Source organism: Suillus subaureus (genome assembly GCF_016647635.1).
Source record: "Suillus subaureus strain MN1 chromosome Unknown BJ212scaffold_4, whole genome shotgun sequence".
Taxonomy (NCBI): Eukaryota; Fungi; Basidiomycota; class Agaricomycetes; order Boletales; family Suillaceae; genus Suillus; species Suillus subaureus.
Window position 1 is genome coordinate 1620329 of NW_024538560.1, and position 453409 is coordinate 2073737.

A 453409-nucleotide genomic window follows, 5' to 3' on the forward strand; every position below is an offset into this window, starting at 1 on the left:
GTCTTGGAAAATGGTTTGCACCTGAAGTTCAAGTTACTACTGTACCTGTGATGGAGTGTCACACCCTCACAACTTGAATTTGACTTGGAGGCAAGCCTGAGTTACACCACTGACTGCTGTCAGGCTCTGGTATAGCTCTGAACTTCAGATATCTGCCACAGGGTTTTCTCACAGCCTGTGTGAGAGGACTTGCTTACAAATATGATCAGCTAGTGGAATTCGAAAAAGTAAGCTGGACAGGAATCGAACTCAAGGGCTTGCAGCTGGTAGCATCAATACAATTGACACAATAATGACTTCGCCACAAGGGCTTGTATTTCCAGGATGTCGAAGTATGTCTGCCTTCTGGCATTTTGCCACCACTTTTCACAAGTCCCATCTGTCTAGACTTGATACAACACATATTGCAACACATATATATTTAATGTAAAAATGGCCAGAAGGGTAGAAATATATTATATTTAACTTCAGTGGGCCTTGGTGTACTTCAGGAGGGATTGGAATGGTGTAAATTGTGAGAGGTGGGTGTTGTATATACTTTGACATCCCAGAAATGCAAGCCCTTGTGGCCAAGCTGTTATTCTGTCAAATGTATTGATGCTACTGGCTGCAAGCCCTGGAGTTTGATTCCTGTCCAGCTTACTTTTTTGAATTCCGCCAGCCGATCATATTTGTAAGCAAGTCCTCTCACACAAGCTGCGAGAAAACCCTGTGGCAGATATCTGAAGTTCAGAGCTATACCAGAGCCTGGTGGCAGTCAGTGGTGTACTTCAAGTTGAAGGTGGACTTATCAGCATACAGTACAGTGACACTTCGACCTCAAGCTATGGGTGGTCTTCAGAATGATAAGATACATATATTGTGGGGCAATGGCTCATCAACACCCTTACCATGACAGAAGACGTTGCATACAGATTGGATGACAACTTGAAACAGATCTACTGTCATGTACTAGTAGTAGTTCTATAGTAACTTGAAGATGTGTTTGATCGTAAGAAGGTAAAACTCTAAGTTGGTTTCATTGAGTTCCTTAATGCGATTTAAGACTTCATTGTACATTGCTCTCTCCCCCTCGGCAACAAACTCAGACAGTATGTATGTCCCATTCGAAAATTCTCTCAATGCAAACCATAGCATGGTCACCACAAATGCGACAATATTGTCGACATTGATATTGTCATTGTTATCAGGAAGGTGACAGCAAAACTGTCTAATGATTGCTTGGACCATTTGTGCAACAGACACATGTCCAAAGGGCTGAGTAGTCGTTAATTCATGTTGTATCCACAGTTTAAAAATGAAAAGCTTACTGCCACTGCCAAGTCTACATGATCATAATTTTCAGTGAGGGCATTGATGAGAGCAGATCAGTGGGCTACAATATCCTGCACTTGTTCGTCAAGCCCCAGTGAAAGACCCCATGAGCCTAAGACAATTGCACGTGCCAAACATTTGACCTCATTTTGGAGATTCATGGGGACCATCCTGAGGCTCTTTCTTGCCTTTCCACTGTTCTTCAAAATCCATTTGTTTGCAGTGTCTAATGCAACGTGAGGTATTTATTGACAAAACAAGCAAGTGCCTGCCTTGATTGCTAATATTCTTCATCATGGCTTTGACGATGGCGTTGTTCATCGCTAATACTAGCACATCCCTATGCAACATAAAGTTGTCGTTCAAAAGCAGACTTTTGATCTTGTCGCATGCTTGATCATTTATCTGGTTGGATAAAAGTCAAGTTAGCTTTGATGCAGCGGTCTCGCCAGGCAACTGGTCTGTAGTTTGTGCTTGTGCTGGATGACATGTGTTCTGCCTCAAAGGTCCCACCTCAGATTCCACTGTCAGAAGGACCGCCACAGAGGGCCCCCCTGTTGAACCTGACATAGAACAGCCTGCTGTCAGGTGAGGGAGCAGTACCCTCATATCGAGTCCTGGAACCCCTGGCATACCCTCAGGCTGGGCAGTGAACATTAAGATTTTTTACAGCACCAGTGAAACTGAAACATACCATTGAAACCTCACCCTCAAACTCACCTTGCCAAGCTTGCGAGTGGTCATTGCATAATGACCTTTGACATGCCATCAAATCATATGGTTGGCTGCGAACTGATGCATGTCCTTCAGTTGCCCATTGGCGCCAAAACAGCAGCTTTCTGCAGGATTCCATCACTAGCTCAAGAGCAGCAGTGTTGATAGCCAACTGAGGACAGGGGGCAATGATGTTGAGGGCAGTGCTGCTAGGGGCAGGGGGGTGAGGGTTGAGTGGAATGAAATTAGGATTGGGTGGAGTGAAGTTGGCATTGCGATAAGCAATGCAGGGATTGAGGGGAATGATGTTAGGGCCAGGTGCAGCAAAGTATTGATTGGGTGCAGTGGCAAAGTATGGATTGGGTGCAGCAAAGTATGGATTGTAGGGGGGAACATTGGAGTTGGGAGCAGCGCCGATGTTGGTGTTGAGAGCAGCAAAGTTGGTGTCAGGAGGGATGATGATGTTATCGTGACGATCAGGTTGCATGGATGGGACTGGGACACCAAATGATGCATCATAGGAGCTTGAAGGGTTGATGCCCATGCCAGATTGATCATTCAAGTTAACATCATACCCAGATCTGTAGTATGAGTCAGAGGGAGACACCCTCTGTGTTTGCTACTTGGTGTTTCATTAATGAACTAATACTCTTGAATGTAAGGCAGACCCATACCTTTGCTTTTCCTTTGCCCTTCTTTGACTTGGAGGCCATGAGTGTGGGGGGAGGGGAAAAGCAAGGTGAGTGTGAGGACAAATATCATGGCTAGTTGATATGAAACTTAGCTCGTGGTCGAGTATGCTTCACTGATAGATAACAATGATCTATAGTTCATCTGATTTGACGGCAATACATCATTATCCATGACATAATTTGAAAAGCACTACAAAAAATCATACTACACTTTACAAAAAGGCAACTCAGGAGCATGGATTATCAGGCACTTGTGGAGATGTCCTTGCAATAGTGATACAAATAGCTACAACAGTACGTCAGCTGCCCATGTGGGGTTTCTATGCTGATTAGAATGCATACCTTAACAACTGTGACAGTCTGACATATTGGAATTGTAAGCGCTCTCATCAGTTTCACTCTCCTCCTCATCACCTCTAAGTCCATCTTAGGTGACCATCAAGGTTTTTAGGTCCCTTGCAAATTCTTCTTGTGATATAATGAGGTTGCGATCTTGAGCATGGTTCTCAAATTTATCAAGTAGTTGATCTGTGTTGGCCAACGATGTCAAATCATTGTGGTAGGATGCCAGGTTGAGTTTAAGGTCATTTTGCACTTCTGTCGAGGACCAGTCCGATAAGAGCTTCTCAAACAAGGAAGCCTCGTCGTTGGCTTCCTTGTATATTTCCATATTGTTGTGCTGCAGCAGATGTAGGAGTTCCGCATGGCGTTCTGCCTCTTCTATCTCCCACACTGTTAATATGACACAGAGGTGACTGGGTTCACGTGAGGCCTGCTTTGTGAGAGTGGCTTGCTGAATGGCATCATCTGTCATGCGCATTAAACCACATTTCAGGACATCCTTGCACTGCATAACAGCTTGTGAACCAACAAAAACATGCTGGGAAAAGGAAGTTTGGACTTGCAGATTCTGGGTCCACTAGAGACAGGTCACTTTGGTGACTTCTTGTAAGGGACTTTCCTGTGAAACAAAGATCTGTTGGTGCCAGTCCACCAGGCTTTACACATGTCCCCAATTTGCTGCTAGTTTGGGTATATCCAGCCATACAATGGATGACAGTGGTTGGTGGATAAGAAGCAGGATCCTGAAGTGGATTCATAGAATGAGATATATGTCCCTTAGAACAAGGGTGTGTTTGGTTGCCAGCAGCAGCAGACCACCAAGTAGCATGTCTCCTTGTGATGTGGCTGCCTATTACTTTATCGGTGGTCTGAGTCTGCACATTTGGTGATCAGTGAAACTTCTGGCAATTCAGACATGGCACTCACATGGTCACGACCCTCCTGACAATGGCATGAAGGTGAGCACCTAGGGCCCAATGTTGTTTTATGACTAGCTTTCATGTCAGTGACTAAGGAACCAGTTGCTGGCAGCTGCAGAGCCATATAGCACTATGGAGATCAGTGGACTCTGGAGTTTGGAGTTTGAAAGACTTAGCGTTTTTGGAATGCTATAACCTTAGGCTACTACTACCCCTGCCAGTGTGAATCATGAGCCTCACTGTGATAGGCTCACTGGCTCAAGTTGGCAGTCAGTCCCTGAGGTCATTTGTGATGAAGATGACCTGTGCTGTTCACGTCTTACAGATGACTTGCTTCTATAATCATACCTCCTGGATGATTCCACTCAACTTCCAGAGTCAACTCAGAGCTTATCAAGTTCAACCATGATGCGGCCACTGTTGGACAAACTTGACTTGATCAAAACCACAGTAACAGGTGAGTAAGTCCTAGTACAATTTCAAAAGGCAGATGATCAATATGCCTGAAGTTAAGCGGTTTGTTCTCCAAGTTGATCATGAAGCAAATCATAGCCTGAGCAATGATAATGATGAGGGACCAGAATGACCTTCAAGTTTACAACCTGACTAGTTACCTTAATGATTTAGTCAGCTGTTGACTTGGACTCAGACTTGGAAGAGTCCTGTCATGGTATTTGATCACTGTGGCCACAACCTGAGGGGGCCTACTGTAGTGGCAACCTCAGCATGACCCAGTCCACCTTGGCACCCCTTGCCGATGGCTCTTTTCAAATTTTCTCATCAAATCCCAAGTTTTAATTTCTGGCAGACTCTGCAGCCGCCACATCTGTGAAATTTGGCATTTGCACTGTTACGGTTGCTGTTGGTTACTACTGCTAGTACTACTAGTAGTAGCTACTTACTACCACCGTGACTAGTATTACCGTGACTTTAGTAGTGTTGATGGCCCACCAACAAGTTCAAGTTGACTCCTGTGACTGACTCGGATTTAGTCCTTGGGCCCTCACCGGCCTCAGACTCAGGCTAGTCCTGACTGACTTCAAGTTGACTTGGACTTGGACAATCTACTAGTAGTACCACTGGCACTGGCAGAACTTGGTGGGAGTTGGAGTTCCAGACTTTCAAATCTAGTACTACTAGTAGTAAGACAACTTGAGCTCAATCATGATGGATCCCGGGCTGACTTCAAGTTTACTGTGGCACACATGATGTTAAGCATCCCTTACCTTTATCTTTATATTTTTTCATCAAAATGTTACAGTTGTCAAAATAAAAGAATGCAAAGCCACTGCTGTGTGTCAACTTGAACAAATCAACAACGATCGTCACTGGCAGGGCGACCAACTCGAACGTGAGTATCATACCATGACAATGATCAGTGGTACTAAGTGTGGGATGTAAACATCCATTTATGGTGATTGCCCTTGAAAAGATTGACGGCAGAGCCTTTCCAACTAATGGAAGTAATATACTCTGGTGCATTAAACCCAGGTGCATATGTCCTGGCACATAAATATTCATTTATCATCATGGCCTGGCTCTCAGGCTAGTGAACATTGAACATATAAAGGGTTCCTTATAGCCTTGCTTGATCACCATGACAGGCTCACTTTGTCATTTTCCCCCTTCCCATTTCACCTTGCTTGTTCACTTCAACCCACTCTTCCATTGTGCATCAACGTTCCCACTCTGAGTCACTCCACTGCCATGGCATCTCTCGATCCTAACACTTCTGAGTTAGTGTCTAATGACGATACAGGTTCTGAACACATACCAAATCCCTCTGGGGCCATGCCTACCACTGCTGATGCAAGGGCCAAGCATCACATTGCCGCCTTAGAAGATGAGCTCGAGAGGATGCAACAAGAGAGGGGAATGAAGCAGAGGTAGGCTTGCCCTTGTTGCCACCTTTACTAGACCAACATTGATTTGAAGGTAAAGAAAGATGACCCACTTTGTTGCACAAGGTAGGGCAATCTGTTGACTGGTAGTCCTTTACACAAGCTTGGAAGACTTAATTGCTGAAAACAATCGCTGGTACAAGCAACTACTGGAGGAATGCATGCCAATGTAGGTCATCAGTTTTTCTACATCATTTTAATCTTATTATAATTTCAGAGAAGATCATCTGCAGTGTGGCTACATTGAATTATCGTGGGTGCTTCCATGGCTTCACACAAATCTTGGGGATCTTGGCTATAAAGAATGTGAAGACATGTTAAGAAAGGTCTGCAATACCACTGGCAAATAAAATTTTGCTGGCTAATTGCTCAATAGCTCAAGAAAGGAGCTGATGCAGCTCACAGTGACAACACCTCCTGCCTCAAGGACCTTGTCGCCACATGGGTCAATCAAGACTTTTGTCTGTCTCCTCTGATCAGGCCTGATGACAAGCACTTGCATGGCTTTGCAAGCAACATCTGTGGCAAGTTACTCTGCCCTGCCAAGTGGGACTGGGATCAAGACTGGTAAGAGTTAACCTTTCTAGACTTGCACAGGACGTTGACACTGAACCAGTGTCAAGGCTGGCATTCATGACAAAATAACAGAATACATTGTGTCAGAAAACTCTTGGCTGCTTTTTTTGTATGAAAAGTACACAGTGAACTGCAACAGCCTTGAGGAAGGGCTTCTAAAATCCAAACTTCTGGTTCTGGTGAGTGGCTTGTGAATGCAGTCATGATATCATTTTTCTCATTGTGCTGCAGGCTTTCAAAGCCATTTTCATGTCTCCTTCCTCTGTGAAAGAAGTTGAAGGTGATGGTGACAGTGCTAACATCATTGAGAACAACAGGCGCACCCGGCGGAAATCAGACCAGGCGAAGGTTAAGACATGTGTCACCTCAATCATCAGTATGAAGAAGGTTACACCTCGTTCTATAGCTTATGTTGCTTGTCAAGTGAGAAATTTTATCAGCTATCATATTGATGTCCTGCATCTAAACAAGTTTGAGCAGCAGGTTTGTTTTGCTCTATCAAATGTCACATCTTGGCAGACCATGGATGGCGACTTCAACTACGAAGCATTCTGGAACAACATCATAGACTTTTTTGAGAATGTTCCTGGTCCTGTCACAAAACATAGGGTTGATAAGCTTTTAGAATGGTGGACTAGGTAATAACTTTGTCGGTGCTCAAGTATTGGATGGCAGCTGACCTTGCTATTTCAGGAAAATTTTTGAAACAAACCATTGCGAGGACCTGACACTGGAGGTCGTATCCTGGATGTCTGTCAATGCACTTGCAGAGCAGAGGAAGGTGCTCGAGGATGCCACTTTTGACTCAGATTAATGCTCATTGTACTTAACCATCACCCCCTCCTTTCGCATGCTTACTTAGTGCCCATACTTATATGATATTCCGCAATTACATCTACAATAATAATTGAATTGCAATGTCAAATTGTTTGCTCTTGTTTCAGATTGGAGGTCATTGAGGGATGATCATCATGACATTTCATGCTGTTCAATACACCAATAACTATGATATTTATTGCAACATTCAATGCTCAAGAGAATGCTCATTTTGTACCATTGTAGATATACCTGCACTAACAACAGTGTGCTGTGTGGTTTTGGGATCAGCCATCAAACGTTTTCTACCTCCAACTCAAGAAGTTTATGCTCAATCTCCAACTGAATGTGATCGGTTAATAGTCCAGATCTCATACTGGTCAGCACCCTATTACCTATTAAATTTATTGCAACATCCAGCACTCTCAAACAGCAAGAAAATGCTCATTTTATACCATTGTAGTGACGACTGTGCCAACAACAGTATGCTGTGTGGCTTCATGATCAGCCATCAAAAGCCTTCTACCTCCAACTCCATTGGTCAAGGAGAGTATGCATGATCTCCAACAAAATGCAATTGGTTGATAGACAAAATATCATATCATCCAACATGCTAATGGCTAACAGATATATTTTGACATCCAACCCTGGCAAGCAACAGGGAAGTTCACTCTGTGCATGCCTGCAGTGACAACTAGTGGGTGAAGGAATTATGGCAGACATTGGAATATGGAAATCCATTTCAGTTAATAGCTGAATCATCCAACCAAGTTCCCAATCTAGTCAAGCCATGGATCATCATGTTGATGCCCAGTTATTGAATTTTTTTTTTCAGTGGAACATGGGGAAAAATATTGTTGCCATTTTATGGCTTGGGCAAAGCTGATCTGAATGTACTGAATTGCTCCATGAAGGCAGTACAAGAACCAAGTGCCTTAACATTAGTTCCTGATGGCCTTCTTGGTAGAAGATTTTTCCTGTAGAGTTCAGAGTTTCTTGGCAAGTCACAAGTCTTCAGGTATGTGCTAATGTTTACCTCGTCTTGACATTGAGACAGTCGTGTTGTTGTTTTTCGAAGTAAGTAATAGTGCCAGTGTGCAACATTGCATCTATTTTCATAATGATGCACCAAAATATCTGAGATATGCCTAGTGTTCCATTTAGGTAACATACTCAGAGCTTTGTCACAGCATGCATCTTCTTCGACATATTGCTGATGCCTAGCATCAGAATGACATGCACACATCACGAGCCAGATGATCTCAAATGTCCAGGGCTGTAGTTTAACTCTACTCATTCATGCAACGCATGATTTTACACTCTGTGGCATTGTGCAAGGGTGTCACACTCTTGTCAGTGGCGACCTTGATGTGTGTCTCAATGATTATGAATCCACAATTTATTCCATTAGCTCACATCACATCTTTCATTGATAGACCAGATCACGTATAAAATGATGCATAGAGGGTAGGATAACTTGACTGGTTTGTTTACAAATTCATCTTTCCTTTGTAAGGTCAAACATTTCCAAGTAAACCCCCCACCACATTTATGTTGATTGTTGTGATTGTTACCAATACAAAGTTAACTATGACATTTTCATCTGTTCACTGGTTCACTGATGGTAGATCTACGTGACATTGAGTAGTCCAACATAGCAGCTGCATGCTCCTCTGCTTCTACTGCTGCTCTCTCAAACCACCCAAGTGTCTCATCAAGTGGAGATTGTTAGCATAGGTTATGTGATTGAGCAAGCTTATAAGGTAGGTCGTTGGTAATGGTCTACAACCAGTCTCATCCTCCCGCAGTCTGCAGCCAGTTTGCCCATTTGTGGTCAGCACACCCATCCATGGTCCCCAGCCAATATTGTAAATCTGAAGCATGATCTCCTCGAAGCCATAGCATACAAATGAGAACTGACAGTGGCTCTGGTGGCTAATCTGTTTCTCCAGTTCTGAGAGTGCATCCAAGAGAGCCGTGCTTTCTGTAATCTCTGTCATCAAGTGGAGAGACAAATGTGCAAGTAAGGAGTGGGGTGATGTGATGTTGCATACTTGAGGGAGGCCGCAGTTGGAGGGGTCATAAATGTAGTCATGAATGGATGAGTGATAGATATTCATTGGGTGAGTGCTGTCTGTAGGGATATCCATGACAGACCATAGCTGTATCAGTGTTGTCTGTACACCCCTGTCCAAACCAGGGCCAAGAAGTGACAAGAGTTGTGAGACCCCACTTGGCTCACCAGCTTTGCAAGATCATCTTTTGATGACTGAGAAAAATCAGTATGGTGACTTGCTAGCTCTGCAAAGGAATACTGCAAGAAAATATAAATATCTTTGTCAACATCAGTGCCATCAAGCAAGATGATGGTAGCAACGCCCTCCCCAGAAGTTTTCACTGGTATCTCACATACCAGCAAGTGCACCTCTCTGTTCTGAAATTGGTGTGAGTGAAGATGCATACCTTGACAAGTGATACTTCTCGATGCACAGTAGGTATGAGTGGAATCACGATCATGAGTGCCGATGCCCAGTGATGCATGAATATCTAAATGCTCTGCACTGCTCGATTGTCAAAAGCCCATCCTCTCAAGCCTTTCCCATATGTTGAAGGTTATTGTGGTGCTCCAAGTTCAGCAGTGGTCCATAATGCTTCCATTCGTCTGCATTTGATACAAAGTGTTAATAAAGGAGAGCTAATACACTAAAAATCCAAAAGTTAACATGTTGAAGACGTGATGAGGAGAAGATCAAACTGACAAGGCTGAGCTTAAAAGTGGGAAAGGGATGCATGCGGGGAAGTTAAGACTGTTATATGCTGTTCGGTGATGGCTATGACATTGTTGTATGTTGTGACAGCAAGAAGCTCACCTGATGGTGAACACCGACCACAGTAGACCTGACTACTGCACTGTATTGTATTTCCCTGTAGCTGCCAGGTTTCAGTATTCCATGTCTTCATTGTTGTGTCACTTGAACCAGTAATTATGGAGATGAATGGGTTGATGCAGTGAAGTATAAAGCATACAAAACATGTACTTCAGAGTGTAGCTTAGAGAAAGACACCCACAATCCCTCCAAAGTCCACCTCGACCATGCCTACTGCCATCCACCTGCAAGAGTTCAAATGTCATGAAGACTGGGTAAGGGCAGTCGCAGTTTTCGCCAATAGATGGTTGATAATTAAAGCCTCACTTGACAAGGCACTTCATCTATGGGACTTGAAGACATGTGTTGTGTTAAAGAAGATGAAGGGACATGTGTGGACATTGGTGGTATCATGAGATGGGCAATTGATAGCAAGCAGTGATATTAATAAAGGTGGAGAGGTCATTGTATGGCACAGAGAAACTGGTGAATCACTCACAAAGATATCAGGTGATCTAATGCCAGGCCAGAACGACTGTAATGTATATGTACTAAAATGTGTCAGTAGTTAGTACTTACATCAAAAAAGCTAAAGGCAGCCTGATTAACTGATAGTGCAAATCCTGGCTGAAGGTAGTGAAACTCCCAAAGGTCAGTCAGGAAGGCAAAATTGACAAGGGTTCGGAATGGTTTGGGAAGGCTGAACCAGAACCAAACCATTAGGGAGGACCTAGAACTGAGAACCAATTTCCGGTCTGGTTCTGGCTGACATGAGAACCATGGACTGAACCACAGAGAACCAGATCAAAAGTCTGGTTTGAACCATGGTTCTGGACCAGACCACAGCAGCACTAGTACTGATGTGCTGGAGGCTGGAGCACTTGGACATCAGAAAATGTGACATGTAGTGGACTCACACTCAGTAGGTTTGTTATGAACTAGGATAGTTCTAACAACAGACAACTCGATAAGAGTCAGGACCTCTGTTGAGATTCTATGCAAGATGATAAGTCAAGCATTTGGTGTAAGCTAAGTTAGAAGGAGTGCTTCTAACTTAAAGTACGGTTCAGACGACAAGAGATTGGAGGTCTCAAGCGAAGGATGTTTCAGGTAAAACCTAGTAAGATTAAAGTAAAGAGCTAAAGTGTACAGGAGGACTATTTATAGTGAACTACTGTGCTTTAGGGCAGACATGAGAATGGAATGAGTCAGAGATAAGAAATGTGTAAGCGATAGCAAGAATAGGTCATCTAGCAATGGTGACAGCGGTTGTGATGTAATACAAGGTGTGAGTCAGAGATAAGTCTAATGGCAGCATCATGCAGCTCGTGACGTAATACATGGTAAGAAAGAGGAAAATGAATAGGGGCATATGTGGTTGTAACAAGGTTTACCTGTCAGCAGAGTGTGGAGCCATGATTTTGCACAACAGATGAGTGTCAAGATGGACTGTAACCTGAGAGACATGATTGAATCATGGTACTGTTTACAAGTCCAGACTCTGGATCCAATTCAAATGTGGATGCAGAAGTCTTTCTGGATAATCCCCAGCCTCCTTTTTATGGCACAATGCATATGTTTATTGCATAGTGCATGTAACAAGGAAATGAACTTCCCTTGCTGAAGGTTGGCGACCATGTTGATGTGACTCGGAAATATATCGGTAAAAATCATAACTCTTGCTAGGTTTGGTTTTTTTTATTCCCACTACCCTGTGTAGTGGGTTTTAGTGGTGGACTATTTTTTCTCCCACAGGCGAGAAAAAAGCACTTATATAATCTGGGTGTGGATTGTACATTTCACTCAGTAGGTATCTTGTTTCTGCCGCATTGATTCTGGGAACATCTGCAATCATTTTCTATGCTGCATTTATTTAACAATCGTGAGGTGATGAGTGTTGTGGATCCTGTGATTCCGGTTGGGACTATAATGTTGTCACTGGCGAGGACATTCTGACCTGTTGTTGTTGGCAACAGTATTTGTGGGGTGCTTTCAATGCCATTCGAAGGTGAAAATTATATGGTCAAGACTTTGTTCCATATCATTCAAGATGGCGAGCAATTGTTCGATGTAGTTGCTGGTTTGAATTGGGCATCATCTTGTAATGTTGTTTGAGATGATAGTCGTCATTGGTGAATGGTGTCTGCACATAATGGTGAGTGTTCTAAAAAAAAAGTTGATCATCTGTCATTGCTAATGACCATGTGGAAAATCAGCATTGGAACGCCATTTATCACACATGTCTTTGACATCTAATGAGATTACTTGTCCTGATATGATTCACAGACTTAATAATGATCATGGTTCAGATCATCAGCAAATGTGCAAAGGCCTGACACCACCTTGTCACTACCTGAATGTCCTGGCAGCAACCTGGATATCCTGGAGGTCTGGTAGGTATTTTATTCTCATGCATAACAAACAAAACATGCTCAAATCTCAGTCTTGTGATTCAATTACCACAACAGACTAACATATGATATATGATATATGATGCCTGACAATCTTACTCCAATTGCCCTGTGCACACTGGTGAGCCTGAACACAATCTGAGATGGTCTGGTCAAAACACAATTTCATTAGCATTCATCTAACCATGTTGTCCCTTATAAAAGTGTGGACAGCCAGGATATGTACATAATGTACATAGTAGGTGATTGAGCATTTTCTGTGAGTCTTAAGAGAGGTGAAAAATGGGGAGGACATTGCGAGTACCACTTTGCAGCACACAGACTAGACTCAATTTGAATCAAACACACCACAACAAAAATTTTCAACACAACTTGGAAGGAAAAAATACTTGAAAGTGAGTCACTCCATATCACCTTTGTATTTGTTTCATCATCCTCATGATCTATCACATTAAGACACGCTTGGTTTGGTGGCTGCCACAGTGCATCTCAGACCTCTTGCTACTACCATGTTTTTGAACTAACAAATAAAATCTAGTACCAGTTCCGTCTTAAACCCCACCCTCCACATTAGCACTTTTAATGCTCAGTTTAACTTAGGTATACTACAATCCCTTTACCCTCTCCATCAAGTCTTTGGACAACCATACACTCGGTTGGCACATTCAATGTCACTTGTTTGTTTGCTGCATTATGGGCTTTTGTCAAACTCTCAAGTGCATTTCGCTGGCAAGTGAAGATGACTCAACTGTGTGGTCCTCCTCGCACCAGCTTCATATATAGTGTTTTGCACAACCTTGCCTCATCCTAAGATAGTGCTGAAATGTATGAACACTGGGCAACAGAATATGGGGTTGCATATATGATTCTGGGTGTCCTTGAACAGACTAGAATTGTACTGTCTGACCCAAGAGCTATAGCACATTGCTATGCCCAAGAGACATGGACATATGTGCTGATGCCCCTTGCATTGGTACTTATGGAGGCATCAGTATGTTAATGTCATCATCTTATCTTGTCTGTCTGACATCTCTTGTCAGATGGGCCAAGGGCTATTATGGTCTCAGGGTGAAGACCACAGGAGGTACTATTCAGCTCTTTTCCTCATGCCAGCAACTTATTGAAAGAAATATCTAATGATTTATTGATTCACAGCTGCCGAGAAAAGGATGTGGATATGAGCGGGAGAGATGAGGAGAAGTCCATCATCGGATTGTTGAGTGCGCTTTCTGAGAGGTTCATTGTGGTCTCTTGATTAACATGGTCATCACTTAAATCTGAAGGCCAGGATGCTGAGCTTCATATGTTGAAGGAGGGAGTAGTGGCTCAGGTCTGTGGAGACTATGTACCACAACCATTATTTGCAAACTGACATCCTGCAGATGAAGACCTTGCTTATTGTGGGTTATGAGATGATATCCAGTGAGTTGGTTTTTTGTCTATTGCTATCACACTGACTTTTCATTGACAGTCAATCTTATGGTAGGTTTACTTTGTGATTATGTCTGTGCATGCTATTCATATGATGATCAGTGGGCACTGATTGAGCTATTGTGACACCCCAATGTCCAAACCTGCTTCAGAGAGGAACTGCTTGCATTGGGCACTGATCCAACATATGACCAATTGAAGGCCAGCCTCCCATACTTGGATGCCATTGTCCATGAAATTCTGTGCATCCATCCTATCTGATGATCCAGTTCAGCATTTGCCAATTTTTGTGAACTGGACTTTTTCATCACTATGTATACAAGGTGTATTTGTAGATTCTGCATTAAAAATTGATGTCTTTTTCACATCTGATATTCATCTGATTAGCAGCTGATATGTGCCTGGTTCGCATCCGAAGGCTATCTGAATCCGATCAGGTACCAGATAGCTTGCCTGATGCTGACAGATTCATCTGCCACCAGTACGCCACCTGCTAGCCTGGATGGTCTGAAATCAGGTGATTCAGGTCACTCTGCACTTTTCCTGATGATGATGGTCAATGTGCACTATCCCACATTCAATTGCAAGCAGAAAGTATGTTAATAAATTTATTCATGGATGTCAATTGTCAAATTGGTATGAGATCTTTATTTTCCAGCAACATAGAGTTCTTACAAAACATCGCAATGTCTCATGGCTTACCTCACAATGGAGGATTGTTGTCTGTGAGACAATGGATGTTGCATCACTTGTTGGTTGGAAGCTGGTGTATCCCTTCGGAGTCGTCAGGCAACGGCTGTGATTGTCAGAGTATCATCACAGCTCAATATGAGTTCTTTCATTGTCTTGCAACTGGTGAGTGGTCTTGAAGTCACTGTGGGGCATTTATTCCAAGTGGCACATTCTGTGGGTTTGATGAGAGTGCCTCCACCACATGATAGCAGATGTTGATTGCAGCTTTTTGACCCGCACAGGCATTTTTGTTGGAAGCTGAGGATGTTGGCCAATGTTGTCAGAATTTGATGAGTCTTCCAAGACAGTCTCTTGTATCTGTATGTGCTATACACAGTCTGTTGGTTGAGGGTTTGAAAGATGTTCTTATTGATCACTTGAGTTATCATTTTGGTTATGGAATGTGCGCATTAGAGGATAAACAAGTTGGGTGTTTTACAATTGTGAGTCGATACAATGTTGATGATGATAACACAGAGATAGAGGAATGGAGATTAGGTTTACAATGTCATGTTCTTGGGTCTATCACAGAGACCATTCAACTGAGGCCTTTGCATAGATTATTAACAGCATTGAACATCCCATTTGACTGTGATGCTGGACTGGCACAACTTGGGAAATTTCTAAAAACATTTTGTGAAGCAACTTTTGAAGGGAATCAATACTTTGTCTTCACAATCAAGGAGTCAACATTGATTAGAAGTAGCTGAGGCACAAAGATGAATAGCTGAAGAATGGCCAGAACCTGTGTCCATGGTGTTGAAAGAAAAATTGATCAGAATGTTTAGGGAGGAGACTTCAAGTCATCAACTTCAAGTGGTTGCATGTGTGTCATGTGCAGAGAATATTTTTGCTTGAGAAATGGTGGAAAAGAAGGCAAAGAATGTTGACAAAAAAATTCTGTTCCCACCGGATCAGAGATGCAGAGAATATGGTGATGTTATTGATCCTAGTTGGGGATGTAATATTGATAGTGAGTTGGTTCCAGGAACATTGTTAGATGGTATGCTATTGTGTAGAGATGGAGTTTTAACAGATGGTTCTTCAATGGATTTGTTCCAGTTTTGTTAAGGTTGTTTGGGAAGTCTTTGGAGTGGACAGACTCCTGCTCTCTCTTTAGCCAATCATACATTGTTTGGTGATGTACCACCACAGTTACAAGGATTGTCTATTGTACAGGAGTCCATGATTGCACAGCACTGTGCCAAGTCATGGATCATTCATTTGAAGGAGTTGTCAGGTGTGGCTGTGCTAAATGTGCAAAGAGGGATGAAAGGACATGTGATCATATCCTCAAAATCCTTTGCATTTAGTGGACATTCTTCCTCCTCCTATGCAAGATGTGTTAATGCCAATATGTGTATTATTTGTGGGAAGTTTGCCACCTACCTGTGAATGGTTGAGAAAGCATGCTACACCGTTGATTGTGCATAGGGAGAAGGTTAGAGATGCATTGTTGTGGCTTAAGGATAATAACAAGCATTATCATGATGTTACTGTTGATCATGAAAATATTGACACATTATCTGAGTCTGACATTGTTCCCATTCATGTAGAACATGTACAGACTTCTGAGCAACACAAATCGTTGACTTCGCAGTATGATGGAATTGACAATTTCCCTGTGGACACTGAGTGGATGGAAGGCATTTTCAATAAGGTCATTGTTATGGACATTGATCCAAATGCTCCAGCTCATGGATTACAGGCTGTGGCTATGAAACATATGAAGAGCAAACAGGATGGATTTATTCAGATCCCACATGGAAAACAGCCAGTAAATGAATTTTCTAAACTGGTTCTCTTCCCATTGATGTATCCATCCTTGTTCCCATATGGTATTGGGGGGTTTGAAGATCCAAGCCATAAAGAGAAGCTTTCGCTCAAGTGTCACATTAAGCATTTCTTTGCACTCCATGACATGCATTTTTAAGAGCATTACTCATTTCCATTCATGGTGTTTAATGTTATTCAGTGATGTGAAATGCTTCTCCATGCAAGTTTGAAAGTAAAGTGTACTAACTTTGATTCATTTGCCGATTTCGCAATGGTATCTCCAGCAGCAGTATCTAACATTTCAGACCATATTGCCAAAGGCAACCACACTTTTGCATTTACACCCGAAGAAAAAAAGGTTAGAGAGCTTCTAAGGCAGGTTAATTTGGTGATGTGCCATGCTCCTGGCTCATCAGCTTTGAGAGTGATTATGAGGAATGAGATGAGAGGGTTGATGATTGAGCAGGGTTTGCTGAGTTTTTATGTGACAATGATTCCTGCCGATGTATACACTCCTATAGTGAAGTTCCTCGTGGGTTCAGAGATAGATGTAGCATTTGAACATTGTCAGGTTCTGGTCACAAGGATTTGAAGTTCGAGGGAGAAGCACTTGGAGTCATCAAAGCACATTATGGCTGTGTGGAAGCTCAAGGACATGGTTCTTTACACTGTCATATGTTTGTATGGGTAGAAGGGGGTCTTGATCTAAATGAAATCAAGCAGAGAGTGTTCAACACCCATGATGAGGATTTTAAAGACAGATTGCTGAGGTTTTTGGATGACTGCATATCAACTTGTGTACCTAAGGATCCCAATCCAGCGTTCACAGTACCTTCATTGTCATCACATCCATGCTCTGTTCGAGGTATCAATGTCAGTACACTGCCTGATCTAATCAAAAAGGCCCTACAAAAAGATTTGTTCCACTTAGCTGAACAATGTCAATGGCATTGACATTCTACTACATGCTGGAAATATTGGAAAGGTCTACTGAATCTCCGAGAGTGCTGTTTTGATCTGGACAAGAATAACTACTGTTCTGAAAGTCATGTAGATCCTGAAACTGAAGAAATATGTCTGAGATGTTTGGATGGGCTGGTGAATAACTTCAATTCGATGATGTTATGGGCTATAAGATGTAATATGGATATTAAATTTATTGGTTCAGGTGCATCAGCGAAAGCTATGATGTACTATATTACAGATTACATCACAAAGGTTCAACTGAAGGTGCATGTTGCATATGCTGCATTGGAGTGTGTGACAAAGAAACTTGGAGAGTACAATCCTGATGTAGATGATATCACAATGAGAGCAAAATTGTTACTTCAAAAATGCTCATATTCTATGCTGTTGCATCAGGAGTTGTCTGTGCAACAGGTGTGTTCATACTTGATGGATTTTCTGGACCATTACACCAGTCACCAATGTAGTGAAAGAAATTAGTAGTCAGCTAGTTATACCAACAAACATACTAAATCCAAATGGGTGTGAGTGCAGTACATCGATCCAAGGGGACTGCTATTGAAGCACTTCCTTCTAATAGTGCGAGGGAAGAGAAAGGAACATCCCTAGTTGTAGTATTAGACCTAATAAAGTGGTAACTATCAGCTTTCTAATTGACATGATTCATGGCAATTACCAGTAGCACACTTTGACCCAATCTATGGCTCTTGCCATCCTGCCACCCACTGCTGGTTCATGCCAGTAAATAATGTTATAATGGGTATTCACATTGAAAATCATATTTAAATGTAGGTTCAACATAAAAAATTCATTCATGATGACTAATTAAACCAATATGTAAGCTACCCCTTGTTGTCATCAAAATTAACCTCATCCTCAGCAAAATATTCATCCGTAGCAGCTGTGATGTCTGCTGTGACAATATAGTTTTCCCTGGGCTGATATTCCCCCTTTTTACTTACCTTCACTTACCACCACTTTCCTTAGTTTATGTTCGCATTTTTTCTGCTTACATAAGAATGTCTCCCTTTCACCACTGTCAGTACCAGTCTGAATCACAGTCTTTGTTTTGATGATAATTCTACTTTCTGAGCTCTGAGTCTAGTACAGAAACCCTTTAGGGTCAAATAGCAGCTAGGCATAGCAATTTCGACCCAACATTTGAAGAGTACTTTACAGTTCTCTTCTTGTTGTGTTTCCCACACTGCACCAGCTCCATTGGTCCAGAGAAAAGTGAAACAAGACAGTAGTACATGCTGAACTGCAACCTGCCTGTGAGCATATGCAACAGCGCCAGCCATGATCCCCGTGTCCTTGTGTGACAGCTCCATGATAGATTGCCACTGTTCAGCATGCCATGCAAGAAATTGTCATGTTTGCCACATTTCCTCCTTGAGGAGTAACACCTCTTCATTCCACCATTGCACACAGGAGAGTCAATACATGTATTAATGCACTCACCATCATTCAGACCCGCATCACTTTCATGATCATGAACTCCCGAAGCACACCAAATCCATGTTGTCATCTAATACCCCTGCCCTAATCTGCATGATGCATCTTGCTGGGACCTTGTCCTTCTGCATATTCCTGTAGTACTCCTGACACCCGACACTGTGTTGACAGGTGCCATGATATCCTTTGCCTATAGGAATTAAAATTCCCCATCCAACTTGCTGATCCCAACCAGTTCTAGCAATGCTGACCAAGTGACACAGTATTTTTCTGTGGCAGCATTGATTTTGCTTTTCAACTGAGTGAGAAAGGAATTTGTGCAAATGTTGGCTAGTTGTCCGTGTAAATCGAGATTGTGGTGCTTGACAAAATGGGATTTAGTATGTAGTTGCCTGTGCAACTTATCAAGTGAATTGTGACACTGTTCCTTGTGCAACTCAGCCTCGATGTGAGCAATATTGTTGGTACATAGTAAGTCTTGATTGCTTGGAGGGATTGTTGATGGCAGCCAGAGTGATTCATCCTCAACTTCCTCAGATGAGTCCATGTCTTGCTCTTCAATCCAGCTTTCAACACCTACCATATATACTCACTGTATGACATGGAAGCAGGCTAGCTGTTGTTGCAGTGTGATCCAACGTTGGTCAAGTTCAGTGTGCCCATTCACACTGAGAGATCTTGTGAGATCAGATTTTATTCGTCACCTGGAAATGATCAGAAGAGTGTCTCAGAATATTGTAGAAGTAGAACTTACTGCACATCTTCCAGAACCAGGCCCATATTGATGAAAGAACTAGGAGTAACTTCATGCAGAAGTTGATGCCTGTTACTGATATAAATCTTCTTATTGTCCACAAGATTAGCACATACTTGTGCTTCTGAAAGGCCTGTTGAACCATAGTCAGCTTCAACAAAAAATGCCAAAGTATAGATAGACCTTACTAATTTTGCTGTGCACATATGGATTTGGACTTGATTTGTCGCATTCCCAAGCATCAATCATCTCAGTCCATTCTCCTTGACGTGCATCATCAATCGCTAAATTAAAGTCACACAAAATGGATTGGTGATGACCCTGTTCCTTGACAGCATTTAGCAATTTTCTCCATAGTGAGAGTCCTGTAAATTGAATAAGTTGTTGTATTGGTGGGAGCAGACAAAAAAAAATGTACTTAGTCCAGCATACTTGCACCAGTTGTGATGTCAAAAATGGTCATTGAGGACATCATGTCAATAACTAACACCCATTTCCTTCATGCTGCTGGCAATGTGGTTCATCTCTGCCCAGTTGCATTCAATTCCCTCACCATCAGTCCATCCTACGCCTGGCATGAGGTTCAAGGAATGTGGAATTGCACATTTTTCCTTGTGCACAGGGCAGTGAAACTTCAGGATTCCAAACATAAATGCTGTGAGGGTGACAGCCACTGGCATCCAAAGGTGTTCTGGGAGCTCATTCATTCTCTTCATGAGATTGAGCTTCCACTGGCAAGTGATGTCATAAGATATGACAACAGTGAGGAGGAGAGGCATGATGGATGAGAAGAAGATGAAATCCATATTAGCATATCTAAGTTCATCATTAGACAGTTGAATACACATAATTTAAACAAAAATATCTTTCGCCCTTTTGAAGGTCTCCAACTCCTTGAGGTTGAACAAGTTCATGGTGTGTACAAAGACATAAGCCGATGCCAGTTGATTGCAACCCATTTGAGTACTTGGATTCAGTGTGCACCAATGTCTTGAAACCTGAACAAGTGCTAATCTAATGGGTCGGTCTCCTCTAAGTTTGTGCAATACAAGTGAAAATAAATAAATAAACCTACATTGGTTTGGCTTGCATTCTTGAGTATGTGTTCTGTGTAAGATTTGTCAAGAATGAAGTATGCAAGACCCATGTGTAGCCCAGGATTGGCAATGCTAGAAGCTCAATTCTTATTCTTGAGGTGGAAGTTGGCATCCATAGCGATAATCAAATAGTAAAGAAATCTATGAGGAAGGAATCATTTAAAGAATGCGGTGGATTAAAAAAAAACTACTTCATTGATCCATCCACTTTGTCCCAGTCCTCCAGCAGGTTTACGCCAGGTTGTGGACAAGCAGGACACTTGATGGCTAATGCACCAGGCTCAGTATCATAGATACCACCAGTTATATTACCACAGCTGGCTCGCTTCATTAGTTTAATATGGCAAAATTAGCAAACCATTCTCATAAATTCTTTATACTAAGACTGTGACTGCAGTTAACATTTGTGAGACATAGGCCATGTGATAACATACCTTAGGTACATTCAAACCTGTGTTGTCAGTGAGTCATTCGAGACTAGCATAGAACTCATGGCCAGATACTTTGCTTGACCACATCAAAATGAGAAAGAACTCCAGAACCCATCTTGTGCAGGCACTCTGAGGAAAATGTAGTGTAGCCAGACACCATTCACAACATAACAATTGCTGGCAATGAGAAATTTATTGATGGCACCCACAGAAATCAACATTTACTTGGTGGATTGTGTTGGTGTGAATCATGACAAAAGAAATATGCCCTCTTTGCGGATACAAACATGGCATTTGTCATATCCCGTATGCCAGACATAGATCCCATCATATTCCCACGCTTTCCGGACCTGTTTCCGGACCCCATATCTGACTCATTCCTGGATCTCCTATCCTGTTCACCCTACGCACATTCCATCCAGCAAGACATCCAGACTTTACCTCCTCTCGGATTTTGGACTACATCCACCACCTCACATATCTCAGTCCTGTTTCCACCCTGCCTTCTGGATCCCCAGATCTCCGGACCTATTCCCACCCTCTATCCAAGATCCTGTGCCTATCCCCATTTAGGCATCTCCGCCTTTCCAGTTCTCGGTTATCTCTGTTTCCGTCTTGCTGATTGATCCTTGTACTAGTTTCATCTCTGAGTTCATTTACTTATGTTCCATCTTACTTACCAATGTGTTTCCGCATGCTCGTACATAGCCTTACTCCTTTGCTTACTGATCCTCTCAGATAGCCTCTAGTATATAACCCCTGTACAACTACAGTAGAGTCCTCAGTCTGAATATCATCTTAGTTTCTACTCTATCATCTTAGATCCTGTTCCACTTGCCAATCATCTTCTGGACTTCAGTCCGTCTGAGTCTCATCCTTTTCCATAAGGCCTAGGGAAGGATTCCCTAGGCCAGAATTCTGGACCTTTGGATTTGTCCCCTATGTCTCTGTCCCAAGTCTAGGGATTGTTTCCCTAGGCTAGAGTCTTGCCTTTCTGGCACTTACCCTCTTTCCGGACTTAGGTCCGCTTCCTGTCCCTCCAACTCTACCTTAGGGTAGTCTACCTCCGATTGCTTCTACATCAGACTTCATCCAATGTAGCCCCTATTCCTTCCAGACCTCTGGACCTCCTGTCCCTCATACCTCCAGGCATCCTGTCCTTTGGACATTCCACCCTCCGTACCTTCAGACATTCCGTCCTCCATACTCCAGACCTCCGGACATCCCATCCTCCTGTCCTCCAGACCTCTGGACCTCCTATCCTTCCATCCTGTTTTCCTGTAGAAGTATTACCTTGTAGCAGGAACTCTCCTGAGCATTTCCTGCATTCCTCCGGAACTCTCCCACGCTCTTCCGGATGTTTCCTGCGCTCCTCCGGAAGTCCTCCTGCACTCTCCACCAGAGTAGCCAGCCTCCAAAAGTCCTCTGGACTTTGTCGGACCATCATCAGACTTCCTCTGAAATGAAGGGCACATACTCGGGTAAGGGGCACAGCGTACGAGCTGAGGCCAAGCCCCTCTGAGTCAGTCTCTCTCTCCCTTGAGCATGGTTCTTAACAGCATTCCTTTGTGTCCTAGTTGACCCCTAAGTCCCATTCCATTTCTGCACATCATCAAAAAACTGGTAATGCAACCAGAACTTTGAAATGCTCACATGAATTATATGTAAAGGATGACATGCATGCTTTAATAAACAACAAGACTTGCACAAAATTTCTGGTCCATAGCAATCTTCACAGCAGTACAGGTGTTTTTGTACAATATTATTATTGATATTGCTGCATGAACATGGTGTTGTTGTTAAGCTACTGTGGGCCTCCAGACATAACTCTTTGAGAAGATATTCTTCACAGAATCTGACATGCTCATTGACACCCATCCATTTATGCAAAGGTGCATCCTATAAAGAGTTGAGTTTGTGAAGCAAAAGTTTGTTGGAATCTCACCAAGTTTGCATAGTGTTTTGCTGGTACCTTGACCACCATGACAGGTTGGGGCTCAATCTCATCATTGAACACAATGCCATCACCAAGGGTTGGCTCCCAATTGTCCATTTGCAGGGGCTCAACTTGGTCTTCCAGCACATCACCTGCCCTGAATTGTGTCAGGGAGCAAGGTATGATGATTTGCCTGCGGCCACCAGCTGACACTGCTATCATCCTGGCATAGGCTGTTGTCACATGGTCATCTGAGTTGGATTCATTGTGGTACACCACATATTTTCTTTTCCTTGGCATTAGTAAGGCTTGTTTGAGAGAAAATAATACTAGAGCTTACCAGTAGACACTTGCTCCTGCGAGTAAGTTCCCCCCTCCCTTGAGTTGTAGCACTTCAAGAAAGAAACACCTGTTCAAGACCCCTGGCTCCATGGCTGCCAGACCTAACAGACATACCACTACTACACCTCCACCCTCACCTGACATGTTCACCACACATATGCCTCCACCCTTGCCTGACATGTCCACTGCACATACACCTCTACCCTCACCAGACAGAAATACTCTGCATAACATCAGGGATGTCTTCCAGAGTGGACACACAGAGGTTGCACTTCAAAGCATCTGTAGTCCATGTAATAGTCAAGAAGTTCGAATTTGCATGCCTGCCTGTTGTGGTGAGATTGATCATCATCATTGACAGAATCCAGAACTCACCCACTTGTTAGTCAGGCTTGTAGCAATTGCTGTTGTAGAGTTATTAGTTAGTGATCTGGCAAAGAATGATTTTTTCCACACCATGCTCCACGAAATTGTGGTGGAAGAAGCAGAGCAGGACTACCAGACACAACTTCAAGCATATGAGGCAGCTGTGGCCGCAGTTTCGAGTAACACCACTCCCACCAAAGACACTGACACCACGACAGACATCAAATCCGAGTGATCATGTACATCCAATCTTCTTAAATATGTTGAAATGGTGGTTGAATATTCTGTCCTTCAAGTTCAGGGTTTAGTAGTACTCAAAATGTGGAGTTAGTAGTTATGCTTTGCCATGTATCTTGTGTTTACATAATGAATATGGTCTATGTGACATTTTGTCAGTGCTCATCCAACAGAAATTAAAGATGATAAACCTTCATTGTATGACAATGCTTGAGATTGGTATTGATTTGCAATGAGCTCTAACATGTTGTGAATGTTCGATGCAATGAACAGACTTACTAGACTGGCACTAAGTTGTTGTTTACATAATCTCATGATGTTGAAGTATGGCGAGATGGCATGACATATGTTTCATGTTAGCTCAGCTTTGTGAAAATGAATGACATGGATTTTATTTACCTTCTTTATCTGAAACTGGACAGTGCTTTGGATCTGTAAGAGTGTGCAGTTGATTTGAGATTAACTCCAACATCATCATGGTTGCCAGTGTATGTAGTAGCAAATCCTTGACAGTGATCTCAGTCACACTGCATTGAAGTTAGCAGTTGTACCAACAGCAAACCATCAAGATCACAGAATACAATGACCTGGTACGTAGCTCATTAGTAGTAGTTCATTGATGTGCCTATTGTGTTGATGGATGTAGCATGATCAGACTTGCGTGCTGACTCCAAGTTTACCACTAGAAGTTATGGTCCTACCACCAAATCAAGGTCACTGAAACTAGCATCCTACTATCAAATCATCAAGTTTACAGAATACACAGTCACCTAGTATGTAACTCTTTAATTGATTTGTGCATTGCAAATGCATGATTGGACTCATCATGGTGCCCTGAGCTAAGACTTGCCAGGTAAGTTATGGTCCTACTATTGAATCACAATGACTGACACATAGGTCTATGTAGCTCAATTAACTTCTCCACTGTGTATTCAACAACATGGACTTCAGACCTTGAAGCAGGCATCTTTGGTGAGTGATATGATGCACTGGCATTATTTCCCTTGATTGACCTTGCATTTACATTCAGTTCATGAATACTACTATCTACATTGCCCCTCATCACAGATCATCGATTTATGGTAATAACATTCCTTATATAAAGGTGCTATTTTTGTTTTGTCCCACCCACGTCCCACCCACAATATTTCCTCGTGGTTCACCCCACTATTCACCACACTGTTGAAGCCAAACTGCAGGCCTTGCGCAAGAAACAGAGGAGATATTATGAAAAGTGAGTTTAATTTTTATTATTGCCTCTCCTCCTGCAACTGAAGTGTTTAGGCACTGAGACATTATTTTATTGAGACTTTGTCTCTGCCATGTGAACAGCACACCCTCCGTCACAGCTGAGTCTAACATGAATGACCTGTTGGATGACAAGGTTGACTTCAAGGCAATGTGCATTTTCTTTTCAATAGTAATTAAATTGCATTTGACAATCAATCAACTAGTGTTACTTTATCTGACTGTTTAGGGCTCATATGCAATGCGAAGAATAAAGTCCTGCAAATCATTCCTTCTGTGGTACCCACAGTATACATTGAGAATGTCCTTCGAAAATATGCGATGTCATTGCACACCAGTGTTGCCAGGAACATTGAGATATTCGGGGATACAGTCAAGCACATTGAGCCCTATTTGATCTGGGCACAGCAGGGGCAGGATAAGATTTTTAACATGTGTGGCATATGTGATGAATGACATGCTGCTGATGAGGTTGCTCGCTTCATTGGGCATCTGGTAGCTATGTTGGAGGATCTTTACAGACTAGCTGTTCTGGGTGACCTTGACGAAGCCTACTTACTTGGGGAAACCATGTACCAGAAAGTCTTGGGACTGGAGGCTCCTGGAGTCTAGCTCGGACATACTGCTTTTAGAATACATTATACTATTGTTGCTGTGATCTACTAGCAAGTGCAGGAGAAAATCAGATCCATTAAGTGAGTATTGCATTGACTTGATGTAAGATACCAAAATAGTCCAATATAACATGTATTCAAATGAGCAAAAAATTCAATGTGTAGCCTAGCAATTTGTCAATCTGTGAGCCTCTATTACTGCCAATTATGTGTCTTCTTCAATGATGATGTGTTGGCCTGAGTATCAGAATGGCCCCATTTCTTGTTCCCACTGGAAACCATAGACTTTGATGCAGAATAACTTGCTATGAGTCAGTCTAAAACCCACATGACATCATCTGCAGTCTCCTGCCAGCATAAATCTTTGCCATCAGTGTTGTCTGCCCACCACTTCAAGATAGCCACGACTGAGAGCATGCCATTTGCACCTGGTTTGTTGAGGGAGTCCAAACTGCTGTCATCTGTGCAAGGGAGAATTGCACATGCCATAAGTGTTGGCGCCTGACATCTTCTCTACTCTGGTTGAAGTGCTAGCCACCAAGACCACCATTGCATTATGAATGCAGCGAGATTAGGTATGGTTGGTTTCCCTTTACATCCATGCGAAATCCACCAGTAGACTTCGCATGGACAATGTTCACATCCCAAGGTGGCTTTCTCATTCATGAAGCTCAATACATCCTCAAGGCGCACCAGCTTGTCAAACAGCTGTATCAGCTGAGGAGAAGTTGGGGTGGGTCCATCAACTGCTGGAGCATATTGCTGAACCATGGTGGGCTGGATGTCAGTGTAGGTAAAATGAGTGATATGTTGCCACCAGGAGAGGCTGTATGTACAGTGGCTCAAAAAAGTGTCTGAATGTTTATGCATTTTCAAGTAATTGAATAATAGCAAGCCAGCACCTGAGTACAATACAAAGGCATAGGGACAAGTCTAAAGGCTTGACATCATAGCTATAATCTGAGATATATATCGTGGGAACTAGACCACATATTGGCAAGATATGGTAATTCTAATCACATGACTCATTCAGACACTTTTTTTGACTTTATATTCAAATCACAAAATCCAACCATTCACAGATATTATTCTTAATAGAAGTGGTGCAATAATCAATATTTGGTCTTATTTTAATATTATTTATATATATGAACCCATATAACATCATGAACTTTAACATAATCATCATACAGCCCATCTCCTCTGCTCCAAAGGATAATATCCTTATTCTCTGCTCCTCTAGTTTGTCTATGAGGCAAATTGCTTCCAAAACTGGTCCTAGCAAGTCTACTATTGCTATAGTCATAAACCAGAACATGCTGGAGAAGCAAAATCATAAAATGGGATGGTCTTTCAAGCTTACTCTATAGCATAAAAGAGCTATTGTTCATTAAAGTCCATCTGGCAAGGCTTCAAATGTTGTCCATGCCACCAAGTTCATCAATTCCATTATCCCCATTCCAATTCCCACTCAAACAGTCAAAAACACCCTTAAGGCAGCCAATCTTATGGCTGTAACCAAGAAGAAAATCCCTCTTCTTTCAGCAGCCTATAGGAGCCTTTGCTTTAAAGCACCAACATTGGACTATGAAAAACTGGAAGAAGGTAGTTTGGTCATATGAGATAAACATCAATAGAATGGGGTCAGATGGCCTGGAATATGTGTCAAAAAAGGTAGGGGAACCATCAGGGGAGAAAGAAGTCAAGAATATACTAAAGTTTGGAAGATGAAGTATGATGGTAGGGGTTGTAGGAGATGGAATGGTGTGGGGATTCTTTGTGAGGTGGAAGGAGGCATGAATGTAGAGCAGTAAATCTCCATTCTAGAGAAGTGTCTCCTCAGAAGCATGCAGAAGTCAGGAATTGATGAAGAAGACATTATCTTCCAACTGGATAATGACTCCAAGCATACCTCAAAGCTAGCTATAAAATGGCTCAAAGCTCATGAGATCAATGTTCTATCATTGCCAGCATAACTATAGCAATAGTAGACTTGCTAGGACCAGTTTTGGAAGCAATTTGCCTCATAGACAAACTAGAGGAGCAGAGAATAAGGATATTATCCTTTGGAGCAGAGGAGATGGGCTGTATGATGATTATGTTAAAGTTCATGATGTTATATGGGTTCATATATATAAATAATATTAAAATAAGACCAAATATTGATTATTGCACCACTTCTATTAAGAATAATATCTGTGAATGGTTGGATTTTGTGATTTGAATATAAAGTCAAAAAAAGTGTCTGAATGAGTCATGTGATTAGAATTACCATATCTTGCCAATATGTGGTCTAGTTCCCACGATATATATCTCAGATTATAGCTATGATGTCAAGCCTTTAGACTTGTCCCTATGCCTTTGTATTGTACTCAGGTGCTGGCTTGCTATTATTCAATTACTTGAAAATGCATAAACATTCAGACACTTTTTTGAGCCACTGTAAATATGAATGACTTATAGCACACAGGAGAAGCATCAATTACATACTGTCCATAACCCGATTTAAGTTAACCACATGTTTGTCAAGAGTCGTGTTAAGAGGGTTGTCATGATCATCCACAGCCCCTTCTGTGTCTTGTTTGGCAGAAGGTGTCTCATCCATGTCATAATTATTGATAGGCTTTGGCAGTTGGTTAACAGCCATGACAGGATCGTCTCTGATATGTGGATCAATGAGGTTGTCATTGAAAAGTGCAGCAGGTGGCTCAATTATGGTGGCAGATGTGATTCCTAAGGATATATTAGTTTAGTACAACAGATTGAGCACCAATACTCACCAGGTGAAGCAGGCAGTTGGTTAACAGCCATCCCAAGGTCATCTCTGAGATGTGGATCAATGAGATTGTCATCAAAAGGTGCAGCAGGTGGCTCAATTATGGCAGCAGATGTGATTCCTAAGGAGATATTAGTGTAGTAAAACAGTTAGAGCTGGAAGGACAATCAGTGGTTATCTTACCATTGATAATGGAGCTGTCTTCATCGAGTTGGTCAATTTCCTCCATGTCATCTGGTACTTCAGACACACAAGACAACACTTTGGACAAACAATCTGGTATTTCAGATGCAGGAGATGGCATGTTGACCAGGCAACCCTTCTTCATTGCTTCAAGGTGTTTTTGAGCTGTTTTTTGGTGGTGTGGATTAAAGTACGTTACATCTTGGTTTGCCTTGGGTGGTGAAAATGGAAGTACCCATCTGGAACCCTGACGTTTATCTTCACTATCCATGGAGCTTGACAAAGTTGAAGACGATGAAGATGAAGACAAGCCGGAGGATGGGGAAGATGATTCTGAAGATGATGCATCCACCTCAGAAGCCTCAGAAGCCTTGCACCAAGAAGCACATCCTGTTTCTTACCTTGCTGCTTCAATTTCTTCCAGGGTCTATATTTGGCTGTGGTCAATTCATTTGCTTCATGTTCTTCTTCAGTATCAGATTGGTTGCCTTCCTGTGGAATAGTGAACAAGCTATCTAAATTGTCCAGGAGGCAACAGGAATTGCAGTCCTGCTTAGCTGATCATGGTGTTCATTTCAAAGTCAAGTGATAGAAATTAAGAACATACTATAGGTGTGTGATAGGTATTTTTGAAAAGACTTGGTGACCATTTTGAACTTGGTCTTGTCCCGAGTTTGCCAATTGTGTGGTTGGGGACTTAAGTCAATGCCTTCATGCATACTGTAAGCATGATGTTAGTTTTGTATTGGAATGACATTGAAAAACACACCTAACAATGGTAATTTTCCCTTGCTTGCAAGGTTCAGGTCCACTGACTAAAAGGGAGACATGCATGTCAAGAGTTGTGGCCATACTGTTACAGTCACTGTACACCCCTATTTCTTTTCTCCTTTACTTACTTGTATCATGTCACATGCCACATGATGCCACTGCTAGACTTATCTTCATACCATCTCTGATCCATCTCTTATCATTGTATTACATCACAATCACTATCGCACCATTGCTAGGTGATCTATTCTTGTTATCTCTGACTCATATTTTATCTCTGACTTGTTCTTGTTCACACACTTGCCCTAAAGTGTTTGCCACTTACTATATAAACACCCTTTGTACTCTGTAGTTCTTTACTTTAATCTTACTGGGTTTTACCTGGAACTTCCTTCACTTAAGACTCCCAATCTTAAGTCATCTGAACCTGATTCAAGTCAAGGACACTCTCCTTGACCTGTCTTATGAAACTGACCCCTTGTATATGCAAGGGTCCTGAACCAACCTTAGCCAATTGCTCTTATTGAGTAGCTATACGTCAGAACTATCCCAGTTCATAACACATACCAGCAAGAATCAGCCCAGCAAAGGTGCGAGGTTATCCAGAGCCCTAACTGAGTTCTTAATACAGATACAAACGAAAGATTTTGAACACTTACACTTGTCTATCAATGGAAGATGTGGAAGGAGGAACCGCAAGGTGATCACTCCATTCTTTCACTGCTGCTTCACCTTTGGCTTGTGCTGTATCTCTCCAATGCTTCTGTTCTTCTTCAGATAGTTTCTTGAAATGTTTGTGTGTGATCCTATCATGAAAGGTCACCATCTTGCTGCTAGGTAGCCCAACCTTATGCCACTTTTTGAGAAAGTGGGACTTGATTTCAGTCTTAAAGTGATCTTTTGACCATCACTGGTGGGATTGCAAGGCCTTTGGCTTGTTTTTTTTACTCCAGAGAGTTGGCTGAGAAGTCGAGTCCATTCATTGTTTTCTGGCTTGCTGTGGCATACAATCAACTTCTTCAAGGACTTAGCATGATAGTCTAGCCAGCTCTTGATAGCCTACTTGAGTGTTGAGAAATGTATAGATAAGCACATGTAAAAATGCTTACCTTCTGCATCACAAGAATCTTTTGCAATTTTTGCTTCAGTTCAATTGGGGAAAGAGACTCATCTGACTCCATTTGCAAAGGATTGTTTTCTGAAGGCTCATCTGATATCTTCATTTTCCAGTGATAATGTTGGAAATATTCTTGCATGACCTCATATACATAGTCAGTTGCTTGTGATTTGCCTTGATTGACATGTTTGCAGTAAGTGGACAGATGGTTGTTGAGAAATGCAAGGTGTGAATTTTTGGCCCAGTTATGAAACAGTTTTTCAACATAGGCATTGGGATCATCAGTATTGGTTGCAGGAGATGGGGTGGGGGGAGTCAGATCTGGGTTGGGCAATGGGTTGGGGGACAACACCACAGGTGTGTCATCCAGCACCAGACTGGTTGTTCTATGGGTAATATAGTGAGTCCCAACTATCAAAAATTAAAATCAACTCACTCCATTGTCATGGTTGTGTGGTGTCAAGTATAGTGGGGGGCGAGAGGGTTGTGCTCAAGCATTCAGGGTCTAGTACATGTGGCAAACTGATCAATATGATATATTTGTAATGTGTATCTATTTTTATGTATCTGTATCTGTACAGTGGCTCAAAAAACTGTCTGCATGTTTTGATATTTTTCACTATCTATGATATTGTGTGAGAATGAACAAATGGCTCAAGAACATGCTTATACCACATTGTAGTATGGCTTCAGGGCTTTCATTTGAGCCCTACACCGTGGGAATCGGTGGAGATATGGTGGAGATACAAGGCTCACAAAATGGTGACTCATGCGGACAGTTTTTTGAGCACATATTAAAACTATATAAATCATCATTTATGACACCATAACAATCATGCCACCATTAAATAAATTATAAAGTGGTGTCATTATGTCATTTTAAAACCATATCTAACTATACAAACCAAAAATTTCCATACATCATGGTTATATTCACCATGAAAGCCACCCCCTCTGCTCAAAGGGATAATATCCTCTCTCTTTCCTATTCTGGCCTCTCTGCTTGTCAAATTTCCTCTAGAACTGGAGTATCCAAGTCCACTGTGGCCAAGTGCATCAAAGAAAGTCACACAGACAAGGAAAACTTCTGTGAAGGGTGTCCATCCAAGCTCACCTCTACTGATAGGAGGGCTATTATTCAACATATCACTACAGGAAAGGCTGATAATGCTATCCAGGTCACCTATTACATCAATCCCACCATCACATTCCCTGTCTCTTCACACACTGTGAGAAACATTCTCAAGACAGCTCATCTCAGGTTAGTAACAAGGAAGAAAAGGCTCTCCTCTCTATCACACATATGCAGAGAGGACTAGCACCCTTCTTTTTTCACATTGATGGTGGAATTGATGTAATAGGTGACCTGGATAGCATTATCAGCCTTTCCTGTAGTGATATGTTGAATAATAGCCCTCCTATCAGTAGAGGTGAGCTTGGATGGACACCCTTCACAGAAGTTTTCCTTGTCTGTGTGACTTTCTTTGATGCACTTGGCCACAGTGGACTTGGATACTCCAGTTCTAGAGGAAATTTGACAAGCAGAGAGGCCAGAATAGGAAAGAGAGAGGATATTATCCCTTTGAGCAGAGGGGGTGGCTTTCATGGTGAATATAACCATGATGTATGGAAATTTTTGGTTTGTATAGTTAGATATGGTTTTAAAATGACATAATGACACCACTTTATAATTTATTTAATGGTGGCATGATTGTTATGGTGTCATAAATGATGATTTATATAGTTTTAATATGTGCTCAAAAAACTGTCCGCATGAGTCACCATTTTGTGAGCCTTGTATCTCCACCATATCTCCACCGATTCCCACGGTGTAGGGCTCAAATGAAAGCCCTGAAGCCATACTACAATGTGGTATAAGCATGTCCTTGAGCCATTTGTTCATTCTCACACAATATCATAGATAGTGAAAAATGTCAAAACATGCAGACAGTTTTTTGAGCCACTGTATATATAATATATATCTGTATTATATGAATATTCCAGGGGATATTAGGGGAGCATATTTCAATGGGTGATTGCATGCCTACAAGCAAGGCCTTAGCCAGGAGTGGTACATGCCAGCATCATAGGTCAAAGTGCGCAGCTGGTAATTGCCATCACAAATGTCTACACCAAAACTGGCAATAGCCACTTATATTAGGTCTAATACTACAACTAAGGCTCAAAGGAAGGAGTTATGATCTGTGGCCTGAGATGTTCCAAGTCCGAAGATCTCCAATGCAATGTGGGATACCAATGGTACACCCAATGCAAGATACCAATGTGGAACACTGATGCAAGATACCTGATATGAGTAGAAAGGTCCAATGCTGAGGGGAACAGCGGGTAAGGCTAGGCCGAGGTAAGGAGAGTCTAGGTATAACTAGGTATAGGTTGCCGAGTCTAGACCTGTGGTAGCAGTCTGAGTCTATACAAGGCCTAGGTATAGAGACCTTAGAGAATGCACACTTAGAGCGGTTAAGGCACATCTGAGATGAAAGCAAAGGGATCAATTGCACAATCAAGGACTAGCTAAGGTGACTCCTACAACAGTAGCAGGTATGTCCAGAGAAGGAAAGTAAGAGATAGTATGAGACTTGAGTCCTATTTATCTAACTACATGAATGTCTGGAATCGCACAGGCAAGAGTAGTAGCGAAATGCAGGGTACTCGGGTCAATATGTAATAAGGCTTGCAAATGCTGTGGCCATGGGAATACATGTAATAACACCTGCTGTTCATTCAGTAACAGTAAATTAAGCTTAAAACGCACCAATGGAGATAGGTGGACATGGGCAGGACATGGGAGGATTCAGTACCGACAGGATGGAATGGTCAGCCTGGCTATCTGTGAGCGGCTGAGGCAACAGGTCCATACCAGCCAAGTCAGACATAGTCCGCTGCAACAAGGAAGGGTCAGGTGAGTTGAGGCTTTGCAAGGAAGTGATGGATGGATGTGATGTGGACTTCTAGGATGCTTGACCTCTATAGCAAAAAGGGGTTCTGCGAGGCTAGCCCAAGTTTGAACACCACATCTGCAGGAGACTCAAATACTGACCATCCCTGGTCAGTGGAACATGATTTGGACTTAGCAAATTTTTCCATTGATAAAGGCACGTGACTGGTATCCTGATATGGAAATGATGATTGGGTGCAGAGGTCAATAGAACTGTGGGCATGTGGAATCTCGATTGAGCCAGGATAATGGATAGAAGTGTGGGTGTGGACATGTGGTGGACGCATCTTGGTTCCCTATAAATTGGCTGACCTTCACACTTCTCTCCCTTCATCCATAATCATAACCATCATGTCTACTCCTTTTACTTTCAACTTCACCTCTGTCATCAACCCAAAATTTATATTGGAGTAGTTTTGAATGTCACTGTGACAGATCAGATCCCAGCCCTGAATGTAACATGAAAACTGCGATACAAGAAAATGCTTTGTGCAGTGAGAATGAAGAGGAATGTATTCAGAAAGATGTGGAAATGACTGATGATATGAGGTCAGAATCAACATCTGTTGATGTTACCACACAAAATCCATCTCAAATTCTTTCTCAGGAGGATGAGGTAATGGTATGTACTTCAGCCAATGGAGAGGTGACACCACGCACTGGCCAAGTGATCTATTACTTATTGTGAGCCACTGAACTTGAAGGTATGAATGTTTGGGATTTTGTTGCCCATATAGACAAAGTCAAGGAAAAGAGTGACAAATTGTCAGATGATGGAGAAGAGCACTCAGATTCACATTACTATGCAAGTGACCTTATGGATTTTGATATGGAGGATGAAGACACATCTGATTTAAGACATGTGGATATTTTAGATGATTCACCTGAAAATTGCAGTATAGACAATGTAGAGGCTTGTGCCTCTACAGGCACACTTCTAGTGTTTTCCCTCTCCCTCTATAGGCACCCTCACATAGCTAAGGAGGCATGCACTTTACAGGAGCACCACACTAAGAGTGCTTGTGGCCACTCATGCTCGCACACTGGATCCTATCACATGTCCTCCACACTTCCTATCCATGTCCTCCCCAGTCCATTGGTGCATGTTTCCTTTTGTTTGAGTAATCCTGACATTATCTCTGCATCATATGACACTCCTTGCATTACAGAGCCTTACTTATGTGCTGTTACACTGTACATACTCGCTTGCTTGGCTCTGCACCATGGGAAAGCACTTAGCAGTACTTATGCATTAGAATTGATTTTTGATACTTACTTCTGTTCCATGAGCATCACAGTCCATAGCCCCAGTTATTATTTGAATCCACTCAAGTTTTCATATCAGTGCTTGAACTTATCAGCGTGTGCCTTATATTTTGCAGCTGCATCATCAGCGCATTTGAAGCACTTCATGCAGATTCATACTCTTTCAGTGCATTTAGGCTTTAGCGCTCTACTTAGGCTTTCTAGACCAAAGTTCTAGTCTTGGATCTCCCTCACTTTTCATTAGAGGAATCTTTTCTCAGTAGCAATCCCCTTGGGACGACTATTGCTCACTTCCAGAGGAGCACTTGAGAGCCTCACTACACATTCCCCCTGGTATCCATCTATCATTCCTCGCCCTCAATGATTTGCTCATGGATTGCAGTTGTAAATGTCCTAGTTTTAAAATGTGAGATGGTCATCCTGAGGCAGATACGCATCTACAGAGTATTAGAGATCCTAACAATCATCTAGTACCAGTTCCTGTGGGATCATGTTCCATTCCTTGTCATGATTGTTCAGAAGTACATGCACAATATTGTCAGCTGATGTTGCTGTTATTTAAGCCTTGGTGTCATCCTATAGATCTCAGACAGAAAGGACAAGGGTGGGAGGATGTGTTTCAGATCTTTTCAAAGTCATGTGAGCCTTGGTTTCATTTTATGATGAAAAATATGCAGTTACATGATGAGTGCAGAACCAGTTGAGATGATCATTTTTCACCGAGACAGAAACAGTTGGTTAATAAGGCTAATCACATAAATGCAGAAACAGAAGAGAATGGAGTCCACAAGGAATGTTTTGGGGAAGGCAATGATATGGAGGAGGATGTCCTGAACCATCTCTTATCAGTTGATAGATTCTTTTCAGAATGACACAGTCAAAGGAGTGAGCAAGCACTTGCATGTTTGTGAGAGATGGAAGCACAAGGTCATTTTGACATATCTGCTGACAAAAATGGTTGTGTTCAAACAAAAGAAATTGCAAATGTGGGGGATTGTGCTCATATGATTTCTGAATCAGATGTATGGTTGGAAGATCTCTGGAGAAGTACTTACAAAGAATGACGTGATAATTTTAAGAAGTGAGCTATGCCAGAAGAAAACAGTGATGAACAGGAGCATTTGGAGCTTCCACCACCTTCAATTCAAACCATTGATCAGTTGCATCCATTGTAGATCTTGGATGTACAAGTACAGATGCTGGTGCAGACTCTAACAGAGATGTGGATAATGATGGTTCATGGCTTATTAAATCCATCATCATTGAATATAAACTGAATGATGAACAGACTCATGCCTTTTGTATAATCATGGAGCACAGCTGTGGAAAAGTGAAGAACCACTATGTATGTTTATAGGTGGTGTGGGAGGAACCAGAAAATCTGAAGCTGAGGGCTGTCAAGAATGACAAGAATGAGCAGAGGTTTGATACAAGTGACCAGAGTCATAGGAATGTCAAGGTTGAGGTTGAGCAGGAGTATGATATGACTGAGCCTCGTCCTGAGATGACAGCATGTACTTGAGCATTTCAACTTGGCTTTCAGCATGATCTGCATGACAGCACTCCTGCATAAGATGGTTGTTGAGAGACTCAATTTGTTACAGTTCTATTCTTTTCACCTCTTCACATTTTCACCTCTTCACTTATTCACAATTACTAATCATTCTTAAACATTCTATGACATTCTATTGTACAATTCTCTCTTCTCTTTTCTGATTCGCTATTTACTTTTCATCTCTGATTCATTTATTAAAGCTCCGCTTTAATTCTCTTATATATACTCTATCTCTTACGCTTGTATTCTTTAACTTGACCTATGCAGACCAGGGCCTGCAATATACTGCTTAACTCGCACGACTCGTACATAGGTGTACGCTTTAGACTCTTTGTGACTGTTTAGTCATTCTTACGAACGCTGAGCGTAACACAATTCATTGCCTTGCTTCATGAAGTTCAGTCTGCAGAGTGTTGATCTGATTGAACTGGACTAGTGATGAGAGCTGGGTCTCATCATGTTCCTTGATGATAGCTGGATTAAAGACAGATGTCAGTGAAGACAATGCCTTGGAGGCAGGAGTAGTATGTGGTCAGTGAACACCAGGTTCAAGGGGAGGATTTGCATGAAATGCCTTCATAACTGTCTTCTTTGAACCTGCATGCTTGTTAAGAACCATATTGCTCAAGGGGGAGAGAGACTGACTCAGAGGGGCTTGGCCTCAGCTCGTATGCTGTGCCCCTTACCCAAGTATGTGCCCTTCATTTCGTATGAGGTCTGAGGATGGTCCGATGAAGTCCAGAGGACTTCTGGAGGCTGGCTACTCTGCTGGAGAGCACTAGAGGACTTCCGGAGGAGCACAGGAAATGTCCAGAGGAGTGCGGGAGAGTTCCGGAGGAATGCAGGGAGTGCTCAGGAGAGTTTCCACTGCAAGGTAATACTTCTACAGGAAACAGGGTGGAAGGATAGGAGGTCCAAAGGTCCGGAGGACAGGAGGACAGGAGGGCAGGATGATGGAGGACAGAAGGACAGGATGACGGAGGACAGAAGGACAGGAAGATCAGATGTCCAAGGGTTAGGAGGACGGAATGTCCAAAGGTATGGAGGGTGGAACATCCAAAGGACAGGATGCCCGGAGGTATGAGGGACAGGAGGCCCAGAGGTCCAGAAGGAATAGAGGCTACATCAGACTCTGTCTGATGTAGAAACAAACAGAGATAGACTACCCTAAGGTAGAGTTGGAGAGAACAGGGATTGGACCTAAGTCCAGAAAGAGGGTAAGTGCTGGAAAGGCAGAGCTCCAGCCTAGGGAATCAATCCCTAGGCCTGATGGGCAGGACAGACTTAGGTGGACCAAAGTCCAAGAGAGGATTGGGCAAGTCTAAGTTGATATTCAAACTAAGGAACTACAGGAGTATCCACAGGGGTTATATACTGAACAATATCTGAGGGGATCAGTAAGCAAAGGAGCAAGGCTATGTACGAGCATGTGGAAACACATTAGTAAGTAAGATGGAACATAAGTAAATGAACTCAGAGATGAAGACTCGTACAAGGATCAATAAGCAAGACAGAAGAAGAGGTAACTGAAAGCCGGAAAGGCAGAGAATGCCTAAATGGGGATAGGCGCAGGATATTGGACAGAGGGTGGGAATAGGTCCGGAGTTAATATCCGGAGGTCCGGAGATCTAGGGGTCTGGAAGACAAGGTGGATATAGGACTGGAATACAAGAAGGTGGATATAGTCTGGAATCCAAGATGAGGTGAAGTCCGGATGTCTTGCTGGATGGAGTGCGCATAGGGTGGACAGGATAGGGTTGTATGGATCAGGCTAGCAGTAAGGATCTGGAGGTCCGGAGCTCAGGGGTAAATCCAGAGCATAGTCGATCCTGCTGAGGTGTGGAGTACACAGCAGAAGGGGATCTGGGAGTGAGTTGGATATGAAGTGGGGTCTGGACGTAGGCTCAGAAGGCGTGGGAATACTATGGAATGTGAGTCTGGATTGTGGGATATGACAGATCTCAGCTGTGCAAGACAAGAGTTTGGGCGAAAGCAAGGTCACAGTGTTGCCATGTTGGGCAAGTGCAGTTGCCTGTACATGCAAATCAATCTGGCAATCAAACTCTAAGAACACGCAAAAAAGAAGTCACTTACCAAAGTCACAGCAATCTCATGAGCCAAAATCTTGGCTGTTGGGTCACCATCTTTTAACTTCTGGGACCTTGTAATCAGGCGCCCAATTTTCCCGGCGACCAGGTTAAAAGTGTTGTTGGCAATTTCAGTAGATGACATTGTAAAAATAAAGCAAAGGTTGATCAACAAGTAGAGGAATGAAAATGTGGGAATTGACTTGGCATATGAAAGTTTGGGAGAAAAGGTCAGGGCTAAGGTTGTGGTGTATATATAGGGAATAACTATTGTGGCCACAGCATGGCTGTGGGATTTCCCAAGGCCGCATGACCATTGTGCCTCAACAGCAATATATTACATAAGAATAGAAGTTTGGCCATTGCCATGGACAAAATTGACCGCCATTGTCAATAAGGTCAATGCCCCAGTTCTTCGTAACCACAAGTCTTACAGCTGGACCACTTCACAATTCCCTATTTAATTAGCTCAGCCTCAGCCAGAAAACTCCTCCAAACACACATCACAAGATGTCAAACCACCAAGTCTATTTTTCAAACCTGTTGGAAACCCACAACGACAATGAAACCTCTGGTGGTGAGTCATTTACTGGTGCTAATTGGCATGAACCCCCTGCTGGTTGGCCGGATAATTTCATCCCCATAGACCAATGGCAGCTGCCAAGGGTCAGGCACAAGTTTTGAGAACTTCTTGAGAACTTCCATTTAGAAGCAAGTGTCTGCTTCTTCAGCTGATCTTCTTTCAGGAGCAATATGCAATATACTAATGGAATTCCAGAATATAACATGAAGCTTGAATATTGGATTGAGGCTCTGGAAACTGAGTTCGGAGATTCAAGACTTGATGTTTTTGACAGGCACTTTGCCAGCATTGATGAATATATTGACAAACTTTCTGGTAAGTTCTATTGGTTCAAAGTCTTCTCTCAAGTCCCACTGACCTCAAACTCCACAGCCATGTGCAACAAGGATTGGGGCAAGCCCTTATCCTTGGAAGTGAGACAATCTCCAATGACCACCTCTATTAATGAGGAGGATGAGGTCGACCAACTAATGGACAATGACAGCCAATTGTATGACCTCAGATGGGCCATTCTTCCTGCAGACAACATGTCTACATCAGGAGATGATTCAACTCAAGTTTGGTTGTTCAGTTTGTATGTGTGTTTACCTTAGCAATATTCTTGACTATATGAAGACACTGGACCTTGCTATGATTTTGGATGGGGTGCAACCACTGAACCAACTTTGGATGCAGATGTCAACAATGATGGGCCAATCTATGATCTCGGGTGGGGCACCACATCAACATCATGTGAGCATGCTTGTGTTAGCATGGACAATGAACCCAACTGGGTCACTGCAACTCCTGATCCACAGCAAGATGTAATCAATCTCATGGATGAAGATGATCCAGCATACGATCTCGGCTGGGATACCAGCACTTCAGGTCCAGACACAATGCAACAAGATCTGGCCATGTTGTCAGATGAAGATGATGAACCAGCCTATGATCTTGGGTGGGGTAGACTTCAGGACACCAGCCAAGAAAACAGTAGGTCAGGGTATTTCCAAAATAACAATGTATTAACTTGGTTGAGCAGTGAAGTCAATGTCCCAAAGCCTGACATCTTCTGTACATACACCAGTGGACCTGGAGCATGTGAATGATAGACATATGTCACCCAAAGGTACATATTGCCATCGCTTCAGAAGCTCGGGACTGAATCTAGGTTGGCAGTCAAGTCAAGAACCCAAAGCCCAACATCTTCCTCACCTATAATGGATATGGAGGATGTCAATGGTAGAGACATGTCACCCGAAGTATTTCTAACAATACAGATACCTGGGACTGAATATCACTACAGATGCTGGTTTGCAAGAAAATCACTGGATGGAGTCCATCGACCATGCTGTCAGGGGGGAATATGGGCATCCTTGGCAAATCTGCTTGCCAAACACAAACCCATCTTGTGGTGTTGCAGATGTGCAAAACTGGATAACTAGTGTCAGGAGGGACATTGGCAATATTCGCCACCTTATTGGACCTCAATGCTGGCTGTTGAACTCCATCAATGATGCTATTGAATCACTGGAGAGTGAGCCTTGCCTTCACTAGATAGATCTTAGTTTAGTAGCATACGCATTTCATCTGTCAAAGGTCCAGAAATAGGACCCAGCTTGTGCCAATCATATCTGTTCATGGATCAATTTCTGGGTAACTAATCTCCACAGTCACATAGGTACCTGCAAAAGGTTGATTTTGCCCAGCTGTCATATCCGCATATCCGGATCTCAGATCCGACCCTTATCTCATCTCAGATCCACATCTTATCTCCAATCCTATTCATATCTTATCTCCCTCCAACATCTCATCATCCAATCTGTTCCACTCATCTGGTCCAGTCCACAACTCATCTGAATCCACAACCAGCACTCGTCCCCTTTCGGTAACCCCCTAACTCCAGTATTTCAGTTATCTGTATATCCGTCCTGCTCCCTTATCCACTACCTATGTTTCATTTCCGTTTCATGATTTGTGATCTGTTTCTACTTACCAATAGACTATCCACATGCTTCGTACATAGCCTTGGACTCTGCTGATTGATCAGTCTGTTAGATACCTATAGTATATAACCTCCTGTAACTTTCTGTAGTACCTCAGTTCGAATATCATCTTAGTTCTACTCATTCCTGTCCTCCGGACTTGAGTACCTCTACTCTTGTCACCCTCCGAGACTTAGGATTGATTCCTATAGTCTATCCATATCTGCCTCTGTCCCAGACAGTCCATTACTGTTAGTTTCTAGTCTGGACTCATCTGGATTAGCCTTATGATACTTATCCCTCATCCGGAAGTCATCTGGATCCATTATGCTACTCGTCCGACCTTCTGGACATGCTAGTCTTGCCTTCCTGACATAAGGGGCAATACTCGGGTAAGGGGCACAGCGCATGAGCTGAGGCCAAAGCCCTTCAGATCCAGTTACCCTTTGAGTACAACCTTAACACCAGCACAACATGTCTTTTGAATAAGAATAACAGCACTGCAATAATTGGCTTCTACTAGCCAGAAATTGGACATGGTGAGTCTGGATGTACATTACAAACAATATGTAGGCATGTCTGACACCATGATTCACAATGCCCAATGTCCAAACCTGCAAGTCTGTCTCCCTGTCAACATTCAAGATCAGACAAAGTTCCCTGCATATCTAGAGTTTGGTTTCTTTGATCTTTTCAGGGGAATATCCACAGTCTTGCTTCTTGTGCATTTGGTGGGGGAGCCTTCAATGCAATCATCAGCAGGGTGTTTCTTCACATTTGCCTGCCCTTGAGTGCATTTCTCGGCAGTATCATACAGCACAACTTTGGGTTGTTGTTTCTTTCCATGACTAGCCTTGGTAGGTTTGTCCACTGCTGTCTTTGAAGGGTCGCCTGGGTTGTCTCACACTGTACCAGCTGGATGAGAGGTGGGCCCCACTCTCCTCGGTTTCTCTGATGGAGTGGGTAGTGTTCTAGAGGCAGATTGACCTGCCATTTGATCCTGCTTTGTATGTTTGTCCAGTGGTGCTGGGGTAACCTTGGCAGCAATGGTAGGCTGCTTCTGAGCTCATATCTTGTTGACTGGTTGAATGCCCTAGAGTTCTTTGTCCATGCCATGTTCACTACTTGCCTCCAAGACTCTCTTTGGTTTTGTTGCCACATCCTTGCTCAATCTACTTGCCTTTTGATTGACTGATGCCTTTCCTATCCTCACATCTAGCATTTCATCACCCAAAGGCTTGTCGGATGAATTGGGAGCCTGGAAAGCATCCTCTGAGTCCTCTGAGTCCACCTGAGGTTTCAACACACTGGTTGTCTTTACAGGCAGAACCTTGGATTTCTTTGAGGCTATCATTGTCACCCATGACTTGGTTTCTTTGCCATCATTCAAGCTGTTGGGGGGTACAACCACCCGCACTTTAGACTTTTGCTTGTTCAAGGTCCGGGTCTTGCCCTTTCCTCCTGAAGTCCTTTTTGGTAGTTCACCCTCTTGTTCACTGACTTCAGCTTCAATGATACTTGCAACAGGTGGTTTCACCTCCTTATCAGCCTTGCTCCACCAGCCATAGAACTCAAATATGACATCATGATGGTTCTCTTGTTAGTTGTACTAGAAATCCAACAAGATAGTGGCCTCATCTTGGTTCATCCTCAATGGTTCTTGGAGTGTCATTCCCTCTGGAAGATACAATGGCTGAATGAGCACTTCTTGCCTGGGTATTACCTCCTTCCAAGGCACAGGATCTTTGGGCTTCCCACTGCAGTCCTCTGTTTATGGTTAGATCGTCCAAACAACCAAATGATTTCACTCACAATAATGCCAATTCAAGAAGGCCCTGACAACAGCCTTCCAGGTGTCTGAATCCATCTCTGCATGGTCCAGAAGGATGGGCAATCCATTGCCTCCTATCTTGAGGGTGTATGTATTGTCCTTCCTGCCCTTCTTTACCATGGTGCCATTGTCAACTTCTTTGTCTGATGGGTGCATTCAAATCAGCCGGAGTTGATGTCCTGAAAATGTGTAAGGAGCTCACTGAATTTTTTTGACACATAGGTCTCCCACTCTGGTAATACAACCTGCCAGTCGCATGTCTTGGTGAAGCTTTCACCATTCCCGAGCTCATCATTGTAATCATGACTGTTGGGTGTCGTGACTTCTTGTTTGTCTCAGACCAGTGTGTTGCTCACCTTGACACCAGAAGTTTTCCTTCCTCATTTTTCCAAGCTGATAGCATGAAGAGCTGCATCCCAGCCTTCTTGAACATTTCACCAGCCATGTACCAGAGTATCTCATTGCTCTTTTGTTTTGCTGTGTCAGCCTGAACCTCAGGCAGAACTCCTTGCTTGTTCCACACTGTGGCCATCTTGGTGGCCTCCTTCACCTCCTTCTTGGTCAGAGAATTTACCATTTCTGTGAGGTATTTGGAATAATGGTTCATCATTCCTGGTTCACCAAGTTCCACACCAGTCTTGTCTTCGATCTTCAGAAGAAGCTCCATCTTCCTCAGACAGCCAAAAACTGTCCAGTATGTCCACTTCCACCCTAGATTAATGGGAGGTTTCATGTCCTTCTTTCCTCCATGGTTCTGTAGCCATTTTTGGTAGACCTAGAGAGCATCATTGTTGAGTGTCTAGCCTAAATTATGTGCTGCACTCACTGTCCTGCGTGACTTCAACAGCTTGGCATCCATGGTAGGTGCCTTCAGCCGAGCCTCTCTTGTCCCATCCCCCCAGACTGCACTTCTCTCCTGACCTGATGTGGAATCCCATTGCTCAAGGTAGGACTCCAGAACATCCACCTCCTCTGCATTCAAAGGCAGCTGCTTTGGAACCTCATCATCTACCTCCAAGTTGTTCCCTGCCATTGATGAAAGATCAAGGATTGTGTGGGATGACAGGAGGCAAAATAAAATCTCTGAGGAGGGATTTAATAAGCTATATTGGTTTGTTTAGGGCTTAGATAATTAGTATAGCACTGGACATTAAGCGAAAATTCCTGGACAATAGTGCACAAACATGGCATTCACAATCACTTGGCATTCAGGCCAGCACTATCTTATGGAAAGAATGAATGCATGTTGGATTGATCTTAGCAATGCTAATAAGACATCAAATCATACAAGATATATGAGCTTTTCTTAATGTTCCTTAAGACTATAGAGGCAGAGGACACTACAACTTTCTCACTTGATGTGTTGGAGTCTGCATAGAGTTGTACTAGGAAGTCTTCAGCATGATTTATTTGTCTTCATACTAGGCTATTAAATTGATCTTCATGACTGTTCCTTTGTAATTCCTTTCATTCAGTTCCAGCCTTTCAGTAATGATATAAACTTTGTGCATTGCTGTTCAAATGAGGCATCAAAGCAATAGGATTCAAGACAATTTAGCCACTGTTAAGCAAGCATGACAGACCAACAGGTTAGCCATTGACCACCATCATTTCAGACCTCAGCATGGTCAAGTCAAAGGCAAAGGAATGCACACCTCGGGGGACCATCCACCTAGTAAAATGGAGGACTACAAAAACCACCCAAGGCTTTAAATCTTGGTGGGTGCCAGACAAATGCAAGAATGGGAACAAATCTTTACAGTCTTCCCTGACAAAGTCGCCCACCAAGCAGCCTTCAGATGGGTTGATGTATAGCTTGTCTGAAGATTTTGATGGAGGGTACTACAATCATGGCAGCATCAAGCCCATGTGCCTTCCAAAGCATCCAAAAAAAAGACAATGGCAAGTCTGAGTTCCACATTGCCATCACTTTCTGGCTTATGTCGCTTTAAATCTAGACTCCAAATGAGTACCTTTGGCAATGGAAGATTAGGACACAGGAATATCTGGACATCCTCATCCAATGTGAGGCACCACCTCTGGACCGGGTTTGCTGTGTGTGTGGTGAAGATGGTGCCCAGAAGTGTCACAACTGTTTTGCCAAGCCAATGTTCTGCACAAGATGCTGCTGCATGGAACATGCTCTGCGACCTTTCCACCGGGTCAGTCAATGGAACAGAGAATTCTTTGAGAGGACCACACTAACCAAGCTGGGAGTGGAAATCCATCTTGGTCATGAAGGAAAACTGTGTCCTCATGATTGCCAGGACTAGGAAGATATAGATGATGAATGGTGACCCAGCACATCATCAACCACAGGAACTCTGGGAGCGGGTGATACAGATGGGTGCGAACCACCTGCAGCATTATATGGGGGAGTGCTGGAAGACTGTGAAGACCTGGGGGATACTGATGTTTTTGTAGAGCCCAGGTCTCCTGTAACTGCCAATGGCTCGTCATATCCTGCTGCACCACCTGCAGGTATAATGAGCATAATGTTAGTCAACACTTTGGGTGTCCACATGATGTTGGTCCAGTTTTGCCAATTCACCGGTTCCCAAACACCCGACAAACAGCTGTTTGAAATGGGGCTGTTTCCAGCATCATTTACATGCCTGAAGACAGCATTTACACTCGCATTACTGAACAATTTCATACTAGACAATCTTGAGTGCAGGACTTCTGCCATGAATTATTACAGTAAACTGAGGCACATAACATCAAGTGCATTCCCACATTTAGTACCGGTGAGCACAAATACCCATCTCCCAGTCAAATACCAACATGTTATCAGACCAATATAGGGAGTTAATGAGAGTGGTCAGACAATGGCGGCAGCTCAAGCTTTTGAAATGGAATGGATTTGGGCACAAGTGGAGGGAACTGAAAGATGGAGAGTTAGCTCTGTTCTGCCCTGCATGTCTGCAACCAGGCATCAATGTTACTATACCAACCAAAGACTGTGCAGACACTCCTGGATGGCTGTTTTTGCACTCACTGGTGATGGATGGCAATTTCAAAGCCAAGCATCTTCATCCAATGCACCCAGAAGACAAGGTATGGCTGACCAATGGCCAAAGCTTCATGGTGGCAAGAGCCAGGTACCAGACTCATCTCGCCCTGGCTAAGGATTTGACCCAAAGGTTGGAGTGCAACAACCACCACACAGTGAACATGGCCAATGTGTCTGGGCACAAACTCAAGGCCACAGGAATTGGGGGGTGTGCATGCACCCAGCACAGGTGCTTTGTTCCAAATTTGATGGTAGATTTCCAAAAGGGGGAACAGTAAGTCCTTCTGGAAAATTGATGCTTCATTTGATGACATTCAGGAGAAGACAGATGAACATGGATTACACACTGTGCAATGCTTTGGGTCATAATATGGACAGATTGCGCCAGGAATTCACATTCTATGATGTCAATTGCCAGTACCACAAGCACCTCTGGTGGTGGGTGGACAAGAGTCTGCATGTGACCATTCCTTCCGGAATAGACATAATACCCGGAATAGGGCTTTGGCACATTCATGGCCACCAAGAGAAATGTTTCATGCAGTATGTATCCAACTTCATCCCTGGCATGGCCAGAATAGATGGTGAGATCATGGAGACATTGTGGGTGCCTCTAAATATCATTTCGCCATCTGCGCAGGGAATGTCAACACCTCACAGATAGGAATGCCTCAACTATCAAATGAATGACTGCAATTTTATGAAGATGATTAGGATGGGTCAGTTGTATTTCAGTATGACAGCCTGCAGCCCAGAGGCTCAATCTTGTACTACCACAGGTTTATTCTTGTCCCAGAAATACAAAGAGGCAAAGCAAGGAGTCACCAAAAGCAGTCAGGCATTTGATACATTAAACAATGCAGCAGACCCAGAAATTGTTGATGCATGGGAAGCTCAAGAAAAGGACACTCAAGAATCCCAGATAGATATCCCATCATTATTGGACATATATGATGTGCAGTTGAACAAGGGTGGGTCTTGGGAGATATGCAATATCAGGAAGACCATACTAATAAAGTCGGCAGCACGATCCCAGAAGGAGGTCGAACTAGAGTTGTTGCAGATGACCTTTCGTCACTCAGGAACTCAGCCTCAGCTGGGAGCTGCTACATGGCTTGCATCCAGTATCACAATAGAGGAAATGCAAGTAGCTCTTGCAATCGACACAAGGAGGATGGGAAGACATCCTACTGAAACGCAAATGCTTGAGATAGGCCATTGCCGGATCAGGTTGCAACACTCTATCAACAGGTTCATTGTGGGAGCAGAAAGATATCTTGGTGAAGAATATGATGCAGATGATTGTATACATGATATGGATGTGGACTTCCTGGAGGAGGGAGATGATCATAGCATGTTCAGCTATGAACCAGAGGATGAACCAGCACCTGGAGAAACCTGGCCAAAGACTTTGTTGAGACCCAAAATCACTGTCATCCCACTCCTGTCCAACTTGGGAATAGACAGGTGCAAGGAGTTGGGTGTTGCTGGGCTGGTCAGACAAGAGATAACCCTTTGGGATGGACAAGCCAATGACAGGCTGCATGCCATCAGAGTTCACCTGGCTGACAAGGCAGTCTTGTTTAGGATGACAGTCCAGCCAGCAAAGTTGCAAGCCACCACCACCCGAGCTTGGGCACAGGTGCACTCTGTAGAATGGATTATCAACCTCAACAGTGTGATATACAAGAAATGCTGAGCCCAACTATCACATCTTGGCGCTAATGAACTATTGGAAAAATACCAGGAGTTGGAGAAAGGTGATCTCAAAGCCACCTCAGCTGTAGCAGATCCAAATGCCTGAGGTCAGAGAAATTCCACCCTGCCTTGGTTTTGGTCATTGGACGTTCAAGGTGACACAGTTAGCAATGACTGGATGAATGAATGTGAGTTCTCAGGACTTCATTTCTCAATCCATATTCACCCAAAATATAGTCTATAGGGTTCATTGGCTTTGTACCAAGGCTTTGCGTGACCATTGGGCAGAAGAATTCCTACTTGTTACTCATGAGATGTGTTGGACCATACAATTTCTGGTGCACAAAGCTGAAAAATGGCTGGGCCAAACAAATCAGAATGGGGAATTGGGGCAGGATGGACACAGGTGTTATGCCATCAGACAAGCTCAAATGTATAGATGGTTGGCAGAGGACACTCACACCCAGTTTTTGAAGGTCGATCTGACATTCAGGCACAATTTCAGTTAATATTAGATCCATGCCGAACCCAAATGTATGTAGCCGATGGCCAGTGCAAACAATGCGATTTCATATTTCTGGTGCCAAGACTTTTCATTTCAGCCCCATTGTTGGCATGTGGACCATGACCCATTTTGGCCACAGCAATGGTTGGGCTGGGTTTGAACCTTCAACTATTTATACCAATAGTTCAATCCCTACATTACTAACTCAAAATCTGCATCAAACCCCCACTCTGCCCCTATTAATTTCATCATGCCCTCGCATTCATCTATGGTATACTGGCCTGATTTGGAACCTGTCTGGATATCCTCCTGGGACATGGCCAACATAATGGAATACACTGTTTCGCAATTCACTGTGATCCGATTGGCATTGGGCAAGAGCCATGTGCCTTGGACAATAATGTTCCAGAAACTCTTCATCCAGCATCTACTTTGGGAAGCAGATGTGAGCATTGATTAGTTTCCCAGACATCAGATTTCAGTTGACTCACATGCTTTGTAGAGATTTGTATTCCCAATCATAAACATGTGCACCACAAGCAATGTGTCCCTGACCCTACTGGAATATCTCAATGACATCATCATCTTCTCACAAGCTGGCAGGTGGGGATGTTGGACGATGAAGGCTTCTTCACCAAATTCTTTGATCACAAGGTCAACATACTGGGTGAAAGCCACCTGCTGGCCTCCTACCATATTGTCCTGGTCTACCAGTACAGCTGGTGGAAAGACCAGTTCGATGTCATCCCATTTGAGATGCCACATTGCATCCAGCCAGATGAACTAATTGAGCTATACCAGGAGCATGCTAAGCAGCTGATGAGTCCACTGTGTCTTCCACTTTTTTACTCACTAATTTGATCTGATGATAACCAACAGCTGTTCAGACATTTATTGTGCATGCAGGATCACACATGTGAGCCAGGTCTGGGTCTGGACCCATTGCTAACTAACCTCAGGGTCATTAGAGATGACCTCCAACAATTCGGGATGAAGCTTGAGGAGTTGCTGTCAGAGAAGATAGGAGATGGAAATCATGCTCTTGACCAGATGGCTGGTCTTTATGTTCCTGCAGAACACCTATGTATATGACACCATGGTTGCCTCAGAAGAGCTATTGGGTGCTGAAGAATGAAGTGGGCCAGGTGAATCATATAGTGAATGGAATAGAAAGATGGGTGAAATATATCAGTAGCTGAATGTAAATGATTGCAATAATTGAAATGACTTCCAGTAGTTTCTTTACCAACTCTTGGGCTGCATGGACTTCCAGAAGGAAATAACATGCTGTGCTACTACATCCTGATCATTCATCAATCCCATCACATCATGATCCGCAATTATGTCCTGACATACTAGTCTGTTCTTGATGACCTCACGATTTTACATCCCAGGACATTACATGATTGGGTAGAGCCAGTGCCATGAGGCTTGGTCAACTGGGCTAATAAAATGCAGTGGTGTCTGTGTCAAACCACCTTGTTTTCACCCCACTATTATGTCTCAAATCCCTCCTGAATGGTGCTCCTATGCAAGTCATGCGGCATTTGTCAGGAGTAGTATGTGCCAACTACCCATGATACCCGAGGATTGGGCATTGCACACCACCCACATGGCCAGTGAATGGGTTGATCAGCAATTTCTGGCTCATATAGCTGGTAGACCATTAGTGAACCCGCTGCTAGGCTTGGACGTCTATATGATGCTTTCATGTGGGCAACTGGCTTTGCGCATGGCCAAAGCATATCAACATCTGAGTAGGTGGATTCAGTTTGTTTTAGAATCAACTCCTTGTTCTTCTGAAATCAGTCAAATTGGACATTGACATCATCCAATATAACAAGGCGCTTGCAAAACATGAATCCGGGATGAATGATGCCCAAGAAGAGGCTTTGTTGGCAAAGTTTCCCCCAGCCGAGAAGATCATGTTAGACAGTCCTTCAGTGGTGATTGATGCTGGCTATAGGATTATCCTCTGGTACATTCCAGATGGGCTGAGTCCTTGGGTGCAAGTGAGTTCCTTGGTAGATGTCTTTCTCAACTGTTGACATATACTATGATAGAATGATATGTATGCGGCCACCCTCTCCATGGGGGATCTTCTCAAGAAGAGCATCACCAATCAGAAAGGGAGCAGTTGGAGAACCCATGGATCCAACTTCTGACCCACCAAATCGCCCAAATTAACACCTGGATGTATCAACATAGCCCCTTGTTGGTTCCAGCAAGGCCACAAGGTGAGTCATATACTCCGGGTCCATTCTGTGTTGACCTGGGATAGTGCTATGGACCCCCTCCCGACAATCTGGATGATGGGTTCAAACCTGAAGTCTCCCTCACCCTCAAGGGTGAAAGGAGTCTATCTATGATCATGGATATGCAAAGGCCCACTCTGCTTGTGTCTGTTGCATTGCAGGTCATGCACCCTCAGCTCTATTGGGCTTCAGTGTCATATCCCACAATCCGGACCCACATTCCATCATATTCCCACGCCTTCCGAGCCTACATCTGGACCCCACTTCATATCCAGCTCATTCCCAGATCCCCTTCCGCTGTGCTCCACACCTCAGCAGGATTGACTATGCTCCGGATTTACCCCTGAGCTCTGGACCATTGGATCTCCACTGCTAGCCTGATCCATACCCCCCTGTCCCATCCACCCTATGCACACTCCATCCAGCAAGACATCCAGACTTCACCTCATCTCGGATTCTGAACTATATCCACCTTGTCTTCTGGATCCTCAGATCTCTGGACCTCCAGATATTAACTCCAGACCTATTCCCACCCTCTGTCCGATATCCTGCGCCTATCCCCATTTAGGCATTCTCTGCCTTCTGGCTTTCAGTTACCTCTTGTTCCATCTTGCTTATTGATCCTTGTATGAGTCCTCATCTCCAAGTTTGTTTACTTATGTTCCATCTTACTTACTAATGTGTTTCCACATGCTCGTACATAGCCTTGCTCCTTTGCTTACTGATCCCCTCAGATATTGTTCAGTATATAACCCCTGTAGATACTCCTGTAGTTCCTTAGTTTGAATATCAACTTAGACTTGCCCAATCCTCTCTTGGACTTTGGTCCACCTAAGTCTGTCCTGCCCATCAGGCCTAGGGATTGATTCCCTAGGCCAGAGTTCCGCCTTTCTGGCACTTTCCCTCTTTCCAGACTTAGGTCCAATCCCTGTTCTCTCCAACTCTACCTTAGGGTAGTCTACCTCTGTTTGTTTCTACATTGGACTTCATCCAATGTAGCCCCTATTCCTTCCAGACCTCCAGACCTCCTGTCCCTCATACCTCTGGGCATCCTGTCCTTTGGACATTCTGCCCTCCGTACCTTCAGACATTCCGTCCTCCTAACCCTCAGACATCCTATCCTCCTGTCCTTCAGACATCCTGCCCTCTGTACCTTCAGTGTGCAACCACCAGTCTCCTGACCACCAAGATCCACAATGTCTGCCTGAGGCATTCAATATATTGACATGTATCGGGAGCTACCAACATGCAATCTTGCAGTTGACTAACCATGGGATCGATTTGGTGTATAACCCTGGAGTGATGGTAAGCTATTTGGGCTGTCTGGTAAGGCATGGAATCTGGGTTTATGAAGGTGATCACATAGTATGGGTGTGGTTCCTCTGGGATAGTGTTCACAACTATGCTCACACCCCTCATCCAGATTACACCAGATATAATTCAGTTGACCTCGATACACTGAAGTTGGCAAAATATAACCAGGCTGATTTTGCCATATACAGCACCCTGTAGATGCCATTGGCAGTTTCATCTGAGCTGCCACATCTTGACATTTCATTCCTCACTGACATTCACCTACTGAAAATGACATCCTTTGCATTATTTCCAATATTATTCCACCTTATCCTTACATTTCACTCCTTGTCAACACATTCTCTTACCACAAATAGTCAGTACTACTCTACCTTATCCTTACATTTCGCTCCTTACCAAGACATTCTCTGCAAACACATCAAAGTAATACATTTCCTCATATTTTAATCATCTGGGGATTTTGGTTAGCCCATCACATTCTGCCTGATATACAGGCCCAGATGTTTAATACCTACTAACATATGGGCCTGGACATTGCATGAGACATCACCACCCTGGACCCAAACATTGAATGATGAAACCCATATAGGCCCAGGCATTGAATATCTACTAATATATAGGCCCAGACGTTGTATGAGACATCACCACCCTGGGCCCAGGTGTTGAATGGCCAAACCCATATAGGCCCAGGTATTGCATGAGACATCACCCTGGGCCCAGACATTGAATACCTACCAACATATGGGCCTGGACATTAGATGAGACATTGCCACCCTGGGCCCAGATGTTGCATGAGATGTCACCACCTTGGGCCCAGACATTGAATATATACTAATATATGGGCCTGGATGTTGCATGAGACATCACCACCCTGGGCCCAAATGTTGAATGGCCAAACCCATACAGGCCCAGGCATTGAATATCTACTAATATATGGGCCTGGGTGTTGCTTGGGACATCACCACCCTAAACCCAGATGTTGAATACCTTCCAACATATGGGCCTGGGTGTTGTATGAGATATAGACATTTGAATATCTACTAATATATGGACCCAGATGTTACATGAGACATCACCACCCTGGGCCCGATCATCTATTCTACATCACTTTCACCGGCCCAACTGTCCCATTGTTAAGCTGTCAGGCCACACACATGGGCCAGTCCATTAATACCAAGACAATCAAATATCATGGGCCCACCTGTCCCTCTCAGCCTGCACTTGCATCCAGGCCTGGCTTGGATGACCCGTCTCCCTTGGAAGAATCTCAACTTTGGATGGCTGTTTAACATGGGGGAAAGTTACTGAATGGGCTTGAAGTGATTAGAGCAACAGGAGGAAAGACTAAGTAGTGTAATTATAGAGATTGTATTGGTCAGATTCAAAGTCAAAAAAGTGTCCCAATGAGTCACCAATTTAAAATGTACACATGATAATGTCAGAATCCCACACTATATGGGACAATAATAATGCCAAGAGGAAGAGATTTCTGACGCCTCCCTATAGCTTTGTCAGATTCCCACACCCTGACTCACAATGAAGCAATTACATGGAAACCCACAAACATTGGGACACTTTTTTGAGCCACTGCATAGTGACAACACAACTATACAGGGATAAGACTACTTGCCAGTCCTTAAGTACACAGTCTATGACTTTTCTAGTTTTCATGGTAGATAACATGTGAGTTCTTGGGAGGATTTACAGACATGTCCTCTTCTTGTCTTTCTCCTGGTCTCAGTGATATGAAGTTTCTCAGTGTTATATAGTCAACCTCTAGTTTAGGTAGTATATAACTAGTAGTAGAAGTGTCTTAGATCTTACTTCAAGGCAACCTATTTGGCCTGCACTTTCTGAATCTTACTGGGTCTCACACAGTTTGAGAGAAGAGTGGAAAGTGGGAAGTTATGATTACTAGGTGCAAGATGGACTCCTTTTATACCTTTTTGGAGGCCCCCTTACTAAGCATGACAAATCCTTACAAATCAGCATATTTTCCATCACATGACATGCTTACACACATATCTGGTGGCTCACTGAAGGATTTTGTGGCTGAAAGAAATAGAAACAAACAGAAACAAGTGGAAACTGCATGACAAATCATGAAGGATCCTTACAAATCAGAATATTGCCAGTTACATGACACACTTAGTAACACATTTGTAGCTCACTGAGTAAAATGATGGCTGAATAAGCCTTAGAAAAAGAAGAGAAAGAAACTGATGGAAACTAACAGACTGGAAATATAAGTACAAGTAAATCTGTCATAAAAATGAAACCAAGCCTATAATACAATGAAGTATACCTTAGTATACTCTCCTGTGATTACTTCCTGTCTACATATGTCATGGTATGGTTCCCATACCATGCATGACACCACCAACACAGCATTGTCAAAACAATCTTTCAACCTGTACTATGTTCTCCACCGATTGAATACAGATATATGTATGGAAATAATGAATACAAAAACAGGTTAGTGAATTTGACTCAAGGCCTGGACATTAGCTATGCTGACTAATACATTGCATCACAGCATATTGTTTCTCCCCTTGACCTTTCATATCAAATTTTGCCAGTTATATCTGCAGTGAATATGCTGCCGATACCAGCATTGCCACATCAAATGTTTGAACATGGGTTATTGTCATGTGTGTACTCCTGTTTGACAGTTTTGATCAACCTGATCTCCTTAGTGTGTTTTTCTGAGTTTCCTTGAAAATCTCATTGATCAAACTTCTACATTTCAATGCTGATCTCACTTTGTTATCTGTAAACATTAAACCTTCATTCCCGTTTACCTATCACTTTTCCCCTCAGCCCCATAAAAAAAAAACAAGCACACACTGTGCAATATCACTCAAACAGTGCGATTCTATTCACTCAATTATGGAGTTTCATGTGATTGATGGGTTAACTGATTTTTGTATAGATATGTCTCCTCAATTCATAAGATACTGTGGATCACTGGTATTCAAATTTGAAAAAGTGGTGGGAAATAACATATGGTACAAGGTCTACAGATAAGACTTGCATTCTATTCTCAACCAGGTGCAACTCAACATACACCACCATTATTGAGGATCATAAGCTAGAGTTCGATAACTACATGAAATGTGTGTACTGTGTTGACTACTCTGTATAATCCATTCTCAAGCTGTTTTATGCAGGGATAATCCTGGTGAAAATGATCAAGTCAATAATAACTGATGAGATGAGCATGTTCTCTACCACATCCAGTGTAACTTAGAGGTTTGGTGATAACAGCTTGGCATTCATACAAAATAATTCTGATTATGGTTTTCACATACTGGGTAATAACCAGCCGATATAGCAAGTTTCAGAAACTTACTGTTGACAAACTGACACTCCTATGAAGACCCAGAGACTCACATCATACCAATTTCAATCTGCTGTCATCATCAAATCACTTGGAATGCATTTCAACTGACAAGGTCACCATACAGACTGCAAAAATTCTTCAACAGATTATGAATTCCAAAAAGCAACTCCCTCACAAATATTCACTATGAGTCAGTATAAATCCAATCTGACTTGAGGTCCTTTCTTATGCTAATGCTCTACAGTTTCTCTGCCTTTGGAAATGACTTACAAGATATCAAATAATCTACCTGTGGGTGACATCATCCATAACTTTTGTGTAAACAATCTCTTCCTCCATTGGAGAGACTCACATTCTGCAGGCTGCTATGGGCCTATATTACACCTTTTCACAACTCATGACAATTGGCCTTCAATGCACGACTCACACCATCATCCACTATGACTTCCACCATGGAGTGCACCACTTCCTGCAAAATGCACCATAGGCGTGCTACTTTCCCACACTATATGCAGCATTCTTGCACATCATCCAGGAGCATCCATCCACTGTCCAACCAGCCCATTGGTATGTATTAGTTCGCTATTCTTACTATTTCCCATTACCTTTCATTATTACATACTTTGTATGGCACCATTTTCTTAGGTCGAGTAGGCATTACATACTGCTTACATCACACTGGTTCACTTTGTGTTGAACCTGCAGTAACTTGTACCTGGAAGCGTGGCTATAAGTTCCTCCTATGCAATGATGGTTGGTCCGTCCCATGTGGGAAAGTATGCCTGAGCTCGTGGTGCAGATTGGAGAACAGACATGTGTTGTCTTGGAGGGATGGAAAATATCCTTCCTCTATCATCAATGACTGGGATATGATGTGGCAATTGTTGAGAAGCTGCTGGAACATATCATGCCAGAACAATTTCTTCTATCAGTGGGATCTGTTTCTTGGACCCTTTTTCCATTTGGGAATTCATCATGTGAAAAAGGACATGATTGCCAATAATGCAGGTTTTTCTCACTTACCCTCGATGTTCTCTCTAATATACAGTGGCTCAAAAAACTGTCTGCATGTTTTGACATTTTTCACTATCTATGATATTGTGTGAGAATGAACAAATGGCTCAAGGACATGCTTATACCACATTGTAGTATGGCTTCAGGGCTTTCATTTGAGCCCTACACCGTGGGAATCGGTGGAGATATGGTGGAGATACAAGGCTCACAAAATGGTGACTCATGCGGACAGTTTTTTGAGCACATATTAAAACTATATAAATCATCATTTATGACACCATAACAATCATGCCACCATTAAATAAATTATAAAGTGGTGTCATTATGTCATTTTAAAACCATATCTAACTATACAAACCAAAAATTTCCATACATCATGGTTATATTCACCATGAAAGCCACCCCCTCTGCTCAAAGGGATAATATCCTCTCTCTTTCCTATTCTGGCCTCTCTGCTTGTCAAATTTCCTCTAGAACTGGAGTATCCAAGTCCACTGTGGCCAAGTGCATCAAAGAAAGTCACACAGACAAGGAAAACTTCTGTGAAGGGTGTCCATCCAAGCTCACCTCTACTGATAGGAGGGCTATTATTCAACATATCACTACAGGAAAGGCTGATAATGCTATCCAGGTCACCTATTACATCAATCCCACCATCACATTCCCTGTCTCTTCACACACTGTGAGAAACATTCTCAAGACAGCTCATCTCAGGTTAGTAACAAGGAAGAAAAGGCTCTCCTCTCTATCACACATATGCAGAGAGGACTAGCACCCTTCTTTTTTCACATTGATGGTGGAATTGATGTAATAGGTGACCTGGATAGCATTATCAGCCTTTCCTGTAGTGATATGTTGAATAATAGCCCTCCTATCAGTAGAGGTGAGCTTGGATGGACACCCTTCACAGAAGTTTTCCTTGTCTGTGTGACTTTCTTTGATGCACTTGGCCACAGTGGACTTGGATACTCCAGTTCTAGAGGAAATTTGACAAGCAGAGAGGCCAGAATAGGAAAGAGAGAGGATATTATCCCTTTGAGCAGAGGGGGTGGCTTTCATGGTGAATATAACCATGATGTATGGAAATTTTTGGTTTGTATAGTTAGATATGGTTTTAAAATGACATAATGACACCACTTTATAATTTATTTAATGGTGGCATGATTGTTATGGTGTCATAAATGATGATTTATATAGTTTTAATATGTGCTCAAAAAACTGTCCGCATGAGTCACCATTTTGTGAGCCTTGTATCTCCACCATATCTCCACCGATTCCCACGGTGTAGGGCTCAAATGAAAGCCCTGAAGCCATACTACAATGTGGTATAAGCATGTTCTTGAGCCATTTGTTCATTCTCACACAATATCATAGATAGTGAAAAATATCAAAACATGCAGACAGTTTTTTGAGCCACTGTACAGCAAGGTCAAGTTTAATAGCTGCGAAGTATTCATCCCATGCATTGATGATCAGTTACCAAAACTTTGAACAATGGGGTATATCAGAATCCTTAAGGTCTTGCCACAAGAGGCAGAGCAGTCAATGAAACTCTGGACATTCAACAATGCTGATTGCCTAGAGATGGTGGTTAATGAGAGCACATAGAAAATAGATGGTACTCACTTGGTCATCAGCTACAATAAACTTCACAATCTGTCTATGCATCTCCTTGATGGAGAAGTCTGGTAAGTTACAATCCAAAGGTGCTAACTTCCCAACACCAGGCCATGGACCGCTATGTGTGAGATTGGGGGTAGGGCCAAGTGTCTTGATTGTGCAAGTAGGGTCTTTAAGTCATTCCAGCATCTGGGTGAAAGTCCAGCCTTCATCAAGGCGGTCCGCTACAGGATGAATGCCAATCAGCCATTGCTGTTTCTTGGATTCCTAGAGATAAAGGTCTATGTGGGTTTTGTATACATGGGAGCAAAGAGGGGTATTGCTCATTGATGGACCATAAACAGTAAGGGGACAGGATGAGTCAATCTTATTTAAATCCCTGGTAAAGGAGGTGAGAAACAGCATGAAAGACTCCCAGATGTGTTACTCACTTGCATGGTATACAAATGTGCTTGCCAGTGTCTGAATTCTTCCTAAAGAAAAACAGGACATTGGCAGTAGTCTTAACACCTCTTTTTCTTGTTGCAAAGGGATTGGTGTGAAGGGTGCTAGTCACTGTCTGCAGTGGGCTTGGGTGTGTATGAGTGTTGGCTATGACTTCAGGTGGGATGTGGGTGTTGGCCATAACTTCAGGTGGGTTGTTGTTATCTTCACTGCTGCTGACATTATTCATGTCGATCCACTCGCCATTGTCCAGATGAGCAGCTGAGGTGTCCTCCCTATATCTTTGAGGAAGTTGTCACTGTCTCCTAGGATGGTGAAGGGCAGTAGCAATTGCAGCAGCTGCAGTGGTAGTTGCAGCAGCAGGAGTGACATGCATGAGAGCAACAGGAGCAGGAGCAGGAGCTATAGGTACAGGAGCAGGAGAGACAGGAGTAGGAGAGACAGGCGCAGGTGCAGGAGCAGCTTCAACCTGGAGGGTACCAATGTTTTGTCGACAATGACCACAATGGTTCATGTTAGTAATCAAAGTGCTGGAGATGTAATGACAGACCCACCTATGATATATATACCTTCATCCTGGGGGGGCCCAGGAAATCACTGATGTGCAGAATAGCACAGAATCACTTGACCCTTAGCATTGCAGCCTGCAGGATCTAAACACAATAGTTAGTCAGTTAATGGTGATACACTTTGCTTAGTGGCTCTCCATAGCACCCTAACTTGTCCTTACTGTATCGGCCAGGTCAGGGTAACCAATTCTTCAAAGTAGGTGGGGATCTCCATGAGGAGGACACAAGTATTAATGTGATTATCACAGCCACAAGGTTGCAACTTGCAGGGTACCATTGAAATGCTAGATCAGTGTGGGAGTCACTACACAGGAATTACACAGCATGTGCACAGACCACGTACAATATATACACATATGTAGATATCTGTTAAGAATCATGCTCAAGGGAGAGAGAGACTGACTCAGAGGGGCTTGGCCTCAGCTTGTACACTGTGCCCCTTACCTGAGTATGTGCCCTTCATTTCAGAGGAAGTCCAATGATGGTCTGACGAAGTCTGGAGGACTTCCAGAGGCTGGCTACTCTGGTGAAGTGCTAAAGGACTTCTGGAGGAGCGTGGGAAACGTCCGGAGGAGCGCGGGAGAGTTCCGGAGGAATGCAGGAAGTGCTCAGGAGAGTTCCCACTGCAAGGTAATACTTCTACAGGAAATGGGATGGAAGGGTAGGAGGTCCAGAGGTCCAGAGTATGGAGGACAGGAGGACTGAAGGTCCAGAGGACATGACATGGAGGTACAGAGGGCAGAACATCTGAAGGACAGGACATCTGGAGGTCCAGAAGGAATAGGGGCTACATTGGACAAAGTCCAATGTAGAAGCAAACAGAGATAGACTACCCTAAGGTAGAGTCAGAGGGACAGGAAGTGGACCAAAGTCTGGAGAGAGGGTAAGTGCCGGAAAGGCAAGACTCCAGCCTAGGGAAGCAATCCCTAGACTTGGGACAGAGACATAGGGGACAAATCCGAAGGTCTGGAATTCCAGCCTAGGGAATCCTTCCCTAGGCCTTATGGAAAAGGACAAGACTCAGATGGACTGAAGTCCAGAAGATGATTGGGCAGATCTAAGGTGATGAACAGGATCTAAGATGATATTCAAACTGAGGAAACTACAGGAGTATCTACAGGGGTTATATACTGGAGACTATCTGAGGGGATCAGTAAGCAAAGGAGCAAGGCTATGTACAAGCATGTGGAAACACATTAGTAAGTAAGACAGAACATAAGTAAATGAACTTGGAGATGAAGACTTGTACAAGGATCAATAAGCAAGACGGAAGAAGAGGTAACCAAAAGCCGGAAAGGCGGAGATGTCTAAATGGGGATAGGCACAGGATATCTCACAGAGGGTGGGAATAGGTCCGGAGTTAATATCCGGAGGTCTGGAGATCTGGGGATCCGGAAGACAAGGTGGATACAGGACTGGGATATGAGAAGGTGGATATAGTCCAGAATCTGAGACAAGGTGAAGTCCAGATGTCTTGCTGGATGGAGTGTGCATAGGGTGGATGGGACAGGGGGGTATGGATCAGGCTAGCAGTGGAGATCTGATGGTCCGGAGCTCAGGGATAAATCTGGAGCATAGTCGATCCTGCTGAGGTGTGGAGCACACAGTGGAAGGGGATCTGGGAATGAGTTGGATATGAAGTGGGGTCCGGACATAGGCTCAGAAGGCGTGGGAATATGATGGAATGTGGGTCTGGATTGTGGGATATGACAATATCTAACAAACATGCACAGACATAGTATTGAAAAAAAAAGGTTATACAACTCATTTCTTTATCCAATGCAAGGCGGGAGTGGTTGCAGGCGTTAGGGTACCATTGTGTGGACATAATCTTGCAAACAATGGGTTCATGAATCATGAGCATGGTATGTGATGATAAATGAAACTACTTACATGTGAGTTGATCTGCAAGGAGGCACTGCCTTTGGCAGACAAGGGTGCACCAATTCAGAGACTTGTGGATATTGAGGGGATGGTGTGATAGGGCAATCAAAATCTAGGGAATATGTAGCTGGTGCAGGCCCTGCAGTGTGAAGATTGTGAAGTAAAGAATGAAGATGTTCATAATCAGGATCTTCTGAAAATGAGAGAGAGTATGAGTGTCATATCCCATATTCCGGACCTATGTCCGATGATGTTCCCATGCCTTCCAGACACCTTCTGGATGCACATCCGAGCCTCCATACTCTCATCCATGCCTTCAGTCCTCCAGTCCACTATCGATTCAGATCCGTACACCTTTGCACATCCATATACCCATACCTCCGGACCTCCGCAGCTAAGCCTGCTTCATCCACCCTTGGTCCTATCAGATCCAAGCTCATTCCATCTAGGACTTACTCCTGTAGAGTTTCCTGAGTTCGAATATCATCTTAGACTTTGCTCTCTCACATCTGTTCTTGGACTTCGGTCCATCTGAGTTCTGTCCTTTCTGAGTCTAGGGATTGATTCCCTAGGCCAGAAATCTGGACCTTCAGATTTGTCCCCTATGTCTCCATTCCAAGTCTAGGGATTGATTCCCTAGACTGGAGTTTTGCCTTTCCAGCACTTCCTGTCTTTCCGAGACTTCTGTCTACTTCCTGTCAACTCCATCTCTACTTAAGTGTAGTCTACCTCTGTCTGTTTCTACTCTGGACCTTGTCCATTGTAGCCCTCCTTCTCTTGTCCTAGAATCCTGTCATATCCCACAATCCAGGCTCACATTCCATAATATTCCCACGCCTTCCAAGCATACATCCAGACCCCATATCCAACTCATTGCCAGATCCCCTTCTGCTGTGTGCTCCACACCTCAGTAGGATTAACTCCGCTCTGGATTTACCCCTGAGCTCCAGACCTCTGGATCCTCATTGCTAGCCTGATCCATACCACCCTATCCTGTCCACCCTATGCGCACTCCATCCAGCAAGACATCCAGACTTCACCTCATCTCAGATTCAGGACTATATCCACCTCATTGTATCCCAGTCCTGTATCCACCTCACCTTCCAGATCCTCAGATCTCCGGATGTATTCCTGCCCTCTGTCCAATATCCTGTGCCTATCCCCATTTAGACATCTCCACCTTTCCAGCATTTGGTTACCTCTTCTTCCGTCTTGCTTATTGATCCTTGTACAAGTCTTCATCTCTGGGTTCTTGCTCCTTTGCTTACTGATCCCCTCAGATAGTCTCCAGTATATAACCCCTGTAGATACTCCTGTAGTTTCCTCAGTTTGAATATCATCTTAGACTTTGCTCTACTTGCCCAATCCTCTCTTGGACTTTGGTCCACCTAAGTCTGTCCTATCCATCAGGCCTAGGGATTGATTCCCTAGGCCAGAGCTTTGCCTTTCCAGCACTTACCCTCTTTCCAGACTTAGGTCCAATCCCTGTTCTCTCCGACTCTACCTTAGGGTAGTCTACCTCTGTTTGTTTCTACATTGGACAGAGTTTGATGTAGCCCCTATTCCTTCCAGACCTCTGGGTGTCCTGTCCTTCGGACGTCCTGCCCTCCATACCTTCGGACATCCTGTCCTCCTAACCCTTGGATGTCCTATCCTCCTGTCCTTCGGACCTCCTCTCCTTCCATCCTGTTTCCTGTAGAAGTATTACCTTGCAGTGGGAACTCTACTGAGCACTTCCTGCATTCCTCCAGAAGTCCTTTGGACTTCATTGGATTCCATCTGGACTTCATTCTGAAATTAAGGGCACATACTTAGGTAAGGGGCACAGCGCATGAGCTGAGGCCAAGCCCTTTGGATCCCGTCTATCCTTGAGCTACGGTCTTAACAGTGAGTAGACAAGAATGTTTGCAAATGCTGCAGGAATTCCATTGCATAAATCAGCAATGGTGGTATCCACTTTGTGCTCAAGTATCAAGGAGCCAGAGAGCCTCTCATGGTCACTATTTAGCCATGGAAGGGAGCCACATAAGAAATAAATCAACATATACACAAGTGATTCAAGACCACCATGGCAACCTGGCTCCAATCCCAAGTGATTGTTGATGGAAGCAAAGGTGGGGGTGCCTGTGAGATATCGGCCTTGGCAAAACAGGATGTGGGATTTGGTTGTAGTGTTCCAGTATCTCTTCATGATACTGAAATTGATAATATAGGCAGTTTGCCTTGAACTGTCTACCAAAACATTCTGCAGTGTGACATTGCCATGGACATAGTTGTGTGAATGAATATATGCTAGATGCAACAGCTGGAAAATATGTCAGTGTCTGCAGACTGCAATACAACAAATTTGAACTACAGTACCAGCTGGTCTTCTAAGTTGACAACAGTTTGAAGGCTAAATTTGTGGTTGCATTTGAGGAAGAGATTGTACAATGATGGCCCAAGGAGGTTGAGAGCCAAGGCATGATATGTTGACTCCCTGCCGAACTAAAGGGCATGGGGGATACCAACACCACCTTCAAGTTGCTTCAGAATGTGGTGTTCGTCCTCCACAGAAGATGGGTTATCAGTAACTGGTTCAAGTTGGATAGCAACAACATCGTCATTGAGGAAGTTTTGTGCACGATACACAACAACTAGTAATATATGTTGAAAACCTGAATATGAATCAATTGAGTATTGACATCATACAGACATACTGTATGAACCTGTCCCTAAAATATTTTCCAGCCTGAATTTACCATCAATTCAAATTGGGACCTGATCCATGCTACATATGCAACAAGACCAAATGTTACAGTGGTGGATTCAATGGTACACACTGACACTGCACACTGCACAGTGCACATGGTGAGAAGGTTGATGTTTGACTCCCATGTGACTGAAGCCGACTGCAGCCAGTTTGAACTGGCTCGAGTTGATGTTTCTGATAAATGGCTCCATCAGGAAAAAGGGAAATTTTCTTAAACACACTTAAGGTGACTTGAAGGTAATTCTAAGTAAGATTAAGTAGAATTCTGCTAAGTATTCCATTGCTTGAAAAAAGTAGGGTCTTCCAATGGATTTGACTTATTGTTATACTTATCAGTGACTTGAGATAAGTACACAGTTAAGCATATCAGGAAAAATGGTACTTGTCATTATGGCTCAAAACCCCCAAAAAAGCGAAAATTTCAAATTATATTTCCAGTAACTACTACAACACATGTAAACTACTAACTACAAAAGAGGTAAAAATGCGAAAATTAAAGGAGGAAGAGGGAAGAGAGCTAGAGGGAAGAATCAGAGAGAAAAGGTAAAAACAAAAGAAAGACTTACCAAATAGCCAAAAATCCACAAATTAGAGGAAGAAAGAGGAGTTAGAGGCAGGGTGAAAATAAACAGGAAGACTCACCAAATGGTACAAAAATGCAAAGATTATTGAGGGGAAGGTGGTGGTGGTGGTGGAGGAGGAGGGAAGAGAGCTAGAAGAAGGAGAGGGTCATATGGAAGGAGAAGAAGAGAGAAAGAAAGACTTACCAAAGAGGCAAAATTAGGGAGGAGAAGGAGGAGGAGAAGGAAGACAAAGAAAGAGAAAAGACTCACCAGAGTTCAAAGCCCTAGCCCCAGCCCCAGCCCCAGCACCAACAACATCAACACCAATACCAACCCCAAGAGAAGGAGAAGAAGAAGAGAAGAGAGGCAAAAACTCAAAAATTGTCAGAGAAAGATGGAAGATAAACTAAGGGCCCATTTGGCAACCGCTCATTTCATTTGTTTGGGTTCATTTCATTTTGAAACGGATGGACATTGAAGTGAAACAGATGCTCCCACAGGTGTCACACACTGTCACACATGTAGATAATCAATTATAACCATCAGTTTGCTGCTCAAGCTCTACAACTATTACTAGTATGACTTCATCACGGAAGAGAAAGGCCCTCAAAGCCTCTCTTAAGGCAACCCACACCCACAGAAAGAGAGCTGCAGTGCTAGCTGCTGCATTTTCAGCTGCTGCAGTGGCAGTGGCCACCTTGCCCTATTTTGACAAGATTCCCCAGCACAACTCTATCTTGACAGTCCATTCATGGGTCTGGGAGCTCTTATCAGGACATCCCTGTCGCTTCCATAATATGATGGGCCTTTCCAAGCCAGTATTTCACTGATTGCTCCATGAACTCGGTCAATATGCAGACCTTGCACATTCAAGATATATCTCTTCTGAAGAACAGCTTGCCATTTTTCTTTGAATCTGCTGTACTGGGAGTACAAATTGGGACATGCAAGAACGGTTCCAGCACAGTGCAGATACTATTTCAAAGTGAGTGCCCAATATTACTATTTAAAATGCAGCAGGATTAATTTATCACTGTGACCATATTATTAGGATTTTTCTTCATCTTCTAGACATGGTAGTATCACCATGCTTTTATCAGCACTATGTCAGCATACCACCCAATGACATAGTCCCCCCTGAGATTCACAGTAATCCCAAGCTCTACCCATTTTTTCAGCACTGTTGGGGTGCAATTGATGGGACACACATTGATACTTTTGTTCCCAATGATGCCCTGACTGCTTGCTACCGCAATCAAAAGGGCCGCCTCTCACAAAATGTCCTTACTGCATGCACATTTGACATGTGCTTTTCATATGCCCTTGCAGGATGGGAGGGAAGTGCAGCTGACAGCTGCATATACAATGATGCTTGGCAAACTAACTTTTGCATCCCCCCAAATCTCTGCTACCTTGCTGATGCAGGGTTTCCATTATGTGACTCACTCCTGGTTCCATATTGTGGTGTGTGCTATCACATCAAGGAATGGGGCCATTCACGTCAAAGGTATGATTTTTTTCTATTGATCAACCATTTAAAAAATGCTGAAAAATAACTAGACCAAAGAATCGCCAAGAACTATTCAACCTACAACATGCCCAGGCCCGAAATGTTATTGAACACATTTTTGGTGTGGTGAAGTGTCAATTCCGGCTAATGGTTTCTGCCCCAGAATACAGCCTTGTGGTACAGACAAAGCTGGTTCCTGCCCTCTGTGTCTTACACAATTTCATCTGTGTTCACAATCAGATGATAATGAGAAAGGAGATGAGGAGAGAGAGGTGGGCACTGATTAGGCTGTTCAGGCTGTACCAGAGGATTTCAGTCATCAAATCATGCCAGCAGAAAGGACAAGGGCAGGACAAAAACGAGATGATATAGCAGAAGCAATGTGGGCTCAGTATATTGAGTATACTGCAAATGAGAACTAGGAAAAGCTGTCTACATTTTTCTGAGTTCAAGATGAATGTACATAGAACGGAGAGGGACATCTGAAATGGCAGTGTAGGCATCTGCAATAGCTACATCCTTAGTAAATAGAGCAACAACCTTGGCACATTCATCAGAAGATAAGGAAGCATCAGTACAAACAGCCTGGATGGCATTAAGATGATGTTTCAGAGTACTGGGAACATCATTGAGAAAATTAGTAGGAGCAGTGAAAGATGTAGCAACAGACTCGAGAGCATCAGCTACTCCAAGAATTGCTGCCGGACCAGTTAGCTTTGCATGGGAACATTTTTATAGACCCTGGTTGAAGTTGGTGATACTGAAGGAGCACATCTGCATTTCGGAACACACAGAGTATGCGAAATAGGTGCAGACCAGTGTAAATTTGAGTCAGACAATAAAGCAAGCAAGTTGATATACATACCACTTTCTCGTCAGCTGATTCAGACTCACCATCCTCACCTACAAAGACATCATCCTCATCATCAAGAACAAGTGTGCTTGGCCATGGAGGGCTCGTCTCATGTTCAACACTATTGATGTGTAGTGCCCCATCACCCATGGCATGACACCCATCTACGAGCACAATGATGTCATCATAGAGGGGAAATGGTGTTGAACACCAAACCTTGGCTTTGGAATGAGCCTAAACAGCAATTTAGTCATGAAATGAACAAAATATGAAAGCTTACTTCGAGGTAATCATCCCACACTTTGTCACTGGCAATGACAATCTTTCTTGTCTCATCCCATCCAAATCCAGACAGCTCTCATAGTTTTTGGACAATGAGACAGTTGGCCTTCAACTATAGACAATAAATCAGCATGAAAATGGAGGAAAAATGCTACTTACAGTGGCCCAACAATGTGAGCAACTTTTTGAAGTTTTTGGAGCACCCCCACTGGTTTTGTGGCTGTCTTTGAGGGCCTTAGCAGCAGCTGTAAATACTGCAGACTTGAAGGTGCCATTATCAGCTGAGTTTCCATCAGCAAAGGTCTTGAGAGAGTCAAGGAGTGTTGCATCATCTCCTGAAAGCCACTTTGCATTCCGTGGAATCTTCCTGGTACTGACAGCCTGATCTTGAGGTTCCTGCAGTGAATTGATGTTCTCCTTGGTATCTGATGAGAGAGAGATTGCCATGGTAGTAGACTGGTAGTAGTTGACAGAGTAGGGACAGTGGGATATTTGATTGACTAGAGTGAGCAAACAAGTACTAGTGCGATGCCACATTATGCAGCGTGACAGATATCTAGCAAAACAAACACATTGCCGAACATGTTTTTCCATTTCAAATGAAAATGGACGCAAATGGACAAAAACAAACAAAATGGACGCAAACAAATGGTTGCCAAATGGGCCCTAAGGAAGAGACAGTGGGAGAAAAGGAAGGAAAAGATGGGAAAAGACTTGTGGTTGACCGCACTTTTGCTTATATAAGCAGTGCCAAACAAAGCCACAACACAAAACTTAGTGAATTTTCGAGTTTTTGGTTAATAGCATTTGAACCTTTCAATTTCAAGTATTTTGCTTATAACTCACTAGGATATCAACCTATTGGTGTCATGAGACTATGGATAGACTCCCCTTGATGAAGGCTACAACTTTGGTTTTCATCGAAAAAGTTCCCACGGTCAAATTGCTTTCTCCACTTTCGAGTATTCTGCTGATATCTTACTATGATCTTAACCTATTGATACCATTAGACTATGGATAGACTCTCCTTGACAAGGGCTACAACATTGGCTTTCATGAAAAAAGTTCCCACAGTCTACCAGAGATGTCACTGAGTTGCCACTTACTATTTGTGCTTATGTATTGTTGCACTTGAACACACTTAAAAACTCAACATGTACTTAAATTGCAGCATCTGATGTGTTCTCATTTTAAAATTATATAACTTATCTGCTTAAATGTTATTATCATACTTAATTCTGGCCATGCATTACTTACTATTATTGTGTTTCCTTGGTGAACAATTCTCCAAGCAGAAATTAAGTCAGAATGGTTTGTTTTGACAACTTGGTGAACTTAGCATTGAATTAAGTCTGTTTAAGTGAGATAAGATGGCTAAGACTTTTTCCCATTTTCCTGATGTCATAGCCAATTCATGCAGCTAGTAAGTTGAACCAAGCTGGACAATGTGGTTCAACTTACGAGGATAGCTGAACTACAGGTGTAGCCAGTAAAAGCTGAGTCCGAGTGGACTGGAGCCGAGCTGTGACATAACTAAGGCTACCCCTCAGCTCCAGTGAAAATTGGACATGGGCAATTCCACATAGAACTACGGAATTATAATTTGTAAATGTAAATTATAGTTACTTCAATGGAATTCTAATAAGGCCTCGTCTTAGCTTAATCAGATCGATAATGTCATCAATTGCATTGAATCATTGTGATGAGTGTGTCTCACTGCGCAGTGTGCAAACATTTGTTCAACAACTTCACCAATCAGCGCACCTTGATCGAGTCAGCATAAAACTGATCAACACTTTACCATGCCGACTACACATCACAACTTTGTGTCCTCAAAGCTCTACTAGTAAGTGAGCCTTTGGGTAATTTTCACATATGTTATACTAAGCTATATTTCATCTAGCATATTTTGTTCCGTCTTGCCAATGTCAGATGTGCATTGGTGTGTTTGCATGAAATACTGCTTTGGAATCCAAACACCGCTCAGGTCACTGCGAACTTGGCAGAATCATTTGAAGGAGGCTGGTGAAGATGAGAAGGCAGCTATACAGTGTGCAGGACTATCAGATGAGTTTCATAGTCTGAAACGGTCAGCCAATTTGCAAGTTGGAGGGTTGAATATATCCACTAAACAAAGACGTGAAGTGTGTCCTTGATTGTTCAAAATTTAATAGGACATACATGCTAACAATACCTTCAGAATGAAGATCCTCAAGACACTACTCCTCGAGGCGACACTCCTCCTCGAGATCCCACTCCTCAACATGTCACTCCTCCTCAAGATTTCACCCCTCCTCGACATGCCACTCCACCTCGAGATCCCACCCCTCCTTGACATGCCACTCCACCTCAAGATCCCACCCCTCCTCAACATGTCACTCTGCCTCGAGATCCCACCCCTCCTCAACATGCCACTCCACCTCCTGACAATCCAAATCAGCCCCCCCAGCAATTTGAAGAATGGCAAGATCCTTTTGCCAACCTTGATTTGGAGGAACTTGCTCATAATGCTCACCTCCCTGATCTATGTCGTGACATGGAGTTTATTCTTGCTCTTTGGGAGGCATTGCTAGATGACAGGATTGGACTCACAGGAGATGCACTTGAACATTTGCAAAACCCACCAAGATGTCAACCAGAGTTTGGTAGTGCAGATGTCAAGTATGGTGTCACCCTTTTTCTTGCCCTCGAGCACTCATCAGAAGATGCTTTTCATAAGACTTGTGCTGCTACTCTTGCGCAACATCCAGAGGATGAGATACCAAGTCTCCACCAGGTGAAAAATATCATTACTGACCTCTCAGGAGTAACATCTATTGTCAAGGATATGTGCATTGACTCCTGTGTAGCCTTCGTTGGTCCCTACACCGAACTTGATGAATGTCCAATGTGTCAGAAGCCACGATATGACCCCATTAAGCTTTGGCAGAGTGGAGGCCAAGTCAAACATCTTCAACAAGTATTCCATACCTTCCCCATTGGCCCGCAACTTCAGGCTCTCTGGCAGCACCCTGATAGTGCTCATCAGATGCACTACCGATGGCATCATACGCAGGAGATAATTGAGCAGTTGGAATGTAATGATGGTCTTCCTACAGCCTATGACGACATCATCACTGGTTCATCGTACCTTGACACCGTTCGTTAAGGCCGTATCAAACCAGAGGACATGGTTCTCATTATATCTGTTGATGGAGCTCAACTTTATGAGACTAAACAGTCAGACTGCTGGGTCTACATCTGGATTATTGTTGACATACCTCCTGATCATCACTACAAGAAGCAGCATGTTCTCCCCAGCACTGTAGTTCCTGGTCCAAACAAACCCAAATACATGCAATCTTTTTTTTCCCCTGGGTTTCACCATCTCGCTGCAATTCAGAAAGCAGGACTCGTGATTTGGGATGCATGGCATGACATCACCTTCATCTCAAACCCATTTCTCATACTCGCTTGTGCTGATGGACCAGGCCTGGTCTACATAAGCAATCTTGTTGGCCATAATGGCAAGAATGGCTGTCGCATGCTTTGTGGTCTTGAAGGGCGTCGTAAACCTCATGGCAACCATTATTATCCTGTCCTCTTGCAGTCTCATAATTATGATGTTCGTGGGTGCAACCATGGTGACCTACACCCAACTGATACTCCTCAAGGAACCTCTGAGAATTACATTCAGAGGCTTCATGTTCTGATTGGATCTAGCAGGCAGTCTCAGTATGAGGCCAACAGACTGAATACAGGTGTCATAGGACTGAGTATTCTCCTTGGTTTGGAGATGAGACACATTCTTGGTGTCCCTGAGTGCTTCTCTACAGAGATAATGCACTTCTCTGGTGCCAATATGGCAGCCTTGTTTACAGATATATGGCATGGCTTGATGCTCTGCAGCCCAACAGACAATGCTTTGACCTGGGACTGGGCTGTCCTTGTTGATGATACCTGGGAGGCACATGGTCGAGCTGTTGCTGCTTGTCAGCCATACTTACCAGGCTCTTTTGACAACCCACCTCATAACCCTGCAGAGAAAATCAACACTCACTACAAAGCCCATGAATTCATTACATGGCTTTTTGGACTCGCACCAGCTTTGCTGTATAATGTTCTCCCTCAAAAATACTGGCAGAATTTCTGCAAGTTCACACAAGTGCTACAGATTATGAGTCAATACAGCATCACCCCTTCCCAAGTCACCGAAGCTTTCACCCTGTTTGCAGAGTGGGAAATCAAGTTCAAAAACTTGTACTATCAATGTAGAGCTGACTGTATTAACTTCATTCGGCCTTGTGCTCATCTATCAAATCACATTGCAGCTGAATGCATTCGTGTTGGATCGCCTATCTGCTCTTTGCAATGGACAATGGAGAGGATCTTTGCAGATATCAAATTTGATCTCCACCAACCCAAATTTCCCTATGCATGTCTGACTCAAGTTTGCTTTATCCAATGTCATATAAATGCGGTGAAAGCAATGTTCTCCCATCTCCAACCACCTCCTAATCTCCATCCATGATATTCATTTGATGTTGGAGATGGCTATGTTTTACTTTGTGCACAAGAGAAGCAGCCAAGGTATCCAGACACAGCTGCAGAAAACAGACTCATATCTGTGTTCCTGGGCCATACTAATGCACCAAAAATGTATTGTTGGTCATGCCTTCGGCTCCCAAATGGACAAGTGGCCCATTCAGCATGGAAGGAAACACTATGGCCTCTGGAAAAAAAACACACATGTCTCAAAATGTTAAGGTACTTCATATATTTATCATGCACTCTCAAATTAATTGATATTCCCAGCTCAAGATTGATGGAGTGACTTGCTATGGAGAGGTCCAATATTTCATGCAGCTTGCTGTTTGAAATGATGTTGAACCTGATGATGATGATGATCCTGAAGACTTTGTTTGTCAACTGCAGGGTCCACTGGCAGCATGGCGATTCAGGACCATTGCACTTGTTTCATTATATTCAGCACCTGACAGACAGCTTCTTGAATTGTCACACTGGACAGTTTGGTCTTGCACATATCAAGGTGAAGCTGGCCTTCATGTTGTAGATGTCACCAATATCCAGGCCATCATTGCAGTTATTCCTCACCAGCCTACTTTACCATCTGGAGTAACCAAGGACCATGTCTTTGTTGTTGAAAAGACTGGGCTCGATGTATCGTATACTGGAGTATTTGCCAAAGAGGATGATAATGATGGTGAACAAGATGAATAGAAATACCTGTTCCTATGATACTCTTATATTGTCTTTCCATTTTCATTGCCAAGAGAAGTTCTCAATAACATTTCATGAACACATTAAGCGAGCAGTAGCGACAAGGTTCTATCTTGCTAATAGTCATACAGGTGTGTGTTACATGCAATTAGACAAGTCTACAAGATAAATGCAATGGAAGGGACAACAAGAGAGCTACAAGTGCAATGAAAACAATTAGACAAGGGGGAATGTGAGTCTGTAAGGGGCCTTCACTATGCCTCTCTCCAGGTCTTCATGTTCTTGCCTAAGAGCATCCATTTTCACAATCTTGGAAGGGATATTGGAAGCTGGAAAAGGACGGACAAGATAATGCCAAGGGGCAGTTGGGTTTTCCAGGTCTCAGTTTGGATTTCCCCTTCATGCCAGGCTCCTTAGGCATGAGTGTAACATCACCATCCTCGACCTTGACCATGCTCTGGAGTCCCTCCTTTTCAGCATCCTCCTCAGTCTTGATCACAGGTGCTTTCAAGCGAAAAACAACTTTCTAAGTTGTACATGTGAGCTATGTATTAATATCAATAACATTAGTTTACCTTGAGACCAGGAGATTTGATGTCAATATGACAACAGTATGTGTTCCAATTGGGATCAAGATTATCAATGTCGAGGACAATGGTGTCCTTGAGCATACTAACAGATGGTATACTGGCTGGCATTGGGGTATTTGATAAAACTGATATGAAAAATAACAACACAAAAGACTTGATACTATGAATGAAAGCCACCGACTCGAGGACTCAAAACAGAATATTCCAGTGGAGGCAGAATTTTAATTGCCCTTGGACGATACCACTGCCCCTTTCCTTCATACTTCTACACAATTTTCACTCATTTGGTTCTCACTTGTTTTTCTATGTCTGTTATGTCTGACGAACCCTACCAGCCTCAGGCTCAAGATTTCAGCCATATGAATCAATCATATGACAATAACTACCAGCTCCCAGGCCATGCTAGTGCACAATCTCCCATTCTCATACCTTCGCAGGGTCAGCTGAATCAAGGCTGGAATGGACTTTCACATCACAGTGGGAGCTTTCAAAACAATACAGTGAGATTGAATATGTTTTATTATGTTCAAAATTGCACATATAACCACTCATAGCATGCATTCACACAACTCCAAGACGAGACTATTCATCTATGGCTTGTCAATGAACATTTGAATCAACAAATTTTGACCATTACTGCATCCTGAGATGCATATCAGTTTGTTTTCTCCCATTACCTCCAGCAGCTTAACAAACCCCAGACTTAGAGCTGCATTCAAAACCTTATCGCACTCACTTTCACTATCAGATGACATTTCATTGTATTCAGGCTCCTCCAATGAACGACCACTCAAAGTCACCATCAAGACTGATGCTATTGGCTGCAACCCTGTCAATGGTCTATGAAAGGAGGACTACCCTCTTGTCAATTTTTGGATGCATGAAGACTTCAAGAAATGGGACAGCACTGCTGATGCACAAGGTAATCAGCGGGGATCACTACCCTTCCTTGAGCATAAAAATGGGGACCCCATTACTCCATCTGAGCAATGCACTATTATGAAGACCTTTCATGCAGTCCAGTTTGGCCTCCGACAGCGTGGGATAGCACCAATCTCATGGGGTTGAGCAATCCCCAATGCTCACAATGCACTCTACAAGGAAGTGTCTCGCATACACCCTGAATTAGCCCTTTGCGACAGGTACTGGAAGATCGAGCATATTGCTAGAGACCGCTACCCATCATGGGCATCCACTCATCTCAACATCAGCAAAACCCTAAGTTAAGGTCCCCCCTTTTACAGTGCTGTATGGTGCTGTGTGGCACTGTGTGGTGCTGTATGGTACTATGTAGCGCTGTAAATGGGGGGACCATAACTTAGGGTTTTGCTGATGAAGGAAGGAGATTCTTCATCTACTGACCCTGAGGAGACGAAACCACACATCAAACCACAAAAGTGAAAGGCAAAAATGGCTGAGTCTGCCAATACTACCAATAAACATGATTCAAAATGTGCAAAAACAGCTGATATGGACTTGGAGGTTTGCAACTCAGAGCCACCCGAGATCTCTTCTTTAAATATCAAGTCTCTGAGTCCCGTCCTGCTGCCACTGTTCTCACCAATCCCAAAGCCTTCTTTGAATATCAAGTCTCCTGTTCTGCTGCCACTGTCACCAAGCCCAAAGCCTTCTTTGAATATCAAGCCTCCCATTTCGCTGCTACTGTCACCAAACCCAAACTTGCCTCCTCTGGATATCAAGTCTCCATCACCAAGTTTGCAACAGCCAAAAGTCCTGTTTGCTATTTGAAACCCTTTGTGAGTGCTTTCTGCTGAACATAGCTACTACATTGATGAACTTTGGCTTTCAGAAAAGATGCCATTAACTGCCTCAAGGAAAAGCAAATTGCTGACACTGACTCTGCAATGCCTTCCACTGATGTCCCTGCAACACCGACAGTACCTGATTTCAACACCAATTCTATAATACCTTCTGCTGTCGCTGATGCCCCTGTGACTGTGACACTGACGCCATTTGAGGCTCACGGCACATATACACCCTCTGAGTCTTCGACCTTACAGGTTGCTAATGCAGACTCACAAGGCAAACCTGGCCCTACCAGCAAGAACTTCCACCCTGCAGCTATGAAGAATGGGAGGTGAATCTCACTAGTACTATGATTCTCATTTTACTTTGTTGCTAATATAACAGTTTCACAACAGAAATCTTTGTGCACATCGCTGGCTCAAAAAGGTAGCGCCCAACGGCTACTCTCAAGATTTCAAACTATACTGGGACTTGCTGGGCAAAGACTGCCAGGAGGTGTGTTTTATCTTTATTCTGCCATTTGCACAACTTACCTGTGGTATTCTCCTTCAGAAATACGAAACAGATGCCAAAAAACTGGTGAGTGGTACTGTATTTTCCTGGTGTACTGATGTGTCTCCCTTCCAGGTATCTGACGGCATTTGGACTGGCAACACCGTCAAAGTGATTGGTAAGTTCTCTGGTGGTACATTGCACTAGCACGACAGCAGCAGCATCAGGCAGTAGGGGCAGGTACAAGCACAATTGCAGTGGATGGGTACAAGCGCAGGTGGTTTTTATTGGCATGTTTTGTATTGTATGCTATGTTGCAACGCATTGATTTCCGTATATTTGCATCAAAGCCAGCAAGATATCAAAGGAACACACAGTTATATTCAGATTGATGGAATTCTATTTAGTAGTCAATGTGTCAAAAAGCATATACCAGCACCGATGCACATCGTTTTCACAGCCATGGAAAGCGCAGATACCGATGCATGTCTATGCAATAAGGAGTGTCATAGCCACAGTATATCTGCGTGGCAGTGCATCGAAATGGCCATGTCTGATTTTCACTGGGCCTCAGCAATTATTGGATCCCTCAGTTTGATAATGCTGTCTTATCCTTCAGCACCTGCATCCTTGTTTCCAAACCTTTGTGAATTAGTATGGGATGTCAGTGGAGCTCACTTTGCCACAGAGTTTTTGTGCATGACTTTTGTGCCCTCCCTATGGGTCTTGACCTTGCAGTTTTCCTCAGCTTTCCTCTTGGTCCTTTCGTCTCTTGGAACCTTGTGTCCTCATCTCCAGAGCATGACCTTGAGATATCGTCTCACAATGGAAGACTCATCCAGTAAACTTTCACCTTTCATCGCACAACCTATTTCCCAGCTCCACAATCTCCATACTTTGATAGTATGGGACCTAGGAAACACAGGCATGGATCACATCATGCAGCTTCAAGCTCTGCAGTCACTGGACTTGGACCTAAGGACATCGTCAGCTGGGGAGAGGCAGTCTCATCTGCCATTCCCTGGCTTTTGTAACTTGCATTATTTATGCCTTACATTTGGCACATTTGAGCGAGCGATGGACTTCTTGAGTTCACTCCAAGTTATCAAAACAAAAGAAATCAAGCTCATCTTCGCATCCTGGATTGAGGAATCCTCCAAAAATGCATCTACATCACTATCCCAGTTCCTTGTCATCCTCCCAGAGATATGTGACAACAAGAAACTTAAATGCCTCAGCCTGGTTAGATCAAGGGTTATACACACAGAATTAGCCGTCTTCATGCCATTGCGTACATTTCACAATTTAGTTGTGTTACAGATTGAGAGGGGGTGTTCCACCTCTATTTCCAATGGGGAGCTGTGCCAGATGGTAGCAGCCTGGCCTATGCTTCAAGTACTCAAAATTAGCTGCTATATCGCAATCGATGCTACCACAGTACCAACGTTCTGTGGGCTGCTAGGTGTGCTTCGACTCTGCCCCTCTCTAACTTCGCTCGCTCTTGCCATTGATACCACAAAGCTGGAAGACATCGATTTCATGAGCCCCAGCGGTGAAAGCCTTAACATGCATCTCAATGACCTCACCCTGGGCAATTCATTGATAGCTTCCCCGCTAAACATAGCTCTCGTCCTCAGCAGTATCTTTCCCTGCCTCAAGCAGGTCGATCTTGATTGTTGGAACACAGCTCCAATGGATTTGTTATTATCAGCACACGACAAGAATTCAGCAATGGAGAAGTGGGCATCCATTAATAACCTTCTTGATGGTTTTAGCATAGTAAGAGAGCGTGTCGCAACTTCATGATGGCAGGTGGGTACAAGCACTGCAGTGATAGTAAATATTCCCGCTACCTTTAGGTAGTGGGTCTTTCTGATCAGGTTTTGATTATACACGGCATTGTGTTTTAGAAATTTATTGCCACAACTACAAGGCCTCAGAGTCTCAGACAGTTGTTCGAATTCACGGTGTAGCATACATGATTATTACAGCATCAGTGAAAACGATCAAATTTCACCGTCTTCACCTACACAATCTGAACCTCGTCGTCGTCAGAATCGACCTTCAACGTGTGCTTTTTGGCCCTGATGGACGCAATAGCGGGATTGATGGTGTATGTCTGAGACGTGCGCCCAAGGTTGACAGCTTTATCAATGCCAAACAACATAACTGCGATGCGGAAGGGACCGTACTGGCGATCAGCCAAACACGCACTGATCTCCCGATGTTTGACGGCTATATCCTCTGGAGAGAGCAACGTCCAATGCACCAAAGGCGGCCCACCTTTCCAAATTCTGTGCGATAGGGCACTTGCGAGGCCTAGTCGCACAAGAAGGAGTGGCCCGATCCCTTTCGCAATGTTCTTCGAATTCCAGATGGTGGGGAAGCTATTACCACTTTTCAAATGAATGCGCAAGGGGCTTGTTGGGGCGTACACTGCGATGATATAGGCGGGCACCATGGCGATGAACTGGCTTGGCAGTTTGCACCCTTTGCGACCGCGGCGGTGTGGCTTCCATGGGAGAGCGCGTATTGCCTTTGTGAGCATGACAGGATTGGTCACATTCCCTTGTGGTTTATCGCTGTCGGCGAAGAATAAATCAGGAAGAATCCGGCTGACATAGATACCGGCGATGAGTGCGATCTGATGCAGAGGTTTATTGATGTCGAAGTTTGCAAAAACCCACTCATAGATCATACTCACGCTAGGCTCGCTGCCAGCTGTCGGGCCTCTTGCGAGCTCGATGCTCTCAATCGCGAATTCGTCAGGGAGACGAGAGCGAAGGATGTAATCGGCCAATGACTGCAAGGTGATCAACTCAGCAGACCAAGCTGCCCTGGTATCTGCGACCTGGGCGCGTCGAGATGCATCGGCCGCAGCATTGCTCAACTGGGTATGACGACGCTCAATAGCTTGTGAGTCAATGGCCTTCCCTAGATTGACCCAGGAATCAAAGACAGGCTTCCGACGCCGTCTGCCACGCAGTCCTGCTGCACCATGCCAGGGGATATTGTTGATATGAAGATGATTGGCGGCGATGATGAATGCTTCCTGCAAGAACCTCTCCGAAGACCGTGTAGAATCCTGCGGGGCATATTTGCGCATATATGTTAGAGCGACGCGAAAGACAGGAGTTGAACCCCCATTGAAGATGAGAGGAGCGGCGATGGCGACAGGGTCGGTCCCTCGAGACATCTCACAAATGAGGCGAGCGAAGTCTTGGATGGAGAGTTTGTCCTTGGTTGGATTTGGCAATCCCTCGTGGTGGGCAGTGGATTTGGGAAGCACGCAGGACACTAAATGTTCGTATGCCTTATCAACATAACCAAGAGGATGAGCGGTCGCAAGCCATTTGCGAAGTCCTCTGCGCCGCTGCGATGCATGGAGTTCCCCATCGATGGCATCTTCTGCCTCCATGGCATTGCATGCAGTGGTGACAGCCCCCGCAACAAGTGTCTTGACATCAGCTATGTACACTTGAAGGGCGACCACTGCGATGATGGCTGCATGACGGACATTGCTAGTGTATGACTTGAAGGTATTGGGTGCCAGCTGATTGACCGAGAGCTGTATATGAAACTCTGCCTTATATGCCTAGGAGAGGAACTCGATTAACGACAGGACAGAGACGGAATGAGACGATGCATGCCTCAAAATGATCATTCCCATACGTCAATATTTGCGAGCGCTTGGATGCGATGGCCGGGACATTCATGTTGGTGAGGGTGGGCCACTCTGAAGGACTGATGGCGACGGGAACGCAGGGAGTGTGGGAAAATCGCACTGAGGGGGCAAAGGTCGGAAGACCTTGTTCCAAGAGACTCTTTACCAACCACAAAGGCCTCATGAGACTTGTAGCGATTACTTTTGAGTTTCCAGTATGAGCATACGCCAACGCGCGTTCGAGGACGGAGCATAATTCAACGACTTGAGGGGCAGGTTTACCACCTTTGGTGAGGACGGGCAGGAAATGTTCCCATATACGTTCGAGCAGGGACGTGATTGGATAGGTGGTCCATTGATAAACATGGGGAAATGCCTGCAAAGGAGGATGGTGAGACTTCATTCATATGATGTATAACGGCGGCGTACTTCAGCGGTCAACACAAACAGGTGTGGGCGAATGGCCTCGAAGATGGTGGGATGCGACCAGTAACTCGCCAAGGGCACAACCATGTCTCGATATATTGATCTTGGGCAGGACGCATTATGTCAGTCGAATCGAAGACCTAGACATGAACGACTCACAATCCATTCCGCTTCGCCAACTTCAAGGAGTCTAACTGGAAGATATATATGTTCTCCAGACGCAGCGCGCGGGGAACGTCATTTACATCGATTTTGTTATCGTAACGTTGGTGAGGCAAGAGCAGACTACACTCTCTAAGAACCATCTTATGCGCGGTCTGAGCGTTGCGTGTAGTGGCATAAGCACCCGAGAGGGCAGAAGTGATGCGACCTTGCTGAACATCGTGTAAGGCGGCGGACGGCCTGATGCGATGCGAGATCTCATTGTAGAACTGGCAACCGCTAGCCAAGAGTACAGGTGGCATGAGCCCATTCGGAAAATTGTTCAAATAGTCAAGGTCGTCGTCCAAAGCGTGGTCATCAAATTCATCTCGACCAACTGTGTCGCGAGAAACGGCTTTACGAATTTTTGATATGAATGGAGCGAAATGGGGTAAAACTGCGTTGCATTGGATATGACCATACTTCCTCAGGAAAGCTTGAGGATAGACATTGACGCGAGGAATATGGAGATTGTCGTCGTCCATGATGATATCAGGATCGATGGCCATGTCATCATCGGTAATCATTGCAGAAAACAACTCTGCGATAGTCTCGAGGTTGATGAGAACACCGCAAGATTTCACGTTATGGCTGCAGAGACCATCAAAGCGGGGAATTCGACGACCATCTTCGTCGTAGATGTTATTTTCTTTCTTTGTGTCAGGATCTCGGGCGGGGAAGTCCTCCAAATTCACTGGCTGCCGGAAGGATGAGTTTGGGGAATCGTATATGATGTCGTGGGCTCCCAACAACTCATCCTCAGGTATTTGCACCCACCGAGACACTGGTTTACAACTGGTGACAATGGCGGTAGTTATCACATCAGAGAGCGGGTCACGGTAAAGGACGAACGGTACGCACGTGAGATCCGTGGCAATAGCCATGGACATATAGCGAATGTCGGAATATTCGCGCTCCGCTTGCCAGTTTGCCTCTTCGACGCCTCGAGCAGCCGGGTCCAAGCTCGCGATTGCTTGGTTTTGCCCATACCTGCACGCTATGGATAAAGGTGCACGGGATTGGAGCCAACCGTCATCCTTCCAAGATGCTGGCGCTTTGTGAACCCATTCATCCCAATCTGATACGATGTATCTGTGGAGGGCCTTCAAGTCCTCCAAACGGAGGTTGATGGTCGGCTGATCGCTGAAAGGGAAACCTTCGATTAGCCACTGAAACTCGTGGCAGGGGTGTGTCGCACTGGAGACTTACTACAGGTTCGTGACCTCCTTGACTCTCCACTGCGTAAAATCCTCGTCGGTTCCGTATGTATGCATGATATGGATAGGTAGGGATGATATTTGTGCCAATGCCGAGGCAATAAACATCACAGCCATGCGATAATGACGGGATGACAGACGGGTCTCGCCGTGTTTCTTTTCGTTTAGCAAAGGAGCCTCGTCTGCAAGAGAAATATCCTCGATGTGTGTCAAGGGACAAAATCCCAACCACAGCTCGCAAGAAACGCCGGTCCCGATTGCCATCATCGAGCCTGTAGGGTCAAAACCGAGCTTTCCAAACTTGGGTTTGAACTGTTTGTTATTGAGGCGGAAATCCAGAGAGACGGAAAAGGTGTGGTCGGAAATAGTGTTCGGGAGGAATGCATGCAAGCCAATTGCACCTGATACGACAAGGACAAAGTCAAGGAAATGTTTCGACGCGTCCCACAACAAACTGGGGTGATCGGGGGCAAATGTGAGATGAGGATCAACGCGGAGATTAGTGCGACGCAGTAATAAATTTGCTGCAGTTGCCTTGTCCTTCTTGCGAAAGACTTTCTCGAAGGCTGACAGAGGTAAGGTACAAACAGGAGTCTGTTCCCAAGTACGGCCGGTTGTCTCCTGGCCTTCGCGGGCAATAAACATGCTGTGAAACACCTCTTCCTGCGGTACAGGATCGTCGGATTCCACAGCCGAAGGGACATCATCAAGATTAAACGGACTGCTTTCGTCTATCGCGTTAGACAGCAATCCGTCATCTAGAATATCAGAATCGTCGTCGGTGCTACTGATGCGCCGGAGCGCTCGGACATCAGAAAATGCCATGTATACTCGCACTCAACAGCTTACCTGTCAGCAGCGTATTGAGCCATAAGGACGAGCGTTGAGGCTGAGTGGGAGGTGACCTGAGAGACAGACCGAGTGGTGGTACCGTTTATAAGGACAGTCGAAGGTAACGGACTCCGCATCCGGTTCAGCGGGTACGAACACAATACAACATGCGATTAGGTTAGCGATGAGGGCAGATGACACAAAGTGAGGTCAACAGCTGATCAGACGTCGAGGACATTCAATGTCTCATAGAATAAGGGAATACCCAGAGCATTATCAGATGTGTCTTTCTGGATAATCCCCGGCCTTCTTCTACTAGTAGTAGTGACACTACACATGTTTATTAATGCGTTGATAGCGACGAATTAATGTATCAGCAAAAACCACAGTACGCGGCTGATCCGGGCGTCGATGAATCGGTGAGTCATTCGCCTCCGAATGTGGAACAAATTCTAGGCATTTTACGTCTTGAATCAGAGGACGCAGACTCGGACGTTGAACGTTGAGTGAGAAGAGGTAAAAGACCTATCTCACCAAGTCTCGCTAGACATAGACCGTTGACTCCACTAAAGCCTGAGGTGGCAACGAGAATAGCGCGAGGCATAATATTAGTCATGCCGTGTGCATCAGCCACAGGTGGCAAAGGGACCTAAACAAACAGGTTTCGGGCAGGCCGGAAGGACAAGACTGCTGAACCTCGAGTATGCTCGTCCAATTATCCTGCCCGTTAAGAGATGATTTCAGTGAGGTGAGGAGGCGTCCCTAGTACTACCTAAGTAGTAGTAGTAGTAGTAAGTACCAAGTAGCGATTTCTTCGGGACCGCGTTTATGTCATTCGTCACGTGATTTTACCTCGACTGCCAGGACTTATCACTTTCAACATTCTCACTGCTCTTGTCGTTTAGCGCGGTTGTGGCCTTTGACTTGGGGCCAACATCATGGGGTAGGACTAGGTGTTCTTGGTGAGTCTTTTGTTTTCTCACTATTTCCGCCCTCCAGGGAGGCTGATGCGCTTCCCTAATTTCAGGATAACCCGTTTATTGTTGGATTGGCCCTTAGGTGACGCTGCACCAGCAGAGCTTGGCATGTCCATGGTGAGTGCTGTCGAGTCCGATTCTGGCTGATCTCCGGGAGTCACAGGCACATCTTCTGTCAGGCTCTGAGACGTTGGACCCTCGTGGCCCCCTAAGGTACATGGCGCTTCGTTTGGCGTTGCCTGACGAGTGCCACATCCATCCGTCCCCATGGTATAACCTGCAGCCTCTGATGCACCAGTCCTGTGGGTAGGTGATTGTTGACCAATTACACGCCGAGTGGCGATCTGCGCAGAACGTCGTGCTTTAGTCGCGCCCAGGAACAAAGGAGTCCCGCTATACACGGGAGCTGATACGAAATTCAGCAGGAGGCCGTGAGGTGAGTCGTCATCCTCTGCACTTACATATTCACTCGCGGATCTAACTGTGCGTTTAGGCTCGTTACTATACGTCCGCGAGGGTGTTCTCAGCACCAGGTACGTAGATCACGTCGAAGTCGAATTCACTCAAGGCTTCGAGCCATCTGACCTGTCTGGGCGACAGCTTCGTGTGGGAGGATATCGATATCTACTCAAGACCATGGTTAGTCAAGATAGCTGGACCGTAAATCGAAAACAGTTTCCTCGTCCCACTTTTGTGTTGGGACAAGACCCATGTGGCAATCACTAAGCCTGCGAATGTGAGGAGTGGCTCGACGTTCTCCTAAGCCCGAGCAACTCAAAAAAGATATTGGCATCGAGATTTGGCACTCATCGAAGGTAAAGCAGCCTTGCGAATACTCCGGTCGTCGAGTTAATCTTCGCCTTGCGGCTTCCAACCTTATACAATGATATTCCTAATCACCCCAGTACACCTCGGACGAACCGCGGCGCGCCACATAATCGAAACTCATTCGATATAAACAACAATCGTTCCTGGCACTCTCCTCTACTGACCCACAGGTTGGCATGCTGCTGGATGAGATGGTTCACGATATTGTGACGATTGGCATTCTGGATGAGGCTGCTTGGTGCATGTGGTTTGAAGGAAGAGATTCTGATACAGTTGGTACTGGGCGCGTCATAAATTTGTCTACCATTACTGAATTGGGCTCCCTAGCAGAGGGTCTTGGCCTTGCGTAATCTCAAGTGTTCGTGAATCACACTCCAGAAGATATCATTGACATCTCTATTCAGGATGCCTTTTCAGTACTCCTGGACTCATTGTGGCCCAGCGAACATGATCACAGCTCGAGTTCAACTACAGGAACTCGAATACACAGATGCCATCAAAGCCGTTGAAAGCGGGCGAGCCTGGAAATGTGAGGTTCTGGGTCGCCTCGGGTGGTCTCCACTTTTCCCAGATGCCAAAGCTATCGCAGCATGCATATATCAAGTTGACAGCAAGGTTGGCAGCACACGTACCTGTTACAGTCTCGACTTGGAAAGCCTGAACGGGATGTGGAATACATGATTCGTGGAATCACTCTCCTAGAAGCAGCACGCGAGGAACCAGAGGATCCCATAGTCGAACAGCAGTCTGTCATCGCACACACTAACATCGCAAGGCTCCGTCTCGGATTGCAGGACCATGAAAGATCGTTGGCAGCTCTAGGTCTACTTCTCAAAGATGCAGAGCGGGTGTCACAGATTATACATGTGCAAGCTCAATACGGGTCTGGGTCAGCGTCTTTCAGGATGGACGATCTTCAAGCCGCTACCACGTCATTCCAAGCCGCTTTGGAAAGCACCGCTGACGATTGCGTTCTTCGAGGACAGGTTACTGTTCTGCTGGCACAGACTATGTGAGCGATTAGGACGCCCGAGTTCCATGAGTCTGTGAAAGGCTTGTTACTTGATTGGTCAGCATGAAACGTCGATGATTTCCAGTCAACTAATCTATCGTTTTGCTATCATCTCCGATCCAGAAAATTTGACGGCGATCGATACTCCAGCTGGAATAGGGATGCTCGCCGAAGACAATTGTCTAGTTGATGCCGCACTTTCCGAAATTCTGGCACTCCCCGTCGAACAGAGACACGATCTCGATCCTCGAAGAGACGTGACGTATTTCTCGCGCAACATTATCTTGGGCTGGTACGAGTCCAGCTCTTAGATGGACAATATATCTGTATCGACGCCCTCCTTGTCCTCCGTCCGAGTCGCCTTATCATCAGACACCATCATAAAGTTACGATACGCTCCCTTACAATGTGACGAGTAAGAGTCTGTAGGACAATGAAGACGATAACACATGTAGAAAAAGCTCCGTACCTTTCTCCGGCACAGTTTGCGGGGTCCAATCTTGACCAGTGGAATGGTAACATGTTACATGGTTTTGAGCCGAAATGGTAACTGTCAGGTCACTCACATTCGCGGCGATTACTAATTGGAAGGTCGCGGCAGTAGTCACAGCAGGCCTAGAACGTTGTGCAAAGTCGATACTTTGCAAGCGAGTTGAGTCAAACACGGGCACCTCAGGGGGGCGCCAGTCTACCGTGCATTGACATGAGGTAGCACCAGGTGATTGAGTTTCGAAGTTCCAGTTATAATGACTTAGCAAGCACGTTCAAAACCGTTGAACCCTTACTTCACTTCGCACTACACAACGCTGAAAAGTTTCAATCCAGACATGGTAAGTACTACTGATAATACCTGAAACAAACTAATTTCTTTTTGGGGATCTCGTTAAAAGCCTGAGTATCGTTTTACGGCAAGTCCGAGTCGTTGATTGATATTTATAAGTCTTTGCCAACTAATATGGCACACACCAGCTACATGCGTTGTTGCTCACATCGAACATCCAGCATCCCAGAGAGATCAACGTAAAGCCACAATGGGTGAAGCGCAATAGCCGCTACGAATCTTACAATACTCCTTGGGAGAATTGCTACCTTTTGCATGCCGTACATGCCAAACCTGACTTCCTCACAGACGACATCATCAATAAAACGAGGTCCTTCGTTGTCCAGAAAGGTTACTATCAGGATCCGCTCTTACTGCTTATGGAGGTGGTATCTGCTGCCAACGCAAACCTAAATGATAACGACTTGGAGGCGATAGTGTCCCTTATGCACGAAAATGGAACGCGATGGTTCAAGGCGCGACTGGCGGACGGCTTGCCATCTCGTTTAACACAGGTGGACCTTCAGGAAGACATGCTAGCAGCCAGGCGTAGGGTGCGAGATGAGCTTAAGGATCGAGGGGTCCTTGAAGACAAGGCTGGGAACGTGGCGGAGGCATGGTGTAGTAAAGTACGTGCATATCATTTCACAGACCATCCGTTAATGCCATAGAACAGCTTGAAACTGTGGAGTTGCAAGGGCGCGTGATAGGTCATTGGTCAACCTCTGTGTGCCCTTGGTTGTACGATACAAAAAAGGACACTAAAAAAGAGATGGCTGTCATAGATTTTTTGAACAAAGTTAGTAGCATTCTGCGGAGCGACTTTCCTAGATGTCATTCATTTACTTAATGTTGTGCAGGGTGGTGTCTGGGTTGACGAAATAATTGGCCAAGAGCAGGGCAGGTCGATCACGTCGAAACTTCGTAAACGTTTATGGATTCACGCAGGCAACACTTCCATTCGTCCTAAAACTGGTGCGAACATGACTGCTCGCATCGGGCCCGGTTTTCGCAAGCCTGACGCCGTATTGATGGATATCACGGCGCCTATCGACCGCATTGAATGGACGGATGTTATATCCGCACTAGAGTTCAAGCATCGCAACACCACGACTCTCATGGAGCAAGCATCGGAATACATGTCAGAGATCGCACGACTCGTTCTGACGAATCAGATTAATCGGCGGTACTTCGTGGGTCTGCTCTTGTTGGGTGCTGATCTCTTCGTGTGCACTTACACTCGGGGAGGATCGTCTGTAACTTTTCCTATCGATATTTATCGCGAAGTTAACAAATTCCTTAATTGCATGACATGGTTCAAGCACGCCGACTTGGAGTTCCTGGGCTACGACAAGTCTATTGTAAGACACGACTTCGGCTACAAGATGACCTTGAAGAAGGAAGATGAATTAGCGTACGGGGCGGTCGCCGATATCGTATCGGTGATCTACAATAGCAATTCCGCCATTGGCCGATCTACCAGGATCCTGGGCCTTACCTACCAACCCTCCTCTGCTGAGACGGACCACTTGATCGTGAAGGATGTGTGGCAGGACATGCGGCTCGCCTCAGATGGAGAAATCCACAAGTTGCTGGAGGATAGTGGACGTATCGATAAGACCCGCAAGCTCTTGGGTAGTAAGTCCAACCTAGATTTATGACGCGCATGTTGACCTGATTGAGATAACAGGCGAGTTCCCTGAACGTATTTCTAAAACGCCCGAAGAGTTCAATCTTACGGAAGAAATGTTCCAATCCTGGGGCATTCGGCCAGGATGGGATGATTTGAACGCTGAAGGGATGCACCCCTGGCATCTTCCCATACGGGACGATCGATTCTCTGTGAAAGCTCTCGAGATGACGGATGGCAATAACGGCCGCCAAGCTATAGACAGCGTGCCCGTCATTCTACAGAACATGACTACAACCAGCGACCCCTTAATCCACCGTCGCACAGTATTTCGCACCCCGGCCGTCAAATGCACTTGGTTTTCTTGTCGCCGTGAGTTTTTACATGGTGTATTGGATTCACTACTAGGTGAGCATGTAATCTCTACCGAGCCTCCTATCTTGTCTCATACATTATTTGCAGGTCATCTCGAAGCGTGCAGGCGTGGGATTATGCACCGCGACACTAGCGAAGGTAACGTTTGGTTCTGGGTTCCTCAATCCAGCGCCCAATACACGGTTCCGGAATGGTATTTATCACCTGAGAGCGGTAAACCGTACTTGGAAGCCCTGGAAGCCCCTGCACCCTGGTTTCCCAAGCGTCCTGGGATGACCGGTGATTTCGGCCTTGGCCTGAACATGTTGGATGAAGCTGGTGCAGCCAACGCTGTAACTACTACTGTATGTCCTTGTGTCATTTCTGTCTCTCCGTGCTAATTTTTTACAGGGAACTTTTCCTTTTGGCACCACCGCCAACTCAGGAGAGGCTCCCCACTTCACGCATGACCTAGAGTCGTATATCTTTCTTATATGGATTGTCGGCGTCAATTTCAAGGGTCCGTACTATCAGTTCGAACACTGGCCTCCTCCTCCAGAGGCGAAACCTATTCCCAGCAATTCTATGGCCAACGACGAAGCCGCCGACCTTATCTCCAGCAAATTACAGCTACCCGTCCCCATTAGCTGGCCTGGCAAAGGGCAGCCTCCTTCCTCGGTTAAGCGGTTTTCCGCGACGCAACGCGCCGCTGCCAAGAGCGGCGACGAGGAGTTTGAGAGGCGGAATGCGATAGTCCCGGAATGGGCTAAAATGGGTTCCCTATACCCGCGGACCGAGTTTGTGCTGCACCAGAAAAAGGCCCTCAACTACGAGACATTCGACCTATCGCTTCATCCATATTGGAAGGTCGGCAAACTCAGGGATGGATGGCTCAAGTTATTCAACTTGCTGTGGCCAACCCAAGAGGACCCTCGCAAGATCAACGCGAAACGCTCATCCCTGACCCACGCGGCGCTCGTTGGTGTGATAAGAGAAATGATACTCTTGATACCCCCTGCTGATGATGGAGCGCCCAGCAGGGCGGTAGTCGAGGACGCTCGACTTAGGTATCGATCATCCATAAAGCGCTTGGTAGATGCGGGGAGATTCACGTTTGTTCCCAATGTCTCTCCCTATTCTTATAATTCTGGAACTTCGATCCCGCCACCATCTCACGAGCCTTCTCGTGCTACCGCGCCATCTTCATATTCGTTCGTCCAGGGTAATCCTGGGAAGATGCGTCGTACATCTCAGAAGCGCCTTTCGGACACATCTACTGGCGGACTTTTGCCACAAGCAGGCACTTCTTCATGTCAGCCTGCAGAGATTTCTGTCGGCAATGCAGGTAGTCGTGTCGTGTCTAATAGTTCTGGCAAACGTCGGAAAGTCTGATTCCAAATCAACTTTTCTCAATTATTTTATCGAATATTTTCATAGAACTTATTCGATCGCATCAGTATATGTTTGTTCTTTTACGTGTTCCATTATTGTAGCAGTATCTATGATGTGTTATTGTCCAGAACAGTAGCCTATACGATACATTGTTGTCTGAAAGAGTGAGCCTCAGTGAGAAGTTTTCAGAAAAACCCGGGTGGTGAATTCACTGATTTTGAAGTTCATCACTTTCAACTAATTTTGTTCGGCCGTGACATCCCATTGTATTGGTCTATCAAGCGCACGTGATAATATCGTTCGTCGACCATATTCCTTCCATGCGGCACTTTGAAAGCTTGATATGCCAATATAATGGTATATCAGGTGACAGACGAATGCCAGGATTTCCATGACTCTCTGTCTCATTGGAACTCTTCGTTTTTGTTGTCCGCTACTGACACCGAAACTCACAGCCTTGTTACCCTGCAACCCTGCTCCATTCCTCATTCCTAACTTTAATAATGCAATTCTTCCTATATTCTGAAACAGTTCGGCGGATCACAAAGTAAATGAGGTACGTGTCGGCAGAGCGAGTCAAGACCTCGATCACCACTCACCAAGTATATTTTTCTAGTCATTTATAAGAAATAGCTTGTTACCTGTTATCTGACTCGTCGGATCTTCTTTGCACTCTTCTTCGCAAAGCGGCACTTGGCGGTGAACTTAAATTTGTATGTCACGTCTCGGCGTGCCCTTCTTCTCACCGTTCCGAATCGTTCACGTAGCTAGGCTCTGCGCGTATCTCACTCTCCATCATGCCTGCAAATACAAATGGTGTCGATAGTGCTTATACTTCAGCAGCTAAAACTGATCTGCAAGGACTTGAACTGGTGGAACATCACTTTGGTCCCTTACTTCGCCCAACTCGTGCCACAAAGAGCCCATGGACCAATTATTCTATCAATCGCCTCCAAACCAATCAAAAGTACCGCACAGTCGTCTCAGTGCCACGCAAGGGCTCTGAGGATGACTCTGAGGAGGATGAATACGACAAGTAGTCCGACGACCCTTGGCTTTTCAACAGCATCAAAGCTTGCGTTTCTCAGATTGAGGATGAAATGGACTTTGAGCACGGCACACTCCAGAAATGCATCACCATTTTATGCAACGAGACGGTGCTCGATGACGAGGAAGTGCGTACAACTTCTTGACACTATTTCATTACTGACATTCATGGTGATCGATAGCCGCGCTCCACTGATCATATAGTTAGGATCTACTCACCCACTGCGCCAATGTACATTGATGTGCATTTTAAATACTACTGCCGCTCGCGTCGGTCGGAGGTCGAGTGGCAATATACCCTCGGGTACAAGATCCAACGCCGCCCATCTGCGACGGCAAGCAATGCACTTGCTATCAAAAATGAGATCAAGATGGGCGGGCCTGAGGATGTGTACGCGTACAATGGGTGGCAAACCTTAGGCTGGGGTTGCTATGATGACTCCTATAAAAACTATGGCGAACGTGGGCGACGCGTTGAGTTTGGGAGGGTGGAGTTGCACGAGGAAGGAGTTATGGACGTTCACGAGGTGTTGTTTGGAGAATTAGAGAAACCTGCTGAAACCGACTCAGAGGCCATGCTCGCATATCACCGATCACTCGTAAGGGGCATACGGCTGCTTCTCGCTGCTGTCGGTATTTCATATGATGTTGCGTGTACTGATGACGAAAGTGATCACAGGCCATATGAGTTGATGCTTGAGGGGCTGAGTGACAAATGGGTCGCGCGGGGGATACGAAATGCGTGTGGCCTCCGACTCGCCAGAGATGCAGAAGAAGAACGGAAAGGTGCCATGGAACGACAGGAAGCAAAGGGTTACGACGATGACTCCGAGGACGACAAATGACTCTGGCTACGGTTTCTGACGATCAGATGATCATGGATGGGTAGGAGGTGAGTGCGAGGAGATCGAGGATTCTATTACTATTAGCCTAATCTGGAAAGCAGTTGCATTCCAAAGAATAACGAGTGTGCTACATATAATATTGATACGTTTGAAGCTAGCACCTGTCATAGTTCAAGTTCATCGACATCCGGCAGCGGTGGGATGGAGTCATGGACCCAGCCGCAATCACATACGATGACAAGCAAAGGTATGAATCAATAAAGTCCATATCTACGATAATTGCTACGGAAAAGTAAGTGAACAACAGATCATTCGAACACCCATCAATATCACAGACGTCCAATACAAACTAGAGCTTAGCGTATGGTATCAAAAAAGGACAGTTCGAAACATAGCCGAGGAAGGCCACATCGATGAGAGTTACAATATTCAGAGGTGCGCGAGAAATAATCGTAGGGGACGAGGAAATCGTAGACTAATGACGACCATCCTGGTATTCAGGGGACAGACAACCAATGAAAAGCCAGAAGCGAGTCCAGAGTCCAGCCTGTCTGAGTATTACATCAGGGTGCGAGGGTATTGAGCTTGCAGCTGCGGTATTAGCGCCAACAGCAGGTGTAGTAGATGAATTGGAGACAGCTAGCTGTGGTTGCAAAGATGGCTGGTTCCGAGTTGCTGTGCCGGATTGCTGCGTGGTATTGGGCTTGGGAGGCTGTGAGCTGCTTGCAGTAGGGTTCTTCCAGGGTAATAATAGTCTTTTCCGTTTCTCCCTTGCACAAGCATTTCTCTACGTGACATTAGGTGGAATTAAGCTGAGAAGAGAAATAACATACACGTTTGCCCTGCGCATACGGGACCTCGACAACTGTGGGGCTGCGCCCTTGCAACTCGGTGCCTTCACTACTTTGTCCGTGCGGTCTCAAAAGGTTTCGAGCCCAGTCGAGTGGAGAAGACGGTGATGTATCATGGGTATCAGAGGGGCTGCGGTGGAACAAGCGGGCAAGAAACGTGCCGCCTGGATGTGCTGAGGAGTGGGGACGGCTTTGTGCTGAGGACTGAAACCGCGGAGGTCAGGATAATACTCAAAGTGATAATGATGGCGTACATGAGAACGATCTGGTGGGACTCCAGCAAAGAAACCTTGGTGGGTGAGTGTTCAACGATAGCAAGATAGGCAGGCTTAGACATGGCGATCATCAGCGAAGGGAAATGAGGGATAGTAAAGCTTCGGAGATGTATATCCATGTCCAGTGGCCTCGAGCTACAAAATATCATAATGTTAATTACGAACTGCAAAATATACCTAGGTGAGAAGTTGAAAATTGCATGCGATGGTGCGCCCATCCATTCGCCGAGATCTCTAGCATTAGCGAGCGAGACACCACAGGCAACGATGCGAGTCTCAATCTCCGTTTGCGCAGAAACATAGCGGGTCCTGGATATCACCACTTCGTACGTCGGACCGACTTCTCCACCTACAAGTTGGATTTCATCAGCAATCAATAGACCGATGTTCTGCACATTCTTGCGCTGTCGCCATCTTCGAGACAGGATATCCCACTAGAAATATCGGTTTAGTGAGAGATTTGCAACGTGATTAATGGAACTAACCTGGGATGGGGTGCAAACAACAACATCCCTCTTCTCAAGAAGTCGAAGGTCAGCGCTGGTGTCTCCTGTGAGGCTTACTATCTCTTTGCCGCCTTGCAGGCCGCTGAACTTCCGACGCCACTCTGCAACACGTTGGTCGACCATCTCCTGGTAGGGCTCAATACAGACCGCCCTGGGCTGCTCGCGTTTGCTCCAAAGGCGAAGTAGAGTAAATTCGGCACATATAGTCTTGCCGCTTCCAGTAGGCGCGCCAATAAAGACATTCTCATCAGATGTGTAGAGAGCCTGGAAGACCTGCGTCTGGATCTTGTTGAATGTTTGAATGATGGACGAGTAGATGCTCTCGAATTCCTTGTTGTGTAAGGCAGATAGCGGGAGTGGCTGGAGTTCGAGAAGAGGAGTGGGAGGTGGGAACTTTTCTGGGAGAATCAAGTGTTTGAAGGATATGGGTAGTCGGGTCTCGGCGTGCAACCATCGGTCGGAGACAACAGATATGTAGTAGTTTGGGGGGACGGGCTCAAACATCGGAACCGTGATGGTGACGTTATGTTCATCCTCTGCATAACGTTGGCGCAAGACAAATGAGTCATGGAAAAGAATAATCTCTCCATCGACGTCTTCAACCATGATGAGGAATGTCTCAGCTGTTCCGTGGGTCTTCTCGTCCCATCGGAAGTCAGGAACAATAGACAAGTCGATACGAAGAAGGGAGCGGGTGATGGGCTGCACTTGCGCTTGCAGCTGCAGCTTGGGGAAGCTGTGCATCAAGCGATGCACGAGCCTTCCGGCGTTTGGAATGCCAATAAGCTCACCAATTTCAGGAGGGTCGAGATCAAAGTAGCGATACCATGGCTGATGAAGAATATCTTAGCACGTGCCTTGCTTGAATTGGTGTAAACTTACGAATTGTTTGCCCTCCGCTCTTCGGATGGCCTCCTGTGGAACACCCTTGAACTGGCGAAGCGGTGTCATGGAGCCCCACCTGAAGACCAAACAATCAGTTGATAATTAACGACTGTATCAAAAGCCACCAACATTCGTCGCTCAACCATCTTACATAGGTCGAGACATGCACGCGCTGGTACTGCCCATCCTCGCTTCAGGCAAATCTCAAACATAGCACGAAGAATACTGTAAGATGTGTGAGCTTAGGTAAACTAACTTAAAACAGCACATACCGGCCGGCAGATTGCTGAACAAAGACCATATCGGCCACGAGAGCAAAACCTAATTATCCGATCAGCACAATATGGTAGACGGTTGAGTTGTCACCTGCCGTCAAGTTTAAGCTGCGATATATATGCTTGTAGAAGGACGTTGATCTTCGCTGCGGGTTCATCGACGCCTTCCTTCACTGAAATAGGCACACGTTCTAACAATTTACCAAGCTCAAGCTTCCCCTCTTGACGTACCTACAAAAATGAATATGAATGTTGAGACTCGCATTAAGGACAAAAAATGTGACATACCGGCAGAAGTTTGAACTCGTTCGAGAGCGCAAACACCCGGAACAATTCCAATGTCGACATGGTTGGTCTCAGATGCTGGTTGTATGTAGCCATCGAGTTGTACGTAACATAGTAGTGAGACGCAATGCGACCAAGCTCGGTGCTCTGGAAACGACCAGATGCACGTTCGTACTTGATGAGATGACATTTCTCCAGCAGAACAGCGACAGAATGGGCAATGTCAGCGCGTTTCTGGATAAGACCATTGTCGTCCTCCTGGTAATCGACGCCAACACAATAGAGTCCTGGGGACTTCAGCATGCGAACATAGCTGTGGGAAACGTCAGTACTTTTACTGCTGTGAGAAAAAGTGAGCTTACAGATAAGTGTACCCCAACCACTGGACGGCCTCGTCACGGTTACGAACAGTTCCAAGAACAATCTCTGCGTTCAAGTTGTCTGCAAGCTTCGACACGAACTGAGACTCGATCGGCAGCTGGTGGTTCAGCAAGCTGAGGTAGTACTGCAGCTCGGAGTGGTTCGTGATGATGACACCCTCACCATACGTATCATATTGCGGGCGACCAGCGCGACCGAGCATCTGCAACACATCCTGGGAGGAGAGTTCAACCCAGCGGCCTTTCTCGGGGTTATATATCTGCGTGCCCTTGATAATGACGGTGTGCCGGGAGGTTGACACCCCATGCGAGCGTTACCGTGCAGACAAGCACCTGGACTGCACCATCTGCGAAAAGCTCCTCGGCAAGATTCCTGTCCTCTCTAGTCATACTGGCGTGGTGAATAGCGAACCCAAACGGCAAGAGATCGCGCAGATTGCCATCTTTGACATTGCCTGCTTCCTCTGTGAGGATCTCACGCGTCGCTGAGTCGGGGCGAACGAACTGCGTTATCGTCTCCTTCTCCATGGCCATGTCGCGGATGAACTTGGCGGTCTTGGCGGTCTCCTTGCGAGAGTGCACGAAGACAAGGGTCTGATTCTTGCCCGCTTGGTCAAATACCTTCTCATAGCAAACCTCATTCATGACCTGGAAACGCTTGATAGCCTTCTTCTCTGTGACACCAATGAACTGCTGCTGAAGCGCACATGGACGGTACGAGGCATCGAAATAGAATAGGCCTCTCGATTCGTCCACGCGGAGGAATGTCGTAACGTCTTGGTAGATTGGAAGCGTAGCTGAGAGACCAACCAGGCGAACGTACTCTCCTGTTTGCTCCATCCTCCGTATCGTGCGTGCCACAACACTCTCAAGCACGGGTCCACGCTCGTCATGCAGCAGGTGAATTTCATCAATAATCATGAGCCGAACGAGGTTTGTATAACTTGTGTCGGTACTCTTGCGCGTGATGACATCCCACTTCTCAGGTGTGGTGACAATGATTTGTGTCTCCGAGATCTGCTGTTTCGTCATTTGAGAGTCTCCCGTGAGCTCGCCAACCTTGATCCCGAAAACGTTCAGCCGCGCGTTGAAGTTTCCAACCATTTCTTGGACAAGAGCCTTCATGGGCGCGATATAGACAATTTTGAAATCGTCGAGGGCAAATTCACCTGTAGCCTCGTCACGATATTTTGACAACTCATTAAGAATGGTGAGCATGGCGACGTTGGTCTGCAATGGTCGACTTAGTGTCTGAAAGATGAAAAATAACAGAACACTACTAACCTTACCAGCGCCAGTAGGCGCACAGAGTAAGACGGGCTCATCCGTCCCGAAGGCAATTGGGTAAAGCTTGCTCTGAACTCGATTGAGCTTAGGCACGCCGCCTTGCTTTTTCTGGGGGGCAGGGACATGAATCTCCTCATATCCCTTGCGTGCCCGCTTGAATGAGCCCTCAGGAAGCTTGCACTTCTTGTTGGACATCAGATGCCCTCCCTGACTGAATGCCATGCTCTCTAGGTCGACCGTGCGCTTTGGTTGCACTGTAGAGCCTGGTGCAAGGGTTGCTGTCTTTGGTACCGCTAACTTCTTCTCGTCTACATCCATGCCATCATCCTGCACCTTCTCGGCCTGGCGGTCTCCAGCAAGTTCTCGCAAGATCCAACCAACACCCTTCTCTCGCATAGCAACTTCGACATTGATCCGCTCGTCTGCGTCGCTCCGCATGAGCTTCGTGCACCATACAACCACATCCCGGTTTTTAAGGAACTTGGTGATCACGTACTGGTTCTCGCAATCGCGCAGGCCTAATTCCGAGTCGAGGATAGTGAGGACAGACGCTGCCTTGTCCGCTGCAGTAACTGGATCCGGGTAAACTTCCGATATCTGGCGTTGCACCCAGAAACCATCGATCACGTGCGGTGAGACGATGTCTTTATCTGCTTTGGCCTTTCCAGTTCCACGGGTTGACGAACCACCGATAACAAGTTCTGAACCCCGTTGGCGAGGTATATCTGGCGATGACCTGTGTCAGACTATTGCAGACGATTGTGATATTCCATAGGTGCCCACTGTAACATACGGGGGACCCAGTGTCGACCCCGAGGATCCTTCGCCCTTGTCCGCTAAAATCACAGAATCAAACGTCATCCTTGAGTTCTTGGCGGACCTCTATCCAGACTCTGGGCTCCTGCCGAAGGATCTTGTTTCACGTGCCAAAGTCCGTTTCTTCATTGATGCGAGCACTAAACACGTCGAGAGCCCGCTTCACGACTTCCTCCGAGGGGACGGGTCATATGAGAATGTCTTGAAGGGCATTGAATTTGTTCAGGGACTTCTCGAGGAGAGTGGGGATTTCGCAGTTGGAGATCATTACACCATTGCAGATGCCTGCATCTCTCCGCTCCTCACAAGGCTCAAGATCATCACCGAGACTGACCTAGGTAGAGTACCCGCACTCGCACCTTTTCCGAAGAAGTTGACCCTGATTAATGGAACTAGGCCGATTTCATGTCGGTTTGGGTTTTAAGCTGGGCGAGGAGCTAAAGGGACCTAAATTCAGTAAATTCACGAAATACGTCGACCAAATACTGGAGCGCCCGAGCTTGAAGCGAATCGATGATGAAGTACGTATTTTCCCACTACCCTGGTAGTAGGTCAAAATGACTTATTGCTATACTGTGTTCAGGAGGGTGTGGTCACATACTTCAGGGCGTTTTTCGTGCGCGCGCAGTGAGCGTATCTACAATATATAAGTACGAGATACCGCCAGAGTTAGCTTCCACTACGTCATGCTCTGTTATTGCAGAAACGCGCGCATGCGCGTAATTGTTCTGCATCGTCGATTCGTTGAAGTTCAACTCATTCATACCTTCGAAAGCCACTGCATCCCCCGGATCAACTTTGCCTTCCAGCCAAGCCGTTCATCGTGGACGGTAAATCGAAGAAAGTTTCCTTTGCGACCCGCGTATGCAACTGCATTTAATGGTTGTCAAAGGACTGACGCTGGCATGAACCGTGCTCGACCTTCGAACGGATCCCCTTACTCACGGTCAATTGTACAGTGTTGCCGAGGGTGAGAACGCGAAGAGACACTGTCTATTTGCTCAAGCGAACGAAGGACAAGACTGTGCTAATATTGTATTTCCCTGGATTGGCACTGTAGTATTAATACCGCACATCGTCGAAAAGTCCACCGAAGGGGTGTTCTTGTATAACATAAACAGACTGCTGTCTGCAAGTAAAACAAGGAGCAAAGTAGAAAGTGGGAAGTGAAAACTACTGGCGATGTCTAGCGTGATTGAGGCTTGTTGCATACTTCCACATATTTTCCATCAATGTTATCCTGATGTTGACGATGTATGTGACCAGCCAGAGCGCAGTGACGATGTGACAGGAGTCATGTTTTGAGAGGAAAAGCCTGTTATCAACATCGCTGGGGGTGAAATACATGAGGGACCAGTGAGCCTCAAATGATGGAACAACTCGCCAAATAAGGAACTAGGGGTTGGCATTGCCGACTTGTGACCGTGCGGACCGATTGCCTTTTCATTCGGAACGCAGTACAAATACAATATGATATGTCTGCTACAAGCTAGACACAGACTAAGTCTCAGTGAACGTGAAAGAAATGCTATATTTGATAACTACCTAGACACAGACTAAGTCTAGGTAACGAGTCAGCAAGACTGAATATGAGTAACGACGATAACGGGCATACCTCAACGAACGTGAAAGAAATGCTGAGGTGAACTGTCCAGGAGGAAAGATATAAGTATCAGGCATCAAGAAGTCCGAAACGGAGAGAAGCAATCAGCTATAGCAACAACGGTGACATCAGGAAATCAACCCGAAATTGATATGACCAGATATAATTGGTAATCAAAACACATTATTACACATCATGTTTTAGTTTTGGATATCTTTAGCACAGTGTCACACATAGATAAGATATGATATGACTATGCCAGACAAATATCACCTTGATGTGCATCTTGGCGGCAGACAACAGTGTGATCACTGGGCTGTCCATGCACCTCATATTGGGGGAAGGATATATCAAACTGGCTTATAAGCCTAAAACCCTCATACATCCAGTAGCCTAGTTATCCATACATAAGATACATCCCCGCTGTGTAATTATCTATTAGTAATTCAGCCCCCCATGTCATCTCACCCCCCCCTGCTGTAAGGTAGTGTTCCGGTGTTACCAGCCAGGTGACCGTTTCGGTAGACAATCTAAGGGACCACATCACTCGAAGCATTCATATAAGGTTTACATAAGGTACAAAATGCAAATATAGCTATACTACATCAAGAATCATGTACCAAGTCTTCTTGTGGAGGAGTATCAAGAGAAGGATGCTCACCATCATCTGTGTCATCCCCCAAAGCCATCAATACAGGCACCATCCTCCATTTCTCCTTGAATGACTCGGTGTGAAGAAGTAATAGGTACTAGGCTGTTAGCAACTAGCACTACTTATCCTTAAGAGGCACAAGTTTAATTGATCAGCCCAAGAGGACTGCTATTGAAGCACTTCCTTCAATTATGCGCGAGGGAAGTAAGTGAGTGAAGGGGTTAAAATCTATATTGGCCTAAGAAACTTGAACACTGGCCATAGGTATACCTCTGAACTCCTATACCAAGGAATCGACCGGGAGCACAGGCAAAAATCGACTGTTGTTAATAAAAATCAACCGCACTCTATGGAGTGGCTGGTCGCAAGGGATATAGCGTGAGTGAAGAATAGTGCTAAACTACCGGTCGTGGGTTGAGTATTCTTGCCGAGCTTAAGGGTAAGTTCCTAGCGGTACAGACTTCAGAACGGTTGAATCATGCAGGATTGTCAGGAAGGAACAAAATAGATGGATAGCGCAAGGTCTACAAAATAATGCGAGAATCACTCTCCTATAGAACCAATTCTGGGGGAAGAAAAACTACTTCATTGTATGTACTGCAGTCATTTATATTGTAGCGCGTGAGTGTCTGGAATGTGTAGGCGAGAATTGTAGTGTGGTTTAGCGAGCATGCAATGAGTCTATAGGTAGTAAAACATCATGTGCTGCGGAACATGAGTAGTCGTGTAATAAGACCTGCAGCTCGTTTAGCAATGACATTTGGGAAAATAATGCACCAGCAGAGATAGGTGGACATGGATAGGACATGGGAGGACAAATTCCTAGGACCAGACCAGAGTAAGAGCAGATGGGTTGATATATATGGATTTAATGATCCGCACTTTATCTCCTTTTTCTGAAGGTGAGAAAGACCGTGCTATTGATCATACGCGCCTAGCACTGGCCTGATCGTCACATTGGATAGGCTCCGCTGGATGAATGCCTGTTTCCTGGCATATGCAACCAAGCCCTCTGCATCTTCCAGCCTTGTTGGAACTCATGTGCTCGTGTGCTTGTCCCACTGGTGTGCCTGCCACTCGAGAAAATGCAGAATGCATTGCATTTCCTCTAGCAAAAGGTGTATCTCTTCAACCCATCTGTCATGGCATGCTCAGGCTTTACATCATTCAATATGAAGTGCTAGGGGATCAAATTAGCAGAGTATGATCAATCAATATAACAACTTACAGTCTTGCAAGCCTTCACTATCGTCCTCTGAAAGCCCATATGTCAGCCATATCCAAGACATGATTGCAGTCCCTTGCAACTGTCTGGTGAAGTCCCCCATAGGACGGAGATGCGACTTCTTGAGTGGCTGAAGCTTCTGATCCCAGCTGACATGGTCAACATGGTCTGAGAGCACCATGAGTGCCTTGCGTGCACATACATATTTTGCATGGCTGATCATAAGATGGTCTTCTACAGTATCTAGCATCTTCTTCACACAGGTATTAGCACCTTGTCCATGGAGATGTTGTTGTTTGAATTGCATGAGCTGATGATGGAGACAGATGTGAGAACGGCACTCGTTGAGTGCATCGTGAGCTTGTGCCATTCAGAGAGACCATCCAACCTCAAGAAGCTTTTGATTGCACAGCACTAGGCCGCAAATCTCAGATGGTAGCCAGAGTTGAAGGTCTTCTGCCTTGCCTGAGTCAGAATTTGGCCTAGGGCAACCGCTGTTGTTGTTGTTGTCATTGCTGGAGTTGACGAAGCCAGTTGCACATAAGTTGGCAACTGAGGGCATGTACAAGGTTTGTATGGCAGACCAAACCTCAATATGGCGTTGTAGGGCATTGCTACATGTGAGAACCTTTGTCCGTTGGGTGTCAGTTGCATGCAGACCCAGTGAGGCTGCATCTGTGCGTAAATGATGCCTGTAAAATAAATCAGTGCCAATTTAATACATTGCTATGGCGACCTTACTGTGAATGCTCGAGATCAATACCTGTACTGATCAGCATGCTACCAGATAACTCTGTGCGAAGGGAAACGGCAGTTCCATCCTCTAACTCCCTAGCATCCTGTTGTGCAAGTTCGAGGCACACAGCTGCAAGTGTCATAACTACAAGGGTTGTTAGACCAATCCAAATATTCAGATGGTGTGACTCACCATCAACTCGACGTTCAAATGGATTCAGGTTGGTGTGATCAATCTCCCAAGCCTCTATCTCAGCTTTCCATGTTGCGAGTGATGAGACACCTAAGTCCAATTCTCTGATAGAAGCCTCGAGCTTGCTGAACACAAGCTTATGATCTTCTGCTGCCTTGAGTGCTTCACTAAGTTTGCATGACATGATTCTGCCTGATTACAGTCCTCAGTGGGAAACACAACCATGAAGAGGAAAAACTATGAACCTAACACAGTGGTTTTCTTCCAGTTTGAATCTCTGAAGAAGTCATCCAGAACCTCTCGGCGGGCACCTGGGCCCATCTCCTTGGTACTCATAGCGACATGGTTAATGTTTGCCCATCCGCATTCGGGTGCTTCCCTGTCAGTTTGACCAATGCCTGGTGTCCAGTTGAAGGAAAAAGCTGTTTGACAAGCCTCAATGTGAGCTGCCAGATGGAATTTAGGTATGAAGAAGTTGAACACATTCTCTTCGCCAGGTTGGAGCTTGATGGGCAGCCCATGAATACAATTCTTAAGCTTCTTGTGCCACTGACATGCAATATCATATGAAAGGTTGAAATTGGTCAGACAAGAGAATTTTGCGAGGGCCAAAAACACGATATAATCCATATTCAGGTATCTGTATCATCATGAGTGACTAGATCAACATCATAGAGAAAGGTACGCACTTTTCACCCTTTTGACAGTCGCCCACATAACGCAAGTGCTTTTATGACAGAATGAGAACTTCATCAATCATAATTATTAAAAATTGAGTGCGAGATCTTACCTCTTGAAGAGAGTTTGAGTTCTCAGCCAAGTAAGTCTTGTACTTGCGTTCTTCGACAAAATAACCCCAACCACGTGTGAGGCCTGGATCTTTAGTATTGGAGGAGACAAGCCTGTGCTTGAGACAGAAATTGGCATCAATCGTGAAGAAACTTGCATACAGCCACCTAATGCTTCTCAGACGATGTTCCAGCAATGTCAGATAAACACTCACTGATGATCTGAGGTCTCCCAGTTCTCAGGCAAGTTTTTACCTGGATGTGGACATGCAGGGCATAGAACCACAAGTTCCCCCTCTTGAGTTGCACCCACACCAGTGGGGTCATGCCCATGGCCAGCACACTTGAGTGCATTGAGATTCCTCCACTCACGCATGATTCTCAGAATGATGGATTATCAAAAAAGGTAAGGAACATACTCAAATCAGCTGTATGCCGGTATTATCAGTCTGACGTGCAAGACTATGATAGAATTCATATGCTGACACCTTTGACTCAAATGACAATAAGTGGAATAGATCCAGCACACTGAATGTTGCAGCCATTCGAGGATCTGTGACTGTTGCTGGAAAAAGCCGGTGTGACAGTCAAGTTTTCCTTGGGCTTAGATTTACTTACTTTACTTACCTTTACCTACCCTCACTTTCTTTAGCTTATGTTTGCATTTTTGCTGCTTACTTAAGCATGTATCTCTTTCACTAGTGTCAGTACCAGCCTGAATGACAGTCCCTTTTGATGATAATTTCTATTCTCTGAGCACTGAGCCAAGTCAGAATCCCATGGGCTGAACATACTGCTCTCCACTCAGCAGCTTGGCCAGCTGAAATATGATTCCCACACCAGGCACAAAGGAGTTGTTTGAAATGGGGGGCTTCGTGCTCGCAGTTACAGAAATCAAGACCAACTTCATGGATACCATGGACATCGATTATAACAAAATCATTGTTGTAGGTGGGGCGTGGGCGACGGCAATATCCTCCTGGCTCATGGCCTAGCTGAATGTGAAGACCAAGACTTTTGAGTGATGTCGAGTGAAAAAACCCATCTCTCCACTCCTAAATGGTGGTGAATGATCAGATGATTAGCAAAGATACATAGATAGCTTACATACCTCAATTCTATGGAGCGGTGCACTGACATGCATCGATAAAATACAGTCATGGCACAATAACTTAGTCGAAAAACAATCCTGACATCAGAAAGAGGGTGAAACTAGACCCCCGCATGAACATGGGTCATGGCCATGTTTTCCTTGACCATCCAAGCATAGAAGCTTGTCCAAGTAAGCTTCGCATTCAGGTAGCCAAAGAAAGATTGGATCATCCTGTAAACATTGGCATTTAAAATAAGTACTACCAACTAAACTAAAAGGACTAACTCCTGGTGTCCTTTGGCACGTTCGTGGCCTTGGCTTGTCATCTCCCTGACGATCTTCTGTACCAAATAGATCATTGTGCTCAATCTCACTCCATGGGTCGGCCTCAACAGATGACTGTGACTTGGAAGGCAGTTCCACAGGTTCTACACCAGGTTGTGAAGCAGGGAGATAAGACGTCCATAAGCCAAAGTCACCATCCAACCTTAGAATGAAGCTGCAATGTCGTGTGTGGAGCTTGGCAGGAGCATGATGACCTCTGTGTCGAATGAGTTTGGGGCGCTTGGAAGGGTGTCCTCCAACATTATACATACCTGCAAGGTAACAGAATGAGTGGTCAACGCGTGATGACTGCAACTAGCTCTCACCATGTGCGAGGATCCATTGCCTCTGAGGATATATCCCAGACCTTGATGTGGTCAGTAAGTGATTGCTGAACAAGGAACTGACCAAGTGTGAGGATCCAATCGACTCCCCAAGGATATATCCCCGCCCTTGACAGTGGTGTAAATTTGAAGCATCTAAAAACCAATATCAACAATGCAAACAACACGAAGACTGGCACTGACCCATTTTGTCGTCAGGATGATTCTTGCTGTCCAGTTGTATTATGTTTCAAGCGGAGGAAGTGTTAATACCTAGGAAAATGGACATCGAGAGACTATACCAGACCATTACCTCAAACCTTGATGTGCCAATACATGTACAAAGCGTCGCAAAGTTCCCACAGTGCCAGATTTGCCAGCCAGCTCTATGCATTACGCTTACTGCATTCTCCATCCACCTCTGGTTCTTGAAATGCTTTGCAGGTAAGGTTGTCTTTGGCTCACTCCATGCTACCTCCATGAAGTTCTTATTTAGCCATCTATAAGGGACATGTGCTAGCTCTGGACCAACCCACTGACTTCACACAATCTAACTCTGCATTCTCATCGCTGCAATGACTCAGTCATCCATCCTGCCTCAAGCTTCCACTCCCTCTGCTCCACCTCAACTTTCCAGTGCTCCATCTGCTCCACCCTTGCCGGTGTCAGGTCTAACTGATGGGACTTCAGACAATGTCATAGGTATGTTTATTAGTACATTTGTCATTTCATACACTAACATTGGTACAACAAGATGCAATCTCAACCTTCCTGGGGAGTTTGGTTTTGATGCCCACTCAAGCAAAGGCCCTTGTCAAAGTCATTATGGCTCTGGTCACTGAAGGTACATATTTTCTTACTTGGCTTCCAGCATCTTACAGATCATTCACTTAGATGCATCATCTCATGTCAAGACTGAATTATCCTCCAAGGCGAATCCTTCATCTAGCGGCTTCAAATTGACTGGCATCCCTGCCAATGAATTTGTTCCTGACTCCAACTCCTTGGCCATCTATGTGACACTTGGCTCTTACAATGCCAAGTCACCAAGTGTTGTCATGATTGAGGAGTCACACGAGACCTTCACCAAAGTGGCCAATGCTATGGCTGATGAGTGTTTCCTGTACTACTACCAGGGCATGTTATATAACATGCCTGCTGTGCCCAGTCCTAGTCCTCCTTACTACTGTGTGACACGTGGTTGTTATGTTGGGGTTTTCAATGGCTGGTAAGTTGTTTATGGTGTTTGTGAGAATCTTAACTCATTTTGTTCCAGGGACAATGTCGCACCAAAGGTTCAGGGCATCCCGTGTGCTATTTTCTCTAAGGTTGAATTGCTTGAAGCAGGTGAGGAAAAATTGAGGAAGGCCATCGAACAAGGCAAAGTTACCAAAGTCTGAATCAATTTTTTGTCACTGTCATTGTAAACCATTTGTAAATAGCCATCTGCTTGCTCTGTTACTTTGTATACTGTGAAATCAAGTTGCTTTGCACATGAACTACAGGCCAAAAATATTGTGATTGAGCTAAACAGATCTATAACAAATGTCATGTTACTACTCAGAAGCTAAAATGACAGTGTAAAGTCTCGCGTGTTCTTCCTCGCATGCTCAGAGTGGTTGATTATTGTGCTAAGGTTACTAGATGATATCATTGGAAAGGTAGCTTAGGTTGGATGGCAGATGGTTTGTATATCTTCACGACTTAGTAGGTTTGAATCAGTCCTATAAAAGTCCTACAAACAATGAATGACAGGTTCCCCGCTAAACTCTGTTCGACTTCTACCCCAAAATTGTCTTTCCTTTTGTCATTGCTTCAATGCCCTGACCCAAGCTTTACAAGACTGACAATGAACGCCAAGAGGCCAAACGAATGCACAAGCATGCATATTATGCATGGTATGTTTTAATATCTAATCCTTGGCTCAAGAAGTTGCTCATCATGTGCACTGGGTGCCTGGCAGTAATAAAACTGTGATTAGCACCAGGATGCGAGATTGATACCAGGCTCAAGGTGTTAATAATAGCAACAGAAAACCAAAGACTGATGTCATGTAAGTTGTGACAGCATGTAGATGCTGAATGTCTCAAACTTATTTCTTAAAGCACTGCACAACTCATCACACAGAAGTCGCGATTTCAAGGTCCCTTGCAAAAGTACCTTGCAGGTGAACCTCACAAAGTTATAGATGAGCTCTTCCATGATTACCTGGCAACTGGTGTGTCTGACAGGATTCATTCTGCTGTTGGAGTTGTTGAAGAGATATACCATGAGTTACAGGATGTGGAAGAGGATCTACTATGGCAGGAAAAGAATGGTATTGGGTATACTAGAGCTTGTGATGCCATGAAGGGTGCTAAGGATGTTTTATTAGCACTGGAAGATATCTTATCCTTTATTTTAGTAGATGGCATGAAGTTGGAGGAGTTGTACACCAACAAAGACTTTCTATTTCAAAAGCTTTGGGATTAGCTACTTAGATACTTCAATACACTCTTCAAGGCTGGCTCAATATAATGTCTTGCACAATATTCACCCATTGAGCGCAGTGTTGGATGACGACTTTGACTTAAATTCAACACATTAAGTTCAAATGGTACATGCATGAGATATTATTTAGCATGTGCACAGCAAACATCTTGTAAATTTTCATCTCGCTTCACCATATCATAATTTTTGGCTCACTATTATTATATGCACACTACAGTAAGTCATGCTTGGCAAATGGAATAGAAATGTTGCTGAATTGAACATAAATGCAGATGGCCCCTCACAAATGGACATCTGATGAACAAGAAGAATGGTTAAAACCATACTATGAAGCCTTCCTCATGAAGCAGAGTGAAAAGTGTGGAAACTATAGGAACTTTTTCGCTGACCTTTATGAAAATTGGTTTGAGGCATTTCCTGAGCTGAGGCCAAGTAGCATAACAGCATTTGGGCCTATAACCTTCGAGGAGCTCAAGGAAATGAAATCAGCGGAAGACATGCGAAAAGTGGTATGTCCCAAACCTTGTACATTTGATATATGGGGGGTCTGCTAATACTTTCTGCCCAGAAATTGCACAATTGTTTCAAAAATAATTTTGGAGCAATGAAGGCTGGCAGGAAGGCGAAAGCACATGCCACTAATGTTATTGATGTTGTAGTGCACAAGATTACCAAGTGTGAAAAACCAACATGTTGGCTTCAGGGGCAAGAGGCTTACTCTAAGCTTTACTACTGTGATCACATCAAGTCTACTGTGCAAGAGAAGCTCACAGCCACCAGCGAAAAACTCACCAATGGAGAGCATGTCGCACTCATCAAGAAGGAGACTGCTGCAATGTATGCCAACGAAACGCCCGAGGTCAAAGCACATGTGAAGGAATTTCTTGAGGAGCAGAAGCAGCAAAGAGTGCAGACGAAAGAGGAAGGCTCATGGAGTAAATTGGAGGGTGACTATTCACAGTGAGTTATTAAATGTTTTCACTTCAATTGACATACTCACCTGCCATAATTCAAAGGAACTTGGACAAACTGGCTGCCGTTGCCAACAAGTTTTTGAAAGGCCTGGTGGATGCAACAGGGATGTCCTTCTTGCTTCTTGCTGGTGGCCCATCACCTGAGGCACAAGGGCATATTGATGTGTACAGGTAAGTAGGCATTCAAGGGTATAAACGGTTATACTCACTTTGCAAAGTTTTCATGTTGGCTTGATGAAACTTGGTAATGACTTCAGTGCAGCCTATCCTGGTTTTGAGTCTGGCATCATGGGTCCATTCTGGGATTTTCTGTGTCGTGTATACTGTGAGTATGCAAGCCTGCAAAATTTTATCATCACGCTAACCTGTAGACTGGTGGAGGCTTCAGCATCAGTGGAGCATGGGGTTGAAGTAGGAGGGGAAGGGGACAAGGAAGATTTGGTACCAGCTGTGCAGAAGTCACAAGATATATCTGTTCAGGATGTATTGCCCACAGGTACTATCGCTATGGCATCACCCACATCGAGCACAGTATATCCCATGAGTGGACAGTCATCCTCATGGGATGTATTGGATGGTGATTCCTTATGATTTGGACCGCCATCATCCCCATTGATGGGTACAGATTTAGATTTTTATGATCCTAATGGAGGAGATCAGCTACTCACATTGCCTGGCAGCTCCAACACTTTCGGGAATGAAACTCCATACTGGGCAACTCCAGCATTTGATTCTGCTCTTGGTGTGATGCTGCAACCTCCTTTGCCCTCTTTTGAGATGTGGGACCCTACTCCAATGACACCTGGTATGGCACCTGATGACCTAATCTCTAATGCTTCTCCCCACCCAACTCCCATCACACTTCCAGACAAGCGCTTCTTCAACATGTCTCCCTGCACAACCTCCACCCCACTTCTTGACCCTCTTACTATGTCTCCCTCCACTGCACTTCTTGACCCCCCTACTATGTCTCCCTCCACCCCACTTCTTGACCCTTCTGCTACATCTCTCACATCTCTGGCCAGTGTGGTTACTCATGTGGTGCCTGTTTCTCCGGCTGCTTCACTTGCTGTGTCTCCCTGCACAGGCTCCACCCCACCTCTCAACCCTCCTACTGTGTCTCCCTCTGCCATCGCACTTCCTGACCCTTCTCCAGCTGCTTCTCTCATTGCTCCTGTTACTCCCACATTGCCTACTGCAACTTTCACTGTATCTGCTGCCCCCACCATGCCTTTGGAGACAAGTCCAGGCCCTGCTAAAACCCAGATGGTGGCACCAGTTGTCCCACCTGCACTGGGTGTGGCTGATGTTGATACTAACACTGCAGAAGAGGACACTGAGGCTGGGTGCCATAGGACTAGCTGCAAGTCTAAACCATCAACATGCAATGACATCGCCAATTCAATTGGGGGCCTTGGAAAGGAGAACATACCTCCCAAGCTGTCTGCAAAACGTTGTCTGGCTGAGGGTACCCCAGGCAACGGCGCAAAATCCAAGTAAGTGCTCAACAATGTATCTGCTTTGATTTGCTAACCATGGGGAGTAGGAAGGCAAAGGTGTGATCTATTATCCCTCAAGTCTCAGCCTTTGCAGTGCAGATGCTGCCATCTTCATTTTTTTGTTGGCTCTTGGTCTTGTATACTTTGCTATTTTGAGTGTGCTGATTTACCTGTCTCGTTGTCTTAGTTTCTGATGCTGTGTTGATCTACCAGTATTATTTGTCTTGATCTTAGTCTCCACTGCACTGTCTTGCCTACTGTCACCCTGTGCTATCATTGTCTTGCTGTTTATCTTGCTAATCTTAATACCTATCATATATCTCAAATGATGTAGTCCATCATCCAATTAATAAAATATTTGTTTTCTGTGCAACCATATGTTGGATACTAAGCTAGTGCGTCACTGTTGTACTTGGCACAAGACATGAACCAGATCATGTGATAGCGAGACTTTGCAGACGAGACAATGAACCAGATCATGTGATGTCGAGACTTTGGGGACAAGTTCAAGTACTTAATATTCAAAGGCACATAAGGCATCATATAGGTACCTTCTCAGATTCAGATCAAGATCAGTATGCTGTAGGATCAAAAGAAGCCATCTTTGCCTGGGCAAGAAGGAGGAATCAGGAACCAGCTGGAAACAAGGGGGATACTGTCCATTTCAGGTATCCAACCCCCCAGTGCAAAGATTTGTAATCCAAGAAATGGCAGGATACATCCCAGAGAACCAGGATACATCCTGGGGAACGAGGATACATCCTCCATGGGCAGTGGACCATTAGAGAATTAGATGTATGAGGGTTTATGGGTAATAGTCCATATAAGATGTATTAATGTAACACTATAGCCTGGTCCATGTGCTGTAATTCAATGGCTACAGATAATCATATTTCAGTAGACTTACAAAAAGTGGCAATCAAAACACATCATGGTTTGGCCCTACAAATTTTTGTCATGGTGTCACACATAGATGAAACAAGATACAACTATACCAGAGAAATACCACCTTGATGGGCATCTTGGAAGCAGCTAACAGTATGATAACTGGGCCGTCCATGCACTGTAATTAAATAGCTGCAGATCATCACATTTCCAGTAGACTGATAATGTGTTGTAACATTTTTTAAATAATAGGATAGGTCTTATCTAGATTGTATATGCAGCTATTCATTGGCTTCAACACACTTCATTATATGTCCAGATGTAGAATTAGATAATATTATCATGCAGCTTCACCCACCTGGATTGAGTCAGGACTCTAAGTCAATGGGGCATTAGGTGGACGCTGAGTAGGCATTAGCACAGGTAAACCCCAGGCCATGGTTGTCATGTTCTGGCCAACAAAGTTTGGCTCTATTCTACCTATGAGTGAAAATCCACAACCTTTCTTCTAATTCATGTGCATGCTGATTAGTCCAAACGCGACCAAAAGTACATATATATGTTGTATCCAATTCAAGTCTATGCTGAGAGACTCAGACAGGTTGACACTGAATCCTGGACTCACCACTGATTGATCTTGCAAAAATAAGTATCATCCCACTGTTACAACCACGTACGCCCCTATTCATTTTCCCTTTCTTACTGTGTATTATGTCATGAGCCACATGACACCGCTGCTAGACTTATCTCTTATCTTGTATTACATCACAATCACCGTTGCCATTGTTAAGATGTCCTATTCTTGCTATCGCTTACGCATCCTTTATCTCTGACTCATTCCATTCTCACACTTGCCCTAAAGCACAGTAGTCACTATAAATAGTCCTCCTGTACACTTTAGTTCTACTTTAATCTTACTAGGTCTTACCTGAATATCCTTTGCTTGAGACCTCCAATCTCTTGTTGTCTAAACCGTACTTTAAGTTAGAGGCACTCCCTCTATCTTAGCTTACACTGAACGCTTGACTTATCATCTTGCGTAGAATCTTGGCAGAGGTCATTAACTCTTATCAAGTTGTCTGTCATTAGAACTATCCTAGTTCATAACAAAAGATTAAAGTCCCTATTGAACCTCTCCATCCAGGGAGGCCCCAGTAGCTCAAAGCAAGATGACCCCTTGAGTTAGAAAGTATTAGTGGGAGAGTGATCCAAACGACATCCCTACAGAACCAGAAGAAGAAGAATATCACAAGGCTGAAGGTCTGGATATCACAGAAGACAGAGAGAGACGAATACCGTCCCCTGTAACCACAGAACCTGATCATCATTCGACTACATCAGTAGACGAATTCCCAGAAGAAGTACCACCCTGAAATCTTTCCGCACATCCCAGTATCAGAATGTCTGGCACCTCATCCAAACTTAAAGCCAGAACACCGAAAGACTATGATGGAAGCCCTGACCACGCTTTAAGATGGTTATTTTCAGTAAAAGCATATTTTGCTGTTAATGCATTGGTTTACAACACCAATGAAAAGAAAGTCATTACCGCACTTGTGTATATGACTAAAGATAGTGCCATGGGCTGGGCATTGACATTCTACACCGAAGTCGATAACTCTACCTCAAAATCCTACAGAACCTTCGCAAACTTTGAAACCAAGTTCAAAGAAGCATTCGTGCCGGCAGACGCCATTGGTACTGTTATGAATAAACTCCAAACCCTGAAGCAGACAGGTGATCTCACTTCCTATATTGCCAGTTTCAGGACCCTTGCTGCACAAGCCGCCATAAAGCAAGATGCTGTCCTGATTATGTTCTTCAATGATGGACTCAAGAAGGGGATTGGTAATGCCATTTATCAGATGGAAACCATCCCTACAGACTTCGACAAGTATGTCCAAGCCACAATCAGACTTGACAGTAATTGGCAATGTGGCATGATTTTCCACAACAACAATCATATGCCTACAAAGCCTACTGGTCAACATTACATTCCCAGACCCTCCATTGATCACCGCAACCCCAATGCTATGGAGGTTGACCACCTCACCGAGGAAGAAAAGACTGAACATTACCAGAATGGCAAGTGTTTCAACTGTCACCAGAAGGGCCACATCTCTCATAACTGCCCCAAGAAGAACAGCAAAACTCCCATGTGCTGCACCGAACCAGCTGAAGAAGACGAAGAAGAAGTCCATCATATCAACAAGGATTTTTGATGTGGAAGACTGGATTGACATCAGTATCTTCCAATGTACCTATTAGACTTGTTTGAGGTGTAGGAATCAGAAAGGAACTTCGCATTCCCATTTCCCTTATCTCCAAAACTCGCCTGAAAACCATTGAAACGACTGCTGTCGTTGATTCCAGAGCCGCTGGAACTTTTATCTCCGAGGACTTCATTAAGCTTCATAAAATCCAAATGCATAAACTTATGAAACCATTCTGGGTTACCACTGCAGATGGAAGCTATGCAAAAGGGGGTGCAATCACTCGATACTGCATCCTTATCATAAAAATTGATGAATGATCCATGCTTGGAAAGTTCAACATCACGAAGCTTAGCCATCATGACCAGATTTTGCTAGGGATCCCTTGGCTGCATGCCATGGACCCAATCATTCAGTGGAAAGCCGAAACATTAGAACTCTCTCATACCAAGAAGAGTGATCTAATAGAAGAAGACATTGACACTGAACGAAAGAACAATGGTCTCCCTCCTCTCTTTCAGAAAACCATTGAAACCCTGATTGATAGAACTTGGAAGAACTCCCGTTTGAAGAAAGAAGAAACACCAGTTGTAGTGCTGCTGAAGGCGCCTCCTGTGCAACCTATGTTCATAGAACCACTCCCCCAAGCAACCATCAAAGAAATCCCAGATGAAGAAGCACCCTTGGTTTTACCCAACCTTGACCCCATCCCTGACAACAACAATGACTCCTTTGACACTAAAGATGATGTGTGGACTTCAGACTATGCACCACCCATATGTGAACTTGCTACATACCACCTCGATAACGATGAATTTTTGGTTGAATACCCCACTGACGCTACTGAGCTCTGGGTCGTCACCAATATTTCTATAGACACTCTGTTAACCAAAGATGGTACCAGTGCTGCAGAACAGAAACCCACAGTCACACCCTTGTTATGGCCCGCTGAATATGTTAAAACCAGTAACAAAGCTCAGCAGTTTGTGCTAGCAGCTGGGCTTGAACAAAAGAAGAAATTGTTTGAAGAACTCATCCCTTCTTACCTCCATGACTTCATTGACATCTTTGCTAAAGACAGACTAAATCAGCTACCCCCAGAACATCCTGGAATTGACCATCACATTGATACTAAACCTGGTTTTGTCCTGAAAACATCCAAGGTCTACCCATTGTCAGAGGCAGAATGAACTGCTGTCAAAGCATTCATCAATGAAAATGTACAGAAAGGATTCATCTCTGAGTTGAAATCACTGCAAGCCAGTGGATTCTTCTTTGTTGGAAAGAAAAGTGGAGACCTACACCCTTGTCAGGACTATCAGTATATCAATGATTGGACAGTAAAGAATGCCTACCCCCTCCCACTCCCATTGACTCTGGTCACCCGATTGCATGGCGCTAAGTATTTCATGAAGATGGACATTCGTTCCAGATATAATAACATCCGAATCCACCCTGATGATCGTTGGAAGGCAGTGTTCACTACTGAGTATGGCCTCTTTGAACCTAACATCATGTTTTTCAGTCTTTGCAACTTGCCTGCTACCTTTCAGGCATACATGAATCGGACCTTCCAGCAGGAAATAAATGAAGGATGGTTGGTCATTTACATGGATGACATCCTTATCTTTTCAAACGACCTCCCTTCCCACCATGCTTGAACTTGTCGTGTCTTAGAATGAATCTGTGCTGAACAACTATTCCTGAAACCGGAAAATTGCACCTTTGATGCTGAAGAAGTTGAATACTTAGTTATGATCATCTGTCCCGGATGCATTGCAATGGATGTTGCAAAAACCGATGGTATCCGTGACTGGCCTGCCCCTACCACAGTAAAGGAAGTTCGGTCATTCCTTGGGTTCTGCAATTTCTATCGCAATTTTGTCCCTCATTACTCTGACATTGCCAGACCCTTGATTGACCTCACCAAGAAAGACATGGTATTCCATTGGTCCAACCCATGTGCCTCCGCATTTACCACGCTTAAGGAATGTTTCCTGAAGCAGCCCATACTATGAAACCCTGATCCTAGTCAGCAGTTCGCTGTTGCTACTGACACCTCACTCATTGCTACCAGAGCAGTTTTGCTACAGACTGATGAAAACAGGGTCTACCATCCATGTGGATACCTCTCCCAAACCCTGAACCCAGCCGAAAGAAATTATCAGATCTTCAATCATGAACTTCTCGCCATTATCCGCACTCTCAACGAATGGCGCCATTACCTCAAAGGAAACCCTCATCCAGTAGTTGTCTTTATGGATCATAAGAACTTGCTCTACTTCCGCACCACACAGAAATTGAGTTGTCGCCAAGCATGTTGGCAACTCCTCCTCTCCTGTTATGACATCAAACTCCATCACATTGCTGGAACTAAACTTGCTGCCCCCAATGCACTCTCCAGATGTCCTGATCATGGAACTGGACAGGGCGACAACAATGACATCACTCTCCTCCCAGACTCTATGTTTGTATGGCTTCTTGACGTAGAACTTATGACCACACTTGCAAACCCAGACCCCACTGATCCTGACCCAATCTTCCAAGCTGCTGCAGATGCCCTTGATGGCTTATCACTTCCCCCCATGAAATCTGCACTCGCCAATTGGATGATTAAGGAAGACATTTTGTATTACAAAGATTGTGCCTATGTCCGACCTGCCAGAAGACACCTTATTCTAGAATGTTGTCATGACCATGCTACCACTGGTCATCCTGGCCATTTTAAAATGGAGGAGCTTGTCAAGTGTGACTTTTGGTGGCCTTCTATGGGCTCCTATATTCAGAGATACATTGATGGTTGCGCTCTTTGTCAGCAAATGAAATCCAACATGCACCCTGTGACTCCCCCACTGGTCCCTATCCCCTCTGTCGCCTCTGCACCCTTTGCCCAAGTCTCCATTGACCTCATCACCAATCTCCCCGTGTGCACAGGTTTTGACTCTGTCATGGTCGTGGTCAACCATGGCCTTATGAAGGGGGTAATTCTGATCCCTTGTATGAAAATCATTACTTCTGAAGGCATTGCCTTGAAATTTTTCAAATATGTCTATTGATGTTTTGGTCTCCATGAGAAAGTTATATCTGATTGAGGACCACAGTTCATATCAAAGTTCTCTAAAGCCCTCGCTAAGCTCCTGAAATACGACATCACCATGTCCACCGCTTATCATCCTCAGACTGATGGACAAACTGAACATCTCAACCAGGAACTCAAGACTTATCTCCACATTTACTGCCATAACCACCCAGAGGATTGGGTAGAGCATCTCCCTATGGCTGAGTTCGTCCATAACCACCGAAAACACAACTCACAAAACACATCCCCATTCTTCCTTATGATGGGATATGAACCTTGAGCTCTCCTGCATACCCTTCCTGACTCCACAGTGCCTGCCATGGAAGACTGACTCCGTCAACTTCAGAAATTGAGAGAAGAAGCACTATCCTGTCATAACCTTGCTATGCAGCGAATGGTAGAATGAACACGCGGGCAGAAGTACCACCCATGGAAAATAGGAGATAAGGTTTGGTTATCAGGAAAGAACCTGATCACACAGTTACCATTGCAGAAGCTTGTGCCAAAGTGATATGGCCCCTTCCCTATCATTGCTGTATTATCACCCATCACATTCACACTCCAACTACCACTGCAATGGAGAGTTCACCCCACATTCCATGCTTCCAAACTATTGTCCTATCACGAAACAGAAATCCACGGCCTGAACTTCCACGATCCTCCCCCAGACATCATAGATAATGAAGAAGAATACAAAATTGATGTGATCTTGTCGCACAAAGGCACAGGTAAATGAAGACACTATCTAGTGTCCTGGAAAGGATACTCCTCCACCAGTAACGAATGGATCCCAGAAGAGAACCTCAGCAATGCCACTAACATCCTCTCTGCATATAAAAAGACTCATCAATTGTAACCTTGGAACAATGTCTCTTGAACACTTACACCTCTGCATACAATGCATTGAAGAACTCACCGCTGCTATGAACATCATATCCAAAAATGTTGCTCATCCATTATCTCTTACCGACTACCAGACCACCACCATCGCCAACCTTGCCACCGCTGAAAACACACCTTCCCCAATCACCTCCCCACCTTTGACCAACTCTACCTTGACCAGTGACTCTACCCTCACTGATTACTTCACGATCATTGATCAAATCGAAACCAGTGCCTTATTTGAATCTGCCATCACATCCCAACAATACACTATTGAGATAGATCGTCTCCTAGGAGAAAGAGGGGCAATCTCTAGCAGACTTATTATCCAAATCATCAGAGATGCTAGCCTTATTGAATGCACCGCTAATCTTCTTGACGATGACCGTCACAAGACCATCTTCCGCCATCTTCATATACACATTCGTAATACTGCAATCCGTCTGTTGCCTGATGATACTAAGGAAGCTATCAGAGAAGCTATCCACATTGTCACTGAACAGATCACTACAAACCCAGTCGCATGACCCCCATCCCCACACATTGCCGTTCCAATCCCACCACCAATTCTTCCAACAGTTACCATTGAGCATTCAGATGATGGTATCCCTCCTATTGCTGTACTTGACATACCAGCTTCTCCTTCTCCTACCCCCATCACACCCACTACATGTCGATACCCTACTAGGCGCAGATCCGCCCATATCGCCAAATGAACAGCGTCCGCCTCCCCACACAGAAATCGTAAACGACAGTCCAGATCCCCTTCCCCACCAGCACAATCGTCCACCATCACTACTGTAAGAACCACAACAATTGACAATGTCATCTGTTGTAATTGTCACACCACTGGACATCACCATAAGAACTGTCCAGTGTACTATTGCTGGGTTTGCAAAGAGTATGCACCTGGGCATCTGTCAGTCTTTTGTAAAGACTTAAAGGGTGAAGTGGTCATTCCACTGGTTTGGACTGACACTGGTTTCTACAAAGCCCTCACTTGCTGGGAGATCGAGCAGGATGCTATCTATCATGCCGCTGAGATGGCTGATAAATCATTTACCATTACAGAGGAGCAAAATGACTTGCTGGACTCTAACTACAATGCCAACCCAATCTATTGGGCTAATCAGGATAACTGAAGTTGGTGACTTCATTCCTAATCGAGGGGTAATGTTACAACCATGTACACCCCTATTCATTTTCCCTTTCTTACTGTGTATTACATCACAAGCCGCATGACACTGCTGCTAGACTTATCTCTTATCTTGTATTACATCACAATCGTCGTTGCTGTTGTTAAGATGTCCTATTCTTGCTATTGCTTATGCATCCTTTATCTCTGACTCATTCCATTCTCACACTTGCCCTAAAGCACAGTAGTCACTATAAATAGTCCTCCTGTACACTTTAGTTCTTTACTTTAATCTTACTATGTCTTACCTGAATATCCTTTGCTTGAGACCTCCAATCTCTTGTTGTCTAAACCGTACTTTAAGTTAGAGGCACTCCCTCTATCTTAGCTTACACTGAACACTTGACTTATCATCTTGTGTAGAATCTCAGCAGAGGTCATTAACTCTTATCGAGTTGTCTGTCATTAGAACCATCCTAGTTCGTAACACCCACACTATAATTACAAGATCAAGAACCTCACTGCCAAACTGCTTAGTAGAATGCTACTGCTGCAGTGATGCCCTTGGACAGGTTGGTAGTAGGCATGAGTTGAGACTGAGCAGTCATAGTCAGTAACAAAATTGGTTCTAATCGAACTGACAGCACTTCATCCTCAGTGAGCTTAGGGTAGTGCTTTGCCATCGCATCCAATAGCCTTTTCTTGTCTATGAAAGGTACTAAAGAGAGCAATACCTTGCCACAACATCTTCTTCCCCAGGCCATTCATGTCGATCTGGAAGATTGATGGGTAGAAATCATGAATTGGAGATTCTTTGGGGTATATGCTTGTGACTGGCAATACTGGTGAGCTATGTAGTCAAATCATTACTACTCAACATGAACATACCTAGCAGGGGGGAAAACACCCATAAGTTGCTCATATGGTTTGAATGGCTGTCTGAGAGTAAATTCTACTTGCATGTAATCCAAACCTTTGAAGTCTGACATGAAGCCTAAGGTGCAAAATGATATGGGTAATACCATTGCCATGAAGGGGTCTACTACTGAGTCAGCAAATAAAGGCAAATCGGCGGTTGGAGCTCACCCCTTGACAGTAGTAATGCAGAACCCATGCAATACCTTCTACACAGTGTTTTGTTAGCCTTTGCACAGCAGAGTCAGCCAGGTTTGTGCAGAAATTGATAACAAAAGCACCCACTTTTTATGGAAATCATCATCATTTTCTGATAGGACAAACTTTTGCTGATAGTAGTATCACTTCTTATACCCAGGTTCAGACAATCTGAGGAAATGTTATTCACATCATTGGATAATTGAGTCACAGTGACTCTGAGGGCGTAGTAAGACGCATCTTTGTTATCTTCAGATGATTCCTCATCAATGCCAACCACTTCATCAGTATCCTCTCCCTTGATATCTTCAAGCTTCTGTTTGATGCCAGCGATAGGTGTTACAGGCTCATCAGCTGGATGAGTAACAGGATTCTTGGGCTTGACAACCATGTCAACAGCCCCATCACTCGGAGTCAACAAATTCAAGTGCTGATGGAGCATTCCCAAGACCTGGAATGTCTCCATCATCCATAAGCTCAGTGTCTGTTTTGGGTGGAGGGGTAGGAACAACCAGCTCAGGTTTAGGAGCAGAAGCACTCTGTTTCACAGGAATGAGTCCAGATAGCTTGGCAGCCTTGAGCATCTCTGCAGCACTCATGTTCGCCATCCATATAGTAGCTTGATTGGCAACTACATCATGATTCAAACCAGCCAGTGCTTGCACTGCAACTGGAGTGACTTCAAGAGATTGAGTATTATGTGGCACTCCAAGACCAATAGAGTCGGCCTTAGCAGCAAAAGCATTATCTGCACATTGGGGAAGAGATGATAGTGATGTAGTGGATGCAGTCAGACCAAGTTTCGCAGATGGGGCAGCGAACTGAATATTGCCCATGGCATCAGACCCAGACTTTTCAATCCTATGACACTTTGCCTCCTGATCTTGGTGTTGCTCAGCTGAGGTATGGTAAGTCTCTAAGGCATTGATGGATCACATTATAATTACTTACTCTTGTTGCTTACTATGGAAGATCTCATCTTCTCATCATGCCAGTCCCTCTAATATGATCTGTGCATGACTTAGTACTAGTTGACCATGGTTCATCAGATATCCACCCATTCTGGGCAACTCCATCTTCCAGATCCTCAAGAGAGTATCAATCACGCCTTCATGAATCTCAAGTGATGGCAAATGCAGCAAGAAATTGTTGCCAACAAAGAATATGAGCAACACCCAGTCATCAACTTGAATAGCCTGTTCCAAATCGAAAGGGAAGGGTGTATTGTTCACATTCAACTCAGATTCCAGATACTTGTGCAAAATAGCGACATTGAGGAAAATGAACAGTTTTTTTCTGGTGGAGGAGGCTTTGTAATTTCTGATTTCAGTCCTGTACATTGAGTGGCATAGTGACCTTCTGGTCCACATATTCGGCACCCAGAACCTTTGGCCTGCACAAACACATCTTCCTGAAGCACTCAGAAATATGGTTCATGGGTCACAAGGGCAAGCATAATGAGATCAGCATCCTGAACATGTGGTCAATAATGGAGAGCACAATGGATTTGGAAATCAACCCACCAAACCATGAATTACATGTTGAGTATTAGGGTCATGACTGGGGTTTGCAGTGCGCTGTCTGCGTAAGCTATACAAGAAATGAATCAGAAAGATCCCTAAGAAATGTTCCCTGCATACATCTTTCCACCCTGGATCAGTGTTCATCTTCTCCACGACCCAGTAGTACCATAACAACACTGCTAGAAGGGCCATGAATGATGTGCCAGGTGTGATAGTGTTAGAGTCCCAAGCTTCCTTGCTTTTCTTGTCGTCGGTAATAATCCTACCCATAGCTGCAATGATGAAATCGGTCAGAAACACAGCATAGATTCGCTCTTAGAACAACATACCTTCCCACTCAGCGACAGCAAGTTTACGAGCTTCCACCTTATCTTTTGCCTCTTGAGCACTCCTGAACCATCTACTCCACTGTTGATTCATTTTGGCATGAGGCACAATGCCAACTAATTGCACTCTGTGTAAGGCTGTGGTATGAGAGGGTAACATAAATGTAAAGTGCACCAATAGCCATGAAAAGAAGCTTGTGCAGCCGCACCATGTTGATCACTCTGTTGGTGTATTTGAAGACTTCAAGCATCATTTCCTCCTCTGTTTCAGGAGCCGGCTGTGCAAGACAAATCAGTGAGTGAACCAAGTTTGTAGAGTAATATATGCATACTTTGCCATCGGGATGAGTACAAGGATGAACCTGTGTGCATATGAGTTCCCAGTTCTTCGAGCAGTGGAGGTTATTAGTGGTTAGTAAGAGACTGACAGTAAGGCCCGAAAGTTTCTTTGACATCCAAAAGTTGAGTTGGAAAGGACAGTACCATGACTAGGCACCATGAAGTCATGGCATTGCCAAAGATACCATGTGGAAAATGTGGGAAGACAAGCATTGACCAGTTGACCCTCTCAGACAAGCTTTCAGGGAATCAATATTTTACTATTTAAGAACATCAGCGACCTCAAGTTTGTACTACTTCAACCTCTACCAATATCAACTTCAACACACCACTACATCAGAGCTATGGGTCAGCTGAATACTGTGAGTTGCTTATTGTTTTGAGTTGGTGTTAGTACTTATTTGATCTTAGTGTCTTTGTTGGATCCCAAACTTGAAGGAGAGGGGGAGAGAGAGGGTGCAAATGTATCACCAGGTGGTGATTAGATTGCAATATGAATGGTACGCAGTACTACCAGCAGTCCACATTTCACATCGGATTAACTTAACATTTGCGATCTAGTGTCACGATGGGGGAGGGGAAGGATGTGGAAGATAAGGAGATGATAGGTGACAGAAGTATTATGAGGAAGGGGAGGATCGTGTGCAATGGGAGGCAGAAGTGTGGGGTGGAGATATCTAGGAATATTGTTAAAGCTCGTTAGTAGTGCATCCAGTTCGTGGTGACCATTGTGGTACCTTTCCCTTGTCCATCCACACTGCTCAAGTATCTAAAAAAAGTTAGTTCTATGAGTCAGGGTTCCAACACCAATATACACCTCACATTGTCATCCCCAGATTTGGACCTCAGTGTCAAGAGCATGCCTTTTGATGTTCCACTACTTTCTGGAGGTCCTCAGGTGTGCCATCTAGAAGAGCTATGCTGATACGAGCCTGCTTGAGTGCAGTGATGTCATTGGCACTGTCTTTGGAACATCAACAGCCAGCATTGGCAACCTATTTTGCACTGAGGTACCCAGCCCTTTCAATATGTCAGTCGATTTAAAATTGCATCTGTAATTGACATTACCTCAATCAAGAAGACAGGTAGAATGAGTTGTACATCAGGGATAGATGTGTCCTTGGATGGCACAGGAACCATAAGAGTATCAGGGTAAGCAGATAAACCTGAGGTAGCCAATTCTATGCATTTCTGCTCAGCAATCTGGTGTTGAAGCCAGCAGACTCGACCCTGGCATGAAACTGCCCTTTGATCAGCCCCAAAAAGTGGAAAAGTTCAGAAAATGCAAACCTTCATAAATTGTGCCCTACTTCACCATCTCCTTCAACATAGTATCATCACTGACTGTAGACTAAGACATTGTTCAAGATAGCATTGATTATAAAAGACAAATTGATAGAATAGTAGCATACATAAAAGAACTTGACTTGCAACTTGGGCAAATACCATATAACAGCAAAAGTTGTGATGGATGGGTGTCACATATTTCAACCAGGGATGGGGAACAGCTACAGGATGGTGGATGGTGGTACAAGAGTGTCACAGATGTGATGAGATATTAGAAGAGGCATAGGAAGTTGAAAGCCAATCATCGGACAAGCCAACATAGTCTTCAGGCAGTTGTGATACAGACATCATTGGACTTGATGTACCTACAGTCATCTCCAAGCTGGATGGTGGGTTTGCTTTCACACAAATGACATCCAGGTTATTCACTACAGGCAACTTCTTCAGGAAATCTAAGAACAAATTTTGAGCATCACATGTAATTCTTTGAAAAGTGTAGCTTACTTGGGTAACTTCTACGTTCCAGCTCTTCACAAAAGTTGGCAATAGCAATACTAAACAATGAAATTTTGGTCTGTGCTCAATACATCCTGTCCTCCATCCTCCATCTCCCTTGTGAACAGGATACTACGTGAGTGTCCTGTTCTTGCTGAAGCTGTGTTGCAATTTCCCTGAGGCTCATGTCAAGGAGAGCTATAAGATTGTGGGAGTCGATCCATCCAAACAGCATGGAAGCTGTGACAAGGAGGGAGTCTGGAAGCTGGAAGTCAAGTTAGAAAACAACATGAAGCATGTGAGTGCACTCACAGTGTCTCACTCCTGGTTCAGGAGCCAAGTGATCAAGGCTGTCTCAGTCTGGTCAATTCCAAGAAAATGGGAACTGTTGTTGATCATGTTGAACAGGTAGCAAGAGAGGCAAAGGGATGTTCTCACGAGTATTATGCTTACACAACCTATTCAATAGTTGGAGAAGCGATAGCCATCAAATGATGCAGTAACCATCAAACTCTAAAAAAAAGGCACAGATAAGTTTAGCAACCTTGTGCATTGGCACATACATACCACACTTAGAGGTCTACTCGCTCGGAAAAGTCTATGTTCTCTGTGATATGTTTCAGATACAACTTCAAAGTAGTGAGAGTCCAAAAATGTAAACGATCTGCTAATGCAGATGATCAGTATTTATAATGAAAGACTAATCGGGAAACACTGCTACTTGGAATGAAACAGCAGCGCAAGGAATAACATTTGGGTGCAACTGTATAATTTCCACCATTACAAAATGTTTGACTAAGTACATTTCAAAAGAAACTCATTGGAGATGTTACATATGGAATGCAGATCTGGGACAAAATTTCAAGAATGTTAGGCTGCACTTCATCGTGCCTGTTTTGGTTGGCTGATGCAGAAGACATTGGTCTCACTGTACATTGCATTCCCATTAGCCCTAATACAGAACAATATCCTGTAAACTCATGTGAGGACGCAAAACCTTCTCATTTCAGCCCTGAATAAGTCAATGCCCAGGTCTTCATCTTGTTGGAGGAGCATCACAACTGTTTTGCAAAGTTCAGCATGCACTTGGGTCACAGGGGATATTGTGGCATGATGTCATTAGTACCCCAGATGCTCATGAGTCTTGCGAGGAGTGACTGATAGCACTAGTGTAATTATAAACGTGAGTAAGATGCTAGATAGCCCAGGGAACCTACACATGACCCAACCAAGGCCAAAGTGTCTGCTGGGGGACTTGCAGCGCTTCTGAAGATCGTTGGCTTGAGATTGGCAATGGTGAGACGGATATGGTTCGTGGCCATAGTCCTAAACACAATGTGAAAAACCATCTCTCTTGCTGCTTGATGAGCCAAGAAGCCATAAAACCCGTTGACCTGTGGGGTAGAATGAGGGTGTAATCACAAAAGCAAATTCTTAAAACTCACTGCGATTGGGAGTAAATGTGCTTGGGGCTGCATGAACATCTGGAGGAGGGTCTCGATGCTGTGCTTTAGGGTCAGGCTGAAGAAGTTGCTGAGGCCAAAGATACAAGGGTTGTTCATGGAGTAGGTGATTACTTGATGGTTATCATATAAGAACTGTGTGATCCATGGACTCCCCTATCTTGAAATAAGACAAGGAAATGAAAAGAAGAATGACACATACGAGCACCAACATCTTGTTGTGTGACATTGGAAGTTTGGTGTCTTTAGTGAGCACTAGAGAGTATTCAGTACATGTTATGAGAGACTCTGACAAGTTCCTCACCAATTTCCAAATCCTGGGGAGCCACATTTGCATGCTCCAAAGCTCCAGGCCAGAGACTGCGGATGAGCTCAAGTCTGTGCTCAGCATACTTAACATTAGTGAGAAGATGAGGGTTGTCGGAATGGCTGCAGCATATAGCAATCCTCAGATAGACACGCAAGTATGCAAGGGCCTTGCCCCAGTTTGGACACACTGCCATAATTTTGTGAAGGCTGTGTTCAGCCTTAATCTTCTTAGGACGGATCTGCCACCCACCGATTCCTGCAGCTGAGGTCATGGCTGATGATTTAATCCAGGTGGTCTGGAGGATTGAATCTGATCCGTCAACCAACTGGTCAGCATGACTGCCAGGATGGTCAGAATGACTGCCAGGATGGTTAGCATGATGGTATCTGGAAGGAAATAGAGTAAAATGTATGACAATTGGAGGCTTGTGGGCCTGGGCCACACCAACCTGCAATATTGGAGATGAGAATATGATACAATTGCAATGTGGATTCGGACTTACATAGTTATAGACACCATGTGTCACATTGTTGCTGCCTGTCCTGCCTCTCACCCACAGCAAATTCAAGAATGGTGCAGTGGTTGCGTGCAGCTGTACAACAAATTAGCAGGAAGATGTGGTACAACTGCTATTAAACTTACCACCAAAATGAACACAGGAACCTCATTGCTTGGTACTAACTCATATGGTGAGTCATGCACCATTGGGGCTAGCAGGTAAGCAAACAAAGACAACTGTTCCTTCAGCTGAGAGCAAGTAAGTTATCAAACACCTAGTAATATAAAATCCCTTACATTGTCAAGACTGGCAATGGGGCACTACAACATAACATGATAAGAGATGCAAAATAAGTTGTAAAAATACTCACATAGAGGGGAAAGATGCTGAGCTGATTCATAAGGCCCAGTGACAAGTATCCTACAAATTCAACATCAAACATGGGCATACCCTGATAATCCAATGTGAGTATATTTGACTGGTGTTACAAGACCAAAACATGACTTACAGAGAATGAGAGGAACCCAGGGAAGGCAGCTTTGAAAATAAATGCATCACATCACCTGAATGGTGAGCTAAGGTAGACATTGTGATGGAAATCAGCATATTATATGTATTTAAGGGTTATTGCAAAACTCTATATATGTGCACAGACCCGGTGGAGTTTTTATATCCTAATTCCTCCTTTGAGGAAATGCCAACTGGCCACAATAGCGCCATCGAAGAACTCCTGCATTAGAGGCGACAACAGCATATTACATAACATACACAATACCTGGATCGAGCTAACATTAGGTTCAGCACGCAGGGCGTGAGTGAGATAGTGGTGTATTACATGTACGTACCTGCTGCATTGTTCAATATGAGGCCTAGAATGAGGACTGGTCATTACAATGCCATCAAGATGTCATCAGCCTTATTATGTGCACTGTTGAGCAGGTACCCTCATACTTGATTGCTGACTGCCCCATGAAGTTGCCTGTCTTATCCATCAATGTGATGGTGCTCTGAAAATTTAGTTCTTGTAATCTAGTTCTAGATCACTATCGTACATTTCATTAAACTGAGATAGGAGCAACTCCCTGCTGGAGCCAAACTGTCAGTCAGTGGCTTCAGACCCTTTGTCCTGCTCATCCTCTGCATCTTCTTCTTCCTCATCTTCATAATAACTTCCAACTTCCCCATCATCTTCAGCATCAACATCATGAAAAAAACCTGCGATGTATTTATCTTGAGACTTAGCCTGAGAGGTGCAATGGTGAGAGTATGTATGCCTGACTCCAAGACCAAAGTGGAACTGCATCAGCATGTTGTGGTCCATGAACCTGGAACAATGAACTCAACACAAGTCATGAGTAAAGTGGAAGTAGCACTCACTGATTGACATAATATGCACACCAATCATCCTTGTCCCCTGCACATGCTGATAAACCTGATCCGTCTGGGCATCGCCTTTTGCTGGTAAAAGAAGGGATGATATGGCATCCCCTAAGGACATCAGCTAGATCCAGAAAGTCGAATGAGTGCTCATCAGCCATTGGTGGAAATCTAACACAATCCATGGTTGAGGTGTCCCAGGATGAGACTTGGTCTACAGGCTTGTACCAGCGAATCCATAGAAATTCCATTTGGATTGGTGTGTAGTCAACCATAGCGCATCCAATGAGGATTACATTAGTGTGATATACACCCAACACCTTACCATAGATAAATCTGTGACCTTGGGGTCCCATATCATTGTCAGTGCAGAGGACCATGATGTTGCAGTGGGAAGTCCATGGATTGATGATGTCTTGGGTTCTACAAACATCGTAGGTGGTATAGTTAAATCTAGTGGTATTGTGATGATACATTCGATCATCCTTAAGGATGATCAAATTGGTGTCTTCATCCAACTCCATATCTCTTGACTTCATAATCTGATGCAACAAATGAAGTTTGAGTTTCAATACAAAATTCTGCATAAGCATGTGAGAGAGTGTTTGTGAAAGTATGATTGCGCCTAACCTTAATTGCCAGATCGCCTTCATGGATGCATAAGTAAGATCCTATATGTACAGGATATTTTGCATCAGGCCGATATGGTGATGGAGGTCTGGACTTCTTGCTAACTCCATGATTTCAATGTGGGGACGATGAACGATCCTGTCGCCCACACGACGAATCCAAGCTTGGTGACGTTCAATTCGAGTCAACTGTCTCACAAATAACTTGTGATCCATGCGACAATATCTCGCCTTGGGTGAACAATGTTCAAGCTTGCCCTGAGGTAATCAATGAGTTAAGTCTGGACATGAAAGGCAGAGGACAAACTGGTTTGCTACTGTATGAGTCAGATGTGCCATACTGACGGATTGTCAACACATAATCTCCTAGAGCATGGAACTTGTAGGTTTGAAAATTGAAAACCTTCATATGCTGCCCATTATTGGGGGCAGTCTCAACTGGAGCACATTGCTTGCCAATGCACACACCCTTCTGTTTGGCCGCTTGCATTGCCTGACATCGTGTGCGAGTCTCAACCTTCCAATGAAGCTCATGCGTAGTGTAAGCAGCACAAACACTCGCTTTGAATTCCCAGAACTGTTGACTGACTGCCAAAGTGACTCCATCCATAATCTCAAGTGTCAAATAAGAATGCATTCGGAGCTTAGCTAGCCCATGCCAATGCACCATCATAAATAGCAATTTGAGAACTATCTTATTGTGGGGTTCAGGAAGAAGACCATTGAAGACAGGGATTGAACACTGCACATTGTCAGACACTATGACATCAACAGCAAGGAGTTCATACCTGGAGGAGGTCTTCAAAATTGTGAGCTGCCATCTGTTTCATCTCTGATGAGTTGGCAGAGAATTTTTGAATGGTCACTTGACCAAATGTGGGGGTTTCCCAGTATCTGTTGGTATAAATAAGATGAATGGTGTGCCGACATGATGACACTTGCATACCTCCGGTCCAGTTCATGAATAAGATATTTATCATGTGCCAAAAGGATGGTGAATAAAAGGAGACTTCCAAATGTTGATCTCAAACTCGTGTAAGAGATCGACCACAAGTGCTAGGAAAATATTAAATCCCAGAGGACCAAGGTGATCTGAGAATGCATTCTGAGGAATATTTAGCTATGGTCTGTTGTTAAAACAATGCAAGCCTCACCGAAGTTGGGACCCATAAATGTGGTTTAAGGATACGTTCCACCACTGCGCCACCAACCACTAAGTTCTGCTCGTAAATCAATTTGCGAGCAGTGCCCACAAGAATTCGTCTTCTGTCATCATTGCAAGCCAAAGTCTTGCATTGTTGTCAATCTTGCAGTTTGCCCATATTCTGGATTCGATGCTTTGGTATCAGGCATTGAGGACAGGGGCACCCTCCTAAGTTTTGAACCATCGCTATAAGCACTCTGGAGATAATGGAATCAATGGTATTTAATGACTAATAGGAGTTCACCTACTTTTCTGGGTAGTCTGCAGAGTAAGTGAAGATTCTTGGATAAAATCTTCGCTTGATGCTGTCACAGTAACAGATCATGATACTGTGCTCATATGCTGCCGAGAACTCATCATCCAGCAAGATCTTCCACTGTTGATGAAAGAACTCTCTGTGGCAATGGGTTGCACACTCACTGGTCATTCCCTTCCTGCCTATAAAATCCTTCAATGAGTCTGGAAGCTAAGCAGCATGATGGTAAGTAGGATATAGAAGCAAAGAATTAGCAAGGCATACTGTCTCAAAGTACACAACATGATTACTCAAGTTGCATGATGGCTTGCAGCAGTGATACTTAGACTTGTTACCAAAATACATATATGTAGGCCAGAGCTTTGTGTTGCCAAACGATGTGAGTTGCATGGCATCTGACCATAACATAATGCCAGCTACAACTTGGAGCAAGTCACAACCAGGTTCTCTGGGTGATTCTTGGAGCTCCATGTGGGCTTTGTGGAACACTGGCGATGTGTACAGGTCACCATGTATGGACACTTCTGCATCCAGGTGTTCAGGATTCCAGCATAGCTGGTACGGCTCATAATGGAACAATTTATTATCTCAAGAGTTTGAGAGCTTCTCCTGCAAGACAGAGACTAGTGACCGATGGTAGAGATGTGCGGCTTCATATACCTGGGACCCTGGTACTTGCGTGGTATGGGAAAAAGGCACGTAGATGGAGATCAGCATTCTCTTCCATCCAGTGTCTTCATTATGCCATTCATCCTTGTCTCCCTCATCATACTCATTCGCACCCAACATAGAGTTAATATTCTTCCAATTTGTAGAGCTCACATCAGCAGGGTTGAGATCACTGGTGCCCATTATTTCCAACAGTTTCATATAGTCTGCTTGAGACATTTGGAGTCCCTGGTTCCAGTACCAATCACTGAGCTGGAATGAGGAATGATTGGGATAGGGATGATAGAGAGCATTGCTACTTGGAATAGGAGGATCCTGAGGTACTGTAGGAATGAAGGAGAGGTCCATCGTAGTCACATACTCTTCTGGATCGTGGGATGGCATTGTATCAGAGAAGTACTGACACATGAGCCCAAGGATGTTAGGGGGGGTACAAAACACTGGGCACACTGGTATGCCTGGGTGGTCCTCATGGCTGATAACACACCCAATAGATTGCGGTGGTAGGTGGCAGATTTCTGCAGGAACAGTCAGTGGGGGTTGAGGGAGTACGTCCCTGAATCTCTGCAGCAGCTGTCGATTCTGACACCTGGGTCTTCATTGTGCCAGACTCATCTCTCCCACTTCATCACCACTCCCTCCATTGGGGTCCCAATGGCAAATGACTCTGACAAAATTTTGCCAATGGTTGGGCAGAGACACTGGATCTTCAGGATGTGAGGTGGCTGCATCGTCGGGACTGTCGTGGGCATACAATGCTGGCCAGACATTGGATGATGCAAACATCATGGAAGGCATATCCTCATTGTGTGATGTGTGCAGCTTTTTTCATTGTCGATGGACAAAGTCCTTTAAAGATGATATTGCAGATGAAAGACATTTTTTTGTGTGTGAGCATGAGCGCTGGTGTTGACTGTAGTAATCCTGTGCCATAAACATGCGCTTGCATATGCAAGTGTAACCAGACACCAACATGGAGGAACAACTGGAGCAAGACCTCTGTAACTGAAGGAGGTCAAGAGTTAAAGTAGAGTTGATACACTAGCACAGTAATGATTGCACATTGTTGAAATTACAGCAATATTGCTATTCACGGCCTAGAATATGACGGCTCTGCAATGATGTAGGCTAGATGGGGGCATTAAATTTGAGGCTGCTATTACTGCTGTATAGTGCCAGGAACACGATGGCACTGGGATGATCGACCTGGAGGGAGACCTATTAAGACATTTAATGACCGCCCTTCTGCAAACCCTAAAATGTCCGCACCCTCATCTCCATCTTTCTCTTGCTTGATCCTCACATCCTATGATTTCAAACCTGACCCCAAAGTGGTGATGATGCTGGTAAATATATTGATCACTTGCCACAGGATACTGCATTTCCATAGCCAAACAGGAGAACTGGCAACATTTCAATGGTGAGCAACTTGTCATGAAAACCTGGCAATGCTCACACATACATTTGATCTTCAGGCCAACCACTCGGCAGGGGCATAAAATCCATCCTTTGTGGTGGGAAGCATGTTGTGAGGCACATGCCTTTTGTTATCCCTGTTGCCTTTGCACCAGGGGAGGCAGATATGTTGAGGTAGTTGTGTTTCAATGAACTCGAGGAATGGCAGAAGGCGAGTACATTGCTGAATGTGCAACTGACACATGCAGCTACATGGGTGAATTAACATCCAAATTTAGCTATGGGTGAATGGCTAATCTGTCATATAGTAAATATCAAGAAATACTTCGGAAGACCATATGTACTGTCTGCATATTACCCTAGGAGAGGTGTGTTCAACATTACGCATGTCCTCACATGCTCATATGACCAGAGATCACGAACAGTGATCCACACTTCCTTCATGCGTGGTGCTACCATGTTCCTATTGAAGGAATCAGCGATTTTTTAGATTATGGGCAGAGGGTATCTCACATTCGCGTGGAACAGGTGTCATCAATTTTGATATTAACTATGTATTTGTGTGCAAAGCATGCAGTATATGTCATATGCACACTGTGCAAACACAACTATGTGTTTGTGCACAGAGCACATGTCATTGCGATATGCAAACACAACTAGTAAGTACTACAAGGACAACCTTATGTTTCTACAAATCATTAAGTATGACATGTCATGTAAGTATGAGGTATGAAGTGGTCAGAGAAAAGTAGGAAAGAAGATCAAAGTCGAGCAAGTACAGTTTATATACTGACTAGGTTTTGTAATTAAACTCCGCCGGCAGTACTCAGACAAAGGAAATTTCCCAACTCTCATGGTTAGTGGGAGGTTCTGATTGCAGCAACTCTAGCAGGAACAATTATGTCAGCACTCCTCAGTGGCCACTTGCTTGATCATTATAATTATGCGTAGCTGATCGACCTGCATGCCATGGCTTCCATTGTATGTTTTGACTTCTATCTATGTAACACTAACCACCAAGTAACAAAACCCTCCTTTTTGACCTCCCAAAAAATTGCAGTATAAACGATCTTTACCATTATCCATTTGGTGTTTTGTATCATCTTTATTGAATCAAAAGTGTAACACATAGATATGTTCCATTATCACAAAAGGCTGGCTCCTCCTCTTGTTCATGGGCTCACAGGATATGGGTGCCCGGGCCGTGTTTGTCATTTGGCTTACCTTACTCATTAGATATAATTCTAGATTTACATTATACCATGGATGTTGTCGGCGTGCTCAGGCAACTCATTCCCATCTTTGAGAACTTCCCCAGAGTGATCTTCTTTAAAACATAGTGCTATACAGCCACTTCAAAGTTCAAGCTGGGATGTATCAGGGTCTATCAGAAAGTTATTTTTGGGATCCGCACTGGCCTTTCATTTATGCTGAACTCCGTGACCAAATATTTGCTAAGTCCAAATAAGGTATACCACAATGTTAGTGCTATGTACGTAATAACCCCAAAATAACCTGCAACAAAGTACTTTGCCAACTTTATCACGACATATTGAGTCCCACAGTGACTGTTGCAGATTAAGTGCTTGCAAGGTATGCTTTTGAAGCAAGTATGTATATCCATGGATAAACACCTTGTGCTGAGCACCAATATTGTTTCAGCAACATGGAAGATCCCAGTGCTGCAACAATGTCACCCCGACAATTGGCTGTCCTCATCTTGGGAGAGGGTATGTGTTGATCTTGATCTTGCAAATGTACATGCTGTTATATCAGATTGCGACTACAGGAACTAACCTTCAAGCACTGATCAATGCACAGAACACCCAATCCCTGCCTAATACTTGCATTGTCCTCATTCTCTCCAATTGTAAAAATGCATGCACTTTAGTACGTGCTTCCACTGCCTTGCCTCCAATCCCTACCACGTACCTCGGCCTTCAGCCATTCCTTAAATCAAACCCTGGAAAGATGTGTGAGGACTATGATGTGGAGGTCACACACATCATGTTGCATGCCAAGCCAGATGCCATTGTATGTGCAGGCTGGATGCACATCGTGAGTGAGGGATTCTTGGATGTGCTCAAGGGGATGTGGGTGTTGGAGGGGGAGGAAGTGCTTGTGAGGGGGATACCTGTGATTAACATTCATCTGGCGTTGTTTGGGCAGTTTGATGGTATGCATGCTGTTGAGCAAGGGTTTGAGGCATTCCAAAAGGGGGAGGTAGATGAACTGGGTGTAATGGTGCACCATGTGGTCAAGGAAGTTGGTCGTGGGGAGCCATTAATTCAGAGGAGAGTAGAGGTGGTGAAGGGGGAGGTGATAGAGGCTTATGAGGAGAGACTACATAAGGTAGAGTGGGAGGTTATTGTTGAGGCTACTCAGATAGTGCTGGATGAGGTGCAACCGCCCCTGTCAAGCAATACTTCAAGTTAGCATGATCAGGCCTACATGATGGATGGCCAACTTGCGCAGTCGATCTAGCAAGCAATGAATGGGAAACCAAGTTAGAGAGATAGGGTAAACATTTATCAAAATTACAAATTCTATGCTCAGAATGGGAATCACATAGGGCGCGAGTCGTGCTGGTTTCTATAATGCGAAGGATAATTATCACTGCGAGCACACCATCAGCTCTCTCTGACTTCAAGGAGTCAAGTCTGAGCAACAGACCTGGATAGTATGTGGTCCTGATGCACAACGACATTCAGAGCACGTCAGTGATATGGAGGGGGTGACAACACATCACGATCATCGGCAACAAAAGCCTGCCATTTCCAGATATGTCTTTTTTGGGCCAAAACTGATCAGTAATTTTTTTCCCGAGTGGAGGCTGTGTCAAATGGTCAGAATCAATCAATCAAATAGAACAGAAACAGACATACAGGAGATGTGAGCACTGAAGTGCAAATAGGACTTGCTGGTGTCACAGGGATAGTCAATTCAGGGCTTGAATCAGAGTCCACAGTAGATGGCAATTGGCAATTGGGATCAAAGTCTGGCAATAACATAGAACTAGTAGCCTGAGCTAGTTGAATACATTTCCTGTGCCACATACCTCTGATTTAATCTGGTGCATATTGGAGTTTGAGTATGGGTCTGCTGTTGTTCAAGCATTGACTCGGACTCATGAGTCATTGACTGAATCATTGGCCAGTTCTCATTCAAAAACATACCATCATGGTGCATGTTCTAGCTAAGACTGGCTCATCTGCATGACAGAATTGATAAAATATTGGTGCTACAGCCCACTAGTTGTGTTCACTACAGGAAAGTTGTCCATGGAAAAGTATAGTACAGTACATACGTGGTTTCAAGTTAGGGTTGCGTACTAGGTTCTATGACACAGATCTGGTTGAAACTCAAGGTTAAGGGAGCCAAGCCTGCCAAGTCTGTATACACCTCCACAGTGTTTTTTTTGGCATTACACTTCGCTATAGTTAGGATATCCCCGTGATGGTCTCTGTCCAAAATGAGGTACTGTTGGTTCTTTTTATGTGGAGGAGCGGGGCTGAGGTCATTGGTGGGAATGCAATAATGTTGAATCGCGGCGCCAGCACCATTGGATAAGCAGAATGCTGCAATGCAATTTATGGGTGTGGGCCCATTCACACTGCAGAAGGGGTTGGGACACACCATTGATACAAATCATTTGTGTAATTTGCCCCCCATGAAGTTTGGCAAGACTTTCAACACTGCATGGTGCATAAGGAAAGTCAAAGAAAATTCCTTCCGCATCAGCCAAGGTAGTGGACCTATGATAAAATTAGTTAAATGTTATGATGCCTTTATTGAGGACTCACTGTTATCTTGAATATTCTCCTGTCCGGTCTCGGTGTCCTCTGGATTGACAGTCCAAGGGTCAGATGTCAACTCAGATGAAGTGGTTGAATTGATGGCCAATAAATGGTTTACTGCCCCAGCGATATCCTGGGGGTTGGTGGTCCAGGTGCTCAGAATGCTGGAAGACTGCATGTTGGGACATGCGATGGAGCTGGAGGAAGCTATTATTTTCTCAGGTGGGGGAGTGACGCTTTGAGGTGGCGGCTTCAAGTATGATTTTTGCTGTATTTCACAGAAAGCAATCAAGTTGTGCCTTTCGAGTATAGCACCATTCAACCACATTCCATAACTTAGCCAGTGAGCAATTAGATCACTGCAAAAATATGCGGTGCAGCTCACATAGTGGCAACATCAGGGTGTTTGAGTACTATTCATTTCTGCCCATGAACAGCAACTGTGCAGGTCTCACTCCTGACATCATATAGCATAGCTCAGTAGCCCTTCTGCTTACCTCCAATGATGAACACTTCTTTACCAATGATGTTCTTAAAGGTATCCAAACTTGCGTTGCGCATCTTCACCATGAACCTTATGGGAATGTTGATCTGTTACCAGTTAGATGGGTTCCAATCAAGTTGTTCTGCACTTACAAGTGATTCATCAGTCTGAGATAGGAGGGTCAGGTGAGCCATTGGAAAGTCAATGCTGTGAACAACCCCTGTCATCTGATGTTCCGGCCCATGAACAACTTTCACAAAGTCTCCAGGCCTGACATCATATCCCTTGTCCTTTGTGTATTTTATTGTCAGGGCAAGGTACATCTGCTGAACCCATGCCAAAGGAACTTTGATCATCACCAGTGCTGAAGCACACATTGGAGTGTTGTCCACCCATAAATACAGAACTGAGGTTCCCAGAGAAAACCAGCTGATGGTGCCACATTTACCCTTATAATATCCCTCAAGCACCTTTACATAATCTCCAATTTCAAGGGATTCGGTGTCGGGGGGAGGCTCACAGATTTGCTGTGTTGGCAGCTGTGATTGCAGTGCATGCATCAGAGGACAACGATCCAAGTAATACTTGGAAACTTCGACCTATTTGAAGCATTAGATAGGATTGATTAAAACATTGTATGTTCATACATACCTCTTCCTTGGTCAACTCTTGACAAACATGAAATACATCATTGCACATTTGAATGATGTGACCTTCCAAACCTAAGTATACACCTGCTATAACTCAAACCAAGTCACTGAGCCGAAACACGCGCTCTACATCCTGGAGTCAAAAATCTATTTGTTTTTGGTGTCCTTCGAAAACGGGTTCCAAGCACACACTACCAAATGCATGGTTTGTCGATACTACTTTTCCAATTTCTAAACAAACCTCTCCAGTGATGACCCTGGCCTCATCACTGATGCATAGAAATTGCATAGAGAATGCCAATTCAGTGGCCTTGATGAAGCATGTGTTCCATCCAGATTGCAGGTGCAGCCGAATGTAGTTGGGATGAGGGGTGACAACAATCTCTAGGCCATCCTGCCGAAATCTTTTGAGCAATAGCCCCATGTAATATTGTTCTCCTTTGTACAAGCATCCAATGACTTCCCCATCATGAAGAATGTCGGATACCGTCTTGTTGGCCAGAAGTCAAGATCAGTTGAACAATGCAGCAGACTTCTCAAGCACAGGATAGGGGAAGTCCCATGGGGGGATCAAGACTGCAACAAAATTGTTCAACTGCTCAGAATCATAGATGTAGCCTATGTTGCCTTTGTACTTGCCTTGTGTGATTCACACCCACCCTGGGTTGGGAAGTTTGGGGCATGCATGTTTGACTGCTTCACACTCTTCATCTGAGATACAAAGATATTCTCAGATGGAGAGAATATGTGTGGTTGGAAGGAATGATGAGATAGTTTTTGTGCGATCTGACACCACGTACAGCTGGCCTGGGATCCAGGCCAAGATGGTAATGGGGAGTCCTTTGTCCCGAAGGTGTTTGGCGATAAAGGCTGTTGCAGATCCTGCGAAATGATGAGTAACATAGTGATTAATGATTTGAAAAATGGTCATACTGTGAATACATAGCAGATACATCCTGCTTGGAATCATGCCAGGGGACCAGGTGGCTCTGTAAGGGAGGCACCTGTCTGATGACTTTGAAGTGTTAACCTTGTCGAAGATATTGTCGATCGCTGAGAGAAACGTCTGTTTGGCTGAAGATTCTGGCAAGCTCGTAACAAGTGGTGACCACGCAGAGTGGTTACCCTCTGCCTCCTCCTCCTCATCATCATCATCATCAGTCGAGTCTTCCTCTGCTTCAAGATTGATGTAAGGATTCTTCAGTTACAACACCTGTTAAGTATGCACTAGCCACAACTATAATTTTCACTTACTCTAGGCTGTTGATGTGGTCGATGATGACTCTTGCAAGTGTAGGCTGACAGGCATCCAGGCGTCCTTGCTGGAGTTGCAACTAAGGGAGAATCTTCTGGTGGATTCGCTACATTCGATGGTGAAGAGGACTGAGGTGTTATGTGTTTAGCATACAAGGCCTGAAGATTAGCCAAGGGAGTCGCGACATCATTTAAGTTGTCAGCAGAGAACAATGTGTCTCGAGCGTCCTTCCAGTCATCTGCACAGTATCTATCACCAAGGTCAGATAAAAATTCCTCTTCCATCTGAGGATAGGTCATCTCAGTGGTAAGGTACTGAAATAGAATGTGCCATGCACCTTCATCCACTAGTGGTGATGGTGCCACCCAACTTCCTGTATTGATTGAGAACAATCCATAAGTGACATATTGGCAGCATTGTAAAGCCGTGACTTACTTTCGCTTCTTACATGCTTCGGGTTAGGTTCATCATCACTTGATGATCCTGGCGCCTGTGTGCATTTCAAGTTGGACCGTGACATGCCAACTTTTCCTCAGAGTCCAACTTGAGTCTGTAGTGTACATGATCAATTTTTTATCAATAGCAAATGCAAAACATCACATACGATGCTAATAGTAATATACTCAAAGTCTGTTTGATAAGCTATGTTTTACTATTCCTAGTACTAATAGTAGGTGTGTATCAAAGTAGTGATAATGGAAAGAAGACTGTCAAGATGAGTATGATGAGTATTTATAGTGAATGACTAATTGGGCGCTTAGCAAATACATCACTGTGGCCACTGACACTGGTGGCCACAGTTCACCACGTTGACAGTGGTATGTGACTTCATACCATTGTCACAGTGTGGATTGATGTCTAGTACATGATGAAGAGTCCTCGGAGTCATTATTACAACATGTCCCATTTGAATCATACAATCCACCAGAGTCTAGACTACCTATTTACAGTAACACGTTGTGCTCACTTGAACTCCTAACTTACTACTTACAAGTAACTAGTATGTAGTATTCAAAATGCAAAATAAAGATCAAAAGGATACCACTAGGGGAAGCCACAGTTGATATACTGAATGACTATGCATTCAGGCTCAGCCAGCAATACCTGCTTAGTAATTGCATGTACTGGCTGAGTTTGAATATAAGCATTCACTATAAATAACACCTGTCCTTCATTGACACGCTTTCTTTTGAACTTTCATCATCTCTGAAGTTTCTACATAGATATGTCTTAAGATTTGTATCATACGTACTGTAGAGTGTATTTTGACATTACTGTAGTACAATTGAGTTGAATGCTACTCTCAGGAGCATGAATTTTGTCAAGTGCTGATGTTGATTTTTGGCTGAGTTTTTAATATCGTTATTCACTATACAATTTGGGTCATCACTCCATAGTATGCATTAAGTTTCAATGTAACTGTATAATAAGTTTATATTTCACGTTACAATATTTACTTGAGCCAAATGCGGCAGCATGCTAGCGCTGAGCACATATTCCATTATGCTACTGTTTTTGAGTTGTAGTAAGTGCATCCCACTATCCTGATACTCTCCCCACTCTCAGCCTTCACTTTCGCTATTCTAGGCCAAGAAGCTGGGGGATGAGGCACTCATTTCTGGTCTCTGCTTGTACATCAAAGGTACATAATTCTATTTTCTGCATTCATCTGGCAAGTCATTAACTACTCCTCAATGTGCCACAGCTTCAATTGTCCATTCAGGACAATGATTTTTGACATCCCTTACAATATCTATGTGCTCGATTGGACTAGAATTTGATTGAAGTTTTTTTATCGTTATGATACTTATGTTATGTGATGGGTTTTATGTCGTTATGACATTGATGGCACTCAGACGGCGAGGCTCTTTCGGTTATGATACCGATGGCGCTTGGACGGCACACCTGTTATTTATCATGTGCTATTAATGTTTGGATATATAAAGCATCACATTTTGCTACTCAACTCATAGCTCTCCTTCAAGTATGAGTAGTGATGAGAACCACCCCTCTGGTGATACTTCGCGCAAGTGTAGTGGCTCAGTGCTTCATATGGGTCCATGTAAAAAGGCATAAGTGCTCTTTCAGACAGTGATGGACTGCCCTGACTTGTCCTCATCAGGAGTTCATCGAATCCCCTTGTTCTCCACAGTTGACATTTTGGTCAAATGGTCTTCACATTGTGCAACTACCCCACCCTTCTAATGGCAGGTGTACTCTGACTTGAAGAATCACCAGACTCTCCTATAGAGGACTACCCATTGGAGTAAGTGCAATTCTGACACTCAGATGCTGCTAGCACTTACAGTACTGTCAATTAGTGTTCAACAGGAACACATGGTATTTATGGCGCTTGTTGATTCTTATCCTGGTCTCTTGGATCATCTGATGAATGGAGAGGAAGAAGATCTTATTCAGGTAGGAGAATTGGTAAGCTTTCAGTAATGGAAGGACATCACACTCACTGTGTAACAGCTGGGTAAAGGGGCCTCTGGTGCATGAGGTGATGATACTAAAACCCTGAAATCCGCTGTCCTTGAATGGCTTGTTCCAGAGGACAAGCAGTCATTCCCCCTCTTGCCCAAAACATTAAGTCTGACCAGGGATTTGATTATGAAGTTACCGGTGTGTTGCTTTGCCCTGCAGGTCTTGATTGGTCAGATGCACAGTAAGTCTTTCCATCATGACATAACCAAAATGTTGTAACACTACCCAGAACCAAGGAAAGTCTCAAGACTGGTGAAACTGCAGTTCATGGTGACCAATGGCCTATGTTCTTATATGCAGGCTGTATTTATGATCCTGAAGATCCATGGAAGGGTTTGTTGAGGAGTGAGATTCTCATTTTTGTAAGTTCATTCTACTGGCAATGCCTTACTCATAACGATGTCCCTTTTGTAGGGTTTCAAACATGTCTTCACATCTCCAAGCTCAGTTGATAAGGAGCCCAAGGCAACGCACTCCAGCAACACATACCTCCACAGTATGAAGTCCGTAACTAAAGGATGTTTAGCCTATATTGCCACACAGGTATGCAGCAGATTGTATACCCCATACCTCTCCTAACTATTTGTTAAGGTTCAGTTTTCATTGAGTGAGGAAGTAGGTGACCTGATGATGTGGTGGACTCAGTTTGTCATACATCTTATAAAACTCAAACTCCAATCTAACACCTTGTACAGTCATGTTTTTCCTAATTCTTTGTCATCACAATGCAGTGTCAGCAAAAACAGCACGCTCTTAAAGATTTGAGAGAAATGCACTGCCCTTCAAGAGTGAGCTAATGCTAGTATGGATTGATTTATTGTCTTGTAGATATAATATATTGTTCTGTACAGCCTGTGAACTTTAATTATTCAATTGATGAATACAGAATGTTGCTGTGTGTGTAAAGATGATGCTATGTGAAATCCTTCTACATATGTATATAGGGCTATATGTGTGGCGAAATATCATCAACATGCTTTGATGGGATAACTCATTGTAGTACCTTTACTTACTGTCAGTAATGGTAGACCTCATAATTAAAAGCTGCCTATATACAGATAGATGCAGTTGGTGAAAAATCAGCAACTTGCTTTGGCCTGACAACTTCTTGTAAGTGGAGGTATGTTTGGCAACATATCTGTAACATGATATGCTTGGTTGAAGGAGAGCATCTTGATAGTGTAGTGCCAGAGCTTGACTTTCAGGCAGTGATTGTACATCCTACCATCAGAAGCTGTCCCTGTAACAGCAGATATGCTTGGTTGATAGAGAGCATTTTGATGCAACTTGATAACTCAGTGCCAGAACTTGACTTGCAGTCAATAATTATACATCCTGCCATCATAAGCTTCTACTATAACAGCAGATATGCTCAGTTGATGGAGAGCATTTTGATTTGTTTGATAATTCAGTGTAAGAGCTGGACTTGCAGTTAATGATTGTACATCCCTATAGTATGACAACTGGATATCATACCCTGGCACATTGTTAGTGATTACATATCTTGCTGTAGGAAGCTGCCTATGTAAAGCCAGACATATTGGGTAGATAGTCAGCACCTTGCTACTGTACAATAATCTAGTATCATGTGCTGACACATTGTCAGCAATTGCAGATCCTGCCACTGGAAGCTGCCTATGTAAGAGTAGATTAATTTGATAATAACACATCAATGTGCTTAGTAGATTGTAACTTGGCACTATAGGTCTGCCAATATTATAGCATTGGGAGATCCCACCAATGTAGTCTACCTATCCATGGCTTTATCATGTGATCTGCAATTGTGATATATATTTTCAATATTGTATATTAGATAAAGCTAGCTAAATCTTTGTCATACTCAGGTCAAATGCCTGATGGAGGACTGCCTAAGGTGTCAAAGGTGCCAAGAGGTAATAAGAGTCAAAAAGGAAAAGGGAAGATGAAAGCTTACCTGGAGGCTAATCCCCTGGGTTTTGTAACATGTGGACGCAGACTTCTCTTCTTATTGCCAACACACCCCCTCACCAAGACACCAACTGCAGGCCTGGTAGTCTGTAGATGCTTTTCAAAGAGAGGGTGAGGAAGGGCCTTCATGAAAATGTCTGTGGTATTGTTGTGGGAAGGTAGCCACTTGAGTAGGAACATCCCTCTCTCAATGTGCTCCCTTATAAAATGATATTGTATGTCAATATGTTTTGAGCAAATGTGATTGCGAGCTTCAGTTGACAAAGAGATGGTGCCAGTGTTGTCCATATAGATGAGGATGGGGAAAGGAAGGTGAACGCAGAGGGTGATGATGAGCAATTTGATTCAAAGTCCTTCTTGGATGACATGAGTGACTGCCATATACTCAGCTTCGGTGGAGGAGAGGGCATGGGTCACTTGTTTCTTTGAAACATGAGCTATGACTCCCCCACCATAAAACCATACATAGCCTGAGATTGATAAATGATTGATTGGAGAGCCTGCCCAGTCAGCATCACAATACACATGCAGGCCATCGTTTATGTTGGCACCCCCATAATGAAAACGCAGGTTGATGGTGCCAGAGAGGTAGCAGAGCAGCTGCTTTGCTGCTGCATGATGAGCAGGGAGTGCTTTAGCACTGTGTTGAGCAAGTGAGTTGACAGTGAATGATATGTCGGGACAAGTGCAGACAGCAAGGTAAAGCAATTCTCTGACGAGCTTGCAATAAAGCATTGGGAGGTTGGGTAAGGTGTCATACAAGTCGCTTGGTTTTCTGAAAGGATGATGTGAGTCAAGTGGGAGACGGACAGGGTTGCAATCAAGGAGGTTGTATTCTTCGAGTAAATAGGTGATGTACTCACCTTGGTGCATCCAAAGTTTGCGGCTGCTGTGATTGCATTCAAACTGGATGCTGATGAACTTAGAGGCCGGTCCCATGTCCTTGATGCCAAACCATTGGTGGATCTTCTGCTTGACCTAGACCAGGAAAGCAGGTGTATTGGATGTCCCTAGGCCATCATCGACATGAAAGCTGATAATGCGGATCATGCGACTGCCAGAAGTGTTGCTGTTGAAAAGGAATACCATGTAGTCAACAGCACAGTGAGTAAAGCCCAACTCCTCTGTAATTTCCCGAACCTGCTCATACCACTCCATCGTGGACTGCTTCAATTCATAGATTGTGCAAAGCATTCACTAAACCTGCACTTTCCAGTCCCCTTCCTCAAATCCTTTGGGCTGACACATGTAAATCTCCTCCTTGAGCACTCCCCAAAGGAATGCATGTGTGGTGTCAAACAAGTGAAGCTCCCAATCGTTTTTGCAGGCTAGAGCAGCTATGAAGCATAGTGAGGCTGTTTTCAGTACAGGCGCAAAGGTAGCACTGAAGTCCACCCCAGGTATCTGCGAGAATCCTTGCGTGATGAGATATGCCTTATAAACCGGACCATCCTTGTTGTCCTCTTTAAACTCCAGAACCCCACGATTACTGATTGCTTTATGTCCTTCTAGGAGAGGGGAGAGTCGGTACACACACATTTCATTCATGATGTGAAGTTCTTTCTTCATGGCAGCCAGCCATTTGTTTTGATTGGTGCATAGCATTGCTTCCTCGTATGTAGCTGGAGGGATCTTCATGTTGTATCCAGAACTGTTAGGATTGTGCTCGTGGTCGCTGCAGATGGTGATGTGTGCTTGTTCCTCAATCAGGACATTTGTGAAGACTTTGGGAACATCGATGTTCAGCTCTATGACCTCCAGGTTCTCTTTGTTCTCATTCTCCTCTGCCTCCACCTCCTCTCTGTCCTCTATCACCCCCTCACTCGACAAACCAGGTCCAGTAGCTTGCTTAGCACATGATACGTGTAGCTGTTCAAGTCATTCCTTGGTGGCCACCATTTCTTCTGCATAAGCACACCCAACTGACATTAGAATCCATGTTCTACCCAAGCAATGTGGAGGAGCAGCAGGAGAAGAATGACAGGGCTGAGCAATGGAAGAAGGAGTGGGGACTTGGGAAGAAAGAGTGATTTGAGGGACAGGTGCAGGGGGTACAGTCCGAGGAAGGTCGTCTTTGGAGTCTGAGTCAGCGGAGGGACTGATACTGGGGAGGCGCTTATTGAATATGACGTCTCTTACAACAAAGAAGGTGCCATTAGCATCATGCAGCTGATAACTCTTTGTACCTTCTGGGTACCCAACGAACATGGCAGGATGTGAGTATGGACTGAGTTTTGCCTGTAGCTTGGTGGGAATCTGTGCAAAGCATCGTGAGCCGAACACTCGGACATGAGAAAGGTCTGGCTTATGGCCATTTACCATTTCATATGGCATGACATTGGGAGGTAAGGTACTGGAAGTGCTTTGGTTCCAAAGATAGCATGCCATCAGGGCAGCCTCTCCCCACAGATTCACAGGAAGTCCTGCCACTTCCAACATCACAAACAGATGCCCCTCGATAGTATGAATGGCACATTCTGCCTTTCTGTTTTGTTGATGGGTGTATGGTGCAGAAAGTTGTCATTCAATCCCAGCCTCTCTAAGTGCCTTAGAAAAGGCATTACTCAGGAACTCCCCACCATTGTCCGAATGAAAAACTCCAACCATGTGCCCTGAATGATTCTCCCATCATGCTTTGATCATGCACTAGGCTTCAAGAGCCTGATCTTTGGTCACAAGAAGCTGAATGTTCAGCAGATTTGTGTGATCATCTAGGAAGACTATAAAATGGAGCTTGCTGTGAGGCATGGCGATGGGAAAAGGACCACACAAATCTGAGTGAATGAGATCCAGCATTGGATTGGCACAAGGCTCCTCTGAAGGAGGATAGGGCTTACATGGGTGCTTCACCATGATACACGGCTCACAGCATTGAAGGGGTGCAGTGGTATCAAGCTTGATACCAGTGGCAATGCATCCTAGGTGTTGCATCTCCACCTGGATGGCCCATCCAGGCATGCCATAGGTCAAGTGATAGAGGTAGGTGCACGAATGCAGAGATCTTGCAAGGAGGCTGATGAGCACAGTTTAGCAATGCGGTATTTGGATGGATGAACTTTAGATCAACAAAGAACAAGTTCCCAGTCATTGGGATCTGCCCTAGTGTCATATCCCATATGCCAGACATAGATCCCATCATATTCCCACGCTTTCCGGACCTGTTTCCGGACCCCATATCCAACTCATTCCTGGATCCCCTATCCTGTCCACCCTACGCACATTCTGTCCAGCAAGACATCTGGACTTTACCTCCTCTTGGATTCCGGACTACATCTACCACCTCACATATCTCAGTCCTGTTTCCATCCTGCCTTCCGGATCCCCAGATCTCCGGACCTCCGGATATTAACTGTACTATCTCTGGACCTATTCCCACCCTCCATCTGAGATCCTGCGCCTATCCCCATTTAGGCATCTCCGCCTTTCCAGTTCTCGGTTATCTCTGTTTCCATCTTGCTGATTGATCCTTGTACTAGTTTCATCTCTGAGTTCATTTAGTTATGTTCCGTCTTACTTACCAATGTGTTTCCACATGCTCGTACATAGCCTTACTCCTTTGCTTACTGATCCTCTCAGAGAGCCTCTAGTATATAACCCCTGTACAACTACAGTAGAGTCCTCAGTCTGAATATCATCTTAGTTCCTGTTCATCATCTTAGATCCTGTTCTACTTGCCAATCATCTTCCAGACTTCAGTCTGTCTGAGTCTCGTCCTTTTCCATAAGGCCTAGGGAAGGATTCACTGAGCCAGAATTCCAGACCTTTGGATGTGTCCCCTATGTCTCTATCCCAAGTCTAGGGATTGCTTCCCTAGGCTGGAGTCCTGCCTTTCCAGCACTTACCCTCTTTCCGGACTTAGGTCCACTTCCTGTCCCTCCAACTCTACCTTAGGGTAGTCTACCTCTGTTTGCTTCTACATCAGACTTTGTCTGATGTAGCCCCTATTCCTTCCAGACCTCCAGACCTCCTGTCCTCTGTACCTCCAGACATCCTGTCCCTCATACCTCCGGGTATCCTGTCCTTTGGACATTCTGCCCTCCATACCTTCAGATGTTCCGCCCTCCATACCTTCGGATGTTCCATCCTCCATACCTCTGGACCTCCGGACATCCTGCCCTCCTGTCCTCTGGACCTCCTATCCTTCCATCCTGTTTTCCTGTAGAAGTATTACCTTACAGCAGGAACTCTCCTGAGCATTTCCTGCATTCCTCCGGAACTCTCCCACGCTCCTCCGGACGTTTCCCACGCTCCTCCGGAAGTCCTCCCACACTCTCCACCAGAGTAGCCAGCCTCTGGAAGTCCTCCAGACTTCCTCAGACCATCATCAGACTTCCTCTGAAATGAAGGGCACATACTTGGGTAAGAGGCACAGTGTATGAGCTGAGGCCAAGCCCCTCTGAGTCAGTCTCTCTCTCCTTTGAGCATGGTTCTTAACACCTAGGATCTCACCATGGTATTTGAGTTCACAATGTGGAGGTGAATGTTTGAAGTTGCATGACCACTTCTGCTTGAGCATGTGCCTGATGGACAGGAGGTTGATCATTGCGCTGGGCGCATGTAAGCATTCAGTGAACATAATTCTAAATGTACATCCCCCAAGAGTCAGATCTGCAACACAATTTCTGCATCCAGAAGTCACCAACCTTTCATGATTGGCAGTTTTGACCATCACTAGAGAGCTTTCTGAGTAAGTCCAGAAGTAGCTACAATCTACAATGAGGTTGGGGGTTGTACCCAAGTCCAGGATGGTGGATAGCGACTGCTGTATGATGCAAGTGATGTCATCAAAACTGGGGAGAGATTTGGGGTCAGTTTCAAGATCCTCTATCAGGGCACAAGTCAGGTTGTGAAACTCATCAGCAACAGCACTGGTGGTGTCCGGAGTAGGAGGTGCAGGCAAACTGGGAGAGGAAGCCTCACTGGAGGCTAATCCCCTGGGTTTTGTAACGTGTGGATGCAGACTTCTCTTCTTATTGCCAACAACATCAATACAAATACAAAATGATACGTCGACCTCTCAGTCATCAACCTTTCAGTCAAGTCTCAATTGATCCTGGCTGCTCTGCACTGTCTTTGAACTTTCTGTCAAGTCTCAGACACAACTTTAGATGTACTGGCTTTGTCATTAAGATGCATTCTCTTCAATTCCAGTTGCTCTGCATTGTCTTCTTCTTCAATAGGGCATTTGTAGTTAGACAGCACCCGGATCAGCCCTAGTTTGAGGATGGTTACCTTCTCTGGGGTAGCTTGGAAGCTGCCGATATCTTTAATTTGCCAGTGTTGGATGTGGAATTGTACTTCAACCATAGTGCTGTTGATAATCTCATTGGCATGTACTGGTTGCACGAGATGATTCTCATGGTAGAGAGGAAATGGATGTGCTTTGAACTTGTACTTAAGGATATCAAACTCTTTCAACAGTTCATCCGGGATTGGCCAGTCCCTGGTTTCTTCATCCATCTTAGATGCATTCTGTGTGTTTTGTCTGTGCGGTGAGTCTGGCACTGTTTCATCCTGTATTGTGTTGTGAGGTTGATGCATCAGCAGGATATTTAACACACACACGCGTTGTGAAGACATTGCTGGTGAAACATATCATTTTTCCGGTGACGTCTTCAACTATCATGTTCTTGTATTCTTTTGTCTTACCAACTTGGTTTTGCAATGTCTCCAGGTTATTAACTGCAGCTGTGAAATCAGTGCCTAGTTCTGCATTCACAGGGCGACAAATGTGGAACTGGAATTTTGCTTTTTCCAGAGGACTCATCCCTCCGCTGAAGTGATTTCCGGCTGGCCCGCATCTAAGATGATATGTGGAAGTGCAACCTACTATGGTCGTGAGAAATGGTTCTTCATCCTCATTGACCACCTCAAGGCCAGTCAAAGTGTGTTACCATGTGGTGGATGGGATAAAGTTAGGAGAAGCAGTGTAGCTCCTCACATTTGATTGCTTAATGTGATATGAGTGAGGATCAAAATGTTGGGTCATGGTCGTTGTAGTCTGACGTGTGTTTAGTCAGATGACATATGTCCAATTGTATTTGTCAGTGAATAATGATTACACTTGTTTACCTTTATCGCAGTTGAATGCCATGTCTTCAACACTCCATGCAAATGGTGCAATTTTTGATGAAGAAGGAAATTGTTACTGAGGCTGGGTCTTTTTTAACCAGTCTCAAGAAGCGTTCTCAAGCCACTCTTATTGCAGCTATCTCCCAATTGCAAGAATTACAGCTAGCTGTGAGAGACACTCACCACCAAAAACAAGACATTTAGCAGGAGGAAAAGGAACGACAATTGAAACACGCATGCTTTCATGACTCGGTGTCTTCTGGAGAAGTAGACATAGATAGTGATTTTTTGAAGAATCCTCATGATGACATCAAATGACAGGTGCTTGCAGGTTTTATTGACCAGACTGGCAACATTGCCACCATGGTTGTCATATGTATGTGTTGTGCAAGGGAGCTTGCAGTCCCAGATGTGCAGAGTTTTTTTGTTGACGAACTTCCTAATCGTCATCTTCTGATGCCTGTCATCCAGCATAGTGTTCAATTGTTGGTACATGGCATGCTCTTACACATGACATCAATCTCCAAAGAAGACAGCTGCCAGTATGGACCCATTTGTGATGAATGTTTCGAAGACCTGCACATTGGCAACATCCCTGTTCATTCATTGGTCAATGGCCTTGAAGTGGGTGCGGTACCCGACATTCTTTCCATCCTTAATCTTCCTGAGCAACTTCTTGTTGCTCTGTACTTTCCTGCTGTTTATGTTCTCAAGTTGTACCTGCAGCACAAAGGAGCTAAGCAGTGGGATTCTATGTCTCTGAATAGTGGTGTTCAGGGCAATGTTTCGACTTAGCAGTTGAATACACCTGACATTGCTAGGATGATTGAGGGCAATTTAATGCCACACAAACCTGCTATACTTGCTGTGATGATTGCAGTCACCATTATTGGTCCTACTAAACTCCTGGTCAAGTCACTACCATCATTTCTGTCAGTTAGTCAACACTGCATCAAGGCTGTGTTGTCATTTTTGAAACATGAGAACCATCTATATTGGAACATCATGATCTTGGATGCCAATTTATCACTTTTGCTGGAGGATGGTGTCCCTGAGGATCTTCTGTCAGTTGTGAAGTACTCTGATGAGCAATATCTCCTGGAACAAGAACAAGCAGGATACATAGTGGGAGATGACGATGACAACGGTTAGTCGTCCATTCAAAGTTCATTCACATCAGTTAAAGAGTCTAGATTTACATTCTACGTTCAAGATGTTAGACTCTACAAATAACACCAGAGAAGAAGATGTTGATGTTGGTGGAGACATTGGTCAGTCCCTAAAGTTTTGTCAATACTTAACTCACTTCTCTTAAGATCCACATGTTGTCCCAATTCAAGCTCATGGCATCATTGATACTGAAGCAATGCTGCTTTCAAACCAGGATGTCCTTGCTAATGCATTAGCAAACACATCTTCTGTGGAATCTTATGTGGTTGAACATGGATCTGGGTTTGTTAATGAATATGCGTGCCACAATGCAACCAGTGTGCTGTATGCTGGTACTCCAGATGATCCAAATCATCTCTTAGGTGCTTTTCCTTCCTTGTTTCCTTATGGCCTAGGCAGATTCAAAGTCTCTCGACCGCGTTCTGTCTCTTATGAAGCTCACACTAAGTAGGCTATGCAATATGGTGACAAACACTTTTGAAAAGACTTCCATTTCATGTTTCAAGTGTTTGGGGTTATCCAGAAATGTCAAGTATGCCAATCTGTGGTACTCCAAGTGCAGAAGAAGGCTTTTCAGGACAATGAGGCATCTTTCGCTCATTTGACAGTGGATGATCTTGCACTTGCTGGTTGCCAAGAAGCTAAAAAGGAAACTATATCCAATCCTGTTATCTGCTCCTTGAAAAAGCATCTCATTGCTGTTCAAGTCAATGTGGTGGGTACAGATGAATCCAGGATCAGCATCCATGCCTATACAGTGGCTCAAAAAAGTGTCTCAATGTTTGTGACTTTTTGTGTAATTGCTGTACTATGAGCTAGGGTGTGAGAGTATGACTAAGCCATAGGGAGGTGTGGGAAAGCTCTGCTTCTAAGCTTCATGTTTGATCCCTCTAGCGTGAGAAAATTATGTCATCAAGTGAAGATATGGTTAATTTAATTTGGTGACTCATTGAGACACTTTTTTGACTTTCAGTTTGACCAAAACAATCTCTATAATTCTGGTACTTGGTGTTTCCTCCTGTTGCTCTAATTACTTCTGCCACTCTTCTATGCATAATATCTATCAATTTGAGGCATTCCTCATCAACAATCTTGCCCCACTCTGCTGCAACTCTCTCCCACAGCTGAAATAGCCCCTATTGTTATTATCATCAGCTTTTCTAATCTGTATACCAGGCAGATTGCTACTAAAACTGGTCTGAGCAGGGTTACTATCATTAGGATCATAAAAAAGTCATTCCAGATAAGAAAAATATCAAATTAGATTGTCCTTTCAAGCTTACATCATATAACAAAAAATCTCTTGTTCATAATATTCCAACTAGGCAGGCTGCCAATGCTACTCAAGCCACCAAATTCATTAATGACATCATCTACACTGCTCTCTCTACTCAAATAGTCAGGGGTACTCTTAAGGCAGCCAATCTTAAAGCTGTAAACAGGCAGAAAAGCCTTTCCTGTCTTCAGCCTATATAGGAAGGAGATTGGCCTTTGCTTTAAAGCCTCAATATTGGACTGTTGAGGACTGGAATAGGGCTACCTGGTCAGATGAAACAAAAATCAAAAGGATGAAGCATACTTCAAGTTGACCATAAAATGGTTTGAAAACTATGGTATCAGTGTTCTATCATGGTAAGTCCAGTCCTCAGACCTCAACCCTATTAAACAGCCCTGGTAATTACTCAAGATATCACTTGCAGTCTATCAAGATCCTCAATAGGGGTTATTTCAGCTGTGGGAGAGAGTTGCAGCAGAGTGGGGCAAGATTGTTGATGAGGAATGCCTCAAATTGATAGATATTATGCATAGAAGAGTGGCAGAAGTAATTAGAGCAACAGGAGGAAACACCAAGTACCAGAATTATAGAGATTGTTTTGGTCAAACTGAAAGTCAAAAAAGTGTCTCAATGAGTCACCAAATTAAATTAACCATATCTTCACTTGATGACATAATTTTCTCACGCTAGAGGGATCAAACATGAAGCTTAGAAGCAGAGCTTTCCCACACCTCCCTATGGCTTAGTCATACTCTCACACCCTAGCTCATAGTACAGCAATTACACAAAAAGTCACAAACATTGAGACACTTTTTTGAGCCACTGTATCTGGGGCATGACTGTTCTCAGAAACCCTCCCTCTTTATGGGTTACAATTAATCCAACTGATACACATGATCCTATTGTCCAAGTATTCACTGGAGAGGAGATTGACCTGGATCTATTTGATCGCACAGCAGGGCCTGATTCTGCCCAGTGTGTGAAGATTGTTGCGGACGACCCTTACACTGTGGCTAAGTTCTTTCACTTCATAGTTTGAGCCATTTTTGAGGAGTTTATGGGCATTATTGTTCATAAATGTGCAGCATGAGGTGGTCAAATTGTTCGACACAAAGGTATTTTTGGAATAGTTGAGGGGTATATTGGTACCATGGAGGCTCAAGGCCAAGGAACATTGCATCCAATATATGTGCACATCATGATGCAGTGACAGAGGAAAGTTTGGCCACAGCACCTCAAGAGAAAGCAGTCTCTTACTCTTGGCCCCTGGATCCCCATTTATCCTCCTTTTCAGCCTCTCATTCTGACTTGGAAGGTCAATTGGTTTGTGCTGTTCAAGTCCATAAATGTGGTCCCAGTTATTTGAAGGTTAGTGGTGGTCGCTTGTTATGCAAGCATTGTGCACCATTTCCCTTATTGCCTGGGGCATGGATTGATTCTAATGGTGATTGGGTTCCTCAACGCACATACTGGTTCCTTAACAACTGAAATCCTACCATTTTGCTGGTGACTCGATTGAATCATGACTGCAAACTTATTACAAATGGTGAGGGAATGAAACACATCGCATGGTACATCTCATTGTATGCCACAAAACAACAGCAACACTCCTGCAATGCATCTGCCCTTTTAGCAAAAACTGTCGCATATCACCAGTGTGATGAAGCACATAATAGTGATATCTGCACCCTGAACAAATGATTGCTACAATGGTGTGCTAATGCCCTTAGTCGCAAGCAGGAGTTTAGTGCACCTGAGGTAGTGTCCTATTTAATGGGATGGGGGGATCATTATATTTCGCACCCATTCCAGACTATACATTGGAATTCAGTTACAGTGTTGTTGAAGCAAAGCTTTCCCTTTTTGAGAGATTATCAGTAAGTAATTTGAAGCTGTTAGATTATCATTAACTGACTTTCATGTAGGGTGAAGACTTGTACATCTACCCAGGATTCACATGTAACTGTGGACAAACGTAGTCCGGAGGTGCATTTATTTGTCCTTTGCAGTAGATTCCTTACTTATTCATAGACCAAGTACATTTCTGTGGAAATTCACAAAGGCAATCTACACATACATGATCAAGTTTGGGAATACGTTGATCATGGATATGAATTTGAACAACTTAGCTATTTGGAATGTTTCCTTAACACATACGATATCAGGTCTGCAGCCAACATGCCTTTAGTGCACAAGAAAGCAGGTACCAATTTCCACATTCCATACCTTGCTGGAACCTCTCATTTAGGACACATTTGTGACTTACGAGCTGAAGGACATGACACTATGCCCCACATTCCAGGTCCCTGGTTTCCATCCACAAACAACTCCAACTCACGGCCATTTTATAGCGCATCCATGCTTGCACTGTTAAAACCTTGGCAAGACATACAGATGTTGAAGAAAAACGAGGAGACATTTGAAATGGTGTTCTCTTCTTTTATGGCCAGTGCCCCACAGAAGGTACAAACTATTGTCGGCAACATTCAGTATTTTCACAATTGTGCTGACCAAGTGAAGTGCGAGGAGGAAAAGATGCAACTCACTCATAACTTCAATTATGCTCTGGTTCCACCTGGGGAGCACCTGGATGACACATGTGATGATAGTGAAGGTCCTGCTGGTCAATCTACAGAAGTAAGTGATTCTGTGGAGGACTGTGTTAGTGACAAGACCTCTTGCATGCCTGTGAAGGATCACTTACTACGTGTGAGATGGTCTACACAGAAGTTGCAATGAATATTGCAGAGGAGTACAATTTTTTCGGGATCACACAGGAATCCACTCCATGTCAACCTCTTGTGACTATTGTTACAGATGCTGATTTGCAGCATTGTTTGGAGTGGCAGCACTACATCACAGAAGCCGATTCACCCAGCAAAGAAACCCATCATACAGAAGTTAGCACAGGAGGTGTTATGAGCACACCTTCATCCTTGTCCATTCATCCATCCATGCAGTTGGAGATTTCTGCAGGAGAAAGGTCTACGGATGAGTCTAAATCATCTCCCTTTGATCCTCCAAGTCATTTGAACAAAGAACAATCTATGGCTTTCATAATCATTACAGAACATATCTATCAAATTCTTACCAGTAAAGATCCTCTGCAGCTCCTTATGGTCATCCATGGTCCAGGTGGTACAGGGAAAACCCAGTTGTTGAAAGCTATAACAAAAATGTTCTCTGATATTGGTATTGTAGATCATTTTGCTAAAACTGCTTTAACTGGCATCGCAGCCTGTCAGATTGGAGGGAAAACTTTACACTCCTGGGGTACTCTTCCTGCCAGCAAAGGAACACCATGCAGTGATATGTGGATCTATTGACCGAGTGCACAAACTGCTTGCTGATGTCATGTGAACATGCATGATACATTTCTTCTCACTGCCAATGAAATGAGCTTGTTAATGACAGATATGCTCTATTTATTATCTCAGGTGGTCACTGCATTTCATTTGGCCAATACAAGGACTATGGTTGATGCTCCATTCACTGGGCTTAGTGTCGTCTTGTTAGGTGATTTTCATCAGTTTCCTCCAGTTGCTGGCCATAATCGTGTGTTGTATTCTCAACATCCAACTACTTGCAAATGTGAGTTGGGCAGGAATCTTTACACCCAATACTGTCATCAATCTCAGTCAGGAAGTTCAAATCACAGACTCGGTATGGCTTGACATTCTAGGCCATGCCAGAGTAGGTGCATGTACTAGTGACAATCTTGCAGAAATCCAACAGTTGGTGTTAATGATGGAGGATTGTAAAGTTCCTGATTTTGCTGTGGCTCCCTGGATGCATGCAGTGCTCATTACTCCCCGAAATAGTGTGCAGATTAGGTGAAACAATTGAGTGACAGAGAAACATTCCACATTATCAGGAGAGATGATGTTTATTTGTCCAGCCAAGAACTGAGGATTCTGCACACAGGCAACCTCTGGATTCACGACAATGATTAATAGTTGTGGGGATGCCTCTAAAAGAAACAGAACAACTTCCTATGATGCTTAGATTAGTGAAGGGTATGCAGGTTATGGGAACCTGTAATCTTGCTACTACTGCTAATCTTTCTAACGGCTCTCAAGGTAGAGTGGTGGAAATAAAGTTGGATGTTAGAGAAGATCAAGTCAACAATGAAGCTGTCACTGCATGCAAAGTCTTTCTTCATTATCCTCCAGCATTAGTGATACTGGAGCTCAACTTCTGTGAACTACCCCCCTTGCATGGTCTGGCTGAATGTCAAGTACTGTTGACACCTGAGAGGTTTAAATTTACCATAGGCTCTAGTCCATCAACTACCATAACTTGACAACAACTTGCTTTATCTCCCACATATGTGTTCACTGATTTCAAGTCGCAGGGACAGACAATCGAGCATGTATTGGTTGACATTGGTTGAACCACATGCTTCAATTTGTCCCCTTTCAATGCATATGTGGCTTTGTCTAGAAGCTGTGGTCACAAAATGATTAAGCTATTGAGGGATTTTGATAATGACTTATTTCTGTGACATCCCTCTGAGGATCCCTGAGTAGAAGAAACACATATTGATGCACTGGTAAAGGAAACCACAAAAATATTTGATAGTACACATGTGTGAATATTTAGATGTATCATTTACCAGTCTCTCATAAGTGCCATCAGATCCACTATCATGTCTTCATCTTGTGAGTAGTAGATGCTGGTTTTGGTTGTATGCAACATTGTGCATAGGATATCTACTTTGAACGTTATTACACCCTCATTATGTACTTTTGGGACTCACCTATAAAGTTATCGATGCCTCAATGGTGTCCCATTTCAGTGTCGATTAGGATAATTTCTTGCTCACTTTTGGTCCACAGTTCCCCTGTAAGAAGCAACACAGTCCTTGCTTTAATGGCTGATACAGAACAATATTTGTGCGGCATAGGTTGGACTGGAAAGCAATGTGTATTTGGAGTGAAGTATATACCTGGAGCTATGCACTGAGTAAGAAGGTTCCACTTCCATCATTGTTCCTCGCTACCTCATGCAGAGAGGTGAACATTGCCATAGGTTTACAGGTGTGCTTTGTCATAAAAGTGTTGGCTAGTCATTATGATGTCATCTCGAATTGTGTTGAAACATCCACCAAACTGTAATGGAATGCGTGTTATTACCTGGAACCTTTTTTATTGGTCCATGCTCAGACTGCATGCATTGTCTGCTATTAACACATATCAGCTTTCTGCCAGGGATGAGGCACATTACATATCTTTCATTTTCCAAATTGTGATTGTCATATGGCTGAGTTAGGATCAGCTGTTGACATTTCAAATACAGTCAATGCACTTCATGGTTGACGTTTGTGAGGTATGCAATATTGAGATGAAAGGACATGTAGATCAATGAATAGCTTCAAATAGGTTTTATTGAATATCTAGTACAACAATGCGGAGTGTGGATGTTTGTTGAGGATAAAGGCTCTGCAGATGAAATCTCAGCACTGTTTGCGATGTGATTGGTTAGTCGCAATGTCTAGTACTTATGTGGATGACAACTGACCTTTTTGATACGTGTAGGAATGAGGTGGAAACATCAAGGAGTTAAAGGGAAGAAAATAATGGACCACATATCAGCACTTCAGAGCCTAGTATCTCAGATAATCCATGAGAATGGTATAATCTGGATTTCACGACGTCGGCTTTTTTCTCAGTGACAGATTGCCCTTGATACCATAACAGATCAGATTTGTTTGGTGTTGTTCTGAATCTGCACATCACACAACATTGTAGGTGACCATGCTCCACATGGTAATGGATTTCATTTCCAACATCGGGATTCTGAAGTTCACCCTTCACAATTACTGTCTAGTACATGCATTCCCTGCGCTTTTTCAATCAATACCAGAAATCTGCTCACCTGCAGACAGAGAATTATTAAGTTCATATTCATAGCAAAGAGTAAATGACTGATCTGGTGTATCTTTTGCATCATTTATCAGTGTCTGCTTGTTGTGGTGATTCTGCACTCAGGAGAGAGAGGCTGTGTACAGTGTACACTGGCAGTTGACCATGGGCAAATGCGCAAGGACAGCATGTCAGACATCCATTTTCCAGAACTGCTTCCTATCAAGAGCATGCATTTGGAATTCCAACAATGCTGTGGCAAGAGCAAGCGGTATGAAAACTGTCCTTGATCACCTGAAATTGCAGTCACAGCACTGAGATTGTTTGAAAGCACATCAGCCAAAGTGATCAAAGCACTAAAGGGACTCTAAGTGTGCATATGGCAATATCTGATGTGAATTGCTTCCATGGGATCAAACACTACTGTCTCTAATGGTACTAGTGCTAGTCAGACCTCAGGCTTGATGAAGGGAAGACTACTGTTCCTTCTTTATAGTATAGCCTGCTCCCTATAACCGAGGCTGAGGGACGACCAGAATTGACCAATTACCACCATTTCAGATGGGTCAGGAGTTGAGATGTTAACAACATCAAAGCCTCCTATCTCTCAACTAGCCTACTAGGCCCCTGAACGTAAGTTCTAGTAAGTTCTTGTGGGTACCTTCCAAATACCTTGGCAAGGTGGCTTATTCACATGAGTGGTAAGCGACTCTGCTAATGAAGTTTATAATATTGATCTACATAACGTGAACCAGGTAGATCTCAGTCAGCAACTGACTAAGTCATTCACCAGGCCACTGATTGATGAGAATTCTGTGAAGCAATACTATGACCAAGGTCACTTGTCTCATACATAAATATGAGCATTCTTTCACCTTGGATTTCATCACCCAAAATCCCATCCAATCATCATCATCATGTCCAAACAGCTGACTCTATACCTTCACAAGGTGAGGAACAATGGAGATTAAAGAGGAGGACTTGTCTGACACATGACTGTACAGCTCTCACCCTTTAGCCAAAAAGTCAAATGACTGCTGACACCATTTCACCAGTCTCTGATGTGAATCAACAGGTGCAACTAGCTCTTATTGAAGCTAATGCACCCTACAGAGGGTACCCCATTGATCTAGTCAATAGAGGTTTACCAGCAAAGTGAACACCATTGGCAAGGTATGTGTGACGATGACCTGTGTTAGACTATTGCAATTGTGATATCTCATAGGTGCCCAGTGTAACATACAGGGGACCCAGTATTGACCCCGAGGATCCTTCGTCCTTGTCCGCTAAAATCACAGAAATGAATGTCATCCTTGAGTTCTTGGTGGACCTCTATCCAGACTCTGAGCTCCTGCCAAAGGATCCTGTTTCATGTGCCAAAGTCCGTTTCTTCGTTGATGTGAGCACTAAACACATCAAGGGCCCGCTTTATGACTTCTTGGTAGTAAGTCAAAATGACTTATTGCTATACTGCATTTAGAAGGGTGTGATCACATACTTCAAGGCATTTTTGGTGCGTGTGCAGTGAATATATACCTATACTTGATAAAAGATAGTTAGTTTCATACGACAAAGCTTACTCACTGTTAGAAATTTGCAGTACATCCAGGTGAATAATAGACAAATTATACAATTAACAATCAGCAAGAAAAGCTGTGCAACAATGATGATAAAGATACATCGAAAACTTACATGACCATACAAACTACTCGTCCATCTCATCTCCACTCTCATCATTGCTGTTGCTGTCCTTGCCCTCTGCAACATCAATAGGATCCAAACTCAGATCATGATCTGTGCCAATGTATGCATTGCAGATGACATAGAGTTTCAAAGTGTGGGTGCCTTTCGGTAGTGTGAACTCCAATTTTACCAAGAGATTCTTGGTTATGGTGACATGCTTGATTGATAGCAGCTGTTTTGTGCTTGGCTCCCCAACCACAAGCCACCAGTTTGCTATCTTTTTGGTTGGGTAGAAAGGTGTGACAACAGTCTGATCATCAGGATCCTCTTCATCTCCATTGCAGGCAAGATTAACCTGCATGGTGATGGGTGCACCAGCAGTATATTCTCCCTTGTCAAGCTTGAAGGACATGTCAAGGGTCGGGTATGAGTTGATGAATGTCGCTACATCGCACCTAGAAATGTTGTTAGAAACAGTTGAAATGGATATGTACAATAGAACTTACATTTGATGACCATCCATTTGCAAAAGCTTGCTGTGTTTGTCATCTTCCATCTCCATGACATCATAAACAGACTCAATGCCAGCATCCTTGCAATGTTTGACAATCTGTTTTGAAATTTAATCAGTACTGAAGAGTGCCAAGAAGAATAAACATACCTCTGGTTCAAAGTGCAGGATCTGCTTGAGGGGTGAATCAGTCTCCCACATTGCCTGTACACACATCTGCAATAAATCCATTGCTCCCAGTGCATTCAGCCATGTATTCAAGGACATGACATCCACACATGCCGATAGCAGGTTCAAAACCTTCTCCAGAACTAAAACTTGGTCCGCTGCCAAGTCTGGTGGCAGCTGGATATGAGAGAAATGAGCCTGAAGCAGAAGGAAGGTCTTGAAGTGAGGAGCTTCGAAGTCTGCACAATCGAGCTTGATGGGAACACAGTTGTAGATGCAGTGGAGAATGGTGTCTTTGTGACACCTGATAGGAATTGACCTGAACTCTGCAGAAGAGGCAACAACTTCCAGAAGACCTTTGAGTTTCATCTGCTCCTTCAGCAACAGGGTGTACACCTCCACAGTGACATATGAGATATTATAGTACGCTGCTATCATCCTGAGGTTCAGTGCTGAAACGTCCATTTCATCCTCTATCAACATGCACTTTGAGTTAACCAGCTCTTGCAAGGTGTTCTCCACAAGTTCCGACAGGTGATCTGATAAATGCTGATGGCTGACATTGTGAAGATTGTAGTAGTTGGGGTTCTGAGTCATTCAGGGGTAGAAGTATGTCCATGTCAGGATATCCATCGCATCTTGCTTGTTTTCAATCATCTTGACAGTGATCTTGGCAAGGAAATAGTCTAGTGCTGCCACAGTCCAGTTCCAAACCTTTCCGAACTGGACTCAAGGTCCGGTCACATGTCCAGCATGACCCCTGGACTGAACCTTGAGTCCGGTTTGGGGTTCGGAGCTACCTAGAACTAGTTTGGACACGTTCGAACCCCACCAAGACAATGACCTACAGTGTTTGAAAAAGTAGTCTGCAACCAGTGCTATGTGCTGTGCATCTTCCTATATGTAAATGTTGACACTTCTAGCAAACATTTGATGGCACCTTGCACTCCCTCTTCACTCAGCACATTTCTTCCAGCCTGTGTACAAACACTAACAAGTACTTAAAGGAACATCTGGCTTTTGTCTGGACTTGCCTGCACTTGTTTGGACTCATCTAGACTCATCTGCTTGCATCTGTACTTGCCTTGGCTTGCCTTCATTCATCTGGACTTGGCTGCACTTGTTTTCACTCCCCTCGACTTGTCTGCATTCTTCTAGGCTTGCCTGTGCTTGTTTAGACTCATCTGTACTTGTCTTCACTCATCTTGGCTTGCCTTTGTTCATCTGGACTTGGCTGCACTCATTTTCACTCCCCTTGACTTGTCTGCATTCTTCTGGGCTTGCCTGCGCTCGTTTGGACTTGTCTGTACTAGTCTGCATTGTCTGTATTTGTCTTCACTTGCCTTCGTTCATCTGGACTTGCCTGGACTCATTTCTCATTTTGACTTGCCTTCATCCATGCACATTCATACTTGTTCATTCGTGCTTGTTGTTCATCCATGCTAATTTGCACTCATTTGTTTGTGCTCATTTGTCAGTGCTTGTTCATGTTTGATCATTTGCGCTCATTTGTCAGTGCTCGTTCACACTCATCCATATGTTATTATCCTCCTCTTCTTACCTCCTCCTGCTCTCATCTGTTGTCCATATTTGTCTGAGCCATGTCAGCAGTTGCTGACGTGCACTGGGCGTTTGTGCATGGCATTTGTGGTGTTGGGAATGGCATGGTGGAGCTTGGATATCGATTACACAGACACAGTCCTGAGAGACCTCTACAACACAACAGATGTCCCATCATCTGCAAGCTTATAGTTTGGTGGTCGAACCTGGTTTGAATGTGAACTGGACCTCCCAAATGCATTTGGTGACATTTGGTCCAGGGTTTGGCCAAATGGCTGAACCTGTGGTTTGGTTTGGTGTTTGGAAAATTTGCCCAAAGAACTGGACTGAACCAGACTTTGGCAGCACTAAAGTAGTCATGCAGCAGATGGGTAGGCAGGTGAGACTCGATGGGCAGACCCTCTGCAAGGAACTTCTTGTAGAAGTCCTTGCACATCTGCTGGCACATGAGGACACACTGGCTGCGTTCGTCTTCCACTAGCCTACAAGCACAACCTATCATTTGTAGGATGTCCATGACTGGATAGTCAACATATTGATGCTCTTTGCCCTCATAGTATTGCACACCCATTATGATTGCCATATAGCATGCAACGGGTAGACTCCATGCAGTGTCCTGCAGATGCTCAGTTGCTGATCAGTAGAAAGGTCATGGATTACACACCTTAGATGCCACCAAAACCTGGATTGCTCCAGACTGGAATACACATTCGACAATGTGCTTGTCTTGCTTATCAAGTGCCTCATGATAATACCCAATGCCATGTTTCAGGCATTCCACAAGACCTTTGTCACTGATGTGGTCAAGGTGGGGCTGCAAGTCAGCTTCTTCAATATTCAAGAAGTGATCAGGATTGCTATCTGCTCCACAGTGGATCAACAAGTTGTCAACTGTTAGCTGGCACTGGCATCTTGATGGAATGAATATGATGACAGGTTTGGTGGGTATTTGATAAGCAGGTGGACATCGCTGGACCAGACTTCGCACAGTACCAGCCTAGCTAGAGTGTATATGTTGAACAAAATGATGTCTTTTTATGAATGTGTCACTTACACGGAGTGCCAACTTGTTAGCCTAGCAGAGCACACTCAGTTGTAAGAAAGTATAACATAAGACATGCCCACCTTTGAATCTGACAGAAGGTCATTGAGGCCAGCTTCTTGGACAATCATAGCAACATCCCATGTGTACGCGTTTTCATCCTCACAGGCAGTTGCTAGTAGCTTTCCATCCATAGAAAATGATATGCCTCTGAGTGCTTGAGAGATGAACTGATAGGTTGTCCATTGTCAAGGCTCCACAATTGCACTATTTTGTCCAATTATGTGCTTGCAAGGATACGGTCATTTGGAGAAATTGCAATGGCATAGACAAGGGAAGTGTGCTCATCCAGAACCACGGTTTGCTTCCACGTGGGAAGGCAATTGATGAACTAGACAAACTGAAAGCAAATGGGCTGGAAGTTGACTGAAAACCTAAGATGAGTGAGGAGCCAAGCATTGCAAGCAAGCCTGACACCTTTGAAATTTAGGATTTGGATAAAATGTGTCTTGAAAAACAGAAAGTCCTCCATTAGGAAGGGGTTTGAGACATGATAAGAGAGAAATTTGGTTGCATCTGGTGCATGTGCAGATTTTGGGAATCGACGAAATGAGATGACATTGCAGTAAGCCATGTGCACTCAGAGGAGTTACATGAAGTGTTGGAGAAACTGCTCAACTGTCATATGCCATTCCAGACCCTCAACTCTAAATCTGCTTCTCTGGACATCTGGATCTGAGATCCGGATCTCCAATGATCTGATCTATCTTTATCTTCCTTCTGGAATCCAAACTCTATATCAGCACCCAACCCCATTTAGACTTCCCCTGTCTCCGGACTCTGGTTAACTATGTTTCCCTTCTGATTATTGATCCATTACATACATTTCATTTCTGATATGCATTATTGGTGATCTGTCCTACTTACTAATAGACTTTGCATATGCTTCATACATAGCCTTTGTGTTTGCTGACTGATTCCTATATGATACCTACAGTATATAAACCTCCTGTAACTCTTGGAAATACTTTAGTTTGAATATCATCTTAGTTCCTGCTCATTCCTGTGTCCTCCAGACTTGAGCCAAGTCTCTTGTCATATTCTGAGTCTTAGGATTGCATCCTAGACTACATCTCCGACTCTACCTTAGGGTAGTCTATCCTCTGTTAGTTTCTAGTCTGGACTTCATCTGGATTAGCCTTATCCACTTGTCCAAGTAACATCCAGACATCCATCGGATTTATCTCATGTTTCAGATCCGGACATCTGTTATCTGCCCTAGTCAAATCCCGGAAACTCCGGATGACTATTCTAGCCCCCAGAAATTAAGGGCACATACTCGGGAAAGGGGCACAGCATACAAGCTGAGGCCAAGCCCTTGTGATCCAACCCCCTTGAGCATACGACCTTAACATCAACATGAAAAACAATCATATGCATGTGGCAATGTAGGATAGATCGTTTTCAACCAAATTTGAGGGCTGGGAAGTAGAAACTGCACTATTGCAATCGAATGTGAGGTGATACATTCTGGAAGCTGTGGAGTTGGACGCATGTACAGAGTGCTGTTGAGGAAGGTGGTTATGGCACGTAGGAATTATTCTTGTTGGAATGGTGATGAAGTGTGGAGGCAAACTACCTCGTGTCTTGGGTGTCTATGGAAACAAGGTAGGTTATAGCTTGGTGAAGTAACATAAAAACACACAATACACACACCTCTGCAGCTTAGAGAAAGACATCCACAATCCCTCACCATGCTCAATACCATCAACCCCCAGCAAAATGTCACAGCTCACTCCAAGAACCACACCCCTGATAAGACTTCTCAAGGGGTAGTAGGCATACTCCTCAAGCAAATAGACCAACTCTGATCATCAGTAGTGTGTACAGTCCAGCTATACAATGGTCCATCACCTAATGTCATCGCTCCTGATTGGGTATCAATGAAGAAGACAGTTGTGTGTGAGTGCTATATGGATTGTAGAACAATGTATATGCAGTTTGGGCAGCACAGAAATGGGCTTGAAGGCATGTTGTACTCTGTGTAGAGACCTGGAAAGTCGTTTGATGGGGTGGGTTTGAATACAGTGTTTATGAGGATGGTGTTAATGCCTGTGCAGAGATTGCCTTTTTGACATTTACACTAGATGAGTAGAAATGTTGGAAAGAGTGGAACGAGACACACCACTATGCATCAAACTTGTTGAAAGAAGTGATAAGCTCATCCTCAAGATGGTTGTCTTCATCTAGAGTCTGGCTCATCTTTATGCCCACCATCAGCAAACACAATCCCACTCTCCTCTTTGTCGTTGTCAGAATCCTCTGGGGAGCTGAAAGTACGAGAAGAACCTGTGAGTGGGGAGCTAGAAGCTCAGCTGATGTCACTAGATAGGTGGTGAGGGAGGGCTCAGCACTGAGAGTTTGGATCTATTGCTGGCTGTGTCATCATTGGCTGCTGGGGGTTTGCAGCAGACAGTGAATGACAGTTTGGACATCATCGTGCAAGATACAGCAACTGTTGACCTTGAATTGTGAGACCATTTAAAGGTCATGTAGAGTATATCAATTGCATTAAGATGTTTCTGTGGACAGTACTCCTTGCCAGTGAGTGGGGCAGGATGTTCAAGATCTTGAAGCTTGGACACCAGCAAACTCATATTTGAAATAGTAGGCTTGGCAGGTCCAGGGTGCCACATTAGCTTATGTAAAAATCAAACTTTATATTGTTGACGTCCAGCAGCTAGCTGCAGTGGCTAGTTCCTAGATTTATTGATACATCTTTGCATTGTGATTAATAGTCCAGGAGACACCAGGCACCTTTCAACACATGCTCTACTTCCACATAAAAAACGATGATGGACTAATCAGACTATCTTTCAATCGCAGAGAGCCATTCTATCCAATACATGAATGCATGACATGTGATGCACTGATCCTACACTATGCTTGTGCAGTGATGAATGTCAAGTGCTGACATATGACTGGTACCAACTGATCCCATTCTTCCCAGCTTAAATCCTTGGAGCACACCAAGTCGACCACAATGAGCACTGAACACCTCAACTTCCACAAAATTGACGTCTGCTTATTTGACATATTGGGTACCATCCTTAACTGGCACAGCACAGTCACTCGCCAAGTCACCTGCCTTAGCAAGAGACTGCTTCTTGAAGGTAAGTAATGGATCCCACATTCCTGTAAAATGATCTTGCACTGATCTCATCTATCAGGCTCACAAGATGCAGTCAATTTTGCAGAAGAATGGAGAGCCGGATATTGTGATCATGTGTAAGTCTATCACTCTTCAATCTTTACTTCTAAAACATGACGTGTGTGTTCATACAGCAAAAGAGTATTACAGGATGGGGAGGGTACTTTCAATGCAGACATCATTCACCAACAAATAATGCATTCTCCATGTGTATGACCTGTGTCTGACCATATCGCAGATACTGGACAATATAGTCACTACCTCACACTGATCTCATCTTGTAGATGTCTGGGGCGAATTCAATAGAACTGACCATTATCTAGCACAACTTGGATGGTACGAACATTCAATAAATTGCAGAGACAAACCTGACCAATCACCCCTTAATCTTAATAGCATATCAGGACACCATCCCCAGCCTGACAGAACTCAAACACCACATCAACATCCTCACTCTATCTAATGGAAACTTCAGATTACTTCTCGATCTGGTCACTGAGTCACCACATTACGCACCAGACCTTTCCCCTGATCAGTGCTACAGGCAAAGAACCAAGGTGTTCCCTGGGATGGTATCTTTACATCCAAACTGTCCAGATCTTACAAACTGTGCATCTTGATCACTTTTAGATGTGTGTATCATCCCCCCGCCTGATGTCTGCACAGGAACAAAAAGGTCTACCAATCCACAGCATACCACCTTTATTTACCTCCTCACAAGATAGCAATGGTCACTGTGCACAGGTTTGACCTCATCACTGCCTCTAGCATAGGCTTCAAGACAATGTATGTACCATGCCCTACTGAAGATTTGCATGAGGTAAGGGAGAGCATGCATAGCAAGAAGGACGGTGGTGAGGTGGATCTTCTTGTTAAAGATTTTGAGCAGCTGGTGAGGTTGATATGTGAAGCTCAATGAAGTTGAAGCTCGCAGTTGGTACATACTTTGTAAGTCCTTGAGGTATTGCAGAATTTTCACTTGCCCATTTGTATCCCAACATTATAGAGCAAGCGAAGTAAGGTAACTTAATTGACAATGATTTTCAGGGCAGCAATGCAAATGAGCAGATCATATTATATTGCACAAATGCAATTGACAGTCATTGGGAGGACTCTATGCATGAGCTCTCTTTGAGAGTCTTCAGAGATCCTAGACCAAATCCAAACAGCTACAGTATATTCAGGCATGACCTAGACTACTTCTAACCACTAGCTTGCTTCAATGCATGTTTACGCTAGATCAATGCTTTCCAAATGCTCATAACTCATTTGGCAGTGCATCAATCATGCTCATGGCCAGTGTGCTTCATTTTATGCAAGGGATCACCATTTGGTCTTGAGGACCCACTTTCCAAGTGCTTTTTCCTCTGCAATATCTTCGCTTCCTGTAAAGCTCACCTCCATTTCATGCTGCTGCAACTGCGGCATGCTGATAGGTTTTGTGGAGATGTGAGCATCTCCTCAATTGTATGCACTGCATTTTGTCTGGACAGTGTTATGATCAGATTCATATATCAGAGCCTTGTTCGTTGTTCCTTCACAATCATGCAGCACAGCCAGCTTCACCTTGAAACTAATCTGAACTGTGCTTGCATCTTTGATTGGCAATTCTAGCAAGAGGCTGCAAGTTCATATCATGATCACAATGTACATAAGTAAAAGGAAACTACAAATGTGGAATAAACTTGGTCCAGGCTACTGTATCATATACCCCAGGAGGTAGCAATTAAAAGCCCATCAATATAAGTACAATCAGTATAACACATACAACAATATATATGAAAAAGCTGGCATATGAAGCAACAATTGCGAATCTCCAGGTGTCCCTGTCATATTGATGCAAGAATCAGTTGTAGTTGTAAGGTATGGAGTGATGCAACACTGTTACAATTCATAGGCAGGTAAACATGGTGCATCATAATGCATCAGTGATGCAGCAGGATGCAACAGCATTAATGCCATATGATGTATTGATGCACAAGAGTGATGCTTGCTATGATGCATCATTTCTTTCCTCACACCTGCTTCATTTGATGCAGCGTTGTCCATTTATGGAATGTAGTGGCTTTGGTGGGTTCTAAATGATGCATGACAATTCCTTCTGCCTGCCTGCCTCATTTGATGCACCATTGTCCAATTATGGGATGTAGCACCTTTAGTGGGCCCTGGCAATACAGCGGGTATGGGTAGTGGTGCACCAGTGGTGTTCCACCTACTACTAGTACTAGTATCAGCCTGCCCTATCCTCCACACTCAGCGCTCAGTAGTAGTACACTAGCCCTACAACTCATCAACCCACCCCTCTTATTATTAATGATATCAATGTTGTAGTACTTATTGCTAAAATTTGACGAAGTTCATGGTGCTCATAGTGACACTGGGTGCCAGTACTATCAATGCTGTAGAATTGATGAAGTTCATGATGCTCATTATGCATACTACAGAAGTACATAGCGAGTGATGCATCACTCTCCTACAACAAAATTTTTATGAAGTCCATAGTGCTACACCAACTTCGGTGATGCATCAATATTAATGTTAGCAGTTTAAACTTTCAATGTTTCTTTCTCTCACACCTCTTAGTCAAACATTAGCATTTGAGTCATGCGCACAAAATGATAGGTTATATTTCTAGCCTGGTACAAGATAACTATTAGATTAAGTAGGGACATTATATCAAGAGATTAGCAAGAATGCAATAGTGGCAGCATTATTTAAGCTATGGATTGGATGAATGAGTGTACTAGGCCTTCACCTGCTTTTTCCTAAGAGCTCTTAGCAGGAATTGAAAAAAACAAGCAGGATAACATACTGTTGAGCACCTGCAGGCCCATTTTGCGCAGGCTGTTTCAGGGAAGCCTCTGTACCAATCACATCTGCCAGTTCATTATGCCTGGACTTGATTGGCATGTGCTTGGATGTATGTGTGCTTGTAGAGTCATTGGTACTTCCACCAGGAGCTGCATGCCCTGATGAACTAGACTCAACTCTGGGTGGGTTAGTGGTTGGGATATTTGACGACTTGGCCAAATCACCAGGTAGCTGGGAGGCAGCATGATTGTTAGTGGGCTTGGGGGCGGCCTTGGGTTTGGGGGCAGCCTTAGGTTTGGGAGTGGCCTTGGGCTTGGGAACAGCATTGTGCTCGAGTTGGGTAGAGTCAGTGATTGGCTTCATGATGACATGGGGAAGAGAATTATTAGGTATACCCTGAGGTGGGTCGGGATGAGGCTCTGGGAGGTTGGGTAGGTTTGGATAAGGCAGCAAGACTGGGAGCTGGGGTGGTTTTGGATAAGGTAAGACTGGTAGCAAGTCAGCAATGGACTGATACAGACTAGTGTGCTCAGCAGAAACTGGAGATAAATTTGGATGTAGCCAAGCGGTGGAAGGGGCTGGAGACATCTGCAACAGTGGAACATTCCAATTGAAATCTTGCCACGTGTTGGGGAATGGGAAGCTGGAGGTCGACACAGAGGGGTCATAGACCGGTGTAAATCCATCAGTGGACATGAGAGGTGCAGTATAGGATGTAAAAGAATTAGGAACCAAACTGGTGGACATTGGGGGTACATAGAATGGTCTGATTGAATTTGCTAAATTGGTGAGGGGTATGTATGGGGAATATGAATATTGAGGAATTGGTGCAGAGACACCGTTATAGTTAGTCATTTGTGAGTATGATGATGCATCAGACTGCAGGGGTGCATCAACCTGTGAATAGAATACACATAGCAAATGAAAGGACATACCATTGCACCCATTGATGCATCAGATGCATCACCCACTGAAGCATCTGCGTCAGGCAGTGTCAAGGAGCCTGGTGATGCATGAGCCAAATGCATCAGTTGATGCTGTAAAAGTATAAAGACTGACCAATCTACTCACCTTCGCAATCATCTTGTTCCTCTTCCCCTTGACTATCCTTGTCCTCTTCAGCATTGTCATCGCCATTGGGCTCCTCTTCACTATACATCTTGAATTCCTCACTGCACTCAATGTCCTCATTCCCTACAGCAATGTTCAACTTGCACTTGCACTTGTCAGATGCTGCATAGTATAAATTAAGTGAGTCAACCAGTGACTTGTAGATTAAAAATGCATGGAAGATTATTTCAGCATATTTCTGAAATGCATCCAGGAAATCTTTATTGGCCACCTGATATAACTGGGTGAAGGTCTTGCCTTGTGGAGTTTCAGAGGGATGGCATCTTGAAAACATGACCCAGCATGAGTCCCAAAACAGGATATTTCATACATAAATTGTAACTCAGATAGTGAGGTCATATCCCAGTCATTTCTTGGATCTGGACCAGCAAACATGAAGGAAACAATGAAATCAGTCTTCCTCTTGACCAATTGCGGGAATCACTGGCAGATAATTGGTAAGTCATCCATACCCCTGCTTGAATGTTAACTGTTGAACTCCATTCATAGAAACAACTTCTTACTGTGCAATTCCCTGCGCATCAAGTGCACAGTCTTCCTCAGCATCATTGTCTAACATGTTCTTGCCAGACTTCTGGTGAGTTTCCCACTGCTTCTCGTACATGTCACAAATCTGAGCCTTTACTTCCTCATCCTCATCATCCAGCAATTCTTTAGAAAATTTATGACCCAGCATGATTCGTCTACCTGAAGACACTTTCCCAGCCTCTTCCTCAGCCTTCACCAGCAGCTTGATGCGCTCCTGGTAAAACATGTCAGAGTATAACTCAGCCTCAGACTTGGCACATCATTTTGGCTGCAGCATGTCATCAAAGACAGTTGATTCCTTCTTTAGGCCCCAATGTCTCTTGGATGCATTTGCATGCCAACGAAACCAAGTCCGGAGTTGCTGAATCAGTTGTAGGTCAGTTTATAGTGATATGTTCATTATCACAGATAGGCTTACTGTTTTGCGCTTGTCCTCAGCTTCTCCTAACTCTTTATGTTGCTCTGGCAAATGAGTGGTAGTGGGAATGTTGGGAAATAATACCACTTCCTCTGGGAACTTTTTAAACCAGTCCCCAATCAAGGTTGGCCAAAATGTGAATAATCTTTCTCTTTCAGGTGCTCTTTGAGATAATGGGGCAGATGCTCTTGAAGCCATTCCATTTGCTTGTTTGAGGTCCAGCATGCTGCAGGCATATCAAGATCTTGTGTGTTGAATGAGGTCACTGCAAGATTAAATGTGTGCGCTTGTGCCAAAAAATAAGAATCGCATCCAAGGGTATAAATTTATGTATGCTATACTATTGGATTCTGTCTCTCTCATGCACAGGCCTAACTCTTGGACAGTACAATCAACAACCTGAAGGAGCAGTATATATGGTAGATCTGTCTGATACTTTGTCCATAGCTAACTTGAAACACATAAATAGACAAGTGCATGGTTCCAAGCAGTTTTAATTGTATCTAGGCACCTTCAGATCTGATCAATCTAAGTCTAAGTCCATCCCATCCCCCTAAGCCTCAGTGATAGTACTCCCACTATCCTCAACATCGACATCGCGAGCCTCATCACCTGAATACTCCAAGCTCACTCCCATTCAGCCTGTAACATTACTGTCTTATCATTCACTGACACTATTGTGAACGGAATGAATCCCACTAAGGCTGTTTGGCATTCAAACCAAGACCTGATGTGCTATTGAATGGTCAGCTTTCAGCTTGTGCAAGGATTGCAGCACCCACCTTTTTCCTCCATTCTACGGCTTGATTCACCTGACAGTGCTGCTCTTCAGAGAGAGGCACAGTTTTGTGTAAGTCAACAAACAAACAATCACACTCTGGCCAACAATCAAAAAAAACTTCATACACTGATATCCAGAACTCAGTGAGGTCTTCGTACTCATGGCAGTAGTGGTAGTTATCTAGCTGGTTTTTTAGCCAGTAGTCCTGATCAGCTGAGAAATAGGGTGCCGACATGCTGGTTGAGAGTTTGGGTTGATGGGTGGACTTGAATGTAGATTAGAGCTCTGAAATAGTATTGTTTTGTGCTCTGAATAGTGGAGTGCACGATTGTTGCCACAACATGTTGAATTAAGTTCTGCTAAAGAAGAGAGATGGGTGTAATAATGCATACCAGAGTATGGAAGGATTCAGCTAAAGTTTGAGCCTTGCAAGATAACAATGTTAGCATCAAGTCAATGTCTGCTGTCAGCAGTACATGTCTGACGCAGTCCTAGTCAGTATTGAACATTCTGAACGTTGAATATTGAACTCACTGTCAAACATTCGATACAGGCTCAGAGCAGTTGGAATGCAACTCCATCAATGTGCAGCTGGCGCATGTCCGACCCTATCAGTCTGTGAGTCAACTTCAAGTTAGTTCATCGCATACATACAATTTCATAAAACTCCCATAAAACAACCACAATGTTGAGCAACTCAAACATTTAATACAGGCTCAGAGCAGTTAGAATGCAACACTGTCGATGTGCATGCAACATGGTGTATCAGTCTGTGAGTATCATTAGTACTTACTTTTGAGTTCAGGATTCAGCTAAAGCTTGAGTGTCACAAGAATATCCTAACTGTGGTATTGAATTGATGTCTGCTGTCAGTACTACAGTGGCTCAAAAAACTGTCCACATGTTTTTGCATTTTTTACTATTTACAATATTGTGTGAGAATACATAAAGACCTCAGTAATATGCTGATACCATATTGTAGTGCTGCTTCAGGGCTTTGGATTGAGCACCACATCATGAGAATCAGAGGAGATATGGTGGAGATACAAGGCTTACAAAATCATGACTCATGCAGACAGTTTTTTGAGCACATATTAAAACTATATAAATCATCATTTATGACACCATAACAATCATGCCACCATTAAATAAATTATAAAGTGGTGTCATTATGTCATTTTAAAACCATATCTAACTATACAAACCAAAAATTTCCATATGTCATGGTTATATTCACCATGAAAGCCACCCCCCCTGCTCAAAGGGATAATATCCTCTCTCTTTCCTATTCTGGCCTCTCTGCTTGTCAAATTTCCTCTAGAACTGGAGTATCCAAGTCCACTGTGGCCAAGTTCATCAAAGAAAGTCACACAGACAAGGAAAAATTCTGTGAAGGGTGTCCATCCAAGCTCACCTCTACTGATAGGAGGGCTATTATTCAACATATCACTACAGGAAAGGCTGATAATGCTGTCCAGGTCACCTATTACATCAATTCCACCATCACATTCCCTGTCTCTTCACACACTGTGAGAAACATTCTCAAGACAGCTCATCTCAGGTCAGTAACAAGGAAGAAAAGGCTCTCCTCTCTATCACACATATGCAGAGAGGACTAGCACCCTTCTTGTTTCACATATATACCTTGCCATCTGACCCAATCCTATTTATTGTGGTCTTATATGATCATATAACATGCTTCCAGTCCATGTAATCCAATTCTGATGGGCTAAGGCAAAGGTTAGTCATCTCTGTTTATGTGTGATAGAGAGGAGAGCCTTTTCTTCCTTGTTACCGACCTGAGATGAGCTGTCTTGAGAATGTTTCTCACAATGTGTGAAGAGACAGGGAATGTGATGGTGGAATTGATGTAATAGGTGACCTGGACAGCATTATCAGCCTTTCCTGTAGTGATATGTTGAATAATAGCCCTCCTATCAGTAGAGGTGAGCTTGGATGGACACCCTTCACAGAATTTTTCCTTGTCTGTGTGACTTTCTTTGATGAACTTGGCCACAGTGGACTTGGATACTCCAGTTCTAGAGGAAATTTGACAAGCAGAGAGGCCAGAATAGGAAAGAGAGAGGATATTATCCCTTTGAGCAGGGGGGGTGGCTTTCATGGTGAATATAACCATGACATATGGAAATTTTTGGTTTGTATAGTTAGATATGGTTTTAAAATGACATAATGACACCACTTCTCACACAATATTGTAAATAGTAAAAAATGCAAAAACATATGGACAGTTTTTTGAGCCACTGTATATGTCAGTCCTAGTTAGCATTGAACATTGAACATCCAACTCAAACACTTAATACAGGCTCAGAGCAGTTGGAAAGCAACACCATCAATGTGCAGCTGCATGTCCTATTAGTCTGTGAGTCAACTTAGTTTGTCAGATGCATACAATTTAGTAAAACTCCCATAAAACATCCAAATGCCAGCTCATTAATTAGACTCTGCACTGTTGAACCAAGCACACCAGCAGTTCAACATGCCTCTGCAGGCATCTATTCATCCTGTGGTGCAATTGGTATGTACAGGTGTCATCTCGAAAGGAACTCTGATTAACTGTGTATTCTCCACATGCATAGTTGTTCTCTACTGAACTTTCTTAGTTTCGATCATTTTGGACGCATGTCAACCACCAAACACACTGAGTCAGTGCAACAATACAGTCTCATTACCACTCATTAACACTGAAACACAGGATATGCCAATTGATTTACCTCAATCTCGGCCAACAATGATATCTAGAAAAGCAGATCAAAGATCAGACATATTGTGAAGGCTGCAAAAAGTGAGTTTTACTCGAGGCTCATAACACAATTCTAATATCTGCCCTAGGTTTGTGGCTGATTGCTATGTAGAGGGTATTTGTCCTCACTGCAGCTATGTCATATGTCATACAGCTGTTAATACTGCATATTCTCACTATCTGTCTAGGATGCTCATGGTGATCAATGTGATGGATGCAGTCACACTGTGACACTAGATGCCATCAACCTCATCAAGCCTTGATGCCTGATCGATAAAGCACACAATATTGTTGTGTGTTCTTCTTTGCATATGTATTTACTCATATATCTAACTGAAACATAGATACTTCACAGCTTTGGGGCCAACGTCAGTCATCCTCCATTCCATTCATTCTCCCTTGTGCTCATCAACTCTATTCCTCCGTCTGCACACTCCCTTCAGCTCCGTCGGTCTTCATCAACTCAGACAACTCAGATGACAACAAAGGAAATAGGGAATGCGAATCACTTCTAGTATTGGCTACAATTGGTACATAGATGTGTCCATACAATATATACAAATATATTCAGTATTTGAGAGTCACATACTGTCCACTTAAGGTAGCAACTGCACTTCTCCAAGATCAATGGATTTGAGCATGCAAATCAGACTGTCTTCGAGGGACTTGGAGCAGCTGAATGACATGCAGCTGACACCAAGGACATGCAGAGATGTGCACTGCCTGGGAGAGAATCAGTGGTAAGAATGTGCAACCAATCAAGATACACATCAAGTTTCAAAGACACCTACCCAGTGACCGCAGGTAACAAGGTAGAATGGACTAAGGGCCTCAGCATGTGGAACATCGAAGCTGAAATCATGATATTTCTGCTGGCCCCTTGCCTCACCATTGACGATGACAACTGTCATTGGAAGATGTGGGAAACTGAGATAACCTAAGTGCATAGTAGGGGTGGGTACTGTCTGCACACATGGGGTGACTAGGGAAGTGATGATGGTCACTGAGTGCATGGCAGGGGTAGGTGCTGTCTGCACACATGCAGTGACTGGGGTAATAACTGCTGGGGTGATGATGGTTGCTGTAGGTGTCATGACAGCTGCAGACGATTTGGCAGGAGAGCTTGAGCTGCCATCAGAAATCACCTGGATGAGGATTTGCACATCATCATGCGATAGCATCAATGAGGACAGTAGTTGCAATACAGCATCTGAAACATATGTGTTAGCAGACATCAACCAGTCACAAGCCAAAAATGCACCAAGGCTACTTTGGTCATCTGAGTCAGTATTTGCAGTGGTAGTCATTGTTAGAAAGTCAGATGAGACATAGACAATCAGAGAATCAAAGCTAAATACTCACCAAACTCAACACCTAGCTAAAGAACATATATCAACTGAAGGGGGCCAGTGAAGCAGTTCGGTTGCAATTGAGAATGTCTGTTTGACATTGTTTATTGATTCTCACAGAAGCCACCTCAAGGTAGAGATTCACCATATGATTCGATTCCTGTGATTCCATGCTGGTCATCAAAACACTATACTTCACAAATGGCAAGTCTATTGCTGATGATGGCCAAGATTACATGTAAGTCAGTCTTGCTATCATTGTCATTTTCTAACAATCAGTGCAGTCAATACTTTGTCATGGAGTCTGCTCCATCCCCAATTGCTGGTCCATCTTCAATGATTGTATGTACAGAGGAGTTGCATTGGGAGTTGGTACAAATAACAAGAGCCAAGAAGCAGCAGAAATGAGTTGCCCTCAATTCTTACTCGCGTCCAAAGACCTTGTCTGTCAAGCAGCGAAAACATATCCAGTACCAATATTGCGCAAATGGCTCTATCTCATATACCCTGCAATGTGTTGATCCTCCCAAAAATGCACAGCCAACCAAGAACTGTCAACCACCCATGTATATGCAGCCTGTTGTGAGCCTGCCACCTGCCATGATGCCAGATGATGAATTTTCAGCTGATATGTCATGGGGCACTGACAATGATGTTCAATCTCCCAGGAGACGACATACTATGGGAGTAAGTTTCCAGACTAATCTAACCATACTTCATGCTCATTGCTTTCATGCAGGATAATCCACTGCTAATGTGGCTCAAGGATCACTCCCTATTCCTCCAGGAGATGCTATGACTCGAAGGCTGAGGAGAACTAAGTGCAGAGTTGTGTTCTGGTTGTGGTAATACACATCCAGAATATCGCTGTCAAGACTGCTTTGGGGTCAATCTGTGTTGTGCCTCCTGCACAGTGATGGCCCACATGCATCACCCACTCCATTGGCTTCACATAAGTGCTGATTAAACTATCTTGCAGGATATGAACTCACTAGATGTAGAAATGGAATGGCAAATACTTTGAATTTGCAAACCTGAAGAGCCTTGGTCTCCAGATCCAGCTTGGACATGTGGCTGGTCAAACTTGTTCCAGGCCTCATCGTGCATTCAATGACAACTTCGTCATCATGGATTCTCACAGTGTTCATGAGGTAGCTTTGGATTTTTGTGATTGCACCATGGCCACCACCCACATACAACAGCTCCTTTGCAAGTCATTATTTCTGTCAACAACATCCGACCCCAAGACTGTGGTGACATTTCACCTTCTCAAAGAATTCTATCTGTTGTCATTTGAATCAAAGGTGTCTGCATATGTGTTTTTTCAATGCACTGATGCAGAGGTCTGACAATACAGGGCTAAGTCCTGTGAAAGTAAGTACTGTTTGGGCTCCATGACAACCATTGCCTTACATTTCTTCAGGAGCAATATGACCAATTCACACAGATGATTTGTGAATGGCATCATCTAAAGATGCTCAAATGATCTGGATGACCTTATGATCCCAATGGGATTGATTCGACTTCTGAGGGTGGATGCACTGTTTTATGCCCAGCCTGTCTGCAGCCTGGGAAGAACTTACCCTCTGACTGGAGAGAGGCTTCCCCTACTAACTGGTAAGATGCTACTGTAATAGTATAGGTATTGCAGTCACTGATTCATAGAAGTGCCTAGCTGTATGCATTGTTTGTGGCCATTGACGCCAATTTCCAGCTGAAATGGAAAGTTGTTTCAAAGGATAGTGTAGACCCCAGCCTGAGTCGTGGCTGGGGATATTTTGTTGAAGAAAGCGCATACAAGGCTTTTCTAAATGATAACTCCAATATTGGACAAGAGGTAAGTTCTAGTTGTCTTTGTATATTTTCCTTGATACCAATGTGGGCTTGCAGAATAGAAGTCTACATGTTCAAGCCATAATGCGGTAAATATGGCCGATACTAAATCCAGTCATGGGCTTGCAGCTACAGGGCTGGGTACCATTGATTGCGCTCACCACAACATGAAGTTACTGACCGCAGTTGGAGATCTTCAAAAAGGAGAGAAGTAAGTTATGCTATGCCTCAGGCACCTGAAAATATTGACGTGCTACCATCTAGATACATCAATATGGATTACCTCTTCTTCTCAACCCTTTGGCATACTAATGTGGATATCCTAAATGTTTCGTATGATATAGCATGCCAGTGGAATAAGAATTTATGGCAACACATGGCCTCATCCCCTCCCTCCCTGCAACTGGACTACAGTGCTAAGAAAGTCACCTTCTTTGTTCCCAAATTTCACCTCCCAGCTCACATTGAATCATGTCAAACAAAATTCTCATTCAATTTTGCGCGTGGCATTGGATGAACAGATGGAGAAGCCCCTGAGTGAGGATGGGCGAATATCAACCCTGTTGCATCAAGTACTAAGGAGATGGGCCCAGGCGCAAGACGAGACACCCTTGATGATTTTTTGGGGATTGGAATTGGAAGAAAGTCACAGGTCTACATAAGGAATTTTTACAGCAATGTACCTGATTGCTGATGCATTACTGATGCATCATTAGGTTGCACCATGTTGCACAAAGTGAAAGAAGCCATTCAAACAATCAGAACATGAAGCAGCTCTGGATAACCTCAAAGAAGGACTGAAAGTGGAATATGGGGAAGCATTGAGCAGATGGAAAGAGCAGGTTGAGGCTTTGGAAAATGATCCCTCCCAGCTGAATCCATATGAATGAAGTGCTGAAAGTGAGTACATTGTGTTTTGTGATTGATGTCTTGACACTGATGTCATTTTATGCAGAGATCATGCTTGCATCTGTGCACCTTGAACTTGCAAAAGAAGATGCATCAGAAATAGAGCTAGGGAGGTTCCACAAATTGCATGAAAATTGTACACCTAGCATGCTGATTACCAGCAGCCTAGAACTCGAAGAGCAACAGTAAGTGTTATTGACATGACTTGTTATATGCATACTAACACAACACTTCAGACGACGTCTTCAAGCCGACAAGGTGGGTCTAGGTATTCATGCCACTGACATTCAAGAAGGGAAGGTCATTCAACATAGTAACAGTCTCCAGCATCAGATCAAGGCTTAGGTCAAAGTGCAGGAATTATACATGCCAATGGTCGCAGCCCTACGACTGAGAGACAAGTCTAGTGGTATCATCATCACTCCTGAGTCATTTGAGCTCTTACTTCCTTCTCAAGCTGGCAGAACAGATCCTTGCAACCTTAAATTCCAGAAAATTGAATGGAGACTTCAATATGCACAAGCTCATGACACCCTACACTCACTATGCTCTAACCTACACGCACAGACTGCTATTCTCAGGTACAAGGACTGCAACCTCCATGGTCAAGGCTCAAATACCTGAGCTCATAACACACTCAAAGGCATTGACACAAGAATTGAGGCAGCATTGACCCGATATCAGGATGTGCACAGAGCACTGGTGATTCTGGCTCCCTTCATCAAGGAGACAGGTTGGCAGTCCTCCCTACATCCACTTGATCGTCAAGATATCTGAGGGATGTCTGATCTCCTATGGGGCGAGACTGAGGGAAGGTGAAAGCTTTCATGGATATGGAATATGCACAGTGCTCATGGAGATGAGCTGGACAATGATGGATCTATGGAAGGTATGTAGGCTTACCAGTTTGTTCATGCACCCTATCTCATTGGCACTCCATCCAGATATGCGAATAGAATGGTGCAAAGCCAGGGCATGTGCTATGCAATGGAAGGAGGAGCTTGAGCTGTTACAAGAGGAGATGCGGAGGATTCTGGCATTCTTTGACTGGCAAGCCATGTTTTGGGATGAGCATGCAGATCAGAACTTGCCTGGTAGTCTCACTGAGAGAGAGGGTCATATTGCATATGCTCGACATCAAGCAGCCCTGCGTCGGGCATTGTCGGACATGTGTCATTCTAGTTGGGCAGATACTTGCGTGTTCATGGACCATTGCATGTAATGTACCATTATGTAGCTATGTAATCGATACAGGTGACAACAAGTGTGGGCAGGATTACCAATGTATGGGAGAAGGGCAGGGGATGCAGCAAGCAGGATTACTAATGCATGGGAGAAGGGTGGGAGGATGATGCATCAAATAAATGGCAGGAGGATAATGCATCAAATAAAGGGCAGGGATGCATCACACACACTGGCAGCTTATACACTGTACAGGGTATTGTAGGGAGGGGGACATGCATCACTCATGCATCAACAGGCCTTAGTATTGTAACATTGTTGCATCAAAACAATGCTATAGTTATAACAATTAATGCATAAATATGACAGCAACCTGTGGAATCTCATGCTAACTTCCCTGATTGTCCCAACTTGGACCCAATCAGTCAACCAAGTCAGATAGCCAGACAGCAGAAGAATAAATACCGGTGCTGATAGAATTGCAAGGGAAGCTGCACACCATAGTACATCAGGGAAAACCTCCCCCCTGGAATTGAGGTAATTCCAAGTAATTCCTCTGTTTTCAGATGATTTCAAGTGATTTCAGGTGAATTCAGGTTTTGCAGAATTATTTAAGTCCGGTAGCTCATTTAATGAATTCCTTTGAATTCTGAGTAGTTTCTTTTGAATTCCCTCAAATTCACTTGTCACTCAAAGGATTATTCTGAATATCATCCAATTCACTTGATGATCAGTCAATGTCAAATTACACGAAAATCCACATTATATTGCATTAAAATAGCTTATAACAATGTATGGAGTTCAGTCAGGAAAGAATATACATGAACATGTGTATCAACAGCACACAAAGATGCTAGTGCTTGAATTAGATGTAACTATAATCAAGTTGGATTAGTGATAGACACAACAGCCTTCAATCCTCAGACATTGCATCAACATTGAGGTAGTCAAAGTTGCTCCCCAAACTAGCCAGCAGTAACATGTTCTGCAACATGCTAACAGAGAATGTGTGAATGACAGGTGCAATCTAAGGAACATGAAATACACCTGACAGCCTTGTAAAGCCATGCCATAAGTGTGTGATACTTTTTTTTCCCGCATTTGGAAATCTGAGTGAGGGTTGCTTTGTGGGCTTTGTAGAGTCCTAGTGCTGCCATGGTCCAGTTTGGTCCAGTTCAGAGGGTCCTCAATGAGAACCGAGAACTGAACCATGGTCCAGTTCTACAAAATCATCAAACCCAGAACTGGACCGTCGAGAACCATTCTCAATGGTCTGGTTTGGTTTTGTTCTGGTCCAAATGCAAACCAAACTGTAAATTTTTCAAGCATACCCACAGACAGTTGGGTGCTTGATGATTTAATTAGTGAAGGAGAACACTCAATGCAAGAAAGAGGCTGGCAGGTGCAGGAGAGTTGTAGCAGGCATGAGAAGGTAGTAGGAGGCATTCAGGAGGGTGCAGTGGACTATCCACTGAATGCCATTAATGCAACAAAACAGCAGAAGAAACAAATAGATGTAACTTACAAGTTGCAAGTAGGCAGCGTGAGGCAGGTACAGCCTGAGATTTTGAGAAGCTTCTTGATAATTCTTGAAGTGTTTGGATACACTACAGTGCACATATGCAGCAGACTCAAAATGTCATCTGGATGAACAGACAGACTTACCCCATCAAAAACTACAACCACTATGACAGATCAATAGAGGGGACCATATTTCAGACATGCGTGCCTCTTTGTTCTGAAAGGATATGTGATTCCGAGCGACTCATGAGCAGAATGTGGTCACGGGCAGATCAGGCTCATGAAAGCCTGTGCAATTGTCTCTTCTATCACTTTTAGACATCATCCTCTCAGCTACTGTGAATGCAACAGCAGACTTTCCAATGCCAGCTGTGCCATGCAGCCAAATGAGCTGATTCTTCTGTGTTGTCCAGGAATATGTGGATGTATTCGAGGAGATCCACACGGGTCCTTTGCAGACATTTTGGGTGGGTGGTCAAAATGAGAGGAGAGTTGAGTCAGACTCACACACACAGACAAGCAGAGACAAGTGCAGAGGTGGGGTCCAAGACATCTAGCATTTGCCTATTGGATGTTATCTACAGTAGCAGGGAAGTCAAGCATCATCAACAGGCAGCTATACTGTCAAGTATTGTGGTGATCTGACTGCAGTCCAGCAATCACAGGTCACCCATTGGATATTTGATAACATCGAAGAGGCGCAAGAGACTGTGGTGCAATAGTTAGGCTGCGTGGCATTTGCTCACACACTCAGTATTATGCTCACATGCAACAAGTGCAGCATATTGGAGGCAGATCCAGACTACCCCAGAGATGGCACCACAGACATGCAGGAAGAATTCATTCTTGAAGCCACATGGTCAACCCTTTTAAACCAGACTGGCAAAAGCACAGACATGATCCACACAGATGTTAACCTGGAATGTCTGTCAGTCTTCAAACAGCACCTGTTCGAGAAGTTGGCTCAGTCAGGCTCTGCAAGAAACTATCAGTGAGGCCTGGATGCTGGGACCCATATGCTGGGCTCCCATCCCACTGGAACCATGAGGATCATAATGAAGGAGATCCCGGTTATGATGAAGACGAGCTTGAGGTACTATGCTTTCCAACTTTTGAAATGGTCCTAGTAAACAATCAACTTAGTGTGGGCCAGGTTTCAGTGACAGCAACAATATTGAGCAACATACATCATGACCTCAGAAACAAAATCCCATGGAGGACCAAGAAAGTGAAGAAAGGTAGCACTGACCGCATCTTGAGATGATGCCTGCAACTGCACAGTCACTCACTTAGAAGCATTGTATACACAGGAATAAGACTACAATGCAATATGAAAGATTGTTTGGTGACAAGGAAGATAGTTGTTGAAATGATATATGGGAGAACTGACTTGCAGACCAGAAGTACTTGTGATGATACTGTCTGACCGTGACTTTGTGAGTGTGATTATAATAATGAGTGGGCGCATGCTCGACTTGGCCATGGTTCATTTGCAGGACAAGGATTGGGAGGTTCCAGTGACTAGCAGTAAGTGTAATTGATGCGCACTCACTATTTGGGAGCAGCGCAGCAGTGGTCGCAGCAGTGGCGCACGATGCCCCATACCATCGGTTCGGGGTTCGGAACGGTTCGGGACCCGTCCGAACCAAAGTCGAACCGTTCGCCCAACGCCAAAACCGAGAACCGTACTATGGTCCAGTTCTGGCTGACACCTGGACCGTGGACCGAACCACAGGGGAACCGGACCAAAAGTCCGGTTCGAACCATGGTTCAGGACCGGACCACGGCAGCACTAGTTGCGCCCGTCGTCTGCATCGTCATCAATCGCTCAAGCGACTCTTTTTCAATCATTCCTAAATGCCTTGTGTAAAATCATATCTAGTGACTCTGCTATGACAAGCACAACAAGATAAATACGTTATATATTCACTTTAACAACAACCAATTGGTCATTGGGATCGTTGCCAGCAGTGGAAGTGAACCCAGTGCTGCGAGCCTTCTTGCTCGGGTGAACTGGGGTGGTTGCTAGAATGTTATATCAAATAGATATTCACACAGATGGACAAGTGGTAAATTACCTGTAGGAGCGCTTGGACGCTTTAAAGAAGCCCCGGCAGTCTGCGCGATGTACTTGGGAGCTGATCGACTAGTAGTCGTTGTATCTTGCGCTTGAAGGGCAAATTGTATTCGAGCTGCGGAATGATGGTTAGCCTTAGTAAACGCTTCTCGCAGTCAATTAACGCACTACTTCGGTCAGTGTGATTGATGGATTGGACGTTCGCTGTACCCACGAAAGGAACAATGACGTTGGTATCGATATTTCGACGAGGTTCTTGCCGTGCTGCGACCCGGAACATTCTATTCGCCTCATCCCCACTGGCTGCGTTGCCCCCATCCTCGCCTTTCTCGCCTTGTGTAGTCAGGCATGCTACCGTTTCACTGGGGGAAAAACTGTCACCTGAATTGTCGTCTAACGCATGTTCGCCGATTTGGGACTCGCGCCTCGCAGGCGCCCCTACTTCAGTGTGATCAGCAGATATATTGCCCTCCCCCAACGCTTGAAAGCGATCATCATTAGCTGGAGATGCGCGAGCTACAGACTTGACGGTGTCTGTGGCGGATGCTTACGGAGTGTTATCGCTCTTTCTTTTCCCTTGCTTTGTGAGCGCGGGGATGAGAAGGCATCAGCGATCATATCGTGTGAGTCAGTACGCGTGGTCGTGTTATCATTATTCTTGCGATGCGCTATGGGACGAGGTTTCGGCCGCCCAGATCCCGAAGATGTGGCTTGGCTCCCGGGGTGTCCGGCATCATCTTCGATCGCGGCTGCTGTCGACTTCTGGGGTTGTCCATCGCGCCTCGGTCCAGCCACAGGTGATTCGTCTTCCTGTTCACTAGCATGATCCCCCTTCAGTACGCATGTTATTAGTCACCTGGTGATGAAACAGTCATACGTATACTTGCATTGGTGTTCTCGTCCTCCAAACCTTGCATAAGAGTTATCTTGAGATTGACTGTATCCATGATGTCATAAGCGAGCCTATCGTCATTCTTTAGTGCTCGCATGCGGAGACGTGTAGAATTGATCTCCAGTGCCTATAACAGGTAGATCGTTAGTCATCCAGCTCTTCTATAGGCGAAAAGATTAGTACGTACATGTATGAGCTTCTTGAGCTCTCGAACGACGTTCGCTGCCACCGGACTGTGGGTCGACGACGTCGCCTTTGCAACTAGCATGCGTTCGACATACCCGACTAGCTTCATGATAGCAGCGCGATCATTCCCCTCCATGTCCTGGCGACTCTGCATGTGTGCATTTATCGTGTGACAGTCCTCAGTGAGCACAGTCTCCAATGCAGGAGTAACGTCTGGCGGAATCTTGGCTCCGTCGTACCATAACCACCTCTTACGCTTGACGGTCTGTCCGTTCTCCCCAGACGTATTAACTGCTCTCGTGTGCTTAGCGATGACCTCCTCCAGGATCGTGCGAAGACCTGCAACCATTGGATCTTTGAATAGACCCTCGCGTCTTTTGCGAATTTTGACAAGATCAAGCAATACTGCCTTGATCAGTGGCTCTCTGTCCCGCTTGCCATTTTTTGATATGCGAGTATGCCAGTCCCAGTTCGTGACATGCATGGCAAGAATTCCAGGGACATCCTGCTGCTCAGAAGTTAGATCCCGTCCTCGCCCCTTCCTTGCCAACATCAACGCATGCAACTTCTGCAGATTGTCCTGCGCATCGGACTCTAGCTGTGCGAACGCTTCGTTGACCTCCTTTCTGTCTTTGAACGGCTCGCTCTTCCTCTTGCGAGCTGACATCGTCGTCAAATTGTTCTGCAGGCGCAAGACCAGCGTCCCGCGGAGTGCCCACAAGCAAGTGAATACCTGTCCTGTCAATATCGGTGTGATACACAGCATGATACTCAATCGCACATACCGCCTCTTCGATTGTCTCGTGCTCGTTTATCCTGCATTCGTTGCGAAGGTTCGTGAACATTACCTGGGTTTTGTCATCCATTGCATGGCTGTTGCGATGGAGCGTGCGATAGTGCAGCAGCAGAGGCTCAAACCATCCGCTGACCTGACACAGAGAGTGAGTAGAACGTCATGTATTGCGTGTGGTTCAAATTATTACCTCCTCAAACGCAGCGATGTTTGACATCAAACTAGTCCACGCAATATCGAGAAGATGACCGCACAACAATGGTAACGGAGCCTCTTGCACGCAATCCTCAGGCGTCAGCCACACGGCGATCCTCGCCACAACCCTATCGTGAAACCGGGTAATGTCGTTCCATTGCGAGGGCTTTGTTGTCGCAAGGTGCCACTTTGAGCGCAACTTGCTTACTAGGTAGTGCAAGTAATTGTCCAGGCTGTTGATGTACTGGGGGTCCTTGGTCCCGACATTCTTTGAAGGAATGTTACGGAACTCCTCTTGAACGAGAATGGACACATCCTCGAACACATCGTTGAAAATGGTAACTTCAGTATTGGCCTTGCTGTTGCATATCTGAGCGCGCCACACTGCCAGTTGCTCGACTGAAGCGTTGCGGTCTGCCCCATCGCTGAATGCCACTAAAATCACATTACTCACTGTTGCGTAGTCCGGGAAGTCATCGCTCGATGCGAGCAAATTCAGAATGTGACTGTGGAACATAATAAATTGAATAAACATCTGTAACAGCACATAAGGACCATGTGAGCGAATATAAATGTCGTTGCTTACCCCCATAATCACATCGATCGAGTTGGCGAGCCAGGTAATCTGGAACTCCTTTCGGCGGCGAAAGTGTGATCCCAACGGCAGAAGATGCAGTGCGAGCGCTAAAATTAGCAGGTCGTAGCTCAGGACTTTCGTCAACCGTGCATTCTTTTGCCGCTCGGGATTATCGCGCTGGATCCACAGCTCACGCAGTGCTGCCGCGACTCGCTCATGCTCAGAAGCATTGTTGTAAGCTTTTTTCACTAATCGCAAGATCTGGCTCAACACTTCTTCGGCAGTTTCCTTGTACTCGTGCAAGGATCTGTTCCGACATAAGTGGTGTGCCAACATGTCACCATCCGCTAACACACTGTCTGTAGGTGCATACTAATCAGCGCTGGATGCTCATACCCCCACTGGACCCGTTGCAACGACAATTGATCCCAACTCATACCATAGCTAAAACACGCCAAAACACGCGGTCCCTTGAATGATACATCAAATGCACGACTTGTGTTACCCAGCCGCCGCAACAGTTCCGGTAGCACAGTAGAGACAGCGGTAGAACTCACCTTCATCATACACGATGACGCCCCATTTTCCCATCAGAATTATTGTCCCCTGCAGGTCATCCAGTTGGTCGCGAAGCCTGTTGAATTCAGTGAGGTGGTCTGGACTCAGATTCTTCCGAGCGGTTATATCGTCGCAGCGTTGCTCCATACGCGCCATCTCTTCAGTGACGATTTCGGAATATTTCTTCAGCGCAGCAACTCGGTGTCGTCCTGACGACACTACAATATTGTCGACGTCCTTCAATTGTAACTGTGGTACAGCATCTGGGATGTCGAAGTTGACCACGAGGCTTGACCCAGTCTTCACGCGGGCGCCTGATAGCATGATCGGTATCGCTGTCGCTTCTCGCATCGCCAGGATCCCCTTCTTCTTAAACGATGCAACAAGCTTATTCACCTCTCTGGCCTCCTGGGGCTGATCGTTATATTTGCCAAATAACAACGAGTTCTTGATTTTGAGTATATCGATGTAAGCCACACCAATCCTGCACTTCGCGAGCGCCGCGTCCATCCTCTGAGTGTTTTGTGCCGGGTCAGTCGTTCGCTCCTTCGCTTGAACAGGGCGCTTGTTCATCATTCCGCGCAACTCATCCACCTGGAATCCGTGACTCCTTAGCTGCCAGTGTGTCAAGTTGATCATGTATACGTACGGTGAGTGTCTCCTCATCTCCAGATGTGTCGCGATTGCGACGTGCCATGTCGATTACAGTTGCGGGCTGTTGTAGGGAGCAGTGTTGTTCCTGACCCAGGATATAACTGATGATGATGATGCGTCCTGCTTCGAATCAACTGCGAAATAGCTGGTTAGATGATAGAACGCGGTGGGCAGCGCTCACATGAGCAGCTGCTACTCGTAAACATACATAGACAGTATTTAGGTAGATATCAATACAACAAGAAAAGACGCGCCTCTCTGTCGGCTTTAGAGAGTCCATTCCCTCCCATCCCAGTAAGATGCGAAGACGGTTCCTGCTTCCTTTTTTTGTTCTTATCTTTGTTGCCCCCGTCGTCATGGCTCCTGGTTCGTTAATCAAAGTGTGTCTCGCCTAGTGTAGGGGGAGTCTCATGGAATAAGGGAATGCCCATAGCGTTACCGGATGTGTCTTTGTGGACAAACCCCGGCCTTCTTCCAATGACACACTATATATGTTCATTAAGGCGGTTCAGGAAATGAGCTTCCATCCCTTACCGAACATACGTTGGTGACGAAATGCATTTCATTCACGACCCATATTAATATTCTGACACCCGGCGCCGCCTAGCCCCATACAGGACTGTGCAAGATGCCGGGAAAAGTACAATCTATGGGCGTTTCAAATCAGTGCGTTTTGTGCCTTTGCGAAGAAGAGCTATAGTCATAGTGCAACATTTGCACAGCGGGATTAAGCATATTTGGAAGGTGCGAAGCGAGTGAGACCAGCTGAACAGGAAAGGGGCGACAATGGGCCTGGTCCTGCGACATTGCCAAACTCATTGAGCATTTGAGTCAGATAGCATGAGTGACGCAGAATATGAAGCACTTATTCAGAGTCACCAGGAGGATGCAAGAGCGACAACAATACCCAGCGGAGGACAAGGAGGGCGTCGATACAGATATATTGTCCATCTAAGAGCTAGATTCGTACCAGCCCAAGATAATGTTGCGCGAGAAATACGTCACGTCTCTTCGAGGATCGAGCTCGTGTCTCTGTTCGACGGGGAGTGCCAGAATTTTGGAAAGTGCGGCATCAACTAGACAATCGTCTTCGGTGAGTATCCCTATTCCAGCTGGAGTATCGATCGCCGTCAAATTTTCTGGATCGGAGATGATAGCAAAACGATAGATTAGTTGACTGGAAATCATCGACGTTTCATTCTGACCAATCAAGTAACAAGCCTTTCACAGACTCATGGAACTCGGGCGTCCTAATCGCTCACATAGTCTGTGCCAGCAGAACAGTAACCTGTCCTCGAAGAACGCAATCGTCAGCGGTGCTTTCCAAAGCGGCTTGGAATGACGTGGTAGCGGCTTGAAGATCGTCCATCCTGAAAGACGCTGACCCAGACCCGTATTGAGCTTGCACATGTATAATCTGTGACACCCGCTCTGCATCTTTGAGAAGTAGACCTAGAGCTGCCAACGATCTTTCATGGTCCTGCAATCCGAGACGGAGCCTTGCGATGTTTCACCGTCTATAGTACGCCGAGCCACCACCTCGACCAGATCCTATCCACGCTCGTCGCCGAACCCTTCTACGGGGCACCTTGCAACCTCTGCTTCACAGGCATCAACTTTGAATGCTTTCTGGAAACACTTTGAAGCCCGCGTAGGGACGGGTGGTGACGCGTGTTTTGAGTAGTATACGCCTAGCGAAGTGTATGCCGGCGCATACTCGCGATTGTGTTTGAGCGATGTGATGAAGGATTTGAAGGCTTCCTCGCGGGACTCTCCTGCAATAGGAATCAGTAATGTGATGCAAAAGGCGTGGATCGTTTCACCTCCTAAATCCCAGTAGCATCTCCCAATCCGCCACAGGCGCCGAGCTTTATCAATGTCACCGCGATCCTCGATATCCTTCAAGGTCTCAAAGACCTCTTTCAAAGCATCTACGCCAGGATCTGCATGCATCCGACTGAGGCACTACGCACTCTCCCCTTTTGCTCCCACGCCTTTATCCATAATATCATCAGGTAGCTACTTCCCCGCTTGCGCAAATAGCTTTTCCGCCTCTTCCCATTTTTCAGCATATTGTAAGACATACGCCTTCCCCATCAATTCGTCCACGTCGGTGGGATCCTGTCGCAGGACGTCGTTCAAGAAATAAAGAGCACGAGGGTGGTGCTTAGGAGGAAATAGATGAACGAAGGATGTGGCCAGAACAATGTGAAAGGCCTTACGCACTCTAAATGGACGACAAATTGTCACTGCAGTTTCGAGGTTCTAATTATTTCCACCTACTCTCGCGGTTCACGGTCCGTGTTTGGCTCATACCTGCGTATCAATTCCAGTCCGCTTTCAACGACTTTGATGGCATCTGTGTATTCGAGTTCCTGTAGTTGAACTCGAGCTGTGATCATGTTCGCCGGGTCACAATGAGTCCAGGAGTACTGAAAAGGCATCCTGAATAGAGATGTCAATGATATCTTCTGGAGCGTGATTCACGAACACTTGGGATTACGCAAGGCCAAGACCCTCTGCTAGGGAGCCCAATTCAGTAATGGTAGACAAATTTATGACGCGCCCAGTACCAACTGTATCAGAATCTCTTCCTTCAAACCACATGCACCAAGCAGCCTCATCCAGAATGCCAATCGTCACAATATCGTGAACCATCTCATCCAGCAGCATGCCAACCTGTGGGTTGGTAGAGGAGAGTGCCAGGAACGATTGTTGTTTATATCGAATGAGTTTCGATTATGTGGCGCGCCGCGGTTCGTCCGAGGTGTACTGGGGTGATTAGGAATATCATTGTATAAGGTTGGAAGCTGCAAGGCGAAGATTAACTCGACGACCGGAGTATTCGCAAGGCTGCTTTACCTTCGATGAGTGCCAAACCTCAATGCCAATATCTTTTTTGAGTTGCTCGGGCTTAGGAGAACGTCGAGCCACTCCTCACATTCGCAGGCTTAGTGATTGCCACATGGGTCTTGTCCCAACACAAAAGTGGGACGAGGAAACTGTTTTCGATTTACGGTCCAGCTATCTTGACTAACCATGGTCTTGAGTAGATATCGATATCCTCCCACACGAAGCTGTCGCCCAGACAGGTCAGATGGCTCGAAGCCTTGAGTGAATTCGACTTCGACGTGATCTACGTACCTGGTGCTGAGAACACCCTCGCGGACGTATAGTAACGAGCCTAAACGCACAGTTAGATCCGCGAGTGAATATGTAAGTGCAGAGGATGACGACTCACCTCACGGCCTCCTGCTGAATTTCGTATCAGCTCCCGTGTATAGCGGGACTCCTTTGTTCCTGGGCGCGACTAAAGCACGACGTTCTGCGCAGATCGCCACTCGGCGTGTAATTGGTCAACAATCACCTACCCACAGGACTGGTGCATCAGAGGCTGCAGGTTATACCATGGGGACGGATGGACGTGGCACTCGTCAGGCAACGCCAAACGAAGCGCCATGTACCTTAGGGGGCCACGAGGGTCCAACGTCTCAGAGCCTGACAGAAGATGTGCCTGTGACTCCCGGAGATCAGCCAGAATCGGACTCGACAGCACTCACCATGGACATGCCAAGCTCTGCTGGTGCAGCGTCACCTAAGGGCCAATCCAACAATAAACGGGTTATCCTGAAATTAGGGAAGCGCATCAGCCTCCCTGGAGGGCGGAAATAGTGAGAAAACAAAAGACTCACCAAGAACACCTAGTCCTACCCCATGATGTTGGCCCCAAGTCAAAGGCCACAACCACGCTAAACGACAAGAGCAGTGAGAATGCTGAAAGTGATAAGTCCTGGGCAGCTGCGCCATGGGAAGGGGAGGCTTACAAATGGTCTGACCGTTTTTCAAAGACCGACAGAGAGTCAGAGACCGTTTCGACCGTTTCAAAAAGCACGTGAGTTTGAGATCACTCACGTGACCACTTCAACAATTTTGCCCCAGGCGACGATGGCAAATGGCGACGACTTAGCGGGACGACCGAGCAACGAGTCAATGAAACAGGAACATACCTACCCCTTTCTTTCTTATTCTTAAGATAAGAGCCTCTTTTGAATTAGCCCAATAAAACAAGAACTGTGTGAATTGACTGGGGGGGGGGGGGGAAAGACTGCATTGGAGTGGATGTGAAACAAGTAAACTATTAGTGGGAAGGAGAAGGGGAAAAATTAGACAGCAAGGCAAACATGAATCTCGACTCTCTACAGCTGCTGCTGCTGCTGGAGAAAGTTGATCCTGAGCCACTGCTTGTTGTTGTGGGTGACGATTAGTGATGCACAGGGCCAGGCCTCAGGCCCTATGTAGGCCAGGCCAGGCCGGGCCCACATGCCAGGCTTACTAGGGCCTAGGGCCTGGCCTGTAGTTTGACTGGGCCCAAGCCCTGGCTTTTCCCTTTGTAAAAAGTCTGTGGCTGTCAGCCAATGTTAAATATTTAAACTATACAGTTTTAAATTTTCTTGAAAAGGCAATACTGTATGTACCCATACCATAAGTTAGGCACATTCAATAATCATGCCCATTGTCATGTCTGACGATGAGTCCATGTCAGGACATGTTGTGTCTCAACCACAACAAACTGTGATGCTTTTGTCACAACTCACTGATGCCAACAACAATGCAACTCCAGAGCTCTCAGCCCATAGGAACAAGCCTCCTGTGCCTGCCATCAGTGCCCCAAAACCAGTACCAACCAGCAGCAAACAAGGAGCAAAGGATGCAGTAGATGAAAGTGCATCTGATGAGGGTGCTATGGAAAATGGACCTCATACAAGTAAGTTGTCTTGTACGTCTCATCTCAGGACCACTCAGTTCGAATGTTGCAGGCAAATGACTGCACTGCATTGCAAGCACTGATGGTGAGGCGTCGTTTACAGATGCTTCCAGCCCATCTGTAATTGATACTGCAGGTATGTAATGATGTTGTCTGGTTCTATAACTACTTGTCAATGCTTCTGATCAACAGAAGAGACTCCAATCACGTGCAATGCAACACCTATGGACACCAAAGGTTTTTTATCCAACGTCAATGTACAAGATCTATCTGCAACCCCGACTGTTCAATGTGAGGAAAAGGGCCGCGATGTCAGTGCATTTTTTGGCAAGCCATATGCACACAAGGCCAAAGATGGGAAGACTCATACAGTTCGAGACTGCAAGCCATGCAAGTAAGTAATATCTTTGATTTGCTACCTCCCAACTAACAAATTCATAGAAAAAACCATTACCCATGCCAGATTGTTAGCAACACTTCAATGTGTTGACACCACATTGCCTTTCAGCATCCAGTAAGTTTAGTATTTCAATCTTGACGCTTCATTCATGTATTAATGTTTATAGGATGCCTATCAACAATGGTGCAAGACCAACAACTTCAAGTCAATGCTACCTCAAGATGTCAAGGAATGCAAAATGGCAGCTGCAGTGGTGAACATGCAGCAAACAAGTCTCAATGGACACCTCCAAGAGATTCCTCCCAACAAGGTAGTCATACCTTATACTGATTCACTCTTCTGTGAGGCTGCCATTGAATGGCTGATATCTACTAGCCAGGTAAGTATTCATTACTTGCATTTGATATGATGTTTAACATGATTTTACAGCCAATCCAAGCTGTAGATCATCCAAGCTTCAAGAACATGATCAACATAGCAGCCCATGCTACAAATGGCATGGTCCTACCAAATCGTAACACTACACACCACAACATCATGGACTTGTTCAAGACACAGATGATGAAGTTAAAGGACCGGCTCAATGTAAGTTTTTGTTTTGTCTGATTATCATCAACTGACGTTGCAAATAGAGCAAGCTTGTATCTGGCACTGTCAACTTAACATGTGATGTGTGGCAGGCAAGTAATGCAGACAGTTATTTTGCTACCACTGGCCACTGGATCAAGGAAACATCACCCAGTGTTTGGCAGCTTGAATGTGCTGTCCTGGGGTTCGCACAACTCAACAACTCACACAATGGACAACACCTTGGTCAAGCACTGTTTAAGATTGTGGACCGAGTGGGTATTGCTCATAAGGTAAGGTACTTTGGAATGCCTGGTTATGTTGTACTCATGTGAGATTAGATTGGCCATATTACATTGACAATGCTTCAAATAATGATACAATGCTCAATGAACTGGCACTTCGGATAAAGCAAGGGACAGGTATGATGTGGATCCCAAAAAAGCGACACATTAGGTATAGTTAACTAACTATTTGTTTCACCCTTGTACTAATGTAAACCTTGCAGGTGTTTAGCTCACATCATTCATCTTGTGACACAAGCTATCATTGCCTCATATAGCAGTGCCCTGTACTATAACCCCAAGCTCCCAGACCTGTCTATCCCCCAAGCACATGGCCACTGTGATGAAGTTGGCCTTGCACGAGCAATTGCAGTCAAGGTATGTCATTTTCAAAACATTTCAATGTCATTTGACTAATGATACAAGGCACAGTCCTCTGCCCAATGAAAACAACTTTGGAAGGATATCCAGACCTGTCAGCCTAACCCAAGCCCAGTTGTCTCACAACTACTACTCGACATGCCCATTTGGTGGTCCTCAACTTATGTTATGCTTGACCGTGCTGAGAAGAAGTGAGCCATTAGTATGATAATATAACTAACAAGTCGAAACTAACTGTTCTTTAGTATGTTGATACATTTGTCTATGAGCTCAGCCTTCGTGAGACTAACCTTACAAAATGTGTCAAAATTGATCAGTTGAAGTTGCATGAAGATGAATGGGCTCGCATTGCATTATTCATGTCTCTTCTTGCTGTGAGTCTTAGGTTGTCTTTTTATCATCATTGAAACTGATTATCACTTCAGCATGCTGACAAAGCTCAGCAAAGCTTTTTGTCTGACAAAGGAGCATCCCTTTACCTTGCTTTGCCAGCTCTCGAGGCCCTACATAAGGCATGGTTGACTCATTCTGAGAATCCCAAGTATGAGGCATTTTGGGAAGCCTTACAACAAGGTGTTGCAAAGATCCACAAGTATTACAACCGAAGTTTGGAGTGTGATGCATACATCATCGCAATGTGTAGGTGACATGGCTTGTCATATGATTAATACTAACTCCTGGGCCTGTTGTATCTAGTGCTCAACCCATCACAGAAGGACTCCCACATCAAACACTTTTGGAGTAAGGTCACACATGCTGAGGCTCTCAAGGAAGCCAAATGAATTGTGGGTCTTCTGTTTTCAAGCAAAAGTACAAGCTTACATCTAGACTAGTTTAAGGAAGAGCATATTAAGTTGTATGGTGAGCATGGTGTTCCATCATCACTGAAGAAGAAGTCAGGTAAGGTATATGGACTTCTCTGAGAGCTTTCCAGTGATGATGAGAGTGGTGATGATGAGCCAGAGGAGTTGGAGGTGGATCCACAGTTGCCATGGTTAAGGGAGTTCCACCTCTATCTTGACTCACCCACTTCAGTTCCCGATAACATGTCTATGTCATATCACACAATCCGGACCCACATTCCATCATATTCCCACGCCTTCCGAGCCTATGTCTGGACCACACTTTATATCCAACTCATTCCCAGATCCCCTTCTGCTGTGTGCTCCACACCTCAGCAGGATCAACTATGCTCTGGATTTACCCCTGAGCTCTGGACCATCAGATCTCCACTGCTAGCCTGAACCATAACCCCCTGTCCCATCCACCCTATGTACACTCCATCCAGCAAGACATCCAGACTTCACCTCATCTCAGATTCTGGACTCTATCCACCATCTCATATCCTGGTCCTGTATCCACCTTGTCTTCTGGATCCCCAGATCTCCAGACCTCCAGATATTAACTCCAGACCTATTCCCACCCTCTGTCCAATATCCTGCACCTATCTCCATTTAGGCATTCTCTGCCTTCTGGCTTTTGGTTACCTCTTGTTCCATCTTGCTTATTGATCCTTGTACGAGTCTTCATCTCTGAGTTCATTTACTTATGTTCCATCTTACTTACTAATGTGTTTCCACATGCTCGTACATAGCCTTGCTCCTTTGCTTACTGATCCCCTCAGATATTGTTCAGTATATAACCCCTGTAGATACTCCTGTAGTTCCTTAGTTTGAATATCAACTTAGACTTGCCCAATCCTCTCTCAGACTTTGGTCCACCTAAGTCTGTCCTACCCATCAGGCCTAGGGATTGATTCCCTAGGCTGGAGCTCCACCTTTCCGGCACTTTCCCTCTTTCTGGACTTAGGTCCAATCCCTGTCCCTCCAACTCTACCTTAGGGTAGTCTACCTCTGTTTGTTTCTACATCAGACGAAGTCTGATGTAGCCCCTATTCCTTCCGGACCTCCTGTCCCTTGTACCTCCAGGCATCCTGTCCTTTGGACATTCTGCCCTCTGTACCTTTGGGCATTCCATCCTCCTAACCCTCAGATGTCCTATCCTCCTGCCCTCCATACCTTCATACCTCTGGACATCCTGTCCTTTGTACCTTGCAGCGGGAACTCTCCTGAGCACTTCCTGCATTCCTCCGGAACTCTCCTGCGCTCCTCCATATGTTTCCTGCACTCCTCTGGAAGTCCTCTAGCACTCTCCACCAGAGTAGCCAGCCTCCAGAAGTCCTCCGGACTTTGTCGAACCATCATTGGACCTCATCTGAAATGAAGGGCCCATACTCGGGTAAGGGGCACAGAGTATGAGCTGAGGCCAAGCCCCTCTGAGTCAGTCTATCCCTCCCTTGAGCAACACGGTTCTTAACAGTCTATCATCCAATGGTGGGGGGTAAGATCATTTCATGTGAACTGTGTTATTACTGATGTAGCTTAATATTGTAGGTGAATGGTCAGCAGTACCCTGTTTGGGCCTCTCTTGCTTGTGATCACTTGTCCATCATGGCCACTTCTGTTTCAAGTGAGCAAGCTTTTGCTGCTGCTGCTCTGACTGTCATGAAGCATTGCAACTGCTTGAAGGGTGATATAGTCAAAGCAATTCAAGTACTTCATATGATGTATCAACATGATCTAATCTTTCGAGAGGCCCCTCCTTCTTCAGCTTTAGAATTAGCATTGGAGGAACTGGATGATAGAGAGGAGGGTGGCTGTGATGACAACATCATACTGTCAGGTGAATCAGATGTCAAGGATTAGGTCTCTAATTGATTAGGGTAGTGAAATAAAACCTTCATCTTACCTTGGAAGCCCTGGCCCAGGCCCTCCACAAGGGCCTGGCCTGAGTTTCTTCCAGGCCTGAGCCCTCTAAAGCCAGGTCCAAGCCCTGGCTTTCAGGCCAGGCCAGGCCCAAAGCATCACTAGTGACGATGCAGTTGTGGGGGGTCAATGGGTCAATGACGAAGTCTGCAAACAGCTGGAAAAGCACTGCACCATCCTCACAGATCTCAGTGCATGAGGCAAGCAGCTTTGCAAAGGCCTCAGTTTCAAGCAAGTCCATCTCTCCTGGTCCCTGCATGATGAAGACGCACTTATAGATGTGCTGAACAGCCAACAAAAACATGTGCAGGTGAAATGTGCGGCCTTTGGAGAACAAGCCTTGAGGCTGAGGCCAGGGAGGGGGATCCTTGCCACTCTTTGATACCTGCTTGACACCATTAGCGCAGTAGCCCTGCTTGTGGTTGAGTGGCGAGTTTTCAGGGCCAGGGTACATGATTGTTTGGCAGTGTGAGCATGTCTGCACTTTTCGGGGCTAAATAAGCAAGTTCAGCAGCATTGTGAACACACTGCGAAAGGGCTTGGACTGGGACTGACCTTTTTCCCTCACTCTTCCTTGATGAGGGGCACAACAGAATAATGATGGCGCCAAAATGTCTCATTGTTCCTCTTTGCTGTAATCTAGATGTCAGAAAACAGAGTGAATGCAAGGACTCAGTAACTCACAGGTATACTCGTCTTTGATAATACAGTTCATCAGTTTGGGCTCAATGTCACCCAGTGCATGCAGGAGGGCCTGTGGGTTCTTCTGGATGACCAACTGGCCCATTTTCTCGACAAGATGGCGATTGTACTCCTCCATTGCCAGCACCCAGCACTTCAAAGTCATTTGGTATGACAGCCACTTGAACTTGGCCTGCATGTTCATAAACAGGTAGAACTTGTTTGAATTTTGGAAGGTGAGCAAGCAAGGATCAATACCTGTGGAGATGGAGAACAAGTGCTGGGACCGGGTCTGGCCTGCTTTTTTAATACCCATATATCATTGATCAGGGGTGATTGGCGAGTTGTTGAAGCCAACACTGGCAGCCTGCAAGAATTCAGGATGTATATCATTGATTGGGGGTGAGAATGACATACCTTCATGTGTGTATCATTGATTGTGGGTGAGAACTTTGGCAAGTTGTCAAAGCCAATGCTGGCAGCCTGCGAGAATTCAGGATGTATATCATTGATCGGGGGTGAGAACTGACATACCTCTGTGGCAGTACTGCTAGTGGGAGCCCGAGGCTCTCCATGCCATGTTAGAAGACGGCCTGAAGCAAAGTAGCCATTGTAGGGAATGAGATTCCTCCAGGCTTATATTGTGCATATCACGACTCATGACAATTGGTATAGTGTGCAACTCACTATCTACAACTTTCCCACGAAATGCGCCAGAGGCGCGACACTTTCCTGCACTATGCAACACATTCCTGTGCACGCACTTAGCGCGCTCTTCCCACGCTCAGTTGCCTTATATCACGCAGCATCTGGGAGCATCCATCCATCATCCAACCAGTCCCCTAGTGAGTCCCTTTTCGCTTATTTCCCATATCAGACCATTTCTGGTATTGTACAATATATTATTCCATCATGGACCCTTATTTACATCATTTACATACTTAGAGCGCTCCCTATTCGCTTCTGAGCCCTGGGAGCACACCTAGGCACAGCTTACCTGTGGCCTAGGAAAAGTTTTCATATACCTACCACCATCCAGTAGTCGTCTAGAGTCAGAATCCATTATCATGAGTTAGCATCCATCAGAGTCATTGCCCTAGTCCTCAGTCCATTATCACCATCAGTCACCATTCAGCAGTCTCAGCACACGTCCTCACACCATCCTTCAGTCTTTACATGTCTGCACACCACACGCACTCTATTCCCATGCTTTGCGCTCCTACGCACTCAACATTCCTGCATGTGCGCTTTCAGCGTGCTTCACCAGAGTTGACCTGGTGTCACTTTGTGGATCCTTGCTTTCCATGCTTCCCTTAAGGGTCAAACATATCGCTCAGCACATTTCAACCAACACACATAGAGAGTTAGTAGCTTTCCTCTCACCACCAGAGTGAGAGTGCCTTCTTTCTTTCTTTAGCTCTGCAGCCTAGCAGAGTTGTTGAACCTTCACCGTCAAGCATCTTGGTGCTGGCTGGACCCAGACCCCAAGGTCATTTTGTAGTAGTGGACCCACTGTTGGACTTTTCATTGGAGTTAGGTGAGATGCAAATGGCCTTGCATTTGATTGGAGAGGGAGGTGTGACTTTGGCAGTGAGAACGCTATTGTTGGAAGCTGTCTAGAAAAGTTCATCAGTTAAACAAATGAAAAATGGGTGGATGCCCCACTCACCATACCGTTCATTGAGGGCTTGGTACTGGAGCCATTGGCAGTGTGCAGCAGCTGTGCAGCAGGTTGATCAAGGAGCACTGGATCAATCTGCCAGTCCTCAATCATGATGCTGCTGCTGGCTTCAGTCGCAAAATCTACAGTCCCACCAGTGAAGCTATCTGTGTGAACCTCAAAGTTGTGTGTGAGTTTGGCGTCCAGAGTCTCTTCCTTGATGAGCAAACTACCAAATGTGGTTGCATTATCCGATATGACCAGTCCAAAGGTCCCGCCAGAGTCAACATCTGGAAGTTCTGGTAGAGGAAGCAGCTGTGTGTCCTTCTTGCATAGTCCATTGTAGAGTTTTGCGATGTGGTTAGAGAGCTGGATGTGGTGGGAGCTGTGGGTGAATTTGATGAAGGGTGTCATTTGACACCTACTGGAAGCGACCCAAATGTTTCAACGGAGGACAAAGTTATGACCGAGTGCAGACAACATCACAATCCCACTTGGTTGGGCATGCTGCAATGAGTTCCAGCCTTGGTGTGTGCCCTTGACATGGCTGCTGTCAGACCTGAGGTCTTGATCTGAGTGCTCGAGACACCCTTTTTGGACATGTTTGAGTTGCTCTTGATGTACCTAGCAGAATATGATGGTGTGAGACTTACTTTCTGAGCCGCTGCTGACCACACACCTTTCTCGGCCCATTTATCAAAAGCTGCAAGAAGGTGCTGCTCTTGTTCACCACGATCCCAATACTCTGTTCTGCATCCATGTTCTGCATGTTTCTTGAGGATCACACCCAAAATATTTGCAGCGATGGCACTATGGAATGGGTTTTTGCTTGTGTTCAAGATCACAGCAATGTATCTGCATTTGGTGAGGGTTCCTGTTAGCCAGGAGAGTAGTATCACTTGTGCCGAAGTTACATACCTTGCACTGAAATGCCAGACATCCAGCTTGGCCTCTGTCTCGGGCATGGCAGAAGCCACTGCACTGTGAATATGACAACAGTTGTCGGCAACCATCATCTTTGGTTGTGGGAGGTTGAGGACATCGTGGCGCCACTTGAGGCCATGCAGTAGCTCTGTGATCTCAGCATTTGCACATGTCTGACAGAACCACTTTCAAACAGGGTGATACTATCTATCAGCCTCCAGCTTTTCAAAGTCAGATGGAAGCACTCACCCAAGCAATGATCTCATTGCTTTCATTCAACACAGTGAGTATCCCACCCTTGATCTCCCTTGCCTTTTGCCCATCCTTGTTTGTCAGTGTTGCCTTGTTTGCTGCCTTGAAGGTGTTATTGAGAGAACCACATATTGCTGACAAAGAAACAGTGAGTAAGTCTATGTAAGTACTATTTGGCCTTGTAGTACTTACCAGATAGTGACTTTAAGTATAGCACACTCTCGTTCTGCCTGGTGCAAGTCGTGAAATCAAGAAAGACCTCAGTGATGATCTCATGTGAGATTGACTTGTTATCGTAGCTGAGCTGGTCGTCCAGTTCTGAGAATACTTGAAGCCCCAATTGTCTTCCTGCAGTCATGCCACCAGCAGCACCATTGAAGTAATGTCCAAGTGTGAGTGAGTTCGAGCTGTTCAATGACTTGTAAGTGCTGAATGCCTCGAGATATTCCAGCATTTGGCACTTATACTCAAACAGATGCAGCTCTGATTGTAGGTGCATTTAGTTAACACATCAATGACAGCACATGGATACTTACATTGGATACATTCTTCAAGACTGGCAGATGTTGAAGATGGCTGCAACTCAATGAGGAGATCAAACAAGTCCTGCATCAATGCACACTGGTAGAAAAAGATTGGTATGCCCCCTGCCATGAGGCCTGAATATGTCAGTTCAATTACTTTTGCAGTGCACACAAGACTCATGCAGTATTCTCCAGTGCTCCCAGGACTTCCAATACATTGTGCTCATCGTGGTGAAGCAATAGCCCTTGATGCTGGATTCTGAGTCCAAACTGTGAGTGGTCCCATTCCTGGCTTTTGGCTTCAACTTTGACGTCTCCTTGCAGCGGTTGCAACACAGTTGAGTGCCAAGAGCCATCTCTTTGCAGAAGATACCATGCAGCTCTCAAGGTCCTTTGCTTGTCCATCCTTCCCAAGTTGTGTCCTTGTCAGACCTGCATCTTGGACACTGTGTAAGCTGCAGGTAGTAGAATGGGTGCACAATATTGAGTGGCTTGAGGTACTGTATCTTCGGCTCAACAGCTCCACCACCTGACTGCTTTTGGATGTGCAGGTACGATGGAGGCATAAACTGAGGCCCAAGCAATGGGACATTCACTCCTAGCTTGCCAGGCTCACCTCTCTTTGACCATGTTCTTGTCTTCTCCCACAGGAACTGGACATACTCAATGATCTTGGATTCCCACTGTAGCTGAAACTGTGGACATGGGTTGTTCATATGGTTGTGTGCCTTGTTCCATGTGCTGACTCATTTTTCGACCTTTTTTTTGGTTAGTTGAGGGATTAAATGTATGTACCAAGTGTGCTTCAAGCCACTTGAGAAACTCATGCTAGCCCTCCAATTTTTCTCAAAGGTGTTTTTCTCAAGAGGGGAGACAGCTGTCAAGTGCTTGAGAAGAGTGAGGACTGTCTTCAGTTTGAAGACTGACATGAGTGTGATGGTGAAATTGTGCATGTACTTGGGTGGTGGGAGATGGAACAAAAACATGTTTTAGGGGTCAGGACTGTTTTGATTTTGACTACTACAACCACCACACTAGCATTATTCAATTTTTGGTTTAACTGCCACACCAAGTTGCTGTTGATTTTATTTCTGATTGGTGGGTTGAGAACATTTAAATTTCCTAGCTATATTCATTCAGGGAAGCAAATTCAAGCTAACAGGAGCTACAGTACACAGTAATATACTCAATGACTCCACACTTGCACACTTCCAAGTCTGCTTTCACGGAAACAGGCGCCAGCAATGGCCAGACAAACAAGATTGAAAATACCAAGAGAGCTGTCACCACCAATGGCAGCCCAGAGGCCAATGCCAGGGTCCCTCCTCACATAGACCCTCAAATCCACACCACAGATATCACACAGTTCATGCAGTTTGGGTATGAAGAGAAAGTGGGGAGACTCGCAAACCACTCAGGCTTCCAGCCAAGCATGATATGAGATGTGTACAAACACTCGAGCACCTTCAAGCAGGCAGAAAATATTGCCAAGGCCATGCAGGTCGCTGCTGTGAGGTGTGTGGTGTCAAAAATAAACAGGCAGGTGATGCCAAATGGTGATGGTGAGGATGAAGACGACAAAGAAGATGAGGAGGAGGAGGAGGAGGAGAAAAAAGAAAACAACAAGGGCAAGAATGAGGACAAGAATGAGAAAAAGAACAAGGACAAGGATGTCAAAGATGAGGATGAGTGAAATATTGAATGACACATCATATTGTAATGAGCTGTAAGGAAGATAGAATGATGTTGGTAATCCAGCACAAGAAAGTAGTAAAGCTGAGTGCAAGCAGATGTGTGAGGTAAATAAGGAAGATAGAATGATGTTGGTATCCAGTGCAAGAGTAGGGAAGCTGAGTGCGAGTGGATGTGTGAGGTGAATGGGGAGTAGGAAGACAGTCCTAAGGAAGATAGAATGATGTTGGTATCCAGCACAAGCGCAAGAAGTAGTGAAGCTGAGTGTGAGCAGATGTGTGAGGTGAATGGGAGTAAGGAAGATGGTCCTAAGGAAGATAGAATGATGTTGGTAATCCAGTGCAAGAAAGTAGTGAAGCTGAGTGCGAGCAGATGTGTGAAGTGAATGGGAGTAGGAAGACAGTCCTAAGGAAGATAGAATGATGTTGGTATCCAGCACAAGAATTAGTGTACTAGTAACCTTACTGTGATGTTAAAGAGAAGAGAAATATAATCCAGGGTGTAACCAACCTGCAGGAAAGTGTACTAGAGAAATATAATCCGGGGTGTAACCAACCTGCAGGAAAGTGTACTAGTAGCCTTACTGCAATGTTAAAGAGAAATATAATCTGGGGTGTAACCAAGCCTGCAAGGAAGAAGTGTTCTCACCATTAAAATTAGGATGGGCTAAGGGTTAAATTAGATGTCACACTAGCTAGGGTCTGAGTCAAGGAACATGAACTGTTATGAATTCTGTTGGAACTGTGAACTGTGTAGTAATAAAGTGTGGGTGTGGGTGGGTGTTCAATGTCAACTGTGCCAGTAAGTAATATCAAACACTGGCATCTGAATCTGACATCAAAAATAAGCTATCTCATTGGGACTTTGTCTTCACTTGTCTTCACCTTATGTATTAAATCATTTGGCTGAAAGCCAATGGATGCAGTAGTGAGGTTTCGGTACTCCCAGAGACTTCCCCCTGGGATGGTTTTCTGACTTCTGAGCGCTGACCCCTTCCAAGTTCCTCGGCTCGCCTGCGGCGAGCCTCCCCTTCCCATGACCAATTTTTCAAGTCCTGACAGTCGAGGTAAAATCACGTGACGAATGACATAAATGCGGTCCCGAAGAAATCGCTACTTGGTACTTACTACTACTACTACTACTTAGGTAGTACTAGGCCTCCTCACCTCACTGAAATCATCTCTTAACGGGCAGGATAATTGGACGAGCATACTCGAGGTTCAGCAGTCTTGTCCTTCCGGCCTGCCCGAAACCTGTTTGTTTAGGTCCCTTTGCCACCTGTGGCTGATGCACACGGCATGACTAATATTATGCCTCACGCTATTCTTATTGCCACCTCAGGCTTTAGTGGAGTCAACGGTCTATGTCTAGCGAGACTTGGTGAGATAGGTCTTTTACCTCTTCTCACTCAACGTTCAACGTCCGAGTCTGCGTCCTCTGATTCAAGACGTAAAATGCCTAGAATTTGTTCCACATTCGGAGGCGAATGACTCACCGATTCATCGACGCCCGGATCAGCCGCGTACTGTGGTTTTTGCTGATACATTAATTCGTCACTATCAACGCACTAATAAACATGTGTAGTGTCACTACTACTAGTAGAAGAAGGCCGGGGATTATCCAGAAAGACACATCTGGTAATGCTCTGGGTATTCCCTTATTCTATGAGATATTGAATGTCCTCGACGTCTGATCAGCTGTTGACCTCACTTTGTGTCATCTGCCCTCATCGCTAACCTAATCGCATGTTGTATTGTGTTCGTACCCGCTGAACCGGATGCGGAGTCCGTTACCTTCGACTGTCCTTATAAACGGTACCACCACTCGGTCTGTCTCTCAGGTCACCTCCCACTCAGCCTCAACGCTCGTCCTTATGGCTCAATACGCTGCTGACAGGTAAGCTGTTGAGTGCGAGTATACGTGGCATTTTCTGATGTCCGAGCGCTCCGGCGCATCAGTAGCACCGACGACGATTCTGATATTCTAGATGACGGATTGCTGTCTAACGCGATAGACGAAAGCAGTCCGTTTAATCTTGATGATGTCCCTTCGGCTGTGGAATCCGACGATCCTGTACCGCAGGAGGAGGTGTTTCACAGCATGTTTATTGCCCGCGAAGGCCAGGAGACAACCGGCCGTACTTGGGAACAGACTCCTGTTTGTACCTTACCTCTGTCAGCCTTCGAGAAAGTCTTTCGCAAGAAGGACAAGGCAACTGCAGCAAATTTATTACTGCGTCGCACTAATCTCCGCGTTGATCCTCATCTCACATTTGCCCCCGATCATCCCAGTTTGTTGTGGGACGCGTCGAAACATTTCCTTGACTTTGTCCTTGTTGTATCAGGTGCAATTGGCTTGCATGTATTCCTCCCGAACACTATTTCCGACCACACCTTTTCCGTCTCTCTGGATTTCCACCTCAATAACAAACGTTCAAACCCAAGTTTGGAAAGCTTGGTTTTGACCCTACAGGCTCAATGATGGCAATTGGGACCAGCATTTCTTGCAAGCTGGTGGTTGGGATTTGTCCCTTGACACACATTGAGGATATTTCTCTTGCAGATGAGGCTCCTTTGCTAAACAAAAGAAATGCAGTGAGACCCATCTGTCATCCCATCACTATTGCATGGCTGTGATGTTTATTGCCTCAGCATTGGCACAAATATCATCCCCACCTATCCATATCATGCATACATACAGAACTGATGAGGATTTTATGCAGTGGAGAGTTAAGGAGGTGACGAACCTGTAGTAAGTCTCCAGTGTGACACAACCCCTGCCACGAGTTTCAGTGGCTAATCAAAGGTTTCCCTTCAGTGATCAGCCGACCATCAACCTCCATTTGGAGGACTTGAAGGCCCTCCACAGATACATCATATCAGATTGGGATGAATGGGTTCACAAAGCAGCCAGCATCTTGGAAGGATGACGGTTGGCTCAATCCCAGTGCACCTTTATCCATAGCGTGCAGGTATGGGCAAAACCAAGCAATCGCAAGCTTGGACCTGGCTGCTCGAGGCGTCAAAGAGGCAAACTGGCAAGCGGAAGCAGCAAATATTCCGACATTCACTATATGTCCATGGCTATTGCCACGGATCTCACGTGCGTACCTGTTCGTCCTTTACCGATGACCCGCTCTCTGATTTGATAACTACTGCCATTGTCACCCTCACGTGTCTCGGTGGGTGCAAATACCTGAGGATGAGTTGTTGGGAGCCCACGACATCATATACGATTCCCCAAACTCATCCTTCCAGGCAGCCGGTGAATTTGGAGGACTCCCCGCCCTGAGATCCTGACACAAAGAAAGAAAATAACATCTACGACGAAGATGGTCGTCGAATTCCCCGCTTTGATGGTCTCTGCAGCCATAAACAGTGAAATCTTGCAGTGTTCTCATCAACCTCAAGACTATCGCAGAGTTGTTTTCTGCAATGATTACCAATGATGACATGGCCATTGATCCTGATATTCATCATGGACAACGACAATCTCCATATTCCTCAGCATCAATGTCTATCCTCAAGCTTTCCTGAGGAAGTATGGTCATATCCAATGCAACTGCAGTTTTACCCCATTTCAGCTCCATTCATATCAAAAATTCGTAAAGCCGTTTCTCGCGACACAGTTGGTCAAGATGAATTTGATGACTACGCTTTGGACGACAACCTTGACTATTTGAACAATTTTCCAAATGGGCTCATGCCACCTGTACTCTTGGCTAGCAGGTTGCCAGTTCTACAATGAGATCTCGCATCGCATCAGGCCGTCCTGCCGCCTTACACAATGTTCAGCAAGGTCGCATCACTTCTGCCCTCTCAGGTGCTTATGCCACTACATGCAACTGCTCAGACCGCGCATAAGATGGTTCTTAGAGAGTGTAGTCTGCTCTTGCCTCACCAACTGTTATAATAACAAAATCGATGTAAATGACTGTTCCCCGCGCGTTGCAGTCTGGAGAACATATATATCTTCCAGTTAGACTCCTTGAAGTTGGCGAAGCGAATGGATTGTGAGTCGTTCATGTCTAGGTCTTTCGATTCGACTGACATAATGCGTCTTGCCCAAGATCAATATATCGAGACATGGTTGTGCCCTTGGCGAGTTACTGGTCGCATCCCACCATCTTCGAGGCCATTCGCCCACACCTGTTTGTGTTGACCAGCTGAAGTACTGCCGCCGTCATACATCATATGAATGAAGTCTCACCATCCTCCTTTGCAGGCATTTCCCCATGTTTATCAATGGACCACCTATCCAATCACGTCCCTGCTCGAACGTATATGGGAACATTTCCTGCCCTGTCCTCACCAAAGGTGGTAAACCTGCCCCTCAAGTCGTTGAATTATGCTCCGTCCTCGAACGCGCGTTGGCGTATGCTCATACTGGAAACTCAAAAGTAATCGCTACAAGTCTCATGAGGCCTTTGTGGTTGGTAAAGAGTCTCTTGGAACAAGGTCTTCCGACCTTTGCCCCCTCAGTGCGATTTTCCCACACTCCCTGCGTTCCCGTCGCCATCAGTCCTTCAGAGTGGCCCACCCTCACCAACATGAATGTCCTGGCCATCGCATCCAGCGCTCACAAATATTGACAGTATGGGAATGATCATTTTGAGGCATGCATCGTCTCATTCCGTCTCTGTCCTGTCGTTAATTGAGTTCCTCTCCTAGGCATATAAGGCAGATTTCATATACAGCTCTTGGTCAATCAGCTGGCGCCCAATACCTTCAAGTCATACACTAGCAATGTCTGTCATGCAGCCATCATTGCAGTGGTCAGCCCTTCAAGTGTACATAGCTGATGTCAAAACACTTGTTGTGGGGGCTGTCACCACTGCATGCAATGCCATGGAGGCAGAAGATGCCATCAATGGGGAACTCCATGCATCGCAGCAGGCACAGAGGACTTCACAAATGGCTTGCAACCACTCATCCTCTTGGTTATGTTGATAAGGCATACAAACATTTAGTGTCCTGCGTGCTTCCCAAATCCACTGCCCACCATGAGGGATTGCCAAATCCAGCCAAGGACAAACTCTCCATCCAAGACTTCACTCGCCTCATTTGTGAGATGTCTCAAGGGACTGACCCTGTCACCATCACTGCTCCTCTCATCTTCAATGGGGGTTCAACTCCTGTCTTTTGCGTCACTCTAACATATATGTGCAAATATGCCCTGCAGGATTCTACATGGTCTTCGGAGAGGTTCTTGCAGGAAGCATTCATCATTGCCACCAATCATCTTCATATCAACAATATCCCCTGGCATGGTGCAGCAGGACTGTGTGGCAGACAGCATCAGAAGCCTGTCTTTGATTCCTGGGTCAATCTAGGGAAGGCCATTGACTCACAAGCTATTGAGCATCATCATACCCAGTTGAGCAATGCTGCGGCTAATGCATCTCAACACGCCCAGGTCGCAGATACCAGGGCAGCTTGGTCTGCTGAGTTGATCACCTTGCAGTCATTGGCCGATTACATCCTTCGCTCTCGTCTCCCTGACGAATTCGCGATTGAGAGACAAGGGAATGTGACTAATCCTGTCATGCTCACGAAGGCAATACGTGCTCTCCCATGGAAGCCACACCGCGCGGTCGCAGAGGGTGCAAACTGCCAAGCCAATTCATCGCCATGGTGCCCGCCTATATCATCGCAGTGTACGCCCCAACAAGCCCCTTGCGCATTCATTTGAAAAGTGGTAATAGCTTCCCCACCATCTGGAATTCGAAGAACATTGTGAAAGGGATCAGGCCACTCCTTCTTGTGCGACTAGGCCTTGCAAGTGCCCTATTGCACAGAATTTGGAAAGGTGGGCTGCCTTTGGTGCATTGGATGTTGCTCTCTCCAGAGGATATAACTGTCAAACATTGGGAGATCAGTGCGTGTTTGGCTGATTGCCAGTATGGTCCCTTCCACATTGCAGTTATGTTGTTTGGCATTGATAAAGCTGTCAACCTTGGGCACACATCTCAGACATACACCATCAATCCTGCTATTGCATCCATCAGGGCCAAAAAGAACATGTTGATGGTTGATTCTGATGACGATGAGGTTGAGATTGTGTAGGTGAAGATGGTGAAATTTGATCATTTTCACTGATGCTGTAATAATCATGTATGCTACACCATGAATTCAAACAACTGTCTGAGACTCTGAGGCCTCATAGTCAAGAGACAATCACATTGAACACACTCAAATGTCGAATCTCACCATGTGAAGCATAGAGTGGTTATTTGAGCCAACTAGTGCCAATGCAATGTGCATGACATCAGATCCACAAATGTGTGATGGCACAGGCCGGGGCTGGGCTAGTGCTGCCATGGTCCGGTCCAGAACCCAGGGCTATACTGTCATATTTATGCATACTAACCATGGCTGGTAAGAGACACCATGGTTATGCATGGTTGTCACTAATCACTTAGAAACATTATCAAAGGATGGAAGTGCATCAGGAAAACCCTCCAATATAGTATTGCCATAGCTCAGCTCAGGTTCAGTCCAGTTCAGCCAGATTCGGCTTTTGCTGGTTGTGCCTTTTGGTTCAAATATCCCAGTAAGCTGAACTGCTATTTCCAGCTTGGTCTGGCTTGAACATTGGCTTGAGCTGGCTCAAGCCCAAACTGATCACAAATTTGAACCTTTCTATTTCCTACACCATAGTTTTTGTTGTATCAACCACTGTGATATTTCCTCAAGGCTCCATACATATCATAGCCTGTGTTGGAGTGGGGGGCCCCTAGGCAGGGGGGTCAGGCAGTAGGTGAGGTTTGCCGGTGTTTGGCTGTGTTTGTAGTGTAGGTATAGAGCTTGGATGTAGTAGAGTAGCTCAGCACATCTTCCTGTCCATCCCATAGAGAGAGTGGTTTAGGCCACTCCAACTGGTGAACAGAGCAAGATTGTTTCAACCAAGGCTTACCTTGGTTCCCTGTAGAGCACAGAGCACAGCATTTAGAGCAGAGTCCAGAGCAGAGCCCAGAGCAGAAACTGAAGCTTCTAGAAGTTGAAGTTGAAATCTAGAATAATGTCGAGTCTTGTGTCAGAACATGAGGAGAGAGCACCAAGCATAGCATTTAATCAGTATCATAACAAATCTTTCACTAAAACCCACAGGATAGCCAAACTGCCTCCTTGAAAAAAACTCTCACCTAGAGACAAGAAAGGTTGATTTCTGAAGAAAAAGCATGGCAATGGTGAACTTTCTGACACCACAGTACCTTCCTCAGATTCATCACCCCTAGATACACCAGAGATCAATCAGCAAGCATCAGAGCAAGAGCAGGAAGAGTCAGAGCATGAAGTAATATGACAATTAGCAGATGACAAAGAATCATTAACAGGCACACCAGATCCATCAGCAATCACTCTTCCAAACTTCAACAATGATAGCGAGGAAAAAGAGAACAGTGAAGAAACAGAGAACCTTCAATTTCCCCTGGCAGATCCACCAAGCCTACCAAGAGAACCCCCTCTACCACCAGCATTAACACCAGTAAAGCCAAGGGCAACACAAGCCATAGTACCATCACATAAACTCACCTCATTGCACCCAGTACCCATCATTACACCACAAATGTCGAACACTACAGGCCCACCAGCATTATTCCACAGCCAAAATGATGAAAATGCACAGAACTTCCTGCAAGGTACAGAGATGTACATCCTAATCAATGGAATCAAGGATGAAGCAGTGAAAGTGGTGCTATTCAGCACCCTTATCTCTGTGGGATCTCAGGCAAATCTATGGTGGACAAACCTTGATGCAGCACACAAGGTCAATTGTTCAGCCATCAGGACAGCATTTATTGCCAAATGGCTGGCAATAGTTGTAGCAGACAAGACCAAACTGGAATACCAGAAAGAGTTGTTAGTGATACACATGAAAGAGGAAGAAATAGGGGAACACATCACAGTTGCAGGAATCGAGACATGGTTGCATGTACACTTCCACGGCACATTGAGGAAACTGGTACAGGATGCAGGAGTAGACAATGCACCTATTCTGATTCAACCAGTTCAGGATGCACTTCCATGAACATTGAGGGACTTAACATCCCCAGCACCACTGGACTGGAATACATTCCTAAACAAGATCAAAGACACCAACAGTGACACCCTACTAGAGAAGGTGAAATGAGCTAGAGAGAGAAAGGAAGTAGAGAAGGCACAAAATGACCTGGTAGAGATCCTTCATCTGCAGATGCAGAGGATGGCCATAGGAACACCTGTTAACCAAACAGTACCATACAGCATGCCACAGCAACAGACCCCACAAAACAACACTGCATTCAACAATGCAGCTTGCCACCAGATATACTATGTAACTGGGAATAAGCCAGGGACAATTCAACAGCCTCAAGGCCAGCCTCCAACCCAAGAAGAAAGAGATGTGATGCGCACCAGGATCAATGAGTTGCCCCATCAGATGGTACAATATATTCAAAGAAAACCCAAACTTTGATTATTGATGAACATTGTATCAGAGCAATGATGTGCTTGAGCATTGTTTGCAACACCTGTCTTCTGAAGTGGCAGCTCAAGCTGTTGTTCTTATGCATGCTGATGTTGAGTGAAGGCACTTGTGTGCCCTGACAACTGCTTGGGAAATCCATGCACATGAACAGCACCTGAAATTTCTTCACATGGTTCTGGAGGATGAGGGTGAAACATATGCCAATGCTAGCTTGGAGTCATTATGCACCTTGGTGACAAAGCTCACAAGATCCTCCAAGAAGGAGGTAGAAGATAGCATTGGTTTTGGTGTTACTGCATACAGTCACAATGTGACATCATTTGCTGTTGGAGACGCACAGCTAGGTTGCCTTGAGAATGCTGCTCATATGTGTTTGCCTACTTGTGAACAATGTCACTACTGACATGATCACCTATACAAGTCACATACTTGGACTCCTCAGACAATGTGAGCTCAGGGGACTCCTCGGAAGATAGCAATGGTGGTCAAGATCCAAAATCTTGGGGATTTCTGCAGCAGGTGTAAACCTGTCAGGCTGTCAATGTCCTGCAAGTACTTACATGATGCATTTTTTTATTTGTAGAATTGGAACAAAGTTTCCCCTGTAGTGCTTTAGCAAATTGTGCTACAGGCATGTACAGTGGCTCAAAAAAGTGTCTGAATGTTTATGCATTTTCAAGTAATTGGATAATAGCAAGCCAGCACCTGAGTACAATATAAAGGCATAGGGACATGTCTGAAAGCTTAACATCATAGCTATAATTCGAGATATATATCTCAAATTATAGCTATGATGTGGTCTGATTTCCACGATATATATCTTGAATTATAGCTATGATGTTAAGCTTTCAGACATGTCCCTATGCCTTTATATTGTACTCAGGTGCTGGCTTGCTATTATCCAATTACTTGAAAATGCATAAACATTCAGACACTTTTCTGAGCCACTGTATCTTATTCAGGTTTTCATACTACTTTTGTAGCAGTTGAGTCTCAGATACCTGTGGTTACTAGTAGTTGTCCACTTGAGAATATATGACTTCTGTTGAGATCAATGCTTTTGCCGCCATCAGAAATTTCTTAATTGGTAGCATGCCCAAAAAGGTATTGGAATGTTGTGTCATTGTGCAACTTGAATTTTGAATGTTGATTCATTATCCAGGGCTCATGAGAATTTAAGAATTCTAGTGAGTCCAGCTGACATGACACCATCACAGTATATCTGTGCCCTGATTTCATGATGACTGAGTAAAGAGGCTTGAGGTTCAATGCTGCAGTTGGATCTAAGAATTCAGGCCCAATTGACTCATGATTGGCGATTGGGAAGGAAGACTACTAGTACTCATACAGCTGTAATACTCCATGCGGCAGCACCCCAAACCCTAACTGGCAGTAATAATCTAGAGTAACATGTGTTAAAATGGTAAGTGGGTCCTGGAGCTGTACTTCACTTCTCCATAGCCTAACTACAGGGGTCAGAATTGAAGATCTCAAAGCAGATTAAGATAGTAAGTCAAAAGTGAGTCTGTATCTAACATAATGAGGACGTATCTAATACAGTTCAATAGAGTCACAGCTATTATTGGCTGGCACATGCCAGTGCAGATGGCATGCAATGTTGCAGTGATTCTAAACCTCTTGGCAAGAACACAAACAAATACTGCGACTATGACAACTTCAAGTTGGTATTTGGTACTATGCAGTACTACAGCCACCACTACCATTTAAGTATGATCATCACCTTCAAGCACCATTACTATTACTCAGTACTCATCCCACAGCCTGAGGAAGCCTGTCCAACTTGGAGTGCAAGTCACAGTCGCCTACTGTACACCACCATGACAATGTCAGACTCTTTGCAAACTGACTCAGAGTTGTGAAAAAATCAGTATTGTGGCAGTGACTATAATCAGATTGGTAAGTTTTTGAGGCAATCAGTGTATTTCTTGTGCTCCAATTGTTCGCAGATCTTGAGTGCATGATCCCCCCTGGATTGAACCAATTAACCGTGACTTGGACATTCATGACAATCTCATCACAGGTCATACTGTGACAGATCTTCAAGTCAATTATTATGGTCACAGTGACTGTGCGACCTGGAATGATGGCAGCCAAGGCAGCATAGGGCTCTATTATCCCACCCTAAGTCAAACTGACCCAGAGCCATTATCTATGGGCTAATTGTTCACATCACACAACCCCAGGGGACTTTTTCAAGATCCTTCTACAGGTCACAGTCACAGTAGCTTTTGGAATCTCACTCATTTTTATCGTCTTATGTCTTTACTCAGGGTATACTGATCATCACCTTCAACAAGCTCATCACTCAAACTACTTTGGGTTGATCAGCACACAAGACCATGATGGGCCATTCCTGGGGCAACTCAATCCTCCCAGTCAATATGGCAGCCATGGTACTGATGACAGTAAGTTTTGAATTCTCACTTGTTTTTGCCAGCTCAAATTCACAAATTTCTTCACGTAGGATATAACCATCACCTTCAAGTCTATACTAACACTGACAACTCAAACATCCAACTTGAACATGGGCAATATGTCTCTCAGCTCGAACAGACACCTGCTGCAGCCTAGGTTCAGTCATTGCCATCTGACAGTCTGGGGAATCATAATCATTATACAATTGCAGGCAACCAGCACATTGCTGCCAGCAGTTACAATGGTAGATTTTCTTCCTTTTTCATCATCCTAAGTTCACAAGTATCAGCTTCAGAATATCTGTGTTTCATGCATATGGTCACTAGTGGCCTTGCCAAATCATCTACCACCCTTGAAAGTGTGCTGGGTTTGGGCTATCTGATGGAGAGGGCTGTGAGCATCTATGGAGTGCCTTGAAACACCTCATTCCAGTGCTTCAAGTTTCTGGTATACATTACACACTACTCTATGTTTCATGCTGGCTGGTACTGACTGTCTTCTCTTTAGTATCACCAGTGGTTATTCATACTGGATGTACAAGTGCACTACTTGGCTCTCAAGTCTTTTGATGCATTGGGGCAATGGCTAGTGCAGAAATGGATGCTTTGCCAGAAGAAGAAACAGGTGGCTCTCAATGGCCTCAGGAATCTTAGGTCTGATGAGGACATCCTCCGAGAGGAGTGGGCAGCCCAGGTAGCTCATCAGACTAAGCTGATAGCTTGTAAGTAATTTTCTGGATTTAATTCAACCAGCTGTCATGTTTATTTTTGTGGACAGGCAGATCTAAACATAAAGGCACAGAGGCTATTGTGGGTGTTCTTGCATTAGAAAAGACCCCCAAAAGCCACCAGAGCATCATTCATGAACATGAACATCAGCTCATTAGCAACAATGTTGATGACATCATGACTTTCAATCTTCAGCTTCATGATGCACGTGCCCAATGTGCTAAGGTTGTCAAGACCCTTGGGCAGAGATGTGCTGTATTAGGTGTTTTGGAGTATGCCAATCTGCAAAAGTTGAAGAAGAATGTTTATCTTCAAGTTCATATGAATGCCTGTGCTCTGAAAATGTGACTTCAAGAGCGACTTCAACAATGAAAATTCAAGCTTGAAAAATTGGAATGGTCCTATGGAAACACAGTCAACAGTATATTTTATTATCTTTATTCATTGATCTTATTGATTCACATTGAGTTATAGAACTGAACATGCGCAATCACACAGAGGCCTCCATCAAGTGCTGAGAACTAACAATCCTCAAGATCGTCTCAACATACAACACCTTGTGTGACCAACTACACATGCTAATACATCAATGCAAGGCCCCTGCTAATGCCATTCCACCCATACCTATCTCACATGATGGGATCTTTTGGCTGGATGTCAATGACAACATATGGCAAGATGTAGGTCTGGAGGATGAGACTGTGGACCCACCTCGATGGCTTGCCAATGACAATGTTCATCAGGGTATTCGTCTCTTACTTGATCTTGACCGCTGTTTGGAAGAAGAAGACAGGTTAAGATGCAAACACTGTGTAATGCAAGAGTGTATGATCTTGGAGTGGACTGCACTTCAGGAGGCTCAAGAAGTCACAGGTGAGTTGCCTACTCAATCTTTATCTCAGTTATGTCCTAAAATATGGAATTAGATGTTGATGTAGCATGGCACCTTGAGAAATGTGCTGCACAGCTATCCCTCATGTGCTTTGAGTGGCAATTGAGAGTATGTCCCATACCCACTGCATGGGAAATGCCTGATAGCTGGGGACTGTCCTCCACTAATATTGCCCATGCTGGGCATTCACTTTACCACATGAAAATTGCACAGGCTGCACATGCTGACTCGTGGAAATTGTCAGAGGATGAGAACAATGACAATGACATAGATGAGGGAGGAGTTGATGATGAGTTGATGGCAGCAATGGAGGAAGTTGTTTATGCAAATGAATATTGGATTGTGGATTCTGATTCTGAAGTAGAGGACTGGGATGAAGTACATGTGTCATCTTCTCCGACCTTGTATTAATTTGTCATCTAGTATGGTGTGAATAAATTTCATTAGTACTACACACTCTGATGTGAGGACAGTAACAAATATTCAGCATAACTTGTCAAATGTAAGCATTGGGAATTCTATTGCACTTGACTTTGCAGGTTACTATTGCACACTGGGAATTCCCAACTTCAGAATATGGGGGGCCTGGGATTCCCCAACTTCAGAATATGGAGGTCTGAGAATCACTGACAGCAGAATATGTGGTCTGGGAATCTCTGTCAGTAGAATATATATGGTTGGGGAATCCCCAACAGCAGAATAGGGGGGTCTGGGAATCTCCAACAGTAGAATATATGTGGTCTGGGAATCTCCAACAGCAGAATAGGGGAGTCTGGATATTTCCAAACAAAGAATATATGTGGTCTGGGAATCTCTGACATGACAATATTGGGGTCTGGATATTCCTGACCAATTAATATGTGTGGTCTGGGAATCCCAAATACATCAATATATGTGGATGGGAAGTCCCCACTGGAGCATATATGTGGCTTGGAAATCATCACTTGAGCATATACTCATGGTCCCCATACCACCCTCCCATGATCCCTATACCACCTTCTGATAGTTCCCATATCACCCTTTCATGATGCCTATAACCACCCTCTGGTGGTCCCCATATCACACTCTCATGACCACCATGCCACCCTCCAATAGTCTCTGTACCACACCTTCATGATCCCTATACTACCTTCTGATAGTTCCCATATTACCCCTTCATGATGCCTATAACCACCCTCTGGTGGTCTCCATACCACACCTTCATGACCCCTATACCACCCTCCCATGGTCTCCATACCACACCTTCATGACCCCTATACCACCCTCCCATGGTCTCCATACCACACCTTCATGACCCCTATACCACCCTCCCATGGTCCCCATACCACACCTTCATGACCCCTATACCACCCCCTGATGGTCCCCATACCACACCTTCATGACCCCTATACCACCCTCTGATGGTCCCCATACCACCCCTTCATGATACCTATACCACCCTCTGATGGTCCCCATACCACCCCCTAATGATCCCTATACTACCCCCTAATATGGTACAAAAATTGGCACAAAGGACCCCTGACACCACCCACAATACAGGGAAAGCCCATGAGAATTGTCACACAAGTATGTCCCAGGTGGGCTAGGAAAGCATTAGTGTTATCCCACAGGACTTATCCCACACCTACAGTATAATGGGAAAACTGTTACAAACTAGGATAGTTCTAACAACAGACAACTCAATAAGAGTTAAGACTTCTGCTGAGATTCTACACAAGATGATAAGTCAAGCATTTGATATAAGCTAAGACAGAAGGAGTGCTTCTATCTTAAAGTATGGTTCAGATGACAAGAGATTGGAGGTCTCAAGTGAAGGAGATTTCAGGTAAAACCTAGTAAGATTAAAGTGCAGAATTAAAGTGTACAAGAGAACTATTTATAGTGAACTACAAGTGCTTTAGGGCAGATGTGAGAACGGATGTGAGTCAGAGATAAAGGACGCATAAGTGATAGCAAGAATAGGTCATCTGGCAATGGCAATGGCAGTTGTGATGTAATACAAGGTATGAGTCAAAGATAAGTCTAGTGGCAGCATCATGCGGCTCATGACATAATACACAGTAAGAGAGAGAAAATGAATAGGGGCATACATGGTTGTAACAAAAACTAGAGGAATCACACCTCTTAGGTTGATACTTGTGTAGAGGACTATCAACCTAATAGGTATCTTTTTGGGGCTGACTGAAGTGGGATCAGGTGCCAATGGACAACATGTGAAAAATTCTTCTTGGGTAGGCAATTTCCCAAGTGAAGCAGAATCCACTTGAGTCCATCCCATATATTACATGATGGGGCAGGATGATATAGGATTTTCACCGTAATTACATATGTCTCCCGATTCAATCATATTTAAAATAGTTAAATGAATGGGATGTATTGTGACAACAGTGGTGTGGGTCTGATTTTTGTTGTCATTTACATATTTCACCTGATTTAAGCATATTTATAGTAGTCAAGCAAATAAAATTTATTGTGACAACAGCGGACAGGATAGGATGACATAGGATATAACAGTGCAGTCAGGAATTACTGTAAATAGCAGGGTGGGGGCAAAAACACACAAAAACAGGGGGAAACATGCAGGCAGGCAATGAAAAAAACATATAATGGAAGGAAAAACATACTAGTATAGTACACCATTGCAAACAACACAGTCAGAACTCTTGGTCCATGCCCCTGCACTCTGCAATCACTCTGCGTCGGCCTTGTACTCATCTTGCTGTGCGGTTGCAAGCACTGCCCAATACATACAGAATTCTTTGGTTGTTCCACTCGTATCATTGACCTGCTTCAGCCAATGCCACATGCATAAGCTTCTGCATGACAAAGGTTAGTGCAAAACATTAAGAGATAGGCAAACTAATACTTACCGAGCATTCTTTGCGGCACCTGGTTGCATCTTACTCTTTCCCTCAGTTTTTACAACTGACTTGGCATTGGATATACTTGGTTCATGTCATATCCACATATCCGGATCTCAGATCTGACCCTTATCTCAGATCCACATCTTATCTCCAATGCTATCCACATCTTATCCCCCTCCAACATCTTGTCATTCAATCTGTCCACTCGTCCAGTCCGTTCCACAACTCATCCGAATCCACAACCAGTGCTCGTCTCTTTTTGGTAACCCCCTAACTCCGGTATTTCGGTTATCTGTATATCTGTCCTGCTCCCTTATCCGCTACCTATGTTTCATTTCCGTTTCATGATTTGTGATCTGTTTCTACTTACCAATAGACTATCCACATGCTTCATACATAGCCTTGGACTCTGCTGATTGATCATTCCATTAGATACCTATAGTATATAACCTCCTGTAACTTTCTGTAGTACCTCAGTTTGAATATCATCTTAGTTCTGCTCATTCCTGTCCTCCAGACTTGAGTACCTCTACTCTTGTCACCCTCCGAGACTTAGGATTGATTCCTATAGTCTATCCGTATCCGCCTCTGTCCCTGACAGTCCACTACCGTTAGTTTCTAGTCTGGACTCGTCCGGATTAGCCATACAATACTTATCCCTCATCTGGAAGTCATCCGGATCCGTTACGCTACTCGTCTGACCTTCCGGACACACTAGGCTTGCCTTCCTGAAATAAGGGGCAATACTCGGGTAAGGGGCACAGCATATGAGCTGAGGCCAAAGCCCTTCAGGTCCAGTTACCCTTTGAGTATGACCTTAACAGTTCATTGTCATTTGTCTGCCTGATGGGGCTAAGTGCTGGGGCAGGAATTGTCTTGGCAATTCTGTTAGGTCCGAAAATATTGGCACTTCATAGCAGTGTAGTTAGCAAGGACGAGTATGCAGTATGAGGTACTTACAGTGGATCCTGCAATATAATCACATTCTCTTTGTTGGCACGTTGTATGTCATGAGATGTTCCTGGCATGTGGTGAGTTGGTGAGGTCTGATTTTCAGAAGTATACACAGTTTGTGTTAAGGTCGTACTCAAGGGCTAACTGGATCTGAAGGGCTTCAGCCTCAGCTTGTGCACTGTGCCCCTTACTCAAGTATTGCCCCTTATTTCAGGAAGGCAAGACTAATGTGTCCAGAGGATTGGACAGGTAGCGTAGTGGATCCGAATGACTTCCAGATGTGGGATAAGTATCGTAAGGCTAATCCAGATGAGTCCAGACTAGAAACTAGCAGTAGTGGCTGTTGTAGACAGAGGTGGATGCAGATAGACTATAGGAATCAATCCTAAGTCTCAGAGGGTGACAAGAGTAGAGATACTCAGGTCCAGAGGACAGGAATGAGCAGAACTAAGTTGATATTCAAACTGAAGTGTTACAGAGATTTACAGGAGGTTATATACTATAGGTATATAATGGAATGATCAATCAGCAGGGTCTGAGGCTATGTATGAAGCATATGGATAGTCTATTGGTAAGTAGAAACAGATCACAAATAATGAAACAGAAATAAAGCATAGGTAACAGATCAGGGAGCAGGACAGATATACAGATAACCAAAATACTGGAGTTAGGGGATTACCAAAAGGAGATGAGCACTGGTTGTGGATTCAGATGAATTGTGGACCAGACTGGACAAGTGGACAGATTGGATGACGAGATGTTGGAGGGGGATAAGATGTGGATTGGATCTGAGAGGAGATAAGGATTGGATCTGAGATCCAGATATGTGGATATGACAGTTTGGTGCAAAGGTGATTGGGGAAGAGATGGGCCTTGTGGAGTGGGCTGCGGTAAGTAAACTCCAAATGGTGGGGCAGATGCATCATGTGGGTAGGTTGGTGTGATGCAAGTATTTTTGAGGGCAAGAGAATCATTGATGGGCAAAGAGATACCATTGTTGGCGCTAGTTCCAGGCTCAGAGTCTTGATCTGGATGCAGGGGCATATTATGTTAAATATAACAAAAGAAAGAACAATACATACCTTTCAGTTTGATGCGAAGCAGCGGAGATGGTGCTGAGTCAACTAATTGCACTAACATGAACCCATCAGAATTACAAGAGAAAAAACACATACATTTAGGTTTCTTCAAATGGTCTTGGTGGACTAGGCTTTCACTATTGTCAGACAGGTGCCACTTGTTGTTTCCTTTAGCCTGGGGGCCATTGTGTTTTGATTCCAATATCTCCACATCAAGTTCATCCAAGTCGTTGATATGCTCTTCCTTGACTGAGAGCTTGCCTGGTAGGTCCTTCCAGTTTCTGTTGTTCCCAAGGTTGTTCTTATGCCAGGATGGGTAATTGGTAATGCAAAGCAGCTTGAGTTTCCAGCCACAGTGGTCGAATAGGAATAGCAGGAACTGTTTCACCATGATGTTGAATATGAGCTTCTTTCTGGTAGCACAGATCCTTGACCAGGTGGGTGGAGCTAATTTCTGAACAACCAATTCAGCCCAGGCTGTGCGCAGTGCCTTACAAATTGATTTGAGTTGCTCGACCATGACAGATTTACCATCCTTGAGCTCTAGCCATGGGGCTTTACCCCAAGTTCCAGTCCTAGACTCAGTGTTCTCAATGTATTTGTCATAATCTGCTTGACTCCAGAAACAGATTTTCAGGTGAGAGTCTTGCAAAGGACAGACTCCATCATGTTCCATTAGCAAGTCATTTGTGAGACTGAAGTTCAGCAGGTCAGTACAATCTGGGAGTTGCAGCACACTAATCAGTTTGGTAAAAGACACCCTAAAACAAACAACTTTGATCTAAGTATCACGATAGGAGAAAAAGACCAACTTGATAGTGTCACACTTGGTTATGGTCTTGCTTAACTTGAGTTGAGTCTCTGTGAGCTGTGCTTGATATATAGTGAGTTGTTCTTGTAGGGCATGAGCCTGCTGTGCCACAATAAAATTTGGTGTGGGCTGGTGCATATATGCGCCCTAGATCACAATGTGGGAGCCAACAGTATGAAAAATATGAGCAACTCACACAAGAGAATCCAGAATTCAGAGTAGAGCCTGCAAATGAGTGCAGATTGTCAAATAAATCCAGTGAAGCTTGAGGTAGTGACGACAATAGGGGCCCAGGAGCTTGTAGTCTGAGTCTACCCAAAGATTGTTCATTGGCATGAAGAGATGGTATTGTAAAATCATGTGAGTATTGAGGGGAGGGTCCAGAAGAAAATTCTATGTTGCCAGTGGACATGGTGGTAGCAGAGAGGTATGTGTTTGCTGTGAGGGAGTTGTTCACATGAGCAAAGGACTTCAATGAAAATCACACAAATTACAATGTCTACTCCAGTACCATCATGAGCCTACCTTTATTGTGCTTTTTGCAGATGAATTGCAAAGATATTGACTTTGACAATGTTTTCCTCAGTAATCCAAGTGCGACAGAGAGCAGCAGCAGTCCTTATCTCACAGCATCTGATAACATGCTTCTCAATCCTGCATACTGGATTCAATATCCTCCTTGATTCTGTTATCTGATTCAACAGATTTCTACTCTACTAATAGGGAATGATGTAGATGTCAATTTCATGGTGTTGCAGTAACCAAGGGCTTGACAGAAGCTGAGAGCATCATGGCTGCAAACTAGATGTAACAAAGTTTTTCTTTTGCCAATCACTTGTCATATAGGTATACTTCAAGATAGTTTCTCTGAAGGATGATCAATCCTACAAGGGTGTGAACATATGTCAGAGTCGCAGCAGAATTACTAACTGGTTGTGTTAAACTCTTCACCACCATAATTTACTTGCACAATTGTTTCTTTGCCTTCCGATTCCATGTCAAGGACCATAATAAGTCTCTCTGCTAAGCACCTCCATCATCTTCACCAGCCTCTGCTTCTTGTTTGTCCAGCTGATTGTCTTGAGCTGCAGGTCCTTTGTATGGGACACCAAATGTCACAATATCAAGGCCTGGCTTTTCAATCATGAAATAACGATCCTCGGTAACACCAGATGAAAGAGTTGGTTTATGTGGGACCATACCAACCACACCAAGAATAGACTTGATATCAATGACATGAACGTCATTGTCTTCAAGTCAACATGAGCTGACAGTATGACATGATAATTCAAGGAGGTCATTGTCAGGGAGTGAGAACATCGAGATGACAGTGACATCCTTCCAGACCCAAATTTGGTTGTCATCATTGTCAATACCAGCTTCAACAGGTAATTGCGTGAAGTATAGGACTTCAGCAACTTGGGTTTCACCTTCAATAATGATCTTCAATGATATTAGTGAGACATGGACAACAATGGTATGGATACTAACTACCTTGACGTGTCATGCAGGATGCACTTTTTCAGGTGGGCATTTGGTTTCCCTCCATGCAGTGCACACTATCTGTCTGTTCAGAAGACATGTATGAGCCCACTGGCGGATTTTGAAGTTATGACACTGGTGACCAAGATATTGAAAAATTGCTTCAGCACCTGGTTCTTGAGGAACCATTGGCCATGAATCTCACTTATGCAAGAGAATATATCCATCTCCAAGATCAATAGCTGTTGTTGGAAAGGGGGGCTTGTCGGGGGAAAAATCAGGCATCATTGCCTTTAGAGCATTGACTTGACATCATCAGATGCCCTCCCATGATAAGTTGGCATAGGGCTTGGAAGGTTGGCGAATTTCTTGCCTGAGGTTGCCAATGGTATGTTCCATGGTCCATTGAGAATAGCAGATGGGAGGCCCTTTCTTGACAGTCTCATGTACAAGGTGGCTGACTTGGTGCATGCAGGGTTGAATGAAATGCAAACATTCCATGCAGTGCTGATAGTGGAGTGTCTCGAATTCAAGTTCCCACTGAGTAAACAAGGCTTGAGCAGTATGAGCATCTTCATGGCTGATAGAATGCTGGTTAATCAACTGAAATCCACATATGAGCCTGCAATAGTTTAACCAATATGGTCAGGGAAGGATATCGAATAGTAGTGCCAGGCCAAAACTGAATATGTAGACTTGATACTCCCACATTTTGTAACCTGAATTCATTTTTTCGGTGGGATTTCTTGGTTTTCAGTTGAAGGATGCTGTGCTGCATTAGAAATGGCCTCTCCATGGGTTTCCCAGGTCTTGGTATCATGAAAGATTGTCCAGGGCCATGTTGAGACATGATCCAGAAGGGTGTGGTCCATTGTACCATGCCATAATGACAACAAGAGGTCAGAGAGTAGTTATGCAATGTGCATGATATCAGGAGTAAGACAATTTGGAATTCCAAGGGTGTATGATGGGTGTAAGCCAAGTAGAAGGGAGGGTTTTGTGATGCCGGTTTGAGTTCACAGCTTGCAATACTGGTGGGTGTTTGGTGTGGCAACAAGTTTCAGAAGGTTGTCAAAATATTCAGTGAGGTCAGGATCATGTAACTCATAGATGCTGATGTCAGGGTGGTTACTGCCAGCGACAGCATAATGATGGGGAATTAGCAATGCAGGGTAGTAATAGGTTCCTTTCTGATGACCAAGTAATCCACAGTACAATCAACAGCCATTCTTTCCACTGTGCCTCACCATACCATCAAAATACACAAGCCCAGGTCCATCTGCAGTAATGAAGATAAGAAATGAGTTGGAAATAAATACAATGTTGTGCCATGCATCCCAGATACAAAGGCCTTCATTCTGCAAGGCAGCTAGGTGGTGCAGACCAGGAAATAGGAATGAGTCCATGTTTTTCAGCTTGTTGGGTCCTGGAATGAAACCTCCAGGAAGCACATATTGTTTCTTGTATCACCGGTCAGGAGCATGGTTCATAATGACCCAAATGTAGGTCCAACAATCTGATAATTTGGACTCATACAACTGTGCACCATTGAGTGAGATCATCAATACAATATCATCGGGCTTGATATCACCCCATTGAACAGCCTGTAGAAATTCACAGCCCTTGCAGAAGTCATCAAAAACATCGAAAACACCACCATTGGCTCAAAGTGTTTCAAACAAGTGTTGAGTTCCCTCCCACAGATAGCCCATTGCTTGAGCTTGGTCTTGATCACGCCATAGTGCTTGTAGTTGTGCACTGAGGGGAATGGTTATGAACTTCTGATGTGCAATGTGCATTTGACCACCACTTGTATGAAGTTTGATGGGGTTGTAGTGGTCTGTATTGCAGATAGGATAGTGTGTGAGATCAGCAAAGGGACCCATGAATGCAACACAGGTACCTGGACACATATCATGTTCAATTGATTCTACACCAGTATACTCCATGACAAGTCACTCAACATTATAGTAACTAGGTATTTGAGTAGCCTCACCTTCAAGGCAGTGCATAGCAGATTGTTGAATAGACTCATATGTGTTGACTGATGAGTGTTCTACTGTAAAGTATGTTGCAATCCCATGTTGGACAGCACTACTGTTAATTTCAAGACCAGTCTGGTATGGATTACGCAAATGGCTCAGCACAGCATCATCCAATTTAGCCACAGGATCATCCAGTGATACTACCTGCAGTAACTTGATGAAAGCTATAGCATCTGCCTGCTTCAGCAAGACAGCCTCCTCCTCAAGCTGATCAATATTAAAGATGTTGTGAAGGGGCTGAGGGAGATACTGGGGTTCATTTGGCAGGGGCACATTGTGTTCATCAGGTAGGGGTACATTGGGTTTGTCAGGTGGGGGCACATTCAGCAGATGCCCAGTGGATTGGGGCTCATGGTGGTCTGAGTCCCCAAGCTCATACTCAGTATCTTCAAGCTTGTAGTCATGATGATCAACATCAAGCTGGTCCTGCACTGCACCTGGTCCTGGGTATGGTGCAGACTACATACATAGTCAGTAAAATACAACAATCACAAAAATCAGGCTTATATACCTCAACTGGTGGATGAGCATGCTTTCTCCATCCAACCCATGAACTTTCTGCTTGACCAGACCCACTTTTCATGAGCATGCAGTGGGCTTGAAGCCGATGCCTACTTGCTGGCAGTTGGTTGACTGTGTCACTGTGAAGATCCCTACAGTTAGTGAAGAAATTTGTAAAGTGTTTTAGCGTACTCTTGCATTGGGACAATGCTAATGAAAACGATATGATGCACAATGAGAATGACAACAACAATGACAAAAACGATGTGATGCACAATGCAAATGATATGATGAACAACACAAACAATACGGTGCAATGCATGTTCATTAGAAATCTCAGAGCTTATCATTTTTACTATTATGTAATTGCAAAATTATCATATGTCCCTTGTTCTCATCATGTTGGGTTTTCACTGGGTCTCAGGTGTCATATCTGCATCTGATATGTGTGATACATTGTGATTGAATTGTGTAGTGCGCAAAATTGCGCTATGCGCCATCCACAGTATTTGGCAATAGCAAATATTGCCACATGTACACAAGTAGAACATACAATCTGAGTGATGCACATGACTATATAGATTCAAATAGTAGTGGTGCAACAGTGGTGACAAACTTGCAAGTAAAGAAGTGAGTTGTTGAAATTCAAGGAGTGAATTGTTGATCTCATTGAGTGGTCCTCAAGGTCCCACATGCAGACAGCAAGCAGCTCATCAGACATCATGTCTTATCTTACCTCCATTCAAAGCATGACATTGATCCATCATGCAGAGGTTAATGTATTCGACATCGTGAATATTCCTGACTCACACTGTTGACGCCAACTACATACATTAGCTTACATGCACCATATAACTAATAAATACCACAAATGAAACTTGAAATCAAGCGAAAATAAAATTCTCCTGCTCCCTCCAGAGCACCAGACAACTGTCAACTCCATCGAGCATCCCCCATGCTACACACCATTGCTAGTCAATATATGCACACGCTCCTGGAAAGCAATTGAGGTCATGCCCATTGCTGCATTGGAGTTGGCCACAAGCTTAGCATGATATTCTTGAACTCCAAGGATCAGGCATGGGCCAAATATGAACACCTGCACGGCCTGTAAAAGTTGAAGAAACCAACCCAGGAAAGAATTGTTCTATAGAAATGATGAACCATGGTCACATACAGGTGTCAGTGAAAAACTGGCATACCACTGAGATCGTCGGAGTCAGATTATATACAAGACTGAGACAAGAAACAGCAACAAAGCTAGCATGTCCAATCCTTCAGCAGAAAAAGAGAACCATATTCACAATATGAGCTCACCTTGAAAAGTAAAACATGTGAGTTTTCATCAACACCTTGAAACAGTCCCCAACAATTCCTCCTGCCAAATGTTGTTGCAGTTCCTTGAAGTGTTTTACAGCAACCCAGACTGCGAGACACAGTGCAAAGACCTCCCACACAGTGCCAACCATCCAAGTAATGGCACCCAGAAGTGAGGTATCTCCTGCAGAGACAACCATGCACTGATAGGTGCCAAAGAGGATCAGTTCCTCTGGTATACATCAATGAGCTCCATGCATGTTTTTTTCATCCACAATTAAGCATACCCCCTGAAGTATGCATCATGATCATCACAACGATCACCATCCCAAAAATATTGCTAACCAGGAAGGTGATGACGAGACATATCAGGATCTTTCTGGATCATTGATACATGGTATGTAACCGAGCAATCATGATGACTTGCAAGATGTTTCAGTCAATTTAATATCACTAAGGTCTTGCAACTGCAATGCTCACCCACCAGCATTGCAGTTGCCCCAACATATGTCAAATCCCATATGATGTACACAATCAAGCCTGATGAATCCAGTCAGTGACAAGCCTTGGGTAGTACACACTCCACACAGACTCACATCTGTGGCAGTATAGCGTGGCAGACATTAGTGAACCAGAAAGTTAGTAAAGAAACATGCTCACTCCTACAAGGCACCACGGTTAATTGGAGGGTAATAGCTGGCCTCTGTGCAGAAGACTCACTGTATCTGTCAACAAGATTGTCGGAAGACTGTCTGTATGTCACATGTTAGAAGAGACAAAGATCATGAATGCAAGAAGACATACACAGTATGTTCAAGCTGATTATGAAATATGGTTCATCAGTACAACAACAATGCTGAATGTTCAAAACATACACCATAAATAACATTCCAAGATAGCGCACCTAGGATATTTTCAAGAGTCAGCATGAGTTGCCAGCCACACCTATAATGCAAGCTACATACACTCAGATACAAAATGGTTATAAGTGACCAATGTTGCCTCTGTCACAAATCAATTTTGTTCCTCTGATGTCGGGCTCTGCTCACCCAGATCAGCTCAACCTAAAATCATTCTTAGCAAGATGGCTGCTCCAGTAATACATCAATGTACCTCCTGTCCGAATGTAAGTGCTGTATATAGTTGTAAGAAGTCAGCGGTTCTTTAATACTATCATCCTCACCCCAATCATATGTCATTACAGCGACAGCAGAAACTGCGAAACCATATTCAAGGTTAGATCAAGCCATCAGCAGCAGCAACAGTCTCCAACTGCTCTCCATGAACCTAGAAAATAACTGCCAACACAATATGAATTAATTGATGGCCACCAACCATGGTCATCTGAGACCAGGGTCATACTAGTACTGTTAGAGGATGTATGAGTGTCAGAGGATCAGTGCAAGGGAGCAGGGAACCTGGTGGACATACGACAAGGGAGTTGGTGCTAGATATACAACCATCCAGTGCTTGTGAGGTTGAAATGAGCAAAATCAAATGCATTATGCCTACTCCTGTCTTGATTGACCTAGTATCTGAAGACAGTTAACAAGGAGAAATGACCATATAGTTTGAAATGTTGTGACATGAACATCCTAATTTTAGCAACTGAGTGATTCCTGGTGTGCATTTAGTTACCACCGAGACTTCATTCACATAAAATAAAGCCACTTCTTCTTGCATCTACCACAGGTGAAAATTTAGCCTCAATAATGAGTGAGCATTTGTTTCCATCATAACAGCCACTGACAATCCAGCTGTGGAATGGTGGGACACTGTCACAGAAATATGTACTATCAAGTCCACAAGAGTACCATCATGGGAAGAATCATCTTGGGAATGATAGAAGTGGGAAGGATTACAGCAAGTCAGTGAGTTTGGGGCATTACTGACACAGCTGATGTGATGGGCTCCAGCCATGTGGTCCATGGCTATCATATCATTTATGTACTTCAAATGAACTTGAATCAAAGTCTGACTACAGCCCTGAGCCTCACAGCTGAGAAGCAATGTATACCTGTGGCATGCTAGTATTACAGTTAAATGAGTTATCTCTGTGCAAGGGAAAAAATGGGTTGTACATACCTTCCTTGCATTACTATGAGCAGCACAGAATGCCTGGCCAAATATGTGCTCAAAAAACTGTCTGCATGAGTCATGATTTTGTAAGCCTTGTATCTCCACCATATTGTTAAGGTCATACTCAAGGGATAACTGGATCCGAAGGGCTTCGGCCTCAGCTCGTGCACTGTGCCCCTTACCCGAGTATTGCCCCTTATTTCAGGAAGGCAAGACTAACGTGTCCAGAAGGTCGGACGAGTATCATAATGGATCCAGATGACTTCTGGATGCGGGATAGGTATCATAGGGCTAATCTGGATGAGTCCAGACTAGAAACTAATGGTATAGACTGTCAGAGACAGAGGTGGATACAGATAAACTATAGGAATCAATCCTAAGTCTCGGAGGGTGACAAGAGTGGGGATACTCAAGTCTGGAGGACAGGAATGAGTAGAACTAAGATGATATTCGAACTGAGGTACTACAGAAAGTTACAGGAGGTTATATACTATAGGTATCTAATGGAATGATCAATCAGCAGAGTCCAAGGCTATGTATGAAGCATGTGGATAGTCTATTGGTAAGTAGAAACAGATCACAAATCATGAAACGGAAATGAAACATAGGTAGCAGATCAGGGAGCAGGACGGATATACAGATAACTGAAATACCAGAGTTAGGGGGTTACCAAAAGGAGATGAGCGCTGGTTGTGGATTTGGATGAGTTGTGGACCGGACCGGACGAGTGGACAGATTGAATGACGAGATGTTGGAGGGAGATAAGATGTGGATCTGAGATGAGATAAGGGTCGGATCTGAGATCCAGATACGCGGATATGACACATATCTCCTCTGATTCTCACGATGTGGTGCTCAATCCAAAGCCCTGAGGCAGCACTACAATATGGTATCAGCATGTCACTGAGGTCTTTATGTATTCTCACACAATATTGTAAATAGTAAAAAATGCAAAAACATGTGGACAGTTTTTTGAGCCACTGTATATACATGAAAATACAAAATATGTTCCCATGTGTTTATTTCTAGGTGGATATACTTGAAAGCTTTATCCCCAGCATCTATTAAACAGTGGTAACAATTTATCAGTAGTCCAGGACTATAGGACAAGACCCTGTGATGCAGTATACCTACCCTCTCCTGATGGTTTACCCCCTGTGAAATTTTTTCCTGTAGGACCGGACCTCAAGGATGGTATGGGATCTATTCCTATGCATATTTAAAGTATATCTATCATCTAGCTACCACAGAAAACCTATAGGATCCTTCAACAGGCACAAAAATATGGAAAATCGCATTTTTGACATTCTTGATGTTTTTAAGTATCTCACCATTGTACATATGATCCAGCCTGCTCATATATCATCAGTTATACGTATATATATGCTTTGTATACCAAAGATCAGTTCAAAATAGGCCAGAGATTTGAGCTGGTGTGTATACTTGCTATTTCTACTGATAAGGGGCCCATACCTTCAAAACATCGAAATTTATTCATCAGACACCTGGAATACACTTCAAATGTATTAAGTATCATAGATCTCAATTTTCTAAACGATCAAACAAGAACTGAGTGCTGAGGAAGTGAAATAGATAAGAAATTGAGTGTGGGAAACTCAAAGACCCAAAACATCGTCAGTTCAGTTAGTTATAGGACTTTAATGCTGCATCAACTTACTTTACCACCACATCCCTTCCACATATCTGCCACCCTCAGGGCAAAGTGTAGTATAGGTTCCTTGTGTAGTCTAACATATATCCTATTAAAATTTAATGAAATCTTTGACCTACAACATATGTAAATGTGACTTTGTGTGAAATGTGTCAATTGTCACTTTTCACACATATGTTCCTTTGCTCCCCTTTCAATCAATACTGAATGGATCTTTCTTAAACTTTAGATCCATGATACTTAATACATTCGAAGTGTATTCCAGGTGTCTGATTATCAAATTTCGATGTTTTGAAGGTATGAGCCCCTTATCAGTAGAAATAGCAAGTATGCACACTAGCTCAGATCACTGGCCTATTTTGAACTGATCTTTGGTATAAAAAGCATATATATATGCACAACTGATGATATATAAGCAGGTTGGATTATATGTGCAATGGTAAAGTACTAAAAAACATCCAAAAAGCCAAAAATGCGATTTTCCATATTTTTGTTCCTGTTGAAGGACCCTATAGGTTTCCTGTGGTAGCTAGGTGAGAGATATACTCTAAATATGCATAGAAATAGACCCCCTACCATCCTTGAGGTCCGGTCCTACAGGAAAATTTGTCACAGGGGGTGAACCACCAGGAGAGGGTGGGTATACTGTATCACAGGGTCTTGTCCTATGGTCCTGGACTCTTGATACATTGTTCCTACTGATGAATAGATGTTGTGGATACATTTTACAAGCATATCCACTCAGAAATAAATAAATGGGAACATATTTTGTGTTTTCCAATATATAGGCTATATCTATTGATGTAGGGTGCTTCAGGGGGTCAAGCAAGCGAGGGAATCTATACATATGCACTACTAAATATGTCTTGAATACCATAGAACATCTCCTCATCAAAGGGGCAAAAGTGCGAAAATGTTCTGTACTCTAGGCTATGTTAGAAGGGCCCTGGAGGAGGAGCAGGCACACAAATAATCAAAAAAGTGGTCTATTATATTATACACATATATACCAAACTACTACTTATATATGAAGGGGAAGCTATTGTGGTGTGGTGGTGAAGCTGCAGTGAGGTGGGGAGGGTGTGGGAATAATTGAAATTGTGGGGTATACCATATTGGGTGATGTTTTGGGTGTTGTGGTGTAATTCCCACACTGTGTGGCTGAAAAATGCGAAAGTGCGGAGTGTGGGAATAATGTGGGGAAGCCCCGATATGAGGAAGTGACCAAAATAGGATAGTCTCATCACCAGCCACCTTGTCTTGCGTGAGAGTTATGGTGGAATGTAGCTCAGACAAGGTGTCTGGTAGCACTTCCTGCAGAGCCAATAGAGAAGGCGTTCAAACTCTGACTACAACCAAATTAGGCAACTGTAGTATTGGTGAGGCAGCGACTCCAAAGTATCAAATGAAGAAAATGCTACAAAAGAACAGATTCTGCAGTTGAGATACATGAGCAAAATACATTCTGATATGGAGTGAGATACAGTGAAGTGGTGCATAAAGCCTTGGTATATGAAGATGTGATCCTGGCATGATGGAGGACATTGAACATGGACCGAGATGCCCCACATGCTAGCAAGTACACACACATTGTGGTCTGAAACTCATTGCTTTGCTCATTATGAGCTTGTGCAAGCATACAAACAACAGTAACCAATATCTGTGTAGGTGATCAGATTCAAGGTTGGTTGCAGGTTACATTGTGATTGACATACTAAATCGCAGTCATGTCGCTCTGATGAGTGGCATTGATCAAAACTGATACACCTGAGAAGTGTACAGAGAACAGGTGCAAGGTGCTCCACTTCTTGAAAAATTCTCTCGAGAGACCACTTTCCCAAAATGTCTGACACCTGACGTGAAGCAGGGTGTAGAAACTCGGCAAGCTTTTGTCCTTCACTTGCAAGCAATTCAGCTGTAAGTGACACAGCCCAAGGGTCAACGATATCAGGATGTTGTATTTGTATGTTCTCAAGGAGCAGGTGTCTGTGAGTGCCCAAGGTCCATGACATATGAGCAGAGTGCTGTTGATCATTTGTGTTCATCAACTCTAACATAAATTCAGCCAAAGTACTGAAGCCCACTCCCTTGATAGCTTGCAAAGCATTTCCGAGGCACTGCACACAATCATCTTGTACCTTTTTGGCTGCAGCTTCACAATGTGCTACTTCTCTTGTTTGCCTTTTGGCAGTGAAACTTGCTCGCTCTGCTGCAACCTCAGTGTCAGTAAGTTGATGGACTATGTGCCTAACACATTTGGTCAGAGGTTGGTTTGGAGTAGAGATGTAGAACATGAAATTTTCATTTGTCACCTTGCGTTTGAGAGAGGTCATGATGCAGTTATCAATATGAAGATGATAGAGATGTGTCATGTATATGAGGTACACATCAATCATTTACATACTAAAATAGGAAAGATCGGACATTGAAAATGTACTGTATTATGTTTGAGGAAAGTGCTCCCAGTCGCCTTACACTGTATTACCCAGTACATCTCCTCATCACTGCTGTGTAAGGCAACTGGTCACAAGTCTAAAAATAGGATGTATTTTGCGAATTTCCGCTTTTGGAAGCCAAAATTGCGGTCATACCATAGGAATATATCCCCTACCAAATCTGGAATGTATCCTGATATTTCAAAAATAGCTGAGTTTCAAAAATGCGGCTGTGATATCTGGTGAGAACAGATATATCCCAGCTGGGTGGATAACTAGACTTAAAGATGTATCAGACTTTTAGGGCTATAGTCCATTTAGATATATCCTTCTACCTGTATCCTGTGGAGGAGCAAATGAGCAACTCAGCTTAATTATGACCTAGCAGATGGTCTGGATGTTGGACTCCACATACCCCATGGTTATTCTCTTGGACCATGAACTATCCTCGAGGTGATTGCTGTGTGCTGCAGTTCAAGAGTACCATGACATTGACTGGCTTGTACATAAAGGCTTGAAGCTTCAAGAGCACTGGCAGAGTGGTGGTTGAGAAATGGGGGTACTATGAATAGAGATGGCCCAGATAAGATGTGATATGATGGAAGATGTCAGGGAAGGGAGGCCTCATCTGTGGATGCCAATTGCTCATCATCTCCAGTAACTCAAGAACAGTATCACTCTTCCTCAACTTGCCACCATCTATCAATCTCTATCATGTTTCCACACACTTTCATCCCATGAGTTTAGTCCAGTGGTCTTCTTTGCGCACCAGGTGGCTAAAAACATACCTTTATCCAGCATTGATAGGTTTCATGTGTTGGCTGCTTTTGCAATAGGTTGGCTTTGTCCTTACATGGTTTGATGAGTCATGGACTGGCTGCAGGCACTGTTTGCATATCCAGATTCTTCAAGTTTTCCTCAATGATTAGTAGGGTACCAAATATTGAAGTCGCTTCTTCCATTATCTGTTTTCAACCTGCTCTGGCATTCAGCCACTTGCCTTTGACATAATAGCCAGCTGCCCTGCATCATCCACCACATGCTTTTCCAGCCTCAGCAGCAAAGGAAGAATCCTCTGTTCAGAGCGTGGCCCAGCGCCTGGGTGCTTAAGTCACACTTGGTACAAAGAAGTATAAAAACACATTAGATCTGAACTGCTCCATGCATGAACTAATTTAAACTATGAATGTCGTGATAGAGGGTATCGGGGCACAAGACGGTTGCAACATTGAGACATGGGTGCACAAGAGTGCAGATCATCACAAGGGTGGCAGTATGGTGGTGGTAGGTATAAGGTATGGGAGGGCTCATGTGAGACTGTACAAGGGCATGTGAGAGGAGGTGCTCGATGGTTCCATTAGGTATAAGGAGAAAAACAAGCTTCAATGCAAGTGAGAGGACAGGAGGTGCAGGAAAGCAGTAAGTGTCAGAAAGCAAATGTGCAGAAGGCTGTCCACCGAAATACTAGCCCCACTCAATTCTTATTTTATTCTGCCATTTTATTTCTCCAATTTACAAGCCATCACCCAACTGTCACTTGTACAGAGTCCAAGAAATAAACTGGAATAAACTGTGCTCAAGTATCCAAAAATAACACCATGTCGGAGGTTCAACTTACCAACACTGCAGGCATATCTGACACTGGACATCATCAACTTGCCAAAGTTCAATGGCACAGCTTCATCATATGGGCAGATGGAGTCATTCATTTCATGCAAAACTAGCTGCAGAACTTGAAGCTCTTGCTATTTGCCAACTTGCATCTGCTGAAGATGAGGACGACAGATTTATTGGCCTTGCCATTGCTGTCCTTGCTGTAGTGGAGAAAAAATGTGCACAAAGCAACAGGTATGGTCTGCATGGGTCTTATAGCCAGCCAAAATCGGAGGATTTCCTGGATATCTTGGTATTTCACAGAAGTGAACGTCACTTCCAGGCTTGGTTCAGAATGACTTGTGCAGCCTTCTGGCATGTCCATGACTTGATAGCTGGTGACCTGATTTTTATCAGCCAAGGCAGATGCCCACAGTGCCCTGCCTTCTACCAACTGGTGACCTTTCTCTGCCATTTAGGTGGAGAGTCAGGCCTCAAGACTGCTGGGGTAATGTCTGTTGCTGAGGGTACAGTCTACCTATATTTGAGTCATGTATGCCAAGCACTCCATAATATTCATGATGACCACCTAGCCTGGCCAGGGGAGAGGTGGCACGATTTTCTCTTGTCCAAAATGGCTGAATGGGGGTTTCCTGGCTGCATAGGTATTGCAGATGGGAGCTATATCCCTCTCATGTACAAACCAACTGAGAATGGGTATGCGTACTGGTGCCACAAAAAACACTATGCAGTGAGTGCCTTCAATTTTCATAAGTAAAAAAATCATTTGATGTGTGTAGTTGATTGTGCAGGCCACCTGTGATCATTGTGCGATCTTCACATCCTATGATTTTGGCTGGCCAGGGTTGGTTCAAGATAGCCATGTTTTCAAGAACTCTCATCTGTGGTGTAAGAAGGAGCAATATTTCTGCTCACATGAGTATATTCTTGTTGACAAGGGTATCTTTGGATTTTTTTAACAAAGTCTCACCTCACATCTACAATAGGTTATCCACTCATGAAATACTCTATTCACCTATTTAATGAATTTGACCGAATGAACGATCCTGAGCAGGTCATCTTGCATTGGAAATGGAACAAACAACTGTCCTCACTTCAGATTTATGTTGAACATGCTTTTGGGCATTTAAAAGGTCGCTTCCCCTTACTCCGCTGCTTGATTGGCTTTGATATGCATGATATGTTCTTGGTGATCAAGGCAGCCATGATCTTACACAACATACTTGAAGAGTATGGCAACAACCCAATGACCATCAGAGGGTTCAATGGGCGAGACAATGAAGATGTTCCTGACATTAGGGGAGAGGGTCCAGCTCATATGTGAAATCTTTCATTGGATGCAGATGACTTATATTGAGGAGGGATTTTACAGTGCAAAAATTTAGTAGACTACTATCAACTTAATGTGAACTAGGCCAAAAGTCTTTTGTCCTCCTCTTCAAGCTGTTCCAACCTTCTTGCCAGTCTCTCACCTTGCCTCTGTATAACTGGGCTAGAATGCTTTAACATCTCACTTGCCTGAAGCCACTGCTCTGCATGTTCCTTATGTGCCTGCTGAATTCCTCATTGGCGAAGTTCTTCCTGTTGTTCTTCATATTCAGCCTGCTCTCACTTCTCCTGCTTTTGTGCAAGCTCCATATTAAGCCGACCAAGTCGCTCCTGCCATTCATAGCATTGGCTCATGGATCCCATCATGTTGCGAAGGAGTGAGGTTGTCTCGCCATAGCTATCGGAGTTGAGAGATGCTGACTTATGAGCTCATTTCTTTAGAGGAGTGGTTTCATCATCTGAAATTGAAATTGAATCTGAGGAGTTGATGTCATGGGTATGAATGACAGTGGCATCATTCCATGCCCTATCATACAGTAAGATCATCAATTGTAGTTTCACACATTGAAAGAACTCACACTTCATCAATCAGCCTGAACATCTCTGTTTCCTTGAGGGCTTCTAGCATGTGATGTGCAAACTTGGCCTTTGTTGTACTCTTCCTGTGCTTCATTCCATCAAGGGCCATTGTGTTGTCCTTTGTTTCCAAGTTGAGAACTTCAGCTTCTTCTTCATCTCCCGATTCAGTGGCAATCCGATCATCATCTCCATCTCCTCCACCAGTATGTTCTTCCATCTCCTTTACCTGTTTGTATTTCTCCCAGGCCTGATCCCACCAAAAATTGCGGACCTGGGCATAGGTTACATGGTTCTCGAGTGTCTTGTGTGCGAGCTGAATGGCCCTGAGGTAAGTGCAAGTCAACTTAACTTGAAATATGACTTGCTGTTGTAAAAACCATGCCCTGGTTCAACCAAAATTTGTACCAGACCTTGACGGAGGTGATGTACTTGACAGCAGTCACTTTTTCTTCATCTGTCAGTCCATGCTTACTCTCTGGCTTCACAGCAGCATCACCTGACACAGCAGTCTCAAGCTTTAAGTCAGCTTCACCTAACATGGTCTCTGTCAACTTCAACACCTTGTCATCTGATGTGCCAGTGATGCAATGGCTACCCTCCCCTGATTTACTGCCTTTTCCACCTCTCTTTGCCTTTGTCTCACTTGCCATCTTCCCTCGTGCTTGTTTTGTAGTTTTGGATGGCACAGGTGAGTCTGTTGACATCACACTGTGATCCTGTGATTTTTGTGCAGGGGTCATGTTTGGTGTTACTTCTGCACCAAAAATTGTGCCTGGACTGAAAGTTGCTGGGGGAGTGACATGGTGAGTACCTATTGAGGGTACTGGTGTGCTGACAAGTTTGTCCTGCAGGTTCCAGGGGACTGGCTGTGCAGTAGGTTGGATGTATGCAGGGGGGTGAGCTTTTCAAGGTGAGCAGCACAGCCCAGATGATGGATCCACAGCATAGTGAGGACCACTGTGGCCCACATCTTCTGTCACATACTGCAGATGCATCTGGGATGTGTTGTGTGCTGCCAGATTTCCAAACTGCAGTTATGGCATACCATACCCAAATGGCAGAGATGGTGCAGGCTGCATGGTATCACACAAGCAAGATTTTTGAGGTGTTTGACTAGCTTGCCATTCTTCTGCATCATTAGGAGTGACACAGTGGTTGTAGGTGTCGTGGTCAGGAAAGATCCAGTTTGGTGTGTCCATTGTGCACACTCATTCACACTGCCAGTGAGATCAACTGACTTACACAAAATGTTTTGTTACTTTGAGCCGTTCGGCATATTACAAGCTCAGCGATGCCTGCATCAAATAAACTGGAAGAATAAACTGAGGCACTCAATTCTACATCATTTTATTTCCCATGCGATCAAGATTTATATTACAAGCCACAAAATAAAATGGTAGAATAAAATAAGAATTGAGTGGGGCTACTAGTACAACGAAACAACAAAAGAAACAAAAATACAGAGGGTGGACGGGAGGTGCGACACATCAATATTTCAACTCCGAAACGCAGCCGCCAAAACCCTTGAGTCTTGACAGCGGGCACCAGATCCAGCGCTGCAGGGACCTAGTCGGTGGACAATAGACAAATGAAGTCTATAGTCGTGGTGCAGGCCGAAACTCGAGTATACAAGCGCCGGGTACCCATTGGACAGCTCGGTATATACCAGCAAATTGGCTATCCAGCACACCTCCGGGTCGGAATTTATTTTTCAGGATCTCTTGGGCGTCACCGGGCACTGTGGCAGCACAACCTCACGAATGAGGCCTGTTGTCAACGGGGCAAACGTGGACATGATCTCTGGCGTCAAGGATACCTGTGAGACAATCATTTCAATGTGATCATGGTTGTCGGACATGGGGGCGCTGCCAGACAGACTCTTCAGAGAATGGACAGAGCAGACGGGACGGACGGGCCGGATGGAACTTTCGAACTTCTAGTATCGAGGCTCCTGAGTCCTGGCCGAGCTCATGGCCGAGCCCGAAGAATGCCAAGGTTCTTCTCTGATGATGGGTCCCTACTACCAAGGCCCCGATCGAGTGCGTCAAAATACTGTATTTTTTATCGGGCGTTGAAGTTCCGATCGGTTAATTATGAAGTGTTGTCTAATCAAAAGGATCCCGAACACTTAGACTGACTAGGAACACAACATCATTCATAGGACGATGTCACCGTGATCGGTGATGTCCTAGATGACTCGGCGCTCAGGAGATCGTGATCATGTCCTCATGTCCGCTCACGCCAGACGCCGCACCCGATATACGTGATCGAATTGCGTAGTGCACAAAACTGGACCACAGTATTTGGCAGTAGCAAATATTGCAACATGTACACGAGTAGAACGTACAATCTGAGTGATGCGCATAACTATATAGATTCAAATGGTAGCGGTGCGACAACGGTGACAAGCTTGCAAGTAAAGAAGTGAGTTGTCGAAATTCAAGGAGTGACATGACGAGGTCATCGAGTGATGTCGCGAAACCTTTTAGAGGTCTACCAGAGGTCCTCAAGGTCCCGCGTGCTGACAGCAAGCAACTCGTCATCCTGGTCAGCGTATAGAGCCTTGACGATCTCCTGCTCTTTCCAACCTCCACTCTGGGCAGGCTCCAACGTGTACTCGATTGATAGTGCCGATAAGGGGCCGCCATAAGCATGCGAAATACCTTTAATATTAATACTGATATTGAGAACACTCCGCAATATTTTGGTCTGACAAAGCTTACCAGTGTCGATGATGAGCACCTTCCCGTGGCACCTGGCTGCAATGCCGTCAAATTGTGGAGTGTGACCCATCACCATACGGCGAGTGCCCGTCTTTTCGAGAACATCATCAACCATCCGACACACCTTCTTTTCATCTTCATCGGCCCAGCCACGGTACCACAACGGCCCGTCGCCACCGTACAGACGGGCTTCCTCGCGAGTCGTGCCTGCAGGAAGACCAGGGTACGAACTGGGTGGGTGTGGCTGAGGCTGAGGCTTGCGCTCTCTCAACCTGTGTAAAAGCGATGATCCAAGGTTATTAATAGCACTTGGGAATGGCTGAAGATTGGGATATGTAGGAGCCAAACCACCGTGAACAAATGAGAAAGCAGCATGCGAAAGAGGTCCTGCATTGGCACGTGCAAATGCGCTTCCTTCTGGTGCTGGATAATCGGTGTTGGGAGGGCCAAGTAAACCGTGAAGAGGAAGTCGTGCAGCGGTAGTGTAATTCTCCGCCCATGCATCCGCAAGCCAACCAGTTGTAACAGCTTGCAGGCGACTCTCGCGAGGCTCAAAAGTCTTCTTCTCCGACTCCAAAACGTAACTGTGATCAACCTCAACGACAACGCATGCTCCGTAGGTGACACCACTTACCGCCAATCACCTGTCGGAGAATTGACTCAGTCAAGTACTCCACTTTATGAAATTTATTGCACACCTATCGCATTCATATACTCATGATTTCCGAGGATCGACAACACAATGCCGTTGACGGCCAAGGCTTGCTCTCGAAGGTCTTCCATCCAATTAAACAACTCGATCGTATCATCACCCCTGCCAAAATACTGAGCGTGATTGGAGCACCAGTCAGAAACCCTTACCTGTCAATAATATCACCAGTCTGCACCAAAACATCCACTTTGCCGCTCCAATTATTGTTCTCGTCCACGACACTGGCCATTTGTAAAATACGCTCTGCGTTCCCGATGTCACCATGTATATCGCCTACAGCAATAATTTTGCGCGAGAAACGTGGACGAGGCTCGAGTGTATATTCGTACTCATCAGTATCGATGACTGCTTGCACGGGCTGTTCTACAGTTTTGAAGCCGAAAGGTGCCTGCACGGCGGCTTGGGCGTATCCGATGAGACCTGACAGAGCTAGTGAAAACTGTAGTCCAGTTCCGAGGTGAGGTGCAGGTCCGAGAAGCGAGGAAGAGGATTGTGCATAATACGCGAGTGATAGCGCAAGTAAAGGGAGAGCTATGAAAGCCAAAGTTGTTCCACGAGGCATCACTGTAAGATGTTGTGCACCTGTTCGATACCACGGAGTAATCAGTGAAGAGGTATACTAAGTGGAGCGTACTATATAGCTCACTATTGGAACCACAACAGTATGGAGCGCTTTAGCGAAAACCGCACCCGAGATCAATAGGATGTCTGCTACTCGGAATCACTCCTGGGGAGAAGGAGAAGTCTCAAGCTGTGCTGCAGGGTTGCGGCGTGGCCTAGTATTTGAAGTTCGAACAAACACTCAACACCTCAATCGATTCAGCCTCAAGGCCGCAGTGGAATGAAGAGAGCAGGGTCACCAACGTGGCTGGCGGCGTGTACTCGTGCTGCAGTTGTGACTGTAACTGAATGTGCCCAAATCGGGCATGATGCAGAACGGTACTTGTCCGGAAATAACATTGCGTGCATGCATGCACGTACGATACTGACCTGGCGCGGTGGGACACCAAACCCACCCAAGCCCGCCAATGTGTAGGCAGTACGAAAACCATAAATATGTAATCATGCCAACATGTTCACCATTTCAAAAATCTAACGCAGAAACCCTTCAAGACCCTCCTTCACCACCTGCTTAAACCGGTGCCCCAGCAGTTTGTTACAACTCGAACTGGAGTGACTTTAGCGGAAGCGAACCGTCGTAAACAGGTTTCTTCGACAACACGGTGTAGAACACATGTGTCCCCAGCCTGGGGACGTCGACAACGAGAACGACGAAGTACAACACCGAGGTCAATGCTCACCATAACACAACATTTCTCCTGATCGCAAACTCCTCCGCTCTCACGCGCAACCTTATTGCAATTGCGGTATAGGTATATCTGATAACCTGTTTGATAACATCCGTTTTCGGTAAGCAACATGAACCTAAGGTTACCAACACAGACCAGTCAAAGTCGAAGACGAACCTTCTCGATCTCTTGAAAAGTCTTCTCAGTTAATCGGTCTATCAGGGGTGCACAGAGGATTTCTCAGTCGTCTTGCCGGAAATAAAGAATGTGCTTCCGAGATGCGAATGACTCCGCGATGTAGAATGTTGTCTGGAAACATTTGTGTTGATAAAAGGTCTCCATCTTACACGAACTCTGAGCAGTGGAAGAAGGAAGGAGTCAATGTACCAGAAGAGGAATTCTTCAAGAATTTCGCGACGTTTGAGAGAATCCATCAGACACCCTATGCTGCTTCCGGGCACCCTCTCCGGGAAGCATCAACCAGTCGCACCCCGATGTACTGAAACCTTGAAGTACGTGATGTGACGTGGACGTCTCATATTTCCGATGTACAATGAGTTCATTGACATCTGGTAAGTAACTATAAGCATATGAGAGATAAATACGCATACGACCTTGAACAACCTTAAAGTTCCTCTCGCATCCCCAGAAAAATTTGGGCGATAAATGCCGCTGAAACGCCCATATGCGCTAGAGAACGACGCGTCTATGGCCGCTTGATGATCCTCGGAGCCGGGTTTGCCAGCGAGTTTGTGCTTCCCCAACATCTCTGCAAAGCAAGCCCTTTTCTCCGAGTCTGTCTTGGATTGCATTGAGTCAAGTTTACCCTGGATACCACCAGTACGTTGGGGCTGGCCTGAGGAATTCTGGTCACGGAGCGACATATCAAAAGGGTGTTCAGTGTCTACACGGGTGGAAGCACGAGACGCTGAACGAGGAACAAACGATTGGCGGGCGCTCATGCATCATCGTATCGCTGTTAGGTGTGACCTAGAAGTGAATTTTAACATTGAAAATGAGAGATCTGATATTATGATGTGTCGGTGTGATAGCTATGTAAGTTGGGGATTTGGCGTTGTTTGGATTGAAAGCTTTTGCCAAAAAAACCCGCAATAATCAACGAATAATATCAATTTAGAATTGTAATTCCAAGAACGATCATGGTCCTTGTCGGTGCTGTCTTGGCCCGCCTCGCTAGCTGATCTTCTACCAGGTGCGAGGGCGACTATATGCTGTTTGGTCCAGGCACGGAGGATGCTCGTACATGCGTGGCCTGATAATGTGGGGTCTAGGATAAAGGAGGAGGTGCAGAGCTTGATTTTGAATATATTGAGGGTACAGCCGAAGAGCAACGAACTGCTAGACTTCGTGAAGCACCTTCCGAAGGTAAGTACGTCGAGTGTTGGTACCGTGGTATTCAAGTTAATTCATCGTGGTCATCGTGCAATTAAAATCACCTATATTTGAAGTTTTGGGCATCTAGCAGATCTCATCTCAATCATTAAACACGCTGCTCACTGCCACCTACCTCGCCGCAGAGCTTCATCAATTCACTTCCCACGCACAGCATAAGTATCATCGGATTTGCCCCTCCAGAATGCACATCATGACGGCTCAGTTTATCTGTGAAAGAGTTGGAGATGGATCTCGAAGAGTTTCGGGGTGTTGGTTTAGTTTTGGGTGAGTCAGTGTAGTTCCAGGGTGTCGTTGTACTACTGACTTATACAAGATATTTGCATATACACATATATCGTGTTCATTCCTGGTCCCTATCCTGCAAGTTAAGAATGATGTCATAATACCCACGGCATGACGATAAGACTATGTGCTACAAGTCTCTGGCACCTATCCTACCAGTAGCAGTATCATCAAAACACCAAGGTGTCAACTTCATGATAGATGTAGTTCAATATTTACGTTTTACCGATCTGTTTGCATCAGATTCGCATCACCCTCACCATAGGCTTCACATCCTTGTAATATGATAACCAGGATAACTCAGACGAAGAGGGAGGAGGTACGCATGAGGTTTTATTGTGATTGACTTGATGGTAGGCTTTTTCGATGTCATGTCACGTCTACGTGCTACTAGGCCCGTGTTGGACGGATGAACACCACTGATGAAATAGTACGACTTAACCGATGCATCCAATTCCCATACTTTTATTTAATCGAGGGCCCCTGGATTCATTCACCTTCATATTTAACGTCATGCGACAATACTCACTTTGGTCAATCTAACAGATCCGCTGTAAAGCTCCTCGGGACATAAAAGTGCTGGATGGTAGAATTTCTAGCACAACCGTCCCTTCATACGTCCGTTAAGTTCACTGCTCGCTTACGCCCGCCCTAGACCAGAATGACCCAAGTCTCGAATGATCCCAGTCGGTGGCATGGCATCGATGCTAATCGTATTGGTAGCTATGTTGTAGGTTCGTGGAGTGCCAGGATGACGACGGTGATGTCTCGATCCTAACCTTGGCTACGGTTTCACAAGTTGCCGCCTCTGTTGGAGTGTTTTATGATTCGGGTGAGGAGGGTAGTCTTCAAGAACCACTGATTTGAGTTTCTTATAGTATTTCCAGCATTGACATTTGCACAAGAGGTAGGTCGATCCCATCGGAGTAGCCATCTCGCTAAGAATGCTTTTATAGGTTGAACTCGTCTGGGTGAGCGGACTCGCACTTCAAAAGAACGACTTAATTAATTCGTAGCAGAAACAACGCTGGTCGTTGATGACCGTTCTGTACCTCAGTGTAAGAGGCTCATGTATAAGTGTGATCGGCAAGTCTTGCTGATTTGAGATCCTAGCTGCGCTATATTGGAATATTATACGCTATGTATGTGTGGAAGATCAAACGGTTGGCGTTGTGCTAATCAGCCATCTCTCACATCAGCATTAGTATCCTGAGTATGTTTCCCCATACGCTGTATTTGTTTCTTCTGATCGGCGGTATATAGCAAGTCTTCCGACATTTCCGACGACAGATATAGTGAGTATTCTACACTAATGCATGACATTCCCTCCTAATTCACTGTACTCCCACGTAGGGGTGAGTGACATTGTTGACCGGCTCCCTAGTTCAATTTGATGACTGTCACAGTTGTGAGTGTCTTCGGAGGGTGTGGTCCTCCAAGGCCGATCACTAACTGAATCATTCAGGTTATATTATGTACTCCACGCTAAAGTGGATCATTGTGGTTGTGCCTGTGATACTTGGTGGTGAGCTACGCATTCGATGATATTGACCCGACTGAACATCATGCCAGTCATCATGATTGCGCGACTATATGCTATGTATCAGCGGTCCAGAAACGTGCTGATATTTCTCGTCACCTACCTTCCTGGTTGTCAACATCTATGGCGCGGTAGTCACCGTCATAATCTTGAGGCATATCTCAGTGGGTAAGCTTTAATTTATGAATGAAAGGCTTTATTTTATCAGGTTCATTGACAAAATACAGAGGAGGTTATTCTATCCGGCACATACCAGTGTACTATTAAGTACGAGGGAGATGATGTACTTCTGGATGCCATGTATTCGATGCTCCTCACTATATGGGAGATCCTCGCAATGTGTCTTGCAGGTTGGATCACTGTAAAACACTTACGTGAAATGCAGTCGATATTCAGCAGGAGGGATAATCGGCGATTGTTTCAGAATCTTGATGAAATCTCACATGGTTTACTTTGCGAGGTGAGTTCATGATCACAAGGCGAATGAAATTTTCTTTTCCCGCTGAAGTTTCGCACACGCTAGCTTTATTGTTTTTTCTTGCCTCTTGGTCGGTTATTTGTCTCTGACGGTCTCAACAGTATGCCGATCTCATTGATCTCTACGTGCGAGCATGGCTAATATTTCCATAGATCCCATATTCCCTGGGAGCTCAAATTTATTCGGGCGTTTTTCAAATTTCTATATTTGTGCAATTTTTTGTGCTGGGACCACACCTGATCCTTAGCGTGCGAGAATATCAGGCCAAGTTCGTGGTCGATCCCGATGAAGGAACCGGCATGGTTTCGATTGCCTTCCAGGAGCGCGTGCATATAACAACCAGTAGTAGTGTGTAGCAAGGGAAGACATGTCAGGTACCCTACAGGGGGCATCAGAATATGAATTTGTACGTTTCATTGTGATACCTATGTAATTTGGTGTTTCAAAGTAGCATGCCAGTGATTCGAACTTTGCGGGACAGTGATGATATGATAATGCCATGTTACGATGTACCCAGTAAACAAGCTGATGTACCTGACTCCGTCACGAAGGTCTGCGAGCATCCTTCTCAGATTTCCACACTGCACTGATCGGGTCTTTGCTATCCTTAAACAATGCCTCTTCCCCGTGAGTGATGCAACGGCATCGAAAAAGGTGGCTTGCAGCTGTCTTGGGGCAGCATGAGAGAAAAAATGGAAGTTATTCTCCACTGTTTCGCTCACTTCTTGCATCCCCCGGAAAAAATTGGGTCCCGCATCATAGCCATTCTGATCTTGCCCGGGGATCTCCGCCTGCATACAGGTCAGTAACGAAAGAATCGAGGAAGGAGATATATACCCCAAGAACACTGTCGTCGTAGTACATCAGGAAAACGCGAAATTCCTGTAGGCAGCTGTTTCCTACGTAGATCACACGCTCCTAGGTAGGTCTATGATAGGTTCTGTAGGCTCTTTAGAACACTCAACTCATGTGTCGACTCTGTAGGCCGCGTAGGCAATCAAAATTTCTTTCTCTCAGTATGCGTGTTCAATGTTCATTCACACTTGTTCTCGTTTGACCACACTACTAACTTCTATGGAAGGAAAATCACTCAAGCGGTACAAATTTGTTGTATTTCTCGAGTTGTTGAATAACTAACAACTCCGACAGCTTATGTCCCACCATACACCAGACTGCCAACTCGGAGACCACCAGTAGCAATGCCGACGTCGTCGTACCAGGCACACCCTCCGAGTCTGCCACTGAACTTGATGCTGCCATGCCTCAGGACGAGCAGAAGCCCAAATGGTAAGAAATTCCGATCCACTGTATATCTATGCTGACATATGATCATTTCCAGTCCTCGTCTTCGCCGGTGGGCTAGCCTCCAATTAGAAAAGCTCAAGAAGGAAGAAGCACTAGCTCTGCAATGGGCCCAGGAAAAGGTGGAGGTGGAAGAGGAACAACGTCAACAGGATAGTGGTGAGTATATCATTGCCACTGGGCTAGCGCATACTAATGGTCCATCTATGCTAGAGATCATTGAGGTTACGGTCGGATACCTGCACGAACTCATCAACAATCGATGGGATACCGAGAAATCGCTGACCAAAGCCAACTGCCGAGCTTAATTGCTCGAAATTAACATGTTCCGCTGCCACTCACAGACTTTGAAAGATTCATGTGTCAAGTATGATGCTTACTGTGGTGATTCAACCATTTGCACAGAAGTTTGTTAGACTTTCAATGGATTGTGGGTTTTATAAAAGTATACATGTCTATCCAGGAATTTAGGTAGAATGTCTTACAACTATCCAATACATGTCCTGCAGACCAACTCCTATCCACTCGAGTACCGAATTTTGGAATGAGGTGACAACTGTGAACAATGCTTGACACTGGGATGACAGCAGAGTGGGGCACCCGACCAGCATAAGAACAAGTCACAGCATGCATTTGAAACACTTCATCCCAAGCACGAAAAGGCTGGAACCATTCAACATAAGCCAGTTGATTGGGTTTACCGACAATTGTGAGGTGACGTGGCAGCTCGAAAATGAACTGCAGTTGTGCGACTTGAAGACCTAGGTGTGAGTGCAACTCAAAATCTTGTAGACAACTCAATGAAACAAGACACCGACCTTCTAATGCAGTCCCTTGGGTGTGCATGTTAGCATCTCCTGCAACTTGCACAAGTACAGTATCAAATTTGCCAATAGCACCAGATGAACAGCCAGCTGGTGCAGTTGGGGGAGTCGCATGAATGCGATTGAGACCATTTGTTATGTGAATGGCAGGTAGCTTCTCATATGGGATGGAGAGACGCCAATAAGCATGAAACCAATCCCATTCGCTGACAATAGGTCTGTTCGCAGGTACTATGTCGAGGTGAAGAAACTGAGTCAATGCAGGCAAAAAATTCATAGTGCTGAACATGTGCATGATAGTAGTGATGGTCAATGCCTTGAATGAAGGATGGGATGGGAGGATGTGTGTTGATACTGGAATGGGCTGGGTGCTTGATCCTTCATCACTGTTCATAGGTGCAGTGGTTGGCATCTCTTCATTGTCATCATTGTCCTCATCTCCACCAGTTGCTGGCTCCAAGTCCTCACCAAATCTCTGCAACTGCCAGTCAAGGTAAGCTGTGAACTGATCAACCATCTCCTGTCGCATCAACCACTTCGTCATCTGTGCTACATAGTCTTGTTTGTTAGTTGCACAGTATGCATTTTTGGCGAAATCTATGTGCAAACATTCTGGGAACTCTGTGTTGAAGCTGTCAGCAGAACCTTGGGACTTGATTGAGTCGATGTAGTGCATCATCGAGTGAAGCTTGGGGGTATTGAAGTCATCGCGCACCCCAAGATCTGTGAATATGTGCTTGTGTGTGTGGAATTCATCCAGTGTGTTTTGGAGGGCATCAAGTGTCTGTGAGGTGTGAGCATGATATTGAGCATAATAAATAAAATCTAGCACAGCTCGTGCAGCATGGAATACAGTTGGTTGAACTGCACCTGTGAGTACACCCAAAAAAACCCATTGCATTTTGCGGTGCTCTGTCCCTGTCCACTGCAACATGAGGGAAATGCCTTTGGAGAAATATTGAAAGCTGGGATAGTTCATCATCATGTGAAATTGCTCATCAATCTGATCTTCCCCTGCTATCTTGGTACACCATTTCAGAAGATGGTTGTGGAAGACTCCTTTGTGGAGTTGATGTAGTATGTCCAGTGTGAGACTCACAAAGATGTTGGCATGGGGCAGATCTGCCCAGAAAGGATGGTAGACAGGACATAGGCCTTCTCAAGTGTAAGCTGCAACTCTCTGGCCTGATTGCTTGTGTGCCAGGATTGTGATTGTTTGGTCAGGGTCACGTAGAAGGGACGTGAGTAGTTCTCCTTGATTGTCACAATGAACACAGCACTTGGGGCAAAAGCTCTCCTTCATGCATGCAACAAGGCACTGCTCAGGATGGTCCATGACATAAGCTGCTAGTATAGGATGCACTTGCTGCACCCTCCTGTCAGCACAGACCATCTCAACCCCCTCACAACCCACTGCGATCAAGGGTTGCAAAAGACGCCGCATACACTCATGAAAAAGTTGATACCCTGCAACTGACCATGTGGCTTTGCTACTGGCAAGTATCCAATCAAGATGGTGGCATGCATGCGTGGTTTTCAACATGTTGACTTCTCAATGTTGCTGATGGTCATATAGATGGGCCATGCTGACTTGTCTCTGTGAAATTGAGACAGACTGGTTTTATCAGAGGCAAGGATGAGAGGTGCTATTGTTGCACCTGGTATTAATTTACCCTGTTCAATTCATTGATTAGTATGCTTCAAGTTTCCTTGTCTAACTACTTATGGCTCACCTGTGTCTCCCACCACCAGTCGCAGGTCCACATATTGTCATATATCTGACTCTTGCCCTGGGTGTCTTCATAAGCTCATTCAGGTGCATAGGCCATAAACTCCTTGAAGGCCAGGTTTCCAATGAGCTTGCAAACACATTCCACTGGATCCCACTGCCACAACTCTAACTCTGTCATCAACATCTCACTGTCTCCATCAACTAGATCTCCAGTGACTTTTACGATATCGCAGTGCCAGGCTGGAGTTTTTGTGGGAAGGCCATCAATCTTTTTCAAGAATGCCTTGGCGGTGGTATATGAAAGGCTGGTCTGGTCTTTGATCTTGGTAAGGAATTCATTTTAGAAAAGAAATACGGTCCAGTTAGGCGACTCACAATTGGAAGCTTGAGGAATTTGTTGGTCTGATTCTGCCCTACATTCTGAATGAGCCACTTCACAAGCTCCCACTCGTCTTCATTGTGAAATAGCCCCCACATCCCTTCATCACTGTTCTCCAACTCATCCTGGATCCTATAGAACTTTGTGGGTATGTTCTTCTGTTCTGTCGTAAGTACACCTGCTAATGCCTCTGCAGGATAGGATTCAATCCAATGCACATTATCTTGGGCAGGGCTTGTCTCTGAGTTGTCTGGTACCTCTTCTACTTCAACTCATCCTTGTCATTCCGAGTGTTGAGGTAAGTCTGGCCTGGGCTCTGGGGTAGCTTCATATTCATTGGTGAAATTAATGTCTGCTGAGTCCAGTTCATCCTTGCTGCCATCACCAAAATCTGCTGGCTGAGGCTCAGCAAACCATCCACCAAGATTGAAGATGTTGATGCTGAAGTTTTGCAGCCATTTGATCCACTTTGTGTGGCAACTTTGAGACTTGCTGATGTGCTTGTTGAGTCCAGAGGCAGTAGGGACCCAATGGCCACAATCCTTGCAAGTAGGCATGTTGAATGGTCAGTTTCTATTGAGCTTAGAGCTGATGGCAGATATTAACTGTGTATTGGTTGCCTCACAGACAATTAAGGTTTGAACCTGTCTCACATCTTGCCACACTGGGCTATCTAGCTAATCTTGATTTTTTTCCTGGTGCAACATTGTCCCATCACCACTGATCAGCATCTCAACAAGTCAGATGGCTGCACAAAGACACAAGAAAAAAGAGCTGAGTGCACCAACCCCGATCAATTGATGGATTCAACACAGATGAATGGCACCCTCAAAACTGCATGAGTGTGCTGCAAGACCTCAAAAAAACAAGCACTTGGTATGTGCTGGGCACACACAACACTCCAATGCTTATTGACTTACTACAGAGGAAGCCTCAAATGAAAAAGAGGCAAGAAAATTTGATCAGTATGCTCATCAAGCTCTGAGAGGCCAACAGGCACTTGAAGAGATCAATGTATTTCATCATTTGGACCCAGAGTCTGAAGAGCATGATTCAGACACTGAATTGGATCAAGATGTGGTGCATGCCAATATTAATAGATGGTCCTGTCCTCATTTTTTTTTTAGTTCACATTTAAAGCTGTGCAACTTGAATCCAGTGTAACACATCAATGAGCTCCAACCCAAACACCTTGACTCACTCAGTGGTCAACTCATGTTCCATCTGCACCACTGAGCCATGTACCACCATCTGATGATGTCATTGATCCAATGCTCTTACAGCATTGTGGGCCACAGGAACATGTCTTTTCACAGCCAGTGAGTGTTTTTTGTTCACTGAAGCTTGATTATGTGTTTGACTTAAGTTGGCATGGGATGTACTAGGCTACTCCACAGCAGTATGCAACACCTGTCATCTCCCCACCTGAACTTGAGTGTTGCTTGGTGGCATGAGAATTGGTGCTAATGAGTGGTGCCTGTGGACCTACTGACACAACAAGTTATGGTGATAGATGGGCAGGAGCATATGGGCCTGCCACATCATCCCCATTGGCATCATTATTGACACAACCAGTGGATGCAGACACTGCTGAGTTGTCACTGTTTAGCTCCCCAGTGCCACAACACCCTTTTGTTAGTGCACTCATGTCTTCTGGACTTGGAATTAAATGTGCTGGTTATCCATTACTGGCAACAACCAAAGGCCTTCAGGTGGTCAAGAAAGTGAAGGTGGGTGAGGGTGGTACCTGCAGGTGCCTTCATTCAGCCGACTTTGACAAACTTTGTGCTGCAATGGTCCATCTGGCCATCAGTCACTACCAGTCAATTCTCGCTAACTTGACCATTTATCCAAACAACATTCAAGTGCAAGACTGGTCTGGCCAAGCATGGGCAGCCACTTGCCACTCTCAAGGCATTCAAATCGATTTTGATGAAGATGTGTATAAATTGGTGAGTATCTCACCATTACTATTAGTGTTCACAAGTCTGACTGGGAGCACACTGTGTACTCGTTATTAGATCACTGAACGTGGCTCTAATCTATGCAGCAACCTCAAGACTATTCTACACCCACTTGTTGAGACCGAGTTTGGATTCAGTAACGAAAAAAACCCCAAGGCCATCAAATCTAATGCAGCATGTGCAGCTCCTGTCCTTGCAAATCATAAGCTCTCATGTGCAAGGTGATTACATTTTACATTCACCATGTTTGATGGCATGCACTGACTGTAAACTGGCAGGATCATGAAGCAGGAAAAGGACTATTTGAGACTGACATTATTGTCAATGGAGTCATTAAGTGGTGCTACAATAAGAAAAACTCATTGGGCACTACTCCACCAAGCTACTTCAAGGATTCTACTACTGGTGGGGTGAGCTGGGGTATCATTGCAGTGGTTCTCACTGGGGTGAGTATTTTTGCTCTACCATTGATCTCATGGCTGATTGCTTCTCATAGATTGAGGCTTGCATTGTGGAGTGGACCAGTGGCACAAAAAGCAAGACACGCTTCTACAAAGAGTGCTATGCAACCATCTTCAACATTTACTTCAACATGCTGGTCAAGTTTCACGAGGGCACAAAGCATGTCAGTGTTTTGCTGAAGATCTGCAAGAGGGTTCTAAGACATACTTGGTATGTGGGCCAACACACTTGTGTGGTAGTCTTGAAGCTGATTGATGTGGACACTGGACAGTTGACACACAAGTGTTCTGGAGGATCCATTCAGCATGGGAGGCAGTACAGAGAACTTCTCGACAGACAAATTCACTGTGGCAGCTGCAGAATGGGATGGTCGTGTAGAGTCAGACAAGGAGTATTACTAGTATCATGTTATTAGTGTACTCATTGCAAATTCAGAATCATACTACCAGCACCACAGACCCTAAGCTCGTACTGAGCCTATCATAGCCTTCATGCCTATGGACAATACAGTACCTATGAATGTCTACCATATGTAGCTGTGCTTATGTGGTGCCTATGGAGGTGGGGGAAACCTAATGACCTAGACGATCTACATAGGCCATATAGGCTCACATAGGTATTGCACAATTCCCTGATGTATTCAAACTGAGCATGAGAGAGAATTACAAGGGGTGTCATAAAATCAAGAAAACCAGAACCTGAAACAAAGCAGTATCAGCTTGTTAAGTAAGTGAATTGAAGATTATTACATATAAAAATGCATACCTTTGCAAATTTCTGCCCTTTGGATAAAATATCAAGGCAAGATCGCAGACCCTTCAAACACCACTCTGTTTCCAGCCAGGAGATAATATGATCATTCAAAGAATATGTGACCAAGCGTGTCATTTCATGGATGGGGAGCATGCGAAAGATGTACAGCCCAGTTGTGATAGGCATCAGAAGCTGTTCAACTGCATTCCAGTGCTTCATTTGTGAACCTCTTAAAGGTATTCATAGCATGAATGATCTCCCTGTCTGGTAGAAAAAGACTTTTCAGTAATGCAGAGGTGGAATTATGGTGGTGTCTTAATGCTAGGAACACTGGAAACATCAAGAAATCTGGCAAGGCCTTAAACTGCTAGATTACTTGTAGAGCTGGCAGTAAAGGCACATCACTGATAATGATTTACTTGTTGATTGCTTCCGATGTCCTCAAGTATTCCCAGATGGAGACCACAGGAGTGGACTGCCACAGTTGATTGTGGGGGCTCTGCAGCCAGTCTCATCCTCCCTGGGGCTGCAGCAAGTATTGTCCTTCCTCAGTCTGCAGCCAGTCTTCCCCTCCCTGGGTCTGCATCCAGTATCGTCCTGCCTGGATCTGCAGCCAGTCTCATCCTTCCTTGGTCTGCAGCCAGTCCTGTCCTGCCTGGATCTGTAGCCAGTCTCATCCTGCCTGAGTCCGCAGCTAGTCTCATCCTTCCTCTGTCTGTAGCCATTCCTGTCCTCCCTGGGTCTGCAGCCAGGCACACCCATCCAGTGTGAAGAAGAAATTGGTACTAGGTGGTTAGCAACTAGCACTACTTATCCTAAGAGGCACGAGTTAATTGATCGGCCTGAGAGGACTGCTATTGAAGCACTTCCTTCAATTATGTGCAAGGGAAGTAAGTGAGCGAAGGAGTTATAACCTATGTCGGCCTAAGAAACTTGAGCACGGACCATATGTATACCTTTGAATTTCTATGCCAAAGAATCGACCATGAGCGCAGGCAAAAATCAACCGATGTTAGTATCACAAGAGCAGGATGAACCATTGGAAGATATGAGCAAGTGTATTGGATGTCAGATGCCAGTGCAGCAGATGTAATGTGCACAAAATCGACCACGCTCTATGGAGCAGCCGGTCGCAAGAGATATAGCGCGAATGAAGAACTATGCTAAACTACTGGTCATGGGTCGGGTATTCTTGCAAGAGCTTAAGGGTAAGATCCTAGTGGTACAGAACTTCAGAGTGGTCAAAATGTGCAGGATTGCCAAGAAAGAGCAAAATAGATGGATAGTGCAAGGTCTACAAAAATAACACAAGAATGACTCTCCTATAGAGCTGAGTCCAGGGGGAAGGAAACTACTCAATCATATGTACTGTGGTTGTTTATATCATAGCATGTGAATGTCCGGAATGCATAGGCAAGAATTGTAGTGTAGTTAGCAAGCACACAATGAGTCTATAGGTAATAAGACATCATGCGCTGCAGATCATGAGTAGTTGTGTAATAAGACCTGCAGCTTGTTTAGCAATGACATTTGGGAAAAATAATGCACCAGCGGAGATAGGTGGACATGGATAGGACATGGGAGGGCAGATTCCTAGGACTGGACCGGAGTAAGAGCAGATGGGTCGATATATATGGATTTAATGATCCGCACTTTATCTCCTTTTCTGAAGGTGAGAAGAACTGTACTATTGATCATATGCACCTAGCACCAGTATGATTGTCACACCAGTTGATGATCCTTGGAGCTGGGTTTGCCAGTGAGTTTGTGCTTCCCCAACATCTCTGCAAAGCAAGCCCTCTTCTCTGAGTATGTCTTGGATTGCATTGAGTCAAGTTCATCCTGGATACCACCAGTACGTTGGGGCTGGTCTGAGGAATTCTGGTTACAGAGCAACATATCAAAAGGGTGTTCAGTGTCTACACAGGTGGAAGCATGAGATGCTGAATGAGGAACAAACAATTGGCAGGTGCTCATGCATCATGCATATTGCTGTTAGGTGTGACCTAGAAAAGAATTTTAATGTTGAAAATGAGAGATCTGATATTATGATGTGTTGGTGTAATAGCTTTGGTGGTGGGCAATGCCCACCAACAAAGTGTGACGCTTATATAAGCCAAAAACCCCTAAATGGTCCATTTTCTTGAAACCGAGTGCGTACTCAACAGCAAAGCAGTTATTGTGCATTATATTGTGGTGGAAACTAGTGTAGATTATGCTAAAGTATCCTATGTGCAGCACTGAATTATGTGATCAAGTAAGTATAGGTTATATGCAATATTTGCAAGGGAGCATATTGGTATCCACCTAAGTGTCATCATTTGTGTTGTTGAGATCATTGTCATGAGTCACCAATTCACCTTGTAAACATGCTGAGTGATGACCCAAAAGCTTCTTGAGCAACTCAAGGTGCTGTGACTTGCTCTTGAGGTGTGATTTGAGTGGAATATGCTTCTCTGCTCCTAGACAGCAATAAACCTCAATCTGATCCTTGAGAGCTGGACCAAGCAAGCATACGAGTTGGTTTTGATCGAGCACCAGCACAACACCTGCAAAACAAGTTTCCTTGGCAGAATCAGATGCCTGCTTCCCTGTAGCCTTCTTCTTGGCAGCAGTGGCAGAATCAAGCTTATGCTGAATCAATGCCTCCCACTGCTGCCTCTCAACTTCACTCGTATCAATTTTCCATGCTCAATGTTGTAAGTGAGCATGATCTTCATCAGTAAACATGGCATTCATGAATTCTTGAGTGTCATTGTGTATTCATGCAGGCACATCAAAGTTGTTCATTCTTGGCTTTAGAGCACCTTTTTTTGGAAGGGCCAGGCTGTACTTGACATGCCATTTGATGGTGAAGATTATGGTGAGACTTAAAATATCATAACATCTTTAAAAATAAGAGTTGACTCCACATAGTACGTAAAACTTCGAAGGAACGCGAGCACATCACATACCTGCACTGAAGCTGTAAGTCCCGTTTTTGGAAAATCACGAATTGTGGCTGACCTTTTACTGTTTACAGGGGCTGTTTTCATCCGAGACCTCTATGTACCACACCTGTTGTCGTTCGCATTCATGCACAGCAAGGAATATTTTCATTTCCCCCCAGCCAACAATAATTTCAGAATAGATTTTTTGTTGTATGCTCTTAGGGCCTAAAACCAACCATTACTGAGGCTAAAATATGCTCACAAACGTGAAATTGCAAAATGTATTCTGATACTCTTGTTTATAACATCAATCCGTCACATTTCACCTGCAAACACTTAACACAAAAGTCTTTCCTTTGGTACATAGCGTCAAGTTTCACTTCTCTGTGTGTTTATAGCGTGGGATAGCTTATATAAGTGTCATGCTTTGCTGGCGGGCGTTGCCCACCACCAATAGCTTGATGTAAGTTGGGGATTTGGCGTTGTTTGGATTGAAAGCAAAATAATCAACGAAATAATATCAATTTAGAATTGTAATTCCAAGAATGATCATGGTCCTTGTTGGTGCTGTCCTGGCCCGCCTCACTAGCTGATCTTTTACCAGGTGCGAGGGCGACTATATGCTGTTTGGTCCAGGCACGGAGGACGCTCGTACATGCGTGGCCTGATAATGCGGGGTCTAGGAAACGCAGAGCTTGATTTTGAATATATTGAGGGTGCGGCTGTAGAGCAACAAACTGTTAGCTTGAGGCACCTTCCAAAGGTAAGTACGTCGAGTGTTGGTGCCGTGGTATTCAAGTTCATTCATCGTGGTCATCATCGTGCAATTAAAATCACTTATACTTGGCGTTTACGGTTTTGGGCATCTAGCAGATCTCATCCCAATCATTAAACACGCTGCTCACTGCCATCTACCTCGCCGCAGAGCTTCATCAATTCACTTCCCACGCACAGCATAAGTATCATCGGATTTGCCCCTCCAGAATGCACATCATGACGGCTCAGTTTATCTGTGAAAGAGTTGGAGATGGATCTCGAAGAGTTTCGGGGTGTTGGTTTAGTTTTGGGTGAGTCAGTGTAGTTCCAGGGTGTCGTTGTACTACTGACTTATACAAGATATTTGCATATACACATATATCGTGTTCATTCCTGGTCCCTATCCTGCAAGTTAAGAATGATGTCATAATACCCACGGCATGACGATAAGACTATGTGCTACAAGTCTCTGGCACCTATCCTACCAGTAGCAGTATCATCAAAACACCAAGGTGTCAACTTCATGATAGACGTAGTTCAATACGTTTCACCGATCTGTTTGCATCAGAGTCGCATAGCCTTCACCATAGGCTTGACATCCTTGTAATATGATAACCAGGATAACTCAGACGAAGAGGGAGGAGGTACGCATGAGGTGTTATTGTGACTGACTTCAAGTTGATGGTAGGCTCTTTCGATGGTCACTTCTCGCCTACGTACTACTACGCCCGTGTTCGGATGAACACCACTGATGGAACTACTTGATCAATGCACATCCAACTCGCATACTTGTATTTGATCAAGGGCCCCGGATTCATTCACCTTCGTATTTGACATCATACAACAATACTCATTTTGGTCAATCTAACAGATCCGCTCCTTGGGACATAAAAGCGCTGAATGGTGGAATTTCTAGCACAACCGTCCCCTCATACGTCCGTCAAGCTCACTGCTCGCTTACACCCGCCCTAGACCAGAATGACCCAAGTCTCGAATGATCCCAGTCGGTGGCATGACATCGATGCTAATCATATTAGCAGCTATTTTATAGGTTCGTGGAGTGCCAGGATATGACGGCAATGTCTCAATCTTAACCTTGGTTACGGTTTCACAGTTGCCGCCTCTGTTGGGGTGTTCTACGATTCGGGTGAGCAGGGTAGTCTTCAAGAACCACTCAGTTTAGTTTCTTAAAGTGTTTCCAGTATTGATATTTGCACGAGAGGTAGGTGTAGGTTGATCCCATTGGAGTACCCATTTCAAGGATGCTTTTATAGGTAGAACTGGTCTGGGTGAGCGGATTCTCACTTCAAGAAACCGGCGTAATTAATTCGTGGCAGAAACAACGCTGGTCGTTGATGACCGTTATGTACCTCAGTGTAAGAAACTTATGTTATGGCGTGATTGGCAATTCTTGCTGATTTAAAATCCTAGCTACGCTATATTGGAATAGTATGCGCTGTGTATGTGTGGAAGACTAAATAATTGGCGCTGTGCTAATCAACCATCTCTCAAATCAGCATTTGTATTCTGAGTATGTTTCCCCATATGTCGTGTTTGTTTCTTCTGATCGGCGGTATGTAGTAAATCTTCCGACATTTCCGATGACAGATACAGTGAGTATTCTACATCATTCCCCGTATCGATCAACTGTACCCCCACGCAGGGGTGGGTGATATTATTGACCAACTCCCTAATTCAACTTGATGACTGCCACAGTTGTGAGTAACTTTTGCAGCGTGGTCTTCAGAGGCCTATCGCTAAATGCACCATTCAGGTTATATTATGTGCTCCGCGCTAAGCTGGATAAATGTAGTCGTACCTGCAATGCTTGGTGGTGAGCTATGCATTTGATGATGCTGACTTGACTGAAACGTCATGCAAGTCATCATGATCGCTCGGCTACATGCCATGTATCAGCGGTCCAGAAAGGTGCTAATATTTCTCGTCGTCATCTTCCTGGTTGTCAACATCTCTGGCGCGGTAGTCACCGCCATAATGTTGAGGCATATCTCAGTGGGTAAGCTTTAATTTATGAATGAAAGGTTTAATTGTATCAGGCTCATTGACCAACTCCAGAGGAGGTTGTTCTATCTGGCACATACCAGTGCACTGTTGCGGTCAAAGGAGATGATGTACTTCTGTGTGTCGTGCACTCAATGCTCCTCACTATATGGGAGATCCTCGCACTATGTCTCGCAGGTTGGATTGCTGCAAAACACCTCCGTGAACTGCGACAATATTCAGCAGGAGGGATAATCGGAGATTGTTTCGTAGTCTTAATGAAATCTCACTGTGTTTACTTTGCGAGGTGAGTTCATGATCTTAAGGTTCTCTTTTCCCGCTGAAGTTTCGCACACGCTAGCTTTGTCGTTGTTTATTGCCTCTCGCTCGGTTGTTTGTCTCCGATGGTCTCAACAGTATGCCGATCTCATTGATCTCTACGTGCGAGCATGGTTCATTATTTTCATAGGTCCCATATTCTCTGAGAGCTCCGATTTATTTTGGCATTTTTCAAATTCTTATGCTTGTGCAATTATTTGTGCTGGGACCACGCTTGATCCTTAGCATTCGAGAATATCACGCCAAGTTCGTGGTCGGCTCTGATGCAGGAACCGGCATGACTTCGATTGCCTTCCAGGAGCGAGTGCATATAACAACCAGCAGTAGTGTGTAGCAAGGGAAGACATGTCGGGTACCCTACAGGGGGCATCAGAATATGAATTTGTACGTTTCGTTGTAATACCTATGCAATTTGGTGTTTCGAAGTAGCATGCCAGCGATTCGAACTTTGCGGGATAGTGATGATATAATAATGCCAGGTTACGATCTACCCGATAAGCAAGCTGATGTACCTGACCCCGTCACGAAGGTCCGTGAGCATCCTTCTCAGATCTCCACACTGCGTTGATCGGGTCTTTGCAATTTCAAACAATACCTCTTCCCCGTGAGTGATGCAACGGCATCGAAAAAGACGGCTTGCAGCTGTCTTGGATAGTCTGGCCGATTCTACATAGGAAATTAATGTCACAATCACAAACACACGCGCTCCAGCACCCTCTGTAAATCCGTGATATTCATATTGTTTCCCCTACAGGTGCAGACGAAGGTTTCAAGCCATTGGCCCAGAGACTATATCAAATTCATCATGGGCACGAACCGGTGTTGATGTCTGGGGTCACTGGTAGCCAGTACTATGATGATCAAGAGCAGAGGATACAACGGAAGCGTACTTTTCACTTGAGCATGATTGTCAACTGATTACGATGTAGGTGTAGCATCTTGCACCTCGGTCATTTTTAATCTAAACTCTTCAACGTTGAAGTCACGGCCTTTCTTCTTCCAAAACAACCAATCGTCAATTTTGAGATGTCATTGTAAGGCTGGTTCGACCGGACTGTAGCTCTCACCCTGGTTGACAGGATCGTCTGCGTGTGAAGAACAGTGGCATGTCCTCAGTTAAATAGAGGAGGGGACAGATAGTGAGATCACGACGTGGGCGTGGACAGAAGGTTTCACAGATAAAAGAGCCACCTTGCAAAACGCGCGGACATCAATCAGATGATAGTGTAGAGAAATGCGAATTAATAATCGACAAGGACAAGCTACAGATACAGGCCTTCGGGAGTGCCTTCGTTCTTCCTGTACAAAACCTACAATGGCTCAGCAACGTCACCCGCAGTTCAAACGTCCAACTTACCTTTTCCCTCGCAGCAGTGAAGTCTGCTTTTGTCACCCGCATCCGACGTTCTCGCAAAGCCAACATACCAGCCTCTGTACAGACGGCCTTGATATCAGCACCGGAAAGATCATCCTTGGCCATGATGAACTCTTCTAGATCGACATCTTCGCTCAGGCTCATGCGTGACGTATGTAATCTGTATTTATTCAGTCGTTGTTAAATTTGTAAAGGAAGAGGAAAGGCTTACCGGAAGATATGCCGCTTGGTCTTCACATCAGGCAATGGGAATTCAATCTTTCGGTCTATACGACCTGGTCGGATAAGTGCGGGATCTAGCGTCTCAATCTTATTTGTGGCCATGATAACTTTGACGTCGCCACGAGTATCGAAGCCATCAAGCTGGTTAAGTAGTTCCAACATCGTTCTTTGAATTTCACGCTCGCCACCTGATGTTGAATCATACCTTCAAAAGTGTCAGCGTCAATATTTGTAAATGAAAAGAAAACCGCATCGTTTACCGTTTGGTACCTATAGCATCAATTTCATCAATGAAGACAATACTTGGGGCATGTTCTTCGGCTACACGGAAGAGTTCGCGAACAAGCTTCGGACCGTCACCAAGATACTTCTGGATAAGCTCAGAACCGACCACGCGCAAGAATGTTGCGGACGTTTGGTTTGCGACTGCCTTGGCAAGGAGGGTCTTTCCTGTTCCGGGAACTCCGTAAAGGATGACGCCCTTCGGCGGCTTGATCCCCATCTCCTCGTATAACTCCGGATGTGTTAGTGGGAGTTCGACGGATTCCTGGGTTAAGGAAGGGAAACGTCATAAGACAACTCCGATGATAAAGGAGGAAAACTACCTTGATTTCTTGGATCTGGTTCTCGAGACCACCGATATCGGCGTAGCTTTCCGTGGGAGCCTTGTCTAACTTCATGACACTAACTAGAGGATCGGTATCGTCCTCCAGTACGCCGACTACCGCCTGGTTCTTGTGGTTTAGTAGGACTGAACACCCAGGCTCGATCCTGTCCTTGTCCACGAAACTCATGATCGAAACGTAGGACTCCGGGCCACTTGCAGTACTGATGATAGCGTGATCATCATCAACAATCTCCTCTAGCGTGCCCACCATCATCGGCGTCCCCCTAATATCATCCACCTTAGACCTTTCATCCTGATTCTTCTCCTCACGAGATGATTCGGGCTTCATACGCTCTTGGTTGTGAATGAATTCCTCTTCTAGGAGCAGGTAGTCTTTAATGCGGTCCATCTTAAGTAGACGAAGCCTGCACCGTGTAGCAGGGAAGACGGGGGGTAGTTTAGAGGCGGTAGCTGGTCCACGTCTTTTCTTCTTGCCAACACGCGTCGGCAGAGGCGGCTCCCACTTCTTCTTTGGCGGCTCGGCTTTTTTGTCTTTATTATCCTTATTATCCTGTCCCTGAGGTTGGCTAGGAGGCATGCCGGATGGTGCGTTCCCCTGTAAGACAGTCAGATAAAAGTGAAGAACCGCAGCTGGCCACGAACCATGTTAGCTGAAGTACGGTGCAGGTGTGTAATACGTTACAAACTGCTCGACGCGTCAGTCCATCCAAAATAGGCGCGGGAAATTAATTCCCTATATGGATTGCCGTGCCAACATCTGCCATAACATATTCATGCCACCACTGCCCAGTGCCCATACTTACAGTTGCAACATAAACTAACCATGAGCCATCCTCCCTTGACTTCTACTTCGCGATTTATAGAACCAGGTGGGTTTTATATCTGTACGACGTTTGTAATCATTCGAACAGGAAGTCATACAGACGACGACGACGATGACGACCTAGACGAGCAAGACATCCCCGGGTTCTCAGCACCGTCACCAGCCGTAGACAAGGGAAAATCAAGGGAACCAGAACAATTAGCCAAGCCTTCGACAGCTCCCGCTTCGAATCAGAACGTGTCTGGCAACATTGGTTCCAATGGCTCGTCTAGTAGTTCCAACAGGCAAACCGTCGGCGGCATCCGAGTCGAGACTCGGTAAGCCTTGCATGTAATATTTGCATCGAATCCTGTGCAAACATTCTTTAGGTATTCTGGAACGGACACTCTTGATGAGCCTGTCACCACCACAATTGTCAGTGCAGCCACCCTTACTTCGTACGAGCTGACCCCAGGCTCAGGCACGCGACTTGCTTTCGATATACTCGAAGTTGGTGCATGTTCTTTACCCTCGTAAGTCCAGCGGACGCGAAGTTCTCAGGTTTGTGGCGTCTGGGACTCCAGTCGGGCCCGTTTGTTGACATCGTCTTTGCAGAGACTGGGATCTTTGGGGTCCGCTGTTGCTTTGTCTATGCCTAGGCATCATCTTGAGCGTGAATGTACGTCCCTGATTTGTTGTACGTACAAGGAGCTACATGCTTTCCATGATCACAGGCACCATCCAACCAATCGTTAGGTGTATTCACTTCTGTAGTTGTGATCGTGTCCGTTGGCTCCCTTGTCGTGACCGTCCAGGCTAAGGTGGGACAGGCTCGTCGCCGCTTATGCAATGACACTAATCTTGCTTTTCACATGGTTCTAGCTTCTTGGTGGCAGAGTGTAAGCAACACATCTTGGTCTTCCTTATTTCATTTCCAGCTGTAATATTCACGCTCTAATGACTAGGTCCTTCTTTCAAGGGCTCTGTGCACTTGGCTACTGCATAGCGCCATTAGATATCGCTGCACTTATCTCATGCTTCGTGCGTGTCATCTGGGTGCGTGTGCCCGTGGCCCTGGCTGCCTGGGCTTGGTGCATATGGGGTATGCTCGGCCCACTTCACCTCATCTAATCACTGACTCTGAATTTTGGCTCTAGCATCGGTAAACTTCTTGGACGGCACAAAAATCGAATCACAGCGCATCTTGCTTGCTGTATACCCACTCCTGTGAGTCATATCTGAAGTCTATTGAGCTACGGGAATAATGGTATTCTCGTGTTGTAGACTTTTCTACTTTGTCCTGGCGTGGATGATACTTATCCAATGATTCAAAGAGCTGCTTCTGTGGTAGCACTGCTTGTACCAAATTTCTTGGCTCAATGACATGATACTTGCATGCGCCCCGATGTAACAAGAGCGAATACACACCAACTTTGCAAGGGGACGAGGTTCGAAAGATAGGACAAGATGTAAATAATGACATGGTGCATCGTCTACTCAACACTTTCCAAAACTGACTCGTCCAACACACATACCAGAACATGTCTGTCCCCCGTCCTTGAATCAGAAAATATAGCTCTCGACTCCCAAGACATGCAAGACTACTTGATCTTCCGTCGCACAAACGGCAAGACTGAGACCACATTGTGCGCATGCACGAACTTTTCTATGCGTGACGTTACGACTGGACATCCAGTGGCTGCATGTTTGGCGAGTCATATCGGTATTACATATTTCACTAATCGAAGTCATGATATCAAGATTATGATGTAATGAGAACAAATTTGTCACAATTTTTGGTCTCCTACAGTGTGTTGCAAATGACTTTAGAGTCCTCTTCCGTCACACTTGGCGTCAGGCCGCAGCGCTGCGAGCACAATTTGATGGGTTGCAAATAGCCCGATCTCTGATCACTCCTTTCAGAAATTCAGGAAATGTGCAAGAATATCATGGTGTGGTAGTCAACTTGGAGTGAACGATTATTTCAGAAGTGGTTCTGCATGTGATGACGAGATTCGAATCTCGAAAATCGCATGAAATCGCCATCCACTTCGAACACCCTGCTAGCGAGAACGGATTCTCAATAGGTATGTATGCTAAAACTGACAGTTCCTCAGGCCTCAGGTCCTTAGCCTGACTAGGAAGGTGACTCTGCATATATCTGTTTTATCTATTTTCTGGTACATTTTACGCACTCAGGGGTACAGCTGGAATCCGATTCAGAATCACGTGAAGCGCCTCGGTGTATGACAAGTGCCAGTCATAAAGTGCAGTGAGTTGTACTAACTCGTTGTGCGCAAGGCCTACTAGTATCGACATAGAGAGTGCCCTGAAGAAATTGATGCAGCCTGCGTGAGGTGAACCATTGATGTGACCGAAAGTTACGCATTTGGAATTGGCTATTACAAATTATTATACAAACACCGAACTTGCAAAAAAAAAATCTCATGCACCTCTAGAGTCATTTGTAAAGTCTTCGTCTTCTAGAACCACGACTATGGCGAACGTTGGGTTCTTGTCGCTTCCTACAGAGCTGATATGTTACATCTTGTTTTTTCTCACTCCAAGGGACCTTTGTCGTTGTGCAATAGCAGTCCGCTATTTCTCGTGGTTCCACGTTCCCCCTAGGCTAACTTCCATTGATGCTAGACCTGCAAAACCTTTAGGGATGCGGCCCGACATTCTGTGCAAATTCAACACAAGCTTGAGCTTTTTGCTCAGGGCTTTACTGAGACCATTACCCGGGACTCGATCGACTTTTTTAAAAAGAACAGTTCATTAAAGAAATCAGCATTCATGTCGCAGTCTGATTTCCATGTGAACACTGTTTTTCAAGAAGCAGTGCCTACTGCGCATGCCGCTACCCAAGAGACACAATCTATGAAGTCTAGGCTTTGGTGGATGTCCAGAGACAACGATCTCTTAATTCAGGAGTGCAGCACAAATGCTACCCGGACATGGCCCAACTACACCTTATCCCCCATACCGCAGCATGACTTGGTGTCAGTCATCGTCGACCCTCTGCAGGATCTTGTGGTCACAATTTCATCGCCTTATTCCATCGACGTGCACAATTTCGCTCAGGCTCAGCACGCTTTTTGGCTAGAGATCTACATGCTTTCGTCGCAGGCTCCGCATCCGGATTCAGCGTGCACTTCCTTGGACTACAGACATCATTTTAATGCACGTGGTATTCACCATGTTGTGTTCATGAAAGAACCTGCAATCTGTGGAGATCGTATAGTTGTCCCCTATTGTACACACACAGACAATACATGGGCGAAGCTGATGTACATACAAGTGGTGGATTGGAAGAAAGGACAGGTAGAATGTGTAAGTCCCGTCATTGAAAATTTTTACCACTCTTAGCATCAGCAGCATCCTATAGACCACCAGGTTCAAAGGCATCATCAGTACAATTTCCATTTCATAGACCAGCAGACATTTGTTGTCATCGACTTGGAAGCTTCTATAAGCTTGTATACGTTACAAGAATTCGGCAGGCCGCCTCGGCGCCGAATCATCTACTGCTTTCCGGTGTACCACTCTGCACGTTGCCCATCGTGCGTTGTTCACGCCACTCCATTGCTCCAAGGCGCAACAGTTCGCCCAGACCTTATGCCCAGCTACGTGCCCTCCCGGAGTCCCAAATTATGGTCTTGGAGATGCTCCTTCCCATATTGCCCGTTATTTTGGTCATCGATATGGCCATTTTCTCTGAAAAAGCCCTGCATTCAGAGGCGCTTAACGCGATGCCCTGGTCGGACTGGGGACCACAGCATACGTGCTGCTTTCCGCATGACCCAAGCCACCGAATCAGTGTTTTCGGTAGCAGAATGGCCTATGCTCTTCCTCGATATCGGACCCCCACTCCTGGGCATAGACTGGAGGCGCTATCTGCCGACGGTCGCTTCCACGTGCACATGTGGGACTTCAATCAAAAAGTCATTGCCCGTTCCAAAAGTATCTCCGATTCCGACTTACCAGGCCATCTGATCTGCAAGCCTGCTTGCCTAGGTCACACGTGTTACAATAGTGACTTCAGCTCGAACCGTTCTTACACTGCTACCGTCTGCCATGAATCTTTCCCGACGCGTGACTTTGAGAGGTTATTCTTGGAACAGGATAGGTTTACTTTAACATGGGTGAGACGCTCTTAGTTGTGACATACAACGTTTAACGCGGATCTACTTAGGTTCGACCTGACGCGGTTGATATCAAGGTCGTTTCCCCCATACTAGAGACGAAGGTTTTTAGCTGTTGGCTCAGAGACCATATTCAACTCATCGTGGATTTTTGGGATCGGTGGCCATTGTGGTATCATCCCTTACTCCTGATGATCATGATGAGACGTTGCGCCTACGCCCTCACCGACTCCTAGTACATGGTTTAGGCGTTCGTAGTACTTCGTGAATGCAGTGATGGCCAGGTTTAATTCACATTCAAGTTGGTTGCAATCACAAACTGATTTTCATGCTCGTCGTTCCCGGGCCTATACAGACGGCTGCACACGGAGGTTGCCCGTTAGCTCAACCTTATACCGGAAAAATCTATCCTGGTCCAACTGCAATGCATGACGCATTACACGTTACTGCCCACCACCTGCGACAAGACAATTTGTCATCAACGTACGTGATGGATTTTACTGCAAGCCTGCAAGCAGCAAGTCCGAGCTACTCAAGCTTTCAATTGCTTTTTACTGTCAATTTCCAGAGTTTCGAAGTCGCTTGTTCGCCTTTTCATTCTGCCGTCAATTTCCCCGCGCTCAGACGCTTTATTTCTTATAAAACTATGATGATGGCTGTTGGATCCATGTCGCTGCCGCTTTCTACAGAACTGATCCATCGCATCCTAACCCTCCTGAGTCCTCACGCCAGAGGACATTCGCCATTGATGTCGGTCGCTTCTACGTACACATGTGAGACTTTATTGCTCCATCTGAAAATATCCACGACCCCGACTCATCAGACATTCTCGTCCGCACGCCTGGTCAGCTATCCGTGGTGGCTGTGTCCGGGTGGAGTATCATCCCGAATCATCCTTACACTGCAATCGTCTGCCTTGTGCTCTTTTCCATGCACCACGAGTGGTTTCAAACGTGCTTTTGGAACAGGACCGGGCCACCGTAATGTCATGGGCAGATGTTCTTAATTTGTATTAGCTGTGAATACAGCAATGTAATGTCACAGGTCGCAGCCTGACGCTGCTGATATTTAGGTCATTTATTCTACACATACGGAGGTTGGCTTTGGACTAGAAGGGATTTCGGCTTCGGCGCCGATAATTGCGAGGACACAACCAATCATACCCCTAGTCTTGTGTCAATCAGTCTGAAACCATCGCAGACAACTCGTATTTTGAGTAATGTGAGTTGCTAGATGGTCTGCATCCAGTCCTGCATCAAACTGTACACACGAATGCTGACGATGTTTCTCCGGAGGTTGGCTCGGACCTCACGTCTAGAAGGAATCTCGGCTTCGGGGGCGATGATTGTCAGGAACACGGCCAACTATGCCCCTGGCCGCCAGTGTCGTGTCAAAAGTCTGAAATTATCGCAGACAGTTCAGTGTTTTGGCCGATGCGAATTGCCCATGTTGTCCGGAAATAGGACCAACACGGACGTGTTACAACCGTTTGCAGAACACTGGGCCAATCATCAGAAATAAAACAGGACGGCGTTGTTTGAATTGCTATGTTTGGTCAGGTACCATGAATTTCTGGATAGTATGTAACATCTTATGTATGAATGAGATTGATTGTGGAAAGTTGACAGTTCATCATGATGGTTTGACTAGGACCAGGACCTGATTCCCATTAAGGACTGCCCTTACACTGCCAGCTGGTACCTAGTTTTCGCCATGGCTTAGCAACCGAATGGTGGCGAGTGGTAACAAGGCATCGCACATTCGTTTGACTTCTTGCCGACTTGTTTTCTTTTTTGCAATTGGGACCGGCCTAGCGTTTTACAAAGTTCAAACGGCTGTAATTACGGGGATCGTAATAGGCCGATGATAATCAGCTCTCGGGTCGTGGTCCATCAGTCCCAGCGCCAATTCTTTCTCCCGTGACTAACGCGCGAAACTCAAGGGCATGTCATTGATGAGTCTGCCGTGAGCTCACCTTTTCGAGTCAGTAACTTCAGCGACCCTCTTTCTGTGGTTCGGTCTCTTGTACATCCACATTCTGCTAGTGACAGGTAGTAACACGTAGCTAGTTCGTGGTTTACATTTATATACACTCTAAGGTGCCGATACGGATCAATCAGGTGCTATATTTTCAAAGTTTAGAATACAAAAATACTCGAATCAACACCGCCAACATGCAGTGCTCATGCACGAGTGGCCATTTTCCTAGAAAGGGTCCTCAACCGCTCAGCATTAACTTTCCTGCGCACAGTATCAGTATCCACACTCGGGTTACCCTTCATCACGCTCGCACTGGTCCTCGGTGCGACCGTGTACGTGCCAATGTCCTTCTGCGGGATCATAACGGCGTTCTTCCGGATGCGGTTCTTTTCTCCCTCCTTTGCACGTGCTAAAATAGCGTTGAGACGTTCGTTTGTGCGCTCTGTGCCGTCCTCCTCTGCGATCGGAACGACACGATCACGGTATGAGGCGCTGCGCTTGATGATGGGGCGTGACCAGGTAGATACGAGTTCGTTGGCAAGGCGCTGTACATCGGATGTAACGCGTTTGCATTTGGTGTAAAATAACACGACGCGTCCCAGGCCGGATTCTTTGAGTACGGCACTGTCGATAAATTCCATGCGTTTTAAAATTGGAAAAAAGTCACGCTGGATATTAAGGGCTGGGAGAGAGCGGTCTGGGAGTGGTTCCAGCCAGCGACGGACACCTTCCAAAAGGTTGTTGTCCATTATAGATTGTGAGAGTGATTGCCTGGGGGATATTATTAGCGCTCAGATGAAACAAGAAAAAAGGGCGACTGCGCACTTGCGAAGGACCTCCATTACTTGAGGAAGAAGTTTCAATTTGTTGGTAGCGGGGAGCTTATCGCGATTAGCTTGTTCGTCATCAGCTGCGGCACCAAGCATGGCCTCCCTGAGACGAGATACTTCCTCATCCGCGAACCGGTCTAGAATCTCTTCGTCATCTTTTTTTGGCTTCTTCTGCCGATTTGCCTTTTTGGGCTTGAGAATAGCATCGAACTGCATGTCTAGCCGAAGTTTATTTGCTAGAGAAACGGTTTGTCAGGGCCGGTAAATTCAATTCTAAGACAAACCTTTCTCAGGGGGAAGATCGTTAAGGTCTTCCTCGGTGAGCGGTTGTTTTCGTTTGCGCTTTTTCTGTACCCTACGAGGTTCGTCGTCCTCGCGACGTTTGACGCGACGTTTGGGTTTGACCTGGCGCTCCTGCACGTAAGCATCGCTAGATTCTCCAGATGAGCCAAAGGTATCTTCTTCGACGGGACGGCGTTGCTGCTGTCTCTGGCGCTGCTGTGGGACATCTGTGAGAGAAACAAGTGCGGTGAGTTGGAGATAATGTGAGAAGGGAGAGAAGAACGTGCCATCTTCCTCTGAAGATAGTTCAGAACCGTCACCAAAGATATCGCGCTCGAGATTTTCGCCTTCCTGATTTTAGTTAGCAGCGGTAGTGTATGATTTGTTTGAAATAAAAGCCTACTCCTGCTGGTGGTGGTGGTGGTGGTGGCATTAGAGACAATGATGAGCGTAAGGCGGTGAGTGGAGCAAACAAGGGTAAAGTGGAGCTACAGGATTACATAATATGACAGGGAGGGACCCTGAGTTGAGGGACACGCCTAATTTGTTTGTACCCCTTCCAATTGCCAACTTAAAGTGACCATGAATCATCACCACTGAAATTTAGCAACCGTCGATCCCCCCTACCACTCAACCAAAAAATTCATTAATGACCCATGCTCCTTCCCTTCCTTGCCATGGATCCATACGCTGAGCGCACTCCATCACTCACTAGCTCTGATTCTTCAAGATCTAGCACTTCAAGTGATCCCATTTCCATGGATCCACCAGTCCTCTCAAACAGAGACAGGGCTCTTCCTTCAATACCCCGTGAATTGTCTCAAAAATCATACCACATGCCTCCAAGGGAAAGTCTTATACACCAGAATGACTCACTGAGGTCGGCCAGAAGGCCGACCCTCGTTCATCGTCCACCGCAGCCTGCTTCATCCTTGGCCAAATCGTTGGCATGGAAGAGAATGCACCGTGCGGCCGTCCGTTCCCTCAAGCAGCCACATGTTCTCGCGCGCTTATTACAATTCATACAATGGGCTGATTTTTACGTCCTGTTATCAACTTGCGCTGATATGAGGCATCTCTGGGATAATCATGATTTTAGAGATGTCATACTATCCCATTTTGTCCCGGGCTACAACTACGCTCTTAGGCATCGCGACCTCTCCAAGTATCAAGACTTGGACATATCCCTTCAAGACCTTGACCTCTTGCGTTAGTTCTCGTTTTGTTCGGTTTACATTCCGACGTTAACGTCACTGCACACCTGGTTAATTTTAGTTATCTCGCAGCGCGTTCCCCCCCATCAATACCCTGTTCACGCACTCAGGAGCATATCGAGCCTACCACCCAGCCGAGATTATGATGCAACTGCCGCAAAATTAACCCATAAACTCGCCATTCTCTGTCTCACACACTCGCGATTCGTACTGCTTCTTCAGTCCTTTGTCCATAGTTCTCCTCTCCCCCTACCTATCGATGATGACTCCCATTTTCAACCCCCACGGTTTCCTTCAGTATCCCCCACACTGCCTCATGGCCTCCGCGAGCTCACATTTCCTGCCCCTCTGTCATTCATATCTGGCGCATCCGAAAAGGCTCCGCCTAGCGCTTATTCTTCAGGTACTGGATCAGATTGGAGGCGGTCCGCCAGTCATCCCCGTGACCGAGTAATTAACAAACAGCTATCGCACGATCCCATGCCAAGGAACCGAGACCCTTCAAAACCCAGGACTTCTGTTGACTTTGATCCTTCAATCAGTCAAAGAAGACAGAGGAAGCTTTCCATATTTGGCGCGAGAAACCCTCCGCCCCCTCCACTCTCGGAGCCCCGGTCTCTCAAATACTACGACGCCAGATGGCGGCGCACTATCACTGGCATGCCATCCCAAGCGCCTGCGCCGCTGGGCGCGTATGCGAATAATCGGAATTTTATGTCAGAAGATGACATCAGAAAGACTGTAATGCGTACCCACCGACGTACAGGATCCAGTGGGATGTCCAGTGCTTCATCTTCGGCTAGTGGCAGTCCATCCCCACCATTCTCTCGCAGAGGGGCACACGACGCTTTTGGCCTTTCCACTGGCTCTCCACACGAGCTTCACACGGCAACTTCACGAACTAGGGCGCCCGTGCTGCGCGTATTCGTACCTTGCACAGACCTCATCCCCGCAGCAATCTCATCATGCGAACAACAGCTAATCGACAACGGCCTCTGGGAACACCTCTCAACTGGGGATATCGTCTGCAACTTCGGCTACGTCCCTGCGGCTCCTGAATCGGACGAGATGTCGTCATCACAAGAATCCGACAGAAGCGCACCACGCAAGTCATGGCTGCTTTACAACGGCTACTCGCTTATTCCCTTCGTCCCTCCTGCGCCCCCGCCCGTTGATGACCCACTCAGCCTTCCATCACCGCTGTACTATTCACATATCATGCCCTCGCACGTTCACCCCCTATTTGCGTTTGCACCTCCAGGTGGCGGTGGCGTCCCTGAGCTCAATCTAGTACAAACAACAGAACGCGTCCGGTCGCCACAGTCCCGCGGAGGATGGGCCTCAGCGAAGAAGTACATGTGGGTCGCGCGTGCACGTGTAGGGATGGGCTTCGTCGATATTGACGATGGACTTGGCGAAGGGTGGCGAGGTGAATGGGTCCTCGAGACGGAGGGCACGCGCGAGGGGCGGCAAACGCTTGTAGATTGTCTCTCAGGGGATGCAGGCGAGGTTTTCGTGTGGGAGTTTGTGAGGGAAAAGAGCGGCGGTGGGCGAATATGGCTAAAGCGAGTGTCCTTCTATTGTTTGGATGGATAGGAGTACTAACCTCACTGTTCTAGGCTTGTAAGACCACTACAACCTCCTTCGGACTCGTTAATGGACCTTCATATGTTACGATCTTGAGGACTTCATTGCTGTTTAGAGAACAGTTTTACTTCTACTGCATTTGCCATTTACATCATTACTACGCCGGACCCTGCATTAATATTGACTCTACTTCTGTACTGACTTTTTTCACGGCGCTCATTGGTTGGATATTTATCGACTATATGTAACTGTCATGGATCAGCTGTCACACCTACTCCTGCTTATCTGGGTACCATACCGACCACACTTTCAAATTTTCAATGCTGCGGAACGTTTTTCAATCAAGACTCGGACCGTGTTTGCATACATGTGTTGTAATTACCGCTCATCTGGAATTTGAACTTCATCAGGTATTTCAATCATTGCCGAATTCTTCTCTACAGACACGATAACGTTATATTGACGAATAACCGATAAAGATAGGAGTAAAGATTGTTCACGTGTCAAACGAGCGTCACAACGTCCAGATTTACAAATTGGTCCCGCTTAACGGCTCCTTCAGATGGGGCCACCACGCCGGCTTGTTGGAGGACACTAAACGCTGTTTAGCACGAGAGATAAACTGGAACGCAGGGAAATGGCGCGTACCCCAACGTGTCGGTGATGACGTTCCACGGTATCGTTGAGCAGTCTTCAGGGTACTCCACAGCATCGAGCCACTCCTTTACACATAAACACACCGTCAGCACTTCGATCGCCCGAAGAAGTACGTGATAAGATGTCACCTTGACGTCTGTTTCAGGATACCCAAACGTGTCCATCACAAACTTCACGCTCGGTCCTGCTCGGGCCTCTGCAGACGCGAACGCACGAACGTGACGCGAGAGATTGTTGAGGAACGTGCGTACTGCGGCTGGTTCTCCACGTGTCGGGTGCGCTGCGATGAGCCAGGAGGGCCACGGCGTTGGGACTTGACCGATCTAAATCCGAGGAATCGAAGTGGGCCTGTTCAGTATTGTATTTTAATACCACAAGTGCCATACAACGCACGAAGCGACACTCCCCCGCATCGGCAAATGGCTTCGTGGTGAACCATTCCCACATAAATGCGCTCGTCGTTCCGTCGTTCACGGAATTAATGAGGCCGCGGATGTCGTTATTGACTGCGCGTCGGCTTTTGCGTTAGCCATGCCGAAGAAGGATGGGGGATGGATCGGACACGTACCTTGGAACTTGAGCTCACTCGTGGGCCAGCGCTTCTGCAACGCCATGACGTACGCCATCGTCTGACTCCCGCTACGTCACCAATCCCAAGGCATGAATCACGACTCGGGGTGGAAGCGTGTAATTTTGGTGCGAGAGGCTCACCTGCCATTTCTTGAAATACCGATCGTGCTGCCTTGGAGATCGGAGATTTGATTGTATGCTGAGGGTTTGTGTCCTGTGATAACCGCCCTACGATAATGATAATGATGCGTTGAGTCATTTATAAGTCAATCAGTGTACGTGAGACATGGGCTTGGGCGCACCAGCGGAGGGGCGACGTGACGTAACTCCCTACGAGCTTGTATGCCTCGGAGCCCTTTGCGATCCCTGCAATCAAGGGATCTGTGAGAGCTCTGTTTCGGTATTGGACGATAAGAAATGTTATTTTAAAGATCGGCAGAGACATACATTGCGATATCGATTTCATCCCTCGTGAGTCGGGAGATCAGTTGGCCTGTACCACCTGTGTTGGATGTTTGCTTCAGTATCGTAGGAGAAGAGTGAATTGAGGGACGTACTGGGGCACTCGACGAGAGTAAATGTCGAGCCTTGTCTTCTGCTTCGAACTGCAGAAGAGGAGAACAGAAGTGTTCTCGAACTAGTTAGTTAGCTGTCAGATGTCATGTTCTTTGAGCGGTTTGAGTAGACAGCACCGTATCCGATCCTTAGAACCATGATAAGTATTAAGAGTACAAGAGACACTGAGAAAGTTGATTCTGAGTCTTCTGACGAAACTTGGGAACTCGATCGGACTTCTAATTTGGGATATTGGCCCCTGTCAATGCTATCTTGGAACCCGGCGGTGCTGTGCTATATAACAGGCGTTATGCCGCGACTCATTGAAACAAGATCCTTGCTATCTTCCATAAAGTGCAGACATGCCCAATGATTTGAAACAAATGCACGAGAAGCTAGTCACTGCCCACTTTGACATCGTCACACATCTGTATGTGACCTGCACGCTGACAGGCAGATTCAATTAGCTAGATGGACTCTTCGAGACAGGTGTTATACTTTTGCTGAGCATGCTTTGTGGATTCAGATGAGCCAATGTATAATGCAGTGGCACATATACTAAGTGAGTAGTGTAAAACGTACTGCACGAATGGGATCAAGGATGCACGTATGTAGCGGGGGAAGGAGAGATGGATTCGGAGCAAGCGGCTACATAATATCACGTCAAAGTCGTGAGAGGGAAGGTCGGTCTCGGCAAGAATGTGCACACGTGTCTTTACCTTGCACGTACATGAGCAAACATTGATCAAGATCTGGCATGGCTGACACATTAATTAATCATCGGGGCAATGTGTACTAGAACTGAACGCACGATATAGTAGAAGAACAGAAAGGGCACGAATATTGTGATGACATAAAGGACTTTTATTTTTGTCCAGTGCGATTGAAAGAACGTCCACTTTGAACAGTGTGTTATCATCAATGTCAACATGAGGCATATCATAGGCAAGTGCATTACCTCTTCGTAAGGCAAAGTTAATCATAGGTCTGTATATGCCAGTTTAACATCCGGCGGGAATAAATCAGGAAAAGCCCACCTAGAATGAAGCCATTGATGGCCTGAGCTGCGAATCGGATCAACAGTACGTACTGTTATGTACTGGTGGCACATAGATCATGCATTATTATCAACGACCCTCCTATCGCGTACAAGAAAGAGACGCATTGCATAAGTCTGCAGACCGCTCGCCGCCGCGATATCGTCAGCTGAATAGTCCATCTGCATCGGGTTGGGGAAAAAAAAGAGTTTCACGCTCTAGGGATCCACGCACCTTCTTATCTCCAGCTGGGAACCGGTCAAGGTCGGGGAAGGTGGGCACCGAAGCTGAGGCGCTCAAGCCCCCAGACTTGTCCTGTTTCACGACAGGAGTGACGAAATAGTTAATCGTGTTATTCTGAATGTGCGCCGCCAGTTGTCACGGTATGCTTGTAAGATGCATAACTTCAGTAGCAAGTGCTGTACTGATTGTTGAACACTTTGGGAGTTGTACAGAGGTGGTATCGAGACGTGTCCCTGATGTCACTGATATGGATCAATAGGTGTTGTGGGGCATGCCAGTACAAATCTGCTGTTTGGATGATGAAACGCTGGCGTGGATATCGGGAGGAATGATCAAATTTACGCATGCGAATAGCAGTTAGTTCAAGTGTTCGCCGGACTTGATGCTTTTTGCATGAGCAAGGTCCTTGGTGAAATTTTAAAAGCTGGTCCAACGTATCGTACGTAGTGATTTGACTGGTCTGCAAGATTCGGTGCCACGGTAGAGGCATAGTATCACCCGTGGGAATTGTGCTGTCCTCGCCAAACATCGACTCCCTCATCCCCAGTTCGCTCGCTCAGAAACGCCACTGGTCCCGGTCTTTCCATCTGAACTGCCGGCACCATATTCTAAACTATTCACAGAGCAGAAATACACCCATTCACTTTGTGTGCAATTCGTCAAGAGCACTGCCGTGATGGTATAAGTGTCTTGCGATTCTTTGGGAGTAAAGGTTGAATGATAGACCTTAAATTCTGCATGCATGCTTTCTACTACTAAGGGTGATCAAGTCCGGCATGCCACTATGATGATTTTACCTTGCGTGAAGAGCTGTCTTCGTGCTGATTTGTCAAAGGAAGATCAATGTTAACCCTCCCGTGCAGATAATTTATCCGCTTTGGTTACCCAACCATCTCTGCGACCCCAGCGAGGAGACGAGAAATCGACAGGAAACAGAGGGACAGCCCATTGTTTGACTGCAGTCCAGAAACATCACTCGCGTGCCACAACCTCATATTTCACTCAAACAATAGCCCACCATCCGACAGATCCATATCCATACCCTGCTCTCACTCACCTTTGCCATCATAAGTCCTGTCGGCGTCCACCTCAAATGCGGATGAAAAGGCTCGCTCTCCTCCGCAGTCGCTTCCACGCCATGGTTGTCAGTAGTGATGCAATAAGAACGAAACTTGGCATAGATATAATTAAATTCTCTTGTTCCCTGCAGAGGCCCGACGAGTGTAAGTCGTATTGAACATCATCTCTCGTATTACACACTGTTGCTAGTTGATACATGCACACGCTCTTGGAAAGAAATTGAAAGCATGCTAAGTCCTACATCAGAATCGATCACGAGCCTAGCATGATATTCTCGAACACCGAGGATCAGACGTGGTCCCAGCACAACTGACTGCACAATGTTGAATATTTGGATAAAACCAAAATAAAACAGCTTTGCCGAGGAATATGGGTCCTGTGGAAAATGATGAAGCGTGGTTGTATGCAGAGGTCAGTGACACATTGGCGTACGTTTGACATCGTTGGTGAATAACAACCAAGTAAGAAGCAAACACCCACACCAAAGCTAGCATGTGTAGAACTTCAACGAAAAAGAGAACCACATTCACGTTTTGGGCTCACCTCGCAAAGTAACTCATATGAGTTGTCATTAACACCGTAAAACAGTCCCCAATAATACCTCTCGCCGATTGTCGTCGCAATTCACGGAAGTGCTTTAGAGCAATCCGGACTGCAAGACACAGTGCAAAGACCTCCCACACAACAGCGAGTATCCAAGGGATGGCCTCCCAATGTTGGGGATTATCAATAACGCACTGATAGGTGCCAGAGAGAACAACTTGCTCTGGTATTTGTCAATGAACTTGAGGCACTCAAAGTCTTTCATCCAATTGAAGCTCACCCGCTGAAATATACCTCATGTTTATTGTGAGCACCACTAGTGTTGGTAATATTGATGGCCATGAAAACAACAACGAGGAGTACCAGCACCTTTCTGGATCGTTGGTACATGGCATATAACCGAGTAATCATGATGACTTTGCACGATATTTCAGTCAAGTCAAATATCACTGAGGTATCGCAGCTGCATCGCTCACCACCGAATATTACAATTAGGACCCACGTCATCCAATACATCGCGAAGTACACGATAAGACCTGATACATCTGGTCAGTGATCAGCCTCAGAGGATTGCGCACTCCTAAGAAACTCACAACTTCAGCAATCAATATAATAGATCAGCAAGCTGTCCAAGAATGCCACTCACTCCTACATGATAGTTGATTAGACGGGTATGGAAGGGAAGGTATCGGTTCGGAACACTCACTGCGTCTTTCAGTGGAATTATCTGAACAGCCACTGTTGTGCTGCTGGTCAGAAGCAACAAACAATGTATGTGAACAGACACACTCTGTATATTCATGCTGATTGTGAGGAGATAAACTATTAGCACGATACCAATTTTAGCCTTCCAAACATACCCAGCAAATATTATTCCAATGTAGCGCACCTAAGAAATTATCGCATCAGCTCAACTTGCTAAGCACACGTATACACAAGCTACATACAACGAGATACAGGAAAGTCATCAGGGACCAGCGTTGCTTCTGTCGCGAATTAATGGTATTTTGATGTTGTTCTTCGGACATGAGACTCTGCTCACCCAGATTAATTCGACCTATGAAACCATTATTAAAGATATGGGTGCTCTGGTAATGGCACCAACCTACCTCTTGTCCGAATGCAAGCACTAGAGAAACCACTGTCGGAAAATCAATAGTTATTTCATACCATCTTGCTCACCCCAATCGTATATGACCCCAATGGAGGCAGCAACTGCAAAAACGCAGTAAAAGTTAGATCAGCACATTACCGTTATCATCCGACTGGGTTTCCACAGACCTATGAAATAGCTGAAAATAAGATGTGAGTTGATGAGCGGCCACCAACTGGGATCATTTGAGATTATGGTCATAGTATTAGAGGATATGGGCGAATGAGAGGCAAACTTGGTGGACGTATGAAGATGACATTTGAGCCATATATACCACCTTTTATCGCCAAAGTGAGTACCATAGGGATAATATTTGTCCGTCCGTTGATTGCACAGAAATAAGAAATTTTGGCAGGATGATAAGGTGAAAAGCAACAACTTACACAGCCACGCACCACAAGTTGGAAGTTTGAAGCACAAAAATGAACATGTTGCCGATTTCGGCGACTGACTTGTTTCCATCCCGGCTCGTCTGTGCATCACTGGATCTTCGATCGTGTCAGTGAAAAGCCATACCTTCCCGTCTACTGCGGGTTACGACGAGGGGCCGGGCCCGGCTTTAGGCCGTGGGCCGGGCTGAGCCTTGAGGATGCATGAAGGCTTATGGCAGCCGCTTGCAAGGCTAGTCCAAAAAAAGAGAACATAAGTCGGAAAGAAGTCAAACCACGAACTTTAAACTCACGATAGCATTACTACCACTATAGGACGTTACGGTCGTTTGCAGAACGCTGGGCCAATCTCCCAAAAGAAAAAGATAAATCGGCAAGAAGTTAAACCGACGAACTTTCAACTTCGGACAATCGTGTTCCGGAACTTCCTCCCATGGGATACACCCAGAAATTCGTGGTATCCGACCGGACATCGTAATTCAAAAATGCTGTCCTGTTTATTTTTGACGATTGGCCTTAGTAAGTGCAGGACGTTCGCCACGTTACACACGTAGCATCTAATCAGACATTACAAATTCAAACAAGGCAGTCGTTCCGAGTCCTGTTTTATTTTTGATGAGTGGCCTAGCACTCTGCAAACGGCTATAAGGCGAAATATCTGCAAGCCTGAGCCGAGCTCTGAAGTTGTCCTCGTCAGGAATCCCAATCGAGTGTGGTTGATAGCAATGCAGTATTGGATCTGCTTGGGCTCGATGAAGTAGCCTGATCAATGTGTCAAAGTCCTGCTAGAAGGAACTCAGTGCGTAACCATGGAGCAACGAGGCATAACGGGGGTCCACAGGTGCCATTCAAGTGGTCGAGTACTTCTCTGAGGCCCTGGAAACAGCTATCTTTCAGAGATGGCGTCAGGGGCGAACGCACTTCCAGCCGCTACGATCTTGACAGCACTTCTGAAATCAAGTGCGTGAACCTCAGCGCCGGGGGGAGATCACTACTCATAGTTTGCCAAAAGCTCGACCTATATCTGCTTCGTAACTTACATAAATAAGTCCACGACAAAACCTGGAATAAATAAAAATGAATTCTCCCGCTCCCTACATACCACCCACACATCGCAAATCAATTATATCGAGCATCTCCTGCGCTACACACTACTGCTAGTGGACACGTGGACGTGTTCCTGAAAAGCAATTGAAGTCATAGCGGTTGCTGTGTCAGAGTTGGCCACGAGCTCAGCGTGATATTCTCGAACACCGAGGATCAGGCGTGGTCCCAGCACAAACAACTGCACAAATTGGAATATCTGACCAATACCTGCATAAATCTGAGTGTCCAGGGAATCTGTGTCCTATAGAAATGATGAATTATGGTTGCACATAGAGGTCGGTGACAGATTGGCATACCACTGAGAGCATTGAAAAGAATAAACTGATCTGGAAGCAAGAGATAGCCAGATAACTAGCACATGCAAACTTTCAGCGGAACAAGAGAACCACATTCACATTATGAGCTCACCTTGCAAAGTAACTAATGTGAGTTTGCATTAACACCATGAAACAGTCCCCAATAATACCACTTGTTGAGTGTCGTCGCAATTCACGGAAGTGCTTTACAGCAATCCAGACTGTGAGACACAGTGCAAGGACCTCCCATACAGTATTGAGCATCCAAGTCATGGAAACCATAAGTTGGGCATTTCCCGCATAGCCATTCAAGCACCGATGGATGCCAGAGAGAACAAATTCCTCTGGTACCTGTTGATAAGCCTGATGCCCTTAAACATTTTATACATTATTGAAGCTTACCCCCTGATGTCTGCACCATTATTATTGCAGACATCACTGCATTGGTGATTCAGATGGCCAGAAAGATGACAATGAGAAATATCAGCACCTTTCTGGATTGCTGATACATGGCATGTAACTGAGCGATCATGATGACTTGCATGATGCTTCAGTCATGTCAATATCATGGAGGTGCATAGCTCACCACCCAGTATTACATTTACAATGTCACTCATCCAACTACATGCATCATACTTGATAAGGCCTGACAAATGCAACAACATTAGTTATCAGCTTCAGAGGATCACAGGCTCGAAACAAACTCACAACTGTGGGAGTTGTCATGTTGAACCAATGAGTTTGAAAATCTCACTCACCCCTGCATGGTAGTTCAGTTTGTGTGGGAATGGAAGGTATCAATGTGGAATACTCACTGCATCTGTCATCAAAATTGTTGGAACATTGTCTGTGTACTGCCTGTCACCAGAAAGAAACTGAGTGTATGTGAGGATACATGCCCAACATGTACATCCTGATTGTGAGAGATGGGTAATGAGTGCAACATCAATGGCTTAAACATCAAATCATACACAACATATCCTATTCCAGCATATTGCACCTAGGATATTTGAAATCAGCAAAACTTGGACTTGGTAAGCATAAACATTGAAAGACAAGTTACATACACTGAGATAGAGAAAGGTCATCAGGGACCAGTGTTGCCTCTGCCATCAAGAATTTATATGTTCATGTTGTTCTTTTGACATAGGAGTCCGCTCACCCAGATCAATTCAACCTATAACACAATTATAAGCAAGCGGGCTGACCCAGCGATGAATTGATGTACCTCTTGTCCAAACATAAGCACTGAGAATACCTCAAGGATATTAGTGGTTCTTTTATACTCAGCCTTGCTCACCCCAATCATACACTAGCCCAACAGAGGCAGCAACTGCGAAATTGGAGTCAAGGGGAATCGAATTATCACTATCATCATGCATCTGACTTGCTATGAACCAATGAAATAGCTGAAAATAATTTTTCCATTGATGAATGGCCACCAACTGGAATCATTCAAGGCCAGAGTCATACTATTAGAGAATGGGAGTGAGTGAGCAGGGAACTTGTGGACATGTAATGATCACATTTGTGCTTGATATATCACACTACAGTGCTTATGTCTCCAAAGTGAGATTTGAGGGATAACATCTGATTGATTGAAGTAAGTGCCTCAGCCTGAATTCCTGTAGAAAGACAATGTGCATCCAAGGAAACCAATGAGATCATGTTAAATGCTGTAGGTGAAATTGCAAAGCAGTGACTCACACAGAATATTTGAATGCTGTACAATATTGATTGGAGAACAGTTCATGATTTTGGCAACATGCTATGTAGTATGATTTTCAGGGTGTTCTTGGCATTGCTAGGTTTGGCCCAACAATGACACTACTGGCATAGAAAACCATAGGTCTAACACAGGTTTGAACAATGCCCAAGTACTTGTGAAGACATTTTCTCTCAAGGTTAGCAACATCCTTGAAATTCACTCTACTCACCTAATGTCAATGTTTGGTCACAACATGAGTGAAAATCCACAACCTTTAATCAATGTGCACACTGATAAAATGTGACCACAAGTATATACATGTGTTGCATGACTCGCATCCAGCTTCCTGTCATAGAATATGATTGACAGGTGAGGCGATGAGGGCAGTCATATGACTTTGAAGAAGTGGAAGGTGGTATAAATCAGAATGTATCAGCAAAACTCTAAATTTATCACAGCTGCCGTAGCTGCTTACAGTATCTTACAGCAATGCAGGCACCCATAGTAGTGATATATTTATAGTGACTTACAGCATCTCATAGTGTACTAGCTTCACACCTGTTGTGCCTTCAGCACAGGAAGCAAATGAAGTGCTTTGTGCTCCTTTTTGGCTTCCTGGCCTTGGCTGCATCCTAGCATGTGCAATAAATAATTGATGAAAAATTGAATGAGAGAACAGGGGAATGGGGGAATGGACCAAAAGTGCTCGCTCCGCTCACACCTTTGGCCCATTCCCCCATTCCCCTGTTCTCTCATTCAATTTTTCATCAATTATTTATTGACATGTGCTGCACTCAAATGGGCAACAGTATTGAGTCGGAGCTTGAAAACCCATGACTGGGCCATGTGAGATTCCCAAATCGAGGTTTAAGTGAGCTAAGTGTTCCCATGTGGCCTTTAGTGAAATACATGAAATAAGCAAAAGCCATGCAAGCATCTGTGACATCCTGAAACCCGTTCCACCCTACTTTATAGATTTACAGATGGTACAGTGATATATGATTGAGGTAGTACTACACAGCATGCTACAGTGAGCTGGTCTGCTACTCTAGTACCAGGAAGTTCGAGGAAATTAAAATTTATACTGTGACAACATTCAATGGATGTCAAGGGTGTGCACCTGTTCATGGCAGGGTGATGCATAACCATGGCTGTTGCTAATCCCTCAATGCTTCCCTTTGTGCATAATGGTGCCTGTATTGCATTGATCCCATAATGGTACTCAGCTACTACATTCATAGATTATTCCCATACCTCACACATTTTGGCCACCAGGCCATACTGTAATATTCATACATTACTTAACTTACAGTAGTACATCAGTAAATTCCCACACCCTGGACAGACCCACACAGAACTAGACAGCACCCCAGATATACAGCTTAGTCCCTACTATCTAGCTCACTACAGTAGCACCTTTCTTTGTCAATACCTGTACAGACACTCACAGACCCACCCAGTACATATCAAATAAGTCTTCAATAGTATCATTTTGCTCTGTATGTGTTTGTACAGATACTCACAGACCAGTGCAGAAATGACTTCTGTACCACTTATTGAACCCCTGTCTAACAATAGATACAATCAACAATAGATTGAATCACATGATATACAGTGGCTCAAAAAACTGTCCACATGTTTTTGCATTTTTTACTATTTACAATATTGTGTGAGAATACATAAAGACCTCAGTGACATGCTGATACCATATTGTAGTGCTGCTTCAGGGCTTTGGATTGAGCACCACATCGTGAGAATCAGAGGAGATATGGTGGAGATACAAGGCTTACAAAATCATGACTCATGCAGACAGTTTTTTGAGCACATATTAAAACTATATAAATCATCATTTATGACACCATAACAATCATGCCACCATTAAATAAATTATAAAGTGGTGTCATTATGTCATTTTAAAACCATATCTAACTATACAAATTAAAAATTTCCATATGTCATGGTTATATTCACCATGAAAGCCACCCCCCCTGCTCAAAGGGATAGTATCCTCTCTCTTTCCTATTCTGGCCTCTCTGCTTGTCAAATTTCCTCTAGAACTGGAGTATCCAAGTCCACTGTGGCCAAGTTCATCAAAGAAAGTCACACAGACAAGGAAAACTTCTGTGAAGGGTGTCCATCCAAGCTCACCTCTACTGATAGGAGGGCTATTATTCAACATATCACTACAGGAAAGGCTGATAATGCTGTCCAGGCCACCTATTACATCAATTCCACCATCACATTCCCTGTCTCTTCACACACTGTGAGAAACATTCTCAAGACAGCTCATCTCAGGTCAGTAACAAGGAAGAAAAGGCTCTCCTCTCTATCACACATAAACAGATATGACTAACCTTTGCCTTAGCCCATCAGAATTGGATTATATGGACTGGAAGCATGTTATATGATCATATAAGACCACAATAAATAGGATTGGGTCAGATGGCAAGATATATATGTGAAGAAAGAAGGGTGCTAGTCCTCTCTGCATATGTGTGATAGAGAGGAGAGCCTTTTCTTCCTTGTTACTGACCTTCCAGCAAGACATCCGGACTTCACCTCATCTTGGATTCCGGACTCTATCCACCTTCTCATATCCCGGTCCTGTATCCACCTTGTCTTCCAGATCCCCAGATCTCCAGACCTCTGGATATTAGCTCCAGACCTATTCCCACCCTCTGTCCAATATCCTGCGCCTATCCCCATTTAGGCATTCTCTGCTTTCCAGCTTTCAGTTACCTCTTGTTCCGTCTTGCTTATTGATCCTTGTATGAGTCTTCATCTCCGAGTTCATTTACTTATGTTCTGTCTTACTTACTAATGTGTTTCTGCATGCTTGTACATAGCCCTGCTCCTTTGCTTAGTGATCCCCTCAGATATTGTCCAGTATATAACCCCTGTAGATACTCCTGTAGTTCCTCAGTTTGAATATCAACTTAGACTTGCCCAATCCTCTCTCAGACTTTGGTCCACCTAAGTCTGTCCTACCCATCAGGCCTAGGGATTGATTCCCTAGGCCAGAGCTCCGCCTTTCCGGCACTTACTCTCTTTCTGGACTTAGGTCCAATCCCTGTCCCTCCGACTCTACCTTAGGGTAGTCTACCCCTGCTTGTTTCTACATCGGATGAAGTCCGATGTAGCCCCTATTCCTTCCATACCTCCGGACCTCCTGTCCCTTGTACTTCCTGGCATCCTGTCCTTTGGACGTTCCATCCTCCTAACCCTCAGACATCCTATCCTCCTGTCCTTCTGTCCTCCGTCATCCTGCCCTCCTGTCCTCCTGTCCTTCTGTCCTCTGTCCTCCGGACCTTCAGACCTCCTATCCTTCCATCCTGTTTCCTGTAGAAGTATTACCTTGCAGTAGGAACTCTCCAGAGCACTTCCTGCATTCCTCCGGAACTCTCCCGCGCTCCTCTGGAAGCCCTCTGGACTTTGTCGGACCATCATCGGACCTCATATGAAATGAAGGGCACATACTCGGGTAAGGGGCACAGTGTATGAGCTGAGGCCAAGCCCCTCTGAGTCAGTCTCTCTCCCCCTTGAGCAACATGGTTCTTGACATATATAGTTTTAATATGTGCTCAAAAAACTGTCCACATGAGTCATGATTTTGTAAGCCTTGTATCTCCACCATATCTCCTCTGATTCTCACAATGTGGTGCTCAATCCAAAGCCCTGAAGCAGCACTACAATATGGTATCAGCATGTCACTGAGGTCTTTATGTATTCTCACACAATATTGTAAATAGTAAAAAATGCAAAAACATGTGGACAGTTTTTTGAGCCACTGTAAAAACATGACTAAATGACAATGAACAAAAATGATATATGAGGTATGCACAGTAACTACAATGCTCAATCAAGCTGGTTGTGCAGGTGGTGACACTTTGATGGGTCAATGCCATTGAGCTTACAGGACTCTGCCCTTTGAGAAATTTGTCAGTGCAGAACATTGTAAAAAGGCTCCCAAGACTCACCATCTGGCTTCAGCCCATGCATGAAGCTGCTGCACCAGCCTGGGACTGTGGTAAAGGTCTTCCATGACAGTTTGGAGAAGCTGGAGCATTGTTTTGTAAATGGGTTCATACTCCTTAGCAGTGAACTTTGGGAAAGATTTTCTGTTCCCATTTTTAACAAGGCCATCAAAGATGCAATTCAACTAAAAAAGTGTCAGCACATCAGCAGCATGCCAGTATTGAGAAAATACCACTGTGCAGACAAGAGCTAAGCAAGTCAATGGTATCTCCTTCCTAAATATATTGGGTTGCCAATGAGCAATATGATAGGGTCCAGTGTACAGGAAAACTATGGCAGCCTTGCAAAGCCCAAGGTGAGCAAAGTTCCTAGTTTCTCCCAACTCATCCACTCCATTATGAAGGTACATGGAAACTTCTAGTAAATCTGTGGCAGTGTTTTCAATCCAGGTTGTGCATTGTTGAATGGGGATAGTGGATGAGGGGACAAGATTGTATGCAGAAGGCATGATGGCAATTTTTTTGAGGTCCAAACACCATGTTGCCAAATCATCATACAGCTAGAAAAGACATGAGCATGAGGCACATAATTAGAGAGATACACACACCAGCCTTGCCATATCAGCCTTGTGAGCAGGCCACATGTCTGGTAAATGTCCTGAGTTAGCATAATATCTCGAGGGAAATGACAACATACTGGGTTCAATTTGTCCACCATTTTTGAGCCATTTTATGAGGGATGCTGAAAGAGATTCTGTGATAGAGATTGGCAGATCCTCAACAAGCTTCAGGAAGGGGTTTTCCAATGCTTGCTGTGCACAACACTCTCCCTTGGCATCCTCAAGGAAACTCTTCCAGTGAGGACCATACCAACCCAGTTGGGTGGCACTAGGCCCCCCAACCTCCTTGGATTTTACCGAAGATTTAGCCACCTGTGTTCACCTTTGAGTTGAGGTTCAGGCATCTGGGGATGACCATTCTTCTTATGATGAAGCTTTAAGACATCATCCAGCTTGAAAAGAAAAGAAAAATTAGCACACTCCAAATAACTGCTGGGCTTATACCTCAGCAGTACTCCTGACATCCATTGACACATCACTATCGCTTGAGCTGCTGTCAACCACCAAATTTTTCTCAGCCACTTGGTCATCTTCATCACATGAATATTGAAATTCAAAATCTGGGGGAAGAGTGGACACCACCTGAGGTTGGGATGGTCGCCCTTCCCCAGAAAAACCTAGTACTTGTCAGCACAATCACAAGTGGCAATGGCAGGAACTTACCAGGGTGTGTGCTATGATGCCCACCAATTCCCCCCCAACCAATTTGCTCATCCTTGCTATCATTGTCAGATGAACTCTCACCCTCACTAGAGTTGGAACTTTTGGATTCTGTACTTTGTGATGCAGTTGGCCAGAGGGCAGGGTCCAAATTCTGGTAAAAGTGGTCATCTGCTGCAGTGATTGAAGTCATCATCCTCAAGAATACCATCTGTGATGAGTCTTCACCACTAACAAGACAACTGCCAAAAGCATTAGGAACAATACCAGGAAGCTGACATTGAGAAGCATTGGAAGTGGACAAAATGTGTGCCACTTCAGCTGCAGCCATGAATGAGTTGTTTAAAGCCTTGAGGTCAGGTTCCATACCAGGGGGGACAATGTGAGGTGAAAATCTAAACCATTCACCATCTTTGCATTGTATAGGAGTGGGCTGGCTGTTCACTGCTGCCATGCTCAGTGGAGGAGGAACAATGGTCTGTGAAATAACAAATTAAACATTAATAGGCCATGCCAAAAACTCACCTTTGTTTTCGGGTGTGCTCTGGGAATCTTGGCATTTGGAATTGTAACATTGGGAGTCATAACATTGGGAGTCATGGCATTGGAAATCAGTTGCTCTGAGATATGATATGGGGAGGGGGTTGCTTTTTCTGCTGGATGATTAGTGCAGTTACCTAGAATTAAACAAATCTACCTTTGAATGACCTCCATGACCCTTGCAGGGAGGTTTGGGAGCAACAGGGTTTACAGGAACAGTTGAATCAAAAGAGTTAGAGCCCTTAGGCTGGCTAGCCTGCACTGGAGCATCCATGATGGCATCTAATTGCTCTAGTTGAGTGTTCCTGCCTTCCTTCCCCACACCTGGATGTCCTGAACATCAAGGATGTTGAGAGTCATCCACATCGAGAGCCATCACTGGAGGTACCTTGTGCTGAGCTCATGATCTCTTGGACTTGAGAGCCTTGAGATCATTTTTGACAGCTTTGCGCTTGGCCCACTTTTTCTTCAGGCTATCAGGCATGACTGTTAAACATGAATTGAGTCCCAAAGTGCAATCCACAAAGACTCACCTTTTAAGCCCTGAGGGCAGACATGAGATAATAATGAATGCATGGTGCCAAATCAACTCCTTCTATCCCTTTGTCCCTCAATGTCCTCCAATGTGATCCGGAGGCAGCTTCAAGATGGAGAAAATGAAATATGCTAAAGTCCTTGTGTATGTCAGTGAGTCAGAACCAGTGAGAAAGTTACTTTCCTTTGCACACTTTATATGTCCTTTTTCCTCCAAGTTCCAGGTTATGTTGCCTGATGCTGAGTTGGTTTGAGTCAGAGTTCAGACCTGACTCAAACACTGTGGGAATCCAGTCAGCTGTGCAACATTATGTAGGACTCATGCAGTCATAAGCCCAAATGTAAGAAAGATCGTGAAATATCATGCACCTTGTAACATACAAGTGAGATGTATATATATATTAAGTAGTTTTGTTGTGCTTTGGCTGTGGTATAGGTTCCATCATCTAGATCCAACCCCCATACATCATGTCTCAAACTGCAGTCGGTCCAGGTTAGTCTACATCACTGTCTGTTAGCTTTTGCTTTGAACTTTCACCACTGACTGTAAGACCTGCAGTAGTAGTGACAGGAACATTAGGTACTGGAAGTCCCTTAAGGACCTTCCATGCAAACAGAAGCTCAGGGGAAAGCTCCTTTGGAAGTGTGGCAAGATGATTATCTAACAAATCAAGCACCTCCTGGAAAGTTATTGCGTGTGATGGTCCTTTACTCCTAATGAGTTTGTACCATTTGACTGTGAGTGGGACAAGGTTTTTAAAATAGGGGTGGAATTGCTCCTCAAACTTGTGTGTGTGGATGGTAGAAGAATGTAGTCTTCTTGTTGTTGCAGTCCTTGAATGTGGTGGCAGGCCATTTGTGTAGTAGCCAGTTGTATCTTTTATCAAGCACACACTTAACGCCCAGGGGACCCCTGTATCCAATACAGATCCATATGAAGACATAGAAGACCAACTCAAGATTGTCTTCATAGTGGTGTATGATCAGATGAGCTGAAATCACATGTGAATTTGAGGCATGCTTAAAGCTGTGATCAGGCATTGCAATACCACTAATGGCCTCAGAGAGCTGGAACAGGAGTGACTGCAACATGAAAGGTATTGTGCCCCAATTGTTGGTGTTGTTGTTAAGACATGGACTTAAATATATGTTTAAAAAATAGAGCTCACTGTCCCACCTCTAGTGTATTTTTGACCTGGGTCAATATACATGGCAAACTCCCAATCAATCAAAGTTCCATGGGATCCGTTGAAGGTTCAACAGCTCTGCTAGGCTGTGGAGCAAAAGAAAGAAAGAGGGCTCTACCTCTGGGTTGAGAGGAAGGCTACTGACTCTCTAAGGTGTTGGTCGAAGTGCACCAAGCGATATGTTTGACCCTTAAGGGAAGCAAGGAAAGCAAATCCACAAGGTAACACCAGGTCAACTCTGGTGAAGCACACTGGGAGTGTGCATGTGGGAATGTCAAGCGCATAAGGGTGTGAAGCATGGGAATAAGGTGTGTGCTGTGCACAAACGTGTAAAGACTGGTGAATGATGTGAAGATGTGGATTGAGACTGTTGAGTGGACAGGTGATAATAATAGGGTGATGCTGATGACTAGGGTGATGACTGAAGCATGCTAACTGAAGACAATAGATTCTCACTCTAGAGACTAACTGACATGATGGTGGTTCATATTTTCTGTGGTGCTGATGGTCTGAAAACTTCCTAGGCAACAAGTAAGCTGTGCCTAGGCGTGCTCCCAGGGCTCAGAAGTGAATAGGGAGCGCTCTAAGTATGTAAATGATGTAAATAAAGGGTCCATGATGAAATAAGATATTGTACAATGCCAGACATGAGAATAAATGGAAAGGACACACCAGGGGACTGGTTGGATGATGGATGGACACTCTGGGATGCTGCACAATAAAGGGCAATTGAGCACTGGGAAGAGCGCACTAAGCAGTGTGCATGGGAATGCGTCGCATAGTGCAGGAAAGTGTCATGCCTCTGGCACATTTCATGGGAAAGTCATAGGGAGTGAGTCATGCGCTATACCAATTGTTGTGAGTCAAAATATGCGTGATCTATGCCTGGAGGAATCTCATTCTCTACACCATTACCATCATCTTCAATCATTGAGTTGTTGAGACTGCAATTGTGATGAAGAATGCCCTGCTCTTCCACTGCTATCATTTGAACTGAAAGATTGGGTCAGTTAAAGAGGGAGGGTATTGAATACATACTTACTTTTGATGATGTCCTGAATAGCACCAAGCAATTCTGCTTTTGTCTGGAACATGTGCAAAGGTCATGCATGAGGCTTCAACACCAAACAAGCATGTGTACAGACAACATTTTGAATACTTTTCAACAGCTTGTAATGATAAAACTTTGTTTCATCAACCTCCACAGGCCTGATCTCAACAAGCCAATGTTCATTGAGTTGTGGGACATTGCAGATGTCTTGCATCACCTGCAGCATCCTGATCTCATTCAAGGTGTCCTCTTTACCTCCAAGAACCCACTGATCTTTAATAATATACTCTTCATCATCTCTCCACACCAGATAGCAAACAGTACCACAACCAATGAGTCCTTGACTAAAAAATATCATTTCAAGGATGTTGTACTGTGTGATCATTGACCAGGATTTGGCTGATTAGCTTAGCAAGAGAAACACAAAGAGGATCATCAGGGATATTTAGCTGATGCATAGGGTGTGAATCATCCAGGATATCTTGCTGAGGAAGGTCAAGTGCAGGATTGCTTTGGGGGGTGATCTCAGGTGCATCATCAATCTGGGGGAGGGGGGTACCATGTCCCCAAAGATGTCTTTGATTTGGTGGTGAGAGTAGTGGGTGCCCTTGATGACACCTTCCATCACATCTGATGCAGGTGACCTGTTTATACTAGGCTGAAGGAAAGTTGATATGTTTTCAAGTTAGACAGCTCAAAGTATCTTTGTAAAGATGGTGATTGAGGGATCATACCCCAGGTGCTTAAGTTTGCTAAAAACAAGGCATGAAAAGATGTGCAAGTAATCATTTGGGTGAGTGTTGATGTTAATGGGAGGCTGTCACAACAGCACCCAAGTGGTCATACATATGGACTTGAAGTTTGTGATATCCTTTGGTTATGGATGTGAGTAGAACAAACCATCTCCAAGGCTGGCATCTGAAGAGAAGGTATGCTTTGTTATCAAATGTATTTCTTATTGTCCCAGTAGCTGAGTATGGTTGTGCCATCAGCTCACAAACTGCCTTGATGGCATCCTATCGAGCTTCTACATTGTCCAATAATGCAAGGTCAGGTTTTCACGCAACTTCTTCATCTTTTACATGGCATGTAGCATTTCCTGCACTCCACAGGCATGGCACTGGATTGGTCTCCTGGACAATCTTTGGCACCTTCTGGGCAAGCGTGAAACATATAACATTGAAAAACATCACAAAGACTCCCTCAAACAGTGGCAATGGTGTGTTGTTGTCATTGTCCACTGGCTGTGACCCAGAGGTGGGTTCTTCCTCCAAGGGCAAGCTACCACTCAGGCTACCTCTACCTCCAGATTCAGACTCCACACTTGCCATGACACTCTGCTCCTGCCCATCTCCACTGGCAAGACTCCCATTACCAGTGAGCAGCCATTGCTCAACCTGATCATGGTATGATTTTGGGAGTGGCCAGTTCCACTGGCACTGATCTTTGTCATATAGGTGAACTAGGTCATTTTTGCCTGTTGTGGTGAACTTTCTGTGAAGTCTGTCATCCCAATAGTGAATTTTATGTAATGGGACCTGTAGCTCTGTCACATCTGGGAGTTGAAAGGTAAATGATTTAAATATCTGCAACAGCATATAACTGAGCTCCACATTGTCATTTGGCAGTAACAATTCATGCAAGATTAAGTGATTGAGCTCGAGAGCAGTGAGTTTGTCCAGTGTAGGTATGTCATTGACAATGGGTGCTGACATAGTCCATGATAGGATGCGGCTGACCAGGTTCTTGAGTCTTGGATGGAAATTCCATGGAGATAATGTTTGTGTCCATATCAACATCATCCAAGTCATTCTTGTGTTCTTCTCAGACAACCTCCAGATCCTTAATGCTCAGCTTGCTGTCCAAAAGACTGGTAGCAAGATCAAACCTATTACACTTGTCAGTGTGGTCGAGATATCAACATATTTGCAGATCATAATTATTGTTATTGGTTGATCTTGCAGGGTCTTTGACCTCCATGATGTGTGCATGTTCAGTGGCATCAGCGGACCACTGTCCTATCATGCCAGAGCTATGGATGCTGGGAACAATGCTCTGCATTAGCTCAATCTTGGGTATGTGCCAGTTGTCAATGGCTGTACTGCCTTTTCCCTGGTGAACCCCAGCAGTGATGATTGCATGCTTATTCACATGGAACTCATCCAATGCAGCCGAGATGTGGGCAAGATTGTCATTGTCAATGTGTGGTGACTGCATGAGATAATGGAAGTGCATGAGTGCACATATGGAAACCATGATACCAAGAGGCATTGCATCTGTGCTGAGTGCAATGATCAATCACTGAATGTCTCGATGACAGTGACCAGTGTGATGATCATACTGGCACTAGACATGTATGATCACCAGCACAGTTCTTCTCACTACCAGGAAAGGAGATAAAGTGCTGATCATTAATCCACATATATCAACTCATCCACTATTAGTATGCTCCTTTGAAAATAGGTGCACACTTCTCCCGCGACCTGTGCTCCCATTTAGCTTCAGTCCAGTCCTAGGAATCCATCCTCCCATGTCCTATCCATGTCCACCTATCTCCACTGGTGCATTATTTTTCCCAAATATCATTGCTAAACAAGCTGCAGGTCTTATTACATGTTACTCACATTCTGCAGTGCATGATGTCTTATTACCTATAAGACTCATTGTGCACTCGCTAACTACGCTACAATTCTCACCTACACATTCCAGACCTTCACATGCTATGATAAAATGACCACAGTACATATGATTGAGTTAGTTCCTTTTCCCCTGGGACTCAGCTCTATAGGAGAGTTGCTCCCACATTATTTTTGTAGACCTTGTGCAATTCATTCTGTTTGCTTATACTTGACAATCTTGTGCCATTCAACCACTCTAAAGTTCTGTACTGCTAAGACCTTATATCTAGGCTCTTGCAAGAACACCCGACCCACAACCAGTAACTTAGCACAGTCCTTCTCTTGCACTATTTCCCTTGCATCCACCTGCTATATTGAGTGTGGTTGATTTTGTGTGTGTTTCATCTACCACACCAGTATCTGGCATTCACTGCACTTGCACATATCCCTTGGTATTCATCTCATGCTTGTGATACTAACACTGGTTGATTTTTGCCTGCACTCACAGTTGATTCTTTGACATAGGAACTCGAAGGTATACATACAGCCTGTGCTCTAGTTTCTTAGGCTGCTATAGATTTTAACTCCTTCGCTCACTTGCTTCCCTTGCATATATTCAAAGGAAGTGCTTCAATAGCAGTCCTCTTGGGCCGATCTACCAACTCACACCTCTTAGGATAAGTAGTGCTAGTTGCTAACAGCCTAGTACCTATTTCTACTTCACACTGGTATGGGAAACACAACAAGAAGAGAACTGGAAAGTAGACTTCTAATGTTGGGCTAAATGTGCTATGCCTAGCTGCTATTCAACCCTAAAGGGTTTCTGGACTAAGCTCAGTGCTCAGAGAGAGTAGGAAATCATGCTAATAACTGCTCAGTCTCAGACTGGTACTGGTAAGAGGTGAAGACTATGATGATTACATAAGCACCAAAAGTGCGAACATAACACTAAGTAATATCTGCCTATACAAGCCCACAGTAAATGAAATCCCTACACCGGTCACTTATTTTAGCTTCAATATGCCTTCATGAAAATGCTGGTAACCAGTAGTAGGCTGTAAAACTGAGAAGTGAAAATCTAATTTGGACTCTCCTACAGTGACAATAATCCATTGGATGTCATGGTCATAAAACTCCTTATGAATATGGTGCAGTGATTCAGGAGTGAAGAAATGGGAGGGTTTGACTAGTGGCCAATCACTCCAGAATGGTTTCTCAACACCATTCAGATGGAATTTCTGCAACTCACAGAAGAATGCCTCAAGGTCATGTGGATCAGCGTGTGAGTGCACAATATCCAGTTGTGCAAGAGTTGTTGATTTTGTCTGGGGTTCATGTCAAAAGGCATCCCCAAACTGTCTGTACATAGCCATGGTTACTGGAGATGTCTTTCCACCAACACATGCCAGCATCATCACTTCCAGGGTATCAGTGATGTAGCTAGCAAGGGGGGTGAAGCAATAATGGCTGCATCCAGTCAGATCTGACAATGTGGTGCTATTGTAAGGCTAAGTGTGAATTTGGTATGGAATTGCAAATAAAAATGATTCTGAAGAGAGATGAGTTGGATAGTTTTGAGATGAGTTTGGGAAACGGCTGTGACAGAGACTTTCTGGGGGACTTTTTGGTCGTTCTTGGAGCAGGGATCTGACTCTAAGATTCACTGTAGGTAGGAGGGTACATGAGCAGTATATATACATTTTAGAATACTTGACTAGGCTGGAACGAGAACATGAAGCATAAGGTGAGGTGAAAATACTTCAGTGAGACAAGGAGATGGTGAGGTCTGAACACAAGGTAAGGTAACAAAAGAAAATGGACAAAGGAGATGAAGGAATGTATCCATGTAACTTGGATGTGAAGAGTTGCGCTCTTTGCATCAATGAGTCACATGGACAATTGCAACCACATGGTTTGTTGGTCTTCATTTTAAAGCTTGGTTGGGGTGTAGAGAATATGGAATCCTTACACCATGTTGAGCAGCCAACTTCAGTGGTTCTAGTACAACATCCAAGCACTGATGGGCAAGCCAATCCTGTAATACACCCTTCATCCATTTCTTCTTATGCATGAACTTGGGGACTGGTAGAAGGGCAGTGAGGAGGAAAGCGTTTGAGGATGATTTCAATTGTGTATTCATGTGGATATTGGCGAGGCTGATAAGTAGTGGATGAGCAACACAATCACCTGTCAATTCAGTGATACAGGTCTTGTCCAAGGATAGAATGATACCAAGTAGAGTTGCACCATGAGGTAGCACCAACTTTAATAATAATGAGGTGATGACTTTGAGATCAACGTAATACAGACCTGCATGTTCCAAGCATGTTTGCCTGTCATCCACTCAGTGTATACCCGAGACAGCTTCTGTGCTGTGGTATACACTTTGCAAGAGGTGAAGTCTATATGGTTGTGAAATAAGGGATGATTGAAAATACTAGCAATGCAATCAAGCGGATCCCACCAGTAGAGGACAACCAGCATTTTTGTGGAATGGGATGTATGAATCACTTGCAACTTCCAATGTGAACCCCCTGGCAGCATTTCAGCTTGACCTTGCAACTCTTTGGCTGAGTGGAATGATAGAGGTAAATCATTTATCTAAATGCTCCATGAATCAAGCTACCAATATAATGTGTTTGAAGTTAAGGAACTCACCATCTCCAGTGACAGGAAAGAATCTATCTTGCCCATGCTGACATCTCCCATTCCTTCTGGCTGGTAAATGGATAATATAGGTTTGTTTTGTGATAGATACTGTTTTCATCAGCATCAAACAAGCTCAAAAATGTGTAGCCCTCCTCAAAGGCTAGCAGGGGTTCAGGAAAATAGCCCATTACTTTAGCTTCACAGTCTTTGCCCCAATTTCAGCCCTCATTAAAATGCTCTCCTTGTTCATGGTGAAAACTATAAGATTCATTGATGTCACCTGCTGCCATAGGATCATCTGCCAAGTCTTCACTGGGTGGGAGCATGGAATTAAATCTTCTAACCATGTATTGCATCCAGACCATGGTTGGCTCATATGGCAAGCAATGGAATTATGATCCCTGAATTCTTTTCCACACAATGGACAATGAGCTGGCGGCATGCTCACAGAGAAAGCTGATTGTGGAGAAAGAGTATACTAGCATGCAGCATATGCAGATCAAATGGTCCAGCATTTTCCATGAGTCCATTCTTTTCCTCATGTTATCTTTGTCACTCAAGTTTGATCTTAATACTTTGCAATTGCTGTCAGCAAGTGCTTCCTGCTCTCACACTGGAACTCACTCACATGAAGAAATTCATGATGACAATCATGATGTTAATAGTATGTGCAACCTATATGAAGTTCTTGAAGCTGTAAATACTATGGTGAGTCATCCATGTTGTCCATTATTCTTGTACAATTTACATTTCAATATAGTCTGTCCAAGAACCAACTGAATCCAAGGCAAAGATTATGTTGAATCTTGTGAGAGCCAAGTGTGATGTTTACCAGGCTCAGAAGGTGCTCACAGATTGTGTAGTGCAAGTAAATGAGGTGTTTGCAAGCCTACTTAAATTCCAAGAGGAAGCTGCTGAGAAGAGGCTAGATGATACAGATCTTGGCCTGGGATGTATGAGGATTGTTTTCAATGTGCATGGTTGGTCTGTCCCTCCTAGTTGTATCCCTCAGGAACAAGGTGGTGGATCACATTCATGTGGTAAGTGTGACATGCACTCTGTGTTAATATTGGTTTCTAACTTCTTTACAGGAATGACATCAAATGTCTTGCATGGCTGGCTCCCCATGATTAAGCTTAATTAATATTTTCATTGTGTTGTATTACACTGTCTTGCCATTGTTACTGTTCCTATGTGTTCATCAGCAAAACCCTGACCCTATGTGCAGCGCTGCACAATGCTGCACAGCAATCACAGTGTCACAGTGAGGTCCCTCCATGTACAGTGCTGTACAGTGCTGCACACTACACAATTTCTCAATAAAACATAATTATTAGCACACCATCTTGTTATATACATGTTTGTGACTACATTATACTCATGTTTACATAGTATGTAAAAATACTTGTGTGGTGCTGCAGAGCCTTTACAACAAAATCTATGTGACCTGTGACATGCTGTGTGGCTGTGGTGCTGTACCCAAAGCAGGGTTTTGCTGATGTTGTATGCAAAGCTTATGTTGAAACCTCATATGTAGTATGGTACAATTTGTGTTGTCAATTGATAGAATCAGTACTATCATCTAGTGAGCTTTGAACTTCATGTTGAATTGTGTCATTAGTACTTCAAGTTTTGTGCTGGTACTACAAGTATATAATTATCAATACTACACTAGTAGTACTAGCACATTGGAGACTCTGTGAGTTTTTACAGGCCATAATACATATTGAAATCTGTGGGTGGATTTGGACTGTGTACTGTGAACCTGTGCAAACTGTGAGGCTCTGTGACACCTGTGGGAAAATTGGGATTTACTGATGTAGCTAAGTGAGAAGTAACAACCTCATCACCCACCACATTTATTTCCCCCTGTATGAACTCAGCATCAGCCTTTGCCTGACATCATGCTGATGGAGTATGTGAATACCTACATAACACATGACAAGCATACATATACATACGATAGATAAATGGGAGTAAACCCCCCATAAAAAGGGTCACCAGTCCCTGTAGCTATGATGCATCAACTGTACTATTTAGCCTTCTTGTGATGCATTACAACATGCTAGTTAGCAGTCCTATAGTATGTATGGCTTGGTCAATTACTTTGCAGCTCAGTCATTTGTATTTCAGTCAATTTTCCAGTTGAGTCTTCAGCAACTTAATTCACTTTGAATGTCAAATAACAGCCGGTGATGGATTGAATATCAGGTACAGTGCAGAAGTAGGTTAGAGAATGTCAGGAATCATGAGGTCCAGTAACAAATGTTTGGCCAACTGAGGTGGTGGGTCAATGGGACCTTCCAGCGAAAGAAAGGGTGCCCACAGCACCAAAAAATGGTCTGCAAGCCTGTCAGGCAGCATAAGCTTGCAAACCTTCAATGTCAGCAGCACACTCCCCAATGCATGCCTTTCCCTGTTCTTCCCACTGTGCTTGCTGCCAGGTAAAAAATTCCAGCACCCTGCACATCTCTTCTGTGAGTAATTCGACTTCTTCTGACCACTGCAGTGCCCTCGCATGGGTTTTGCACCACTTGATTTGTACACCTTATAGTACGTTAGTTCGCAAAATATAGATCATGATGAGTGCTTACCATCATCGTCACCTTCATTGCCATGGTCAATGCCGTCCATCATCCAAATTCACAATACATGACGTCTCCCTTCACCAGTAGCATATGGGTCCATGAGGGGCTTGACATGAGTGTTGGCCAATTCCTGCAACCTGCCCTGCCAACTGGTCTTCTTCATGATTGTAGCTAGGCTCTTGAGTGCCATCCATGCTGACCAATAACACTTCACACAGGCTGTACACCTTCAGTGGATGCAGGCAAGGGCATTCTGAGCACAGGTATTTGCACCTTGACTATGCACCCATTCCCTTTTGAATGTCAGTAAGGAGCAGTGAATGCATAGACACTGCTGCAGTTCTTCTAGCACATCGTGAGCCTGCATGTAGTGCAATTCCCATTCATCCTCTTGTAGGTGTGGATTGCATGGCTTGGTTTTCAGTTCTGAAGGTAACCAGAGGTGTATACATTCAGTGTTCTCATGGCCTTCATGTGTGGCTGCCTGATCAATAAGGCCTTGAACAGCTGGGAGGTAAAGGACCTGTGTGTGTCACCACATATTGATCCTATGACAAAGCAAGTTCCGCATCTGCATGAGACTGCCTTTCTGCATGTTGGTAGCATGTTGATCCATCAACTCAGCAATATTGGCCAGATGATGCCTTCAAAAGTATGTCAGCTTGTTTGTGGCCGTCAAAGGGCAAATGCTCACTGTTCCTCTTCCAGGTCTATGCCTGAAGCAATAAGCACACTATGTGAGATTTGTGGGTGCAATGAGGAGTCTATACCTCGCTGAAGCTCCTCAGCCTCCAGCTCTGCAAGCTTTAGCCTTACTCCTGCTTGCATTATAGCTAGACAAAATCATTAGTCCAAGGTCACTTTAATAGCAGAAAATACTCACCCATGGCTTTGGCCTCAAGCAGATTAGAGATCAATGTGTCATTCGGATTATCTTCCCAAGCTTGCATTTCCTCTAACCACACAGAGTGATGCTCAGGAGTGATGACAGCATCAAATTCCTCAAATGCAAGTGCATGCACAGCCTTCTCAGCTAGAGCATCCTTCATCTTGTACAGGAGAGATGTGCCCAACTCAATGGTCTTTTCCCAATTCCAATTGCCAAAATGGTTGTCCAGCATGTCATGACAACAACCAGGACCCATCACTTTTGTACTTGATGCCACAGGGTTGATATTTGACCAGCCCCTCTCCAGGGCTTTACCATCTGTCTGGCTGACATAACATGTGAAATTGAATGAGAAGATGGTCTGACATTTTGCAACATGTGTGAGGAGGTGGAACTTTGGCATGAAGAAGCATATATACTTGGTGAGATGGTCCAAGGCATGAGATTGAGGAAAGGACTTCATGTGGGCCCAGAGGTTTTTGTGCCATTGGCACACAATATCATATGACACATTGAGCATTTCGAGCTGCATACCACACAAAGTCAAGAAAAATAATAATCCATATTGATGTACCTGTCAAGCATGATAAGACATAGTAAATACAAATGCAATGAGACTGTGACTTACTTCTCGCCCTTTTGCAGATCACTGACTCCATTTGGCCATTTAAAATTATGACAGGCTGTTAAGGTCGTACTCAAGGGATAACTGGATCCAAAGGGCTTCGGCCTCAGCTTGTGCACTGTGCCCCTTACCCAAGTATTGCCCCTTATTTCAGGAAGGCAAGACTAACACATCTGGAAGGTCAGACAAGTAGCATAGTGGATCCGGATGACTTCCAGATGAGGGATAAGTATCATAGGGCTAATCCAGATGAGTCCAGACTAGAAACTAATGGTAATGGACTGTCGGAGACAGAGGTGGATATGGATAGACTATAGGAATCAATCCTAAGTCTCAGAGGGTGATGAGAGCAGAGACTTGAGAATGTTTCTCACAGTGTGTGAAGAGACAGGGAATGTGATGGTGGAATTGATGTAATAGGTGGCCTGGACAGCATTATCAGCCTTTCCTGTAGTGATATGTTGAATAATAGCCCTCCTATCAGTAGAGGTGAGCTTGGATGGACACCCTTCACAGAAGTTTTCCTTGTCTGTGTGACTTTCTTTGATGAACTTGGCCACAGTGGACTTGGATACTCCAGTTCTAGAGGAAATTTGACAAGCAGAGAAGCCAGAATAGGAGAGAGAGAGGATATTATCCCTTTGAACAGGGGGGGTGGCTTTCATGGTGAATATAACCATGACATATGGAAATTTTTGGTTTGTATAGTTAGATATGGTTTTAAAATGACATAATGACACCACTTTATAATTTATTTAATGGTGGCATGATTGTTATGGTGTCATAAATGATGATTTATATAGTTTTAATATGCGCTCAAAAAACTGTCCGCATGAGTCATGATTTTGTAAGCCTTATGTCTCCACCATATCTCCACCGATTCCCACGGTGTAGGGCTCAAATGAAAGCCCTAAAGCCATACTACAATATGGTATAAGCATGTCCTTGAGGCATTTGTTCATTCTCACACAATATCATAGATAGTGAAAAATGTCAAAACATGTGGACAGTTTTTTGAGCCACTGTACCTGAAGCTTTTACATAGTAGTGCAGCAGTGAATCTCAATGAGAAATATGCAATTCAAAGTGACATTAGTGTGCAAGCCTCTCAAGCCTATTCAAAATCCACTGTAGTTCTGGTACAAGAATCCCTTGAGTAAATGAACTACAGCTAACTCAGCATCTCCATCACTAAGCACATGACAATAAATATCTTCCACCATAGCAATGGTGTCCCTCATGCTCCTGCACACTTGTTCTGTGGTATGCCACTCATCACAAACCCCGCACAATTGGAGGATACCATCTTGTCCTCGACTAGCCCTGTCAAGGAAGTCTTCAATGCTCGACATCATGCATTTGAGGATCTCTCTATCCCTGTGAGTTCCAGGAGCATCTGGGATAGACTTTGTGTATTCAGCAAAGATGCCCAAGGTGAATTTTTGCGGAGATTTGATGTGGGCCATGAAGTCATCTTTAGCATACTTCACCACAGCAACACATTCAGCTAATGTCCCTCTGATATTTATAATAAAAACACAGTGACAATAATAATATTGAGCACATACATTGATTCATCATCATTGCTTGCACACTTGTCACTGCTGTCATTGCCCTTATCCAAGTTGTCACCCACACCCTTGTTGTTGCTGCTGTCATCATCCTTTTGACAGTTTTTGTTGAGGTGGTATTTCTCTCTTCTTTTTGCAAGGATCTCCTCACAGCACCTGCATCTGTAATCAGGGCATTGTAGGCTGAACAAAATAGACAATACTTACTTAGTGTAGTACCAGGAATGCTTGGCTCTCATAGCCTGAAGCTTAGCCACATTGGTTTTATATTTATTTGGGGGGGCCATAGCAAGCAATGGTGTCATTTGGTGTGGAGAGAGAAAAAAGAGGATGAGCTTCAGATGCTTTGATTTGTCGTTGGACTGTATTAAGTTAAGAGCCTCCATTGGTTCGTTGGACCATATAAATTACAAGCCTCTGTTCAATTGTCAATGGCCCATGCATGTGCTGAGTACTACACCACAAATGTTGTAGATAAAATGAATTGTAAGTGCGGTGCATGGCACAGATGATGATCAGCACATCTACTAATTGTGAGACAATGCACACACACCTGCTAAAGCATCACTGCCAGTGCAGTGCAAGTGGAGCATTATCAGTTGGACCTTAATCTGCAATTCAATATTGAAGTTTCAAGTGGAGTGAACTGACCTTGCCAAGTCGTTATTCAGTGACTTACTATTGTGATATGAGTAGTTGTTAATCATCACTGGGTAGGTTGGACATGTAGGTTGGACCTTAATAGCTTTACCTGTAAAGTAGTACTACTGATCTAATCATGGTAGGACCACAATGAGTTTGAAGTTGAGTTTGTCCAGTTCAGAATGAACTATGCTCACTCACATTTCGATGCTGAACATGCAGCAGACATGACCGAGCTACTAGGACACATCATACCTCAACTGATTTCTTGGGTGATGATATGTCTGGAGGAGATATCACTGCATAACTAGTAGCATGGTAGGACTGTATTGACTGCAATTCAATGTACCAATCACTAACTTTAACTCCTCACATAAGCAAGCACTCTCACAAGCCAACTCATCCATAAGTGCATGATATTGTTCAAATGTTCAAACACTGGTGCTCACAGAATATTTACAGGTAAGTATCATATGAACTAACTACTGGTATGCACCTACACTCACTAGGTTGAAGCACTGATACCTTCCAGTCCAGGCCCTGCTTTGATGATCAAGTGCTTCTGAGTCTGCTTCGGTGGCGCTTCCTACAGCATCTATGTAGGTCTATGTCCCTCAGGTCTGCCTTGTGGCTATTTGTTGCTATGGGTCGGGCTGATCTTTTTCAGAACATTACATGTGAAGGTATGGACCATGCATTTTTTTCACCCAGGAGTTTTATATATTTCATGACGAGACACAGATCAAAGCCTTTATTTTTACAAACACCATGTACAGAGAGATTGTAGATATTGAGGTTGAAAATATCATTGTACTAAATAGCATCATTTTGTGAGTCTGCTGGAGATGGTAATGTAGATGTCACATCTGAGAAATGAGGATCCTCTGAATTAAATTAGATTCAAAACATCAAAAAAGAGTGACTGGTAGTGAAGGCAGTGATTTGGTCTAGTGATTTGGTCATGTGATTCAGTCCATCAAAATAGGCTCTATGATATTCAAAGGACAAAGACAAGAAGATAACATCCCTCCTCCCTCCCTAACTCACTACATACTGACCCTCAGTCTGACCGCTGTATGTGCCAGGATGCTGTCCATCTGCTCCTACTGATCTCAGTAATAGATGCCTCAGAAATGGACGAGCAACGAGCAAGAGGAATTTCTCACCTCTATGTTGGAAGAATTTTGCATGCACACTGCAGCCAAGAAATACAAGGAGTTCTGGAAAAAAGTCAACAAATTATTTTTTGAGAAATGGCCAGAGCGAAGGGCCCTCTTTGGCAACTTGCCTGCTGACCACATCCTTACACCAGATCAAGTGAAAGATTTGGCAAACACTGTGGAAAGTCATGAACAGGTAAGCACTACCATCTGCGAGCATGCAAAACACACATACCAACTCATTTTGATTAGCAAATAACTACATGGTACCATTGGTGGAAAAACCCTGCTCACCTGGGCTGCACAAGTGGGGTTAAAGGAGCTTTGAAGTTTGACACATGTTAGCTGGTGGTGTGGAACTTAAGGGGACTCACACACCACAAAAACTGGACATTTACTCCTACAAATACTATGAAGAAAAAGTCAAGGACACCACAGATGCCAAAATCAGAGTACAGAATGTTACTCACCACTGGGCCAAAGCTGAATAAGTGCCATGAGGTCACATGCTGTTTGTACTCTGAAGAATGCAAGGATGTCAAGAATAAGGTTGAAAGGCATTACCAGAAGGCAAATGCAAAGGCAAAGCATGCAAAAGCATGTCTATGCCAGAAGTCAGGGAAGATGCCAAAAATTGATGACGCAACCAAGATCAAGTACATACTTCTGTCATTGATCACATGGTTGTATCTCAAGCACATTTAAAAACTGCAGGGCTATCCATGAGCTTGGTCCTATGATTGATTGGATCCTTAAATACCTTGCATATGCCACAGGTGGGTGGAAGTTCACAATCCTTATGGGAGGGAAGGATCCTAGCACTGGAGAGGTGTCTGTGTTCAAGTGAGTGATACGTGATAGTTGATGAGGAAGTGCACTTACCTAATATTATGAAGCTATCATGTTGGTGAACTTGAGAGTGGGGCACAGTTTGATCAGACTTGCACCAAATTTGATGTGGTGCAGGCTGCATTCCTAGCCTTCGTCAAAGACACTCTTGGTATGTCCAATATAAGTGTCAGTTTGAAAGCACACTGACCTTTCACTAGCATTTGAGTCAACACTGCCCCATGACTCAGATGCTGAGGATGCAGAAGATTCATCATCAGACTCACATGATGGTTCAGATGAGGAGTGGGCAACAATGAGTGGCAGTGAGCATAGTGAGGAGGGGGCAACAATGAATGGCAGTGAGCATGGTGATCATCATGTGGAAGAAGAGGACTTGGATGATCTCCTACCAAACAGCATCCATCAAATCAACACTGCAGGCATGTACCAGATGACTCCTCAGTCTGAGTCATCCATCAACAATTTTGGTGCCACCATAGCATCAATTGATGCATCACTTCCATGTGCACAAATCTTAGGTGATGCATCATCTGGTTCTCAGCTCCCAAGTGATTCCCACTTGGCTTCATTCAACAACCCTCCCAACCTACCTGTGTTTGACCACAAAGTGTTTACTGCTCTCATCAATGACCCAGATTTCAACATCAACATTTTGGATGCTCTCCCTGAAGCCCCCCCCCTTCAATCCAACCCATATCCTGAAGTCTTTATCCCTCCAGCTCCTCACACTGATGATGCATCATCTACACAATATCCTGAAATCTTTATCCCTCTGGCTCCTCGTGCTAATGACACATCATCCATCCAATATCCACAAGTCTTCATTCCTCCAGCTCCTCACACTGATGATGCATCATCTACTCAATATCCCAAAGTCTTTATCCCTCTGGCTCCTCCCACTGATGATGCACCATCTGCCCAATATTTGCAAGTTGTTATTCCTCCAGCTCCTGATGCATCATCTGCCCAATATTTGCAGGTCATTATCCCTCCAGCTCCTCCCACTGATGATGCATCATCTGCCCAATATTCTCAAGTCATAATCCCTCCGGCTCCTCATGCCGATGTTGAAGATATGGGAACACCCAATGAATCTGATGGTGCTAGTGCTTCACCAGCTTCATCAGTCCAAGCTGGAGCTCAGCGTCATCATGGAAGGCACACACAACAATGTTCACAACTGACCATGCCCACTTCCTCAGCAGAAGAAATCCAACCACTCCCAGATGGGCATCACCAAGTGTGCAAACCCTTCAATGCAAGAGAACGTGACAATGATATTGGCGGGCCAATGAAGTAAGTTGGTCCTTTATGTGCTTCAAGTTGCATTGCACTGATGACTACATCCTAGGCACACTTGTCATACATAATCAGTAAATAGTGTCTCATCTACATATCTTGTTGCGAGTATCCATGTCAGTAATAGTGATTAAATTGAATGTTTCTTGTTGTACAGTGAACAAGAATGAAATGTAAATATGTGCTATCATATTGTTCAGAATTTGTTCTGCATGCCTGGTGCAAGCAGACAAGGAAGATGCTCAGTTCGAAGTTCATACATTCAAGGCGCAGCAGTGTTTCAGTTCTGCAGGATAAATTCATCCTTACATACATATTTTAGAAAGGGAGCTGGACTTGGTGATAAAATTTTGAAAAATGATATCATGCACGTATTTGACTTGAGCACAAGCTTCAGTGAAGACTGTGGAAAGGTAAGAGGCCTCCCAAAAATGAGTTAAATAGCTGGATGGCCAGATGGATGCCTGGATCTAGTGTAGGTAAGCAAGGTACAGACAAGGGAAGCAAGGTACCAGGGTATAATGCCAGCAAATGGATGCTGGGTGCAGCCCAATTTGGTGCAGGAGGATGATGCATCAGTGATGCATCACATTCCCAATAGGGTGTTGAAGTCCAAAGGATCCAAAGAGAAAGAGAGCGAGGAAGCTGAAGGATCCAACATGATAGGTACGAGCAGGAGAGAGAGGTCCAAGCACATGAGCCAGATGGGCCAATAGGCTGCGCCCAAATGACATTGGCTTGTGCCCTGCAATATACATATGTCAGAAAACTTCACCTTTGTGTTCCTTACTTACCTTGCTATAAAACCAAGCACCCACCAGATGCACACATCTCAGTTCTAGTTGAAACTGAGATGTGAGTACTTGGAAACATGTATGCCAGCATTTGCTGACCAAAACCGTAGTGTACCTTTGTGTTCTATGTACTATACACACCAATATGAGTTCTAGTTGAAACTGAGATTGTACCTTTGTGTTCTAGCTCCCTCTCCCATCATTTGCTCACCTGTTCTCACAACATAGGGTTGAGGTTGATGCATCATGATCCACCATGATGCACCACTGCTCGCTATCATAGTTGATGCATCATCAAAATATGCTAGTTAGCCTGTTTTGATGCATCATTATGACAGTATAGCCTGAAAGGGTTATGTCTGACATAGGGTCTTTGACCCTGAAGGACAATAAAATAAGAATTTTTTTAAAAAAAAAACCTCCTTGCTGCTGATAGATGGTGAGCCTGTCTCCCTAGCTTCCATTCAAACCTCACTCACTCTAGAACTCACATCTCATACCTGACAATTGCTTCGACAATGCTCCCAACAACTCTCAAGTCTGTTGACTTCATTAATATTCTCTTCCTAGCTGAACCTGCTACTTGGCAGCATGTGCCTCCATCATACTTAACTATTCCTGCTATTGTGCCCCTCGAGCAGTTCTCAACTGCAATTTGACAGACCTCAACTATCATTTTCTTATTGATCGTACCACCCAAGTCTTGCCCACCGAAGGAAAAGGACAATGAGGATCATGACTGGCACATTACTACTCTCTTTCAGCTTGGCAAGTGTTCTTGGAGGGGAATGGAGGTAAGATTAGGAGCGGAATGATGATGCAGTTGCATCCATCATTATGGGATGGTGTCTGATCACTTTGCCTCAAGCCTACAGACCTGGTCCCCTAACAGTTGCCTAATTTGTGACTTGCTTGTGCTAATAAATTCATATGTCAAGAATAATCATCACAACACTGAGAGGGAACTGACTGTCTTCAAGTAAAGTCGTTAGACATTTCAGCTTGCCACATGGTGCAAGCGTGGGTGAGCAGCCAGCGCCAGTAGCCACATTAATGTCTCTTTCAAATATATGTGCAACATTAAATAACTTGATTAAGCGCTACAACAATAACATTAGCCAAGACACAGTAAATAAGAATGAAGTTGGTATTGAAACCGGATTGAAGACAGGGCATAACTTGTAATAAATAAAAACAAAAACTGCTCTCTACAGACTAGCGGCTGATTGTAAATGATATCGATCGAGTATCTCCCGTACTATACGCTACTACTAGTTGACACATGGACATGCTCTTGGAGAGCGATTGAAACCATGGCGGTTGCTGTATCAGAGTTGGCCATGAGCTCAGCGTGATATTCTCGAACACCGAGGATCAGGCGTGGTCCCAGTACAAACAGCTCCACAAAATGGAATATCTCAGAGAAACCAAGATAAATCTGAGTTTCCAGCGAATATATATCCTATAGAAATGATAAATCATGGTCGCATGCAGAGGTTGGTGACAGTTCGACATACTGCTGAGAGCGTTGGGGAGAACAAACCGATCTCGAAGCAAGAGACGGCCAAAAAACTAGCATGTGCAAAACTTCAGCAGAACAAGAGAACCACAGTCAGATTATGTGCTTACCTCGCAAAGTAACTCACATGAGTTTTCATTAACACCGTGAAACAGTCCCCGATAATACCTCTTGCTGAGTGTCGTCGCAGTTCACGGAAATGCTTTACAGCAATCCATACTGCGAGACACAATGCAACGACTTCCCATACAGTGGTAAGTATCCAAGTTATGGAACCCAGAAATACGGAATCTCCTGTGTAGCTAATAGTGCACTGATAGGTACCAGAAAGAACGAATTCCTCTGGTATTTTTCAATGAGCCTGATGCACTTAACATTTCATACATAATTACAGCTCACCCCCTGAAATCTGCATCATCGTTATTGCGACTATGACTGCGCTGGCGATTCTGATGGCCAGAAAGATGACAATGAGAAATATCAGCACCTTTCTGGATTGCTGATACATGGCATGTAACCGAGCGATCATGATCACTTGCATATGCTTCAGTCAAGCCAATATCATGGAGGTGCATGGCTCACCACCCAGTATTACATCGACAAACTCACTAGTCCAATCCGTTGCATCGTTTATGATAAGGCCTGACAGATCATGCAACGTGAGTTATCACCCTCGGAGGATCACAGGTTCGAAACAAACTCACAACTGTGGGAGTTGTTATGTTGAACCAAAGAGTTATTTCAGAATCTCAATCACCCCTGCATGGTAGTTCAGTTGTTTGGACGGGAATGGAAGGTATATGTGTGCAATGCTCACTGCATCTGTCACCGAAATTGTTGGAACACTGGCTGCATGCCGCCCATCACATGAAAGAAACAGACTATATGCGAGGAGACATACTCAACATGACCATCCTGATTGTGAGAGATGGATAATGAGCAACATCAATGGAATAAACTTCCAAACATACACGGCATATCCTATTCCAGCATAGCGCACCTAGGATGTTTTGAAGTCAGCAAAACTTGGACTTGCTAAGTGTAAATATTGAAACACAAGGTACATACACCAAGATAGAGAAAGGTCATCAGGGACCAGCGTTGCCTCTGTCGTGAACAAGTTGTATTTTCACGTGGTTCTTTTGATGTGGGAGCCCGCTCACCCAGATCAGTTCAACCTATAACATAATTCTAAACGAGTTGTCTGCCCCGGTAATGGATCAACCTACCTCCTGTCCAAACATAAGCGCTGAGAATACCATCAGGATATCAGTGATTCTTTTATACTTGGTCTTGCTCACCCCAATCGTACATCACCCCAGCAGAGGCCGCAACTGCGAAATTGGAGTCAAGGTGAATCGAATAATCACTGTCATCATGCGGCTGACTCTCCACAAACCTATAAAAAAGCTGGCGATCAGATTCGCATTGATGATTGGCCACCAACTGGGATCATTTGAGACTAGAGTCATACTATCAGAGGATCAGGATCAGGAAGCGGGGGAACTTGGTGGATGTGTAACGATCACATTCGTACTTGATATACCACAATTCAGCGTTTACATTGCCAAGGTGAGATTTGAGGGATGATATCTGAGTGATGGAAGCAAGTGTTTCAGCCTAAATTCCAGTGAAAAGACAATGTGCATGCAGGGATACCGATGGGACCAAGGCAACAGTTGTTAAAGAGATCGCAAGGCAGTAACTCGTGCGGAATATTTGAATGTCCCAAAAGATCGGATAACTGTTTGTGATTTCGGCAACCTGCCAGTGCGATCTTCGAAGTACTCTTTTGGTATTTTTGCTACAGTCGAGTTAGAGGTTCTGCCTCGACCCATCAATGACAGCGTTTAGATCACTGATCCAACACAGCCCAAGCCGACCTCGTGGCAGACATTGTCAATTACGACACGAGCAAAATCCACGACCTTTCTTCTCATTCATGTACACACTGATTAGTACAAATGCGACCAAAAGTACATACATGCGTCGTATCCAATTCCCTGTCATGAAACACGATCGACGTGTGCAGCGACGAGGGTAGTCGTACAAAGAAAGTATGAGGTTGTACAAAGAGGGGGGGAGAGTGGAGATTGTACAAAAAAGGAAGCGCTTGTTGTACAAAGAAAGAAATGATGTGGACAGGAACGGAGGCAGTAGGAACTAAAGCAGTGACGAGGGGGCGGTGATGCTACACGCTTTAAATGCAAAGCTAATGAATGTGTGATGGCTCCAGTCTAGTGGTTCATATGTAAGCAATGATGGGATGGGACTGATGCACCGGTGAATAGATAGATCAAGGTTGTCAACGAGCTTGAGGAGCAAATAGCCAGTTGGGAAAGGGAGAATCGGAGAGAGCATCTGCCGTTTGTTGAAAGAAGAATTTCCCTCATCCGTAGAAAGAACCTGTCCCAAGGAGACGCAGAGACCGATATTGATAAGATAAAACAAAAGGAGTGTGAACTGCGTGTTTAATGACACGAACGAGAGCGACAGTGGCTGCTTAAAAGGAGAACGAAGGAGTGTGCAAGCGTGCATTATATGCATAATGGCGAACGAACGAGCGAGTACGGACGTCTTGGGAAATACAGAATGAAATGTGGATCGTCAACATATACAAAGTGAGGGACATGCGAGACATACCTTTGGAAACCGAAAAAGACCAGTCAGGAGCGAAGGCATGGGTGGGGGGACGAGATAGGCGAGAGAAATAGGAGGAAGGTTAAAGTGTGGAGTGAAGGCGAACAGGACGAACAGATAAAAACTCGCAAACAAAAAGCTGAGACCAAATCAGTTTTGAAAAGGCGACAGCAAGAGAAGACTGAGAAAAACAAGCAACCATAAGTAAGAAGCAACCTGCGAAACGGCAAACAAAAAAGACGCTAAGAAAGAAAGGCGCCACACAGAAAAGAAATCAAAACGTTAAGGACATACAAGTACACCTAAATCCAAGATATACAAAGATGAAGCCAGAGAGGACGAAGAAATCAGAAATGGAGCATTGAAGATAAGAGAAGATAGACATCAGCGAGTACGCTTACACCAGACCATGAAAAGTGAAACCAAGCAAGCTGAAATGCACTCCCAAGCGCAACCATCCCACTCTTGCCCGACAAAACAGGAATTACAGCCCTCGAACTCCCAAACGAGATCCCATGCGCAACACGGCAAAGCGTGCATGGACGCGTCTAGGTAACAAGCAGAGGCATAGCAGGCGTACTTGGGGATACAGTCGCAAGGGACATCGGAACAGAAGATCCGATCGAAGACGATAGTGAGATACGTGATGGAGGCGATGGAATCGCCTTTATACACGGGAGTCTCGGACCAAACTTCACGGGGTTTCGCCTGAGGTTGCGGCGGATATGCTTGGGCTTAATTGTTGTTGTCGTTTTCGGTTACTCCTTCCCCTTTGGCTTGGGTTTCGCCTTCGGCACGGACGCAGAAAGGTAGGTATAGTGAACGAGACAGTTCTCTACACTCACCGTCGAAATTTTATTGTCGTTATTCGACAAGCTAGACGAAGCCTTGGGCAGTAAAAAGGCACTCTGCCGACTTGTGTTTCCTAGTCAGATCCTTATGCACAGATCACACAGTAGTAGTAGTAATTTGCATTGATGCCCAAACTGGCAGGGTCCGTCGAGTATGTGCATCTGAGGACGCGATTATTCTTCGCACATTGAAAATGTGCTTTCTCCCCTTTGTCAGAGGAGATGGATAAGGAAGGCATGTGTCCCTAGGCTGCTTGACGGGTTGTAGCTGCTTTGGCCGCAATGGTGGATAGCACTTGAGGTTTGGATGGAGGTGTCTGTGGCAAAGAGTTTACGGATAGAGCGGGAACTTGAGATATTATTTTTGAATAGGGTGGTTTGAAGTTATTTGTTAACGGTGTCCTTGGAGTAGTAGGTTATGTAGAGACTTTCTTGACCTTTACACCAATAATAACTGTGTCAGGATACCTCCACTATGACGAAATTCGGTACTTTTGAACAGATTCTCACCGTGACCTTTTAAATCCATGCGCATGTCACAGGTGCTTGCGAGGGTCAACGTGGACGATCTGCGGAGGGAGGACGGACGGAGAGGCACCGATGAGGAAACGAGAGTGCCAAACGTGGAATTCGAATTAAAGGATGCGGTGGACTTCCGAATATGGTTCTGAGAGGGATTGAGTGTTGATAAGGTGGGTGTCGAGGGAGTAGGGATAAGGACATGGTCCGTTATATGATGCAAGCGAGCAGGACGCAGGACGGGTGGTGGAAAATATGCTCCTCTCGTTGCAGACAGTATGAAGGGCTGCGTACAATCAGATAAGGGGGTAGAATGGAAGGAAAGACATACTAAACAATGCTCTCGTTATGATCAGCCTTCGCGTCGATCATGAAATCCATACTGGACTGCCTATATAGTGGGTGCCGCTTAGAAGCGTTTGTGGTAGGTTGAAGTACGTCTGGTGAAGTATTGTCGCGTCAGCACACTTGGTCACATCTGCCGGACGATGTACATTGCCGCTGAGAAAGATAACATTCTCGTCAATAATAGACTTCCTCCGCTCCTCCATTGCTCCTGCACGGGCCAGGTCGAGCAATTTAGCACGCGTCGCGGTGACGGAATGGGGCCAGTCATTTGGGCCTTTAGCAGCAGTGGTACCGCGTGCAATCTTGTCAAGAATGTTCGGAGGTGGAATTGAGCCGTTGAAAGGCGTAATATGAGAAAGTAGCGCATCCAAGGTCTGGGGCAAAATTTAGGACAATTACTTGACTAAAACCAAAATTCAACCCACCCTACCAAGCAATCTAACCTCGTGCACCTTCCACTCAAGTTAGGGTCGTCAAAATCATAGTTTGAGTTATTCCATAAATCACAACTATCCCTATTTGGAGTCGGGGGCAAAACAGTGAGACACGGTTGGCGTACGAGGAGTTCGTGGAGTGGAAGAAACGAAAGAACTTGTTGAAAGATATGGTCTGATAACTGAAGGAATACGTGGACGGGGATTAATATTATGAGAGCGAGCTGCCGCGGGGAAACACCAGATGAGTGACTCTTTTAAAAATAAAGCTACTGAGTACTGAGTACGCTCCTCCTGCTTTCGAACTCCGACATTAGCTGACTCGAGCAGTACTGTGAAATGCTTCAGCTTCAGCGCTCTCTAGCTGCCATCGTCTGCACCAAAAACACTAGCTGTTTCATTTTGCATTTAACAACCTATAGCAACTGCTCTAACCCTTGCACTGAGTTGAATATGGGTAACACACTTGGCAAGTTAGCTAACAACCTCCATAAGATTGGCCCGACGCAGATCTGAGACTTGCATGTCCCCTCCAACCTTGGTGTGCCACTTTCATTGACATAACATCAATTTTATTTTGTGCCCAATTCAGTTCCCCTTTTCAGCCTACTCCCGTCGTATCCTACCACTCATTTCGCCTCACTCAGCGGCATATCCTCAACTTTCCTTCTCATTTGCTTCAATGCACCATTAGCCAGCACATCTACAACCTTGGTATTCATAACATGATACTCTTGCTCCATCTTCAGTCATCGATGGACAGAATGACAAAGTTCCCTCCTTCCTCACACTAGTAGGACTTTACATGTCAATGTCAACACCATAAACCAGCTGTCCAAGTCCTCTCATCCCACAATTCTGTAGCGTGAAACGATACCGCGACCTTCTAAAGACTTCTAAAGAGACTTGTGGACGTGTTTCCAATACTCATCATTCCTTTGTGGATCGCCAGATGGGTCACCTAGATGTTCACAGCATTCTTCAAGCTTGGCCGAATGCTGAGGCATAGAGAAGACATTGGTAAACTTGAAATACTGCAGCACGAACTGCTCGATCATAGAGACAAGCTTTTCCGTAAGTAGTCTGCTTCTGCTTCACATTCATGCATGTCTATCAACTTGTTGTAGATCTATCCCTTTCACCCATTAGTGGTGTCTACCCGTTTCGCTCTAAAGGTCGGACTCGTATAAACCAGGGTGGTGCATCACTTGATGTAAGCAGCACTAGCCCCACACCTTCGATTTCTACCAACAGAAATACAATTTGTAGCCAATTCTTAGATTTAGGAATGTTCGATGCATACATGCAGGCAACACATGACTTACTAAATACCCAACAGGTAAGAGTGTCTCTGACATGACCGACGCGACAGAGAACTTACACTTTGTTCTGGACCAGTATCCAGTTAACCATCCTGACCGTATCCTCGCTCCCATCAACCTGGCGTGGGCTCGTTTTCAATGCCATATCCACGAGGACGCTCACGATTTGACTCTATTACATCTCTGGGCTGCAATATCCTTGCGTTGCATTTGAATTCCGCAAGGTTATCCAGATCATCCCATGTCTCTGTCATCTCGCCGACGCACTGGCTTGGCGCCACAACAAGAAAACGTGCTGCTCCTGACATCCGCGAAGCCGCCCAAGACGTATTTATAAATGTAGAGCGAACTTCACAGACAAACAGCACACTGCGCAAGCATATCTCCTTGAATGTGAGCAGGACTCATGCTTTCGACGAACTCTAGCTTGACCCTCTCGCCACTAAGATGCGAGTGAGTGTATGCGACTCCTTCGACCTCAAGATTTTGAGCAAACGTTATTGTCTAATCGTTCTTCTTACTGGTTGGTTTGTTGTATGTGCGCCACGAATGATCCATTTTGTTCCAACAATACTTGGAAATTGGTTCCGAGGATGACCGCCTGCGCCTGCAGGTTTCTCGCTATTCACCCTCGTTATCCCAATATGAATGTGGTTGATGGCACCTGCAGTACCGGATCTGCTTGGCTCAATGAAGCAACCTGATCAACGAGCCACAGTCCTGCTAGAGCTACTCAGTGCATCACCCTGGAGCAGCTAGGATAAACGGGGGTGCTGAAAGGGTCCACAGGCACCACTTGAGTGGTCGAGTACTTCTCTGAGGTCTAGAAACAGCTATCTTTCAGCAATGGCATCAGGAACGAACAAAGCTCCACCAGCCGCTACGATCTTGACTGCACTACTGAGATCGAGTGCTTGAACCCCAGTATCGGGAGATCACTACTCATAGTTCGCCAAAAGTTCTTGTATGTCTTATATCTACTTCACCACTCAAATAAGCACCACGACGAAACTTGGAATAAATGAAAACAAATCATCCCGCTCTATGCACACTACCTGCCCATCGCAAATCATATTGAGCTGCTCTGAGCATCTCCCGCGCTACACACTACTGCTAGTTGACACATAGACGTGCTCCTGAAAAGCAATTGAAGTCATAGCAGTTGCCATATCAGACTTGGCCACGAGCTCTGCGTGATATTCTCATACGCCGAGGATGAGGTGTGGTCCCAGCACGTTGCGCAAACACCTGCGCGATCTCACGGATTTGAGCGAAACCAAGATAAATCTGATTCGGAGTGTCCGGGGAATATACGTCCTATAAAAATAATGAATCATGGTTGCATGTGGAGGTCGGTGACAGATCGACATGCTGCTGAGAGTGTTGGAAATAATAAACCGATGTGGAAGCAAGCCATAGCCAGAAAACTAGCATGTGCAAAAGCATCTGCAGAACAAGAGAATCACATTATGAGCTCACCTTACAAAGTAACTAACGTGAGTTTGCATTAACACCGCGAAACAGTCCTCGATGATATCACTTGTTGAGTGTTTTCGTAGTTCACGGACGTGCAAAGCCGTCTCTTCCAAATATATTTGCAACATCAAATAACTTATCTAAATACTAAGATAACATTGGCCAGGCCTACGCTCAAAACACACAGTAAATAAGAATGAAGTCAGTTTGGAAACTGGATCGAAGACAGGACATAACTTGGAATAGATAAAAACACAAACTGCTCTCTACGGACTAGCCGCTGATTGGTAATGATATCGATCGAGTATCTCCTGCGCTACACAGTACTGCTGGTTGACACATGGACACGCTCCTGAAAAGCAATTGAAGTCATAGCGGTTGCTGTATCGGAGTTGGCCACGAGCTCAGCGTGGTATTCTCGAACACCGAGGATCAAGCGTGGTCCCAGCACAAACAACTCCACGAACTGGAGTATGTTCATAAGACTAGAATAAAGCTGGATGTCCAGGGTATCCGTGTCCTATAGAAATGATGAATCATGGTCGCATGTAAAGGTCGGTGACAGATGACATACTGCTAAGAGTGTCGGAGAGAATGAACCGATATGGAGGCAAGAGATAGCCAAAAAGCTGGCACATGCAGAACGTGAACGGAAAAAGAGAACTGCATTCAAACTGTGAGCTCACCTCGCAAAGTAACTCACATGAGTTTTCATTAACACCGTGAAACAGTCCCCAAGAATACCACTTGTTGAGTGTTGTCGTAGTTCACGGAAGTGCTTTACAGCAATCCAAACCGCGAGACACAGTACAAGGACCTCCCATACAGTGCCAAGTATCCATGACATGGAAACCAGAATTAAGGAATCTCCCGTGAGGTCAATCATGCACTGATAGGTACCAGAGAGAACTAATTCCTCTGGTATTTGTCAATAAGCCTGGTGCACTTGAACTTTCATACATAATTAAAGCTTACCCCCTAAAATCTGCATTGTCTTTATTGCGACCATCACTGCGTTGGCGATTCTGATGGCCAGAAAGATGACAACGAGAAATATCAGCATCTTTCTGGATCGCTGATACATGGCATGCAACCGAGCGATCATGATCACTTGCATGATATTTCAGTTAAGTGAATATCACGGAAGTGTGTAGCTCACCACCCAGTATTACATCTACAACGTCACCCATACAATTAAGTACATCCATTATGATAAGACCTGACAAATCCAGCAACATTAGTTATCAATCTCGGAAGCTCACAGGCTCGAAACAAACTCACAACTGTGGGAGTCGTTATGTTGAATCAACGAGTTGTTCGAGGATCTCACTCACCCCTGCATGGTAGTTCAGTGTTTGGATGGGAAATGAAGGCATCAGTGTGGAATACGCACTGCATCTGTCACCGAAATTGTTGGAAGACTGACTGTATGTCGCCCATCACATGAAAGAAACAGACTATATGCGGGGAGACATACTCAACATGTTCATCCTGATCGTCAGAGATGAGTAATGAACGCAATATCCATGGCTTAAACATCCAAACGTACACAACATATCCTATTCCAGCATAGCGCACCTAGGATATTTTGAAGTCAGCAAAACTTGGACTCGCTAAGCGTAAATATTGAAACACAAGGCACATACACTGAGATAGAGAAAGGTCATCAGGGACCAGCGTTGCCTCTGCCGTCAAGAAGTTATATTTTCATGTCGTTCTTTTGATGTGGGAGTCCACTCACCCAGATCAGTTCAATCTATAATACAATTATAAGCGAGTTGGCTGCTCCAGTAATGGATCAACGTACCTCTTGTCCGAACGTAAGCGCTAAGAATACCATCAGGATATCAGTGGTCTTTCATACTTAATATTGCTCACCCCAATCGTACACCAGCCCGACACAAGCGGCAACTGTGAAATTGGAGTCAAGGCGAATTGAATCATCACCGTCATCATGCGGCTGGCTCTGAACGAACCTAAAAAATAACTGCCAATAAGATTCGCATTGATCAATGGCCACCAATTGAGATCATTCGAGACCAGAGTCATACTATTAGAGGATGAGAGCGAGCGAGCGGGAGAACTTGGTGGGCGATAACGATTGCATTCGTGCTTAATATACCATAATCTAGCGTTTATATCACTGAAGTGATATCTGAGGGATGATATCTGTTCTGTCGAAGTAAGTGTTTCAGCCTAAATTCCACTAGAAAGACAATGTGCATCCAGAGATGCCGATGGGATCAAAATAGAAGCTGTTGATGAGATCGCAAGGCAGTAACTCGCGCGGAATATGTGAACATCGCAAAAGATCGGAATAAGCACTGTTCGTGTTTTCGGCAACCTGCCAGTGCGATCTGCGAAGTATTCTTTCGGTATTCGGTATTCTTGCTGCGGTCGAGTGAGGGGTTCGGCCTTGGCCATTGATGAGACCATTTAGATCATTAATTTGACACAGACCAAGTCGACCTCGTGGCAGACATTGTTAATTACGATACAAGCAGAATCCACGACCTTTCTTCTGATTCATGCACACGCTGATTAGTACAAATGCGACCAAAAGTACATACATGCGTCGTATCCAATTCCCTGTCATAAAACACGATCGACGTGTGTAGCGACGAGGGTAGTCGTACAAAGAGGGGGAGAGAGGGGAGATTGCACAAAAAAGGAGGGGATTGTTGTACAAAGAAAGAACAATCAAATGATGTGGACAGGAACGGAGGCAGTAGGAACGAAAGCGATGCCGAATGGGCGGTGATGTTACACGCTTGAATGCGAAGTTAATGAATGTGCGATGACTCCAGTTTGGTGGCTGATACGTATGTAAGGATGGGATGGGACTGATGCACTGGTGAATGGATAGATCAAGGTCGTCGGCGGGCTTGAGAAGCAAATAGCCAGTTGGGAGAAGGGAATCGGAGAGACGTCTGCCGTTCGTTGAAAGGAGAATTTCCCCCATCTGTAAAAAAACCGTCCCAAGGAGACGCAGAGACTGATATTGATGAGATAAAGAAACTGAAACATAGGGAGTGTGAACTGTGCGTTTAATGGCACGAACGAGAGCGACAGTGGTCGCTTAAAAGAAGAACGAAGGAGTGTGCAAGCGTGCATTATCACGCATAATGAGTAATGAACGAGCGAGTGTGGGCGTCCTAGGAAATACAGAATGAAAAATGGATCGTCAGCATAAACAAAGTGAGGGACAGGCGAGACATACCTTTGAGGATTGGAAAACGAAAAAGACCAGTCAGGAGCGAAGGCATGAGCGGAAGAAATAGGAGGGAGGTCAAAGTGTAAGGTGGAGGCGAACAGGACGAACAGATAAAAACTCGCAAACAAAGGACCGACACCAGATCAGTTTTTTTTAAAGACAGCAAGAGAAGATTGAGAAAAATAAGCAACCATAAGTAAGAAGCAACCGAATGGCAAACAAAAATGACGCAAAGAAAGAGAGACGCCAAACAGAAAAGAAATCAAAAGAACTCGTCAGATGAAGCAGATATAACGATCGTAAAAGACATACAAGTACATCGAAATCCAAGATATACAAAGACGAAGCCAGAGGGGACGAAGAGATCAAAAATGAAGCATCAAAGATTGGATAAGATAGATGTCTGCAAGCACTGCTCATACCAGACCATCGAAAGTGAAATCAAGCAAGCTGAAATGCACTCCCAAGCGCAACCATCCCACTCTCGCCAGACAAGACAGGACTCGCAGCCCTCAAACTCCCAAATGAGATCCTGCGCGCGGTACGGCGAAGCGTGCGTGGACGCGTCTGGGTAGCAGGCAGAGGCGTAGCAGGCATACCCGGAGACATGGAAGGCGTATTCGGGGATGCAGTCACGGGAGATGCGAGGGATACCGCAACAGGAGATCCGATGGGAGACGACAGTGGGATACGTGACGGGGGCGATGGAGTTGCCTGCGGACACGGGAGTTCTGGACCAAACATCGAAGGGTTTCGCATGAGGTTGCGGCGGATGGGCTTTGGCTTCGTCGTCTTCGGCTCTTCTTTCTCCTTTGCCTTGGGTTTCGCCCTTGGCACAGACACGGGCGAGGCAGGTGTAGAGAGCGAGACGGTTGTTGCAGCAGTCTCTACGCTCGCCGTCGAAAATTCATTATCGTTATCCGACGAGCTAGAGGAAGCCTTGGGCAGTGAAAAAACGCTCCGCCCAGACTCACGTTTCCTAGTCAGATCCTTGTGCACAGACGATGTAGTAGTAATTTGCGTTGATGCCAAAACTGGCAGAATCTGTTGTGTGTGTGCATCTGAGGACGCGATTAAGGACCACGAAGGTTCCCTTGTACGGGGCTTCTTCGCACGGTGAGAACGTGCTTTCTCCTCTTCGTCAGAGGAGACAGATAAGGAAGGCATGTGTCCCTTGCGGAATTTAGGCTGCTTGATGGGTGTGGCTGCTTTGATTGCGGTGGTGGGTAGCACTCGAGGTTTGGATGGAGGTGTCTTTGGCGAAGAGATTACGGGGAGAGCGGGGACTTTAGGTTTTGTTTTTGAATGGGGCATTTTGACGTTCTTCGTTGACGGTGTTCTTGGAGTAGCAGACTGCATAGGGACTTTCTTGACCTTTACACCAACGATAGCTACGTCAGGGTACCCTCCGCTACGGCGAAATTCAGCAGTCTTGGACAGATTCTCGCCGTCACCTTCCGGATCCACGCGCATGTCGCAGGAGCTTGCGAGAGTTAACGTGGATGATCTACGCAGGGAGGACGGACGGAGAGGCGCCGATGCAGAAATGGGAGTGCCAAAGGTGGAGTTCGAATTCGAAGACGCAGTCGACTTTCGTATATTGCTCTGAGAGGCATTGAGCGTTGATGAGCTGGGTGTTGAGGGAGCAAGGGAATGTTCTGTTGGACGACGCAAGTGAGCAGGACGCAGGTACGGGTGGTGGAAAGTGTGCTCGTGTCGTTGCAGACGGTGCGAAAGGCTGTGTATAATGAGATAAGGGAATAGAACGGAGGGAGGGACGTACCGAGCAATGCTCTCCTTATGGTCAGGCTTCGCGTCGGTCATGAAATCCATGCTGGATTGCCTGTACAGTGGGTGACGCTTAGGAGTGTTTGTGGTAGGTTGAAGTACGTCTGGTGAAGTATCGTTGCGCTCAGCACATTTGCTCAAATCTGCCGGATGATGGACATTGCCACTGAGAAAGATAACGTCCTCATCAATAATAGACTTCCTCCGCTCCTCCATTGCTCTTGCACGGGCCAGGTCGAGCAATTTAGCACGCGTTGCGGTGACGGAATGGGGCCAGTCATTTGGGCCTTTAGCAGCAGTGATACCACGTGCAATCTTGTCAAGAAGGTTCGGAGGTGGAATTGAACCGTTGAAAGGCGTGATAAGATGAGAAGGTAGTGCATCCAAGGTCTAAGATGAATTTTAAGATAATTACTTGACGAAAACCGAAATTCAACTCACCCTGCCAAGTAATCTAACCTCATCCTCCTTCCACTCTACGCTTGGGTCGTCAAAATCATAGTTTGAGCTATTCCATGAATCACAACTGTTCCTATTTGGAGCCGGGGGCGAAATGAAAATATGAGACGCGACTGGGCTACGAGAAGGAGTCCGTGGAGCAGAAGGAACGAAAGAACTTGTTGAAAGACGCGGTCTGATAACTGAAGGAACATGTGGACGGGGGATGATGAGAGCGAGCGGGGAAACTTGAGCAGACATCAAATGAGTGACTGGCATCGAATTTATTAGGGAACGAGTCGAATGGCGCCGACAATCTTGAATGTCCTCGTCGTCGTCGTCGTCCGGGGGGAGAAACAATGACCATGAGGCACAAAATTACATAATCAACCATATTACTAGGTCCGACAACTCCGACCGGAGCAGATCATTGTCACGTCGTGGCGCAGTCTATATATGAAATCAAGAAGACTTCTCATACGTACTTTGATGTTTCAAACCGGGGCACTTGTTACCACTGCCCTTCCATCTATACGGCGAGACCCGTCCTGGGCGCTTCGCACAGGCGATTGAAGGCAGATATCGGCGTTTGACATGTCTATTTGACGTCTTGTACCCCACACCACTATGAGTCATGGTGAGTGAGTATCCCCAAGTGAAAAGGCTCGAAGGGGTTCAAGAATACAGTCCATCTTACAAACAAGGCCTAGATCACCATAGATTGGGGTAAGGACCGTTAGAAGCAGCGGAGCATAAACTCGTCAAGAGCCGACCTCAGCGTTTAGTACACACGTGCTCTTCATAGGCTGTGACAAGTGACTGGAGTACGTACGACCCTGGGACTCCATGCCTTGGCGCCACGAGAAAAATCACATCTCAAGTTCGATAGAAACAGTAAGAACACTGATTCGTGGCAAGCCAATCTAAGCGTGCTCTAACACGTGGGCTATGACAATGTAGAGACATCCAGATCGGGTTTTGGACGACTCTGGAATGTAATCCCTCGGTGCCATAGAAAAATCGCTGCTCAAGTCAGATAGAAGCAGTGGAAACATATGGACACCCGAGTACATAGTAGTAGGGACCAAAGGAGGGACAGTGTGAACATATACAGTTACTCCACTGGTCCCCACTAGACTGTGGAAAACATCGAGAAGGTAGATTCATCACCAAATTTTGCAGCCAACTTCTCGCGCATGGTCCTTGATACTTGGATTTTGTATGGCATGTAGAAATCATTGAGAGCGTGTTGCCATGACAACTCCAGCATTGGCACCAAAAGGAAGTATTTTGTGGCGTGCAGTTGGCGTATGATAAACACGAGGTTCCGTAGTGCGCTTCCGATGTGGAAGATGATATTGCTCAACAACCAAAAGGTTCAACGTTTAGCGCAGCGTCGAAGTTTCATACTTAATATACACAGTACACCCCATTAACGAGGCTGGTATCCCGCGTACGCTATGTATGACCTTCAAGCCATAATTCAGCCCACCATCATAACGAAATAAGAATCAAGAATAACGAACTCACCTCCGTACCACAAAATCTAAATAAATCACGCAGCTTGCGCCAACTTCCGTTCTCTTCGTTCAGTAATCTCCGCGCGCTTCTGTGCAAGCATAACTGCCGCACGTTCGTCCCACTGGTACGCCCAATATCCAGCATAACCAAAAACGCCCATTGACAATGCGTGTCCCCCGAGGTCTGCTCATGACGTTAGTATCAGTATTATACCTGTGGCATAACGAACGCTATGGTGAATGAGGATACATACTCTCCATGAGATTTCTCTTCTTTATTGCAAGCTGCCCGAAACGCGCTGCAAGACCGAATAAGGAGAAACCAGCGACTGTGCCAAGGAGTGCCATCGCGTTTCTGTTTGTTTTGATGTAAATTCCACTGGGCGGGTAGAGTTCAATTGTGCGGGAGATGTCGCGAATGTCGAGCTTGTTAACCGAGCCAAATACGGACAAATAAGCTTCTCACTCATAGAATTTACCTACAGTGTTTGCCTTGCGGTTTGATATCCAGTGTCCACCAAAGTCTCAGAAACCTCTAAACTTGTGCACGGATCGTTCACCAGTTCCCGGAAGAGCTCCTCGCCGACCCTGCGATGAAATTTGCCTTGGTGTCTTCAAGATCTCCTAGCACCTATCCGAAGAACACACAGTCTACTATCTGGCCAGGCGCAATGATCCGAGTCATCCTATCCCCCATGTTTACTCTGAGTTTCGTTTTAATCTAAGGATGGTATGCTTGCACTGTGTCTTGCAGTTTGGATTGTTGTAAAGAACCTCCATGAACTGCGACGATCATCGGCAGGCGGGATTATCACAGTCACGTAGGTCACTTTGCGAGGTGTGTTCATAACGTGAATGTGGTTCTCTTTTTTCCTGCACGTGCTAGCGTTTTGGCTGTTTCTTGCTTCGAGATCAGTTATCTATCACCAACGTTCTCAGCGGTACGTCGATCTGTCGCTGACCTCTGCATGTGAATATGGTTCATTATGTCTATATTCCTTAAAAAAAATCAGATCTATCTTGGTCTTTCTTGCTCGCGCAATTGTTTTTACTGGGACCACGCCTCGTTCTTGGCGTTCGGAAATGTAACGCTAGGCTTGTTGCCAACCACGATGCAGGGACCTCTATGACTTTGATTGCTTTCCAGGGGTACGTGCATTGTCAACTAACAGCAGTGTGTGGCACGGAAGATGCTTTATGTGGTTGACCTTCGTCGGGTGTTCCGTAGGGATGGGGGGGATTTGTCTGTCGCTCCAAGTTTCATCATAGTTTTCAAATAATTTATGTCGTGATTCGATGATGTGAAGGAGAAATAGGCCTGGGCGAACCAATTACTATTAACTTGTTGTATCACTTGCTGCCCACCCACACTCATACCGAGTGGCAAGCAGAAACCACGTGCTTAGATTCGAAGGCCTCGTAACAAAGCAAGTCCCTTAGCGCCTGAATACCGGGAGTGTAGAATTCAAGTCAAATCTATTCAAGTACACGTTGTTTTCAGTCTACCTGCGTGTTTTGCGACGAGCCCTGACGTGCGCACCATATGCAGGTGGGACCTCGGGACGCGCTTCAGTTTAAATACCTCACGATTCAAATACTTGCGCATCACGTTACTAAGAGAACTATCACATATTCGACAGACTGCACGTCTAAAACGACCAGCAGGGACGACAGACAAGCGGGGTCACACTCACGCTGGGGCATTCGCGAGTCCAGAGATATGGCGTCGCGCTACTAGATGATGTTTCAAAAGTGAAGAGGGAGTCAGTTACGTGATTTACGTCTAACCTTGTCGGGACTCGGCAGGACCCGAACTAATAGGGACCAGAAAGTCAGTACTACCCATTGATTTCCCAAATTCCTAAGTCTTACTATCACTACTCCTAAATTTCTCTGTCCTACCATTAATTCACCCAACGATGTCAAATACAGACACCTCTATCTCATCTGCTCAAGCCTCGGAGATCATCGAGTCGGTATCATCACCTGGTGTCGTGCAGGATAGCCTGCGCGATGCAAACGTCAAAGTACATACGCAAGCGGAATTGTCCACCGTAGAGTCAAAGTTAGCCACCGCACGCTCGAAGAAAGACACTGGTGATGCTGCGTTCAAAGTAGGAGATGTCAAGAGTGGTGAGTGGCGCATCCTTTGCATTGTTAATTGGGTGATCCTTATATCATGTGCAGCATTGCGATCGTACCATGAGGTGAGGATATGACCAGGGACTTATATGGTGTACAGACGACCTCTAACATAGCTACTACGTGAAGACGCTTCTGTATCTTCACGGCATCGATAAGTACGGTTGCACTATATTAGCTGATGTTCATGCTTTGCGATCCTGAATCCTGCAGAAACGCGCTTAAATCGCTTGGAATGGGTGGTCCATCATCTCTGTCGGCAGTAGATCAAGCTGCTGGTGCAAAAGACGTAACGACTGAGGTACGAACACCGAGGTCTGTCGATCAATAAAAGGTAACAGGAGATCTTTGCTTGACAGGCAGATATAATTCTGGAGAAAGTATACGCAAATATGTCCGCCTGTCATATCAAACAGGAGAACTGGAAGCGGGCAGTGGATACCGCTGACAAGGTTTGTCGCTTTCCGACAAAAATCTCTCTCGCTTAATTTTGTAGGCTCTCGGCAAAAACGCTGCTAATTCCAAAGCACTTTTCCGAAAAGCAAAAGCTCTTGGAGAGCTTGGATTTTTCGAGAAAGCGGAGACGGCTCTCAACGAGATCAAGAAGGTCGCTCCCAACGGTTTGTCGTGTTTTTGATTCTATTTCGGAATATATTGTTGACCAACGAATATGTACTACTTACGACCATCATCCAGAGGCACCCATGGCTGATGCGGAACTTGCGCGTCAGAAAATGATGGATCGTGAACGGCAAAAGGTTCATGATCAGAAAATGAGAGGTAAGATGTTTTTCTCGGATACTCTTTCTCCCTGCTGACTCGGAGGTTGGTCACGACGATAGGCTGGCTTTCACGAGAGAAGAAGCAGGTTGCGAGCGAGTAAATGGTCTGGAGCGAGGAGATGTACAGCGAAAGCTGACGATACCACGTGTATATTGTAATTTTCTGAAGCAATCATGTTTTTTTACAGCCTAATTCATCCCAAAGTATACCGATCAATTATATACGATGAGAATTTGGGCGAGCATTGATTGCACAGCCACCTTTGAGACCAGCAGGATTAGTACCCAGATTCGGCACCCGTGACCCGGTAATCATGGGCATCGAAATCCTGTCGTATCTTTGCCTCACGCTGAGGCTTTTCTTACTTCAACACCATCACCATGGCGGTTGGGTTGTCGTCGCTTCCTACGGAGCTGATATGTCACATCCTACTCTTCCTTACCCCTAAGGACCTTTGTCGTTGTGCAATTGTTTGTTCTTCTCCTCTGTTCTGTATTTTCGCGGGGGCTAATTTCTGAATCATGTCAGACCTGCAAAATTGTCCGGGTTGCAGCTCAAAATTCGGTCCACATCCAATACAAGCTCGAGCTTTATGCCCAAGGCCTCAATGAGACCGATGCCATGGGTGCAGACTCTATCAGTGTTGTCAGAAAGATGTGCTCACTCAAGAGCCTGGTATCCTTGTGGCGGTCCAGTTTCCATGTCAATACCGTTTTCCAAGATGTGGTTACTTCAGACCAACATTTCCTAGAATCACAGTCCGTGAAATGTGGGACTTTGTGGGTACGGAGAACGAACAGTCTTTTGATTCGAGATTGCAAGAAAAAGACCAAACACCCTCACGTGTGGCCCGAACATGACTTGTTCAAGCAACCCAGACATCCACACGGCTTGATTATGCATTCAGTCGTCTTCGACCCACTGCAGGATCTTGTAGTCGCAGTCTCATCGCCTCCTGTGTTTAATTTGGACGATGCTCAGCAAGATCACCTCGTCTTTTGGGTCGAGTTTTGGTTGGCTTCATCCCAGCTTCCACATCCGGAGTCTGCGTGCACTTCGTTGGAGTGCAGACATCCCTATGAATTTCCTACACTTGATACCTATCTTGTTCGTATCGTGGGTAGGCCTGCAATCTGTGGGGATCGTATAGTTGTGCTCTATTGCACAAAACATCGCACTTCATGGAACAACACAGCATCCAATATGTTCATCCAAGTTATAGATTGGAGGAAAGGACATGTTGAAAGAGTAAGTCCACTCTACTCTTGAAAACTCTGCCGCTTAGCATAAGCAGCATGCTTTATGTGAACCAGGGGATGAATTACATGCAAGTTTACATCTAGTCGATAAACACACAATTGTTATCGTCAACTCAAAAGGTCATATAGTCTTGTACACATTACAAGGACTTGATGGATCACCTCGGCGTCGAATCACGTATCTCCTTCCGATTCTGAAACCCGGCCTTGATCCATCTCCAGAGTTAGCACCCACCTTGCCATACTATGTTATTTATACCTCCCCATCGTTCCACGGCGCAGCAGCTCACCCAGATCTGATGCCTAGCTATGTACCCTCCCCAGAGTCACAAATCGTGGTTTTAGAAATTCTCCCCATCTCATGGCCCGTAATAATGGTCATTGATATAGCCATGTTTGCAGAAAAGGCCATACGATCAGAGACTCCTATTGAGGTTCCGTGGTCAGACTGGGGACCTAAGTATACGTGGTGCTTTCCGCATCATCCAAGCCACCGAATCAGCGTGTTCGGTAGCAAAATGGCGTATACTCTTCCTCGAGATCACACTCCTGAACCTGGTCAAAGGGTGGAAGCACTTTCCTCCGAGGATCACTTCTACGTACACATCTGGGACTTCAATAAGCGATTTATTGCTCGCTCAGAAAATATACACGACCCCGATTCACCAGAAGTTGTGATTCGCAAGCCTGGTCGGCTTGCTCAGTCGTGCTTTGATGAAGACTTGACCTCGAACCGTCCTTACATTGCTTCTGTCTGCGCCGAGGCTTTTCCGATGCATCGCTTTGATAGGGTTTTCTTGGAACAAGATCGACTTACTTTAACAAGGGTAGGTGTTTTTTGTTATGATTTGAGATACGGTGATTTAACATGGCACAATCATAGTTACCTGCTGGCTTCGTTGATATCCAGGTTGTTTCACCCGTACCGATGGAGGTTGGCTTGGAACCAGAAAGGCGCAGGGGAAAGTTGCTATAGTACAGCATAAATGTTTCAAGGCCCTCCCAAAGGACAAACTTACGTTGTCGTTTCGGAAGAACTGTCCTTGACATGGGTAGTGTTCTTAGTTGCGACTCGAATCCACCACGATAATTCACGCATGGTCAAACTGTAGGCTCGACCTAGTTCAGTTCACATGCTGCGTCCATTCCCTCAGGCCAGTGGATGAACACACTGCGCATGGTGTCGCTCCTTCAGGTGAGCCAATGAACTTATCTCGCATAGGTACGCAACGTACTCGGAATGTGAGATTGGTCGATTTCTGAGATCCTTCCATATAAGCAACCAGGGTGTCCATAACTGCACTGTCCGTGCGTATGTAGTCTACAGCTGGGAAAATGAGCATATTGTAGTCCATCGCAGAAGCGTGTGTGCAATAAGTATTGATATAACGTAGACCATCACAAAAGCGTCCGTGTAGTTAGTAGTATCCATCTCTGAAGTGTCCGTGTAAGTAATAGCGTCCATACCACAGTCCGGCAAAACAAACAATGAAACGTCAGCACCCAAAGAAGGTTAAGATGAGACGTAGGGACAGGATGTACATGTCTGATAGGAATGTATCCTCTTGCAATGTGTCACTGTCCGGCAAGGGCCCGGTGGTAGATATCTTCATTGCGCAGTCGTTGGCACATGTGGAGAGAATGTACGGGAGACAAGACGTTGCCAAAATATGGAGGTCAAGTAGGAGGCAGCGGAATACACTCCTGACTGAAGTCGGACGAACCCAAGTCACTCCAGTTGAAGTCAACAGCCCGCGTTCGACGCGTGGCTATCTGCGCAGGAAACCCAACTCCCAAAGGCGAGCCCACTGCTCGAGGATTCCGTACAGCAGACGCCGAAATAGCTGCGCCCTGCATATCCTTAAGCTTGATGGGATACGTTGGTTGTGGGGCTGCGATGTGTAGCTGCCTAATCGCGGAGTCCCGCTTGCTTGTACAAGATGGTGGTCGACACAACTTGGCTACACCATAATTGAGACAGGGGCGGGTTTTCGAAGTTTTCATGGGTGTCCAGGTGCATACCCTTCCCGCCTTTTGGCAACTTAAACACAGTGGCTGCTCCCCGGAACACTGTACTTTGTCGTCAGAGGTACGAAAATGAGGGTGATGGTTGTTCCTCACTTTCTTTTTCTTATTGCGGCATTCATCACAGGCATGAACAACGCGAGGTTGAGCACGTTTCAATCGCACTGGCCCAGTCAGCTCGTGAAGCGGAGCATATGATCCCTCAGGAGAAACGGTTTGGCGAGCCTGCATATATAATTCCCTAGGAGACATGTTCTGCTGAGTGACGGCCAGAAAATCTCCAGCCGGTGAAGATGACGTGTTACTGTAGTACGGGCCTGCACTACTGAGAAATTGTTCAAAAAGTTGGAGTGTGACCATGAGACTCTCGTGCCAAGCTATCTCGTCAAAGATAGGATATAAATTTATCGCCTGATCAGCAGGCGCCCGAACCGGTATTGACAGGAATTCCAGTTCAGGCTGGTTGAGGGAGCAGAATGCGGGGTAAGTCCTCAGTGACATGATAACAGAAGGCAAAGCAGGGTAAGATAGGAGTCAAACTTGAGCGCTAACGCTCAGCCGCTGAGCAAGTGTGGAGCAAGCAGTGCAACTTCAAGACATTTGAACTTGGACTACACCGCAATCGTAACATCCAAGTGAAACATTTGGCAAATATAAATGCCAAATATTCCGTCCACATTATAAGCTTCCCAGAAGCATTTGCTAACATGTAACCTAGACCACATGTTGTGTTATGAGAAGAGATCATGAAATTTCACGTCCATCATGATGTTCCCGGTCCCGTGACCTAATTGTCGGACTGGCAAGCTTGTGAAATCGACTGCCTCTGTCGATGACCCGGTAAAACTAGGAACCAAACGGGATGCGAATATATAACAAGGCTGCTCGCGTCCGGTTAGTTGTTCCGCGTCACCCATCTGAGTAGCCTCCAATTGTATCCTCCTTGCAACTTCACATGGGTAAACAATTTCCTGCATCTGAGCTCAAGCGAGACGAGTCCCTCAGAATCGTAGACAACCGCACTGGGAAGGAGTACACTGTCCCGTGCGTCCCTCTTCCTCAGATTTTCAACTCCAATTGACATCATGCAGGATCACCCACAACTCGATTCCTGCGAACTTCTTCAAGGGCATTCGTGCTACTGCGGGTGCAAATGACAGACCTGAAGACGAGACAGAACGTGGTTTACGTGTTGCTGATAGAGGTTTTCTCAACACAGCCGTGATTGAGAGTCATATAACATACATTGACGGTGACAATGGGGTGTTGCGGTACAGGTACGTACGCATTCTCCTCCTGTCACTACCACTCATCAAATTGCGTAGAGGTTATCCAATTGAGCAACTCGCCGAACGCTCCAGCTTCCTTGAGGTTTCTTACCTCCTCATATATGGCGCGTTGCCTAGCGCGTCCCAATTGTCCCACTTCACCAGCGAGGTCCTCCTCCACGGGCCAATACATTCTGACGCAGAAGGATTCTTTCGCGCGTTTAGGTACGATGCTCACCCCATGTCAATGCTTACGAGTGCCTTTGCATACTTGGGAAGCTACTATGGGGAGGCAAATCCGAGTCTGCAGGGTGAGTTAGTAGACCTGGAGTATTTTCTCATTTTCGTGACATTTTGTAGGGCAAGATTTGTTCACCAAAGCTGCCAAGGGTGATCCTGCTGCACTCCAGAATATGGATAGGCAAATATTCAGGCTGATCGGCAAAGCTACCACATTAGCTGCGTGCGTACTAGTAGTAGCCCACTCATTCGTTCACTGATGATAGCATATGTAGCATGGCATACCGTATCCGCCAGGGCCGCGATTTTGTCGTGCCTCCAACAGGAATGAGCTATGCAGAGTCGTTAGTCACCATTTTACCAGTTTTTGCATCAGTGTATCTCAGACTTTTCATGCGCAAGGTTCCTCTACCAACTCGACCATCTCTCACCTACAGATCACCTATCAGAGCTTCACTCAAACAAACCACATCCTGTTCTTGTAAAGGCACTTGACATCCTGTTTATCCTCCATGCCGATCACGAGATGAACGCGAGTTCGACGACCGTACTTCAAACTGGGTCGTCGCTACCTGATCCGTTCAGCGCCGTTGCGGCAGGCTGTGCGTCACTGTAGTGAGTATTGCTCAGTGTCCTCTTGACCCCACCTCCCGAGGCTTTGTGAGATGGAGTTACCTCCAATGCATTTCTACTTGTGCTTTGCCTTCCTTTGTTCTGTCATGAGCATTCACTTCATATCAATACTGACGGACTTCTCTCCCAGTGGTCCACTCCATGGAGGTGCGAACGAAGCTGTTATTCGGATGCTCGTTTCTATTGGCAGGTCCGTTTTTGTAGTAACTATTTTTATCGTCTCCTCACATCTTTATTAAGTCCCAAGAACGTTCCTGCCTTTTTAGAAGCAGTAAAGAAGCGTCAAAAGGTGCTAAGTGGATTCGGCCACAGAGTATACAAGACTGTGCGTAGTCATTCTCCCACTGTTTGCTGTACTGATGGTTGTTGAGAATCCGCAGTCTGATCCGCGGTCATTCATCATTCGCAAGGTGGCTGATGAAGTGTTTGCTGTGTAAGCGTTTATCATTGCGGCGGGATTGTGGCATTGATATTGGGGTCAAGGACGGGCCGTGATCCATTGCTTGATACCGCGATGGCTCTGCATGATGCAGCACTGAAGGATGATTACTTCGTATCGAGGAAGTTAGCTCCGAACGTTGATTTCTGGAGGTAAAAGTTATCTTTGTCCAATTATTGACATAAACTGACCTGATCTCATCTATCAGCGGGCTGATCTACCGTGCAATGGGTAAGTGCCAGTATTGTACGAAGATGGAAAATATGTAACACAGTAACGGGCAGGCTTCCCAATGGACTTCTTCCCAGTCCTGTTCGTTGTACCCAGAGTCGTGGGCTGGGTTGCACATTGGCGGCAGGTGCGAATGCCATTCGCCTTCCATTCCACCGAATCACTGAATGTCGCTCATATGCAGATGATGCTTTCTCCATCGGGAGTCAAGATCTGGCGCCCTCGACAACTCTACCTTGGCCCGTCCACACGTGACTATGTGCCTCTAGAGGAGCGCACAGGTACTTTCCAAGTCGGTGTCGGCATGGAGCCGAGCGTCATCGAGCATTCAGGGTATGTGCGATCTTTGGTGGTGGGACAGAATACTAATTCACTGGGCAGGATGACGAAGAGGCGGAAATTGGCCGAGGCTGCTGGAAAGGTCAAGAGTAAACTCTGAGTGAGGGTGCAAGATTTGCTATTATATACCGTTGAATGCCATTGATGTCGTCCGAATGTCGAGCTTTTCCGCAAAAATTCTAAAATATCCCGGGTGTGACCTTGGGCGATAAATTTTGTCTCGCTTTCTGGAACACAGTCTAGCACCGTTGGGTGGTCAATGCGTCACAGCTTCGCATTCTGCAGGACTAGCGCCATGACCTCATGAAGGTGGGATCGCATTTTCGTAGCCAAACTAGATTCGACCGCAGTGACAGACTAGATCTGTCGAGATCAAGCTCACCTGCCAGATCTTCGCTTCAAAAGGTCATCCAAGACAAACGAAACAAAGTAACAAAAGTAATCGTATTGCTTCGAGGTGCTAATATATGCCCACATATGCACTAAAGACCGCACTATCTACTCGTCCAGAGCAAAATATAAATATATCAATTATTCCGGGAATCGAGAGAAAGCCTGCCTCAGGAGGAACTCGGCAGGCCAAACGGGACAAGTCCTTAGTTGATCTCATGAGATGTGCCAGTTCTAGTACCTGCTGCAGGCACGTCATATACAGCAGTGGCAAGGATCAGTTCTGACCATCATTGAAAAACAGCTGTGATCTCAAGTACCTGCGGCAGCTGCAAGTAATCCTGAAGTTTTCTTCCCGGTGCGTCTTGCATGCTTGCTATTGGATGCCATTAATTACTTGTCACTCCAAGCAGAAGAAGCCAAACTTTGAGGCGCTGTTTTAAAAGCTTGCATTCATCTCGTACCTCGGTCAACCTGCGGTACGCCGTGTGCTTTTTCAATTCAACACGAACATTTATCAGCCTTTCGGAATTGAGAAGGTGGTATACGAGACGATACAATATGGGCACTGTACCTGCTGAACTCCTCGCTGAACTCATTTTGTTTTTCGTCAGTAATCAGGTCGGCGTTATAGGACAGGATTGTGAGAGCATCTGTCAGAATCTCTTCTATCTCTTTGATGACTTCCTGTGGGGATGGATTATGTGGCCAGCGGAAAGGCATATTGTGGATCTGGTAGGATGAACTTCAGCGAAGCCTTGGAACGTGTTTGTATAATGGATAGATACTAAAGCGTACCTCCAACAGGTCGCATATTTCTATCCCGCGATGAATATTGATCTAGTTGTTGTTCAACGTTGAGGCATCCTCACAGAACTGCAGAATAATAACGATGTTGGTAGGCAAGGAGATAGAAGTCCCGACCAAGACCCACAGAGTCGCCTACGAAAGGGACAAGACAACATGGAGCTATTGTGGAAATCTGGACAGTTCTTAGGAGACGGGCTAGTTCTCCGAGTCTCCATGTAGTTCATGCGCTATTCCATTCAAGCCCGAGAGCCCAGTTATAGCGTCAGTAGTGACGAAGATGAGCAGTTTGATTATTTAGTTTACATGTAGTACATATGCACATGTTTGATTCACGGAGATAGTTTAGTGATTGATTGTTCTTTTTATGAGCAAGATTGAACTCACCAAACGCCTGGGCGCTTGAGCCGCCCACAGATATTGTGATTTCCATAAAGCTTGTGACACAACAGGATTTTTCATGATAGTGAGGGTGCATTGAGCCCCTAATGTATTCACAATGTGGGCTCGCACTGGCCGTTGGTTAGATCTTTGTTTATGCCGTTTTTATCCTGAAGCACTATAATACCCTAATTTCTGTTAAGAATCAGGACTGTCAGCCTCAAAAGTTTGATATCATAGACCACACAGCTCAATATCGAACAGCTATTCATCAACAGCAGTAGGGCGTTCCCGCAGAATCCTCGCTCACCTGGGTTGACTACATTTTTACATAAAGTACTTGTGTCAAGTAATGTTTCAAAGAAGTCAGTTTGACAATGACAATCGTGGTGAATGCGGCGGGGTTCTGAATGTTATTGGTTATTTGTTCGATTCCATCCGGAATCCCCACCTCTACCTTCTCCTTCTGCTTTCACCGTGTCCCACCGGCTTCCCCGTCCGCATATACCCCCGACCCTCCTTGCAAACGACACAATACGCGAATTCACAACATGTTCGCTACACTCTTTTCAGTCACTCTCTTTGCCGCACTTGCCTTCCAAGGCGTATTTGCTGATTTTACGATCGACACCCCCAGCCTCACCCAGGTAATCCATCTGATCATAAATTAGGGTGCTAACTTACCTGCGTCAAATTAGTGTGGAAGTGTTCAAATCAATTGGACGGCGTCAAGCCCTCCCTACGACCTTCTTGTAGTTCCCGCAGATGACCCCTGTGACGAGGCTCTGTGCGTTTATTTGAACCTCCTCTGGCTCATGTAATCTTACGTTCTTGGTCTGCAGTGTTGATCCTGGTCAACAAACCGGTCTTTCATATGAATGGAACGTTGCTCTCGCTTCTGGCACCGAAGTTGTCTTTTTCATCGAAGATTCCCAAGGAAATGAAGCTTGGAGTGGAACTGTGAGCGAAGTGTCTTTATTCAACGAGCAATTTTCTTTAACACAGATACTAGATGACTGTGGGAGCTAGCAGCGAGTCATCATGCCTGACCAGCACACCCCCGACCACCCCATCTCCAGCCGGCACTGCGTAAGTTTTTATGCTGACAATCGATATGCGTTAAACTAACATCTGGGTTGACAGGCTCACAAATCCTGCCACAGCTGCTAACTCCACGACGACGTCTACTACGTACTCTCCCGCTGGCGCTGCTAATGCGGGCCTTGCTCCCTCTGGCGCCTTGTCCATCCGCCCTCTCAGCGCTTTGACCTCCGTTGGTTCTGGACTTTTTGCACTTTTTGCATTAGTTCTGTAACAGCCTTGATACCCATACGGTTACGACGGATAATACCCTGCTGGCTTATTTACAATTATCCTGGTGATCACGCAAATACCTTTATCTTATACACGTCCTTCCACGCACGGAGCTGGGTTTGCTTTCTTTTCTTTTTTTATTGGTGATTTATGGTAGATGCTTGAAGTGTTGCTACTATTTCACTAGATGTGAGGAATTTCATATTCTGGTCAACTGTAATCTGGAATCAATTTTGTACCACGTTTCTACATGTGGGCCATTCGAGGTCTTGGAACTTATTCCAGGCCGAGCTGGTGTGCTCAGTGGCTTCAACAAAAATTATGTTGCAATGTAGTACATGTTTTTTCTCATCCATGATGCATGAAACTGCAGCTGCAATTAAGTTTTTCTTTTCTTTTTTTTGTGGGGTGGAACGGTATTGTTGGAAGGCAACCAAGTCAGCCCGTTGATGTACAGGGGATTCACCAGAGCCGTAGCTGAGTACAGAGTACCCCTGCAAGGAAACGTGTTGCTGTTATGACACCCACGAGTACTCTCACTGGGATTCACTAAAAGTTACACGGGCCATTACGTCATTACAGATATGTGCTAGACACCGTCTGATGCTAACATGGGAACGGTCAGTAATTCATCCACCAGCATACCATGTAACCTGCTTCCAGTTTATGTTTTCGACGTCGATGATACCCGGCCCGATTCACTCATTCTCGTTAATATACAGCAATCGGGACAGATATAGATTTCAACTCGTACTACAGATACATACATGTCACGAATAACTTATCAGTATAAAGTAAGTAACCATCGAAATAATAAAGTAGCGGAGCATAAGTTGTGAGGTACGCTCTCAGCGCTTGCTGTGAGCTGCTAGGATAGGTACAATATATGGGGCTATAAAGTGGTGATCAGCCAAAAACAATTATATGAAGGTACGTAATATTAATGCCAATAAAGGTCTGCATGGGACTGGCCGACTTTGCTGTGTATGCCCGCGTACACAGCCGGAACGCGGAGATCTTCGCTCAGCGCTCATGGTTGATAAAGTACCGGTTTCCGGATGACGTAAAATAACTGAATGTGGTGCGTCAGGGACCAGAACCAGGTGTGAGGCACATACAGGAACTGACCTCAAGAAGCGAGACCTCTTCATGTTCAAGGCCGCCAGAGCTCGCCAGATCTGCGAGAGGGTGCTCCTCCGTCTCGTGCTACTTCTTCATGTTCAAGTCCGCGCCAGAGCTCGCCAGATCTGCGAGAGAGTGCTCCACCGTTTCGTGCTACTTCCTCATGTTCAAGTCCGCGCCAGAGCTCGCCAGATCTGCGAGAGGGTGCTCCTCCGTCTCGTGATACTACTTCATGTTCAAGTCCGCGCCAGAGCTCGCCAGATCTGCGAGAGGATGCTCCTCCGTCTCGTGCTACCTCTTCATGTTCAAGTCCGCGCCAGAGCTCGCCAGATCTGCGAGAGAGTACTCCTCCGTCTCGTGCTACCTCTTCATGCTCGATCCCCTGCCAGAGTTCACCGGACCGCCGGGAAGGAGCAAGTCTGCCTGGTCAAACTGTCAGTAAAAGATCCCGATTCGACGTGTTTGAGAGATCACCTTCTGTAATTGCTGTTGCTGCAGGTGATTCAGAGATCTTGTCATGAACGTTATTCTTCCACAGAGCACCAACGGCAGTGGCCTCACTACTAGAAGTAGAGGAAGTAGCAGTCGCGGTGGTATCAGTAGTTACTGTCGCCACTGGAATAGCAGCACCAAGAACAGTTGAAGTGAGAGCAAGAGCCACTGTGAAGCGAGCTAAAGAAGTCAACATAATAATAATGAAATGAGGTTAAAGAAATGTGTTTATGTAAATGATGTTGGGATTAAAGGACTATGGAGATCTGAACTTTTGAAGTCTCCAAACCATTTATACGAATGACTTCGCTGCTTTGAATGTGCATGCAGTGCGAGAGGCCCCGTTGACAACCGGTACGAGTCATGTCAGGTCTATTCCACGGTGAAAGCACTGTTCATTCCGGAGCAATGATCACTTGTGAGCGGGGTAGGCAGTGAGTTGTGAACGATATTTGTTCCGAGAGGCGTTAATATTCCCGTTTCAAAGAACGAGGCAATCCGGCAACATCAGCCGCTGACTTTATAGAATTAATTTTGTAGATACCGCACGGGACCTAGGCCTGGCTAGCAGAAATAGCATTCAGGACATCGGTGTGAAAGCTCAGCATTCTGACTAGGGCTTGATGGAACGCGGTAGTCAGGGGATGACAAGCCGTGCGCAAGTGACGAGCCCTGGCTTGTGCCGAAACTGCGTTCCTCGATGTCCTGACATAGCAGCCTCGGGTGGCGAAAGGAGCTAAATGACCGAGCGGTGTCGCCAGAGGGTGACGACATTAATAATGATACGGCATCTGATAGTCAGATATGAAGACCTCCGCCTCAATAGTGGTCGAGACTGACGTATGGTACACTGCCAGCATCCTCAGGCTGTGTCCAGCTCGGAGTCACCATGAGCACAAAACCAGTGTTGATGTTCAGGTTTACCGTGACTAGTCAGATTAATTGTTGCGATGATGGTGAATATCAAGAACGGAAGACCCAAAGAAGTCGTATTTTCAGAAAGCTGCGGTACTACTGGGCACAAGTGCTGCCAGTTGTCAATGGATCGTGGAGAATAATGTCAATAATGACTGAGTACCTAGGGGCAGTTGGCTCAATCTTACTTTCTAATTTTGGTTGTGCTGAGCGCGGTCCGGCGGAGTCTCTAACGGACTGCGAAACTTGGCGGCACAGGACTGCTAGGCTTCATGATCAAATCTTCATCACATTGTTTGTTGATCAACTTTCTTGAAACAGCACGACGATGACGGTTGCGATTGGGTTCTTGTCACTCCCAACAGAGTTGATATGTCATATTCTATTCCTCCTTGCTCCCAGGGACCTTTGTCGCTGTGCAATGGTCTGCCCTTTCCGTGATTACATGTTTATCCTATACTAACTTCCGTTTAACGCTAGACATGCAAGACCGTACAGAATGCAGCCCAAAATTCTATCTACGTCCAATACAAGCTTGAGCTGTATGCTCAGGGCTTCACCGAGACAAGAACTCTAAACTCGATCAGTGTTGACAGAAGGATGTCCTCACTCAGGAAATTGGTAACCTTATGGCGACATGTTTTCCACGCCAGTACTGTTTTCGAAGATACAGTGTCCCTTGTCAGCATCTACTCCGCAGGAATACAATACATGAAATGCGGGATTTGGTGGATGTGGGGCAATGACAATCTCTTCATTCGGGACTGCAACACAAATATCAAACACTCTCATTCGTTCCCCAGATACGAGCAGTTCTCCTAGGATGGGTTACCGAGATCTGTGAGATCAGTTGTCTTCGATCCTATTCAGGATCTTGTGGTCGTAGTTCCCTTGCCTGCTGTGTGCATTGTGACCGGTGCCGAGCAAACTCGCCACATCTTTTCGGTGGAGTTTCGGCTGGCTTCATCCCTGCTTCCACATCTAGATTCTGTGGACGCTTCCTTGACGTGCCAACATTCTTTTGAGGAATCTGGTCATTACCGTGTCAATTTAACGCAAGAGCCTGCAATCTGTGGGGATCGTATAGTTATCCTCTATTGCACATCGGGCATAGTGGGGTCCAACGAATTCATACAAGTGATAGATTGGAAAAGGGGGCATGCGAAGAGTGTAAGTTCAATCTGCTTTTGAAATCCTGCCGCTCAGCATAAGCAGTATCCTTTACGTGAAGATGTTGCGGGTTTCCATCTAGTTGATGAACAGAAGTTTGTTGTCATCGACACTCAGGGTGTTATCACGTTGTATACATTACAAGAACACGGTTCACCTCAGCGCCGAGTCATGTATCGCCTTCAGGAATCTGTGCGTGCGCCGTTCTACCTATTCCATGCCACCCCATCGTTCCATGGTGCAACAGCTTGTCCAGACCTTGAGCCCGGCTACGTGCCTTCTCCGGAGTCGCAAATCATTGTTTTAGAGACTCTCACAAACGCATGCCCCGTGATTTTAGTTATCGATATGGTCATCTTCTCAGGAAAAGCCTTGCACTCAGAGACGCCTGTCGAAGTTCCCTGGTCGGAGTGGGGACCCCAGTTTACGTGCTGCTTTCGGCATCATCCAAGCCACCAAATCAGCGTGTTTGGTAGCAAAATGGCTTATGCTCTTCCTCGTTATGCTCTCCCTCGGCCTCTTCCTCTGGATCTCACCCCTAAAGGATTATGCACTGACACTTGTTTCTACGTGCACATCTTGGACTTCAATCAGCGAGTCATCACTCGCGCGGAAAATATTCGCGACCCCGACTTACCAACCCGCTCTATATGCAAGCCTTCTGATCATTCCCATGGACCCATCATCTCGAATTGTCCTTACATTGCCGCTATCTGTCGCATTCAATTTTCGCCTTACGGCTTTGCCAGGTTATTCTTGGAAAATGATCGACTTACTTTAACATGGGTAAGTGTCCTTAATTATGGATTTAGCAATAATTTAACAAGGTCAAACCGTAGTTGCGGGATGGCACGGTTCATATCCAGGTCATTTCCCCTGCACAGATGGAGGTCGACTCGAACCTTGTGCACTAGGATAAACATCAGCAGTCGAGGGATTATGATCAATTAAATGTCGTTGTCAATTGTCTTACACTTCAGCTCACCGTTCTTGTGTACTTAATTTATCCCGGACGCATTGACGGCGACGGTTCGTATTTTGGGCAATGCAGGGTCTTGCGTAGAGATGTAAGCGATTGGATCTCTCTAGTTGAATGCCATCTTCATTTAACAAATTTTCTACGAAAACCAGGTGTGGGAATGTTTAAATAATGCTTTCCAATCCCTCGATTCAGTGCCCTCCTTGAATGAATGCTTCTTTCATTGCCTATCGCGCAGGGCATGCGAGACTCAAGATTCGGCAATCTTGTCGTGAACGGCGTCCTGAAATAAAAACCCTCCAACGGGTCCTTCAGCACGTTCAACAACCGCTATGCGTCTTTGAGCACCGGTCAACGAACTAACTATACTGACTCACATTGCCTTGCAGCTACGCCTGCACGAGTGGTAGGTTGCCAAATATTTCCAGTGAATGTCTCTCGTGGTTCGTTCGCCCTACGATCTACAGCACGAACTGCGGTAAAGCAGAAATGGTAGCTTGCTTGAAAGACAAGTCGAGTGATCGTGTTTACCTCGGCTAGGCGATGCTTTCTCATGGACATTTAGTTGCCGCAAGGCGCTATCGACTGGCGTCGATCGAGCCTCTGCCGCATTTAGAACGGCTCGAACTGTGAGTGGTCAGTCCAAGCAGTGAACGACGAGTGATGACTTCTTGCCTTTATTTGGAACAATCTTGTCGTGGATGTTTGGCGCCCATAGCGCTCCTGACACCGCTATCGCAACGTTCACATATAGCTGCAAGAGATATTCGGAGATCTTCACCTTCTATATCAGGGGCAAGTTCATTATACAGGTTATTCATATTCATCTGAGCCAAGACACAGCACTAACCTGTGTCTCTAACAATAACACGGGCAGCACACGGAATAAGAAGCATCCATACAGTGCAGATCAGAGAGAGAATGTTGGAGTACATCATGATGACGGTTGCGAGAGGTATGGCCTACGATCTTGATGGAAACTTCTTCTACAACCAAGCTGATCTTATAGCAGAACTCATGACTCGTGGGCGTGGGGCCTTTGCAGCCTTGAGAAATTTGGCTCGGTTGCCATTGAGGACTTCTTCTAAGGGTCTTCATACATCTGCTCCAAGCTCCATATTAGCTGCGCTTCGATGATGAAGCGGTGCCAGCGCGCAGGAAGCGCGCTCGATGTATCGGAAGCTGAACTGCTTCGACAGGTGTTCTGAGGCCGTCCCTCATGCTACCACAGGGCCATAATGTCTGGCATGGTCCAGAACAAGTCTCGTTATCTTTCACACTGGAAGGTCCCGTACTACAGGTAATCGAACCAATCACTGGCTAATATTTATATTGTTTCATTGTGCATTAAATAGATTCTCTGGCATTCGTCCCACTCCCGAAGGCAGCCCTGTGAGACTCTACTTCTCCGTTCCACATACCCATGTATTAAGAAAATTGGTCACAGCCCATCGTATTGATCGGGGCGAGGTAGATGCCGGGTATCCGTGAAGTCGAGCAGTGGCTCCAGTGCCATTGATACAGCTCGGAGCCGATTGGTCATAATCATCAGGCAAAGCCCGTTGATTGCAAGGAATGCAACCAAGGCAATACCGATGAACCACGGTGAGGTAAAGCCTTTTGTGCTTGGGATGCACACTCCGTCCGCTTCAAGCGGGACGTGACTTTGCTCTTGCTCCTCCTCTTCGGTTCTTTGTGCAAGCAGGGTATATTCTTTGTTGCTCATCTGGTTGCCAAATGTTACAATTCTACTGCTGTGACAATCGTGTGTACCGTCTGTCAGTCACCAGATATGTGTTGTATTTCTTGGGCTTACCTAGTGCTCTTCAAGTGACAGTTTTAGGACTGAATGATTAATGAAATGGACGGGGTATTTATGCGGCTGAGAAGTCCAATGGTCCGTATCACATTTTACCCCAAAACCCTGAATTAAAAAAGGTCATCGTTACTCACAGCTTACCATAAGTGCGCCGACATACTGTCATCGTGCCATCTGATGTCGCGCCTTCCTGGGAGTTACCATGCTTGATTGCCGCGAGTTTAACTAAACGCGTGGAGCACAGCATGTTGCAGTAGAGATTACTGCATTCATTTCACACGGAAATCTAGTCACTTGGCCTTAAGACTGATGCGGCCACTTATCAGGGCAATAAGTTACTCCTGGGTGAGATTTGATTTTAACTTGGAATATTTATTAATACATTACTTTATCTAAAGGTCTATTCTGGGAGTTAACGTTGACTCTTGTGCACAGTATCATTATGGCACTGCTCCACACTATCCAGGTCCTCAGTGCCATGACATCTGGGAATTCGCGATAACACTGTCCGTCAGATATAGCAATGAACGCACAGCAGTCCATTCTCGGCACCGCACGACGCGGCTATATGTGTATGCATCAGTTCACAGAAGCCTGTTGCATATGAACTGTTTCTACCATCTAAAGTCATAATGTCTTACCCGCGACGTCTTCAACATACTTCTCCAGTATCGAGGTGGTCTTTGCGGGACCCCTCTAATGTCATCTCCGCTTGCATTTCCGTTCTCGTGCTGGTCACGATAGTCAATGTGATGTTCACATTACACAGTATCTCTGTTCTCAATGAGCTCCTCCCCCCGCCCCCTCACGTTCACAGTACGTCAACTGTGTGCTTTTACCATTTTAGGCATGAAATTGACCTGATTATCTCGTTCACAGCGTATGTCGGTGACGACCACCCCTCCCAGCTGCCGCTGGAGCTCCCATCCGTCGGTCTCGAACTCGAGAGCGGCGAAGGCCACTTTTCATTATACGATGACGATGACTGGGGCACACTTTTCCCCTCGGACGGGTTTGTCGCTCTAGGCCCGAATAACCGCACATTCCTAGTCTCCCTCTACCATCAATTTCACTGCCTAGACATCATCCGCGTTGGATATGTCGTAAATCGCACGCATGCTGCACAGCATATCCAGCACTGCTTGCGGTATTTACGACAGGCATTGCTGTGTCACGCTGATGCCACGCTAGAAGTGGATATTCCGCAGATATCCCCCGACGATGGGAAGCTGTATCACACTGCGAACGGGGTGGGTTCGGTTCACAGGTGTAGGGATTGGACGGTGCTGCGACAGTTCATGCTGGAACACCCAAGCACACCGTTCGAATAAGGGGGTGGGTGTCATGTGCGATGCTTCTTGTAATGCCAAATTGATATTTCTATTAGATACTAGATACGTCAAAGATAGGTCGTAATTAATTTCTGGTGTATGTCCAAATACACCACTACACCACTACAACATGCTTCAAGATGCTTTTGGTACACTGCCAAGGTGTTATACAGGTGAAGCACTCTCGTAATTGCTAGTAGGCCCCATCTCGACCTCTGCAATCTCGATCTCATCGTGTCCCTTCATGTGGGTGAGATCGAAGTCTTTCATCCGAATATCCATATCGGTTTCGGCCAAGCTGTTTTCGACAGTGAACTGGGTACCCGAAGTACCTGTGTCGCCCCCACGGCGCGCGATCCATTCAATACGAGTGGACGTCATTGCCTTGGTGGTATGCTCTGATGAAATTCCCAAACTAACCCGAATAATAATGAGGGTAGGTGCGATGCCCTATAATGGAAATGTATAAGTAAGCAACGAGCGGAAATTAGAAAAGTACAGATTTAGGGTCCTACTCACGTATATTTGGGTGGCAATCACCGCTACGATGCCTTGTGCGGGGTGTTGGATCGCGAAGAGTACGACGAACACGAATTGTACTATAAGATAGAGGGCACCACTTTCGATGATGAGCATCATCGCGCGATAGGAGGCGCCTTGGCCGATGACCACAGGTGATTCCTTCACAATACGGGAGGAGATCCAGATGCGGTAAACTATGAGAGAGGTGACGATGACATTGGTGGCGAGGGGCAGGATATATCCTGCGAGCCCTAGCGTCACTATAGCGGCCGGAGGTGCGGGCGAGGTGGGGTCTGTGACAATGACGAGGTGGAGTACCTCCATGATACAAGCTATTCGAATTGGTCAGTGAGTGGTTGATTACTCGAAGTGGGACGACGTACCGAAGCCACCGAAGGCAGAAAGAAGAGGAAGTATGACTACATAGTAGTTCTTACCCCAAAGCATCCAGCAGCGGTAGACAAGAACCAGGTCACCAACGAGATCCGTGAACGAGATAAGGAAATCTGCGCCCGTAAGACCAGGAGTCTCCGCGGAAAACCCATCGACTCCTGTTGACTCCTATCCAGAAAAATTGGTATGAGGACATGTATTTTCTAACGATTTAATAGGGAAACGCACAAGAGTTGTATAAAAATGATTGAATTCGAGGGCAAAATGTGCAGTGCAGCAGAGAAAGAGCAAACAATTGGCAAAAACAACAGGGCTACTAAGGTTTGGCGAACGTCGGTTTTGACCCAAGACTACCCATGAGATGATGAAAAGAATGCAGTAACTGCCTGTAGTCGTACGAGAGCGCTTGAGCGTTCACTGAAAAATGTCGAAACCTGTTGAGTCTCACCATACAAGACTGCTTCACAACCAAAGCCAATCAAAGCTGGTATATCACTCGAAGACGCTGACATTGCATAGAACAGCCCTGATAGCGATGAACAGGTATTATGTTGGTATGATGATGCTGGCGGTGGTCAACGAAGGGAATGCGCAGCAGCCTGAGCGCACGGAAAGAATGTTTGTTTTTCATTCTGATGATCAGACCGAGAACCTCGTGAGATGCGGGCTGCCGGGTAAAATCCATACAACCGAACTATTAATATAGGACAAAACCGAAGTAAACACCTACTGGATAAGGTCAAGAAGGAGCCTCGTGAGGCCACGCAGCATGCTACTTACTTCCATTCAAACTCCGCGGCTTGCTAGACTGGACCAGGCAAGCGAAACGAAAAGTACTACTACTTGGTTGTAGAAACAAATTTGGTGACCTCTCGTGGTTTGCTGAACCATAAAGTTATTGTGAATCGCGGGATACTCACACCGGGCTCATGTCGGTCAAATGAGGCACAGGCGCCAATCCTTGCAGTCTTCCTTCTCACATTGTTAAATTGTTGTCATCAGCGTGTGATGGCCATTGCTGAACCATTTTTGGTGGATGGCCTTAATCCTCCTTCGTCCCCTCATGGCTCTTCTGAGAGTCTGCGGGTCGAGCATCTTCGCCTTCATTATATGGAGGCTCATTAAACGTCTTCGTGCTCCAAAGTCTCCTCTCGCTCACATCCTCGGACCAAAGAAAGAGCATTGGCTGAAAGGTAGATGCACTTCTATGGCGATACCATGTATTAATCTCAATACGTGTCAGGCAATTATCACCGTATATTCCAAGATGGTTTGCGGTATAACCTTGATTTGGTGCAGCAATACGGTGGGGCAGTCAAAATTTATGCCCTTCTTGGGGTGGGGGGTTCTCGTTTTAGATCTGTTATCTCCACTTGACCCAAAACTATCTAGCAAGAGCAACTGTACATATCAGATCCGCTTGCTTTGCATCACATCATCGTGAAAGAGCAAAATGTCTACGAGGAGACCGATATGTTCATCATGTAAGTGCTTACGCAGAAGTAGCGTGTAAGCTGATGACGATCCCGCCCGATAGGGGCAATCGACTCATCTTTGGAGAAGGCCTCATAGCTACTCTTGGTGAGCATACAGAAGACTTACTTAACCAAGCGTGCGCATATCATCCCATTTGAAAGGCGAACAACACAGGAAGCAGCGCAAGATGCTAAATCCAGTATTCTCTCTCGCAAATATGCGTGATTTACTTCCTGTAATCCAGCCTATCGCTGATCAACTACGCACCATCTTGAATGCAAAAATTCCAGCTGATGGCTGTAAGTTGCGCAATTTTTGTTCGAATATCATTTATTCACCTACTTATTTGTAGCGGTTGTGGAAGTCAACTTACTTCCGTGGCTGTCGAGAGGGGCACTGGAATACATATGTCAAGCAGCGCTCGGACACTCATTCAATGCACTTGACCCAACAAAAGAAAATGAATATATGGAAGCTATCAGGACACTTGCGTGCGTAATTTGCTTGTTCCCGCGATCACCTCTGAAATGAATCCTGACAGACCATCCACACTTCGCCTGATCTTCCTCCGCCCGTTTATTCCAATGATTGTGCGACGGTTTTCCTTGTATTGGAGGAACAGGATGATGGATTGGATGCCGAGTGACGCATTGAAAAACCTTCGTCATGTAGTAAACGTGATGGATACCGCCAGCAAGAAGATTTTCACTGAGAAGAGAGCAGTTTTAGAGAATGAAGGCTTCGTCGGAATCGCGGGGAATCCTATGCAAGGTAAAGATATTATGAGTATCATGCGTCAGTCTTCTTTTCACACACGTAAACGTTCTACTAACGAAACGACTACTGCCAGTGCGAGCCAATGCATCTTCTTCCAATGACGATCGATTGACAGACTCGGAATTGCTGGGTCAAATGAAGTGGGCATTATTTACATACACTGCCAGCGTGAATCCTAGACTCAGTACCCTTTTAGCACGATCATCTTTGCGGGCTTTGAAACGACTACCTCTGCCATATGCCGCATTCTTTGGATCCTGGCCGAAAAGCAGGACGTTCAGGCACGACTACGAAGCGCAATCCGCAATGCTAAACGAGACTATGCGGATGCGCAGGGCCTGTCCAGCCCATGGGAAGACGTAGAATTACCCTACGACACGCTTATGGGGCTGCCTTATCTAGATGCTATAGTTCGTGAAACACTTCGAGTGTATCCACCAACTTCTCTTCTCAGCCGAACGTAAGTTTACCTTGCTGCATCACCTGATACACTCACCGAACGATTTTTTCGGCTGCATTTTAGTGCTCGTCAGGCTTCCGTTCTTCCATTACACCAACCAATCAGGTCTGCGTCTGGCGAAATGATTTCTTCGGTCCACGTTCCAGAAAATACGACGCTTATCATTTCTATCCTGGCTTCGAATCACAACAAGGAGATTTGGGGCGAGGATGCCTCGGAATGGCGTCCGGAACGATGGTTGTCACCTTCCGGCGAGCGCCTTCACCTGGGAGATGGTGAAGGTAACTCCACGAGCGGTGTCAGTCTTGGGGTCAAGAACGGCATCAAATATCCTGGCGTGTATGGTTTGATGTAAGTGACATAAACCTACAGCACTACCGAAAAGCTAAAAAGCCGTGGTCAACACAGGATGACGTTTCTCGGAGGCGGCCGTGCATGCATGTACGTGATGTGTCATTTTGTAATGCATACATAGCCATTGATGTCATTGATGTAGCGGCTTTAAGTTTGCAGAGATGGAAATCAGTGCGCTTTCTTGTCCTTTCCGTATGCAGAGATGAACTAAGTCATTACAGAACAAGTCCTCACGACCCTCGTCCCACGAATACATTTTGCGCTGCCTGCATCGACAGATAGAAATGGATACGTCAAGGAGATCTATTGGAAGATGAACGGGCTACAAGTTCCGGTCGTACGTCCACCAGCCGGGGATAACATGACAGCTCAAGTCCCATTGGACCTGAGAAAGGTATGCGAGCAAGACTTCGTAGTGAATCAGCCAAATTAGCTCGAGTAGGGGTGAAGACGTACATATTTGAGTGCACTTGCATGCTACACAACGCAATCTAATGTACATCCTGAGAAGCACGAGACTTCTCAAACCTTGGTATGTAGTAAGTAGGACTAGGATTAGCTACCACTGTTCCTCGTTTGTAATAGGGTTGGTGAAGCACACCGATTCCGTTTGTGAGCTCGCGGAGACCGCGAACGTGAACTTCGTCTTCGTCGGGTGCGATACCGCTCATCATCGATGTCACGACTCTCAACATCCTTCGAACGGCTTCTGGACTCTGGTGCTCTTCCATCCTCATGCATCTCAACTTTATCACTTTCGCCCGTCTTAGCCTCCACACCCTGGTCTTCCCTTCTCTTCTCGCGTTTCCTCTTCCACATGATCTTGCGAACGCATTTCGAACACAGAACGACTTTCACGAGTGCTTCTTTCTTTTGACCGTGTTCTTCATATGTAAATGGTAGCTCGAGAGTCGTAAGTGAAGTAGAAGATGCGGTGTGTTCGGGACATCGAGTGTTCGCGCATGTCGTCTCGCCCGTTCCAGAGAGAACTTCTGTTTCTGTGCGCCAGCGGAGAGTAAACTAGACGGTCGATGATCAGCCACCGTGACCCAACACACGTATACGTAGAGAGCCGAGAGACATACGTTTCCTGACTTGTAATGCTTGAGATCACAAATCGCGAATTCGCGATAGAGACTGTCGTAGTACTTCTGCGCTAGCCGATCGTTCCATGATGTACTGGCCTCATCGTCTGCGCCATCTCGTAGGAACCTTCAAGAAGATATGAAAGAGGTAGACTTGGAAGTGTGGGCGTTTCTTACTTGTGCGAGGCCTTCAGGATGTCGAACTCTGTGACTGGAGTTGAAGGCGCAGCAGTAGTCGTCCTGGGGACATATGGCTTGTATAATGCCGACATATGAGAGGAGCAAGACGGCTCGATGAGAGTGGGTTCGCGGTATGTGGGGTTGTTTGGGTAGTTAAATTAACCTTTCAAATTTCAGCTTGAACAAGCTTTCGACGATGTTTTTTAGTGCTGCAGGCAACTGCAAGGGCTATCGTTTATAGAAACGTTTCGTTGTGGCATTCAAGAATAATACACTCAAGCTACTAGCACTGCGCTGCGACATACATCTAACATATATATGGAGTAAGGTTACCACGCCGGTGAGTCAACGAATCCTGGAATTAGGAACTGGATGAAACCATTCATACCTAGCATCATGTAACTATAGGTCCTCCACTGGCACACATTCATAGCCGTGGCAGCAATCTGCCTTTCAGTTGCAAAGGCTGCTGCATGAATGGCATTTACTGTCAGCACTGACAGCCGTAGACGTGACTGTCAAAGCAGCGTCGAGGATGACTCAAAAGGAGAGACTCATCATTTGTGATATGTATGTGATCTCAAAAATGGATGGGAACGGCAGGAAGATGGGGAGCTTTTATGTCCTGAAACTATTCCGCGCAGAACTTATAACAGATGTCATTTGCCATGCCAGCAGATTGCCAACGAGAAATTTGTGAAGTAAGTACTAAGCACTTCGCACAGTGTGACGAACCACTTACATATGGTACCATCAACCACACTGCACCAACGTGTTATAAGAGTTTGGTATTTCACCGGCACCCTTCGTCATCGTTCGATGTTCGGATCGACTACTCATATAAATCTACGTCGTAGACCATCCTCTCCTTATCATCTCCCGCCATGTCGTAGACACACGATATAGCGCTGTTCTCCAGCTTCAACACAATGGAGAAGCACTGGCCACTGCTCACTGCAGCTCATCCGATCTCAGTGCTAGTGTAGGGGGCAGGACTGGCGAAATTCTATGTAGGCCATACGTACGACATTCCTAATGATGACATTAATGTTGCCACACCATTGCAATTGACCACCTCAACCTCACCTACAGTGGCCTTTGGCGCTATTCCTTGTTCGACCCTATCTAACTCGCTAGAATCAAAAGCATCTCCCTCGAGCACTTCAACTTCGTCAATGCTCTGAATTTTCTCAGTTCCTTTCAACTGCTTTGGAGTTCTCCCAACAACATTAGTAGTCCTCACACATATACGTGTCATAAATACACCACGCTGGTAAGCCAATAAATCTTTGATGAACCTACTCATACTCAATTCTCTGTCCTCGTTTATTGTTACTAGGACGCATTTCAGGTTAGCGCAGCATTGTGCACCTGAGGTGCAACCGTTGCCAACTGGTATTAAGCAATCACGGTCAGTGGCAGCACTGACAATCATAGTAGAAATTGTCGAAGCAGCAACAATGGCAAGCACGACTTGGAAGGCGAGATGCATTATTTGTGAGACGTGATATGGGATCTCGGAAATAAATCTGAAGGGGGATGGTAGGAAGCTTTTATGTGCTGAATACCTACCCACTTCAAACAGATGACATTTACAATGCCAGCAGATCGTCAGCAGACCTCGAATTTAATTTGTACTAGTATCATCAATGGGCAATTCCAAATTCTTGCTGTATATGGCCCACACTGCGCCGTTTTACCAGCAAGGATTTGGAATTTCCGTTACCACTGTGTCCTAGGGCTCTTCTGCCTTCAGGAGCTGAGTTCAGGTGTCTCATGGATGCTGAGGGAACTTCACTCTCTTCATGCATCGGGGAACGCAAAACCAGATACTGGCAGCTGAGGCTTTGGAGATCCACATTCTAAAAAAGAGTGCGCTGGGATTCCCAGGTATGATGTTGTTAATTATGCACACTTTCTCCGGCACCAACTTCAGTGGGAGGGGGTTTTGTCGGATGAACTTGAATTCGTTCAGGCACCTGTACGCTGAACCGCGGGAAGAATGGGAAGCACCTACTGTATCTACGTCAGCTCATGCGCACGCTAGTGATCAAGTTTTCTAGTCTGCTACCACATCTTGCCGCTCACTTTTAACCTCTCAATTGGTACCACAGGTCTTCCATTTATCCTTGTCTGATAATGGTAAGGTCCAACCTTTTGTGGTATAGTTTGGCTATTGATGCCATATGCCTCTTATCCGGTGTACACGAGGACTCACCTTGGTTTAGATAATTACAAGTGCTCCAGGAAGAACTCCACAGCAGCCTTGAACGATCCCTCCTTCCCAGCTTTGACCAGCGGGTCTTTGATATCCCCACGTACAGCAAACCCGTGCGTGCATCCAGGGAAGTACTCGCGCTTGTACCCTGGGGCAAATTTCCCATCGCCAAAGATTTCATCGGCCTTTGCTTGGGCTGCGGTAGGGAACGCCTGATCGACTTCACAAGAGTTGATCAGGAGAGGCGCCTGTGATTTGGAAAAGTACGTCTAGAAACATTAAGTTCGGAGAGGGAAACGTTATGCCGGACAGTGTGCGTTACCTCGAGGTCGTTGGGGACCTTCAAGAGCGAGGGGTGGGAGACCACGGCGCACTGGATGACGTTGTCGAACGCAAGGTCAAAAGTATAACGACCTGATTTGTATCGTTAAGCAGAGAAACAAGTAGTTGAATGGGGAGATGTACCGCCGAAGCAGTAGCCAGTGGCCCCGAACTTGGTGACACCTTCCTCTTTGAGCACGGCAATGACCTTATCGAGGGAAGGGCGCGTCTGCTCGTTTCCATGTTTAGCCAACCATGCCTCTAGGTTAAACGAGCCAGACTGTGGTGAACGTAGGATCAGAGCTTGAGACGCAAAGGAAATCAATCCAAACTAACGTTCATGATGTCAGCGGGAAGACTATCGCCGTTGAAGTAGTCGACCGCGATGACCTCCATTATGCAATTAGTCTCATATCCGGGTATCCTACGTGCTTGGGTGCAAACCTTGAAGCCGTTGGTTGCAAAGTCATCAGCGAGGAGCTTTGTCCATCCTTGTCAACTTGTTAGGACCATGGTAGCACGAACGGATATACCTTGGGATTGACAAGCTCGATACCGAAACCATCCGGCAGGAAGAGGATGACTTTGTCCTTGGGATAGTCAACAGTAGGGGTGGCGACGTAGCAAGTAACACCGTCGATGATCTCAAGCGTTCCTAATGAAGACACTGATGAACAATGTGACGCGGTGAATTGGAAAACTACTAACCTTGAGGCTCACCCTCGTGGCGTACGCCTGTTTGCAATTAGTACTCAGTATTGATCGTGAGGATATAAAACAGCACCTTGAATACAGTCCTTGCAGAAGCTCATATTTGGGCGTGGTTGGTTGGTTGGTTAGGAGAGGGCTGACAGTCATCGCACTACACCTGTAGCTCAAGCGCTCACCGTTATATCTAATCAGATCGTAACGGTGCTTACGCGCCAGGCGGCCCAGGCCCCCGACTCCTCTTTCGCATGCGTCCTTTGTCCTGCCGTCATTCAGAGCTCGCACGAGTATTTTGCAGCCAGCGTTTTCTTATCATTCCAACTTGACCACCCCTGCACACTGTCGTATTATTGGCTCAGTTGTATACCTGGCCCCTTGCAAGCCATCGTGTTGCAGGGGAGTCGTGTTACGCACTGCTTAATAATCCCGCTTATCCATGGGATCTCATCTTCCTCACTTATCCATCAAGTCGTGCTTCATTCCTCGCGTGTGTTTCACCACCAAGACATTCCCTACAACATCGTCTGCGTTGGATATGATCCCAGCTATCTTCCAAATCAGTGCGTTTGGCGGTCCGTATACTGACGGATGTTCACGGAAGAAAGTGTAACCAGGGGTATCACCCCTCCAGCATATCTACGATCATAAGTTATGTATTTTTCATAAACTTGTTGCATAATTGTAAGATGTGCATCAAATTGTTATGTCCATGGCATAGTCTATATTCCTTCATCAACTTTTTGTGTAAGATGATAATGTATAATGCTAAATCTAGATGTATCATAATGGGTTTTATTTGTCAGTTCTACCTGGTCATATCAATTCCGGGTTAATTTCCTGATGTACCATCGTCATCTCTCATCTTCATTCATGGTGACCTCAACGTTCAAATATCACGTTGATTTCGGACTCTTGACGGCGTTGTGTACAGTTGACCGTGCGCACCATCTATGCAAAGGTCAACCACGGCGCGTCAGAGTATCAGACTTTGCGAGTCATTGAAGGCAGACAGACGATGAACTTTGCCTGTCTGTGGAATCTGCATTTCGACGAAGCGCCAAATCTCTCCATTTTCCAAAAACGTTTCTTGTCAATTGAGTATGGAGTTGCGTTTTGAATACCCACGATACCATGAAAAGAGCAAGACGACGCGATGATAATGAGTTGTAATGAGACAGACTTTACAGTGCAAATGCGCGCCATGCGCACAGAACACGTCAGGAAAGTGACTCATAAAGTGGAGCACATCTCTGAGCCAAAGGGGGGCATGAAAGGGGCTCCAGTGGAGCGCGCACATGGGGTCGATGCCAATTGGAAACCACTCCGTTCTTACAACATGTAGATCAGTGGATGAATGCTACGAGGATGAACTGAACGGGTTGTCTGTATCTGTAATGTCCGCTTCGGCTCATACCTATCATTTCCCACAGCACAATGCATGTACAGAGTGTGTAGTGACTTACTACAGTCCTAAACAGATACCTCAATCAGATGCTGCAGGGCTACGATATCCATCCCTGCATTCCGCGGAGTGATACTGCAAGGGAACGGCACGGGTCGTCTACAGGAATACACTTCAGCTTGAGTATGTCTCCACTGAAATCCTGCCAAGGACCACTTACACAGTAAGCCCTCCCTCCCACCGTGGCTTGATCTCGATTTCCTCACCATTCTCGTCTTTGGCGTTTGAAAATTTGAAAATCGCGAGCAAGTGGACCATCGCAGACCATACAGATGCTTCAGCGAGATGCCTTCCGGGGCATATCCTTCGTCCAAATCCCCAGACAATACCGACGGTATCGTCTGTCAGGGTACCATCCGGATTGAGGAAACGGTCGGGATTGAACTCAGATGCATGTGGGTATTTCACTTCATTGTGACACATCGCCCTGCACAGGAGTAAGTTAGGGATCAGGAATCCCAAGAATAATTATTGTTCGTACCAAACATTTGGGGTGACCGTAGCACCTGCACTACAAATCAAAATGAACTGAATTAAAACAGGAGGAACATACCTTTGGGGATATAATAGCCCTCATAGACATCGCTTTCGACGGCAGCATGCATGATTGCTATAACCGATCACTGGTCTGTTTTTTTGGTGCTGGGTGAGCAACGCACCTAGTGGGAGCACTGGGTGCCACCGCAGGCACTCGCGCAAAATAGCGTCAATGTAGGGCAACGATGGGCGATCCTGGAACGTCGGCAGTCTCTTTGTACCAACCACGTTCTCAATAAGTTTGTGCGCTTTCTCTTGTATGTCTGGATGAAGAACCATCACAAGGATGAAGTTCATTATTACACCCGCTGTCTAGTAATGGTCAGTATTGAAATAATCGCCCACCGTTCAATGCCTACCGTCTCTGTACCAGCTGTTTGGGAGACAGTTTTATCAGTCTGACAAATCGCATTGTAATGATGTGCCCACCCCCAGTCGCAGTGGCTGCAGAATCCATTACTGCTTTCTTCTGCAAAGCCGAATCTCCGTTACTTTCACCGAGCTTCAGCAAATGGTCAGCGACCATGCAAGAAGAGACGGTTCCGGCGGCCTGAAAACTGACTGTGAATAAAACACTTCACATCATGTTGCACTTACCAGGCCGTGTTCCGTGTGCGCAAACGGAATTTCTAAATTTTCAAGCGCTAACTGCTTAGCTAAATGTGAAACCCTCTTGAGCCGCATGCCGGGTAGCCAAGACGGGAGACGGAGAACTGCATATCAGACAGTAAGAAATTGTGCGAAATAATTGCAACGTGGCCTACGGGAGGGGAATGCGCTGAATATCGCAGCTACCTCCGGTCTCATCTCCTGCAATACGATCTCCAGAGCAAATAATGCACGCTCAATCATATGGTCTTTACGACGCGCTGCGTCATATGAGTACACGGCAGACATAATTATGGAACCCGCATGCCTGGAGAGCTTGTCAATGCCAACGACGAGTTCAAGTATATCGACATTTACTCACACTTCAAGATGTTTCGGGTAGCCTGAAGGATCCTCCAGCAGATTCAATAAAAGTTCGTGAGTTTTTGCTACTTGCATGAGCCGAAAATCGGGTACGATATCTTGTCGGAATGACTGGTGAAGAATTTTGCGATGAAGACGCCATCTGTCATTGTACCGCATGAACGCGGTAGTGTGGTTAACGCCAAATCTAGTTCAAGACTAAGTGACAAGAACACTCGATCCTTCAACAACTCGTACAATTCATTAGTTGCAATCTCTGGTCTGTCAGAGTAGTTTTGCGACCGATTTTCGAGGAGATCTCTTGCGATTTCCTCAGAGTTGACAACTATGTTATCCTGGCCAAAGAGCTTGGTATAAACTATATCGCCTATTTAAGTAAATATCAGTTAGTACTGCGCAGATCTGGGTGTCATTATTTGAGGGATTACTTGCCGTATCGACTGCCCCATGCCTTGTAGGTAATCCAAGGCGCATTTACATCGACTGCCAGTGCGCTACCTAAAATTGGGAGCGACGTCGGCCCTGGTGGAAATCGAATACCATGAGGCAGCTTTGGTTTGGTGAAGTAGCTTCTTAGTGCAATGCCGATTACAACAGCAGCAAGAAGTACTGTAAGCCCACCCGTCGCGCGGTCCGACATAGTAAGAACAAAATCTGAAGAGTGAGTACTAGTCAGTTGATCAAGAGCAGTGTTCCTTCTCACCAAGCTATGACATTGAACCATTGTAAATTTTTCGCTAGTTCGCTAAATGCCCGGATTGCGTGGCAACCTTGAAGTTGACAGCTTGATCAATGTCAATAATGCACCCGCATACTGCGGCCATGTTGGCAAGAGTCACATTTAGAGTTGAAGCGCCCTGAGACTTTGAGTGCCCCTTGACCGTGTGGATGATACATAGCGGATCCAATGAAAATCGATCATCATCGGGAGAACTAATGATGTTTGACATCGGCGTACCGACAGTCTGAGAGCCGTATCTCAGCAAGTAGTATTTTCAGCCATCCAAATGACAGATTCAGAATGTGGTCAAAGAGTCGGCTGATAAGAAATGATGATAAAGGAGTTGATATGTCACGGTGCTAGTAAGCTTCTGCTTTAAACTGAATAATGAGCTGTTGAACTGTTTAGAACCGACTATGTGTATGAGGAATCATACCTATGATACCCTTCGTAGAATTTCATATGTGTACTCGTTGCAGTGCGAAGTCGAACGAGCATGTGTAGACGTTCCTCGGTGGTTGCTGCAGGAATGACAAAGTTTGACCAAACCACCGTGACTGATTCTATATATAACTTCAAGTGGCTGAGGCGACAGCGCGCTCGGTAAGTACTGTCAACGGCAATTGCCGAGGGTCATTTGAAAATGCTGCAACAATTGCTGCTGGTACCCAAACGGTGAGTGCGCATCAACTACACTTACTGCTAGTCACTGGAACCTCCCAGTACTTGTCCTCCAGACAAGCCATCATAGACCGATTCCTTGTATTTACATCCAGGCTCACAAAGTCACGGTCAGGCACAAGTACTCCCAACCTCCCATATTTTGTTTCAACGATTTTCTTCCGGTAAGTTAGCGTCACCTTTCTTCGCTTCTAAGGTTCTGACGAATGTTGCTCAACATTGTCGCTGTCACTGAAATCTAGCCCGTGCTAAGGTGGTTATTAACTGGGACCGTTTCGAAAATCAGCTTATTTTCATCATAATCGGGATCTCTTTCATTGTGATCCTCGTGGTTCCAGTGGGATGGAGGCCCAGCATATGGGTCCCAGCGTTCAGGCCCCACTGATATCTTCATGCAGAGCCCAATTGAGGCGACTTCTCGAACCGGCGCTGTTTGAAGACGGACAGACATTCTAAGTCGACATCCGTGTAGATCATATCTGTGCTTCTGCCAGTCCGCTTCAAAAGGTCATCCATGTGGCTTTGGGAATGAATCCCTCCTGCGCATCCGTGGTGTCATCTCTGGGGTAGTTGGGATCCACCTCCGATATACCGCGCAACCTAACTGTTGCACCAGTCTCTTGCGCCTCTTCGATGTTATCAAATATCCAATGACAACCTGTGCTTGCTGGACTGTGGTCAGATCACCGCAAAACTTGACAGTGTAGCTCCCAGCTAATGGCGCCCCTCTTCCCTGCTGTTAGATGACGTCCCAGGACCATTATTACAAGTACAAAACTGGACACGAAGGCGTATACGTTCAAACACAGTACTTAGAAAAGGTTATGTCCGTACGATCCAAGGTCCTTCGATCAGGAAAGATATCACTGTCAATTGTTGCCTGTCCGTGAACCATATCAGAATGCATCCTGATGGGTACAGGTAAGAAGATCTCTGCTGTTCAGACTGCAAAATAACGCGTAACGTTATGGCAATCCGCCATGGACCATTAATCAAAGAAGATACCGCCGTCGATCGATATCTGTCCAGGAATCATATCAGATTGCTTCCCTCGGTACGAGTGAGGAGATGCTTACTGTTTGGCCTGCGGAGCGATGCGTCACACCCATCAGTTTCGAGCTTGTGAAACCTAGGCCATGTACAATATACGCACCTGTGATGAAACGTGCTTCCGGGGTCACCAGAAATGAAACCAGGCTCGAAATGTCCTGGGTAGTTCCAAGTTCACCTACTGATGTCAACTGTTTGAACTCAAGTATATATAAAAATGTCAAAATTGGCATCTCGTGCACATTGGTGGAGAGGGTCACCTGGTCGTAAGTGGCGTCATTACCAGCTGATTCAACAAACTCAGTAACTACACGGGGTAAAGTTACCACTGTATATTAACGCACAAATCTTGAAACTTACACATTGATGTTTGAATTGTTCCTGGCGCATATGCGTTTACTGTGATCCCATTGCGACCAAGTTCTATAGCTTATAGAGAACGTTATTGAGGCCAGATGCTCATGAGACTAAGTACACTGTACCTGCGGATTGTGTCAGCCCTCGGACGGCAAACTTGGACGCACAGTAAGCGCTGAGTGAAGCAAGCCCTGAAAAAATACGTCACCATACACGAAGGAACAGCTGCATATGTGGACTTGCCTTTCTTTCCCGCAAGGGAGCTTGCACCAATAATTCGCCCACCCTCACCTTGAGCTACCATCTGCTGTGCTGCATATTTATAACTGTAGAATGTGCCTTTGGCATTAACAGAAAGCACGGACTCAAAGTCATCGGATGTCGCTGTGACAGGATTTCGGTAAGTTCTGGTGGTACATCGACCATAACTCACTTTCTAAGAGTGATTTTGATCTGCTAATGCCTGCGTTTGCAACAAACTATAATAAGATGAGTTTTACAGGGCAAATGAACCAGTTGAAAACAACTCACAACATTCAGGCTGCCAAATTCTTTAACTGCACTCTCAACCAGGCCTTTGACATCCTCCTCGACACTGACGTTCCCAAGCACAGCTAGCACTCTGCGCTCCGGGAAATTTGCAGCGATTTCCTTCTTGACTTCCTCCAAATTCTCTTTGTTGCTTTCCAAATCGTTGATCACAATGTCATAGCCATCTCCTGCAAGGCGTATTGCGATGCCGCGTCCAATTCCTTGCGCAGATCCAGTGACGACTGCAACGCCTTTGGAGTTGGATTGTGTGGACGTCATTTTAACCTGGTGTATGGCGAAGCGCTGTTATTCTGTCATGGGGCGCAGGACCTTTTGTACCCAGCTAGTGCTGACGTCTCAGTTCACGTGAAAGTGCTGCGCCACTTGTGCGACGTCTGCGGAAAGAGGGTGCTGCGGTGTGCTATGACGCCCGCGGTAAGGTGCTGTGACACTCACTCGGTTTCTGAAAATGTTTGTACTCCACAGTCGCACCTTCTCGTCACCGACAGACGAGGCAGTGGCAGTGAAAGAGGAGCCAGACAATCCAGCATCTTAGGTGACCATACAACGCTTCGAACCAAACGTTCGAATTAATCTTGATCTCGCGAAGAGGATAGATGTTATCGGCGCGCCAAAACCGAATGATCGTGAAGGAACAACCATCTTCCTTCGTCTATAAAGGGGAAACTAGAGTGATCGTATCCATCAACCCAGGTGCTAATGATAGTCCATCAGGGGATATTAAACACCGTCGGAGTGTTGCGAGGGCAGTGCCAGTCTCCGCATCCCGCACACCAACCGTCCGGTCATCTGGCCCGCTTATGAGTCTTTCCCTTCAGAGGACAAGCACACCGGATGCACGAAGTCTGTATGCTTCTCCGACGGATCAAATACCGTCACTGTCTGCTCTTGACGTCCCGGATAATGATGGTTCTATCACTTCCACCGCTCACAATTTGCATGTCATTCGGTGAAACGGCAACTAATCGCGTCCCATAAATGTAAATGTCTCCCTCAAATGGCCTCCCAAACCCGCGAGGTTCTATTATATGAACCAGTGACGACTTCGCCTGTCTTTGAAGAGTGCGATTGGCGACATACTGTCCGTGTGCCCCCGAATCATGCGCATTGGGGCTGGGCGCCCTGTTACAGCCAGGTACACGTCGCCGTTGAGCAACGAATAACTTTGCTGAAGACTCTAGAATAGATAAAAACACTGCGAAAGCGAACGCGAAACCAAGACAACTGGAGCATAAGAGTACGTGACAGCCATAACAGGATGAATCGGGAATTCCTACAACTTAGAGTATTAGTAGACGAAAAATACAGCAATATAAACAAAACCGTGAAACCGTACCAGACGAAAGTAATACAACATGAGACTACACACCAATATGAATGAAAACCATCCTCTGCTCAAGCGGTACTTTCGCCTTCACGGCATTTGTAGCACGGTTGAGCGCCCAGGCCGCTTTTGTACAGTCCATGACACCACCGTCCTCCAATCACTGAACATATTCTCGTAGAAAGCTTCGACCACGTGTTTCACGACAGCATCATCAACCACCCACAGAGTGCCAATGACGCTCTTGAACCCAGAAAATTGGAGTCCAGCTGCGAGATGGATGACTTCGTCGGGTGTCTCTTCATCGCCGACGGCGGTATGACATGCTGATAAGGACGCAAATTCAGCGTGCGGAGTGTCGTTCTCCATGATGTCAAGCAGCGTGAGAGGTTCATCTCTCATGGCGAACGACGTGAATTGTAAGGCTGCTCGAGGTCCTGCTTTCCATGACAAGCGAGGTGCACCCAGGTGTTGCGTTGCAATGCGTCGGGGGCACCTGCTCGCGTGGCAGTCGTTGCCGGAGAGAGTGGTGGGATTGGCCGTCGTGGGGACAAGCTTGTGGGCGGGTTCAAACTCGTGTCGGTAGTCAAGAGCGCCTCGCCTTGGCCCGTGTGCGGGGAACTTTGTCTGATTGCAGGAAGGATGGAGTCGAACCGTCTCATCATCTGTCTAGATCTGATCAGAGCTGAAAGTGTTGGCGTGTAAGAACAGATGTAGACATCCTCCAGGCATAGTTCCAGCCCATGTCCGTCTGCCTTCGTTCGAAAGGGGTGAGCTGCGTGATGGAAATGAACACTGCAGTTGGACACAGCCAGATTCGAGAGCGGCTCTTTGGTCTGAGATCTCGCTGGAGGGTGATGACGATGGGTAGCATGATCTCATACCATACTGTCCGTAAGAGCATTTGCAATTCCTTTCGCGTCTCTTCTGGGCGCATACAAGACACTTGCCGTATCTCCTTGGCAAAGTCCTTCTTGAGCATTCTGTAAAGTCCGAAGTCCGGCCCTTTTCTAGTGCTTCAAAGGATTTGATTATCACAGGCGTTTATGGTCAGACACTAGTGATGGAAGGGGCGAAATGAGATCCATGCTGTAGCAACGTGGTATACCGGTCCGTGCAAGATCCGTATCGAGCAAACGATAAGTATATAAAGAGCCTACATGATTTGAAGTTATGGGCAGAAACCCAATTATATTCATGACACATAAAATCGACGACTTAACCAGGGTACTCTTCTCGTCAACTTCAAACGCTACTGACCGTCTATCTTCCTGTCTATTGATATGTCAGGACTGCTCGATAGAACAAAAGCATATCTTGCTGTGAGAAGGCGTGCGACATCGGCGCAGACAACCCGGCCGGTGCTAACACAAATGATGCAAGTGCACACGAAGAAAGTGTCTGCAGTCGCGGTCTTCAAAGACGGTCGACGGATCATCACTGCTTCAGAGGATAAAACCCTGCGAATCTGGAACGTGAAGAAAAGAAAACTGGTGGGAGGACGATTTGTGGGACACAGTGGCTTTGTGAATTCAGTTGCTGTATCGCCAGACGATATGCGAATTGCGAGTGGTGGAGCAGATGGAACCATCATCATCTGGGACGTCGATAGCAAGCAGATGGTATTCAACCCGCTGGTGGAGCATACAAGCTGGGTGTCCTCGGTGTGTTTCTCCCCCGATGGAAAGAGACTCGCAAGTGGGTCATATGATGAAAGAGCTATCATATGGGACGCGAAGACTGGTGCTGTTCTCTCAACACTCCAGGGTTGGAGTCCGGTATTTTGTGTCTCCTTCAGCCCAGATGGGCTGAAATTAGCATTTGGAACGGAGTTTACCATCCGGGTTTGGAACACCAATAACGTCGAGCTTCTGTTCGATATCATAATCGCTCAAGTTCAAAGCATTGTGTGGTTGCCTGGCGGTCAGCAAATTGTTTCTGCATCGTATGATGAAACAGTCAAGTTCTGGGACTCGTCGAACGGGACCCAAATCGGTCAACCTTGTACCGGTCACACTTTCTACCCATCACTTGCCATTTCTTCTGATGGCCTCTTCATTGCAACCGCCTCAGACAACAATACCATACAACTGTGGAGCACCAAGTTACACAAGCAGATAGGACAACCACTCAAACACACCGTAGATGTTTGCTGCGTTGCAATTTCTCCCAACGGAGAACTGCTAGTTAGTGGAGACATTGATGGGAATCTTCAGCTCTGGTCCGTCGAGAACACACTTTCTGCAACACTCGGGATGGATTCCTCGTACGAATCCTTCCTTGCACATCGAAGTAAGGTGAAGTTGGGCCAAAACCTTTATATGGACGCCCTTTCGGATGCGGACAAGGTACGGATGATATCTGTCATTGTTTTAACATTTATGATGATGTTCGTAGGTCATTGAACTCAACCCTTCTTCTTATATCGGGTACGAGCTGAAGTATGCAGCCCTTCGTGGAGTACGGCACTATGATAATGCGCTCGAGGCTTTTAAGATACTGCTCTCCAAGTTGGATGATGCACTCGACCCACAGATACGACGTAAGTCCCAAACAACTCAAGCGTCGACTTGAAGATGATTTATATTTTTGCAGAGCTACGCCATCAATACATCAGTCTATCTGAACTAGAAAATGCTATTCGACGAGCCATTCGCGCCCAACTGGAAAACGCTCCACTTCGTCTAATCAATACTATCACTGGGCATATATGTGATCGAAATGGACAGATCAACGCATTCACGGGGAGTACAGAGTACAAAGAGCTTTTGCTTTCATTGGGGATGCGCGTGCCCCTTCAAACAGAGTTCATCAGAGAAGTAGTTGCGGGATTCTTCGGTTGGGTCATGTTATCCCATAGGTGGGAAACCGAGGAGCCGCTGCTGTACGACATTCAAGGCAAGGAGATATACGACTTGGATCCGGTCGGAACCATTGCAAAGTTGCAGAAATTCTGCCAAGTCGCTCACAGTGCAGGGCATCGCTGGGCGTGGGTTGATACGTGCTGCATTGACCAGAACAACAACATCGAGCTACAAGAATCAGTCAACTCCATGTTCATCTGGTATCACTACTCAGCGCTCACCATCGTCTACCTATCAGATGTCCCGCCCTCGTCAAACTCTGGCGCGCTTGCAAACAGCACTTGGAACACACGAGGATGGACTGTTCAGGAGTTCCTCGCTCCTAGAATTGTTCTCTTCTACCAAGCAGATTGGACCCTATATCTCAACATACGCTCACACAACCACAAGGAGTCTGACAGGATCAAAAAAGAGTTGGAGCGTTCAACTGGCATAAGTGCGCGAGCGCTCGCCGACTTCCGTCCAGGGACAAGAGATGCCCGAGAGAAATTACAATGGGCGTCAAACCGTGACACCACTAGGGAGGAAGATATCGCGTACTCTTTGTTTGGCATCTTTGATGTCAACCTTCCCGTTATCTATGGAGAGAAAAGGCAAAAGGCGCTCGGACGACTCTTGCAGGAGATCATAGCCCATTCGGGCGACATCACAGCTCTGGACTGGGTGGGACGATCGTCCACCTTCAACAGTTGTCTCCCAGCCGAGATTTCCTCATACAAGGCTCCGCCATACACACCATCTCTATCTGGACAAGATATGCGTGTATCGATCTCCGCGCTGCGACACATTGTAACTGTGGAGTCGGCTTCGAAACTGTATACCACTCTTGAGAACCTCGGCGTTCCTCGTTTCGCAAACGCCAGACTGCAATTGCCTTGCATTGCATTTCCTCTCACAGAAGTCAGGCAGAGCCTTGATCAAGAAGGGGCCAGACGTTTCACTTATCACGTCAAGGCAGACGGGCTACGAGACCTGCTGGTCACAACGAAAGACAAGCTAGTTCAATTCTCGCCTGAAAAACGTACTCGGCAAACATTCTTGCTCGTCCGTCCGTGGAATCGGTATGATCTCGGGCTGATTAACTTTGCAGAGGAGACGCGGGGCGTTGAAGGTTGGCCCGGGTTTGGGTTTCTGTCAGGTGATACGCTCGTCGGCTATCCTATACACAACGAGCCGGCTATGCGAGAGTTGAAGTTGATGGTGCGCCTCAGACAGCCTTTTGGCGGACTCTTACTGGCGCAGCAGTGGGGTGGGGAGTATAAGAGAATCGCTTCGGATAACAACATCACCGCACAAGTCAGGGACACGGCTTTGGTTGATGACATGATGGACGTCAGGATGCTGGAGATATTGTAGCTGCGAAGAATGGGACATTTCATTTCATGCATTGACAATACTTCCTCATGAACAGTGTCCCTTGAATTTTGCATTATATCGGTCTCGATATTGATATCGACGCGTCGTATTACTTATTTCGTCCCATGCTCTCAAAATTAGACTTCAAAATAATCATTTCCTGATCAGCATCCCTTGACGCGCACTTCTTATTAGAATAACTATCTAGATGTGTTCTGTAGTACTGATTATACCACCCTTAGTACTCAACTGATGATTTGACGAAGCACTTAGGTCGCTATTGAGAACCTCGGAACCTACGTTTTGAAACTTCAAGTGGCTATATATTACATAAGGTAGGTTTCCAAGCTTAGTAATATCGAGCTCTATAGACTGGCTCGCCGCTTTGCTGGCGGCATGCATCCAAAATATGTAAAATCTGCTAAGACTTGCCTCCCATCGTTCTATCTGCTCTATACTTTCAAGAACAGCAGCATGTGCTCGATCTCCCATTCTTCCTCCAAATGTAGGTACTGAGCTCGTTATTTTCGGTCGAGACTGATCCTCTGGTAGACCATGGGGAATGAGTAGGAAATGGGTGCGAAATGGTGTGTTTAAAGCTGTTCAAAGGCCTACAAAACTCGAAACTGATTTATGTACATGAATTTCTACTATTTTTGAACCGCCACAAACGTGAATCAAATCTTTCAAAATCAGCCGCTCTCGCTCGTGCCATGAAATGCGCAGTTCACACTCCCTATTTTTCGGTTTCTTGATCTCATCAATATATACGGTCTGAATACTCATTGCTGGGGATAGGTTTTTTCAGGGATGGGGGAAATTCTCCCTCTCCCAACTGGCTATTCGCTCCTCAAGCTCGTCGATGAGCTTAATCTTCTATAGTTCACCAGAGTATCCTATGAACCACGAAACTGGACTCATCACACATTCATTAACTCTGCATTCACGCGTGTACCATCACCGCCGCTTCGTGCCTCCGTTCCTGTCCACATCACTTGATTGCTCTTTCTTTGTACAACAACACAGCCCCCTCCTTGTTGTACAATCGCCCCCTTCTCTCCCTCTTTGTAAAACCTTATACTTTTCTTTGTACAACTGCCCTCGTCGCCACACATGTCGATCGTGTTGTGTCACAGGGAATTGGATACGATGCATGTACGTACTTTTGGTCGCATTTGTACTAATCAGCGTGTACATGAATCAGAAGACAGGTAGTGGATTCTGCTCGTGTCGTATTTGACAATGTCTGCCATGAGGTCGACTTGGGCCGTGTTGGATCAATGATCTAAATGGTGTCTTTGATGGGTCGAGGCCGAATCCCTCACTGTGGCAAGAATAATTCTGAATACCAAAAGAATACTTCGAAGATCACACTGGCAGGTTGCCGAAATCACGAACAGTTCTCCAGTCTTTTGGGACGATCAAATATTCCGCGCAAGTCGCTGCCTTGCGATCTCACCAACAACTTTTACCTTGATCCCATCGGCACCCCTGGATGCACATTGTCTTTCTACTGGAATTCAGGCTGAAACGCTTACTTCGATCAATCAGATATCATCCCTCAAATCTCAATTTGGCGATGTAAGCGCTGGACTGTGGTATATCAAACATGAATGCGATCATTATACGTCCACCAAGTTCCCCCGCTCGCTCACTCCCATCCTCTAATAGCATGGCTCTGGTCTCGAATGATCCCAGTTGGTGGCCACTCATCAATGCAAATATTATTTTCGACTATTTTACAGGTTCGTGTAGAGTTGGCCGCATGATGACGGTGATTATTTGATTCACCTTGACTCCAATTTCGCAGTTGCCACATTTGTTGGGTTAGTGTATGATTCGGGTGAGCAAGATTAAGGATGAAAGGACCACTGACATTCTTATGGTATTCTCAGCACTTACGTTCGGACAAGAGGTGCGTCGATCCATTACTAGGGCAGCCCACTCGCTTAGAATTGTGTTATAGGTTGAACTGATCTGGGTGAGCTGACTTCTACATCAAAAGAGCGACATGAAATTACAACTTGTGCACGGCAGAGGCAACGCTGGTCCCTGATGACCTTTCTCTTCCTCAGTGCAGGTACCTTGTGTTTCAATATTATGCACTTAGCAAGTCTAAGTTTTGATGATTTCAAAACGTCCTAGGTGCGCTATGTTGGTATAGAATGTGCTGTGTGCGTTTGGAAGTTTAAGCCGTTGATGTTGCGCTCATTACCCACCTCTCACAATCAGGATGTACACACTGAGTATGTATCCTCACATAGGCTCTGTCCCTTTCTTCTGACGGGCGGCGTACAGTCGGTGCTCCAACGGTTTCGATGACAGACACAGTGAGTGTTCTGTACCGATGCCTTCCATTCTCGTCTACACAATTGATCTACCATGCAGGGGTGAGTGAGACCCTCGAACAACTCGTCGATTCAACATAACGGCTCCCGCAGCTGTGAGTTTGTTTCGAGCCTGTGATAGTCCAAAGCTGATAACTAATGTTGCTGAATTTCTCAGGCCTTATCATAAACGATGTAATTGATTGGACGAATGACGTTCTGAATGTAATACTGGGCGGTGAGCTATACACCTCCGTGATATCGACTTGACTGAAGCATCATGCAAGTCATCATAATCACCCGGTTACATGCCATATATCAGCGATCCAGAAAGGTGCTGATATGTCTTGTCATTTTTGTAGCCATCAGAATCGCCAACGCAGTGATGATCGCCATACAGATGGAGATTTCAGGGGGTAAGCTTTAATTATGTATGAAATGTTTAAAGGCTCATTTGAGAAATATCAGAGGAATTCGTTCTCTCCGGCACTTATCAGTGCATATTTGGCTACGCAGGAGATTCTCTATTTCTGCAGTCCACGACTTGGATACTTGACACTGTATGGGAGGTTATTGCACTGTGTCTCGCGGTTTGCATTGCTGTGAAGCACTTCTGTGAACTACGACGATACTCAACAAGTGGTATTATTGGGGACTGTTTCACGGTGTTGATGAAAACTCACGCTAGTTACTTTGCAAGGTACACTCATAATGTGAATGTGGTTCTTGTTCCGCTGAAGTCTTGTATGTGCTAGTTTTTTTTAGCTGTCTCTTGCTTCGAGATTGGTTTATTCTCTCCAACACTCTCGGCAGTATGCAAGCTGTCACCGACCGCTACATGCGACCATGATTCATCATTTCTATAGGACACATATTCCATGGAGCTCAGATTTATTTTGGTTTCGCTCAGATATTCCACTTCGTGTAGTTGTTTGTGCTGGGACCACGCCTCATCCTCGATGTTCGAGAATATCACGCTAAGCTTGTGGTCAACTCTGATACAGAAATTGCTATGACTTCAATCTCTTTTCAGCAGCGCGTCCACATATCAACTAGCAGTAGTGTGTAGCGCGGGAGATGCTCTATAAAATTGATCCGTGATGAGCGGGTAGTGTGCAAGGAGTGGGAGAATCTGTTTTTATTGATTCTAGGTTTTGTCGTGATACTTATAAGTATAAATTGCGAAGTAGATATAAGTTATACAAGAGCCTGTAGCAAACTATGAGCAGATCATGGCGACATAGGTGTTTGACTGCGTCTTGTTGGGTCTCTGCAGTAAGAAGATCAAGCACCATCAACAGCACCGCGTCGTTCGTTGCCCCAGGACCCACCACATTCGCCAACGAAGTCGTTTAACACACCGATCAGTTTACCATTTTCCCTGTACCCCATCAAGTTTTCAGGGCTGATATCTCGATGATAGACACCTTACTCAATGATTACGCTGACTGAGTGTTGTCAGCAGAGTTGGTGAGGTAGAAAACTAGGACAAGAAAGACAAGGTAATTCCTATAACTTAAAGTGCAAGCAGACGAAAAATACAGCAATATAAACAAAGCCGTGAAGCCGTAGCAGACGAAAGTAGCACGACATGAGACTACACACCAATATGAATAAAAACCATCCTCTGCTCAAGCGGTACTTTCGCCTTCACGGCATTTGTAGCGCGGTTGAGCGCCCAGGCCGCTTTCGTACAGTCCATGACAACACCGTCCTCCGAATCACTGAACATATTCTCGTAGAAAGCTTCGACCACGTGTTTCACGACAGCATCATCAACCACCCACAGGGTGCCAATGACGCTCTTGAACCCAGAAAATTGGAGTCCAGCTGCGAGGTGGATGACCTCGTCGGGTGTCTCTTCATCGCCGACGGCGGTATGACATGCTGATAAGAATGCAAACTCAGCGTGCGGAGTGTCGTTCTCCATGATGTCAAGTAGCGTGAGAGGTTCATCTCTCATGGCGAAACGTGAATTGTAAGGCTGCTCGTGGTCCTGCTTTCCATGACAAGCGAGGTGTACCCAAGTGTTGCATTGCAATGCGTCGAGGGCACCTGCTCGCGTGGCGTCGTCGCCGGAGAGAGTGGTGGGGTTGGCGGTCATGGGGACGAGCTTGCAGACGAGCTCAAGCTCACTGTCGATATTCAAGAGCGCCTCGCCTTGTCCCACGCCCGGTGAACTTTGTCCGATTGCCGCAAAGGACGGAGTCACACGCGTCTTCATCATCTGTCTAGACCTGATCAGAGCTGAAAGTGTTGGTGTGTAAGAACAGATGTAGACATCCTCCAGGCATAGTTCCCGCCCACGTCCGTCTGCCTTTGTTCGAAAGAGGTGAGCTGCGTGGAGAGGAATGGAAGTGAAAGCTGCAGTTGGACACAGCCAGATTCGAGAGCGGCACGTTATTCTGAGATCTCGTTGGAGGACAATGACGATGGGTAGCATGATCTCGTCCCATACTGTCCGTAAGAGGACTTGTAATTCCTTCCTCGTCTCCTCTGGACGCATGCGAGACGCTTGCCGTATCTCCCTGGCAAAGTCCTTCTTGAACGTCTCCAGATGTGTGAGAGTGATGCGCGGGAAGCAAACATGGTGGGGCTCTCCTGACGTCGGGACAATGATGGCACTGCACGAGTATTGGCTTGCAATGAGGATGATGACTGGGCCATGATGCGCCGCCGCCTGCAAGTCTTCGTATGAAGGTGGGAGCAGGAACCGCGAGAAACCTTGAAGATTACGGATTTCAGCTACTGCAGCTTCCCATTGCGTTGTAATTCTCCTGTACTCTACTGCTGCCTGATCAGCAATAGCTCCGTCCGTGCTGACTGTGGAACCTTGAGCATCAGCCAGACACTTGCTGAGCTCTGAGAACTTATGAGCTATGTTAGAATTCGTGGACTCGAGATCTTCCAGCGGAGTCCTGAGTCGGGATGCCAATGACCACTGCTGACCACGACCCTGTTCCACGAGTTCAACTGCATGTCGCAGATCGTCACGACGTACAGCACATGAAGCTGCATCTATTGGCAATGATCGCGCACCGCGAAAAGCGGTCGCAGCCTCGCGCCGTGAGATAATCGTCGATCGCGTCATGATGTGGTTGTCGAAAAGCTGCAAGCACACTTGGTATGCTTCGAGGGCAGAGTCATGTCGATAAGCTTCTGCTTGGCGAGCCCAGTCTACAGCCTCTTTGATACGTTCCGGAAATCCTTGAGTGGGATGTCGTGATGCCAGTCTAAAGTTCTCCATAGCGAGTGACAAATCAGCAGACTTGCACTGCACTCTGTAACGAGACAAGTAGGCTTCCTGTAACAGCATGTAGCCGAAATATCTGTCTGGATGCAGTGAAGGCAAAGCCTCCAACGATTCTTGGCACAGTCGAATGGCCTCCTCGATATCTTCATTCTCATGAGTTTGCGTGAAACGAGAACAGAGCGCTGAGCTCAAATTGTGGAGATTTATGTGGCGCTCTGGATCATCAAGCCGCGTGAACAGAAGTGAATCCCGGTACAGCTCAATGATCTCATTGAGATCCTCGCTGGCATCCGATTTGGTTTGGAGCGCGAGGGCAAGGTTGTTAAGCGTGTAATCATGATATGGATTCCCAGGCGGGCACAATGTCAGTGCCTCGCGATGGAGGCTGATGGCTCTGATGATGTCGTTAATATCATTACAGTGGTTGAAACGGGTGAGGAGGGCAAGTCCGAGGTTGTCCAATGAAAAGTCACGATATTTGTTCCCAACGCGCAGCGCTTCTTCGTACAAAGAGATGGCCTCATTGAGGTCATGGAATTTGCCTTGGTAATCGAAGCGGAATTTGAGTGACAAGGCCAAGTTATTCAGGTAGGACTCGTATTTAGAATTTCCCCCGGGGCACAGAGAAACGGCTTCGCGACGACATTGAATGCACTCATCTAGATCGTCAATGCTACCACATTGTTTGAAGCGTCTTTCTACTGCCTGTGCAAGCTCGTGGAGGGCGCTGGGATGGTATTCATTGCCCAGAGGACAGAGCTCGAGCACGACTCGTCGAAGGTGAATGCATTCATCAGATGCGTCGGTTGGGAGATTGTTGCATGCGCGGATCACAAAGTCAATGCCATTTGCTCCTACCACGATGCTACGAAGGTAGGTGCCCTCTTGACAGAGGCGCAGTAGTTTGCAGGACAGTTGCGCGGATTCATGGATATAGGCGGCGGTGAAGTTCTCCTTGCTGTAGCGCCAGATCAACGCTTGAAGGAGGTGATAGATAGATAATGGATGATCGGGATGGCCCTGCGGACGCAACGCAAGGGCTTCGCGGAAGAGAGAAGTGATAGAGTCGATGTCTTGAGGATCGTTTTGGATGTAGTCTTGAAGGCGAGCCCACGCGAGGTTGGTAAGAGCTGCTGCCTGGTCAGGATGGCCGGCCTGACATTGGTCCAGGACCAACTGAAAATGCTGTATAGCATGGTTCAGGTGAGAGACTGTCCCGCTTGCCACATACGTGGCAAATCGTTCATGTCCCGCATCCGTGTCTCGAGCAATATCACATTCAACGATGGACTACAGTAGGTGTTCCATCAACAACATTCAACAACACAAAGGCCGATGTCGCTCACATCAAACAGTGCGCTGTCCTGATTGTCACAAGGATGCAGAACAGCAACCTTTAACGTGAGGGAAGAGTTATCACTACAAACGGGCAGGAAGGAGATGTCTGCGAGATATGAATATATGCGCATGAGTGAGAAGGAGGTTACTCACCAAAAGGCCCATCTCCATGATCGAGTAGCTCATCCCACGACATTTCTAATTTTGCAACGACTTTCCCATTGCCTAGCATTCGACCGAGCTCATAGGATACCCTGATCTCCACCGATAATTCAGGCACCTCGCGTAATGACCTACAAACGGATGATCAGTCCTCGAATCGCATCTGAAAGTTGTTATAGACTTTACAAGATCACGATGTCGCCCAACACTTTTGATTTGTCGGATGATAATACTCGAACGGGTGATTTCCAGCGCCTCCTCGAATCGACGTTAATAGAGACGTAAAAGCCTGCGGGTATGCGCTCGGAAGAAAGTGGAAGATCGTTCACACTGATGACTGTAGATAGGGCAAGAGGATGATGCACAAAATGAATACGAAGGTAATGTGGGACTCACGTTCAAGTCTGATATATTTGCCGTCCCAGTTACCGGGCATGATGATGGAATAACGAGGAAAGAGGATGGGCTGAGCGGTGGGTGGATAGCAGGGTAGAAATATGGGGACTGGATGAAGCTCGCGGCTGGTGAGAGGAGGGAGAGGATGAGGTTTCAGGCCATGCATGCACGTGTATTTACATGTGGTTGAGGGCAGTTCGGCACGATAGACGCCAGTTTGATTAAACCAAGTGCTAGATCACCAATTAGCATCAGTAGGACAATGTCAAGGTCAGTCAGCGGCGAAAGCACATCAATGCACCATAGTTGAAAGGAATATGCAAGCCTCAGAGCGTCCTGCAAACTCTACTCTCACCATAGTACTCAATTAGCACAATATTAGGCTAAGGCGCTAAGGCAAATCATGATATAGAATTTAGTATATTTCATAGTGCAGACAATACAAACCACTGAAAATGAAGCGCACATTGACTGAAAAGCCAAACTGTTCTATATGAGTCTGGTTGAGACCATGCCAAGGGTGTTGTGGAAAGAAAGGTAACAGTTTGCATGGGTACTCGAGCTCGGTCTTTGAGACGAACCCTCGTTATAATACGGGCGCTTCAATAAACCTGTACATAATAGGCTGTATAGTGCGTTCCCCAGGTTGAAACGTTGAAAATGAAAACATCGAATTACATAATGAAGTCAAAAGCGTGACTCAGATGCATCCATACTGAAGTACTGACGTACTGACATGTCAACACCTTCAACCCAATCGTGCTTAGGAAGACATGGGTGCACAAATTGGTGTGTGGGGATCTTGTGCGATACAGCCAGATCCCGCTTCGAATATTGTGGTATATCGGTCCGATCCATATGACCAACTTCAGGTGGTATGTAGAACCGCATTGTCACCGTCATCAAGACAGAATTATGATATATAGTACCAGCCGTCTCTCATATCAAGAGAATTTGGGGTAAAAGGATCACATGAACAACGTCCTTCTAGCATATCAGTGGAAGGCATCTACAAATCCTCTTTCCCTCCATCACTCGAATACCTCCTGTGCCATCACGTCCTTCACATCAAAGAAAGCTAGGTACTCTTTAACTTCGCATGTTCGGCCTTTTGCAAGTAGTTATTCCCCCCTGATATAGATTGCACGTAAGTAATGGAAAATAGGTGTAACGGTGAGTTCGTACGGTCATGTGTGTAATCAATAAACCCCAGGAATAAGCCTGTATCTCACTTTCTTTGCCCAATTCTCCCATTCTTTGCCCAGAGCACGCTGCAACATCTGGTCCTCCACTGCAGGTCGGTTGATGGAAATCCAAGCGCATAATGTGGTAGAGACAAAAAAGCCAGTCACTGCTAATACTTTAATGAAAGGCACTTGCAATATCCCAGACTGCCTCATCCACGATCCTTGACTTCCGTACATGATGACAGCGCCAGCACTTTGGAGAAGGAGGCCAGTGTAGCTTGGGTGGCGCACCACCGAGTATGGCCCGCTCGTCACAAGTCTGTGCTCTTTTCTGACGCTGAGGTGGTAGCTCCAAAGCTTCCCTAACGTCAAGATACAATAAAGCCTCAAGCGCCGCCAATTGCGACAGCAATACTGCCGACAAGGAAAGCGGGGGTGATTGGTGTAGGGTGAAGAACGCGCAAAAGCCGCACAGCTCTAGCGCCATAGATGCCTTCTGGAATATGGGAGGGTCCTATATGCATGGCCAGGATGCTAGCCACTTCAGCAGACGATGCTGCCCATGCGCTGATCTGTTATATTATCCACAGATCAATAAAGACAACGACCGGTGTTTAGGAGCAACCCACCCTCAGTAACTCCGTACTGCGAAGTTTCAAAAGCCATCCAACGAAGAATTCTAACGACGAGGGAACCACCTTCTCTTTAGACGATGGTGGCGGGGAAGGAGAAGTGAACGAAATATGAATACCAATGGCCGAAACCAGAATGAAGGGGATCTTCAATAGACTCATGGTGTGCCGTTGTATGTGACCTAGAGGTAGTTAAGAGGAAGTTGATAGGAACTGATCAAGTCGAAGGAGGAGGCTAGTATGATTTTTATATTGGAATGCTTAGTTGCCCTGTTCCAACCCGGAGCTTTGATCCGTTTCAACATGAGGTAACACTCAAGTCCAAACATGCATCACCCCCCCCTCAACACCGTCGCTTAGCATATGAAGCAGATGATTGCAAAACTACCATTAGAGTATATATCTTTAAGACCTATAATCTATACCCACTCGCCTGCGAGGTCAACCATCCAGCTTCGTCTGGCTCCAGAGTCACTGACACGATCTAATGGGTTGGGGTGTACCGGGCATCATACATCGACTCGGGGTGGGAGCCTATCAGCAGGTGGAGCCGCTCGAGAGGGCAGGATACCTGCTTACCAATTCGACCATGCCAAATGACTCTTCGAGTAGCTTTGGAACAAAATATGTACATATTCGTGAACCGAAGGTATTGTCATATATACCGATATATGATTATATATACATCTGCAAAACGCTGAAATTAACGCTTAGCTTAACCGCGTTACGAACAATTACGAACACTTACGACCTGTGTGATGGGCAGCTCTGATTGGTGGAGATGCTGGATGGGCATGCGAGATCTTGGAGTGACGTGATGGCTCGCAAGGTAATCAGGATAACCTTAATCGTCGTGTTCAGCCATTGATTGAATCGCACTACCACAAATGAAAACAGGATTCACTATACTATGTAGACAATCACAATGACTCACTAGTAGTCTCTACTGCATCTAAAGCTACTGCTAATGCGTGATACATCTCTTTGTCTGCAAAGTTGTTAAGGAAAAAATTGTCAAACAGCTCCATCAACATGTTACTCCCAACATTCTTGTTCAATGGTCCTTCGTAAATGGGTATCAGCTCTACTCCATGAGTGACATTGGTGAGATGAACTATAACAGTCAGTTGCTCTCCATATTGTGGATGCGAAAGATCAGCATTCCATGAGTGCTGGACTCTCCACATGCCTGTCAATGGCTCTGGATCTCCTCCAACAAAATTGAAAGGCTGAACAAGCACAAAGACTTGATTCAGAAATGCTGGCACTTCTGTGGATGAGTACTTCTTTGTGGTCAGTTAGAATACAGCACGCACTTGAGCTACAAAGGGACTTGCAGTAGAATACACTCAAATATCAGTATTGTACATGAAAAATAAAGAAGAAGCGTACGTGTGCTTCCATCACTCTGGCCAACAAGCATGGCATCACAGTGGCCAGAAGGAAATGCTTCAGATGGAGGGTCAGCCTGCATGACTTGACTGGGCATGATACTGTGTTCATTGAAAGTGGAGTGAAGTTGAATGCGGAATTTGTACCAGACATTGAACAACAGTTGATTGAGCTGAGTGTTGAGATCTGCATGACCTCTCATAGCGATGAAGTTGTAAAAGACTGGTAAAAAGTCAGGAATGTGATACATTGATTGGAGATCAGATGCAGCCAGGCGTTTGCGACTGGGATTGAGAGTAATGTTGAAGGCAACCCTCACATTGTTGGACATGATCCCTTTCAGAAAGTGATTGTGCACTGGCCATGGGCTGTGCAGACATTTCTGAGCTTCTGGGTTAATACAGGATATCCACAATAAGGCTGGGTCGGTGTCTGTAGCAGCGACTTCGTCATCTTCTGTAATGATTGCATTGATGAGAGGATTGCCTGATTGGCGCGAGGCCATGGTAGATGATGACGATAAGAGTGTGTAAAGTTTGAAAAGGCATATAGCCTCTTCCCAATTGAGGATTTGTGCGATCTGTTTGACAAAATCCTTCTGGCAACTCGTCTTCTTGAAGGGATGCTTGCAATGTGTAATTAAGAGATGCTCAGAAACATCAGCTGAGTATTGCATAAGTGAACTGACATGCTGGATGATACGGGTGAAGCTTTGCATAAGTTCAAGTTTGGGAATAAAAAAATCGTCCTTGACCCTGCCTTTTCCTTGCCATGCCTCTGCTGTAATGATGGCATGCTTATAACGATGAAACTCGTTTAGTGCATAGGTCATGTTGCGAATGCTGGTGGGTGTGTGAACAAGATTCTGGGCAAGATAGATGAAATCGGGAGGGGCAGCTCCCCACATTGTAGGGACTATTGTGCGCTGGATATCCTGATGTTCTCTTCCTGTCATCTGTTTCACATGAGAGACACCTGATCCAAAGTGGCATACCCCAATGTGCTTATGCTGGCTCCTGAAATGCACATCCAACTCATGATCCATAACTTCTTTAGTCTACTTCAAGACATGGTCGAAGAAGAATTTAAGGAGGGTGTGAAGAATTTCTGGGGTGAGGAATTTTGCTGGGTTTGCAGACCTCCAATTCCTCCAGAATGGGAGGTGTATGCCACTCAAGTGCAGCTTCTTCACTTCTTTGTTGAACTGGTAAAGGTCCCAAGGATTGACCCTAGCACAAAGACCTCGTATGAGCTCATATGTATCTGCGCCATTGCAGGGGGGGTGTGGCACAGTGTCCCTGAACTCTGCCTGATTGGCTGTTGTGATAGGAGATGAATTCTTTGTGACGCATGCTATCATGAGTTGCTCAGGGAGATCAGCGATATGGCTAATGAGGGGAGTGAAGCAGTGATGCCAGTGAGCCGAGGGATCGGCCATAAATTCCCCAACACGCACTGCCACCTTAAGATTCGACATAATGAAGTCCATGCATCTGTGCCACAAATGTGATTGAAGGAGTGTTTGGTAATCCAAGTTCACCAGGAAGGTCGGTGTTGGCATGAATGCCACACAGCGCCAGGCATGTGATGTGGCCTTCATCTGAACATCCAATTGAATATTTCCGATGGTGAGGAATAAGGGATGCATTTTGAGTCCACCTGTGTGTCATGTGATGGGGGTCTTGTCTGAAGCCATAATTATTGGGACAATTGTAGCTCCTGGGGGGAGCTGGTCCTAGAACAAAGGGTTAGTTGAGGTTAGTTATAAATGAGACATGTACTTGTATAGACCAGGCATCATCTGACGTCCAGAATTCTCCTATCTCTCTCTCTGTCCCATTGTGGACGATATGGGGGTCATAGCACATATGATTTGTGTAGATGGGATTCGCAAAAAGTTGTTTCATGACCTCCAAAGCATCCCTCCAGATAAGGTAGATTGGTTGTATGGACTCGTAGCCCTTGATTTGAAATTCTGTACACTGCCATTTTGGTCCATGCCCAGGAAGTGATTCCAAAAAAAAGAACAACTCATCCTTGGATTTGAATGATGGCCGCTCTCATGTTTTGAACTAGAAACATTTATCATGCTCAATGTGAGGAAGGAATAACTACAAGAGTCCCCACACCCATTCTAGCTTGAGAAATTGATCAATCTGAGTCTGCGAAAGGTTTTCAACCAGGAACCTGCCAAGCAACCATTCACCTGGGCCATCAAAAGGGTACCACGGATTGACTGTTTGTTGAGGCTGAAGATCATGTTCCTGCATTTCTTGGAAGATATTATGGGGAGGTGGGTGCTCAGGAAGTATGTAGTGGTAGCCAGAGGTAGGGTGGTATTTTCCTTTCACATTACTTTCTGGTGCTCGTTTCAATCCTTTTGGTGCAGGGAGCATTTCAGATGCAGCCATATAACACGAATCTGCACTGTTTAGATGATCCACAATAGCCTCATGAGATTCGTACTGCTTCTTGCAGATAGGACATGAGATATCAGCTGTCCTAGGAGTAGCACTGGAAAGGTGTCAGATGCAATAGTGCATGCCAAACTAACCTCTACGGACCCAAAATGTCCAGTTCCGAAGGCATCAAGGTCATCTGTAAATTCCTGGAAGAAACCTGCATCATTTGGGTTGTAATTTCCTGGCTGTGGTTGCTATGTAGTTTCTGGTGGGTTGAACATGATGAAGTCTGCTGCAGCAAGTCTTCCATTCACCCGAAAAATGCCTAAGTCTTTTGTAGTCCGACTGTAGAGTTGGACTATGAAAGACTTAGGCATTTTTTGGGCAAGTCAAAACTCAATACAATAACTTATTGTTGTACCATCATAGGCCCACCATACACAGCACATCAACATTGTGTAGTTATAAATGTCTCCTGCATGTATTGCTCTACATAGGTCCTACTCTGGACCCACACCTCATCCTTCTAGTCCCCTTCATTGCACCCAAGATGATATCACCAAGTCCAACAATGTTCTTTCCTTCAATCGACCAAAGGGTCATGACCCATGTTTAGATGATGTCTTCACAACAATGGAGAGCTCTCCTCCAAGCATAATGGATTCACAGCATATGATCCTTTTAATGCCTGAGTCAAGAGGTTTCCCTTATCTTGGGGACTCTCTTTCTTCCAGGAGCTCTCCCTCTTCTAGGAGCTCTCCCTCTTCTGGGGGCTGTCCTTCTCTTGAGGACTCGGGTAATGGATCTGTTGGACTATTGCATAGCCCAAAGAAAGCCACTGGATATCAACCCTACAGGACGCTTTCCACCAAAGAAGAACACATGTTTGCAAACATGATAGGAAGACATACTATCTGTGATGATTCAAGCAGTTCAAGCAGTGACAGTGATCCAAGCAACACAGTAGGATATGGCTACTATATACAACATTCTGAGTAACACTAAATTTATTTCTAGAATTTAAACATCTTTTCATGTGGCATCAGGTCATTCAATCGAGAGGGAGTCTGCCGTGTGCTAGCATACAAGGAAGCTGCACAAGAGCACAGATGGGCTCATGTTGAGGCTTCTGCTTGGGAAATGGAGGAGATGAAACAGCTGCAGCAGGTCATTGAGTATATTGGTGATGTGGAACAAGACAAGTGGGAAATTGCAGCTGGTGAAGCCGAAGTCTTCAAGCACTTACTGATTGACTATGATGAGCAGCAAGCATCTGAAAACATTGCCCGTCTCACAGTCATCTGTCCTAAGGAGCAATCTGAACTTGATGTTATCAATGACAAGCTTGATGAACTCCAGCTACATGCCATCCAAACCAACCTTCCAATCATCAAAGATGATACTGGCACTGGTGTGGTAGCTGATAAATCCAATGATCTCCAAGCTGATAAGGATATCAGCTTGGGCACATAGATCAGTCTGATTATGCGGTGCATACAGTCCTTAATTACATTGACAGATGCATTGATAAAGTGTCTTATCAGTGGAGGAGATTGGGTACTAAATCTTAGGTGCTCAATGTCATTGGGTACCATATTCCTATCTTTCAAATCTTTCAGTTCTTGGTGGTGTATTTATCAAACCCCTTTTTCAATTCAATGATAGATGGCATCACATCAACATGTGCTGTCCCACATGTATACCTTCCTTACCTATTCGAGAAATCCATTATGATCATCACCACACTTGTTTACATTGAGTGATCAGCAACCTAAGGCATGTAAACTGACTCATAAGAAACAGCCCCCACCAAAGTCAACTCTCTAGATCCACACATGCCACCTGCAAGTACTGCCAGAGGTACTGGAGGATGATGAAGATGCGGTGCAGTAACCAGGGTACATGTTCCATGATGGACTTGGCTTTGACTCAGCTGACTACTCGCAGAATTACCCAGTTGTTAGACAACCTGGACTTAATATCACTGGGAATCAATCCAGAGACCAAGTGGGCAGTACGGCAGAACAACCGCCATCCATCATCAATGATATAGAATTCTCCTACAACTCACTGCCTCCCCAGCATGCGCATCCCCAGCACTTGCCTCTCCAGCACACACCTCCCCAGCACTTGCCTCTCCACCATGCACCTCCCCAGCATTTGCCTCTCCAGCATGCACCTCCCCATCATGTGCCATCGCAGCACCCCCAGCAATTGCACCTCGACTACTACATGAGGCCACCCAGCACTACCATTATACCACCCAGCTACTGAGGGGTGATAAACTCACCTTGAAGGTCTGTGCTCACTGGGGAGTACCCAAGGACATCTGGTCCTGATCAGAATGTTCGAATCAGACATCATGACCCATCGAGATTCAAGGTTGCATATGCGCTTGCACTGATGCGCTTCCGTGATGATGTACCAGGCCTATTCACAGACAGCGTGGTACTTGTAAGTCTCATTTTATCTATGCATTAATTTTTTATTGATTGAAACCAAGGCCATAGGCAACAATTCAACAGTAGAGAGGACGCAAACACAGTGTTTCATGCCCCCTCCTCTCGCACCACCGAGGGGAGTAGCTTCTACATCTTCTACCTCAAATTTGCAGCCTCAGCCTGCACCCGCATCCACATCATTGGCTCCAATTTCACGGCCCACACCTGCATCCACACCACCTGGGACCTCAGCAGGATCATCTTCATTACTAACTGTTCCCCTGTCCTTTGCACCCTTGGACTCTAATTTACCCTATAACCCCAAAAATGCCACTCATAAAGAAATAGCCAAGGTGGCGAAGAAAAACCTGACGGGGAAGGTAATCAATGAATGTGGGTTACCAACCCATGATCAGAAGGAGACCTTCATAGAGGTGAGCTTGTGTGTTGCCCTTTCGTCAATTTTCAATGAACATAAGTTGCATGCCCAAATGTGTACATTCTGTCATTAATGAATTAACTTTATCAGAAACTTCGAAGCTGTGGGCCTCAAACAACATCACTGCAATGTACAAGACAGTGGCTGCACCTGTTTCGATCATACTTAGTGTGTTTGGAACTGTTGCACAAGGACTTGTCCAAGTCCTATACGACTTGCACCCGTCGATCTGGTCATCTGTATCCGAACTCCAACACAAGATTGTTGTGGTGGAGCACCTCACAGACGAAGAAACACTCAAGTTCATTTATGGATGAGTTCACAAAGTGAGTTGATTTATATTTCATTGAATCTCACTGAACAATTACAGCTGCCTAATGGACAAGATATTCGCTACCCATGTCATATCCCATATGCCAGATATAGATCCCATCATATTCTCACGCTTTCCGGACCTATTTCCGGACCCCATATCCAATTCATCCCTGGATCCCCTATCCTGTCCACCCTATGCACATTCCATCCAGCAAGACATATGGACTTTACCACCTCTTGGATTCTGGACTACATCCACCACCTCACATATCTCAGTCCTGTTTCCACCCTGCCTTCCGGATCCCCAGATCTCCGGATATTAACTGTACTATCTCTGGACCATTCCCACCCTCCATCCGAGATCCTGCGCCTATCCCCATTTAGGCATCTCCATCTTTCTGGTTCTCAGTTATCTCTGTTTCCATCTTGCTGATTGATCCTTGTGTTACGCTCAGCGTTCGTAAGAACGACTAAACGGTCACAAAGAGTCTAAAGCGTACACCTATGTACGAGTCGTGCGAGTTAAGCAGTATATTGCAGGCCCTGGTCTGCGTAGGTCAAGTTAAAGAAGTACAAGCATAAGAGATAGAGTATATATAAGGAGATTAAAGTGGAGCTTTAATAAATGAATCAGAGATGGAAAATGAATAGCGAATCACAAAAAGAAAAGAGAATCGTACGATAGAATGTAATAGAATGTCTGAGAATGATAAGTAAGCGTGAATAAGTGAAAAGGTGAAAGAAAAGAATAAGAACTGTAACATTACCCCTGTTGTAAGGGTAGTAGACACCGACTACTATCAAAGAAGACGATGCGATCATTTATAGTTAGTGAGAAGTTCGGAAGCGTTACCTAGTTCGGCTTCCTTCATCCATTCGTTCTCGGAACTCGGGAATCCCTTCCATTTTACATAGTATTGTCTTCGTGATGAAGATCCGCGGTGTCCGACAACCGCTTCAACTTCGTGTTCTTCTTTGCTGTCTACCAAATCAGGAGAAGGCAGAATATAGTTAGGGCCATGGGTATCATTCTCTTTATAAGGAGAGAGGAGTGCGGTGTGGAATACCGGATGAATGCACCATTGTGACGGTAGCCCGAGTCGATAGGTTATAGGGGATAATACATCGGTGATTATGAATGGTCCTTCGCGTTTAGGAGCGAGTTTCCTATTGGGGTATCCGAGGTGGAGGTTTTTGGCTTCGAGCCAGACTTTATCGCCTTTAGAGAATGGTACAAATTTAGACGTAATTCGTTGACGCATAGTATTGCGTGCGAGTTCGTGGGCGGCTAGCGCTTCATCGCATGCTTTATTTAGTAACGATAGTCGTTGTTCAATATTAGGGATGTCGGATTTCGGATGGGAATCAGGAAGGTGACGTGGATGATAGCCCATCATGAGGTAAAAAGGGGAAGTACCACGTGCTGAATGGTGGCACGAATTATGGACAAATTCGGCTAATGGCAACATGGGCGCCCAACCAGTTTGGTCGTTGGCGCAAAAGATCCGGAGGTAGACTTCGAGTTCTTGGTTTACTCGTTCGGTCTCTCTGTCACTCTGAGGATGGAATGCGGTGGAGAGGGAGTTCTTGTACCCGAGGAGCCTTCCGAGTTTGATCTGGAATCTGGAAGCGAACTGAGGTCCGCGGTCAGAGATAATTTTATTGTAAAGTCCGTATCTAGAGAAAACTTTAGAGAAGAAAATGTTCGCAACGCCTTCAGCATCAATAGTTTTGAGACAAGGGGTGAAAATTACCCCCTTCGAAAGTCCGTGGTCGACCACGACCATAATAGAGTCGAAACCGTCTGAAATAGGTAAGTCCGTGATGAGATCCACCAAGCAATGAGCAAAGGGTTGGTTGGAAATGGGGGCCGGGATAGGGGAGAGTGGTGGAGTAGAAGGGTGCGTGTTTACTTTATTCTGTTGGCAGATGCAACAGCCTTCTACGAAGTTCTTGACGAATGTGGCTAGACCTGGCCACCAATAGTCGCGAGATAGGAGTTCCTGGGTTTTAAAATGTCCAGGGTGTCCGGCTGTGGGAGAGTCGTGGTGTAGGGATGTGAATTCTCGTCGGAGATCTCCAGGGGGTACATAAGTAAGTCCTTTGAATGAAAGAATTCCGTCGCTCAATTTCCAATCGGAAAGAGCGGATCGGAGAGGGGGAGGAATCGAAGAGTCTGTAAGCGCTTGAAGCGCTGTATGTACTACAGGATCAATGGAAGAAGAAATACGTAGTCTGTCCGTAAAAGCAGTGTCAATGACGTTAATAAACATCGAGTCTGGGAGAAGTTGGATACTAATATTATCCTTTTCGTCACTATCGACTGGAAGGTGATCCGTTCTACGGGAAAGGAGGTTGGGAACGATAAGATCTTTCCCAGGTACATGTTGAATTTGGAGTTCGAACTGGGAAAGGAAAGTTTGCCATCTAGCTTGACGGCGGTTCAAGTCTTGTACATCTTTGAAATAAGTAAGGTTCTTGTGGTCAGTCTGTACGGTAATGGGATATGGAGATCCGAGGAGATAGTGTCGCCATGCTTTCAAAGCATGGATGATCGCTAATAGTTCTCAGTCATAAATCTGGTAATTCCGTTCAGCGGGGTTAAACGATTGAGATAAAAATGAACATGGAAGCCAGTCTCCATTATCGTTTTTCTGGAGGAGTACTGCTCCGGTTGCATAGAGCGAGGCGTCGGTAGCAATCGCAAAAGGGGAGTTTTTATCGGGTATCTGGAGGATAGGAGAGGATGTGAAAATATGCTTCAGCTTATTAAAAGCTTCCTCGCGTTCGAATGTCCAAGAGAATTCTTCGTCTTTCTTGGTTAGGTCGATTAGGGGTCTAGCAATCGAAGAGTAATCAGCAATAAACCGTCGGTAAAAGTTAGCGAATCCGAGGAATGACCGGACTTCCTTCACTTTCGTGGGAGTCTTCCATTCGGATATACCCTTTAATTTGGCAGGGTCCATAGCGATAGAACCGGGTTTGATGATCATGCCAAGATATTCGATATTGGTTACGTTGAACGTACATTTTTCGGGTTTTAGGTGAAGGAGGTTGTCGCGGAGTTGTTGGAGTACTTTGTGAGTACGGATATGGTGGGTTTCATCGTCCTTTGAAAAGATTAGTATATCGTCCATATAAATGATAATCCACCCCTCCTGGATCATGTCTCCGAACAGATCGTTCATCATTGACTGGAAGGTAGCAGGTGAATTACACATTCTGAAGAACATGACCATGGGTTCAAAAAGTCCCCTAGAAGTGGCGAAAGCTGCTTTCCATTGATCAGTTTTTCTCATACATACGTTATTATAGCCCCATCGAATGTCCATCTTGGTAAAGATCTTGGCATCCTTCAGCTTATCTATAAGATCAGAGATTAGCGGTAAAGGGTAATTATTCTTAACCGTGTGTTTGTTCAAGTAGCGATAATCTTGGCAGGGTCAGAGGGAACCGTCTGTTACGGCGAACCGTAGGTCGACTAGGATAGGCGCGACGATAGACACTCGATAAGAGTGACGTCTAAAGTCGGGTCGTAACCTCACAAATGTAAGGCCTCTTTAAGACAAGTTAGAGAGAGTGTCTCCGACTTGAATATCGATATCAGACACTTAAGATTGGGGGTCTTAAGCGAAGGATGTTCTGGGTAAAACCTAGTAGATTAAAGTGAAGACTAACTAAGTACAAGACCTGCTTATATAGGTAGGGCCTGCTTTAGGGCCGGTACGTATACGTCATCAAGACGAGTCAGAGATAAGAGGAATGACGTCATCGAGACGAGTCAGAGATAAGAAGAATGACGTCATCGAGACGAGTCAGAGATAAGAAGAATGACGTCATCGAGACGAGTCAGAGATAAGGGAAATGATGTCAGCTAACGATGGCATGAGGCGGTCGTGCTGTAATACATGGACATGATAATGGAGTTGGTCTAGTGATGGCACGGCGAAGTGCGGTCATGACGTAATACAATGGAGAAAATGATAGGGGGGCAACCATTACTGTAACACCGTCTTTCTTCCCGACGAAGAAGAATGGAGAGGATTGAGGTGATTCGGAAGGAACAATTGTCCCTTTAGCTAGATGTTCGTCAATGAGATCATTCATAGCCTTTTCTTCTTTGGCGTTGAGCGGATAGATTTTGCATTTCCGCGGTTCGAAGGATTCTTTGAGGTCGATCTTGTGGTCATATTTGCGTTCTGGAGGAAGGGTACCGTTAGCTACATCACCAAATACGTCCTTATATTGTTGGAACTCTTCGGGTACAAGTTCTTCGAAGGTTTTCTTTGGTTTGGCGGCGTCTTGGGCGAGTGTCTGTGAAATATTGTCAGTTTTCCGGATATAGGTGTAAAAGTCGTCATCATTGTTGATGGGATCTAGAAGATGTGGGAGGGTTTCGTTAGCAGGGTCCCATTCTGGTTCTAATTCTTCTAGAGCATCATAAAAGACATCTTCATCTTCTTCTACTTCGGTGATAAATGCTTTCTTTAGGGTACGCTCCCTTAAGTGGACTTCTTGATTAGTCCAGTCAATATCTGGGTTTTCTTTCTTTAGCCAAGTCATTCCCAGGATAGCGTCTTCTCCTCCTAAAGAGGTTACAAAGAATTGCTTCCGCATTGGGATATCTTTGATCAAAAAGGAAAGTTCACAGTACCGTGTGATTCTTCCAGCTTTGTTTAACGTGCTGTCTACGTTTCGCACAGGTATCAGGGTTTCAAGTTTGTGCGTGCGAACGTTTTCTTTGAGAATGAATTTCTCATCGATGAATTCGCCTTCTGTGCCACAATCAATTAGAGCGGCGGCTACAGTGGTTTTCTCGGTCTTCTTTGATCTGATGGTTAATGGCAAACGAATAGAATTAGTGTCACCAATCGATTGTACTAAAAGTCCGATTCTGGGAGTTTCTGGCTTCTTACCGGCTTTCTTCATCTGGTGTGCTTTAAACGCCTTCCATTCTTGGAATTCTTTGTAGTCGTCATCAGATGATTCCTTGACTACTTTCCTAGTGTTGGTCGTAACCGTAGGGTGGTTAGGGCAGTCTGCGGCTAAGCCTTTCTTACCGCATTTGAAGCAAAGGCTGCCCTTGCGCCTACGCTCCCGTTCTTGAGGAGTAAGGTAAGTTTTCCTTGTCTTCTTCTCACTTTCTTTGTCATCTATATCTACCTTATCAATATCCATGGCGTATGGGTCTTTCGCTTTGGTGTAGGTAGGAGGTGCTATTAAGGTCCTTCAGACCTCAACGTCTAGGGCTTTCTCTAGCCACGTTTCGATGGTAGTGGGGGTGGTTTCGAAGGCATAAATGGCAGAGACTATCTCACGCTTTAGCCCATTTCTGAAGAACATGATCTTCGTGTTCTCTTCTGAGATGCCAGTATCTGTTACGGTGAACCGTAGGTCGACTAGGATAGGCTCGACAATAGACACTCGATAAGAGTGACGTCTAAAGCCGGATCGTAACCTCACAAATGTAAGGGTCTTTAAGACAAGTTAGAGAGTGTCTCCGACCTGAATATCGATATCAGATGCTTAGGATTGGGGGTCCTAAGCAAAGGATGTTCTGGGTAAAACCTAGTAGATTAAAGTGAAGTCTATCTAAGTACAGGACCCGGTTTATATAGGTATGGCCTACTTTAGGGCCGGTACGTATTCGTCATCAAGACGAGTCAGAGATAAGGAATGGCGTCATCGAGACGAGTCAGAGATAAGGGATGACGTCATTGAGACGAGTCAGAGATAAGGGATGAGTCAGCTAGCAACGGCGCGAGGCAATCGTGCTGTGATACACAGATATGGAAAGAAGCTAGTCTAGTGATGGCACAGTCTGGTGCGGTCATGATGTAATACACAGATAAGAGAAAAAGTGATAGGGGCAACAGTTACTGTAACATTACCCCTCGTTTAGCGATGAAGTCACCGACTTCACATATCCTGGTTGGCCCAGTAGATGGGGTCTGCGTCGTAGTTTGAATGAAGGAGGTCGTCTTGTTCCTCGGTGATGGTAGTGCGCGTCATCTGCTTACCGTGAGCGATGGCGTCTTGTTCAATCTCCCAACGCACAAGTGCGTCGTAGAAACCGACATCGGTCCATACTAAAGGAATAACTGCTTCTCCTTTTAACTCCTTGCAGAAGACCGATAAATGGCCCGGGGCATATTCTAGGCAAACTCTGCAATAATACGCGGGGCAGTTCTTGTGGCGGTGGCCAGCGATGTGGCAGTTACGGCATACGATGTTATCTACCGGTGCAGTCTTCACAACTGTGACGGATGAGGATTGGTCTGGGGGGGACGGTGACCGTGACCTTTTAATCGGCACCTTGGTAGGAGACGCGGAGGCGGCTCGTTTAGCGGCAAGGCGAGAAGACCTTCTCTTGAGTGGGAGTCTTCGTTTGGTGCGGGTGATTGGGTCAGGCGAAGGAGAAGTCGGTACGTTAAGTACAGCAATAGGAGGGATGAGATCATCCTGATGTTCCTCGGTATTCTTAGTAGGAGCTGGTGGTGGTACGGGGATAATGACATGGGGTGAGGGTGGTCGTGCGACGGGATTGAGCGCGATTCGCTCGGTAACGATGTGGATGGCTTCTCTAATAGCATCTCTTGTTTCGTCTGGTAAGAGACGGATTGTGGTGTTGCGAATGCGTATGTGAAGGTGGTGGAAAATAGTCTGATGACGTTCATCATCAAGGAGGGCGGCGGTGCGTTCAATGAGGCTGGCATCTCTGATGATTCTGATTATAAGGCCGCTGGAGATGGCGCCTTTTTCTCCAAGAATGCGATCTATTTCAATAGCGTATTGCTGCGAGGTGATAGCGGACTCAAAGAGAGCGCTAGTTTCAACTTGGTCAATGACAGAGAAATAGTCTGTGAGGGTGGAGTCGTCGGAAAGGGTTAGGGTGGAATTAGAGACCGGTGGTGATGTTTCAGAGGGTAATGCGTGTTGTGCGAGGTCGGCAGCGGTAGCATTCTGGTAATTGAGAAGTGTTAGGGGGTGAGCGTTTCCTTCAGCAACGTTGTCCATAGCCACTGTGAGTTCTTGGATACGGAGGATACAAAGGCGTAGTCGTTCGATGTGGGACATTGTTCTCAAAGTCTACAACCCATGGGCCTTCTTATAGGCGGTTAGGATATTGGAGGCATTACTGAGGTTTTCTTCTGGAACCCACTCGTTACTGGCGGATGAGTATCCTTTCCACGATAAGAGATAGCATCTTCGTTTACCCGTTCCTTTGTGCGATAAAATCGCATCAATTTCATACTCTTCTTCGTTATCGATGATGTCAGGGGATGGATCATGGAAGTTCGGTCCGTGAACCTCTGTTTCGTGATAGGTCGATAGTTCGGAAGCATGGAATGTGGGGTGAACTTTCCATTGGGGTGGTAGTTGGAGTGTGAAAGTGATAGGGGATAAAACGGCGGTGATTGGGAATGGGCCATATCGCTTGGGCGCAAGCTTTCGTGAAGGTAATTGCATGATCAGGTTTTTTCCGGATAACCAAACCTTATCTCCAATCTTCCAGGGGTGATATTTCTGCCCGTGAGTCCTTTCTGCCATACGTTGCATCGCAAGGTTATGACAAGAGAGCGCTTCTTCTCTAGACTTCTGGAGCGTGCGGAGTCTCTCTTCTGCTGCAGGAATGGTGGAGCTGGAGAGAGTGTGTGGGAGAGCCTGTGGTTCGTATCCCATCATTAGGAAAAACGGTGAGGCATTGCGAGAGTCGTGTTTGTGGTGGTTGTGAACGAATTCTGCCATAGGGAGTTGCTCTACCCAATTTTCTGGGTTGTTTCAACAGTAGATTCGAAGGTACGTTTCTAGTTCTTGATTGAGTCGTTCTGTTTGTCCATCGGTCTGGGGGTGATAGGCGGTTGACACCGCAATGTCGTACTTCAGGAGTTTGGCAAGAGCCTGAGAGAACTTGGATATGAATTGCGGGCCACGATCTGAGATAACCTTTTCATGTAGGCCGAATCGCCGATAGACGTATTTGAAGAATTTGTTGGCGACTCCTTTGGAAGTTATGGTTTTGGTGCATGGGATAAGAATTACCCCCTTCGTAAGCCCATGGTCGACCACGACCATGACAGAGTCAAAACCCGCACAGGGGGGAAGGTCGGTAATAAGATCAACCGAGACCTGAGTGAAAGGAGCTGCAGCGACGGAAGGAATGGGGACAAGGGGGGGGGTCGTCGGATGAGTGTCAGATTTCATTTGCTGACAGAGAGCACATCCCTCAACGTATTTGCGAATATAGGTACCCATAGCGGGCCACCAGAAATCACGCTTAACCAATTCCTCTGTTTTGAAACGGCCAGGGTGGCCGGCAGTGGGATGGTCATGACATTGTTCTAATATGAGGCGTGGTCTGGCGGGGCGGACGTAGGCGCAGTCCTTGTAGTAAAGGATATCGTCCTTGATTTCCCAGTCGGAGAGGGCGGATTTCATGGGGGGAAGTGACAGACCATCCAAGGCATCAGAAGCAGCAGAGAAAATGGGGTCAGGGTCGGAGGGGTCAGGATTAACGAGGGTGGTCATGAGTTCAGTATCAAGGAGTCGAACAAACATGGAGTCTGGTAAGAGCGTTTCGTTGGCGTTATCATCTGAGGAATTTATTCCGTGATCAGGGCGACGAGAAAGGGCATCGGGAGCAACAAGCTTTGCTCCAGCGACGTGATGGAGTTCGATATCGTAGCATGACAGGATTAGCTGCCATCGGGCTTGCCGACGGGTTAATTTCTGAGCGGTTCTGAAATACAGGAGGTTCTTATGGTCGGTGAATACGATGATAGGATGAGGGTTCCCTTCCAGATAATGGCGCCATTCCGTCAATGCACTGAATAACCGCAAGAAGTTCACGATCAAAGATTTGATAGTTTCTTTCTGCAGGGTTCAACGTCTGGGATAGATATGCGCACGGGTGATAGACGCCATTATCATCGGTTTGGAGCAGGACCGCTCCGGTGGCAACGAGAGACGCATCAGTGGCAACAGCAAACTGTCTGGAGGGATCTGGGTTCCAGAGGACTGGTTGCTTCATAAAGCATTTCTTCAGCTCGTCAAAGGCGGATGTGCATCGTTCTGTCCAAAGGAACTTGACGTCTTTCTTAGTGAGATCAATTAACGGTCTGGCGATGTCGGAATAGTGGGAGATGAAGTTCCGGTAGAAATTGCAGAAGCCTAAGAACGACCGGACTTCTTTTACGGTGGTAGGTGTAGGCCATTCCTGAATACCGGTGGTTTTAGCATCGTCCATTGCTACGCATCCAGGACGGATAATCATTCCAAGGTACTCCACTTCCTGAGCATCGAAGGTGCATTTTTCTGGTTTAAGGAAAAGTCTCTCTTGCCGAATTCTTTCAAGGACGCGCCGGGTGCGTTCACGATGGGAAGTGAGGTCGTTAGAAAATATTAGGATGTCGTCCATATATATAATGAGCCATCCTTCGTTAACCTCCTGCTGAAACGTTTTATTCATGTACGCCTGGAAGGTAGCCGGGGAATTGCAGAGACCGAAGAACATAACATTTGGCTCGTAGAGCCTGTATTCCATAGTGAAGGCAGCCTTCCAACGATCTTCTGGGTGGATACGGATATTGTTATATCCTGACCGGACGTCCATCTTTGTAAAATATTTAGCACCATGCAACCGGGCGACCAGGGAGAGCGGTAAAGGGAGTGGGTAGGCGTTCTTGATGGTCCATTCGTTGATGTACCGGTAGTCTTGACAGGGACGAAGATCTCCGCTTTTCTTTCCTACAAAAAAGAAACCGCTAGCCTGCGGCGACTTTGATTCGGAGATAAAGCCTTTCTGAACGTTTTCATCAATGAATGCCTTGACCGCTGACCGCTCTTTCTCAGATAACGGGTATACTTTGGACGTCTTGGGGATAAACCCAGGCTTGGTGTCTATCCGGTGATCTATTCCAGGTCGTTCTGGTGGTAGTTGATTCAGGCTGTCTTTTGCAAAGATATCAGCGAAGTCATGAAGGTAAGAGGGGACAAGTTCTTCGAACGACTTCTTCTTCTGCTCAAGTCCAGCAGCTAACGCAAATTGCTGGGCTTTGTTACTAGTTTTGAGATATTCGGCGGGTTGAGATAGAGGAGTGGTCTTGGGTTGCCGTTGTTCCGAAGCACTAGTCCCGTCTTTCGTTAATGGAGTATCTAATGAGACGTTGGTGATTACCCGAAGCTCGGCGGCATCGGCGGGATACTCGACTAGGAATTCATCATCTTCTAGATGATAGGTCAAGACTTCTCGCACAGGTGGTGCATAGTCAGTTGTCCATACGTCTTCCTTTGTGTCAAAGGAGTCGTCTTCGTCATCAGGTATAGGATCCAGATCAGGCAGTGCCGATGGGACCGCTTCTTCATCGATTATCTCTTCGATCGTGGCGCGTGGTGATTCTTCAGCCATCTTCCTAGGAGGTGCCTTAGGCAGCACTACAACCGGGATTGGTTCCTTTTCTTCTACCCTTTTACGGAAGAGGGGAGGCAGGCCATTCTTCTTTCATTCTCTGTCGACTTCTTCTTCAACTTGGTTACTCTTCTCTGTCCGAGAGAGTTCCAACGTTTCTGCTTTCCAACGGATTATCGGATCCATGGCGCGTAGCCAGGGGATTCCTAACAAAATCTGATCACGTCGGCCAAGCCGCGTGATGTTAAACTTTCCGATCATAGATCGGTCGTCTATCTTGACGATGAGGACGCAATATCTGGTAATAGCGCCTCCCTTCGCATAACTTCCATCTGCAGTAGTGACTCGGAATGGTTTCGAGAGTTTGTGCGTTCGAATTCCATGAGTTTTGACGAACTCTTCGGAAATAAAGGTTCCTGCAGCGCTGGAGTCTACAACAGCTGTTGTTTCGACGGTTTTCAGACGAGTTTTGGAAACAAGAGTAATGGGAACACGGAGTTCTTTTCTAATTCCAATACTTTGTACAAGTCTGATGGGTACTTCGGAAGATATTGACGTCGACCCAGTCTTCCACATCAAAAATCCTCGGCGAGGCGACAGATCGTTGTATCTTCTTCTTCACTGTCGCTCATTTCTTCTCTGCAAACAGGAATCTTCTTCTTCTGGGGACACGCTTTGGTCATATGCCCCTTCTGATGGCACGTAAAGCAGAGCCCTTTCTTCATATGGTCATTTCTCTCGACTTCAGTGAGTCGGTCTACCTCCATAGCATTTGGATCATGTCGGTCAACGGAGGGTCTGGGGACGTAACGTTGTCCTGACGGTCTGGTGGTTGTTCGATGGTTTGATCGATATGCAACCCCTCTTTGGTAGTTACTATCCAGCCGAATAACGGCGGCAACATATTTGTCGAAATCTACTGGAATGGTTTCCATCTGATAGACGGAGTTAACAATCCCTTTCTTCAACCCGTCATTGAAGAACGTGATAAGGACAGCGTCCTGTTTCACAGAAGCTTGTGCAGCAAGTGTCTTGAAACTGGCGATGTAAGACGTGAGGTCGCCTGTCTGTCTCAACGTTCGGAGCTTGTTCATGGCGGTTCCAGTGGCATCAGCAGGTACGAAGGCCTCTTTGAACTTGGTTTCAAAGTTCGCGAAGGTCCTGTAGGTCTTGGCGACGGAGTTGTCAACTTTGGTGTAGAAAGTCAGCGCCCAACCCATAGCGCTTCCTTCTGTTATATAAGCGAGGGCGGTGATGACCTTCTTTTCATCGGTGTTATAGATTGTAGCGTTAAGCGTGAAATACGCCTTAACTGCATACAACCATCGGAGAGCTTGGGAGGGACTTCCATCATAGGTTGATGGGGCTCCGGCTTTCAGTTCTGGAGAGGTGGCGGTTGTTGTAGACATCCTGACATTCTCGTCGAGTGATGTTTCGGTTTCAGGGGAACGTTACTCGTTCTCTCACTGAGTTCTTCTTCTTCTTGTTTCTGTAACCTCCTTGATGAGGAGGGTCGTAGGAGTAGCACTTTAATCTTTTGTTATGGTGAACCGTAGGTCGACTAGGATAGGCTCGACAATAGACACTCGATAAGAGTGACGTCTAAAGCCGGATCGTAACCTCACAAATGTAAGGGTCTTTTAAGACAAGTTAGAGAGAGTGTCTCCGACCTGAATATCGATATCAGATGCTTAGGATTGGGGGTCCTAAGCAAAGGATGTTCTGGGTAAAACCTAGTAGATTAAAGTGAGGTCTATCTAAGTACAGGACCCGGTTTATATAGGTATGGCCTACTTTAGGGCCGGTACGTATTCGTCATCAAGACGAGTCAGAGATAAGGAATGGCGTCATTGAGACGAGTCAGAGATAAGGGATGACGTCATCGAGACGAGTCAGAGATAAGGGATGAGTCAGCTAGCAACGGCGCGAGGCGATCGTGCTGTGATACACAGATATGGAGAGAAGCTAGTCTAGTGATGGCACAGTCTCGTGCGGTCATGACGTAATACACAGATAAGAGAAAAAGTGATAGGGGCAACCGTTACTGTAACATACTGGGCCATATCTGTGTCCATTAATCTACAACAAAGACTGGTCAGTATTGAGACGAGATAGACTTAAATGTATACTTACACCCCACCATTTAATTATGCTCATTCCTAGTAGAGGTTTCATCTCTACAGCATCAACATAGCTTTTAAAGACGGCATACCATGGTCTAGATGGATCCATATGAGTGACAACAGTCTCATCATTGTCATCTTCATCAGAGCTCTGCACCTTGCAAATTAACTTCTTGAATCTGCTAGCCTTGCCTTTCTTGACGAGTGAAGGTTGCGACATGGATGCTGCCTGGCCCAATTCAAGATAGCGAGCCTCAAACTACATGACTTGTAAGTGATTGTAAGCTGGTGAATAACTTTGTCCAACATACCACTTGTTCTGCACAAGCAAGAACTTCATCTTGCAAATCCTTGGGCCAGTTCTTCTTGAAGTACAACATTTTACCTGTCGGATCAAGCACTGCATGGAACATGAGCATCACAGATACATGGTAGATGAAACAAGGAGAACATACACATAGACATGACATAGGCCGGAGAGTCAGTGGTCTTCTCATAATACTCATTGAGCTTTTGTGCAGTGGCATGCAATGCTGGTGTGAAATGTGAATATTTTGGCCATTCTGCACATGAAGACCAAGCTTGATGGAGAGTCTCAAGTGCAGGGATAGCGAGATGTAGTGTAGTAGTTGATTCTGATGAAAAGGCCTGCTGGGCAATATCTGCATACTGAAACATTAAATCAGCAACAGCACAATATCAAATGATGAAGGTAATGTACCAATAATAGATCAGCAAATTTACCAATGTGGGTCCATTCAGTTGACGCCAATGTAAGGAAATCAATCTTGGCCTGTTTGGTCAAGTCTCACTGTTGTAGACCCATCTCATACACAAATACATTGACATGCTGTTGTCAGACATCAGACATTGCATTATTGAACACTGCAGACTACACTCACCTCTTTATTGCTTTCCGCATGGTTGACCATCACATAGGTTGAGGACCAATGAACCTTCATATCCAGAAGGAGTTGTGTAGGGTGTGAGATGCCAGCCTTGACTTGCACTGTTTTGTAAAGTTCCTTATGTTTCGCAGATGATCACTCCTTTGAACAATTCAGTAAAATGTAATGCGTGAAGAGAGATCAATCACCTTTATGCATATTGAACATATGAGTCCAATCTCATCATGATTATGATGCTTGGTGGTATCTGGCTCATGAGCATGGGGGTTGTGAGGTTTGTAGTGTGGAGCTCTGCTGTATGTACTGATCAGTACTTGGGTGCCAAGATTAATCACATGAGCAAGACAGCTGAACACTATGTGAGCACATATCAACTGTGAAACAAGTGTCTTACTTGATCCTTCATTCATAGCAAGGGAACTCCTTTTTGTGTCACACTTCATAGAGTCGAGCAAACTCCTCAAGCATTGTGCCATTGTTAGAGGCATTATCACAAGTGACATGGCCCAACTATATATCATGATTAGACTAAGCCAAGCAGAATGCAAAGATGACATGCCTTATGTGTGATACTGATGCAATCTAAAACTTTGAACAGTGCACCACCAAGATGCTTCCCATTGTGTGCATTGTTGAGCTGGGTAAAGCCAAGAAGTGCACTTTCGCACTCCCATTGCATTGTTGACTTCTCTTCAATCCAGTGGCCAGTGACAGCAAAATATCCATCAGTGTTGGTGGCTTGCCATGCATTGCAGGTGATATTGATTACTCCACTAACAGCAGTGCTCTGTGTTGGCAGATGAGATGTGACATACATTTAATGTCATCTGGAGTCTGTTAAGAACCATGCTCAAAGGAGAGAGAGACTGACTCAGAGGGGCTTGGCCTCAGCTCATATGCTGTGCCCCTTACCCAAGTATGTGCCCTTCATTTCAGAGGAAGTCCGATGATGGTCCAACAAAGTCCGGAGGACTTCCAGAGGCTGGCTACTCTGGTGGAGAGTGCAGGAGGACTTCCGGAGGAGCATGGGAAATGTCCAGAGGAGCGCAGGAGAGTTCCGGAGGAATGCAGGAAGTGCTCAGGAGAGTTCCCACTGCAAGGTAATACTTCTACAGGAAAACAGGATGGAAGGATAGGAGGTCCGGAGGACAGGAGGACAGGATGTTTGGAGGTCCAGAGTATGGAGGACAGGAGGTCCAGAGATACGGAGGGTGGAATGTCTGAAGGACAGGATGCCCAGAGGTACAGAAGACAGGAGGTCTGGAGGTCCAGAAGGAATAGGGGCTACATTGGACTTCGTCCAATGTAGAAGCAAACAGAGGTAGACTACCCTAAGGTAGAGTCAGAGGGACAGGAAGTGGACCTAAGTCCAGAAAGAGGGTAAGTGCTGGAAAGGCAAGACTCCAGCCTAGGGAAGCAATCCCTAGACTTGGGACAGAGACATAGGGGACAAATCCAAAGGTCCGGAATTCCAGCCTAGGGAGTCCATCCCTAGGCCTTTATGGAAAAGGACAAACTCAGATGGACTGAAGTCCAGAAGAAGATTGGGCAAGTCTAAGGTGATATTCAGACTGAGGACTCTACTGTAGTTGTACAGGGGTTATATACTAAAGGCTATCTGAGAGGATCAGTAAGCAAAGGAGTAAGGCTATGTACGAGCATGCAGAAACACATTGGTAAGTAAGACGGAACATAAGTAAATGAACTCAGAGATGAAACTAGTACAAGGATCAATCAGCAAGATGGAAACAGAGATAACTGAGAACCAGAAAGGGGGAGATGCCTAAATGGGGATAGGCGCAGGATCTCGGACAGGGGGTGGGAATAGGTCCAGAGATCTGGAGATCTGGAAGGCAGGGCGGAAACAGGACTGAGATATGTGAGGTGGTGGATGTAGTCCAGAATCTGAGAGGAGGTAAAGTCTGGATGTCTTGCTGGATGGAATGTGCATAGGGTGGACAGGATAGGGGATCCAGGAATGAGTCAGATATGGGGTCCGGAAATAGGTCCGGAGAGCGTGGGAATATGATGGGATCTATGTCTGGCATATGGGATATGACAGAGTCTCATCAAATGATTCTTAAATATTTGCATGATCTTGGTGCAGATGGCTTTGCGACCAGGGATTTTGACACCATTTGTTGCCCATGAAGCGACATTGATCATCTCCTGGAACTTCAGGTGTTTGAGGGCTTGGATGGGCTAGATAAAGGTGCATCAATTGTTACAGTGCCCCACTCTTTTTCCCATCATCACTGCAGACTCCTATATGGCTGCACTTCTAACACTTCCTTTTCACTGTGCTGTTTCCTCATGGTCTCTCTTATCTTTGACTCATACCTTGTTTTCCCATGAACCTTCCATTTCTAGTACTAGTTACCCTTTGCCCAGCTTGGTCTGTGCATGATTCCTTTACATATATAAACCCTAGTTACCACTTGTATTTCCTCTAACTTGAATCTACTTGGTTCTCTCTGATACTTGAACTCTAGATCCTGCAGGAGTCTAGACGATTGCTCCTGAAGGAGGTATTGACTCGATAAGGCTTAGTCCTTGATCGACCCTGATCCTTGATTCCTTTATTGGAACAACACTCTATCCAAGTTCATAACATCAATGGTCATACTATTAGATCAAGCAAAGCATACATACCTGGTCCATTGCAACCAACCATTCAATTGCAGCTCATTTGAATAACTTATCTGAGTATGGTATGACTCATTCAGAGAGTTTGCATTCAGTCAGATGCAAGTTAATGGTCCGCTGTGCCTGCTTGGCCTTCTCCTTGCGAGCCTTGACATCACCCAGTAACATAGACTCGAAAGAGTTCTCTTTTGCCCATTGTCAATACTTTCCCTACAGTAAAATCATATATATATGCACAATGAATATATGAAAGAAGTTCACACACCGCAAAATTAGCTTCAGCATGACAACAGAGAGTTGTAGACTCATTCACAAGTATACACTGTTTCCTATTAATTTGGTGTGAGTGAGCAAGCACAATCATGACCTTATAGACTTACAAGCATATCTTGCACTTTTGGTGCTTTTTGACCTTGCCATTGGTTCCCATATGATTGAACATTGCACCAAAAAATGCATTGAGATCGGCAGTCTTGCCTTCACATGTTGGAGCTGTGTCAGTGATAGGTTGGACATGAACATCAATAGGAATGCCATCATTGTCAATCAAATCTACATTGATTGGCGCTGATTTGCACAATCTTTTGGCTACCAGGTATCAGTTTTAATATTTGTGAATGGAAAAAGAAATTTACATCATGGATTGGTGTGCACACCTTCATGTTCCTTGGTGCATGCATCTTCATATTCCTCTCCATCAGATTCATCAACAACTGCTTCAACATGTGTCTGTTTACCCATTTTGAGTGTTGCCGAGGTTGCCAGGGTTGAATGTGCAGTGTCACCTGTTGAGCTGGGGGTGCCAGTTTGATCTGTGTTGGAAGTGTGTTGAATTTCAGGCAAACGCCTTGTAGCCTCAGCTGCAAGAAAGGCATTAATAGCCTTGGTTTGGAATGGGAGAGCCGCCTTCTCTGAGTGTTGGAGAAGGGTGGCACTGGGCTTCGTTTGGTGGACTGGCTGTGCATGACATTCGTCATCACTGTCTGTGTGGATGGTTCCAACCATTAGAGACAAGTAGTAGAAAACAGATATGAAAAAAATACCATCACAGATGCATGCCTTTTGTCCAAAAACAAATGCTCTAGTTGTCAAGCTTGCAAATCACAAGAGACTCATAAAAGAGGGCAAATTACTGTAATTGATCTATCCACCAGCAACAAAGTGAGTTATGTCGAGCTTGGAAAGAATGAAGCTCTGCAACTCACTGTCATGAGCTCATTCAACGGAAAGTGAAAGTCTATAATGAGATAGAAGCGGGATTCTGGGGTCATCAAGTGAGTGGTGTTTGCGACACTGCAGGCACAGTTCTGTGTGACATAAGCCGCGGCTTCGGCTTTTCAAAATCTCAGGCCAGGCCAAAGCCCTCACCAAGCCGTGACGTTGGCCCGGCTTGGCCTGGCCCATGGCCTGAAGCCGGGCCGTGCACATCACTAACAGCAGGGCATTTGGACACTCGAGATGCGATTGGGACACTGGGCCTCCCCTAGACTAGACTGTAATGTCCTACATAGAGTACTTCTCTGCAAAGGACAGAAATTGGATATATATAAAAAAGGTATGCGCAATGCAGTGACATTCACTCTAAGCCTGATGTTGGAACTTAGCAAGGGCGCATGGGAGGACCTTACGGATCAACTGTCGTGCCTGCCTTAATCTGACACATGGCACAGACTATGAAAGATGTATGGATGTCTCGTCAGAATCACAGCTTTGGAACTATGGAAGCACAAACAATTCGCAAGCCCATTCGTACTGCCTTTACATCGGCAGGGTGGCGGAGCAGCTTGCCACGAGCAATCATGGGGATTGCATTCTTTGGTGCTCACTCCGTATACTTCGAGAGACTCCAAGGCGTTTTGCTTTCCGATGGCTTGACGGCCTCCCGGGAGTTTGGAGGTTTAATTGATAACTTGATTTCGGAGTGGGAAAAGTCAAACCTCCTGGTATGTCCCGCTGGTATTGATGAGATATATGGGACTGATTGTGGTACCATCAGGCAACTATACTTCTAGGGTGAGGGAGCTTTTTTTTTGAAAGCTGCTGATTGTCTTACCGTGCTCATTCCTGAAGGTCAAATATTGGTTTCTAAGTTTTGAATGTAAGAGAAATTCCTACGAATGTCCTGCAATAGCTAATACATGATCGTCAGAACCTTCATGCATTGCAAAGAACGGCGTCCCTCGCATCCACGCTCTTTTCGATAACTAGTTTGATCACTGGCGTGTCTCACCTCTGGCAGCATCGCTCAAGGTCAAACCCAGGTTATCTTCAAATTGTGAGGTTTTGTGACCCCTTCGCTTGTGACGTGCCAGTGCTCACAAAATGGAACCCATAGATACAATATTTCTACCATCGGTTGCTGATCTTTGACTCGGAGACTGTTTGCATGATAACAGCATGCTTTCTATCCATCCCGATTGTCATGTTACAATGGTTGGCATTGTGTTTCTTGACTGCCCTCATAGCCTTCTCTACCCAGGAGGTCAGCGAGCTAGGGAGTGAATTTCTATCTGCCATCTTGTGTGTTCTCACTATCTGCTTCTTTGGTATAGTGGTATTCTTCTGGAAGTCGTGGAGGGATATGAAGTCGCGGGTGAACTAATAGTTCGAATGGTCACAATTGTGAGCCGTGATGAGAATGTTAGTCTCATGAGGTCTAGTGTATCGCTGTATGTACATGTCCCCCAACACCAACACCCAGAGTAATAGGTTGCGTTGCAAGGACACAACACTAAGGAGAAGTTACACAGCTGCCGACAGCCAAGTGTCCACCTAGCTTATCACAGCGGGCTAGCAGCGAACCTCCCATATCTTTTCCTCGTTAGGTTCCGCTTTCCGTCACTCCCATCGTACACGACCGGAGTACTTCTATCAACTACAAGAAAAAATGCTAGGGACCACCATACTACGAAAGCACCGCCGTGGTCCCGTGAATTAAAGTCGGAGGGCGGGGGACACAGGTGTCCCTTTCCTGGTCAGCAGTGTTCTCCGTAGAATATTTCATAGGAGAGCTGTCTACTGTCAGAAGTAGGCGCGTTTCCAACCTCTAGTCCACCAGAGCATATCATTAGGCTAGTTGAGGGAGGCTACTGGAGACGCATCCCGATGCTAGTATATAAGTCTGTTCGAACGCCTCTGTTGTTCACTACAATCACAACGCGCCTCGTTCTCGCATTGAATTATGTCACGCGTCGTGAGAGCCGCACGATATCTGTACTTTCTAACAACCCCGTCTGCAACTCTATCTGCCTGACCGTCCCGTTGGCCCGAGCCGCCAGGTTTTAGGGCAAGGAAGAAGTGAAATTGGCTTGTCTATTTGGCACCAACCTTTGGGTTCTAACACGTGCAAACAGTCTATTTGCAGATGTACAGTGGAAGTGCGAAGTAGTAGTTGGTCTTGGTAGTTTCAATTGTACCCTACGCTTGCAAACCTGCTGGGAGCTTTCTTATGGCTGACACAGCTCCTCTAAATGGTCCAGAGCTTGACCCTTGGCAGGACACCCGTCCTTTTTCTTCCGATGTCTTAACGAACGGATGCAACCCTTCCGCGGATGATTACAATACCAATGACGTGCCCTTGTCATTGAACGGGATTCATCATTCTACCAACGGAAATACGAAGGCAGAACTGCGACACATGAACTCATCTAGTGACAACAAGAACGCCTTAGACACAGGATACGTGGACTCAGAGAATGCAGCGCGTGAGCCTGAAAGCGGCGTGGAGGAGTCTGAAAGCGGAGAGGAAGATGATGATGAGGAAGGGGAGGAGGATGATGAGGAAGTGGAGGGGGAAGATGAGGAAGGGGAAGATGACTACGAAGACGAAGAGGAGGATGAACCAACTCTGAAATATGAGCGTATGAGCGGGGCGATCAACGACCTTCTCAAAAAGGACTCGGCTTCTGCTCTTGCAGTATCAAATAACCTTCTGGTAAAGCTTTCATTCTAATGTGGGCGGGAAAAGAGTGACCCCGAATTATCTAGGCACTTGGAACGCACAATGGTATTGTTCACATTGTCGATTTAACGGGTAAACGCATCAAGTCGTACAAACCTCATCAAGCTTCAGTGAGTGATGCAGAGTTTGACAGTACTGCGGACTTCGTCGCGACTGCCTCCATCGATGGTAGGGGTGGGTTCTGGCTCGGCCATTAAATTCTAATAACTTCACAATTAGGACAGGTTGTTATTCAATCACTCTCGACCCATGAGTCATACATGTTCGACATGAAGCGACCAATCCGGACTATAGCACTAGAACCTAATTTTGGGAAGAAAAGTACTCGATCGTTTGTATGCGGAGGCATGGCAGGAACACTGGTACTGAGAGAAAAGGGCTGGCTGGGGCATAAGGAAACAGTCCTCCACTCTGGTGAAGGTCCAGTGTGGCATGTACGATGGCGGGAACGCCTAATTGCGTGGGCGAATGACTTGGTGGGTTCACATTGATATATCCTGGCTATATTTACACTGTCCATGAACAGGGCGTCAAGATCTATGACACACAGTCCCAGATGCGCATCACATTCATCGAGCGCCCAGCTGATAGCCCTCGTGCAGACCTTTTCAAGTGCACTTTACATTGGCAAGATGATACGACTCTCCTGATAGGATGGGCGGACTACATAAAGATCGCGTGCATTCGAGAACGCCCTCATACTGCAACCGCATCGGGCAGTTCTAATCAACCTCCTTTCATCGTTGAGATCACCGCCGCATTCCAGCTTGACTGCATGGTTTCAGGGATTGTATCAAACTCACCCTCGATGCCAAGATCCAAGGATGGATCTTCTGCGCAGGACAAAACGCCGCAATCATTCTTGATATTGGCCTACCAAGCACCAGATACATATGGCGACGAAATGACGGAAGATCGTGCAAGACAAGCTCGTAAAACAGCTGAGCGTCCTGAACTACGGATAATCTCTCACACAGGTGAAGAGCTATCAGCCGATGCGCTTGGTGTCACGAATTATCAAGCATGGAGTTGCAACGACTATGTGATGGTGGAGGTCGACGGGTCGAGTTCGCCAGGGAAATCAGGAAGATGCCACGTCGTAATTAGCCCTAAAGATATTGTCATCGTGCGGCCCAGGGACAGGAAAGACCACATCTTGTGGCTCGTAGATCATCAGCTGTATGACGAAGCTCTCGAAGAAGTAGGGAAGCTTGACGATAACGAATGCTCTGCGGATGGCGATCAGTCTGAGATCAGTCCTATCGCTATAGGAGAGCGATATATCAGACATTTGGTGGCTGAAGGTAAAACCATGTTTGATACCGTTTCTGCAGATCTCAGCTTAAAATGTTGTCAGGCAACTTTGCTAAGGCTGCAAGCCTCTGCCCAACGGTCTGTAGCACAGACGTCGAACGTTGGGAAAATTGGATTTTTGTTTTTGCTCAAAGTCAGCAACTGCAGGTGCGTTGACTCTGTAATGTCATGTGTGCGCAGCTTAGCTGTTATTTTTTTCGCAGGCAATCATTCCTCATGTCCCCACGGAGGCACCTCAACTTGGCCACCTGGTCTATGAGATGATTCTTGCCCACTTCCTTGTGCATGATAGGCAGGTATATCATGTGAATGTCCTGGACGTAATTAGCACTGATTTGTTGTATAGTCTCTAATGCGCACTATCAATGAGTGGCCGAAGTCGATTTATGATGTATCCGCCGTCATTGTTGCAGTGCAAGCAGAACTTGACCGATCGCCATCATCATCATCCTCAAGAAGCCTACCCGCACCGGACACTGTCATTCTCATGGAATGTTTAGCTGAGCTGTTTGTGTAACCCATGGAGTTGTTTAATTCTCGCTGACCTCGGTTCCAGTTATACTGCTAATCGACAATACGGAAAAGCCCTCCCGTTTTTCCTCCGTCTGAGACGACAGAATGTATTTGAACTCATCCGGGAACATAATCTCTTCACCGATGTGAAAGATCAAGTTCTATTGTTGATCGAGTTTGATCAAGAGCTCCTTGAGAAGCGGAAACAAGAAGGCACAGAAGCTGAAGCAAGTTCCAGCGAAGCAATCGCTCTACTGGTGGATCATATTCATTCTATACCTGTGCGATCATATTCTCCTATCTTTTAACTTGTCTGAACAGTTGGACAGATCGTTCGCGTGGTTCAGCAGCTCCGTGATCGCCCCTTCTACCTCTTCCTTTACCTAGATGCCTTGTTTAAAAAGGACTCTCAGCTTGGGTTCGAGTTCGCCGATCTTCAGGTAAGCCCACCGGTGATACGAGTTTGAATACCTGTTGTATCGATTTACAGGTTACGCTGTTCGCCGAGTTTGCAACACACCGCCTGATTGATTATCTTCGGGCAAGCACTTCATACAATCTTGAGACGGTCCGTCATTTATTGAAGCTGGTCATATTGTTATCTGACATCCTTCAGGCGTATAACGAGTGCAAGAACAGGGATCTTGTAACCGAGATGGTGTTCTTACTTGGTCGCATGGGCAACAACAAGAAGGCGTTAACGCTCATTATAGAGCGCCTAGGCGACGTGCATATGGTACGTGATTGGGCAGATGAAGACCAACAAACAGTGACATTCAGCAAATATAGGCCATCGAGTTCGCTAAAGAGCAAAGTGATGACGACCTTTGGGAAGACCTTCTCAAATATTCTGAAACACGTCCGAGTAAGCGATTGATGAACCCCAATTTATGCATGGCTCTTACTCTTTGTAGCTTTCATCCGCGGTCTACTGGAAAATGTCGGAGCTGAAATTGACCCCATCCGTTTGATTCGTCGGATCAAGAACGGGTTGGAAATTCCTGGCCTCAAGGAAGCATTGATCAAGATTCTTCATGACTTCCATCTTCAAATCTCTCTTCTGGAGGGATGCCAAACAATTCTCAACGGTGACAGCTCCGACCTTGCCAAGACGCGATCAAAGGGCCAGAATAGCGGGTTTTTCATGAAATGTGCGAAAACTTATTGCTGTACCCACCCCTGCGTCATTGATAAACTCGATGCCTGTTCTAGCAAGATCAATTTGTGTGCTATGTACGCAACCCCTACAACGATTACCACAAGACCTTCTTTTGCTATTCTTGTGTCATCACGTAGTTCATGCCAGCTGCATAGATGGTATGACAGACATTTACAGCCACGAGGAGCCCAGTGAAGGCATGAGTATGCTCGCTAGTGGAGTAAGCGCTAAGATTGCTTTGTGAGTTCACACATCTACATTTTTCTCATTTCTCATTTTGTTCGGTAGCGCTTCTGTGGTACGAGCTAGAATTCATCAGGGTTGTCCTGTTTGTTACCGGAGGAGCGAAGGGAATCTGATGTAACTACATGTTTTGTCTCTCTGCATGATTTACTGTATACCTTGCATTCACGCAATCATCTCTTCTGGATACCATTTTACTTACGCATTCACAACGAGCGCGTTCGACTGCTGGTGGAAGTGCCACATCTCTTTGGTTTGTAGAATGTGTTTCTCGACATGCAGGCATTTCGTCAGTACTTTTGATCAAGCGTTATTTGTTTGATCCTACATTAATGGTATTGATATACATCGCATGTTCTTGTTCCCATCCTTTCCCCAATTCACGCCCAACTTCCGCAACATCTTGCACCTCTGTTGGCTCCTAAAGACGTCATCCATCTCATACAAAAATATGTTTAGCCCGTCACACGTTGTGGCCTGCGTGTAAATGTGCTTCAGCATTGTTAATCTTTCTAGTGAAGTCCCTTGTCCGACCTGCTCTCCACTGGAGATACAGAACTCGTCGAGGTTATGAGATGAAGTTTCACATATGATGATCGCACAGCCTGAAACGTCAAGACGGACGTACGAGACGATGTTCAGAAGTGGTTTCAAGTGAAAGTAAAGCTACTCGGAAACAGGGTAAACATGTTCAAGTGAGCTAGCATATTATAACACAAGCACAGAGGGCTATTTGAACAAAACAGCTACCGTCAAGGTACAAATGAAAACTACTCGAGGATTTCTGTGTTTCAAACTATATGAGTAACCGCTGGCTGCGAGCGCACCATCTCCATGGGAAGCGTAGAGCGCGTTTCAATCTTACTTGAGAGCTGAGTGAAGTGCAGTTGATGATTGTAGACGGAGAGACGGGGAGAGATTACTGAGACACTTACCAGTGAACCAAGCACGTAAGCCGGCCTTCATATCCTCATCAGTCTTATCCATGATGGATTGGTACGACTCGATGGCTGCTCCAACACTACCTGCCCGAAAGAGTGCATAACACTGTTGCTGATTCGCAGTTTGCCACAAGGACTTGAGGTCCCAGCCAAAGGGCTGCGGAAAACACGCAGTTAAGCACGACACAGTGTGCGGTTGCGTCATATCAGCGTACCGCGACAAATTCGTCGTACATCAAATGAATTGGCGATTTGTAAAAGAAAGTGCTGGCATTGGTGGCGGCAGTGAAGTGCTCAACAGCTTCGTTGTGGCGTACGCCATCCAAGGCAATATTTCCAAGCTGGATGCGTAGGTAGGCCTGGTGCACGAAGGGCAAGAAAAATCAATGACGGAACATGAACCTGATATGATCGAGCGCATGGTACTCACTTCCACGACACGACAAGCAACAGGATCGGCATCGGGACACGCGGCTAGCTCTCCGATGCGAAGCATCGCCTCTTGATGTTCATTTGCATTGAACAACGCAATGGCCTAAAACCCGCGATGAAGCAAGAAGTATACTAGAAAATATTACGTGCCTTGATCAAGAAAAGGAAGTGATCTGTCTTCAAATCTCCGTTCGTGAACATGGATGCAAGGTCAAACGATATCCTTGCGGCCAGAACCTGCTTTTGTCCGCAGAAGGCAATGCCCTTGGAGATATGGCCTGCCAACGATGGCTGAATGCTGACGGACTAGACCATCGTCAAAGTTAACTTTTGTAAGGAGGTCATGATGGGTCAGCTAGTCTCACCTGAATTGCATCTTGAAGCGCTCGGTCCCAGTTGCGTTTTCGCGCCATAAAAAATGCGCGATTGGCATAGGCGGTGTGCTTGTTGGTGTCAGTGTCAATATCCAGATTTAGCACCTTTTCGGCAGTAGACCAGTCCCCAGCTATGCACGCGTTGCGGGCTGTCGAGTTCATAGCAAGGGCCTGCGCAAATCGTGTTCACGTTGCGTTATAAGAGTCAAAAGTAGAAACATGCCTTGAAATCAGAGTAGCTTTGAGTCTTGGCGTGAAAAAGACGCTTAGACAATGAATGGACAGGAACATGAAAACAAACTTACTTGGTGCGTCAACTGCTCCTTCATAAGGCCATCATTTGCACCATCCTCTGGAAAAGTATCCTCGGATGTTGGCCACTCTGAGATCTTTTTATCCACACCTCCACTGAGGATGTGCTTGCCATTCGCAGAGAACGTGACGCAGTTCACCTCTCCAGAGTGCTTGAATATGGCAATGGTTTGTCGATCTGAGAGTCGCCACAGGCGGACACGGTTGTCATGAGACGCGGAGGCAAGGAGAGTGCCGCTAGAGTTCAGAGAAATGGCATGGATATTCTTAAAATGGCCCTTCCAGGGATCACCAACCTGCTTCCAGGTCGATGTATCCCACTGTCGTATGGTGGGATCATTCCCATTGCCCCCCAAGAGAAGCCGTGAGCCATCGAGCGTCCATGCGAGTGAGTAATTGAATCCTCCGCCAATCGTTGTCGTCGGGAGAATGGATAGTGATGGAGTATTGTAATTGTACCTCCAGTAAGTTTGGACTATTTGGACATTGTTGTCCGTTGCAACTGCAAGAAGTTCCCGCCAGTGGTTAGATGGCGAATACCGAACGCAGCGGACATTTCCACCACAACTGAATGAATTTTGCACATTGCACAAGTGCTGCCACGTTGGTGCGCTCCATAGCTTCATGGTCGTGTCAGATGATCCACTGGCCAGCTTGCAAGAATCCCTTGAAAAGTCAAGGGAAAATATCCAGCCGTCGTGGACTTTATTAATCACTTGGTTGAGTCGTTCCCCAGTTCTTCCATGCCAGATGATGAGCTCTCCGCTCTCGTCACCGCTTGCTATCCATTTTCCATCTAGTGAAACAGCCAATGCCCACACCCGACTGCGATGCCCCTCCATCTTCTTTAATACTGCACCTGTCTTCAAGTCCCACAGACGAAGCATCCCGTCATATGAGCCCGTGACCATGCGTTCGTCGTGGAGGGTTGCGACTGCGACCACGCGATCTCCGTGATCTTCGAATGTTCGAATGGGCGTAGTGCTTGGAATGAGCGCCGTCATTTTAGTGGAGCTGCAGCGCACTTGAGGTGGACTTGGTGTGCACTGTGTGGGGGGACAGTGTCTTGCTCAAAGTTGCGGAGGTGCGTGTGATGGGGCGTTTTAAACCTGCCCCATAGTATTGACCTCTCACTAGATACTCAAAACATGAGGCTATTATCACAGGTACCTTGATGATCTGAACGAATGAGCTCATGCGTTCAAGTCGTGTTGCCGCAACTTTCCATATCAGTCAACATGGTTGTTTCAGGTGTCCACGCGGCAGACAGGAATACGGTTCACCTGATTCACCTGATTGGCGATGCTCGAATTTTAATCAAGTCGTCATCCGAAGACATAGTGTTCTACTCGGTTGAGCTTCTGTCCCATGGAATGTTCGGAGCGGATCCTACGGTTGCGAGGCTTCCTTTGATCTCTTCTGGTTGTCGGCGTCATGGGTATGTGTGATTTGCCATTGGCATTGAAGATAATCGACAATCAAACTCTGATTAACGATCATCGAATAGGTATTTACTATTTACCCCAAGTCGCTATGGTTGAACGTTGGATTATTTTGGATTCTGGGTTTTGAATCGGCAACTGGAAGACATGACGATCGGATTTCCGGTGGTTGAGGATGGCGATTGGCGATGACCTACTAGATGACCCCACTAGTTCGTGTTTGTTTGTAGAGTTTGAGGCTACTTTGCACATAGAAACTCTGGAGATGTGGCGGATTGTGGCCAGTACCGATAACGGGCTTATCGATCACGGTTGGTATGGGCAAATTGGAGATCAACCGTCGGTGGTACTTTCACCTGTTTACATAATCTTTGAAGAGATCACAACTTTGAGTCTGAACTCAAATTGACTCCATCCGCTTGATTCGTCGGATCAAGAACGGGTTGGAAATTCCTGGCCTCAAAGAAGCGTTGGTCAAGATTCTTCATGACTTCCACCTTCAAATCTCCCTTCTGGAGGGATGCCAAACAATCCTCAACGGTGACAGTTCCGACCTTGCCAAAACGCGATCAAAGGGCCAGAATAGCGGGTTTTTCATGAAATGTGCGAAAACTTATTGCTGTACTCCTGCGTCATTGATAAACTCGATGCCTATTCTAGCAAGAACAATTTGTGTGCTATGTACGCAACCTTTACAACGATCGCCACAAGACCTTTTGTTATTCTTGTATCATTACGTAGTTCATGCCAGCTGCATAGATGGCATGACAGACATTTACAGCCACGAGGAGCCCAGTGAAGGCATGAGTATGCTCGCCAGTGGAGTAAGCGCTAAGATTGCTTTGTGAGTTCACACATCCAGTTTGTTACCGGAGGAGCGAAGGGAATCTGATGTAACTACACATTTCGTCCCTCCTATGCATGATTCACTGTATACCTTGCATTCACGCAATCATCTCTTCTGGATACCATTTTATTTATGGATTCACATCGAGCGTGTTCAACTGCTGGTGGAAGTGCCACATCTCCTTTGGCTTGTAGAATGCATTTCTCAACATGCAGGCATTTCGTCAATACTTTTGATCAAGCATCATTTGTTTAATCCTAAATTAATGGTACTGGTATGCATCTCGCTTACCATGTTCTCGTTCCCATCCTCTCTCCAATTCATGTCCAATGTGTAAGGAGTGTCATTCCGCTGGCTACGGGATTCCCTTTGTACCGCCACTCACTTAGATATAAAAGTCTGTCATTACTTTATGTATCTTCAGTGGATTAACTCCCCCTGGTCATTCATCAATCTTCGTCGAACTCTTCAGCAGCATTATACATAGTTGGCTCCTGAAAATGCCATTCATCTCATACGAACATATGTTTGATCGCACTTAACTCACAGTCTGAAACGTCAAGACAGACGCACGAGACGATGTTCAGGAGTGGTTTCAAGTGAAAGTACAGCTACTCGGAAACAGGGTACACATGTTCAACTGGGCTAGTATATTATAACACAAGCACCAAGGGCTATTTGAACAAGACAGCTACCGTCAAGGTACAAATGAAAACTACTCTAGGATCTCTGTTCCAAACTATATGAGTAACCGCTGGCTGCGAGCGCACCATCTCCATGGGAAGTGCGTTTCAATCTTACTGGAGAGCTGAGCGAAGTGCAGTTGATGATTATAGACCGAGAGACAGGGAGATATTACTGAGACACTTACCAGTGAACCAAGCACGTAAGCTGGCTTTCATATCCTCATCAGTCTTATCCATAATGGACTGATACGATTCGATGGCTGCTCCAAAACTACCTGCTCGAAAGAGTGCATGACACTGTTGCTGGTTTGCAGTTTGCCACAAGGATTTGAGGTCCCAGCCAAAGAGCTGCAGAAAACATGCAATTGAGCATGAAAAATTTTCGGTTGCGTCATATCACCGTACCGCTACAAACTCATCGTACATCAGATGAATTGGCGATTTGTAAAAGAAAGTGCTAGCATTCACGGCAGCAGTGAAGTGTTCAACAGCTTCGTTGTAGCCGCGCACTATCCAAGGCAATATTTCCCAGTTGGACACGTAGGTAGGCCTGGTGTACGAAAGGCAAGAAAAATCAATGATGGCACATGATCCTGATATGATCGAGCGCATGGTACTCACTTCCACGACACGACAAGCAATAGGATCGGCATCAGGACACGCAGCTAGCTCTCCGATGCGAAGGATTGCCTCTTGATGTTCATCTGCATTGAACAACGCAATGGCCTAAAAACCGCAATGAAGGACGGAGTATGCTAATAAAATATTACGTGCCTTAATCAAGAAAAGGAAGTGATCGGTTTTCAAATCTCCGTTCGTGAACAGGGATGCGAGATCAAACGATATCCTTGCGGCCAGAACCTGCTTTTTTCCGCAGAGGGCAATACCCTTGGAGATATGGCCTACCAACGATGGCTGAATGCTGATGGACTGCACCATCATCAAAGTGAACATTTGTAAGGAGGTCATGATGGGTCAGTCAGTCTCACCTGAATTGCATCTTTAAGCGCGTAGTCCCAGTAGCATTGTCGCGCCATAATAAATGCTCGATTAGCATAGGCAGTGTGCTCGTTGACGTCATTGTAAATATCTAGATTTAGCACCTTTGCAGCAGTAGGCCAGTCTGCGACTATGCATGCATTGCGGGCCGTCGAGTTCATACTGAGGATCTACGTAAATCATGTTCATATTTTATTATAGGAGTCAAAGATGGGAACATGCCGTGAAATCAGAGTAAGTTTGAGCCTTAGCATAACAAAGACGTTTAGATAATGAATGGGCGGGAAAATGAAAACAAACTTACCTGGTGTGTCGCCTGCTCCTTCATGAAGCCATCATTTGGACCATCCTCCGGCAAAGCGTCCTCGGATGTTGGCCACTCCGAGATCTTTTTATCCACACCTCCACTGAGGATATGCTTGTCATCCGCAGAGAACGTGACACAGTTCACCTTCCCAGAGTGCTTGAATATGGCAATGGTTCGTCGATCTGAGAGTCGCCAGAGGCGGACACGGTTGTCATGGGATGCGGAGGCAAGGAGAGTACCGCTAGAGTTCAGAGACATGGCGTAGATATTGTTGAAATGGCCCTTCCATGGATCACCGACCTGCTGCCAGGATGATGTGTCCCACTCTCGTATGGTAGGATCAGTCTCGTTACCCCCCGAGAGAAGCCGTGAGCCATCGGGCGTCCATGCGAGTGAGTAGTTGAATCCTCCACTAATTGTTCTTGTCAACTGAGTGGGGAGTGCACGTGGAGGTATGTAATTGTGGTTGTAATTGTAATTGTAATGATATCCGTTTGAAGTGTCACGGTAATTCTGGTAAATTTGGACACTGTAGTCCGTTGCAATCGCAAGAAGGGCTCGATAGTAGCTGTCCTCCGGCGAATACTGAACGCAGCGAACATTTCCACCGCAACTGAGTGAATATTGGTTCTGCCATGTTGACTCGGATGTGCTCCATAGCTTCGTGGTGGTGTCGGATGATCCACTAGCCAGCGCACTGGAATCCTGTGAAAAGTCAAGCGAAAATATCCAGCCGTCGTGGGCTTTATTGGCCGCTTGGTTGAGTCGTTCCCCAGTTCTTCCATGCCAAGCGATGAGCTCTCCGCTCTCGTCACCGCTTGCTATCCATTTCCCATCTGGCGATACCGCCAAAGCTCGCACCCGACTACGATGTCCCTCCATCTTCTTCAACACTCCGCCTGTTTTCAAGTCCCACAAACAAAGCATCCCGTCATACGAACCTGTGACCATGCGTTCGTCGCGGAAAACCGCAACTGCGATCACGCGATCCCCGTGATCTTCGAATGTTCGAATGGGTCTGGTGCTTGGAATGAGTGCCGCCATTTAGTGGAGCTGCAGCACTGTTGAGGTAGACTTTGTGTGTGCGGCAGGATGGCGTCTTGCTTGAAGCTGCAGAGGTACGTGTGATGGGGCGTTCTAAATATGCTTTATGACATTAACCTGTTACTAAACGCCCAAAACATTACACTATTATCATAAGTACCTTCCTTGATGATCTAAACGAATGAGCTCATGCGTTCAAGTCGCGTCGCCGCAACTTTCCATATCAGTCAATGTGGTTGTTTCAGGTGTCCACGCGGCAGACAGGAAGACAATATACACTGTCCACCTGATTCACTTGATTGGCGATGCTTGAATTTGAATTGAGTCGTCACCCAAAGACGTAGTAGTCCACCCGGTGATATGTTGAGCTTCTGTTCCATGAAACGTTCGTAGCGGAGATCCTACGGTTGCGAGGCTTCCTTTGGTCTCCTCTAGCTGTCAGCATCATCAGTGTGCGTGATTTGTTATTACCATCGAGGATAATCGACGATCAGTCGTTTCAAACCCTGATTAACGATCATCGAATAGGCATCCCAAGTCAGCTATGGTTGAATGTTGGATTATTTTGGATTCGGGGTTTTGAATTGGCAACTCGAAAACATGTTGTTGATCGGATTTCCGGTGGCGATTAGCGATGACCTACTAGATGGCCCCACCAGTTCGTGTTTCCACTCTAGCGCACGCAATTCTACACGGAACCATTATACATGTTGCATGTGAGTGTACTATTGAACATAATACAAATTGCATACCAAAGTGCCGGTTCTTGTGCCATGGAATCTGGATGATCGAGTTTGTAGTGTTCGAGGCTACTTTTGCGCATAGAAGCTCTGGAGATGTGGCGGGATGTAGCCGGTACCGATGACGGGCTTATTGAACATGGTTAGTATGGGCAAATTAGAGGGACATACTATGGCCTCAGTGTCAGAAAGCGAAAGCGGTTGCAATCAGCCGTTGCAATGGGTTCAACTTCCAACTGCTTACGTAATATCTGAATAGATGTGTTTTTAAGTCGCCGAGGAACGAGGCGGCATAGAATTTAGTCCATGCGGAGTGGCTCTAGACTGACCACCCTTTTCGCACCTTGCTGCGGTCCACTGTTCCCTAAGGTAGGGTGCTGTTAACATGGGGAAGGCAAGGCTAATAAAGCGGATTGGCAGTGGTTTCGAGCCTGCGAAAGCTCGTCAGGGGGCTGCTGCTACCCCTACCACTTGTACTTCTAGTCCTACTCAGAAAGTCTCTCCTTCTTAAGCCTTTTTTCCAATGGGAGTAAATAAATCGTGCGAAACGGTGTTCCGTGCGATATGGCGGTCCGTGTACCATCTATGATCCATCGATGGAGAAGTTTCACAGATATGGGTTAATTCCTCACCTTCATTTTGTTGCAACCATCCTCGTGTAGTAGCAAGTTCAGCACTAATGCAAAAACCCGGATATCAACACTGCAGTCCAGGATTCAGTGTGATAGGGATGATCAGGGCTTGTCCACTCACAGGGTGTGCGCAATACGATAGTAATGCTCTTAAACAATTCTTGCAGGTCATTGTTTCGGTTGCTCGCACCATCAAACAAAAAGGCAAAGATATCGGTGCGAGGAGGTCCCAAATGCTGATCGGCAACGCTGCGGTAAGAATGAATCTGGCACGCCGCGCGTACTTGACGAAGGAAAGAACACGGAGACCAGCCTGAGGCAGCGACGGAAGGTTGTGGCAAGGATTGAGTACTGGACATGATTAGCACACCTGGAAGAGGTACGAGACACAACGCATACTTGCAAGGAAGATCCCAGAAATATTTCCGAGGACACCGAAGAAATGAGGAAAGTACAACACTATCTACAGTGCCTGTTACGCGATTTGCGCAGTGAATGATAGAAATGACACCATTATTCTATCCCAAGCAGTTGAACTAGACTTGGGATGCCTGATCCCAGAATTAGCTCTGCATGAGGTAACTTTATCGTGAGCAAATGCATCGCATCCAACGAGTGAAACTGATATAATGCAGGATGGCGTACCAGCGTCCAGCACCAAGGAGGTGGAAAAGATTATGGGAGGTGCCATGACAGAGACGGGAGACCAAGCCAGCCGTGCTTCGCGGTCACTTTGCGTCATGCGACGCTGAATACAGATCTAAGCGCAGAATGAGATCAGCTGCAGGCGATGGATGTTCATTAGTTACTGAAGACATAGAAGATCGCGACATAGTAGTTCCCTGTCGGGTAGTCAGGAATTCGGAACCTCAAGCACTACGTCATATTTGTGCTGACGTTGAGAACGTTCGAGCCTTTCAGGAGTGAGATACGTGTGCACCCGCTACTTTGCCGCTACTGGCTGACTTATTGGGCCACTCGGGCATACAGAATACCCACTATCTCATAAATGTAGCTGATGAACCAAACGAGTTAAGAAATCTGTTTATCGTGTCCTGTTCCACGTCAGAGTTGGGCTTTGGCAATGTTGCATCTCCAAATTAATCAGTGCACGTGCATGACTATCTGGAGGCGCAAAAAAATGCGGAACGACAATGAGCCGAACTGGAAGACAATCGGGAAAATCCAGGTGATTTATACCAGGACATAAATAGGGAGAGGTAGTCCTTGAGTAGTCCAGGATGGCCACCACGGATGACCTGGAAAGCAGTATTAGTTGAGATGTAGAAAATGAAGGGATATTGAATTCGATGAGAAACCCACACTGATGACCTAGTGGCATCACTCGTTGCTGGACTAGAGGGTGCACGGCGAGGTCAGGTCAACATCCGAAGCCAGGACAGTTATTCCTGTCGCCGGTTGTTGGCCCGATGGTGGATGGAAAAGGAATTACATATAAAAGCGTCATCGGCACACCAGTGGCGAAAAGTGCGGGGTAAAACACTTCGACTTCTCAAAGCTGGAGGCTTCAGTCAGCAATATCAAATTAAGGCTCTAGACTTCGATAGCACTGACAGTGCAATCAAATTTTCGATAAGCAATCAATTCACATCAGTCCTATGACATCATGACCTTCCAGCCTTTCCTGCAGATTCAACCACACACAGCGATATGTAGACTATTTCACTCACGAACGGAACACATATGAGATTAAATGTTCAACCTGCTGGCTTGACCTGCAGGAGGCCCATTGCAAGTGTATCCACGTCGAAACTGGTGTGCGCCGTACGATCACATCATTCGCTCCTGTTCTAGCACCTGAATCTCCAAATCCTGTGTAACTTCCACATCCTCCTTATCTTCGTCCTGCTGTAACATATCCTGCGGGAGTATTAGGTTCAGCACCAAGGCAACGATGCCAGATACCAAAACTATCATCAATGGTATTAGTATCATGCAATAGTGACAATGTGTGAAACTTGTAAACTGACAGGGCGTGCTTAGCACAATCGTGATGCTCTCAAACAACCCTTGGAGGCCTTTACTTGGGTTATCCACACCATCAAATAGATAAGTGAAGATATCAGGCACGAGAAGGTCCCCTATGCCGAACGACAATGCTGCAGCGAGGATGAATCTGTCGCGCCGCGTGTACTTGACGTAGGAAAGAACGCGGAGACCTGAGACGGCGACGCTTGCGAAGAGGAACGTCGTCACACCACCCAAGACGGGGTTGGGTACTGTAAATAGTAAGTGCCTGGAAGAAGACCAGCGCATAAGACATACTTGCGAGGAAGAATCCCGAGATCTTTCGAGGCAACCGAAGATGATAAGGAAGGCGCAACACCACCTTCCTGCTGTGCGGTTTGCACAGCGAGTGACAGAAATGACACCGTTATTCTACGCCAAGCACAAGATGAGATCAAGCACCGCAATGATAGAAGATCTTGTCACACCTGAGCAAATACCGATAGAGGAGTGACGGTAAACAGGGCAGAAATAAATCCTCCTATCCCATCGCTCTGCAACATGGATCAGAACATCATTGGTAACCATGTCCATGAAAAGACGGACCAGAACACCGCCTTGTATTCTTGAATCAAAATCTTTTCCCTCAACAGGGATACGGGACACTTCCGCAGAAGCAGTTATGTCGCCAATTGCTTCCATTGTCGTTGATACTGACGTCGGCGTTTCATTTAGCCAGCCTGTCCCAGGTGAGGGGGATATGCCTACCGTAAACTGCCAGCATAGGCAAAATAGCTGGTGGGTACACATTGATCTTGAATCGATGTACCCTGCCCAACATTCAAAATTCGTGTTAACATGCAAGAATAGATATATTACCATAAGAATGTGATTGCAGGTGCACTCGTGATGGTGCTTCCGTCAATGTACCCGGCCGCGCCAGCAACGATGCATCCCACCGCAAGCCGACGATGATACTCGCATTCTTGAGGAATGGAGAGCCGAAGAGTTCTGTGAGAATTATGCTCACGAAAGAGAGGAATCCAAGACCTATGAACTGAGGAGAGCCCCATCTGTCATACAAGCGTTATTAATATACTATTTTCAAGTGCGTCAGACATACGGTAAAGCATGGGGAGACCCAACTGTTGGACATAGCTGATAGATCCCGCTAGTTGGGCGCGCTTGACACCCATTCGAACCACCACCCCAATCAAGGATGCCAGAAGACCCGACAAGAGATGCCCCGATCATGAGGATAACGGTGCCTGAGATAGGTGAACTTTTAGACCGAGGCCGAGTCGTGTAATCATACCAGTAACCATGGGAGGAAAAATCCGCTGCAAAACCCGCGGAGGAAGAAATGACAATCCGATCTCTAAAAATGCGCAGATAAGGGAGGTACCTTCACGACGTCGGTAAATTAGCTGTCGCTGGGAACTCGGGATCGACTTACCAAGTAGCATCCCATAGGCATCTGGGCATGGACTTCGCGTGATAGTGCCATCCATAGCAGTTGTCGAAGGACATGTGCCGTTGGCGTACATCATATTGAAAATCTGCGTGTATCTACCTCATCAATAATGTCGCACGCGCAGAACCGAGGCACGCATACGGCATTTGCTGTGCTGAGCGTAGCAAAACTCGTCCCGACCACGGACAAAAGCCCAGTACCAAGATAATAGCCCCCCACAACTTGAAGCGTGACAATTGGACTAAACTTAGAATGCCTGGTTCCTAAATCAGTTCTGTGTGAGTGTAAGTTCGTTATGATTAGACGTACCGGATCCAATGAGTGAAGCTGATATCATGTAGGATGATGTGGCAGGGTCCAGCATCAAGGAACTGGCAAAGATGATGGGCGGCGCAATGAGACCTGCAAGCATCGCAAGTGCGTGCTGCAACCCGCTTGTCATAGCCAGCACGAGCGGGAGCTCGTCATCGATGCCAAAAAATGGCGGTTGTTTGCGTCTAGCTGTAGGAAGAGATGGCAGACAGAGCCATCGATAATCATAGTCACCAAGCCAGCCATGCTTCGTAGTTACTTTCTGTCGTACGACACTGAATACAGAGCGTGGGTTGGGATTGGCAACAGGCGACGGTTGTTCTTTGGTCACTGAAGACATAGAAGCATGCGACATAGTGACGTTGTGCCTGGAGAACCGAAGACAGAGTGCTGGTCAGCGTCCAGGAGGGTCCAGGGAATGATCGGGCTCCGGTTGACCCAGCTTTTATCATTTTGACGCAAGCACATGTGGCAGGCACGGGCGGTCGAACTTCCGAAGATAAGGGCTACGTTATCGAGCTTTGAAATGGCCAATTTAGGTCTGGCCAATGTCGTTGTCAACGTCGACTTGACGGCCGTCCTCTCGTAAATGCGGACCCTAAATCTTTCCTGATTTGGCCACCGCCGCGTCGGTTAAACCTACGTTCTACGCCTTGTCGCAGAGTATCCTCGTCCCAATCCTCGCTGTATATATAGAGCCCAAGTTAGCTACATAAACATTCCCATGTGGTATTGCTAAAAATTGACATATATAGTAGTGTTCCTAAACCTTTTCATGTTTTATTGTAAATTTTAAATCTTCTATTCATGAATTATGATACTTGTAGTCTACTAGGCATCTGGCAAGTTTTGAGTAGTTCAAGCAATTTTGCATGCAGTACTTTCGGTACGAAGGAGACATGTTTTTAAGACCCAAAAGACCTTGATTTAGGGAAAGGTTTACATAAGATGACACTGGCTAAAAAGCAATCTCGAATGCATGATAGTAAGCATATTTGTTTACATAGTAAAACCTGAAAGAATAGTATGAATGATGAAACTCAAGGTTACAAGAGATGAAACGTGTGCATAGACAGGAATTAAGTGAGCTGCGCGATAAATAGAGTCAACATAGATAATGGAAATATTGGGGGAGTGGTTAGGAGCAAACCCTGGACGAACGACCCACAAACCGGTGTCTTTATCAGCGGAGTCGCCAATAATGTCGAACCAACGGATCACTGCACAAGGAAAGGTAGCCCCCGCGTGAAGGAAAAGAAGCAAAGAACACGCGCTACACCAAGTCCTCGCATCCCCTCTAGCAGAACATATAGGAACGCTTGCACGTCAGTTGCCGCGTCAAGGCTCGTCAACGCTGCGTCAAAATAGCTAGGTCCTGATCAGCGTGCCACGGTAGATCCATGGATCCGGCCACCGCCAAACCTCCGGAACTCGCACAAAGAGTGTGGGACCGATGCAGTGATGCCCGGTCTAGGAAAGCGTGCGTAGAATGACGGTCAAAACCGGAGGGCAACATTTGTATGGCTAAACGTCATTGCGTGTATGTTCAAGGGTTGTCAGTTCTCTGGGGTCACTGTATGATCTTCACCTGAATTCCCAGCGCAGGCGCAGCATGAACCACTGCAAAATCCCTGCATATCGGCACGTCTACCCTCCCTCCCTCGATAGAAGGAATCGAATCCGTGCGATGCTCCTATCTAATGTCACTACACATTGCCTTGATCTTCCAGTATACTCTGGCTCTTCCCATTAGATCGTGTATCAGAATCCGTAGTATCTATAGGATGGATACGGGTCTCCTGGGTGATTGTGACTTGGATTGGTCGAGCGAAAGTCGGCTCCGTAGGGTTTGATGCCTCGGAATATGCACTATCTCTGTGCATCAGGCCAAAGCTAATACTGGCGATGAGAAACAGAGGGGTCAATGTCTAGAAGAATGTGAGACTAAAAAGAAGAAGCAACGTAAAGTGCCCACAGCAATCTGGGTAGAAACATTAACTGCCACGCCAAAAGCTTGGCTGGCGGACTCGTACAGAGCGCACGTTACTATGATGCTACTGGTGTAGATTGCGCCGGACTCGATGACGGTATATATGGCAAATTTGTAGGAATTGTGAACAGTTAAACCAGATATATCTCGGGCCGCCCGCCAAAGACGATATGCGATTCCAGACGTGATACTGATAGTAATAAAGATATCAAGCGCGCAACTAGCTTTCGCCAAAGCTACGGCGGCCCTTGAAAAGGTGTGACTGCTTGTCAGCATGGCAAAGTTTGCGGCACCAGTCGCTAACAGGCGAGATGGTTAATGTGAGTGCAGGATCTGATAGGTGACTTAAGTTAACAAGCCTACCGAATTGTGCAGCTTCCAGGATTAGCTAACAGTATCGCCAATCGTAAAATACACAATAAGTAAAATGAAATCAGATCTCTTACCATGACAAAAGCAAGCATCCACTTGTAATTCCAAACCACATAAAGCCTCCAGATCTGTTGTTGCGTGTGTTAAGTTCAACACCTCCACGAGCCAGTAGTTACTCACCAGCAGTAAATTTAAAGCAAGCACCTGAAAAAGTAACGATGAGACGCGATTCACGAGAGAAATATGATATGCACGTTGAGAAGAAACAACGCCCCCATCGCCTTCGTCAAGGTTGTGTCCCTGTACAAGTATATGATGGTTCCATCGGGGACGGATAATATAGAAGGATTTGTGAAGGCCTCCAGAGAGAGAAAAAGGGAGAGGATGTTGTGTGCTGTTGCGATTGAGATGTGGAAAATGCAAGAAAGAATATTGACCCTGATACAAATGTGAATGCTAGCAAAAGATTCAACAAGTAAACATACGAACCAATGCAGCGTTTTGTGCCGATTAAGTAGGGAGTACATGCATATACCAAAAAGCACGCAGCTATTGACGAAAGTAAGCATAATGTAAGCCTTTGCCTTCCTCCGACCCCGAACTCACTTGACACCTGTCAGACCGATTATCAGCACTAAATCTCTACGCAACCCAGTAAAAGGATGCACACCATAGAGTATAGATTCTAACCAAGCTGCAGTTATGAACATGCGATTGATGGGTGGAAGTGCCGAGGCCATTTTCGCCCGAGGAATTATGCCAGGAGCGATACTACGCGGAAATGCTTAGGCAGCTAAAAGCTAACGAGGATTAGGGCGAGGATAGTACTCTGCGACAAAGTTGAAAGTGTAGATCAACGTCTCCTATGCGAAGGTTCTGACGTTATCAGCCCAATAAGGGAATCGAAATAATATTGCACAGCCACGTTAACCCATACCTTCAACTGCTTCAACATTGTTCACCGTGACGAGCAACCATGACGAGAGCACAGGATAGTTTCACTTTTACGGTCGGAAAGCTCGGTAAGTGACTGGCACTCGACGCGTTCACAAGACTCATATTAACTCCAGATGCGGGGATGGCTGTAAGTCCAAGTTCAGTACGTCACCAAAACATTAAGTGACGCGGTGCAGATCCTCCTGGGCGACCGAGCTCACCTCATAGAATTTCCATCAGTACTACTTCCTCCTGGAGCAACAACTGGTTCCATAGTCAACATCGCGGTCCACCAGAATGTGGCTCAGGAGCGGAAACGAGACCATGAATTCTGGTCGCTTCAAGAAGATATCCTAGAGACGTTTGGAAGTCACTCGCCTGAGAATCCGCAGCTCGAGGTAATCAATACTCACTTTATTTCAATCCGTCTCACTCGTTATGTCAGGTCCGCAATGTCACCCAAACCTCCGTCACACTCGAATGGCCACCCATCAAGCTTGCCACCGCGAAATTACGCTCGCTTGATATATACAAGAACGGCCAACGCCTTGCCTCTATTCCTAATGCACTCAGCAACTACTCTACAAAGCTTTCTGGGCTCTCCGTAGATACCCAATACACTTTCCAGCTCCTCCTCCGTACTTCCGCAGGAACCTATCCTTCGAACCTCATCCGCGTGCGCACGCACACGATCGCAGATACAAGCGGAATTTCAGTTTGCTTCGCAAATGTCACAGACAGCGTGTTGCTGGAAAATGCGAAGCTTGCTTTGAAAGAGATGCGCGCAAAGTGGAGCGACAAGATTCAAATCGACACGACCCATTTCGTGTGCACTACTCCTGCAGTTACGCCCTCAGGTGCGCAAGCAACCGGTGGTGTGTCAGCAGCCCCAGGTGCAGAATATCAACGCGCCTTGCAGTTAAGCATCCCTGTGGTTCAACCGCAGTGGATTTTAGCGTGCCATAGCGAAAAGAAGTAGGCATATGCGCGTTTTATCTATCCATGAGCTTCTGGTTGACAGTTCCTTTTGTTCAGAATGGTGCCTATCTCAGGCTACTATCTCGGTGTCACCCCACCTGTGAATTCTAGCTACTCCCAGCGTCCCCAATCGATGTCACAAGCCTCGCTCCCCAGCTCCAGCGCAACTCACAAAAGCTCGGCATCGCGCCAAAGTCTCCCAGCCATACGCCGCTCTACACCACCATCCGCAACCCCGCAACGACAGATTGACGAAGAAGAGGACGAAGAGGAACAACCGCCGAAACCTCCGCTCTCTGACTTGAAGCACAAGAGCAGCGGTACGATGGATAGGAATTTCAAATTCCCGACGTCACAAACCCAAGCTCAAGCAGTCCCACCCGTCCCCTCTCTTCCTACACAAGCGCCTGCTCCCAAGCCCGAGCCCGAGGCAGGTTCAAACCGTACAAATGAAGATGACATGACGCCCGTAGCGGTTGTCGTGCCATCTAGTGTGGAAGTTCCTCCCCCTCCTCCGGTGGAGAAAGAGATCCGGAAGAGTTTTGTGGAGTCTGATGATGGTGAGGAGGAGGTTGGGGAGACGGTTGAAATTGATTTGCGGTGAGAATGGTAGGCTGTTTGTTGTCTACTTATTTTGTGGTGTAGTTTTTCGTGTTATGAGCTTGTGATTTGGCTGTGCTGTGCGAAGATGTTCGACGTTGAGCATAGAAATATCATCGATGTTTCGTTTTGCATGTGATGTCGTATCTTGCTGTTTCCAGAAAACGAAGAAGCGCTGAGATCCACGGCCAGTCTATGATTACCAACAGGAGGGAGATGTAGTCGCAGTACTACCTTGTCATCGATTTAATTTGCTGATCTAGGTTTTAGCATCCAGCACGAAGCAATCGAATTGAAACGGTGGACAGCCACGAGCGTCTACAAAACTACTGCATCTTCCCCTTCGGTTTCATATACATTCCCCGCCCCGCCAGCTTGAGACTCATTCCCAATATACTCAGTACGAGACTGCTGGATCGTATAAGCCAGTGGAAGATAGAACGAAGCGCCCCATCCCTCTTTTGACGGATCGCATGCTCATGCTCACTCTCATCCTTCATGCGCGATGGATCCCTCCCCCATCGTCCGTGAAGTCTGCTTTTTCTTTCTTTGGTCCTGATCAGAAAGGGTGGAATGTAGAGACATCTGGTGTCGTGAGCCTGGGATGAGTGGCGAAGGGACTCCTGAGGAGGTTGTTAGTGCGTCACTGAGGGAGGTATCCAAGTGCGCTTTGTATCTTTCAGTGGGAAATAGATTCGAGACACGTTCGAAGATGGTGAACTCGTTTTAGTTGTGGTTTTACATGAATTGGGCGATTTAAAAGTCAGATTTAATGCGGGTAGACACTAAATTGCCTCCTAGTAGTCTGGCACAACGATTAAGTTAGGATAGATACAAATGGTAGATCTCCGCATATAGTGGGGTAGTAACATACAAAAGAGGGTTATGGGATGTATCGACTGCCAGCGCCGTACTCGTCCGCTGACTTAAACAAGGGACATACCAAAATAATACTATATGCCACTCATACCCATCCACGCCGCACACTCAACACAGACAATTCATACACCCACCCTTCTCTTCTTTACTTCTCTTCCCCTACCTCGTCCCCTGTCATCACCATCCGACTCGTTCATTCCCTTCTCTTTCTCCCTTTCCCTCTCGCGCAGTACACGGATAGAACCGCCTCTCACAACCGGTCTCGTGCGTGAAAGACTACGCTCTTCTCGTGCTGCGCTGCGCGTACGTGGTTTGTCAGCCAGAATACGCGTTTTGTCATCTGCAGCAAGGCGGGTCTTTCGTTCGTCAGAAGTAGGGCGCGTTCTTGTGCGTTCTCGAGTAGGACGTGCAGGGGTATCTGACCCTTGTGGTTGTTCGTCGCTTTCGGAGTCGGAAACAGCGTCTATAGTTGGTGATGCGACGTGGGATTGGTGGAGGTTGGATTTAGGTAGGGATTTGATGCGTGGTTGGACGAGCGTGACTGAGGATATGAGTGTACTGGATCTCGAGAGGGGTTTGGGTGTATGGCTGGGTGTGGATGCTTTTGAAGTGGGTTTGCGGGCTGACTTGGGTGAAGCATCGACACTTGCTTTTGCGTTTACCTTGTCTTTGTCTTTCTTCCTTATACTGGCGCTCAGATCATCGCTGGAGACGGATGCGCTCCGCTTGCGTTTGCGGCCATGGCATCCCCTTGTAGCGCAGGAGACTAGTTTATCGTCGTGGATGGTAGAATCTGCACGGAAACGTGCGCGTTTGGTGTCTGTCTATAAATCTGGAATCAGTGTTTGAATCTGAAAGACGGGATGATACTCACTGTGTGTCTTCCCTCATAACACCAACCATCAGGGGGACCCATATCACCTGTCCCTTCGACACTCCCTCCACAGCAGGACCACAACGTTTCATACGCAGCACGATCGACAAGTGCGCTTTCATCGTCATGTGGAATGCGGCAGGACGTGTCTGTATTTGAAAGTTCAAAGAAAGAGGAGTGACAGCGCACGCAATGGAGTTGTGGTGGCGGGGAGAGTTCGTGGAAGAAATGGGCGAGAGCGGTGAGTATGCGCGGGGAGGGGGGTATTAGTGGGGATCGGAAGTCGGGGAGAGGTGGGCGAGGGTGTATGCATGTAGGGTTTGGGGAGGGACGGAGCGTACGAGGTCATACAGGGCTGTTGAGTCTGTTACCTCGGGTTCGGGCTCGGTCTCTGTGGTGCAAGAATTGGGTGGTGGCGTTGGCAAGAGGGGTACTGGTGAGTCAGTGTGGGAAATTGAGGGAGAGGGTGTGTGTAGTTGAGCGTTGGGTGGTGAATCGGGCTTGCGAGCGAAGAGACTGAAGACCATCGTAAAACGTTGATCTGAGTGTTTCGGTTAAAAATGTACAGTTGGTAGATAATAGTGAACAAAGGAAGGGCGGTAGAAACGATATCTAAGAGCTATGAAAATATAATCAGGAGCATGCACCTCCTCGAGGTCAATGCGTGCAAACTGCCTGTGTACCAAACAATCACAAATACAGATACCACCATGCTGGAACGTGTTTTGTTGCAGAAACTCTCATAACGTTCCGCGATGTAAGCATGCAATTCGTTTCGCGTGCTCCAGAGTGCATGCGCATTGCACATTGCGATATCAAGCTGAGTTCAAATCTTCGCTGATTTATAAATACTTCAGTGCCCTCCTTTGTTCCTTGTCTTTTCCTCAGATGAGCTGCAAGGTCCAACGTCGGGGCGTCTCAGATATCCTCACTCCCTCAGAGATAGACGCTAGCTATCGTCTTTGTCACCTGTCGTCGATATCCTTCTCAGTCATGGCAACCGTCCTTGTTCATTGTTCTCCTTCACTTCTGCACACTCAAGAGCTACTCTCGCCAGCCGATGCTATTTTTCATTGACAAGTGCACGCCCCATGTTTGAAATTCTTGGAGTAACATGTACCTAGGCAGTCGCGTACCCCGCTCGTTCTGATGCTGGCACGCTTGGAGTTCCACATTTAACAGCCTAACTTGTGAAGTGATCACAACTCGCGTCTCTTGCTCTGCTCATTACAAGTCTAGTAACTGAGGGCGTTTTCATTCAGCGGTTCTTTAGTTTGCTTGTTGATTAGCATCCAATCACACCGCACACTCAAGTGCCGCCGTCGTGACCCCGAGCAATTTTTCTTGCTTTTTTTAGTGATACTACTTTGTCTGCCCTCGCCGATCCATTGCTCACAAGTGCGTATCGTTTCCTATCTCAAATACATGCTCGCATACATACAGATTGTCTCGCACGCCTCAGGCTATTGTTTTGGCGCTGGTGAAATGGGCAGAGGTAATTGACTCTCGACCCAACTCACTAGCGCTAAACGTCAATCATTTCTACTCGCTGAACATTTTGTTTGCATTGGGGTGTATGCGGCCCTGTGAAATCCAATGATTGCTCGACCGCAAAGACACCAATGCAAACTTATTGTCGATATCCAGTCGTTACTGTCGCATCCGTCGCATGGGTTCGAGGTTCTGCGAGAAAATGCGAGTGTTGTCAGAGTGTTCTTATCTGGCGCCCCAGGAGTTTGTGGGTACTGGAAAGACTCGCCTCCTGGCACTGATCAGTTGCGAATAAGCACGTGGCATGTGCTGTGTCCCATTCTGAATTGATGCTCATGAATTACATCCAGGTGGTCGTGCACGCTTCGGGCTGTCGTTCTGGCGCTGGTAAGTTGGCGAGTTGCCTGATAAACTTAATTCAACTTGCCAATGCTAGCGATGAACATGCCACACCAATTCCCGCGTTGATCAGTTGCTGACAAGTATGTTTAACATCACACTCTAAATCCATGTTCAAATTACATCAATGCATCCAGCTAGTCGCGCACGCTTCAGGTTGTCGTTCTAACATTGACGAGTGGGGTTGAAATGTCGGATCTATTTTAACTCGCCAGCGCCAGCGACGCACGTGCTGTACTCTTTATGATGCAGACCCGTTATCCACCATCTCCACCTGGTTCGCGGGCGTCCTTATTTGGTGATTCCTTCCTCCTTGCACGATCAAGTGTCACTCTCGTAACGTCGAGCTGTTGATGCGACTGCGTCTTCTCATGGTGACTTATTACTAACATACTTAGGCTAGCGGGCGGTGGCGGACACCTCGAATTGAGTTAGGAGTGATGCATGGTGTTACACTATAACAACATCACTAACTCAACTTCGCCAGTGCTGGCGAAGTAAATGCTAAATGATGTAGATGTTATCTCTAAGTTAGTCTAGGTTAACAGCGATTCCAAGGAGAGCCTTCGTCGATGACCAATATTAGCTTGTATGATGTGTATGTCTCTATTCTGTCTCAATGCGCTCACTTCCCTTCCTGTGTAACTGAATGATTTAGCATTACGGGTATTTTGAATTTCCAGCGGGAATAAGCTATGTTCCGAATCGGCTCCAGCAGGCAAAGCGCTCTTGGGTAAGTCGTCCGTTGCTATCACTATTAATGTGAGGGTTTCTGACAGGTTGCGACGCGTGAGGTATTGCTCTTTCATATGTACTTGGCTAATGAAAGTTTCGCTGACAATGGCGTAGAACAGGTTTCAGCAACGTACGCCGTCCATTGTATGACGAACTTCACGACGCTGCGAGTGGACATTGACGAGCCAAAGGAGGTGCCATGGTGTGTTTTTATCAGTGGCTGTACAGTGTTTTGAGACAAGAGCAGCGGCGAGTCGAAGAAAGCGATCATAGTGAATACTAATATTAATACTGATGCCATCGGCACGGGCTTGGGTGGTCATACGACGAGGTGCTGGATAACCTCCCAATGCACCTATCCATGGCTGTGTCAGTTGGTTGGAGAGGCAAAAAGGGTTGGGGGAGTGTGTACCCGAGGACGATTCAGAGGATGGCATAGGGAAATGTGGTCTCCACGTTATCCTACGGCATTGATAACATTGTAATGGCGGCCCTCGACTTGGTCTTTTTATTTTGTTTTGCATTGGAAAATGACTGCCAATCCATGGTGTTCTTCGATTTGTAGATGTCCATCTTCACCAGGCTTAGCCAATTAGACATGACAGAGATTGTCGCAGGCCCGAAACCTGCTCAACAATATTGATAATCTTTTCCTTTCACCACACCTTGAATATTCACGCATGGATGAATCCTTCAAGGTCTGTCCTAAATAGTCACGGCCAACGACACCAGAACAGATTAGAAATCTGCTCTCTTAACGATTGTCCGGCCCTCTTATCACACCGACATTCGCTCTAGTTGACTCGGGATGAATAGTAAACATCTATTTGATGGTCGTTAATCAAAGTTTGAAATGATCGATTATCTTCGATGCTAATGGCAAATCACACACACCTGGCATGATGTTGATAACCAGAGGAGATCAAAGGAAACCTCGCAACCGTAGGATCTCCGCTGCGAATGTTCCAGAGAACAGAAGCTCAACATGTCGCCGGTGGAATACTACGTCTTTGGGTGACGATTTGATTAGAATTCGAGGTGCATGGCCAATCAGGTGGATCAGGTGGACCGTGTGTCTCCCTATCTACCGCATGGAATCCTGAATATCAAGCTCATTGACTAATGTGGAAAGTTACGCCGACACGACTTCGACGTATGAGCTCACTCGTTTAGATCATTGAAGAAGGTACCTATGATAATAGCGTCACTGTTTGGGCATCTAGTGAGAGGTTAATGCTATAAAGCAGGTTTGAAATACCACATCATACGCACCTCCGCAACTTCGACCAAGACGCCATCCCCCCACACACACCAAGCCTACCTCATCTGTGTTGCAGCTCTACTAAATGGCAGCACTCATTCCGAGCACCACGCCCATTCGGGCATTTGAAGATCACGAGGATCGCGTGGTCGGAGTTGCAGCCCTCCAGGGCGAACGCATGGTCACGGGCTCGTATGACGGGATGCTTCGGCTGTGGGACTTGAAAACGGGTTTAGTGTTGAAGAAGATGGAGGGGCATCGCAGTCGGGTGCGGGCATTGGCTGTTTCACCAAATGGGTGCTGGATAGCAAGCGGTGATGAGAGCGGAGAGCTCATCGCCTGGAATGGACAAACTGGGGAACTACTCAACCAAGCAATCAAAGCCCATGACGGCTGGATATTTTCACTTGACTTTTCGCGGGATAGGTACAACTGCAGCACGCTGGCCAGTGGATCATCTGACACTACCATGAAGCTATGGAGCACATCAACGTGGCGGGTGGAACATTCGCTCAGTTGCTATGGAAATGTCCACTGCATTCGGTATTCGCCGTCTAGCTGCAGTTGTCTTGCGATTGCAACGGACCACAATGTTCAAATAGTCCAAATTTACAAAGATTACAGTTGGGGTCCATTTTCCGCTCGTTTGACAGGAACGATCGGTGGAGATTCAACTACTCACTCGCGTGGACGCCCGATGGCTCACGGCTTTTCTCGGGGGGGAATGGGACTGATCCTACTATACGAGAGTGGAATTCATCGACCTGGCGGCAGGTCGGTGAACCCTGGAAGGGCCATTTCAAGAATATCCACGCCATTTCTGTGAACTCTAGCGGCACTCTCCTTGCCTCTGCATCTCATGACAACCGTGTCCGCCTGTGGCGGCTCTCAGATCGACGAAACATTGCCATACTCAAGCACTCTGGGGAGGTGAACTGCGTCACGTTCTCTTTGGATGACAAGCACATCCTCAGCGGAGGTGTGGATAAAAAGATCTTAGAGTGGCCAACATCCGAGGACGCGGCTTTACACCAGGATGGTCCAAAGGATAGCCTCATGAAGGAGCAGGCGACGCACCAGGTAAATTTGTTTTCCGTTTTCCGCCCATTCATAATCTAAATATTTTTTATGCCAAGGCTCAAACCCACTCTGATTTCAAGGCACGTGCCCACCTTTGGCTCGTATAACGCAATGTGCATATGATTTGCGCAGATCCTCGCTATGAAGTCGGCAGTCCGCAACGCGTGCATAGCTGGAGACTTGCCTACTGCTCAAAAGGTGCTAGATTCAGATATTGACGCTGACGCCAACGATCACAACGCTTATGCTAATCGCGCATGTCTTGTGGCGCGAAAATGCGACTGGGACCAAGCGCTTCAAGATGTAGTTCAGGTGAGGCTGACTGACTCATCATAACTTTCTTGCGACAGCTAACTTTGATCATGGCATAGTCCGTCAGCATTCGGCCATCGTTGGTAGGCCATATCTCCAAGGGCATTGCCCTCTGCGGAAAAAAGCAGGTTCTAGCCGCAAGGGTATCATTTGATCTCGCATCCATGTTTACGAACGGAGATTTGAAGACTGATCACTTCCTTTTCCTGATTAAGGCATGTCATATTTTTCTAACGTGCTCCGTGCTTCATTGCGGTTTTTAGTCCATTGCGTTGTTCAACGCAGATGAACATCAAGAGGCAATGTGTCGCATCGGAGAGCTAGTTGCGTGTCCCAATATTGATCATGTTGCTTGTCGCATCGTGGAAGTGAGTACCATGCGCTCGATCACACTAGGTTCATGTGTTGTCATTGATTTCTCTTGCCCTTCGCACACCAGGCCTACCTACGCGTCCAATTGGGAAACATTGCCTTGGATGATGGGCGCCACAACGAAGCTGTCGAACACTTCACTGCCGCCGTCAATGCTAGTGCTTTCTTTTACAAATCGCCGATTCATTTGATGTACGACGAATTTGTCGCGGTACGCTGATATGACGCAACCGAAAATTATTTCGTACTCAACTGCGCGTTTTCCGCAGCTCTTTGGCTGGGACTTCAAGTCCTTGTGGCACACCGCGAACCAACAACAATGTTATGCGCTCTTTCGAGCAGGTAGTTTTGGAGCAGCCATCGAATGTTATCAGTCCATCATGGATAAGACTGACGAGGATATGAAGGCCGGCTTTCGTGCTGGGTTCACTAGTGAGTATTTCAGTAATGTCTCCCCGTCTCTCCACTTATAATCACCAACTACACTGCACTCAGCTCTCAAGTAAGATCGAAATACACTCTATACTTCCCATGGAGATGGTGCGCTTGTAACGAACGGTTCTTATATAGTTTGAAACAAAGAGATCCCCGAGTAGTTTTCACTTGTACCTTGACAGTAGCTGCATTGCTCCAATAGCCCTCGGTGCTCGTTGGAAAAATACCTGACCTGGACACAGGTATGATAAGTCTACAATACTAAGTTAGTATGAGTGAGATAACTGTTGATGAATGGACATACCCCTAGTCTCGGATAGAAGACTAAGGGTAACAGACAATGAGCGCTTGAGCGTCCAGGTATTAAGTGAGTGTTTTGGGAGTCATCATACGATGAGGTACTGGATAACACCACCCATCCAGGGGACTCATATCACCTGTCCCTTCGACACTCCCTCCACGGCAGCCCTACAACGTTTCATACACAGCACGATCGACTAGTGCGCTTTCATCGTCATGTGGAGTGCGGCCAGACGTATCGGTGTTTGCCAATTCACAGAAGGAGGAGTGGCAGCGCACGCAATGGAGTTGTGGTGGCGGGGAGAGTTCATGGAAGAAATGGGTGAGAGCGGTGAGTATGCGCAGGGAGGGGGTATCAGTGGGGAATCGGAGGTCGGGGAGAGGTGAACGAGTGTGTATGCATGTAGGGTTTGGAGAGGGATGGAGTGTACGAGGTCATGCCAGGCCGTCGGGTCTGTTGCCTCGGATTCGGGCTCGATCTTGGTGGCGCAGGAATTAGGCAATGATTGTCTGGCCCTCTTATCACACCGACATTCACTCTAGTTGACTCGGGATGAATAGTGAATATCTATTTGATGATCATTGATCAGAGTTTGAAATGATCGATTATCTTTAATGCTAATGGCGGATCATACGTACCCATGATGCTGACAATCAGAAGAGATCAAAGGAAGCCTCGCGACCGCAGGCTTTCCGCTACGAATGTTCCAGAGAGCAGAAGCTCAACATGTCACCAGTGGAATACTACGTCTTTGGGTGACGACTTGATTAAAATTTGAGGGGCATGGCCAATCAGGTGGATCAGGTGGACTGTGTATCTTTCTATCTGCCGCATGGAGCCCTGAAACAACCACGATCAAGCTCGTTGACTAATGTGGAAAGTTACAGCGATACGACTTGGACGGATGAACTCATCATCAAGCAAGGTACTTATGATAATAGCCTCATGTTTTAGGCGTCTAGTGAGAGGTTAATACTATAAAGCAGGCTCAAAATGCCCCATCACACGCACCTCTGTAACTTCGAGTAAGAACGCCATCCCCTCCCACACACCAAGTCCATCTCAACTGTGTTGCAACTCCACTCGATGGCGGGACTCATTCCAAGCACCACACCCATTCGGGCATTCGAAGATCACGAGGATCGCGTGGTTGCAATTGCAGCCCTCCGGGGCGAACGCATGGTCACGGGCTCGTATGACGGGATGCTCCGTCTGTGGGACTTGAAAACAGGTGAAGTGTTGAAGAAGATGGAGGGGCATCGCAGTCGGGTGCGGGCACTGGCTGTTTCACCATGTGGGTATTGGATAGCAAGCGGTGATGAAAGCGGAGAGCTCATGGCTTGGTATGGACAAACTGGGGAACCTTTCCGCCGAGCAATCAAAGCCCACGACGGCTGGATATTCTCGCTTGACTTTTTACGGGATTCCAGGGCGCTGGCCAGTGGATCATCTGACACCACCACGAAGCTATGGGACATGAGTGGCTGGTGCGAGCGAAGTTCGCTCGATTGTGGCGGGAATGTCCACTGCGTTCGGTATTCGCCGCGTAGCGACTATACACTTCTTGCGATTGCGACGGACCACAATGTCCAGATTTACAACAATTACTATGACAGATATAATTACAAACCCACATCTCCATTCCCCACTCAGTTGATGAGAACGATTGGTGGAAGATTTAACTACTCACTCGCGTGGACGCCCGATGGCTCACGGATTTTCTCGGGGGGCAACCGGGCTGATCCCACCATACGAGAGTGGGATACATCGACCTGGCTGCAGGTCGGTGAACCCTGGAAGGGCCATTTCAAGAATATCCACGCCATTTCTCTGAACTCTAGCAGCACTCTCCTCGCCTCCGCATCCCATGACAACTGTGTTCGCCTGTGGCGACTCTCGGATGGACGAAACATTGCCATATTCAAGCACTCCGGGGAGGTGAACTGCGTCACGTTCTCTGCGGATGGCAAGCACGTCCTCAGTGGAGGTGTGGATAAAAAGATTTCAGAGTGGCCAATATCCGAGGACGCTTTGCCAGAAAATGATCCAAAGGATGGCCTCATGACGGAGCAGGCAACGCACCAGGTAAGTTTGTTTTCATTTTCCTGCCCATTCATCATCTAAAGCGGCTTTTTTATTCCAAGGCTGAAGCATACTCTGATTTCAAGGCATGTTCCCACCTTTGACTCTTATAACGCAATGTAAGCATGTTTTACGCAGGTCCTCACTATGAACTCGACAGTACGCGATGCGTGCATAGTTGGGGACTGGCCTACCGCTGAAAAGGTGCTAAATCTGGATATTGGGGCTCACCCCAATGATCACACCTCCTATGCCAATCGCGCATTTGTTATGGCGCGAAAATGTGAGTGGAACCAAGCGTTTCAAGATGCAATTCAGGTGAGTTTGACTGACTCATCATGACCTCCTTACAAAAGTTCACTTTGATGATGGCTTAGTCCATCAGCATCCAGCCATCGTTGGTAGGCCATATCTCTAAGGGCATTGCCCTCTGTGGACAAAAGCAGGTTCTGGCCGCAAGGATATCATTTGACCTCGCATCCCTGTTCACGAACGGAGATTTACAGACCGATCACTTTCTTTTCTTGATCAAGGCACGTAATATTTATGTAACATATTCCGTGCTTCATTGTGGATTTTAGTCCATTGCGTTGTTCAATGCAGGTGAACATCAAGAGGCAATGCTTCGCATCGTAGAGCTAGCTGCCTGTCCCAATGTCGATCCTGTTGCTTGTCGTGTCGTGGAAGTGAGTACCATGCGCTCGATCATACCAGGTTCATGTACCATCATTGATTTCTCTTACCCTTTGTACACCAGGCTTACCTACGCGTCCAACTGGGAATTATAGCCTTGGGTGGCAGGCGCCATGACGAAGCTGTTGGACACTTCAATGCCGCCGTGAATGCTAGCACTTTCTTTTACAAATTGCCAATTCATTTGGTGTACGACGAATTTGTCGTGGTACGCTGATATGACGCCACTGAAAATTGTTTCGTGCTCAACTGCGTGTTTTCCACAGCTCTTTGGCTGGGGCCTCAAGTCCTTGTGGCACACCGCGAACCAACAACAGTGTTATGCACTCTTTCGAGCGGGAAGTTTTGGAGCAGGCATGGAGTGTTATCAGTCCATCATGGATAAGACTGATGAAGATATGAAGGCCGGCTTTCGTGCTGGGTTCACTGGTAAGTACTTCAGTAATGTTACCCCGTCTGTCGGTCAATAATCATACATCGCACTTTACTCAGCTCTCCAATGTGATCGAAACGCACTCGCATCGAGCGGTTACTCGTAGTTTGAAACAGAGGGATCCTCGAATAATTTTCATTTATACCTTGACGGTAGTTATATTGCTTGAATAGCCCTTGGTCCTCATGCCATAATATACTGGCCAACTCGAACATGTTTACCCTATGTTTCGGAGTCTCTTTGCTTTCACTTGAAACTATTTCTGCACATCGTCTCGCGCATCTGTCTGGATATTTCAGGCTGAGCTAAGCGTGATTGTTAGATGTGTAATCTAACTTGTTGTGAATATTCCATATGATGATCATACGCGAGGCGCTGGATAACACCACCCACTCGGGGGACCCATATCACCTGTGCCTTCGATGCTCCCTCCACAACAGCACCAGGATGTTTCATGCACAGCACGATTGACGAGTGCGCTTTCATCGTCATGTGGAATGTGGCAAGACGTATCAGTGTTTGACAATTCAAATGAGGAGTGGCAGTGCATGTACTGGAGTTGTAGTGGCTGGGAAAGTTCGTTGAAGAAATTGGTGAGAGCGGTGAGTATGCACATGTGAGGTTTGAGCAAGGACACAGTGTATGAAGTCATCAAGGCTGTTAGGTCTGTTAGGGCTCGGTCTCTGTGGTGCAGGAATTAGGTGGAGTTGGCAATAGAGGTACTAGAGAGTCAGTGTGGTGAATTGAGGGACAGGGTGTGTATGGTTGGGCGTTGATGTTGGTGGTGAATCGGGCTTGCGAGTGAATAGACTGAAAACCATCGTAAAACATTGATCTGAGTGTTTCGGTGAAAAATGTACGATTGAATACGTACAACTGGTAGATAATAGTGAACAGAGGGAGTACGGTACTAGAAACAATATCTAAAAGCTATGAAATGATAATCTGGAGCATGCTCGAAGTCAATGCGTGCAGCACACCGCCTATATACCAAACAATTGCAAATACAGACGAAGCTACTCCCAGTCCCCACCATGATGCTATTTCTGTGCTTCCTCATTTGCATGACGTTGGAACGTGTTTTACTGCAGAAAATCTCATAACATTCTGTGAGCATACAGTGTAAGCATATGCATGCCTTGAGGTCTGGGATGTCGAAACACAGAAATTGAATGTGAGAGTAGGGGGTCCTGTGGGAGGCTCAGGCAAGTCACAAATATCCCTCTAATTTGTCCATACTGACCATGTTCGATAGGCCCGTCATAGGCACAGCTGGTTCCAGAGCTTCTATCTGCAAAAGTAGCCTCGAATATCACAAACTCGACCATCCATGGCACGACAACTACATATGGTATGCAATTTGTATTATGTTAGGAAACCTATATGCAACATCCATAACGGTTCCGTGTAGAATTGCATGCGCTAGAGTGGAAACATAAACTGATGAGACTATCTTAGAAGATTGTCGCCATACTGATTACCATCCTAAACCACCTGAATCCGGGAAACAATGTCAAGATACAACTATCGACGTCACTCTCGTACGTACTCTTCCTTTCCTTTTACATATGCAATCACTCTTCACTACACGCCTGATACACGTTCCCCTTTGATTCTCCGTCTCAATCATGGTATTAAAGACCTCTCCTCGTCGAATATAGTTCTCCAGTCGTTTCACTGAATCTAAAGCCTTCGTTCTCGTTTCGTCGTTCCTAGTCCGAGCCTCTCTGATTCTCAATAAACAACATGTCTTTGAGTTGCTGATTCAAAATCCCGAATCCGAAATAGTTGACTTGGGATGAATAATAAATATCTATTCGATGATCGTTAATCAGAGTTTGAAACGATCGATTATCGATTATCTTCAATGCTAATGGCAAGATGCTGACAGCCAGAGGAAATCTCACAAAGGCAGAACCTCCGCTGCGAATGTTCCAGATAATGGAAGCCCAACATGTGACCAGGTGGAATACTACGTCTTTGGGTGACGACTTCAGTAAAAATCGATGGTATGGCAAATCAGGTGAATCAGGTGAACTGTGTATGTCGTCTTCCTATCTGCCATGTGGACCCCTGAAATGACCACGATCAGGCTCGTTGACTAATGTGGAAAGTTGCGGCGACATGACTTGAACGCATGAGCTCACTCAACGGTTTACATCATCAAGCAAGGTACTTGAGATAATAGCGTCATTGTTTAGGCGTCTAGTGAGAGGTTAATGCTATAAAACAGGTTTAAAATGCCCCATCACATGCACCTCTGGGACTTCGAGCAAGACGCCATCCCCTCCCACACACCAAGTCCACCTCAACTGTACTGCAGCTCCACTCGATGGCGGGACTCATTCCAAGCGCCACACCCATTCGGGCATTCGACGATCACGAGGATCGCGTGGTCGGAGTCGCAGCCCTCCAGGGCGAACGCATGGTCACGGGCTCATATGACGGGATGCTTCGTCTGTGGGACTTGAAAACAGGTTTAGTGTTGAAGAAAATGAAGGGGCATCGCAGTCGGGTGCGGGCAGTGGCGGTATCGCGAGACGAGCAATGGATAGCAAGCGGTGATGAGAGCGGAGAACTCATCGTCTGGGATGGACAAACTGGGGAACCACTCGACCAAGCAATCAAAGCCCACGACGGCTGGATATTTTCGCTTGACTTTCCGCGGGATAGGTACAACTGCAGCACGCTCGCCAGTGGATCATCTGACACCACCGTGAAACTATGGAGCACATCAACGTGGGAGGTGCAACATTCACTCAATTGCTATGGAAATGTCCACTGCGTTCGGTATTCGCCATCTAATTACAATCTTCTTGCGATTGCAACGGACCACAATATCCAAATAGTCCAAATTTAAAGGGGTTGTTACAGTACACTATCCGCTCATTTGACGAGAACGATCGGTGGAAGATTCAACCACTCACTCGTGTGGATGCCCAATGGCTTACGGCTTCTCTCGGGAGGGAACAGGACTGATCCCACCATACGAGAGTGGGATACATCGACCTGGCAGCAGGTCGGTGATCCCTGGGAGGGCCATTCCAAGAATATTCACGCTGTTTCTCTGAACTCTAGTGGCACTCTCCTTGCCTCAGCATCTCTTGACAACTGTGTCCGCCTCTGGCGACTCTCGGATGGACGAAATATTGCCATATTCAAGCACTCCGGGGAGGTGAACTGCGTCACGTTCTCTGCGAATGACAAGCACGTCCTCAGTGGAGGTGTGGATAAAAAGATCTCAGAGTGGCCTACATCCGAGGACGCTTTGCCGGAGGATGGTCCCGATGATGGCCTCATGAAGGAGCAGGCGATGCACTGGGTGAGTTTGTTTTCATTTTCTCGCCCATTCATCGTCTAAGCCTCCTTTCCACACCAAGGGTCAAGCTTACTCTGGTTTCAAGGCATGTTCCCACCCTCGACTCTTATAACACAATATTAATGCGATTTACCCAGGTCTTCGCTATGAACTCGGCAGCCCGCAATGCGTGCATAGTTGGGAACCTGCCTACCGCTGAAAAGGTGCTGAATCTGGATATTGTGGCTCACCCCAACGATCACACCGCCTATGCCAATCGCTCATTTGTTATGGCGCGAAAAAAGGACTGGGACCAAGCGCTCAAAGATGCAATTCAGGTGAGACTAGCTGACCCATCATGACTTCCTTGCAAAAGTTCACTTTGATGATGGCATAGTCCGTCAGCATTCAGCCATCATTGGTAGGCCATATCTCTGAGGGCATTGCCCTCTGCGGCAAACAGCAGGTTCTGGTTGCGAGGATATCATTCGATCTCGCGTCCATGTTCACAAACGGAGATTTAAAGATGGACCACTTCCTTTTTTTGATCAAGGCACGTAATATTTTTCTAATATACTCCGTTCTTCATTGCAGTTTTTAGGCCATTGCATTGTTCAATGCAGGTGAACATCAAGAGGCAATGCTTCGCATCCGAGAACTAGCAGCGTGTCCCAATGTCGACTCTGTTGCTTGTCATATTGTGGAAGTGAGTACCATGCGCTCGACCACACCACGTTCATGTAGTGTCATTGATTCCTTTTGCCCTTCGTACACCAGGCCTACCTACGCGTCCAACTGGGAAACATTGCCTTGAATGGCGTGCGCCACGACGAAGCTGTTGGACATTTCAATGCCGCCGTGAATGCTAGCATTTTCTTTTACAAATTGCCAATTCATTTGATGTACGACGAATTTGTCGCGGTACGCTGATACGACGCTACCGAAAATTGTTTCGTGCTCAACTGCGTGTTTTCCACAGCTCTTTGGCTGGGACCTCAAGTCCTTGTGGCACACTGCAAACCAGCAACAGTGTTATGCACTCTTTCGCGCAGGAAGTTTTAGAGCAGCCATCGAATCGTATCAGTCCGTCCTGGATAAGACTGATAATAGTCTGAAGGCCGGCTTGCGTGCTTGGTTCGCTGGTACGTATTTCAGCAATGTCTCCCTGTCTCTGCATCTATAATCATTAACTACACTTAACTCAGCTCTCAACTAAGATTGAAATGTGCTCTACGCTTCCCATAGAGATGGTGTGCTCAGTTGGCGGTTACTTATTTAGTTTGAAACAGAGATCCTCGAGTAGTTTTCATTTGTACCTTGATGGTAGCTGTATTGCTCAGATACACCACTCACCCGGGAGACCCACATCACCTGTCCCTTCGACGTTCCCTCCATAGCAACCCCACAACGTTTCATATGCAGGACGATCGACGAGTGCGCTTTCATCATCATGTGGAATGAAGCAGGATGTATCGGTGTTTGACAATTCAAAGGAGGAGTACTAGTAGCAGCATACGCAACGAAGCTGTGGTGGCGTGGAGAGTTCGTGGAAGAAATGAGTAAGAGTGGTGAGTATGCATGGGGAGGGGGATCGGAGGTTGGGGAGAGGTGAGCGTGTAGGGTTTGGGGAGGGACGGAGCATACGAGGTCATACATGAAGCTGTTGAGTCTGCTACCCCCAGCTCAGGCTTGGTAGTGCAGGAAATTGGATGGCGGAAGGGTACTGGTGAGTCCTAGTATGGGAAATTAAAGGAGAGGTGTGTGTAGTTGGGCGCTGGGTGGTAAATCGGGCTTGCGAGTGAATAGATTGATGACCATTGTAAAAGGTTGATCCAAGTGTTTCGGTTAAAATTTTACAGTTTGTAGATAGTAGTGAAAAGGCCCTAGCTAGGACGGTAAAAATGATATCTAAAACCTATGAAATTATAATCTGAAGCATGAGGTCAATTAATGCGGCGTCATCGCCTGTATACCAAACAATCACAAATACAGTTCAAAGCTGTCTCCGCTTCCTATTTCCATGATGCTGGGACGTGAAATTTAATGCAGAAATTCTCATAACATTCCACGGGATCATATGTTCATCCAATTTGTTTCGCGTGCTCCAAAGTGCATGCACATTGTACATTGTGGCATCAAGCTGAGTTTGAAATCTTCGCTGACCTTCAGTGCCAACTTTCTCCCTCCTTTGACCCTTGTCTTTTCCTCAGATGAGCTGTAACGTCCAAGGCCGCTGAGACGGGCGTCTCAGGTATCCTCACTGCTGCAAACATAAACGCGGGCTACCGTCGATATCTCTCTCACTTATGGCGGCCGTCCTTATTGTTCTCCTTCCCCCCTTCTGCACACTCAAGAGCTACTCCTGCCCACCAATGCTGTTTTCCATTGACAAGTACGTGCCCCATGTTTGACACTCTCGGGTGACATATACACCTAGGTAGTCGCATACCCCGCTCGTTTCCATTCTCAACAACCTAACTTGACTAGCGATTACAGTTCACGTCTCTTGCTCTGTTCCTTACGAGTTTAGTAACTGAGGGCGTGATCATTCAGCGGTTCTTAAGTGTGATCGTTGATTAGCATCAAATCACACCATACGCTCGAGTACCAATGTCATGACCCCGGGCAGTTTTTCTTTTTTTGTCTTTCTTTCTCTAGTGATGCTACTCTATCTGCCCTCACTGATCTATTGCTCACAAGTACGTGTCGCTTCCTATCTCAAATCCATGCTCATATATATGGAGGTTGTCTCGCATGCCTCAGACTGTCATTTTGGTAATCGCCAATCACTGCAGTTCCCGCGTTCCTGAACATCTCGTTTGCATTGGGGTGTATTCGGCCAGGTATTTCCAATGATTGCTCGACCGTGAAGACACCAATGCAAACTCGTTGTCGGTATGCAGTTGTTACTATCGCATCTAAGGCCAGATGGATTAGGTTATGCGAGAAAATGTGAGTGTTGTCAACATGTTCTTATTCAGCGGTCCTTGATATTGTGGTGGGTACTGGAAAGACTCGCCTCCTGACGTTGATCGGTTCCGAATAAGTGCGTGGTACGCGCCATGTCTCATTCTCAATCAATGCTCATAAATTGCATTCAGGTGATCGTGCTTGCCTCAGGCTGTTGTTCTGGGCGTTGGTGAGTTGCCTGACAAACTACAGGAAACTTAGTCCAACGCGCCAATGCCAGCAATGAACATGCCACTCCAATTCCTAGGCCGATCACTTACCGATAAGTACATGCAACATCACATTTTAAATACATGTTCATATTAAATGCATCCAGATAGTCGCGTACACTTCAGGCCGTCGTTCTGGCATTGACGAGTGGAATCGAAATTTTGGAGGTGTCTAACTTGCCAGTGCCACGACACACATGCCATACTCTTTATGACGCAGGCCCGCTATCCCCTGGTTTGCAGTCCTGTCAGGGGCATTATAATTTGGTGACTCCTTACGTTCTCTCCTTGCACGCTCAAACACCACTCTCATAACATCGAGCTGTTGATGCGACTGTGCCTTCTCATGGCGATTCATTGCTAATATACTTAGGACCTAGGGTGGCGGGTAGTGGCAGACACCTTGTTCTGACCTCGGCAAATCGAGTTAGTAATATGGTGCATAGTGCTATATGTCATACTTACAACATCGCTAACTCAACTTGCCAGCGCTAGCGAAGCAAATGCTAAATGATGTAGACCATCATCTTAAGGAAGATTTTAATCTAGGTTAACTCCAGGATGTCAGCGATTGCCTCCAATGCCAGGAGAGCCTCCACCGTTGCTTGTATGACGCCTACGGTCGACTCAGCATACGCTATCGCCCACCCTGAACTACTAGCTGCTATCTCATCACCCAGCCCCACACCAAAAACAGGAACAGATATCGAAGATACGCCGCCACAATTAAATGTCTCACTGCACTCATCCATGTCTCATTTGCCTTCTTGTTTAGAACAATTTAGCCTTACGGGTAAAGCAATGGCGGTAGCCATTGAACGACAATGAGCCCAATCATAGACAACAAGGTGTATTATTCTATGGCTGCAGCATCAGCGAAGCTACATGCATGATCAGAACGCGCACTGTCCATCGTGTGACAAACCCCACAATGTTGCGAGTAGATATTGAGGAGAAAATGTACCACAGTGGGTTGTTGTCAACGGGTACACAAAGAAACTGTTAAGACGCGGTGGCCTGCGGACTGTCCTGGAGGTTAGTGTAAGAGGTAAGGCTGAATTTTTCACGTTTATGTCGATGTTTTTAGCTTGCGCTTGTGTCTGAATGGCGTCCGAGCTGGTAGGGTGCATAGAGCTTGGAAACGGATTCATTTCTTCGTCATTCTCATTTGACCAGCAGATGACCAGGACATTTGAAGTTCGGGCACTACCGCCTGCACCATGATTATTTAACGATGGACCCGTGATGATCATGTCAAAAAGATATCGAGATGAAGACAGGCACGCTAGATATCAGAAGTGATGAATCAAAGACAGTGACTGCCAGCTTTTTTTTCGAGACATTGAAGCAAATACTAACATTGACAGTCGGTACAGATACGGCGAGGCTCAGGGCAACCTCCTAACGCACGTCTTCAAGGCCATCTCGGTTAGTTGGTGAGGCGAAAATGGGTTGGATGACTTGAGAACGGTTGAGGAAGGGCGATCTTCATATTGTCCTAGTGTCAATAACAACTATTTCTGCATCCCCTGGTGTCCGATGCAGATCCGCAACAGAGAGCGAGTAATGAAGAAAGTTGAATGCTACAGCATACCCAACTGTTCTGATTCCAACACTTCGGATCATCCAAAATACGCTACCCAAAATAGAGGACACAACAACACTGGCATGTGCGACCACTGCTTACATTGTAGTGTCCATTCCTTTCTATCATTGCCAGCCTCTGGTAAAATCAACTCTCATCTGAACTTGCCGAACTGAAAATCTTCAAAACGACCAATATCAGAGCCCTACAGCAAATGAGGAGAGCACCGCACCTTCAAACGCACCAAGAAATACTTCTCCAGTACTTCTGTTTCGATCATGGAAACATAGGCATGGCTTCTACACCAACGAAGACAATCGATTCTGAAACCGGCAGCGACTTTGAAGGGTGGATACACATCCATATCCTACTGTCCAGATGACAGGCAAACAATCAGCTGATCTTATGACAGGACCGCTCATAAATGGGACATGTAAGGAGATTGAGGAGGCACAACATGTTTATGAGAAGGTATGTGCGGTGGCGGTACCAAGGGATGGTCGACGGGTTGTCACTGGTGGTGGGGATTGCGATTGTGCAGAGTTGAAAGGCTGGGAGATTGAGACTGGGATTGTTAAAAAATTTCAAGGACACTCAATGGAGATCAGCTGCATTGATATCTCTGCGGACAGCAAGCTACTAGCGAGCGGGGCAGGAGATGTGGCACGAATATGGAACCTGGGCACTGGCAAACAGGTGGCTGGACCATTCGAGACCGTTGATTGTGTGGGCACAGCTCGATTCTCAACAGACTCAAAGAAGGTTGCAGTGAACTTGTGGACGGGGAGCCGCCTTGAGGTCTGGGATATCGAAACACAAAAGTTGGATGTGAGAGTAGGGGAGTCCCGTGGAAGACTCGGACGAACTACAAATGTGCCCGTGTTCTGGACAAACAGAAACAAAAACATTATAGCTACATTCACCTTCACGGATGACCACGCCAACACGATCTATGAGTTTGACACGTCGACGCTGGAGACTATCGGATCTCCCTTTGAAGGGCACACCAAACTTATCACCGGTCTGGCACTTTCACATGATGGCGTTGTCCTTGCTAGCGCTGCCGGAGACGACACCATCAAGCTCTGGGCTGTCGAGTCCCGCCAGCTCCTCGCTTCCTTCGACGTTCAGAACCCTTTTACCCTTATCTTCTCACCTGACGCACGTCAACTAGTTTATACGACTTATTCCGCGATCATTGTATGCAACACTCCTCCTGACATCCTTGCTAGTGTACGCATTTGTCACGTAAATTTCTCGTGTGTGCGCTAACACTTCCTTACTTACAGGCACGTAAAAGGGCAGCCCTCGGTAATCTACTAAATGTACGCGCCTCGTTGTTTAATTCATTACACAACTTATCCATCACCATTGCAGTCCGACGCAACTCGTCGACCTCCTGCCTTGCCTCGCAATCTACTGATATTGCCTAGTCCACAAAGACCTCTGTCTACTGTAAACACGCAGCAACCCATCTTCCTTCGCCTCAGCAACCTCCTTCACTTCACTTCTCGCACGAATGCAGTTCCCAATGTCCAACTTCGTAATCCACTAGATGTAGGTGCTTCAATTATCCTGGTTCTTTCTCTGTTGACTTGACAATGGAACCACAGGTCCCTGCTACATTGCCCTTACCATCCTCGCTCTCGGGACAGGCCGCACCTCAGTTTGATCATATCAGTCTTTGATCTTTAGTAAACTGGCAATCAATGACTGACTATGTATACAGTTCGAAATAAGTTCTCCACCTCGCACCTCGAATGCTCCAGTCACACAGTTTCTACGACAGCACCTGTCGTTTCTCGTGCCAAGACATAGCCATGTGCAACCAGTTGTTGAAGTTGCACCGGGACGGAAGTTCACTGTAATGTATATTTCTTTACCTCTTAGTGCTTTCTGCTGATTTGTGCCTTACAGCGGCTTGCTGCTGCCAATTTCCCAGAATATAGGAAAGTCGATGACACCCGACATCTGTCTGGACAGCAGGCGGGAGTGCCGCAGGATGTCGACACATCTGACATTGATTCACTCCCAGACGTGCATTGGGTCAAGGCGTTCCTGTGCTACTATTCATGCTGGTCCCATGGCAGACTGAGGAAGCCTCCTCGATGGCGCTTGGAGCGTGTTGATATACCCCGTCGGGATAGCACGACAAATACTAGTAGTGGACGTAATGGTGCTCATGGTCGCAGTTAACTTCGTGTGCACTCATCCATGTTTGTTGTATCCTCCGTAAGAGATGATTTCATACTTATAGATCAATTCTACACCATCTGCGATACTCAGCGCACTTGCCACATCCCATCACAAGATGAACTTGCTTGATTTGAATGATCCTTCCGTGTAATTCACTTCCCGCTGGTCAAGATTGAGACATTCGTCTTGCTCAGTGTGTAATTTGAATGTCTCATTAACATTGCTCTATGAAACGGTCACATAAGGTTGACATTGCGTAATTGAAATACAAACATCACGTCAACAACTTGTCAACAAACTTCGATAAGGCCATTTTGTCCCTTCCAATTTGCTCATACCAACCATGTTCGAAAAGCCCATCAACGGTACTGGCCACATCTCCAGAGCTTCAGCCTCGGACACCACAAACTCGACTGTCCATGGCACGAGTCACATATGGTATGTAATTTGTATTATGTTAGTAAACCTACATGCAACATACATAATGGTTCCGTGTAGAATTGCATGTGCTAGAGTGGAAATAGAATCTGGTGGGACCATCTAGTAGGTCGTCGCCATACTGATCGACATCTACAACCACCGGGAAACAACATGTCTTCGAGTTGCCGATTCAACACCCCGAATCCAGAATAATCAAACGTTCAACTATAGCTGATTTGGGATACTATTCGATGATCGTTAATCAGAGTTTGAAACGATTGATTGTTATCTTCAACGCTAATGGCAAATCGCATATAGCCATGATGCTGATAACCAGAGTAAATCAAAGGATGCCTCGCAACCGTAGAATCTCCGCTCCGAACGTTCCAGGGAACATAAGCCCAACATGTCACCAGGTGGAATACTACGTCTTTGGGCGATGACTCAATTAAAATTTGAGGACATGGCCAATCAGGTGAATCAAGTGAGCTGTATATCTTGCCTTCCTATCCGCCGCGTGGACCCCTGAAATGACAACAATCAGGCTCGTTGATTAATGTGGAAAGTTGCGGCGACACGACTTGAACGCATGAGCTCACTCGGTTAGATCATCAAGCAAGGTACTTATGATAATAGCATCATTATTTAGGCGTCTAGTGAGAGGTTAATGCTATAACGCAGGTTTAAAAATGCCCCATCACACGCACCTTTGCAACTTCGAGCAAGACACCGTCCCCCCACACACACCAAGTCAACCTCATCCGTGCTGCAGCTCCACTCAATGGCGACACTCATTCCAAGTACCACACCCATTCGAACGTTCGAAGATCACGGGGACCGCGTGATCGCAGTTGCGGTGTTCCGCGACGAACGCATGGTCACGGGCTCATATGACCGGACGCTTTGTTTGTGGGACTTGAAAACAGGCGTAGTGTTGAAGAAAATGGAGGGGCATCGCAGTCGGGTACGGGCGTTGGCTGTTTCACCAGATGGAAAATGGATAGCAAGTGGTGATGAGAACGGAGAACTCATCGCCTGGCATGGAAGAACTGGGGAACCACTCAACCAAGCAATCAAAGCCCACGACGGTTGGATATTTTCGCTTCACTTTTCACACAATTCCGGAACGCTGGCCAGTGGATCATCTGACACCACCACGAAGCTATGGTGCACATTGACGTGGCTGGTGCAAAATTCACGCAGTTACGGTGGAAATGTCCGCTGCGTTCGGTATTCGCCGTATACTACGAATTATCAATCACTTCTTGCGATTGCAACGGACCAAGATGTCCAAATTTACAATGACCGTGAAAATGACACAAATCGACTCCGCTGCGTTTCGTCCTTCAGAACGATTACTGGAGGATTCAACTACTCACTTGCGTGGACGCCCGATGGCTCACGGCTTCTCTCGGGGGGTCACGGGATTGATCCCACCATACGAGAGTGGGATACATCGACCTGGAAGCAGGTCGGTGAACCCTGGAAGGGCCATTTCAAGAATATCCATTCCATGTTTCTGAACTCTAGCGGCACTCTCCTTGCCTCAGCATCTCATGATAACCATGTCCGCCTCTGGCGAGTCTCAGATCGACAAACCATTGCTATATTCAAGCACACTGGGGAGGTGAACTGCGTCACATTTTCTGCGGATGACAAGCACCTCTTCAGTGGAGGTGCGGATAAAAAGATCTCAGAGTGGCCAACATCCGAGGACGCCTGGCCAGAGGATGGTCCAAGTGGTGGCCTCATGAAGGACCAGGCAACGCACCAGGTAAATCTGTTTCAGTTTCTCGCTCATTCATCATTTAAGCGTTTTTTTATGTCAAGGCTCAAGCCTACTCTGATTTCAAGGCATGTTCCTACCCTTAACTCTTACAACACAATGTGATCATGATTTGCACAGGTCGTCGCTATGAAGTTAGCAGTCCGCAATGCGTGCATAACTGGGGACTTGCCTACTGCTGAAAAGGTGCTAGATCTAGATATTGACGCTGACGCCAATGATCACACCGCCTATGCCACTCGCGCATTTGTTATGGCACGAAAACGCAACTGGGACCAAGCGCTTCAAGATGCAGTCCAGGTGAGACTTACCGACCCATCATGACCTCCTTACGAAACTTAACTTTAATGATGACATAGTCCGTCAGCATTCAGCCATCGTTGGCAGGCCATATCTCTGAGGGCATTTCCCTCTGCGGAAAGAAGCAGGTTCTGGCCGCAAGGATATCATTTGATGTCGCATCCATGTTCACGAAGGGAGATTTGAAGACCGATCACCTCCTTTTCTTGATCAAGGCAGGTGATATTTTTCTAACATACTTCGTCCTTCATTGGGGTTTTTAGGCCATTGCGTTATTCAACGCGGAAGAACATCAAGAGGCAATGCTTCGCATCGGAGAGCTAGCCGCGAGTCCCAATGTCGATCCTGTTGCTTGTCGTATTGTGGAAGTGAGTATCGTGTGCTCCATCGCACCAGGTTCATGTGATGTCATTGATTCCTTTTGCTCCTTCGTACACCAGGCCTACCTACGCATCCAACTGGGAAACATGGCCTTGGATGGTGCGCACCATAATGACGCTGTTGAACACTTCACTGCCGCCGTCAATGCTAGTGCTTTCTTTTACAAATCGCCGATTCATCTGCTGTATGACGAATTTGTCGCGGTACGCTGATGTGACGCCACCGAAAATTGTTTCGTGCTCAACTTCGTGTTTTCTGCAGCTCTTTGGCTGGGACCTCAAGTCCTTGTGGCACGCCGCGAACCAGCAACAGTGTTATGCACTCTTTCGAGCAGGTAGTTTAAAAGCAGCCATCGAATCTTATCGGACCATCATGGATAAGACTGATGAGGATATGAAGGCCGGCTTTCGTGCTGGGTTCACTGGTAAGTATTTCAGTAATCTCTCCCCCCGTCTCTGCATTTATAATCGTCAACTGCACTTCACTCAGCTCTCAAATAAGATCGAAACGCGCTCTACGCTTCCCATGGAGGTGGTGCGCTCGCAGCGAGCGGTTACTCGCATAGTTTGCAACGTAAAGATCTTCTTGTAGTTTTGATTTGTACCTTGACGGTAGCTGTATTGCTCGGTGGTCGTGTCATGATAGTGGCCCACTTGAACATGTTTGTCCTATGTTTCCGAGTCTCTTTGCTTTGGGTTAAAACTACTTCTGAACATCGCCTCCCGCATATGTCTTGGTGTTTCGGGCTGAGCTAAGCGCGAGTATCATATGTGTAATCTAACTCGTCGTAAATATTTCATACAAGATATTGATCTTCCTGCACCCTGCCCGTCCCAGTGATAACCTGGTCCTAAGCCTTATCAAAGCCTTGCATAACTGATCTCTGACCTGATAACTCAAAAATGAGTTCTATGGTGTCGGAGTGAAACTTTATCCGATAACCACAACGAGTTCCGCATCTCCAGTGGAGAATAAGACAAACGAGTACGGTGGACTATGTGTATCAGGTTAGTTTTCCAAATGCGATAATTATTTGTTGTATTCCATTGTTTGTGTATTAGTAAATACGGTGGCTGTGGTTTCATTTCCCCACAACACCCACCACCATCGAAGCTCGTCGTCGCCATCAGTGTGCTCGTCGTCACCACTAGCGTGCCCGTCATCGTGGTGCCGCACTCGGCATTACCTTTCGCCGCCGTGGACTACTTTTCACTCCACGATCATCAAGTTTGTCTATCTTAAAGTAAGTAGATAATATTCTTACGTCTTTTGGCTCATGGCTTTACTTCACAGTTCCACGTTTCGGGGCCACCGTGTTAGTGCAGGTGGATGATACCGGGCAGGTATAAAATCTGCTCTTGTACAGTACTAGGTGCGTACACTCTTACCGTTATATCCTGTATTCTTCTCATGGACTCCCATGATGCAGATGAGGCTCTGAATGAAGATGAGCCGCAGACTCTTCCTGCGGAGGGAAATGCCTGTACCTCTAGTCGTGTCCCAAACCCCGAGGGCAAAAATCAATATCAGCATTGTCGTGAGTTGTGTCGCATCAATATACTAACATTATACTAATTTCTACACTGATAGCTCGAAAGAATGATCCATTCCTCCGGAAAATTCTTACCCAGTATCACCATGATAATATCACGAATAGGTCAAAAATCAGTCGTCTTCTCCAGGCAGAGCATGGTATAGTCATGAGGTGAATTTAACTGTGTGTTCTGCTAGTGTGTGCTCATGCTTTGCCCATAGTGAAGCAACTGTTGCGCGACGCCGGCAGCAATTCGGACTCCTTGGAAGTGGGCAGCTGACTCGCTTGCTTCCACGGTCAATCAAGCGGCAATTGGTGCTCGATCAGCTCGCACGGGATCCCCTTCACCGCCGTGGGCCCCGTTTAGTCCGGGAAGCAATTGTGGCGGACACTGGTAATCTACTGACAAGGTAATGTTATCATTATAATGTATTGATTTATACAAACTAATTTGGAACAAGGAAATATGTGACGGACGAGATGAGGCAACATGAGCCGGACGGGTTTGCCCAACGGGGACTTTCGAAAAAGAAGATTTCTCGTCAGCCGCTAGTCTCGCTTGGTCCCCATCACCAATGGAGTGGTGATGGGCACGATAAATTGAGTAGAATAGGTTTTCCTATATGGGCAATCCGTGACCAGTGGTCCGGAAAGTGGTTGGGAATGTGGGTCGTCCCAAACAACCGGCTCAAGACATCAATTGCATACCTTTATTTATCCCTCGTCCATGAGCTTGGTGGTATGTTCCGTGAATCTATTTGAGCATGATGGTTCATCATTTACCTAGGAATGCCACTTCAAACCACGACTGATTGCGGAAGCGAGACAACAGATGTATATGGTTTCGCAACAGCTTTAAGGTTAGTACTACTAGCCAATGTGATGCTTATGCTAACGATACTATATTACAAGGGAAATATTTTCACCAAACCTATCAACTGACGAGTTACCTGCCCATCGGTTTCTGAAGAGTGTTCATAATATCACCATTGAGCGTGGTTGGCTTCGTGTGCGGGTTCAATGGGGAGATAACGTGAAAGTTTTTTGGGAAGCGGGTGAAGAGATTTATAATGATATGGATCCATGCCAGTAGTAGGTTTAGGTGTGGTGTTTTTTGACTCGTTCTCATTTGCATTTTAGTGCTCTCGTTCAGTGGCTATGGCCGCGCTTAATTCAACAAGAACTCGACACACTCAAGCATCGTCTCAATACACACACTGTTCGCTATGACCGAGATAAACTATTGCCTTCAGGTGTCTCTCCGAATGTTGCAATATTGCTTCACAAAGACTATGATGTGCAGAACTGTCTGCAGTTAGTGGATCGCGATGTTGTCAAGAACCTCATGGAGGAGATTGGTGGTGAGGATCTCATTCGTTTTGTTGATTCTGAATATAGTGCCGCAGCGCAGTTGATATTTGATGGCCTTGGATTCACTGTCTTAACTTTCGAAAATGTCTGGTCCGTGTTTTCAGCAATGCTACCATTAATATAGAATCATATTTTAGTCATGGCAGTAGTCGGTGTATGTAGCACTGTGCTCAAATGTGAATCGAGAATTAGTTGAATATGAACATAATTGTGAAACCAAATTTGAATGACTCAAAAGAAATTAGTTCTAATCTTCGAAACCGATACGAAGTGGGCCTTTGCGGTTGGTATTGGATAAAGGTGGGAACTCAGTATCGAGACCGAGAGCCCTACAATGCTTGTTGCATTTGTGTGATTTTAAAAACTCGGTGATTGCAGATTGTCCATGGTCCCAGTAGCCAGAGTCCCCTTGTGCCCTGTAGTGCGAAAATCAGATGTGGCCATTAGGTATATGAAAGTCTGTTACACACGTGTGAGACTGCGGGTCAAAGAAAATGATAGTACGATCTGGTGTGATGATTCCTATTGGTGACTTGAGAACCATTTTGCATTACATCATCGTGAACTCACCTTGAATGTCAGATATGACAACTTCATACATCGAATCAACAGCAATGTGATGTGCATATGCATCCACAGCACATCCAAGTGAATCAGGGTTGAGGCCTACTTCTTCGCTCCCAGAAAATTTAACCTCTCTACACAGGGCACCAGATGGCAGAAGTGGGAGTACCATGAAGACACTGAAGACGAGGCTGCATGAATCAGGTTCATCTTTGCCAGGAGCATCTGGGAGTTTCTTGGTAAGCTTTCCAATGAATGCAGTCGAGATATTCCACTTCATTCCTATGCCTCGTTAGCTTCTACTTATACTCATATGTGATGGACCCACTAGGAAGATCATCAACTCCGTAATTCTTTGCTCGTTCATAGAAAGAGTCCAAAAAGTACTGAGAGAGATGAAGAGTCTGGTATTCACCCTCTAGATCCACAATGTTTTCGGCTTCTGTTGCACGGACTGATTTACATTGGACAATAGCACAGTCCTCGTTGTTATAGCGACCCTGCATTTTTAATTAGTGACGGGAGCACTCGAAGAATGTGGAACTCACACGGAAGACAAATTTCGTCAATCCCTGCCCAAGATAACCCTGATAAGGCTTCCCAGCTTTAACATGAGCTTGCCACCCTTTTGCAATCATAATCTCTTCCTGCTCTTCGCTGTAGTTCATCTGTATATCTGCAGTCTTGCTCACAGTGCATGTTGCCCGCTTCATCTTAAAGGTTTCATATTCAAGTATTGGTGCAGTTGCGGACTGTCTGGATCGGTATGAACTCTGATAGCGCTTGGGAGGTGGCAGACGTTCAGGTGATGCTGTTCAGATTTATAAGCATCACTATGACAATAATCACAGCCTCGCTCACCTGTCGGGGATCTTTTCCGCTTCTGACGACGAGAACTTGCTGTGGTTGATTTCCGAGTAGATACACGCCGACTTCGTTGTACTTCCTGGACATCATCATCCTCGGGCTATAGTTCTTCTCAGATGGTTGCTTCGAAGTATACATATATTTTATTTACCTCTTCAGGGACATACAAGAACATGCGGAGCGTGATCCTTGGGGTTTTCGCTGATGCATCTTTATCAGACAACATCCTGTCTTGCCTCAGTTTTCCATAAAGTGTTTCCATGGTTGCCGGTGCCACCAGATACTTCTGTTCCTCGATCATATTCACAGTAGCATTGGTCAGCACCGTGCAATACTTGATCCTATGCCTGCATGACAGGGTTTATCAATATCCATCCACTGAACACTCTATAGCAACATTACCAATCAAACATAACATCCAGCGCAGTATCGGAAAGCCCTGAAAGAGTCGGGGTGTTATCGTATAGGCCTCTTGCTTTCAAAGCCAGCTGTTCGAAGGCACTAGTGGCTAGGTCCACAGTAGCGAAGGTCACTCGTGACGATGGGATGGCGAGTTTAGCAGGCTTCGAGCTCCCGTAGGCATATTGCTGAAGTGTAAAGTCAACATCAACCTTTGCTGCCCGAGCATTGGCCTTAAGAAGCGAAACCTTCCGCTTCACGTCACTCGCATTCAACAGCAAAGAGTTTTGTAATGGTTGGCTTAGTCCGAGTCGATGCTGACTGGCCTCACGGGTATGCACAGTCTGTCGATGCAAAATAGATTGAGCAGTGGCACTGGCAGCGACATTACTGGCTGATGCAGATGATTCATTCAAAGCTAAGTTTGACATTAGCTTGCGGAGGTAACTCGATAAGTACAAACATTTGCTTACCATTATTGTTGCTGTTTTTGCAGCCACCACATAATGGCGAGCGCAAGAACGGATATACACAGCCGCAGCTTTCACATTGCGGCTGTTGCTAAATAGTAGGTATTGGTGAATATAAACTTAAAACAACAGGCACATAGTGAGGTGAGCACGTACCATAATCTGTTCTCGATCTGCTGCATTTGCAGCTTCGAGCTTTGAGCACTTCGCGCACATTGAGTCGTCCATTCGAGGAAACACGAGCGAACATCCTGAGCACTGACTCGGAGGCATGGGCCACGATGAGACAAGTATTATGGTCTGAAAACAAAGTCTGACGGATCAACTTGAAGGTTACTGTACCACATTAGATCGTGTGATATATGTGAAGAAACTTGCCTCAAAACGCCGTCACTTTCAGCAATTCAATATAGTGGTGATGGTTCCGGCACAGACCTCAATACAAACTCATAGCCACGATTTCTTTAGAGCAAGCCTATCACAATCAGTTGAAGCACAATAAGATGCACACAGGGTCTGATTGGCGCAGAAAACAGTTTATAATATGAAACGTCCTCCAAAAACCACAAATTCTATACCACCTCGATAGTATCATGTTAACAAACCAATGCTCAACACTCGTTCACTATATAACTTTGTTAGGATGTTGTTGGTACACTTGACGCCGTGAAGACAGTAGCCTCAAATAGGTGGGTGTGCAGAACATAGAAGTGTAACGGAAACAACGGAGGATTGAGTACAAGGTGAAGAGTGTGAATGCGGTGATGAGTACACTGATGGCGATGACAAGCGCTGATGAGTGTTGACGATGTTGGCAAAAGACTATCTACTTACTTTAAGATGGATGTGCTCGATGATCCCTTGGGGTATGTGGAGCGGAAAGTGCACGGCGACAGAAGGTAATGACGAGAGTAGCAGTAAATGTGCTGATGCCACAACGACGGGCAGGCTAATGGTGACAACAAGCGCTGATGAGTGTTGATGATGAAAGCAAAAGATTTTACTTACTTTAAGATAGACGAGCTTGATGATTGTGGAGTGAGAAGTAGTCCACGGCGGCAAAAGGTAATGCCGAGTGCGGCGCCACGACGACGAGCACGCTGATGGCGACGACGAGCTTCGATGGTGGTGGGTGTTGTGGGGAAATGAAACCACAGCCACCGTATTTACTAATACACAAACAATGGAATACAACAAATAATTATCGCATTTGGAAAACTAACCTGATACACATAGTCCACCGTAAACGAGGGACCTCGGAAGAAAAAATCAACAGTGCCGCTGAAGCGAGTCTACACGCACGCCATGTAAGGGATGAACGTCTGAGGGAATATATTTATATTTATATGAGATGGATATCGTGTTTAGGAGCCAACAGAGGTGCACGATGGTGCGGAAGTTGGGCATGAATTGAGAGGATGAGAAAAAGAACATGGTCACTAGGCGAGATGCGCACCACCGCCATGAACTTGGCATCAAAGAATGACGGAAGAACGTGCCAAAGGTGGCATGATTTCTGCAGAATGTGCTCAGCATGATTATGATGATCGTATATAAAACGGAGGTAGCTGCCTCGCCAACGAATCGAGTTGTCGTGCAACATCGAGACATATCTCCAAAGCGGTTGACAGCATTGATGGATTCATGTGCTGATTGTTGGCTTGATGTTTATAGCAAAGTTGAAGATGCGCGACTCCGAGTCGCTGCGACGCTTTCCCTACCGAAGTCAACTGTCAGTTCATCCCTGTTGCGGATTCAGATAGGAGATTGGATATTACTAGCCTGAGGCTGGCTGCAATTCGAAATAGCCTGACCATGATGATGAGCATATCGGCGAGTCTGCCACGGCTGTTTATATGTCCCTTCTTCACCAACACCATGCGAAGTTCTTTTTCCCCTTCCTTCAGCTCATGAAACCTTCCGTGCACCAAAGAACTTGAAATCAAGATTGTTAAAACATTTTATGGCCACTCAAAAGAGATCAGCCGCAATGATATCTCTGTGGACGGTAAGTTACTAGCGAGCGGGGCAGGAGATACAGCGGGGATATGGAACCTGGGCACTCAGGCAGGCAAGCTTGTGGCTGGACCATTCGAGACCGTTGATTGTGTGGGCACAGCTCGATTCTCATCAGACTCATGGAGTGCCTGCAGTGTTCTGGACGAACAAAAATAAAAACGTTACGCGGATGACGGTGCCAAGACGATCTAGATCTATCGATTTGATGCGGGACTAGTATCAGATAGGTCGCCTCTCCGGCGTCATCACCAGTCTGGCAGTTCAAACGTTCAGGAGTCTACACCATCAAGCTAACTGCTCTGGGCTGTCAAATCTCGCCAGCTTTTCGCTTCCTTTGACGTGCTGAGTCCCTCCTTTCACCTGACGCACGCCAACTAGTTTACACGAAAGTTGTTCCACGATCGTTGTATGCAACACTCCTCCTGACATCCTTACCAGTTTACGCATTTCCTTACAGGTGATCTACTCAATGTACGCGCCTCGTTGTTTTACTCATTACACAACTTATCCATCACCGTCATTGCGGTTCCCCTTGTCCAACCTCGTAATCCACAACATGTGGGTGTTTCAACTATTCCGGTTCTTTTTCTGTTGACTCGATGATGAAACCACAGGTCCCTGTCTCTACACCTTCTCTCTCGGGACAGCCTGCATCTCGGTTCGATCATGTCAGTCTTCGATTTTAGTAAGTTCGCAATGCATGACTGAATGCGTATACAGTTCGAATCGAGTTCTTCGCCTCGCACCTCGAACACTCCAGTCACGCAGTCCCTACGACAGCACATTTCGTTGCTCGTGCGGGGCATAGCTATGTACCGCCAGTCGTTGAAGTCGAAAGGTCACTGACGTACATTTCCTTACCTCAGTGTTTTTCGCTGATGGGTGCCCTACAGCTACAGCGGCTAGCTGCTGCTAAATTATGAGAATAGAAGAAAGTCGACGACACCCGACGTCCGTCTGGACATGCGGAAGTGCCCCAGGATGCCGAGTCGTCTGACATAGATTCACTCTCAGACGGGCATTGAGTTGAGGCGTGCCTGCGCTACTATTTATGCCGGTCTCATGGCAGACTGAGGATGCCTCCCCGGTGGCGCTTGGAGTGTGTTGATATACCCGGTCAGGATAGCATGATACACACTAGTAGCAATAGTGGTGCTCATGGTTGCAGTTGGCGTTGCGTGGACCGATCCACTGCTACATCCTCCACGATTGATGATTTCTGACGTATGTAAGGACGATCCTGCATCGGAAGCAATTTGTCTGACCCCTATGTACGCGCTCCACTTGAGCTTCTACATACTACATACTTCGGTCATTCCCATACGGAGAATCCTGCTCAAACGTCCTGCGATTGCGCTCGCACGATCTCACTCTGATTTCGCCGGGTCGGGCTTCAGTTCCGAGCTCAATGTTCACATATTACGCGATTTGTATATCCGAGACTCTTCTGTCGATAAATGCACTAAAGCCGATCAAGCAAATTGACCCTGTGTTTACGTAGAGTTACGTTTGAATAAGCGAGAGACACGGCATAACGAAAACACTAAGAACTTGCTCTTAATTTTCTTTGGTTCGTTTTACTGACAAATGGCCGTTCGGGGTTCCGAGTCGCAGCAGGGTCCCGCAGGTATGTACAAACTGAGGCATATTACTCGGGATCCCTGAGAGTAAATTTCGGCAAGCTCGTCTTGCGGTATAAAATGCAGGCCATGGAAGACCTTAGCTTTTTGCTCTAGGCTTGTATCTCCGCGCACGCTCCCCCTACTTCCTTCAATCGTCCCTCCCCCCACTGCCACCATGTTGCCCAAATCTTTCGCACTTTTTGCTGCCTTCGCTGCTTTCGCCTCTGTATTTGCTTCCCCCATTCCTGGCAGTGTGGCTGACGTTACTGCCGGTAAGTCCCATCTCCATGATGCGTTTCGCCTCTTAATTGTGTTCTCGCTGTAGTTGTTGAGGACGTTGCCAACGATCTCACGGTCAATGTGGGAACTCGTGCTGAAGCAGTTGAAAATGATTCCCCCTGTAAGCATGAAATATATTCATGACCTGATGGCAATGTTGATCAGAATGACATTTCAGCCTTCGACGAGGTCGTCAAATTGTTTGAACTCTCGCGGCGAGATGACGGATGCAGTGTCATTGACATCGACGGTAGTAAGTCGCTCGTCTTAAGTCGGGGTTTATAACCTGATCGGAACCGAGTAGTCATCTACAACGTGCTTAACAACGGTACAATCACTGTCTTGAAGCGCGATGACTGCAATGTTGCCAGAGCTACTGCTCGTAAGTATTTCTTCTCGGTTATTAGTTCACATATTGAACAATTTCTCAGAGGTCAGGGATGTTGTGAACAAGGCCAGAGCCAACGCTCTCAGCGCCAGGTCCAAACGCAGTGAGGAGAAACGTTACTCGTATGAAGAAATCGAAGCAAGTGCGTCGTTATCGTCATCAATTCGTATTTCCCAATCTGATTATTATATTGTAGTTGTCGTCAGCGAAGCGAACAATTTGAAGAAGACCAACGCGGCAACTCGGTCAAAGGCTGACAAACGTGATGCCGGTGTCTACGCAATTGTGGAAAGGGTTCTCGACAACTTCCATGCCGATGACCTCACGCTATCCAAGCGTGGCACTTACACTGTCTCCCAAATTGCCACCGGTACGATATGTGCCATTTCTTTCACCGCCAGATTCTGACTTGACATTGTAGCGGTCAAAAATGCCCTCGATGGCGTGACCGGTTCATCGAAACGCTCAGACAACGTCGACGCTCTTGCCGAACAGGTTCTTGATGAGTTATATGCTCAAGCTGCCAAGCGCACTGATGACATCAATGCTTGTGAGTACCGTCATGACCGCAAAGCGAATGCCTCCTAAATCATCAATCAAATTCAGTTACTGAAAACAGTCTCTAGAACGCGTCGCCTATGTGATTCAATCATCTCACGGCGGCATTCCATACCCGACAGCCAAGCACATACTTCGCTCTTTGTTTATCACTGTCACTCGAATACCTTAATGCAAAGATCTTCCCTCTTGTCTTTGTACCCAGACGAAGTTTAATGTCCAAGGCCAGACAAGCGGGTGTTGTCTTCAACATGGCGTCAATGTCCTCTCTATCCATGATCCGGCGCGTCCTATTCAACGGCTCTATTTCACTCCTACGCGTTTAAATGGTATTTCTCTGTTTGATATCACTCCTACCTCGCCAAGATGGCACAATAAATGACAGCCTCGATAGTACTCTTGGTTGCAGTTGACTCTATGGACCAATCCACTACTATGTCCTCCATGCTGATGATTTTACGCTTAAATATATACATATCAATTCTACGCCGTACGTGGGAGTCGCACGAATTTCTTCCGCAGGATTAACAGTTCCGTCCTTGGATATTTCAGATACATCGATTTTACACCGTGTATCTTCCAGTGCAATACAGAGCACAATTGCTAAATTCCATCACAAGATGAATACATGATTCAGATGATCCTCGAGTATCTCACGTCGAATATTGATCGTTTTGAACTGGTCAAAATTGAGACACTCGTTTCGCTCAATGTGGATGTATGTTCATTAATACTGCTCAATAAAACGGTCGCATATATAACAAGGTCGTTGTATTTGAAATAGTGACATTCTCGCCAAACATCACGTCACCACACCATCATGTGCGATAAGCCCATCATCGGTATTGCTCACTGAGCTACAGAGCTTTTATGTGCAAACGTAGCCTCGAGCACTGTCAAATCCAGAACGCCGAAACAATCCAACGTGCAACTATAACTGACTTGGAATGAATAGTAAATACCTATTCGATGATCGTTAATCAGAGTTTGAAACGATTGATTGTCGATTATCTTCAATGCTAATGACAATCACGCATATCCATGATGCTGACAACCAGAGGAGATTATCAGGAAAGCCCGTGACCATAGGATCTTCACTACGAACGTTCCAGGGAATAGAAGCCCAACATGTCACCGGGTGGAATGCTACGTCTTTGGGTGACGATTCAATTAAAATTCGAGGGTATGGCCAATTAGGTCAGTCAGGTGAACTATCTGCCGCGTAGACCCCTGAAACAACCACGATCAGGCTCATTAACTAATGTGGAAAGTTGCGGCGACACAACTTGGACGAATGAGCTCATCCGTTTAGATCATCAAGCAAGGTACTTATGGTGAAAGCCTCGTGTCTTGGGCGTCTAGTGAGAGGGTAAAAACTAAAAAGTAGGTTTAAATGCTCCATCGTACGCACCTCTGCAACTTCGAGTAAGACGCCATCCCTACACGCACCAAGACCACCTCAAGTGCGCTGCAGCTCCACTAAAATGACGGCCCTCATTCCAAGCACCACACCCATTCGAACATTCGAAGATCACGGGGATCGCGTGGTCGCAGTCGCGGCTTTCTGCACATATGATAGACTTGAACGTATGGTCACGGGATCGTATGACGGGATGCTTCGTCTCTGGGACTTGAAGACAGGTGTAGTGTTGAAGAAGATGGAGGGGCATCGCAGTCGGGTGCGGGCATTGGCTGTTTCACCAGATGGGTATCGGATAGCAAGCGGTGATGAGAGCGGAAAGCTCATCGTCTGGCGTGGACCAACTTGGGAACCAGACTACCGGCAACCACTAAGCAATGAAGCCCACGACGGCTGGATATTTTCGCTTGACTTTTCACAGGGTTCCCAGGCGCTGGCCAGTGGATCATCCGACACCACCGTGAAGCTACGGAGCATAGAGTCATCATGGCAGGTGCAACATTCACTCAATTGCGGTGGAAATGTCCGCTGCGTTCGGTATTCGCCGCATGGCTATCATGAAACACTTCTTGCGATTGCAACGGACCACGATGTTCAAATTTACCAGAATTACTGTAACACGTACAATTACAATCGCAATTACAATCCCAAATCTCCATTCCCCAACCAGTTGAGGACAAGGATTAGTGGACGATTCTACTACTCACTTGTGTGGACGCCCGGTGGCTCACGGCTTCTCTCGGGGGGTCACGGGATTGATCCCACCATACGAGAGTGGGATACATCGACCTGGCAACAGGTCGGTGATTCCTGGGGGGGCCATTCCAAGAATATCCACGCCATTTGTCTCAACTCTAGCGGCACTCTCCTTGCCTCCGCATCTCATGACAACCGTGTCCGCCTCTGGCGACTCTCAGATCGACGAAATATTGCCACATTCAAGCACTCTGAGGAGGTGAACTGTGTCACGTTCTCTGCAGATGACAAGCGCATCCTCAGTGGAGGTGTGGATAAAAAGATCTCGGAGTGGCCAACACCCGAGGACGCAGCTTTACCAGAGGATGGTCCAAGGGATGGCCTCATGAAAGAGCAGGTGACACACCAGGTAATTTTGTTTTCAGTTTCCCGCCTGTTCATCATCTAAGCGTCTTTTTTATCCCAAGACTCAAGCCTACTCTGATTTCAAGGCACGTTCTCACCTTTGATTCTTATAACACAATGCGAACATGATTTACACAGGTCCTCGCTATGAACTCGACTGTCCGCAATGCGTGCATAGTCGGGGACTGGCCTACCGCTGAAAAGGTGCTAAATCTAGATATCGAGGCTCACCCCAACGATCACACCGCCTATGCAGATCGCGCATTTGTTATGGCACGAAAATGTGACTGGGATCAAGCGCTTCAAGATGCATTTCAGGTGAGACTGATCGACCTCCTTGCAAAAGTTAACTTTGATGATGGGATAGTCCGTTACCATTCAGCCATCGTTGGCAGGCCATATCTCCAAGGGCATTGCCTTTGCGGAAAAAAGCAGGTTCTGGCCGCGAGGATATCATTTGATGTCGCATCCATGTTCACGAATGGAGATTTGAAGACCGATCACTTCCTTTTCTTGATCAAGGCACGTAATATTTTTCTAACATACTCTGCGTTTCATTGCGGTTTTAGGCTATTGCGTTATTCAACGCAGATGAACATCAAGAGGCAATACTCCGCATCGGAGAGCTAGCTACGTGTCCCAATGTCGATCCTGTTGCTTGTCGTATCGTGGAAGTGAGTACCATATGCTCGATCACACTAGGTTCATGTGCTGTCATTGATTTCTCTTAACCTTCGTACACCAGGCCTGCCTACGCATCCAACTGGGAACTATTGCTTTGAATGGCGCGCGCCATAATGAAGCTGTTGAACACTTCACTGCCGCCGTCAATGCTAGCATTTTCTTTTACAAATTGCCTATTCATTTGATGTACGACGAATTTGTCGCGGTACGCTGATATCATACAACCGAAAATTCTTTTATGTTCAACCGCATGTTTTCCGCAGCTCTTTGGCTGGGACCTCAAGTCCTTGTGGTATACTGCGAACCAGCAACAGTGTTATGCACTATTTCGAGCAGGTAGTTTTGGAGCAGCCATCAGATCGTATCAGTCTATCATGGATAAGACTGATGATGATATGAAGGCCGGTTTACGTACTGGGCTCACTGGTAAGTATTTCAGTAGTGTCTCTCTGTCTATAGTCATCAACTGAACTTCATTCAGCTCTCAAGTAAGATCGAAATGCGCTCTACACTTTTTATGGAGATAGTTCGTTCGCAGCAAACGGTTACTTATATGGTTTGAAACACAGAGATCCTCGAATAATTTTCATTTGCACCTTGACGGTAGTTGTATCGCTCGAATAGCCCTTGGTGCTCGTGTCATGATACACTGGCCTACTTGATATGTGTAGGTGTACGTAAGCCACCAGGCTTACAGGGTCATCGCCATACTAATCGCCATCCTCAACCACCGGAAATCCGAGAAACAACAAGTCTTCGAGTTGCCGCTGCAAAACCTCGAATCCAAAATAGTCCAAGGTTCAGCTACTAATAGCTGACTTTGGATGAATAGCAAATGCCTATTCGATGATCGAGTTTGAGACGATTGATTTTGTCGACTGTCTTCGATGCTAATGGCAAATCACATACACATAATGCTGACAACCAGAGGAGATTAATGGAGGCCTCGCAACCGTAGGATTTCCGCTATGAACGTTCCAGGGAGCAGGTTTAACGTGTTGCCGGGTGGAATAGTACATCTTTGGATGTCGGCTTGGTGAAAATTCGAGGGCATGGCCAATTAGGTGGATCAGGTGAACTGTTTATGTCGTCTCCCTATCTGCCGCGTGGACCCCTGAAACAACCACGACCAGGCTCGTTGACTGATGTGGAAGGTTGCGGTGACACGACTTGGACGAATGAGCTCATTCATTTAGATCATCAAGCAAGGTACTTATGATGAAAAGCCTCGTGTCTTGGGCGTCTAGTGAGAGGGTAAACTAAAAAGCAAGTTTAAAATGCCCCATCGCACGCACCTCTGTAACTTCGAGTAAGACGCCATCCCCACGCACACCAGATCCACCTCAGCTGCGCTGCAGCTCCACTAAAATGACGGCCCTCATTCCAAACATCACACCCATTCGAACATTCGAAGATCACGGGGATCGCGTGGTCGCAGTCGCAGCCCTCCACGACGAACGCATGGTCACGGGATCGTATGACGGGATGCTTCGTCTCTGGGACTTGAAAACAGGTGTAGTGTTGAAGAAGATGGAGGGGCATCGCAGTCGTGTGCGGGCATTGGCTGTTTCACCGGATGGGAAATGGATAACAAGTGGTGATGAGAGCGGAGAGCTCATCACCTGGCATGGAAAAACCGGGGAACCGTTCAATGAAGCAATCAAGGCTCACGACGGCTGGATATTTCGCTTGACTTTTCTCCTGATTCCATGGCGCTGGCCAGTGGATCATCTGACACCACCACGAAGCCATGGCGGACATCAACGTGGCAGGTGCAATGTACACTCAGTTGCGGTGGAAATGTCCGCTGCGTTCGGTATTCGCCGCGGCTATCATGAAACACTTCTTGCGATTGCAACAGACCACGATGTCCAAATTTACCAGAATTACCGTAGCATGCACAGTTACAGCTACAATCACAATCCCACATCTCCATTCCCCGGTCAGTTGAGGACAAGGACTAGTGGAGGATTCAACTACTCGATCGCGTGGACGCCCGATGGCTCACGGCTTCTCTCGGGGGGCAGTGGGCCTGATCCCACCATACGAGAGTGGGATACATCGACCTGGCAGGTCGGTGATCCCTGGGGGGCCATTCCAAGAATATCAACGCCATTTCTGTGAACTCTAGCGGCACTCTCCTTGCCTCCGCATCTCATGACAATCGTGTCCGTCTCTGGCGACTCTCAGATCAACGAAACATTGCCATATTCAAGCACTCCGAAGAGGTGAACTGCGTCACGTTCTCTGCGGATGACAAGCGCATCCTCAGTGGAGGTGTGGATAAAAAGATCTCAGAGTGGCCAACACCCGAGGACGCGGCTTTACCAGAGGATGGTACAAGGGATGGCCTCATGAAAGAGCAGGCGACGCACCAGGTAATTTTGTTTTCAGTTTCCCGCCTTCTCATCTAAACGTCTTTTTATCCAAGACTCAAGCCTACTCTGATTTCAAGGCACGTTTCCACCTTTGATTATATAACGCAATGTGAACTGATTTACGCAGGTCCTCGCTATGAACTCGACTGTCCGCAATGCGTGCATAGTCGGGGACTGGCCTACCGCTGCTGAAAAGGTGCTAATCTAGATATTGAGGCTCCCCCAACGAT

At 45.5% G+C, this 453409-nt stretch overlaps 131 protein-coding genes across 131 annotated transcripts; 55 read left to right on the forward strand and 76 right to left on the reverse strand.

The window, feature by feature from the left end:
- Positions 1–963: 963 nt before the first annotated feature.
- On the reverse strand, positions 964–3573 carry BJ212DRAFT_1296381 (uncharacterized protein; the record flags this gene model as incomplete). The annotated part of the gene is made up of 9 exons (XM_041332433.1): positions 964–1257; positions 1311–1324; positions 1482–1540; positions 1568–1719; positions 1828–1956; positions 2009–2638; positions 2703–2729; positions 3063–3080; positions 3157–3573. 9 exons carry the CDS (start codon positions 3571–3573, stop codon positions 964–966), a joined length of 1740 nt encoding a protein of 579 aa, XP_041197911.1.
- Positions 3574–6259: 2686 nt separating this feature from the next.
- On the forward strand, positions 6260–7101 carry BJ212DRAFT_1262254 (uncharacterized protein; the record flags this gene model as incomplete). Its single annotated transcript, XM_041330250.1, has 4 exons — positions 6260–6450; positions 6500–6638; positions 6691–6882; positions 6940–7101. Coding segments are annotated over 4 exons (684 nt in total), but the record flags the coding sequence as incomplete, so codon positions are not given.
- A 1853-nt stretch (positions 7102–8954) lies between these two features.
- On the reverse strand, positions 8955–9816 carry BJ212DRAFT_1296383 (uncharacterized protein; the record flags this gene model as incomplete). The annotated part of the gene is made up of 4 exons (XM_041332434.1): positions 8955–9452; positions 9518–9589; positions 9689–9709; positions 9739–9816. The coding sequence occupies 4 exons, from the start codon at positions 9814–9816 to the stop codon at positions 8955–8957; spliced, it is 669 nt and encodes a 222-aa protein (XP_041197913.1).
- Positions 9817–13364: 3548 nt separating this feature from the next.
- BJ212DRAFT_1262803 (uncharacterized protein) lies at positions 13365–13677 on the forward strand (the record flags this gene model as incomplete). Its single annotated transcript, XM_041330295.1, has 2 exons — positions 13365–13544; positions 13594–13677. Coding segments are annotated over 2 exons (264 nt in total), but the record flags the coding sequence as incomplete, so codon positions are not given.
- Positions 13678–15901: 2224 nt separating this feature from the next.
- Positions 15902–16649, forward strand: BJ212DRAFT_1444800 (uncharacterized protein; the record flags this gene model as incomplete). The annotated part of the gene is made up of 2 exons (XM_041338008.1): positions 15902–16028; positions 16057–16649. The coding sequence occupies 2 exons, from the start codon at positions 15902–15904 to the stop codon at positions 16647–16649; spliced, it is 720 nt and encodes a 239-aa protein (XP_041197915.1).
- A 57-nt stretch (positions 16650–16706) lies between these two features.
- BJ212DRAFT_1246106 (uncharacterized protein) lies at positions 16707–17015 on the forward strand (the record flags this gene model as incomplete). Its single annotated transcript, XM_041329658.1, has 1 exon — positions 16707–17015. A coding segment is annotated over one exon (309 nt), but the record flags the coding sequence as incomplete, so codon positions are not given.
- A 328-nt stretch (positions 17016–17343) lies between these two features.
- On the forward strand, positions 17344–18708 carry BJ212DRAFT_1444801 (uncharacterized protein; the record flags this gene model as incomplete). The annotated part of the gene is made up of 3 exons (XM_041338009.1): positions 17344–17365; positions 17478–17921; positions 18638–18708. 3 exons carry the CDS (start codon positions 17344–17346, stop codon positions 18706–18708), a joined length of 537 nt encoding a protein of 178 aa, XP_041197917.1.
- Positions 18709–19663: 955 nt separating this feature from the next.
- Positions 19664–20446, reverse strand: BJ212DRAFT_1476713 (uncharacterized protein; the record flags this gene model as incomplete). The annotated part of the gene is made up of 4 exons (XM_041339415.1): positions 19664–19800; positions 19856–20032; positions 20086–20098; positions 20156–20446. The coding sequence occupies 4 exons, from the start codon at positions 20444–20446 to the stop codon at positions 19664–19666; spliced, it is 618 nt and encodes a 205-aa protein (XP_041197918.1).
- A 2514-nt stretch (positions 20447–22960) lies between these two features.
- BJ212DRAFT_1296386 (uncharacterized protein) lies at positions 22961–24391 on the reverse strand (the record flags this gene model as incomplete). Its single annotated transcript, XM_041332435.1, has 10 exons — positions 22961–22972; positions 23056–23094; positions 23141–23283; positions 23472–23523; positions 23588–23696; positions 23735–23796; positions 23849–23877; positions 23930–24042; positions 24203–24216; positions 24356–24391. 10 exons carry the CDS (start codon positions 24389–24391, stop codon positions 22961–22963), a joined length of 609 nt encoding a protein of 202 aa, XP_041197919.1.
- A 161-nt stretch (positions 24392–24552) lies between these two features.
- On the forward strand, positions 24553–25936 carry BJ212DRAFT_1296387 (uncharacterized protein; the record flags this gene model as incomplete). Its single annotated transcript, XM_041332436.1, has 10 exons — positions 24553–24564; positions 24622–24666; positions 24723–24789; positions 24834–24849; positions 24984–25048; positions 25107–25158; positions 25182–25310; positions 25409–25477; positions 25531–25769; positions 25824–25936. 10 exons carry the CDS (start codon positions 24553–24555, stop codon positions 25934–25936), a joined length of 807 nt encoding a protein of 268 aa, XP_041197920.1.
- A 2484-nt stretch (positions 25937–28420) lies between these two features.
- On the reverse strand, positions 28421–31232 carry BJ212DRAFT_1296388 (uncharacterized protein; the record flags this gene model as incomplete). The annotated part of the gene is made up of 12 exons (XM_041332437.1): positions 28421–28671; positions 28719–28835; positions 28898–29172; positions 29250–29454; positions 29505–29617; positions 29667–29712; positions 30144–30163; positions 30236–30289; positions 30328–30524; positions 30677–30727; positions 30778–31171; positions 31222–31232. 12 exons carry the CDS (start codon positions 31230–31232, stop codon positions 28421–28423), a joined length of 1734 nt encoding a protein of 577 aa, XP_041197921.1.
- Positions 31233–38333: 7101 nt separating this feature from the next.
- Positions 38334–38794, reverse strand: BJ212DRAFT_1476716 (uncharacterized protein; the record flags this gene model as incomplete). The annotated part of the gene is made up of 2 exons (XM_041339416.1): positions 38334–38594; positions 38657–38794. The coding sequence occupies 2 exons, from the start codon at positions 38792–38794 to the stop codon at positions 38334–38336; spliced, it is 399 nt and encodes a 132-aa protein (XP_041197922.1).
- Positions 38795–39402: 608 nt separating this feature from the next.
- Positions 39403–40652, forward strand: BJ212DRAFT_1476717 (uncharacterized protein; the record flags this gene model as incomplete). Its single annotated transcript, XM_041339417.1, has 6 exons — positions 39403–39547; positions 39605–39802; positions 39848–40204; positions 40254–40340; positions 40391–40473; positions 40518–40652. The coding sequence occupies 6 exons, from the start codon at positions 39403–39405 to the stop codon at positions 40650–40652; spliced, it is 1005 nt and encodes a 334-aa protein (XP_041197923.1).
- Positions 40653–42289: 1637 nt separating this feature from the next.
- On the reverse strand, positions 42290–44060 carry BJ212DRAFT_1296390 (uncharacterized protein; the record flags this gene model as incomplete). The annotated part of the gene is made up of 6 exons (XM_041332438.1): positions 42290–42766; positions 42920–42953; positions 43005–43170; positions 43230–43333; positions 43384–43802; positions 43854–44060. The coding sequence occupies 6 exons, from the start codon at positions 44058–44060 to the stop codon at positions 42290–42292; spliced, it is 1407 nt and encodes a 468-aa protein (XP_041197924.1).
- A 3860-nt stretch (positions 44061–47920) lies between these two features.
- On the forward strand, positions 47921–48247 carry BJ212DRAFT_1262022 (uncharacterized protein; the record flags this gene model as incomplete). Its single annotated transcript, XM_041330235.1, has 1 exon — positions 47921–48247. The coding sequence occupies one exon, from the start codon at positions 47921–47923 to the stop codon at positions 48245–48247; it is 327 nt and encodes a 108-aa protein (XP_041197925.1).
- Positions 48248–48493: 246 nt separating this feature from the next.
- BJ212DRAFT_1296391 (uncharacterized protein) lies at positions 48494–49442 on the forward strand (the record flags this gene model as incomplete). The annotated part of the gene is made up of 4 exons (XM_041332439.1): positions 48494–48688; positions 48847–49066; positions 49123–49159; positions 49319–49442. The coding sequence occupies 4 exons, from the start codon at positions 48494–48496 to the stop codon at positions 49440–49442; spliced, it is 576 nt and encodes a 191-aa protein (XP_041197926.1).
- A 299-nt stretch (positions 49443–49741) lies between these two features.
- On the forward strand, positions 49742–50845 carry BJ212DRAFT_1476720 (uncharacterized protein; the record flags this gene model as incomplete). Its single annotated transcript, XM_041339418.1, has 5 exons — positions 49742–50000; positions 50053–50255; positions 50307–50379; positions 50452–50480; positions 50525–50845. The coding sequence occupies 5 exons, from the start codon at positions 49742–49744 to the stop codon at positions 50843–50845; spliced, it is 885 nt and encodes a 294-aa protein (XP_041197927.1).
- Positions 50846–51635: 790 nt separating this feature from the next.
- BJ212DRAFT_1261906 (uncharacterized protein) lies at positions 51636–52010 on the forward strand (the record flags this gene model as incomplete). The annotated part of the gene is made up of 1 exon (XM_041330223.1): positions 51636–52010. A coding segment is annotated over one exon (375 nt), but the record flags the coding sequence as incomplete, so codon positions are not given.
- Positions 52011–57966: 5956 nt separating this feature from the next.
- BJ212DRAFT_1296393 (uncharacterized protein) lies at positions 57967–58747 on the reverse strand (the record flags this gene model as incomplete). Its single annotated transcript, XM_041332440.1, has 4 exons — positions 57967–58056; positions 58090–58168; positions 58221–58508; positions 58533–58747. 4 exons carry the CDS (start codon positions 58745–58747, stop codon positions 57967–57969), a joined length of 672 nt encoding a protein of 223 aa, XP_041197929.1.
- A 5832-nt stretch (positions 58748–64579) lies between these two features.
- Positions 64580–64831, forward strand: BJ212DRAFT_1262522 (uncharacterized protein; the record flags this gene model as incomplete). Its single annotated transcript, XM_041330274.1, has 1 exon — positions 64580–64831. One exon carries the CDS (start codon positions 64580–64582, stop codon positions 64829–64831), a length of 252 nt encoding a protein of 83 aa, XP_041197930.1.
- Positions 64832–64915: 84 nt separating this feature from the next.
- On the forward strand, positions 64916–65206 carry BJ212DRAFT_1241014 (uncharacterized protein; the record flags this gene model as incomplete). Its single annotated transcript, XM_041329591.1, has 2 exons — positions 64916–64986; positions 65053–65206. Coding segments are annotated over 2 exons (225 nt in total), but the record flags the coding sequence as incomplete, so codon positions are not given.
- Positions 65207–65943: 737 nt separating this feature from the next.
- On the reverse strand, positions 65944–67093 carry BJ212DRAFT_1476722 (uncharacterized protein; the record flags this gene model as incomplete). Its single annotated transcript, XM_041339419.1, has 4 exons — positions 65944–66209; positions 66406–66598; positions 66645–66719; positions 66806–67093. The coding sequence occupies 4 exons, from the start codon at positions 67091–67093 to the stop codon at positions 65944–65946; spliced, it is 822 nt and encodes a 273-aa protein (XP_041197932.1).
- A 1355-nt stretch (positions 67094–68448) lies between these two features.
- On the forward strand, positions 68449–69794 carry BJ212DRAFT_1296395 (uncharacterized protein; the record flags this gene model as incomplete). Its single annotated transcript, XM_041332441.1, has 5 exons — positions 68449–68492; positions 68550–68588; positions 68634–68696; positions 68847–69187; positions 69220–69794. The coding sequence occupies 5 exons, from the start codon at positions 68449–68451 to the stop codon at positions 69792–69794; spliced, it is 1062 nt and encodes a 353-aa protein (XP_041197933.1).
- Positions 69795–71296: 1502 nt separating this feature from the next.
- On the forward strand, positions 71297–71866 carry BJ212DRAFT_1296396 (uncharacterized protein; the record flags this gene model as incomplete). Its single annotated transcript, XM_041332442.1, has 2 exons — positions 71297–71392; positions 71561–71866. 2 exons carry the CDS (start codon positions 71297–71299, stop codon positions 71864–71866), a joined length of 402 nt encoding a protein of 133 aa, XP_041197934.1.
- Positions 71867–72024: 158 nt separating this feature from the next.
- Positions 72025–72564, reverse strand: BJ212DRAFT_1476724 (uncharacterized protein; the record flags this gene model as incomplete). The annotated part of the gene is made up of 4 exons (XM_041339420.1): positions 72025–72061; positions 72122–72152; positions 72212–72392; positions 72442–72564. 4 exons carry the CDS (start codon positions 72562–72564, stop codon positions 72025–72027), a joined length of 372 nt encoding a protein of 123 aa, XP_041197935.1.
- Positions 72565–73866: 1302 nt separating this feature from the next.
- Positions 73867–76521, forward strand: BJ212DRAFT_1296398 (uncharacterized protein; the record flags this gene model as incomplete). Its single annotated transcript, XM_041332443.1, has 6 exons — positions 73867–74192; positions 74267–74554; positions 74619–74718; positions 74776–74802; positions 74851–74893; positions 75335–76521. The coding sequence occupies 6 exons, from the start codon at positions 73867–73869 to the stop codon at positions 76519–76521; spliced, it is 1971 nt and encodes a 656-aa protein (XP_041197936.1).
- A 220-nt stretch (positions 76522–76741) lies between these two features.
- Positions 76742–81191, reverse strand: BJ212DRAFT_1476726 (uncharacterized protein; the record flags this gene model as incomplete). Its single annotated transcript, XM_041339421.1, has 6 exons — positions 76742–78310; positions 78357–78755; positions 78809–78908; positions 78965–80149; positions 80216–81007; positions 81073–81191. The coding sequence occupies 6 exons, from the start codon at positions 81189–81191 to the stop codon at positions 76742–76744; spliced, it is 4164 nt and encodes a 1387-aa protein (XP_041197937.1).
- Positions 81192–84418: 3227 nt separating this feature from the next.
- On the forward strand, positions 84419–88186 carry BJ212DRAFT_706888 (uncharacterized protein). The gene is made up of 8 exons (XM_041343876.1): positions 84419–84701; positions 84762–84779; positions 84841–85320; positions 85368–85490; positions 85552–86329; positions 86382–86729; positions 86784–87040; positions 87087–88186. The coding sequence occupies exons 1-8, from the start codon at positions 84699–84701 to the stop codon at positions 88065–88067; spliced, it is 2988 nt and encodes a 995-aa protein (XP_041197938.1). The 5' UTR covers positions 84419–84698; the 3' UTR covers positions 88068–88186.
- Positions 88187–88864: 678 nt separating this feature from the next.
- On the forward strand, positions 88865–89959 carry BJ212DRAFT_1262292 (uncharacterized protein; the record flags this gene model as incomplete). The annotated part of the gene is made up of 3 exons (XM_041330255.1): positions 88865–89106; positions 89134–89242; positions 89297–89959. The coding sequence occupies 3 exons, from the start codon at positions 88865–88867 to the stop codon at positions 89957–89959; spliced, it is 1014 nt and encodes a 337-aa protein (XP_041197939.1).
- A 5519-nt stretch (positions 89960–95478) lies between these two features.
- BJ212DRAFT_1262009 (uncharacterized protein) lies at positions 95479–96067 on the forward strand (the record flags this gene model as incomplete). Its single annotated transcript, XM_041330233.1, has 2 exons — positions 95479–95857; positions 95916–96067. Coding segments are annotated over 2 exons (531 nt in total), but the record flags the coding sequence as incomplete, so codon positions are not given.
- A 2870-nt stretch (positions 96068–98937) lies between these two features.
- Positions 98938–101859, reverse strand: BJ212DRAFT_1476730 (uncharacterized protein; the record flags this gene model as incomplete). The annotated part of the gene is made up of 11 exons (XM_041339422.1): positions 98938–98954; positions 99003–99309; positions 99388–99691; positions 99741–99879; positions 99928–100119; positions 100173–100567; positions 100617–100654; positions 100718–100883; positions 100931–101058; positions 101510–101770; positions 101827–101859. The coding sequence occupies 11 exons, from the start codon at positions 101857–101859 to the stop codon at positions 98938–98940; spliced, it is 1980 nt and encodes a 659-aa protein (XP_041197941.1).
- Positions 101860–103030: 1171 nt separating this feature from the next.
- On the forward strand, positions 103031–103855 carry BJ212DRAFT_1476731 (uncharacterized protein; the record flags this gene model as incomplete). Its single annotated transcript, XM_041339423.1, has 4 exons — positions 103031–103157; positions 103210–103299; positions 103350–103683; positions 103732–103855. The coding sequence occupies 4 exons, from the start codon at positions 103031–103033 to the stop codon at positions 103853–103855; spliced, it is 675 nt and encodes a 224-aa protein (XP_041197942.1).
- A 449-nt stretch (positions 103856–104304) lies between these two features.
- Positions 104305–104927, forward strand: BJ212DRAFT_1296405 (uncharacterized protein; the record flags this gene model as incomplete). Its single annotated transcript, XM_041332444.1, has 3 exons — positions 104305–104353; positions 104469–104508; positions 104561–104927. The coding sequence occupies 3 exons, from the start codon at positions 104305–104307 to the stop codon at positions 104925–104927; spliced, it is 456 nt and encodes a 151-aa protein (XP_041197943.1).
- Positions 104928–105149: 222 nt separating this feature from the next.
- On the forward strand, positions 105150–107481 carry BJ212DRAFT_1476732 (uncharacterized protein; the record flags this gene model as incomplete). The annotated part of the gene is made up of 8 exons (XM_041339424.1): positions 105150–105161; positions 105218–105454; positions 105514–105905; positions 105962–106090; positions 106138–106248; positions 106291–106496; positions 106551–107415; positions 107466–107481. 8 exons carry the CDS (start codon positions 105150–105152, stop codon positions 107479–107481), a joined length of 1968 nt encoding a protein of 655 aa, XP_041197944.1.
- An 8811-nt stretch (positions 107482–116292) lies between these two features.
- BJ212DRAFT_1533997 (uncharacterized protein) lies at positions 116293–116889 on the reverse strand (the record flags this gene model as incomplete). The annotated part of the gene is made up of 4 exons (XM_041341796.1): positions 116813–116889; positions 116699–116756; positions 116486–116651; positions 116293–116462 (listed from the first exon to the last, which is right to left on the reverse strand). Coding segments are annotated over exons 2-4 (364 nt in total), but the record flags the coding sequence as incomplete, so codon positions are not given.
- Positions 116890–117711: 822 nt separating this feature from the next.
- BJ212DRAFT_1444803 (XRN 5'-3' exonuclease N-terminus-domain-containing protein) lies at positions 117712–118786 on the reverse strand (the record flags this gene model as incomplete). The annotated part of the gene is made up of 6 exons (XM_041338010.1): positions 117712–118034; positions 118064–118136; positions 118170–118196; positions 118249–118520; positions 118578–118691; positions 118750–118786. 6 exons carry the CDS (start codon positions 118784–118786, stop codon positions 117712–117714), a joined length of 846 nt encoding a protein of 281 aa, XP_041197946.1.
- A 5554-nt stretch (positions 118787–124340) lies between these two features.
- BJ212DRAFT_1444804 (uncharacterized protein) lies at positions 124341–124868 on the reverse strand (the record flags this gene model as incomplete). Its single annotated transcript, XM_041338011.1, has 1 exon — positions 124341–124868. The coding sequence occupies one exon, from the start codon at positions 124866–124868 to the stop codon at positions 124341–124343; it is 528 nt and encodes a 175-aa protein (XP_041197947.1).
- Positions 124869–127021: 2153 nt separating this feature from the next.
- Positions 127022–127888, reverse strand: BJ212DRAFT_1476740 (uncharacterized protein; the record flags this gene model as incomplete). Its single annotated transcript, XM_041339425.1, has 2 exons — positions 127022–127666; positions 127727–127888. 2 exons carry the CDS (start codon positions 127886–127888, stop codon positions 127022–127024), a joined length of 807 nt encoding a protein of 268 aa, XP_041197948.1.
- Positions 127889–130184: 2296 nt separating this feature from the next.
- Positions 130185–130954, forward strand: BJ212DRAFT_1476741 (phosphoribosylglycinamide formyltransferase; the record flags this gene model as incomplete). Its single annotated transcript, XM_041339426.1, has 2 exons — positions 130185–130248; positions 130308–130954. The coding sequence occupies 2 exons, from the start codon at positions 130185–130187 to the stop codon at positions 130952–130954; spliced, it is 711 nt and encodes a 236-aa protein (XP_041197949.1).
- Positions 130955–132166: 1212 nt separating this feature from the next.
- On the reverse strand, positions 132167–135224 carry BJ212DRAFT_1296412 (uncharacterized protein; the record flags this gene model as incomplete). Its single annotated transcript, XM_041332445.1, has 12 exons — positions 132167–132273; positions 132322–132674; positions 132701–132728; positions 132813–132906; positions 132952–133398; positions 133451–133467; positions 133642–133939; positions 134105–134160; positions 134250–134331; positions 134480–134647; positions 134704–135077; positions 135140–135224. 12 exons carry the CDS (start codon positions 135222–135224, stop codon positions 132167–132169), a joined length of 2109 nt encoding a protein of 702 aa, XP_041197950.1.
- Positions 135225–136872: 1648 nt separating this feature from the next.
- BJ212DRAFT_1444806 (uncharacterized protein) lies at positions 136873–137956 on the forward strand (the record flags this gene model as incomplete). Its single annotated transcript, XM_041338012.1, has 8 exons — positions 136873–136915; positions 136943–136970; positions 137026–137134; positions 137180–137198; positions 137261–137372; positions 137421–137553; positions 137606–137734; positions 137783–137956. 8 exons carry the CDS (start codon positions 136873–136875, stop codon positions 137954–137956), a joined length of 747 nt encoding a protein of 248 aa, XP_041197951.1.
- Positions 137957–144223: 6267 nt separating this feature from the next.
- Positions 144224–145127, reverse strand: BJ212DRAFT_1296414 (uncharacterized protein; the record flags this gene model as incomplete). Its single annotated transcript, XM_041332446.1, has 3 exons — positions 144224–144652; positions 144702–145007; positions 145080–145127. 3 exons carry the CDS (start codon positions 145125–145127, stop codon positions 144224–144226), a joined length of 783 nt encoding a protein of 260 aa, XP_041197952.1.
- A 1088-nt stretch (positions 145128–146215) lies between these two features.
- Positions 146216–146831, forward strand: BJ212DRAFT_1476746 (uncharacterized protein; the record flags this gene model as incomplete). Its single annotated transcript, XM_041339427.1, has 3 exons — positions 146216–146357; positions 146404–146481; positions 146527–146831. 3 exons carry the CDS (start codon positions 146216–146218, stop codon positions 146829–146831), a joined length of 525 nt encoding a protein of 174 aa, XP_041197953.1.
- Positions 146832–149178: 2347 nt separating this feature from the next.
- Positions 149179–151338, forward strand: BJ212DRAFT_1296415 (uncharacterized protein; the record flags this gene model as incomplete). Its single annotated transcript, XM_041332447.1, has 11 exons — positions 149179–149202; positions 149259–149311; positions 149387–149533; positions 149582–149642; positions 149688–149859; positions 149959–150293; positions 150488–150853; positions 150894–151007; positions 151094–151172; positions 151197–151247; positions 151295–151338. The coding sequence occupies 11 exons, from the start codon at positions 149179–149181 to the stop codon at positions 151336–151338; spliced, it is 1446 nt and encodes a 481-aa protein (XP_041197954.1).
- Positions 151339–154437: 3099 nt separating this feature from the next.
- BJ212DRAFT_1296416 (uncharacterized protein) lies at positions 154438–155048 on the forward strand (the record flags this gene model as incomplete). The annotated part of the gene is made up of 4 exons (XM_041332448.1): positions 154438–154470; positions 154596–154675; positions 154766–154964; positions 155001–155048. 4 exons carry the CDS (start codon positions 154438–154440, stop codon positions 155046–155048), a joined length of 360 nt encoding a protein of 119 aa, XP_041197955.1.
- A 177-nt stretch (positions 155049–155225) lies between these two features.
- On the reverse strand, positions 155226–156479 carry BJ212DRAFT_1476749 (Sec63 domain-containing protein; the record flags this gene model as incomplete). The annotated part of the gene is made up of 3 exons (XM_041339428.1): positions 155226–155658; positions 155710–155813; positions 155865–156479. 3 exons carry the CDS (start codon positions 156477–156479, stop codon positions 155226–155228), a joined length of 1152 nt encoding a protein of 383 aa, XP_041197956.1.
- Positions 156480–158091: 1612 nt separating this feature from the next.
- Positions 158092–158388, reverse strand: BJ212DRAFT_1261729 (uncharacterized protein; the record flags this gene model as incomplete). The annotated part of the gene is made up of 1 exon (XM_041330201.1): positions 158092–158388. A coding segment is annotated over one exon (297 nt), but the record flags the coding sequence as incomplete, so codon positions are not given.
- A 3139-nt stretch (positions 158389–161527) lies between these two features.
- Positions 161528–162643, forward strand: BJ212DRAFT_1534014 (HAD-like domain-containing protein; the record flags this gene model as incomplete). The annotated part of the gene is made up of 7 exons (XM_041341797.1): positions 161528–161657; positions 161715–161772; positions 161830–161905; positions 161934–161948; positions 162100–162186; positions 162240–162304; positions 162362–162643. 7 exons carry the CDS (start codon positions 161528–161530, stop codon positions 162612–162614), a joined length of 684 nt encoding a protein of 227 aa, XP_041197958.1. The 3' UTR covers positions 162615–162643.
- Positions 162644–164326: 1683 nt separating this feature from the next.
- BJ212DRAFT_1296419 (uncharacterized protein) lies at positions 164327–166808 on the reverse strand (the record flags this gene model as incomplete). Its single annotated transcript, XM_041332449.1, has 6 exons — positions 164327–164345; positions 164508–165403; positions 165442–165509; positions 165578–165900; positions 166141–166379; positions 166584–166808. The coding sequence occupies 6 exons, from the start codon at positions 166806–166808 to the stop codon at positions 164327–164329; spliced, it is 1770 nt and encodes a 589-aa protein (XP_041197959.1).
- Positions 166809–170721: 3913 nt separating this feature from the next.
- On the reverse strand, positions 170722–171432 carry BJ212DRAFT_1476753 (uncharacterized protein; the record flags this gene model as incomplete). The annotated part of the gene is made up of 2 exons (XM_041339429.1): positions 170722–170844; positions 170917–171432. The coding sequence occupies 2 exons, from the start codon at positions 171430–171432 to the stop codon at positions 170722–170724; spliced, it is 639 nt and encodes a 212-aa protein (XP_041197960.1).
- Positions 171433–172652: 1220 nt separating this feature from the next.
- Positions 172653–175438, forward strand: BJ212DRAFT_1444809 (uncharacterized protein; the record flags this gene model as incomplete). The annotated part of the gene is made up of 10 exons (XM_041338013.1): positions 172653–172778; positions 173150–173311; positions 173370–173518; positions 173572–173810; positions 173850–173959; positions 174265–174401; positions 174453–174529; positions 174569–174820; positions 174842–174956; positions 175114–175438. 10 exons carry the CDS (start codon positions 172653–172655, stop codon positions 175436–175438), a joined length of 1692 nt encoding a protein of 563 aa, XP_041197961.1.
- Positions 175439–178806: 3368 nt separating this feature from the next.
- BJ212DRAFT_707747 (uncharacterized protein) lies at positions 178807–179571 on the reverse strand. Its single transcript, XM_041343879.1, has 4 exons — positions 179378–179571; positions 179165–179320; positions 178998–179111; positions 178807–178932 (listed from the first exon to the last, which is right to left on the reverse strand). The coding sequence occupies exons 2-4, from the start codon at positions 179274–179276 to the stop codon at positions 178838–178840; spliced, it is 321 nt and encodes a 106-aa protein (XP_041197962.1). The 5' UTR covers positions 179277–179320; positions 179378–179571; the 3' UTR covers positions 178807–178837.
- BJ212DRAFT_707267 (uncharacterized protein) lies at positions 179569–181176 on the reverse strand. The gene is made up of 5 exons (XM_041343877.1): positions 181058–181176; positions 180860–181003; positions 180076–180756; positions 179874–180015; positions 179569–179813 (listed from the first exon to the last, which is right to left on the reverse strand). Exons 1-5 carry the CDS (start codon positions 181082–181084, stop codon positions 179665–179667), a joined length of 1143 nt encoding a protein of 380 aa, XP_041197963.1. The 5' UTR covers positions 181085–181176; the 3' UTR covers positions 179569–179664.
- A 664-nt stretch (positions 181177–181840) lies between these two features.
- Positions 181841–183238, reverse strand: BJ212DRAFT_707908 (uncharacterized protein). Its single transcript, XM_041343880.1, has 4 exons — positions 183106–183238; positions 182847–182971; positions 181996–182791; positions 181841–181946 (listed from the first exon to the last, which is right to left on the reverse strand). The coding sequence occupies exons 2-3, from the start codon at positions 182892–182894 to the stop codon at positions 182141–182143; spliced, it is 699 nt and encodes a 232-aa protein (XP_041197964.1). The 5' UTR covers positions 182895–182971; positions 183106–183238; the 3' UTR covers positions 181841–181946; positions 181996–182140.
- Positions 183239–184402: 1164 nt separating this feature from the next.
- On the reverse strand, positions 184403–185514 carry BJ212DRAFT_1444810 (uncharacterized protein; the record flags this gene model as incomplete). Its single annotated transcript, XM_041338014.1, has 4 exons — positions 184403–184626; positions 184675–184808; positions 184875–185078; positions 185495–185514. 4 exons carry the CDS (start codon positions 185512–185514, stop codon positions 184403–184405), a joined length of 582 nt encoding a protein of 193 aa, XP_041197965.1.
- A 2674-nt stretch (positions 185515–188188) lies between these two features.
- On the forward strand, positions 188189–188622 carry BJ212DRAFT_1261854 (uncharacterized protein; the record flags this gene model as incomplete). Its single annotated transcript, XM_041330216.1, has 2 exons — positions 188189–188395; positions 188446–188622. Coding segments are annotated over 2 exons (384 nt in total), but the record flags the coding sequence as incomplete, so codon positions are not given.
- Positions 188623–192215: 3593 nt separating this feature from the next.
- Positions 192216–192503, reverse strand: BJ212DRAFT_1243728 (uncharacterized protein; the record flags this gene model as incomplete). The annotated part of the gene is made up of 1 exon (XM_041329622.1): positions 192216–192503. A coding segment is annotated over one exon (288 nt), but the record flags the coding sequence as incomplete, so codon positions are not given.
- Positions 192504–192577: 74 nt separating this feature from the next.
- BJ212DRAFT_1476762 (uncharacterized protein) lies at positions 192578–192860 on the reverse strand (the record flags this gene model as incomplete). Its single annotated transcript, XM_041339430.1, has 2 exons — positions 192578–192645; positions 192698–192860. 2 exons carry the CDS (start codon positions 192858–192860, stop codon positions 192578–192580), a joined length of 231 nt encoding a protein of 76 aa, XP_041197968.1.
- A 153-nt stretch (positions 192861–193013) lies between these two features.
- Positions 193014–197040, reverse strand: BJ212DRAFT_1296427 (uncharacterized protein; the record flags this gene model as incomplete). Its single annotated transcript, XM_041332450.1, has 13 exons — positions 193014–193061; positions 193112–193177; positions 193229–193263; positions 194208–194310; positions 194364–194739; positions 194914–194978; positions 195008–195164; positions 195273–195451; positions 195528–195664; positions 195723–195966; positions 196067–196106; positions 196487–196749; positions 196813–197040. 13 exons carry the CDS (start codon positions 197038–197040, stop codon positions 193014–193016), a joined length of 1941 nt encoding a protein of 646 aa, XP_041197969.1.
- Positions 197041–197152: 112 nt separating this feature from the next.
- BJ212DRAFT_1327069 (uncharacterized protein) lies at positions 197153–198175 on the reverse strand. The gene is made up of 3 exons (XM_041334624.1): positions 198154–198175; positions 198087–198133; positions 197153–197889 (listed from the first exon to the last, which is right to left on the reverse strand). Exon 3 carries the CDS (start codon positions 197765–197767, stop codon positions 197393–197395), a length of 375 nt encoding a protein of 124 aa, XP_041197970.1. The 5' UTR covers positions 197768–197889; positions 198087–198133; positions 198154–198175; the 3' UTR covers positions 197153–197392.
- A 1348-nt stretch (positions 198176–199523) lies between these two features.
- On the forward strand, positions 199524–200227 carry BJ212DRAFT_1476765 (uncharacterized protein; the record flags this gene model as incomplete). Its single annotated transcript, XM_041339431.1, has 2 exons — positions 199524–199642; positions 199708–200227. The coding sequence occupies 2 exons, from the start codon at positions 199524–199526 to the stop codon at positions 200225–200227; spliced, it is 639 nt and encodes a 212-aa protein (XP_041197971.1).
- A 1588-nt stretch (positions 200228–201815) lies between these two features.
- BJ212DRAFT_1327078 (uncharacterized protein) lies at positions 201816–202486 on the forward strand. The gene is made up of 4 exons (XM_041334625.1): positions 201816–201900; positions 201971–202049; positions 202084–202301; positions 202341–202486. The coding sequence occupies exons 1-4, from the start codon at positions 201832–201834 to the stop codon at positions 202401–202403; spliced, it is 429 nt and encodes a 142-aa protein (XP_041197972.1). The 5' UTR covers positions 201816–201831; the 3' UTR covers positions 202404–202486.
- A 102-nt stretch (positions 202487–202588) lies between these two features.
- On the forward strand, positions 202589–205777 carry BJ212DRAFT_1476766 (uncharacterized protein; the record flags this gene model as incomplete). The annotated part of the gene is made up of 2 exons (XM_041339432.1): positions 202589–203402; positions 205083–205777. 2 exons carry the CDS (start codon positions 202589–202591, stop codon positions 205775–205777), a joined length of 1509 nt encoding a protein of 502 aa, XP_041197973.1.
- A 216-nt stretch (positions 205778–205993) lies between these two features.
- BJ212DRAFT_1296430 (uncharacterized protein) lies at positions 205994–206740 on the forward strand (the record flags this gene model as incomplete). The annotated part of the gene is made up of 3 exons (XM_041332451.1): positions 205994–206170; positions 206367–206559; positions 206637–206740. 3 exons carry the CDS (start codon positions 205994–205996, stop codon positions 206738–206740), a joined length of 474 nt encoding a protein of 157 aa, XP_041197974.1.
- Positions 206741–208960: 2220 nt separating this feature from the next.
- BJ212DRAFT_1476767 (uncharacterized protein) lies at positions 208961–210682 on the forward strand (the record flags this gene model as incomplete). The annotated part of the gene is made up of 6 exons (XM_041339433.1): positions 208961–209044; positions 209159–209372; positions 209429–209682; positions 209735–209800; positions 209976–210252; positions 210306–210682. 6 exons carry the CDS (start codon positions 208961–208963, stop codon positions 210680–210682), a joined length of 1272 nt encoding a protein of 423 aa, XP_041197975.1.
- Positions 210683–214091: 3409 nt separating this feature from the next.
- Positions 214092–216391, reverse strand: BJ212DRAFT_1296432 (uncharacterized protein; the record flags this gene model as incomplete). The annotated part of the gene is made up of 6 exons (XM_041332452.1): positions 214092–214156; positions 215082–215117; positions 215172–215222; positions 215265–215929; positions 215981–216126; positions 216176–216391. The coding sequence occupies 6 exons, from the start codon at positions 216389–216391 to the stop codon at positions 214092–214094; spliced, it is 1179 nt and encodes a 392-aa protein (XP_041197976.1).
- Positions 216392–217002: 611 nt separating this feature from the next.
- Positions 217003–217561, reverse strand: BJ212DRAFT_1296433 (uncharacterized protein; the record flags this gene model as incomplete). The annotated part of the gene is made up of 3 exons (XM_041332453.1): positions 217003–217200; positions 217252–217409; positions 217540–217561. 3 exons carry the CDS (start codon positions 217559–217561, stop codon positions 217003–217005), a joined length of 378 nt encoding a protein of 125 aa, XP_041197977.1.
- A 916-nt stretch (positions 217562–218477) lies between these two features.
- Positions 218478–220950, reverse strand: BJ212DRAFT_1444821 (uncharacterized protein; the record flags this gene model as incomplete). Its single annotated transcript, XM_041338017.1, has 7 exons — positions 218478–218492; positions 218517–218651; positions 218709–218921; positions 218958–219124; positions 219197–219404; positions 219426–219713; positions 220936–220950. 7 exons carry the CDS (start codon positions 220948–220950, stop codon positions 218478–218480), a joined length of 1041 nt encoding a protein of 346 aa, XP_041197978.1.
- A 5744-nt stretch (positions 220951–226694) lies between these two features.
- BJ212DRAFT_1262685 (uncharacterized protein) lies at positions 226695–227408 on the reverse strand (the record flags this gene model as incomplete). Its single annotated transcript, XM_041330287.1, has 1 exon — positions 226695–227408. The coding sequence occupies one exon, from the start codon at positions 227406–227408 to the stop codon at positions 226695–226697; it is 714 nt and encodes a 237-aa protein (XP_041197979.1).
- Positions 227409–230882: 3474 nt separating this feature from the next.
- Positions 230883–232231, reverse strand: BJ212DRAFT_1296436 (uncharacterized protein; the record flags this gene model as incomplete). Its single annotated transcript, XM_041332454.1, has 4 exons — positions 230883–230979; positions 231032–231345; positions 231410–231933; positions 232078–232231. 4 exons carry the CDS (start codon positions 232229–232231, stop codon positions 230883–230885), a joined length of 1089 nt encoding a protein of 362 aa, XP_041197980.1.
- Positions 232232–233284: 1053 nt separating this feature from the next.
- BJ212DRAFT_1424842 (Metallo-dependent phosphatase-like protein) lies at positions 233285–235383 on the reverse strand. Its single transcript, XM_041337650.1, has 5 exons — positions 234617–235383; positions 234454–234569; positions 234390–234399; positions 233756–234339; positions 233285–233695 (listed from the first exon to the last, which is right to left on the reverse strand). The coding sequence occupies exons 1-5, from the start codon at positions 235027–235029 to the stop codon at positions 233526–233528; spliced, it is 1293 nt and encodes a 430-aa protein (XP_041197981.1). The 5' UTR covers positions 235030–235383; the 3' UTR covers positions 233285–233525.
- Positions 235384–235806: 423 nt separating this feature from the next.
- BJ212DRAFT_708837 (uncharacterized protein) lies at positions 235807–236864 on the reverse strand. The gene is made up of 3 exons (XM_041343881.1): positions 236381–236864; positions 235934–236336; positions 235807–235854 (listed from the first exon to the last, which is right to left on the reverse strand). Exons 1-2 carry the CDS (start codon positions 236716–236718, stop codon positions 236159–236161), a joined length of 516 nt encoding a protein of 171 aa, XP_041197982.1. The 5' UTR covers positions 236719–236864; the 3' UTR covers positions 235807–235854; positions 235934–236158.
- Positions 236865–241016: 4152 nt separating this feature from the next.
- Positions 241017–244266, reverse strand: BJ212DRAFT_1534040 (uncharacterized protein; the record flags this gene model as incomplete). The annotated part of the gene is made up of 7 exons (XM_041341798.1): positions 241017–242753; positions 242829–243083; positions 243140–243272; positions 243332–243405; positions 243469–243652; positions 243706–243841; positions 244124–244266. 7 exons carry the CDS (start codon positions 244264–244266, stop codon positions 241195–241197), a joined length of 2484 nt encoding a protein of 827 aa, XP_041197983.1. The 3' UTR covers positions 241017–241194.
- A 1089-nt stretch (positions 244267–245355) lies between these two features.
- Positions 245356–246536, forward strand: BJ212DRAFT_1476776 (uncharacterized protein; the record flags this gene model as incomplete). Its single annotated transcript, XM_041339434.1, has 5 exons — positions 245356–245661; positions 245731–245862; positions 245952–246119; positions 246170–246345; positions 246419–246536. 5 exons carry the CDS (start codon positions 245356–245358, stop codon positions 246534–246536), a joined length of 900 nt encoding a protein of 299 aa, XP_041197984.1.
- Positions 246537–248610: 2074 nt separating this feature from the next.
- On the reverse strand, positions 248611–249965 carry BJ212DRAFT_1296443 (uncharacterized protein; the record flags this gene model as incomplete). The annotated part of the gene is made up of 5 exons (XM_041332455.1): positions 248611–248769; positions 248980–249128; positions 249249–249578; positions 249843–249853; positions 249946–249965. The coding sequence occupies 5 exons, from the start codon at positions 249963–249965 to the stop codon at positions 248611–248613; spliced, it is 669 nt and encodes a 222-aa protein (XP_041197985.1).
- Positions 249966–254176: 4211 nt separating this feature from the next.
- Positions 254177–255716, reverse strand: BJ212DRAFT_1262015 (P-loop containing nucleoside triphosphate hydrolase protein; the record flags this gene model as incomplete). The annotated part of the gene is made up of 5 exons (XM_041330234.1): positions 254177–254224; positions 254272–254449; positions 254501–254716; positions 254772–255058; positions 255117–255716. 5 exons carry the CDS (start codon positions 255714–255716, stop codon positions 254177–254179), a joined length of 1329 nt encoding a protein of 442 aa, XP_041197986.1.
- Positions 255717–255962: 246 nt separating this feature from the next.
- Positions 255963–257268, forward strand: BJ212DRAFT_1444817 (uncharacterized protein; the record flags this gene model as incomplete). Its single annotated transcript, XM_041338015.1, has 10 exons — positions 255963–256008; positions 256051–256279; positions 256331–256376; positions 256423–256502; positions 256557–256620; positions 256676–256762; positions 256824–256840; positions 256907–257043; positions 257099–257168; positions 257226–257268. The coding sequence occupies 10 exons, from the start codon at positions 255963–255965 to the stop codon at positions 257266–257268; spliced, it is 819 nt and encodes a 272-aa protein (XP_041197987.1).
- Positions 257269–258737: 1469 nt separating this feature from the next.
- BJ212DRAFT_1296446 (uncharacterized protein) lies at positions 258738–261549 on the forward strand (the record flags this gene model as incomplete). Its single annotated transcript, XM_041332456.1, has 8 exons — positions 258738–259274; positions 259311–259504; positions 259537–260086; positions 260137–260190; positions 260442–260569; positions 260711–260859; positions 261159–261307; positions 261382–261549. 8 exons carry the CDS (start codon positions 258738–258740, stop codon positions 261547–261549), a joined length of 1929 nt encoding a protein of 642 aa, XP_041197988.1.
- A 720-nt stretch (positions 261550–262269) lies between these two features.
- Positions 262270–263611, reverse strand: BJ212DRAFT_1476782 (uncharacterized protein; the record flags this gene model as incomplete). Its single annotated transcript, XM_041339435.1, has 4 exons — positions 262270–262837; positions 262892–263132; positions 263181–263529; positions 263582–263611. 4 exons carry the CDS (start codon positions 263609–263611, stop codon positions 262270–262272), a joined length of 1188 nt encoding a protein of 395 aa, XP_041197989.1.
- A 52-nt stretch (positions 263612–263663) lies between these two features.
- BJ212DRAFT_709400 (uncharacterized protein) lies at positions 263664–266330 on the forward strand. Its single transcript, XM_041343882.1, has 3 exons — positions 263664–264387; positions 264454–265957; positions 266012–266330. Exons 1-3 carry the CDS (start codon positions 263835–263837, stop codon positions 266073–266075), a joined length of 2121 nt encoding a protein of 706 aa, XP_041197990.1. The 5' UTR covers positions 263664–263834; the 3' UTR covers positions 266076–266330.
- Positions 266331–266482: 152 nt separating this feature from the next.
- On the reverse strand, positions 266483–267920 carry BJ212DRAFT_1444820 (uncharacterized protein; the record flags this gene model as incomplete). The annotated part of the gene is made up of 10 exons (XM_041338016.1): positions 266483–266573; positions 266628–266701; positions 266765–266959; positions 267030–267142; positions 267205–267275; positions 267348–267434; positions 267509–267598; positions 267654–267724; positions 267764–267843; positions 267899–267920. The coding sequence occupies 10 exons, from the start codon at positions 267918–267920 to the stop codon at positions 266483–266485; spliced, it is 894 nt and encodes a 297-aa protein (XP_041197991.1).
- Positions 267921–279290: 11370 nt separating this feature from the next.
- BJ212DRAFT_1296450 (uncharacterized protein) lies at positions 279291–282616 on the reverse strand (the record flags this gene model as incomplete). The annotated part of the gene is made up of 12 exons (XM_041332457.1): positions 279291–279476; positions 279525–279851; positions 279900–279949; positions 279989–280223; positions 280356–280528; positions 280575–281049; positions 281097–281224; positions 281280–281444; positions 281645–281654; positions 281914–281943; positions 282191–282381; positions 282541–282616. The coding sequence occupies 12 exons, from the start codon at positions 282614–282616 to the stop codon at positions 279291–279293; spliced, it is 2046 nt and encodes a 681-aa protein (XP_041197992.1).
- A 1060-nt stretch (positions 282617–283676) lies between these two features.
- On the reverse strand, positions 283677–283926 carry BJ212DRAFT_1476786 (uncharacterized protein; the record flags this gene model as incomplete). Its single annotated transcript, XM_041339436.1, has 2 exons — positions 283677–283825; positions 283875–283926. The coding sequence occupies 2 exons, from the start codon at positions 283924–283926 to the stop codon at positions 283677–283679; spliced, it is 201 nt and encodes a 66-aa protein (XP_041197993.1).
- Positions 283927–284941: 1015 nt separating this feature from the next.
- BJ212DRAFT_1296451 (uncharacterized protein) lies at positions 284942–286154 on the reverse strand (the record flags this gene model as incomplete). The annotated part of the gene is made up of 2 exons (XM_041332458.1): positions 284942–285438; positions 285806–286154. The coding sequence occupies 2 exons, from the start codon at positions 286152–286154 to the stop codon at positions 284942–284944; spliced, it is 846 nt and encodes a 281-aa protein (XP_041197994.1).
- A 2271-nt stretch (positions 286155–288425) lies between these two features.
- On the reverse strand, positions 288426–289087 carry BJ212DRAFT_1261878 (uncharacterized protein; the record flags this gene model as incomplete). Its single annotated transcript, XM_041330222.1, has 2 exons — positions 288426–288764; positions 288812–289087. Coding segments are annotated over 2 exons (615 nt in total), but the record flags the coding sequence as incomplete, so codon positions are not given.
- A 483-nt stretch (positions 289088–289570) lies between these two features.
- BJ212DRAFT_1296453 (uncharacterized protein) lies at positions 289571–290294 on the forward strand (the record flags this gene model as incomplete). Its single annotated transcript, XM_041332459.1, has 4 exons — positions 289571–289814; positions 289836–289858; positions 289911–290190; positions 290242–290294. The coding sequence occupies 4 exons, from the start codon at positions 289571–289573 to the stop codon at positions 290292–290294; spliced, it is 600 nt and encodes a 199-aa protein (XP_041197996.1).
- Positions 290295–292595: 2301 nt separating this feature from the next.
- On the reverse strand, positions 292596–293147 carry BJ212DRAFT_1261791 (uncharacterized protein; the record flags this gene model as incomplete). The annotated part of the gene is made up of 1 exon (XM_041330208.1): positions 292596–293147. The coding sequence occupies one exon, from the start codon at positions 293145–293147 to the stop codon at positions 292596–292598; it is 552 nt and encodes a 183-aa protein (XP_041197997.1).
- A 1223-nt stretch (positions 293148–294370) lies between these two features.
- Positions 294371–295110, reverse strand: BJ212DRAFT_1296455 (uncharacterized protein; the record flags this gene model as incomplete). The annotated part of the gene is made up of 3 exons (XM_041332460.1): positions 294371–294770; positions 294821–294979; positions 295031–295110. The coding sequence occupies 3 exons, from the start codon at positions 295108–295110 to the stop codon at positions 294371–294373; spliced, it is 639 nt and encodes a 212-aa protein (XP_041197998.1).
- Positions 295111–296233: 1123 nt separating this feature from the next.
- Positions 296234–299492, forward strand: BJ212DRAFT_1534062 (uncharacterized protein; the record flags this gene model as incomplete). The annotated part of the gene is made up of 10 exons (XM_041341799.1): positions 296234–296295; positions 296530–296539; positions 296588–296821; positions 297043–297281; positions 297340–297468; positions 297522–297625; positions 297675–298773; positions 298977–299051; positions 299099–299189; positions 299256–299492. The coding sequence occupies 10 exons, from the start codon at positions 296234–296236 to the stop codon at positions 299490–299492; spliced, it is 2280 nt and encodes a 759-aa protein (XP_041197999.1).
- A 12054-nt stretch (positions 299493–311546) lies between these two features.
- Positions 311547–311945, reverse strand: BJ212DRAFT_1476790 (uncharacterized protein; the record flags this gene model as incomplete). The annotated part of the gene is made up of 3 exons (XM_041339437.1): positions 311547–311697; positions 311741–311834; positions 311900–311945. The coding sequence occupies 3 exons, from the start codon at positions 311943–311945 to the stop codon at positions 311547–311549; spliced, it is 291 nt and encodes a 96-aa protein (XP_041198000.1).
- A 75-nt stretch (positions 311946–312020) lies between these two features.
- BJ212DRAFT_709870 (uncharacterized protein) lies at positions 312021–314489 on the reverse strand. The gene is made up of 3 exons (XM_041343883.1): positions 314123–314489; positions 313677–314071; positions 312021–313631 (listed from the first exon to the last, which is right to left on the reverse strand). Exons 1-3 carry the CDS (start codon positions 314396–314398, stop codon positions 312335–312337), a joined length of 1968 nt encoding a protein of 655 aa, XP_041198001.1. The 5' UTR covers positions 314399–314489; the 3' UTR covers positions 312021–312334.
- Positions 314490–315310: 821 nt separating this feature from the next.
- BJ212DRAFT_1327233 (uncharacterized protein) lies at positions 315311–316078 on the reverse strand. The gene is made up of 3 exons (XM_041334626.1): positions 315894–316078; positions 315650–315823; positions 315311–315588 (listed from the first exon to the last, which is right to left on the reverse strand). The coding sequence occupies exons 1-2, from the start codon at positions 315985–315987 to the stop codon at positions 315675–315677; spliced, it is 243 nt and encodes an 80-aa protein (XP_041198002.1). The 5' UTR covers positions 315988–316078; the 3' UTR covers positions 315311–315588; positions 315650–315674.
- A 1381-nt stretch (positions 316079–317459) lies between these two features.
- On the forward strand, positions 317460–318791 carry BJ212DRAFT_1327240 (uncharacterized protein). Its single transcript, XM_041334627.1, has 8 exons — positions 317460–317772; positions 317827–317846; positions 317911–317939; positions 317995–318082; positions 318141–318233; positions 318278–318401; positions 318478–318561; positions 318624–318791. Exons 1-8 carry the CDS (start codon positions 317559–317561, stop codon positions 318662–318664), a joined length of 693 nt encoding a protein of 230 aa, XP_041198003.1. The 5' UTR covers positions 317460–317558; the 3' UTR covers positions 318665–318791.
- An 85-nt stretch (positions 318792–318876) lies between these two features.
- On the forward strand, positions 318877–320015 carry BJ212DRAFT_710013 (uncharacterized protein). Its single transcript, XM_041343885.1, has 3 exons — positions 318877–319034; positions 319093–319812; positions 319878–320015. Exons 1-3 carry the CDS (start codon positions 318945–318947, stop codon positions 319905–319907), a joined length of 840 nt encoding a protein of 279 aa, XP_041198004.1. The 5' UTR covers positions 318877–318944; the 3' UTR covers positions 319908–320015.
- A 1324-nt stretch (positions 320016–321339) lies between these two features.
- Positions 321340–322573, reverse strand: BJ212DRAFT_710010 (uncharacterized protein). Its single transcript, XM_041343884.1, has 2 exons — positions 321945–322573; positions 321340–321893 (listed from the first exon to the last, which is right to left on the reverse strand). Exons 1-2 carry the CDS (start codon positions 322347–322349, stop codon positions 321501–321503), a joined length of 798 nt encoding a protein of 265 aa, XP_041198005.1. The 5' UTR covers positions 322350–322573; the 3' UTR covers positions 321340–321500.
- Positions 322574–322615: 42 nt separating this feature from the next.
- On the forward strand, positions 322616–325206 carry BJ212DRAFT_1327250 (citrate synthase-like protein). The gene is made up of 14 exons (XM_041334628.1): positions 322616–322892; positions 322940–323125; positions 323174–323427; positions 323477–323579; positions 323632–323700; positions 323759–323971; positions 324120–324179; positions 324230–324314; positions 324370–324422; positions 324473–324580; positions 324637–324659; positions 324713–324786; positions 324844–324992; positions 325041–325206. Exons 1-14 carry the CDS (start codon positions 322804–322806, stop codon positions 325096–325098), a joined length of 1524 nt encoding a protein of 507 aa, XP_041198006.1. The 5' UTR covers positions 322616–322803; the 3' UTR covers positions 325099–325206.
- A 1808-nt stretch (positions 325207–327014) lies between these two features.
- Positions 327015–328261, forward strand: BJ212DRAFT_1327254 (uncharacterized protein). Its single transcript, XM_041334629.1, has 5 exons — positions 327015–327223; positions 327275–327363; positions 327419–327536; positions 327589–327665; positions 327720–328261. Exons 1-5 carry the CDS (start codon positions 327128–327130, stop codon positions 327889–327891), a joined length of 552 nt encoding a protein of 183 aa, XP_041198007.1. The 5' UTR covers positions 327015–327127; the 3' UTR covers positions 327892–328261.
- Positions 328262–328609: 348 nt separating this feature from the next.
- On the reverse strand, positions 328610–329801 carry BJ212DRAFT_710106 (uncharacterized protein). The gene is made up of 4 exons (XM_041343887.1): positions 329487–329801; positions 329178–329435; positions 329019–329108; positions 328610–328962 (listed from the first exon to the last, which is right to left on the reverse strand). Exons 1-3 carry the CDS (start codon positions 329698–329700, stop codon positions 329044–329046), a joined length of 537 nt encoding a protein of 178 aa, XP_041198008.1. The 5' UTR covers positions 329701–329801; the 3' UTR covers positions 328610–328962; positions 329019–329043.
- Positions 329802–330747: 946 nt separating this feature from the next.
- BJ212DRAFT_1476799 (uncharacterized protein) lies at positions 330748–332503 on the forward strand (the record flags this gene model as incomplete). Its single annotated transcript, XM_041339438.1, has 5 exons — positions 330748–330843; positions 330900–331040; positions 331290–331589; positions 331635–332375; positions 332429–332503. The coding sequence occupies 5 exons, from the start codon at positions 330748–330750 to the stop codon at positions 332501–332503; spliced, it is 1353 nt and encodes a 450-aa protein (XP_041198009.1).
- Positions 332504–332818: 315 nt separating this feature from the next.
- Positions 332819–333506, reverse strand: BJ212DRAFT_1296466 (uncharacterized protein; the record flags this gene model as incomplete). The annotated part of the gene is made up of 4 exons (XM_041332461.1): positions 332819–332898; positions 332946–333041; positions 333100–333195; positions 333419–333506. The coding sequence occupies 4 exons, from the start codon at positions 333504–333506 to the stop codon at positions 332819–332821; spliced, it is 360 nt and encodes a 119-aa protein (XP_041198010.1).
- Positions 333507–334009: 503 nt separating this feature from the next.
- Positions 334010–334634, reverse strand: BJ212DRAFT_1296467 (uncharacterized protein; the record flags this gene model as incomplete). The annotated part of the gene is made up of 2 exons (XM_041332462.1): positions 334010–334294; positions 334548–334634. 2 exons carry the CDS (start codon positions 334632–334634, stop codon positions 334010–334012), a joined length of 372 nt encoding a protein of 123 aa, XP_041198011.1.
- A 79-nt stretch (positions 334635–334713) lies between these two features.
- On the forward strand, positions 334714–335943 carry BJ212DRAFT_710626 (uncharacterized protein). Its single transcript, XM_041343890.1, has one exon. It carries the CDS (start codon positions 335020–335022, stop codon positions 335716–335718), a length of 699 nt encoding a protein of 232 aa, XP_041198012.1. The 5' UTR covers positions 334714–335019; the 3' UTR covers positions 335719–335943.
- BJ212DRAFT_710504 (uncharacterized protein) lies at positions 335852–337412 on the reverse strand. The gene is made up of 6 exons (XM_041343889.1): positions 337082–337412; positions 336862–337019; positions 336624–336801; positions 336238–336572; positions 336139–336168; positions 335852–336077 (listed from the first exon to the last, which is right to left on the reverse strand). Exons 1-6 carry the CDS (start codon positions 337143–337145, stop codon positions 335985–335987), a joined length of 858 nt encoding a protein of 285 aa, XP_041198013.1. The 5' UTR covers positions 337146–337412; the 3' UTR covers positions 335852–335984.
- A 284-nt stretch (positions 337413–337696) lies between these two features.
- BJ212DRAFT_1262227 (cytochrome P450) lies at positions 337697–340133 on the forward strand (the record flags this gene model as incomplete). Its single annotated transcript, XM_041330247.1, has 13 exons — positions 337697–337826; positions 337877–337971; positions 338026–338117; positions 338171–338214; positions 338271–338408; positions 338462–338600; positions 338651–338904; positions 338960–339026; positions 339083–339346; positions 339410–339697; positions 339755–339787; positions 339843–339871; positions 339922–340133. The coding sequence occupies 13 exons, from the start codon at positions 337697–337699 to the stop codon at positions 340131–340133; spliced, it is 1785 nt and encodes a 594-aa protein (XP_041198014.1).
- Positions 339771–341230, reverse strand: BJ212DRAFT_1327316 (folate-sensitive fragile site protein Fra10Ac1-domain-containing protein). Its single transcript, XM_041334630.1, has 5 exons — positions 340963–341230; positions 340786–340912; positions 340155–340720; positions 339843–340108; positions 339771–339787 (listed from the first exon to the last, which is right to left on the reverse strand). Exons 1-3 carry the CDS (start codon positions 341055–341057, stop codon positions 340256–340258), a joined length of 687 nt encoding a protein of 228 aa, XP_041198015.1. The 5' UTR covers positions 341058–341230; the 3' UTR covers positions 339771–339787; positions 339843–340108; positions 340155–340255.
- Positions 341231–343197: 1967 nt separating this feature from the next.
- Positions 343198–344316, reverse strand: BJ212DRAFT_1261928 (Alpha/Beta hydrolase protein; the record flags this gene model as incomplete). Its single annotated transcript, XM_041330228.1, has 8 exons — positions 343198–343452; positions 343506–343597; positions 343649–343784; positions 343841–343894; positions 343949–343984; positions 344038–344159; positions 344213–344239; positions 344289–344316. The coding sequence occupies 8 exons, from the start codon at positions 344314–344316 to the stop codon at positions 343198–343200; spliced, it is 750 nt and encodes a 249-aa protein (XP_041198016.1).
- Positions 344317–345682: 1366 nt separating this feature from the next.
- BJ212DRAFT_1444830 (cytochrome P450) lies at positions 345683–347823 on the reverse strand (the record flags this gene model as incomplete). The annotated part of the gene is made up of 11 exons (XM_041338018.1): positions 345683–345773; positions 345835–346101; positions 346156–346180; positions 346228–346284; positions 346334–346519; positions 346641–346761; positions 346809–346924; positions 346976–347127; positions 347182–347370; positions 347421–347550; positions 347616–347823. The coding sequence occupies 11 exons, from the start codon at positions 347821–347823 to the stop codon at positions 345683–345685; spliced, it is 1542 nt and encodes a 513-aa protein (XP_041198017.1).
- Positions 347824–349737: 1914 nt separating this feature from the next.
- Positions 349738–351105, reverse strand: BJ212DRAFT_1327383 (uncharacterized protein). Its single transcript, XM_041334631.1, has 6 exons — positions 350980–351105; positions 350524–350918; positions 350426–350471; positions 350236–350376; positions 350118–350183; positions 349738–350064 (listed from the first exon to the last, which is right to left on the reverse strand). The coding sequence occupies exons 2-6, from the start codon at positions 350800–350802 to the stop codon at positions 349958–349960; spliced, it is 639 nt and encodes a 212-aa protein (XP_041198018.1). The 5' UTR covers positions 350803–350918; positions 350980–351105; the 3' UTR covers positions 349738–349957.
- A 748-nt stretch (positions 351106–351853) lies between these two features.
- On the reverse strand, positions 351854–352338 carry BJ212DRAFT_1327392 (CHAT domain-containing protein). Its single transcript, XM_041334632.1, has 2 exons — positions 352033–352338; positions 351854–351994 (listed from the first exon to the last, which is right to left on the reverse strand). The coding sequence occupies exons 1-2, from the start codon at positions 352268–352270 to the stop codon at positions 351906–351908; spliced, it is 327 nt and encodes a 108-aa protein (XP_041198019.1). The 5' UTR covers positions 352271–352338; the 3' UTR covers positions 351854–351905.
- A 663-nt stretch (positions 352339–353001) lies between these two features.
- BJ212DRAFT_711253 (WD40-repeat-containing domain protein) lies at positions 353002–356356 on the forward strand. The gene is made up of 3 exons (XM_041343891.1): positions 353002–354216; positions 354266–354410; positions 354464–356356. The coding sequence occupies exons 1-3, from the start codon at positions 353152–353154 to the stop codon at positions 356086–356088; spliced, it is 2835 nt and encodes a 944-aa protein (XP_041198020.1). The 5' UTR covers positions 353002–353151; the 3' UTR covers positions 356089–356356.
- Positions 356357–360012: 3656 nt separating this feature from the next.
- On the reverse strand, positions 360013–362862 carry BJ212DRAFT_1261922 (CHAT domain-containing protein; the record flags this gene model as incomplete). Its single annotated transcript, XM_041330227.1, has 2 exons — positions 360013–362438; positions 362559–362862. Coding segments are annotated over 2 exons (2730 nt in total), but the record flags the coding sequence as incomplete, so codon positions are not given.
- A 291-nt stretch (positions 362863–363153) lies between these two features.
- Positions 363154–363961, reverse strand: BJ212DRAFT_1327438 (uncharacterized protein). Its single transcript, XM_041334633.1, has 2 exons — positions 363512–363961; positions 363154–363463 (listed from the first exon to the last, which is right to left on the reverse strand). Exons 1-2 carry the CDS (start codon positions 363728–363730, stop codon positions 363359–363361), a joined length of 324 nt encoding a protein of 107 aa, XP_041198022.1. The 5' UTR covers positions 363731–363961; the 3' UTR covers positions 363154–363358.
- An 802-nt stretch (positions 363962–364763) lies between these two features.
- BJ212DRAFT_1262618 (uncharacterized protein) lies at positions 364764–365141 on the reverse strand (the record flags this gene model as incomplete). Its single annotated transcript, XM_041330282.1, has 1 exon — positions 364764–365141. A coding segment is annotated over one exon (378 nt), but the record flags the coding sequence as incomplete, so codon positions are not given.
- Positions 365142–365269: 128 nt separating this feature from the next.
- On the reverse strand, positions 365270–365654 carry BJ212DRAFT_1327448 (uncharacterized protein). Its single transcript, XM_041334634.1, has one exon. The coding sequence runs from the start codon at positions 365543–365545 to the stop codon at positions 365366–365368; it is 180 nt and encodes a 59-aa protein (XP_041198024.1). The 5' UTR covers positions 365546–365654; the 3' UTR covers positions 365270–365365.
- A 1027-nt stretch (positions 365655–366681) lies between these two features.
- On the reverse strand, positions 366682–369780 carry BJ212DRAFT_1444833 (uncharacterized protein; the record flags this gene model as incomplete). Its single annotated transcript, XM_041338019.1, has 9 exons — positions 366682–366731; positions 366776–367388; positions 367434–367791; positions 367837–367979; positions 368124–368434; positions 368551–368555; positions 368582–368832; positions 368905–369277; positions 369695–369780. The coding sequence occupies 9 exons, from the start codon at positions 369778–369780 to the stop codon at positions 366682–366684; spliced, it is 2190 nt and encodes a 729-aa protein (XP_041198025.1).
- Positions 369781–370853: 1073 nt separating this feature from the next.
- Positions 370854–371885, reverse strand: BJ212DRAFT_1296478 (uncharacterized protein; the record flags this gene model as incomplete). Its single annotated transcript, XM_041332463.1, has 4 exons — positions 370854–370889; positions 371249–371405; positions 371468–371607; positions 371844–371885. The coding sequence occupies 4 exons, from the start codon at positions 371883–371885 to the stop codon at positions 370854–370856; spliced, it is 375 nt and encodes a 124-aa protein (XP_041198026.1).
- Positions 371886–384821: 12936 nt separating this feature from the next.
- BJ212DRAFT_1476821 (uncharacterized protein) lies at positions 384822–385835 on the reverse strand (the record flags this gene model as incomplete). The annotated part of the gene is made up of 7 exons (XM_041339439.1): positions 384822–384845; positions 384914–385162; positions 385215–385303; positions 385359–385572; positions 385625–385696; positions 385745–385753; positions 385806–385835. The coding sequence occupies 7 exons, from the start codon at positions 385833–385835 to the stop codon at positions 384822–384824; spliced, it is 687 nt and encodes a 228-aa protein (XP_041198027.1).
- Positions 385836–387881: 2046 nt separating this feature from the next.
- Positions 387882–388496, reverse strand: BJ212DRAFT_1215943 (uncharacterized protein; the record flags this gene model as incomplete). The annotated part of the gene is made up of 2 exons (XM_041329302.1): positions 387882–388013; positions 388464–388496. Coding segments are annotated over 2 exons (165 nt in total), but the record flags the coding sequence as incomplete, so codon positions are not given.
- Positions 388497–388655: 159 nt separating this feature from the next.
- On the reverse strand, positions 388656–389189 carry BJ212DRAFT_1574426 (uncharacterized protein; the record flags this gene model as incomplete). The annotated part of the gene is made up of 4 exons (XM_041342109.1): positions 389093–389189; positions 388838–389038; positions 388723–388786; positions 388656–388667 (listed from the first exon to the last, which is right to left on the reverse strand). Exons 1-4 carry the CDS (start codon positions 389095–389097, stop codon positions 388656–388658), a joined length of 282 nt encoding a protein of 93 aa, XP_041198029.1. The 5' UTR covers positions 389098–389189.
- A 929-nt stretch (positions 389190–390118) lies between these two features.
- Positions 390119–391351, forward strand: BJ212DRAFT_1296480 (uncharacterized protein; the record flags this gene model as incomplete). Its single annotated transcript, XM_041332464.1, has 4 exons — positions 390119–390400; positions 390793–390977; positions 391010–391097; positions 391283–391351. The coding sequence occupies 4 exons, from the start codon at positions 390119–390121 to the stop codon at positions 391349–391351; spliced, it is 624 nt and encodes a 207-aa protein (XP_041198030.1).
- A 501-nt stretch (positions 391352–391852) lies between these two features.
- On the forward strand, positions 391853–396108 carry BJ212DRAFT_1327454 (uncharacterized protein). Its single transcript, XM_041334635.1, has 15 exons — positions 391853–392391; positions 392445–392586; positions 392638–392894; positions 392945–393722; positions 393776–393879; positions 393936–394028; positions 394079–394239; positions 394289–394526; positions 394575–394685; positions 394736–394813; positions 394862–394981; positions 395035–395110; positions 395160–395396; positions 395458–395644; positions 395693–396108. The coding sequence occupies exons 1-15, from the start codon at positions 391906–391908 to the stop codon at positions 395766–395768; spliced, it is 3144 nt and encodes a 1047-aa protein (XP_041198031.1). The 5' UTR covers positions 391853–391905; the 3' UTR covers positions 395769–396108.
- Positions 396109–399212: 3104 nt separating this feature from the next.
- On the forward strand, positions 399213–400250 carry BJ212DRAFT_1585262 (uncharacterized protein; the record flags this gene model as incomplete). The annotated part of the gene is made up of 6 exons (XM_041342356.1): positions 399213–399360; positions 399403–399494; positions 399586–399751; positions 399809–399829; positions 399890–399992; positions 400211–400250. The coding sequence occupies exons 1-6, from the start codon at positions 399324–399326 to the stop codon at positions 400248–400250; spliced, it is 459 nt and encodes a 152-aa protein (XP_041198032.1). The 5' UTR covers positions 399213–399323.
- Positions 400251–404823: 4573 nt separating this feature from the next.
- On the reverse strand, positions 404824–405205 carry BJ212DRAFT_712113 (uncharacterized protein). The gene has a single exon (XM_041343893.1). It carries the CDS (start codon positions 405143–405145, stop codon positions 404879–404881), a length of 267 nt encoding a protein of 88 aa, XP_041198033.1. The 5' UTR covers positions 405146–405205; the 3' UTR covers positions 404824–404878.
- A 989-nt stretch (positions 405206–406194) lies between these two features.
- Positions 406195–408625, reverse strand: BJ212DRAFT_1444835 (permease family-domain-containing protein; the record flags this gene model as incomplete). The annotated part of the gene is made up of 14 exons (XM_041338020.1): positions 406195–406334; positions 406395–406643; positions 406725–406803; positions 406860–406925; positions 406978–407084; positions 407140–407201; positions 407251–407286; positions 407331–407444; positions 407495–407639; positions 407687–407776; positions 407828–407930; positions 407987–408108; positions 408155–408432; positions 408519–408625. 14 exons carry the CDS (start codon positions 408623–408625, stop codon positions 406195–406197), a joined length of 1698 nt encoding a protein of 565 aa, XP_041198034.1.
- A 463-nt stretch (positions 408626–409088) lies between these two features.
- BJ212DRAFT_1327519 (uncharacterized protein) lies at positions 409089–409887 on the reverse strand (the record flags this gene model as incomplete). The annotated part of the gene is made up of 3 exons (XM_041334636.1): positions 409089–409196; positions 409220–409429; positions 409746–409887. Coding segments are annotated over 2 exons (291 nt in total), but the record flags the coding sequence as incomplete, so codon positions are not given.
- Positions 409487–411371, reverse strand: BJ212DRAFT_712220 (uncharacterized protein). Its single transcript, XM_041343894.1, has 9 exons — positions 411186–411371; positions 411009–411068; positions 410774–410957; positions 410700–410723; positions 410594–410647; positions 410511–410535; positions 410133–410446; positions 409746–410085; positions 409487–409681 (listed from the first exon to the last, which is right to left on the reverse strand). Exons 1-8 carry the CDS (start codon positions 411257–411259, stop codon positions 409864–409866), a joined length of 957 nt encoding a protein of 318 aa, XP_041198036.1. The 5' UTR covers positions 411260–411371; the 3' UTR covers positions 409487–409681; positions 409746–409863.
- A 37-nt stretch (positions 411372–411408) lies between these two features.
- BJ212DRAFT_1327525 (uncharacterized protein) lies at positions 411409–413167 on the forward strand. The gene is made up of 5 exons (XM_041334637.1): positions 411409–411541; positions 411590–411603; positions 411653–411853; positions 411901–412430; positions 412491–413167. Exons 1-5 carry the CDS (start codon positions 411496–411498, stop codon positions 413035–413037), a joined length of 1338 nt encoding a protein of 445 aa, XP_041198037.1. The 5' UTR covers positions 411409–411495; the 3' UTR covers positions 413038–413167.
- A 582-nt stretch (positions 413168–413749) lies between these two features.
- Positions 413750–415580, reverse strand: BJ212DRAFT_1327527 (uncharacterized protein). Its single transcript, XM_041334638.1, has 3 exons — positions 415138–415580; positions 414787–414901; positions 413750–414736 (listed from the first exon to the last, which is right to left on the reverse strand). Exons 1-3 carry the CDS (start codon positions 415311–415313, stop codon positions 414035–414037), a joined length of 993 nt encoding a protein of 330 aa, XP_041198038.1. The 5' UTR covers positions 415314–415580; the 3' UTR covers positions 413750–414034.
- Positions 415581–424285: 8705 nt separating this feature from the next.
- On the reverse strand, positions 424286–425355 carry BJ212DRAFT_1327570 (uncharacterized protein). The gene is made up of 3 exons (XM_041334639.1): positions 425255–425355; positions 424440–425190; positions 424286–424376 (listed from the first exon to the last, which is right to left on the reverse strand). The coding sequence occupies exon 2, from the start codon at positions 425030–425032 to the stop codon at positions 424742–424744; it is 291 nt and encodes a 96-aa protein (XP_041198039.1). The 5' UTR covers positions 425033–425190; positions 425255–425355; the 3' UTR covers positions 424286–424376; positions 424440–424741.
- A 7465-nt stretch (positions 425356–432820) lies between these two features.
- On the forward strand, positions 432821–434638 carry BJ212DRAFT_1476835 (uncharacterized protein; the record flags this gene model as incomplete). The annotated part of the gene is made up of 5 exons (XM_041339440.1): positions 432821–433675; positions 433732–433767; positions 433820–433999; positions 434172–434306; positions 434360–434638. 5 exons carry the CDS (start codon positions 432821–432823, stop codon positions 434636–434638), a joined length of 1485 nt encoding a protein of 494 aa, XP_041198040.1.
- An 11697-nt stretch (positions 434639–446335) lies between these two features.
- On the forward strand, positions 446336–448179 carry BJ212DRAFT_712998 (uncharacterized protein). Its single transcript, XM_041343895.1, has 9 exons — positions 446336–446376; positions 446432–446643; positions 446697–446771; positions 446829–446903; positions 446955–447032; positions 447082–447180; positions 447235–447408; positions 447460–447588; positions 447658–448179. The coding sequence occupies exons 2-9, from the start codon at positions 446547–446549 to the stop codon at positions 447810–447812; spliced, it is 882 nt and encodes a 293-aa protein (XP_041198041.1). The 5' UTR covers positions 446336–446376; positions 446432–446546; the 3' UTR covers positions 447813–448179.
- Positions 448180–453409: the final 5230 nt, after the last annotated feature.

Bases quoted from the DNA above. Each gene is read 5' to 3' on its own strand.
- BJ212DRAFT_1327454 (XM_041334635.1), top strand. From the start codon at position 391,906: ATGGCTGACACAGCTCCTCTAAATGGTCCAGAGCTTGACCCTTGGCAG. The intron at 393,723-393,775 runs GTAAAACCATGT...AAATGTTGTCAG, and splicing joins CAGACATTTGGTGGCTGAAG to GCAACTTTGCTAAGGCTGCA. The intron at 393,880-393,935 runs GTGCGTTGACTC...TTTTTTTCGCAG, and splicing joins CTCAAAGTCAGCAACTGCAG to GCAATCATTCCTCATGTCCC.
- BJ212DRAFT_709870 (XM_041343883.1), bottom strand. From the start codon at position 314,398: ATGCCAGTCACTCATTTGATGTCTGCTCAAGTTTCCCCGCTCGCTCTC. The intron at 314,072-314,122 runs GTGAGTTGAATT...AATTCATCTTAG, and splicing joins AGGTTAGATTACTTGGCAGG to ACCTTGGATGCACTACCTTC. The intron at 313,632-313,676 runs GTACGTCCCTCC...CATTATACACAG, and splicing joins CATAAGGAGAGCATTGCTCG to CCTTTCGCACCGTCTGCAAC.
- BJ212DRAFT_1327078 (XM_041334625.1), top strand. From the start codon at position 201,832: ATGGTTGTGCCCTTGGCGAGTTACTGGTCGCATCCCACCATCTTCGAG. The intron at 201,901-201,970 runs GTGTTGACCAGC...CCTCCTTTGCAG, and splicing joins CCATTCGCCCACACCTGTTT to GCATTTCCCCATGTTTATCA. The intron at 202,302-202,340 runs GTCCTGGCCATC...AAATATTGACAG, and splicing joins CCACCCTCACCAACATGAAT to TATGGGAATGATCATTTTGA.
- BJ212DRAFT_1327316 (XM_041334630.1), bottom strand. From the start codon at position 341,057: ATGTCGGCATTATACAAGCCATATGTCCCCAGGACGACTACTGCTGCG. The intron at 340,913-340,962 runs GTAAGAAACGCC...ATCTTCTTGAAG, and splicing joins ATCCTGAAGGCCTCGCACAA to GTTCCTACGAGATGGCGCAG. The intron at 340,721-340,785 runs GTATGTCTCTCG...TCGACCGTCTAG, and splicing joins AGCATTACAAGTCAGGAAAC to TTTACTCTCCGCTGGCGCAC.
- BJ212DRAFT_1327438 (XM_041334633.1), bottom strand. From the start codon at position 363,730: ATGCATGGCCTGAAACCTCATCCTCTCCCTCCTCTCACCAGCCGCGAG. The intron at 363,464-363,511 runs CTACAGTCATCA...CCGAGCGCATAC, and splicing joins GCATCATCCTCTTGCCCTAT to CCGCAGGCTTTTACGTCTCT.
- BJ212DRAFT_709400 (XM_041343882.1), top strand. From the start codon at position 263,835: ATGCTCCTTCCCTTCCTTGCCATGGATCCATACGCTGAGCGCACTCCA. The intron at 264,388-264,453 runs GTTAGTTCTCGT...GGTTAATTTTAG, and splicing joins TCAAGACCTTGACCTCTTGC to TTATCTCGCAGCGCGTTCCC. The intron at 265,958-266,011 runs GCGAGTGTCCTT...TCACTGTTCTAG, and splicing joins GGTGGGCGAATATGGCTAAA to GCTTGTAAGACCACTACAAC.
- BJ212DRAFT_710010 (XM_041343884.1), bottom strand. From the start codon at position 322,349: ATGTCACTGAGGACTTACCCCGCATTCTGCTCCCTCAACCAGCCTGAA. The intron at 321,894-321,944 runs GTGAGGAACAAC...GACAAAGTACAG, and splicing joins GCCGCAATAAGAAAAAGAAA to TGTTCCGGGGAGCAGCCACT.
- BJ212DRAFT_1327570 (XM_041334639.1), bottom strand. From the start codon at position 425,032: ATGACTTCATACACTGTGTCCTTGCTCAAACCTCACATGTGCATACTC.
- BJ212DRAFT_1327527 (XM_041334638.1), bottom strand. From the start codon at position 415,313: ATGGTCTTCAGTCTCTTCGCTCGCAAGCCCGATTCACCACCCAACGCT. The intron at 414,902-415,137 runs GTATGACCTCGT...TGACGATGAAAG, and splicing joins GTAACAGACTCAACAGCCCT to CGCACTTGTCGATCGTGCTG. The intron at 414,737-414,786 runs GTGAGTATCATC...CCAGATTTATAG, and splicing joins GTTATGAGGGAAGACACACA to ACAGACACCAAACGCGCACG.
- BJ212DRAFT_706888 (XM_041343876.1), top strand. The intron at 85,491-85,551 runs GTTAGTAGCATT...AATGTTGTGCAG, and splicing joins TCATAGATTTTTTGAACAAA to GGTGGTGTCTGGGTTGACGA. The intron at 86,730-86,783 runs GTGAGCATGTAA...CATTATTTGCAG, and splicing joins TGTATTGGATTCACTACTAG to GTCATCTCGAAGCGTGCAGG.
- BJ212DRAFT_712998 (XM_041343895.1), top strand. From the start codon at position 446,547: ATGTTGCCCAAATCTTTCGCACTTTTTGCTGCCTTCGCTGCTTTCGCC. The intron at 446,772-446,828 runs GTAAGCATGAAA...ATGACATTTCAG, and splicing joins AGTTGAAAATGATTCCCCCT to CCTTCGACGAGGTCGTCAAA. The intron at 447,589-447,657 runs GTGAGTACCGTC...TACTGAAAACAG, and splicing joins CACTGATGACATCAATGCTT to TCTCTAGAACGCGTCGCCTA.
- BJ212DRAFT_707267 (XM_041343877.1), bottom strand. From the start codon at position 181,084: ATGTCAAACATCGCTGCGTTTGAGGAG. The intron at 180,757-180,859 runs GTATGTGCGATT...TTGCGCCTGCAG, and splicing joins ACGAGACAATCGAAGAGGCG to AACAATTTGACGACGATGTC. The intron at 180,016-180,075 runs GTACGTACTAAT...TACCTGTTATAG, and splicing joins AGCTCAAGAAGCTCATACAT to GCACTGGAGATCAATTCTAC.
- BJ212DRAFT_711253 (XM_041343891.1), top strand. From the start codon at position 353,152: ATGTCAGGACTGCTCGATAGAACAAAAGCATATCTTGCTGTGAGAAGG. The intron at 354,217-354,265 runs GTACGGATGATA...TGATGTTCGTAG, and splicing joins CCCTTTCGGATGCGGACAAG to GTCATTGAACTCAACCCTTC. The intron at 354,411-354,463 runs GTAAGTCCCAAA...ATATTTTTGCAG, and splicing joins ACTCGACCCACAGATACGAC to AGCTACGCCATCAATACATC.
- BJ212DRAFT_1424842 (XM_041337650.1), bottom strand. From the start codon at position 235,029: ATGCCTCGTGGAACAACTTTGGCTTTCATAGCTCTCCCTTTACTTGCG. The intron at 234,570-234,616 runs GTAAGGGTTTCT...GTATTTTGGCAG, and splicing joins ACTGGTGATATTATTGACAG to GGGTGATGATACGATCGAGT. The intron at 233,696-233,755 runs GTAAGCTTTGTC...TTAATATTAAAG, and splicing joins GGTGCTCATCATCGACACTG to GTATTTCGCATGCTTATGGC.
- BJ212DRAFT_1327254 (XM_041334629.1), top strand. From the start codon at position 327,128: ATGTTCGCTACACTCTTTTCAGTCACTCTCTTTGCCGCACTTGCCTTC. The intron at 327,224-327,274 runs GTAATCCATCTG...GCGTCAAATTAG, and splicing joins ACACCCCCAGCCTCACCCAG to TGTGGAAGTGTTCAAATCAA. The intron at 327,537-327,588 runs GTGAGCGAAGTG...CACAGATACTAG, and splicing joins ATGAAGCTTGGAGTGGAACT to ATGACTGTGGGAGCTAGCAG.
- BJ212DRAFT_710013 (XM_041343885.1), top strand. From the start codon at position 318,945: ATGGCGGTTGGGTTGTCGTCGCTTCCTACGGAGCTGATATGTCACATC. The intron at 319,035-319,092 runs GTTTGTTCTTCT...GAATCATGTCAG, and splicing joins ACCTTTGTCGTTGTGCAATT to ACCTGCAAAATTGTCCGGGT. The intron at 319,813-319,877 runs GTAAGTCCACTC...TATGTGAACCAG, and splicing joins GGAAAGGACATGTTGAAAGA to GGGATGAATTACATGCAAGT.
- BJ212DRAFT_1327069 (XM_041334624.1), bottom strand. From the start codon at position 197,767: ATGATGTGTCATTCAATATTTCACTCATCCTCATCTTTGACATCCTTG.
- BJ212DRAFT_1327240 (XM_041334627.1), top strand. From the start codon at position 317,559: ATGTCAAATACAGACACCTCTATCTCATCTGCTCAAGCCTCGGAGATC. The intron at 317,773-317,826 runs GTGAGTGGCGCA...TATCATGTGCAG, and splicing joins AGTAGGAGATGTCAAGAGTG to CATTGCGATCGTACCATGAG. The intron at 318,083-318,140 runs GTACGAACACCG...TTTGCTTGACAG, and splicing joins CAAAAGACGTAACGACTGAG to GCAGATATAATTCTGGAGAA.
- BJ212DRAFT_707747 (XM_041343879.1), bottom strand. From the start codon at position 179,276: ATGTTCCGGGTCGCAGCACGGCAAGAACCTCGTCGAAATATCGATACC. The intron at 179,112-179,164 runs GTGCGTTAATTG...ATCATTCCGCAG, and splicing joins CAATCACACTGACCGAAGTA to CTCGAATACAATTTGCCCTT. The intron at 178,933-178,997 runs GTAATTTACCAC...CAACCACCCCAG, and splicing joins GCGTCCAAGCGCTCCTACAG to TTCACCCGAGCAAGAAGGCT.
- BJ212DRAFT_1327250 (XM_041334628.1), top strand. From the start codon at position 322,804: ATGGGTAAACAATTTCCTGCATCTGAGCTCAAGCGAGACGAGTCCCTC. The intron at 324,581-324,636 runs GTAAAAGTTATC...CTCATCTATCAG, and splicing joins CCGAACGTTGATTTCTGGAG to CGGGCTGATCTACCGTGCAA. The intron at 324,660-324,712 runs GTAAGTGCCAGT...AGTAACGGGCAG, and splicing joins GCTGATCTACCGTGCAATGG to GCTTCCCAATGGACTTCTTC.
- BJ212DRAFT_710106 (XM_041343887.1), bottom strand. From the start codon at position 329,700: ATGTTGACTTCTTTAGCTCGCTTCACAGTGGCTCTTGCTCTCACTTCA. The intron at 329,436-329,486 runs GTGATCTCTCAA...CAGTTTGACCAG, and splicing joins AGCAACAGCAATTACAGAAG to GCAGACTTGCTCCTTCCCGG. The intron at 329,109-329,177 runs ATGAGGAAGTAG...GCGGACTTGAAC, and splicing joins GCTCTGGCGCGGACTTGAAC to ATGAAGAAGTAGCACGAGAC.
- BJ212DRAFT_1327392 (XM_041334632.1), bottom strand. From the start codon at position 352,270: ATGAGAGATGAACCTCTCACGCTGCTTGACATCATGGAGAACGACACT. The intron at 351,995-352,032 runs GTGATTGGAGGA...ACTGTACAAAAG, and splicing joins TTTCTACGAGAATATGTTCA to CGGCCTGGGCGCTCAACCGT.
- BJ212DRAFT_1327233 (XM_041334626.1), bottom strand. From the start codon at position 315,987: ATGGCACTCCTTGGCACAGTCGCTGGTTTCTCCTTATTCGGTCTTGCA. The intron at 315,824-315,893 runs GTATGTATCCTC...CGTCATGAGCAG, and splicing joins GAAGAGAAATCTCATGGAGA to ACCTCGGGGGACACGCATTG.
- BJ212DRAFT_710504 (XM_041343889.1), bottom strand. From the start codon at position 337,145: ATGTCAGCGTCTTCGAGTGATATACCAGCTTTGATTGGCTTTGGTTGT. The intron at 336,802-336,861 runs GTGCGTTTCCCT...TTTTCTGGATAG, and splicing joins ATCATTTTTATACAACTCTT to GAGTCAACAGGAGTCGATGG. The intron at 336,573-336,623 runs GTACGTCGTCCC...CAATTCGAATAG, and splicing joins TTCTGCCTTCGGTGGCTTCG to CTTGTATCATGGAGGTACTC.
- BJ212DRAFT_1327525 (XM_041334637.1), top strand. From the start codon at position 411,496: ATGACGAGAGCACAGGATAGTTTCACTTTTACGGTCGGAAAGCTCG. The intron at 411,854-411,900 runs GTAATCAATACT...TCGTTATGTCAG, and splicing joins CTGAGAATCCGCAGCTCGAG to GTCCGCAATGTCACCCAAAC. The intron at 412,431-412,490 runs GTAGGCATATGC...CCTTTTGTTCAG, and splicing joins GCGTGCCATAGCGAAAAGAA to AATGGTGCCTATCTCAGGCT.
- BJ212DRAFT_707908 (XM_041343880.1), bottom strand. From the start codon at position 182,894: ATGGCACGTCGCAATCGCGACACATCTGGAGATGAGGAGACACTCACC. The intron at 182,792-182,846 runs GTACGTATACAT...CACGGATTCCAG, and splicing joins GAGATGAGGAGACACTCACC to GTGGATGAGTTGCGCGGAAT.
- BJ212DRAFT_1327448 (XM_041334634.1), bottom strand. From the start codon at position 365,545: ATGAGTCTATTGAAGATCCCCTTCATTCTGGTTTCGGCCATTGGTATT.
- BJ212DRAFT_712220 (XM_041343894.1), bottom strand. From the start codon at position 411,259: ATGGCCTCGGCACTTCCACCCATCAATCGCATGTTCATAACTGCAGCT. The intron at 410,648-410,699 runs GTGAGTAACTAC...ACGCAACAACAG, and splicing joins TTGCTTTAAATTTACTGCTG to ATCTGGAGGCTTTATGTGGT. The intron at 410,447-410,510 runs GTAGGCTTGTTA...CTCGCCTGTTAG, and splicing joins CCTGGAAGCTGCACAATTCG to CGACTGGTGCCGCAAACTTT.
- BJ212DRAFT_1327383 (XM_041334631.1), bottom strand. From the start codon at position 350,802: ATGACGTCCACACAATCCAACTCCAAAGGCGTTGCAGTCGTCACTGGA. The intron at 350,377-350,425 runs GTGAGTTATGGT...ATCCTGTCACAG, and splicing joins ATCAAAATCACTCTTAGAAA to CGACATCCGATGACTTTGAG. The intron at 350,065-350,117 runs GTACAGTGTACT...GTTCTCTATAAG, and splicing joins AGGGCTGACACAATCCGCAG to CTATAGAACTTGGTCGCAAT.
- BJ212DRAFT_712113 (XM_041343893.1), bottom strand. From the start codon at position 405,145: ATGACGCAAAGTGACCGCGAAGCACGGCTGGCTTGGTCTCCCGTCTCT.
- BJ212DRAFT_710626 (XM_041343890.1), top strand. From the start codon at position 335,020: ATGTCTTACCCGCGACGTCTTCAACATACTTCTCCAGTATCGAGGTGG.
- BJ212DRAFT_708837 (XM_041343881.1), bottom strand. From the start codon at position 236,718: ATGAGCGCCCGCCAATCGTTTGTTCCTCGTTCAGCGTCTCGTGCTTCC. The intron at 236,337-236,380 runs GTTGTTCAAGGT...ATATGCTTATAG, and splicing joins GATGCGAGAGGAACTTTAAG to TTACTTACCAGATGTCAATG.